Genomic DNA, 576,716 nt, shown 5'->3' on the forward strand with positions numbered 1-576,716 from the left:
TGATAACTATCCAAAACTCAATGACGAATAACTAAGTGATACTTTCAGATAAGTTTCTTATGAGTAAATCTAGATTTACTTTATCAAATGCCTTTTCAAAATTTGGCTATATAACGTCCGATGATTTTTAAATAAATTTATATTTGAAATAAACAAATTAGATATTTTCTAAATACCGTCACAATTTTTATTCTATCGAATATATTTTTTAAGAATTTTGGATCATTAATTATTAATATTAGTATTTTACATAGATTACGTTGAGGGATCACACAAATGGACGGTAAAATTCAAATCAAAATATAAAAATATGGAATTCTACACAAAAAGGATTAGTTCGGATATTATTAATATATATTATAAGTATATACCAGCAGCTCTCATTCTGTTTTTTTATTATTTTAAAATATGGATTAGAGAAAAAGCATTGCATGATTTTACTTTTCATATGATGGAAAGCCGAAAATTTTTAGTATTTTAAATTTATAGATTTACAAAATTTGTGAAGTTACTTCGAAAACATTCCGAAGTATATAATCGTTATCTATTGTCTCTGCACATGCTTCGGTTTTCAATTTGCGTAATTAGTTTGCTTTGTGAAGCTGCTGTGTGATAACTTGATAATCAAATGTAACCGCTGTGTATGTGTGCAAATAAATTAACTAATCGAAGCATATAGTACATAGGTGTAGACCATGCGACGAATTATGTTATGTGCTTAGGAATATTTTCGAATGATGGATTTTGCCGAAGTTTAATTTAACAAAGTAGTCAGCTACTATCACCTATTTGAAATATATCTCACGATTTTTTGTCTTAACCCTTTAAATAACAATGACATTTTAGCGAGTTATTTTTTTTCTAAAAATAAATTTAAAATACTTGATTTACTGATAAATAAAGCTGTACAATAATTTTTAATAATTAACAATTGTAAATAATTCGTTAACTTGTTTTAAAAAAATAATTTGTTAAAAAAAGTGATTCATTTATGAAGAGATTCATATTTTTATCTTTCATATAAACTTGTAGCAAGAATATTTTCAATGGAGCATATATGTATATATTTCATTAAAAATGCTAGATATTGCCTTAACTTTTATTATCTATTCATTGGATTTACTAATATTTTCTTGTGATATCATTACATCTATTTATCTCTTTTTCACTATTATGTATAGCAGAACTGCTGTTCTTATTTTCACGACTGTTCGTGTTGCAAAAACTATTGTTTAATTTATAGCATAAACTATATTTGCTCATATCTCTAGACGAACACAAAAAAGGTATAATACATATATGTGTCACCATGCTCTTAACAAAAAGAGGATCGCCGACGGGCCTTAAAACTACCCTATGCTTTAAAATTTCATTCAACAATATTTTTAAGAATGATTCAAACACAGTACTATTTTTATGTTCACGTATATTTTTATAACACAAATTATTTACTTATTTTTTAAATTAATGCAAATAAATGTATTTAATGGATTAAAAATGAAGATTATTAATTATTTTAATATTAATCTTAGTAAAGTAAACCTAGTTTTTTCTTACACATAGACAATTATCTTGATATATAAATTAATATTACAAATATATATATTATAAATTATGAATTAATATTATCAATAGTGAATATTTTTTATTGACTCATTTAATTATGAATTTTGAGCAACTAGTTTTTAAAATATTGCCAATCTTAGTAATAAAATAAAGCTATGATTTTAAATTGCAAATAAATATTTATTAGTTAATTTATTGCTTTTAAAATATTTCAAAAAAGTAATTTTGATATTAATCAAATTAATCAATTCTATTTTTTTATTTTAAAATAATGTAATTTACTTAATTATTATATAGGAAATATGTTTTTTTAATTCCCTACATTATAAATAATTTATAACTACTCTATATGTTTTACGCACATGTTGTTTTATTTGCAATGTTTAAATATGTAAGTAAATAAATAATTTTCACAAATTTATAAATAAATAATTAAACAACACAGCAAACGTTTCAAGATATCGCAAAGAAAAAATGTAAATATATATTCGGTTAATTTAAAATTAAATACATATTAAATTCATCTATAAAAAACCATATTTAATCCAAAATAGCTATTTAAATAATATTATATATCGTTAATATAATTATGATTTAATTTAATTTGAAATGACTTAGACCGTTTTCAAGATTACCCCGAAGATTTTCTTTTTTCATATTCAAAGAGATCCAAACATTTTTTTGAGCAGAAGCAATTCTTATTTTTAAAAACTTGGGCTTTAACGGTTTTTTGTATTGTATTCTTTGCCGCTATTTCTCTTCAACTTTCTGACGTTTTGTGTATAGTTATGTTCGTATCTTGTCCTTTTACTTTTTTTCATTTTCTCTGGCTCCATATCTGGGTTTTTGGATTTTCATAAAAAATTCTTACAGATACATCAGAAAATATTCGTTTTCATTTTTTTGACGCATTATTTAAATTATAAGCCACATAAAAATAATACGCGATAAATAGATATTAATTACATGAGTCACTATCTGATGACATAATGGAAAAAAAATCATATTTGCAATTGCAACAAAAGTAAAAACAACGGTACATGCACTGCGTCACCTAAGCTTACACGTGGCAAGCTGACTTAGTCCTCTATAAAAATAAACATGAGCGGATTACTGTTTAACATTGTAACAATACACTGCGAATAACGCTTCAATTTTTTCACAATCCTAAATTTTACATCATATTATATTAATTTAAAAGTTTTTCGATTTCTTGACTTGGACCACTTTCATATGTATGGACAGGAAGATATTCAATATTAATAACTTAATTGTTTTTAAAGTTAAAAATCATGTTTTGCAAATAATTTAATTTTAAAATTAACAATATTTTAAGAGAGAGAAAAAATGATTGAAATATGAAATTATTATGAACGAGGAAAGTATTTGTAAACATTAATAAATTGATACAAAATATTAAATACATATTTTTCATGTATTCAAAATTTGTACGCAATGAATGTGTATTGAAATTACTTACCTTTTCTTACCGTGTGAGTTATGTTCCGTCTGAGCAATCGCCTTGTGAGCATTAAATCCAGTTGCCATGTGAGTAGGATTGCCAGATTATATTATCATATAGATATTGTCAAATTTGATGATTTGGTTGCAGTAATAAACAATAAATATATTAAAAAGAATTACTCATTATTTGTATTAGATTTTTCATTTTTCATTAATGCTTTATTTTAATAATAAAATCAATAATTAAAATTCACACAACAAAGAATTCATTTAATAATTTTTGTATCGAGACAAATTCATTCATCACAACACTGTATCTGAATCAGGGAGAAGATCTTTTACACATGTCCTGGATTTAAGAAAATATATTAAAATACTGTTTGAAAAATACATTATATATTTTTGAAATCTTCCTGTGGTATTTTTTTCGATTCAGACAAATGAATTTTTCAATGTTTGTCGTTATAAATCAATATCTCTATAAAAACAAGTGAGTGGTGTTTCCGAGGATTTTTATAATCGGGAGTCGGGATTGAAAATTCGTAAAATCGCAGGAATATTCGGGAACCGAGAATCTTAACTATTTTTCGTCCTTTCATACTGGGTGAATACTCTAATTTTATTGCTTATGACGTTGATTTTTGACTTCTGAGAAGTGATAATTGTTTTTGAGCCGTAATTCGGTTTGAATATAAATTAACCAATTATATTGTATCGATAAGGATAGCTATACCTTACCGTTGATTTCTTTCCTGATACTTTCGAATATTTAGAGAAGCTTTTAGATTAGTGGTGACGATTTATCGATTAAATAAATACATTCAGAATTTTTAATAATCTTTTAAGAATAACACAAACGTCTATCGTTTAAATTTTAATAGTATTATTAATCAAATCGTGTATTGACAAGCGTATTATGCAGCCTGGATCGGTGTTTGTAATAATAGCAAATTTTGATTCTAATAAATCGAATTTATTCCTCTGGGTTTTATGATATACCGAAACTTATTACGATCGCAAATTACTCGCTGAGGATTCCATTGCAGTTTATTTCACATGTGATTTAGATTCAGATTTTACTATTTATTACACATATGACCATCATGACTGGATAAGTTTTCCCAATCATTTTCATTTCTCGAGAGATTTTGATGAATAAAAAAAATGTATGTAATATTGCAGATACATTATTAAAATAACCATTTAAAAACACATGCCATCTATAGTAGAAACAAACACTTTGTTCTTTCTTTTGTTAAAAAAATTTCAGCCGTGGAAAAATTCCTCTCGTTTTGTGTTGCTGTTGATTTAATCGAAAACAAGGCTTCAAATAAGCACTGTAGATTATTTGTTCTCTTTCCAGTCAATTAAAATATTTTGAATTCTTTCTTCATTGATCCGTAAAATGTTGGTTTGCTTACACTACTCTCTTTATTTCTCTAATTGTCGCGACAATGATAAATCTTCAATTTCTTCAATGTAATCAAATGTGCTAAGGTGCTTAGAATTCGTCGAGCCATTAAATAATCTGCCAATAATTTGTTTCCCCGTTTTACATAAAATTGCTTTTTAAGAATAATTAAATAAGTCATTCTTTTTTTGACTGTTAAAAGATTCTGGATTATGCAAATATTTATTTAATTAAATCAATGTCTAGTTTCTTTGATTATGTAATTTATCTTTAATTGTCTGTTGAAATTTCGAGCTTAGCTCAGAATTGATATTTTCCAATTATTTAAACATTTTTTTTAAGGCTCCTTCGGCTGTCAATAATAATCGTGAGACAATTGTCAATAACAGCTGTTGCTACTTTACAAAAATAATAGATTTTCGAATAGCAGGACCACTAAATCTCTAGAATTGAAACATTTTTTCGAGATTTGCAATTATTTTAGATTTTACCGTGATCGATATTTGCTTAGATCTCTCCATGATTTTGGGTTTTTCTTTAGATAACCGAGGCAACTGAGGAGGCTTTACAAGTTTAAAGATCTTGTAAATTATTATCTCAGATGTACTTGTCTATTAAAAAAAATTTTTGAGGAAAAAATATATTTTAATAATATAATTCGTGAAATATGAAACTTTTAATTGCTCATAGCTGTATGTTATGACTTCTTCTAATTTAATTTGGTTAAAATTTATAGATCTGTAAACTTGAATCATATTTGTGATGGTATTTATATCATCAATGCTAATTTGTATCTGATAAAAATATTCCAATTAAGATGACATGTTTATTAAAATCATTGGCTATTATTATTTTATCTGTAATTAAATCTCCATTAATATTTAGAATAACATTTTTATTTTCTGGAGTATTTTTGATAATTGTTTTAATATTTTTCCATATTTTAAATTGCATATTATTAGCATTATTAAACATTTTATTATTGTAGTTTTTCTGGGCTAAGATAATACTAGGTTGTGATGATAAATGTTTATTTTTGTAATTAAATTATTTAGATGTTCATCAAACCTATATTTTTATTATCTGAACTTTTTTTCAGGGTTTTGTATATACTTTTGCTTGTAGCGATTTAAATTTTATTTATGAAATTATTATGAAAGTCTTCGTTTACATTTTCTAATATTTTAAAACAAACTTATTAAGATTATATATGAAAATTTTTCTTCTGTTGAGTGTCCTGAAAGTTACCTTTCGGACCATTAGAATTAGATCGGGACAAACCATGAAACTGTCCGGCAACCTTATATGTGAGCAACGATCACTGAACCACAAATTATTAACAGTGAGGTGATATCAAAAATATAATAAAAACAGTAAAATTAACAGCACATCGGTACAATTTTGTCACAGAAAAATTACATTATCACAATAGAAAAAAAATATTTTATTAAAAATATCTATTTTTATAAATAGATATTTTTATATAAATTATTATTTAAAAAAATAAACTATAATATATAAATGTGATTCAGGCACACATTACGTGTATAAAGGGTCAAGTCAAGAATTTCCGTCAAAAGCTGTAAAATCGTCTCGTTTCCGCGTTAGTGTGAACGGCCGGTCCGTCGGTCTTTTCGGCAAAGATTAAAAGAGTTCGCTCGTCGATAAGAAAGTTTCGTAAAAGTTGCATCGGGTGCATCTCGGGAGTTCGGGGTCGATCGATGCGGGCGCATGTATCGGCCGGGCGGCGTAGGCGGCCGGTGCAGCGGCGGTGGGGAGGCGCGCGCCGCCATTCGTCGGGTCCGCGTGGGGCGGCAGTGTGCACGCGACCGCCGGACGAGACGGACCACGCGCGCGATCCTATGGTCGACTTCAACCGATCCCCGTTTCTCTCGTGCTTCGCAGATGTAGTCCGCATCAGCGGCGACGAATCCGCTCCGCAGGACCTCTCGCGGCCCACCATGCCTCCCGAGTCGCCTTCGACTTCCGCGGCATCGGCGGATCCTTCTTCGACCTCCGCATCCGTCGAAGACAAGCCTCCGCAGCAGTTCTGCCTGCGTTGGAACAACTACCAGTCCAACTTGACGGCAGTCTTCGACCAGCTCCTGCAGTCCGAGTCCTTCGTGGACGTCACGCTCGCTTGCGACGGCCACTCCATGAAGGCCCACAAGATGGTCCTCTCCGCCTGCAGTCCTTACTTCCGCACCCTGTTCTTCGAGAACCCTTGCCAACATCCGATCGTCATCATGCGCGATATTAAATGGGCCGAGCTCAAAGCGGCCGTGGAGTTCATGTACAAGGGCGAGATAAACGTGTCTCAGGACCAGATCGGTCCTCTTCTGCGCGTCGCCGAGTCCCTCAAGATCCGAGGACTCGCCGACGTGGGTGGAGACGCGGCCTCCGCCTCGGAGACCGCTCCTCCCGAGCCGCCCAAGAAGCCGAACGGCGACGGCGCTCCTCCGCCGCCCAAGGCTCGCAAACGCCACCATCCCGGTCCTCCGCCCCAGCAGTCCCCGGCTGTCCTGCCGTTGCCGCCCTTACCCGCCGTTCCTCCGCCGATGCTGCACGCCGACGACATGGAGATCAAGCCCGGCATCGCTGAGATGATTCGCGAAGAAGAGAGGGTGAGTAAACTTTTCTAAATTTTCAAATATCCCGCGCAACGCATGCGCTCTGACGGCCGGCCGAACGTCGCGCGACAGCCCGCTGAGCAAATTTACCCTTAAAATGCATTTTTCTAACTATATATGTATATATCGCGATGAAATAGTTATTTATATAAAAGCAATGCCATAAATTTAAAACATCGACACAAATAATTTAGGCCGCATTAATGCTACAGTTTCATATTATAGTTTTTTTACAAATCAAGTTAATTTTGCATATAATACTGCAAAAATAATGATTAAAAACTTGTATAGCTTGAAAAATCGTATTTTTCATAATAAACAGAAATTTAATATATATTATAAATAATTATCTAAAATCATGTTTTTAATGAAAATCATAATTGTTTAAAATATATCTTTTTGTTTTAACGCCAGTTTCATTTTGTAGTTTTTTTTAGCAAAATCATTATTTAATATAATTTAATGTATATTATAAATAATTATCTAAAAACATGTTTTTAATAAAATATATTTAAAGTGCATTAAATTAAGATTATTAGACAAAATCATATTTTATCTAATAATTTTAGATTTATATATTAAATAGATATCAACACTATTAATTTCGATCGCAGTGAAGTTTCATTTTATATTTTTTTTTTAAAATCACGTTAATTCGATACATGCGCATTTAATCTAATACTGCAAAAATAATAATATTTTACATGTTAAAAAATGGTTTTAATGCATATTATAAATAATTAGGGAAAAATATGTTTTTAATGCAATATATCCAAAGTGCTTCAAGTTGCGATTTTGTCAAAATCATATTTATATAATAATTTTAGATTCATTAAATCAGAAAAATATCAACACTAATAATTGCGATCGCAATGAAATCTTTGTGTTCATGCTATAGTTTTATTTTATATATTTTTTAGAAAATCGCGGTAATTTTATATATACGCGTTATATTCTAATATTGCAAAAATAATAAATAAACACTAGCTTGTTTAGCTGAAAAAATCATATTTTTTATAATAAAGAGCGATTTTAATACATATTATAAATACATATCGAAAAACATACTTTTAATGAAATATAACTAAAGCACTTCAAATTGCAATTTAAGACAAAATCATATGTTTTCCTAATTATTTTAGATTTATAAATTAAAAAATATCAACACAAATAATTGCGATCGCAATGAAATTTTGTGCTAATGTTATTAATTTATTTTATATTTTTTTTTATAATTTTATATATACGCATCTTAATCTGAAACTTGTGTAGCTTAAAAAATCATATTTTTTATTATAAAGAGCGATTTTAATACATATTATAAATAAGTACATAAAACCATATTTTTAATGAAATATATCGAAAGCACTCAAAATTAAGACTAAATCAAAATAGTTAATTGAAATCGCAATTTTAATGTTTTAGTTTAATATATAAAATATCGAAAAGCATTATTTAATAAAATCATATCATATATTATATTATAAAAAAACATACAATATAGCAATATACTTGTTTTTAATGCTTGATTTCCTAGTTTTTTTACAAATCATGTTAATTTTATATGTAAATACCCGTTTTACTCTACTCTAACAAAATCACGTTAATTATATAGCAATATAATTATTTAATATGTTTCTCTTTCTAATAATGCTAGTTTCTTTTAATAGTTTTTTTTTTATAAAATCACGCTAATTATATTATAACGCGTCTTAATCTAATAGTAAAAAAATAATAAATAAAATCTCGACTTATATAGCTTGAGAAATCTTATTTCACGATGTTAATATATATTGTAAGTAGTTGTTCAATTGCATATTTTAGCGCTTTTAACATTTAAAGCTTAATTTCTATATTGAAAGAATCAGAGTAGCTTATAAAACTGTTTCATAAACAACTCTAAATATGGACAATTTTTACGCAAACAATATAAATAAACATAGATCATGAATTATAGATGAAGGATCTGATTATATCATATCATAAAATACGTAGAAAAAAACATTCTTATTTTATTTTGTACCGTGTTTCCATTTATGATTCATAATTGACCCTTATTCGCAATATTGTGACACATGTAATGAATAACTTAATACTTAATAATGCAATTAATCACCGAGAGTTATTGTTTAGATCATAAACGAACTAAAAATGTTTCATTTTCAATTAATTTTATGAATCAATAACCATTATTAAATGTTACATTGAATATGTGTAATAATATTTATTTAATAAAAATACGTATTATGGATTCTGAGTATTGGCTTTCTTGTAATCCCTGGAATCGAGATATTTTATTATTTATTATCAGCTACTGACATTTATGTTTTATTCATCTGGAATTCTCTTATTAAACCAAAATGTTTCTATTTTTTGCCTTAAATAATTTTCAATAAGATTTTCATCGATTATTTTTGAATCACTGCCTTTATTTAAAAGCTAAATTTGTAATAGTAGTTCTTTACACATTTGATTTTTTCGGTCCTGAATTTTTTTATCAGTTGCAAAGCTTTTAATTCAACATACTTTATAGATTATATAATAAACTATCAACAATAACTCATGTCAATCTTAGGCAATTGAATTTTTCTTTCTATATATTTTATTTGTTTGAATTAAAAACAAATCAAATTTTGATTTAAAACTAGATTTTTCATGTTAAATTCTAAATCATATAATTAAAATAAATTTACGTATTTATGTATTAATATATTTATTCATATAAAAGTATATTGTTCATTACGTATTTGATGTTACAATTTACAGTGAGATCCTAATAATTGAGAATCACTGAAAATATTCATGATTCTATGTGTTAAAGCTGATAGTTTATTGTGAAAATCATTTAGTTAAAATTGAGGTATGCCATTTGATTTAACAAATCAATATCTTAGCATCTTTCTAATGTGATTTTTAAGATATAAAATGTGTAGAGGTATGAAATTAAGAGCATTAGATTTTTTCAAAATTATTTCAGCATATTGAAATTAATGTTTTAGATATTCTTATCGTCAGCCTCTTCTCAAAATATATATATTATGGTAAATAAATTAGGTGTTAAATTAAAAGTAATTGTAATAACAATAATTATAGGAAAAAAAAATTATGTATAAAAATAGGTTTTAATATATAATTTAGTATTTTAAATAATTAAGCTTAATATTAAATTATATAAAGTAGCTCATTCAAATAATTAAAAAAAGTATTATTAAATAAATTAAGAAAAATCTCATAAATTTTAACTGACAAGGTATAATTTGTGCATTATATTAACATATAATATAAGAAAAGTTAATTTAATGACTTGTTAATTTTAAATTCCACTATGAATTATTATTATTAGAAGAAAAAAGCTTTTAGCAGTTAAAAATATTTTTGCAAATAGTTAACTTCAAACCATTGCAAAAATAGAGATATTATAATTATATTTTGCTATATTTAAATTTAAAAAAATCTGTTTTTTTTATCCTATTTATATATTTTTGCCATTAATAGTTAAATCTCAAATGATTTTTTTTTATTTAAAATGCTTATAAATAAATTTGTGCTTAAATTTACTAATATAATAAATATCAAACCATATATTTTATAAAGCGTGAAATATGTCACTGTTATTTTTAGTCAAAACACATTAGTTACATTTTTAAAATAATTATTTAATTAAAAATAATTAGCAATAATTACATAAGAAGCTATATATTTATTTGATTGGAACTTTTATGCTTAAATTTTCTGATGTAATGAAAAACATCAAACTTCAATTTTATATGGCATGAAAAATATCGCTTTGTAATTTAATAATAATTTTAATTTAAATGACAAATTAAATATATAATATTGCAAGAAATATATATATGTAGTTAATTTATATTTCATCTATGTCTATTATTTATATTTATAGATATATAAATATATGTATTAGGATATGAAAAATATATTAGATTTATAGTTTATACTGCGCGCCGTCGGAAAACTTTCTATCGCAAGGTTTCTTGCCTTGCAATCAATATTTTAAAGTTTTTCCAAAGAGAATATCGTCGTTTTAAACCGCTAGATTAATTTTATAGTCGCCGTTTTTGCTTTGCTTTTAATTATACCTTAGTGTCACTCTATAGCTATATATTTATTCATGGAAATTTTGATCGGCATTCAGGTGAAATAGTCAACGTAGTTAATGTGGTTTTCGTTATTAATAATTTATCCCATGAAACAGTTGTAAGCCTTTTTTCTAAATAAGTAAACATACCATGAGATATCAGATATTAAAAAAAAAATTGAGAATACGTATTTAATCAATTTAATATATAAAAATGTGCAATATATTTATATTTTATACTATTTTTTAAGACAAAGGGAGTAAATGTACATAATTAATTGATGCAATTAGCTTTTGTATGTTAAATTTTTAACCATTTTTTGTAGTGATTATAAATTAAAAATTTCATAGTACAATATCACTATTTTTATCATTGGATATTAAATTACAAACTAGCGTTTTTATTGCATCTTGCAATACTTTTTATTCTCATAAATTCTCAGTTATTTGCATATGATTTTAATTTTATAGCGAAAAGGAATTATACATAAAATGCAAACATGCTAAAATGATTCGAAACTGCAAATTGAAAAAAAATCAATTCTTAAAAAAAATATTTTATTGTTTATTATAAATTTAATATATAAAATTCGTTTTATCATTAATATTTGTAACTGACAAACTTGCTTATATTTATAAATATAATTAAAATATTTTTAATTCAAAAAAATATCATCAGCAAATTTATAAAAATACATATAAATACCTGGTATATACACAATTTTACCTGAACTAGTAAGAGTATCTTTTTATTTAGATCACAGATGAGTCGAATTTATCGCATATTAATTATAAAAAAATAAAAGCTCTATAAAAGTATTATTGAGCTTAAAGCTTATTTAATATCTTCTTATAAATTATTGTTACCAGAATAATTTTTATTTCCTCAAATCGAGTAAGTGCAAACATACATAATTTATTGCAAAATAATATAATTTATCTTTAGTTTAATTAATATTAATAATAATAAAAAAATCAGGATTTTCTATATTTTTCGAATGTAAGTTTTAGCTATAGGTAAAAAAAATAACCAATAAAAACGTTCGTTGATTGTGCTTTCAATTATTTTTATAAACACGTAAAAAATGTTTATCTTACTTATAGCCAATTAAGAAAGGCCGCCGCCATCTTGGCAGGTCGGCCGCCATTTTTTTTGCGTGCGTTGAAATTTGCGACGTTCGATTGGCGTAGTACACGATTACGTTTTAACTAAAAATCGGGTAACTTTTAAGCACCGCTTTAAAAAATCTTCCTTAATTGCTCCAATGAACTAAATTCATTATATAAATATCAATAAAGAATACTCATTATTCAGAGTTGATTGAGGAAATGTTCAATTATTATACATAGATAAACGCTTATCTATAAATTTCGTTACTTGATAAATTTTAATTGAAAAATGTTTAAATAAACAATGATTATACACTTAGATAAGAAAATCATAAAAAAAATACTTTTCTGCGATTTTAAATATTAGAAAAAATATTTGTTAACGCAATTGTAAATAGATAATTATAAAATTACAATGGCGCGTTTAAAAGTAGTCTAAGAATTGGTTTTGATATTTCTTTAAATACTGAAATTTTAAATGCGCAACATAAAATCGATCTGATATTTTTAAGAAATTTATTTAAAAGTTAGATGTTTGTAATTACTTCACAGCTACAAAAATTAATTAGTGTGTCTAATTAAACCACATGTTTCTCGATCGTAGTTAAATCAGAACCATGCATTAGATGTTTGTAATCGTACTGTGCTAGGGAACAGCTATGAAAATCAATAAATCTCGACAAACCAATATAAAATTTAGTGGTCTGTTTTCGGTATAATCTGCAACATTTTTTATCAACTATCACAGCTGATAGATTTCATTAAGAAATCGATAAAATACCAAATCTAATGGATCAGAGATTGCACGATTGTTCCTCTAAAAGCTCTATTAAATTTCATAATGATAAAATTATGAAGATGTACATATACTCAAAGCTTTAAGTTGTCGTTATACTCAAAGGTCGCGGGCTTAAATCTCACTTACGTGAGGTAAAAATATTAATAAAGGTAAAATTAAATTGTATACGCAAAAATAAAGTAAATAAAGTAAAAATGAAAATTATATTTTAATATAATTTGCGAGCTCGCTTTCTGCGATTGAGTTTATTAGAAGTTTCTCAGAATATACTTTTCATTTCTGTTCCTCTGTGTGCGTACTTTATATTAAATAAATACATTTATTGTTTTTATTTTGTATGTATGTGTGTGCAATGTAAATACGCGTACATACAATGTAGATACACAATGAATAAAACGTTTAACCAATTTGCAAAAGACAAATAATCAAATGTTCCAAGTCGTATAATTCATATTGCGAACAAGGCTACGTTAAATATGATTTTATTAAACGGATGGCAAATCAAGATGTTATTGAAGCGAGGGTCGTTTGATATATAAATTTACAACGCTAACTAATATATACAATGCGTGTAAGTATATGTATCTATATATTTATATATATATATACATATATTTTGAAGCTTTTACTGTTACTGTTCCATTTAAAGATTTTAACACAAGTTTAGCTAGTTCAATTAAAAATTTTATTATTGTAATGATTGCAAATATTTTATTTCTGACATTATTTTTTACTGATTTGTATAGGTTGTTTTTTTATTGCACATTTAATATTATATTTTATGTTTATTTTATATTTTAAAGTAATCAGGTATATTAGGTAAAAAATATAAATTAAACGTAACAAAAAACTATGTAAGAAACGCATTTTTTACATATAAATATATTTCTTATTTAAATTGCTATAATTGCAAAAAAATTATGAAAATGCTAAGTAATAATTTTCACGTGAAATATCACTTTTTTAAATTAAAAAATAAAATTATAGTCTAGGGTTTGAAATTGATATTTTATAGCACATTCTATACTATAGTATATATGATGTATATTTTATTTGTGAAAGTATTTAGATATAGTAATAGGTATGATAAAATCGAATGGAACAAAAATATATATAAAACAACGCATTTTTTCACATATAAATATGTATATTGAATCTTTGTGGCAAAAAAATTCAAGTAAAATAAGAAACATCAATACCAATCTATTGTTGTGTAGTGATTTTTGAATCACTTTTTTAAATTAAAAATTAAATTATAGTCTAGAGTTTAAAAATAGTATTTTGTAGCACATTCTATACTATAGCATCTATAGTATATATTATGTATATTTTATTTGTGAAAATAATTATATATAATAGGTTAAAGCTTTTAATGATCAAATCGAATGAAACAAAAATATATATAAAACAATGCATTTATTTTGAATCTTCGTGGCAAAAAAATCAATTTTAATTCAAGCTAAGTAGTTTACACGAGTAGATTAAGAATTGCTATAATTGTAAAAAAATATCAAGCAATTATTTAGTAGTGATTTTTCCATAAAATATCACATTTCTAAATTAAAAACTATATATATAATCCATAGTTTAAATCTAATATTTTATAGTATATATATAGTATATATTAGTATTATTAATAAAATCAAATATAACAAAAAAAATCTTTATTATACAACCCCTTTTATAGTATTTTGAATCTTTTTGGCAAAAAATATTGTCTATAAAATCAAGTTAAATTCTAGTAAAATAGTATACATTATTAATCAATAAAATAGCAAAAGCAATTTTCACACAATTTTATTTTATTTTAATTATATATATATATATATATATATATATATATATATATATATATATATATATATATATATATATATATATATATATATATATATATATTATTTTAATCTAGAGCACAAAAGTAATAAGTTATAGCACATAATATTGTATTATACAAATTCTATTTTAGCATTTAAAAAAATATATATATTTAAGTGTAACTTTCAACAATAAAAAACATTTAACTGTTAGCCTTAGAAGTCAACTGTTATATGCCATTTAATAGAGTAATATCATCACGATACATGAATCTTAAGTATATCTATCAAATTGTGTAATATGTAGTGCAATTAAACGCATACTGGTAACTTAAAGCAAGCATATTGCGTTTTAGAAGCAAACTACGATGATCATAAACTGTCACAAGGTCCTTAAAAGCAATGGATAAAGTGCACTCAAATTCAAATTACCTTTAACGACACTTAAGGTCTCGTAATGGCAATCATTTATCAAATTTACGTTAACAACTAGATCCTTATTGATGCACCAGGAGCACTTGCAACTTTGTAGAATATAGATTGCGAATACTTTTACATAACATATTACTTACACGCAATAATCTTAAATAATAACATTTAAGAAAATCATAATATAAAAGTCAAATTACTATTTAAACGTTTGATTACATAGATACAAAATAATTTGGTTTTAATTTGTTGATAATTTTATATTTTTCAGTGCAAATCAATAATTAGGAAAGCACAATGTTAGAAGCTTTCAGTGTAACTGTTGTACAGTTATCATCGGAAGACTAAATTAGAGGTGGATTTAGATGAAATTTGGCTCATTTCTGTTGAGATTGTTTGTCAGTCATTTATTTGATATATCTACATTGGTTTTAAACGTAATATTGTGTTCACAAATAGCGCGCTGATCCTAAAATTCCCGCTGAATGACAAATCCTCTTTACTTGTTAGCACACACGTGAGAGAGAATTATTCTGTGTTAGCACTGCTAACCGGTGTTCTATACGTTCATTTCTGGTTATATTAGCCTAATTTGCTTCGAAAAAAAATACCACGAAGTCTTGTTAATGCTATGGTAAATAATTCCGGCACATTGTGCGTATTAGGCGATCGCGGATATTGCGTTATTTTTAGAGCAAACTTAAAAGTTAAACTAAAAATAAGGCGAATATAAGTTCGTTCTAAATTAGTTCTTTTCTTTTTTTCTCTTGTCAGTAAAAGTTTTCCATGCTGATTTTTCTCAGTGGAATATTCAGTAGTATTTCAATTCCCATCATAGATCTGTCAAAAAACAGTTGAGTAAACGTGGATGTAGATACGAATGTACTGTTCATATAGATTTAATATTTATTGATAGATATTTAATTTAATAACAAGACTTAAAAATGATCTTGGAAAAGCTCAGGTTTAACCAATTATTCGTTTGAAAGATAATCTGTGTTGAAAGATAAAATTCTAAAAATTGAGAGATTGTGTTATTGATAGTCAGATTCTTAATAATGTCGAGTGAATGTGCATATGCAAATAAGGATGTGGATTAAGAAGAGCCGTTAATGCGGTTTTGACTTGTGAATGAAAAAAGTATGCAGGATTTTTTCAAATTAAATTATATTTAAAAAATTAATGTAGTCGAGTGAACATGTATATGCAAATAAAGATGTGGATTAGGAAGAACCGTTCATGCAGATTTAAGATGTAAGTGAAAAGTGTATGATTGAAAGCTTTTTAAATTTAATTATAATTAAAAAACATATTTAATAGACATTGAATTTATTAGTAAAATTCGGAATAGCTCCTTTGAGTACTGAGTTAATTTTACATATTTTTCCAAAATTATTTATTTATTATTATTATTATATATTGCATTTATAGTATGTTATAGAAAAATTCAGTGATTCTCAACTTTTTTATGCAATGATTTATTTTACTACTTTTTTGTATCAGTATGTTTTAATACTTTATTTTAACATCTTTATTTATATCAAATCAGAGGCTCTCAATTTTTTTTAAATTAAAATTTTTTTTTTATGTTAATTTATTTGGATCGTAATAATATAAATATTATATTAATATAATGTTTTTTTTATATTTTATTTCTTCAGTTATATACATATGTATATGTGTAACCACTCCAAGGGTTAAAAAAAATTATTAGTTGAACTTAGAAATACATATTATTTTTTTGTACTATTTCAAAATATAATATGCATTGAAAGATATTACTTTAAAAAGTTACTAATAGTGCGATGTGAATATTTTAATATGTGAATAAGGATGTGGATTAAAAATAACTGTTCGTACCGATTTGATATGTGTGTAGAAAAAATGTGAAGGAAAGCTTTAGGATATTTACTTTATTCGTAAAATTCTTTTTTACGAGCATTGTTTTTTAAATAAACTCTGCTTTAGTTAGTGATTAAGCTACTGATAGTGCAAGTGAATATGTGCATATAAGGATGTTGATTAGTAGGAACCGTTCGTGCGGATTTAAGATGTAAGTGAAAAATAATATGAAGGATAATAGCTTACCAAATTTAATTATAGTTAAAAAAATATATTAATAAGACATTTACTTTACTAGTAAATTTAGATATGGTTATCATATAAATTTGGTTATAGAGAAGCATTTATAGGGAAATATTGTTGAATTTGCATATGCAAATTAGATTAAGAAGAATCGTTAATAAAACTTTTCTGGAACAGATGCTTACATTATTAGAGCTTAATTATTATTTGTAAATTATTTGAAGATCCTCATGTAATCTTACTATAAAAATATATCGAATTTGTAAATGTAATGCATTAAAATAACAAAATTAAAAACAGATATCCTATTGAATGGCAGAAAACATTTTTTTATTATTTTTAAATTTTTTTTTAATAAAATATTTTTTAAACGTATTTAAAACGCGTCTATCTATTATTGATTTAAAATATCTTTGTATATGATAGTTTTAATATGTAGTATCAACCAGATTTCGATATAGCGAAATCAAAGTAAAGAACGAAAAATTAGCACCGATCCTGACCGCGCACTTGTTGGCCGTTTCTTGCCCTTAACCACCTTACTTACAACTTAGTCGCTAATCTTTTAATTTTTTTTATATGAATAAAAAATATCTTATATAGTTAATGCATTGTATTGAAAGCTCTAGTTCAGAACCCGTTTGATGTGTGAAGCGTAACGGCACGTGTGAAGTTACACCTCACTTTTTTTCTTTAAAACTGTGTCAGCGACTCGATTATTTTCCATGCTCCCTTCTTTCCGCCCTAGCGTATGTTTCGCATTGCACTATATAATATAAAATTCCACGATTAAAAATATCCGACCGGTAATTAAATATTTAATCGACCGTTGTGGTCCCATAATAATAAGCGGGTAAGGCTTGGAGCTGTTCGCTGACAGAGTGCATTAGGGCATTTAATTGTAACCGTCATGCGGACCTCTCGATTGTGGTCATACAAAAACATTTTGCACTCGCAGCCATGCATATTTAACTTCACCACTTTGTAACTATATATACGCTTTTTATTTTGAGAAACTTTGCGAGCCGAATTTCCTTGCGAGATTTTTTTTAGTGAGTATTTATTACAATCAATTTCATACTGATGAGATATAAAAAATATTAGTCTAATGAAATTTTTCTCCAAAGAGCATATATTTTAATCATTGAATAATCGAAATGCAAATTAAACTAGCTCTGATATTTTTTACTCCTTTAAAAATTAGCTAATTGATGTAGGTGTGTGTAAAACTTTAAAGTCAATCACCCTCGGCCATAAAACTTTTCCTGAGGCAGGGAATAGAAAATCAATATATGTGTGCATACAATGTAACTAGCTGAAAATCGATTTGCTACTTGTCTGTCCGTGTGTTTTGTCAGAGCAAAAAAGTATTTAATAATTTTAGTGTTGTAGTACTGACGGTCGCGTGCTCCAATTAACGGGGCTTTGCTGTACTACGCGTGTGTGCACACGAACACGCTGATAAATCAGTTGTTCGCGGAATTAAGATAAAACCAAACATGCTTTCGTTTATTCAAATTAATATTTGAGAACAAACAGTATCGTATGTAATAAATAAATAGTGTCCTTTATCTGTATCAAAATCAATATACTAGATAGAAAGATTGGTTCAGAATTAAGTGAAAGAGTTGTTAAGCTTTATTTACAAATTAAAACATATTAAAAAAAAAAGTTAAAAATACCCCTAATTATTTAGTTCGATCTTAAATATATTTTTTAATATATGTATAGTATAGATAATTATCTGTAATACGCGAATTAACGCGCTTTGCAAAACATGATTAAAACGATCCGGGCTTCAATTTGTGAGTGGTGCAGAAATTGTTTCTCGTGTCAATCAATCTAAAGAGGAAAAGGATGATTCACCCCACGGTACTGACTTCTGGCGGCACTTTATTGATGTGCATCAACCAATGAATATATAATACTAACTAAATTTATACTATTAAACGTGTATTTACTGTCCGACTCGAAATATTCGAGTTTGAAGTAGATTGCAATTCTGTTTGTATTTCAGCAGCAGTTTTGAATCTATATTATTTATGATATTTATTCTACGGTCTTCTCGAGCAGACGTCATATGCTTCCGACCACCCAAGAATTCCTGTTTCGCGATATTTTTTATTAAATTTTCGAATAGCAGAACCACTAAACCCCGCTCTTTCCTTTTTCTTTGAGATATGATATTATTTTAGATCTTACCGTGATCCACATTTGTTTAGATCTCTCCTCTGAAAAGGCTTTACAAGTTCTATATCTTGTATATTACTACCACAGATGCACTTGATCATAAAAAAATAAAATGGAACAAGTTTTAAGGAAAGAATACATTTTAATAATAGAATTTGGGCCTATGTAACTTTCAATTGGCCACAGCTGTATGTCAAAATATATTTTTTTTTTTACTGAAACAAATACATTTAGCTCATTATTAATTTATCTGCTTCTTTAATAATAACGTCAGGTCCGACAATTCTAGCTGAAGTAGCAAAATTCGATATATGGAATTTGGGCAAACAATGGGTTGATATACGATTATACAATATCTTAAGATATTTATATGAATTTATTACGTACAGGCGGTCCTCGACTTTCGCACATAATTGGTTCCTGAAAATGTGTGCGAATGTTGAATGTTCGAAAATAGAGAGAAATAAAAAAATTGAAATTGTGTGTATTTTAAAATATTTATTTATCAAGTAAATATAATATGTTTAGAGGCGTTTAAGAGACATGTTTAAGTGGGGTTTGCGGGTCATTTCTTCATATAGTATTTTATAACATGCTATGTCTTTATTGATCGCCCTACGCACTTGAGATATGCGTTCTCCATTGGGATCACAATCTTCCATAATATTTAAAAAATTGTCAAGATGCGTGTAGGCTTCATTAATATTTTTCATTGTTAAAGAGTTTTCCAAAATAAACCTGTCTCATCTACATTAAATATTCGGCTAAAGGAATATTCTCCATCTTCAATAATTTTGGATAATTAGGAAATAAATTCTTTTGCAGCATCTTTATCCGCATCAGCCGATTCTCCAGTAAATTTAATATTATGAAAAAAAAACCTCATTTTAAAATTGTAAAACCAACCGTTACTTGCCTGAAAAACCGTGTTAAAATTTATTTTTTAATCTATCTTTCCAATCTTTGTGCAAACTAAGAACTTTTGCTTGAATAATTGAAATACTCAGAGGGACATCTTTTTGATGTTGGTCATCGATCTATGATGACAAAGATTTTTCCGTTTTTTTTTAGAAACATATTTTTTTTATTTTTTCGATTAAATTAAGACCATCGTGGCCTAACAGGTTACCCCAATGCGCCACGATGGTCGAAAGCAAATTATAAATTTATAAAACATAAAAAACGTATATATATAAATAAATATAACAATACTTAAACATAACAAAAAAAATTATAAAATATTAAAATTAAAAGATATAAACCGGATCAGATCCTCGTAGCTAACATTAAATAAATCAATTTTCAATGCCAGCGTATTAAGGAGCCGTATGGCCACAGCTATAGGCGAGTCGGCAAGTGCGGATGTCCTAGCCCTAACTGCCATCAAAAGAGGTCTCGATCGTGATTCTCGAAAATGTTCTGGAACCCAAAACTGGAATTCCTCGAGAATAGCTGGATTGTCGACAGCACCTTTTAGTAGTTTGAAAAAATGCTTAGCGACATACAGCTTTCTGCGAGAATTCAGCGAATCATATCCCAACGCTCCTAAAAGAAAGGCGCTGGGATATAAGAACGGATAATAACCAAATGTCCTTTTGTAAAGGTATCTTAAATACCTTTTTTGAATATTTTCTACTAAAAGGGAATGTTTGGCTATTCGGGGATTCCAAATTATAGATCCCGATTCAAGAATGCTACGAACTAAGGTGTCATAGAGGATGCGAATAACTGACGGATCGTCAAAGTGAAAGGCATTCCTCATAACAAAGCCGAGCATCTTGGAAGATTTATCACAGACGTCGTGTATGTGTAGAGAGAACCTCCATTTGCTCTCGAAAGTGATTCCGAGATCTTTAATGGAAGTTTCTCTAGTCAAAATGTTACCACCGAGATGGTAGAAATAAGCTGATGGCGAACGGGATCGAGAAAATGACACAGTATGGCACTTTCCGACACTAAAGGGCAGACGGTTAACGGAAGCCCATCTCCACAGAGAGTCTAAATCACTTTGTAGAGAGAAGGAGTCCGCAACAGATCGAATGCATTTATATAATTTTAAATCATCTGCGTACAGAAGAAAACTTGAATTTTTAATTGCTGTATTTATGTCATTAATAAATAACACAAAAAGCAGAGGTCCCAGATTGGATCCTTGAGGAACCCCCGAAGGGGTAAAATATTCTTTTGACAATCGGCCACCATAGGTTACAAACTGTCTACGATTGCTTAAATAACTCGAATCTATCTTTAAAGATTGTGGAAATATATCTTTAATTTCCAAAATTTTGAACGTATTCCTTAATTATATTTTTATTTTGCAAAATTGAACATATCGTAGAACTGTTTGTATCATACGAACGTCCGATTGAAGCAAAAGATTCACCGCTTTCAGAACGTCTAATAATTTCCATCTTTGTCTCGAATCGTGTGAGGTTTATGAGTCCTTGATTTCTTTTTGTTCGTTTCTCACTCATGTTTATAGTTTTTTTTTTAAAATAAAAATTTAAAAAAATATGTTTTTTTTTTTAAATTTAATTTTTAATTTAAAAACGTTCGAAAGTCGAGGGCCGCCTGTATATTTGTTCAGCATGTTCTTCAGATGCTTCTTCTATATCATGTTCATTTGAATCATGTATTAAAATCTTCAACCGTTGCTTTCGAGACGAGGCGATCGATTTGAATGTTGTTTTTGTTTTAAAATATATTTAGTACTTAACGTACATACATACGTACACGTAAATAAATAAATACGGGCGTATTTAACATGTGCACGTACGGCCGTAGAGTCGGACCTCCCACGATCACATGCACAGCGCATAATGAACTTGAAACAAGTTAGGGTGTTGCATTTCGACAAAGAACTAATGAGCCGGCGTACAAATCACGAAACGAAAGTATTATGGTGGCCATTGAGACCTACAAAGGGTATGTACATACATTGTATACTACGCCGAGTCATGTCTAGAACGAAAGGAAGAAAAGGCCATTTCTTAACGGCGCATGCATAACAATTTTGTTTATAAACTCCGGTCGTCGCGGTCTTTTTTATTATATTTTTTTCTTAGTAACGCGCACATTTTCCTTCTACAAATCGGCTCACCTCAACGAAACGATATATGTTTACATATATTGAAAAAATACAGCGTGGGCTACTTTTAAATGCAAAATTTTTTTACAGTTTCAGCACATAAATGCATATTTTATCTATTCGTATATGTTATGAATTTTTCCATCCATCGTAAACTGCTCAAATACGCGTTTTTAGTAACAAGCGTTACGTTGCTTTTTTGCGATATTATAAAATCAAACTGGTTTTATTCAAAGTTAGATACTTTTTGAAAACGGTCATCCGTTAATTCTGACTTAACATTGTAGTTTTATGGAAATGTCTTTTAACATTGGTGCTGCCAAATACAAATATAAATCATTTAATCGATCATATTCATCACTTGAGAGATACTTAAATGGGAATAGTAGAGAGCTATACAATATATAGTACGCTTAGCAAACGTATAATGGTGTTCGTTTTGCGTTGTTTTTCGATTTACCTGCGGTGTCAATTTGCGGGTAGGATTTGCCCGGTTCTAGCCCTTAACCCATTTCCGAACACGAATTTATTAATAGGTTCTCGCTTTAATCAGCGGTGTGGTGTTGATTGATTATTGCGAACGGAATGGACACGACCCATTTTTTATCGCTCGGTGTATTAATTAGCGCAGTGTCGTCCGCCAGGAATTTTTTTATTTATAAAAAAATACTCTTCATTGCTCTTAAGAGTCATTTATCCGAAGAGAATCTAGATTAGATTAGATTAGAATCATTTATGAATCATTTGTGTTTCGTAAATAATATTTTTTTTTTATTTGTCATAATTTTAGTAACATGCAATTTAATATTAGGTGTTTTAAGAATCCAGATAATAATCAATGTCGGGTATCATGTTTTTAATTAAAACCACCGTAACCTAACAGGCTGTCACAATGCGTCATGATGGCTAAAAAACAGTACATAGTATTATGTTAATTAACTAAAAAATATAAAATATTTAAATTAAATTATATGAACAAGACCAGCTCCTCGTAATTGACATTAAACATATCAATGTGCAATGCCAGCGTATTAATGAGCTGGATTGTGACAGTCATAGGCGATTAAATGACATTAGAAAAGGACGCGATCATGTTATTCGAAGAGGTTCCGAAACTAAAAGCACGAATTCGCAGAGAATAGTCAATTTTTCGAAGCACCTTTCGGTTGCTAGAATAAATGCTTAGCAACGTACAACGTACAAGAAAACTGCGAATCGTATCTAAACGATCCTAAAAAAAAGGCGCTGCGATATTAACCAAATATCCTCTTATAAACGTATCTTAAGAACAGTTTTACGATTAAGAGGGAGTATTTAATTATTCGAGAATTCCAAATTATAGATCCAGATTCTAAAATGATGCGAATTAAAGTGTCATAAAGGATGCGAATAACTGAAACGCGTTCCATATAACAAAATCAAACATATTGGAAGATTCATCGCAGACGTCATTTACGCGTAGAGAGAATCTACAATTGTTAATCTAATATCAAAATGATAAAAACAACAACAATAAATTCCGCGCGATTAAAAATATGCTGTGTGAATTATAATGGTGAACATTATTTAAATAATATTTACAAGTATATAGGGAAATATTTTTTTTTGTCATTGCATTCTTGGGTGTTTTTTTTTCTGGTAGTGGTTCCAACATCTGGAACGGGTACAGAGTATACCCTAAATAAATTATCTATAAATAATAGATAAAAAACCTAATTTTTCCGATTAAATAAATTGGACTGCAGTGGATTCAATCAGAAAAAAGCTGAATTTTTATTTTTCATAATTTTTATTTCCTAATACGTTAAAGGGGCATGGCGTTTATTTTTTGTTTAATATAATAAAAAAGCATTAAAAATATTTTTTTGTATTTTTAAATACAATTAAATGTGTACAGTGTAATGTACAAAAAGTCTGTGAAAATAAATCGAAAGTGGGTAACAAGCAAAAAAGTTACTATACATTATAATGTACACTGGGTCTAAGGAGGTTAATACACACTAGTTAATGTTTTCGCGCTAGCTGTTTTTGTTAAAAAGTTAGTGTTCTATTGTATTATGTCGAAAGTTAAAGGCGCTTTTCTTTGTAAATGCAAGTGGCACAACTCCATATTTTTTGTAGGTTAGTAATGAGTGGTCCTTACAATGCAATGACAAATGAAATAGTTCATTATTTGAGCTTGTAATATGATCATCTTTTTTGGTTGAAATTAAATCAGACATGATACCAATTATATCTCATTAATTAAATTTTACATGTACACTGACTGTACATCACCGTAGTGCGCTCATTTTTATGTTCCTACAAATAAAAAGTATATTTTGTTCATACAGATAAACAAATCAAACAAATGTCGATCACGGTAAAATCTAAAATATTAGCGTATCTCGAAGAAAATGTTTCAATTCTAGAGATAGCGCGAAAAGTGGGGTTTAGTGGTACTGTTATTCGAAAATTTATTAAAAAACATCGCGAAACAGGAATTCTAGAGCGGGTGCAAGGGGGTGGTCGGAAGCACATGACGTCTGCTCAAGAAGACCGTACAATAAATATCTTTAAAATATCGATTCAAAACTGCTGCTGAAATACAGACAGAACTGCAATTGCAAGACAGTGAATAAACGTTTGGTTGAAGCTGGATTTAAAGCGCGAAACCTAGAAAAAAAAACGCTATTTACTGAGAAAATTGCCTTAAATGGGCAAAAGCTCATTGCCATTGGATCGTCGAAGATTGGAGAAGAGTGGCTTTCTCCGACGAATCCAAATTTAATATGTTTGGTGCAGATGGTAAGTGACAGAGTTGATCTCTTATGCATTAATCGATTCATCAAGCACTCATCCTATGTGATGATCTGGGGGTGCATTGGATTCAAAAATACATAAATTGGTTGTGTAAAACTACTGCTATAATATCAATACCCACACTATTAATTTTATAAGGGGTTACGATCAGAATAAAATTTTAGGTCAGTTCTATAAATTGTCGGAAACAAAGCCTAAAAGCGACCGTAATCATTAATGCATCTGCTAAATGTAATGCGAGATTGAGGTCCAGCTGTATGTAACACAATGCACGTGGAACGGGAACAAATTGCAAAACCGGTTGAGAACCGGTCAAGGTTAACTGCGAATTATCGCATATTAATCCTGTCAATACAAATTATTATTGCTAAATATAATATTAAAAAAATATAAATATAAATAAAAAATAAATGTTAATACAAATTATTATTGCTAAATTCAATATTTAAAAAAAATAGTATAAATAATCAATATTTAAAAAATTTAATAATAAAAAAAAAATAGAAATATAAATAAAAAAATAAATGTTAATACAAATTATTATTGCTAAATTCAATATTTAAAAAAAATAGTATAAATAATCAATATTTAAAAAAATTAATAATAAAAAAAAATAGAAATATAAATAAAAAAATAAATGTTAATACAAATTATTATTGCTAAATTCAATATTTAAAAAAAATAGTATAAATATTCAATATTTAAAAAAATAGTATTAATAATCTATTTAATTTTAGAATAAATTGACAATTTAAAAAAAAAAGTTTGGTGTGTGAATGTGAATTTCAATATTAATTATCTAAAAAATCTAAATTAAAACTATGGAGGAATATTATTTTTTGATAAATGAAATTTTACATTTTAAAATGCATTGTTGAATATGGGTCCGTAGAGGCGAATGATTGCTCACCCCTGATGAAGAAAGTCGCGCTAGGTTCTATGTTATGTAAATCGAGAGTAAAAATGCTCTCGTTGAAGTGCGACTATAACTGCACAGTAAAAGATTGGCAAATCGCCAGCATATGTCTAACATATGTAATACAATTTCATCCATGTATGCGCGTTCTCAGGTACACTTACTACAAAGTTAGTAGCTGATCTTACGTAACAGGTGAAGGCATCAAAACAAGTAGTATAGAATGCCACTGCATGCATGTATGTATGTATATTTTATATACATATATAATGTTTTTGAAAGTATTATTATTTTATATCGTTAAAGCAGGCGCATTATGGATCTTTCATTGCGCATTATAATCAATTATTAGTGCAATACAAAAAAAATCTGAGATTTCTACTTTTGAATGAAAATATTCTTCGGAAAGTTAAGCTTTATGTTCGTATTTATGTATTCATGTTTACACACGTAGAAATGCGGTCGATAATCGGTATTTCCGCCATATAAATATATAATTAAAAGGTTCATAATTTTCGTTTTCGTCAGCTGAAAGTCGATATTTCCTTTTTGCCCTCAGCGAGCGGGGTGAAGAAATTACTGTTTTTATTGATTATCGCCATTAAGTATTAACACTGCTGTTATAATTGATTAATTCATTAAGAAACCGATGTTCCCTTCAGCTTTATATATTATGCATTCTATATTCGGTTAATACAACCGCACTAAAGATCGACAGCGTAGCAAGAAAGTTATCGATTTGATTGAGTCATGTTGGAAAAAATTAACACGTGTTATTAGAATGCAATTTTAAATATAATTAAAACTGTTCATGTGACTAATGTTTCTGCATTGTACTATAATATCACGTCTGAGTATACAATCATCGTATCTTGTTTTGATATGAATAATAATTTATGAGCTTATAAAAGATTTAAATAAAAATATAAGAACGAATATTATAAATACATTCAGTCATAAAGATATAGCCGCAAAATTATGTATTATAAAATATATTATAGATAAGATAAGAGAAGTTAAATATTATAACAAATAAGCAAAATTTTCCGACAAAAGCGGCTTTTATTGTATGAGTAATTTATGACGCTGTTTGTGGCGCATTTAAAAGTAGCCACAGCTAGATATTATTTAAAACTTTACTTACAGTGTCTAATATTTATTTTTTCCAGTTACCTGGGTATCTATTAATTTGTTCTTACTTTTATTTATTTATTTTTTAGGGCAAAAAAAAGTAAGAATTTTTTTTTTGTTTCTTATTAAATTAGCTAGCACTTTTTTTTTTTAAATATTTTTGTTATCTTATTAATGTTTTTAACTAATGGGTTAAAATTATAGTTCTATACGATACTAACAATTGAATTTTCAATCTTTAAAACCAAGCAGTTAAGAGCGTTAATTATTCTGAAAGTTTCAAAATGGCTTGTATGGGGGTCCGATCGAACTGATACATCGCTTGTTTTGAAGCAAAAAACTATTTTTTTTATATTTTATTCGGATGTAGTTTAGGCTTTTAAACGTTTCATGTGTAGCGTTCTTTTCGTTAAAATTTAAACCTATTGAGTTACAAGTGTTTAAATTTTTATAGTCGCCATTTTGCAAAAAATTGACACATTGGATTTTGCTAACGAGCATACACAGGATGCTGAAGAATTCTATACTGTCACAAAAATTGCAATTTAAATATGTATAAATAAGCTCACACTGACCTTAACTATATTGCAAATCTTATGAGCGTATGTATGGTGGGTCGATCGACTCATAACACTAAACGTGTTTTGAAAAAAAAAACTTTTTTTTTCTAATTTTTAATTTTTTTAAACGGTATCGTAAGTATATTAGAAAGCTCTATTTCCTTTCAAAAATTCAAGTCAATATCTTAAATAGGAACTAAATACGAGCGTTAACTATATGCAGAGTCGCATAAAAGCTCGTTCGGGCTCCCGGTCAATATACCGTAAGACTCGGTATTTATTAAAAATTGTTTTTAAATGCAAATTAAGTTTCTAAACACTTTTCGCATACGACATTTTTCAGTAGGATTTCATTTTGCAAAGTTATGACACTTTAAATTTTTACATTAGCCGCCATTTTGAAAAAAAAATTTATATATTTTTTAATACATAACGTATAGGGGGTGCACAGTAGTTCTATACGATACTAAAAATTTAATTTTTAATCTTTAAAACCAAGCAGTTAAGAGCGTTGACTCTTCTGAAAGTCTTAAAATGGCTCGTATGGGGGTCCGATCGAACTGATTTATTAATTTGTAGTACAAATTTTTTATATATATTTTTATATTTTATTTTTTACATTTATTTTAGCTGTTTTTAAGCAATTTTATTATATTTTTTGAAAATTGAGAAAATTTTAAATTATTACCATATACTCAATACTTAGCCATAATAAGTTCAAGATCATATTATTTTATAATCGAGCATGAAATGTAATTAAAAATGATTTTAAATTTTTTTTAATTTTCTGAAACTATGGATTTTTCAGTTTTTTAATATTGAGCATATTTTTCATTATATTTTTTATATATTAAACAAATATAATATAACTTCAAAACTCTGGTTTTAAGTGAGTTCAGAATATATTATGTATCATAGTTAATTTAAATTAATTGTGAATTAAACATGTAAATATCAGTGATAGAAAACAGTGGATTTTGCATATTTTTAAATCAAAATTTAACGATGGAAAAAATAAGAGCCTTTTAAAAATTGAGTTGCGTCAAAATTACCATATCTTTTTACTGTGTATTTATAAACAGACATTTGCAAAAAAGATAAGAATATAATTATAACCATAAAATTGTGGAATAAAAATGTATACAACAAAAAAGGCCATAACATTAAAATACTTAAAAAATAAATTAAGCTATCCTATATTATATATACTATATAAGTTAAAAGATATATTTAATATACGTTAAAAAATGTATACCTGTGAATGTGCTATCGATCATTGAATGTAATTTAAATGATTTGATTGAGCAATGTGGTGACACATTGAAGCAGATCTTAACTTTGTAACAGAAATCTTGCATCGGTCTTGTAAAAGGAAATTCTGAACGTTTAAACGATTTTAAAGGGTCACGGTCGATCGGGAAGCGAGACTCGAGGGAGTCGAACTTAAAAATAGCTACATAACATTGACCTCCAGCAGTTCGTACTCAAGGAGTGACTCGTTTAAAAGAAACCCTTTAGAATTAAATTTTCTACCACAGAGTATTTTATGGAGGCGGTAGAGCGCGCTCGTAAAAAGGTGTAGCAATAAAATTTACACATGGTACGTTATTCAAAACAGCGCGAAAGCTTGCACGTTTGCAAAGTTACTAATATGTTTTAAGAAAGCAAATGTTTCCATTGTTACCTTCCGAGAGATTCTTGACAGCATCATAAATAAGCGAAAACCATGAAAATTTTATTACCACGCTCCGAACACGTTTCGATAATTTCACAACGGTCAGGTAATATGGCGCCCCTTTCTTAATTAATTATTGTTTTGCGTTGTATGTACCTTTGTGTGAAATTCAATTGAAGTTAGAAACTGCTTTCTAACTAGTCGAACGATTACAATAAAATTTTTAGGCTCTTGTTCTTTTTGAAAAGCAATTTTGCACCTCATAAATATACTCATATTTTATGTGGGTTTGCAAAAATACTCAATGAATCTGATTCGCAAAAGTCATTCATACACATGGTACTAATTTCAGTGTCAGAATAACCAACAGACTGCCAAGGCATTCGTAGGTATGTCCAACGAGCGACCCCAGTTGGGCCATGCAATTTTAATAAGAAGGTGTTTCCCCTCGGGGGTTCAGTTTGAAGGCGCATGCCCTTTTAAAGAAGGGTGTGAAAAACAAAAATGCACAATGGCGTAGACTCATCGCGTATCTTAATCTAATTGATTAATGAAATCGTTAATAGTATATTTTTATAAATCTTTCGTAATGAATATCATGATCTAGAATTTTGGCATCTATCTCAAATCTTTAGTAATTAGCATTATTTATTAAAGTAATGTGATTGTATTTTTTTTTTTAGAAGATAGCGTGCCTTGGTAAAATTTATTTATCAAAGTATCAAAGGCGGTAAAGTCAAAGATATATTTAAAAAAAAATACTTTGCTATTAAATTGGCTATTGATGTTACACACAGTGTGCTCAACTGTTCTCACCAAAAGCCTGAGAGATCATACCCAACTTTATTTATTCACTATCTGTAAATAGATTTATTTTATTAATTAATAAATATGCTTCTTGTGAACTGAGTTTAGTTACAAATTTATTTTGCCAATAAAAAATACGTTTTAAATTTTCAAGTCCACTCCACTTTTCTTTTCTATCTTTGACAATGACAAAAAAAATATCTACGTAATATAAAATGAAAATGAAATATCGCGAAAAGCGTTACATGTGATACTAAAGATGCTGTCGAATTATAGCTGCGTAAAGTCACAGTGGAATGCGAAGCAATAGGAGCACCACATGCGGTCATATCTCTCAGCTCCTCAATTCAACGCTTTTCCGTTCTATTATAGCGCATATTTTATTAAATTTAGTGCAGAGTTTTAAAATCTAAAATTTATTCTTAGCTCGCGGGCTGTAGTTTGGAACCAATATTTTTTACAAAATCCAATATTTCATATCAAATCATGCGGAATTGTCTCATATTCGATCACCAAAGGGTTGCGAAAGATTTCGGTCTTGTACTTTTGCCCCAGGACAGCGTGTGGCTGTGTGTTTTTATGAAATATTTGGGGTGGGCCGATGGTCGTGGGGGTTGCGTTCTTAAAGTCGGTTGGGCGCCCCAAGCGCAAAGGTGGAGTCAAATGTAATGAAAAATATCGAATTTGATGCTCAAAGTTGAAGCGTACGCGATTTTAATCCCCAAGCTAAACATCTTTCTCATCAAATATTGAAATATTCAACGTTTGATGAGTGAAATATACAACAGCGCAATCACATTCATATAAGACTATATTTTTAAAAATCAAAATGCACTATAGCACATAATCAATGAATTTTTATTAATAATGTTTTTATATTTTTTTTCAGGTGAGTGTCATTTATATTATTTTACAACTACTCTAGAACTATCTTTCACCTGAAAATCGTAAGTAGTCTATGTTTATTTATATGGCTATTTTATTAAAAAAACATTTTTACCTATCACATTTGCGCTTTTATTACAAAATTATGTATTGCTTGAACTTTTTTGTATATCAATAAGCACATTGCATAAAAAAACATTTTTTTTAATAGAATGCAACACAAATGTTACGTCTAGATTCAATATCAGATTTTTAAATATTTTTGCATTATGGATTTTTTCACTCGACGTTTCGCTAAAAATGTTATTCGGCATCTCCAAATTAGCACCTTATTTATATGTATATTTATAATAATAAAAACTGTTTTATGACAGAGATTGAAAATAAATATGCATTGCTTATGAAAAATTATTTATGGCAAAAATATGTAAATATGTAGTTTATTATTGTTAATTAATTATAAATTTATATTAAAGCTTACAATTGATAAATGTCACTAGCTTAATTTTATTTTTAATTATTCATATGCGAGAGTAGAAAAACTTTAGCTGTAATGCTCAAAAATAATTATAATTAAATCATATTTATATCTCACATATTGGATTTGAACTCATGTCTTTCAAGTATTTGTATCTCGTATATTGTACCTCAATCTACAGATCGAAAATATTTATAGTGATGTAGAAGACACATTAAATCTTGGATTATTTTATATTGCATTCATATTCAATTTTGTGATGAAGGAGAATCATTAAATCTTTATTCAAGATTATATCGAACGGATATACACGTCCACGGGGAAATTGGCGTATATTTATTTTACGTTTTAAAACATCCGCAGACTACTTGCTATAATATCTATATTTAGTCACTAGGGTGCATATGGTAATTAAACCCATATCTTTCGGGTATCACTACTTTGCATTTGTAAACATATTTAAGATTTATTGTGCCTTACGACTGACATTTATTCAATACCACATCGTGCGGATATACACGTCCGCGGGGAAATCAGTACATATATTTATATTTTACGTTTTTAAGCATCTACAGCTTATTTGCTATAATATCTATATTTAAACACTAGGGTGTTTATTCGGGTATTAATCACTAATTATATGTATTTGTAAAGTATCGCTTTTTTAAAAATTATTTAAGATTTATTGTGTCTTATGACTTATATTTATTCAATATCACATCGCGCGGATATACACGTCCGCAAGGAAATTAGTTCACATATATTTTACGCCTTAAAACATCCACAGATTATTTACATGAAAAAACTGAATTTATAAATTCGCACATTCGAGTAATTAATTAAATTCTGTTTCAGTTGCAATAAATTTCCACACGGTTCTTAAATATGTCTCAATGTGTACTTGAAAAAATTACATTTTTTAGTTGCATAACTTACCAGTGGTTCTTTAAAAAATATTTTTCCTTATCGTATATGAAATTATCAATGTAGAAGTGTGTCCACGCGTGGGACACAGCCTGTGGCTCTAGGTATATAGAGACATCCAGTATATGTATGTATGTATAGTATATATGTATGTACATAGCTGTGAACCTCGTGCACGCTACCTGTTGATCGCACACGAAAATAAAACTTCCTTTGGGACTTTGCCTATTATTTTCGCTCGGATAGGCAGAAAGATTTTTTTATTGTACCATTTTATCGTTCACCACTCCAACGTCGATGCTTAATGGAGCTGAAACATTATCCTGATTTGTTGTATTAAGATTTTCGACTCTAGTTATGGAATATTACAATTTCCGCTTTTATAATTTTATATTAATAACTATTACCTTGCCATGTATAATAAATATAAAAATCTCAGTTTAAATTAAATAAATTTTAATATGATTTTTATAATTAACGCCGTTGCTCGGAGATGAGTCTAGTAGTGCGCTTTTATAGGCTTAAAATTTGATTTTGACTGTTTTGTTTGAAATAATAGATGTATTTTATATACTAATCAGATATTTTTGAGTGTAACAAAAAACATTATAGAACAAATTTTTGTTTTTAACTCCCATTTTTATGATATATACTATATTATAAATTAGCTTGATGAAGTAGAATCATCGCTTTGAACGTTTCGAGTAGTCAAACGATCCCATCGTAATAGCAGTAACATAAAAATAATGCTGTGCGACATCGCGCATGCGCAAAGGTGCGAATTGCAACTATTTAACCGGCCGTTAAACTTTAACGACATCACCATTAACACTTTTATGGCTAGTTACCAGATTGAAAGCTTCTCGCATCGCCGATATAATAATGCTGTACACTTTTTCAACCTTTTACACTCGGGTGTTTAATAAACGATTATCAAATTAATATAATAAATAGGCAAGTCACATTGTATTTTATGTAAAGTTGAAGTTGCTTTTGTATATTTCATAAGCAAAGTGACAGTGTTATTGAATATGGAAAAAATACATTCCTTTTCCCGATTCGGACCTGTGACTGCATTCGCTTGCAATTACATTAGACGGTGGTATAAAATGCGACATTTCGCCTTTGACAACATAACGTAAAAGGTGCACGTATACGTATGAACACGTTAAAGTGCGAACACGTTTTTAAAGACTTGCTGTATATGTACCGCACATTACACGTGTGTACAAATTTAATGCCTTTATGGGTATTCGACTGCGCCCCCTCGGTCTTATGGGGAACGAACTTAATAACCATTATAAAAATATATTATATGTATCCAACATCACAAAAATAACTTGTGTGTAATATAAAATGTTAGGTGTATTTTTTATTTATATATTACAATGTATAGAGTGGCTAAATAAAATCACGTATAATTTAAAATACCATAGAAACAATGTATAAGATTAATTCGATAAAATATTGTTAGGATTCTTTGCAAAGTTAGTAAAAAGTTTTTGCGTTAATATTAATAATAAACTTTTAATAGGAGTGCGAAGTTTTACAAGAAGATGCATTTTTGCATATATAATAGAAAATATTTACTTAAAGTTTCTATTATTATTGTTACAATTTTTAGAATAAGAACTTTTTAATGAGAAATAAGCCAAAGGTTGTAAACGGTTCTTTATAAAATAATACATTTAAATTTATTTACTTTGCTCGGTGACTTAAAAAGGCAGAATCATAACAATAAGCTTTTATAAATGGCTGCGTATTCAAACAAATCAGCTTGTAGCATATAATTTTTTCTCAAAGAAAGTGTAAAAATATAAATATAAAGCATATTGCCAGTCTTTATTCATAATACGATTACGTTAAAGAAAAAGTAGATTTCAATGCTAGATGTTATACCGGTACTTATAAACGTACTGACGTATTTACGTAAAAATGCGTATGTTTGAGAATACCGTTTCTTTTGACCATTCTGATTTTTTAATGTTAAAATCATGATTTATTACACGCTTATTGTAATTTATATGCAACTAGATTTTTTAATCTTTTAAACTAGAAATAGTATGTGTAGTTCAGAAATCACAGTCAGTAGGCAGAATTAAAAAAATAATAATTGCTCTGATTTTGCTGAATAAGCGCGTCATATACTATTCAAATATTAATTGTTTTATATATACTAATCACTTTCTTTCTAAAAATTGTGTTTCAGAATACCATTTCTTTTTAATTATTATCACGTTTAATGTTAAAATACAATAAACATGATTTATTACATCCTTATTGTACATTACATAAGAATAGATTTTTAATTATTGAAACTTGGAAATATTATGTCTAGTATCTATTATGTAAAAAACACGAATTGCTCTGATTTTGCTGAATAAGCGCGTCATATACTTTTTAATTATTTTTTTATATATATATTCGTCATATACGGACGTCTTTCTAAAAAGTGTATGTTTCAGAATACCGTTTCTTTTGCTCGATCATTGCGTTTAATGCTGTCTTGTTATTTTTAAAAGTTTAAATCCAATAATCGTGACTTATTACATGCTTATTGTAGTTTCTATAATAATTGTAATGACTAGATTTTTGATTATTGAAAATTATAAATATTATGTCTAGTTCAGAAATTACAGACAGTAGGCAGCATGTAAAAAACCGCTAATTTCTCTGATTTTAGAATTTTTTACAGCGCTTATTAATTTTAAATAATTATCACGAGCAAATAAATAAGTTGTTCTTATTACATCTTAACTACTTCAAAATCGCCATCAATATTTACAATTAATAAAATTTATATATTTGTGATTCGCTATCGCTCTCACCGAATAAATAAATTGTCTTTCTTATTACATCTCATCTACTTCATTTTTTGCAACAACGAAAATAAGTTATGACAGCGAATGATTGTGGTTTTGGAGCAGTTGAGATGTAATCAGAAAGATAACTTATTTATTCGGTGCGAGCGGTAGCGAGCCACAAATATATTCATTTTAATAATTGGAAAGATTGCATATCTGTTCTGAGATGTTAATCACCTATTAAAACCGCTGAAAAACTACTCTTTGTTTGGAAAGGACGCGCGATAGATCATACATTATATCCGGCGCATAATATGTTTTGGTTGTTGCAAATATATAAGTTATGTCAGCGAATGATTGTGATTTTGAAGTAGTTGAGATGAAATAAGAAAGATGAATTATTTATTCGGTGCGAGCGATAGCGAAGCACAAATATATACATTTTATTAATTTTAAATATTGAATATCTGTTCCGAGATGTTAATCATCTATTAAGATCACTAAAAAGCTAATCTTTGTTTGGAAAGGACGCGCGATAGATCATACATTCAACCCGGCGCATAATAATATTGCCGACACTAGTATAATATGTTTTGGTTGTGGCAAATATATAATTTATTGCAGCGAATGATTGTGATTTTGTAGTATTTGGGGTGTAATTTAAAAGACAAGTTATATAGTTTAAATTAAATAAATGATTAATTCTCGCAACTCAATTATTTATTTATTGCTATCTCATTAGTGAGCTTGATATAATCATTATCGGGCATCGTGTTTCGTACGTAGATACACGTATAGAATATGTATTTAAACTTTAGACATTTTAAATGAAAATATTTTGTACAAAAGCCATTGAAAAACTTCGTGTAAAATACATGTTTAAATTTAATTTATATTTTTCTGCTATATTTTGCATTTCGCTTAAGTAATAGTTACTGTAAAAATATAAACTACATTTAAATACTATTTTACAATGCAGTTTGAAGGATTCGTTAACAACCGGTTTGTTCTTTGCGTTTGAATGCATTCATTTAATTGACCCTAAAAGAGGAGCCTAACCGAAATTTCGTATGTAGTTTAAATTTAATTATTTTACACAATGTTGACGTGCACTAACGGAGTGTTCTAATGGAAATTATAATATAATTTTAAACATGCGAATGCAATTTTGCGCCGCCTGTATGTAGCATTAATGCGGTCATACCGCAAAATAATTAATTGTATTATATTTCACTTCGTGTCTTGCGGTTGGACACATCGTCGTTATTATTATACACTCGTATGATGTGCATGCGTACAAAATATGGCGCTTTCAATACGTATCGTGTATTACGAATACAACAATGGGGAAGTGGGAAGCGAAAGGGCGTACGTAATTATAGACAGCGGAGGGTCAAAAGTGTCGACCTCTCGCGTCTACACTAAAATTCAACATAAGGTACTCCTTTTATTGTAAATCTTCCATCGTGACAACGATGTTAACAAAATCAATAACCACTAATTAGTAATTATTTTAATATAATAATTACAGCTTACAATCAATAAATGTCGCTTTGTATGATTTTATTTTAATTATTCAACACGATATTTATATGTGAGATAAGGAAAATCTAGGAACATCAAAATTAATAGTTGTAACGCATTGGGCCAATGTTTCATAAAAAGTATTATAAACGCAATTATTATTTATTCTAAAATATATTAGTAATAGATAGAGACATGCAAAGTATTCCTATTTTTTTTTACTACCTGTTTGTATGGCAATAATGTACAGTTTTACGCCGTTTTGATATAAATAGTAATTGCTCTAATACGTCATAAAAGGTGTAAGGAAATGACATTCAAAAATGATTCTTTAAAATGCCTTGAATAATCATGACCAAAAATGTACGTCAAGTTCAATTGAACAGCAAAATTCTTCTTTTTTATATTACAATGATTTACCACCTGTTTTTAGATCAATAATGTACGATTTTATATAAATAGTACCGAAAAATGATTGCTGATTATTTGACTGAGAATTGCTCTAACATGTATGCTTATGACATTGAAACTAAGATCTAATTGTGTCAATAAAAACCTCCTAAGGAGCCAAAACAAAAGGGCACGTAAAGTTCGATCGATTGTCAAGGTTTTCCTTACTATTTCCTTGATGTATATACCTCTATTTTTATAACTTAGTTGTACAGTCAATAGTTATAGTTTTAAGACGTTTTCATGAAGAAATGTTCAGACTTATTTTTTTATTATCAAAAACTTTTTTCGTAAATAAGAACGACATTTTTCGGATTGTAAGAATCGAAATTTTATGATGTAACATACTGATTGTAACGGAGAGCTATACTTATTGTTTGTTCGGAATATATGTTTAAATTAATTAATCGACAGTTTCTTGATATATATAATGCAAGTTTAGGTGCATTCAGGGCCGGAATGAGGATTTAATTATGGTGTCTGTCTGCATCGGGTTTACCCTATAATATTGTATAAAAATATATAAATATATATATTTTTTACGCGGTGCATCTGCTTTTCGTTGGGTCGGCTTTTGAGTCCATTGGCGTCTCGTTCTTGAAAAAATATTATTTTAAATTAATTACTATTATTATAATGCGACCAGTGGTTTCGAAATGCGTTTTAGATACATAATGCGCCGACCTTTGGTGTCTCTTTGTTCGCAACTTAATATATTCGCGTTTGTGACACTTTCGGTGCGTTGAAATTATAATTATATATAAGTTAAATTAATTTAAATATTAATAGAGAGTTTATTTATATATTAATATCCATTAATATAGTACACGTTTTTGGTTAGTATCTCACGTGTTTTTAATTTCTTGTTTGATCCCATGCAACGTGTTTATATAATGCGGTACAGGAGCGCGTGTTTTATACTAATTTTATAAATACATTTTATTACCTTTACGACCATAACCATACAAAACGAGCTATACTCATTTAGAGAACACTGTATGTGTGTACACTACACACATTTAGATTTGTAATTGTATATAGATTTATTATATCATAACTATGCCAACGATATTAAAGGGTTAAAACGCTGTAAATCCATACTAACAATCATTACCATTTCAATAATTTATGCATATTTATAATTTATTTTAATATTCAAATTTTTGCAACTATTCGAATACTCAATATTCAATCATATGTATGAGAATGTCGACAGATTCTTAATATTAAATTTAAAATATGAATCATTTATGGAATTTCGTCAATTACAAAGTGTTTTTATTTATTGATTATTTTGATTCTGTCCACTGCAAAAATCAAAATACACGTTTATTTTAAATGCTTATGTAAATAGATTAGATAAAACAATTATTGTATTGGCTTTATATAGATTTTTCCATTGGTATTAATTAGTCTGTTTTTCCTCTACGTTTTTAAAATTATTTTTATAAATAAACCTTGATAACTCACATGAAACACTGTTATTATTACGTTATTCGCTCGATGATATTAAATATTTTTGGAACATTTCGGAAAAAAATACCATCTAGTAATAATAATATTCTAAAACGAAAAACGATGCGTAACATTAATTATTATCTGATTTTTTAAACGCCTACAATTCATTAATAATATAACAATACATTAAGTGGAATTCTGGCGCAAATTGTAATTTTAAAATTAAAATTTTGATTGCCGAAAGTAAATGATACAGAAATTCATTATAAATTGTTTAATACCAATTTCCACTGTTATAAGAATATCAATTTGCTCCCTAGACCAAGATCAATTCAATCTTTATATATGCAGCTCTTAATTTCATGAATCATCCGATCATAAGAATCTCGTCCATACATCTGGAATATCTTTTATACTCGAATCATTTTTAATATATACATATATAAATGAATTATGTAAGGACCATGACCATTTCACTAACTGCAAAATAAAATTTAATATTTTATTGTGATGTCAATGTGATGAAATTAAAAAAAAAAGTTACTCGAAATATTATATTATTTAAACACTTGCCACGTATGAGTCATTTATGACTCAACGTAATAGATCAGTCAGTGATGAGCAACTCATGTCCCGCAGAAGTTATTCATTCAGTTAATTGAAAAATATGTTCAATTAACATAATGAGATTATATGATTGAGCTTAAAATATGTTTGCCAAACATATAAATATTTTTTAATTAATGCAATTGCTTCTTTACTTCTGCGAAAACATTACTCTTTTAGTGATATTTGCAGTGACTAGCCCTTTGTTGAGCAATTTTTCATTTTTCATTCGATCATAAAATCGCCGTGTCGTCGGCGAATAGAGCGGTTAAATCGTTTCTTTGTGGCTTAGTTGGAAAGTCACTCGTAAATATTGTAAATAGCGAGGGTTAAAAAATGAACATTTAACGATTCTGCGAAGTTTCACTAGTAAATTACTAGTAGGAAAGATACTTAAAGCTTATATTAGCTGATATATAACTAACTTAATTTATGACCTGCGATTTAATATTTAAATTATAATTTGAAAACATGGGATTTCATTTTATCGTAGTGGGTTAATATGTTTTTTCAACATATTTTTGTATAGTAATAGTAGTGTTGTTTAATCGTAATAATACAGTCCAATTGTCTTTTTTCAATAATTATTTATTTAATTCTTAATTTTAATTTAATAAAATTCTTTGAACGACGACGATATGCGGTACTTACAGCATTTATTGCTCTCTAAAAGCGCAGAAAAATCTGTGATGAATTACATTGTCATATAAAATAGTATATACTACGTTATACAACAACGAAATAATCTCAGCTTATTTCTTATTGACTTTTAGCTATTTTTTTAATTAAATAAGATTCTTAATTAAACACATAAACCAAAACAATCCTCGGGAATTTATTTAATTTTTTTTATTACAAACTTTCGTTTCAATATTAATAATTATTTGATTAATTATTAATTTAAATTTATTATTATTTCTTGAACGACGACGATATGCGGTACATACAGCGTTTATTACTTTCCACAAGCGACATTGTTTATGGGCAAAATCTGTAATGAATTTCATTGTCATATAAAATAGTATATACTACGTTATACAACAACGAAATAATCTCAGCTTATTTCTTATTGATTTTTAGCCACTATTTTAATTTAATAACACATAGAATAAAACAGCCCTCGGGAATTTATTTTAATTTTATAATCACAGTTCCGTTGCAATACCGAAAATTATTTATTTAATTCTTAATTTAAATTTAATAATATTCTTTGAACGACGACGATATGCGGTACATACTGCTTTCCAAAAGCGCAGAAAGATCAGCATTGTATATGGACAAAATCTGTGATGAATTACATTGTCGTATAAAATAGTATATACTACGTTATACAACAACGAAATAATCTCAGCTTATTTCTTATTGATTTTTAGCCACTATTTTAATTTAATAACACATAGAATAAAACAGCCCTCGGGAATTTATTTAAATTTTATAATCACAGTTCCGTTGCAATACCGAAAATTATTTATTTAATTATTAATTTAAATTTAATAATATTCTTTGAACGACGACGATATGCGGTACATACTGCTTTCCAAAAGCGCAGAAAGATCAGCATTGTATATGTATTGTAACGTGCGATCTACAATGATTGGACAAAAAATAACCCTTAAAGTTGCGCTTGGAATACATTTTACTAACATAACTATCACATTCAATAAATCGACAAAGTGCGCTTAGATGTGTGACGTCTAATTTCTTCACCGGGCAATTAAAAGGTTCGATTCTTTTGCGCGACAATGCGCTACATGAAATCTTGACTTATTCACTACATCTAATAGATAATTTTTTGTTCAAGTAGTAAGTTTATTAACAACTTATCTGCTGCTGATACTGAATTTCTATATTTGAGCAACTCTAGAGCTTCGGAAGGTTAAACTGTTGATTAAAGAACTTTAACCCTTTGAACGCGGAAAGCGACTAAAGTCGCCAAATTGATTTTTTTATCTCTTTACGCAAAAATCAGTAAAAAAAATGCTTTTCAAGAAAAAAAATTTTTTTGTGAATAAACATAAAATATCATTTTAAATGAATAAAAAAAATTTAAACACAGTATCAAGGTAAAATTTGCATTTTCCAAAAAAAAAAAAAAAACAATAAAATATTATTTTTGATAATGCGTTCAAAGGGTTAAGTTAGTTAAGAGTTGCTACTCGTAGTTCTAGGTGTGCTATTGAAAAGGTTGATTATCACTGTATTTGATATAGATAGTCCGTAAAAAATCATTCATCGATTCTGTATTATTTCGTACACTATCTGGAAGGAACAGCAGTCGCCAACCGATCCTCGAGAGCGACCTGCAGTTGGCGACCCCAGGCGCGGGAACGCGTACCTACAAAAATGTATCTTATTTTATATTATATCTGGCATCTCGCTCCAACCCTAACCAAACATCCGCGTCCTCACTCTCGCTCTCCCCGGCTTATAAAATAACTGCTTATAAAAAATCTATCCTATAAATTTTACAACTCTGTGCGCTCTCTCGGAGAAACGCCGTATTATAAATAATAAATGTGAAGGAAAATAAAAAGAAGAAGAAGAAGTAAAGTAAAAAACACCCGGTAATATATATGTTTATATCACCGGTATGTTATTATTATAAAGCAATCGTGCTCCGGGCGTTATTATTTGTAGAAGGGGAAGCAAACCGGCGCCGCGCGGACGATTCCCCCTCCACCGCGCTCTCCCCCACCACCCGACCACCATCGTCAATAAACATTATATGTGTAAATATGTATTTATATGTGTATACGCGCGTATGCACTATGTATAATATATTATATACATATATATTATGTATAATACGAGCGCGCCTGCCTTACGCTCACTCACACACATCAAACAAGTGTGCTTTGCAGCAGAGCGTGTGGGGCTACTTTTGAGCGCGCCACCCATAACGTATCTGCAGATCCGACTGTCAGGAATATTACAAATATGTTTGCGCTCCACTACAATAATATTTTTAATATCAAAGTTGAAAAGCAAACATGCAAATCGGAAAAATGCAATGACGTACGATATTTTTACACATATATATAAAATACTACGATCCATATGTAAAATAACACGCTGCATCATCTTTTTTTTTTAAAAATATCTCATTTTTCAAATATAGTCTACATTTTATAATTATATTGCATATATACACTGATATAAAAAATAATAATTGCATTTATCTACTGCTTTACTCACTAAAGTTACTACTATTTATCTATTAAAGTTAAACTTTTTCGTAAGAGGCTATTTTTAAATGCGCCATTGAATTACTATATTATTAATCATATCTAATGTTTGAATTATACAAATATGTCACAATGGGAATGCTTAATTGTCATATTTATATCCAAATACTAAAATTTATCTAGTTAAATAATGTCCTTACAGTCTATTTTTTTTATAATTGGATACATAACATAACCTCAATTTTCTTTATATAATTTTAAACGTATTACTGCTGCTGTTAATAGTTATTTTTGCTAACATATTATCTAGTTGGTTTAAGTATGTATTACTAGCAACTCGAAAAACTTAATATTAATATTACGGTATAATAATTTAAAATAGGGCCTTAATTTTTTAACAAAAATGCTAAACATACTCTAGTTGTTTTAAGTATGTATTGCTAGCAACTCTTTACACTTATGAATAATATAGGTAAAAGTGAAATGTTTTATTTTAAATTATGGCATATTTTTTTTATTAAAAATATGTTTATTCTAAGAATTTATTACGAGAAATAATTATTAAAACTTAATCATGTTAGATGTTTGAATTTTACTTTAATCACTGGTAAAAGTGTAATTATTTATTTAAAATTTATGCATCATTTTTTACTGAAAAAATATTTTGGTTGTTATAAGTTTGTATTATTAAAAACAATAATTATTTAATTACTTTTATTTAGGATGCTCAAATTTTTTTATGATTGGTAAACGCTCTATTTTAAATTAAAGCATACTTTTTTTTATTAAAAATTTAGTTGATCTAAGAATGTATTACTTGCAACAACTATTAAATTACATTAATCTTAGACGTTTGAACTTTATTCTTATCACCGGTGAAAGAGAGATTATTTATTTAATTCAAGCAAAAATATTTTGCTTCTTCCAACTTTGTATTATTAAAAACTCTTATTGAACTTATCTTCTGAAAAGATGTTAAAACATTTTTTTATCATCGGTGAAAGTATAACGCTTTATTTTAAAACAAAGCGTATTTTTTTAATAAAAATACTCCAGTTGTTTTAAAAGTGTATTGCTATCAACTCTCAATAACCGGCATAAATTTCGCATTTTATTTAATAATTTACAACAGTGTTTATTACACTACATTATTATCTGGTGAAAGTGTCACTTTTTATTATTTTAAGAATATATTACCAGCAACATTTTATTTATCACAAGTGAAAGTTCACCATTTTTATTTAAAATTAGGGCATGATTTGAAATTATAAACACTGGCCGTCCTGGTTGTTCTAAGTATGTATTACTAGTCAGTCGCAATAACTTACATTACATTAATGTTTTAAAGTTAATTATTTTCGTTAAAGTTTTGACGAGTCGTCTTTCAATTTCTCAAATATCATCCATTTTAAGACAAACTTTATAGTTTTAACGAAGTAAAAAAAAATGAAAATTTATCGATACACGATACGTGCGCATCTCGAAGTTTCAAATGCGAGCATAAATTTATGTACGTATAATATTATATAAAATACAAAATGCAAAGTTAATAAAGGAGCGAATTGCGCAAAATTTAAACTTTCGCGTGGAAAAGAATGGAGACGAAAGTTTCCTTGGCGAGTTTTGGGAAAATATTTAATTAAAAATTGCCAACGTTTCCATTCGACGAGAGGAGAGCTACACTGTCGGGCGGGCGGCGGGGGGTGGTGGGGGTGATAAGAAAAAAGTTTAAAAATTTCATCGTAAATAATTGAAAATTTTAATTAGAAGTCCGAGCGCAATAAACAGTGTATAATATTTTTTCTTTGCTACTTCACCGCCACCCCCACCACCTTTCTTATTTGAATATAAATATATAAATTGTATGTATAATTTTATACCTCTGTTTATTATTAACGGACGCTGGGTTCTGCTGTTTATTACTACAATAACTTAAAATGTGATTAAAACCGTAAGTAAATTGAAGCAGTGATTCTCAATCATTTTTCGTTGCATCGTTACGCAATATCAACGCAAAGCTTATTTGAGCGTTTATTATTAAACTAATTTAATATTTGAGAAATAATCTAAAAATAAAAGTACTAACATAACCATCTAGACTTTTATATATATGTACATACATTTTTAAATTTATCATATTTGTGTGTGGAATAGTGTGATATTAATTAAAACGAAACACGTTACTTACATTGAAAGTAACAATTTTTAGCGTTTCGGCTTTCCATGTTAGGGTCATCTTCTGAAGCAAGATAAAAGTCTCGAGTATCTCCTTTAACGTCTGCATCGATTTGGTTTTCATTGTGTTATGAACTTTATTTCATAATGATGTTTTTTTAGCGTATTTTTATTTATATACTATATACCTACATACATTTTTATGTTTACAATTTGATAAAATATAGGAATATAAAATACAACGTTTGTAGTTGTAATTTAAGGAAATTTTATGCGGAGCGCGTTCGACAATTTAATGTAGATTCATTTTTGGTACTATACTTCTTGAGTCTTGAGTATGGAAATATTTTTTGAAATATATTTATAAAAAGGAGTACAAATTGTATTTGTATTCTATGACCTATTTTCTATAAGCTTTGGGATACAATTGAGTACATTTTTTAATTGCTGAGAGGTGGTTTCATAAATCCATTTATGTTTGATCTGTGAGATTGCGATTGCGTCCGTTATTCTGGCTTTACTGCCATAATGTCAGCGTTCGAGAACGCTCTTTTTACACGAACCTTCTAGCTTCCCTTCCCACGGTTCTTCTGATTATTTTATAACCTTTTGCTTGAGGCATCAAGAATTAAAGATTTTCGATTGAGTCCTTAATTTTTACCCATTGATTCCAAAACACCAATGCATAAGACTCTACTGTTTCTTAAACCAACAGTTTCTCAACGAGCTTGTTAAATATTATACTATGATATTTTCGGCGATGCTATGATGAGCTGGAACACTAAAAATGTTACCTTTTGTAGCCTTTTGCTTGGTCATGGCATAATGGTTTTAAAACGCACAGCGATATTTTTGTTGCTACAAATGTTGCTTTACATAAAATAATTTTTATTAAAAATCAGAAAAAATGCTACTCAAAACAAAACCCCACCCAATAATGCCAAACATATTTTTAGCGAAACGTCTGGAGTTTAAAAAAATACAAAGAAAAATATGTAAATTTAAATTTTCATATTAATGTGTATTAAATAATAATTGTGGCTATAAATATGTATGATTGTTTATAATAATTAAAAATATGTAATATAATAATGATAATAAATCATTTTTATTAAAAATAAAAAAATGCTACTAAAAACACCACACAATAATGCCAAACATTTTTTAGCGAAACGTCTGGAGTTTTGAAATAATTCAGAGAAAATTTTGTAAATATAAATTTTGTTAAATAATAACTTAGACCTTAGATATGTATAATTTTCTCTCTATAATAAAAAACACATATACGAAAGAACAGCATATTCGTTTTGTGATGCTTATTGGTTAAAAGCGGGAGAAATGGACGATTTTTTTGTACGCTAATTTAATTTGTACATATATATTTTTTAGTTAGAATTATAATTTCTAAATCAACACTATAATAAAAAATATTTTTAAGCTACTTTTCATATAATTAGCATATATATTTACGCAATTAAAATTCCAATCGTTATTTTGACAAAATTATATTCGATTTTGAATCTGACTTTGTTTTGAAAATTTTAAACAATTTTGATGGCTAATCTCACCGGTATTTGAAAAAATATAGAGCCCATAATAAGCTCATTGTATATGTATATAATTAGTTAGTCTTGTACCCGTTGAAAATTCAACGGATAGTGCATAAAATTACATATTATAAATTACAACATAAAACTATAAATTTAATCATTTATATTATATGATTTAATTTAAAAAGTAATATTTAAATATTTTTAAATATACATATACATATGCATATAGACATTTATGCACATAATAAATTTAATCTAGGTTAAAATCATTCTTATTCTTTATATATTATTTTTTATTAATATTATTTTATATAATTAATAATATTTGAATTACTAAATTAATTTCTTATGTATACATGTGCTTATATTAGTTATCCGTTGATTATTCAACGCTTACGATGTTATTAAAGATAATTTATAAAACAATATTATGTTATCTCTGCAATTGGCGTAGCGTCTATTTAATGAAGCACTTTTTAAAGTTGTTAGAGATGATTTTAGACTTGAAACTAAAGTTGCGATTGCAACCCTAATTTTTGCCCGTCGTGCCCAGTACCCCAGCGCTTAAGAACGCTCCTCTTTCACGACCCATCTATTTTCTCAACGAGCTTGCCAAACACAAGTATTTTTTTAAGAAGCTGTATAAAAGTATTGATGATGTTCCTAGTCTATTTTAGGTGTGCATTTTATTATTTTTAAACATTTAATGGTATACTAATTGTTTGTATTATGTCTATGGTAGTGCATTGAAAAAACCTGTCAAGTCATGACCTTCAGATTTATACAAAAAATAAATAAATATAATCATAACAATTTGCTTATTTATAAAATATGTACTCATAAATTTAGTGGTATCATGATGTACTATTTTTCTTTGCCGTCGTTTCTTCTGGTGAATTTACATTATATCTGTTATTCTTGTTTCAAAATGTAATACGTCAGATTTAACGTAACCCTAAAATCGTGCAATGCAATGTATGTAGCGAGTATCTTATACATGTGTATGATATTGTGGGTATGTTGTATTATATACATATACATTGTGTGTATTTATATGTATATAATATATATATATATAAAATGAAATGAAAATATATGAGGCTGTCATAAGACTCGGAGGGTATAAATATGAATATACGTCGGAGATACGACAGGGTGGTCGCAAGGAATTTTAAGTGGGTATATTGTTGATGTTGAATTATATGAATGTAAGCATATTATATTCGGGACCGTTCCGCGTAACTGTGTGTATTTTTAATGTAAATACATACGTACTGTATATCTTATAATATATTTATAAACATCTACATATGTTTTATAATTATATAAAAAAAAAACAATATACCCATATTAAAGCGGTGTGATGATGTCATTCTTAACAGTGCAACATATTTTTTTTAAATATAACTTTTGGTTTTATAAATATTTTTGTTGTGTAAATCTTCCGTTTTAATTTGCTTGACATTGGCCCAATGCGTTACAATGGTGTAAATATAATATGAATAGTTTTAGACAATTGGAATATTAATTTTATAATAATCACTTATTTTATTATTCAGTGAGGTTATGATCTGTACGATTATCAAACATTGCGCGTGCCGCTTATCGTCGTCGTCCACGAAATAAATTGTATTAATATTAAAATATAACTCTTGTGGATCGAATCACGAGTTTTTCAGTGAATAAAAATTTCAGTTCATTAATTATTGTTTTCATAACTTTAAAATATATTGTAGCAGTAGTCCGTTTTGCCCCAATCTTCCCTATTTGTAAGTATATAAATATACGCAGACGCGCGCGTTAGGCTTAATTGAATAAAGCACGATCCTATACATGTTTGTACGTGTGTGTGTGTTTGTACACATTATTTGTATAATTGTAATCCGTAAGATGTTGTGTGTGGATCCGGAGAGCAGTACGGTGTTTCGAAACGAGGTTATTACCATAACACGGTGCCAGTAAACGCATGTGCGATTTTATTAGTCTGTAATTAGATATTTATGAAGCGTTCAAAGGCAAATTATATTTCTTCATTTGTAACTACAATCGGTTCACTGTGAATCGGCGCACTGAAAAATGAACGGAGATTATATTATATAAATATATATATATACTGTCTGTGATGTGCATGTAAATTATCAGTCATTTTAGACGCGTAGTTTGTGTTTGATTGCCAAGTTTTTACTATGCATCTTATCACGCTCGAAAATATGAAATAAAATATTGTATTAAAAATATAAAATAGTGTAACTAGTAAAGAAAGATATTGCCTTGAAAAAAAATTTATTTGCTTCATAATGTATGTACTTTGTAATGTGTATATTTTAAAAACTGTTATTTCATATAAATCAATTGCGTTAATAATATTAATATATCTAATTATCCCGTTTACTGTGTGTAAAAATTTGTTGATTTTAAAATAAATCGCGTTTAATGTAAAATAGTACAATGATGTCACTCTTATCATATATTTATAATAACAAATATTTGTCACTTTGCCAAATATTCATTCGTATACCCATGATGGGCCCAATAATAGTAAAACGTAATTTTAGGGTTGTTGAATGAACTTGAGACAGGATATAAAACTGGGTGTAGTTAGTGAGAACAATTTAAAGTGTTTGTATGTGTGTGTATGTATACACATGTGTGATGTACGAATACAGCTCGATACGTAGGAGTTTTGTAATTAAATATGAATCGAGCGAGGGTTGTTAACCTTTAGTTATACAAATCATGTTGAAGATATGAAGGGGTTCCTTTCATAATGCATCAAAGGGTACCATTTATTCAGCAAATGACTTTTTAGTTTGGAGAAAGCTCACTCGTGCACTCTTACATTACACACATGTGCGCAACACACAAACATATCTACAATGTATTTTTAATACATAGATCAGCGGCTCTCAAAGTTTCTATATTAATAAAAAAACATGCCAGTTTTTTGCTTTGGAACACGCTATGCGTTGCAAATTTTATATTTAAACGTAAATATTGATTAAAGTACAGTTTACATATAAAAAAATGTATTTCTAATTATATTGACCTAACCAATAAAATATCTTAGTATAGCAAAATAAATTTATTTTAAAAGCTCTGCCAAGTTTTCGTATAAATCAAACATTTTTACAGTGTATACTAAGCGAGCACTAAGCATTGCTTTTGAAGTAATGAGTACAAAAATATTATTAATTAAAAATTCACTATGATACAGGAGACACTATATTTTAATCTACGACTATTATAACACGCGGATATACACGTCCATGGGGAAATAGATACACATATGTTTTTAATTTCTTGCTATGATATTTACATTTAGTCTTAAAATTGTAAAATAAATCTGTGCTTATCGAAACTATCTTGCTAGAGCTAAACATTGCATTAATTTAAATAGCAACTCGCATTATATTTGCAAAATATTGTACTTTTATGTAAGAGCATAACGTGCGATATACAAATATGTGTTTTTCAACATATTAATTCAATCTCTAAGCGAATCTAGATTATCATTATGTTTCTTTTTACTCTTCCGTTACATTTTTCACTCAGTCAAAATTACTGGAGAGTTTCAAAATATACTTAGAATTTTTCTACAGTATCTAAGTAATATGATATCAAAATAAATATACGTTTTTTTTTTATTTTTCCCCTTCGCTATCAGATTGAACCCATCATCTCCTTATTATCTAACAACGACCAGAGCTTGATGAGATCAAAGCTTCCACTTCCGTAAATTAATGCAATTTATGTGCCCTACATTTATTAACTTTGCACTTCGGATACTAGCTATTAAATAAGTGCATACTCACACTTGCGTGTCACATATCATCATACAAGTATTATTTTAACTATAATATATATATCAGCTAGTTAAAATTACTAACATACAATGTATCTATGTTTGTTAATAATTAGCCATATTAATTCGAATAAGTACATTATAGTTTGTTGATCTAGAATAACGGGGATTAAATAAATATACAATGTGTAGATAGCGATATTAATATCGTTAAAAATATGCTTTTCCATACGTGACAAAACGTATGACATCACGACATTGTATGATTATATATTTATAATATATGATCTTGATATACGATTTCATTGCATAAATAGGGTTTATGCATGATTTTGAGGCAATAAATAGCACAAATATGATACGTCGTGCTGCGACAACGTAATAAGTATTATACATACACTATGTAAAATATACACACACATTCAACGGAAATAAATGGAATCATATTTCCTTTCTTATATGTTAAATTTACGATTCCGACTACGTGTACCGCTATTGCTCCTCATTATGAGCAATAAAGTCATTACGACTTTAAATTTTTATACTTGTTCCACTCATGGAAGAAATACAATATATGCAGGCGATATTATATATAAATACGCGTATTTATGCCTACTATATAATACAAAACATGCGGGGTGAAGGAACAAAGGTGGATATATCCCGTTGAAGGGTTTCGGCGTAGAAAAAATAACGCTTATAAGTCTAAATAGATGATCTGCATATTTACTCAATTTATAATGCGAAGGGAGTTAGATAAGCTCGCGGAATTATAGGGAGGTTAATATATTCTCCCTTAATATTTTAATTAACAATTATAAGTTTTTTCTTTGGCGTCAAAATGGCTCAGAATGTCTGCTCTTTAATAAAGATTTTTGCAGATTTTAACAAAAAATGAAAACAATACAATTTGTATGTCAGAGCTCTTGGGTCTGACGTATTACTGTCACATCTGAACCTTTAATGATTTTATGGTATAAATCAGGGGTTGGAAAATTATTGCACACGAGCTCGGATTAAAAACTCTCATTGGAAGTATTGAGACGACGTCAATTGAGAAGTTGAAAAAGCGTTTACAATGTAAAGTGAAATGTGTCATATCCGATGGTTGTAAAAATTGTGCAGAACGTTGTGGGAAATATTTCAATCTATCGTGGGTTATTGAACCAGTTGTAGTGAAGTCGAATATCTTGACCTTTTAATTGAATTTTTTTTAATTAATAGGTGCGATTGAAATTTTTTAACGAAAATTTTGCTTTTAGCTACTATTACTGAAAAGCTTTTGCTGCTCAAATATGAAACTTAATGCGATACAATTATTTTGACGTTTGAGTCACCATTTATATCAACTTGCTCCACTGTTTTCAAATCTTGTTGCAATTGCAGAATTTATTTCAATTTTCTAGAATTTAATAAAATGTATAATTGAGAAAATTTGACATCACCTTCAATTTGCTTAAAGTCATATTTAAAAAAAAGTGACGAATATGATCAATTAATATGATTTATTTTTGTATTTGGCAGGACTTATGGGAAAAATATTTTCAAAGATGCACATTTTAAGTATTGTTCTATTTATGTATATATACGTTTTTTTTTGTTTTGTAAATTTAAAATTTGTTTTCAACCATCGTGGCGCATTGGGGTAACCTGTTAGGACATGATGGTCTTAATTTAATCTAAAAAAATAAAATTACAATATTAAGTCAGAATTAACAGATGACCATTTGCAATAAATTTTAACAATTAGAAGTGCTGAACTTTGAACTTAAGTTTAATGAAATGTTATTTAAAAAATATTAATCAATAAAGCACGTATTTTGCGATGTATTTTTTAAACAAATAACATTCAAAGCGATAGGCAGAATTATAAATCAAAATTTTCAGTCTGTATGCTTGCTTATGAAATTATATACGAAGCAGTGTCTCGTAAAAAATATATTAAAATAAAAGACTCATTCATATATAGACATATTTATACTCAATATATTTATTAAAATTAAATTAAAAATTCGCAGATTATTTAATGGCTCAATGAATTTTAAGAGGTTTTGCGACTTCATTAAATCATTAGAATCGTTTAAAAAATCTACATCTTACGGATTAATAGAGAAAGAATTTAAAATATTTTAATTGACGAGCAAGAGAACAAATAATTTACAGTGCCTATTTGAAGCCCTGTTGTCGATTAAACCAACATCAACTTAAAACTAAATGAATTTTTCCACACTAATTTTTTTTTAATTTAAAAAAGAACGAAGGAGTTAGCTTATATTTTAGATGGCATGTGTATATGCAATACTTGACTGTATTACACACATTTTTTTATTCATCAAAATTTCTCAATTTTTATTTATTTATTTATTTACGTAATTCTGCATAAGTAGAAAACCACTCATTTAATGCAATACACAGAATTACAATTTTAATATTATTTTTTATTCACTAGAGTTGTTGGACTCGTTGTCTTGTCATTATTACGTGTATCTATTTTTTATCATACGTTGAGAGCCCCTGCTCTAGTGAGTGAAAAACAAAGAGATAATATATTAACTCTCCAATATGACCCGTTTTGCAGTTTCATGCTTTTCAGCAGCGCATTTGTATCACAATGGCCTTATGTATGCAGATGAGCAAGTTGCTAAATTACTTGCAAAACGGCGATTGTCTTCCTTCCTGCTGCACAAATCGTTTCGCACGATACATCTGCCTGCGATGAAAGTTGCGTACGTCGTCATCTCTGCTAAACGGCAATAATTATCATCAACCGGCGTTGCCTATCTTCTTGTCTTTTGCGGCTTTTGATGCGATGCGTGGAGAGCTTTTTATTTAATATGCAGATCGACCGCAATTGGCCAATCTTCTCGTCGCTTATTAAGCGAAATTGTAATCAAATCCGGTTGATAGGTCATAGAAGTCACTCCAGTTAATTTAATACACACATACGTCAGAGGATCCTTGACTCATCTCCGAAAACAATTTTACTTCAACTCGCGTCTAGACTGTATAACGCATCATGAACGAAAGAAGGTAGCGCGAAGGTACCGATACTTTTAATTAAAATTTAAATATTTTTATTGCAATCCCATTAGGCATCAGAGTCGTATCACGTCGTCGGCTCACGCTCACCTGGTAGCAGCCGTGTAATCGTGTGTTTAGTACGCTCCCGGTTACATATCAGTCGTGATATGGTACATCGTTTCGAAAGAGGAACAAACGGATGACGTTTATTATATTTACATGTCGCTTTTTCCCAAGACGTGACAATGCCTCGCATTATCGTGATCACGCCGCGGCGGTAAATTGGCGGCGACTTTTTTCTACCACCGGTCACGAGGTCCGGTCACTTTTTCGGAGGGACATTATTGTGCTGACTCTCGCCCGTGTACTATGATAATTTTGCAGGGATCCAATTTAGATCCTCTACTCTCTCTTGCTTTATTTTTTTATCAAGAATATTAATAGCCTGAAAGTGTTTCAAGGTATTTGCACAAGTGCGGATTCGCCCTATTTATAAAAATACATAAAGTCACTGTAAAAATGATCTATCAAACATCAACATTGTCAATTGGCACGTTGCGTACTTCGTGATAGTTCTTGTATGATACTATTAAAATATAAAATCATATATATATATGTATGTATATTGATAGAGTAACTTTTAAAGATCGATTTATAAGGTTGGGATAGCATAGACCGTAAGGTCTAGAGTGGTAACTCAGATACCGCGGGTTCGAGCCACAGCATTATATTCAAACTTTATTAATTTTATGCTATTGGAAAATTATTTTAATATTTAGCTACTCTTGTCTTCATGCATTGCAGTAGCACGTAATCGGTCGTTCAGTTTCTTAAGCGTCGCTGTTCAGTTCAACTTTTATCTTAAAAGTTGAAATCTGAAAGTTTAAAATAGCACAGTTGACCTACATAAATATGGCAGCTAAAATGACATGCAAATGTCACGGTGCTACTGTTTCGGATGTGTTCTCGTGACAGATAGACAGACACGGGTATTTTCTATTTTCATTGTATCTAATGTGTATTGAAGTTTTTAGATCACGGTCCCTTATCTATTTTTGGTGAATATTTGTGTTAACAAAAATCACATTTTATGCTAATTTTTTTATATTATAATATATATATTATTCTTATTATTAAGATTTTTTAAATATCTTTGTTTCATAGTATACATATAACACATAATAATTTATAGTTTTTTTTAGTATGGTAGTTAATAGTTATGGGTATCTGATTAACTCCTTGAGCGGTTTCGCCGTACATGTACGGTGATCGTTCTTTCACCGTTTGGAAATATCCCAGATAGTTATATATTTACATATAAATATCTGTAGAAATAATAAATACAAAACATTATTAAATTTGATTTAATGTAAATGATTTTAATATAAAATACTACCATAAATAAATAAAACAAAAAATATTTTATGTTAATTGATATATAAAAATATCCACTTTGAACACCAGCGGCTTTTTATTTAATTTTTATTGCGTCTTTCCAATAATAAATAAAATATTTAATTGACTGATAAATGAAGCTAGTACAACAATCATTATTAATTAAAAAATGTTAAAAAAAATACGCATATAAAGATATAACAAAAGATTTTAAAATAAATAAAAAATATATATCATAATCTGACAAGCAAAGAGTTAAAATACATTAAATATCCATTCATATGTGATTTCTTATAGAGTCAATTAACCATCCCCTTTCTCAATTCGCATCTGTATTTTTTAAAATTACCATTCTTATTTATATCTGAATTAAATATATGGTATTAAAAAATTAATTAATAGTAATTATTCCTGCTAAAGTTGCAAATGCCGATATATCGTATTCTGGCAAACAAAGGGTTAAAATAAATTAAATATTCATTAAGTTGCGATTTCTTATAGAGTCTATTAACTATCCCCCCTTTCTTAATTCTGTGGTTTTAAATGTGAATCTATAAAATAACTGTCCTAATTTATTTCTAATCAAAATATTTGGTATTAAAAAATAAATTAATTTTAATAGTTCCCTTGATTAACAATTTATTTTGAATTGCTCATTTAAATTTGAGAAACGCTAATTTGGTTTCTAGCATGTTTAATAAGCGGGTAATCAATCTTCGCTATAAAGATAAGAAGATAATTAGTGTTTTAATGGGATATGTAAACAAATCCCTTTATTAATTCGCCTCACAATAGAACATATGTTTTTGAGAAAACGGTTTAATTTTTTTAACATAATACGTTTTTTAAGAAAATTTATGTTATTGATAAATTAAAAATATATGCAGGCTACTTTTAAATGCGCTAGGGTTGTTTTAAATTAAAAATGTTTTTTTTATATAAAAATATATGATTTGTGTAGGGCTTAAAAATATAAATTATTATTGAATCTATAAATAAAATTTACATCTTAAGAAAAGATGATATTTTTTAAATGTACATATAAAAATACCTATCGTAATTTATTTATGAAAAAAATATTTGGTTAAAAGAAATATGACATTAAATCCCTTGATTGACAGATTATTTTTAATTGCCCGTTTAGATTTTTAAATGCACTAATTTGGTTTTCAGCATATTTTTAATAAGCGGATAATCAATCATTACTGTACAATTTAATTTTTTCACAAAGATAAAAGTATAATTTGCGTTTTAATGAAATATGTAAACAAATACCTTTTTTTAATTTGCCTAAGATTAAATATATGCTTACTTTTTTTATAACACTGAGATTTATAACATATGTCACTTGTTTGCTAATAGATATACATTTCTGAAAAAAAAATTTAATTTTTAATTTAAAAAAATAATTTCTTAGGTTTAAGAATTTATTTTCCATATGCATTTATTTCCGGTATATGCGTGCGTATAATAAAAAAATTAATAATACAATATATATATATATATATACACAAAAACACATCAGACACGAACGAGCCGTAAAATAATTTAATAAAGTGTAGCCGTCAATAAATTTGGGTACTCGGAGCGAGTCGAAAAGTACCGGTCAATTAAAATATTAATAAATTAAATTATTAATAAAAAAATAAATACACACATGCGTATGTATGTAAGAGGCAATTATTCATATAGTACTAATACATAATTAAAAAGCAAGCATCATTCGAGAGCTGGACCGATGCGATGGTCCGAAACGTTTAATTACTTAGTCATTATGTTTTTATTTATTGCATTCCACGTAAAGGAAAACAAAGAATACACACTTTTATATTCATCGCACACATACAAAGTCCCGACATACCTATGTATGCGAGTACCTTTTGTTGAACAAAATTACAACGAATTAAATATATAGGAACGAAAAATGGAGGTTGAATTTCATAAATAATAAAAATGGAATGATTACATTAATAACGGTGTACGGTGCGTTCCTTGCTTATAAATTATATCTCGCTGCGATCGGACCAATAAATATTATATACGTATGTATAAATATATATATATATATATATATATATACATATGTATACATTAAAATGTATTATATATATTATATGTATGTATGAAGCGAAGGATCAAAAGCAAAACTCGCCGTATGAGACGATCTCTCGTGTATCATTATTATATGAATGAGAGATAATTTATTTGAGGAGTAGTCAAAACGCTTTTTGTACATCCTCAATGCGTGGTTGTTACGTTAAAAGATATAAAACAAATACATGAAGAAATAATTCATAGATAAGCTACACCTATTTATTTACTTTACATATCTAAGTATGTTTTCTTGTGAAACAAATTATACGACGATTTTTTTTTTTTTATATATTTTTCAATTAAAATCGCAGAGGAATATTTTCATTATATATTAAATAGTATCCATCGATGATTGTGCATTTAAAAGTAGCCTGAATAAATCATTACTTATATATGAATAATTTTTAACCACTACTTAAATCATATATTTTCATAGAAATATTCTAATATTAAAATAGCTCTGTTTTTAATTTATGAAAATTGTGGCGCATTTAAAAATAGCCTGCTACTATTTTTTTTATTTTCATAATAGCACATATTTTCTTGTGAAATAAATTAAGATACGATTTTTAAATACAAAATAGTAAAAATCATGTACTGAAGTGTAAATAAAACACGTTTATAACACCTTAACAAAATTATTTTGGCATTTTATTGTTCTTTTATGATTGCCTATAAATTGTTTCCTGGCCATGTTAATAATGTGATTCCCATTAATTCTTTGTAGTGTGTAATCTATAGATAGAGGATTAATTTAGTGAAAGTTTGAACGTAAAAACTATAATTAGACTCACAGAACGAGCTCGATGGTATGGCGCAGAATCGTCTTGCAAAATGGGTTCAGCAGTATGTTGGGAAAGTTCTTCAAAGGGTTGGAATAAAGTCGTTTAATACAACCGATTTATATATTTTTTCATTCATGGTGACCTGGACGAAATTTACAGAGCCAATCCATAAGCTGTCACGCACCCCCAGATCGTCATTTGAATCCATTAATACATAAGATATGAAATCGCACGGCGCAGAATCGCATACTATCTACTCCAAACAGATTAAATTTGGATTCGACGGAGAAAGCCACTCTTCTCCAATCTTCAACGGTCCAATGGCGATGAGCTTTTGCCCATTCAATGCAACTATTTTTCATTTTCTCAATAAATAATATTTTTGCTGGGGTTTGTGCTCTAAATCCAGCTTCAACCAAACGTCTATTCACTGTTCGTCTTGAAATATTCAATTGCATTTTTGTTTGTATCTTAGAAGCAGTTTTGCATCGATATTTTTTATGATATTATAATAGCAGCTCTCTAGAATTCCTGTTTCGCGATATTTTATGAGGTAAATTTAGAAGGGAATTTGTTGATAGATTCTATATAAAACTGCTTCATGGTTAATAAATAAAAAATGGTGCATTTAAAAATAGTCTGCGATAAAAGAAAGTTTTTTAACCTTACTCAAATTATATATTTTCATAAAAAAAAAATATAATAAATTGCTTCTTAGTATTCTGTACATTTTCTCAAGATCATATATATTTTCCTGTAAAGCTAAATAGATATTTAAAACCATAGTGGTAACCAAGTAGCTTGCGATTTTAATAAAAATATTTTTGTAACTCCTATTTTTTACCTATATATTTTCATAGATTTGTTAATACAATAAAAACATATATAAATTTTGATTTATATTTAAGACTATTGCGGCACATTTAAAAGTGGCCTGAATATTAAGTATGCTTATTATATTTAAGATATATTTTCTTAAATTTATACAAAAGCATATATTTCATTGTGAAATATAGAATAAAAATTCGGGCGCTAGCTTTTTTATTATAAATATAAGTTTGGGGAAACTGTTATCAGATACGCCCTTTTTTATGTACATATATAATATTATATAATAGCTCTTTATTACGTGAAGCTTTGTAGAGACAATTTTGTGTGTTGTATACACAAATTTACTAATCTTAATAACGACAATTTCGTGTATCAAATGTATCTTCAATAGCAGAGTTGATTTGCTCATATAAAATTGTCGTTATTAAGTTGTTATGATGTTTTCCCGAAAATGCCAGACGAAACATCGTTTGTTACATATTGTTTGTATACATTTGATTTGATGTTTCATATCTATGATAATGTATTTAATAAGCTCAAATTGAGACGTTCATTAAGATACTATTATCTATCGGGCATCGTGTTTCGTACATTTTAAAATATTAATATTGTAATTCTCTGATTTTATTTCAATTTATCGTCAATTTCACCAGTGTTTCATTATAAACATAGATGCGTGTATAAAAAATGCAAATACTACTAAATGGAGTTTTATAAAATTTTGTAGACGCGCGAGTAATTGAACAAAAACTCGTATGCGCATATATAGGTAGAAAAAGCGCATATCAAGCGATTAATTGAAATATATGCACATATAAATATTGCAAGCGTTTTTCAGTCGGGCGAGAGTCAATTAAAAGTTTCATAACTAATATTAATTTAAAGTTGCCAACTTTTCAAGCGCTCGTATTTCGAAATGTTGGCTTTAATACGATAAATGACACGATAACACATAAGTAAATCATATCAATAATAATAATAATAATAATAGTGTGATGTTATATAATGGTGCGTATGAAATGTCGGATTTAAATTTTTTAATTGCTAACAACAAAAAACTGTGGCATGTGAGAATTTATTATTTAAAAAATATAATTTGAAAATATTTTTAAAGATTCACTTTTTAATTATTCATCATTTGTTTTTTTTCTATTAAATACAATGTGTTCAATTGTTTTACGTGCGTGACAACAAAATCATAGTGCTGAAAAAAACGGTCAATTCACGTAAATTTTGCCTTTTCACGTTATTCATAAATGTGAAAAAATTGTGTATTAATAATTAAAGTATTGTAACATTTTTAAAGTGATAAGCGACTTACAGTGAGCTAGAAAATGGAGTATAATTGGTTTATACTAAGATAAAATAGTATTTTCTTAGGTGATGTTCTTAACTGTAATGGTATGTAATGTATTAAAACAATTAAGTATTAATTTATTGTTATAAAAATAAACATTTCTGTAAAAAATGTATGAAAGATAAAATAAACTCAGATTTAAACTCAAAACGTGCAATTGCATACAGAGAATTACAAATGACGTATTAGTGAAATCAGCAGAAATACAAATTACTGTTTATTTTTATTTTTATCAAGCTAAAAAAATATATTTGCTTTATATAACTGATTTAAAACTTATTTTGAATTATAAATATAATTAATGCTATTTTTTAAATGTTTGTAGCTAATATTTTAAATTATAGTTTTCTTGTGAATCGTCGACGACGACGTTAAACGGCGCGTATGTGTGAAAATTATAAAAATAATAGAGAGCCTAATATTCAATTTTATATAAGAAAATAACCTGAAGCTAAAGACTTAAATGTTCTATATAAATACTATGTAAGTTTTGAATGAATTAAAGATTCACTACATATTTTATTAAAACATAAAAAAATATAATCAAAAATAAATTTTCAATTTCAGAAAAGAAAGGAGCGAAAAATATATTTTAGTTTTGAAAGTATATATCTTTAAAACTTTATCTTAAAATTTGGCATATTTATTAAAAATACTTATTTTTAAATATATTATATATATACATATAAATATACTAGTTTATCATAATCATCATAAATTATTTTTTAATCCTTATTAAAAAAAATTAAATCTAACGTACTTTTATATATTATATAATATAAATCGAAAATATTATCTTTGTGGCAAAAATTCGAATTCCTTGCATTATTTAAAGTATTGTATTTTTAATATATAAAAAATAATAATTGAAGTTTCGACTTATTTCAGAAATCAATACAATAAAATAATATAAAATAAACTTCTGTTAAAGCAGATCAATGTAATGTTTTTGTTGGTTGCTGCCTTTTGACTGTGATATCTGAACAGATTATAGTAATGATTGGCATTTTATCTTCTTTTTATTTTTTATATAAGTTAATAAAAAATATGTTTACCTAATGAACCCAGTTACTATAACTAACTGCATATACGGTTTCCATATTCCTCAGGAATATATTTCGTATCCCTTCTAATAATCAGGAATAATTGCTCAAATTATGTCGATGAATCAAATTCCACGAGTGTTACATTACGTGCGAAGTAAATTATTGCTAAATCAAAGTAACTTCCCGTGACAATTCCGATGACCTAATCGATACGTAATTAAATTAATAAAATATCATTTTAAATGTAATACTATTGTTATTGTTATCTTTATATAAAAAATTATATATTCTAGAGTAGTAAGCCAATATCTTAATCGCATTTAACGCTGATTTACGATATCATAGAGCGAGACGTTGTTGTTAGATTTTTTTAACCCGTTCGCACATTTACACGTTTAGAGATTTTAATCGCAAATCGCTCGTTTCGCGCAACGTGTTATTAATAAACAGTTTCATTGTTCTATACGCGTGTCTTTTTATATCGCTTTTAATAAATGTGGAAAATTTCAATAATGGAAACAAATAATTATAATGGCTTTCGTTTAACGCTTTTTAAATACGTGGAAAATAATTTGACCTTTGGACTTTGTTTTGGTTTTAATGATTTTTTTCTAATAGTTCTAATTTATTCATCAGACTCTACTATTATTCAATGATTTATTTTCATTGAGAGCGCATTTTTTAGTGTTTAATATTAATTTAAAACGCGCACTCGTCACTGTTAATTCATGTTTTTTTTATTTTTGAATGCTCATATGTGATCAAATAATCACTTCAGGGCTACTTTTAAATGCGCATTATCATTATTTAGAATACTAATGAACTTTCGCGTCTGTTATAATTGGTTTATGGGCTACTTTTAAATCATAATAATTCCGCTGATTAAATAAAAAATTATTTTTTGCTATGGTATTCTTTGAAGTAACTATTAATGATAAGGTTGATTGATTGATTGATAAGAGCAACTCATACATAATTAAATTATCAAACATAATAACGCCACTGTAGCATTACAAAGTTAATTAATGCAATTACTATGACAATGCATGTTTTATATTTACGCTGCATCTATAAATACGGTTTTAAAAGTTTATTAAATTAAATTTATATCAACAATTTTTGAGAGGCTGCTTTTAAATGTGCAATCTTTATATAATATATTATAATACATAGTTAAACGATTGTTTAGTTAAAACATTAGCAAATATAATTATTAAACAATATTCACTGCGCTTGCTTTATCCCATATTGATTTTTGAAACAAACTATTCCATATTTCGTTTTATTATTTCATAACATTTTTCACAACGAAAATACCATCACGCCATTCATTCTCTCGAATCGACATGAACCGACTCCCTCCGACAAGAATCTCACTTTTAATTACGTATTGACATTAGTAGTGGTACACGAGGGCCGCATGAGAAACGGAAGGAGTGAATTTACTGTTTTTAGACTGTTTTACAACAATGGACGCGATAAGAGGATCGATTTCATAAGCTCTTAGCAACAAAGTTGCCGATCGCTACTATTTATATCCCACGGGGTTACTGAAGTCAGCTGTCAACAGCTGGGGACAAGTGACTATTAAAAACCTGTGCTCGACTGTAACTTACTTAATCGCCTACTATCTATAAATACTGCCTTTGATTTTGCCAATTTGATGATAAAGTTTTATAGATACTTTCAAAATATATTTTTCGCTCCTTTTTTTGCACTAAGGGTTAAAAATAATTTTTTTGATTGCCTTTTTAAAGTATGATTATGAAAGACTGTTTTTATAATATATTATAATTTTGTACTATAGGTTGAAAATATTTTTTTCTTTAAATTTTTTATGTTTGATTATGATTCACTATTATATATAGTATATATTTTATCCATCTACAGTTTTGTATTAAAAATTATTCTTATAATTGTATGGCAAAAAAAAAATAAGTTGAATACGCTTGAGCGTGCCAATTATCGTCGTCGTCGTAGTCGTTCCACAATAAATAACTACGTGTCATGGTATGCATTAAAAATATTTATTAGAACAATAACATTATAATTAATAATACTAGATTAATACAATAGTAAAAAATACCGTTTTTCTTTTAATTTATTTTTAAAATTTTCAATCATGTACCATAAATCAAATTAATTTTAAAATTAAAAAAAATTATTATTATTATTTTTTAGTATTTTATAAACATATCTTCATTTGATTTTATAACTATGAATATTATTAGTAATTTTATAATAATTTTTATTTGCATCGCCGCACCTTTATATAAGATTTGTATAATACAAAAATAAAAAAGGCGCATTTAAAAGTAGCCCGATGGGAATTTAAAATATATATTAAGAAAAATATACGTTACCCTCGATCGGATACGGCGATCTCCGTTTTGTTTGTTTGTACTTTTGATTATTTACTCTTAACACAAAGTGTTTTATGTGTATTTTTAGAATTAGAATTAACACTCGACGGTCAACGACACTTTTAGTATACGTTAAAGTATTCCACAATGTATTATTTTTAATAATTAAACGACTTTTGATCGAGTCGATATTTGTATAAACGATTTTTGCATTCCCCCTGCGCGTCAGTCGGTGCATGTGAGATGAAGAACGCTTTGTATAATTTATTCTTCCTGTGATGTATCGTCGGCGATTTTACAGTACAAGTTTACTGTTTATATTGTACATAGCTTACAGATGTTGGTTTGTTTGATTAACCACCCTCGAGATTGGAAACAACCGGTTTATATATACATATATATATATGTATTTATTTATATATTTTTTTCGTCGTTGGTTAAAAGGGTATGTGCTTTTCGGTCGCGCGCTTTGACTTTTTTATACTTATTTTTACATATTGTGTGCTTAGGGTGTTAAGGGTTTAAACCTAAATGATGCATTTATTAAATCGTGGATAAAAAATCTAGCTTGATAATTTAATACAATATTATTGTGCTATTATTAACAATATGTTTTTTTCTTGTTTCAGGTGAGTGTTCATTAATTTTTCATTCTTTTTGAATCCGGCCCAGTAGTTCTAAATCGGCTGATTTGTTCCGTGCGCTAATCGACGCGAGATGACCACCCTATTGCGTTCGAGTAATTATTTTTTATTAATAAATATTAATAGACGTAGTAGAGCGGATGTGGATACTTTGCTTGCAAATCCAAATGGCCTTTGATTAGAGTACTCGCTGCATTTTAATGATAGGCCCTCACTATAGGTGGTGATGTTGCATGTGCAACTTAACCCGTTGGCGTCCGATAGTGAGAAAAATAAAACTGCATTCGCACATTCAAATATTTGCATTAGTTATTGTGGCATTAGGGCTTTAAAAAACGTGTTTTATTAAAATTAATAATATAAAGAACCTAATTGGAACATTCCTAGATATATTGTCATTTGCAAATTGATTGTCTAGATTTCTATAAAGGTGTAGATATGATAGTTTATGGACTTTCTTAAGCTTTGTATTTTTTTTACATTTTACGGTTAAATAGGATTTTACCTGAATATATCAATTTTTATTAATATACATATTGACGAGAGAAACTATATTTATTTGAGTAATATTTAATTGAAAATCATATCACTCAGCCTAAATACGATAGTTAAGAAAAACCTTTTTGTAAAAATACGCGACACGCTCAATAGTTTATTGCAATTATTATTCACTCATTACAATGATGTAAGTAAATCTTTACTTGGACTAAAAATATTTTTTCACTATGTTTGATTAATGCATTACAACTGACTGTGATTTCTGAATCAAGTACAGCTTAAACGTATCAAGAAATAATAGTGTATTTAAAAAATCATTTGAACTTTATTCACCTATTATTTGTTAAACAGACAAGAGCTTTTTAACTGTTTAGAATATTAAAGAAAAAGCTCCTATATCTATGTGGTTTAATATTATAATATTTATCAATATATTTTTATATACTGATTAAACCTATTTAAATTATTTTTTTATATTATGGCGAATTTAAAATAAGCTAATTTTTTTAATGCACTAATATTTATTGCCTATTTTTAGTTAATATCCCAAAAGTATATTTTTTAACAACTGCTTATCACTTTTAAAATACACATTGATTAGATAAATCTTACGAAATATCATACACAATATTAACTATCACATGCTTGTACTTTAAATTTAAATCTGCAATTGCGCAAAATCTACCCGATAAATCGGAATCTTAGCGCAGAATTTTTCTCATAAGTTTTGAATTTGCAATTAAATTTAAATTAAATATTTTTTATGCTTCTATAATATGATTTCTTTAATTACGTCCAATCAGGGATTTTCAATTTCATTTTTCTAAGAAAGAAATAATCATCTAACTTTATTTTAAACCTAAATTGTGATTAAAAATAGTAAATTCTTTTTGCGCTGTGATAATGTACAATAAGTAAGGGTAGATGCACACGGGCCGCACTTTTCCGCGGCCCACATGCCATTTGGAAATTCGTGTTGGCTTCAAAGCGTTGCGACACAACAAATATTTAAGTTGGCCGCTGACTCATGTATAACGCATCCTATATATGTATGTTATATTATATTATATTCACACGATTTTCTAGTACATACACACATACACACATATGTATGTACACACGTCCATCCGTATATCCAAAGTAAAGGAATCCGACGGCAAAAATGTAAACGTGTTTTTTCGGTTTACACATAATGAATATTTATGTGGATGTATGGGACGACTCACATGTAAGTAGACATGTTTTTTTTGATTGGGTAAACTTGGGGCAAATAGACATCCTCGGATTTTTCTTACATGCAAAACTTCATTAAGTGGCCGTGTTTTATGTTAAAATATTAATATAATAAAAAAAATGACTTAGATTCTAGACACTTTTTGTATTAGGAGCAAGTCAAAAATAATTGCTATGAATGAATGAGCGAAAGACTTGAAAATAAAATGTTAAAAGTTTAGTAACACCAGTTTGGTATATTAATCATATTATTTGCATATCTAATTACTATATTTATATTTTTTTAATGAAAAGTTTTAGAAATACTAGTTTGACATTGAGCATTTTATGTGCACATATTTCTGTTTAATAAAGTGCCTTTAATTATAATTTATATATTCATACAAAACTTTATTTTCAATAACTTATAGTATTATAAAATAATTTGAAATTTGAATGCGCATCTATTACATCAGCATCTTCATATGAATAAAAAATGAATGCTTTAGAGGCGAATTTTAAACGCGCCACAATAATAAGTTTCTTATAAAGCAATAGAAATCAATCATAAACATTTAACAATAATCATTAGTCAATATTTAAAAAAAAAACATTTTTGATAACATATAAAAATAGCTTAAAACCCTTTACTGCATTACAGTAAATATTATGAAATACTTAGGCTTTACTTTAAAAAATAAAAATTAATCAGATACATTTAATAATAATATTGTTAGCTATACAATATGTATAAGCTCGTCATTATTTTTTATAAAATATTATTAATAGGATTTGACTTATTTATAATATTTTAAACATAATTAGTTTATTATATAGTAATTTAACAATAATATTTTTATAAAACATTTTTTGCATAGCAATACCCTTTATATTATAGAATACTTTAGGCTATTTTTAAATGCGCCACAGTTTATTTTATAAAAATAAAAATTAATTAGATTCACTTAACCATAAAATTTATAACAATTCTGATAAAATATCAAAAAATTGTCAAAATCCCTTACTACATAAAATAGATAGAAAAACTTGTTTTACTATTAAAAAATAATAATCAATTAGTTATACAAAATTTTTTAGTTTATCGCTATTTTTATAAAACATATTTAATAAAATATAATAAATTGCTCAAAACCCTTTACTATTTATAATAAATGTTTTATATAGCATTTTTGATAATACTACTATATTTAATAAATATTAAGCTATTTTTAAATGTGCCACAATATAATTAGTTTCTTGTATAACAATATAAATCAATTAGTAATATTTTTAAGTGAAAAATTTAATAAATAGGTCAAACCCCTTTACTATAAATAATATTATGAAATACGTCAAGCTACTTTTAAATGCAAAATAATATAATTATTTTATTATATTTTTATTAAAGTTCGATCAGATACATTTAACAATAATATTTTTAAGTGTTTTTTATAAAACAATTTTTGATAAAATCAAATCTATATTAGAATGAAACTTCACCCCAGACTATGTCTTGTCAAAATTAGAATATTCATATAAAAACATATTTTATCTACATATTATGAATAATAGTAAAATGCCAATATGCGAAGAGATACTTTCCAATTAAAATGGAAACGATGAAAATATATATACATATATATATACACATACACACAAAATGCATTAACATCATGCGCATCGTTCGTATCCATTGTGCTCATTTATAACTACGATTGTTAGTTTCTAATCAATTGTTTCTCATATACTCTTACATATGTGTTGTATATTAATAATACTATGTACACATATATTTCTGACTACATGGCGATTACTATCTAGTTTAAAATGCTCTTTAAATAAGCAAGGCTTTATTAAGACGCGTTTTATTATGTACTGATAAATTAACAACTATTATTTCAACGTGCAACTATGTGCGTTATGATTTAAGTACACATGTGTTGCAATATATCTGATCGTACATATGCCCAAGGCAAAATCCCGAATTAACATTGAATAAATATTAATACAATAAAGATAACGATAGATTTTGTAATAATATTCCTAAGATTCGTGTAAATAGAGCTTTATGTGTTTTATTATAACATAATAATTTATATTACACAACGGTGCAATAAAAATTGTACGTATTAAAATGTAAAGTCAACCGACTTATCAAAGACTTTACACATATATTTGTTGCGACAAAAAGTATTTACGTCATATAACTGCAACGTGAAAAGATAAGAGTCAGATTGTGGCGCATTTATTATTGTTTAAAGCTGCATGTTCTTCTAGACTAATATTTTTATAATTTAATTTAAAAAAAGGACTTTATGATTAAAATCAAAACATATTTGTGTAGGAAATACAGACAATTAATACTGATTTTTTAATACATATTGTAGTTGAAATACTGTAAGAATTTTTTTTAGATATTATTTTCTAATATTTTTAATAATTTTTAAAAATTTAAATTAGTGTTATATAAAGTTGTGGTTGAATTCATATATTTTAAACCTATGGTTTTATAAACATATGTTTATAAAAAAAATATGCCATGGTGTCATCGTCATATATGAAATCAATCCGAATCAGATGTCGTCGCTAATTGATATATTATTTCAATCAGGTCATTTTAAAATTTTAAAAACATAGCGATGATATATTAAAGTCGTTGTTGACATTTAATATCATATTATTAGGTTATGAATAATATGAATAAATCCTTTTAACTTGGGTCATCAATATTTTTAGCTTCACATAAATATGTGATTCTTTAAATATTTTATGTAAGATTTTTCGCATAAAAATATATAAAATTTGCCATGAAACTTATGTTCAATATAAATCACTTACATACTATTTTATTTGAATAAAATATTGACCGTATGTCGGGAAATTTGCAATGTAAAAAAAAATAAAAGATGTATCCGGTTACGCAGCTTTTTATATATTTTTCATAGCCTAATCTGATATATTTGTAGTATTCCTTTTAACAGCTAGCGAAAATTTTTACGGATTTTATCAAACACGTAAAAAATATATTTACGCCATTGACTTGTAAACCCTTTTATACAATTTTTACTTTTTAGTATATTGCTATGATGTTTTTATATCTATAATAGTATATAATTATATTAACATACTATATATAATATATTTTTAGATCAGTTGGTAGATCATAATAAATAAATTTTTAAGAGCTACTGTTCTCAAATATTTCCTTTGAAAAATATCTTTAAAAATCTCGATTTTTATAATAATTGTATGGCCGTGTTTGATTTCTAACGACTTACTATTTTTGATCACAAAAATAATATTCTCCATTTCAATTGCGCTCAATTTTATGGCATGTCACCGGTCGTATTAGCAATGCTCGTGTTTTATATAATAATTGTGACGGACAGGAAAAAGTAATTGAGAAATACGCACGTGTGACTTTCCGATACGTGGAACCGAATCGACTCAATTTTCATTATTACTTAACTAACATATTCTATTTATATCACATCTAATACAGCGATTCTCAAATTTAGTTGTATATAAAAAATTTCATCGTCGTATGTAGCATACTTCTACTACATCACAGTAGCTTTGTATTATTTTATCAACTGACATTCAAAGCCGAGTATCGAGAATTTTATATATTCTACTACAGAACTATATTTTTTTTATGTGAAATAAATGCTAATGTGTAATGATTGAAAGATTTATTTTTCTTTCAATTTATATTAAACTAAAATATGTACATAAATCAGTATTTAGATTACATCTATCGATTCAAGACACGTCATATTTTTTATTTCCTCATCCTGGATATTTTAAATAAATATCTCTGCTTTGAAAAAAATTGAGGAAAAATAAATACTTATATATTTAATAAATTGAGTCGTATCTTCGTATATGTCGTATCATCGGGGTAAATTTGGAATATCAATAATCATATAAAAAACGGGGCGTTTTTTATTTTCCTTTCTCTATAAACGCCATTGCGTACCTTTTATCGTCGTCGTTCGACGACGTATAATATTATTATCAATTACTTTTTTTTCATTTGTTTATATACAAATATATTTTGTATATGTTTAAACAATAATCCAACTCGTTTGTTTATTAATATATTAATTTATAGCATAGCTAATGTTTTTTAATAATAACTCACGAAATGATTATTTTATCTTGATTAAATCTAAATCCGCGACAATAAAATAGTATAACTGATTGCAAACGCAACAGTATTTTAAATAATATATTATAAATGATATATAATAATAATAATTCACTAGTCGATTGTTTTGTTGTGTTGGACTGTACAAGGCGAAGACGACAATAAGCAAATTTAATTATAGTTACATTTTATAAGGAAATTTATTATCAAAGCCGTAATTAACGTTGGCGTAATTTATTCAATTAATATTCTTCTTTTTATTTAATTTAACAATTTTCCAAGAAGCGACGGCGCTTTGTGTTATTACTTATTATTAAATTAAATTTATTTTATCTTGCGCGTATACATATAATATAGAAAAATAATAAATACAGTATATTATTATATCCGATCCATTGTGATTGTTGAAGCGTAAGCGAACGCTGTAATTATATACATATGAGTTATGTCACCCTAATGTGTATTTATTTATTTTTGGTTTACCATAGCATCGTACAAGACATATAATTAATTTTATGTATGTTAATAATAAATTAAATTACATATATTTTTGGGTCCTCTCTTCTAATTTTATGAAATTTAAAATGTATTAAAATATAGATTCGAACCTACGACTTGTTAACTTTATTTTTTTTAAATATGGATCATATTTAATAGCAATAAATAATGTGAATTTTCATTTGAAACTTTTTGATTCGTAAGGCTGATAATTTTAAGCGCCTATAAAAAATATTTTTTAAAACAAATATTAAATTTTTATTTATAATAATTTGATGTAAAATGCTTAGTTTTTATAAGCTAAATAAAATATTATTAATAATAATACATATTTATTATATTTTATAATATGTTTCATGTTTACACACAGGAAACGGGTTATTAAAACTAATATTATATTTTTTCGTAAATTTTTGATCATGGTAACGCATGTGGATAATCATTTAGGTTACGATAAATATAGCAAATATATAGATTTATATGAATTGAGTTGAAATTGACTTAATATATAATTTATATATATGTACTAAGCCATGTGATGATAATATTGTTGTATTTTTTAAACATATGATGTTATTATATAATATATTATGTGTGGAATACATAGATTTTTTATCTACATATAAGCAAAAAACTACTATATTTATAGATTTTGTTTAAATGTATGGAAAAATAATTTTATTATATTGCAAATATATTTTTAATGCTGATAATAATATATAATACATACCTATATGTATACTATATAAAAAAATACGAATTAATAATATTTAGTGTAGGTAGCAATATTTGAGTAGCTAATAAAATTTTAGGGTAAAAATAACAGTTTTCAAAGTTTATAATAAATATTATAGTAATAGTATTATTATAAAAAAAAGTCATTCGAAATTAAAATAAAAATATTTAATTAATTGTTTTAAAATTTGATTAAATTTTATCACTTAAAAAATACCATTTTTTTATAATACATCGCCTGATTTTATAAAATACAACAGTATTATTTTCACTCGTATTATTCAAACAAAATTATTCATAAATTATTTAATTTATATATTTGAAAAATTATCTACATTTAATATACTCTATAATAATCATATGAGGGGGTTTAGATTTTTTTTATTATTTATTTAATACACAAGTTTGATTTATGTATTAAATACAACAAATCATATTTGAGTGGATACATAGATTGTTTATATTATAGATAAGGGTGAATCATTTGATAAATTTTCATCAACAGGTTAAATATAAAAATAAAAGTAACTTTGTAAAAAGTTATCGGTAAAAAATGGCACTTATGGCACAGTTCTTGTCAGTAGGGTAATTAATTTATTTGAAGTGGTATAAGAGCTTATGTGAGAACACCTAAAAAAAGTATACACACGAACGCTGTTAAAATATTCCCTTAATGAATATGCATTCGTCGATTATACAGCGAGGCGATAATAATAAGCGTTTGCAGACATTTACTATATGTATACATATGCATGGTACTTACTATATATAGTAAAACATTTATATAGCACAATCGGGTCAATAAAGCACAAGTGGGAATATTGCTGTTGTATTATTTTTAATACCCGATAAAAATAAAAGATGTTAAAAAGGCATTGTATTGAAATTTCAAGTCACAATGGACTGTATGTATTGTATTATTATACGCAAGTGTGTATGTAGATAACTTATTTGTACAAGCGCACAAATGCATCCGCTGAATTCGGTATTACGACAATTCATTGAATTTGCTGGAATTTGTCGATGATGGTGATTATGTGTACCGTATATAATATGATATAAGGATGGAATAGTGTGTGTATGTGTGTCATATAACAAATACGAGCCGAAACAAGATCTTTAATCAAGCGATAGTTGACCTCAATTGTTCTAACTATATAATGTGAGGAGTGCATTTGTCGGGGTCAACAAAACCCTATCGCCACTGCACAGTGGCACCCCGTTAAAACAGAAATTAAAATAATTTCTATTCTAATAAATTAAGCATCCTGTAGTGCTCTTTCAATTTTGTTACAGATGATTCATGTCATTACATTGCATTTCTTCTGCCCCATGTAGCTTTTTCTACCTGGGTACTATTTTAATAGAATCTTTACCTTATTATTTTTATTTAACGATATGTTATAATAAGAGATAAATATTTTCTCAAAAAGTAACTTGATTAAATATAATAATATAAGCGTTTTATGAAAAAATTAAATAAATAGTATATTGTAATGTAAGGTATTCTTTAAATTTTAAAAAGCTTTATTTTTTTAACTAAATTTTAGCTATGATTTTTATAATTAAACCATATTATTGTTTCGGTTAAAACCGATTACAAAAATTATGCTAGATATATTTTTTTATTACAGTGATGATTTAATTCACAAATATAAGATAAATTCATACTTGCCACAAAGATAAGATTATTTAATTAATTTAATAAAAAATTGTTTAAGCAATGTTTTTATATTTTCTTTTTATCAAGACATTAGCTAAAAAATAGTCTAATTTGTATTAAGTTGCGATGAGTAAAATTGGATTAGCTTGTTCATTTATGAGCATTGCGTTTGAGTTTAAACATGTTACAACCTATTAAATAAACATGTTTGAAAGGGCCGTTAAATATTTTGAGCAAGTGAGAAATTTAGCAATTTTGTGACCCATTATTTTTTTGCCCAAGTTTCTATGTGTTACTATGTTCAATTAATTTTTATTAATTTTAGATTATATTTTATTTTTATATATCAAAAATATTTTTTTTTACTAATTTTTGCATAGAGATGAAAAATCAATTGCGTGTTCTAATAGTTAATTTCGTCTATTGTCACGTACGGTCTGCACTGACTAGCAGAAAAATATTATAAATGGATTATGACGCTGTTAATGCGTAAATGGTTTTGTCTCTTACGGTCAGTGCGTCAATTTCAATAAATGCTTTGCACTGTGTGTTATAATTTTATTAAAAAATACCTTTTATCAAATATTTATATGTAATAATCGTCCGATTAGCACTTTATATTATTTTTCAGCTGGAAGAATAACTTGACTTAATAATTGCATTGTTTACACCGGATATTGTTCTGGGCTTTCACTGAATATGCTGATTTATAAAAATATTCCGCGGACCAGTGGTTAACGGACCACTTATAATATTACTAATTTCTGACAAATTTTTGTCTCGAATCTTCCGCAAAAAAATGTGTTAAAAAAAATTCAAAATTTTTCAGCAAAAGTGTTATACGATGAATATCAAGCTATAAACACATGTTGTGTTTAAAATGTGCGTTTTTTTCTTTGGCCAATTAATCATATGATCATATAAATACATATCGAATACATCGTCGTACTATCTATAGTACAAATGCGCATTATACATAGGTATATCAGCTATGGCAGCGGTCTGGCACTTTTGTTTGTTTATAGATATGCGGCCGTATATCCGTGGACCCGTTATTAATGGTTATTATTATATAAACCTTCCATTATGAGCATAATGTAACATGGCTCTGTACATGGAGTATAAATTTATTTGTAATCATATCTAGCATATGTAAGCATTAATTAATGCAATACAGAAAACGCTGGACGCAAATGACCGTTTCCTATTGGATACATTTACGATACAGCACCATTGTGTCCGGTGGATTGATGCTATTAATTTATTAAATTATGCACTTAACTAATAAATTACCTTATCTGCTCACAATCGACTAAGCGCTTCCTCTAATTATTTCACAGATCCGCTCATGTGTGTCTATACGTATACAAATATATAAATGCATTGAAAACGAATGGAAACGTAGGAGAAAGTAGGAGAAGTAATAAAAGGTCGCGTTACTGGTTATGCTATACGGACATTCTTCTCAAATTATCCGAGTTGAATTAGAATATTATATATTATAGAAAATGTATATGCGTTGTAAGAATGTGAATGTAAGAAAAACTCGTTATTAAGGCGCCATATAATTATAAGTAAATACGTTGTCAGTAAAAGCTTGAGAAGCCCTTGATGTAAAACAAGTTTCATATTTGTTCACCGGAAAAATAAAGCAAAAGGATTTGCAGATTTTTATTTACATACATAATTGCATATATCTAACGAGAATATTTTAATTTAATTATTTTTTTAGAATCACTAGCTAGATTTTAATACAATTTCAAGCATAATAATACTTTTTTTTGTAAAATAAAATATCGTATAATGTAGATAATATAGTATTTATTTTTTAATTTTGCTTAAAAAATACTTTACTACCTGCCTCTATTTTTTATACATTTAACGTTCGTTCAAAACCTTTTTCTGTATTGTATAAATATTATATTATATTATGTATATGTTACACCAGGGTTTCCCAAACTTTTTCAGCGACGGAACACTTGGCAAATCCGAAAATTTTGGCGGAACACTTAGCTTATTTTTTAGGCTGGGTAATTCATAATAAAATAAAACATGTTATTAAATTTATTTAATAAACATAAAAATACAAATAAATAAAACTCCTAATGACTGATGATTTTGGGTTCTTAAATAACATTTTTTTTATATCAGGCACAATTTTGGTTAGTTTTATTTTCATATCTGCCGTGGCGTGGAGTCTATTTTTGTATTTTGTTTTTGTTGCAATATACTTAAAAAATCCCACTTCGCCTAAATACGTCGTGGAAAACGGAAGTAAATAAACCAGAGCTTGTTTTGACACCTTGGGAAACTCTTCAGTCAGACTCGCCCAGAAATCATTTAATGGCTGATATTTTTGTTTCAAATCAGAGTCATTAACTAAATTTTCATAATCCCTTAAGCCCACTGGTTTTACTGTCACGGAAAATGGATTCCGAACCCAGGAATCGTCCTTACTAGTTTTCGAAAAATATTCCGAAAGAGTTATTTTCAAGTAATATAGGTGTTCTAAAAATACTTGTGAAACTTTTTTATCTACTTGAAAATTCAATTCATTTAAACATGCATATCCATGACAGGAATACAATCAAAGTTATTAGATTCAACCGATAAAATCTGAAATTGTAATTTTTTATCAAAAGATTCAATTTTATCTCTCATATTAAAAATTGTAATACTTTTTTCTTGTAATTATAAGTTAACATCATTTCACTTTGTAAAAATATCCGCCAGATATGCAGATGTATCAACCAAGAAGGATTTGTTAAAAAATGTATAAAATGATGTTGTAAATTATTTTGTGCTTTCAAGAAGACTAATAATTCATTTCGAAGTTCATAAAGTTTTAATTGTGCTTACATACTTCAGTATGTAATAAAAGTGCTTCATGTTCACTACCCATTTCATCGCACAAAATTTTAAATAATCTGGATTGAAGTGGTCTAGATTTTACATAGTTTATCATTTTCACGGCTACTTCATAACATTTTTTAAATTTGTGGAAATTTTTTTAGTCAACAGTGCATGCCTATGCAAAATACAGTGACCGCTATTAGCATATCTAGTCACATAAATAAAATTCGTATAACAAGCACTAATATCGTGTGATTAATTAACAAAAAAAATATTGTTTAAATAGGATCAAATTTTAAAGCTAAAAAAAACAACACCGACTTATAAAACTTTTCTCTCCAGATTTTATACACATCAATGTTGAATATTTAACACATATTTTCAAGCTTTTTTATCAGATTTATGAACAATTTTTATGTATTAGCAAGACTAACAATTTTTTTAATCTACTCTAAATTTTTGTGAAATATCTATTTAGGCTCCGCGGAACACCTATTTTGGATCGGCGGAACACCAGTGTTCCGCGGAACATAGTTTGGGAAACCATGTGTTACACAATGCTAACATAGCATATTTTAGGATACTTTCAAACGCATAATTATTTTAATATAATACAATAAAAAATACACTTAACCACAAAAACAGTTTATAATACTATAATAAAAACAATTATTAATGCTTAAACGAAGTACTTTAGGATACTTTTAGATGCAACAATAGTTACTGTCTTATGAAATAAAATAAAAACCACACATTTTTACTCAGAAATATTTCTTATAAATATACAAAAAACTATTTTATATTAAAAACTAATTTTAAATGGGATAATATGTAATTATTTTCTTATATACCAATACGAATTATATTTACTTAGGTATATGGTTTTAAAGCATATTTTTTATTTTAACAGTATTTTTAGAATATGGTAGTAATAGGTTTTAATTAATTTTGCCACTAAATATTTTTTTGCTATGCAATTTGTGTATACTTTTAAATACTTCATCATATAGTTATTTTCTGATTAAACAATAAAATTTATTATTGCTAACTTTTTTCAAATGCATTAAACACAAATGATTCCTTAAAAAAAACAAATAGTTTGCCTCTATTTTTATATAATATTAAACTTTTTACTGTATTACTGTATATAATATATAATATGGATATTTTCTTGTTAAGCAAAAAATAAATACCAATAAATATCTTTAATTAAAAACACAAAAAAATAGTTTTAGCTTTACGCAAAAATAAAATTGCATATTTTAGTCATTAAGTATTTTTTTTATAATCCATGAAAATTTAAATAAAATTAGCAAATCTTGAGGCTACTTTTAAATGCGCCACAAAATATTTTAATTTGAATTTTTTTATTTTTTCTATCTAATATTTTATATAGAAACACAAAAATATTTAATAAAACGATCACAACTGCACCAAATATTTCATTATTTCTTTACAAGGAAAATTGAGTTATAGGCTACTTTTAAATGCGCCACTTAATCATTTTTTTATTAAAATAAAACACAATATTTTTAATTATTGTTTGGCTTATTTAATTATAAGATTTTAATTTCAATTATCAAATATAATAACAATATTATTTTAATGTTTTACTTATATAAACTGATTACTTGACTTCTTTACAGTGTGACGAATATATAACATCATAATAATATTGTAAAATTCTTCGGGCTACATTTAAATGGTCCATTATGTAATATTATTTCCCATATTATTATTTAATATGTTTGTCACTAAACATTTTTTTATGTAAAATCAGCCAAAAAATATTAAAAATGATCACAGGCTACTTTTAAATGCGTCATCATTTTAGACAATTTTTGACTATGTTTTTAATATATAAATGCAATTTTTTTGTTATTATTCATGTACAGGCGATACAAAAAATTAGTGAATTACACCCTTTTTTTGGGTGAAATAAATAAAAGTTAAATATATTACTTGTATATTGTATTTATTATATAAACATATATATATTTATCGTGTGTGGGCAAACGGAGTATGCATAAAATATGACAACAATATTTCTCGTCGGTTATTTTGCATTAAGCGAAATGAAACTGGCTGCTTGCTGCCTCCTGTAACGTGTACGTGAGTATGTGTGTTTCATATCATACACACACTTGCATGTAAACGTAGAATAAATGAAACGTAATACGCGCTAGGTACGTACCTACTCTTGTTCTTTGTTTGATGCGATTGCTCACTTTTTTCCTGGCTAATGTTCAACATAAAAATGTTGGGGTTTCCATCGGCCGAAATTTATAACGCCGTTAATTAAAATACGAGCGCCGGCTACATGTTTTTCCACGGCGTCGCGTTTTCACCCTATTGTTTATTGTTTTTCTTCGTATTATGTTGTATAAGCAATATATTTTTACACCCACCCCTTTCCATTTCGCACCCCCGGCCGCTCCCGCTAAGAAAAACGATGCGAATATGTCTGCGGATTAAGCTTCACGCTGCAGGCTTTTGTAGGTGTTATTCGAGATTTGTTTCTTGTATAAAATCGTTCATTCCAAGAGTATTCGTTTTTGTATATCAATTTTAACATGCTGAAGATACACTGCAATGATATAATTGATATTACACCTGTCTTAAAAAAATCCTTGAGGGCGAATCAACTGAGACAGTTCCACTCGACGTTCGGACTGTTTTGATGAGTCATCTCTTATCTCACACTTGCTTTTTTATATGACACATGTCGAACGCCACATGTATATTATATTTTAAAAAAATGCCGACGTGATGCCCTAGATTTTCAGTGCAAAAAAAGGGGCGCGATCGCTTGGCGGGCGTTTTAATTTAATTTTTTCATTACATATACATTATTGTCGACGTCGCCGCATTAGTTTTTATTATAATTCTCGCTTCGCAAGCTCCTGAAAATTAATTCATATTCGTCGCTCACCGCTCGCTAATTCAATTTCTCGTGTTTTGCACGATTACGTAAATCGGAAAAGTTTCATCACTACGACGTTAACTTTACTTACTCGCATACACACACGTGTGTTAAGTTTAAAGTACCATATGTCAAATTATAACATATTTTTTTAATGTATAATCATTTACCATCAATAAAAGTGTACGACAATGATGCACACTGTCCTCATTACAATCATGAGAAATATTTTTATTTGTGAAAATATCTGTATATCACTGAAACATTTAAATAAAGTTTAATCAATTTAAATTATAATAAATTGTAAAAATGCAAATACATAATTTTTACATTTTATTATGGCAAAAATTTTGCAATAAAAAGACGATTAAATAACACTATATATCTAGAATCAGCTGTTCATTTTGCATATAATATAATTCGAGTATTTTTATTATGATATTTTTATAAAAAAAATATAAATCATTTTTTCAATCATCAATCAATAATGATAATAAAATGCATTTAAACTTTAAAATACATCTATGTTTATGTGTTATTTATAAGTATTGCATCTTTTATCATTGATTTCATTTCTCTCTTTATAAAGAAAATACATATTTTTATATATTTTTTTGTAACTAAAATTTATATTAATATATTTTCTACAAACAAAAGTTATCTATATTTATTTCCTAATTATGATCTAAGGTAATGACTTAGGTGAGATACGTAATCTTTTTTAAAACTATATGTAAACATCGGTTAACTTTATAAAAATATATAACACAGTAATAGCGAGAAATTTTCATTAGATAAATATATATTATAAATATACTTTCACGATAACTTGTTAATAATCTATTGCTTCACTCTTAATATGCGTTCATAAAATCACTTTCTCTCATTTTTGTATTTATTTGCCAACAAAATTTTATACGAGTTATAGTTGAGAATAATTGATGTAGTATGTAAGATATCTGAGAAAATATTATTATAATATCTTTCACTTATAATAACCCTAATTGTATGATTGTCTACAATACCCAATTGTCAATTAATGAAATATTTACTTTGTATTAAATTATATAATAGTAAATACAATTTCAATTACAAATAGATAGTATAATATTACACCCGATTATGATAACAATTCCGGCACTGAAACACAGTTGTTTGTTATATTAATTTCTGAACTCTTTGTATTATAAACATATTAAACCGTTGTAGTAGTACAATTGAAAATATTCAATCAAATATTGAATGCAATTATTATGAAGGTTCATTGTTAAGTATTAAAACATCTGCTACAATAGACTATTATTATCAATTTTGCAAATGCAATTATCCATTTTTGTAAATGGAACGAATATTAATTAGACACTGCTTCTTCAATTAAAGCTTTCAAATCTGACTATGTACAGCAGGATACATTTAAAGTTTTATTAAATGGCTTATTAAACAGTAAATTTATATTTAATTATGTACTTTTTAATTTCTATTTACCGGTAGATAAAAATTGTCGATCTGTGATTTTTATTTTATGTGTAACATCAATGAAGAGATATTGGTTTTTTGAAATTTTTTTCACATAACTTCTGTATTTTTTACAATGGTGTTATTCCTTTACAACCATATATTGATTAATTGAGATCTACTTAATGGTTAACTCTTACCATAAAGATTATATAACCATATTTATCCATAAATTTATGATTTTTTAAATTCTTAACTAAAAACTAATATAATCAAACTCATATTATTTTTATTTTTATTCAACTTTTGGTTCAATTTTTACCACAAAAATAAGACAAATAACTGGACTTATATATATTTATAAAAATTTAAACAACTAAATATATATTCTTCTTATATTAATTCAAATTTTATCACATTTTTTGCTACAAAGAAAAGATAAATAAATTCATAAAAAAATATTCATATTCTATAAAAATAATATAAATTTATCAATACCTAATTTATAGTTAATAAATATAACTATTAAATACTTTTTACTACAAAGATGAGATAATTATTATTTTGCAACAGCTAAATTTTTAAGCCCGCAAATAATTACTTACAAAACCCAATACATACTTTCTGTATTGTTAGTTCACTTTTACATAATAATAAATAATATTATTGTGGCAAAAAATCTTTTAAAGTAATATCCTAAGATTCATAAAAAATAAAAACGATATTAATTACTTAAGACGAGAAGAATTTATAAATATCGTGCCATTCCAATGTGCATAAATTTGCTCAGTATTGAATAATTAGAAGAGAACATAGAACAATAACTCTGAACTTAGTTCTCTCTATAAATATACTGACATTTAGATTGGCAGTTGAACCAAGTTGAACCAGTTGAACCAAAACGGCACGTTTAAATGTAGCCCGTGTAACTTTAATTATAAATAACTGTAAGGATATATTTACGATTATATAGCAGTCAATAAACATAAGGAAAAATAGCTATTTTATTAGAATTTGTAACTAGTTTAATACCGCTCTGGCGCATTTAAAAGTAGCCTGCTAAACAATGTATTTTAAGTAAGCATAGATAATTATAAACATGTATTTAAAAATATTTTTTGTTACTGTTTTTTTTTTTAAATATTTTTTCGTTTGGTTATATCGCAGTCAATGAACAAATTAAAAACACAATGGCGCATTTAAAAGTAGCCCGTAAAGCTATTCAATATAATTTAGTATATTTAATTATAAACATGCAGTTAAAAATATTTTTCGTAAATATAATTATAAAAAACTATAAAGTACGATTATATCGCTGTCAATAAACACTGCGAAAAATTCGCGTTTATAAAAGTTTTAATTAAATATAAAATTCAATGGCGCATTTAAAAGTAGTCCATATCGTTGTATCATAATTAAGCATATTTAATGTAAAATATGCAATTAAAAATATTTTTTTGTAACTAATATTACATCGTAGTCATAAATATCGGACAACCTTAACGTTTTAAAAGAATTTCTAATCTAATTAAAAACACAATGGCGCATTCAAAAGTAGCCCGTAATAATATTTTATATAATTTAGTATATGTAATAATAAATATGCATATAAAAATATTTTTTTCACTAAAATTATAAATAATTGTAAAGTACGTTTTTATCGCCGTCAATAAACATTGGGCAAAATATTCGTTTAAGAAAAGTTTTAATTATATTGAAAATTCAATGGCGCATTTAAAAGTAGCCCGTAAAAATATTTAATATAATTAAGCATATTTAATAATAAACGTACAATTAAAAATATTTTTTGTTAATAAATTATAAATAATTGTAAGGTACGATTATATCACTGTCAATAAACACTGCGCAAAATATTCGTTTAAAAAGAATTTCTAATTAAATTAAAATTCAATGGCGCATTCAAAAGTAGCCCATCATAATTTAGCATATTTAATGATAAGCATGCCATAAAAAATATTTTTTGTAAATTATATTATAGACAATTTAAAAGTACAATTATATCGCAGGTAATATATATAAGGGAAAATATACATTTTAAAATTAGTTCGAATTAAATAAAGAAACACTATGGCGCATTTTAGTATACCCCATATAACTATGTAAAATAATTAAGCAGTAATTAAAAATATTTTTTTAAGCAAAAGTTATTGAAACGATGATTTTTGTAGATTGGAAAAGTAACGATATGGAGTTTTTTTATATTTATGACAAAAATACATATAAAATACAAAATACAAATATTACAGTGTAATTTGGTGCAATTATAAAATAATAATATAATTGCTAAAATGTTATTTATTATTTATAAAATATCTATATATATGTATATAGTGACATGCTGTATAAAATACATTATTATTCTCAAACGTCACATTTTTCTATTATGAAAATATTTTAAAATATACAAAATAAATAAAAGTTTCGATTCATTTTACTTACATTTCAGTCAAATTCATTGATATTTCAAGTACCATTTGAATAGAAGCAAGATATTATCTGAGATAATCTTAAATTATGTAGTATATAGTCAACGTTGATTAATCAGATTAATGTTAAATATAATTCTTAAAAAACAGTTCTAAAAGTGCAATATGATATTGAAAATTAATAATAAAATCGATTTTATGTTTGAAAAAAATTGATTGTTTTATAAATAATTTTATAAATTATATTGTCATGGTTGACTTCTTTGTGTAACTTAAATAATTTATTTCGAATCGATTTCAAGATCATTCAAATCAACTTAGAATGTTGCAATAATATTTTATGTATCATATTAATATTATTTAAAACAAAAATATTCGTAAAATTTCCAATGCAAAGGTCAAAAAGATTGAACTCGCCTTCGGAGCTCGTTTGAGTCTCAGAAAAATATAAATTATAATATATAAATTTATATTTATACTACATAATATATATAAATACATAATCGTATCGTAGCATTAACATATTTATTTTTCGTGTTGCGGCCGTAAGCCGAACAACGAAAACTGTTATATAATATGTAAAGTTATACAGTTATTTAAATCCACGTAAAATAATACCGAATCGAATTTGAATACATTAAAGTTATTCATTGATATTCAAAAGCAATCTAGTTCACAACAGAGGACGACTCATTTTTCAATATTCTATTATGTCAATTGAAATTAAATTGTATTTATACTCTACTTCCCTCGGCTGTTATACCGTTTACTATATTTATCTTATATATACATTCATATTAATATGTACGTGTATATATTGCTTTACATAATTCTAAATTAATATTTAATATAAAGCTCTTGCTCGGTAACGCTACCTAAACAATTTACTACCGATGCAAATACTCATCTATAAAACACGATCAATTTATAGCATATCACATTTAAATATACATACATTTTCAGCTATGCGTGTTCTATAAGTATATAACATCGTATTAGAGAGTCTTTTTTCATTAAAAAAGGAATTAAAAATCTCTCAATCGATCATTATTAAAAAAACATAATGTATGTTATGACGTATATTAATGTAGCTGTTTTATAATTTTATCTATCTTACTTTTGTGGCAAAAATGTGTCTAAGCCAGATTTATATTAGAAAGATTTTTTGTATTTTTTATAAATCTATATACAAAACTTATTATTGTGACAAAAATTGAACCAAACGTAGATTAACAATAAAAACAGTGTATTGGGTTACGTTAGTTATTAATTAGGTGAGAAAAAAATTAGCGGTTTAAAATCAATAAATACCTTATTATATAGTATATATAAAAAAATATGTTTTAGGTTATGTTTTAATTTTCATAAATTACATTAAAATAAAATACAGATTTTTTTCATGGGTCTTGATTTTATATTGCTTTTAAATATTTTATATCAATCATGATTTATTTTTATTATATTTAATGAAATGATTTGTTAAAATTGGTATTATGTTATTTTTAGTACGACAACGTATGACGTGTAGATAAAATTAACTTTTAATTTTACATGTTTTTAACAGGAAAATTGTAATAGCCACTTTATAATGCTTGACCGGTGAACTATAGTACAAAATGGCAGATAATCGAATTATTAAATCTCGTCGCGTTGCATGTAGCGATTTAATCACACATAATCCGCCCGATGTTTCCCATTACATTGTTTATAATCAAATCGTGATTGGTCTTGACACCCAGAGACAAAAAGCTAGCCTTAAACTAACTAACTAAAAAACTCAATATAAGCATCATATTCAGTTAATTTATAAACAAATTAAATAGATCTTTACATAGAAAATATAATTTTTTTTGCAACTTTTTATGATTAAATTTCAATACATTAAAATTGATTGCGCTTTCTTTTATAAATTTTTTTTCTCATTAATCAAAAGTATCTTATCTGTTTTTAAAGATTCTGTTAAACATTTATTTTGTACATATTTTTTAATCATATTTAAATGTACTATTTTAAGTCCAACATAACCTCGGAATTATGCGTAATTTCTTGAATTTCGGCTATAAAAGTGCTTTTTTTTATCAATCGGCTATAAGTTGTAACGGCTGTGGCTGTTATAAGTAACACGAGGATAAGAATATGATTTTGGCAAAATAAAAAAATCACAATCGGTCTGTAAATAATGCAGTGATACATTGAAAAATAATGACTACCTGAGTTGTCTGAATATTTTTTAAAACTGTCGATTAAAAAATATAAATTGCTGAGCTATTGTTAAATTAAATCACTAAATTGATTAAATAAATTAGAATTGATACAATGCATTATAACATTCATATATATGTTAAGCCTTTGAGCGGTGAATTCATTTTTACACATTTGAGTGTTTTACGTATTTATGTTATTATTTTATATTGCATTTATAGTTAATTATAAAAAATCAGTGCTGTTCAACGTTTTTTAGCTTTGATTTATTTTACTACTTTTTTGTATAAGTATGTTTTAATAATTTATCTAAACACTTTTCTACTATTAAATTTCAATTTTTTAATATTTTTATATATTATTTATTTTTTGTGGATTTTTTTATCAATCATCAAATATATTTTTTTAAATTAAAATAATACAGATAATGAGAAAAAATATTAAAATAATTTGTTTATAATAAAAACTAAAAATATTAAACCTTGATGTCCTATAAAATAATTTCTTTATTTTTAACACTTTACTTTACAAGGTAGTGTATCAATAATAAGTGATATGTGTATTTGCGACAAAACCTCAGATTAGGGGTTTATAAATTTGTTTGATGGATCTAAGCATTAGAAAATAGACCTGAATATCCATTCCAGTCACAAAAGAGATTAATCTAAAAAATTTTCGTATATACCAAAGAAATTTCTTTCGGGTTTTTTTGGGTTAAAAATTAATAAAAAACATATTTATTTTATTTGCACGTGATTTACAATAATTTATTTCACTATTACAAATATATAATATGTGTAATATATTCATATTTCAAATTATTTTTAAGCCTCTGTAATTTAAGATATCTATTTTTTTACATAACTATTTGCGTTGATATGCTATTAGTAACATCTTTAGCTAAAGCGCTATATAACTATGTTACGATAAATACGCAGCTTAAAGTGCGTTTTTGTTACCTGAAGTTGAAATGACACGCACTAATTTGTGCACAGGGATGTTTCTGAAACGCACGAATTTGTGCACACGGTATTTCATTTGTTAACGCTATGAATTATTTATTCACATCTTTATTAGCCATTCGGCAGTGAGCTTTGAATAGTGTTTGATTTTTAATGATGGTATTAACTCTAGTGGGAGCTTTGAAAAATTTCTCGTTACATGTTTCTATGTAGATTATTTTTTTTATTAAAAAAAACTATTGATCTACAGACAAATACTTGCACACGTAACACTATGCACCATATATACAATATATAAATGTGGAAGCGTTCCTTGGCGTTGAATACTTGATATGAAAAAGCCCCCGGCGCACTAGAATGGGTAAGTCTTTAGTTTCTCCTAGTTAGTTGCCAGTATGAGACGGCGCGCCTACCTCGCACCCTTTATCCCCTTTGTGAGAAAATATTTTGCATACATGTATTATGTAAAAAAAAACGCCAGACATGAATACAGAAATATCACAGTAGACTTGGGTGGAGGCTTTTACCCAAACCCTCGACTAGCCACCTCCTCACCGCCCACCCCTCGGCTGAAGTTATATGCATACATAACCACCTTGACGTTGCTTGACTTATGCGCCGCCTGTATGCAGCGCGATATTTTGCAGGTGCGTATGCAGACGAATGAGGGAGAGGAGGGGGCTATTACGTATAATGGGCTACTTTTAAATGTGCCGTTATTTAGATATGTATCAAAATCTTAACATTTTTTGTATTTTTTTTTCAGGTGAGTGTACTTTTCTATTCGATCTCTTTCATATTTACCAAATTTTCAAGTACAAATCGTAAGTACATAATATACAAAATTATCTTAATTAGTTAGCATTTAAACTATGTTGCGTAATTAAAAAAAATTAAGATATATCTGCTTCAATCATTATTTTTTTTTTTAAAACGCCTTAAAAAAATATTTATTTATATGTAGAAATTTATACTGATTTTATTAGCCATATTATTTTTTATTAAAAAGTATTACCAATTTTTTTTAAATATGAAAAATAGATTTTTTTATTTAATTTGTTTTAATTTGGTATAAGAAAGTACTCAAAAAATTTTATTTTAATTAATTAATTATGATGTATAATATGTCCATAATTGCGTAAAACAGTTTTTGGCTATAAAAAAAATTAAGATTAAAGTAAAAAATTAAATTAAATTTCTTTTAATTTATATTCAAATATTGCTTAATATTAATCTTACATACTAGATTCAGAAATCATAGTCAGTGGTGCGTTTTTTTTTGTCAATATTAATAAGAAAGGAAGAGATGGCAATATTAAATTATATCCTTATAGTTTTAGGTTTTAAGTTGAAAAAAATGTTGTTTTAAAATTTATTATAAAATTGTTGCTTAACAATATGTTTACATACAAAATTCAGAAATCATAGTAAGTAGAATCATTGTCGTTTTATTTTTCGTCTAAGATATCTGTTTTTCAGTTACACCCTATAATTTTGAGTTTTACATTATTACTATAATGATAATTTAAATTATATCAAATAAAATTATTGCTCTTAAATTAGAGATTGCTTAATATATTTTTTAATACTAGATTCAGAAATCACAGTTAGTGGTGCGTTTTCTCTTTCGTTTAATATATCTTAGTTACATTATTATAATTTTGGGTTTTACGTTATTACTATGATATTTTTTGTCTTTAATTTTGTTGTTTAAATGTTGCTTGGTATTTATTTTTACACACTAGATTCAGAAATCACAGTCAGTGTATCATTTGTGTATCATCAAGTAAAGCAATATTTTTTGTTACGCTCCTATAATTTTGATCTTCACATTATAACTCTGATAATATTTCAGAGTAGAAGAAACAAAATTTTTGCCCTTATATTTATTTTGAAAATCTACTTGCTATTTTCCTTTTACATACTAGATTCAGAAATCACAGTTAGCGTATTATTTGTGTTTTATCAAATATAGCAATATTATTGAAATTACAGTTAGTTAATCGTTTTTCGTTTTGTAATTATATAGGAGTATTTTGGTTTAACTCTTAAAATATAATTATGGGCATATTTAAAAATATAAAAAACGAAATTTTTACTTTAAATATATTTTTAAAAATACTTGTTATTTTTTCTTACATTCTAGATTCAGAAATCACAGTTAGTGAATCGTTTTTGTTTGTTCCAATATAGCAATATTTTTGTTACACTTCTATAATTCTGCTCTTTACATTATAATTATAATGATATTTCAGAGTAGAAAAAACATAATTTTTGCTTTTAAATTTATTTTAAAATGTTACTTGGTATTTTTCTTTTACATATAAGATTCATAAATCACAGTTAGTATATCATTTGTATTTCATTAAATATAGCAATATTTTTGTTACACCTCTATAATTTTGCTCTTCACATTATAACTATGATGATATTTCAGAGTAGAAAAAACTAAATTTTTGCCTTCAAATTTATTTTAAAAGGATACTTGCTATTTTATTTTACATACTAAATTCAGAAATCAGTTAATCGTTTTTTTTTCGTTAAAAACAGTAGTTCTTTGGTTACACCTCTATAATTTTTGTCCTTACATTATAACTATGCTGATATTTCAAAGTAGAATAAACAAAATTTTAGCTTTAAATTTATTTTAAAAGGTTGCTTGGTTGCTCCGATCGATTGATAAATATAAAACATATAGTAATGAGTTTAATTTCTATAACTTTGTTAAAAATATTAGAACTATCTCCCGCGATTTTAATTTAATTTAACGCTTTATATTTTTTATTGGGGTGTATATATAATTATTTTATTGTTAAGATTCGGTTTTGTTTTATAAATTAGAAAAAATGTTTTTAAACTTGAGTTAGTCTAATACGATGCTGTAGGTATGTGTATATGTATATGTACATATATATAGATAGAGATTACGAGGGTAGATTGAAAACATAGAAGTTCCCATTCAAGTTTCTCGACTTAGCCCATCGATGCTGATTAAATGCTTCGTCCAGGTCTGTAAAATACTCTATTACGAGGGCTAAAACTTTATCGGTGGACGAAAATCGTTGAAAAGTTTGATGGACTATTAGAGATTTGGTGGATAGAGAGAACTGAGGATACGGTCATCAATTCAAAGCCGCAAGGATTGATTAGTTGAGAGTCAAGTGAGTGAGGTAAAACTTGATCTCAAAATCACTTGACAACTTCAACATATGTTATTTAAAAAAATATATTTTTAAGAAACTCTAATCTGTTATAAAATATTACACATATAAAATAGGATAATAATTCATAATAATAATAATTAAAAAAATATTTTAGTGAAAATTATTTTTAAATCGTATATTGCTAATTGTTTAATAGATTTTTAACTTAATTATGGCTTAAATATATTCTATGGATTTAATTAAAAATATTTTCGAGGTCGATACAATAATTTGTATTATGAAATATTTTATTACAGAATTAGTCTAATTTAATTTATGGATCAAATCAAAAAATATATTATAACATACCTGTAGTTGCAGTCCAAGTTTTAGCTCACATGCTTTTTTATTAAACATATTAAAATTTCTGGTTTAACGCAAATTTTAAGATCTGTTTTTTTTACAAAGTGGATACCTTCCATTCCGGAATATAAAAAGCACCCCAAAATCATAGGCTCTTTAGATTTTATAAATTTATTTTACTCTCATCAGAAAAAGTCAATCTTTTTCAATCCAGAATATTCCAGATTCTATATCGACTCACATTTTGCGTCTAAAAAATATTTCTTTGGTCAATAACGTTTTTTTTTGGCAGTTATAGATTGCATACGCCTCCTTTTCTACGTCACACTTAAGATTTGTCTACATTTAGAATTCATAGTATCATTCGATCTTTGCCAAAATCAGTTATTTTATCTTTAATACATTGCACCCTTATTGACATGTTTTTAAAGTCACTGAACTTATGATTGTTTATATACAACAACTATAAAATTTGTCTTGATGATAATCTAATTGACGAATACACTATACTATATTTTTTTTGACTCAATCTAAGTATTCGTCATTATGTATTTTTAAATATGCTCTCTGCGAAAATTGACGCTTAAACTAATGGATAACTTTTCAGAGACGTGATTAAAAATTACGAGAAATCCGTTTAAAGATAACGGATGTTTTGAGAAGTTGTGCGTTTTACTTACACGCTATAATATAGTTTCTTATGAAAGTAAAATAAGTCGTTTATATTTCATTTTGGATTACGATTAGGTTTCCATGCATTTTAAATATATAATTCAAGTATTGATTAAATAATCTTTTGATGTACATATACAGTAGTGTGCAAAAAAGCCTCAAAAAACAATCGAAATTTTTGTATTATATATTATATAACTAAAGCTATTTTTAATATTTTTTTGTTCTTTCAAGCTTAAGAAATATTTATTAAAGTAGTGCAGATAAAAAAATAAAATAAAACCTTTACTCCACTCTGGAATATAAGAAGCATTTTCAGATCAATGGCTTGATTAAATATCTTTAGCCACCTTTACGACAAGGGTAGTGCAACTTATATAAATTTATTTTACTCTCATACCCTTAATTCATTGCACTTACTAACGAGACTGTGAAATTTGTTTTGTTGAGAACCTAATTAAGGAATACACAATACTATTAATTTTTTACCAATGAAATTAAACAATTTGTTATAATTTTTATTAATATTTTCACAATAAAGTATGACAATATTCGCTCAAAAAAAAAAGACAAACTTCTAAATCAGTGATACAAAGTTCCAGCCGATCCAACAAAATATAGTATATAATGAATCGTCTCTTTCAGTACTTTTATATCATTTTAAATTGAAATCGAAGGACGCATGTATTCTTTATATGAGCGTACATATTATTTATATGTCATTTATTTCAAGAACCGATCTTAACGACCACTTACCGCTTGGAAATTATGTCCAATAATGAAAACTTACATTCGGATATTGTCAGTAATAAGCATACGCGGCACAAAAATTAGGGTGTCGAAAATGTTGGAATTTGAACAGCGAACCCAACACACGTCACTCGTTTAACATAAATTTACAATTATAATACATTTATATTAATTATTTAATATACAGCAGAGTGATAAAGGCAGTCGCAATTATCAAATAAAAATAAAATATAATAAGAGGCTGCGTATTTAAAAACTGCCTCGTTCGATAAACAAATCTATTAAATTTAATATATGCACGATAGAAAAGTTATATTGTAGAAATATATTATTATTTAAGTTAATACGCAAATATGCTTTGAACAGAAGTTTATTTTATATATATAAGTTTTCGCTCACTCTAAACTTCTAATTGGCTGCGGTCTTTTTAAGTTAGCGGTTTAACTAACTAAAGTATAATATGAAAAGCGCACGTTTTTAATTAAGCCTTTATAGATTAAGCGAACAAAAAATAAAACTTAAGCGGTACTTTTTTATTGTGAAATATTTTATAACACCAAAGGGTTGTGTACATATTTTTAGATAATTTTAAACCTTATTTATTTATTATCCATTAGAATGCTATACATATATACGATAATTTAAATTATTATTATCAGTTATAAATAATTTTTATAAATTATTAGTATAAATTTATTTTCTTATCTCTATGTTTATCATAACAGTAATAGCCATAACAAGTAAATTAATAAATAAAATAAAATAAAAATTTTACCCCGAAATTTCATAAATAACTCATATTTTAGAATTAAATATTGTGCTCCTGTTGATTTTCTCAGTCTGCTTTTATTTATTTTTTATTTTAAATCAATATTGATATTTAAAACAATTTTAACTAAAGACTCCGATCCGAATATTTCAGTTTTCAGCGTTTATACGTATAGTCTTACTATTTGTAAAGCAATCGTTTGAGTTTGTAAAGAAATATTTTTCATTTTGTTTTTACTAAAATAAACACAATTCTCAAATATTTTATTTATTTTACAATGCATTTTTTTTGTTTAAAGTATATTTCATTTTTTATTTAAATTATCTAGATGCCAATTATGAAATTTATCTTCTTCTCTTTATGCAATTTAAAATAGCAACAGCCATTAAAATTAAAAACATATAATAAAATTAATAAATATAAAATACTTTGTAAATGCCAAAATTTCGGAAATAACTCACATTTGCGATTTAATTTTGTTTAGCTCTTAATAGCTGCTTTTGATTTCTTATATTTTAAATCAATTCCCTTATATTAATAAATATCTAAGAAATTAACTTTGTTCCATTTGACTTTTATCTATAAACTGAAAGTATTTGAATACAGAATATTTTCAGACGTTTTTTTAACTATTCGTTATTCTAATTTTTGTTCAAATATTCGTAAAGCATTCGTTCGTATTTGTAATAAAATATTTTAAAATTTGTAATTTTTTAAAGTAGCAAAAAAATACTTTAAAAACACAGTTCTTAAAAAAATGTCGTCTTTGTGTATTAAAACAATGCATATAGTCATTTTTTTAATTCGCTGCATAATTTAGAATCTAATTGTGGAATTTAGATTATTATCCTTTTGTTATTTATAACCGCAACAACCATAACAATTAATGGTTTACCATAAAATTAATAAATTTTTAAAAACTGAAATTTCGGAAATATTTTATATTTCCAGGCTATTGTATTAAAAACCGATTTTTTTCCATTATATTTATAGTGATTTTTTTGGAACTTTGAATTTTTAAAATATCATATAATTAACAATTATAATTATTTGGTGTAGTCATTATTTTTCTATAAAGCCTAATTGTAAAATTTATCTTCTTATTTTTATTATATATACCAGCCGTGGCCATAAATAATGAATAAAAAACACTTTGTAATTGCCGAAATTTTAGAAATTACTCATATTTACTAATGAATTTTTTAATAGCTTTTATTGATTTTGTGCCTCTTTTAAATCAATACTATTATTTTAGCATACAAAGTAGTAATTTTTTTGGAAGACATTTAATGTTGTATAACTTTTTAAATAAAAATTAATAGTCTTTATCCTTTTATTGAAACTGTATTTATCGATTCTTCATAACTTATAATATTTTATAGTCTCAATACTTCTTTAATAATAGATTTTTTATAATAATACTGTCGATAATTAATGCTTGATTTATATTACAAATATTATCCAGACAGAGGAGATTTCGTTAAAAAAAATTTGCCCCAGTAAAATGTTCTCCAAAATTAATTTCAATAACATAATTAAAAATGTCGATTTTTATCATAGTTCATGCAATAAACATATACGTTTTATTGCATTATTTATATACATAATTGTATATTATTGCGTCACGCTATATATACAAAATAAAAACCGAGACACGAAGTCAATGGCATTTTACTTGCGCTTCGTTAATAATTAATATGGTTATTATGATAGACACGTAACTTGTATACCTTTCAATCATGCTAATACACATACTTGCGTATTATATGTAGATTCGATTTCTGGCTCGATAAAAAATACAAGCACTAAGTGAGCCTAATTATGCGAAATTTCGACGCCTCTTTCCTAGGTACATACGCCCTTTTGCCTCTTGTTTATATATCATTTAGTGTGTCGGTAATGAAAACGGAAAATAATGCATAGAATGAAGTGAAAAAATGTGTCTATTTACATATTAAACTAAATGAGAGAAACAAAATAAGATTCCATTCACAAGTTTATATAACGTATTTACAGACATGTGCGATATGTGTTTGTGTATTTCCGGATATATTTTTTAAATTGAATCTGATGTGCTTATTTTTTCGACTGATAAGACTATGATTAATATTTGAAAACAAATTTGGCCAAGACAGTTAATTGCTGGTTTACATGAAAATAAGTTAATGTTGTTTTACTATCAAATTCCGTTTCAGACTAATCAATTTGTTTGCGCGATGAATACCACAAGTGGTATGGCATTATCGTATTGGGAAATAATGCCCTTTCTGTTCAATAAATGCGGACATTATTCAATCAGTGCCAGGTTCAAATTATCCAATTGTTGACATTACTTATGTTTATAATAACTCGCCACACACACATGCAAACAACAATATTCAATCGTTCTGCAAATTCCTTTGTGGTCATTCCAAGTTGTGCATCTAAATGCAAATTCTTGTGAGGTACTTGAAATGTTCCTTATAACTTTCAGTAGAACTCATCTCGGGGCTTAACGTAGAATAATCTCGTTGAACCTAAAACGACAAGTTCGATCCTTTACAGTGTAAACAATCGCGGTAATTGTACTACTATGTTACAAACAATGTCGTAATTAATATTTTTATTGGATATTATATTATTGGACATCGACATACAAATATAATATCAGCTCTAAGTAAGTCATAAAATTTTGTTTAAATAAAAACATCTCTTCTTATATTTTCGGTTATTTTTATTATGATATCTGTGTTTATGAATTGCCATCTTCTTATATTTATAATATTATAATGGAATATATGATCTGATTTTTTATTATCGGATATGCTATCTGTATTGTTTACGGTAAATCGGCTTAAGTTTCAGTTGTTTATTCAACAGATACTAAAGCACGTATTGTCGTGTAATTTATTTTAAATTTATATAATTTTACACAAAGGAAATGTAGACATTTTAATGACACGTCATCATGTCCCTCTTCATTAAAAATAATCAAACTGACGAGTCATAATTAACTGAACATGAGCGCATGATTGAAAAGGTAAAAACTATTATTCGCACGATGACGCAAAAAATCGTATATACATTACAATATAAATTCAGTCTCTAAAAATCATCATAAAAATATATTCTTACTATTCACATCTAGAACTTACAACATATACTCTTGGCAATAAAATCAAAGATACAAAATAGAGCTAAAACTAAAAATATTTCTATTGATTAAATAATACTAAAAGTTAAGTTAAATAAATAAATTGACAATGAAGAGCTATACTTTTATATTGTTATGCGCTTCTTTTTTATAGTGTAAAAAATAGCTCGCTTATTAAATTAAAGCAAAAACATTTTATTGCTTATTTATTATCATATTTTTAATATAATTAATGAAATAAATAATTAATTTAATACATTAAAAATATTTTTAAAATTACAATTTTGTTCTTTAAACTAGAGAATTTAGTATTGCTAAAATCACTGAATTAACCCTAAGCCGATGTAATCTCACAAATGCGGTATTCATACGGTATAAATTATTTCTTTATTTTTACCGCTGTATCATCCAAAGCGCAATTGTGAAAGTTATCGTTTTAAATAATAAAACACTATATTTGACAAAATTCCATAAATTATTATATTTCAAAGTTAATATTTTGCAGCTGTGAACTTTTTTATTTTTTTAAATGAACCCTCTTAATTTAATAATTAAAATATCTAAGGGATTTATTTTATTTGATTTGACTTCTTCGAAATATTCGAATACCAACTAACGTTCATATTTGTAGTAAAATATGATTTAATATTTACTTTCCAAAATTACAACAACAAAAAAACAATTAACTATTAAAACACAGTTGTAGTCATTTCTTAATGTTCTGTTGCATTATCTCTAGTTAATGTAGTAGAAAAAAAATCACAACGTTGTGAAATTTCATTTATGACAACAACAGCCAGAACAACTAAAAGCCTAAAATAAAATGAATGAATAAAACGTACTATTTAACTGCAAAAATTCCAGAAAAAACTCATATTTTCGAAATAATATAGTGTGGCTGTGGATTTTTTTGATTTTAAAATTAATACTCTTTAGTTGATTATTTAAATATAAAAAAAATATAATCTAGAGACTCCAATCTGAGTATTTGAGTATTTAACTATATTCGCCCGTTGTGTTTTATATATTGGTTATTAGAATATTTATCTACTACAACACAGGTAGTCGTTTTATGTTTAAAATACATATGCATTATCTACCTACACAAAAATTAAAATCTTGTAATAAAATTAATAAATAAAAAATTGCTTCTAACTGCCGAAATTCCATAAATACCTCGTATTTGTTGCTATTATGCAGATGTAGACTTATTGGCTGGAATTCATTTTTTTCACCTGTAACAAAAAAAATCACATGTCAAGTATGTGTCTTTGTTAATTATTTATAATTGATTTTGATTTCTATGATATTTAATCATATATTTTCTTAACAACTAAAAACCTTAAATAAAATTATTGAATAAAAAATACTGTATAACTGCCGAAATTCCATAAATAACTCACATTTTCGATTTTTTTACATTTAACAAAAAAAAACCACATGTCAATTATTTGTCTTTGTATTTTACAACAACGCAGGTAGTCACGTTTTTCTTCTATGTACTGATCTAGAGCTTAATTTTTTAAATTGTTTTAAATCTCGATGCTATTTAAATAATATATTTCCATTAAAACTAAAAGCCTACAATAAAATTAATGAATATGAAATGCTTTGTTTGTTTGATTTTTATCATAGTTTTAAAATCAATAATATATCAATTTATTGCACTTTTAACGCATATGCGTAACAAATGATTTAGGTGGCTACATGGGTGGTTCCAAAGACTTTAAACCAAGAAATCAATGCAAAGAGTAGCATAATTAATATCTTTTCATTGACCTCTTTTTATCATGTTTTATAGCAATACCATAAAAAACTTTCATTCAAACTTATTTTAGAAACTTGCATTTTAAACTTAAAATACATAATTATTAGACCCTGAACTCGAATTCAGTAAAGCTTACGCCAAATCGACACCATCAGTCACAAAGCAAAAAAAATATTCATTTTAACCAAAGCCGTTAAAATTTTTAGTCGCTTACCCTTTTTTCAGATGAACAATTTAATTATTGTTATTCTTTGCTAAAAATAATAATTTTGATCACATTTTTAAAATAAATAGTAATTGAAATATGTAAGATATTTATTTTGTTTCATTTGACATTTAACTTAGACTTTAGTCCGAATATTTGAGTATTAAATATTAAAACATTTTTTAAATATTTTTTATTTAAGTAGTAGTGAATTATTTTTTATTTTAAATTTAAAAAAATACATACATTTATTTTAAGTGTTTGTTCAGTATAACAACGCATGTAGTTCTTTTTTTCTTTTAAAAAGCTCAATTGTGAAATTTTTTAACTTATAATAAATAAAAAAACACTTCTTAATTGCCGAAATTACTCATATTTCAGAGTTACAGTTGTGAAGCTGTTGACTTTTTTAATGGCTGGTATTGATATTTTATTAATTTTGATTTTTCTACTAAATACTATGCAATATTTAAATAATAATAAAAAATACTTTTAATAAATGTTTTATATAGTACTGATTTTTTTTATTACATATAAAATTAATAACTGTAATATATGACTTTATTTTAAAATGAGCGTATAAAATTGTTTAATATTTAACCAAACCATTTTAAATTTATTGATATTTAAGCTAAGGTACTTATTATTGAAATAATTTATTATGATATTAAGGTTTAATAAAATAAAATCATCTATTTCAGATTTAATATTATTTATTTTTACTACCAACACTTAAAATTTTGGTAAAAATCGTTGATTAACTATGAATTTATTTTAATTTATATTGTATCTGGAAGTAAGAAAGTAATCCTTATTATATAATTATGATTCTGATAAATAATTACAGATCTTCCTCATCTTACTGATGAAAATCGTGATGTTTGTGCGCTGTTTTAATAGTTTTTAAATAATAATATATATATATATATCTATGATTTCAGTCTGGTTTCTCATTACTTAATTAGTGGTTGGTGATTGTGTTTACTTAAAGTTACCTAAAGAATATCATAAACTATTTATTTATATCATTCATAAATAACTGATATATTGTTGCTTTAAACATAATTTTCATTTTAATATACGTTTATTACTTGTTATTCCACTTATATTTTTTATGTAGCATATCAGCAATAAAAAATTTAATCGATATTATTTTGAGCCACCCCGTATATTTAATATATGATGTGGCATAGCAATATATAATTCATCATATCCAACATATTGTTAAATTTACCCTCCGTTTCCGATTTTACCTGCACCTGCCCTAATGCACCGGCCCTTTGCACGGGGGTGGATAAGATTTTTTTAGAGCCGCTTTAATTATTTAAAATACACGTCTGCATGAATACTATATATTAAATATGTATGTGTGTGTGTCGGAACTGGAGTTTGTCGGAATTGCATCATTAAAAAACAACGACTTTATAAAGCACGCCAGACATCAAAAATGTAAAGCGAAACATGTTGCAAATGTACATCTTGACTATTTAAAACGTTTTTACGCTTATGACAATGAGACAATTAATTGGAATAATTATTGAGGCATAGACATATGTTAATTGATGTAAACGTTTCGTTACCGACATTTGCTTAGCGATTGATGGTTCAGAAGTCTGGAACGAGAGTGAATCATCAAAACAGTATCCATTTAGGCGAGCAGGTTTCTCGCTCTATCGCGTGCAGGTGTAAATCGCAATATTGCCAATCAGGGAATATTGAATTATCCAGAAATCTTTCGAGGTTCAGCGTTGACCGTTATTGCATTACCACCGATGTAGGTTTCAGTAGAGCGTTTATTTTCCGCTCTACAAATAATTTGATTTACTTTAAAATGTGGTAAAATACATTTTTATAATGAAAAATCGTGTAAATTAATTCTTTAATATTTATATTGAATCCTTTAAAGTAAAACTTATTAAATATAATTAATTTCCAATTCATAATGAACTATTATATATCGCTATAATCGTAACATTCGATCGAACTTTACGTGCTTTTTTGCATTAGTTTTTTAAAACACTAAGGTGTATATGGAATTCGAACCCTTTTTTTGTAGTATATATATGTATGTATTAAAAGACGAAGTTTAAATCATTTATAAGTGGAGTGACTAAATTTCTTACTAAATGTTTTTATTTTAAAACTAATAATTGTCTCTCGTTCTTTGGAAAAAAGACAATCGCCTGTTGTAAAACGAAACTTAAAACAAACATTTACGTACTCATCGGTAAGTTCAACGACATTATTTTTAAACACGAAATGTTTCTTCAATCTATTTTTGTAGTCAAAACACTAATATGTAAGTGTACGGGTACAATTATGTTGTGTTCTAAATATATAAAAAATAAATATGGAACGTGTTACGGCTCTTGAAAAATTTAATAGAATAATTTCGTGTTAGAGAAAGGTGAACTTTTTTTTATTGTGTTTATACATACGTATGCATGTACCATATATGGCATATTAAAAAATCATTATGCAACTAATTCATGAGGGCAGTGTATTTTAGGGGGTTAATAATAACTTGAAAGTATAATTTAATATATATGGAGGCTCATTGTAAATAATATACAACAAAAAACGCTGTTATTATTACAACCACATGGTATTGTGAAGTCGAATGCAAACGATAATTTAAAAATCGATTCAACAGTATTGTGACTATTGTCTTCTTGTTCTCGTAAAATTAATCAAAAATTATGATATCAATTTATACATATAAATATGCTGGACATATACAAAAATTTTTCGTGATCGTTTACAAACTGTTATTCTTGAATTATAAAACTTTATCTAATATATTTAAACTCTTCTTATAATGATTATAAGTAAGTTTAGATATTTTTCGCGACCTTTAAATGTTATTATAGCTTCTGTGTAAGTAAATTTCTATACGCTGCTCTACTTTCGGACGCGCAGTCCCATCATGTCCGCACACGTCAAATTAATATTCTGGTCATCTGCATCGACAAGTCACAACAATTGAATTCCCAATAGCTAAGTCAGAGCTGTCTGTCGGGTTATGTGGCATGTGTGCATGTGTGCATGTTCAACGGGAACTTTAACAGCATTACCGACGTATTGCATTACCTACACAAAGACAACGCTACGTCTATTCAATTTACCCCAATTACACTACCGTACGTCTGCAGTTTCATAAATTAATATTTTCCATTACACGTCAAAATATACATACAAGTTTCATGGCGAAACACGTAACGTACGGGGGTAGATTTAAAACTTAGGCGTCGATGCTGTAATACTGATAAAGCGTTGTTATTACAGCTGCTACGAAAATGTTTGCACCCACAGTTGTTATGAGGTTTCACTTACAATATACCCATCTTTCATTATACAATGAGAAACATTGCTACAAAAATGCGATGAGTCACCCCTTATCTCGTCACGGATAGAAACAATTTTGTATGGTCTTTATAAATGTCAGAAATTTAAACATACAAAAAGTATATATTTTGATGTCATTGTTATGGATTTGGTTGTTTGTCTATTTACATTTTAAAATTTATCTGAGATTTGCTTCCAATATCATCAGAAAAATGCGTCAATATAATATTAAAATTTTATTGTGGGAACACTCAGACTCTAAGTTTATCTTTTTTCTGACACAGAGAATATGTTCTTCTGTCTAGGTTTTTAGTTGCATAAAATAGTCTGGCTTCGCTTTAATACGCTGCGCGTATTGAGTACATCTGATTTCCTACCCGAGCTGTCGCGAGTGACAGCCGCAGTCGGATAAGCTGGCGTAATTTAAGAATAGCAATAGATAATATAACAGGAGTGTGACAAAAATATGCGTCTAAAAAACAAGATTAATATTATTTTTTAAATATGAAAATGCTGAAACATTAAAAAAATATATTTATTTTATCAATAAAAAACATTTTATTAATTTAAGGTAAAAAAATAAAAGTTTGTAAGAAAATTCAGTTATTAAGATTTGGCTGATTAGTCACCTCTTATCTCGCCAATACAGATTTAAATCCACCATATTGTAGTTAATGTATAGTTTCGGTTATTGTATGCAATAACAATCTATTTTAAAATTTGTGCATAATTATGCACATCAACTTAAATATTTTGTGGGCTTGTATTATAGTGTATTAAAAATTAATATTTTTAAATCAAGTTTTAATTATTAAATACGTGACAATATTCGTGAATATAAAATAAAATTTATGTAAGTGTGTGTCAAGTTATACCTGATATGAATCAACATGGCGAAAAAAAATATAAAAGAGCAAAATTAGTGTTATTCAATTTTATTTTTTCACATAATGTAAATAAATAATCACCATTAATTTGTAGTAACATTTTTTGCTAACCTACATTTGAAATTTACAATTCATAAATAACTTAAAATACCGGTAAAAGTATAAAATAATAGTTTATTTGATTAAACCATATATTTTGATTGCTTTACTATTTTTTTTAAATAATAAGTTTAAGCATTTATCTATCGATAAATAATAATATAAATTTATGTATATATTTTTTTATATTGAGAGTTAAAATATATTAAATTTTTGTGTGTTAAGATGATAATGATGATTCAATTAACGTTATGCAAATGACACTATTAGTATATATGATTAAAGTATATCATTTTATATTTAAAAAAAAATACTTTTAAAATAAATAAACGATTAATTACTGTTTTATAACCACTGTTTAGTTTAAAATATAATATAATTTTAAAAATGTAGCTATTTTTAATTATTAAGTTTGTATGAACAACTTATTTTCTGTACGTAGTACGTTTTTAAAAATGACGGACCGACCCTTTCCTATGCAAGGATATAAAAATATGCAGCTGTTGTAAAACATTTTTAAATATTCGAACAAATTGATGATCATTTTCTCGAGAAATTCGCTAATTTTTGCAATGAGAATTCACAAAATACAAATTTACGAGTTAGCTTGGGCTTGCGCGGGAAGGGGTTATTATAAACGACGAGGAGTATAAATTAAAAAAAAATATTTCAATTTTTTTAATATGTTTACATGGAAAATTATAAGGCTTAGTAATTTTGCGTAAACGCATTAGAATATATAGAAAGTTAATTTATAAAAAATAAAAAATATGATTTAAACGCTCAACCAAAGAAAAGTAGTTTGCTGATGGTAATCCACTAAATGGGTGAAATCAACTGACGTTGAACGACAAAGTCTGTAGTAACTACCTGCAAAAATTAAAATTTATTTTGCTTTCATTCTGGAATTTTTGTGTTAGGTTTAGTGGAAAAAATAATAAAAAAAATTGATAGACCTACACCTTATGATTGTTACTGGTTATCCACGGAATGGGTAAAATCAATCTTTTTTGACATAGAACTGTAGTATCTACCTGAAAAAGCAAAGCTTATTGCATTGCTATCAATAATTGTACTATGTAAAAAAATAATAGAGATCAAACCGCCTTTTTATACTACACACCACACAATGCCCTAAATTTTAATATACGTTTAATATTTTCAATAAATAAATCTTACGCGTTTAAAGTGGCATAAACAATTTTTCTACCCTAAGATACTGTTATGCATACGATTAGATTTTCGGTTATATTTTAATACGGTTAGATTTTCAAATTTACAAACTGTTTAACACATAAAATTTAAATAATTTTTAATTGACTTGTAGCGAGTGGGTGAGCACTAAGCTTTCCCCAGGTGGACCTAACAACATTACTAAGCTCTCTTTATTCATCCGAATCCAAAGTTCTTCGGAGACGACTGGATCGTGTTTAAACAATACCTAAAATTGTTCATAAAATAAATATAAAATTTATTTAATACTCATTATATACAATAATATAATGGTTTAATCCAAAGAAAAATGCATAATAAATATTTATATTGTGAGCGCTAAAATGTTTCAGAACCACTGCTTTCTTTAGACATTTAATAACACTATCTAATAAGTTTGGTCAATTGCAGATTGATATAGCATGAAGTAAACCTGTGAACATCTTTGACATCGCTATTATGACTTACTTAATTACCGTGGAACCATAATCTGACCACTGGTTCAGACTGTAGCGGTCAATAGTGGCAAAGGCTCTCAATCGTAGATTACAATTAATTTTGATAATAATTACTATTTATTAAGAAGTCGATAATAGAGTTTAAAAAATCATGATTTTTGTATTTAGTTAATGCTTTATAGTTACCTATAATTAAAAAAAACAGCATTACAACATTCGTGTGATTCAAGTTGTTTCGCGAATTTAACTATTTTGTAATTTTACAGCAAACTAAAAAATGGATAAATTGCATAAATGTTAAAAAATAAAATAAAACCATAAATAATAAACCTTATTAAAAATTCATTATAGATACAACGAAACATTTGTAATATATACTAACGTTATTTTGGTAATGACTCTTCAGAAGGCATGGCACTATGGCAGAAGGTTTCTAGGCGAGTTTGAGCTTTCCTAATTAATCTCTCGTTAACTCCAGCTTCTAAGTTCATTGATGAACTTTATAGAAACGATATAATGTAATCGTTATCGCTACGAGCTATTTTTGTAAAAATCGATATTGTCGGCGTCCTGACGGACCGTATGCTACGAAGTTCTATATAACAATATTCTGTTTTAAAATCATTATATACGCGTATTAGTCATTAAATAAAATCGTTAAAAATCTAAAAACAATTTCCAGTAAATAGTAATTAAAATTAACGGATCTTTACGGCAAACAGGTCAATTCCGGTAGATTACAAATTTAAAATTTCGAATATATTATCTAATGATTGTTTATCCGAGCTCGCTTTGAGTTTGGTGCATCGTTGATTAATTGCAAATTTATAATTTGATTAATCGCTAACTGAATAGTCTAATTATCTTTGATGCTAATAACGCGCGCACGCGATATAATCAATCAATTAAACGGTTTGAGAATCGCTGACACGCCGTCGGTCCGCGGTTTAATGTCATAATTTACTTTTTGATTTTGTGACGGTCGTTTCGTAACCGCAAATGTTGAATCGATCGAATTTAGTGTAATTGTGTTTATTATGATAAGTTGTTTTTTGACAGCATCAGGATTTGGCTGGATAAAATCCATTGATCATAATCTTATTTTTACAATCTAAAATGTAAAAAATGCCTGTGCGCTTTTCGAATACACAACAAATATATTCTGTGCATTGCTTTGAAGCGTTAATTGAATTAGTCTAAAATTAGATATTAAACATATGCGATTGGATGAAATCTTTCGCGCGGAATGACGAATTACACGCCCGTTAGACACATACGGTTGAGATAAATGCTAAATTGTGTAATTGACACTTATACATATGATCGTTTTTAATTAAAATAATTAAATATATATTATTTTGCATTTTTCGTTACTACAATGTAAACACAATCAACGAACACTTAATTGGTAGTGAGAAGCTAGACTGAAATCAGTGATATCTTATCAATTATAAACTATAATTACAGCTTACAATATATGAGAGATTTTATTTAAATTATCGATTGGATTTATAAATACATAATAATCACTAATTATGATTTCCCAGACGCGATAGAAATTCAAAAATCTATATGGGACTTTAAGTCAGATATTTCTGATATCAGTCACTGACATATTATATAATATAATAGTAGTAAGAAAATCTCAGACATATCTAATCTTATTTTACAAATAGCGTTTATTTAGAACCATAACGCGCGCATATAAACGTCCGCGGGGAAATTGATGCACATGTGCTAATATATATTACTTGCTATATCTGCTATAAGCGATCTACGTTTTTTTTAAATTGTCAATAAGTCTATAGCCAGTTTAAAATAACAATAAAAATATAATTTAATATATTAATGTTATCTTTTTCTCTTTTCAGGTGAGTGTACTTATTGTTCTATTTGATATACTTTAAAACTACATCATTAGCTGAAAATTGTAAGTCATTCGGAATAAATATTTATTTTCTTTGTAGCAATTATCTATGAGTGATTTACTATAAAATACGTATTCTTAAATAGCATATATTAAATGTTGTATACAATTATTTTGGCCCATTCATTAAAACCGTTATCACGTCTTTATTTATCCTACTTTTGTAAATTTATATGCGTAATTGCTACTCTTTCTAATAAAAGACATCTTAAGCGCTTATTGATAACATTTTTTTTCAATAGTCTTATAGATGTACTTATTTAGTAGTAGGTTTACCAACTTTTTCTTAGATTTGATCTATAGAGCTAAATAAACTTCAAACTAAAAAAGCAATTTAATAAAAAATACATATTTATGTATATACAGTGAAGTTTATTAAAAAAAAACCTTTAACCTAAATAAAATTTGTGAGAACTCACTTTTTGTGCAAAAAATGTTTTAGGCATGAATTCTAATTTTCTTAGAATCAATTATCTATGAGTATTTTTTTATAAAATACGTATCCGTCGAATTGTCTTTATTTTTAAAGCATAAAGTAATAGCATATATTAAGTGTTTGATACAATTATTTTAGCTCGTTCCTTAAAACTTCTAATAGCTGATATTATTTATTTGTAAGTTCATTGCTATTTTTGTAATTCTCTATGCGTAATTGCTTACTCTTTCTGATAAAAGACATTTTAAACGCTTATTATTAATTATATAATTGACGTGCCTTATATTTTTTAGCAGTAGGCTTACTATTTTTTTTTTACAAAAATAAGAGATACTTTTTTAATTTGCTCCAGAGGGCTAAATGAACTGAAAAATAATTTAATAAAATAAAATACATTTACTTACATACACATTAACGTTTAATAAAAAAAGCACTTTAAACTAAGACTATTTTTTTTGTGAAAAATAGGTCTTTAGACATAAATTCTAATTTTCTTAGAATCACTTATCTATGATTATCTTTTTATACAATACACATCCCTAAAAAATCGAAGCGTTTTTATTTTTTAAACAAAAAACAATAACATGTTTTATACAATTATTTTAGCTCATTCCTTAAAAAAAATATATCTCTTACTTTTTTTACAAAAGTAAGAGATATATTTTTTTAATGGAGCTAAATAAACTTTAAAATAAATTTAATTAAAAAAACTTATTTATTTACATATATATTAGCGTTTAATAAAAAAACTTTTAACCTAAATCAAATTTGTGAGTACTCAATTTTTATGTCTGTGTATGTAGTCAATGTGTCTTTTTATAAACTACGTTTTCTTGAATTGCACATATTAAATGTTTTATAAAATTATTAAAACTTATAATGGCCGTTATCACATATTTATTAGTTCGTTGTTACTTTTGTAAATCTATGCGTAATTGCTTACCCTTTCAAATGAAGTACATTATAAGTGCTTATTATTAAAGGATTTTTTTATAATCATTTTATTGATGTGCCATTTCTTTATCTGATCTAGAGAGCTAAATAAAAAAAAAAATTTACAAAAAATATTTTTTTTAACTGAATCAAATTAGCGTCTTAATGCATAATTTTTTTCATAAGTGTTTTTCTATAAAATACGTATCCTTGAATAGCACATAGTGTTTTATACAATTATTTTAGCTCATTCCTTAAAACGTGTAATGGCTGTTATCACATATTTTTTAGTTCGTTGCTACTTTTATAAATCTTTATACGTAATTGCTTACTCTTTCGAATGAAGTACATCATAAGCGCTTATTATTAACGGTAAAATCTTTTTTTATAATTCTTTATTGATGTGCCTAAATTTTTTAGCTAAATAAATTTACATATACATTGACGTTTAATAGAAAAAACTTTCAATCCAAATCAAAATGATGACTCATTTTTGGGATAAAGTATGTATTAATCAATAAATTCTTATGATCTAGAAGCGTCTTTCTATAAAATATGTATCTCTTAAAACGTGAATCGTCGTTGTTTTATAGATATGAATCATTAGCACGTATTTAGTGTTCTATACAATTATTTTGATTCATTAGAACTTCTAATGATCGTTATCTTGTATTTACAAATTTGCTGCTATTTTAGTAAATCTCTTTGTAATGGCTCACGCTTTTTAATATAATGAAAATGCTATATTTCGAATACACTTTTTTTTATTTTAAATGATCAAATGATTGTGTTGATTATTCTGATATAGCCCGGAAAAATCGTTCCCGAGTCAAGGTAGATAAAAACTCAATTTTCGGTGTAATAATTAATTTGTGTTGAGACTAGATCCGTTGCCTTTGTTGATGAGCAATATAATTGTGTGCATTGATATCAAGCTTATAAGCTTATAATATGCACATACACGAACCGAATAAATAAAGGAACACACATATGTATACATATTCTAAGCGGGGGTCAATAAGCTTCCCATCGATCCGCACAATTCCCTCCGATTGCTGCATAAATCAGCCGATTTGTCCAAAATTTGCCTCCCTCTCCAATATGACGTTGACAAACAAACCGGCCATATAAATAATTAATAAATCGATTAGCACCAGTATCGGGACTAATCTAATTGCGTGACTTAGTAATCAGCTAAAACAAATAGGCGAACGAGGCAACGGCCCGGCGGGGGGTGTGCTAGGCCGCCGCCGCCTCCTCTCGCCACTAGATTAACAGTGGAAAGGTATTATATATGGATGAATGTTTGCCGTGGGTGCAGTTTATATTACATTGTGCCGTTTGAATGGCCCTCACCCTGCACGGGGCCAACTGGGCTGCGGGGGCGCGACCCACCTCCTCCGACGTTTCATTATCTCGCGAACGTCCGTCAATCGGCAAGACTTTCCTTTCACCGGATACCGGAACAGATGCACATATGTGACGTTGCTCATTTCCCGACAAGCTTTACACTGTATTTATAGAGAATCTCAACAAACATATTAACATAGTGTTGAGGCGCTATCGTGATGAAACATTAAATCTTATGCTGACCTCTTTATCTTCAATGGATTTATTCAGCTAGTCCAACTATTGCTGATTCAGTTCCATCTTTTATTGATAGAATAGATATTCTATAAAGAGATTGCTTCTTCAATTGCTATGATGTTGCATCTTTATGCAGTTAATTTTAAGATTTGTTTCATCAACGGTAACAAAAAATCAACATCAACACGAATTTTTCCACCGTCTTTTTTTTGTAAGATTCTACTTTAAATGGCATGTGTTTTTTAAAGGGATGTTTTAAGAATAATACGAAACAATGTATCTACTATTATTACAAACACCGATCCGAACTGCATGATACGCTTCTCAATACACGATTAATAAAAAATGTTTCCGATTGCAGATTTCGATTGTTTGTCCGAAGCGTTGTTACAATTCGTATGCAGCAATTCAATGCATACGAAATGATGCAATATATAATATGTAAAACACTCGTCTCAGAATCGACGACACACTGTACCGGGAGAAATGTAATTTAGAATTGCAAATACGCGAAAATCGCACATATACACGCGTGCATCAAATACAGGGTTTGCATGCTGTTATTATTTTACTAACACATGCGAATGAGCGTGTGTGTATCGATTCGACATTCGGAGTTTAGGATACGTTGGGGGAGTATTTTGGAGATAATTGGGTTATCTCTTACTATGTTGGCAGCGTCGAGTTATTCCCAAACTGATTATGGGAATATGAAAGCTCGACGCAGGCGAGGACCGAAAGGATGTACCCTTTAATTCACTTTCGGACGGAACGAACGACGGATCGATCTTTCGCTACGAATCCCCTTTGTTATCCTGATTTTATTTTTAAATACGAGAGATTGCCGCATTTATGGAACATCATTATATGCGTGAAGAGAGAAGCGGCTTTCGATCTAATTATATAATTTTCATCAATAGGATAGTGCATTACGCTCGCAGTGAAAAACCTGTATAGCTATCTACTGGGGCGCGATACGAACGATGAAAGGTAACTTTTAACCCCTTCGCCGCCCGCATGCATCACTCACAATGCAACACACAGCGTGACGCTTGTCATGCATTGATGCTTCATTCGATTAGGGTATTAGACGGACAGCAGCATCAGGACTCATCCGCGTTCGTGTGTGCATCCGTGTGTCAGACACACACGCGAGTCCTCGTCATTGAATTCTAACCGATGTTAGTATTTAGTACCCAATTTGCAGTCACATTCATTTGTCAAGTATTCAATCGTATCGGGCTAATCTAATGGTCGTATTGTACGCCTAGGCACTAGATGCAGCGGCATGCTCCACCCCTAATCTGACTGGCGGATCTGCCTGCACTGCCACCCCAACGTCAACCCGCGGTGGTATTAAAACGAAGGTAAACTACTATTCGTTCACGGAAATTAGCGGCATTTGAGTATAAATCTAACCGTTATAAGTTAGCACTAGATACCATTAATACATTAAATTAAAATATTCGTTGAATACATTTTTAAATTATAATTAATTTATTATTCCATTCACATCTTAGGTGGATTATAATTATAACCCATTATCACTAACTTTTGTAAAGACTATTTCTGAATTTTACTAATAAAGTAAATTTATATCTAATTTTTTCACTAACATCTTAAGTGCATGTGAACGGTTCTTCTTTATTTACATCCTTCTTTGCATAAGCACGTTCACTCGACTACATTATTTAAAAACAGTACTTTCCGAAACCTTTAAGATTTTTAAAAAACATTATAATTTATTCAACTGTTTCGTGTTTAAGAATATTTTTTTTATAATGAATTAAATAATTTCATCATATTTTTTCATTCACACTTTAAATGAACAGTTCTTTTCAATCAACATTGACACAACTTAATTGCTTAAAGCAGTGCCTTCCAAGACCTTCAACTTTCTTTGATTTTTTCCTAAATATTTAACTGGAACAAGATTATCATTTTTAAGAAAAAAAATCGCAAGCTTTATAATTAATTAAATAATATTTTTTTATTCACATCTTAAATAAATGGTTCTTCTTAATCCGCATTGCTCTAACTATTATGAAGTTCAGTTGTATATCAGCTGATTGTTTAAGGAATAAGACCTGGAACATGACGATGACTTCATAAAATGTATGAAGTGTGTAGAAATTTACTTTTCGAACAAAAAATAGTCAATATTTCGTCACGTTGAAAAAGGTGTTGATTTTCAGCACGGGACGTAATAACAGGGTGGCGGTCCAGGCCGCTGTTATCATGGTGATTTGTTTAGGCCCCCCCTGCGGGGGCAGATCGCCCCTCGGGCCTCGAACGCAGGCACATACACAACTCTCATTACGGATGCACTTAGAGATTTGTACATGGAACATTATTAGGAATGCATGCGCATACCCGTCGAGAGACCGATTGTTCTACCTATCCCATAACCCACACCATCAACCCCTATTACATATATCAGCGGTTAGCCGCATTCATCTTTAACGCAATTTATGGACACAAATCGAACGGACCGCAGATTGATTTTGGCAACACATTCTCAATTATCCGCGGAATTTCCATTTCCCCCCGGGGATCGCTAGAGAAGAAGCGCAATTAAACCCTCAGTCTGGTTTTCACCCTATTCTATTGGCGGTGGCCATAAATGTTCGTGCCAATACTATAAAATTATGCACAAAACAAAATTCTATATTCAACGTAATCAGATATAAACAGCGTTTCGTCTAATCGAAAAATATTTTTTTAATGATGCGACATCACGACGCTGTCATTTTTACCATATATTAATAATCATGTTTTTGTATGAAAGTTTATTATTAAAAAAAATATTTTTTCGGTTACAAAGTATTAGTTTATATTTGTATTAAAATATATTTTAAAAAATAATTACTTTCACAATGCTTACGAAAATATGTAAAACTAATTTATTCGTTCGTCGGTAAAATACAGCGCAAAATGTATTTTAGAAAGCCAAATAATCTGGGGGTGCTTCTTATATTTAGGAATGGAAGGTATCACTGTTCCGTCGATGTACGATAATAAAATTTTCCTGAATTTTTTTTTCATCCTTGTGAGCTTAAATTTGGACTGCAGTTCATATTTATTTTTTATCAATAAAGATAAATTTAAAAATAAATAATAATGTGATAAAGAAGCTTTGGGCTGGTTCTGGAATAGTTCGTAATTAAATCAAAATTCAATAGCACAACTCGACGAGCAATTATGCCATGACGAATTACACCACAAACTCGTTGAGTCATTGAATATTAATAAAGATATGTAGAAGTGTCTTTTTATCTTATTTATAATTCACCATATTGAGAACACTATATCAATCAACAATAATACACTAAAAATTAAATGTAAAACTTAAAAGTTAAACGTCCGTTAATTACGCACATTCGCTAGCTACGGTACGTCATGATAGTGAATAACCGACAGCTAGTTTTAAAGCATTTTTATTTAATAACCAAATTTATATTTTTATTATAGATTTTTGTGTGTGTGCAATACTTTAATCAATATATAAAGAGTTAAAAAAATATATAACACATCACTAATTATATTTGTAGTATGCTAATTTCTATAATATACATATACATATGTATATAGGATTTTTTTTTTAAATGCAGACATCAAATCGAGACATAAACAGAATTCGATAAATGAATAACATCTTTCCAACAAATTTAAAATGCGTTGCGGTCTAGCCATATTTAAGGCTTACTGTCTGTTCAATGGTTTTAATGTCCAAGATTCCACTTCATATAACGTTATGGAGAATATTAGAATCGTCACTTGTTATTTGAATACCATCCTTCCAGTGCTTTCCTCATTACGTATTCTCTATTTATGATAGGTCAAACGTTTCACGGACATTTATTGAGTCTTAAAAATTGAGTATTGTCGCATCGTTGAACTTTATTTCGAGCATCCAAACGATAAAAATAACAAGAAAGATCCTTGAAAGGTATAGATTTTTATTGCGTATCCATAACGCTCGGATGAAATCCTTCATGGCGAATCTATAAATCCATATTTTGACAATCCAACAGCACATACAGTTTGATATTTAAAACAATCGTTTAATTAAGGATGGTTATATTCATGCGTCAGTTGATAACAGTATTCAATATAAATTATTTTTATGCAGTATTATTGACTATGCAGTTTATATTTATAAACATGCTGAAATATTCAAAGATCAAAGTATATTTTCAAACTTATAATTAAACTTGGCATACCCTAATTAAATAGTAATACACCATAAACATTTAATATTAATGAGGTCATAATAATCTAAACTTGAGAACTTAAAATAACTTTTTTAAAAAAAAAATATATATGGAAATATTAAATTAAAAGTTCTATGAATCATAGTTTATCATAATGATCTTGTGATGATATAAATACATTGAGATAAAAAAGGGCAAATTATTTGTACATTCTAGAACATTCCAAATGCATATTCAATGACGTAATTGACTTCGGCAATCGAGTTGCAAATGCTTCTCATCTATTAACGTTTTCGCTGCTTTAATCATTCTCTCTGTTGACAGTTAGATGAAGTGATTATTTTATTAATTGCGTCACCGGATGATGCGCTCTAAAGAAGTGTCGATCGATTTATACGATATCTATCGAAACGTTGCTTAATTGATGACGAACAGAAGCAAAACCAATATTTGGCTTAAATTGATTAAACATAAAGTTTGGGACGCTAAAAGTTCTAAATGTAATTCATTAACTCTCGCATCCTCGCAACGTTTATACGGTTCTATTTTAAAAGCTCTTTGCGATGTTACAGTACATATATTTAATTACTGTTTGCGTTTCGCATAAGCTGAATAATAAACTAATTGCGTCATTTTTATAATAGTTTGTTTAAACGCAATTTTCTAAAAATATATTTAATTGATAATGATATATTCTTATAGAAAATATTGATGTTGCACGAATGAATCAAACTCAACTCTATAAAACTGCTTGACTCGGTTCAAAGCTTCCTTGAAAGGAAAAAGTTCTTTAAAATTGAAGTTAAATCACCTTTGACGTTTCAACGTTTCAAAAACATTTTATTATTTGATCAAAGGGCTAATTCATAATGTGAACGAGTTTCAGATGCGAGGCGTTTGATTTAATAAGGCCGCAATTATTTTTATCTCATGAAGATATTTCTCAAAGCATAGTAAAAATGCTCTAGCTGTGTCCCTTATTGAATTTTATATTGTGTTATTAAAGGGTTTTGGATGTCGAGCTGGACCGGTGGATTTAACTTAATTCAAGTCGGTTTACAAAAATTCTGATTATTTTTAACCATCTTAAAAAAATATTTCTGAGTTTCTGTAATAATTTTAAATAATTAAAAATATGAGTTTATCATAACTAAGATTATTTTTAATTTTTCATTGCATTTAAAATATTATTTAACCACTTTTTTGTATTTTAGTATACATTTCTCTCAAACACACTTTATATTTTATATTAAAATAATTGTAATGAACAGTCCTAAAATTTCATCGATACTTCAACTCTTTTAAACCTTTTCACCACGTCAATGCTACTGTTTTTTAAGTTGATTTATTTACATATGAACTTTTTATAACACGATATTTTAACTCTGAAACAAATTCAGCTGAATTTTCGTAATCAAACATTCTTAATTATATGTCGAAATTTTCTGTTCTATCTCGATCCTTGTATTTTAGCGCAAGATTCTCTGAATCACACTATATATATTTCATAATAGTTTAATTTTAATAAATAGTCATGAACCTTTTATACAACTTTGCCTTGCAAAACTTTTCCATTACGTCAACCCAGCTACTATTTTCGTTGCTCTTATTTAATGGTTTACTATTGAATCTCATACAAATTCAGTTGTATTTCATTTCATATAAGACATGTTTTTTTTATTCAATTTTTTTGTACCGAAGCATTAGAATATTATTTTACATTTATTAATAAAAAATATCTGGGTACATTTTTTCTGCTTGTACAATACCTTAATTTGAAATAGTTTCAGGAATAATCTTTTTAAGAGCTTTTCAATAATATTATTTTAGCGCGTATATATATCTACTTATATTTAATCTTAAATTTGTGTATTACTATCAGTATTTAATTAAATTTTGACTTTCAAAATCTAATTAAATCATCTACGCTTTACAGCAGTTGACCGTTGTATCATATATGGCGGGGCATAATCGAATTATTAAACTTCATCGCGTTGCATGTCGCTATTTAATTACATTTTAACCGACCGATGTTTCCGTCCATATTGTCTACAATTAAATCGTGTTTAGTCTGGACGTCCAAGAGGTATCAAATATACGTTAGCAAATAAACGTAATATAAATATTTACATAGAGTATTTAATTAATATACAGATGCGAAAATGACACAACTACATTAAAATCCGATTCACCACAACACTAACATTCACCCTCTTACACTCCAATTGATTTTCCATGTCATATAATTCACCTGGCCACGTGAAACATGCATCTGTCACTATTTGAAAGAGATTTAAAGCAAACGAGGAGTTAATACTCGATTTTCAAGAGCGTGACAGGTCGCACTTTTAGCTAGGGGTAGGCAAACTGAAAAAATATTTTACGTTTTTCCGTCATGTACAAGTGTGGCAATATATATATATTTTTTGTATTTATACTTTACCTATTTTTTTATTAAGTTAATTACGATTCCTTAAAATTTATTTTATTTATCTACTCTTAAATAAACACTATTCGTGTTTTATGTTTTTTAAATGGTATCAAAAATTTGCAAATAAATAAAATTCCTATCCCCATAAAAATTCGCAGAATACATTTCGATCTTTAAAAATCTATTTTATTTTAAAATTAAAAAAACTTTTTTTTTACCTTTGATTGGAAGTCAAATTTCAATAATAATAAAAATAAATGTGAATATGGTCAATTAAAATAATATGTTTGGGGATTTATATTATTGTATTTGGCAACACCTATGTTAAAAGATATTTTCAAACATGCACATAAAATTACAATTTTAGGTCAAAATTAACAGATGACCGTTTGCAATAAATTCTACAAAATATTTTTTATTTATCTAATTTATTAAGAATATGAAATATATCTGAAAACAAAAGCAATTTGCGACTGATGCAAAAATTCATATTAGTTTCTAATAGATAAAATATTTTTCTGACCCCTGTTTTAACCCATATAGTGCCACTTGAGATAGGGTATTTTGATCTTGAGGGAGATCATGCGAAGAAATAAAAAATTCTACCCTATCATTATGTTTATGTTTAGTTCCATAAGCTTGTCACCGACACCCTCTCGTGTAGTATTCAAACTAAAGTGTAAGATCTTTGATTAAAGAGCCGTAAGCGCGTAGCATGTATCGCTCATGAACCGGACAGAACATAACTGTTGTGTCGGCGGCGAGTCATTCCGTAATGAATTTTTAAGTTTACAATTTTACTCCTTGTGTTTCATTTCCCCCCAAGGCTATCCAGTATTTATACGTCTCTTCGAAATATAAAAGAGAAAAGATATGTAGTACTACATACCGCGCGTTTTCATTACTGCCTCGTACATGCGCTCGTATTTATGTATCAATATTTAATAATGCCAGACATAGCGCCGCTTGCTCTTTACTAACCCGATGAATACTAAGCTACATATACTATTACGCATTATGAACGCGCCTATGATTCAGTTGAGGGTGCTAATCACGTGAATATATTCCTGGAATTATTGACTATCGGACTTCACTACCGATTAATTGGACGATGCAATAAAATTAAGTACTTTCTGAAATACCAAGCTTTTATCAAGTGTGTGTGTGTAACTACCGTATAAAAGCTTATGATCAAGAATAGCTTTAAAATATGTATTTATTCAATTGAATTAAAATATTAAAAGACACTAAAAATAAAAAGGTCATATCAGAAATTTTTATTCGTGGAAGATAAATTGCAGTGGGAGCTAAAAACACTTTTGCTTTAAAAAAATCATTTATAATTTAATGTCTATGATTAATTAAGATTATCTATGCAGCATAATATTTATTTTGTATAAAAGTCAGCAAAATATAATAAATGGCCATTTTTATTAATTTTAAATATTAAGTAAATAATTTTACACATACATTAAACATTTTTTAAAATAAATTTAATCGCAATGAAATGATGTGAATAAGCTTACATTATATTATTTTTATTCCTGTAAATAATATATACGTGTAGCGTGCGTCGCACACTTTTCGTCGTAATTCAGATATATTTAGTTTTGGCGCGGTTCGTGTCTCGAATCTTGGTTCGTATGTAGAGGTAAAAAGTTCGTATTGCAGCAAAATGTAAGGCGAGATACCACTGTATTATAAAATTTATTATTATTTAATACAATATAATTTAAAAAGTAATGGAAAATATGTATAATTTTTATTATTATATATATATATTTATTCTTTCTTGTTTTAAAATAAATTTCAATAATTTATTATAAATATTATGGTAACTATATATTCAATGAGACGATGTTTTTAATGAGAGATGAATTAAAAATAATATCTATTTCATATTTTTTTATTATTCATCATTCATAAAAATTTGCCTTGCCAAAATACCAAAAAATATTTTTTAATTGAATATTATAAAATATGACATATAGCCGAGTTTCAATACTCCATAGTATAATTATGAATTTTATGGTAGTAGTTATTTTTCTATTTTCTTTTGCTCTTTAAGGTGAGGTAACACTGTATTATAAAATTTATTTTTATTATATATAATTCAATTTAAAAAGCAACGAAAATAAATATATATTTTTAATACAAAAAATCATAAATTTAATTTTTAATAAATAGACAGTTTTTTCTTTTCCCCTATTCTTGTTTTAAAATAAATTGTAATAATTTATTATAAATATTATAATATCTATATATTTAATGAGATGATGTTTTTAATGAGAGATGATAATTTTGATTTTTTTAATAGTTAAAAATTGATTTTTTGAATATTTATCTTTCACAAAAATTCGTTCTGACAAAATACTAAAAAATATTTTTTAATTGATTATTAAAAATAACATATAGCAAATTTCGTATTAATTTAAAGCTGAGTTTCAGTACTCCAAATTATAATTATGAATTTTAATGTATTAATTTTTTCTATTTTTGCTCTTTTAAAGATAAATTGTATAAATTTATTATGAATTTAATAATATTTGTATTATCAATAAGATGAAATCCAAATTATATTTTTTTAGTACTTATAAATTACATATTTTTCTCTTAAACATTTTTTACATGTGATCGATTTTATTTTTAAATATATACCATTCACAAAAATTTGCTCTGAAAAAATACTAAAAATTATTTATAATAAAATATTACATTTTCTATTTCTCTTTGCTCTTCTAAAAATAAATTGTATAAATTTATTATGAATTTAAAAATATTTGCATAATCAATGAGATAAATTTTCTTTAATTGAGATACAAACTATATTTTTTTAGTAGTTATAAATTACATATTATTTTTTTAAATATTTTTTACATGTAAGATTTTATTTTAAAATATTTACCATTTACAAAAATTTGCTCTGAAAAAATACTAAAATTGATTTATAAGTAAATATGACATATAGTTATGCATAACTTTCATATTGCAGTTGGTTTGTCTTATATTTATTAATGGTGCCCTGAACCTCAAAATATGGACGTATAATTTTATAAAAAACAATACTGTTTGTTTGATATGTTCAGAAAAATATCTGATTTTAAATTATATTATATTAAGCGCCATTACGTAATTTTTATTTTTCAAAATTTAATGAATTAGCTCAATTTTCTGATTGATTTTTTTTAGTTATTTTAATAATATCTACAATTTATTAATGATGAAAAATTATATTGATTATAAATACATCTCATAGATATTTTTATTTTTTATTAATAAAACATTTTTTTAATACGTTGATTGCCATTATGTACACCGGTGAGCGAAACAAAATTATAAAATTGTGCCACGGTGTGCACCAGTGCCCGGCAAAAAAATTTTGCACCGTGAGTCTTTTTAGTGGTAGAATTTACCGCCAAATGCATAATATACCATCCAGGGTAAAGTTATTAAATTATATTTGGATCATAATTTTTCTTGTCAGTATTCGTATTAAATAGTAGCAAAATAAAAAATGTATTAAACTCAGCTTTAAATCATTACAAATTGCTTCGAAATATGAGTCAAATTCATCTAAATGTAATATGAATTGTTAACTGCTACGTAACGTCCCAGTTTTTGCTTTAAATAAAAAATAATAATCAGGATATGTTTATTAAGTTATGCATCGTTGGAAAATCGATGGAGCTTTGGGTAAAAATGCTTCTTGCAGGATACAAAGCCAATGCAGGCAGCTCGCCGCGAAGGGGTGAGCGGCTAATAAAGTTGTGCATGCCACAATTTTTAGCTATATCGATCCGGCTGGACCCCTAGCTGCTGGTTTGCATCTGCAAGTGTCGGAAAATGTTTAAAGCTAATCCATTTAGGGGGAGCGCGTTTACAGGTACTAGCAGCACTCCGCGCTCGAATAATCCTCGCTATAAAATTAACCCTTTGACTGTCCGAGCCTTTGTGATTGAGTCGACAACAAACGACACGCACAATTTAGCTTACAATGAAACGATTTGAGGCCTACTAGCTCAATTATATATTAAGTCTTATAAACTTATTATGGAATATGATACTATGCTTGATACGTATTACATCTTTATATAATGTAAAGTTTTTGAGCTTTCAAATTTTTTTATATTTTTTATAACATTTGCAAGAGTTTATAGTACAGCTAATCGTATAAATGATAATCATTATAGAAGATAATGGATGCTCTTATATTTATTTTGAGTTTTTTAGATAAGTTAAATAAACTATTATATTTATTATATAAAATGCAAACTATCTAAAAAAAATATTTATAATACTCATTTTCATTTAAATTCCATTTAAAAATTTTGATTTAAAGCTTAAATAAAATTAATATTTATTATATATATATATATATATAAACTACATAAAAAATATATTTCAAATTAAAATTGTAACTGAAAATAAGTTACTTAGCTAAATACTTTTTAGTTAAAATAAATAATTTATTTAACAGCTTTTCGCAGAATAATGGCAAACAATTATATGTTTTAGTAAATATCCTATAACTTGTAATACAATTAATATATTTTATTGCAATGTAATAAATATTTAGCTTCCTTGTGATTTTTCACGTAAATATAATGAAACATATCTTTTATATATAACGCACCCCGAATTCGGGAATTCCATTCAGATAAAAACAGTTATATATAGTCTCTTACTATCGACCGAAACGTATCGCGAAAATTACTCTCCTCTAAGTGATCTTTTGTGATTGAGATTTTAATTTAATAAAATATTTTCAATCACCCCAAAATGGACGAAAGAGATGAAACTTTCTTGGAAAAATTTTAAGACGCGTTGCTCAACACCCCTAGTGATTACAGTGTACGTGAACATAAACCGCGTGTTATTCAGTGATGGTGAGTGGGATAGTGATATTATCCCGGAAGATTGAAGTGTATTTGATCCAACAAGCGATAATCAAGATTTCGAAGGTATTCCAGAGGAACAATTTTTTCTCAATAATAGTGAAAGCTTTGAAGAAGTGGCCAATTCATTTATTGGCGATGATTTGTATGAAATAATAGTTTCGGAAACAAATTTATATCATCGGCATATATCTCACAAATAAACGCACAATGGAACGATGTGACAGTAAGTGAACTGAAAAAGTGGTTTAGTTTATTTAATATAATTGGTATAATTCATAAGTTCAACAAACCCCATAATCAAGACGCCGATATTTCGTAAAACTATGTCAAGAAATAGATTTAAACAATTTTGAACTTTTTTGCATTTTGTTAAAAATGCAAAAAAATGAAATAGTACAGATAGGCTGGCGAAAGTGTAACTAATTGTTAATTACTTTTTAGGCAAATTCAATCATGTTTACAAGTCAAAGCAAAACATTTTACTGGATGAGAAAATGATTCCATGGTTAGGTATGGTTTGGTATTCAGTCCTCAATTAAATATGAAATGTTGAATAGAATAATTTGCGAATCAGATACTTGTTATATTTGTAATTTCAAATTATACAATGGAAATGCAGGAAGATTAGTAAACACGGCGATGAAAGTATTAAACCTATATCTGGATAAGTGGCACCGTGTTTATATTGACAATTTTTTAAATAAAGTTTCACTCGCAATCTGGAACAATCTGGAAAAATCTGTCAGAATCTCAAAAATATTTATAGGCCTCAATGTATAATATAATAAATTAAATATTATTGCCTAGTTACCTAATATTTGAAAAAAAACAATTGATTGAATAAAAACGGTTGTTTATTATTTTTTCATTCGTTTGTTTTTTTCGTTCAGTGTCTATCAAAATTGTAATCGTAATGGCGTAAAGGATTTTCTTTTGCATAATTCAGTAAAATCTATCGATTCTGAAGACATTTCACCAGTGTCCACCACATCTTGCCGTGCTGGCGATCCACCAGGAAAGCTTTCGGATAAGCTCAGTCAATAAAAATAAAATGTGAGGTGAAATATATGAAAAGAAAACGTCGTGTTTGTTCTGCATGTGCAATACATGTGCAGAAGTGTGAAATTTCTTTTCATATTGATAAAAATATAATAAAATATATAAAAAAGTGCATATAATAAATATAAAAAAGTGATATAGTGTGGTTTAAAAAATAGATAAAAAAGTGTATATAAAAAATATAAATTGTGAAAAGTGTATATATAAATATACATAGTGATACAGTGCAATGATGAAAATAAATGACTTCGAAAAAAATGGTGAGTGCAAATTATATTATGTTATAAACCGAAATTTTTTCACCTAGTTTTTTTTCGGTTCAATCAGTTCAGTTCCGATTTTCATTACGGTGAAAATAATGCGTTAGTCGGTTTTCGGTTCAGCTCCGAGTGATTGAAAATATCAAAGGACACTAAAAAAATATCATTTCATTTTTTTTTCACTGATGGATGCTGCGGGAGCAACATAAAGTCATTTTACTTTCTTTAATGAACACGCGTATTTAGACATGTATTAACCAAAAAAAAACGATATTTTTTAATTTCAAATCCGGTTTAAAGCGCTGATTTAAAATGTATATGTAAAGTATAAATCAAATTTTAGCTCAATATAAAATGTAATAATAAATAATATTTTGCTTTTTAGTTAAAATAAATATAATATATATAAACTACCTAAAGAAATGGCAAAAAGATCTATAAAAAAAATATGCTTAAAAATATTAATTTAATGCTCAAATTAAAATAAAATATATACATTAATTCGTTAATGAACTATATTTAAATAATTTATAAAAAGAAAATTGATATTTGAATTTATATTTCAATTTAGCTTTAAATTAAAATGCTAATTGAAAATTATATTTAGCATATGTTAAAAATGTGTAAATGTATTAATTACGCTAATTTAAAATTATAAACTAAATATGAATCAGAAAAATATTGTTTGTTTGTGCTCATTTACATTTGCATTAAAGTTAATATTAGCATTCAATATAAAATATATGTATTTATATCTAAAGTAAATTATACATTTTCAGTCAAAATAAATAAAATAATTTTAATTGAATATTATACTTAGGATATGTATAAAGTAAAAATGAATAGAGAGCATATACTTTATTAGCTTTTTAGCTAAGGTAACTAAAGCATATAGTACACAAACAAAAAAGTAGATAAAACAGTAAAAAATTGTATTTAAATTACATAAAAAAAATATTAAAAACTGAAAAAGCAGATAAAATTATGAAAATGTCTGTTCTCATTAGGATTTTAAAATTAGTAAAGAGAATAAGTGTATCATTTTTTTTTTAGCTGAAATCAATAAATAATAGTATTTACTCCTATATAAAATGTAAAAGATATAATAGAGTATATGCTTTATCAACTTTTTAGCTTAGATAACTAAACTGTGTATTATACATACTGTATATAGATACATATGAAATATTAAAAGCAAAAAAATAGATATGTTTATAAAAAATTGTGCACAAAAAAATAACAATTTATGTTATGATTCAATAATAAATGCACAAATTAAAATTAATTATCTTTTTAGCTCAAATATATAAACTATAAATATAAAATATTGAAATAATTTTACAAAAAGATATGCACAAAAAAATTCATTGCGTTCTTCTATATTTACATTTCGGTTTAAATTAAAATTTAATATAATTAGATTGACATATGTATTAATTAGCTTTTATTTTATATATGACATTGCAATATATTGTATAAAAATATACTATCAATCATAATGCTATCAAAAATATTTTATTAAAATAAATACAGCTTTCTTATAAAAAATTATGTTTGAATACAAATATATTATTTTTAGTATTGCAATTACTTTTTTCAAACCATTCAAATATATATATATACATATATGTAAATAAGTATTGTCGAATTTAATACACAAAGGGTAATGAATATGACCCTAGCTGAGGCCATCTAAAGATTAATGCACCAATCTGATGTTTCGGCCGATTGCGTTTTCGACAGACAAAGGGTTGAATCGGGTATATATAAAAAAGAAATAGGGAAAATTTGAAAAAAGACAAAACACACATATGTGAAGTTTGTATGCCAGCTTTGAGAACACAAGAAGTAATATCTCTTCTTTAGTCGCATAATGCACTGCGGGGAGAATTCTGGTACACATATCTATAAATAGGCGAAATATACAACGGGGAATATTTCAAATGTTCAAAGGACGTTGAATAATCAATACAAGTAATATTTCGCAACCATTTTAGTATACTATTATTTAAATTAAATTAAGACGATCGTGATCTAATGATTGGCAAAATTTTATTTTTGTAAAAAAAGCGTAAAATTACGGGAGCTGGGTGCGTCGTACAACTTTTTCGGGGGAGGCTTATAATAAATACAAAAAATATGAATAGTGAAATAGTTCATCCCTGTCATATGAACCATACATCGCACCGTTATGAAAAAATAGTATAAAATACACATTTGCCATTTAATAGATATAGAGAGAGCGTAAGCCGCTGCACCGTTTTAATTACACTTTTTTCTGCCGTCAAAAAGACAATGCAGTCTAGGCTGAGCCTTTACTAGTAAAACAGGAATAATACAATCGACGATTGTCAAACTTTTTAGTGAACAACACATATGCGTGCGGGTGGATAAGTGCGCTCGAAACGGGCCATTAAAAAATTGCAATAAAGTAAACGAGCCACTCGTGTCGCACACACACATACATATTATAAGCGTAATAAGTTTAACTGTCTCCCGTACACGTGAATATCATGATGGGTAGTAAAATTCTTAGCAAATACGAATAGAATTATTATTGTAGCGATATTATTGCGGGGCCGTATCGTTCGCCAGTCGCGAGGGTAAATATTAACGACCGACACAGGGGGTTGGGAACCATATAAAATATACTATACACCGACACATTGTATTGTATTGTGCTATATTGTATACCCGGGTATAACTTTTTCCGTTCGCATTTTGTGTATACGTAATTGGCGCGGTCTAAATTTGTACGTTTCAAATGTGAACGCCGTTGTTTTCCGCGGCAATTAAATAATAAAAACAGCGACGGGCAACCTTTCTGCGACTTTTTGGAGCGCCGTCGTCTCCTATTTAGATCGCAGACGACTTACTTTACACGCCGAAAGTTAAAACGATGGAATTTCATCTAATATGTAATAAATTGCGATATAGTGTCACTGTGCCATTGTGTTATATACCATATATTTTTACTACTGTACAATATTTATCATAAATATTTTTTTAAGCATTAAAAGATTAAGAATCACTCGTTTATAACCTATAGCTATTATATATGTAAGTACAAAGTAAAACGGTGTCGCATTTAAATACGGAAAAATGAATTAAATTTTTTTTTGAGATTTTTTAATTATTCGCTAGTTACATCGCGATTCGTCATGAGCGTTCTAGGGAACGGCGACATTGTATCAAGCGTTTCATACGCTATATTTATTTTACGAGGCACTCGAATTGAGCTTATCGAGTTATTGCCCATTTTATTGCAGCTGCATACAATTTCCGCGAATGCTAGCTATAAAAATGCACAAATTAACGAACCATCCGCGGGAAAGCAGAAAAGCAACTTTCAAAATTTCTTTGTCGGCAGTAGTAGTGTTATTGCCTAAACTCAATAAAATCTTCTCATTCGAAAACTATTTTTATGATATTTAATCGAACGCCAAAGATTATAAATTTATTCATTATTTTAATATATTTTATATCTGTTCCTATCTACCAATACATACATTCGTCTTTCTTGATAAAATTGTAAATAGTGTATAAACTAAATATATTAAGTGTACATAATTTAAAAAGGCGTACATTTTAGAATACCGTTTCTTTTGACCGATCCATGCATTATTTCAAGATGTATTCAATTTGTGTTTCATGCTTTCTAAAAAATGTTTAAATACTGTAAACGCGATTTATTAATTTATTATAAATATGCGTCTTTGTCGATATTACTATTTTTAAAAGGTGTACTTGTTACAATACCGTTTCTTTTTATTTGTATTTCTTGCTTTCTAAAAAATGTTAAAATTAAATCAACGCAATTTATCAAACTAATAAAAATACTATAAAGACACAATATAAGTCTTTGTCGATACTCACATTTTAAAAAGGTGTACCTTTGAGAATACCGTTTCTTTTGACCGATCAATGCATTATTCCCAGAGGTATTTTATTTGTGTTTTATGCGTTCTAAAAAATGGTAAAATGAAATCAACGCAATTTATTTAACTATTAAAAATACTACAAAAACTGTATATATTATGTGTCATTGTCAATACACGCATTTTAAAAAGGTGTACCTTTGAGAATACCGTTTCTTTCGATGCATTATTTCCAGGTGTGTTTTTTTTAATGCGAATAATCAAACTATGAAACTAACTACACAAACTAAAAATATTATCTGTTATAAAAATGTTGAAATAATAAACGCGATTTATGTACTTGTGAATTCTGAATCAAGTATGCATTGATTTGAATCATCTTTGTGGCAAATAAACATCGGCCCTCTTATTAATGTTATTTCAATATAATGTTGTATTTAACTATTTATTCGTGCAACTCATAACTCGTTCTAAATCTAAAGCTTTCGCAGTTAAAGATTATCTTTTCTTATATCACTTTTTTATCTATTATTGTATACATTAAAAAAATATGTGATTTTAGTAACTACTTAATTTATTTCACTATAACATGAATGATTTAAATGAGAATTATAAACTAAAATTAATTCATATATTTAATAATCTGAATTGTATATTAATTAGTGTATTATTATTTGTTTCAGGTGAGTCTCATTTGTTGATTAGCAAACATACACGTTTATATTTAATTGATCGATCACTACAATACAAACCATTGCGAACCCACTACGTCACGGGTAAGTGTCAAATTGGCTGATTGAGTGCAATTTACCAGTTATTTTTGATCGCATCGATTGAATTCCACCTGTTGAATTAAGCTTCCCTGCGCAAAGCTCACCGGATGTTAATGGTAAGCTTTCGATTAAATTTTCAGTAACTATATTTCAGGCAATACCGTTTAATGTTTACATAAATAAATAATAACATTTTAAATGCATTAGTATCATATACTAATAATATTACAATATATATTTAACTTCCATCTCTTCATACAGAAAATGTGTGCATAGTTTTTGACTTAAAACATGCATGTGTTATCGTAGTAAATAGGTTTATATTATAATACTATGTTATAATATATTCTCGAGACCTAAATTAGATTCTCCGCAGTGCATTTGATATGCAAAGTAATATATTCCATGTTGATATTTTGCCGCTTTGGAAGAAGCAACTGTTTGATAATTTCGCGATACACATTTACAGTGTACGTAATTTGTTCTTGTAATACAAGATCCATCATACTAATAAACGTTTAAGAATGTCGTGATTAACCCTTCGCTTGCCGTAATTAAAATTAATTTAAAAATATAAACGAAAAATAGTTTTATTGATATAGTTTCAATTCATACATATACTACATAATAAAATGTATGTGTGTGTCGGCTCACATATAATGTTTATTAATATATACAAATAAAATTCTTAGCCGCGTACCGACATGCAATAGCTTAATTTGCTTCCAAGAATTTTTATTGTTAATTTCTATTTACTCGTACGTACGTATTACATACATAGGTATTAACGTGTATAGTGTAAGTAGTCCGATTATGTACTATATAACGTATTTTATTGTAGCCACATTATGTATTTCGTAGTTTTACTATTGTAATAATTATGTTCGTGATCTTACACACACATACAACATAATATATAATAACTATAATTTGTAACATTTTCACTAGATTGTAATAACTGATACAGGGTGATTCGAGTGATATCAAAACGTTTCTTATCAGTTTAAAAACATATTTTTTTATTTACTAAAATATGTTTCACACTGTTATTTTAGTCAAGAAAACTTTATTTAGATCATTATATAATGCTAGATAAATGCATTTATATTTTATTACATATTTAAAAGTTATCAATAATTTTTCAGTTACATAAAATTTAATAAGTAAAAAAATATTGCGTATATCGCTGTAGTCTTTTTTTTAATACAGTCGGTTTAATACTATTGTATGAATACATACATATATATGTAAATTGCTATTTATAATACATTATATCTTTAAGATTAGACACTATAACGTATTTTGCCAAAAAGATAAGATAAAGTTAAGTTGACAAAATTTCTGCTATAAGCTTTTTTAATACGGTACATTTTTCGTTGTTGCTTTTAATTTTCATAATTTATAAAATTAGTTTGTAATTATTACATATTATAAGTTCTCCAATAAAATAAGATTTTACGTACAGATTTATCTCAATTTAAAACCAAGTTTAATGTTACATGTAATTAAATTCCAATTATGATTTTTTGAACTAATCAAGCAAATTTTTTATTGCTCGATTTAATCATATTTTCAAGTTGAAAAAAATACTAAAAAATCGTTAGTTTACTGAAAAGTTTTCTATTAAATAAAATGTGATGTACACTTTTGTACTAATTTTAAACTGAGTAGAATAATTGACACAATATTATTTCACTTTCAAGTTTACCACTTAGCTAAATAGTTTTATAAGATAAAATAAAGCGGTTAATATTTAAAATTTCACGCAACTTTAAATTGCAGATTTTTTATTTGATATACTTTCTATTTAATTTTAGTTTTATTTCTCCAAAATTCATAATATTACAATATATTTTTCCTTAAAATATCATTACACTACAATACATTAAATTATAATACAGTTTTCTATAATAATAAAATTTCGTGTCTTATGTTTTAAATTATGTTTATAAATTTTTAAAGTAGAAAAAGTACAAATATTCGTAGGAATTTTTTGTTTTAATCGTTTTTATAATATTCTACGGCTAAGTTTATCGCTTATAAAATTCACAAACTACGTTATTTTGTTGAGATTAAAAAAAATACTTAAGCTTATTTGCCACAAAGATAGGATAAAGCAGTATTTTATAAAATGTCACGCTACTTTTGCCTGAAATATTTTTTTTTAAATACGTTTGATTAATTTGGATTATTTAATACATTTTTTATAATAAATAAATACTATTAATTTCAAGCCGAGACTTATTTTTTAAATTAAATATTAAAAAAAAAATTTTGGTAGACATTTTTTTGATTTAGTCGATTTAATATCTTTTAAGATTTTATTTTGCAATTTATTATAATTAATTACAACATTGAGAATAAATATTTAATAAATAAAAAAATGCTACAATAATAAGATAAAGCAGTTAATATGTTCTTAGTTGCAACTTTTTTTTTATAATCCCTGATTTTAAAATATGTTCTATTGAATTTTTGATTTTTTTTCTTGCATCTAAATATATATATGTATTATATATCATAGGTGTAGTAAATACTTGTACTAATTTCAAATCAGTTTTTTAAAGTATTTTTGATAGAAATATTTTTTTTGTTTAACTTATTTTAATAATAATTCATAGTAAAAGCTTGCTACTTAAATACATTAATTATTACGTTGAGATTTTAAAATATGAAAAATGTGTCACATAGAGAAGTTTTTACGGTTAAGTTTGCCAACTAATTAAATACATTATCAGAATTATAAAAAGAAAGATGAGATAAAACTGTTAATAATAGATTTCAGATTGTTTTTTCAAATACTATTGCAAAATTTATAAATAGGTTTATTACTATAATAATATGTGTAGTAAATGTTTTTATAAATTTTAAGTCGTTTTGAAATGATTTATATGTTTGTAATTTTTTAATCTAGAAAAAGTAAAATTTTAGGTGTGCATTTTTAAAAGCTCTGATGGTGAGATTTGTAATAAAAAAAATAATAAATTAAATTTTTAGCAGCAAAATTTATATATTTATTAAAAGTCGCAAATAAAAGTAGCATTAAAAGAACAAATAATTTTGCAAAAAAATAAATCGACCTTCTGTGACTTTTTCTGTTAGGTTAGGTTACGAAATAATAACCAACAGTTCAATAGAAATATTTTTAGGAATTCTAATTCTTTTTGAAATACTGAGATATATACATTATAAGCTCTAGTTAGAAATAACTCTCATATTACCAGTTCTGCTATCCCTAATAAGCCTTCTCTTCGCTTGAACTTCTCTCTTTCTCTCTGCAGAATGAGTAACTTTAGACTTTAACGTTATTATTCAGAGAAAGGATTTTCGTCGCGGTTAAATATTCATGTCTCGGCGCAAGCGTTATGCTTATTTTTATGGACAATGCGCTGTTTGCTATTATACCTACCGACTTTCTATTAATTTTTTTATAATATTAATCTTAGCATTACTCTGCTCTGCTATTACATTAAAATTTAAAAAAAATGTGACTTGTTTTTAGTTATTATATAATATAACATTTCTCTCTTTGATGTCGCATTATAAGAATTAAGGACAATTGTGAGTTGTTTCTTTATTATGCGTGCTCTTTAATTAAAAGTATTACATTCCGATGCAATTATAAACTCCAATTGAAACTTTTCACTATAAGCCCGAGACCGAAACAATCGAGCTTTGTAAAAGTTGAAGAAATCGCTTTTGACGAATCGCATATTACGAGCGAGTTAATAACGATTCGCAATAAATAAATAAATACAGTAGAGCCTTGAGTCGTTCGAGTATAAAATAAAGTAGTAATTGAACGGTGCATCGTACGAAAGAGCAGTTTTGTATCGCAATTCATACATTAATTTCACATGGAGCACGTGTAATTGCATAGGAGAGAACGTGACAGGTCACAGCGAACGTATAATCACGCTCGTGACGTCATGTGTGACTCTGCATATGAGTTTTAATATATCTAATTAAAAATATGGGCACACTTGGATGAGTCTCTATGCACTGTCTCCTAAATTAATTTATTTGTTCACTACTAAATATATGCAAATACGGTTTAAATATCAAATGACTCACGTATAAGGGTCTAGGAAGGCAAAAGGCTCATTGTATTTGTATACATAGCTTGAAATAATTCAAGCAATGCTTACTTATGTTTCTATTTAGAAACATACATTGAAAAACAACAATTGCAATGTACAATTTTACCTCAATGATAAAGTAATTTATTTCGAATCAATCATGAGTTTGTATTCCTATAATATTATATAAGGTATTGCTTTAATAAAATATTAAACAATTGTATAATTAGTTGTGCCATAGAACGATATATAGTATATATTTAATTTATTGAAAGCTTAAGTTTTGGTTCTAAATAATACATATATTTTTTTAAATATGAAATTTTTGGTTTAAAATCCTCATTACATGATTTAGTAAATATTTTAATATTGTATATGGAACAGAACGTATTACTTTGTAGATATTTGATAACAATTATTTTGATATAAAGATGCAAGTTAATAATTTTATTTTAGTAAAAATCTTTTAAATTTTACAAAAAAAATGCATTATCGACAAAATAATGTTTTAATAATGGCATCGTGAAATTGTGCATATAAACAGTTTTATCTTATTTTTGTGACAAAAATTTATAGGTTTTAATTATAACGAAATAATTAACTAATAAAATTATTTTTCAGATTTAATTACAAACTAAAAAAAACTTTAAAATATTTATAGTATATTTGCAGAATCTTTTAATGTATTTAAAAAATACTATTTCACACTTGACCCTAAAAATATTTTAAAAAAATACAACAAAATATTTTCCACATGCTATACAAAAAGTTTTGATGTTTCTATAATACTTTAAAAAATATATAATTATAATTTACTATACTTACAATCTTATTTTAGTAAAATGTTTTCTAAAAAAATCTTACAAAAAATTGCAATATATTTTATTTAAGTATTTTTTTTTTTATATTTATAGAATATTTGCAAAAAAATAACAACACAAAATAGACCGCAGGCACTTAACAAAAATCATAATTGAGCTAAAATTAGTATACAAATATATAAATATACAGATTCTTATCTTTGTAGAACAAAATAACAAATAGTCTATTTCCGCTCCGAATCATCGCACTTTAACTTTCTGAATACACTTTAGTCCCATAACTGATACGACTATCAAAAGGCACAGCTTAACCAGATATTGTAAATGTGATATTCAGTTTCAAAAAAACATTAAAAATCATATAAACAACAATGTTTTGGCTTGTAAAAATAAATATTAAAAATCGTGGTGGATACCCACGATTGCACAATAGCCACACAAAATTTCAAAATCATGTTTTTATACCATCTTTTATCGAAGGCTATCTAGCAAATTGTTTAGTTGCAATTCCACGGAATATTTCAGTGGACTTAGACCTAAACTGAATAGCTATGTGATGCGACGTTTACCTATTATTTTCATCGATGATTAAATACAATCATCTGATGATTCTGTGCTTTTTGCTCTAAATATAAATTCATTATAGCCTAATTACCTAGATTTTAAAATCATAAAAATTTAAAGAAGACTTTATCGAACGCGTTTTCTAAATTGATGATACTTCAGCTGTAAAACTTGTATGCTAAAAGGACTTGTTATTTATAAAACACTGATATATTCTGTCATAAATTATACAAATGCGACTGATATTTATATATTCATAAATACCATTTAGCGCTTTATAAACAACGTAAATCCGTTAATTGGGCTCGAAAGCAGCGTCCGTTTGTTTTAGGATCAAATACGTGATGTCGCAAGTTATGAAGAGCTTTAGTTACAAACTATTGTAAACGATTCGATAAAAATATACGAATGCACATTGCGCATTCATATTGCGGTTAACTACGTGATTCTGATCATAATTGAGAGCTTTCGATCTTGTGAATTTCCTTCAATGCAAATAGCATTTCGCGGTACGTAAACACACCGATCGCAGGCATTTGATTCACATTTTTGTGGACAAATTAGTACCTTTTTTCAGTACAAGTTAAAAATACTGTACATTCAATCGATATTGTGCACGTGCGTACACATTCGGACACGTGTTGTGTTGTGTGTCTTTTTTTTTGTCTCCGAAATGACCACTTGTCCGCCGCGGGGCAGCTGTCAAAATATTTGACGACACACACGTTTATTATTGTTATAAACACGCTTTGAGTGTTGATATTGTCGAGCGAAACAAATTGATGCTCATTTCGTCGTTTTAATTAAATATGTACGAGTATAAAGGGTTAAGATATTGTTACGTTGCCAAATCAATTATGATTCGGACTTATTTTTAATGTATATCATTGAGAGTACGGATGCAACGAAAACATGTCACATTTAAAACGATCATATATTTTTAACTAAAAATCATATAGCAATATTTAATACAGCCTTAGATAATATATAACGTCTCGTTAATAACAAATTAATATTTATAATTAATGCTTTTTTTTACTGTCTCAAATGTAACTTTAAAAAACAGATGTTTAATCTACGTCATGTTATTAAAAACGCCACAATATTAACGGACAGATTATTTAATAAAAATTGGTTTACTCCAATGTTGTCACTTTTAATGGCATTCGACGGTACTACTGAAAAAATACCATGTTAATTAAAAACCCAGACCAATATTCGGTGTTAGCGATGCAGTTCTTCTAACTGCAAAATAATTTTAGGCTCGACGATAATAACAGATGAACAGTTGTTAAGTAAGCTTTTATTGAAACACATCAATTTTTTTATGCCGGCTAGTGCAGACCGTACGTGACAATAAACGGAATTATCTAAAAGCGGCACAATATTTAAAACTTTCTGCAATTGTTTTTATCATATAACAAATGCAAAAATATGTCACAAAGTTGCCTAAATTTTTTTTTATTTTTCAAACCTGTTTATATGACAGGTTACAATCTGTTGAACCTACAACGCAACGGTTATAAGCGAACAACCTAATCTAATTACACTCCTCGTCGTAATTGGCGTGACAGAAAAAAGTGGGTGAGCACTAAACCTCCCTCAGTGCATAAATTAATAACCATCGTTTGTTTCTCGCTTCCGACAACACATCAATAACGTACCAATTCGTACGAACCAAACCAAGATCCGCAGTCACGTCAACGTAGTTCAATACACTATGCAACTAAAACTATAACTAGATTCTTCAGACGCAGACATGAATAAAAAGACTTAGCATATACAACTTTATATAAACGTGACTAAATTTTTTTGCATAAATATCAATTATACAAAAATTTCATCCTTGAAACAATAATTTTTTTATTGCTTTTTCATATATAATGATTTTTTTATGTACATTTTTTGCAAATACCTTGGAGTGCAAAAACAAGTACTGTTTCATATTTAGAATGTTACTTGTATGATCCGCGGAATGCAAAATTTTGAGCTTAGTAATGCGTGAAATCTGAAATTTTTATTGCTGCGGGTATAGAGAATCACGTTCGCGTCCTTTATTCTTGCCCGTTGCGACCAGGATGTCAGCGCTTGAACACAAGCCATCCAGCTTTGAAGAGCTAGAAAAAATATGTGGGTTTTTTTTTGTAATGGTCATCATAATGTTTATATAGTTTCAATTCGTTGCAAGATTGTTAAATATTAAATAAACAATGAACCAAGAGCATTTTTTAAACGGTTCATCTTATATAGCTTTACATAAAAAGCGTTTTATATTTTAGTTGTGTTTTTCAATCTTATCAATCCTCCAATTAAAGCTTTCCGTGCAGCTTTCGCACCGTAGCTACTCAAGTTTTGGCAAATTGGAAAGCTGCGATCGTTAAGCTTTTTAATGACCCTTGTTTTCCGACTTTTTCTGAACCAACTTTCAAACTATACATTTTATTCCGCTAAACTTTTTAATTCAAACATGGCGGAATAAAATAAAATAGAATCGTTAATTTGTACTCGCGGCTCAAAGAGTTAAAACAGTGAAACGTATATTGCGCTGCATATCGAAGCTTTGGACTTCAAAAGCTTATTCATCACACAGAACCACATTCAGGCCGCTCTAGGAAGCATTAGTGAGCATTATGGATATTGCTTTGATTTTTTCGAGCCATAGACACGCGGCGTACCTTTGATTCGATTATATAAAAAAGGGCATTGATCAAAGATGCGCCATAATAGAAAGTTCATCATTCTGAACAAATTAACTCATTTTGAGAGATGTGCTTGTATATTAACATTGTGCATTTTATTCAATAGTATATGAATTTTTAATGATACTTTTTCCAATTAAAATGGTTGATGGAATAGTTAATATATTTTTTAAATATTTACTAGCTCCAGTTGTTCGAACTTCAAAGAAAAATCATATGATTTTTTAACGATGTACATATTAGTAGTTGTTTAATAATAAATAACCCTATTGTTCAAGACGTAAGTCGTTAATTTACCTTCAAATTATCGAATCGATAAGAAACAGTTTAAACCATTCAGAAACTTCCATCCGACTATTAATTATGTACAAAAAATATACAGTTAACTGATGAATTATACACTCAACTATGTATAGAACGACGCAAAACAATAGACGAAAACTTATTAACCCCTTTACATTGAAAACGCATATACATACTATAATTTATTATTGTTTATAAGTACTGACTTTTTAATAAAAACCGTAACAATGGTTTATTATATGTATTTAAAGGAAATCCTTCTCAATACAGAAGAATAGAATTAATCCTGTTTTTTACATTTCAATTAGCATAGATTTATAATTAATTGTGCAGTTATAATTTATCGGTTTAATAATATATATACATACATACATATATACCGTGTTGTATGGTTCGCCTGACGAAACGCCATAAATTATTAACCTTTTGAGGCTAGGATGATATATATCCTGTCACAAGATTCACGACAATGCTCCAATCTAATTATTATTACAATGCAATGTTTGGTTTGAATCGTAATTATGCACGATACAATTTTTTAAACAATAACATTGAAATTATTACATATTAATTGATAAGCACAGATATTTTTAGGATCTCAAAACACTTTATTCGATAGAAAGCTTTAACTCATTGTGTTTAACAAAATAAAACATGAACATCAAAATTGACTCCAAACCTCAAAACCCGGATCATCCATTACGTAAAACTTTCATTCTATTTATACGCAGGCTACTTTTAGGTGCGCTATTTTGACTCGACGTTAGTTACATATTCATAAATGTCACTGTAATATTTTGTTGGTGAAACAGTATACATTTATAATTTTATATGTATGTATAAATAAATGTATATGTGACTCACTATTGAGCTTTAGTCGCAATTGAAAGCTCTTCATATTTCTTAATAACATTTTATTTGGATAATTAATCTAAATACATATATAAATTAATATACCGTTTGTGTTAATACAGTGAATAAATAATATTTTTCTTTGATAATAAACACAAAAAAAATATGCTACTAAAATAATTGCCATGTCTTGATTTAAGTTAAAATCTTTATTTTATTCGCACGTGTATTTACAAGCTTAAGTAACATTATTTTTAATCGGACTGGCCGCAAAAACGCGTGAGCGGACATTAATGTATTCAAATGCAATTCAATAATGTACAAAACACAATGCCCAACATTGAATTATATGATTTTTATTTTACTAAAACGCTTTCTAATAAAATATCAATTAATAAAAATCATTTTAATAATATTTGTCATATGGAAAATGTAGATATAGCATGCGAATAACCTGTTAACTGCAATTCTCTACTCTGTGAATGATATAATTTACAGCAAGAATGTAAAAACATTCTTACTTTAAAATCGCATTGATATTATATAAAAAATAAGGGGGATATGTGATATTAATATATTTATACTAAAACTTCTTTAATTGAACCAATTTTTTTCTAAATAAAATATAAATATATTTTTGGCATTAGCGCCATCTGGATATTTTATGAAAACAATAAATGTACAATATTACTTTTATTTGAATTAAATAAATTTAAAATAATGATTTATATACCTTCAAAATCATCGCAATGCACTTGGTGATTCCATTTGGCACATATATAAACAAATCGCTTGGTTTTCCTACACCGGGGGCATGCATGAGAATGAGAAAAAAATAAAAATATGATATCACGTCAAATTATCGCGAGCGCGTTTGAGCCCGACAACACTATAAAAACAACAGCGCTACCTATCATATTTCATTTAAAACACACTGTGAAATTATCAGTGAAATCGGTCCAGTAGTTTTTGAGTCAATACGGCACATACATAACATTTTTTTTAATGTTGCATTAATTATGTCGCAAAATTGTATGGGCGTTCATATAAAAATGCGACATTTCATATGATACTGTGTTATAGACGCAGGGAGTCACTACAAAAATGTAAATCGCTTATCACAGATAGTAGCAACTTATTAAATGAGTTTGTCACCCCTTCTGGAGTTCCGCAGAGTTTATTATTTTTTATATTACGATTTTTTAAATATTGCATTAAATATGTCGCAAAATTGTTTGAGCGTTCATATAAAAAAGCGACGTTTGATATGATGCTATATTATAGAATATAAGTGGTTAGGTGTTAAATGATTTTTTCCACCCTATTGGATTTTCATATGGTTTTAAACTAGGATCACTGTTGTTTGTATTATTCGCATTATAAAAAACTCCATTTTCGATTTTTTTTAATATTGCATTAATTATGTCGCAAAATTATATGGACGTTCGTATAAAATTGCGACGTTTCATATATAATACATATATAACGTCTTTAAGAATTCTAACTTTATGTTGTATGTTGATGACGTAAAAGTATCCTTGGAGAGTTAAGCTGCTGACAATCGCTTTCTTTTCAGCATGTCGTTTTACAGATCTGAATTGTAGTGGAGTTTTATTATCAAATCACCTATGTTAATAGTCATCCATCTTCTTAATACGCTGTCTTTGTACATTGATCTTATTTTACTGTCTGTATTTCGTTGCGCAAGCAGATGAAGGTGCTTACTATAATAACATCCTTAAGTGGACCGCAGATCAAAGTCAAAGAAGTCCGCAGATTGTCGCCATTGAATCAGGCCACTTTTGCATCTGGAGGGTGCAAGGCTTAATTAATTAAAAAAGCTCAGAATCGATAGTGTCACGCGTGTGTATGCACCAAAATTTACTTGTCGATGATTTATAAGTCGAAACGATGGCAGTGGGTGGCAAAGGGTGGCTCTGGTTATTTGTTAACCTCCCACCACGCGTCCGGGGCAAGCGGCTTCGAAAAAATGGCCTCCCCGTGTAACCCATTAAAAGTGCCCCCGCCGCCGCCGCCGCCCTCTTCATGAAATATTAAAAATCAAATTGCGCTTCTCTTTATTCTCCCCGCTGCCGCTCCCCCCCGCCAAGCGCGCCACCACCCCCCACCACCCTGCATAATATAAAAATGAAAAATGTATTCGGAAAAATTAATGCCCATCTATTATTTATAATTTGTGTGCTCTTTCCTCCATACAGGCACCAAACACACACATACACACAATTGTAAATGTGTTTTTTTTTTCAAAAAAATATGCGGCTGCTTTGTATATATTTATTATATTACCGGCAGTATATTTTTATTAACATTATATAAGTTACATAAATAAAAATAATAATAATAATAATCTTGAATTATTTTTCATAATATTGATATTGTTCCCTTCATGTCTTGATCGCAAAATATTGTTCTTTTTACATGTATTTCTAGAAAATGTATAACTTTCCTGTCCATTGTTATATTTGCTTGTGTGGCAAACGTGTACCACCATACTAAACTTTCATTAAAAAATTAATTTTATATTTTCACTTCTTAAAAACTATTGCACAAACTGATCAGTGGTGACTAATACCTTAAAGATGTGGATTCAAGTCTCATACGATTTGTGAGATTAAAATTATTAATTATTATATAATTTTAATTCCGATCAATGATGAATTTACAGAATTACTCAGTAGTCGTTGATTTGTTTTCCTTTAATTGCCCATTGACATTTTGAGCTTAGCTCAGAATTGATATTCTCCAATTGTTTTTACAAAACATTTATGGCACCTTATGTGAGACAATTGGCAATAACAGCTGTTGCTACTTTACAAAAATAATTGGATTTATTGAAAAATAAAAATAGCCTTAAATCGTTTTGCAATTTGCCGATTTCCATCATTCAGCCTAATTAATAATCGAGACGTTATAGATATATAATAGGGCACAAAATAATAAATATTTATATGACAATTGATTCATCATTATCAACTTCAGGATTCGGAATTTAATGCTCTTACAATATTTTGTCTAAATATTGAGTTGAATTAAAAAGAGTAGTTTAATTTATTTAAAGAAAAAATGTACGTAAATGTAAACACAAAACTTTTTAAATTGAGAAGCATGGTTAATAATAGATTTAACGATTTGACAATTCCAGGTATAATGGCTAGTTACTAAATCTTTTTACTGTAATTATTGATAAAAATATGTTTGAGTAAACTTTAAATTTTATTACCAAATCATTTTAAATGGCTTTAGAAAATATAAAATATAGTATTATAATATCATGTTTTTTTTTAATGTATGTTTATATGTATGTTTAGTTAAAATTTGTTTAGTATAAAAATTATATATATTAGCTAATGAAATTAATAATAATAAAAACGCAGTTTTTGTACGGATTTGTGGACATGGTATTCAATGTGTTAAGACTATTAAAAAAATATATTAGTGTTATTTTAATAAAATAGTAATAAAAATTTAATTTATAAAACATTTTTTTTATATACATATATACATCAATTTATTAACCGAATGTATTCCAAATAATTTTAGTAATATAATTCACATTTATTTTATAAATGAATTTAATGTGAAATAACAAATATTTTGCGGTATGTGGTTTATATAATTAACGCGTAAATGAACCTTAATTAATTAAATTAACAGCCCATTAACCACGAAAAGTGAAAATTTTACTATTTTACTAATAAACACATACATACATATGTTCAATTGCGTTGGAAATAGTATTATTATTTTTATCTGTAAGAAAGATTCATATCATTAGATGCTCTTAATAATGCCTCTATGTTTTCTGAAACATTAAAAAATATTACTCATAATTTCTAAAGCAGCTTAAGTTAAAATGCATAAGAGAATGCTTAAAAATTTTAGTTCAAAACAACATTTTTTTTAGATTGACTTATATGTGATATCATTGCTACATTAACATAACGATACAGGTTTTTATACGTATTACTTAATTATATATTATGTTGACACAATTTTATTCTAGAGACATTTTTAAAGATTAATAAAGAATGTATGATATTTTATTTAATCTCCTGCATACAAAGTTTACTTAAAATGTATGCATCATGTTTGGCTTCAAAACTTTCACATGCTATAGCAGTAAACATGTTTACATTATAATATTATATCATAATTCGTTCGCGAGACATAAATTAGATTATTCGTAGTGCATTTGATATGCAAAGTAATATATCCCATGTTGATATTTTGCCGCTTCAAAAGAGGAAAATGTTTGATCATTGCGAGATACAGATATTGCAATGTATGTAATGTGCACTCCTAACAGGAAAATCCATAATTTTCCAACCTTTCATAAAAGTATATCTACTTTAATCTTTTAAACATACTTTACACTATAGACCGACTATCACAAATCTAGTTTATGATAGATTAAATATATGTATACGCATATTAAAATAATTATTTTCTTTTTTTTTCAGGTAAGTGTCATTCATGTGCTTTTTGATCTACCTCAAAACTATATATGCCCTAAAATCGTGAGTATTGTCTTATCAATTTATGTCCAAATCGTATTGAATTGAGCAATACTGTATTTTATAATAAGCCCAAGCTTCTAAATACGTATCGACTCACAAATACGTATTTAGAAGCTTGGGCTTATTAAAGCTATGCATAATGACATGTTCAAATTTTGCCCCCATAATGCAATCAGTATCATTATTAGTGTGCACTGCTAAATTACGGCTGATTTGAACCGACTGCCTTTCTCATATATTTCTCCGACAGATTTTTACGCAAATATCAAATTCAATACTTTTAAAAAGTGATACAGGAAAGCCACCATTTTTGTTGCATTAATTATGTCGCAATATCGTTTTACGTTCATATAAAAATGCGACATTTCATACGAACCACTAGTACTCTATACCCCTTCGCACTAATACTCGATTCAGCTGTTACACGTGACAAGCGGCTTAACTACGCTGTAGTATATTAGTAATTCCCTGTTTGTCGCTTGTCATATGTAACAGGTGAGTTCGCGAAACTTGAAAAATAAAAAATAGTTTTCAAGTTTCGCATATAATGTCGGGATTTTGTATGGGCGCTCATTTTAAAATGCGACATATGGTAATAAGTGATTCGATAGTTGTTATGATTATCAGATTAATTTTTAAAAGTAACATCTTCGTTTATTTTAAGAATAATCTAGTTGCATATGAAGTGTCGCATATATATATGAGCAGCTATACAATATTACGACATAGTTCATGCAACATTTCACAGATTATTATATAGGCATAAATGTATTTTTCCATATTCACATGTGTCTTTTATAATATTTTTTCAATTTCACTTTAATGTCGGGATATTGTATAAGCATTAATATAAAAATGCGACATTTCATATGCACAATCTGATTGTTAATATTAATTAGCATATCAATAATAAGAGACTTGATGGTTGTTATGATTATCAGATTAATTTTTAATGCACTTTTTAAAAGTAACATCTTCGTTAATTTTAAGAATAATCTAGTAGCGTATGAAGTGTCACTTATTTATATGGGCGGTAATACAATATTACGACATAGTTTATGCAACGTATAAAAGTATTTTTTCATATTCGCATGTTATGATATTTTAAAAGTTTCGCTTATAATGTCGGTATTTTGTACAGGCACTAGTATAAAAATGCGACATTTCATATGCACACATTGATTGTTAATACTAATTAACATATCAGTAATAAGCGATTTGATAGTTATGATTTTTAGATTAATTTTTAATGTACTTTTTAAAAGTAACATATTCGTAAATTTTAAGAATAATCTTGTAGCATATGAAGTGTCGTTTATTTATATTAGCGCCGATACAATTTTGCGACATAATCTATGCAACATTTAAAAAGGCCTAAAAAGTTAGTGTTACAATTTTTATAGTATCTATGTATATAAACTCGATTTGCTGTTTTTTTAATTTTTTAATGGACAATCTAAATATTTTAAATAAAATCTAAATACTTTTAATTAAAAAAAATATTTATATACCTAAACTTTCAGATAACCCTTCGGGCTACTTTCCAATGCGCCACGTTATTTATTTTCCGCTTTTTATTTGCGTAAACACGCAACCCCTTTGAATCCACTCTTGTCTGCCCCTCAAATTTCAAAGGGTGCGATTTTTATTAATTTTTATTTATTTTACCCATATATGATAGGCTTGTGTGTGTGTGTGTGTAAATTTTATATGAATGCGTGTATATTTATATTTTGTATGCATATAAATTTTATTTCGTCGTTCGGTTATAACGAATAAATCTGTCTACCCCTGCGCGATTTGCTTCCCTTGCACCTCACACTCTGTCTGACGAGAACATCAATTTCCAACGAGGGAAACGCTTTTGCCGACGAACATTTTCCTGCGTATCGAAAGCCAGGACCGGACTCGTAATAAAAATATATACTATATATATATATATATATATATATATATATATATATATATATATATATATATATATATATATATATATATATATATATATATATATATATATATATTAATAAATTTCTCGACAACGTCCGCTTGCCTTATGAGACTGCTCTGAATGGTTACATTATTGAAATATGTTTCTAAGAATTTGAAACTGTCTAAAGATTGATATATTTAGATAGTTTCAAATTCAATCATTGCCGTAAAAATATGGTTCTGTATCATGATTGATAACTTTCACTGTTGAATCTCTTCCCGCGACTAATTGACACGTGCTATCAAACTCGATTTTACAGTAATACCCATGTAAACAATTTAAAAGCAAGATAGACAATTGGAATGGTTATTTATATGCTGGAAATATATTTATGTGAGATATCTCGGCAAAGCTTTTAATGCAACCAGATATGATTTTTTAATCATTAGTACTCACTACAAAAGTATTTTCAAGATTTGAACCTGTGTCTACTTATCCTATTTCAAATTATAAATGCAGTAGCTTAAATATATATTTTAAGCTCGTGAAAGACCTTAGAAATAGTTAATCAGTAGTTCCCAATTTTAAGTATTTTAAATTCTTAGTGAGCAACGAATAAGGAAAAAATATGTACGCTCCATAACATAAATATATTATACATATAACTTGTGTAATTAATAAATAGACAATAACGAGCAGCAGGTGCGTCATTTATTTTTTTAATATATACATATATATTTTAACAGCTGGGACAGTACACGGTGTACAAACAAAACCTTATTGTTTTTTTCGTATGGATCTAATTTAAAAACAACTTATGTAATTGCATAACAATGCCCCGAATTTAAATGTAACTGTGGTACATAAAAACGAACACGATTTGCATACACACATATAAATTATCGATTTTGCTTCTAGAGAAGCTTCTTCTTCTTCTTCTTTTGCTACTTGCAGAGTACAGTTTTATTTGTTAAACATTAATATTCATACGCGGCAAGTGTGTGCTATGGTAAATTTATCTATTTAGATTGAGAGAAAAGTTTGTCACACTCGAATGAGTCACGAATGTATAATATAATATATATATTCACACACACACACACACATATAGTGTATATATATATATATATAAATTTGTAACAGAATTTGTAACAGACCACTGATGTTAGGGTCATCATCTTGAGCGTAATCTGGACCTTATCACGACCATTGTAATAATAACATTAAGCGTATTTTTGTACAATCACTTACATAAATAAAATAATTATATACTTTTTTGCACGACAAAGTTATAAATTATATAGTTAATTTTAAGTAAACATAATTTTTAAATAAGAATAAATCTCATTAAATATGTAAATTAATTACAATACACAGTAAAAATTACCATAAATATATTAGTTTATTATCAATGATCACTTATTTAAAAATATATATAAAATTAATTATATAGGTTTAATTTTAATGGTGTTGTTTTTTTTTAATAATGAGGTACATTTTAATAATATATGAACATTAGTGTTTTTAAAATTATATAGGATTAAATAGATCAGAATTAGTGATTATTATTATGAGATTTTTCTATATTTTTCTTATATCACTGATGAATAATTAAATAAAGTTGTGCATAGATACATCTATGGATTATAAGCTAAAAAATTTCTTTATTATTAATTAAATAAATGTCATTGATTTATTAAATAGATGTCTCACTACTTACTTAGTAGCTTTTGATTATGTTACTATTATTATCTGTTTCTGTGAATGCCGATTATTTCAAACTAACTGCGCTTTAATTATGCATTTGATTTTTTTTTGTATTGTTACTTACAATTATTCAAGGGTGAACATTAGACATCAATATCGGGCATTGTGTTTCGTACATTTCAGAATATTTATATTTTATTTAGTCGTAAGCTTTTTTATTGGTTTATTGACAATATATTACACGTTTAATTTTAAAAACCTTTGTATAAATGACAACACAAATATTGTCAAAGTGCATTACTAGTGCTCGATTAATTTTCTATTCATATTTTATTATACATACACTGAGAGCAAATGGCATTCATGCACTTTCTATTGTCGCTGAAAAAACAATGAAAACGAGTACAGCAAAAATAATTAAGTCTGGTAACAATGCTAAATTGAATATTTTTTTATATGTATATACACTGTATACATTTATTATGATTTTTAATTGAAGTAATTGAAACAAGATAATGCCGTATTTTTAGACTTCAAAGAAGCGTTTGAATCAATTGACGAAGTCAATTGAAGTGTATTAATTGGTTAAAAAAATATGACTATATGTTATTTATGTTGGAAATATTTCTAAAGCAGTCTTTGTTCAATTGAGTGTCACGAGGATTAATTTTTTTAAATAAATATGTAAAACTTATTTATGTTCATTATGTATTGTTGATTACTTTTCTTTTCAAGGTAATAAAATATTTATAAATTTATATATTGCAATCTATTGATAGTTTCAATACATTTGCCCAAAATATTCAGACGCTTAAGTTATATTATTATCAACCTCCTAAAATGCGAGAATTGACGTCATACTTTAAATAAATTTCCTCTGTAAACAATTTAGCAAATTATTATTATTAGGATTTAAAATTTCGCTACCACACGAAAACGGGTGAATGGACCATAACGTGTTTATAATAACTGTATTATACAAAAATAGTAGCTTTAAAGTATTATACATAAAATTTACTAGATATCAGTCCAGAAAATCAATTTTCGCTATCACGCAAAAACGAGTGAACGCGTTAAGAATTTTAAACTGTCATAAGCAATCAGTAACTTTAAATTAGTATACATACAATTTATTAGATTATCAATATAGCATATCAATTGTCAAAGTTTCGTTATCACTCGAAAACGCGTCAACGGATCATAATGTGTTATTATTATTTTAATTACGTATATTAAATGCTATGAGCTCCGCTTGGAGCCGAATTGAATTTGTCCATTAGTGTTGTATATTAAGCGATTTTCCAATTTAATTCTGCACCCTTTGTTTTTCAAATAAATTACAAAAGCATTTGAAAATAATATTTTAACTACTAACAGCAAAATGATATTTTCACGTTATTGAAAAAAATTTCTAAAAGGAATTGAAAAGATAGATTTGTTTTAATAACAATTATTTAATCTGTGATTTAAAATATTTGTATACACCTACTTTTAATATTTGAGTTTAATTATATAACGGGAATGGAATATAAGTTTTATAAGCAATTTTAATCGAAGCTAAGCAACTGTAAAATTGCTTTTCTTTTCTGTGAATGCACTACACTTTCAAAATAAATAATACAGATATAGATTATTATGGAAAATATTTTTGATTCACTGCAAGAATCAGTACACTTGCTTAAATATGTTTCTGGGAGTAACCCATATCATCCAGAGCATCGTGAATAAATCACAGTAGTACCATGAAATTCTCTAAACAACTTAAGTGTCTTAATTCGGATATCGCAATGCTCCAACGCGTCCGTGACGATTTTTCGTGATTCGAGTCGCATGAAAGGCGATTTGTGCGCGAATGCTTCCCGTCTCGCAATGATGAGAATCTCCTATTGAGGGAAGAGAGAATGCTTCTTTGATGTACTGGTGGCGAAGGGGTTGAGTGTTCGAGATTGGTACTCTCGGGGGTGAATGGGTGGATGTTATGCATGCACAGCTCGGCTCGGGGTCGAGGGTTCTCCATGTCAATTACAATAAAAAAGCGTGTTTAAAGAAGAGCCTAACTACCCCCAGGGGCGGCGACGCTTTCAACCCCTAGCTAGACGATTGATCGGCAACGTTAGTTTGACTTGTGGCGGATGCGAATAATATGGACTAATTGACAATTTCCCGTAATGAGCCGTAAGCGACATTAACGGACAGTTAAACAGTAATAATACTAGGCACTCAAAGGACGCTTTCCAAACCTTCTAAATCGGATTCAACCACTCTTTAATGAACAGACGAAAAGGGCCAATAAAACCGAACGTCTACCATACTTCCCATTAAGTCATCAAGTACATTTAAAAATTATTTTAATATGTATTTATACAATATATTACAACATATTTTATAATTTAATGTAGTTTTTAATGATAGCACCCAATTTTGGAATTCTTTATTTTAAAATAGCTTGATTTATTAATGAAATTATGTACATGCATATTTTTAGATATCGTCTATTTTATTTATGAAATAAACAATAAATTTAAAAAATGTTTTAAATATTAGAGATGATTTTAAAATAAATTTCGATAGAACACAACCAAAAATATAAGAAACTGAAACTTATTTTTATGTGTTTATATATTAAAATAATAAAAGTTTAAAATGTAATATGTGTTGAAAAATCCAATACATTTTATTTTTTAACACATATCATGCAGATCATATTCATCTGTTAAATGTTAAGCTATTGAACTTTGATCGATTTTTTTTTAAATATTTGTACATAGAAATCTTGATGGACAATTAGTCTGTAAGGATACTGAAAGGTTTAAAAGCAAATATTAAATTGTGTGCACTTCCAGCGTCACTTAAAGGGTTAAAGCGCTCACCCTCGTCCATTTAAACACTTGACGGTCCTACAGCGCGACGAGTTTTCGATCCCTCGAACGAGTGCGAATTGTTGCGGCGCCCGAAACACAGGGGTGGCTGGACCGCACAATTGCCCAGCGCAGGGGCGGTTCGTGGGATTTTTGCCGCCGCTAATGCCTTTTTAATTTGGTGGGGCGTCAAAAAAAAACAGGATTACTCGGGTATCATCAATTAAGCTGCAAACTACAAAACTACTGCGTGTTATCGCTTTGTGTTTTTCGTGTTTAAAGCGATTGTTGGCGGGTGCATAAGGGTTAATTGGACTGTGTTTTCGATGCGCTATAATCGGTTCAAAGCGTTAAAAATGATCGTTCCATTCGCGCGAATTTATTATTTTTCCCTATGTTGTTTTATAGCGATTCTCTCGACACTCCGTATATTTGGACGCCAATAAATCTTTTTGCACTTCAAGCGTTTATAGTGACTTTTAGTTTAACACTACGTTAAGATCTTTATTTATTTCAATCATGGCATTAAGATATTTTTAATTTTCCCTTCGAAAAAGTATAACAATAGTGATAGAGGCGATAATAGAAACTTATGCGTTGAGCGATGTTTTTGTGCACTGACTGCTCAAAATAAATAGACTGTAAATTATTAAGCGAACTCGTTTGTAATTAAAATAGTAGAGGCGAGCTAAGCGCTCAAAACTATTGTATTACTCATAAACCATTAGCTAACTAAATTATTTTAATTAGTGAATTATAGGAGTTTAAGAAATATTATTATAATCATGATAACGTATATTTACACAGCAATCGTTTCAAAGATTGTCATGATTTTTTTTATAAAACATTAGTTAAAATAATTTAGTTTTAAAATATCATTTTTAACCCAAGCATATTTGTCTTACTTGTGAATGTTGGCAAAAGAACTAGTAGATATTCTCCATAACTATTGATAAAGTAGTGCTAGGGTGATATGTTACGCGATTTACGATTGGTGTAACGCCACGTTTGAAAGTGTGTCGCCTATCAGCTGTAAAGAAACGGTTGACCACAGCTGATCCATAGTGTCCTAGGGCGAATTGATCGGCCGAGCCGGGGGCGCGTCTCGTTGACAAGTCGTCTAAAAGGGTCGACCCCAGGTTGGGTCAGGTTAAGTTAGGTCAAGGCAGCAGCCAAAGGACAGTGGGGACACGCCACCCTATGCCACCCCGAACCCCCAACTCCAAAGCCGCGCGCCCTAACGCACAGCCAGACGGATCATAAAAGCCCACTGGAGTCGAAGTTCGTTGTTGTAAGCGGAAATGCAAGTGCGGTTTACGGTTTTAACCCTTTCGAGGCCGTGCGTTTAAATAATAAAATTTAAAAAAATATATGATTGCTGACTCATTTTTTTTTGTTTGGTTAACGATCTAATTTTGATTAAGCTCTTATTTTTTAACTAATGTCATTCCATTTCAAATTAAATAAAACATATTATTTTATATGTCAATTTATTTAGTAAAAAATAACGGAAAAACACTTTTGAGTATTTTTAGAATCTGTGCTTTAGAATTGTATTTTTAAGAAGAAGTTTTTTTCTGATTGAGAGATTTTGATCCATTTATGAGTCATCCCTTATCTTGTCGGCTGGCACCCTCGTTGAATATTCGTTGTTTTATTACCGTATTATACATGTCAGCCGCCAGAATATATAAATTTATTTATTTATCGTTAATTTTTCGTAAGGATATTAAAAATATAAAGGTAAAATAAATTTATGTATTTTCAGGATCTATGCTATGAAATTATATTTTCAAAAATAACGTTATTATTTATCTCATCTGGCAGGAGATTTTGATTTAGCAATGTTTACCTATTTATGAGTCGTCCCTTATCTTATCAGCTCTCCGGCTTATTGAAATTCCGTTATGTTTTATCCGTGTGTGATACATATCGACCGCCATGAAATATAGTAAATATACTAATTAAGTAGTTAGACATTAATCAATAAATATTATACTTTTTACTATGCACGATTTTAATTATCTAAGTGATATTAGGAAAATTTAGATCTGTGATCTGTGATGATTTATTGAATTATACACGATAGAAATTAAAATACGTCAAGATCTTAATAGGGTTTGAACCTGTCACTGTCTATTATGCTTTAAAATATATATTGTATACTAATAAAAAATAAAATTTAAATTAAACAAAGAATAAAATATAATATATTTCAATTTATATAATTATAGTAATTTTAATAATACAAATATTTTTGTGGCAATATTTTTAATTAAAATTATTAGGCCGGAAAAATATTAACACTTGCTTTTTATTTTAACGCATTTTGCAATTCCAACTTTTTTTATCATATTTTTAATATTTACAATTTATATTTTTAATAACATTGCCTATTTTTATTATTGACACTTTTGAATACTTCACATACTATTATGTATTTAGTGGTTTAGTATTATTATTTTATATTTCACGTAGCAAATTACGAGTCGTATTAAAAATTAAGAAAAAAATACTGAATATTTTTTTTAATAATAAAAAAAATACGACAGCGTAGTGCGAATTTTTTTACATATTTTTATTGTAAACATTTTCAAATATTAAACAACTATTTCAAATAAAAAAGTCAATCGATTAAATAAATCTGTGTTAGTCCAACTAAATCCAATTACAATATTTGGCTCCACATTGGTAATATGTCAATTTATTATATTTCTTGTAAAATACACGAAATGTATCTAAAAAATAAAAAAACATGAAACTACAACCAAAAGATATTTTTACTGCACATTGCAAATTTTTTGCAGAATTTCACAAAACTTTAATAACACACTAGAATTAGCCATTACTTACCCTAATTAAAAACTACTTTTCTTAGAACACTAGTTAATCTAATCTCTAATTTACAGAGTTTGGTATATAAATACAACGATTAACTACGCCGCGCAGTAATAATTGTTTTCCTTGCCTGTTTTTTATATAAGCATAAGATGTCATTTAAAATTAGTTAATGGCCAAGATTAATTATTTTTACTAGGTACTAGGCCACGTAGCGATTTTTTCACTTTCAATCAAAATTATTCCTTATACAAATATTTTTAAACTTATTTTTGTTGAATCAAATAATTGCAAAATTAAGCAATGCAGATGGTAAATATTTTTTTTTAGCAAAAGACATTTTTTTTCTTAGCACAAGATAATCTTACGTCATTTTTTTGTATTTGGGTATTTTTTCTAAAAAAAATATTATGCCTTTCTTTTTGTTACCTTCCTCATTCTTCCTTAATTACCAGAAAATCGAGGTTATTTATTTTTTTAAATCTGTAGATATAGAAAAATATAATCTTTTCAGCGCTTTAAAGAATCTTTTTCACATATTCCGATGTATAGACGATTTATTTTCCTTTCTCACTTCAGCGTAATTTAATTTCATTCGCGCTCTCGTATGTACAAAATGAAAAGTCACTTACCCACTTTCGCATTCATCTAGGCATTAAAAAGAGAACCACATAAAAAAGTAGCACAACTGCGAAAGAGTTGAAAGACACACAGGATCGTTAGGCACCGTCTGCGGCTCGTACAATTCGATAATAAAACGGGAATCAAGATAAGCGCGTTACGTAAGGGGCGGTCAGGAAGGGGTGGCGCGGGACGGGGGGTGACTTACTCTTGAACCGGTGTCGAGTGGTAGAAATTACACTTGTACACTTTGCCCCCACCCCCGATTATCACCACCGCCGCCTCTGGATGTATTAACGTCGGCCCTGAAGTGTGAGCGCCGGGGGGCGGGGGCGTATTGGGTGGGAGGTCGCGGAATTGAAGCTTCAGAATGCCACTGTACCACTGTCTGAAGCACATTCAACCCGCTTCGCAGCCTATATGGGCACTTAACGATGCCGGAGGGGTTGTAAAATCGATTCAAAATTACCCGAAGTAAAATTTATGTGTGTGTGTGTATACTTTGTATTTTAATGTATCAACATTTCGGCTTTACTGCCAGAAATAAATGGTACGAAAATCTTTAATTTAAATTTTTTTAGAATTCTGGCAGGATTTTGTGTATTTATCACTACAAACATTAAGCAGAGTTGGCATTAAAATGCATTTTAAAGATCAAATCTAAAATTTCAACTGAAATGACAAAGTATTCTGGATATAATTATCTAATATGGAGAGTCTAGTAACTCGAAAATTATTAGGAATATTTTAAATGTATTTTTTCTATATTATTTAAACACTCTTTGGAATAGGATATTGGTAGTTTATAAACGCGCTGCACTGTGTGGATGTAACTGTGTTATGTTGCAAGCATCTGGAACTCATAAAATGAACTATTTCTTCGATGTAAAGCTGCATTATTTACAGTCCAATTGTGTGTTGCGAAATCTTCATGTTATATTTATAATAACAACTTATTGCCGATAATCAAAATAATGAATTTTAAAACAGTTTGTAACTGCCGAAATTACATAAATTACTATGTGACTTTTTGGATGACTTGTGTTGATTTTATTAATACGCATATTTTTTAATTTTTAATTGTCTCCGCGTTATAAACAGGTTTTTATCCCTTGACTGCGTTCTTAATTGTTGTGATACAGAGTTCCAAAAACAGTTTATTAGTAATTAGTGATTGTTAATCATCAGAATGGTTTCAGTCCTAACGTACAAGTTGAAAATCGGATGGTACCGGCTTTGTAGTAGTTTCGCTGCGCGCTTTCCATTGATCAAAATTTGCATTGCCGAGAACTGTTTGTGTTCTGGAATGTGTGTGTGTGAGTGTGCAATTTAATATAACAATATAAATTCGGCGCCGTTTCCCGTTGCTGTACGTCAATCATGACAGGAATCGCTATTTTGATTTAGATGCTTGCTGGATGTCAAACAAGCAAAATTAATTGGTAACGTGAGAATCGCCATTATTGTTTGAATGGATAAATTTCGAACGTGCCTCCACATATGTATTATTGTTGTTGCTACTAATTCTATATATGTGTGTGTGTACGACTATTCTAAAACAATGGCTTACCTCTCCTTCACTTGACGTTGATTTGAGTGGAAAAGTTTTAAACTTACTATATAAAACTGAGTTTAACACAAATATCGAATGTATAGCTATATTATTTTTTTAAATACATAGTGTATGTTTTAGAATACCGTTTCTTTCGATAGTTCAATGCATTTTTTTCAGATATATTTTTATAACTGTGTCCTTTTTTTAAAAATAGTTCAAATTCTAATTATAGTTTGTATGAAACTAGCAATGACTAGATTATTACATATGTATATTATATTATATTATACCCCAAATATAATTTGTATTGAAAAGTTTGAGGTGAATTATAAATCTGTAATATTTTAAAGTATTTAATTTATAAAAATCGCCAAAAACTAACATATTTTTAAAACACAGTTTTTTTTTGTATTACAACAACGCAGGTAGTCATTTTTTCTTTTACAATAATAGTCATAACATCTAGCTAAAAAGTAAAATAAATGTTATTTAACATATAATAGCAGACAAGCAAAATATTATAGAAAAATTTTGGACTTTCTCAATGGCTGTAATTTTTTTTATGTACTTTAAATTAATTCGAATAATGGTAAAGTTTAAATGTAAATAAAAGCACTTAATGCTCTTTTCTTAGTTTGTGTACTAGCACACTTTACGTATTTATATTTTTCTTTATTGTACCGCTGTGTTATTTACAGCCCAATAGTGCATTCTTTTAATTGCCGAAATTACAAAAAATATTCATATTTCTGAGCTTACATTGTGCAGCTGTGGACTTTTTTTTAATATATTTTTTAGATGAGTGCGAATAATGCCTAAATGGTATTTTTAACGTCAACGCTTTCTCTTTCTCCTCACATGTGGCCACAATAATATTATGTTAAATTGCATTTTTTATGGAAACGTATCGATTAATCCTTGCGTCCAGATAATCAACATTCGCTGCGGCCGTCCAAGGAAATAAAAGTAAGCGTATCTGACGTCCGTTCGAAATTCTTTTTATTTATAAATCAAACGAAATGAATAAATTTAACGAAGCACTATGTACGTCCAGTGTTGCAACACTTAAATAACGGCATCCGGAGCGCGTTATACGCTTCATTTGTACATTTGTCCGGGAAAAGTTGGGAAAAGTCGGGACGTTTACTCATTCATGCGCGAGCGGAATTGTGTGTTGTATGTTTTTCTCCTCTCCCGCTTTCTCCCCCTGTGAAATATTTCTCAGTCATTTTTTACACTCGCGCGCGTGTGTGTGTCTAAAAAATATTACATATGTAATAAATATGTATACAAAGCGCGCCAGAGAGGGAAGCAGATATGAGAGCCGACGTCGAACATCGATCGCTCGAGAATAGCAAGAAGTGGAAAGAGAATTGGGGGAGTTTATTATGCAACCTTCTATTATTTTAATATCTCACACACACACACACACTCCCTTTCTTGAGTATAACTCTTTGTGACGGAATGCATCGGAGTAGGCAGTGAAGCTTAAAAGTGAGCGAGATGCATCTCCAAGATATTTTGTCGATCGTATTTAGCTGAGATTGTATAAATAATCGTTCACAGTAAAATAATTATAAAATAATGCATCACGTAGCCACTGTAAAGTAAGAATATATTACAGACAATGCGAAGCGCTACATCTGTCCTACTTTTGCTACATGAAACTTATTTTAAAACCGCTGCGGATGCATTGACTTAACCATATTAGTCATATAATTTAAAACTTCATACATATAGTATATGTTTTTATATTTATTATTTTAATTACGTTTTTAAAAATATATGAATAAATTTTTATTTATTTTTTTTACTTTTCACTTTTCCCCAACGTTTCGTCAAAAATATCATTGGCATTCTAAGGTGCGCGATAGCTTTAAACTTAAAACAATAAGAATGCAATTAATGTGTAAAGTAAAAATGTGCTATTATTAAAAGCTAATTGGGTGCAATATTTTATATATAAAGTATCTAAAATATTGCACCTATATTTTTGTAGGACTCAATATTAGATTATGACCGTAACATAGAAAGTCGTGTGTATTTTAGAAAAAGAAATATACAATACAAAAGTAGATTTTTTTATAAAATACAATAGGTTAATCGTATTGTTACATACATCATTTAAAATATAGCAAAATATATGTTTCAAAAAATCAATAATATTCTAGTCTTCAAAAAAATTTATTAATATTAAAATAATTGTCGGGCATCATGTTTCGTACATTTAAAATATTATTATTTTATAGCTCAAACATTTATGTTTTAAAAAAATATTTACAAATTAGTTAGTATTATATATTAATATTACTTTAATTTAAATTAAATTAAAAAAATCAATACAAAAGCAGCGAATGAATTTTTGCTAATTAATTCGCTAATATGCTGCTCTAAAATGTCTATGAAGCACAATTTGACAGCTACGAAACGCCCATTTGCTGTTCAAACCCAAACCTAACCAAATGAAAGTACTAAAATTAATGAGTTTTAAAACTTTCATTGAGTCAAGTACAAAATACAAACTAAGCCAACTCATCTCCCAGGGGAAAAAAAGCGGATGATAATAAATATAGACAGACATCGCATCTCACATATTGCTCTATTGTTTGTCTGCATTTCGATATTACGCTATGTTTTAAAAATATGATATCTATTCTTACCGATATTATTATGGACTTTTAATATAAAAAGGCTGATCAAAGTATATTCAAACCGAATTTTGGTCAATAGGAGAGCGCAAAAACAATTATCACTTCCCAGAAGGCAAAAATTCACGTCAAAAGCAATAAAATCGTGTCGGCGCCGTCGCAGTGGGAACGCTCGGTAACGAGCGTTCCCACTGCGCCGGCGACGACACGATTTTATTGCTTTTGGCGTGGATTTTTGACTTCTGAGAAGTGATAATTGTTTTTTGCGCTCTTCTATTGGTCAAAATTCGGTTTAGATGCGCTTTATTTGATTCTCACTTTATGAAAAGACTTCATATAAAGCGAGCGTTTCAATATGTCAGTATCTAACTGTGGCTAATTTTTATATTTATTTGTAGCATATCGTACTTATTATAATTTATTCAATCAATTATACAGTGTCTAATATTTATTTTTTTCCAGTTCCTGGCCAAAGCCATTTACCTGGGTATCTATTAATTGGTTCTCACTTTTATTTATTTATTTTTAGGGCAAAAAAAAAAAAAAGTAAAAAAAAAAAAAAACTTTCTTATTACGTTAGCTAGCACTTTTTTTTTACAAATATTCATGTTACCTTATTAAGGTTTTTAACGAATGATTTTTATTTCTGTCATGGTAATTTACTTTAAGTTTATCGAAATAATCGCGTAAAGTGTTAAAATCACGATGTTATATCACGATGTTAAAAAATGTATAAAATGCCATTGTTGTCATAAGGCCCGGAATCAATGTTTTCCCAGGGCTTGGCTTCACTCTCGGCGGCCCTGATTATATAATAGTATTAATTTAATTTATCAAGTCAATGGATATCATTTATTTTAATAATGAAAACCCAAAGGCAAGATATGTTTTATTATAATATACGACGTTTTGTGTGCTCTTTTAAATAAACGCATTTACATCGTGTAAAAGTGAATAGAATAGATAAATTTGTTGTTAAAAGAATATGTTAACTGCAATTTATGGCAATAAGAGTAAACTTGTTTTTACCATTCATGTGCTTAGACATTCAGTACTTATTTATAATATAAATACTTCAGGGGAAGAACTGTCTGCGTATGATATAATTTTATGTTGCTGATAGATGACTTTAGAATATTTGTAAAAAATTAAAGACCGATAAATATTATTTTATTTGCTTACATATATTAAATTTATATCGATAAATATAATAAAAAAAATTGGAGCTATAGTTTTAGAAATAAATATGGTACCATTAGTTTTTTTACATATGCATAGTAATTAGAAAAATGTTGTGAATACATTTTGTCTAAATTTATTTATTTTAATTAAATAAAATAAATAAATACTACGTTTATTTCAGTATGGTAGTCTTGGAATGTCAGTTGTAATTAGCGCAAATATTTGCACTAATCATTTACATTTCATAATCGAATCAATTGTTCTGAAATGCGCTAATTTTTAATATTTAAAGTTTTTCGCTGAAGTAGGACCGAATATAAAAAAGTTTTAATTCAAAGCTTTTTAAATATGTATTATATTTTTGTACGTGTGTACCTTCCGCGTCTCGCGGGCCGAATGTAAGTCGAAAAAAATGATCAATTATTTATTAAAATGTATGAAAAAGTTTTTAGGATACTAAAAAGGTTCCTCAAGCAAGCGGGAGAACAAAGAGAAAAATTAATTTGCAAACGTAAATATTTTGAATTGTTTTATGCGGAGAGCAGCAGCAGCACGGCTGCCTTTATATATATTTCACGTACACGTGGATTATATGTATGTATATATAATGAGCCTATTCCGTGTTTGGATATCTACCTTTGAGTGTGTATTAGTGAGCATTTAGGTGTAGAGAAACGGTGATTTAGATCAGCAAATACATAAATAAAAATTAATAACAATTATTTTGAAATATGTTCTATATTCACAACAAATTTTAATCTCTATCTTAAGATCTCAACTTTTTCATAAATAGAACACAAAAATAGTATACAGATAAATCTACGTTAGAATCACATATGAACCCTTGTCAAATAAAAGTTTAATCTCTTTGGAACTTTTCGTTTCGAAGGTATGAATGAGCTAATCGATATGTGTTCCTTGAATTTTAACTTCCACTGTAACTAACCTTTTATCTTTTACCAAAACAGTAACGAAATCTCTCGGTCATTTTTTTATTGTTTTTTTGTTACTATGTATTATTTTTTTGTGTATTAAAATTTGTTTTTGAGAATCGTGACGCATTGTTGTAAGGTGTTAAATCGCGATGGTCTTAATTAAAAAAAATACACCATATAAAAAATCATATATTGGAGACAACTGTCCTCTCGGTATTTAGCAATTAATCTAAATGAACATTTTCCGATCTTGCGCCTTTGAAAAAATGTGTTTTAATAACCAAATGGAATGCGACGCAAGCTTGAATAAAAATCCCATATCCGAGGTCAATTTCCGTCAATTTCGTTAGTAAGTTTTTAATATGCACATCCCTGGGCTGGAATTAAAAATTTATATATCACTCTTGGCGTACGAATGCCGTCTCATACGAATATGTATGTATATGAAACGTTTCACATGAATAAAATGCATTAAAACATCACCGTTTCTCTGGCTATGCATAATTCACACTTGTGTTGTTCCTGTTTATTTTATTTTTAATATTACAAAGGCGGCGCTATTTAATTACTATGCACACGTGTATATTTTTTTCTTGACTACAGTTCCAATTTTTTGTAGTACTAATGTCTATATAAATCAATATACATAATGCAATGTCATTTTAGCACTGCAATGTAATTTCAATAATACATATTCCACAATCAAAAACATAATGTCGTACGTAGTAAGTTATTTTATTATTTTTATAATCCGGGATTCACATTTAAAAAATTGGGACGAGAAAATATCAGTGATGTTTTAACATCGATCATTTGTATATGGATGATATTATTCTTTCTCATAAAAGAAAGGTCAAGTTTAAAATTTTATTTTTTGTCCACATCCTTTATAAAAATTACAGAAACATTTTTTAAGCCCTAAAAATAATTATTTAGTATTATATATAAAATATACTTGTATCTATAATACTAAATGTTTATGTTTTATAAAACAAAATAGATACGTATATTACTCGGGATGTCATATTTTTACAAAAACTATGTAAAAACACAATACGACAAATTTTTTGACTATATAACTAGTATAATTTTTTATTGATAAAAATGTCTTTATTCAGTGAATTCCGTTTTAATTTTTTTATTGCAAAATAATTAATTTGTTGTCTTTTTTTTTCAATAAAATTCATCATTTTGCAAAAAATTGACATATTGGATTTTGTTAGCAAACATATATAGGGTGCTTAAAAATTCTACATTGTCACCAAAATTCAATTCTTAAACGGTAAAACGAAGCATATACTGACCTTAACTATATTTCAAGTCTTATAAATGTTTGTATGGTGGGCAGATCGACTCATAATATTTTGGCAATAATAGAACTCTATTCTGTGTCAAGAGTCTTTTATATTTTATTTTAATGCAGGATTAACTTCTAAGCGTTTTTTAATAAGTAAACTTTTTTGAATCATTTCATCCAATGGAGTTATGAATTTTGAAGTTCCTAAATTTTCCACCATTTTGCAGAAAAATAATATATTTTTTTTTAGCAAATATTATAAGGGTTCTTAGGAGTTATATTTTGTTGAAAAGGTTGTTTTATCAAACATACTTTGCAACCATTTATTAAAAATATTCTAAAATGTACCACATACAATGCCAGGCACTTTTTAAAAACATACTTTGTTGCTATATTATAATTAAATTGAGTAAAAATATGATAAAAAAATTAAAATCAAAATCAATTACGTGGAATTTGTTTTATATCTTTGGTAATTAAATACACCAAATATTATTTATTCCTTATAAAAATATTCATTGGCCTCTGTACTGTATTTTTTTTTATTCCTTTAAAATAATTAGAATAGAAAATTTTATTAAAATAGACAATAACATGACTTTATAAATTAAAGTAATACCAACTTATTAATTGTAAATATGGTTTAAAACAAACTTTGGAACAATAAAATAATAACGATACCTGAAGTTTATATTAAAATCTAGTACCTTTACAATAAAACTATTAGTGACATACTAGATTATTATTGATTTTTAAACATTTTTGATGCTTTATTTTAATTAAATTTAGTAAAAATATGATTTACCTAAACACTGTAAATTATATTAAAATCGAAATCAATTACTTAGAAAAAAATTAAATTCTTTACTAATTACATATATCAAATATTATATTCATTAATTTTTAAAAGTTCAATTATAAAAAATTAAACCTTTACCCAAATTTTTTTTTTATTCCTCTAAAATAATTTTAATACATGATTGTATTAAAATCATAATATTTTATAATAACAATTAATAAATTGTAATTTTTTTTTAAAACAAAAACTTTGAAACTATATTATAATATGTACGAAACACGACGCCTTATTTTATTACTTAGTGCCTTTTAAATAAGACAATTTATAGCATTTATTTATTTTTTAAGTACTAGATTATTATTGATTTTTAAAACATATTTTGTTGATCTTAAATAAATGTTGTAAAAATAGCTTAACCTATTTATTGTAATTTAAAAAAATAATAGAAAACATGAAAATTGTTTTGCTTCTTATACATTCGTAATATATATGTACATAAATATTTACGCAGTATTTTTGCATTGTTTATATTTTTTAATACACTTATGCGATTATAATACATATTTTATTGCTGTTTTTTATCACTATTATAGTCATATAATAATAATATTTTATTATTAAAGTATGAGTAAATGTATTTTAATAGATAATAAAAAAAATACTTTACAGTATATAATCGGCGTTATAAAACAAATTAAGCTATTGTAGAATACAATGAATTAAGAAATCTATTTTTGAAATAATTGCGGATATACAGACGTTTCGCTAAAAATGTCACTCGGCATTCTCAGGAGAATTTTTTTTAATAAATCAATGTGCCTTAAAATATTATATTTATATTTAAAAACACTGTTAATTGAAACAACTCTCTTCGTATCATTAAGTTATATTTTAGAATATATAAAAATCGAAAATCCATATTTAAAATAATTGTGTACATACATACAAAATAGTAGCTTAATTTATTTATGTTTTCACTAATCGTGTATTTCATCCAAAACTTTCTCTTTGAGTTTTTATTCCCTATGTTAGGTTTCATCGTCTAGTGTAAGTCTCGATTATAGTTTCTTAAAAAAAATAGTTGTATAATTTAAGGTACGCACATACATATTTGATTTTGAATAACATATTTTATCGCTAGTGAGACCAAAAATTGTTTGATATTTTGGCAGTGAAAGCCCTGGCAATGTCACAACTTCAAAGTAGTACGAAAAAATATTGTAAAAATTAAAGAATCTGTTCTTGAGTTATTTTTTCTATAGGGTAAATTTGGAATATATTTTCAATTATAAATATTATTATTTTGTGCAATTATAACCTGCATAAGACGAATATTGTTCATAAATACAAAGCATTCAATATATATATATATATATATATATATATATATATATATATATATATATATATATATATATATATATATATATATATATATATATATAATATACAGACGACTATTTTAGTTCTAGTGTTATCTAAAAAGGTTTAGTCCGACCATGTCGATATTTATATGTTCATATATACTCTTGTATATGTGTAGGTACATTTACATGTATATACATTTTACCTTTTATTATTATTAAAACAAACGTTGAAGTAATTTGTAGCAAAATTCTCGTTGCTCGGATTAAAGGACTCGAGGACGAGGGTTTTAAAAAGTCGCGGTCGGGTCGCGAATACTTCTTACGTTTTAATACCGCGACATGCAGTAAATTTATATATAAAGTCTCATACCGTGCTTTATGAGACTAAATTATTTATAAAGTGTATATTTAATAGGTACACACAAGCACACAGAATGTATTCACCGGTGAATTATGTAATATATAAGACGTCTCATAAAATATGCATGGACATACATACATATATAATGTATATAATATGAATGTATTTATGTACATATGTATGTATATAATATAAGCTTTACGCGGACTGGAAGAACGGAGGTCTGAATAATTCATGGGGCAATATGGGAAGGGAGGTCATTTAACATTAAAGCGCATTGTAAGGCAAACCGCATTACTTATGTATCAGCCGTAGGGTTAGACGCATATGTTTTGGCCGGCCTGTATGTAGCGTCATGGGGCCGCCTGCAATGACACCCCCGAATTACACACACACACACGTGTGTTAGGTCGATACTCTAAGTTGCATTTCGTGGCTAACTAGAATTATTAAAAATTATGATGCAATATTAGCTATTTATGTACTATATTCATCGGTCTTATGGCCGTAATAGCAGCAAGTGCAAACGTATAAAGTTATATCAGCAAATGGTTAACTTAATTGAAAATGTATTATTCATTGATATTAGTTTAACTTATTCCGGATCGTTAATATGCACACACTCGTCGGCAAATATAATATAATATATAGAGCAAATATAATTTCCTGGCGTGTAATATAATGGTACACTTTGTGCAAGTGCAACACCCTGTTCCGAAAGTAGGTCACGATCCGACGAAACATGGCGTCGAATAAATTTAGTTACACAATCTCGCGTTATTTATCCGCAGGCGCGATAGTTGTGAGCCCCTGCTTACCACCACCACTATAATAATGTAAACAAACCGAATGTCTCACGCGTATGATAACGATCTCTATGACCCACTTTAAGTATCACTGCTATAAAATATTGTTGTATTTTATAAAACGCAGACATTAAATTTATAAAAAATTAACAAACGTTTATTTATTGCAAATTTTCTGCGTTACAACCATGTTAACACAATTAACAACTACTAAATAAAATCGTTTAAATTATAAACTTTTATTAGAGCTCATTTTATCTTAATGTTTATTCACAAAGTTAGGAAAATTTAAAATCATCATTAAATATTAAAAAGAGTTTTATATACTGATATATTAGATAGAACAGCGTATAATATTTAGAAACATATAATAAACGAATAATATAATACGAATATTTTTATCCTCTCGATATTTCGCAAAGAAACATTTCACCATTATTTGGAGAATAACTTGTGTGCAGATAATTTATCTTTACAAAAAAAATTATTGACAATAATTTTTACTAAATTTTACATTGATATATTTGTATTCTATTGACTTTAATAACTCATTAGCTGTTGTGGGGTTTATTTAAATTCGGCAAAAGGGTACGCAAGTACGACATCATCTTCTCATGATATACATCTTTATTTAATCAAAATTTAGCAAATTTCTGTCGAACGCAATATAAGAAAGTGACATATTTTTTTACTATTGACTTTGCTGTTAAATGCTATTTTGAGATCGCTAAAATTTACTTAGCTAGGTCATTGTTTCCTCCTTATAATAGTTGTAGTTAAGTGTATATAACTAAAATTTTCTATCTATGGAGCAAACACAGTATAAAAAAGTGTAATCTATCTCAATAGCTGTTGTGGGGTTTTATTTAAAGTTGGAAAAAATGTACCTAACTATGCAAATTTACGTCAAACGCAATAAAAAAAAGTGACATTTATTTTTTGATATATTTTTTCATTATTGCCTTTGATAAATAATTTTTTAAATATTTTGAGCTGTTGTTAGGTTTTATTTGAAGGTACTGAAAATATACTTACCTACGAAAGCCTAACTAAAATTTGCTAAATATTGGTCTAGTACAATAGAAAAAAAGTGACACATATTCAATGCCATGTTTTTTTTCTATCGACTTTAATAACTCATCCGATATATGAGGGCGAAAATGTACCCGAATACGACGTCGTCTTTCGAGCACTGAAATATACCATAATTTTAAAAATAACCTAACACAATCGCCAGAAATAATGCAACCCCCACCACCTCATAACATTTTAACCACTGAAATCCCGCAAGCCTCCGCTAACACTCATGCATACATTCAAGTCGCATTAAATATGTAAAAAATACACACACCTTCTTACGTCTACTATACACAAGTTTATATATATATACAATGTATGCACGCGCGTTCATATATATTATGTATTAAATATATATATGTATTTAGGTTCATACCTTTCGAGCCGGTACTTACATTTAATAATGATATTAGCCGACACGCCGCCATTAGATATTTACAAAGAACACATGCCATATTTCTCCTGGGGTCACTAATCCCCCGATGCGAGAGCTCAGCATTATTCTATTCAATTATATTATATTCATATACACATATATAGCGCAAATACAAAATCAATACGCGTATGTGTGTGTGTGTGTGTGTGTGCAAAATTTACATTTCGCAAATCTCGGAACGAACCTGATTCGCTTTTGAAATATTTATTCCTGGATCATGCAATGACAAATGATTTATTGCACCACTTTAGCGCTCCTTCCCTTTACCACATACTCACACATAGACACGTGTATATATGAATATTATTTGTATACAGCAACGTTTTCAGAACTTCTTATATATTTTTTCGCGGTTCACATATCAAAAACTGCTACAGAGCTTTGAACTTCTAATGAATATTAATTCAAAAGAGTGGTAATGCCAGGAATATACCTGTCGAAACGTTTATATATTATTTTGTAATACAATATTTTAAGCAGTTCTATTTTTTTTAATTGCATAATATGTATTGAATAGATTATAACATTTTTTTTTTGCACCACCCGTTGATTTTTCAACGGGTGTGAAGGGTTTTAAATAAAAAAATAACCTTTGGCGTTCGTTAAGCTCTTACCGTTCCATTCGATCTCTCATACATATTCAAATAAATTTCAGTGTTTTAATCAATGCGTTTTTTTTCTTTTTTTCAGGTGAGTTTCAGACACTTTATATGCTGCACATTTATCCCATTAGTCAGTCGGTCGGCATTTCGGTGAGTTTTTTTAATCTATTATGGAATTTGCCCCGGAAGCGCGTTGCGCACACATTTCACCAGTTAATTGTAAATTCACTTAACTGCCAATAACAGGAGTAATTAAACGGCATTATGTTACACCATGTAACTCTATACTGTACAATTGGCTTTTACACCTGCTGTACGTGTACGTTTTTCGAATAAACGTATTACTTGGAACGCCGTTTTACGTGATACGATTTAATGAATTTGTTCACAAAATTAATTGATACTGAAGCTTTTCACGCTTTTTTATAACTATTCAAAAGCTATATGTACATTATTGATTTGATATACCAACAACTTTTTTAAATTGTTCATATTGAGGAGATTGTTGCATAGATGTTGGAGTCTCGTTTTGTGTTTAATAGCTATAGTATTGCCATTTATTAAAATTTATGAAGTTGATAAAAAACGATTTTCTTGTTGTGCTTGTTCAATTTTTTTTGTACTACTCTTTATTTTTTTCCTACTACTAGGGCTGCTGAATCATCAGCAAATGATTCGTGAGCATGCCATGAACATCACTGCCGTAATATAGAATCGTATTAATTAAGATAAATTCCGGAATTTAAATACTCGCGAACTTATTGAGAAGTAAAGTATAGTATAATCAATCATAACAATATTTTAAAATTAAATAATAATAAAATAACAGAAAAAATAGATTATATTTTTATCCGACGATTTTCATACAAGAAAATCGCTTTTTATATTTTACTTTAAAATTCATAGTTTTAATTTGGAACTTAAAATAGTAATTTAATAAATAATTATAAAAATAATCTTTTAAGCAAATAAGTAGCAATAGTAACAGATTATATTTTTCAGCGATATTCGTAATAAGAAAATCTTATTTGGAAAAAAAATAACAACAGGAATAATTTCTTCCAGCGAATCTCATACAATAAAATCGTTTATTATACACAACGAGCGAAAAATTCGAGCGAAAAATTGAATGCACATAGTAAATTTATAATTAACAATTATTTTTAGAATATATATAATAAAAAAAATATAAGCAAAAAAACATTCTCGCCGCAATATTCAGATTCTTAAAATAGATTTTAATACTTTAAAAATTCATAACTATAATTTGGTGTCCAATACCTTACTTTAAATTAATTTAATAATGATGGACTTTATAGCATAATTAGTTGCAACAATTATTAGTGATAAAAATTTACATCAACAAATAAAAAAAAATAATGTCAAAAATTTGCTTCATATACTTTAAATATTATCTTAATTTGGAACACAAAATTAATTTTCAAACAAATTCACATAAACTGATAAAAAAAATGTACGAAATTGGATCACTTCTGATTTAATCGAAAGATTGAATTGATCGCAAAACTTCTCATTATGTCATAATAACATTTTTTTTACTTCACGCAGGTGTGAGGTAAAAACACTTTCCGTCAACATTCGCTATTTCTTCACCGTGCCCCTCCTCTTATTTCTCAACCCTCGTGTTTTTGTCGGGTCGTTGCGAGGACACGACCCTAACACGTTTTTTAACCCAACCACCAGTTGCTTCTCGGTTGCAAGAAAGCGTATTATAGATACACATCTTACAGCCGATAGTCGTTTTTTTCCCTTTTTATATACCGCTCCCTTTTCGTTCCGATTACAACCGTGTAATGCGATTAATATTATTCGGCTGTTAAACTTTTGCACTAGGGAAGAATTATATTTATATTTATTTATCTTAATATATCGAATGGCTACTATCAAAACAAACTAATATGATTTTAATCAATTGAATTTGACTAGCCTCCGGTTAGTTTCATATACATAAAAATCGTAGTCTGTGATACCTACATTATTACGGTGCCTTCTTGCTTTTATATTCTAGTTTCATATCAAATGTCGTATTTTTATATTAATGCCTATACAATATTGCGACATAATTAATACAACATTTATAAAAATCGTATTAAGTTACATTTCTCTATCATTTTGAATAACATAAGCAGTAGATTAAAACCCCGAGTAACACTAGAAGTGGTAAGATACATATTTTTAAAACAGTTACTATTACCCTGCTACTTTAATCTAGTGTCATACCAAATGTCGCATTTGTATATGAAAGTCCATACAATTTTGCGACATAATTAATGCAACAATTATAAAAATCGTATATAACGCCATTTAAAATGGTGATATTTTTGTCGTTTATAATTAATATAAGCAAAACTAATCTGTAATGAATGAGTTACAAAGTTATAGTGTCTCCCTGATTCAATAATCTAGTATCATATTAAATGTCGCATTTTTATATGAAAGCTCATACAATTTTGCGACATAATTTATGCAACATTAATGAAAATTGTTTATAGCGCAATTTATTTATATAATAGAAACAGCAATGAAAATTATATTTCACATAAAAAGAGTTTATTTAATAATAAATTAATCGTTTTTAAAATAGATTAACTAAACTGCGTGAATTCAATGGTAAAATCACTATGTTTTTCTAAGAAAACTCGATCGGTACACTCGTTATAGTGCGACGTAATGTAATATCGGCATTTTACTGTTCATGCACCGTCCATATTGAATTATTCGTTAGGCAATTAATGGCGGCTAATAATATATAGACGGCACATTGTTGCCCGATTCGGCTTTTGTCGTTTCGCATATGATAATTGTCACATCCGCGAAATTTATCGTATTGAAATAATTCTGCCGGCTTTGTGCGCGGCCCTGCCTCATTGTTGCCGGCCAGAGATGAAATATTATAACGAAAAAACAGTGTTTTATTATCCAATTGGACAAATTTCAATATCGGGCCCCGGGCGCTCGTCACTTGCTCGTTCCGCTCGCGTAACGACACAATTTATTACTTCAAATATACGATTTTTACGCGGCCGCTTGATTAATAACCCCTACCTAAATGTGACGCGTCGATACACACTCTCGCACAATTTCACATGAGAAAAATAAACATTCTAACAACGTCGATGTAAAGGCAGCGACTTTACTTTTTGCCATTCTAACTATACTCGATACAGAAATCGCAGTCAATGGATCACTCTCTTTCATCGATATTCATATGAAATTGGGTTACGCCTTTATAACTTACCTTGCGAGTTGAGGTACTGTGAGTGACTAATACCTGAAAGGCCTTGGTTCGAATCTTAAATGGAATGTTTTTGAATTTCTATCGTGTCTGGGTGATCGGAATTATTGTTTATTATATAAGTATAATTTTGATTGATGAATAATTAAAATATAATTGAGCTTGTTGTGAATTTTTATAATATTCCTAAGACAATCCGCAAAAATTAAAATATAACAGATTTCCTTAATGGAATAAAGAAACATATTTGTGCAGTGTGAGCAATTAGCTATTAAAAAAATTGTACAACTTGTCAAATTATTGTGCGTGATTCAGATTCATCTAACGCTTTCATTTGTTCGTAATTAACTGAAAAAGAAAGACCATCATCTTATCTTCATCGCCATGAAATGTATGAAACCACCATTGCACCACTGTATTTATGATACATGAAAGAAGTTATGGTGATTTTTTTCATTTATATTATATTTTTTATTTTCTGTATATGTTATATATCATATGTATGTTTAGTTAAAATTTGTTTAGTGTAAAAATTCATCAAGCCTTTCTTAACTGTTTTAACCCTTTGGACGCGTTAATCAAAAATAAATATAAAATTGTTTTTTTTTCAAAAATTAAAATTTTACCTTGATACTGTGTTAAATGTTCTGATTTTTTAATTTTTATTTATTTAAAATGATATTTCATGTTTATTCACAAAAAAAAAGTTTTTTCTTACAAACATTTTTTTTACTGATTTTTGCGTAGAGATAAAAAAATCAATTGAGCGACTTAAGTCGATTTCCGCGTCCAAAGGGTTAAGTGGTCTAAAACTGTTACGATTTTTAAGCCCTTATTTTTCTACAATTTCACAATCTTTTATGCGTGATTCCGATTCAATCACTATGTTTTTAATGCGCGAAGGAAATGCAGAACACCTTTTATTCAGGTCGTGCTGCACCTATTTGTCAATTTTTTAATTTTCTAGTACTACTACAATCTACTAGTTTTTATTCAATATCTCTAATTGTTGTGTGTGATTCTGGTTGAACTAACGCTTTTAATTTTTCGTAATCGATGATTACTAGACTTATTACTAGCTCAATTTTTAGAACCACAATAACACTCTCGTTTCTTAATAGTATCCACACCAAAAGTATTGTTTATGTATGAGAAGTTTCTACTGCTTTACCAGCTTTTGGAAAATATATAAAAATGCTCTTATTTTTTTATATTCTACCTTTAATTTAATAGCCAAATTTAAATCAACATTAATTCTAATAAATTGAAATGAATATTTTTAAATATATTAGAGTATGATCTAAGAATATAATAGTGTAATAAACCATTCATTATGTGCTCTAACACGGAAAAATTCGTTTTTATCTAAGTTGACATTTAATAAAATATATAATTCTAGCGCAATGAAAAAAATCAATTATAAAATAAAACTGAATGGAAAATGTTAGTCGATACACTTGAAGGCTAGTTTAATAACGTTTAACTAAAATATGAGTCATATGAGACGTCAGAATATTTATGTTCGATTTTTCTAGATGGCTCGTATCGAACGCAACGATTTAAGGTTTACATTACTTAACTTTATTATATGTATATATTCGGTTAATAATAGTGCGTTCCACACAAGCCAAGACCATAACTCGTCGAATTCCAAAACAACACACAAATACCTTAGTGTTGGTGTGCGGATATAGTAATTGTAACCGCTGAATAACAGCAACAAATATTTAATAATAAGTTATACGCGTGTTATTGGAGCTTGCTAATATTATTTGAACGATAAATTGAGCGCAATAAAATTTCAACGCGCCTGTTTGCTTTACGCATCGCCTATTACAAATAATTTAATAATAACCAAACGTTCGTTTGCTTATCGCTGAATGCTTTTTCAATTGTTTATTTATATTTGATATGTATACATATACGGAACGATACAGGAAGTTGTGCATTGTATAATTTTCATGAACCGACCCGATAGAAATATTTTAGTGCATTTAGCGCTACAACTAAGCCTGAGCATATTGACTCAATTTAATAATAACTGTCTTAGCAGTATAAGTTTGGCGACGATGATTCGCTACCTGCTCGCTCGGAGACGATATTTGTACGATATGCGGATTCATTTAACCGTTAAAAGTCCAAAAAGTCATGCCTAAAATGCAGTTCTAAGGCATCTGAAGCCATTTCAAACGACTTGATAATACAGTTTCTAGTATTTTTTACGGTAAAAAGATTTAGTAATTCCTAATCAATTAACCTTGAATTGTTCAAGAGTGGGGACGCTCCTTGCCCTCCCCTTTCTGGTGTTTTTTTCTAAGTAGTGGTCCCAACATTTGAAACGGGTACGGGGTGTACCCTAAAGAATCGATATATAGATAATAGTGAATTTATTTTGAAAAAATATTTGACTGGAAATGTTTTAGCAGATAGAGTCGGACTATCTGTCCCTATCTACTTTGAACTGATACCTAATCCTTCTTATTGTTCTTCAGACTATATATTCATGCAGTTTAAAAAATATCATATCTGTATTTTAAGGATCAGAATAAAGCGATATGGACAGGCTATCTGTATAGATAGATTAGATGCGACTTGGTGCCGGTTTTTTTATTGTGAGCCGCCAGTTTTCGATTGGAATTCCGTCACCCGCTAACGTAACCCAATGACCGTCGATTGATTTGCGGCCATTCTGGCCGAAACGCGGGTGTAGGGTATATGGAGGAGGGCGTTCGAAAATCGACAAATTAGCCGGGAATTGATAGTTTTAACGGGCGTGTTTGTTTTCAGGCTAAATATTTGGCGCCGGTGCGATCCGCGCCGCTCAATCCGATTAAAGCCGCGGGACACTTTTCATACCCGGGGCGTGTGCTTTATATCAGCCGCGTTGGGGGAAAAATTGCACACGGCGCCGATAATCTGAATCGCGTCGACGCTTTCGAACCGATATTATTATTATTGTAGTTGCGCGTACGTTGAACCGTGGCGAGCTTTCTCGGCGGATTTGGATATAGAAAGTGTCTCAAAAACTATTTTTTAGGATTGAAATTTGCGTATCACACTGTTTCGGTTTGTATTCGGTCGTGTAACAACCTCAAATTATAAAAAAAATATTCGCGACATTATAGGGATTATTTTATTTATTCACAAAAAATTTTATACATATTGTTATTCTAAAATACATCATATTATTAAAAAATAGTTTTGATGCCACTTTAATGTATTTAATATAATAATTTAGCAGATATTTTTTTCTACGAAAAATAAAAATGCGAGGGCGACGGCATGATTTTGTTGCTTTTGACGTGGATTTTTTACTTCTGACAAGTGAACATTTTTTTTACGCTCTCCAATTGGTCAAAATTCGGTTTAGATATGCTTCATTAGATTCTCACTTATTGTAAGTCGTAATATTACTATAAAAAGTATTATTACGAACGCTAGATAGCCGAGCGTTCTCACTGCGACTGCACGATTTTATTGCTTTTGTCGTAGATTTTTAAATTTTGAGAAGATATAATTGTTTTTTGCGCTTTCCTATTTGGTCAATATTCTCTTTTTTATTATTATTACTATTACTTTTAAAATTAGAGTGTTGATCAAAGTGTATTCAAATCGATTTTCGGTCAATATGAGGCCGCAAAAAATATTATCACTTCTCAGAATTCAAAAATTCACGTCAAAAGCAATAAATGAAATATACTATATTAATATAACAACTAATTGTAATACACCGATAGAAATATTTTTTAAATCATAAAGTCTTAGAGATAAAAAATATTCTGAAAATAGTTTTATTAAAAATATTTTTTTAGTTTATTATAGATTTCAAATATGTTTTCCATAAGCTTTTTAAAACATATTATGCTGCGCAAAAAAAAATGTAAATTAAAATAAATTTTAACAAAAATTAATAATATTTTTAAAGCGCTTAATTTACTTACTGTCCACTTTTGGTCTTAAGCAACAGATTAGGTGCTCGATATTTTTAGTTTATTGTTTTTTATTAAATCCCTGCTTTCATATATTATATTATATATACACAAATAAAGATTTTTTTTTTAATTTTAAAGTAACTTATGGTGTCACTAAAATACGTTCTTATGTCTAAAATTTAAATTTATGATAAAATTGTGTTTCAGTGTGTGAATAGTAATATAGGAAAGTATATATATTTGATATTGTTATAGTGTTTTTACACAAAACATTATTTTAAGAAAGCAATCAATGACTTTAAATAAAATATAGGTCATTGATTGTGTTGTAGCGTCAATGATGTATAACAAAATATTTCTTATCGTTAGTCATATTACTGAGTAGATGTGTAACATATGGTATTAATTAATATTATTTATCTTAACTGCCTACATTTTTTTTAAATAATACAAGATGCTGTGATTCAATATCATTTTTTATGTTGCACTGTTTTTTGTTTTATAAATATATTTAGTGAAGTTTTAAACATATTTTAAAATGGAATTAAATTTTTAGTTTTTTTTTTCATTAAATATGTATGTTTCAAACCTAACTTCAGATAATTTTATAAATATTTATTTTGAAATTAGTTTAAAAGTATTAGGTAGTTTTCTATTGATGTAACTATTTTGAGAAATTGTTTTAAAATCTTAAATATTTGTTTATGTAGTGCATATCTCTTTGACGAGCACGTGCGATCTCATCCTCTTTATACTGCATAGCGCACAGTTACGTAATGGTTTAAATATCTTATTTATCATTCAATTTAATAATAATATTACGGTCCGGTATTTGCACGCTCGTTAGCTACGGTACCTTACGACACCGAGGGACCGACAGTTTTTTTAGTTAATTGTTCACTATTGTAATTCACACAACGCCGATGATTCACAACATATTTTTACTTGCAAGGAATTTATTGTTTTTAATCAAACTTTGATATATGATACGCAAAATATATGTAACAGACAACTTTTGGACATTATTATACATAGAGAAAAATTAATTAATCGTCATAAAGACTAGTTTTAATGTTGAGAAAAAATCAGCCATTGCAATCACTAAAGGTTTATTCTGATTCTCTTTGATGTAATAAGTTTGTCAAGTGTTACTCTTAAAATAAATCTATTTATCCACAAATATATAGTATATCGCTATTTAAATCATATTTAATACTTCCTTTTTATGTTTAAATTTACTCAATCACATTTGGATCTTTGCGTTTAGAGGATAAGAAGCGTTTGCCATAAAAGGGATACAAAAAACAGTAAACATAACCTACATTTTTTGCGTATATTACTGTCCTCTATGTATTTGAATCATTCAATTCCCTTGCGGTTTTCATCGTGTAATTCCAGTCTTTTGAGATATATATTGTAGATTTTTTTATTATTTTAATGTATCTTAGCTTTAAACCTAAATAGATTTACATTGCCTTAAAATAGTTTTGTACATCAATAGTTTGTATCATAAGTAGTAAGTACCTAGTAAGTTCTACATAGGTTTATGCTTATGATAAAGTTATTAAGAAAATACTCTTTGCGCGTTTTCGTGAGATGCAAAACTTTTTCTACGGTTAAAAATAATTAAGATTTATATTTCTATCTAGATATGCAATATATACATTTATAAATATTTTGGTTGCTTACAAAAATTCACGAAAGTTTATGAATACATAATTTAAAAAAAAAACAGAGGTCACAAATTAACGTATTAGCTTAAAAGTTTTCAGGAGCACTATGACAGTTCACATAATTTACAAAAAAATAATTATGAGTGTCTTAGGGCACTATGTTCTTAAACACCTTTAGATGTAACCGCTTCAGAAATTATATATTCTTAAAAAAAAAACAGGGCAACGCCGGACTTTTGCCAATACTGTAGCGATGAGTGTATGTACATACGTTCTTTTGATAAGACAAATAAAGTATCGAAGTTCAATGTCGAATTATATGAGTTTGACGAGTTCTTTCGTCTTAAATTTAATACATTTCCCAATCTTCTGCTTTTTGAATCTCAAACAAAAGTTTAATACTTTACAACCCTTAAAAATATGTTTATTTTTTTAACAATAAAGTGACTTTTGGCCATGTTCATGTTTTCATGATTAAATTGATTTTGCAATATTGATTCCGCCGGTTAAAAGCGTATTATACCCTAGTTTGCGCCGCATCGAATAGTGTCATTTCGCACGCGAAAGCAGCTGAATAATTGAGGCAGGGGTGGGATTTAGCGCCGCATCGGTGTGCGCGCTTGCGAATAACTAATGAATCAAACAGGTATTAATTACACGAGTCAATCGGGGCACGGACAGCGATTGACAGCGGTGGCCAACGAGGCACGCGGGACGACCGCAGCGAAAACGCAAACCGTGTTTTTCACTGCGTCCTTTTATACGGGCCGCACCGCTGACACTCATTTCCACGCCAAAGACCGACACGACTCCCGCATTGTGTGCTACTATCAATAACCAAATATAGGTATGAATTTAAAACAAAATTCATTCTGGATACACCTATTAAAAATTGCAGCAATACATAACACCTTACCATTCTCAATCTTAAAAGCAAGCTCAAGTCGTGCCTCTTGTTCTTGTCCTGTCTTTCTCGATCCGGCATTTTATCTTTAACGTGTGGTCCTTATCTTCGTCTAGAGCTATTCCAAATATTTATTTTGTTGCCTCTATTGAATCGAAGTATCGTTTTTGTAGCGCTTAATTTTAGTTCATATCTTTAACAGTCATTTTCAACCTATTTGAGTACCGTATCATCAGCATGCCGCAGGTTGTTAAATGAGTGATCATCTACACTACTAAATGGCAAGCATCAATTAGTCGTTTCTTTGATATTATTTTACGATGCCTCCATCTGCTGCGTTTAAAAACTTTCTAATCCACACATACACAGCAATACATCACCATACTAAACTATCATTTATCGAGGAATTTTAATAGGTTCTACTACTTCACTATGTACTCAAAAAACTAGGTAATACAATCTCAATGAAAATTGGGTTGAACTCTTAGAATTACGATGACTGAGTATCTAAAAAGCGGCTGTATTTTTTTGGTATTCTATAGATTTTATCTCTCAATTTAGAGCTATAGTTTTTGATGAAGTAAGTTCCTGAAGAAAGTGATTCAATACGGCTTTTATATGCTTGGAAATTAGTGAGTCTAACTTTCAGGGTTTGATCGAAGTTAAAAGCGACTACTTTTCTCAGCTATATAAATGTATCCTCAGTCGATTCGGCGTTTTTCCGCTCTGTGCGAGTTTGACTGAATTTTGGATGATGTTCCTGGAGCATAAGCACAAAATACCGGTAGTATAAGTCTATGACTAACACCTGAAATAATCTAGATTCGAATACCCTAGCATTGCCTGAAAGATCTGAAATATAATCTCACAGATGATAGTAATATGCTATAGCTATAATAATTGTATTGTCTCTCACTATTTACTTAGTGGTTGTTGATTGTGTTTACATGGTTGTATCGCTTGTAATGTTGCAACGGAGAATTACAATAAATATGTAAATATACTGTAGATAAATATCTTATGGAACAAAATAGTTTTTAATGTTTTATTGAATTAGTGATTATTATTTAAATATGATTTTGATCGATCATCACAGATGAGGTTTTCTTAAATTTTCCTAATCTCACGAATGAATATTGTGATAAATAATTTATTGTAAGCTGTAATAATAGGAAATTAATAAAAATATTGCAGTCTTGTGTTTCACTACTTAGTGGTTGTTGATTGTGTTTACGTGGTTGTATCGCCTGTAATGTTGCAACGGAAGATTTACAATAAATAAATATACTGTGTATATTCTTATGAAATAAAAGAGTTAAATGTATACTTTAATATGCACTACTACATAAGTGCTGAATTTAAAAGTCATACTAAAAATCTCAGCGGTGAATGATACGTGAACAACATATGGTTCGAATCCTTTTTTTTAATTTGTATTGTGTTTGAAAGATCATTGTATATAAATATGGTTATGATCGATTATCACATATGAGGTTTTCTTAAATTTTCCTAATCTCACTGATAAATTTCGTAATAAATAATTGATTGTAAGCTGTAATAATAGGAAATAAATCAATTAAATTTCAGTATTCTGTTTCACTGCTTAGTGGTTGTTGATTGTGTTTACATGGTTGTATTGCCTATGTTTACAATAAATAAATATACAGTGTTTACTTTTATTAAAAAAAGAGTTAAATGCACTACTATAAAAACGCTGATTTTTGAAGTCATTTGTGATCGATTGCTAAACAATATATGCTTCAAATCTGAGAGATTGAAATTTATTATTACTATATAAATATAATTTCAATGGATTATCACAGTTGAGTTTTTTTTATATTTTCCTAATCGTGATACATAATTAAAGTAAAATAGAGCTAAATATATTGATTTTAACCTGTAACAATAAAAAATAATTATTAAATTTTAGTTTTGTGTCTCACTACTTAATAGTTGTTGATTATGTTTACATTGTTGTATTGCCTGTCATGATGCAATGGAAGATTTACAACAAATAAATATACTGAGTGAAAATATGTATTTAAAAACGCTTATATTCCATTGAGAATTAACGTTAATTTTATTCAATTCATAGTTCCAAAAAATCTTACTCCGCTAATTTCGTTGCAAATATCACAGGTGTTTCTGACATATTTTTTACTATTAAGAAAGTTATTTATTAAACGCATAGAAATACGTTTTACAAAAGCATTTTTTAAATCTATGTCTCAAAAAGTTTTTTTTTAATTGTACTATTTTATTTCAAACAATCGATAACTTGTACCACTGTTCTATCATGCTCGCGTATTAAATATCTAAATAATTAATTAATTATACGTATGCAAATAATATCGCGTGCTCTGTACAACAAAGAGTCGAACGAAAACGCCGAGGGGACGAAACAGAATGACGAAATAAAATAAAATAAAATACATAATTAATTTAATAACGTCGAATTTGAATAATAAAGTAGCCATGAAAGAATTTTATAAAGGCCACGCTTCTCTTAATCAACTTAATCCGACAAGGATATAGTCGCGTTATTAAATTGAAAGCGAAGCGAATAGATCTCTTTTCGACCCCCCACCACGCTGACATATTTTATTTAAATACGCTTTGACGATAATCAAGGCTTTCGCTAATTGCATTAAATAGACACACACACACACTCATGCTGTTTTTGTTTTAATGCATCAAAAGACTCTCAAACATTGTGGAAAAATATTTTTTTGATTCATTCTCACCTCCCTTCTTAGTGGAGATTTACCTCCATATTTACCTTCATAGTCATCGTCGTTAAAATAAAATTCATATTAAAATTAAAAGAAAGAGGTGATTTTATTAGGGTTATACAACAATAGAATACTTCTAGATATAATGCATTGATAATTCTCAAACATCCACCTTTTTAGAATATAGTATTTTGGGATAGCAATTTAATTGTTTAAAAGCATATGATTTGCTTATATGGCGAATGCTTTTATTAATTAGCTGTGATTATGATGATAAACACTTGTGACAATGAAAATAGTATTTTGAAATCGATACGATTGGTATATTTAACACCACAGTCTAATGTTTATATTTGAGATAAACAGCAGCATCTTTAACATCGATATTTGTTAATAAAAAATAGCTTTCATCTGACTTGAAAAAATTAATTGAACTATCTATGTCAATCTTAATGATTGAGTTTAAACATTATTAATAATTGTATTTATTTTAACATTAAAATATAATAGTAATCTATGCGTTTATGTTGCATTGTTTTAATGTTAAAATGTAATCAACAGCAGTTAAATAATTCAGTGCGCGTTAATTTCGATAGGTATTCATGTGCATATGTTCAAAGCACAAATAGGACGATCGACCCTGTTTCAAAATTTATGATCTGATTGGAAATTAATATTAACGATATTGTATAATCGCATGATTTTTTTAACAGGCAGTTTATCGTTGAATATAATTTAAAATGAAGCTGTCATTGTGCTTTGTATTCAATATAACGTGACTAGTAAATTGAAACAGCAAGTATTTGGTTTATGTAAAAGCGTCTTTTATACATAATTTTAAATATAGTTTCCATTAAGGCGATAGAAAAAAATCAATGGTACTCCTTTCTCACCCACCATATTCTTTAGACATTGCTCCAAAAAACTCATCATCTATTTAGATCCTTGCAACAGCTTAAATAATTTATTGCTTCCAAAAATACATTATTTTTCGAATCAGATATAAAAAATTGAAAAGATGCAGAATATATAATTTAGTAAAAGAATGACACATTTTAATTTTTAACTCTTTAAAAACGCACTTATGGAAAAACGTGATATATTTATTATTAGTTTATAATAAATGCTTAAAATAGTATAATATAATGCTTTCACGATATATTACTGATAAATTACCATTCAATATACACTCTGCGGTTTAAATGGTCGGATAATCAATATTTAACAATAATATGAGCACAGGATGTAATTCCCGATTCGGTGATAATCGTTTTGAATTTTAACCGCAGCTTGCCGATGTACCGCTTATTGGATTCTCGTCATATACAACCCAATAATTATAATATTTAGACATTATCTATCAACACAATAGGTAATCCTAGTTGAATAGTATTAGTTAAGCATAATAAATAAGTTATATTAAGTGATTGTTGTATGTTATATAATAATTATAATTCTGATCGATGTTCACAGATTAAGTTTTTCTAGATGTGCTTTATCTCACGGATGAATAATTTAAATATTGTACATATAATTTTAATCTGTAATAATAGTTCATAGCTAATAAAATAGAAGTCACTGATTTAAGTCTTAGTGGTTGTTGATTGTGTTTACTTAGTTATAGTGTGATACTTTAAAAAGGTTGGCAACTCCTCTCGCGTCCTCTCGGCCGCCTCTGCGGGTCGTAACCCTCGCACTACGTGATTCAAGGCACGACAAACAGACGCGCAACTGAACAAATAATTTATTTCATTATCTCGGCGCATATTAATATAATTTATATTTATATAAAAAAAAGTCAAAAGAGAGAGAGAGGTAATAAAATAATAATATTTTTTTCTACTCGTACATTCAAGTGTTCTGTTTCCGATTAATAATCATTTATTTGCACACGTTTTTGATAATTAATTTTAATAAATAAATAATAAATGAACGAGTCGTTTAATGTCGATATATACGAGCAAAATCATTTTGAAATAAATATATACTATCAACACAGAGTGTATTGCGTCATACGCGCGAATTGATTGCGTTTGTATTTTTAAGACCTTTTCCAAAGAGTCTTCTATACACACGAGCAACTTTAAAAAAATTAAATGAACCGTTTTGTAGATATCTATGTACAAACATACATTTAATAGTGATGGTATGAACTGCTATTTTACATTAACGTCGAAAATCGAACGCAAATTAGAACAACACTGCGGTGTTTGCATATTGCCAAAATATAATTACTTTTGAACAACACATACATACATACATAGCAAATATGCAAGGAATTTTACCGCAAAATCTGAATACATAGTTTTTTATAGTTAATTATAAATCATTGAAGCTCACAAAGCATCATCTGACACTCAGTAAAGAAATTAGTGGAGTCAAATGTCATTCAATGCACCCAGCTCCCACATATTTTTATGTTTTAGAATTTCATATTTAGTCATTTTTATATTTATCGCTCATACATACTTTATTTTTTTTCTTAAGCCATACAAATATATGCAAATTATAAAATTAGTTGTGAACACATTATCTTAAGATTAAATATTTTTATTGCAACATTACAATCGATGCAACCATGTAAACACAATCAACAACCAGTATATATGAAGTATTTACTTTTAAAGTGGTAGTAACATATTGTCTGAATATTTATGTACATCATAAATTTTAATGTACGTTAGCCCAATACGTAACAGTGGGGTAATAATTTTATTATGAACTAGAATCACAGTAGTTAATTATAATAATATTCATTATATTTATAAATTCTTGTTCGTCATGATGTTGCATGGGTCTCTGGTTATCGCTTTAATAATATAGAAGGCAACGGGAAACCGTTACATTTGTTTTTTTATAACTGATCCATTGAATAATTGCACATCGGATGCGATGCATTTGCATCAAATAAATATGGCCGCCGACCGTCTTCCGCCATCTTTCATTCTCGCACAGGATACGCAATTGTTTCGCTTAATGCGAATCTGCCGAGCGGACGTAAATGCACCTAATTATCCGAGTAATAACAGAACTCGCGAAGCGAAAGTGAACAGTACCGACCAAACTATAATTGAAAAATATCGTATTCATCTAAAATATGTTATAAAACTGTCTTAGCTTCGCAATTATGTACGTGAATAAGTGTACAACTCGAGATGTATGGAATTTAAAATTATTCAAAAATATTTTTTTTTGCATTTTAAATAATAATAATTATTTATTTGCAGAAATGACATAAAATTATATAAATAAAAATTATTTTATAAATATTAATTAATTAATTAATAATTTTAACCACGTTGAAATTATTATTTAATGCATTATTATTATTTTTAATTAAAAACAGGCAGTTAATATAATTAGATTAATAATTTTCATTTATAAGCAAACATTCATAACCAGTAAATAAATATCTATTATTTAATTCCGTATTTTTGATTAAATATTTGCCTTCATACAAAAATTCATATAATTGCATTAAATATTACATTTCAAGGCACGCCAAATATACAGAAAAATACATGGATGCGCGAAACCCTTTTAGGATTAGGATTGAAGCGCTTATAAATAGATTAATAATTAAAATACATTTACAAGCAAAAAATATATTATTCTTATTGCATGTTATTTATATCATAATACCTATAGATAAATTTAATGAGCAATAATTAAAAGCAATTTTTTACTTCATATGTATAACATATTCAAATACAGATTGAATTGCTCAAAATATAATACACCTGTTATTTATTATCACGCTAGCAAACAATCTAGAACAGCGCGGATTGTTTTTATATTTAATTTTTCCATATTATTTATCGGTTTATAAATACCGCCGATTGGAATTATAATATTTTCAATTACGTTTACAGCATGAACAAATATTGAATTAGTTTCGCGCAGCGAACATTGTTTTATTCCGATTCTTATCTTTGTTTTTCTCTTTTCTTTCATTTATTTTTATGGGTGATATTAATGTAATTTCAAGGTTTCCATACACACACACATTTAAATATTTGCATTCTTACGACGTGCGTTGTTAGATATTATAATATTGTGTCGACTTTTGCACCATAGCGATTTTAAAAATAATATATTATAATATAAGGTTGTTCTAATATTAATACGTTTTACTAATGTATACTGGACGAATCTTGCACGAACGGGAGATAACGCCAATTTATAACCAATAGCATTACTGTTTAGCTCGAGCTACGCTTCTTGTATTAGATATAATAAACTAAACTTTTGATTTGAAATTGGACATGACCTATTTAAAATGATAATCGTCGAGTTGCATGTTCTGATTTAATCGTCTGATTTATCTGACTGGTGCATCGCGATATATCCGATTAAATTGTTTACAATTAAATCATGTTTAATGTCGACGTTCAAAGACAAAATGATAGCACACACTAATAAACGTATCTTTAAGCTCGTTTTATTTTGACAAAAAATCAAAAAGTACTATTGTTGTATGAAACAATTAACAATATTTTATCAAATGAAGCTTAAAATCAAAATATAATTTTTTATTTCTATTCTGAAATCCTGTCATTGTTAATGCAAATATTTTTTTATAATTTTCTATTTATCTTAACACTGGCACACATTTGACTCGTCTTCGTGTCTATACAATTCTTGGATTATCTTCTCAGCACTTAATTGAATCACAATGAACAATCTTTATCTAAAATTTTCCGATGCTTTTGATTCTATAATCGTATGATATAAATATTTAATATTGATTTTCAAATCCATCAAATAATAGCGCATTTAATAATTAGATTCTACAGATTATTAATTTACTTTCCTATTCTTTCGATGATTTAGACGAGCCTTAAAATATGTTTCAACCTTAACACTATATAACTGTTCTGTATTAACATTGATTGATTACCGATTTACACCGTTTATGATGCATCATAATATAACTGAAAAATACGTGACCGAATATCAGCTGATTTTAAGAGTCGGTCGGCGATGGGTTAAACCACTCATCGATCGACCAGTTGTAAATGTGCTGTATAGTAATGTGATATTTATGCGATATGTCTGTTTTCGCTGTATGCAAAACATTTTTGCCGTAGTATCGCTATTTATTTTAAACTAATTATTTGAAAGCTGCAAAAATATATTCAAATAAAATAACTTTAAATATGTGCAAATAAATTAGAAGCGAAGAATTTGATTATTTTCGAAAACATAAAAAAAAATATCGCTAATCCTAATATTGGTATTGCTAAGTATGGAGTTACACGAATAATATTTTTTTTTAAACACTCAAAAAATTGTATTTTTAATAAATAGAAAAGTGCTACGGTATATTAATGTAGCAATACTATTTCAATTTAAAACATCTCATTATCTAAATGGGATATTAAAGCTACGGTGTTTCACCAAATATTAGTATTATTATTATTATTTTCAGAAATATATCCAAAGCCATATTAATTATTTCTTAGGGTCTTAAGTCGATTGCAATTAAATTAACAATTACAAAAAAAAAAGTTTATGCACCTTTACACCCTTGCACTTAACTTAATTGAACAGGATCATTTTGTAAAGTAGATTAATTATCTTAATATTCACTTGAAATTTCTCATTGCTAGGTGTGGAGTAACACGATTAATATTATTTTTTCCAAAAAATACCATATTATACATTTTCTACTAATTTTGATTTTAATAATTAAGCTACACTTAAAATATTTCAATGCCAATATTCTAGTTCTTCTTTAAAAGCCTCAAAAATCTATCTTAATAAAAGCCTAGAAAAGATGCAAATGAAATTTAAAAAATCGCTAAAATTACAGTATTCTTTGAGGAAGTGGATAGCAATTGCTAGGTGTGGAGTTACACTAATAATACTATTTTTAAATACTTTTCCTTTTTCTTGTTTGAACCAAATCGATTCCAACAAGTTTGCAACTTATACGCGTATGTAACAGGTGCCGTCCTAAGATGACGTAATGATTGCAAGGACTCGTTGCACCGTTTCGCGTTTCAGGGCCAAATTTAGACTCCCGTGTGCATGATTTATGTCGACGGAATATAGTTCTTTAATCCGAGAGCAGTGGCGGCGGCGGCGGCGTCTGTCGGAAATAATTGAGAGCGGCCGACCATCGGGGATTCATGTATTCAATTATTCAAATTTCGCGCAGAAGGTCCCGTCCTTGCGCCTTGCGCCCCTGAATTATTTATTAATCCATCTATATAGGCACTCCTCTCGCCTCTCTTACACTTTACTGCGGGACGTGTTAATAAGCTGCGCTGCTCCAATATTAACACTAACGTTCTCTCGTACAAATGACCCCCGGCGAGCGGCTGCCCGTGCGCCTTGCGGGCCCCAAACATGTTTATTTGCTACGACCCGCATTGTCTCCTATATATATATAAAAAAAACTGACCTTTGCTATTCAACATATTGACACCATAATCATTTTTCAGTCATATTAGACGCGTACTTTGTATTTAAAACACAAATATTGACGCACTTTGTCACGCAAATTAATTGCTTTTATGGATTTTGCACCACGATAATGCACCGATTCATTTCGTGATATTTTTCCGTTCCAAAAGATAAAAGGTACTTCGCTAGAATAACGTTTTGCTACCATTTACAAGATAATAGACTTATGTGTATTATATATAAAAGAGAAATGTAGTTCCCATCAATGTATGAGAAGTGTTGATCTGCTGTATACATCTCTACCTCTGACACTATAAAGAGTATGGAGAAGGTAGGGGAGAGGGGTTGTTAAAAAGTGTATTAGCACCCTCGTTAAAAAAATGTTGGCCATCTCTGTCGCGTGTAATCGCCGAAAGGAGGAAACCTCGTGTGCCGTATCGAAGCGAGATATTTGTGCAAAGCGTTACACATCCCACCTGATTGCCGAAGTCGTCTGAAAAGCATTTATTTTGCGATGCTCAAACGGTGAGACGCGTAAATGAGGGCACTTATTTCTTCATTATTCTTCCACCGCCCCAACTCCGAAAGATTTGAAACAGCCGTACACCGTGTACCAGAAAATGATATTAGATTTGATCGATAGCTTGAATTTTGGATTGATTTTGCTAAAAATTACTTGAATAAATATTTTATTCAAATTCTTAATTTCATCATAATTAATTATTACTATATAATCATCACATATTGTGTTTTCCTATATTTTCCTAATCTCACGATTCAATATTATGAATATATAAAATAGGTTCGAAACATATTGATATATTATCTATCCAACACTACGCGATTTATTCTATAATTATTTATTACAAATCTTTTTTTGCAATATTACAATCGATACTACCATGTAAACACAATCAACAACTACTAATAAAATAGGCAAATACTAGACTAATTTTTTATAAATTATTTACTTTTATTACCATAATAAAATACTGTCTGAATATTTATGTTCGTTGTAAATCTGTTTTTACAACAAAACAGCCGTTAGTCCAATACATTACAACTGGGTCAATACATTTAACAATTACATTATTAATTAATATTACAGCTTGCAATCAAAAAAGGCATTATATAAGCATTACGATACGCGTTTTTCCCAATTTATTACTTACAAATTTTAGTTGCAAAATTACAATCTATATAACCGTGCAAATACAATCAACACTAATAAAGTAGTGCAACACTAGGCTAAATTTTAATTAACGATTAACTTTTATTACCAAAATAAAATACTTACATCTTCGTTCAAATTATCTGCAACCTGTTATTGCACCTTTACCGCCGCTCGTCGTCGTTCAACGACGACGAATAATAATTATTTTATGCCTTAATTGGTTAACCTTGTTTTTTGTCAAAGTAACATTAAAATTCCACTGTGCTATATATTACTAATAAAAATGGTACGTGAATGAACTTATAAAAATATTTATAAATTACTTAATATCAACGATTGAATCAGTCGATAATTTGCCATCTAGTTCATAAGCACATGTGCGATACTAGCTATGTTAAATACGCTAATATCATACAATATATCTCAGTGGCAATCTGAACCTTTTCCAGTATGTGACCACGCAACATATTTTTTTCGCCATATCCCTCACAACCTCGCGTATTTATTACACACAGCATATTTATAGTGTAATTACAGTAAATTTTATTAGCTATTGTTTTTATGGCGGGGCGTTATCATTATCGTTAATATTTTTACTGTCCGAACGTATAAACTGTTTTAATATACAAATCATATGGTGGAACTAATTGTCGGTGCCACGCCCGAAACACGGTAGTGCCTATTATATAATATTTTGTCTACAATTTATTATATAATAGTTACTCTATTGTATATGTGGAGCGTTTTGTAAATACCATTGTATTTACAATGTGGCAACAACACCGCTATCGTACTTCCATCTTAACTGCTCTCTTTTTTTATTATTTTAACTCTTAATAGCGCTAAGTGCACCTTGTCAAATATTATTACCCACTCCGTTCAAAAATCAACGGAAAAGGGTAATATAACTTATTTATATGTGTCATTTGTAACCTTAGTTTCTTTTTAGTTTAAAATATTTATTTTTACCTTAACCTTAACATAAAAATAATGCAACATAAATGCATAGATAATGTTGATATTTTAACTAAAACATTTCAGTTCATTTTCTAGTCAGATGAAAGCTATTTTTTATTAACATATGTCAATGTAAAGAATGGTGTGCATCTTGACAAATCGTCTTGTTAAAAATATCGATTCGCATAGATATGTCGTTGCAAGTAGAATTAAAACTTAAATAGCTCACATTACAAAATTAGGATTAGCCATTCTTAATGAACACTAAATTTCTTCAAGAGTTTTTCAGTCAAACTCCAATTAGGACATTATTTGAAGAACAACCATTGTCACAAAAATTATTTTTATATCAGAAGAGAGAGGAAAGACAAATTTTTATCTTTAATTAAAATGAAATACTTTATATAATATATTTTAAATATAAACATAAATACAGATTTTCAATTATTTTACGATCGATCTCCTCTTCTCACACTTCCATGATATGTTTTTTGCGCTCAGCTAAATTTTTGATTGTTTTTTTCTTATACCCTCACCCTTGTCATTCTAATTAATTCTCGTTTACTTTCATTTAAAATGCGATTTTTGTTTATTAGTTATATCAATCGAAGACCTTGCCAATATAAAATGTAAGGTGTTAATAAATCACAACCGAATCACTCAAATAATGATCTGCAAATTATGTATTTTTGGCAAGAGATTATTTATACATGGTATATAAATTAGTATACCATCGAAATGTTACATATGTGAAAGAAATATAATATGCACGCACATACTAGAGAATATATGTTCTTTATATGCACGTGATGTGTTTGCTCTTGTGTTTTTGCGGCGTTTTTTTAATATAAGCTGCACAGCCTTCCTGTGTAAAAAAGAGTCGTTAAGGATCGACAGTTTCTAGAATTTAACATACATATGTATATCACCACATTTTATTTTATTCTTAATTCCAATCTTGTGTCCGTGACCATTTCACATTTAACAAAAAAGAGGAATATAAAAAAAACGAAATATGTAAAAATATTTTTTTAATGTTTTCAACCTTTTTAAATTTTAATAAATAAGATATACATCAATTATCATTTAATGTTTTAAATATATACATGCATTATTTAGTCAGTTTAATGTTTATAACCACCAGTGGTTAACTATAACCAAAATGTTTAGACATTGTGACAATTGTGGTATTACGATTTTTTTCCTTAATGGAGCTTGTAGAGATTGTCTGACACTAACATTATAAAGTTTTCAAGAATGCCTCAAATCTATTCTTATGAAAGCTTGTGTTTCAGTTGAATTCATAATCGATTTATTTATCTCATTAATATGACGTAAAATATATGCAAGATAAGGCAACTCATAGATAAAAATGGGAGCTTTTACCTTTTTACATAAAAAGATACACTTTATACCATAGTTTTAACAGGCACTTTAAGACTTATCCTCTGTGAAGCCTTCATACTTATATGTGATAGAGCAGCACTTAAAAAAATATTTAGCTTACGACTCCACAAAATAATTTTTAGGTTGTTGTTAGCTTAGTGGCCAGCGCATTTCTATATAATATACAGTGAATGTCAATAACTTTTTTTTTCACTAAAGTAGAAATTTATTACCAAGCTTTTTCTGACATATTAAAACCCCTGCTTTTGACGAAGTTTAAGACTTTGTATATAGAAACACAGGATAACATCCATTGGTAATATTTTTTAGAGGCACGATTTCAACTGCTCTTAAAAATTATAATGTGTGTTTTTGGTTATTAATATTTAATATTTTGTATTGATAATAATAATCACAACTATCGAATGAATTCCGCATTATCGAGATTACATCGGTTTCGGAAGCAATACGATCAAGAAATAAATTGTGAGCGCATTTACAAGTAGCCTGAAATTATTTTATAATATATATAAGATCCATTATGAGTACGATTTTCTTTTTCTTTTCTTTTTTTAAATCGTTCCCTCGGCCATTATAAAAATATAAATATCAGAATTAGGTCAACTGCACGTCCGAGAATAAAAACCATTTATTACCCCACTATTACCCTGTTCGTTATAAAATCAACGGAAAAATGTAATATAAATTATTTTGTACCAAAATACGAGATTTGTCATATTTTTAAAATCAACTTTTATTTTGTTTTTTATACTATGTATTAACATCTTAAATGAATATTTAATTTAAATCAGTCATTCAACGACTGATTGTTACTGGTAGATAGGGACAGATCAGAAAATTGAACGGTAGACAATCGACATATTTATTTATTGCGTAATATTTATAAAAATAACTGTTGACTTATATGACTATGGTAATCATTGTACAGGGCAGTGTCTATTTTTGTTCGAGGCTTTGTTACAAACCCGTTAGAGGTCGCTCAAGTTAGTAAGTGGTGCTGGGCGGAAGCGCTACCCTATCGCCGATCGCTACGAATCTAGAACATCGTTTTGTCGGGGGTTGCCAACTCTGGATGATTCAGATCTGCATTAATTGCAGTTTTAAAGCACTTTTTAACATCAGCAGATCTCTAGAAAGACCGCGACTTATATGGAGATTTCCCTAATATGGCTATCTAAGCCTCTATAAATATAATAAATTAAATAATATTTTTTTAATTAGATAATAAAAAAAACGGTATTCTCAAATATGCTTTGATGAAATAACAAAATATTTTAATTATTCAGCAAAAGTAAAACAATGAAATTTATTTATACTATTCTGTTTACTAACTGTGATTTCTGAATTGGGAATTAAAGCTTTTTTGGGACAGAATTAGATATACAAAAAATCTTTTTCATGTTGGCAATTGCTGATTTTTGCTACTAAATATCTTTTCGTTGTCTACCCCTATGCAGACCGACAGAGGGGTGGCTCAGAAGGCACAACATCCCCTACAAATCCCTGACCTCTACAACGGCACACCCTTCCACCACGCGTCAAAAATAAAACGCCAATTAATTCGAAAATCGATCCGCTTCATTACCCTCACGCCGACGTATTAAATTAGGAAATACTTATTACATTGTGTCTGATTTAAGATATGACTAATTTAGTATAACATATGCAGAATACACGAGAAGAACATGCTAATGAACTGGTGTTTATATTATTCATAAACGGAATAGACATAGCCATTAGAAATGGCACTATATAGAATTTTTATAGATGTTGCATTAATTATGTCGCAATATTGTATGAGACATCATATAAAAATGCGACATTTGATATGATATTAGATTATAGAAACAGGGAGTCACCATAAAGATGTAAATCGCTTAGCACAGACAATCGTTGTTTGTATTAATCATAAACGACATAGATATCACCATTAATATTATCCCATATACTAATTTTATAAATGTTGCAATAAATATGTCGCAATATTGTATGTATATTGATATAAAAATGCGACATTTCATATGCATTATTCATTGTCAAGTACTGAAGGATGCTATAGACAATTCCTTCATTTTTGTAAGAATTAAATATTCTCAATAATTTTATAATACCTTTCTCAGATATGTTTTATGCCAGTTTCGCCGAAGACATCCTCTTTTATCAACTCGTTTATTATAGTAGTCATCCAGCTTCTTAATACGCTGTCATTGTATCGCGTAAAGACACCTGACGCTTGATATTCAAAATGCAAATGCATCTCAGTCTCAATTTTTATATTTTACAACGTCTATTTCAATAACAAAGATCCGCTATCTCGGCTCTCGACTATCGGAGAACTAAGCGTAAAATTCGCGCGGTTGCATTGAATCAATTTAAAAATTGACATTTCAATCAATCGGAGTGAAATTGGCAATGGCGAAACAGAAAATCGAATCCGGCGATGCAGAGTATATATTGTAGGAAAGCATTTGTAAAATGACGAAAACAACATGGCTCCGCCGAATAATAAAATTAAAACGAGAACTTGATATAATATTATTTTTCATTTTCTTCCCCGCTCCACTCCCGTCTTACCCCCACTCCCCGCCCGCTACGCGCTTTCTCTCCCGCAAAGAATGAAATATGTATATAAAGTAAACGGTTATTAAAAAAATAAATTACCTCAGGGGCACCCGAGACCGGAATATAACTCGGATATAATTTATATGAGGGAAAATAACTTCAGCATTAGCTCTTAAGGAAAATATTGCATTTCGCTAGCCGCAATATTTAAGTGGTCCGTTTCCGACAAAACGTCTCCCCCACCACACCCACCATCCCCACCCCTCGACTCTGAAGAATGAAGATCAAAAATTATGACCAGAATATATTTTTCAACGAAATTTACTGAACTAATTAAAAAAATAAAACACAAACCCTATGAAGATCCAAGGCAATATAATCATTGGTTAACCTCTTGCTTACCGAAATCCAATATATCGACTTTTGCTACTTTGGCAAAAATATTCAAATCTGACGTCACTGTTAAATAAAAATTTTGATACATTTATAATTGTTTTAGGGAAAGATTATATTTTTTTATTACACCTAATACATTAAAATTCAGATAGCAATTCAAAAAGGCTCAGCATCAAAAGGGTTTAATGCAATACTAGAAAAACATGCTCTTCCGCTTTTTTACAAGTTAGTTAAGTATGTCTTTTTGGTTCTCTCATAATATTAAAAATCGTGGCGAACACCTACAATTGCACAATAGCCACTTAAACTTACTGAACCCATATTCTTCTTCTTGTATCATCGCCTCCAATTGTACTCTGAAAAATGAGTTGGTTTAATTTTAATTTTGCTTCTCTCGTAATATAAACTAATTATAATGTTAATTATAAATAGAAAGAAATTAATTTAAAATAAAATACATATTAAATAAATATATATAAAACGTATCAATAGACATAAAAAATCAAAAAATGCTATTATTTATTATATAAATGTAAATACATATCATATATTGCATTAGTTTGCAATATAACATATCACAATAAAATTAATATAATTAAAAAATAAAAGTAAATAATTATTTTTAATAAATAAATCATCAGCGATCAATTGTAGAATCGGTGAATTTTCCATTCTTGGTTTAATTTATATTTTATTCTCTGGAATGTACAATTCGGGATGCTGTATTTAGTAGCAGTTTATGTATGTTATTTATGCAACGATTATGGGTGGTCCCGACAATATAGACAAATTTATTCCCCGACTCATTGATAAAATACATAATGTACTAATTTTTTTTTTTTTTTTGTTTCAGGTAAGAATTGTTAATTGAACTTTTATATCCGAGCGGCGTACTACCACAACGCTGATGTTACATAAGTATTTTTTTAATATTATTGTCAGCTTAGCTTTAACCCTGCGTATCTCAATTTCTCGTCAATATTCTGATTTTAAATTCTCAACATTTATATATTTATTAAAATATGAGATGCGTAGTTCTGTTATAAAATAAAGCTGACATATAGTAATTTAATTTATATATATATATACTATATTATTAATAATAAATTTGATGAATTGAACTTTAAATAATTGAAATAAAATTTTCGATAATAGTAAAATAAAAATAATATTTTTTAAAGAAGCTTAAAATAACGAAATTATTGTATATTTTTTTCGCGTGCTTGCCGCTTATCGTCGTCGTCGTTGAAATGCGTCGTTGACGCTGCGTAGTAACGACTCAGAATTCCGGACAGAGTATAGTTTTCAGTGGAATTTCTTCCATTTTGTTCCAATTTTTCGTACATGATAACAAAAACAACCACGCACATTCGCTTTTACACATTCGTGACACATACACACACGCTTAGGCTAATAGAGTGTTTAGGGTTGTTGCTTTCGGCGGCGCGGAACGATCTCGGTTAATTCGCGTATTAAAATAGTTGCCGGGGTCTTATCGCGATTTTCGCGGATTGATAAGCTTCGCGGTCGGGCCGCAAAGCCAACCCCAACCCCATCCCTTACTACCCACCGCTGCCTCCCTCTCCCCCGTCGGGCGGACCGCGCGGATTAAACCCGTTCGGCCGACAATTGTTGTCGCTGTTTAACTACTTTGTTTATGGCTTCGACTCGATATTATATTTTGGCCAATCGACGCCGCAATTATGAACGTATTAAAGCGGCATGGTAGTAGTACTTTTTTCAACGATCGCAAGCCGAAAATATTTTTGCCGCAAATTAGCATAATTGCATATGGATTTTTATGTGATTAGTGCACTTTTACGTCCATAGTGCGTTGTCAAGATATTTAATTTTTAAAAACCGCAAAATAATGCAGTATAAACTTCACAGATTATGTCATAAAAAGGCACTTTATAGCTTACACAAAGAGGCTTTTGTCAAAGGATATCGGATTTTCGAGGCGCAACCTAGAAATAAAAACAGCGACCCGAAAATCGCGTAATAAAATATGTCACTAGCATACAATATCAAAGGAACGCCGATACATGCAGTTTATAATACATATTTTTTAACGTAATTTTGTGCAAATTATATTTACGCCCTAGCGGCTACAATCTTCAAAATGAAAACATAGGAGTCGAGCTTTAGCAACTGAACAAATTCAGTTGAAAGTCACAGTTAACAAAAAATAGTCAGCAGTTTAACCCTTTTGTTGCCGAAATCCAATATTTAAGGTAGTGCCAAATTTGACATCATCATTTAATAAATAATCATATCTTAGTGGAACTTTTTTATGATGTAATACTTCAATACTTTTATAGTATTCTCAAAATTTTCGGCAAGTGAAAGGCAAATGGGAAATCATTTTATCATCAAGATATACTTACTAGGAAAAAATAATTTAATAATTTTGGGCAAATAATTTTAAAATCTGCTTTAAATTATTTGTATATTATACTTTATTACATTAATATTTTTATAATAAATGATAATAAAAATCTTAATCATAATAATAAAAATAAAAATGAGAGGAATATAATATTTTTTTCGGCAATTTTTATAAGAATTTAACAGAGCCTTAAAAATAACTTAAAATGATTTTAAATAGTATGTTATCATCAATTATAATTGTTTTATATAATAAATGTTAAAAATAAATTTAATGGCAAAACACTAACAACCAAAATATGTTATATTATTATTTTTTATACATGCATAAATAATATTCTAAAATTAAAAACTCTTCTTTATATGAATATACGTCATATAAAAATATCTTTATAACAAATTATAAAAATAAACTAAAAAGTAACGAAAGTACATTAGATTTTTTAGAATTATAAAAATATTTTTATTATACATATTGGTTAAAAACTTATAAGCCATAAAATAAATACAAAGGGAATGGAATATTTTTTTTTTGTAATTTTCACAACACCAAAAAATTCATCTTTAGATAAATTTACTTTAATACACAAATATTGTTAAATAATCTTATATTTTTTGCAGTTATTTTTAAGGCTCATTTTCATTTCCAAATATCCATAATTTTAATCCTTAAGCCGCGACTCAATTTTTAATAAAATACATATATTATAATAATTTATAAAAAATATGTTTATAATAAATGATATAAATAAATTTAAAAGCAATATGAAAATATATTTATAACAAATAATAAGAATTAACTTACAAAAAAATTGCAGCCGTAAATTAAAATTAAAATAAATACATATTGTATATAATATTATACTTGTTGACAAAAATATTTTTATAATGAATAATATCTTGATATCTTAATACCAAATAATAAAAATAAACATTTTGTTTTAAATATTTTGCCAGCAAATTTCATTACATTTTTTTTAAATAGAATAATTAATAAAATTTATAGATATAAAATCAAATTAAAATTAATACTCATTACATATAACACTCAATATTTTTTTATGATTAATGCTAATAAAAAAACTTATAACCAAACAATAAAATCAAATGTAAAAAGTATTTTTTTTCCGAAATTTTTATTACAATTTATTTAATTTTAACTTTAGAAAATTATAAACAAAAAATACACATTAGATTTAATAATAAATTACAATACTAAGTATATTTTTATAATAAATAATATTAAAAAATAATTTTATTATCGATTATATAAAATTAATAATAATAATTTATGGTTAAAAAAATTATTTTATATATCTTATATAATACATAAAAATCGCTTTTTCTAAAAATTTAAATTTAAATTCTATTCTAAAAATAAAAATTAAAAAAAATCACATAATATAACCAATATTTAAAAAAATTGACAAAGCTAAATAGATTTTAAAACAAAATTTATTGTCTCTAAAAAAATTACTTGTTGAAATAAATCTTAAAAGTGTCTTTTTGTGGCGAAATATCTTTAGTCTAAACCTAAACCCAAATAGTTAATTAATTTATTTAACGTCTTTTTAAAATTTTAAAACCATAAAAATGTACAATTTTATAAAAATAATACATTTTACCTACTTTAGTTAAAATTATTTTACAATAATAAAATCAGAAATAATACTAATAACCTTAGAAAAATGTATCTATGAAAAAAAATCAACTGTTCATTATGATGCCCAAACCGATGTAATCTTGAGAATGCGGAACACGCGATAATTAGTATTATTATTAGCAATACTTCTTTTATATTAACCATAAAGATCAATTCATGTCAGTTTAATATGTTATTCAGTTTTTTTACAAATACACATCAAATCAAATTAAACTCACCTTTCTCCTAAAAATGTAATTTTTAAATAGCTTAGCTAGATAATAAGATAATTATAATTGCATAAATTTATTATAATATATTAAATAACATAAGATATTGAATCGATCAATATATTAGTTTAACAACAAAATAGGTTCAAGATAAAATATGCAGTGTTGTTACAATACCTACCCTTAGAACGAAAGTATTTTCGATTATCTGTCATTATCGATTGATGACACGCACACTTGTGTAAATAACACACACGTGCTGGCATAAACGCCCTTATATTTGTATTGTTTACATCGGAGCTGTAAATATGCATAGTGTAGGCAATTTGTGTAATTGCTATTTACTTATTGACCTCGGCACGTAAGCTGACCTGTACCTGTGTATGTGTGTCAATATCTTATATACAGGGTGTTTCATAAATACCGTAAAATGCGTATTGTCATTCAGTAAAAATCGCCTTTTTTATGTTATGACCGATTTTTCATCTCAAACCTTTTTACTGGCGTAATCAATTTTCTCGCGAGATTCGTATAGTTTAGAGTCCAGTACATACATCCGCGATGAGTTTCCGCTCACGGAAGTTTTCAAATTATCAATGTTGTGTGTGTGTATGTGTGTCGGTAGAGCATATTTCGTACACACTCACTTGTCTGCCATTAAACGCCTAGCACGGATGATAAATTTTGCGATGGTATCGCAAGTTTTTCATTGTTTCGTTGCTCGTTAATCAAGCGGGTTAAGTTGTAGGGCGTTAGCGATCGCAACCCTACTCCCTGACCCTATTTCCTTTCATTTTTTACACACATTATTTTTCAATACCTGAAAAATCAACTAATCGACCGCGCGATGAATGAACAAATTCTTCGGCTCAGCTAAGCAATGTTCTAAATGCAAAAAAAATAAAGACGTTGGCTTAACATTTGAAAGCTACAGTATCAACTACCCCATTATCTGATACGGCTTCCTAAGATTGTCATATGATAATTAAACTATATTATATGCTAAAATTCATAAAATAGCGGACTACTAAAAATGTGAAAAAACTTTTTACTTGTTGAATCAATTAGACTCCTTAGCTATTATTTATTTAAGATATATACCGTACCCTTTGCAGATGTTGGGACCACTACCTGACAATATAACACGTTAACTAATGTTTATAATTAACTATAATATGTTTAAAAATTGTTTTTTTTTTAAAAAAAACATGTTTGAGTCCATTTTGTATCCCGTCACCATATATCGACCTTCCTACGCACATTTATCAATCCGTAACTTATCTTAAATATCTTAAAAACTTAGCGACTAATATTTGCCCCTGAAATTGTCTCTATCAGTGACTATCATAAATTAAATAATTATTCCTAATGAAAAAATATTTTTTCATACATTTGACGATTCAAACTAAGCTTTTTAAACGAACTTCGTGTCTATATTTATATTTAAAATTTACTTCCCATTTTAATATTATTCGTTAAATTTGAAATGCGCACGTGCGCTCGCTTCTATTTGCGAGTTATAGTGTTACGCCTCTAATTTTACATCCTTCCGTTCCAGCGACTTAAATTTAATTTTTTATGATTTCCCTTCAATTTAATATATAAATACATAAAATATATATGTGATTATAATGAAATAAAAAAATATTCAATAAATATAAAAAGTTAAAACTGATGATTATATTCAATCTGTTATAACCCGCTGTTGACTGATGATTATGTTGCATTTAAATATTTTTTTAAAACACATTTAGTGCTAAGTTTTTTTTTGCAATTATAGCTTTTATTTTTACCGCAAATAATATATAAATATGTAGTTAAATAAATTGTATTATTAACATATATATATAGTTTATATATTTATTATTAACATATATATATATATATATATATATATATATATATATATATATATATATATATATATTGTCTAATTTAAATAAATAAATTATAATAATTATAACTATGTAGTAATAGTATTTTTAAATATTCGAAACACGATGCTAAATAAATATTTATGTTTTGTTGTGTCATTGTCGTCACAAACAGTACTGCAATAATACGAGCCTATGACTTTCAGGTATTATTCACAGACTTATACCACTTGCTTATATATTATATTCAATATATAAATCACCTATATACCAGTATTTTAAAATAAAGTATAGAACATTAATGCACGCCCTTTATATTACAATTGACTTGGAGTGATACCTACAATTGTTTATTTAATAAAAGTAATCCAATAAGTGCAGTGCCACCACAAACAGTACTGCACTCAATTCCGTGAAACTACACTGTTTAGAAATTGTAAATGCTTCATACAGGATTCTAAAAAATGTATTTTATGCATTAATCACTATGTATATCCAATGTATAATCAATTTGTCTTAGGTTAAAACTTAGCTACCTAATTATATATTATTTAATATTTTACGAGCATTAGTTAAAAAGATATAGGCATTCAAAATGTGACCTGTTTTCGCTGCATCCTTACCAAGCACAGGGAAATATGCCTGAGTGTTTCCCCCTTAACTATACATAATTGTTCTGCCACTGCCGTCGCTTTTGTCTCTTGGTTGAACTCTCATAACAAAACATGTCGAATATATTCTTTGGCTACGTTCATTTTCAACCCTCGCATAAATTTAAATAAGCTTGAAACTTGCTATGTAATTAATAATCTTCAGCACAAGTTGTTTTATGTGTAGTGACGGAGATATAACTGTTTAAAACATGCTCCTTTACAAAAATGCTATTTTGCTGGAATCTTGTTGTGAAATGAAATATTACTATTAATATAAATACATAAATATTGACAAAAAATTACTATATAATAATAATAATTTTAAATGCTTTTGTTAAATATTTATATTTTAATTGATAAATATAAATTTTATGGGGATTTTTTAATCCATGCTTTACAGTTCTCTGACTAAAAGTACCTTCACAAAGTCCCAAATTAATATTTCTCATGACCTGCGCCGCAATGTGTTTCAGTTTGCACGCGTACAAAAACGGATATTGCACTAAAATGTATTTTATACAAAAAAAATTATACTATGACTGTGTGAATATTTATTTGTGGATTTTCTCTAATTGTGTTTCTCAATCTTTTTTAAACGAGAGATGGAGAGCTTTCACATGGCTCATTTTCTAGGTTAAAAACGCCAAAAATATTTTTCTGACCAACGCTTTACAGTTTTCTGTAACAGTACCTTTGCCAAATACCAAATTGATATTTCGCATGATAAATATATAAAAATACAATAATTATTTTAATTTCTATTAATGTATTCAAAATATAAAGCTGCTACAATCATTAGATATATAAACGTTTTCGATCTTATACCTATATTTATAACAAAAAAATTAAAAGTGTTTTAATAATCTGTGTGTGTGTGTTTTACCTGTAACATACAAATGTTACATTTATGGCTCAGATTATAGTAATTCATAACATAAGCATAAGCTTTTTTAATATTTTAAACATAAAGGTGTTCAATTATAGTTATTATTTTATTGCACACATTTTTTTACTAAGGTGAACAGACGTTCTCCTTTTACGCTTCCGCGCTGCTCACTTCCAAGGTTAATATCACCAACTTCTTTGATTAAAAGTACCTTCGTCAAATACCAAATTGATATTTCTCGAGGCCTGCGCAGCAGTGTGTTTCAGTTTGAATTTGTACGAAAAATAGCTGTAACAATGTTTCTCAATCGTTTTTAATTTATAATATTAAATTATTTAATCAGGCTCATTTTCATGGTAAACAACGCCAGAAAAATTCTGATTAATTAAATTGTTATTTCTCAAGATCTGCACCGCGATCAATGTTTCAGTTTAAAAGCGTAATTTTCGCGAAAATATTTAGTACAAGAACCCAACACAAAATATAGTTTTTTACTATAAACGTATTAGGTTATTTTTCCGGAAGTTAAAGAGTCAGTAACAATATAAAGTAAGATGAGGTGCAATAAAATGCGAAATTAGTAGTATTATAAATGTTAAAATCAGAGACGGGACGTACCTATACGCGAACAAGGTATGCTATAAATATGTAGGTGTGTGTATAAATATATTCACACCCCCTGTTGTAGGGCAAATATAAAACGAACTACACCCCTCTAACAGCCACTTCCCACACCTCTACTCGCTCGTTCCACTCGTTTCCCGTTTTTCAGCTGCGCGAGGAAAGCTCCCGAACTCATAAAAACAATAATTACACTTTCTGGCATAAAAAATACTTTTTATTTATTACTCGGAATGAAACCCGGCTACGTTATTACTATGTATGCCAAATAAATAAACAGGAAACACACACACACCTACGCGCGGAATATAAAAATATGCAGCGTATTTTTACGACTGACTAATCAATAAATGCTTAAGTTATTTTCTTTATTGTCGTTAACGATACAGGCGTAAAAGTCAACGGGAAACCGCTACAATGTATCTGCCACCCCCGAGAAAACTCATTGCGATGTAGCGCGTTGTAGTAAATCAAGTTTGAGGAAAGCGACGAAGAAAATGTTTGCGATTAAATATTTCCGTCGTCGTTTTTCTCAAATTTGTGACGTAAGATAAGATTGTGACTTCGTCTCGACATTAAGAGGCGCAAAATTGAATCGAAAGCGATGTAATCAGATATTCTGAGTAGATAAGATCGATTCAAGTGTTAACATAGGTTGATAATATTAAACATGTGCCAATGATTAAAGTATTCTCAATCGTTAAATTCGACTAAATTGTAATTCATGTGACTCTAAATGAGTGTGTGTGTTTTAAGAATATTGAAACAGACAATCACAGTTCCAAATCGTAAAATCAGATATCTTATCAGCACCTTTTCACAGTTTTATTTAAACATCTGCATCTCTAGCAACTGTCTGAGGCTACAAATGAGATCTGAGTAGAGCATCCAAATACCCACCGAATATCGTTGCCCGGAAGGGTTTAACTAAATCGGTTTTGCAAAATAGAAAAAAAAAAAAATTCTAATTTTATATGCAGTTTATGTATTATATATTTTAAACTCTCTTCTGTAGATTTTTGATGATGCTGTGTAACTTATATTTATAAATAACGGTGAGAGTCGACTATGTATAGAAAACCTCCATCGATTGTGCAACGGATGCTACGTCAGTGTAGTATATTGTTGCAGTACTGCAGTCGAAAGTATGAAATGTGGGAGAACAATCGATTGTAAACGAATAGACATAATCCGATTTCATAACCACACATATAGCGACCTTAAACCTATTGTTTTGTCCGACCCCACCGAATGCATCCCTCAAAGGGATCACCCGCGTGCTGCATTAATACGATTATTGCAACCGACGACATTGTTCTATCCAATGGCGTGACTGTCAAACAGTTCACTGGACTTTGCGGCTAAAGATTAGAAATCATTGTTGTGATATAACTTACACTACGCAGACTCACAATTACCTCGGCTCGTCGAGATGCACAGCTTTGTTTCATACTTGCGAATCTCGATAACAGCTTTAATGGAAAATCTCTATTGATCAAAGGCAAGGGAGAATTTCCAGTAGCGTTCAAAAATAATCATCGTATATAACTAAAAATATGTTATACTTTTGAATGAACTATAATAAAATAAACTTTGAAATTAATTAATAAATCTAAAACTATTTTGTAATTGTATACAACTACTAATAAACAGTAATCCATCCTTTAAATATTGCTTAAAAACGGAAAAGCATAACATTTATGTTAGCTGTTTGAGTCGTGCGATTTATTTATTTTCCAAAGATATTTAATTAAGGTCTATTCCAGTGCCATTCCAAGCATTTATCTCCACATTCTCCTTATATTCTGAAATATTTAAGCTTTATTTTATTATTATTGCTATTTTGATAAAAAAAAAGACATGGTGTTGTAGCAGTCCAAATTTGAACCCACTTTTCTATGGCAAGGATATAAAAATGCCAGGACAATTTTATAATTGCGATTTTTCGCTGCGAGCTTTAAAGTACCCTAGAGCAGCGGTCGTCCATTTTTCGGACCTATATATAACTTTTTTTTTAAATATTAAATAAAAAACCGATAAATGCAGAACTGAGTCGTTGATTTTGAAAGTGCGGCAAGTGTATGTTATCGTTGGATAATTAATGGTTTGTTTTTGAACTGATTTAAAAATATTAGTAAGCAATAATAGATTTATTTTATATTGTAAATATTATAGGGGCGCTTAAGAATTTTGTTATAAAAATTCAATGCTTAGTCGTTGAAACGAAGCAAATACCGACCATATTGCGTTTGTATGGAGGGCCGATCGTCTTATAATACTAAACTTGTTTCGAAGCAAAAAACTATTTTTATGAGATATAATATTTTTTAGTCAATATCATAAGGGTTATCGAGAGCTTTTTTTTGTATCAAAAATTCAAGTCTTAATCTTTGAAACGAACGAAATAACAGTCGCATAAAAGCTCGTATAGGGGTCCGATCAATTTAATATAAAACTTTTTTTACATATTTTATTTCGATGCAAATTTAGCTTCTAAACATTTTTGTCAGGCACACTTTTTATAGAATTTCATCCGACGAAGTTTTTAAATTTGCCGCCATTTTGAAAAAAAATTTTATACCAAATATTAAGGGGATACTTATGAATTCTATACGGTAACAAAAATTCTTTAAGCTTTAATTAAATTGCAAGTCTCATAAAAGCTTGTATGGGGGTCCGATCAATCTAATATACAGCTTGTTTTGAAGCAAAAAACTATTTTTTTATATTTTATTTCGATACGTAGTTGAGTGTCGTTTTATTTTCCCAACAAACAGCAGTATGCTGGGAAAGCTCTTCAATGGTTGAAATAAAGTCGTTTTATACAACCATTTTATATATTTTTGTATTCATGGTACCCTGGACGAAATTTACAGAGCGCAATCCATAAGTTGTCATGCACCCCCGGATCATCACATAGGGTTAGTGCTCGATGAATCAATTAATGCATACGGGACGCTTTTTTACGGCGCACAGTCGCTTACCATCTACTCCAAACAGATTAAATTTGGATTCGTCGGAGAAAGCCACTCTTCTCTAATCTTCGACGGTCCAATGGCGATGAGCTTTTGCCCATTAAATGCGATTCTTTTTCATTTTTTTCAGTAAATAGTGTTTTTTGCTGGGTTTCGCGTTCTAAATCCAGCATCAACCAAACGTCTATTCACTGTCTGTCTCGAAATATTCGAGCTTAAAGTCGATTGCAATTATGTTTGTATTGCAGCAGAAGTTTTGAATCGATATTTTTTATGATATACTTTATTTTGCGGTCTTTTCGAGCAGACGTCATACGCTTCCTTGCACCCTCTCTAGAATTCCTGTTTCGCGATATTTTTTAATAAAGTTTTGAATAGCAGAACCACTAAACCCCACTTTTCGCGCTATCTCTAGAATTGAAACATTTTCTTCGAGATATGCTATTATTTTTAATTTTAGCGTGATCCACGTTTGTTTAGATCTCTCAATGATTTTGGGTTTGTCTTTACATAACCGAGGCTAACGTGCAACTGAGGAGGCTTTACAAATTAAAATATTCTGCAAATTATTATCACAGATGATCATAAAAAAATACTGCCTATGAAACTTTCAATACAAGATTAGTACAAAAACTCGTCAAAATAGTCTCAATTATATAGAGGAAAATGCAGTCATGCAAACCTATTCAAAGATTCTCAAAAGATTTTCTAAACTACATTTGTCATAAGGTTATGAAAAATAACCATTATGAGTTGCTAATACGTTTTTTAAATATAAATTTATTTATACATAGTGCAGGTAGTGAGTCACGTAATTCTGAGTGAAAAGGCGAATCTTTTTTCGTTTACGGTTCCCTTAGCCATATATAAAACTTGTCATAAATGCTTTATTGTAATTGTATTATAGCTTTAATTGACTGAAAATTAGGGTGCAATTAAAATACATAATTAAACTTATATATTACTTTTGTTATCATACGACGTGAAAATTATATTCTGTCGTCCCTATTTCGTCTGGGTGGCTCTCACCCTCTAATAATGACCCAAAATGAAAAACGACACCCTGCTGTCTTTTAAATCAATTTTCGGACAATTATCGATGATCGAATATCTAATTTAGTTAGCAGGACCAATTTGCTTCTAGATATAATATATCCGACATTAATCCGACAGGATTGTCCCTCAAGGTATTCCACGCCATAATTTATAACTGGCAAAACAATATTTTAAAAAAATACTTCAGTATTATACAAATATATTATTTTTTAATTGTGTTCAAAATATACATACATCACTGTGCAAAAGTGTGACACAACTGTGATTTAATCTCTTTTGTCTATATATAAAAGTAATAAAGAGATGTTCGGATGACATCTCAATAAAGACATGTAATATATTTATTTATTTATTATTTATTGTAAATCATTGTCGCATAACAGATAGTATCTCAATGAGTTATAATGATTTTATTTTTAATTATTCCTCCGTGAGTTTATGTAAATATAAGTAAACATAATCTGCGATGATCGATCGGAATTATACATTTATATTAATCAGTAAAACTGGCTCATGAGAATCGAACTTAGGTTTTTCAGGTATTAATTACCGATTTGTGTTTCTTTGTTAAATGGATGTGTTAGAATATGGCTTGTGCTCTCTTTTATATGTGAACATCAATGAAGAATTGTTTTTAACAGTTGACAGTTTAATTTATTAATAATAATTATATCAACAGTGTAAACATAATCAAAAACTACTAATTCTCTAGTGTGACATCAGACTAGAATCAGTGACATTAATTATATGGCAAAACCTAGCTCGATTTTATTTTAATTATTCCTCCATGAAATTAAGAAAAATTATGAAAACCTTATCTGGCAATTTCGATCGGAATTTTAATTATAAAATAATCACTAATTGCAATCTCCCAGATACGATTTAATGTTACTCTTTCATGTATCAATCAATGACTTACGCCTCTAGTCAGATTTCCGGGGCCTGTTCTCCTTGGGGGGGCCCGGCTCTGAAAAAAATCATAACAAAAATATATTTATAAAAAAAGTAAAAACTGAACTAAACTGCAGTGTTTTGAGATGTATGTACTGATGTATATCAGGTATAAGTTCCTTCAGTCTTTTTAATTCATACCAGAAATAATAGGAGCAGAACATTGCCTTCAAAAGAGCTCACATTCTCAATAAACATTATTATTCAATGGGACAGATTGTAGTTTTTTGACGCGGCTTCGTTTGTGTTGAAATTTCTTTGCAAATTATTTTTTACTTTATTGCTTTTGGAACGTTTAAAAATATTAGACATGAGAGGAAACATTCAAGGAATTTAAATTAGTAGCAGTAAATTTAGGTATTCGATCTGAATTTTCAGATCGAATACCTCAGGAATAAGCAAATAAATAGCAAAAAATCAACAACAGCACCAGCTGAAATATATAAATTTAATGTTTTTATAGATTTTATTATCGGTAATTTGACAACTGGATATATTGGAGCAAAATAAATTCAGTTTCATGTGATTATTGCTAAAATAAAATCTATAAAAAACAATCTCGAAAATATTTTTTTAAATATGTCATTTCAGTGAAATCATATCTGAATACATTTTAGCAATAGAAATATCTTTTTACCAGTGAAAATATAAATGATATGGCAGGTACTAGTCAAATTATATGATTTCAACTTTTCTATATGTAGTAATATATATATTTACATACTTATCATTATTTATTTACATCCGATGTATAAATGTTACAGTGAATGTGTATTTTTTGGTAAAGTTATATTTTCACTAGTGAAGTCCAAATACAGTTTCACTAGTATATATATATATTTCTACTAGCGAAAATATAATTTAACTGATATGCGCTAATATGCTGCTCTAAAATGTCTATGAAACTCAATTTTACAGTTGCGAAACGTCCATTTGCTGTTCAAACCCAAACCTAACCTAATGACAATTTTAAAACTAATTACAGTTTTAGAACTTTTATTAGGTCAAGTCCAAAATACAAATAAGTACAGACAAATATCGCATCTCACGTATTGCTCTATAGTTTGTCTGCATTTCGATATTACACTAGGTTTTAAAATTATGGTAGCTATCCTTACCGATATTACTATAGACTTCTAATAGAGGGCTGATCAAAGTATATTCAATAGAAGAGCGATTGGATACAATTGTACATATACTCAATATATAAAACAGTAAATTTGAAGTATATATACTGTTTTTTTGTATCGTGAGAGATTTACATATACTATTATGCTATGAGTTACTGAAAAATGAAGTTAGACTACATTTTTCAGAGTAACTAATCACATAGTTCTCACTCTATGGTTCGCTGAAAGAGCATATTTAAACCTTGCGTTAAGTTTGAGCTATTTTGTTTGTGCAGGCCCAACTAGACAAGGGCGGAGCCTTGACGGCGGGCCATCTTTTTAGTGCGCACTTACATCGGCTAATATTAAACTATCACTCTCCGTGTGCCGGGTTTCTCATAACTATTTTTTTTTTAGGTGTATTTGACTTTTTTTATCTTGTTTTAAAATGCGGCTTGCCGTTTATTCAAACTACAATATCAATGTTAGAGAACAGAACATATATAATAAAATGCAATAAATTGAAAAAAAAATATTGATAAAACGATTTTACTACTAAGTGATTCATAGTTTACCACGTTATGTTATAGATTTATATACAAGGCGCGCAGTGCCATTGAGCTATTTGAAATGTGAAAATAACCCAAAAATCGTTTGCATTCTGATTGAACCTTTAATCAGCTCGAAATAGAAAACACCCTCGTGTGGTAAGTGGGGGATTATTTGCGGTTCGTGGGTTTGTTTTGGTTCGGGGCACGACAAACTTGGGTGTCGGTTGAGCGTTGACCCTACAACGGGGGCACCGAGGGGTCCAGACGCGCGTGGGATGCTGCAGCTGTTTATTGCTTCACAACTTTGTCGTATGGCTGTTTATTGACCTATGATACGACGTTAGTACGGGTACAGGATGGTCATATAAGCGCCATTGAAAAATCTAGGTCATAGCTTTTTAAAGAGCCGTAGTAAAATAATTTTCAAAAGACTATCATCTCTTTCGTTCGGCAACATCCAGGCATTTCCTTACATCTTTTAATATGTCGCGCAATATAAAAGAGCTCCTTATATAATATTTATAGCGCAGTACATAAACAAAACAACAGCTTCGTGCGTGGTCCTATTTGACACATGTCTATCGAGATTTAACATGCTTATATAATTTGTGAAACACTGCTCTATATTATATTATAGGCTATGACGAACAACTTTCATCGATGTTACACACATCACTCCCTCCACCCCCACCCCCACCCCCTCACCCCACCGTCTTGCCCTCTTACCCAACTTTATCTGAAATACTTTGTCCAAACATACCGAAGCGTACCCCCGCCGGTAAGGAGTTGGGTACACAGCACGCGGTGCAACGCGCTAAATCCTCGCGGATTACAAACATTATACAATAGCTGCGGAATATTACAATTCATTGTTTCCCCTGTGTTACACAAAAGGAAAGGGTCGCTATTTACCACCACCCCTTAGAGCCTCCGAAGCCCGGGCGCGCCGCTCCGCCGCCCGCTAACGTCTTGTCATAATACCTTCTTTAATGTTTTTATATTTGCACAACGCGTGGGGATTTCATAGTTCGATACTTAAAACGTCAGTTTAGAATCGTATATATGTATATTTAAAAAAATAAAAATATAAGCTGTAGTTAATTGCAAATTTCACCACCCTTATAGTGACGCTCTTGTCGATTTTTTATTATTTAAAACACTTTGCAAGAAAATAAATTTTTATTTGCGAAAAAGTATTTTTTAATAAATTAATAAATATATTTCATAATAAAAGTATTTTGATATTATTATGATTTACGTTAAATACTACAGATTATATAATTGAAATGAATTCGTCTGGATCTCTGAATGCATCTATTTTAATAATCGACACTTGAGATCAAAGCTGCAAAATGCAGCTGGTAAATATATAAAATAATGAATTGATTCGCATAAAGTAAATCTATATGCTAAAATATTGTTTAGGACTTTTGCACTAGTGAGAAACAGTCTGTCCCTATCAACTAGTAGATAGTTTCATGCAATCGTAACGCTACATATATTTGTTCATGCGACTCTGAATATTACTTTGGAATTTTAGTTCTCAATCAGCGATTTTTTATAGCAAATATTTTTTTGTTGGTGTATAAGCTCTTTTGAAGTTGCAAATGCGACGGATATTTTAAGCTACTACTATCCTTTTGCGTAGTGGGCTTGATTAGTACAACATATTGGTATGAATAAAGTATAACAAAAAGCATTCTAAATGCACTTTTGTGGCGATCATTTGTAACGCCACACAAAAATTTTGGCTCTGAGAAATCCCTTCCCTCCAATAGATGTTACTGACTGTAATTTCTGAATATAGGAATTATTAACAGTAATTAAGTACAAAGAAAACTAAATGATAAAATTCAATCCGTGATTACAAAATTATTTTTGTGGCGACCATTATTACCGCCGCATAAAAATTTAGTTACGATATACAAATCTAAGAAGTTTTACTTATGAGAAAACCCTTCCCTTCGCTTTTTGACTGTAATTTCTGAGTATAAAGTGCAACAAAAATAGAATATCAAAATTGAACTTGTGATTCTAAATGCATTTTTCCAGCGACAATTTCTAACGCCACATATAATATCCAAATAAGTTTGAGCAATCCGCCAGACATCACTAACTGTGATTTCTGAACATAGAAACCATATACAATGCAACGAAAACTGAATATTAAAATTTAACTAGTCATTATAAAAGCATATCATTTGTAACGCCACATATGGTATGTCATCCAAATCTAAGATATTTTGCTTCTGAAAAACCTCTTTCGTTTTTTAGATGTCACTGACTGTGATTTCTGAGCGAAAATTAATAATAAAATTTAACCAGTCATTATAAAAGCACTTATCAGGCTACCATTATAATGCCACATATAAAATTAGGTATGTCATTCAAATCTAAGAATTTTGGTTCTGAGAAACCCCTTTCCTCTGCTAGATATCACTGACTGTGATTTTTCAATATAGGAACTAAATATAGTGCAACGAAGCACGATTTTAAAAGCACTTTTGTATACACCTAAATTAAGGTGTGCCATTTAAATCTAAGAAGTTTTTAGAAACCCTTTCCCTACGCTAGATGTCAGATTAGAGCCATTAAGTAATGAGTGTTTAAATCGTGAATCAGTATCTGAATAAAAAATTTAAATTACAGCAGAATATTTCATCTAAAAAATAATCATTTTTGAAATAAATATGCCAATATTTTTTTTTAAATGCTATAAAATAGATTTTTTATATACCATATTTTTTTATTCATTTATTGTAACAGGACAGGTGTAAACCCAATGTGTTACAACAGGATAAATCCCGTACCAACTGTGTGAGTCAATCAGACATAATGAATATTTATATTTATTTTTAGATTATTTTTAGATTAAATTAAGACCATCGTGGCCTAACAGGTTACCCCAATGCGCCACGATGGTCGATTAATTATTATGGTCGATAAGTAATTATAATGTATATCATATTTTTTAATCAATAGATGCTACGGTTTTTTTATAAATAAAAATCGCGGACTATCGCTTACCAATCTAGACCTTACGTACTACGCTATTCCTCCCTTAAAATAATTCAATACAGTGTTGGCCTGTAAATTTATTATTCGCGCCAAGGGCGTGCCAAAATATTTATTGTCTAGCTTAATTGCTCAAAATAAACCGAAATATGATTGATCAAAGCTTTTAATGGACACATAAATGGGACTGCTTTTTAGAAGAATTGTATATATTTATTTTAAAAACGCGCTTCAACCTTCTTTTTACATATACACTTCTATTAATATATTATAGTAGCACTTTGCGTTTAAGATTCAAAGAAACTTTTTTCGTTAAAAATAATATTCAAGGTTTTCATTTGACTTGCTTTCTTTATATGAACGTTTTATCAGAATTGCCAAGATCTAAATTTTTACTAAATTTTTTCTGTTTTATAACTCAAAAATTCTGTCCGAACCTTCCATTGGTAAACTTACTTGTGCTCAGCAAATCTTGATCTAAAGCACAAAATTATAAGGTCTTGTTCGGTGAAAACAAATTTGTTAATTAAAACGAATAATATAGTTATCTCTGTAGGTGAACAGTTTTATGAGTACCTATTTAAAAGACACTATATTGTGGATAACGTAGAATATAAAAAAATGAATGAATACATTTTCAATAGACAAATTCTCATGATATCTATCATAATATGTATATATTTCAACGGTTTATGCTGAAATCGATATGGCTTAATCAAATTTGTTTCGAAAGTGTCTGCAAGTTCCGCAGACTTAATAGCTGTTAAAAGTTTTAAACACTTATTTTCTTACTTTAGTAATTGCACTTGGATTTAAGTTTTAAGTTCGATGGTGTAATTTGATTTCTAGTTCGCCGAATTCTCTAATAAACAACCATCAAGTCTGCACGCCATACAGCAATCTCGAAATGAAAACTAATAACTGCCTTTATTATATTATATACATATACACATAGTATACACGTAATATGTTAATATATAAATACACGTTGCGCTCTGTGTACAACGTTTGTTTTACGACCCAGCACTTCTCAACATGTTCTGACACTTTGAAACTTTGTATCGAACATCCCAGCGTTGTATAATTTGAAATATACTGGAATACCATAGCCATTGTTTTCGTAGACAATAAAAATATATATGTATGTTTTGTCAAATGTTGAATGGATTAAAAATCTGCATCCTAATGCAATGACAAAAAAAAATTTGTTTGCTGTAACTAAATTTCAGATAGAAATGAATGAAGTTGGAATGATATTTTTATTTTTCAATGGTAGTGGATATATTTTTTTTTAATAAAATGTTTTTTTTTTTAGTTAAAATATTGTAAAAATAAAATAGAGATTAAAGTGTATTTTACAAAATTTCATGGCAAAATAGGAAAATATTTTGACAATACATCTTCTTTTTAGTATAACGGCTTATATCCGTTCTTAAATTAATCGCGGACATACAGACATACTACACAACAATTATATATATTTATAATATATGATTTACTTGTTAATTTAAAAATCTAGCTAATCTTTAAAAAAATCGATAAAGTCCAGTTTCACTTTCGTTAGATGCCAAATGCTGTCCAAGCCTTCCAGTCGAATTCCAACTTGTTTGTAACGTAATTCATATGAGCCTTTTGTTGTAGGATCAACAATTGTATTTGCATCGCTTCAAAGCGTGGCCGGTGAATGACTGCGATTTGGCAGACATGTCGAGGCCATACAAGGTAAATTATGCATCTTAAAACTCACCCAAAACGCCTGGACTTGTCCTCTAAACCATTGGCACTAAAAACCCATAACCCCTACCCTTAATTGTCGTGTTTATGTGTGTTATTCTAACTGTGAACTACTCGATTTTAATTGTTTGCTAGTCCTTGGATTTGTCATTTGTCTAAAAATGCTCAACGTGTTTGTATATGTTATTCTTAACCTGAATGTCTATGTGTATCATAACAATCAAAAATGTTATTTACTTGCTAAAAAATTGGACTTTGGCAAGTAAATGCTCTCTGATAGCTGTGTGGCTCTTACGAAATTATTCGATTGGAGCCGATGGGGCGTAAATCTAATTAGCACAAAATATTTAGATCTAGTTACAAGTCATTCATATTATTGTAAGTCATTAGTGTTTTTGTGTTTCGTATATTAAATATTCTGAAATGTACCGACATTGATTTTTATAAATAAATTTAAAAATAGCGTTGAATTTCTTAAAATAGTATTTTTCCCACATAGATAAGCATCGATTTTTATCATGTTATATTTGCTTTTATAAATATTAATATACACTTTTATGATTGATTATGATACGTAGTATAAACGCCGATTTAATTAATTAAAACTGATTCACATATATGGCGTGAATTAGTTGACATGTCAGAAAGAACAGATTTAAAATTACAAATATCAATTTTTATATTTTTAATTTTTCACAAAAAAATATATAATTTAATTTAATTAAATTAATATTTTTTTATGATACGTAGTAAATATTTAATTCATTAAAAATTAACATACTAATAAACATCTATCGTGAGCGTGAATAAGTTGATAAGTCAAAAATATAAAATTTTTAGGATACAATTTTATTATTTTAAATTTTGTTAAAAATGTATTTATTACATTGTTTACAATAATATTTTTTCTTTATATAAAATTGATAAATAATTAATATACATTTTTATGATTATGATACGTAGTATATATTAAATTCATTAATAGCTTACATACTAATGCACATAATTATAGAAGGGAGGGTGAGAATAAGTAAACAAGTCAAAAATATATTTTTTTAGATAAATTAACTAGAGTAATATATTATATAAAATTACAAGTATCAATATAAATATTTTTTTATTTTCAACAGAAAAAATCAACACTTTGATTTTATGACTCTGTTTTAAGTATACCGAAAATAAGGTTGTTTTTAATAGTATTTATTACACAAAGATCAGATGACTAGATTTATATATAAAAATGATAATAAGTGTATTTTATATAATATAACTTAAATAAAAAATATTTTTGTATTGATTTTTTAAGATTCTTAAAAATACGATCTACGTTATATAAAAACAAAAATATCTAATCAAAATATATTTTTATATATAAACCAAGTTATTTTATATTGGTAGCAAAAATCTTATATGTTAAACTATTTAATAGTGATTTTATTAATTTAATAAAAATAGCCTTTTCTAATTTATAAATATATACAAAACTCAAAATACTTGTGTTAAAATCATACATAAAAGTGATCATTTAATATTTTTTAAATAAAATCTGCAATAATTATACTTATGAATCGAACTTATTGTTATGGCAAAATCATATAACAGTGTTCCCCATAATTGACTAGTGTCTCTAATTTGTGCATTTCTCGAGTTTTCAATCAAATATAGGATATTACAATACCCGGTCTCCTAGCATTTTATCGCTCATGTTATGGCACGTATCTTAGTAGCAAATTTGTCACTAAAAACTAATAAGCCACACTGTTTTTTTCAGTAGCTATCGACAAAATTCCAATATTTTTTTGTGTTTTTGTCATGAAAAGTTTCTCGTTAACAACATCCCTCGTCTAGAAAGTAGCGGATTATTACGAAATGATTGGATTTTATCCACGGGTAGTCAATTTATACAATCATGTTCTGAAATTCATGCATACGTTCTTCTCGCTTGCTTCATGCATTACACATATACGGTAGCGACCGCCGGATATTGCAATTTAATCGGGAACGAACGGCGATTCTTATAAGCGGCGGCGAAGAGTCGTCGTAATAAACTTTAAAAGTCAACTTGAATCAGGGGTGTAGAATCTAAAGCGGCAGTATTTTTAAATTTTTTTGGTACATGCTAATTCCATAATCACTCTTGACAACTTTAGTGTACCAACAAAATGGTTTTCATCCGTGTCGTTCCAAGATTACTAAGCGGCAAAGTGTACTGAATAAAACCAAATAAATTCTTTCGAAGTTATTAAATTGTCTATTGATGTTACTCACAATGTGCTCAACACTGTAACTGTTCTCGCCGAAGGCTTGATATAATGGATTATTTTATTATTTTACTATCGGTAAATAGCGTTATTTAATTAGTTATTAAACGAGCTACCCATATTTGACTTTAATTTCATTTTTGCAAAAAAAAACGTCCTAAACTTTACAAGTTGTAAATATCAGTCTGGTTATGACATATAACGCAGCAGAATGCGAAGCAATGGGAGCACCGCATACGATCATATCTTGCAACTCCTCAACACAGCGTGTCCATACTTTTGAACAAAACGAGATAGCCAGACACAATTAATTTTTCGAAAATAGTTGCAGCTGTGCTAATTTTTTATTAGTCGTGTACTTTTTTAATAAAAAGATGGGCTTCCAAAAAAACGATTTTCAGTATTTTTGCAAATCAAAAACCGGTTAACCGGTTTTAACCGTCCTCAAAAAATTAAGATATTTTGTATGTTTAATTTTTTTATTTTAAAAAATATTTTATTACTTAAATAATGAAATTCACAAAAAATATTTGCATTAAATTTGAGAAAAATACAAATGGATTATTATCTTATATATTGTCAAAATTTAAAGGAAATATATTTAAAATATCAAAAATACAAATCTGTGGCGGATTTTTTAATTTGAAAAGCACTACTCCAACATAATTGAAAGTGACTTGTTGTATTATTTATTAGCTTACTACCTATCAGATTTTGGCCAAACTTTTTACAAAATAAAGATGAGCTGAAAAAACCCTTTTTGAAACGATTTTTCTGAGAAACGGCAATCTTATCGCTGTCGCTTTGCTTAAAAATTTATTCTGAATTATTTATAATTTTTGAGAAATTATTGTTCTCTATTTAATTTATCTAAAAATAATCATAAAAAAACAATTAGCTAAGTAGAAAAAGACGGTTTTATTTTTTTTTCAAAAATGAACGAAAAACCGGTTAATCGGTTTAGAAGCCCTAAAGCTAAGATAAACTGTCGAGCGCAAACACACAAGAAAGAACATACAAACATATATTATATTTTTACACAAAACGAATAACGCATTAAATAAATAATATAATATGTACATCCGTCGAAAAGTTTGAATTGGGTCATATTTTTATATCAAATAAGGAAATTGCAATTTGCGCGTCAGGAAACCGACGGAATTTATTCTACTTGCTATTTTATAACTCGTTTAGCTCAATTTGTATATTTGTAGGTATGTTTTAGAATTGAATATACATCTTTAACAAATAAAACAAATAAAAATCAGACTATAATAATTATAAAACCGCAACTCGCACTCACTAAGTTGTGTTTGTGTTCGTTAACCGAATAGCATATGCTATTTATTTACAATCTGAACTTGGCACAAATAAAAGGGATATATATGTACATACGTCTGGCGCTCCGTTTGGAATTCATTAATACAAGTAGCAACTAATTCACGTTAAACAATGGTCTCTCTCTCTCTCTCTCTCTCGGTAAACACAAAATGCATGTGGTTTTCAAACTGTCGAACGACACTTGTGACTCAAATTGTTTCAGCGAAGTAATAATGGTTTCATCTGACCGAACAATGATTTAATACAATACAGGTTGTAAATGAACATCCATATTAGGGTTCTCAATTATTCAGAGTTTCCAACTATTCGTAATTTTTTTAATATTTATTAAACTAATAAGTGAAAAAAATCAATCAATTGCCTGTTAAATATTATTTAATTTAAAAATATATTAAGTACTTTGGTAACTGTTAAACTTTTTAAATTTTATAAAATATGCATAATACAATGCTGTGCAAATCACTGATTAATGAGGGCTTCAAAAAGTCAGCGTTAAATTTATTATTACATACTTTTCATTCAGCGACGTCATTTCAGATCAGTTGAGATTGAATTAATTCAGGAAAATTTATGGAACGTTTTAAACACCTAGTTTTATCGAATTTATTTTTATATACAATAGCTAATAATGTTTGGAATATCGGTAATTATTTTGAGTGAATTTGCATATAAATTAATTAATTAGAAATAAATTAATCGCGATCGAATTATTGAAGTGATTGAAATAAAATGTTTACGTCTTGAAACAACAAATAAAAAACGTAGCACATCTGTTTTTGAGATAAGTGTGAAACGATTATAAAGAATAGGACTTTCCAAAATTTTTTTTTCGTTCAACAGATGAATTCTGTGAATTTCGGTCATAGTAGATATGGCCTATTCATACATTTTTTTCGGTAAACTATAATAAAAAGTGGGTTTTTCCAACATTTTTTTGTTCAACGAACGAATTCTGCGAATTTCGGTCATAGTATATACAGTTTTTCGATTGTTTGTTTTTTTTTTGTTTCATTCTAAGATTTTTTTCAAATTATATATACATATAGCGGTTAAAAAAATAAATAAATACCCCAAATCAGACATATTTTATTATATTCTTGCGCTTGTCCTACACTTCTTCCATTATCCAGTGTGTTCTATGTTGCGTTTTGGAGTACACGTGCTTCGCTAAATATTTTTTTTAATTTGTTCAAGAAATATTAAAATATTCACATTAATACAATTGCATAGTCTTATTATAAATTTCTTACGCGATGTTATCTGGAACATATCTACCGCGTAAATTGAGGGAAGAGTATACTGCAAAATTTTTATTTTCTTCAATAACATTTTTTTCTATATTTTTCTATAGTGAATTATTAAATACCATATTTATGTCCTTGTAAAAAATATCAAATTGTAAAAAAAATTAATTCCCTTTAAATTGTCGATAGAGAAGGATGTGTTATAAGAAGAGTCGTTCATGTGCACATGAAATATAAATAGAATAAATTTACTTAAAAAAATATTACACATCAAAAAATGTATCAAGTGAGCATTGAGCCTTTGGGTAAATTCATATAGTCCCCTCCCCCCTCCTCTCTGCTTTTTTAAGATGATGTTTTAAAAAATGTTTCGCTGCTAGTACTTCTCACAAGTGTTAGACCAATACATCAATCATACATAGTAAATCTTTTGCGAGTTGATTCTCGGCGTTTCTCCAATATTGAAGAGCAAATTTGTTGTTTGTGCAGCATAAATTCTGAACGTTTGAAAAGTGCTCGTTCACAGTTCGTATTACGGACCGAGGTTATGTATGTATATAAATCTGCGAGTATTAAGTATGAACGAACAAACGCGGCCGCGTGTATCTTACTTCATACATAATGTTTCTAATATGCAATTACACTTGAAGTTAGCATTATACAAGATAAATTATTCAGAGGGAATCGTACCGAGTGAGCGATACGGAGGCGGCAGCTCGCTGACACGGTGGGGGTATTACATACACATACACATACTCTCCCAGGGGTTGGGTTGCAGCGGTATAACAAGCGCGCCTACGTCGAGAAATCCATACGTTTCTAGATTGAGAGAGGCGGCGGAGCAGATTTGCAGCTGAATGGCTTTTTGTCGCTTCCAGACATCGTCGGCGATAGATTTGATCAAAAACATTTTTAAAATCCTGATTGGTACTCGGGAAATCCGGGTTTCCGGATTGGGTTGTGCGACGCTTCAGATTGCAGTTGAACATATTCACGGTTCAGCATATTTATTATAATCCATAACCACGCGTTTCATTATCGCATGATCAATTATGTGTACTTCAATGAATGCGGCATCACGACGTTGTCGTTTTTGACCAAAAATTTACGCAATCACTCCAAGCTAATATAATAATATTATACCATACATATTTATGTATTTAAATACTCTTATAAAGGTATCTCAATAACTTTTTCTCAACTTTTTCGACTCAAATGGAGTATTTGGTTAATCGGTGATTCAAGAATGCTGATTTAACAGATCGTTAAAATGAAACGCATTTCTCATAACAAAGCCGAGCATCTTGGAATATGTATTGCAAACGTCGTTTACGCGTAGAGAGAATCTCAACTTACTCTAAAAAGTGATTCTGAGATATCGTTGAAATAATCTGAATGTACGACACTTTCCGACACTAAAAGGCCGGAAACACATCTTCATAGAAAATTTAAATCACTCTGTTTTAATGAAAATGTGGATCATGTGCATCTAAATAATTGTAAATTATTATGTGTATTTTAATTTATAATCAATAGATGTAACTTTGCGGCTGATCCGGTTTATAAAACCGCATTTTTATAAATAAAAATTCGAGTCTGCTGTCATGGTTCGAGCCCGTCACCTCTGGGCTACCAGCTTAGATCTTATAGACTACGCCATTCCCACATTTTTTTTACTTGTGCAAAAATGCAATTCTTTTTTATAAAATACTGATAATTTCACTATTCTTTCGGTATTTATTAACAATAATCATATCAATGATGCTGTTTGCTAACTGGATAATTTTGTTTGTTAAGCTATAATATGCTATATTAGTTTCAAATCGATCATAATGCGATAATGGTAGTTAAAAACATTTAATTATTATTATAAAATGTCAATTGTGGTTCTAAAAATTTCGTTCCGGGAATTTTTACATTGAATGTCTATTTGAAAGCGGGTTGTTAGTGAGGATATTAGGGCTGACGTCAAAGCAGGTCCGATATTAATGATACAGAAGCTTGCACAAAAGCTCAACTTGTCGCCTACATTAGTTTACAGACATTAAAAAAAATAGGAAAAGTGTCAATTTACAGAATATGCTCAATATGCCAATAATTAATGATTCTAGAATAAAATATTTTTAAGTCGAATTGTTACTGAAGCCTCATTTTCATGTGGATCCTTTACTTTTACAAGCGACTTAAAAACCAGTGGTTAGACGCCAATCAACCCTCAATTCCAACCCCGAGATTAAGACAATGTTAATTATTTTTTGGGGTATGAAGTAACATAAGATACTAAAAAATCAATGGATTTTCTTAGGAACTCCTTTCTCAACCATCTTATTATTCAGACATTGTTCCAAACGACTATCATATATTTCGATACCTGAAACACTTTTTATGTATATTAAAAAAGTACTGTATCCAAAAATACATCATTTTTCGGATCAGATAAAAAATGGATTAACATGTGGAGAATAACCGGAGAAAATGATCGATAATAACTAATTCAGTTTTAATTTTTAATTTACACCTTTAAAAGCACAAAGACTTGTGGAACAACGTAATACGTATTAAGCATCCCGTCTTTCTTATTTAATCCGCTTAGAAACACTGTAAATCGAGATCAAAATAGAATTAAAGATCATAATATTGCTTCTTAATTTCAAATGGCAAAAGATCGAATACACACAACAAATAAAATGGTCCATCGTGATCATGACGGGAATATACCTGTCGAAACTTTGTGTTTTTCCGATCTCCTTTTCCTGATAAATCATAGTTATTTAGTTAAAACTATGTGTCTTTTGGTCTTTTCTTCATGATAAATCATAATTAGGCAATCTGCAGTAGATAGTATTTTAATCAAAATTAGAAAGTCGTCTCTTAGTTGTAAGACTAAATTTTATGTCACCTTGTTGGTCTAAAGCTTCCCGTGTTTCAGGGACAGAATTGATAAGAATGATGCTCTTTCTGTTTTAATAGCTTTTGAATGCCAACCAGGTGCATCTTTGTGCCCTTTTTCCGAGGCGAGGAAATTCAGGAAATTCATTCGCGTCAGCTTTAATGCTTCTGGAAGACGGCCGTTCGTACGTATCGAGCAGAATGCGAAACCCCAATTTGGAAAATTGAACCTTACTTCCTAGGAAATACGGTCTGGAATCGCGAGCTATTTCCAATCGATTACGTCGCCCGGCCACGCCGCAATACAATTTATCAATATAAATTTATTACATTGCATAGCACGCAGCAATTGAGTTTGTAATTTAGCTCGGATAAGATATGACAATGCGCTTAATCGATGTATATGTGTTACGAATTATGCAACTGCAGTGGCACATAACAGCGCTGATAAATTATTATATTATTTAACTTAAACCCGTCGATTTATATAATTGTCTTATAAAAACGCAAAGAGCATTTTTATTTCCCGGAGACGGCGGATCCTTCAATTAACTACAGCTCCGCGCCGACGTCTCAACAAAGAGATCGTATTTATGTGCGCTAATTCGTTTCCGCTTGCTGATAAATGCATTAGATGTATATATGTATATATGTTAACCAAAAATAAAAACAATATGACAAATAGGTAATGAGAAACTACAAATTACATATGTATATCCACCGCAATCATACATAACCGCCTAGGCTTTTACATTTCTTTGACAAATGTGTGTTTGTGTGTCTCGGGATTCATCGCGATTTACACTTATTTTATTTCTATATTTCGGCTGTGATGCTCCAGACATGGTCATGAATTATCTGTAAATGCCGCTCTGGTCCTTAACCTTGTCATATATACACGTTTCAGTGGGACAGTATTAATTATTAATTAATTGTACATTGGTCCGAGACGCGTCATTTGTATCTGTATTAGTATGTTTGTGTAATTGTGTGTTAATTGAGTCGGTGATTTTTTTTTAAAAGCCAAGACTTTTATATATATATACATATAAATATTAAATGTATCATATCTAAAAGATAGGCGTGTATGTATGTGTTTAAGCACATTTAAAAATAATCAACAACATCCAGCGAGAGGGTGTGAGAGCAAGAGAGGCTACGCCCTTTGCGACTTGTTGTATATTAATTTAATAAATCAATATTATATTATAGAGCCGGCTCTGGCGCGCCTTCCGCCGCCATAGTTTCATAATTTAATTTCTTCATAAGTTATTAGTTAAATACGGCGTTGTGATTACGAGAACTTTCAACGCGCTCGCCTGTGTGTGTGTATGTGTGTGTAAATACATTTTATTTATGTGTGTGTTTGCGGGAGAGTCAGTAACATTTCGACCTCCACATATTAAATAATATTCATTATAAATAAAAATAAGTAAATAGGGTATTATCTGGTATTAATCACAGGTGCTCTTAATTTGTGTACAGACAATAAAAATATAAATATTAAAATGTTTTAGTAGTGGTACCCACGAGTGTCTTTACAATTAATGTGTATTGTTACTACTCCCTTGCAAGCTTAAGTAAGATGGTAAAAGGGTAAGGGAAAGATTCAAATATAAATGTGTTTTAAAAAAAGTAGTACAGAAATTTTGCGACCATATTTTATTTTAATTATAAATAATATTATGCAACATATGCCAAAAAAATATTACTTTATCTATAATACAGTAAAAATAAATATTTTTTAATAAAATTAATATTAGTATTACCATACAGTCTGATTTTATAAAATCCAACAATATTATTCAACTAGTCTAATTAAAACGATTTGATTCGAATCTGCGACTCTTAGGTTTGTTATCAGTAATGAATTTCGCGATGTTTTGTTATTATTTTATGACATCGCATACATATTTAAGTACACATACTCGATTCGTCGGCAGACGCCATAAAATGAAAACAAATTTCGTTTCTGAAGCAGTTACATATTATTTTAAAATATTCTATTTACTTCTATTTGTATAGGCGCTCCCTTCCCTCGGGCGTCGTTCAGTGCCCCTAAACACTCGTGCACTTAAATCGAAATTCTATTTATATCTACTCTCTCGCATCTTTATTTAAATATTTCACCACGAACGCTTAGATTATTAATTATAATTTAGCAATTAGCGCCACCCGCTGACAGTTGCAAACCTACTTTATGGGTTCTTAGCTCAAATTCTACAGAACACGTTTAGTTAATAACGACGGTGTAAACACAATCAATGACTACTAAATAAGTAGTGAGACACCAGACTGAAATCAATATAAATGAATAACTATTATTTCAACTTAATTCGATTTTATTTTAATTATTAATAAAATCTAATTTGCAACGATAATGATAATCAAAATTTAAAAACCTAGGTCCATATGGGCTTCGAACCCAGTGTTTTAATACTTGTGTATGTATTGTTGTGTATAATTATGACATAGATTAGAAAATTGTGTTACTAAAAACATGTTAAATTTATACTCAATTTATAAATCAGTCAATAGAGATATTTTTTTCATGCAATTATCATCAGTAAAACAGAGATGAAATTTTGTAGGTTACACCACTACAATTTTATTGTTTCAAGACAGATATTTTTGATCAAACAGAGAGTCAAGTGAAACTCGAATGTCATATTTTTTAGAATTTAAAAATAAAAATGCATTGTTAGGTCAAAAGATTTATGATAATTAATAGCTTTTGAAAGTCTGCGTATTTTTACTATATATTATGAAGTCAAACCATTGTTAAAACTCTCTCGTCCATTCTATCTTATCCATCTTTCAGTTAGTTACTCGCACTAAATAATATAAATACGTTGCTTCCAGTGATTTAATAACTTTACATGTAAGAACGTTTTGTTACTCACTGTATATTGTTATTCAAGCTTTGAGTGCAATGTTAAAATTGTATAAAGTTTTGCTCTAGTTTCTTGCCTATTGTTTTGCAAAGAGGCAGTTCTTAAGCGCTGATGCGATTGCTGTACACTGCGCATCACTGTTCTAGTATGATTCGTAACAAAGTTGAAGACTTTTCAGTAGTTTTTGAATGGTTTCCAAAAGTTTGCGTATTAGTCGCCGCGGGAAACTTTTGGAATTATCTCGAATCAGCCTCGCCTCGCTTCAGAGTTCGAATGGAAGTAAAATTTTGAGAATCGGTGGGTCGTTGCGGGTGCCCCTCGCGGGCGCGCGCCCGTATGTGGTGGAACCCCGTGCGCCACCACCGACGCCTCCACCGCAGCTCTCGCACAGTAATGTTTATTATTTATAATAAAAATAAATGGGCACCGATGTGGCGAGCTTACTTACTTGTTGTTTCAGTTGGTTTCTGTTGTTATGACACCCGACACCCGTTATTTGTATAATTTTGTTTTAAATTATAGCCATACTACGCGCCAGCGCATAATATGTACACTTATACATACTAATATACACATATAATTTATATATATATATATATATATATATATATATATATATATATATATATATATATATATATATATATCGCTATAGAAAAAATGTATAACTAACATTGTAAGTTGTTAATTTACTACATTATTTGAAGGTTGAAGATATCTATCCATAAGCGCCACTGCATATTGGCATACAGACTCGAGGGCACTCAAGTCTTTCTCTTTACAGAAGCGATTCAAAACTCTCCATCTCCACTGTAACAGAGGTTTTTAGTTTCCCCATAGTCCGTCCACAAAGGATGTACGTGTCCGAATTGCATCGGTATAAACCGCATACATTCACACACACGTGCATCACTAGCGGTGCATACTGTATAGCGAGATAGTTTGACCATGCAAATTGAGCCACGTGAGTTATGACCACTCCGCCGACATTTCCCACACTCTGCGTGCTCCATTATGCGCTCAGATATATTTATGACTGCTTTGAATTATTGTCGGCAGATTGACGCCGGGGCACAAAAGAGACGCGTCCCCTCTAACGCTCACAACGCGCAAAATCAAAGAAGTCATATTTAGCTATATTTCGATTTAAACTTCTAATTGTTTCTGTTCCGGTCGTAATTATATGCTGCGAGAAGTTGTAATGAAATGTGTTTTTGACTTACAAACACCGTTAAATGCTCCCGGCATTACTCGGCAATGTTGATTTTTCTCAAAAAGTGTGCAAACATCGAACGTTTAATAATGTCTGGGCCGCTTTTGATGCAAAATGTATTTTTCTAGTCGAGAGCGTTCATAAAGCTCTTTTTGCTCGGTTATTATTGATACAGCGTGTACCAAAACGACTTGCATCTCTGCGGCGTGTTTGTTCAGAGTTCAGCGAATGTATTTCCAATTCACTCCCGACATTGCGCTTCATTTTCTTTTACTTTAACGAGCAATTAGAGCAGTGGTGTAGCTAGGGTATGTGCCGCCCAGAGAGATCTTTAAAATTTCCTCTCTCCCCCCTATACATTTTTTGCAGGGTCATAAAATCAGCATTTCTTAAAAGAATAAATTGGTTATTATTAAGCTGTTGTTATTCGTAGATTTATATATGTTTTAGTGCATTCATAGTTAAGAACCACACTAGACGATCTCATCGCGAATATGCCGCTCCCAAGCATGTGCCGCCCGGGGCGACCCCCCCCCCCCTCCACCCCCCCCCCTTCCCATAGCTACGCCACTGAATTAGAGCCATGCTATGGGTACCGAAAATTATGTTTTTAATTGTCTGGTCAATTTTTATAAATTCAGCAATAAAGAAACGTGATAAATCTTTAGATTAAATCTTCTTATTGAGTTGCTAGTGTGGTATCTAATCGATTTTCAGATATTGTTTTCCTTATCGATAGTATTAAAAATCTTGATTCGCATAGATATGCTATTGCAAAAATAAAAAAGTTTAACTCTAATTGAGTCCATTTACATTTTAACACCTTAATAATGCAACAGAAATGCTTAGATGAATATTAAGATCGACCTCGAAAGTTTAACTAAAACCTTCTAGAGCGTTTTCTCAACGCTTATCAAGTCAGATGAAAGCTATTTTTTATTAACACGTGTCAATGTGAAGGATGCTGTTGTTTATTTAAAATGTAAACATTAAACTGTGGTGATATATTTGCCAAAGCAACGCGCGTGTCATGTTGGACATCTAATCGATTTCATTGTCAGTGTTAAGAAATCGATCGTATACATATTCTATTGCAAACTTGCATAGCTCACTTTACAATAGTAAAATAAGCAATGAGCATAAAATACGTGACTTTTTTGCAAAATGCTGGCAAATTTAAAAAATTAAACATTCATAACTCAACAAATAGTTTTTTGCTTCAAAACAAGCCATGTATCAGATCGATCGGACTTTATGTGACTTGCAATATAGTTAATTATTTTTTATATAATCTGTATCTTCGATACAGTTTATAAAAGTTAAAAAAATATATCTGAGTCATATTTTAGTTTACATCTTAACAAGATAAAAATAAGTTTTAAATCTGTTATGTTTCTGTATTGTTCACAAAATTTTTTTTTTAATATTTTTAAACTCCTACGAACATTATAAAGTTTTCCTTAAATGCATTCTTATGAAAGCCTGTGTTTCAGTTCAATCCATAATCGATTTTGCATTGATTTATTTATCTCATTCATGGGCTGAAAAATATTTCCAAGATAAGGTAAATCATATTTTCCTTATTTACAAAAATAAATAAACTTTATATCATAGTTTTAATAAGCGCTTCAGCACTTTATAGTATGATGTTTAAAAAATTATTTATAGAGCTGCTTCTGATAAAGTTGATAACTTTTACGACTCATGAAAAAATTTCTTTTTATGTTCTACAAATGATGAATAAAAATGCTTCCATTAATGAAAAAAATGATAATTTACCTTATGCACGAGCGGTAGTTTTCTTTGCACAAGTAATGGCCGCTGGTGTAGGGGGATTGAGGCGGAGGGGGGGGGGGACTTTGAAACATGGATACAGGGTGTAAACTAGCGTTCGAAATGTAAACGAAACAATTTCCGCGACGGTGCATAATAAATAAAAAAATTGTAATATACAACTAAAAATGAATATTGGAGGCGTCGTTAGACGAACGTGTCTGTGAGAAAAAATGGGAATTTGCCAATCAAAAAGCACACGGTTCATTACTCCCGCTGATACATAAAATGTTTGATTAAAAAACGTCATGTTAATATCCGACTATTTACGCCTACCGAACCGCCTACTACGTTACTGCTATCTTTCAATATGTACTATTTTATTTCTATAGTCTAGATTGAGGGTTTTACACATACATTATCCTGTATGGAATGTTATTACAATAAACACTTTTTTTATATTGTTCAAAAACAGTTTATATTGTATAATAGAAGCATATATCGATTATGCAGTAAGAGTTGATTCTACTTATTAAATAATTAACACATAAAAGTGAGTTTAAAACATGCTTCTTCATCCGAGTAAATGTTGCACTCACTTTCTCGATCCGGCGTCTTATCTCAAGTGTGTGTTCTTAATCTTCATCTACGTTAAAAGAGTTTTATATTTTAGTATGCTCTTTTAATTGTTTGCGTATTCAACGCCAGAAAGACGTTTCACCCAAATATCCAAAGTCACCCTCACCCCCATGGGGCGAAAGCTCAGCCGCAAATTTCGTGCGTTGCCTTTTATTGCGTGTCAAGGCGTAGTAATGCGCAAGATTTTACGGTCGTTCATTTTCGAATAACTAATCACATTTTTCGGATAAACGCCGTATAAAGTGTCTGTTAATAATACTTTTGACTTTATCGCCGTGTTGACACCAGGGGTACACAACACCAGGCGCCCGAACCGCGCTAGTGGCCCGCTGACATGCGAATTAATATTTACACTCCACTAAATTTCACGATGTACGCATTTTATATATAAACACATCAACGAAAACCTTTTTTAACCACCGAAAACAGTTCAAATAGACACAAATACACTGATTACCTTTCAACTTTTATCTAAGCTGATCTTTGACATGTCGTAACGCAACATCTTTATTTAGATATCCACGTTGTTTATATTCTACTGTAGAGATATTTATAGATGAGATAACAATGCAGTATGTGCAGTATTGTTAAAGGTCTCATCTATATACTTGATTAAGAAATCATGTTTTAATACTCGTTTTTTAAAAAGGTGGATTTGTAAGAATACCTTTTCTTTCGCCATTTATTTAAATATTTTTATTTGACAAAACAATGTGTTTTCTTGCAGTATTTTATTAAATAAAATTTTCTTTTGAAACTGAACATTTTATTTAATGATAACTGCTCTTAATAATTTAAAAAATAAAATAATTCTTTTGTTTTAATGACTAAGAATTTTTGTTATCGTATTGAATTCTTAAGCACCCCATTAACATTTGGTATGAAAAAAATATATTAAAAATAATTGAAAATGGCAGCAAATTTGCAAAATTAAAGTATCATTACTTCGTGGGATGAAATCCTACAAAAAAGTGTGCCTCCATGTTTGAGAAAACCGTTTTTTTACTGACCGATGTATTGTTCTTATATGTATGTAATTATTTATTTATTCTTAACAATTTTTGTAATAGCAGACACCGGAGCAAAACATTGATAAAAGTCAGACAATAAATTTGATTGTTTCTGAGATTTTTTAAATTTTAAAACAATAATTTTTTTATATTTGCTTTTCTAAATAATATTCATTCAAATGTATTTCTTGCCCGGGAACGTGCAAAATTATTCCTCATTCAGCCACTTAAACGCCAGCGACTCACCGGTGTGTTATTTGTTGATTATTTTTTTACAAAATTTTTTTTAATCATTAAAAATCATTGTATTAGTTACATTTATCAGTGACTCAAGAATTTTATATTTATTCTTAGAAAGATACAGGAAAAATTCGCTGGCGTTTTAAGGGTTAAAATACATTTTTAGGCAAAAATCCTACATAATTCACGCCGTTTCAATTCTACTCCATTAATACTTTTGCTCAAATGAAATATATGCATCACTTTCATTCATCGATGAATTTCAATTAATTTTACATTAATGCATAGTCAAAGCTTTTTAAAATATAAATAGAAATTATCCGCTCATACTATTTAGCTGTAACAATTTTAAGCTACTGCTATTCCTTTGCATTGTATGTTTGATTCGAAATGCCATCCGTCAAATATTATACAATATAAAACACACTCGAACAGTTAATATTATGAATCATCTGGTACAAAATTTTTGGGAGTACCGTTTCTTTTAATCAATCAAATGTATATTATTATTTTTGTCCTTTTTAAATAAATATTTCAATGAAATAAACATGATTTATAAGACCTATGAAATTTTTAATTACTATGATCGATTAGCTTATAAAGTTTGCTTGTTTGAAAATACCATTTCTTTTGACTGTTCAGTGTATTTTCTTGCTGTGGCTTACAAAAAAATATTGAAATGCAATAAACCGCAATGTTTTGTATTACGCACCCATTGTTTATCAATCTTAGATATTATTCGCATTGAGATCAAAGGGTTTATTAATTTTGCCAGCGAATTGGCATAACTTCAAGAATACTCGCTTTTGTGTTTACAGTACTTATGTTTCCACTCTAAATGCGTCCCTTTCCTTCTTTGAGTACACTATTATAAAATGTCTAACCAAAATAATGTAATTATATATAATTGGAGAATTTATTTTTTATCTTATAATGGACCCGATTTATAATATATTTTTTTATACAATAACCAATTTTATTTATATTGATTTTTTTGTAAATTATTTTTATCGATCAATAAAATTCCTAATTTAAAAACTACTCGTAGCATTAGCATTAAGAGCTATCGTCGACCCCAATATAATAGTAACGTAGCGAAAATATTTACTCAATAATTATCGTCAAATTAAACCGAAAGTTTTCCGCTGGTTGTTTTGTTTAATGTTACAAAACAAAGGAGATAAGCAACTTTAATTTTAATCGCATGTGGAAAATCAAATATTTCCACAGTCTAAACTTACATTATTGCGAAAGTGCGATCTTGGCACGTTATCGCACAAAGCGACGTAAATTTAAAGCAAATTATAATATTCTAGATTAAAAAGAATAGCTGATTTAAGGAGCTGGACGCGTCGTGCCACTTTCATAGGAGACGTAATATGAAAAAATCTCGAGCTGCCACTTTTCGGTCGGTAAACGCTATCAGACGAGTGGGTACTTTAAATTTTCAATAATTGGCGTATCGGAGGTGTTCGGTGTTGGATTTCGGTCGCGTGCCCTCGGATAATTTTCGGGGGTAACCGTATCGTTGACACGTCGTTCTGAAGGGCGAAGGGCTCGTTCTCGCTCAATTTGCCTCCGGCCCGGGTATGTATAATGGCGCCTCCACATCCGATCCCCTCTCGATGGGCGGTCGGCTGTATAGACAAAGTTTTTAATATGGTATATTAGAGCAATTTGGCGCTTGGTAGTCATCGAATCCGGGAGTGATACCGCGGCCTGGCACGGCGGGGCACCTAAAACGCCCCCACCGCCGAACGCCCCACCCCCACCGCCCAGTTAATTATTCCCATATACACGCTCTCTTTGCCAAACTTCGGCGCCAACGCTCTAATCGCGGCGAGCGCCTTAAATCAAATTTTGCGCGCGGCAAAAAAGTTTGAGGAACACCGCTTTGAAATTGTGTAATTTTAGGAAATAAACAGGGAAATGCGACAAGTATGCTCATTGTTACCGTGACTGTTGTGAAAAGTATGCTTTAAATGACGTTGCTGGGAACAGAGTTCCATGACTAAACAGATTCTGCACAGTAAAAATAATTTTGCGATTTCAAATAGCTTATGTCTCATGCAATTCAGTGTGTGACTCTAGAAACGCTTCAGATTTAGCCTATGATATAGTTTCGGGGTAAAAAACGTAATGATAAATAATTTTGTGATTTGATTTAGCATATGTGTCATTTTAGAGACGCTTCACATTTCGCATCTCCAGAGTTACCTTCCATTGCTGGGAGTAAAGTAAAATAATACGTGATTGAATAAAAAATAATTTTGGGATTTTATTACGCTTATGTGTTCTATACAACATGTCATTGCTCGGAACAAAGTTTCAGGGCAAAAACTAAATAATACGTGATTCGTTCCAGTAAAAATAATTTTATTGAGCCAATACGTCCTATACAATTAAGAACGCGACTCTAAATATGTATCACATTTTTTACTTACTGTTGCTCGGAACAAAGTTCAGGGGCAAAAAATTGAATAATGTGTGATTTCGCTCAGTACAAATAATTTTTCGATTTGATTTAGCTTCTTTGTCACATACAATTTGGCGTGTGACTTCAGAGATTCCTCACATTTCGCATCTCTAGAGCTACGTACTGTTGCTCGGAACAGAGTTCTGTAGAAAAATTGAATTATACGTGATTCTGCCAAGTATAACTAATCTTTGGATTTCATTAAGCTTATGTGTATTACACAATTTGACGTGCGACTCTAAATATGCCTCACATTTCACATCTTTAGTGTTATATACCGTTGCTCGGAACAAAGTTTTGTGCCAAAAAACTGATCAGTACAAATAATTTTGCAATTTGATTTAGCGTGTGACTTTGTAGATACCTCACATTTCGTATTTCTAGACTTACATTCCGTTGCTCGGAACAGAGTTCTTGGGCAAAAATCTGAATAATACGTGATTTTGCGCTTTCATTAAGCTTATATATGTAGTGTAGAAATAGTATTAATTTGTAACAAATGCACCATCAATACGCATGTTTAAAAATAATAATGCGCCGGTATTTATAATTTTTTTAATATATTAATGAGCTGATATAGCTAATTGATTATGCACTAAACATCTAACTAACATACAAATAAAATATATTATAAACCTAAACAGAATATAAAAAAATATTTTTTAAATATAAATTTTTTGGGGTGTGTTTTGAATGTAATTTAGTTTTTTCCGTGTTACTTTATTTACATTTACATCAAATTCTTTATTTACAAATTATATTGTGAATTTCTTTTAAGAATACTATTTTAAAATCTCCAAATTTTACATTAAATATAAACCAATTTATTGTCAATGTAGTATGATCATGATGATCTTTATATATATATATGTATATATCTTTCCATCAATCTCCATATTTATTTCAGTAGCATTAAATATGTTTTTATTGTTTTCTACATCTTACTCTTTGCTCAATTTATGTAGTATATTTACCTTACATTTCCTACGCCCCGAACAAAAATAGACTAATTCGCGTGCAATTTTCTCGCCGCTCCCACCCCAGCTTGTTTACGACCCCATTTGTGAGTGTATATCACAAAAACATAATTAGAACTCGAGCATACAGTATTTATGAAAAGAAAGTCGCTAGAATTGAACCCCGAAAAGTTTCGCCACCCTTCGCAGCGATTACATCTCGTACGTGTGAGCATTGTGAGCCGCAATCGACGCTAACCGAGGGTCGTCTTGGCCTAGGTCAGGTCTAGGTCCCCTTTAGAAAAATCTAGGGATCAACCCCTTACCGGTTGATCCGGAAACCTGCTGCTTCATTCTAAATAGCTATCGAGATCGACTCATTCATCTATATAATGCTTTAGTACTACACATTTTAATGATTCGATTGTTATGATTTTGGACAAAAACGACACCTGCCGTAATTATCAGTTACGTTCCTGCAGATTTTGCGACTTTTAAAATATATAATCTGCGGTAAAGCTAATCCAACCATATTTCAAGGCAATAAGCATAATTTGTACGGCGGGAATAGGTCAATTATTAATTCGTCACACGTAACTCACACCATTCGCGGTGGCTTTACACTACATCAACTATTTTTATATTCGATTACACTATTTTCGTCGTCTTGTACAACACGCGCGATAAAGTGTCAACTGGGGTTAATTAACATTAAAAGCGAGTCTTCCGTTTGCTGCGTGGCAGCAGTTACCAACCGCGGGTTACAATTTATAAATTAATTTTAAAAATTCTTTAAAATATGTATCAATAATAATATTTATGCATGCAATGAAAATTCTATTTTCCACGTGTTTCCACGCGAATAATTTAATTCAAAACGATCAGAGCAATAGAATGAATCGCATCTAAATTTTCACGCTCGCATCTAACGGGAAATTATTTAATTCTCTTTTACGCTTGTGCCCTTCCGAATATAAGAGATGAAGTGAAACGTATCATAATTAATATAAGGACCGTTGAAATAGCAACGAAAGTTGAATTCATTAAACATAGAACGAATATGCAATATTTTTGTATAATAATTTAAATTGTTATAATAGCAATGAAAAAATAGAATCATTCACATGAATATGTTAAACACAAAAGTGATTTTCTCAAAACAACTTTGAATTATTTTCGTCAGGTTTTTCATTCTCTATTGGCATTATTTACAATTTTTTCGAGACGCTCTATGATTAAAGCGCATAACTTTAAATTAAATACATACAGCGGCAACAAATTATAATAAAGGAAAAGAAATAAAACGAGGCTCGTAATATAGAATTATATGTAGGTACCGTTTTAAATATTCAACATGGTCATTTGTCACGCGATACCAAACAATGTCTGACAGTTTAAATTCGATTTATATTACGGTATGTATTAATACGAGCTTATAAGAAATAACATCTATTTAACAACTCGAATAGCTAAATACATTTTCCAGCAGAATTTTATTTATTAGGGCTTGCGAAATATTCTATGGCGCAAATGCAAGAGATATGCGCAAATGAATGTAGCATACATATGTATGTATACAAATATGTATAAGATATATAATATATTATATCCAGTGGAGCGATTCAGCATACATTATGAGAAGATGTATTAAATTTCTGCTAAGACGTATATACAAGATAATAAATTAATCATATTAGCATACAAAGGAAATAAATACGGTGCGGTGAAAGTAAAATTGATATACAACGTACACATTATATTGAAATTTTAAGCGATCTCCGTATATCTCGGCGTATGTGTGTATACATATTTATATTTTGTAGCTTTTGAAACGGTACGTTTGCTATACTTTATTATACACAATGATGAAAAGTAACAGCAATTAATTTCGATGAAATCCTTCAAATATTATAATACCCAAAAAAAAGTTTTTTTATCTAGCTAACTTTGAATCACTTTGCTATTTTAACTGCACCGTATTTTTAGTTATTTTTAATATTTAATTTTCGCGCAATTGTATTTATTTTTTATTACAATGCTGACCATCATGAATTGACAGATGGTCATCATAAAAACAATATCTAAAATAGATGCGCACCATCCCACAAATTTTTCTAGCTGGATAGCTCATGCAAAAAAAGCGTCCTTGAGCACTGACGTCTATGCCATGACGGTTAAGAATTAGGGATGTAATCGTGACTCTCTAGAACAGTAGTTTCCATCCTTTCGGACCTCACGAATATCACCCAATATTTTTTATTCTGCAGACCATTATCATATTTTTTTTTCTACTTGCTACTTGTTTTTGCACTTTTATTTGCAAAAAATGTATAGACCCATTTATAATATAAATAATCACAGATATATTACTCATTAAAAATGTAAAAATCTATTGTGACAATGATGTTATTTTGGTTTAAAATTGTTATTGGTACAACGATTTAAATATATGTATCAGGAATGTAATTTATTTTAAACAATAAATTATCTTTGTTTATAGTTTATATTTGTGTCATGTTCGTCTTCTTATCCCTGTCAAGTCGATTTCAAACTGAGTTAAATTCTGAATTCTGGACGTCGAACTAAAACAGAGTTGACGTGAAGAGAGAAGCGGCTGCTTTCTCAATGTTGTCTGTTGATGATCGGCGGCTCCTTTAAGTACAAATTATAAAATAAAATGATGCTCATTGGATGAGATTAACCAAAGTAGTTTATATCGGGGTATGATATTAAAGTAAAATAACATTATGGCTTCTAATCCAAGATGGTTGAAATATCGGTTGCCCCCGAATTTTCAAAAATACTTTTTATAATTAATAAAAGGGTTATGAATAAAATATTTTGTAATTAAAATATATATCGAAACAATAGTTTTTATGGTCAATTAGTTCAAATAATAATATTAATACCGATATTTGACAGTTTCTCTTGGTAATACTTGGTATTTTTGCATTCCCTAATTGTGATGCTTCTCATTAAAACCGTCTATTGTCACGTACGGTCCGCACTAGCCGATTTAAAAAATGACAAATTGATTTATGGCGCTTTTAATGCGTAAGAGGTTTTTATTCTACGGATAATGAGTCAATGAACATATTTATTATCTATAATCATGGAACTTAAATCGAGTTTTACATGAAGTAAAACTCGATTTAATAATTGTATCGCTATCACATACTATGACACACTAAATTTCGCAGTTAAAAATCGTCAAACATCTACGGATTGTTGACACCGCAATTAATAGTTAAATTCTATCCAACAAAAATAAATACTTCAATGGATCCATATTCGAGTATGGAAATTCAAAAAAATCAATCAATACAAGATTCTCATGCTCGAGTTTCCAAAGATGCATTAAAAATACTGGAAGGCTTGGAAACATAATATATGCGTATCACAAACATGAAACGATGATAACAAAGTGCATATCAATCTACAGGAAATAAATATGAATTTTGAATCATATGGTAATTGGGAATGAAAATGATAACAAAAAAAGCTAAATGAAATAATTATCAAAGAAGAAAAGCAAATACCAGTGGACTTTGAATTGCCCAAACGAAATACTGTAAACATACCGATTGCATCAACAATTAAAAATATAATACGATATTTTTACAGCGTGACAGCGAGAAAAAAAAATCGATCATACACGTGTTTTAAATAAAATTAGTATAATAAAAACAATATTTTAACTCCCAGATTGCCGAATTAAAAAACACAAGTGGTCAGCGTTGAACTCGCATCCAGTGGAGCTTACAACGAATTGGCACGGGTAACGCTTTAAAGACACAACCACTTTCATTGATTTTACATTGAAGTCAGATGCTCAAATGTATTGAATTTAACATATATGCTGCATGCAAAAGCTCATATTCTATACATAAAGTTTTATACAAAGTAAAAAATTATATAATACATATATATTTGCTGGATTTGATTCAAAATTAAAAACGCTGCTTAATAAAGGACTCATTAATTTAATGATCGATGGGTTTGGGTGTTTTGATAGTTGCAGCTGTAAACGTATTATCATATTATGTAACAGCCTGTATCGGTGTACGTTCGCGTTTTGCTCGACCTGAAATGCCGATCGTCAGATACCGGTCTTAGTGAGTGATTTAGCAAAACGGAATACAATGCAAATGATTAACATATAAAACATTATTATGTGACTACTGAATAACATGAATAATTTCACTAGCGTTTTGCAGCGAAATTGTTCAACTGTGAAAAATACCTTTACACACACACTCTATGTTTTTAATAAACGGATGTGGCGTTTTCATTCTCATGCCGCATTCGTATCGTGTATCGTATGCGATGATTTTTTTTGTGCACCGTGATTAAAAAATTATATCAATTGATGTAAGATACGCGTGTAATTCATTTAATAATGGACGATGGGAACGTTTGTTTATTAATTTATATTATATATCATGTAGACAATGTCATCGTTATACGTCTCAGCTACAAAAGAGTAAATTAATATAAGATCATTGCAATTTTGACAGATTTGGTCAAAAATCTGAACGCAGTTGAATTTAAGTTGATGATTTTCACATAAATATTGATGTATTTTATTTACTTATGTTTTGGTTTCAAACAACATATAGTCATCTAGATTCTAGATTAATCAATATGAATAAATTCAGCAGTTTTAAATCTTATTATAATTCATGACTATAAAGTCGTATAATGTTCCTTATGCTTTTCAACATTGAACTCAACTTTATTGTTCTGAAGAATCTCATCGGTGTAGCCGAAGGTATAAGATTATTGGATTATGTTTTACTCTTTCTCAATTACCCCAACCTGATTTTTTTGTACACTTTTGTGACTTCTTTAAACGTAGACTAGCCACGTGCAGTTTTTCATATGAAATATGAAGCTGAAAGCATTGCAAACTTCAAAGCACCCCGGTGTATTGATGTAATTGAAAAGATGAAGATACTTCATTAGTGTTTCAGAATTATACACTAAAAGTTTGCAATAAGAAATACTTTAACGTCTGAATTGAGATTCACTGCTTTCTAAATCAAGTGGTTGGTTATCCATATTTAATAGCTTTTAATGAGTTATTTACTTTACTACACTCCAAGCACCCAGTTATTTTATTTCATCTTAGTAACACAAGCTTTTACCCCATTTTTGACAATTAAATGTTTCAAAATGACAGGAATGCTTTATTATTATTAGGTCTCAATACAAAGTTTTTTTCCAATAAATCTAAATAAAAAAGTTAAACAATAATTCCGTAAGTGTAAAGATGTTTATTGAATACTGTGTTTCATAATGTTGGCAAGTTCTTCACTATACCTATTATATTAAATATTTTCATTCCCTTTTTGATAAGATCTGCTTGTTTTTGTACATGATTCTGCATTATTTATATAATAATAGTGGTACTCATTGAAAAAGTAAAAGAGGGTAGTGTAAAGTAGCTTTATATATACATGAAAAAGTTAAAAATAACATTTTTTTGTATACAATTTAGCCAAGTTATAAACCAATTATAAAATATTTATTTATAATAAATAAATATTACTAAAATATTTAAAAATTGTTATAGTGACATCTGTAATCAAAATTTTGAACTTATTTTAATTGATTAAATAAAATTGTTTATTTATAAATTTGCATTAAATCAGTGCTTTTTAAACATTCTATTGAGATTATCTGATCTGCAATGATAAAATATATGATTTGACTAGCTAGGTTTATGCATATATTAAATTGTATGGTGGCATAAACTTTACTAAATAGTTAAATATAATAAAAACTGTACAACTTAAAGTCCCGCCCCTCAAATAAAATAGCTTAATTAAGTTTAATTAACGTCCGAAATGAACATACATATTCACGCATGTATACATGTGTGTGTGTATATTAATTTAACGCTTAACAATGTACATGCATAGAGGCGATAAGAAGAAAGATATATCGCGGGAGATATATGAGAAACATTTCTTTTTCATTGTTCATATAATTTAACACCGTTTAGCGTCCGTACAACAAACGATTCATCATCGAGAGATACCATCTGGGCTGCATATAAATGTATTAATATACATATGTATGTTCTGCCGTTCGCGTGGATGGTGAATAAAATAAAATAAATATATTTATTGAAATATATGTATTATTGTTCGATTTTTGTTCAACAGTTTTGAGAAAGCGTGGAACATTTCGGCCGTGACACTGTGACGCATGCCACTTGTTGCCGAATCGCGCCAGGAATAGTCAACTTCTGGTTGCTATTTGAATAGTAGATTGCTTAAAAATTAATGCATTTACATACATATGGTATGCAAAACTTGTAAAGACCTCAATGAAAAACATGTTATCTTGGGAAAAATAAAATTTTAAAAATTAGACTAATATTTATATTATATTATATAATATATACATATATATTTAATGAGTCTAGTTTCCTCCTGCTTCTTCTTTTTATCAATGATATTAAAAGTGCATTTTTGTTAATGCTATATTTTGCGTATATCGAGATGCAGCTTCGACGGAAACTCAACAACTACAATTATTCATCATTGGAAATTATATATCTGGCAAGATGCAACGCACTCAGGTGGAGCAGAAACGTATTATGTTTACCTGCGGTATCTGATGTTATAAATTCAATTTTGTTCTAACACACGAGCGCGTTATTATTATTATTAATAATAATAATATTATTATTACTATAATAACCATACACGTGTGCGTATATAAAATAATAATATATAATGAAATCAGTAATCGTGATCGAATTATGTGCGTTTGATATTATAGTATACATAATTGCAAAATATAATACATCAGTATCGTACCCGTTGAAAAATCAACGGAGAGTATATGAAAGTAGCATAAAGTTACTTCAATTAAAATAAAATTTATATATGTATAATACATAATTGAATTTAAAAATGGTTGTATTTAATATTTAAATAATCTAATCTGTCCCTATCTACCATGAACATGCTAGTTTTTTATTGAATATATTTTAGTCGAAATATGAAGTATTATTAACCACATGACGGATATAAATGTGGCAATGTCTCTTTTACTATTTAATTTAAATATATATATGTTTATGACGTAGTCGTAATTGGGCCTATTAAAAGGCATTTTAAATTATAAAACGGGAGCCGTAAGATAATTTAAGAGGTCATATCAATTTTCTGGTACGTTAATTCTACGTATCACCGCGTGTAGCGTAGGCTAATCTTAAAATGTGCTACAATATACACACATTCTTTGTGTAAGTACTGCGCGTTTCGAACGACGTGTGTAATCCGGGAATTATGTGGAATTCCCGAGCTTTGTAAGCTGTTTAAGTTCTCTCGTTCACTAAATATTACATATATATATATACATATTATAAGGCTGTGAACGTTCTTGAGCGTTAGAGACTATCCGCCGATTTCTTAGATGAGTTGTTTGTATTGTGCTCTGATTTAAAGATGCTCATAAATCAATGATCTTGTGTTTGATACAAGTAATAATTAAATCTCGCTTTATAATATATAACGGTGCAATAATAAAAAAATATTTTTTATAAATATTAATTATAGAATTTTGTGTGACTTTCAATACAGATTTATTTTTAATAGTACTTGTATCTTAATTAAATTCGTAATATTGTTTTAAAAAAATTAAATATTTTTAAATTTAAATATATATTAAAATTAAAATACATTCACACATTTTATGTACTGAAATCTTAAATGAAAATTTATTATTGAAATATTAATTATATTTATTATGTTTATTATCTATATAATTAAAAAAATAGTTTTTTTGTATTGTATCGAAATTCGGGCTTCTCGTACAATAACAGCAGTTATGCATAAATGTGGCATATAATACAAAATTATTAATTTCATAAAGTATAAAAAATAAATTTATAATACAAAAACTCAAATAATTTAAAATTAAATTATTATATTAAAATATAAATAAAAATATTATTGTTTTGATATACTGCTTTTATTTTTGTTTATGTTAAATGTAAAAACGCAATAAATAATTCATCAATATCAAATTTTTATTTAATAAAAAATAAAAAATATTTTTTACATAGTTCTAAATAAACGATTCACTCAAATCGTCATAAATATCTCGGCACTTAACCTCACACAGTCAAGCACCGTTAATTTATTTTATTTTGTCAATTAACGGCGTTTCTCTGTGCAATAAACATGTGTTTGTGTGTATGCTCGCGTCGCTATGTAAAAAAATAAATTTAAAAAATCTATTCAGAGGGATAATCGAGCCGTACGATTTTCAGTTGTCGTCAGACGAAGGTGCGAGGGCTGCTAACGAAACGTCGAGTCTGTGTAACGAGATCTACATGGTACGTAACCTACAAAAAAGAATAAAAAATAAAAATAAAACTGCACGCGGACAAATCCAGGCTCGCAACTAACCAAAATATCACTCACTCACAAAATCAGTAGTTACTAACAGTTACTAACCGTTACTTACAGTTACTAACAGATACTAACTTTTAGATTTGTATAATGGGATTATTGCCAATGGACTTTCACAGTATTTCATATGTATAATTATACTTGTTCATGTGTTTTTTCAGCATAGGTAAAATCCATAAAAAAAACTCGAGAGCTGGGTGCGTCGTTCAACCTTGAGAGATCCACTCAAAGCGAATTTATATTATTTATAACAATTTTATTAAATAAAGAGTTCGCTTTTAAATTCGCAACGTAGTCTAAAAGTCCTGATAAAACTCTAGTTGAACTCGATACTCGGAATTGCTCCACTTGTTAAGCTCTCTTATGTTTCAATTCGGAAGCGAAGTGATAGGTACGTGGCGTTACTCCTATGTCAAACAGACTATTTGTCCTGTTGCTATTGTCTAATATATATAAAAATTGCGGGTTGCGTCGTTCCATGGTCATTAGCCTCTTGCTGTCTATACCGAGTTTTTCATGCGCTTTTCATTCGAAAGTTCAGCAACTTCAGTTTATTGTTAGTTTTTTTTTTAGTTACATAACTCACCTCCGTCAGTATGTGAGCTATGGTAATCGTACCAATGAGTATTACCGCAGAGATATAATCTAGGTCCTTGTTCCTCATTAGCGATTGAGAACTCGGAATATGCTGATGACCTGAAAGTGTTTCAGCGTATTCACTCTCTTTACAGAAATACATGGAGTCGTTGTGCAGGAAGTCGACCGACAATCGATTACCTTCAGTGTAACGCTGTCATATTTTCCTGTTCCTCTTACCTCATAGAATTATTTTAACCAGAAATATCAGATAAGGCGTCAATTATGCTCGGCTTCGTTATACGAAGCGCGTTTTACTATTTCTTACCGTCCTCGAATATGGCTCCATTGTCTGGAATTCAAGCAAAGCGAAGTAGTTTTTTAAGAGAATTGAAATAAAAATTCTCTATAAGTATCCTAGAACCTATTTCTTATGAGCTTTTGTGTTGCTAAGATGTGCTTCTGACAATTCGCAACAATGTGATACAATTCATTGTATTCTCGGCGTATCACTTTTGAAGTGGCTAATATTGACTTTCATCTGCGAGTGTTCCAGAGAGTCGCAATCGCATCCTCGTTCTTATCAGTCGTGGACAGACGCAAGCGCTCGAAAACGTTCCTTTTGGACTAGTCACCCAGCTTCTCGACGAGCTTACCATTCACAAGGACCTCGAAAAAATATTTAGGATGGTAGTAATTTAAAATTTAGTTATAATTTTAATTTTCGCAACGGTTTGATTCAAACAAATTTTAATCTGGTTGTTTTTTACATTTCTTTAAAACGTTTAACTTTTTATAAATAACGATAATTTCAAAATTAAAAAAAAAGTAGTCGTATCAATGCTGCTATTTAGTAACGGAACCTGATATTTGACTCAATAATATTTTAGTGCGCCCTTCGTTTAAAATATAAAATACTACTCGTATATGAAGCCGTATCGAAAGCTTTTTCAATATCACGTGTCAACAACCCTGTGCTTTTTCGCAAAGGATAGAATAGTAAATGCTCCAGCGGCGTCTGAATTACAGTATGGAGACGAATGCGTCTCATTTTTTCGAATTAAATTGAAATGAACGCAGCCCGCCCACGCTGGACCTCTTTGTCCCTTTTTATGTACCGCGAAGGGGTTAGACCCCTTTGATGCGCGCTTTCATTGGATATATGTATTATTATAAATAAAGCCGCCGTCGGTTTCCGACTCATTAACGCGCAGTTATGTTTTAAAGATACCGACACCGTCATTAAATGGATTATTGTAATAATATTTATAATCCGGCTCTTTCATCTCGCGATGCGAAAATATATCACTACCACGACACGCACCTTTGTTGCGGTGGAAAATTCCAAGAAGCGACGCCACTTTGTTCGATTTGGAATCGACGATAAGTCATTGTTTACTAAGCGAAAGGTTTTGCGTTCTAATAAATAAATATGTTCTTATTGTTGAACTTGTGGGTCAAAAACCCGATCTTTTTGCCTGATTGATTTGGATCATTTACGAGATTACAATTGTAGATATTAAATTTAATTTTGATTAAAGTATAATATAACTAAATTTTGAATCATTTATTTAAGCATTATTGCCAACATTTTTTTTTATTGTTTAGTACTAGCAAATCGAACAGGTGTACACAAGCGTGTACGGTGGGCGGTAATGGGTTAATATAATTGATTTAAAAATATATTTCGCACCCCCCAAAGCAGTTCACTAAGACCGTTCCCTTTTCTTTATTCATCTTAAACTAAATTGTTTCAATATAACTCGGTAATTTAAATTAATATATTTAAAATTAACTACAATGTTGTGAATTACTAATTTCTATTTATTTATTATGTTTTTATACGATACATTATTCATTGCTGTAATGATTTGCTCATATAAATAACACCGGACTTCTTTTAAATATTAATCACCACTTATTAATATTTTTATTAAAAAATAAATACCTGGAATTATCTGAAAATATCACTCAGATTTTTGGTTGGCTTTTATATTATAATTTGCCGATTTAATTTATAACTTAAGGTTAGAGCTATATATTTATATTTTATATAATAGAAAGCAATCAAAAGTGATCAATTAAAAATAATTTAATAGTGGCAATATATTTTTTGCTTTGCTCTAAATTATTTAATAAGAAAATAATTATTATGCGAGGCATTAAAGAGTAGCTTATAATAATATGCTCATAAAAATAATACTATAATACTGGACTACTTTTAAATGCGCCACCATTAATATATTTTTAGTAAACAATTTTATATTATAATTTTCCGATTATATTTCTAGTTTTAAAAAGTTAATTCAAAATAATTTATTATTAGCAATACAGTTACTTATAAATATCATACAGATAAAGAGTTTTAATCGATTTTTTTTATTTAACAAAATAATCTAGGCTACTTTTAAATAGACCACAAAATAATAAAATTATTATTTACCAATTTATTGATGTTGATTTATGTCTGTAAATCTCAAAGGCAGTGATGTTATTTTATATATATATAAGAATGTTTTGTCGCAAAGATAAAATCAATTTATATGCAAAATTACACTATGATTAAAAAATTAATAATATAATAATTAGTATAGCGCATTTTAAAACATTTACATTAATAAATATACTAAAATACTTTTAAAAATGTATTTATATGATTAATTACATATACAATGTTACATATTACATATTTAATCTATTTCAAACTAAGTTTTGCACTCTAGATTATATTTATGATTTTTTAAAGTGGAAAAAGTTAAATTTTTAAGATAAAATATTATTTATATGTATTCAAAAAATATTGTTTTAAATTGATTTTATCATTGTGGCAAAAAGATTATAGTCAAACATAAATAAAAATGACAATTGCTTTTTTTTGTAGTATCTGTTTTATCAATTTAATAATTTCAAAAATAAAATTACTAGAGTTTTTACTCTAGTAATTTTATTAATGCAGCTGAATTTAACGCGTTAATTTAAAGTAAATATATAAATTAACGTATCTTATCTTTGTGGCAAATATATTTATCATTATTCTAGTAATGTCTTCTGTTTTTGTTATAAAAAAGTCTGAGTTTTGTTCTTCATATACGCGTTTTAAACGCATTTATCAGGCAGCGTATCGAAAAATCTATACGTAAATCTAATTTTAACACTTAAATAAAAAAATAATGTTTAACGACCAATGTGAACAAACAAAATAATAACAATGGAAAAGGGTCGCTTGTGAGCTTCGGAGCGATTCGGAATTTCGTCCCGAGGGTAAATCCCAAAGCCGGCTCTGTTCAACAGGTGGAGAATTAGCGACACCTCCGCCTCTCCACCGACCGTCACGTCTATCCTATTTTCGCCTTTGAGCGGAAAAAATCCAGGGAAGCCGATTTTATCAAATGCTTTCAAATAAACGCTTCGAATGTCGATTAATTTTCGCTGCACTGCAAAAAAAATATTTATGTACATTTCTCTTAACTATTCTAAAAATAATAAAATATTGTGTCATATAAAATCATTATATTTTTTTATTATTCAATAAATTAAGTATGCAAATATCACTCATCACAAACCATTTAATTATTCTCTTATAAAAATTGAGGCAAATTAATAAAAAATCTGAATGCCTAAGCTACGCTTAAATGTGCCAATATTTGTTAAATGATTTATTTGCTCTTTATTTTTTTTAATATCAATATATAAACCTTGGCTTAAATTATAAAAATAAATAATAATAAATCTGAATGATATTCTTAAATAATTTCAGATTCATTTTTTTTTTTAATAATATTAATCTTATTTTTTGTAAACTATCTCCAAATTATTGAGTGATTGCTATACATAAATTATTTCAAGCTATTCTTAAATGAGCCAATGTTTAATTATTTTATTATTATAATAAATAAATCGTTCAAAAATCTTTATCTCTATAATATTTTCAAATAATTATAGACTACTTTTAAATATGATAAATTTTCCTCAAATGAATATAAAGATTTGTTTGATATTCTCAAATAATTTGAGGTTACTTACATTTTTAATAATATTATTATATTGCGCTTCACCTAAAATTATTCTGAAATTATTCAGTGCTAATTTTAAAGCTAATTTTAAATCGCCACCGTTTAATTATTTTCTTATTAAAAACATTTTTTATGCCTATTACACTATCAAAAATTCTATGTGCCAATATTGACTTATTTTTTTATAATATAAATATTACATAAATCTAACCTATAATTATAAAAATAATTATTAAGAGCCAATAAAAAATATTCGCAAATAATTTAAGGCTATGTTTAGATTTTTATTATTAATATTATTATTATACACAAAATATTGCAAACTACTCAGCAAATCAAAATGTAGATCAAAAATATTTATGCCAATTACATTTTTAAATAATTCAAGGCTTCCTTTTGTGGCGATATGACTACAGAAACACAGTGATTCTCAATATGTGTTTATAAATAAAAAAATAATTAAATTTAAAAAAAAAAAATTAAAAAAATCGCTCTTACAATCATTATTTTCGAAAAAAATATATTACAAACACACAGTTTGAGAAAGTGTTGATTGCATTGGCTTTGACGCAATCTGTTAGAGAAAGTACATAATATATAATTAATATACTCAAATATTATATGTATGAATTCAATCATATACAGTTAAACTTGAATAAAAATATATTGTTGCGCATATTTGAAATGTGTCAGTGGCTCACAACTTTTTTTATATATTATATACATATGTATATATTATTTATAATTTGGTGCGTATTTCATTGAAGTCCAGCTGTTATTAGATGTATAAAAATATCAAGTGATGCTTTCAACATAACTCGGGCGTCAAAATGTTATGATTATGCTTAATTAAATATTTCTTCCAACTTTTTCTGCGTGTGTGTGTTAATTTTTTTTTTGATCTTTAGCTTCAGTGCCGTGAATATTTACAGAAAGGCAACTTATTTTGACGCACATTTTTCCACAGAATATTGTATATGCAATAGTAAATATTTATTGGGCTTTTACTCCAATTCTCTGCGTTTATAAATTAATAAATTTTAACTTGCGTGCATTCGTTTATTTTTTTATGCATATAAATATATATATATATATATATATATATATATATATATATATATATATATATATATATATTGTGAGATGTAAGGGCTTGCGTATCGCACCTTTTCTTTCTCGCATCTCTATTACCAATATTGTTCCAACTTTCAATGTTGGGGTCATCGTCTTATGCGTACCTGGACCTATCTTGGTCTCCAGATTTCTTAGCTAGGTCGTTTTTGATTCGATCTATATTAAAAATAATATTTATTTTGTGACTAAATTCTACCATTACTTTTTGTCCATCACGTTTCGGTGAAAATATCTTACAGCATATTGAGTAGTACTTTTTTGCCGACACATAATTTTTTTTAATGTGGCTAATTGCAATTGCTTTTAACTCTTATCTTAATTGTTTAATATTTTATATATCATTTACTTCAAATATAACTTTACTACGATCAAAATAATCGGCAAATACTTTTTGTCAAGAATTATTTTTACATACAATTTCTTCAAAATAAATTTTTTCTCCTTTTATTTTGCTTCATAATTATAATCCTCAACTCAAAATTAGTCGAAAAAAAATATAACTCTAAAAGCTTATAAAATATAACAAATTAAAAATGTAACAGAATCTGAATAAATTTCTTACATAACACTTAGACTGGTTTCACACGTGCCGGATGATTCACTCGGCACCGGGCCGGTGCCGTGTGTTGTATGGGCTAGTACCTACCATTTCAGACGTGCCGGACGAATCCATCCGGCGCCGGCCCGACGCTGCCCATACAACACCACCCCGACTACACAGCGCCGGCCCAGTGCCGGGAAAATCCATCCGGCACGTGTGAAACCGGCCTTAGGCTTTAAAAACAAAAAAACTTTTAAACTAAAATGACTTTTGCGTCTTAAATAAAAGATTATCGTTTTGAGCCGTTGACGCAAATATGCATAATCTGTACAAATTGCCAAAAAAAACCATGACACGCTAATGCGGTAATAAATTTAATTTTATTATAATTTTATTTTTTGAAAATTGCAGATTTTTTCAATAAAATAAAAAATTACATATATATATATACAAAATAAATATAGTAAACCGTAGTAAAGTTTGCGGTAGTACCTCTTATAGCGTCCCCCGTATAGCGTACTTTATGTGACTGTTTGTCCCTTGACTTCGCTGTAACAGACGAAACGCCGCCGCGTAAAAAATACAGTAAAAAATATGTTTTTCTATATAGCTATGAAAAAAATTATAATCGAGAAAATCAATGCACATGGTTTTTTAATGCATTATGTCTACACTTTTCTGGGGGTTTCAACCATTTTAATTTTTTATAATAATACTATTTAATTATGTAATACATATCTATTACAAATCTAAAATGTATTAATGAATCATAAAATATATTTAGAAATATGATATAAAACACTTTATATCCACCATTCAAATTTAATACATTTAAAATAACACGTAATCCTTCTAAACTTAGCTAATTTTTTACATCAAAATTGAAATGCAAAACCCATGTAAATATAATAATTTATTCAATACCGCAGAGTAATCTGCAAATTATGATCAAGCCACATATTATAAAATTCGAGAAGAAATGCAGACATAAGTCAATAAATAAATTTATCCTATTATTAATGAAAATGGTGATGAAATTAAGGTATTAAAAATGTCTCGCATAATTACTCTATTTTTTTATTTTATTTCTACCATTACTGTTTCTTTTTAATATAATTACTAGGTTTTTATTTATATCCTAAAATAAAACATACTGCAGAAAAAGTTTGATAATTTATATTTACTTTTTATTTATTGTAGGCTTATGGATTTTAAAAAAATAACTTTAAAAACTGTTTCGTTTGACTCTCCTGGCACTCGAAAAATCAAGGACATTCTTCGCGCGCGTGTCGCAATAAAAACATATGGCACGTGCTCATGTTTACAAACTAAAAACAATGTCATTTAATACATAAAAATGGGTAAAAAATTTGATAGTTGAAAAAACCTAACCTCAATTTTTGTTTGGATGCCCAGTCCCCCCTATAACGTAGTATTCCTATAACGAAGTCCTAATCTATATGCTGTAGGGAGGTCGACTTATGCAGTTTTTTTATGACTTTGCAGTTTTAGAATGCAGTTATTAAATCAATGAACACCCTAGTAGAGTAAGGAACATCCCACGGTTCACAGATGGTTTGAATTTTTTTCATAAAATTAATCAAAAATCTTAAAACACAAGTTTGCCATTAGATAATTGCTAGAATTGAAATTAATATTTTTTTTTATTAATAAATATTTCCTCGGTGAGTTAAGTTAAAAAAAAATGCTTAATATACAAATTAATTTTTATTGCCTTGCTTATTTTAAATTTATTACAATTTTACAAAAGTTAAGTTATTATATCAAACCCATACAGCTTACTACTAAACTCGTGGGGTATTTTGTATAAAAAATAGCATTTTAATCTAATTTATTCTTCCGTTGCAACATCACCAAAGTGTAAATATCAATCTGTATTTTATTAAACATAAACTATTATTACAGCATAAATGTCACTATGACTGTATTTGATTTATTAACCACGATTTTTATCCGTAAAATTTCAAAAACCAAAGAATATTAACTTAATATGTAATGACTGATCGAATTTATATTTTCATCCAAATAAATCATATTTTCATTGTACCTGTGAATTATAATTTTTATAATTAAAAAATATGCTACAATTTTAAACGTATCGATAGCACATTCGGTATTTGCACCAATTTTAAAACATTATTTTTATCAACGCTTATTTTCTATATTTTCACACAAAACCGCATTCTGCACATTGTCGTTGATACGTAGCGGTCTGTCGTTTGACACCCCTGTCTAGACCACAAATACGATGAAAAAGCGAACAATGAAAAAATACCGCATTCAAAAAATTTCCAGGTGAACATTTAGTTTGTGAAAGGCGTTTAATTACAAACGAACTGTTTAAACCGTCGAAACTTTTACTCATATGTAATTAATCCCTTTTCATGATTCCAATTCCTTGTTTTATTAGGAATCGATCGAAGAGTGAGGGTCGCAAGAATTTATATTACAAACAGTTCGTATAGATTCGCTTAGAGGCTAACCAAATAAAAAAGTGTTGTGATGTTGCTTTTAAGTTGTAATCATAGCTTATAATTAATAAAATAGATTTCACTAATTAACAGTCTGGTGTCTTACTTGTTGATTGTGTTTACATGGTTGTAATAAAGGCAATAAATAAATATAATGTTTAATTATTAATTTTAATTTTGATTATATTAATTTGTTTAATAAATAAGTCTACCTCTTTCAAATTTGGTTGATAGAATTAGTTTTTAGTTTTAGTTGCAGTGAATTGCCTTCATTGTCTTTTATATGAACGAACTTTTTTTATGTTTCTTTTGAATGCTTAAAACAGTGTGTCGATTTACATATAATCGTATAACACTGTTAAAGAATATATATTTCGTCTTTGACTAATGCAAGAATAGATCTCATGTTTACTTTAGATGTATCTGAGGAGAGAGCTAGAAAGTGAATATTAACAAAACATTGCTTAATTTTAATACTTATTGTTACTGCATGAATATGCATTGTAAATATCATAGTAAACAATTATAAAAATTAATGTCAGTATTTTATTCGTCAGTACAATGCTTGTTATATAATAAATATATTATTCATACAATATAAAGTGAAACTTCATTATTTGTATTTAATAAATTAATTAACGAAACGGTGCGTCTAAAAGTAGCCCAAACCGCTCGATTCACTTGGCTCGTGAATTATAAATGTATATATTCGCATATACAAATTTATATTAGGTTTATATAATATTCATTAAGTTTGAAGTTAGACACTCCCCTTGTTATATAAATTAAATTGTTGGCATGAACTCTGAACTTTCATAATTGATTAACCTAACGTATATAACGTGTGTACATATTATATACTATATGTATGTATATATTTCAATATATGATTCTATTCATGTTTAATAATCTTATTTATATATATATATTTAATTTAATTCGATAAGTTTTTAGTTGCCTCTGTGGTTTTATTACCTCTGGGTTAATCAATTTTATAAACATTTGTTTGAAAATCGCTTTTTTTTCGATATTTCGATAGTGATAAACCTGCCACGATCACAAATTTTAAGTAACAAAGTTTTGTTTGACTACTCTTAGACTATATAAATTTATATACATACATATGTGAATATGTTTGAAAACCCATATTAATTTTAGTTTATTTCTAATATTTTTTATATATTATTCAGAGACTCTCATTATTTTTTCTTAAATTAATATAAAATAATATTTATATATGTAAAGATACAACTATCTGCGGTACCTCAAAACAGTAAAAGATCGACCACCGTACATGTACGGCGGAGTCAATACCGAGTAATAGTTGATAGTTGAGAAAATAATGTGGTATTTACATATTAATATAAATAATTATAAACTTGGCTTTTTTGCTAATGTTACTTACAAATTATTATCACCATAAATTAAATTTATCGATAGTAGTAATTTATACATGAAAAATCAAGTTAAATTGCTCAGAATTAATATAATTCCGGTTAATTTGGTATATCCAAATTTTCCTAGTCTCACGGATGAATAATTTAAATAATCAATAAGTGTTATCATTGTAAGGTTATGTTGCAACGGAAGATTTACAATAATAATAATAATTCATTTTAAATATCATCAGATATGAATCGTGTTTCGTATATTTAAAATTATTATTATTATTATTAATGTACTTATTCACACTATAAAAATTATTGGCAATATGCTTTAATTAGACTGATTTGTCACCGTATATTATCAACAAAAAAAAATATTAAGTGTCGCATTATTTATTTAGTGATCGTTGATTGTGTTTACATGGTTATAACATTATATTGCAACGGATGATTTACTAATAAATAAATGAAATCCCTTTAATAAATCGTAAATATTTATAATATAAAAATAGTGATAATATTCAATCTTCCTATATTTTAGAATATTAATCTTATATTTTAAATGTATTTACTAAATATTATAAAAATTAGCGGCAACACGAAACAACAGTTTGTCGGATTTGTCAATGTATATTTTGGGTTCTGAAACGACTTTGAGAATCACGATCGCGTCCTTTTTTGCTTCTCGTTGGGGCTAGGACGTCTGCACTTGCCGACTCGCCAATGGCTGTGGCCATCCAGCTCCTTAATACGCTAGCATTACATTCGTATTATTTAATTTTGATATTTTATATTTTTTATGTATTAGATAATACAATTATTGCTTTAGACCATCGTGACCCATTGTCTTAATTTAATCTAAATATTGCCAACAAAAAATATTTCTTATATTAGCTGTCGCATTATATACTTAGTGATCGTTGATTGTGTTTACATGGTTGTAGCGTTATGCTGCAACGAAATATTTACAATAATATTCATCAAATAAGAATCATGAAAATATTCAACGTCGGACATCGTGTTTCGTTCATTTTAGAGTATTATTATTATTATTAATTTAAATGTATTTTCTATTTACTAAACATTAAAAAAAAACAAAAGAACAGCCGTTTCAGTTTGCCTGATTTATCAAGATTTTTCAATATTTATTTTATTATATTTCGCACTACTTAATTATTGGTTGTTAATTGTGCTTTCATGGTTGTAAAGTAAGATTAATAATAAAAATATTATTTTAATTATACTAATAATAATATTTATTGTCTTTTTTGATCATACATATAAATGAAATGCATTGTATATATATTGCTTAACTAATATTATTAACAAATATCAATGTTTTAATTATTATAAAGATATATAGTATTAGCCCTTTGCATTTATTAAAAATATTATTTTTTATATTTTTATTTAATTAATTAAATGCCTTGAAAATTTTATTTAATTAAATTGCAATATGAGTCAAAGAGAGAGAGAGAGAGAGAGAAAATGTTTGTATTGTGCGTGCTCATTACACCAACAGTTATTATATGCTTTGTATAATATGTTTATAATAAAAAACTAATTATTTTTCTGTTTTGTTTCAGGCTAAGCTACTGGAAAGTAGCCAAGCTTGGCTTGGTGCTTCCACTTCTTCTTTAGCCGGTGAGTTTAATGATAACGAAGTAAACAGATTGGAGTTATTTTTTATATATTATTTTAAGATAAAGTTTCATATCTGATCAACAGTACCATATACACTAGAAAATATAAACGCGAATTTTTAAAAAGGTTTAGCCGTAATATTACTGTTTTCTTTTGCTTAGTTTACGATGCAAATAAAAATAACTTATGATCGATTAAAATTTGTCAAAAAGATTTTTATGCTTGATTATAATACCGTCTGATTCCTAGTAAATTTGGGCGTGAATAAGTTGATATCTCGAGATGCTTGACGTTTTAAATTATTCGTTTTTTGTACTTAAGCGTGAATAAAAAAGTATATAGCTTAGTTTGAAAGTGTAACTTTCAACAAAAACATCACAAAAGCAATAAATATGTTTTGCATAAAATAACAAACTTGTAATTTACTGTTCTAAAAAAATGGTATCATTTACTTGGCAACTTACTCAGTATATGCCTTAGTTAATTTTTTATAGTAATATTTTAATCAACCAAATTATTTATTTTTAATTACTTTTTGCACTTTTTAGTAATATAAATATAATTTAATCAATAGTAAAAAACCTAATTTAAAAAAATTTTTCTTTAGAGTATCCGAAGCAAAAAAATTCAAAAAAAATTGACGATAACAAGATTTTGTGGCAAAAATCTAAAAGTTAAAAAATCGCTTTACATCTTTTAGTCTATATTGGCGCATCCTGTATCGCGTGTAATGTATAATAGGTATAGACGCACGTGCATTTTTCTCGACTCTCACACCCACACGTGCAATGTATGTAAATCCTTTGGCGTCAAGCGGAGCTTTGATCAGTTCATACAAGAATAAGCTTTGAAAATATTTTAAAATATCAAAAACGATGTTGTTTTTTTCAATCCGTACAAAATGTATACATTACACGTCAGCGCAGACATACGATTTTCGCTTTAAATAAACTCACTCTCACACACGTGTTGCAAATGTTGTCATTCCACACGAATGACTGTACGTGTCACTACTGCACTCGATTGTTTTTAACAAATAACCTATTGTATGTGTGTGTGTTTGTGTGTTTTTTTTTCTTTAATCTAAAAGCATGAAATTTGTCACTAACCTAGTTTAAAATAATATAAGAATAAATAATACAATCATGTACATTATATCTCTCGCAATAAAAAGAGCGTAAGTCACACTTGACAATATATATATTTTTATATTTTTGAACGTCTCGATTTTAAACATATATAAGATACAAAAGTGAATCGAATGAATACCTTAAATAATATTTTATCTCGTACATTTTTCTCCATTGCATTCAATGAAAGTTTTCAATCGCTTAGAAAGTGCACAGCTATAGAAGAAAGCTTTCAGCTGAGTGATTTCGTCGTACATGAACCTCTATACAAAATTGTCAAAAGATGTGAAAATCACTAAGACTGAACCCTAGTCTCATCTACAGTTACAATTCTACTAGATGTTTTTCTTGTACTTGATAATATTTTTTATGACATTTTTATTATTATTACATTCTTAATTCTTCTTTATTTGAATGAATTTTGATTCTAGTGTATTGTCCCAATATTTGTTTAGTTTATATGTATTTTATTATATATTAGAGACAAATTTCTAAATCATTCTTAGGTCGATTTCTGTATTTTTTACTTATAAACATAAACAAGTTATATGACTACTATATCATCAACGTATCGCAGGTGCTTTGTAAAATAATCTGAATTAATATGTTTCCAAATTCTCAGTCACATAAGTCTGACTCTAGCTTATTCCGAATAGAAGGTAGAAGTATCGAGATAGTATTTCGCTCTTCCCGCTCTCGATATTCTAGCCAATGCGATGATTTGAGGCGGAAAAATAATTGGTAAAAAAATACGGGTATTGAAAAATTAGGAAGGTATAATTGCGTCAATTCTGGGACAGGGGCATTTTTTCGTCGTCCCAGCAACTGCATAATGGCGAGCCTCTAACTCAACACGTGCGCGCGACCTTTTTTTTTATTCAATTCATAGAAAACAATATCGAAGACATTTCAAAATTATAAACTTGTAAATAAAACAGTTTTATAACATATTAACAAATTATTTTGACGTAATATCACTTTTATTTTTAATAAATATTGTATTCTGCCTGACATCGATAAATACAAATTTTAATTGTTTTTAAGATCGATTTTCTCATCCCACACTGCCATGATGTTTTTTCAGTTCGGCTAAATTTTTGATCGTTTTTTTCTTAATTGTTGTTTTATGATTGCCTATAATTTTTTTATTGGGTTCACCATGTTAATGATTTAATTCTCATTGACTCTTTGATTGGTGTAATCTATAGATAGAAGATTAATTTAGTAAAAGATTTAATGTAAAAACTATAATTGGACTCACAGAACGATCTCGATGACATGGCGCAGAATCGTCTTGCAAAATAGGTTCAGCAGTATGTTGGGAAAGTTCTTCAAGGGTTGGAATAAAGTCGTTTTATACAACCAATTTATATATTTTTGCATTCATGGTGCCCTAGACGAAATTTACAGAGCCCAATCCATAAGTTGTCATGCACCCACAGATCATCACATAGGGTGAAAGCTTGAGGAATCGATTAATGCATAAGGGACGCTTTTTCTACGGCGCACAGTCGCTTACCATCTGCTCCAAACAGATTAAATTTGGATTCGTCGGAGAAAGCCACTCTTCTTCAATCTTCGGCGGTCCAATGGCGATGAGCTTTTGCACATTCAAGGCAGTTATTTTTCATTTTCTCAATAAATAAAGTTTTTTCTTGGGTTTCACGCAGCTTCTGCCAAACGTCTATTCAATGTCCGTCTCGAAATATTAGAGTTTGAAGTAGATTGCAGTAGTTTTGATTTTAGAAAATTATTAAAGGTTTTAAATTCAATATATTTTTTAAAAAAGTTTTGCGAAACTTCACAGAAAATGCTTGAGGGGTGTGTACATTTTCGGCAGAAAATACAAAATTATGTAGCTGTTTTAGTAATTTAAATTAAGTATTTATAATCGATTTTTTCTTTAGAATTTATTTGATTACCATTATTAGTTCATATTTTGGTAAAACAGTTATAAACAAAATTTTAGTTTTTATATACAGTAGACCCCCAATAGCACGATAAATTGGGGACGTGCTATTTGGATGCCCGTTACTTTATGTGTGAGCGACCCAAAGAGAGGATATCTCACAACACGCGCGTGATTCGTAAGTGCGTATTGCAAAAAAATGTATTATGTAGTATTTTCAAGTTCCCCAACTACACGCACCCAAATAGCACTTCCACAATTTACCGTGTTATTGCGGGGTATACTTTATGTCTTTCGTGTGAACATCAAAAGACAAATTTAACATTTTTTTATAGCACTATACTGAATAACTTAAAGTGATTTTAATCTTATAAATGTAATATTCAGAGATCATTAAAGTTCTTGTAGGTTTTATGTTACACTTTGTTTTATAACATCTCTTGTTCCCAATTAAATACCTTTTTAAAAATATGGGTTATTGTCTGAGAAATATCTGCGCATGATGATTTAAAATCAGTAAAAAATATAATATGAAATGTCGAGGTACATTACGGCAAGGGACGGCATTTAAAAATTGTTCAAGAAGGGTGGCTAAAATTGTTTTTTTAATATCTTTATTTCATTAGATTCGACGTATTTTCCGGTCACGGTACTTAGTTAAAAATAAATCAAAAACGTCTGGCACGGAACCTCCCTTTTCTATGCAGCGGTATAAAAAATTGCAGCTGTACTAATTATTTTTTAATATTCATACAAATTTAATTTAAAAAAAGCCATGATAATTTTCATGTGAAATTTGCTGATTTTTGAAATAAAATTACAGCGGAGATATGCATCGCATTTCTTTGTATTTGGCACCGACAGTATCTTTTGTTCATATATTATTTGCAAGTGGATATTTTTTTCTCAACACGCAATTATTTGCAAAATTCTGTTCTTATAAAGTAATTCGTTGCAACGATCACGAATAGTCCAGCCAAATAATAGTGATTTTCTGCATCATTATATTATTGTAAAAATAAATATAAAAGGCTTACGTTTTTATCTTAAAAAATCTATGATTGTAATCGAGACACTTTAAATGTATAAAAATATTATTAAACTTAACTATGAAACCTAAATAACTTTTGACTGCGATAGAGCAATTAAAAAATTGTAAGAAAAATAATAATGTACATGGTTATATATTTACTATAAAGATATTATTTATATTTATTCATTTTACTATAAAATATTATTCTTATGTGATAATATATTATAATATACAACAACATAAGTAGCTTGTGCGTTCGTACGAATTTATCGTTTTTTTTTTATTATGTCTTTGATATATTTTAAATTTTAATTATTGATCGTTACTGTTATTAAAAAATCGTTGTCTAATCTGTAAACTGTATAAATAATGTTTTCTATGAATTTATGTAAAATATTATATGTTTTTCCTTTAAAACGAATCTATGTATATTTATATTTAAGATACGACTCGCTTAGGTGTTTAATATTATAATGGCGTTTAGATTAATTTAGGTGGAGATCAGCAGTTTACAGATTTAGCCGAAAAAATTTAAGTAATCGAAAACCAAGAAACTAACAACGACTAACCTAACTCAATGGTTATTAAAAATATAATAAAACTATACTCTGTTCAGATATCACATCAGATAGCACTTTCTAAAAAGGTGCATGTTTGAGAATACCGTTTCTTTTGACCGGTCAATGGATTGTTTCCAGTATTTTTATTTAAAAAAATGTTGAAATGTTACACTGAATTTTTAAGCAAATAATAAGTTATCTGATCGGTAAAAATATTATTTCCCTTTTGCTTATAAAATATTTTTTCTCGCCTGTACACTTTCACAATGATAAGTATTAAAAGTTTTTTAAGAAAGTATTTTTACTATATGCATAAGAATATAAATTAAATAATTTTTTTTATCTGATAACTTTCACTATATTAACATATAAATTATAGCATATTTTTAATATACATATATGTCAAATTGCTTAAAATTTTAAAATAAGTCTTTAGCTGCAAAGTAAATTACGGGGATATAACTAGAGATTGCAATAATACCGGTACTACCGAGAGAGAAAACAGTCAATACCGGTATTACTGGTATTGATATTATTATTATTTTTTATTAATTAGTAATAAAAAAATAGCAAAAAAAATATTTCATTCCATTCGTTCAAAGGCAAATTGAATGCTATATTGTAATGTTTACACTGTAATATATTGTTGAATATTAATACATGTTTGTCAATTTTGCGAAAAAAGTTCAGAACATTTTCTCCGAAGATATTGAATAATGATTTAGTATTTATTCTCGTTTTCGCTTAATAAACTAGCAGGTCAAATTTAGACTTTTCGTGTTTTAAAGAATATCAACCTTCCTTACATTCAGGTACTTCTAAAAATACTTTATACCCTGATCCTTTGTTGTATACAAGTACTAATGAAAAACCTTTTTGTCGCAGTTATTTCTTAATGTTGATTTATTTACTTATTTTTGAACGATAATTCTAGAATATCATTGTCTTTACTCGACCGCATCTGGATGCCTACTAAATTTTTATACAGATTCAGAGCACCACCTGCCAATTTATTCCACTGAAATGTATTCCTATATTAGTATATTACTCATTATTTTTTGTCAGTTATCTTTATCCGAAAGAACCGAATGAGAAAGGAGTGGCAATGCAACATCATTTTACTAAAAAACAGATTTATGTCATTTATTTTAGAATATCTTAATAATTTTTATTTTCTAAAAATGTATCTCTCGTAGACCTATATATTTTTACTCATGTTAAAAGTAACGTAAATTTGTTCTAAAATGTACGAATTTAATTTTTTTGCTACTTCTGGTATTTCATTACCGAATGTCGATTTTTTCTAATACCGTTATTACCGGTATTGCAATCTCTAGGTGTAACCCAAATATTTCCAGCTCCATTTAATTTATGAATATTGATAGAGATAGCGACCTACTGATTGTGATTTCTGAATCAAGTATAATATATTATATTTAAATAATAAACTGACTTTTTTTATTTTTAAGTATAACAATGGTGCTTTTTTCAAATTCAAATAAGATATTAACTTATTTCAGTAATATTCAAATTTTAATGGGGACATTTTGTAATAAAAAATTGTTCTCGTTAAATTCGTGTGGCACCCATTTATCAAACTATTTTATGGGTCCAGAACTGTTAGATTACCAAAGCCTAAAATTACTAGATTACTAAAATGCAGAATAAACTTCATAGCAGCGACGTTTTGATTAGTTTTGAAATTTCAGTTCGTGCGGTACCCTTTTTCGATTTTCTAGTATTCTAGATTCATCAAAGACTGTTCGTAATCGACTGAAGAAGGAAGCCCACTATTTTATTAATCTTGAAACCACCTTAACACCTAAATCATTGTTTTAAAATAGTTTCTGCTCTTTTACCACCGTTTTTCACTCATGCAAACTAATTTTACATATTGTGGCGAAAACAGGTTGAGAATTATTATTAGGTTATTTGTTTGTTGAGTTTTCTTTTTTATTTCTTGTAAATTAACAATACGATCGAATAAAAAATGCACTGTGCTAACAAAAGTAAATAAAAAACGATGAGTTCGTGGTTCGCACTATAGCCTAGCGGGAGAAGACAAGAACCAAGAAAACTCGGTATGACGAGATGAACTCTGTTGATATATAGATTATCCTGGCAGTTTGGCGAAGCCGAAAGCTCCGACATGGACACAGGTACAGTTACAAAAAGCGATCCAATCGGTGGTTACTCAGCGCATGCGCTTCACTCAAGCCGCCACAAAGTACAATATTCCAAAAGGCACCCTCTACGACAACATCCTGGGCAAGACCAAGAGAATGGTGGTGCTGGAAGAAGCCGGACTGACTTTCGCCGAAGAGAGAGAAGTGTTGGAGTTCTGCTGCGAAGTAGCGGCCATGCCACATAACAGGAGAACCAGGAAACCCCTGGCTGCAGTGCTTTCCTTCGTGGAGAGTCTAAGGAGGCGGAGAGACCCGGCCTTTACGTTTACCGGCCTCGCGGGGTTCAGATGGTGGTGGGCCTTCTGCAAAAAGCATGCTATAGTCTCGCTCTTCTATGACTACAGCTCACCGCTGACTCCGTCTTCTCCAGACTCTCGGTCTCAGAGTCCTCAAGAGTCCATGCTGGATATGGATTCAACGGCATGACTAATGGGCTTAGATCCTGATTTTAATGAATTTTAAAAAATCAGGATTATGTTCAAAATAATGATTATTAAAAAACTTTTTTTAATGTTTAATTTAACAAATCAACTGAAACACTTATTAAATTAAATATTTTTTTAGCCTGTGTTTTAAATTTTTAAAAAATATTTAATAAACTCTATGAATTTCTTTATGTATTTACTAGATAAATTATATGTGTCAATACGGCCTAACATGATTTTTTAAACATAATTAAAGTTTTTTTTATTCATTTTTTTGTAAATATCACATGATGTTAAAAATACTTTAAAATAAAAAACTCATATTTTTTAAAAACTGATCAAAAATACTTGATTGCAAATTTCAATTTCAAGTTTTTTATGAATATTGTAGTGTGAGATGCATTTTTTTATTGCTATAAATATGTATTTGGGCGCTCAATGTAATAAAAACATAATCTAATAAGTAACGAAAAAATTTTAACTTTTTTTTTTTAAATTAATTATTATTTATTTATTTCTACTTATGCGCATGTAATTGTTTATTTATAATAAAAAAAATTAAGTAGTATAAAAAAATCTTTAAATTAGTGATTTTTGTTGAAATTAATAACTGCAAAGTATAAATTTTAAAAAAAGTAGTATTTTTTGTAATATTTATATTCTATTTTAAACATCTAGATGCTCATAAATAAATAATTGTTATATTTAAAAAAATAGTACAAAATATTTTTTTTATAAAAATATATTTTAAATTTTTGGTCTATGTCTACATATTCAAACGTAATTTTAAATAAAAATCATAATTAATTTAAAGCAAAATCATTTTTAATAAAAAAAGTAATTTTGCACATATGCATTCGTTAAACATATGAATTTATTTTCTATTTAAAATAGAGTAAATAATTAAAGCTTAATTTATTTGTTTACATCTACAAATGTATTTATAACTTTAACTAAAACTCACTAATTGACACCAAAAAATATTTTTATTAAATTTGCGTTTATTAAATTTTCTTTTACAAATTTATTTTATATTTTCTTTTACAAACTCATAACCTTGTCATGTTTTTTTTAATCTGGGCGCTCAGTAAATACAATAATATTTACACCATTTTTAAATCTTACTGTTGTAAATTAAGCCTATATTGTTTATGTTTTTGGAAAACTCATAAATTTGATCTTCATGTATTAATCAAAAATATAAGAACATTCCATATACAAACATATACTTTACTGTTACGAAATTAAATACCTTTTAATAATAAATATTTTTAATTTCTATAATTTGTGTTACCTGCCGTCTAGTGGTTGTACAGAGGAGCTCATTTTTTTATATCCATGATTTTTTTTAATAAAACTTGGGCTTCTCTTTCTGTCGATTTGTATAACGTTACTGTGATAATATAATAAGTCGATTAATCGAAACCTTATTGACGCGCTTTTTACGAAATTAAAAACTAATTTTAATAGAAATACTCATTTTTATGTAGCTTCGAAATATCTAAAAATAAGAATGTGATACGCGTTCCTCGTTGTCGATTTTTGTAATCAAAATTTTATTCGAGGCGTGTTTATTAAACCCGTTGAAATTTATGACAAGGCACAGGCGGGTTTTTGTAAATGTGACACGCGTTGCTTTTTATCTTATATAAATATATAGATTTAAAAATGAAAACTTAAATTAATATTATGGTTCGTGCGTGAATTTATAATAACTTAATTTTTGTTGATTCACCATTATTATACAACTGTTATTGTGCTGAAGTAAAGTTATGGAATGAAAGTTTCGAGTTAATCTTTTGAACTATTGCCATTTTTTCACACTTGGCAAAAACATATTTATAACTCGAATAAGTCCATGGTGCCTTACTAGTAATTAAGTTATGAAAAATGTTCTTATCTGCTTTTTCCAATGTATATATTAAAATTCAGATCTCGCGAATTTGGACTGAGTATTTAATGTTTACTTTAATTAATTATAATTACTTTACTTTATGATATGTATCCCATGACGTACTTATAAGAATACTTTTAAAAACATGAATTTCTTTACACATTATAATTAAAATTGTATTTTATACATTTATTTACCAAGTCCACGTTTTTGCATATATTTCTTTTACAATCGTGATGTAGCATTTAGTGTAATGTTGTCTGTTTTATTTTTGTCCAAATTTTTCACATACAAATCTAAATTTTATATTGACAAATATGATTAGCGCGACGTGAAATATTGTTCTTCCTTCTTACCTTCGTTACATACTTTAAACAATACTTTATTATTAGTTTAGTTATAAAGATGAATGTATTTATGAATTTTAAATGCCATTTAAAATAAATAAATTACTTGAACAACAAGAACTACGTTTATTTACAGTAATCTATCAGTATAATAGTTTTATTTAAACTGTTGTTTACTTATATACTAATATTATATTAACTATATATATATTGATACATATTTAAAATGAATTTTATATTGTTTAACAATTTTGCTTTTATTTTCTTAGATCATTCGTCGAAAGAATTTAGAAAGGCGACAAAAATATGTAGTAGTTAATTATGTTTAATACAATTTTTATTGTATTGATGATGGTAAGTACCAAATTAAGTTTTCTTTGAAAGAAAATAGTAAATGCGACTGAAGAAAAATATTAAATAAGTTTTATTTTATTTTTTAACAATTATAGTTTAAAAGATTTTTATTCAATAATTAAAAAATATATATATTTCTATTGTATATGTAAAACATTTTTTAATACATACAATATATATTTTTTCATGTTATATTTTCAACTAAAAAATCTTCAAAATTAAAATTATTTATTACAGATAAAAAGACGTTGCAACAATTTTTTTCTCAAAAGAGATTTTAGATAATGGATTTTTAAATTTTTTGATAATACGCTTAAAGTAGTACTTCATTTTGATGTTCATTTCTACAATATGAAAAAAACTGATGTAATACGTTTCTTCAGTTGCCTCAATAGTAATAATTGTGACTACTGAATTTAAATTTAAAAGAATTTTTCTCATTTAATTTCATAATTGGCTATATAAATACTTGATTTTTGCGATGATCACTTATGTTCTACCAGCGTTTTGGTAAGTCACATTCCAGTCTACGATCGACTACCTCGTTCTTTACCTGATTATCATAAAATTACCAGTGTTTTAATTTACTAAAATACGAACGATTTTGTCGTGACGGTGGCGGGGATATAACTGTCGAAACGTCGGTCAAATATCAGCTTGAATCAAGTGTAAATAGCGACACCGACACACATTTATAAAAAAAATGTTCGTAATACATTTTTTTTATTACTTCATTGATTTTTTATATATATTCAAATGTGAGAAACGCTGATCTTTATGAGTACTAAAAATATATAGTTAGCATTTTGGATATTCAGTAGTTCACTACACGTTCATCTACGTTCAGACGGCACCGGTGCGAGCTTCTAACATCAGTACAGCGGTTTGCAAACTTTCCATAATAAAGAATAGATTTTAAAATCCAAAAAAAAATAAAAAAGCAAACAAAAAACTAATAGTATCTTTTGTCATTTCCTCTGTTCCAGCAGACAGCTACCAGTATCAACTGCAGTCCATGTGGCAAAAGTGCTGGAACACCAACCAATCGTTGGTGCACAATTTGCGCTTCAGGGAGCGCGGTCCGCTCAAGTCTTGGCGCCCGGAAACCATGGCCGAAGCCATATTCTCCGTGCTGAAGGAGGGCCTGTCTCTATCTCAGGCGGCTAGGAAGTACGACATTCCCTATCCGACGTTTGTGCTGTACGCCAACCGAGTGCACAACATGCTGGGACCGAGCGCCGACTGCTCGACTGGTGAGTGGTGTAATTCTCCAACTAGGGGCTACCAGATTTTTGAAAGTGACACATACAACATAAGCCTCAAAATGGGATTCTCCAAACTTATATTCAGCTAATTACTATAAAAAAAATATATATATATCCATCTTCATATTGTTTCATAAGATTTTTGGAGAACCCATGACAAAAATGTCGGAGTACGTTATATTCCACCGTTTACAAAGGAAAGGAAAATACCTAATCTTAACAACGACAAAAAATGAAACTGGTGACTCTTTCTGACGACATGTTATAGCGCGATGTATTAACCGTTACCACTCGCAATAAAATGGTTTCCTTCCCAACAGCTCACTCAAGACTGATCTCAACTGATATAATAATTTTGACCCGATTTTGATTGCTGGTTATTGCACACTTATCATGGGTTTATATGTATATATGTATATAATATTTAAAAACAGTGAGCTTTTTAATTCATAATATGTCATTTTCACTGCTACAATTTATATATTTATACATACATATATAACAATGCATAAAATATCGTAGGTTAAGTACTTTAAAAATAGTATTTTTTATTTGTTGAATTATATAAACAACGTTTGCTATGCGATTCTTATTAAATATTTAAAACATTTTTACGTATGAAATAGCACCACATTTGAAGGGTGGAAATTTTAGGGTTTGAAGTTTAATCAAAATAATCTACAGCACCAATTGGATTTCATTCTTTTCCGAGTATTACATCTCACGAATATACTACTATAAACATTGTTGTTATGTTACTCACAAATAAATATATATTCATTGGATCAATTAGAACATATACCTACTGGCTCTTATGGTGTATAAACCCTATAAAATTATTTACAAGAATGTTACATTCATATGTATCAATATCAATTAGACCCAAAAGATATTAGTCGAACTTGCTTTACAAACATAACTCAAATATTCAGAAATCACAGTCAGAAAGCAGCATTTACCAAAAACATGTCACTTTAAAAAATGCATATTTTGGAATACTGTTTTTTTTTGACTGAGTAATTCCTTGTTACTATTATTTTTATTATAAAAACCCTATTGTAGTTTGTACAAAACTGGCAATAACTATAGATATGAAATATAGTACTGATGGAGTTCTAAAAAATGCAATTTTTCAGATTATTTACAGTTATATTTTGATTTTAAATTTTATCTATGACGATGAGAATATTTTTTTTCTATAAATCTTTTTCATAATTAAATAACAGTTAAACAGATTCTGATAATTGATTATTTTCATCATATTAACATAAATTACACCTACATTTTTTACGATGATATTAATTGTGTATACTATCTTGACTTGCGAAATAAATATTATGAATATTGCCGATAGAAATGACAGATTTCACTGATACAGTAATACATTGCCTTGACATAATTAAGTACTTGCCGTATCTTCAAACCGAAAACACTGGAACCATCTTTGTCCTCACTCATGACACTTTATATACTAGCACATATCCTGTGCTTAGTAACATAAAACCATAATCTTAATAAATCGCAGTTATTTTCCACATAAATAGGTGTAATTAGTTTTTTTATTCAGTCGTAAAATTTTTTTACAACTTTGCTTAAAAATAATTTTATCATTTATTTATGAATCTACAACAAATCAATAAAAAAATACTAAATCTTCATGGCAAAAAATATTGTGGGATACTTTTAATAAAACAGGTTTATGTGAGTAATTTATGAAAAATTCCACCCTTCATTTTCTTCACGTAATAAAATATGTATAGTTTAGAAAAAGAAAGATCAAAAAGCCACAATTGCTCTAAAATATCTTTACAGTTCAATACTTGGCGATAAACTCTTATTTTGCTAATTTTTCACAAATAATAAAAATCTACAATTAAGTCTGGACAATGTGGCTTTTTTATCCCTAATCTAATAGTGATTAAAACTTGCTTTATTTTTTTTTAATTGTGTGTTTTATTTTATTTATAATAATTATATACCATGAATGTAAATATAGAATTAATTTAATACGTATAGAGCTGCCGGTTGGTGATCCAATAAATATATTTAAATAATGACCGAGTGGTAAAGGTTAATTATTATAATTACATGCGTTATTTGATTGTTGCAAAGCCAAATATAAAACATTATACTATGCGTATACATATATGTATATGTATATTTAGCCTGCTTTTTTGTTTTATATCATTATTACTATTATGTCTTTTACTCTTATATTATGGGATAACTTTGATATGATTGCGTTTGCTGCGTCATTAAAAATGTATATATACAAAAATCAGCAATCGTTTATTGTTATATATTTGTTTAAAGAATGTGTCGCAATCAAAGTTGGGTCTTAAATGTTTGCTGAGATCAGTTTAGCGAGCTGTTCGGAACGGATTTGTGTCGCATCAACAGATTAACGGTAAGAGTTGAACTTGAAATTTTTAAAAAAGACATACAAAACATGTTTATGGTCAGATTCGTGGTTCTATGCTTGTTTGTCTTATAAGTCATATTTTGACATTTTTTTCTGAATAAAATATAATTTTTTCCTCATAGAGTCAATGAATGCTTATAAAATCAGACCATATTTACAAATAAGCTAAATATTATATAATAATTCTTATATATATATATATATAATTATGTAGCCAGAACAGTTTGGGGCTGCTAAATATCATTCAGTAATTCTCCACATCATTTCTAGAACGCGGTGCGCGTGTCTATTTTAAAATTTCTGAAATTACGTTAATAAAACTTATATACGTGATTATTCGTGTCACAGTCTTCAAATCATCTAGAAGTTCTGGTTGAACTATTTATTATTATTATTTTATTTAGCTAATTTTTACAAATTACTATTAGATTTCGATGACTTCTTAGTTCTGACATATAAGTGGAAAGCGGTTGCTTTCTCGGTTTTCTAAGTCGATACTCGGCGTAGCTCTGCTCATTTCAGCTCAGTCGGACGCATAGTAATAGATGTATCAAGTTCTGAATGAAAGTTCCCAATAGAAGTTAATTTAATAACCCTTATGATATTTGCTAAAAAAATAATATATCTTATAAAAATAGTTTTTTGCTTCGAAACAAGTCGATCAGCCCTCCATACAAACGCTTATAAGACTTGCAATATATATTTACTTGATATTTGCTTCGTTTTACCGACCAAGAATTGATTTTTTGTGAAAATGTAGAATTCTTAAGCACCCCTAAAATATTTAGTATGTCACTTTTTTGCAAATTGGCGGCAAATTTAAAAACTTAAACACTTATAATTCTGTTGGTTAAAATCCTAAATAAAAGTTTATTAAATAAAAATCGCTTAGAAGCTAAACCTGCAACGAAATAAAATATAAAAAAATAGCTTTTTGCTTCAAAATAAGCTATGAATCATATCGATCAGACCCCATACGAGCCTTTTTTGGACTTAATAGAGTTAACGCTTTTAATTCCTTTGTTCTAATGATTAAAAATTGAATTTTATCATCGTATAAAATTCTTAAGCACCCCCATAATATTTGGTATGAATAATAAATATGAATTTTTTTTAAAATGGCGGCAAATTTAAAAACCTAAAGTATCATAACTTCGTCTGATAAAATCCTACTAAAAATGTTTTCCACAAAAAGTAAATCTACGTCGAAATAAAATAGTTTTTCTACTTTAAAACAAGTTTTATATTAAATTGATCGGACTTCCATACGAGCTTTTATGCAACTTTCCTAATATTTTCTGCTGCTTTTTTGCAAGTAACTTTGATATACGTAGTTGCAGCTTTTCTTCTGAGAGACGAAGCACTAAACTAACATCCAATCGATTCCTCTGTTTGATTTTTATTACTGACATAGATAAAAAAGGCTTTTCACACAAATATGAAGTTGAAAAAACTACCAAGTCTGTGTCGCATCAGTAGGGGACTCCACGAATCTTGTATTCCCCGAATCGGGTGAAAGTTTGCACGGACTGGCAATAATTTCTTGCGGACCGGCGCCGGTCCGCGGACCCCCAGGTTGAAGACCAATGATCTATAAGATCTGGTTAGAGTTTAACCGTTAAACTTGTGGATTGGGGTAACTTCTAAACTGGACCTGGTCTGACGTAGAAGTAGAAAGGGTAGCGACGGTCTATTCTTGACATAGCTGTTTGCTACAATTACTATATACTTGTTATTGTCTAATAAATATATAGTTAGACTATATTTTGCAAGACGGCTATGATTCAAAAATAAGTAGACGTAATGTGTGTTTGAGTATCTCTAACCACATTCCACCGACTCTTTAACCTTATATTGACACTGAACTTTCGCACTATGCACGCTGAACCATAATATATTTATAACCTAAATATTGTTCAAATCTGGATTTTTTTCTGTGCCTCAAAGTTAATGAATCGACATAATATTTAAATACGTCTGATTCTCGCTGAACCAAAGTTTTATTAGATATAATGAAAGAACATAATTAAAATAATTTATTGTGTGGCCCGTAATCCAGGATAAAGTATATGTATCTTATTTGCAGCCTGAACTTTTGACAGCCGTCTTTGGATTTAGTTTTCAATTCATCATTTGTTGCTGCTTATAAAAGTTATTCTCATAATTTAGAGACTCCTCTGTGTTTTTACTTAAAAAATGGTCTAAAACCCCAATTAGGTGTTGTTATTTTAAGTATATCATCAAATCGTTAATTTAAGTCAGTAAAGAGAGCCTCCGAGTGCTGAATATATAATTAAATCTTCATCATGTTTTTCTACTGTTAATGAATTTTGAAACTTATGCTCGTCCTAGATTTCATTTGTACAGTATAAGTTTTGCAATAAAGGCAAAAATGATCATCACCTCGGAGATATAGATTTGATTCATTAAATTTGCCAAACAAGTCTGTCAAATATGCTGGTTCATAAACCATCATCTTTTGTAGAAACGAGCTTCTGTATAAGCGGCGAGCGGTTGAATTCTTCAGCATTTTCAATACACAGTTCTCCAAACAATGTATCATTCAATAAATTGCTTTTGATTTTATTGACTGCATTAATGACATAATATAATAACCTAAAAAATCGTTTACTCATATTCAACGAAAAATGACACATTGTATAGCGAATATTTTCACACTTTTAAAAAAATTGTAAATGTTAGTTGAATTTATTTACCAATTATTTTACATACATGTAAAAATAACGATTAAATTTATATTGCTAATATCTACGTATTGTGTAAAAAAACAATATTCGAGCAATATTACATAAGTAATAAATAGTGTATGCTTTCCTAATGTTAAACCATTCATAGGAATAGTTTAAAATGATTTAATTATACTTTTTAAGACTTATGAGACAAACGGATAACCTAATTTATAAATAATACGTTTTATGTGTACATACGTGATATTATCAAAGGTTCTCGCTCATTATTTATCTTACAAGTTAAACAGTATTATCTGATTTTTATAATCCGCTCCGTTTAGATTAAGATAATTATTTGTCATCTTATTTCTTAACGTCGAGTCTCAGGTGTGCTTAACGTTTAGTTTTAATGTTTCAGAACTTCGACCCAAAGGTCGTGGCCGTCCCCAACGCATCTTGCTGGGAGTTTGGCCAAACGAGCATATTTGCGCTGTCATCCGCGCAGTCGTATTTAGGGACTCAAATGACTCCCACCACATCAAGGAAGAGCCTCTGCCCAACTATCCAGCTTTGACCGTAATATTTTTACTTCAATCATAAAAAGATAATATAGCTCGGTTTACATACATACTATATATATATACCACTTGCTATATGATGAGTCTTACTTCAAATCTAAAATACGTCTACTACAGACTAACTGATATATAGTTGGCGAATTCTGAAGAAAGACTTCTCATATATGTACTTATTACTACTTACATATATGAAATTGATTTGCCTACATATTTCTATGAAATTTGTCAAAATCTATAATAGTATCATTTCCCTTCAGGATGGAAATATGAACATGCCGGCTTGTAGTAACGGCACTGAGGGAACAATGTCACCGGAAACAGCCGCAGCAGCAGCAATGGCCGCAGTAGCCCAAGGACTAAGACAGCAGATGTGCAACATGGTTGCCGCCGCTCATCATGCTCCTCCGCAAGTAGCTCTCTCGCCATGCCTCGGATCTCCTCCGCAACCGCCGCCGGCTCCTCTCGCTTTGGACCCTCAACTGCATCTGCCCCTGCCTGGCAATGGCACCGAACACTTCCGCCCGTTCGTTCAACCCCATCAAGATTTGTATTTCAGGGAAGAGCTCGATGCGCTCACCAGGAGCCCCGGAGTTTCTCCGCCTCGCATACCGCTCAACGAACCCGAGTCCATGTCCGTCAAACTCGAGCCGTTCGGAGGTCCCAGAATGTAAAGCGTTAACTCAAGCTTGCGAATGATATACCAATATATATATACATATATAAATTTTTAAAAAAGGATTGGATATTTGAAAAATTTTGCTTTAAAAATTATTGGTACATTATTGCATAAAAATTTTAGATTGAAAAAATTTTGGCAAAATTATATTTTTTCAAAGATGGCCTAATGTGTTATATTATTAAAAAAAAACTGTTTTCGATCCAAATTCGGATGTAAAATTTTGACGACGTTTTGAGGTGATGTCGGCAACGATGGTCATCTTCCGTATTATATATTTTAGTTCCTTGATGTTAGATATAGCTTGTAACGATTTATTTTATTTTCATATTATATCAATAGAACAAGTCCACTTCTTTTGAACCTAACTTAACTTTAAATCCACGGTAGTGACTATTCCAAATATGTTTGGAGATCTAAATCCCTTTTTACTGTGATTAATCCAATTTATATGTATTTAGGGAAAAATAGTGTTTGATTTTTAGGACTTGGTCAGTTTTGTAAGACTTTCTCTTTTTCAGTCAAATTGTTGAGAAGTCCCCTCTTTCACTTTTATATATTTTTTAATTTTATTTTTCACAAATTTTATATTTTAAATAATTGTATGTAAATTAATTACATGGTTACATATTATATTACTTTAATATTAATAATAAAAAAAAACAAAAAAAAAGTATTTACTACGTTATAAACTATCAAGCTATTACATATATTATACATAATGAATGTTGAGTTACTATAATTTATTCAATGTATCTAAACAGATCTGGATGTTGTTCTCATTAAACATAAAGTATAAGTTACTATAGAAGAGAAAAAAAATAATAAATTCAAATATATATTCATTTATAGCCCTAGGTATCACTTCCTGTTAAACCTTGATTGTATTATCTATCTAAATATAATATAAAAAAATAGATGTCATAATTGTTTAGAGTGCGTGTGATGTATTAATTTCGTTCTTTTATCAGCTTGTCCAAGATGAAGAATAACTAAGCTAGATGTAACTTTATGTTTCACGCCTCCATGTTTATAACAGACGCTTCAAAGATAGTTTTAGTGAGAGATACAACATCTTTTGCTGAAAATCAATAACTATATAATGTAGTGTCGATGTTGTGGTTGCACATTATAAGTATATTTTAAAGTTAAAATCATGGCGATATTGTTTGATTCTGTTGATTTTTGCGTTGAAAATTGGCACATAAAGATATATTATATACATACGTACATTAGCAAACCTTTCTTTAAAATACTATTTTTTCTTGCATTTTATACAGTGGGTAAGAAATACTGAAGGATGTACAATATTCAAAGTGTTTGCAAATTTAAACATTATCATGATTTGTTTATTACTGCATCTCAAATTGCCTCTCAATTTTAAATTATATTTAGACCATCATGTAACCTGTAGAGTTAATCTAAATAAAAAAATACGAGAAACAAAATTAAAATATCCTTCAGTGTTCTTACCCCGCATGTATATGTGTATTTACTTGTATACGTTGTCCGTTTATATAAAATAATATTTGAACAAGTAAATGTATCTAAGTTATAAATTAAATTGAAGTAATATCCATTAATGATTTTCATTGATTTTACTATTATTTTTAAAGTATTAAAATATTAGGTAATAATATATTTGCAAAACATAGATTTTTTTTCAATTAATTGTTAGAGCTGTTATTGATAGCATAGCCGACATATAAATATATATCTTTTTAGAAATCAGCCAAATGTACATATACATATGATTAATCAATACGAAATTGTTTTCCTTTAAATCTAATTTGTAAATAAGACAATTGGTTAAATTTTATATGATTTCTAACACAAAAGTATGCGAAAATTAGAGCAGGAATTGATCGAGGTTAACGACTTACATCGCTGTAAAGAAAATCATATATAGATAATTATTAAAAATTGATAAAACCGAACCGAAAACTCTTCAACATTTGTCTTTCAAAACAAATTTTAAATGTATCTCCTAAATTAGTAAGGGTTCTTATATCATGTAATACATCTTTAGACACAATTATAAAGTATTTTATTCATTAACTTTTAGATTAGGAGATATATTTATATAAGTATATCATTCAAATATATATATAGTCTATCATGACTTATCAAAGACGTTTAAAAAATTATACGTTAACTAAAATTGTCACTAAATCGCCTTCCTGCCATGAAGGGTTTGCCTACCTTGTAAATTTACAAAATTAATGATTAGTTTTAGAATATTTGTATAATGCTTCATATTATCTAAAATGATGTTTGAAAAAATTGTGGGTGTCACATTGTTTTTTTTTCGTTTTTTGGTAAGGCAAAAACTATATAAAAAATGGTTATTTACGCGCCTGTTAAAAATTAGTTTTTGGAAATTTTAATGTAATGAAAATCGTGTATAAAAATATTCTTCAAAATTTTCGCCAAATTGAAGGGGTTTCCTATATTTAAGTCTAGACTTAATATATATAAAAAAATAAAGGAGTCGAAGTGCCTTTCAAGATCGACCACAATATTTTTTAATTGAAATTCATCTTTTTGAAAAACCATATCACGTCTTGGTGAAGAACTGAAATATTTTTGTCATTAAAGGTTTACTGATAAATTTGAACGCTTTCCGTGACACCGCTCTAAATTTTAACATATGTATATTAAACTTGAAAATTGTAAATTACTTGTGGCTTTTGATCGAAAGTGTATATTCGAAATTTAAAACAAATATGTTTGTAAGATTTTCGAATCACGGTAATACCCTGAACGGCCACAAATTGGAAAATACATCATAAAGATGTACATGCACAACGAAACAAAAACTCCGTACTCAAAAAATGTAATAGAATGTTATATTTATAATAGAATGTTATCCAATAACATAAGCACAACTGTTTTATAACAAAAAAAGTAATTTTAAATTTAATATTATTAGAAAATCTTGAGACATGAGCTTGTTAATTGATTAACAATTTAATTTTGAGATATATAATTTTTTGGCAATTTCGAATAGAAACTGGAAAAAATAATATATACGTACACATATGTATGTTTTTACACTTTAAATATACATATAGGACGACTCTTCACAGGTAACTCAGTTAACATTTAGACGAAATCTTGGGAGAAAAAAAATTTAAAATGAATATATTCAAACTGTTTTTAAAAAAATATGTTTTTCAGTGTACAACGTTGACGCCATGCCGCTAAGCGGATGACGCATTTAATTTTGTTTTATATATATATATATATACATACATATTAGATTTATTGTTGAATAAGTGTTTTTTGGCATCCTAGTGGTACTGCGAGTGGTGTTCAGCGTGCATGTATGCTAGGTAATGTTTGTTTGGGTCGGAACAGCACTCGAGTAGATCACAAAACTTCAAAAACCAAAGGATGAATAAAATGTATTGCTACGAAATGATATTTAGGATATAATGAGTTATTTGCGCATCCAAAGATATTAAAGTATTCAAAAGCGAAAGAAAGAGATAAGCGAGAAAGGTAGAAAAGAGAGACCTTTTTAAAAAAATTTCAACTTATGTACCCTATCAGGATTTTTATATATGTATGTGATTGGTCATGATGTTTGGTACACTGACGGATTATGTCATTATATTTTTTCACAAAGGAAAAAGACAAAATTAAACTCAAAAGTTTATCGTTTTATCAAACGTTCCATATTTGTTCAAGTGTATGCGAAGGATAGATTAACAGTTTCTTCTGATGTCAATAGTCGGATTTGTATTCTTATTATTTTTAAATCTATAATATTATATTTAAAATGCTTGATGATATATTGTCTTATTTGTAGAAAATCATAAATATTTTTTTTAATTAAAATTTATAAACATATTTAAATTAAATAATAAAAATATATTGTTTTATATTGTATTTTATCGTTTACGTTTTTAGATCGTAGCTACTTGCCATATATATTTGATAATATCTTTATGTGCAACTTAACTTAAAGACCAATTCACATGTATAGATAATGCATTTATCTCGTTTAATTGTAAAACATTGTCAAAGTGTACTGTTGTATTGATTGATTAAATATGTAATAAGAGGTATTTTTGTCTTTTTATTTCACCTCTAAGTCCATTTTCTCGTCCTGATTGTCATGGTGTAGCATATTTATATTTAATAACTGCTAAACGTTATCGACACAGTTCTTCCCAAAATCGTATGTGCAGTATATGAAATATGGAAAAAAATTACGATTATGAAACAAATAATAGATGTGCCGTCTAGTTCAATAAAATATTTAAGTTCAAAAATTCAAAATGAAATAATACATTGCCTAGGAAATTGTTTAAAGAAAGAACTAATTACAAAGATTAATTTATCGCTATACATCATGTACACATAATTAGAAATGAAATAAAACAGCCAGAAAAATTCAAAACTAAGGAAATATTTTTAGGATAATTAACGAAATTAACGAAATATTTTTAATTAATTAAAGGTTATAAAAGAAAATCAATCTAGACTCAGTGAACTTGCTATAATAGCCATTGAGCATGAAAAAGACAAAAAATGTCATTGCAAGATGTGACTGCAGAACAGAAGAACATTTAAAACCTGTAAGTTTATTAATTTCATTTTTATAACAAAAAATAGTAAGCCTTTGGTAACTTTAGTGTGCGGACCAATTTTTTTTCTAGTTACAGGTTTCACCAATACGTCATGATGGCAATTCGACATAAAATAATACATTTCATATACTAACCATCAACTCAAACATACACTCATTAACGTGCACACACTTTTTAACAGATACATTTTTATAAAAAAATCACACAAAATGTTACATTATACCATTAAATATAAAAAAAAACGATTGGGATGCACTCCTAAAATAGATCAGCACCATCCCACGTAAATTTGTCTAGCTCATTATACTTATCACCAAAAACATTCTTGTATTTGACAAACTCGTTGAGAAGCTAGATGGCTTCCAACTCACCCTGACGCTTATCGCAAATTTTTGCGATGCACATACAAAATCTCCGTCCCTTTTCCAAAGTCAACAGAACTATATCTTCTTAAAGCGCCTTACCTAAGCTGTAAGGGAATTCCGCCGTGCAAGAGGATCTGAGGAATGTAACAACGCGGCTTAATTGCAGCATGTAAGTCGTTGATGAAGAAAAAAGAGCATAGGATCCAGAGATTTGTTTTCACTCATGTAAAAACAATCATACGTGCACTCACACGGTTGCCAAACGTCAGATAGTAACAATATGGCAAAACTATATCCCAACATAAAACGTTATAAATCAGCTGGTTCAGCGTATTCTTTCACACCTGACAGTGACAGTTCACATATCAATGTTGCCAGATATTAAAATTAAAGACAAGATTTCTTTTCGAATCACTTAAAGACTTCCTTTTAAAAAGTAAATATGTCCATATATCCAAATTTTACAGCAGAGCAAAAAAAATACTTTATTTTATATTTTTTTACATTTAGAAATATGATATTTAGAAAGAATAACAAAAGAAAAAAAAAATGTACAATAAAAATAATAAAAAATAAAAACCGACGTGGACATCGCATGTTTTCAGCGAAACTTCTTTGCGTCTTCCTTTGCCTATTTAGTCGCGTTTAAATACTTTCCATACAACGTGAAGCCACATGTCGCATTATTTAATCTAAATATTGTATTTAATTTAAAATGTATTATCTATAAATACTTTAGGGGCTGTGATGATGGCGGGTGGCAATGAGACACAGATTGAGCCGCTGCAGTAGTATGTTTATTTAAGGTTGACGGTTTACATTACAAAAATGGGGCGGACGCGCGACGGCACGCGTCCGAACCCTTACAAGCTTGCCGGAAGAGAGAGAGCCGTCACAACACCGCTATTTCTGCGCCGACCAGTTTTGGCCATAACAAATCTATATTGGCCCCCATACGGCTCCGGCCCTAGCAATTTACAATTGCGAACTATAACCAGGGGGAGGTATGGGGGCCTTGGCGCTGCTGTTGATTAAATGCTGGCGGCGCAAAAGTAGCAAAGTCGTGACGTATGGTGTGGCGGCGCGGCCTCCAGTGACGCGCGGCGTGCTTCGCTCCAAGCCGAGTGGAACACGCGTAGACCCGGGCGGCGCGTAGGGCTCCAGGGGGCGCGAGAAGAACGGGCATGTCCGGGAGCACCTTTCGGGGCCCTGTGGTGCGTCGGTGCAGCTACACAGGGCGCGCGCGTGACGGGCCCCGAACATGCGGTTCGAGCTCGGAGTCGCGGGGGCGTAGCCCTACGGGTGCGTGACGGGTCACGCGTGGTCCACTCGAGCCTGGTCTACGGCAGCACTTCGGTGGCTTCTCGCTGGAGGCGCGTGGTGGCGCCGGATGCTTCCTGGGTCACGTGGTCGGCGGCGGCGGCGGCTGACGATGGCGGCTCATGGTCGGAGGCGCAGGCCCATCGTCTTGGTGGTCCGCCAGCTCGAGTCCGGATCCAGGGAAGCTCCGGCGGGGTGGCAGCAAGTGGGTTTGCAGCGGCTCGGCTTTTTGTACTGCAGCGGCGTCTGTGTCTGCCATTTTTCGTCTGACTCCATATGTGTGCTCAGGATCACGTCGGGGTCACCAGTTTAGGGGTGGTGGTGGTGACGGGTGGCAATGAGACACAGATTGAGCCGCTGCAGTAGTATGTTTATTTGAGGTTACGGTTTACATTATAAGAATGGGGCGGACGCGCGACGGCACGCGTCCGAACCCTTACAAGCTTGCCGGAAGAGAGAGAGAGAGCCGTCACAACACCGCTACTTCTGCGCCGACCAGTTTTGGCCATAACAAATCTATATTGGCCCCCATACGGCTCCGGCCCTAGCAATTTACAATTGCGAACTATAACCAGGGGGAGGTATGGGGGCCTTGGCGCTGCTGTTGAATTAAATGCTGGCGGCGCAAAAGTAGCAAAGTCGTGACGTATGGTGTGGCGGCGCGGCCTCCAGTGACGCGCGGCGTGCTTCGCTCCAAGCCGAGTGGAACACGCGTAGACCCGGGCGGCGCGTAGGGCTCCAGGGGGCGCGAGAAGAACGGGCATGTCCGGGAGCACCTTTCGGGGCCCTGTGGTGCGTCGGTGCAGCTACACAGGGCGCGCGCGTGACGGGCCCCGAACATGCGGTTCGAGCTCGGAGTCGCGGGGGCGTAGCCCTACGGGTGCGTGACGGGTCACGCGTGGTCCACTCGAGCCTGGTCTACGGCAGCACTTCGGTGGCTTCTCGCTGGAGGCGCGTGGTGGCGCCGGATGCTTCCTGGGTCACGTGGTCGGCGGCGGCGGCGGCTGACGATGGCGGCTCATGGTCGGAGGCGCAGGCCCATCGTCTTGGTGGTCCGCCAGCTCGAGTCCGGATCCAGGGAAGCTCCGGCGGGGTGGCAGCAAGTGGGTTTGCAGCGGCTCGGCTTTTTGTACTGCAGCGGCGTCTGTGTCTGCCATTTTTCGTCTGACTCCATATGTGTGCTCAGGATCACGTCGGGGTCACCAGTTTAGGGGCTGTGATGATGGCGGGTGGCAATGAGACACAGATTGAGCCGCTGCAGTAGTATGTTTATTTAAGGTTGACGGTTTACATTACAAAAATGGGGCGGACGCGCGACGGCACGCGTCCGAACCCTTACAAGCTTGCCGGAAGAGAGAGAGCCGTCACAACACCGCTATTTCTGCGCCGACCAGTTTTGGCCATAACAAATCTATATTGGCCCCCATAATACTATTGCGACATTAAATGTTGATAGACAATGGCAGGATTGTCTTCAAAACATAAACGAAAATAATGTTTCAAGATAATCGGGCAAAATAATACCGGTAGATACAGTAAAAATACTGTAATTGAATGATTGAAGAACGTTTGTATTGTTGCATAAACCGAAAAAGTTATCAATATAAATATATTTATATAGATGTATTTTTTATTTTAATTAATTTAGGTTTAATTTTTATAAATATGCTGTTTATCAATTATTTTTTAATATTATTATTTGCAAAGAAAAAATGGGTATTTAATTTATAGTTTAACATTGCCTTTGAAATAACACAATCAATACAATCACAGATTCTATACGTTCACTTACTGACACTTGAAATTATAAGAAACAAAGCCGTCACCCTACTCGGCCTTATGACGCCAATTAATTGCTCATATGCAACTCGTTTTGAAAACAATTCTAGATGTTTGAAAATATTTGGTAACGATTGTGAGAGATAGGCCGCACATAAAAGTTTGGCGGACCGCATGTTGAGTATCGCTGATCTAGGGCGCAATCTTGACGTTATCTCATCCGCCGCATACATACATTATGAAGACATACCATTTCTTATTTTCAATAATTAAAATGTAAAGAAGTTTGCATTATGTTAAAATTAGATGGCCGTTAAGAGTTTTCTTTTGACCAACTGTCAAATCGAAATAATTGTGTGCACGTGCGTTGACATTTGTTCATAAAAAATGTAATTTTATGATATTCTACGCTTTCCTAAATAGAGGTATAAACCATGTTTATTCAATCAAGTTCAACTTGATTACACGTAAAACTGTTTTACGCGTACTAAGGTTACCCGAAATAAAAAATTTCAAAGGATAGGCTTACTACACGTCCCGGTTTAACCGGTATTGTCTCGGTATCATACCATCAGCCACGATTTCGCGCAATTTCAGCTGTCCCAGTTAAGAGCTTTATAATTATGGACAAATTGCTATGGCGCCTGCAAACAAAATGGTCATCACAGAAATTTTTGTTTGAAGACAAAAAAAATGTCATTTCGAAAATGTTGTTCAAAGGCCATCTCTGAATTTTTTTGAGGAGAAATTGTTATGGGAGTTTAAAAATGTAATTTTAGAAATTTTAAAGGACAATCCTAAAAGGAGTACGTTTTGTACATATCACAATGTAATCTAACCGTTAAAGATCAGATAATAAATGATGCAAATAGTATGTACATTTTTTAGATTGTATATCATTTATTATGAATAAATGTTATACATTGTAACATAAATGCTATAGCAAAGTATGATTGTTGTTTTAGGTTAAAGTATAGGACAAACACTTGTACTTTCTTCTTACTCTGAGGATGAAATTGATTTCGTTTCTCTGTCCTTTCACTTACAGATTGCATTTTATAAGTTGTGTTCTTTACCTTAATCCAAATGTGTATCTTAAGACCTAAAGCGCCAGAATCCGATTAACACGCTGTTCGGGAACTCGATCGTACAGCCGGACACGTGTTAACACGCTTCTATGAAAATCTATCTTTAACAGACTGACTGACATCTTTGAATATTTTGGCGCACCGAAATGGCTTAATTATATTTTATATGTCATTATTATAACTCTTTCCATACAAAATTAAATAATTAAAAAATAATTAGTGATTCGAGTGTTTGTTAAAAATATAAAACATGTGTTCTATAAAATTTATTTACTAGGAGGGGTTTTAACATTCGATCTCCCGATGCATTACTACAAAGTAGCAATGTTACTCGATATTTGCTTTAAGCCCACTTGCTTTTTTTCAGACTTTGCAATGTAAGTTCGATCACACATTTTCTTCCAAAACAATCCTGTTTCGTCTGCATTGAACACTTGGCCGGGACTAGATCCACCATTTTCAGTAATTTTGACTAATGTCTCTGGAAAATTTTTGGCTGCTTCTTGATCTGCCGACGCAGCATCCCCACAAATTATCAAATTATGAAATGCATTCCTTTTTAAAAATCCGCTCAGCCATCTGTTACTAGCTATGATTTTTTATTTCCCCAGGAACATGAATTAGTAGATGGGTCCAATTCTTCAATTTCTTCATATAACTTACGTTTTAAGTCACACAAAAAGAAGGTTTAGTCTAATCTTTTCTACAGTGTAATCAATGTTAATCTCTTGTACATGTTATGTACATATATGTTTCATTTTTATAGTTAAAACTCATTTAGTTAATATGAAATCCAAACGGCTCTATTCTACCAAATTGTATGAATACATATGTAAAAGTGAACGAAAAACAGCTGTCACTTTGTCAGCCATCTTGCTTTATTTTATTTGAATTATATGCTATCGTTTTTTTTCAATGCTCGACAATTATTTTTAAAAATCATCAAATACTAAGCTCCGCAGTAATGAAAATATATTAACTTAATTTTATATTTTCATTAAATTTAAGTATTCTTATAAATTCATTTTACCATTGCCTCGATATGTCATGTCATGTATTATTTATATTATAGAGAAAAAGTACTTTTATTTATTTGGTCTATAACTTTACCTGTCAGAGCGAATTCTGAAGCGACGACGAACGAAAGTAATATTTTATTTTTAATCTTATCGATGGAGCAGTAGTTTGAAAATCATATAAAAAAAGTGCCATTGTTGATTTTAATCATTGATATATTTAGAGATTACTTTACATAATTAGATTATAAAAAACTCGAATAATTACAAAAATAAATGGATCACATTAATACATTACAAAATAAATAATAATTCAAGAGAGCTATTAAATAAAAGTATATATTATACAAAGCAAAAAGCGACATAAATGCTTTCAACCTAGTTCAATAGAAATTATTTTACATGATTACTTTTAGAAGAAAAAATATCAATAACATTTATAATTAATACATTATTAATAACCCAACAATTTAATTTGTAAAATTGGACGCAAACACAATTTATTATTAATATCACATGTAGCTTTAGAATCACAACTTGGCCGTTGACATAGTATAGAATTTAATTTAATCGTTTTACATAAAATTGTATAAATTGACCTTTGCTGCCATTTCTTTCCATTGCAACATCGAACCGACAAATGCTATAACATGAATTCTTCTTCTATACCCAAAACTCACTACAATTTCCGATCGATCAGCTTCAGGAATTTGCAGTTTCTGCAACGTTTCTCGGACTGTAGCTTTTCTGTTCAAAATTACAACTTTTCTCCACATTGCGCCAAAAGGTAGAACGATTAAAATGCTGATTTGCACAGCAGCGTTTAACACATTGTCTCCTCCGAGCTCCATATTAAACCCTTCCACCAACAGATTGGGATGTATCAACGAACAGCCGGCGCGTTGTTTGGCAATAGGCACTACGATGATCGCCAACTGATTGTCGCTCTCGTCTATGTTGAAGTTGTCTTTGTCAGTCGAATGCTCTTCGTCGGTTGACTCTCTTGGATCTTCCGACTCCGATTCCACGTCTGTGTCCAAGTCTTCTATGTCGGATGACTCTCTTGCATCTTCCAATTCGTCGTCTACGTTAAAGTAGTCTTTGTCGGTCGACTTTCCTGCATATGATAACTCCGTATCCATGTTGAAGTCGTTTTTGACAGTCAATTCGTCTTCGTCGGTCGCATCACCTGCATCTTTCGTCTCCACGTTCATGTCGAAGTGGTATTTGTCGGTCGACTCTCTTGTATCTTCCGACTCAGATTCCAGGTCTACGTCAAAGTCTTCTTTGTCGGACGGCTTTCTGGCATCTACCAACTCCGTGTCCATGTTGAAGTCATTTTTGACAGTCGATTCGTATTCATCGGTCGCATCCCCTGCAACTTTCATCTCTGTGTTCATATCAAAGTGGCCTTTATCGGTCGACTCTCTTGTATCTTCCGACTCCGATTCCAGTTCTACTTCAAAGTCTTCTTTGTCGGACGACTTTCTTGCATCTGCCAACTCTGTGTCCATGTTGAAGTCGTCTTTGTCGGTCGTGTCTCCTGCATCTTCCAACTCTGTGTTCATGTCGAAGCGGTCTTTGTTGGTCGACTCTTTTTTATCTCCCAACTCCACGTTTATGTCGATGTCTTCTTTATCGGACGACTTTCTTGGATCTGATAACTTTGTGTCCATGTCAAAATAATTTTTGTCGGTCGACTCTATAGGATCTACCGACTCCACGTCTAAGTCTTCATTGTCGGATGACTCTCTTGCATCTTCCAATTCTACGTCTACGTCGGTCGGCTTTCTTGTATCTTCCAACTCCGTGTGGTCTTTGTCGGTCGAGTCTATTGCATTTACCGATTCCACGTTTATGTCGAAGTCTTCTATGTCGGATGACTCTCTTGCATCTTCCAATTCCACGTCTACGTCATCTTTGTTGGTCGACTTTTTAACATCTGCCAACTCCGTGTCCATGTCGAAGTGGTCTTTGTCGGTCGGCTCTATTGCATCTACCGACTCCACGTCCACGTAGAAGTCTTCTTTGTCGGACGACTCTCTGGCATCTTCCAACTCTGCGTCCATGTTGAAGTCGTCTTTGTCGGACGACTCTTTTGCATCTTCCAACTCCTTATCTATCACAATCACATCTGAAGTCGATTGATCTTTTGACTCTCCTTCATTTTCCGAATCACTGTCTATCACGATCACATCCGAAGGCGATTTATCTTCCAACTCATCGTTGATCACGATTACCTCACATTGAACCTCCTGTCTCGATGGCTGTTGATCTTCCCAAGGACGTAGTGGACGAAACGGTTGCGCGCGTCTGAGAACGTACGCTTGGTAAGGATGAAACCTTGGATTCGGTCGCTGTTGCCGTAAGTTTATAGCCACACCAGCGTTGTAGTCGCAGCAGCTCAAAGCAGGCGCTTCGACGGCGCCAGTCGACAAGGATAGGTCTTGACGATACATGACAGCAGTAGAATATAAATTGACAACACTTGTTATTTGCTTTTGGTTTACAGTATTGCTTTCGAGAACCTCCTTGGAACACGGCAGAAAACAGTATGATGTGGCGTTTGGACACTTGCTGCACTAACGTGGGGTGGGGGTAATGGTTTTGGCCATAACGTTGTCCATGTACAAACTTATTTACTAATGATAATAAAATTATCAATTTAATTTAATGAAATAAAAATAATTACTATTTTCACTATAATATCATTAATAATAATCAAGTACTTCGTTAAGTTGTTATAATAGTAAAAATAAATTTATTTATATAAATGAACCATTTTATTTAATATGGCATTATTTTTTTGTGTGAAAATATTTTTTATATGTACAAGAAAATTTTAGATATATTTTCATTCAAGACGGATAAACTAAATATGTAATAGAAATAATAAAAAAAATATTTAATTCTTTACTAAAAAGTATGTTAGCGCATGACCGCTTCCAGGTTGTTAGCTGCTAGTGTACAAAGATAAATTTCTCCTCCTGTTTATCAATAGTTAATACATTAGTAATAAAGTTTCACCTAAAAATAAACGAAAAAATACAAAAAGCAAGAAAACTAGTACATTTTTTAGCAAAGTGACAATCAAGCCCAGATTTAGGGAGGGCAAGCCAGGCATTTGTCCAAGGCGGTAAAAATTGGTCTTGAAAAAAAATAAAAATTATAAGACATGAACGTGTCGTACATTGTTAACACTCCGCAAGTACTTAAGGTATTGGGCGACTCTTCAGGATTGGTATTAACCGAGATTATCTTAGATCAATTAGTTATATTAGGATTGTCGTTACAGGACATGAGAGAACAATGAAACTAATAAGAAAGATGCTCACGGTGGTGTCCGAGCTACGATATGGAACAAGAACCCATGAGAATTATACGTTCATTGTTCTAGTCATTCATTAAATTTAGTAGTAAATGACGTGGCAAAGTCCTCACTGAAAGTTGCATTTTTTTAATATAATACAAAGATATACGTTTTCAAATTTAAGATGGTCAATCCTCTTGAAATGTGTAAAAGGCTTACAATTCAAACTTCTTAATGTCATAAGGTAGAAAAGCCGAATAGACGCGATAAAGCCATTAAGGTATCGTATAGATTATAGATCAATCTACAATGCATTGTTTAGTATATACGAAGATTAAAAAAATCTGCACGAATAAAGCTTCCGGATGATTGAGGCAAACAGTAAATTTTCATGTTCTGTCGTAATTTTATAATACTTATTTATTGTTTATGATATTTTTGAGATTAAATTGATATTGAAATTAGCCTTAATAATTTATTTATTAACAAATTATTTTATTGACTTTTTTAGCATTTTATTATCAATTCAATTATTTTAACTGGCAACAATTTTTAGGTTAAGATGTAAATTGACATCTGTCAAACGCAACTCGTCTGTCAATATCGCGAAGCAGTACCAAAATGGTCAAAATTAAGGTGACCAGAGTACGAACAAAATTTTCATCCATATAGGCCAGAATTTCCTCGTGCTGCATTCCTCCCAGCATACTGTCCACAATTCTCTGGATCCGCAGATACTCGTATTGTCCGTCCGAAGTGATAAACGCTGTTCTATGGATCGAACCGAGATGCATTGGAACGCGACGATACCCCTACACCATGTCTAACGTTGTGAAATAAATTTTCCCACCTTAGCGATCTAAATGGTCAGAAATCAACGGCAATGGATACATATCCTTCACTGTGGCAGCGTTTAACGCTCTATAATCTACGCACAACCTAAAAGTACCGTTCTTTCTGTTAATCAACACGATGGGACTCGCATAATCTGACTGGGATTCTCTGATGACTCCACTGTACAACAAACCTCTAACTCTTTGTCTTTCCATATGAGACAGACGGTAATGCCTATAGTATACCGGAGTATCGTTAGCAAGCTGATCTCAATCTCGCCCAAGTGAGTTAATCCTAAATCACCGGAAGAGAAACAGGACAACTTACACAAAAAGAATTTCCACAAGTTTTTCCATTTCATCTTCTGCAATATCCCCCATATCCAGGTCGGAATTATGAATTGAAACAATGGTATTAACTGTTGTAGTCTTAGCTCTTAGATCTTTGAGTTGCACTGCTTTGCGTTTCGTCGCCCTCGCCACCGCGAGTGCCAGTCTATTTCATGGTGTAACATCATATTAATAGAATGCTTAGATGTTAACTTTTAAATTGATGTAATTACTGCGGCACACGAGATACTGGATGACCTTTTGGCTTGTAATTTGATTTCTTTTTAAGTAATGGCATCTTATTTTGTTCTATGAATTTAGTCTAAAATGTATTTGCAAAAATATATTGCAATAAAAGTAGTGATGTTAGTTTTGAATATTCTCAAAGAATGACATAGTCCAGTCAAATAAGGATTTAACCTCGGAATAAAAGATAGAAAGCTAAAATTTTGCACAGACCTTTATTTTGCCGTTTTTAAAACGGGCTGAAAAATCTCATAAGATCAAGTGTTCGCTAGTCAAGATATCAAAGGTCACAAAAATCGTTTTTTTGAAAATATCTCGCTTCCTATACGTTGGAAGGCATTAGATGTTTCACAAAACTTGTAGAGAATAAAATTTTCTACGAGTTTGGTAAACTGCATTTCTTTATATGATTAACTGTTTACGAAATATACCGCGGAGAGCGAAAGGCGCGCACTCGTTTATATTAACTTTGTAAAGTGTAATGCCTAGTACACTTAATTATACAATAAAAATATTATTCATTTACAAATAATAAGTTTATGAGACTAAAATTAAATTTAATACTTAAAATACATTATAAGTATGATTTATAAGCAATAAATAACAAAATAATACATTCGTGTCAACATCATCTTTGAGCTAAAATGCAAGGTGCGTTTTTATTTAGACAGGGTAGGCCTAATCCATGTTGTACTGATGTAATTGTTTGAACAACCTCCTAGTAAATGGTATCAGAAGTTGAGTCTCCAATTACTCGAACCATCAACTACTCGAGTATCGAATATTAAAATTATAAAAAAATCGAGAGCTCGAGTACTCTCGAGTATTTACCAAATGTACCAAAATAGCTATTATTCAAATTCGTGCACATATAAATGATTATAAAAGCTTATGTTAATTTTACATTTATTTTAACTTTAAGAACATATTTTTTAAAAACAAGAATGCATTAAATGTCTCGAATTTAATATTACTGCAATGTTTTGTTTTTATTATTCCTGCTGATAAAAAAACCCTTACCATTGCTCTTGATGTTGGTCTTATTGTCATCAACGCGTTAAATAAGGCTTCTAATTTATCTGTTGAGTCTTGTTGATATGATGAATTGTGTGTACCTCAAATTTTCAATACTATGTTCTGATTTTGGAGCATTATACATTGCTAAAAGAATGCGTATTACATTTTTATTCGAGAAGTTCGAAAATGTTCGAGAAGTACCCCGATTTTTACAAATCGGGGTACTTCTCCAACATTTTTATAATTTGCAGGTTTGCTTTCTTAAACACTGGAGATGTTTTGTCAAAATAAGATATGTTCTTTAGAACGAGGATATTTGTCGAAGCTTTTAGACGAATACATGCGTGTCTCCAAATTTCCTTTGCCAATTTTCTATCAGAAAATTTCTTGCTTGACCATCTGATTAATATTTTCTTCAACGATGATGGTGGTATTTTGTTGTTCAGTTGCTCCTTTATTGCTTTTATGTTTTTACTGTAGTCTGAGCGTCGAATACAACAACAATATAGGAACCGAAATGTGTTTGCAGATAGTTTACGTTTTTATTAAGAACAATGGAAAAAGTACCATCTTTGCGACACAGAAGAAATCCACCATCGATGATGTACGTTATAATATCCTGATCCAGTTTAATATTGACAGGATCCATGTTATTATACAATTTTTCTTATGTAGTCTTTCGCAAGCCAGCATTGTTAAATAGTGATATCGTACTGTAGATATTCGTTAAGATGATCATCAAACTTTTTGTTTACGGTTATTCTCTAAAAAAGTAGCAGTTTACAGCAATTATAGATACTACTTGCTTTATATTTAAGAAAGGATTGTGAAGGGTGAACCACTCAAGTTTACTAACAAGTTATGTTCCAATTGAATGTTTTCTTTCCCCATTTCAACTGTAAATGAAAATAATCATATTATGTGCTGGATTCTTTTATATCAATATATTTTATGAAAGCAGTAGCTACAAAGTAAACGACGCTTTTCATTGAGCTTAAGCGTGCAAATTAAGTGAAACTCTTCGATAAACGTTCTTAATATTATATGGTTAAGCCTTAGGATTTCCTCTTGGTCGATATTTTTGAAATATGACATCTTCGCCCTAATACCTTAAGAAAAATAAAATTATACGAGATGTATAGAATAAGTTGACTACAGAATATCTCAATTTTCCATATTCATCTCACACTTACACAGATTATTATGAAACATTTTCCAAAATTCAAACGAGCATAAGTGGAAAAATCAATATAAAATACGTAAATTTCCATACTACAACTACCTATTAATTCAACCTTTATGGATGCTAATTATACCTATGTGTTAGTACTTGATATTCTAAAATATTTATAACATTATCGTTTCTAAACATGCATTTGTTGAGTGTGTCCCTAATATTCTCTATGCCACATATATTACTACATAACACAGGAAAATTATTAACTTACTGGTCAAAATTAAGTTTATTGCAGATTCAGGGCTTAATTGAAAATTAGCTAAGGGCGTAATCACGGGAACTTCTCGTATATTAATTTCTTCTTCGTCATTAAAATTTAGTTTAAGATCAACTTGACTTGTATTATTTTTTTTCTCTAAATCATTGAATATTATGTTGTCTTCAGCCGAAAATATAAATAATAATCGTATATGTGTTATTGATTTTTAGCAGTATATTTTTAAAATATATTATATTGTTACAAGGTAAATAAAGCTTTTCATTATATTCAGGATAATTACAAAGAAGAGAAAGCTCTTTAATAAACGTTTTGAATAATGAATGGTTAAAATATACATATTTTTCTTCGTTGGAAGATATAATTTTTGACCTGATACCTGAAAATATAATAAATTTTATATTTTTAAGTAATTTTAAAATATGTTTTTAACATACTGGTTAATGTAAGGTTGATTGCACTTTCGAGGTGCAATAGAAAATTTTCTGAAGGCATAGTCAGCGAGGTAGCATTCACAGGTTGAATTTGTTTCTTACTTTTGTCTTCATAGTTTAAATTCAATTCAAGATAATTTTCCTTCATCTCATTGAACATTGTCCTCAGCTGCAAATATATGTAAGAATCACATTATACATTGTTGAATTTTTATTTAAATACATTTTATAATAGGATTCAATCGTTACAAAGTAAATGAAGCTTTTCATTCAACTCAGGATTGTTACAAAGTAAGTGAAACTCTTCTATAAATGTTTTAAACAATGGATGATTAAAATTAAAGCTTTCATCTTCATTAGTATTTTCGAAATATGACATTTTCGCCTTAATACCTGAAAATAAAAAATATTCTATATAACAATGCAATTATGGGATGTGTACATTTACTTGATAAAATTGGGTCAATTGTACTCTCTGGGATAGAAGTCATTGGGGTCGTATTCAAGTTTTGAGCTTCTTGTTCCTTACTATTGTCATCAAATTTGAAGTTCAGTTTAAGGTTTTGATTCTCCTTCTCGTCGTATACTGTACGGTCTTTAGCTAAAAATGTATATATAAATCATATAATGCATTGTTTGATTTTTGTTAATATAATTTAAGAAATTAGTTTATTGTCATAATACAAGGTATTTGAAGGTTTTCAACCAACTCAGGTTTGGTACAAAGTAAGCTAAGTTCTTTGATGAATGTTCTGAATATTGGATCGTTAAATTGGCTTTCATCTTCATCGATAATTTCAAAAGATGACATAGTCGCAGTAATAGCTGAAAAAATAAATTATTTTTTATTATACATTACTCAATAGACAATAATTTTAATGGTTGCAATTAGGTTATTTCTATTTTCTGCGCTTGTATCTTAATTTACACTAAAATATATTATCATAACTAACTAGCTCGTATATTATAGCTATCATTTAACGAATCTTGTTAGGATATTAGAAGATAAGATTAAAACATTCGACAACCTCACAGCCAGCAATAGGAATCAGAATCATTCCTTTCGGAATGTTGGTAGTTATGATGATGTATAAATTACGGCCAAAATTGGCCATAGAAAACATTAACAAAATTGTAAACATTTTTTTTTAAATTTTTGTTTATTACATAATTAAATAATACATTTTTATAAACATATATATTTACATTTCATTGGTTGCTGGTTAATTACCATTATCACAATTTACGATTGATTTGCTAAATTAAGAGGAATTACAAAAATAAGAATAATAAAAGAACATAAAATACGTTAAGTTTAGGTCAAAGTACATAAGCACCTTTAACAAAAAAAAAAAAAAAATTATAAATATATATTTTTAATATAAAACTCGTGGACCTGGAGCTGTTAAATTAATAGATAAAATTTATGCGTCAGAGCAAGATGTGCTTTGGCATTTTGTGTTTATATTTAAATTTGAGTTTGTTTTTGTCGTAATCACCAATTCTTGAGATTAACGGGTTAGTATGATTTCGCGGTATTTTTTTATAATAATTATTAGTATGGTGGTGAACATGTTCTTTAATAGTTGGAATTAAATATTTATTATGAAGTTTTTTGAGGTTAGTATAAAAAGGTGTATTATAAATTATTTTTATAGCTTTATTTTGAACAACTTGTGGCTTAGAAAAGTTAGTATTACACGTATTACTCCACACTGGGCAGGCGTAAGTCATTGCCGGTCTGATTAATTGCTTATATAATAGAATTTTATTTTTAGTATTTAGCGCACTTTTTCGATTAAAAATTGGTTTTAACGCCACAATGGCTGCGAGCCCTTTAGATTTAAGTTCGGTTATATGTTTATTAAATTTAAGCTTGGAGTCCAGGTGAATTCCGAGGTACTTAACGCTCGCCTTCCATTCTATACACTTTCCCTGCTCGCTTATAATAGTCGGGGGCAAAGGTTGTCTTCGAGTTGTAAAAATTATAGCCTCCGTTTTGTCCTGATTTATTTTTATTTTCCACTTTTTGAAATAATTACTTAAGAGAGTTAAGGATTTTTGCAATTTTATTGAAATAGGCTTAAGACCGTAAGAGCTACTCATTATCGCCGTATCATCGGCATACATTGAAAGACAAGTATTTTTTAAAATAGGTATATCATTTGTGTACAAAATGAAAAGGAACGGTCCAAGTAAACTCCCCTGAGGAACACCAGCTGGGATATTACGCGGTATCGATTGTTCATTATTTACTGAAACAACATAACTTCGACGATCAAGGTAGGAGCGTAACAAGTGTAGCAGATAGTTAGGGGTTTTATATTTGTGGAGTTTGTAAATCAACCCATCATGCCACACAGTATCAAACGCTTTTTCCACATCTAACAATAAGAGTCCCGTTGATTTTTTCATGTTAAAATTAGCAGAGATGTGCTCTGTTAACCTATTGAGCTGATGAGTCGTAGAGTGGTTTTCGCGGAAGCCAAATTGTTCATTGATAATTTTATTCCCCAAAGATCCCTTTAAACGTGATAAAATTATTTTTTCAAATAGTTTACTGAATGACGGTAATAAGCTTATTGGACGATAATTAATTGCGATAGTGTTATCCTTTCCTGGCTTTCTAATTGGGTGGATCTTTGCGGTTTTCCAAATAGCGGGAAAGTACCCGAAAGATAAGCAGGCATTAAAAATATTTGTTAGATAATTGATGCTAATTCTTGGAAGTTGTTTTATCGTAACGTTATCTAATTTATCTATACCGGGACTTTTTCTATTCTTTAAATTTTTTATGATGTTATTAACTTCTGATAAACCAACTTTGTTTACTAAACTAATATCTACGCTAGATGAATTAATATTTCGTATCGCACGGGCGACTTTGTTGTCTATTTTTGAATCTAAGTAATTTACAGTAAGCGAATAAGATGTGGAGAAAGCGCTGGCTAAATTTTCTGCCTTATCCTTGTTCGTGCATGCGATGGAGTTTCTATTTTTTAATGGGGGTATTTCCGAATGTTTATATTTAAGTGATTTAGTTATTTTCCATAAGGAATTATCTGCCGGGTATAGATTTTTTAGTTTACGCGTCCACGATTCGTTTTTTATTTGCTGAATTTTATCGCGAATATAACTAGTTACGCGGTTTATTACAGATTTAAGTCGCGGAGATTTATTATTTTGCCACTGTTTTCTTAGTTTATTTTTGATTTTTATTATTTCGATAAGTTGTGGAGTAAGTTGATTTTTATTATTATGATTTTTACGCGTCGGTATTGATGATATTTTGGCTTCTTCGATAACGGATGTTAAATAACTGATATCATCGTCAATTTGTTTAATGTTATGCGGAGAAAAATTCTGTCGCTCATCTTGCAAACGAGACTCGACTATATCTTTAAACTTTTTCCAGTCAGCTTTTAAATAGTCAAAAAGCGTTTCAGAGACTACCACCGCTGAACCCTCCAGCGAGAATAACACTGGAAGATGGTCAGAAGACAATGCCTGAACGCAATACATTTCTGACGTATTTAAGTTACCCTTGACCAAAGCAATATCCAGACTTGACGGCGTCATGTGATTGGAAGGGTAATGCGACGGTGAATTTGGAAAGTTAACAATCGTGTCAGAGTCGCTTAAGTAGTTAAAAAGTGACGCTCCAGATCGATTTGCCCCAGAACAGCCCCAATGCATATGACGGGCATTGAAGTCCCCAGTCAGAATGACCGAGTCTCCTAGAGAAAATATCGAATCTAGATCACTCCGAAGCAGTTCGTCACTAGGCGAATTATACCCCGCAGCAATTATTATTATTTTATTTTTATGAATAATTTGAATCGCGACGGTTTCTAGATTATTAGTGTTAGTGTTTATACGTGCGTGTTTTATCGATTTTTTAACAAATATCGCGACCCCTCCGCCTGGCCTTGAAGGTCGGTCCCTCCGAATGCAGGCAAAGTTAGGTAAATATACGTTAACATGTGGTTTTAGATAAGTTTCGGTGACTACGACAATATCAAGTTTGTACTCACTGATTAACAGCTCCAGCTCTCCGGTTTTATTACGGATCCCACGGGAATTCCACGTCATGAGTTGAATGTCTTCTTTAGAAGAGGTCATCGAGATACTCGACCATCATCAAAGCAATTTCAATTTTGCTAGCGCTAGATAGTCGGTTTTTTCACTGCTGGTTTCGTTGGCCGAAGGGCAGGAAACTGACTCTGTTCCAGAGCGAACGTTGGCTTGGGTGCGGTCAGTACGGCGGTATGTGGCTTTTGCTGCCTCTTCTTCATCTGCAGGAGATATTCTGTCCTGCGAGGACAGTCCTTGTAGTTGGCCGGGTGACTTCCGCTGCATCCAGTGCAAGTTGCTGGCGTCTCTCGGTCTTTTTTAGTGCATTCGGAAGTGGCGTGGTTTCCTGTGCATTTCACGCATCTGGGGTCTCGTTGGCAGTTCCTCGCAGCGTGGCCATACTGCTGGCATCTGAAACATTGAGTCGCGTGCGACTTATTACGCTTGTATTTTTCAAGCGTGGCCTTAGTGAAGCAAACGTACCGGATGCTTCTTATGGACGTCACCGTCGTCTCAGCGGAAAATTGCGTCAGGTAGAGCCGCGAGGAGGTCTCTGCCTTGGTGTTCATCGCCGTTACTTTGACGACGCTTAATCCTTGCCGCTCCAAATCAGCAGCGATTTCTTCAACGGGAACCTCAGGAAGCCCCCTCAAGACAGATTTAACTGTCTTGTCTTCGTCGGCAGTGAAGGTGTGAAAGGCACGGCGGCCCTTCAAACCATCCATCAGGGTCGCTCGTAGTTCGAGCGTCGCACACTGAATGGAAACATTGCCTCTTCCGGTGTAGCGGAGGGTAAAATTACCCGATTTGGTCATCGACTTGATGAGGTCGATGGTCTGGAGATGTGTGCCAACCACCTCCATGATGACAGGTGGCACTCTTGCGTGTTTACTCCCGGCAACTTCGGGGAGTTTGTCATACCTGTTATGACTTGAAGTCGGCAACAGGTTGGCGTCAGTAGAGGGTCGGGCAGTTTTCTTTGGCATCTGCCATTCTTGTTCTGCTGATGGCGATAGGTACGCTTTTAACGTACCCACCGCACGCTTGCGCGTAAGCGTCTTCTTCATCGCGCCGGCAATGTCTCTGGCGTCGTAGTTGTTGCAAATGGTCGCGGGTGGGGGGTCGGAGCTTTGAACGGCAGCGAGAGCAGGCGCGGATGCGTCCGTTCACCGCTGAGGTACAGAGCAGAGTGATGAAAAAATTAAATTGTAAACATAAAATGGTTGCATTGTATTTAACAATATAATATTAATTATATTGAAATAAACGATTTATAAAAAAACAACTCAGTTTTATATTAGAATTTAAATGGAATGATTGCGTTTAATAATTTTACATACGGCAAAGACAATGTTTTAATCATGTTTTGTAATTTGAGTCTGTGATATCGGAATTGCTTATTTTTTATAATTCTAATTGATCACCTCAGACTGCTTTTTTATACTCTCATTAATATTTAATTAAGTAATTAAAATATATGCTATGTCAATGGGCCAATCGTCAGTTTCCTTTTGGAATTAACTATTATAATTTAGTTTAAATATTAAAGTCTAATATTGTTTTTATTAGCAACGTGATAATAATTTGTATTTTTTATAAAATGGCCGAAAATTGTTCTGTCTTGACCTTGCGAAAACTTCTACACTCGCTGTCGCCGCGTCCACGCCACAGGTAGCTAGTCCTTTATTGTCGATAAATCTATAGCCATTTAAGTGTAATGATTTCATTTTTTCAGTTAATGATATTTTCATAATCGCCGATGCTTTCCGATTTTGATCATCATGAATGAGCTTATAGAACTTTTAAGATGTCCGGTTTGCTTCGAGCAGATATTACCGCCAATTTATCAATGCGATCTGGGACATCTTATCTGCAAGCACTGTTACAACAGAATGGATAATTGCCCACTATGTCGCTCGCAATTCGGCATTGTTCGCAACATAATCATGGAGGAGTACGCACAAACGATTAAGTATTCCTGCATTAACGAAGGCATTGGCTGCACAGTCAATATCACTCGTCGCGAGAGGAAAGCCCACCAGGAATCCTGCAAGTTCCGCGTTTTCGAATGTCCTCACTGGAATTTAGGCTGCAGGTGGATAGGCACCATGAAAAATGTCGCTCGGCACATCTTCAACAGTCACGTAACTACTTTTGCACTCTGTTCTAATAATGGAGTGCTTGAAGCAACCAATTTAAACGACAGCTTCCGTAATGACTGGGTATTGGGTCAGGTGTGTTATGGTGAGCATTTTATACTCGTTATAAGAAGAAGTCAAAGATTCAGCCGCAACAAGCACTTGTACGTCACAGTTCGTATAATTGGCAACAAAGAAAGAGCTAAAGACTTCGAATATTACCTAGAGCTCATTAAATCAGGAGATCGGTTGGAATGGAAATCGAAACCTATTGCTATGGGTGAGACACTAAACAGCAATAATTGTTTAGTACTTGATTCGTCATATTCTGACATTTTTGCTGGAGAAGGAAACTTGAAATTTAATATTAAAATAACCACTGTTTAAGATGTTCCCTTTGGAGTCATGTTTGTAATTAATATTTTTTTTATTTGAAATTAATGTAAACATTAATGTAAACTATTATTGTATTTTAAATAAATATTCAAATAAATAAGTTTAAATATAATGTGTAGTGTGTTTTAATTGTTCTGTAAACCATGTCAATTTAATATAACGCTACAACAGTCTTTGTCATGAATATAAGATAACACAATCTGCAGCCCGACACTTGATTGAGCTGATGACTACACATCATATGGAGTTCAGTTATTATCGCTGTCGACTCATGTGGAAGGCCATACAACGTTATTGTTGCCCGCATCGACGACTCAAATAGTTTAGTACTTGCGAAAATATATGCAAAGAAGCCGGTAAATATGAAATAGCGAATTATTATGAAATTAACTGTTTAATATGATATTTATCATCATTCTTTGAACAAAAATTGATAAAAGGTACATCTTTACTTTAAAACACACAATTACAATAAAAGACTTGCATTGCACGTACATATTTTAAAACGCGTTTCAATTAAAATTATAACTAGTCATAATCATCTCCATCATTTCATCCACCTTATGAAAAATCTCACTAGAACTTCAGACCACTCAATCCCATTAGAAACTGGTTTAATACATTAAATAAGATTTACTATTTTCTAATTGCAATTTATTTGTAGTTACCTGATAAGTGAACTTTTAAACATTTTTACCTTGGCAATATCATTTAGGGCTTCAATGTGTTTTCCTCCAGCTTTTCAGCTCAGGGCTGTCCGTTTTCTTCACAACTCCAGATGGAAACTTTTCTTGCCTCTTTCCTGGTGGTCAATTATGGCAAAAAAGACTACCCTTTTCTCTCTTTCGGACAACTGACGTTCTTCCTCTTGCTTCGGCGCTGTTTCTTAGCAATGGCATCTTCCGTTTCAGAACTCAGCATGGCTCCGATATAACTAACATAAGTTTAAAAGCTTAAGTTCGCTGGATGAGCTTATCTACAGTTACAGCAATTTGCGGGTTACTTATAGTCTTCTATGCATGCATGTAGAGGTCAGATGTTGCTCGTTGCATTTTACGCAGCATGGTTACCATTTACAATTTTCCATGGCGTAGTCAAACTTTGGCCATCTGAAATATTGGATGCCTAAATTATTTATTTATATTTTTGTGTAGAGTACGCTCGAGATAAGGATTCCATTTTGCGAAAGTATTGTATACAGGTATATGAGAGGGAGAAAAGATATAGGCGCGTATACCCTGTTGACTTAGAATCTTCGTTGTCTCACTTTCTCTTTCAAGGACATTTGTTGATTCGTCATCGCTGTTATTTATTTTTGAAGTGCAGTGTGACACAGAACGTTCTTGATTATATTTTCTTGAATTTGTTATAAAAAGAAAGATATTCATTATTATGAAAATTAAAATTATTGTATTATTGTGTTTCGATTAGGTTAATTAATTATGGTTCATTCAATACTTTTAAAATAATGTCTAAACTCGGAAAAAGAAAACCACTTTCCACCCAATCTAAGGAAATAAGGTATAATGTCTACTAATTTATAAAGGACTCTTTGTAATATCATAAATGTATGTTAAATAAGCACGTATTTTTTTTAAATAAAAAAATAAATAATATTTTGAGCGAAATTGTTTTGAGCCGCAATTTACACGCATACAACTACAAACCGGAATCCTTATCCTGAGCGTACTCTAGCAAACGTATAGTTACACTTTTGAATTTCATTCTTGAATTTTGAAAGACTTACCCAATAGCATGGTTAATTCACCATGCTACCCTTTGCTGATTTCTAAGTGACTATTTTCTCATCATATTATCAAAAGAATAATATATACTAACCTACTAATAACTAAAATGTCGAAAATAACGAATCAAAAACCTCACATAGGTTTTAGTTTAAACTGATCCACAAAGCAGCTTTTAAGTGTACAAAATAAATACAATGCCTATTGTTTCCTATTTTTAATTTCAACATATTAAACATACATAAATGAACAATTTACACAAAAATACTTGTCTGTACTAATTATTTAAACCTATTTTATATATCTCACAACTTTTTACCGTACAATATAATAATTACACAATTAATATAGAAATTTACAACTTTGCGTCCCGTCACTTTGGATTAGATTAAAATTAAAAATTCAGACTTTTGTTAGATCAACGAACTGCCACGCCGTTTATGGTGACGACGGCGTTGGGGCCGTACATAGACTGTGGCTCCGGCTCATACGTCGTGTCTGAATCTCCACTTTGACTTTGGTTGTACGTGTGGTTGTCCGTCAGGTGATCACCGTACGGTGCATCGTACACATTGTCGTTTACGTGGTCATACAGATGATGACCGCGCATTCCGTTGGAGCCATCGTGTAAAGATGCGTAGCTCATCACGGCTGCGTTTTGGTCCTCTTTCCGTTCAGCGCCTTCTATATTCTCTGTATTTTTCACTGGTATAGCTTTTCTCCTACAAAATTAATAACATTGTTAATTTTCCCTATTGGCAACCACAGGAGTTAATTAGTGATTGATAATATATTTATACTTACAATCTCAAATAAATAATTCCCAAAATGATGAGTAGGAACAAAACAATGCCACTTCCGATACCGATGCTCAATGCCAAATTACTCGAATCTTGCGTCTCATTCGATATCAACTCACAAGTAGGTTCTTCACCAGACCACTCTCCAATGTCAGTACATTTTCTAAGATATGGTCCAATCCGTTGAAAATGAGGAATGCAGTGATATTCAATTCCACTTCCGTACAGTGTCGATCCATTCGCAATTATTACTCGGCCGTTTTCAATAGTTCCAGGATGCTTGCAGTTAACGGCTGCAGTAAAATTATAAATTAAGTTTTGTGAAATCTCATATCTTAAAAATTTCTTTCATTGATCGCAAAAATTAGGTAGATTGGTGCGTGAACAGAAAGATTTTTACTAATAAATATCATACAAAAGATCTTCAAATTGTACTTTTTTCTCTATAAATTTTAAGCATTTTAACTGAGGGTGGTTATGAATCAAAGTCAAAGAAAGTGCATTGAAGTTGTACCGTAAGACTTCTGCAATAGGTGATATTTCTATGGAAATCCACCTAATTCACACGGCGATTAACCTTTTAAGTGATAATACATACATATACTTATCGTTATGTTGTGTAAATTGTTAAAAATATTTTTTTACTACCTAGAGACAGATAATGACTCAAGGAATAAGGCAAAAGATTTGTTATGTTATAAATGATTTTAATTTTCCACTATCGTGAAAAATAACATGGATATGCAAACTTTTAAAAATGGTTCGACTGTAATAACTTTTAAATTATAATAAAAATAATTATAATTACGTTGACAGCTTGGTTGTAGTCCTGTCCAAGTACCTCTCGGTGAACATGTCCTCGTATCATTACCATGCATTGAGAACCCTTTATCACATTGATACACGGCTCTTCCACCAACACTCCTACTCGACACCAAGACACTCAATCCAATGAATTGTTGATCAAACTTTGAAGGATCCCCACAAGTAATTTCTGAAAAGAAATAAAATATGTGAAAATTCAAAAAATATTGAAAGCTGTTAAGTGTAAAAATTCGTTTACTCACAAAATACATTAAATGTTTCAGAACCCTATTTTAAATTTTCGTTTAAATATCACGATTTAATTTATCACTACTGATTTCAGTGTACTAAATGAAATTTTTCAATCTAGCGGTTAACCTATTTAAATTCAATCCAAACTTTATTCAACTGCTAGATTACATTTAATTAATAAGAAACATCAGGTATGCCACTTGTTAAACTGAATAAACATTAAATGAAAATAGTAAACAACAATTTTCCCATAGCAAAATATAAACAAAAACGTTCTCATTGCTTATAAATAATATAACTTAAATTTAGATCAAATGAACGAGAGATAAATAATATTTAAGACTCACCGACACAATTAGGTGCGTCTGCACTCCAAGTGCCATCGTCTTGACATAACCTCCTTGATACTCCGTCCAACTCCCAATTTTTGTCACACTCATAAAGTACAGCGGCGCCATAATAAGTCGCATTAGTTGCAAGTTTAACTTTCCCATGTTGTATTGTACCAGGACTTCCACAATCGACATCTAAAAAGTATTTTTTATCGATAAATTCTATTCAGATTGCTTCGGCAACGCAGAAAAAACTTACATTCACAATGAGGAGTAACGCCACTCCATAAACCAGTATCTTCGCAGGATGATAGACTTTCACCGATAATCTTATAGCCTCTCTCACAACGATATTTAGCCAAAGCTCCGATTTTATAAGTAGTAGCTCCACTGTTGCTTGATTCTACAGTTCTGATCAGAGTTCTACCATACATCCTGTCGTTACCGGTTACTGATAATATGCTGTGATCGGCAATTATAGGCTCTGGACAGCGAATCTCTAAAAAGAAGTAATTTATATCTGGTTTCTTTCTTTCCAATTAGACTTTTTAAAACGCAGGCATTCTATGGTAGATCATACATATTTCTAGGATCTGCAGTGGAACACCTATGCTTTTGGCTATGAAGGGAGTTTTTTTTTGACGTAATTATCTAACATTAATGACATGACCGCAAACATGAGAGTAAGTAATAATATATACCTTCACATCTTGGAGACCCATCACTCCATTGTCGATTTTCTCGACATGTCCTTATATTAGGTCCGACTAGACGATAACTATCAGAGCATAAGTACTTGATGATGCTTCCAAGATGAGTGGTCTCGTTTACATATTCAGCTTGACCATACAACATCGGGGTAATCTTTCCACAATCAATATCTAAAAAATAAGCATAAATTATTATATTTCATCATCAGTGCTTAATAAAACTACGTTTAGTTAAATCTCAAACAATTAACACGGAATAAAGGCTGATTTACACGATGCCATTTGGCGCGACAGTTGAGGTTGCCAGTCACTGGATGCCAGCGACTAGCACCGTGTAAACGCTTAACACCTTTAGCTGGAGAAGCCAGTGCGCCATTGATATGCCAGCAGCTGGCAGCGCCAGCAGAACAAATATCTTTGTTTTGCTGGCACGCCAGCTCTCCCTTCCAACACACTACCATACTGGCGCAATGTGAGTAGTGCTTTTTCGCAACAATAATTCTTTCAGTTGCTGGCACTGTGTAAACGGTAAGGCGCCAGTGGACTGGAATTCCAGTCGTCGCGTGCCAGTGACCCGCCAGTCAATTTCCAGCTGGCATGCCAGCAACTTACAGCGTGTAATATCAGCCCTAAGAGTATGTTACATAATAAAAAAAAAATTTGTTTCAAATGGCAATATATAAAACAATTGTTGATGTTAAAACTTGAATTCCATATAAAAATCATTTATATGCACAGCACCTTAACCCTTTCTAAAGTTTTTCAAATTATATTCCAAAATCTAGAATATTGTGACAAAAATTAATTAAAATTAATTAGCAGAGCAAGAAAAAAATTGAAACCCATATAATTCGTCCCCGGCTCTTCAACTGAGAACCAAATGGTCGCTCCCATAGTTTAAGGGTTAACCTTATCCTTTCAAAATTTATGTAATATAGTGAACTTCTATAATTTATGTCATTGCCTAAGCAAGATTAAATAATCATTATCAATAACATTGAATATATAAACATTTTTAATTTTGAAGCTTATTCATAATTATTTCCAAAATTGAAAATATTGCAGTATTAGGAATTATATTTAAATGTAGTTTATTATTACATTCGCAGGTTGGCGACTCGCCGGACCACACTCCATTGCTGGTGCACTGAGATGAGCTTTCTCCAACTAACTTGTAACCTGGATCGCAATGGAAGGTGATTGAAGAGTGAATGTTTAAATCGATTCCGATGACGTATCCACCTTGAGGTACTTCGGGTACTTCACACGTGATCACTGGAAATATTAATAAGAATAAAATATACTCCTTCTGTTCCATAATAACAGTGGATGAAATTAATTTGTCCCATAATAATAGTTGCAAAAGAAAAAATATAGAACGCAACATTTATTATTAAAAAACTAAATTATAGTAAAAATATTACTCCTAATTTTTATTTTGATTGTTCGAATTTTTCAATAATTTCGTTACTGTATTTTAAACTTTTAGGTAGGATCCCTTGGCTGCGAAGCTTTACTTTCTCTATATGCGTGAGCTTAAAATTAATGAAACCATCGTTCTTCATTGTTTCTAGCATAATTTGTTGAAGTGACAGAAGCGTATTATCAAGTATTTCGGGAGAAATATTATCAAAGGCTATGTTTACTGCTTCTATCAATTCATCAATATTATTGGGCAAGGCTTGATGTTGTTGTGACTGCACTGAGTTAAAAGAAACTTAAGTCTAACACATTAAAGTCTGGATTTAATTTGTATTTTCCATCGTAATAAATAACGGATCATCTTTTAGATGTGATTTTGCGTTATCCTGTTGAATAAACATGGGGCAATGTCTTGATCCTCTTGGCCATTTTTTGCGAATTATTGGCAGTATGTTTTCAAAAAACATTTTCTATATCGTTGTACTAGTAATTAGATTTTATGGGCTCTGTAATAAGTGCTCTTTTTGTTGGGTTCTTACTGTTGCGTTGGGCTAGCGTTTGCGTAATGAATGGCCATATGGCAATTTTTCCAGCAAAAATGTGTTTTTTATGTGGATCCCATTTGGGCGAGCTACTGCTGCCATAAACATAACCTTTCAGTTTTGCACGTTCCATGTGGAATTTCTTCGTCTAAAACACTTAATAAGATCGCTTGCATTTTGTCAAGTAGAACCACCTTTCATCAATGTGAATATAATCCTTAAAGTCCATAAACTTTCCGTCAGAAAGTACTTTTGACAGATAAAATTCTACGCGATCTTTCTTATTATTTTCTGTTAGAAATGGTTTGATGATGCTTGTAACTCGTTTTATGGATTATCCTTTTTTAAAAATTCGGAATAATATAGATTTGGGAACTCCAATGGCGTGAGCTGCTGATCTTATGGTGCCTCTTCTGCTAAGAGGAATATGTCTAATATTACTTTTACAATGGGTTGTTATTCAGCTGGTGAAAGCAATGAAAATCATGGATACTGAAAAAAATTGATTTCGATCGGCGGATGAAATTAGAAAAATGGTTATAATTCGTAATAATTAGGTTAACCTAAAAAAAATGACAGATGACATGACACATCGATTTTGATTGAAAGCTTCGCAATTTTGCGCTATAACTTACAGCTACATTCGCCAATAATTCCCATTTTAATATTCACTTGCTACTATTATTATGGGACAGAAAGAGTATATTTTTATATATTAATTTAACTAAGAATAAATGGACTATTATACATACAATCACAAGAGGGAGTGTCATGAGACCATTTTCCATCCCTGTTGCATGTCAATATATCTGATCCACTGATCCAATAGTCCAAATCGCACACGTACTGAGCCACACTACCATGCGTGGTAGTATCGTTTAACAATCTGAATGTTCCATGATCTATATGAGCTGGAGTGCCACAATCGACGTATTTGCAAGCAGGTGGAGTTCCAGACCAAGTTCCACCCAATGAACATTGAACACTCTGAAATGATAAAATAAAATGTGAACTATGGAATTCAAGTTTATGTATTTTTTTTAATCCTCCGTTGTAACATGACAGCGAAAGCCCAATGCGTTATACTAGTGTAAATGAATGCCAACTGGGTAAGTCAATCAGACACAAACATCACCTACAATAAGTATTAAAACACCATCCAAAAACTACATCCATATACTATACTATAAACTATTATGTATATAATTTAGTCAATAGATTTTGTTTTTATATAATAGAGCATTTTTATAAACAAAAATTCGAGTCTACTACGAGAACACGAAACCATAGCCACTGAGGTTATCAGTATAACGCCTTAGAGACTGCCATTTTGGCTTTCAAAATATTTATAACAGTACAAAATTTGTTCAAAATTACCGGTTGTCCGAAGAGAATGAATCCTGCATGACACTCGTACGTAGCTACCGATCCAGCTTGATGACCATCAACGCCTACTATAGCTCCAGCCACTTGCGGTGGATCTGGACACCAATCGAACAAGCACTGCGGTATTTCTCCACTCCACTTTCCATTATCTCCGCACTCTCTTTTAGCATTGCCTATCAACGTATAATTTTGTTTACATTTGTACGAAGCAAAAGCTCCGTGAGTCGTCCTGTTCTCCGTGAAGACGATTGATCCATTTTCGATATTGCTTATTACACCACAATCCACAACTGCAATAATTTGATATTATAATGAGTATTTTATATTTATCAAGTAGTGATACTTTTTGTATGCAATTTCTGTATTCAATGAATTATATAGTACTCTCTCTGTCCCATAATAATAGTAGCAAAAGAAAAAAATATAGAACGCAACATTTATTATCAAAAAACCATATTAAATTAAAAATATTACTCCTAATTTTTATTTTGATTGTTCGAATAGTTTCTGCGTTTTAACTTGTAGGTATGATCCCTTGGCTGTGAAGCTTTGCTTTCCCTATATGCGTAAGTTTAAAAAAAAATTTTTGAGCTTAAATTACTCTCTTTTTTCATATTACTTTTACAATGTGTTGATATTCAATTGAAGAAAACAATTGAATACTGAATAAACAATTGATTTCGATCAGCGGATTAAATAAGAAAAATAATTATAATTCGTAATAAGGTTAACCTAAAAAATGTGTCAAAACAAATGACAGGTGTCATGAAATATTGATTTGATTTAAAGGCTTTGCACTTTTGCGCTACATCGTAACTTACAGCTGCATTCGCCAATAATTCCCGTTTAAATATTCACTTGCTACTATTATTATGGGACAGAGGGAGTAGCTTATTTTATCGAATGTATAAAAAAGACGTGCCACAGTTTCTTTAAGTAATTATGGAATATAAAAAGATGTATTACATTTGCAAGATGGAGCTAAGCCGGTCCAAAATCCATCATCTCCGCAAGTCCTATTTTGATCTCCGATAATCATATGTCCTATGGGACATTTGTAAGAAATCCGAGAACCGACTGAGTGATTGCTTCCTACAATAACAGTATTTAACAATTTGTCTGGACTTCCGCATGCCACTGGCGCTATAAAAAGCAAACAATATAATCTCGATTTGTTTTCATCGTTTATGAACACAATTATATAATATATAATACGCAAAAGCTATCATTAATCATTTATAAACTACGCAACGCAATATATATCGAAAGCGCTGCATCGCATGTTGGAATAAATTATTTGACTTACAATATTGGCATATCCAATGGAGATAGTCCAAGTTGCAGCCGACGTCGTTCCATAACCAAGAATGGACACCGTCGAGCATTACGCAGTTCTGTTCTCCGTTATAGTTATTCGGCTGCTCCTTTCCCCAAGCCGGCTTATTCACAATTTCACCTGTAAATGGCAATTTAAAGTAAGCATATATTCAGTATAAGACTAGTTAAGATTAAATACCGTACCATTTACCCATCTCCAAGTGCGCGATATCGCTCCAGGATCTTTCTGAGCTCCGACCCAAACTAGACTCGTCTTCATTTTTGGTCGAAGTGTCTCAAGAACTTGAAGAAGAAAACTCTTAGTTGCACCCTGAAGAAAATTATTTTGATGAATGTGGTAATGCAAAAACAATATCTATTTTGTTTATATTATTTTTTAGTAAAATACTGAAGTTCGTTTCAGTCAAGACAAATTTCATTTAGATAGCTAAGAAATAACCTGGAAACCGTTGACTAAATCTCCTCCTTGTTTGAAGCAATGTTTTCTTGCTTCTTCAAACGAACTACCTTTAGCTATATTAAACTCGTAACAATTTCTCGAAAATACTGTAATTTCTGTATTATCCGACAGGCTTCCGATAGCACAACGATCGTTTGAAAATTCTGTAAAAGTGTATATGTATCATTACAATGTATATTAATTACAAAATTAAATTATACCACAAACCTTCAGTCGTAAAGACCTCAACTTCACACAAAGACAGCGAACCTTCGACTCCGACTAACTGCAAAAATACATGTTGGCCGATCACTGTTCTTGCGCACGTGAACGTCTTTGTTATACCTTCGTCTGAAAAGTTTTTAAGCTTTAATAAGGATTTTTAACGAATAATTAGGGTTTGATTAATATGATTCATTACCAATTGTTCCTGGAAACCAAGCACAGAGTGGATTCCTTTGCAAATCTGTGCTGCTGTTGCCGACTCTGATTTCCAAATCTTGCAGTGGCTGATGACCTATAAGTATAAAAACAATATTTTTATTTTAACCCAAGTAGAATTACAACAGTATGTATATAAATGGATTACATCACTATTCTATGTATATAGAAATAAGTTTCTTTACATGTCCGTATATTTGCTCCGAAAACTACAAAATGTATTGGACATGCAAAGAACTATCTGATTAAGAACAAAGATTGCCTGCACTGAAACAGAGCCTAATATTTGAAAGCTGTACAACTAAACCGTTATTCAACATCCTACTCTTTGATCCACACAACCAGGAATGGATAAAACGTGAATCTCACCATTTGCCACTAAAGAATTCCATTATCGACAGTAATAACATATGCTTGCTGGGTGTGAGGCACACTACAATTACTTCTAAAATCCAAGTCATTCGAAGATTTCATACTCTGTTTAACCCTTGATACTCTGTTTAACCAGCAACTTGTAATTAATTATAAAGCATGTATAAGAGTTTTAGATTAATGGCAAGGGCGCTGTTTCAATCTTTACGTTACTAGGAACTAAATAATAGCATTTCTTGCATATTGACATTTAAATTTTATTATTGAAACTCTTAAGAGAGACTATTATATGATCTGAAGTCAGTTACCGCAGCATCCTCTGGTCGTAACTCGCACTACTCTCACAGGATACGGTCTCAGCAAGTCGACTTGCCACCATGGCGATGCTTCTTTCTGGGTCTCGGTACACCGTTTGCCGTCGTGTTCCGTCGTCTTCTCGCCGTCGTTTCCATTTGCGGCGCTTCCACCTCTGACAGACGTTGATTGGTTGGCAGGTTTACGGAACGCTACATTCGTTCCTGTAATGCCAAAAGTGTAAGGTTGATTAAAATCATTTTAAATCCATCGTCAATATTTTATTATAATAATATTAAGTGTTTATTTTATAAATTTTTAATGAGAAAGAGCACAACTTGCTATACCTATACCTTAAAAGGAACAAATTACGGAGCAAAAGGATCAAGGACACAATTTTTTTCTCTACTGTATTAGTTAGATCTCAGAGACTAAATCTATTTTTTTTAAAGTTGGATATGGAAAGTGAATATGCCAATATATGTTAAACTATATTTTTGAGAGGTAGAAGTTAAAGGATAACGTCATTCGATTACGTCTACAGATGTATGTACATATATACTGACCGCAAAATGGTAACTCTCCACTCCAAGTGCCCCCTGGAGAGCACATGATTGTTGCATTCGCACCAAATAGTTCGTATCCATCGTCGCACGTGTACGTGGCCGTTGTTCGAAATATTAAATCCGAGCTGGAGAACTTCACCCTGGCATTTGAGGGAATCGGTGGAGATGGACATTTTTTGTCTAGTCCTAGAAAACAAAAACAAATGTTATTAAAAATAAAATAATAAAGTAATCTTCTATTCTTATTAATAATGAAAATCCTCTACGATGCTATTTGGTGTAATGAGATCCCTTGATATGGGTTTATTACCTATATCCATTCAATGGCTACGTCACAAGTAATCGCGAACAAATGGGAGTGCGTCAAAAGAGCGCTGCATTATAAGCGCTGTAACAAAATAGTGTACGTCAAATGCACAGACAGTCATATGAGCGCTTGAAAAAAGAGAGCACGTCAAAGGAGCGCAAAAATACTTGGAGAAAATCAAGTAATGAATATTTTAGGAATTGGGTATTATATACAAAATATAAGTAAATTGTGAGAAATCTACAGAGATTACAGATTAACTCAATTCTTGCAATTAACAATTTACGTCGCAGCAAAATAATTGCGTCTCAATCATATTAAATTATATAATATTAGTAATACATATATTATTAATCAGAGTATATAACATATCAATAAATTTAAACCATTAAAACATTATAGCAAAACTCGTTTTGTTTGATAAATTTGGTATCTAATTTAAGTGAACTTAATCAATTTAAGTTTAAAAATCTTAAAGAAAAAAATAAACGTTTTAAAATATTTTCTTTTACATTTTTTGTCATTAGAATACTATAACTGCCGTAGTTTTAATCATATTTCAATATATTTTGGCGGTTCTCGATAAAGTTCATGAATAATAATTTCTACGTGCTGCGACTGGTTGAAGATCGAGTCAGACGCCTGACTCTATGGTATCAAGTTATGTAACAGAATGCTCCCCTATTTATATAATTATGTAATCAGTAGTTTCAACATCATGAAAAGGGGTAATCGCCTAGTCTTATTCTAGTATTAAGTATGAAGTGTTTGTTGCTTTCTGACCAAAACTAATACGAAAGGCGTTGATCTCACAAAACAGGAATATAATAAATAACAATATCGACATAAAATTTAGCACATCAACATAAATTTCACTTTTTAGCTAGTTTGATCCGCTATCTTATTTTAAAATAGTGGTTATTCAAATACAAAAACTATAAAAATCATAGCACCATAATCGAAATCTTGCAGAAAAAAATAAAGAAGGTAAAAATGGTTTACAATAAATACTTAATTAATATAAAATTTTTAGGCCTTTGCCGATGGAATTTTTCAGTTTTTTCTCTAAGGTATAAATTATTAATCCTTTAGTAGTGCTGCATGTAGTTGATCGTGTAAAAGCAAGATAATCTCAAATTTATCCTAGAAACTGTAAAAGATTATTCCTGATTTGTTTAACTTAATTAAAATGCATGTCGACCGATACTAACCGAATGCAATATGTGGTTGTTTTGACTTTCAACCTAGTTCCAGTCCCAGCCAGTGAGGTCCTATTCCTTTAGTGAAAGGGAAAATATCTCACCGACTGGGTTTGTCTAATTCCATTGCAAAACTTATGTGGATCCATATTACAAAGTAGTACGATTAGAACTTAATTTAACTTTTACAGACAAATTGTCTAGTGTCATTCCAGATCGCTCCAAAGTTGTGGGGAAATGTAATATTTGTTCACTATACATCATTGTGTCAACGGATTTACATATGTTTACTATATACCTACATACATATATACACACTAATTGTTATCTTTGTTTGATTAAATTAGCAATGTAATATTTAATGCCTGCAGGCGTACAAAATGAAATATCATGAATGATAAACCCGTTATTTAGACCAGTGGTTTCCAAAGTGGGGTACACGAGTCGACACTTGGAGGTATGGAGGTAATCACAGGGTGATAAACATCAAATAAGAGTAATTGACAGATGCGATGCATTCGCATACTAGTAGAAGAGTCGATAGAAATTTTGGATAAATTTGATTTTTTTACCTATGTATGCACTATTTTTTCTATCTAGGGGGTACGCGTTCAGAATAGTTTGGAGATCACTGATTTAGACAACACTAAGACCGTTCGCAAGTTTCAGATTCTTGGCTGAAACATGCATTCACACGTTAAGATAAATACTACGAAGGGTAACAGACACAGCCGGCGACTGGCAGCTCTCTTGCAGATGCAAAACGCAGCTACATTTGAACGCACAGTGTCTGCACAAATATACTGCAATATTTTTATTACTTTTTTAAATAATCTTGAGAATAACGTATTATAAGTTTTCGAATATTCATGGATTATAAACTTTTTGATTAAGAGGAAGTATTTGGTTACTCGGAGAGTCCAAGTAATAGATCCCGATTGAAGAATGCGAACTAAAGTGTCGCAGGTATAAGATTGTTAATGTAAAACGCACTCCTTATAACAAATCCGAGCATCATGAATGATTTTTCACTGACGTTTACGCGTAGAGAACCTAAAGATACTCTTAAAAGTGATTCCGAATTTAATTTGTTGTATTATAACTATTATTTTACTAGTATATTTTTTTATAAAAATATTTTTTTTTACAATATTATTATAAATCATAGGTAATTATGAACTCTACTTAAAATTCAATTAAAACATATTATTTAATAATCATTTTTATAATGTTATTTTAAATAAGAATGAGTATTTCTTAAAAACACGTATTTTTATGTAATTAAATATTTATAAAAAATATACGCACTTACATGTGCACATATACAACACAGTAGACTAGATTACTCTATAGCTTTACTGCCAAACAACCTTTCTAATAGATAATTATTATTTACAACATAATAGCATAGTATGATTATTATTTTACTATAAAAAATAACTGATGTTCAAACCCAAACCTAACCTAATGAAAGTTCAAAATACAAAATAATCAAATTCATCTCTCATGGGATGTTGAATTCTGCACTTGGATATTACAATACGTTTTAAAAATATGATAGCTATCCTTACCGATATTACTTCAGACTTCTGAGTATTGGTAAAAGTAGGAGAAAGCAAAAACAATTATCACTTCTCAGAAGGCAAAAATTTACGTCAAAAGCAATAAAATCGTGTTGTGGGTACGCTCGGCAACGAGTGTTTTGGTCTGTTTGCCATAAAGATACAATAGCCCGATTAACATGTAAAATTCCACGCAATTTATCGCTCGCAATTCACCGCCACGTTAATTGATCGCATAAGCAATTTATAGCTTACAAATGATTTTACGGTCTAGAAGCAATGAGATGTTGCTTATTCATTACTTGACTGACGTTGTGGGAAGTCTATTTTTTATTAATCAACACGTATTTTAAGCGGTTTAAATTATATGCTGTTCTAAAATGTATATGAAACTCAATTTACGCAACGCCTATTTGCTATTGAATCCCAAATCGATCAAGGAAGAACTATAATTAGATTGAGAACTTATGTTTGGGTTTGCACAGTAAGTGAATGTTTCACAACTGTTACAGTAAGCTATATTTTCAATAATATGAATATAATTTTACGAAAGTTATATGTACTTGAATGTTGGTAATCGAAACATAAAAAAAAGTAAAAACGGCAATCGCCAATTTTAATTCGCCTCTGAATCAACATTCCAGGCGTTTTTTTCTTAGTTAACATATTATATCAGCTGGCTATAAAGGTTGAAACAGTCACTGTATATTTACTTTTTTACTGTTTTTGAGATAAATTAATTTTAAACCGACATACCGCAAGCTCACTATTGGCGAAATGATGGCGAGGTAAAATTTTGCCCTTAAAAGAGTACCTTGTATCCGATACTTTCTTTTTCTTTCACATGGTAAATGTAAATGCAAAAAATCACTTTTTCATATAAGATGCACGTTGACTAAATAAATATGATCAGTAGGCATGTTATGGATTAACAACTTTATTTTCATATTATGGCTTATATGCGGATGAACATAAAAATATATTTCCACATCCGCAATCCGTGGGAATCGAACGGACACTTCAATCGCATCTAAATGTATTAAGGAATATGTTATTTAAGTAATAATACAATGGTGCATCTTGTTCGTTAAGAATAACATCCGTCGAGGGACGGTCATAAATCACATTCCTCAATGTTCGCAAAAGTCTAGCAAAAACACATGTGTCCATTTTTGCTTTTAGTCTTATACATTATATTTTTGACGTTAGCAAATGATGGGATTTTAAATTACTATTATTATTTTAAAATTTAAGATCTATAACTATATAATGAGCGTAATATATAATGCTTTATAAAATAGATAATAAAATTAAATTGGTTTTCTGCTTCGAAGTCTAAGAGGTATTTTTAATTATTAATAGATATTATTCTGTTTATTATAACGATAAAAACATTATTCTTATATGTTATGCAAGAAGTAATAATAAAAGAATTAAAAACATCCAAAATGTTCTATCAAAAACGCGATTTAAACCACTGTGCGACGCCTCGTGCCGATAAAACTTGGTGACCTTCAACATACTCTCGCATAATGCACAAACCTGTATGTAAATTTTATGGGAGAGGATTCTACAATAATATCTTTCACTGCACAGTCCTATTTGTTTGTTAGTAACTATCGTTAAATATAATTCGCAACCCTCTTAATATGTCATACTAATATACATAGTGTGTCGAATAGGACATTAGCAACATTTTTGTGAAACGCCATATTAAGTTTAAATTTAAGACAAAATTACTCTACTAATACATATAAACACGATTAAAACTAATAAATTATTAAATATTATATTATTAAAAATAATACTAAATAATTTAAATTAAAACATGTTTAAATTGTTATATTTCAGTAGAACAGTGTACCAGATTTTAAAATTAAGCACAAATTTTTTTGTAAAATACCCTAGCATTAAGAGGTTCTGTAGAGTATTTTTTTGTCGTTAAAACATCCTTACAACGGTTTGGCATTGACTATTAAATGCTTACAAGTACTGCCAAAAATGCTCAATTGTATTTAAGTCTGGGCTGAACGATTGCCACTCCAAAATAAACCCGCATTTTTCCGCCTCATCTGATTTTAAATCGCAGATGACTGAAATTTATTATTTGAGTTGATTTTTTATGCAATAAGCAAGCCACTGATAAAATAATTGTATTGATGTAACTCTGTGTTGCGCGAAAATCACGCGGTAAAAAATGACCCGTCAATTAAGTGTTAAGTTAATTTTTTTCAGATTTCAGTCTAGTATTGTCAAGTGGCATAAACTCTTAATATTTAATAGTTACATATATTTTATTTAATTAGAATATCGCATTTTTTCAAATAAGGGCGAGTGAAAAATGTAAACATTTTTTCATTAAAATAAATAAAACTTCATCAATAACTGAAAAAAATAACAGAGATGATATTCCACGGCCTTCCAGGATTCCTAACTTGGCTCCTCCTGACATTTTTTCTCTGGGATTACTTAAAGAATCAGGTTTACAGCAACAAACCAGCTACGATAGTAATACAATTGAAAGATAATATTCGAGAACAAATGTTTCTATCGCTAGAGAATTTTTACAAATAAGACGTCCAGATTTGAACAATGTTTGTAACACGATGGTGCACACCTGGATAGTGCTATTTTTAAGATATGGTTTTCCTGAATGTTTACTTTAATATGAATTAATATAAAATCGAATGTATTAAAAAAAAATAACTACGACTACTGACTGGCCAGTAGTAGCATTTGCCTCTCCCGCTGGAAAAAGATGAAATGACGTACCTGATTCTAAACTTCCTTTAAAAAATAAACTAAACAATATACCAGATGTGGTCTGAGCCTTTTATTAACGCGCAATCTAATAAAGCAAAAATTCAAAATTAAAAGATTCCCATTCAAGTGGACCACCAGTTGGCGACCGCTGCATTACATGTTGCGAAACCTAAATTGGATTATGATTTTTAATACTTCAGCGATATTTTTCATTCATATATATGCGATTCATCACGCCAGAAGTATCTATTTCACTCACAAAAATGCATTACAGGTGAAGAATACTGAGGAATCGGTGATAGTTCTTTCTTGTATGCGGTGTCTTTTTAAAATTAGACTATAGTATACAAAATTAATATCTCATGGAATGGTGGAATCTTTGCATTCTCTTCCTGTGTCAGTTTTTTCTTTACAATTTTGTCATAATGGCATTAAGGTTGAATCCTCAGTGTAAACAAGCAACCCACGAACAAAACCTACACCGAATATAATAAAACGAATCATCGCTCGCCCACGCTGCTTGAAACCTTGAACTTGAAGCTAATGAACTTTGATTATATTCGAAATAAAGAACCGCGCATAATCGACTATGTCCCATGAGAAAAACGACTCCATTGCCAATTCTACGCCTATTTAAAAAAAACGGACAACGAAATTACTACCAGACAGATTAAAAAAAAACTGTTTCTAAACTTCTCAGGTAAAACGACGTGAAAGAACTTTAGAATTTAATATTGTAAAAAGAAAATATTTTACGTCGTATTCTATTTGTTTATAAATAAATTGCTTTAGAAGAAAATATTTTTAATTTTCATTGTCATTGTCCCGATTAAAAGCCCTTGACCGCGGATGACAACTATAGATGTCATCAAGAAAATCGCCAGTAAGCATTGGTCACCTAAAAGTGTCATGAACCTTTGAGCTTTATAATGTTTTTTTTTGTATAATTTAAGGTTGAAAAAACTTTAATTTACTGAAATAATATTTAAATAAATTATGGCATAGGTGCTAACCCACATATTAGCAAAATGCGAAATAACGTTCAAAAATACCAGCGGCGTGCAAAGGGTTAAGGAGTCATGTGGCGACAGCAATAGGCGAGTCGAAGTATCACTCGATTATTGAATTTCGGGTGATTATCTGTAGGAGAAAGGTCAGAAGAATATGGGGATGATTTTCAAAAATTTTCAATCCTAATCAATTTTGCAACAATAAATAGCTAAGTATGAGGTTTCGCACTATCATGAAGCAATATCGCTCCAAGTCTGTTTACCAACATCGGATGTTTTATCGGTAATTTTCTACGCATGGTTCAATTGCCCTACAATATGATTATGCTGTAATAGTCACGCCTGGTTTAAGAACCGATCGATGAATAACTCCCACAAAATACCAGTATATTTTTTTCGCGTGCTTGCTGTCTATTGTTTTGGTCTCTTCTGGTTATCGTAGATAAGCATATGTCTGAAAGTGTTTCTCAATATTTTTCAGGAAGAGCAAATGGATGTTTTATACGGAACTCATGTTCATCAAGGTAAGAAATCTGACTAACCGGCGCCTCATAGTTCTCCGACTAACAGTACCTTCGCCAAAATCCAAATTGATATTTTTCGTAGCCTGCGACAACTTTGTGTTTTGAACGAAAATATTTTGTCGGTACAATATCCTACTAACTAATTTAGGGATACGTCTATATTGTTTTTGAGTAGTTACCTAACCCATTGACTGAAAATAATAATAAAAATTATAATTCAATTTAGTTTGAGTAAAAAAATCGAATTCGTAAATTAGTTTGTCGGTTATAAACAATTTAAAAATGTCTAAAAGGGTGTAATAATACAGCGAAAAAATGTCTCCAGGCGATTGTGGAGGTGATTCGTATATTCCGGAACGGAAGTTATCCACTTTATGGGCCATGAATAAAAAACTGTGCTAAAATTTGTTTTCAACATTTAGAAAAAAGCACAAGGGCTCATGTATTTTTATCAATTCGATTAATGCAAAAATACATTATATTTTATTGAAATATTTTAGAATATAAATAAATGTGGATATAAATCCTTGGATTGATCCTGGAAAAGCTCTTAATTTAAAAAAAAAAAAAACAAGAAAATATTTGAGTTATAATTAATAAAAAAAAATCGATTGCAACATAGTAGTGACAGAAAGCGTTTACTACGACGAATAAAACTATGAACTCGTCAAATTGTTGATTATGAGTTTTAGCAGTATTGCAGACTAAAGGGGGAACAACAAAATTATATAATATTAAACGGTTTACGGTTTATTAGTGGTTATATATGATTTTAAAATAATTTTTGACTACATGATTTCAAGACTAAATTTCATATTTTTAATTATGAATTTTTATTTTGTTTTCAATTATTTGTTTGAATGGAAGTTATCTATTTTATCAGGGGTGAATTAAAAAACTGATTTTTTTTTATTATTGGTCAAAATTGGTCAAAATTCTCCTATTGGTCAAAATTCGGTTTAGATATGTTTCATTCGATTCTAACTTGTCGTAAGTCGTATTATTTAAAAAAATATTGCTTTTGAGGGGAATTTTAAAAATGGCCAGAAAAATCATTACTAATACTATGAATCTTAATGTAATGGAAATATTAAAAAAAACGACTTCTGTCCCACCTTGGACCTTGAATGGTCCGTTTGACTGTCACCCTCTCGGCATGCAAAGAGATCAAAACATTTATTTCAAAACAAAGAGATTTTACACATTTTTTTATATACAGAAATTTATTTAATTCTTGTTTCTACTTCAGACTTGTCGACACGCCATACTAATTTCGACTTTATAGTCAATTTATATAGCCATTAAGAGCACCGACGTATGACCGCTATCTCTGTACTATTTTACATAGTTGTATAATAATTTTGAAGCGTTCCACAAATATATGATTCCTATTGCATAGATTTGATAACAATAATCCTTATATTAAGAAAGTGTTTTTTACTCTGATTGTAGCGACCACACACAGATGACCACGTTTGAGAGGGTCATTGTCTCAAATCCGTTAATGACAGTCAGAGAGTAAGACAGTCGGAGGGTGAGACAGTCACCTAGTCAGAGTCACCAGCAGCCACCCGAAGAGACCAGCAGTACAATAAAACGTCTTACTATATTAATATTGAGTCTCATTGACCACGAGGTCAATCACCCCTAAACGATTTATGTAGGATGTGCAACTAAATTTATCTAGAAATATTTAGATTTTTAAATTTAAAAAATAATTTGCTCTTTTATCTTAGCTGTATGATATTTATGATATTGTTACTGAAATAATAATAGTTAGTTTTACAGAATATAAGTTTCATCAGCCAAAAATGTTATTGCCACCATCCTTTCTATTGTTGAATAAACTTTTATATTCCGAAACAAGAACCTAACCTTTAGTATTCGAAAGTCCCTATTACACCTTGCGAAACCCAAATAGTGTTACAAACGCAAGAGATGATGTTTGGCAATATACATATGAAAGAGTGAGACATGACAAATCGATTATTCAACTTGATTTAAATTTCTATTTTGAACATTAGCCCTGTTTGTTCCGAAGTAAGTTGGTGCTCATTTTTGAAACGCAACAAACGCGAGAGGTCGTCGGAGATTTTTTGTAGCTACATTATGCGCTGTGCACGTGTCTAATTATGATGGTATCGGCGGTGAAAGCCGCCAGATGACAAACGAACATCATCACGAAAACGCGTCTAGGGGATTGTTCTTCTACTTCCCAGATTAGCCATCTCTTCGAGTAATTCGTTTCTAGATTGTGAGGGAATTTCTTTGATGTGTCGGCGCAACGATTGCCAGCAATTGTCAACAATTGACGCATGACTGCATCTGTCGGTGATTTCCACATGGAAAGTTGTAATTTGATTAAACCGATCAAAAAACCGTCGCTCTTTTGAACTAATTCTGCGGATCGTCTCGGAATGTCTAAGCTTTTCATATTTATATATTTAACGAAGGCTCAATTACGACTTATTCGTCAAATCATCTCGTTTAGTTTCAAATAACGATTACAAACAGTAAAATTTGGTCAACGATAAAAAAAACTTTAAAATTCTAGTACATCAATTGTTAAAGAATTATTTAAAAATCGTGTATAAACGCTAATTACGTCAAATATTAATATTTGGCGTAATTACAATAATTAAAATCTAATTATTGAAATTTAAATCGTATTTATTTATCGAAAAATCGTATTAGTGCCAGAACACCCGCACTATGGCTGTCGTCATCTATCTCCTTTTAATTGTAATATTTATTATTTTTTGGGTATTGAAATAATACATATATTATGTTTTGCCCGTTGTTAAGTATTGGGGTAGCCGGTAAGGTCGCGATGCTCTTAATTTCATTTAAATAAATAAATCATACGTAGGCTTGCCACAGGCCAACAGTATAAGGACGAGTTTTAAGCTCGACTTGGGCCAAAACATCTCTTGGCCATAACATCACTTGTAATGGGCATGCCCCAGATAAACCAGAACAGTATATGTATATATATATAAATATTTTATCAATTTAATTATGTACAAGGATTTATTTCCACATTATTCATTATATTCTGAAATATTTTAATAAGTATTAATTTTATTTGATTCAATTTGCAAAAAAACGTTAATTACTATTTTTACCCCAAGACATGATACAGTAAAATATATGAAATTGAAATCCAAATTTAAGTTTACCCATTTTTCTATTGAAGGGATAAAAAAAAACAGTTTTATAATCGACCGCCGATTAGATATGTAAAAGTATACTGATTGGAAATACCCCATGTAATTTAAAATATATAACTTTAAAATATGTGATTTTTGTAAATTCCATATATTCGCATCAAGGGTAAAACCCACAATAAACATTTATATTTAGTGATTGGAATTTATTGGCTTGAGACGAAATTTTTTATAATATCAAGTAGCTGATAAGTAAAAATATAAATTATGTTTTCTTGAGTAAATTGAAACTAGGAATATTTATTTTTCATTTCTATGAGACCGGCAAAAATAAATTTGATGATAACATACTTCGATATGACGCTATAATTTTTTCCCAGGCTCAATTGTAACTGAAGTAAAATGCGTCTTAAAGATAACCGACCGTCTAAAAAAATGAAAACTGTTTTTCTATGCAGATAGCGAAATTTACGATTCTACCGTTGCTAGTGTGAAGGATCTTATTATTGAAACTCGCGAGTAATTTCCGTAACCATGGATAATCATCCGTAATAATAATTGTATGTAAAGGATGGAACCACACAAAAGCCCTCGTTACGCCTAGAAAAAAAGGGCTTCACATAAATAGCACGCAATTATTTTCTGATGCACTGAAAGAATATTTCTTTGTTGCGAAACGGGCATGAAAAACGAAGACAAAACGCACTGTAAAGCAACAACCACCTCGGAAGGATATGCGTATACTTATTTCGATGGTTGAAGAAACGAGTGCAACAATTGGCTGGATTCGTCGGCGAGACTGGTTTCCATTGAGGAGAGGGCAAAGCAGAGAGTAACCAATATCCACTAGGACTAGACTGTCGCTGCCACAACTACAAGACCTCTGAGGACCATCCACTGGACATCATCCCTCCGCCAGCTTCTCCACGACCACTCGGAAAATAACGATACTCACCCACCATAGTATGTCGCAATATATGTAATACAAGCAAATAAATTATTACCAATTTCCAACGGCTTCATTTTGGCTGCGAAGTCACACCCCTTAGGGTTTGAAAACCTGGTGGACCCCGACTTCAACACCTTTTACACGAACATTCGAACGTAATGATTCACTAGAACAGAATATCAAAAATTCTAATATCATCTAAACCAGTGGTGCTCACACCAAAGCGACTCGAACTAGTACACGAACAGGTGATAGAGCATGGTCTATGAACTGCGTAAAAACATTAGTACTGTATAAATAATATCTTTCTAATTGAAAAATAATAGGAAAACGATTAGCGCCTAGCTTGTGCGAACAGGAAGACAGTGCTTCGTATCGATAACAATGATACCGGCAGCGATCCGAAACCTTTTCTCTTCGAACGAACCGTGACACTTCCTACCAGTCGCTTTACAATTACACTATATTATGTCCAACTTACGGCGATCGTTGAGAAAACAACGGTTACGCCCAGTTATGCGACTGCGAGTCGACCCATTTCACTTCGCGTACGAGACTTAGAGGTAAAGTGGACAAAACGACGACAGATGTTTCGGAAGCTCTGAACCGAAGCCGATGAAAAATACGCGTCTGGTTGAAAACTTGCGATCTGGCTAAATTAAGTCGAGTCAAACTTTGAACTTCGGAAGTAAAAAAGGCAAATGCGTCATTTGGGCCAACGACCTCACTCGAGATACGCATTTACATAATAGGCGCAAATTATGCTCAAATAACGGACTTGCAAATTCGATATCTTGTCCACAAATTAGCCTGTTAATGAGGATAGCACACACGAGATGCCACAGCCGGCAAAATAGCATTTAAATCACACCTTTGTACTACAAGATGTAAAACTTAACTTTTCTATGGTAGTCTAATCAAAAGAATTTTGTGAAAACATATAGTATTTTCAATTCAATGTTTTTTAGTACCTATTCACTAAATGATTCAGCTATAAGCCAGACGTCCATGAACGCTGTGTTTATTAAGGCTTCGAAGAGAGTCTGAGACTCTTCTTAGCTATGTTTTAGGTAGTGTTCGAGGTCTTCTAATTAAACTATTGTTATATATTATAACTCTATCAACGAGTACAACCCCTCATACGAGTTTTGATCCAGCAAGTCTATTTTAGACTAAGACGACGGACACCCCTTTTCTTACATATAATTAGCATACTTATATAAATAGGGGAATGTCCTTTGCTCGTTAGCATTCCTGCTAATTACTTCAAACCATGCGGTCAGTCGTCTGACTCCCTAAATACCGATTTTCATCGAGTACCCGCAAATATATAACACTATCGATAACTCTAGCTTCCAGATTTATCCATAAACTCATTGAGACGACATAACAAGGATGAAAATTGATATTATCAGTGTCATGGCTAGGGTTTGCAATACCGGTAATACCGATATTGAGACAAAAATCGACCTTTGATACTACCAGTAATACCGAAAAAATCTATTTTTTTTCTAATCCGTACATTTTTTTTATAAAAACGTTATCTCCTTTATCATATTGCTTGAAAGCAGAAGCGAAGAATAAAATTCTGCTTATTTTAAGGAGCAAAGTTGTGATATCAGCGTAGAATATCAAAGTAGAATAATATAATGCTGTAAGTTAAAATCATATAATTTTACAAGCACCTGCCAGATTAATTATATTTACGTGTAAAAGTATTCCGATCTGATTTCACTGAAATTACATATTTTAAAAAATATTTTTAAGATAGATTCGAGACTGTTTTTTTTAGAATTATTTTATATATTTTTAAGATAGATTTTTTCAAGGGGGGGGGGCAAAAGTTCGCCAGTCAGTAGTCGCTTATATAATATTTCAACTTCAATTTAATTAAATGACATGGATTTTTCTGGGCAAATTTAAGTGGGGAGGAGGGGGGAATGACACCTAATTCTTGCGGTCTTCTCTAAATAATTAATAATAAACAATATTTTTTTTATTAAATTCGTCATAGCTCACAGTGATGCAATCCAAAGTTCGCACGCTAAAATCTCAAATAAATTAAATGTGTATAAAATTTACATATTTTTTATTAGAAAAAAATGTTTGAGAATCGCATTGGATGTTGTTGTGAAAATTTGCATATGCAAAATTTGATTAGAATTATTGAGCACAATGAATCGAAGATATTACGTACAATATATTTGAGAGTTGCATTGAGTTATAAAATGTCAGAAACATAATTTAAGTATTTTAGAAATTTGTCGGTCATCGCTGGTTGCTTATTGCGTAACCGAAACGTGGTACTCAAATTTTTTTATGGAGTTTGTATTATGGCCATACCTATACATAAAATAAAAATAATATAAAGGTTGAAGAAATGAGACCAATTAGCATGTTGCCTTGTATGGAAAAGGTGATGGAAGAAGTAGTAATTCAACAATTAAAGGATTTTATTATTTCCAAAAAATTATGTGTGAGCAACAATCGGGATTCAGAGAAGAAACATTCCACTGAGACTGCATAGTGGATAAATGATATTATTAATATCCTTAAATAAAACATACTGCAGAAAAAGTTTAATAATTTATATTTCCTTTATATTATTTATTCATTGTAGGCTTACGCATTTTAAAAATATAACTAAAAAAACTGTTGCGTTTGACTCCCCTGGCGCTCGCAAAATCAAGGACATGTTTCGCGCACGTGTCACAATAAGAACATAAGGCACGTGCTCTTGTTTACAAACTAAATACAAAATCATTTAATGCATAAAAATAGGGAAAAACATTTGATTTGCTGATTTCATTAAATTCAGAACCTAACCTCAAACGTAGTATTCCTATAACGAAGTCCCAATAAAGTTAAATATAATCATATTGTAGGGAAATTGAAACCATGCATAGAAAATTAACCATAAGACGTCTGATGTTAGGAAACATATTTGGAGCGATATTGCTGCATGATAATGCGAGACCTACTTCCTAACTACTATGTTTAACCAATTATTCTGTTGTTTATGCATTGTCAAGTGACATCTTTGGAACCTCCAGTGTTTTACAATACGATATACAATCAGTTGAACACAAGGAGTTGATTTTGCACTGTAAAATAAGATCGATTGCTTTATTAAAAGATTTGATAATATGAGTTATGTAGAAGCTCATATAGAATCAATAAAGAAACAGATTCAGGGTGACTTAATAACGTAGAAATATAGAATATGTATTTTTTTTCTGTATAGCTATAACTTATAGCTATAGTTTTATGACCGCCCATTGAATAGAAAAAAGGGGCCCGCGACCTTTCGATCGATCGATCTTCGGCAGTGGGTCAAAGTTTGAGAAGCTCCGCGAGGCAGCGGTCATCGGCGAGAGATTAGCGGTACTGCTGCTGTGCGACACGATTATGCATTGCGACAGCGTCGACTCGAGTACCGTTACTTTTTTGTGTTCAAAGGCTAGTCGCTTCATGATCTCTCGTCTCATCCGACACACATAGTGTCACGATTTGTAGCGACACACTGACACGCGCACAAAAGTTTTACACTCCGACGAATTGCCCAACCGAAGGTTTTCAAGGCGATACAAAAGAGAGACCTACAAGTATATAAAAAAAAAAATACCTCTGAATGATTTTCGTCAAGTTTTATGATGTCACTCTTTCGACCATTCCAAGTTTCAATATAAAAAGCAACAAGTGCAAGCTGTTGATCTATAAAAAAGCATTAAGCAGAGCGGAGCGGGGATAACCTTGCACGAGCTACCGTGTGACTAAGGATTGCGATACCGGTAATACCGGCATTGGGGCAAAAATTGACCTTCGATACTACCGGTATTACAAAATGAAATACCGGTAGTACCGAAAATATTTTTTATTTTTTTTAAATCGATATTTTTGTACGATACAAAAATGAATACATTTAGTTTATATCATGCAAGTTCCCTGGCAGTTCCCAATAATTATGTTATGTAATAGAAAAATGACTTTTGATATTTGTACATTTTTATCTCCATTCAGACGTAATTTTACTAACCGTGGGTGTTAAATATTAGCAATAAGTAAGTCTCAATAATTATATTATAAAAAACGTATCTACCAAATTTTCATAAAATGGATATTTAAAAAAAAAAAAATTTTCATTGGAAAATAATGCAGTGTTATTTTTTCGGCTAATAAATTGTGGGGGATTGAACTCATATATTTGCTTTTAATATATGCAATGCGCTTGTCAATTTTTAGCAACATATGACGCGTAGTTTGTTCGACAGACAAGTTTCAACAACGCATTTTGTCACGCTTGGCGATATATTTATTTTGTAAATGAACGAAAGACGAATTCACATTAATTTATACGTTCAGAATATAATAAAGTACAGTAAAGTACTTCAAACGTTTGAGAATGCTTTTGATAAAGATGCTATGTTAAAAGGAAATATTTATAAATAGTAGAAATGTTACTAAGAGAGCTACGAAAACGGCAAAAAAAGCAAGAGCGGCCTAACTTGCCCCCCCCCTCTTGAATTTGGCTAAAAAATCCATCTCATTTAATGAAATACTATGAATATTTATATTTAAAAAAAAACCCTCCCCCCGCCTTAAAAATTGAAATTAAGTCCCTGATTAATCTAGAAAAAACAGTCTCGAATCTATTAAAAAAAAATTTTTAAAATGTCATTTCAGTGAAATCATATCGCAATACATTTTCACTAGTAGATATATATTTTTTTAGTGAAAATATAATTTAACCGATAGGCGCTAGTTAAATTATAAGCTGTTCTAAAATGTCTATATGAAACTACGAAACGTCCATATGTTGTTCAAACCCAAACCTAACCTAATGAAAGTTCTAGTACAGCTCATCTCTCAGAGAATAATAAGCGGAAGGAGAAGTACATACAGACGTCGCATCTCGCATATACTCCATAATCCGTCTGCATTTGGATATTACACCAAGTTTTAAAAATATGATATCAATCCTTACTACGGATTTCTGATATGTTAGCATTGGTCAAAATATATTCAAACCGAATTTTGGTCAATAGGAAGGCGCAAAAACAATTATCGCTTCCCAGAAGTCAAAAATTCACGTCTAAAGCAATAAAATCGTGGCGGCGCCGTCGCAGTGGGAACGCTCGGTAACGAGCGTTCCCACTGCGACGGCGCCGCCACGGTTTTATTGCTTTTGACGTGAATTTTTGACTTCTGGGAAGCGATAATTGTTTTTTGCGCCTTTCTATTGGGCAAAATTCGGTTTATATGTTCCTCATTTAATTTGGAACATTATTATAATCTTTTTTAACGATTTTTCAGCTTTTGATGAATTCTGAACATAGAATTTGGTCAGAAAATCTCATTTAATGAAATACTATGCACCTTATTGTAATGCAAATATTAAAAAAAAAAACACTGACTATTTAACTTTTCCCTCCCCCCCCTGAAAAATCAGAAATTATGCCACTGTCAAACAAAAAATATGAAAAAATGAACACATAATGCTTATATAAATCACCGAATTACTATAATGGAAATAGAAAAACATGAAACTAATTGCAGCTAATTTTCTTCCAAAATTGTATCGTAAAGAAATTAAAGAGCAATTGTTGAATTAAGTCGATTTAATTATTACAGGTGTATGTTAGCACCATTAAAACACATGTACAGTCATTTTAATAGAGGCGTCATTAAGAGCCAAGACAAAAAAAAGCACGTCAAGTCGATCGAATAACAAAGATAGCTCACTATTTTCTTTGGTAATAATAAAAAAAATGTAGATAATAAACATATTAATTTTGGACCACGATAACGCTGAATTGTTGGCCAAAAACGACAGCACCGAGAAATTGAAATATTTTTTTTAATTGATTTTTTTATTGAAATTTAATTGATGTTAATTCAAGAAATGTAATAATATTAATCTTATTAAATTAAAAAATATTATATATAATATAATACATAAAATATTTAAAATGCGTGTTATTTATTTAGTTTACATATTTATTTATTTTATTATAATATTATTTTAACATATAAGTTTAATTAAGTTAAGAAAAACTGTCCAGACGTTATGAACATAGGAGCTGCTGTGAAACAGATTTTGACTGCAAAAGATTAACGTATGTTCTCTGTTTTTGTATAAAATCATAAACAAATAAAGCAATTCGTTTTATAGGCTTTTAGCGAGTCTTTGTGACAAAGTTTATCACAACGATCACGTGTGGCCCCTATATTATTTTAGCAGCTTTCGATTTTTTAGTTCTAGATATTTTTATAAAATATAGTGTCGATACTATTCACATATTAGCATTGTAGCATTTGCATATAATTTCACAGGATAGTCGATTCGCAATTGAAGTTGTCTTTGGTGCAAAACCAGTTGTGCTTCCGGCTCTGTGACATTCGCTCTAGAGCGCTCCAAGGTTCTGGACTTTCAGAAAATCAATCATAAATAAATATATGAAACTCGCCTTGAGTCGTTATAAATAAATTATAAGTAGTTCTATTGTGATCTTTGGGAATTGAACGAATATTATGGGATTATTTCACTGACCATGACCGACTTTGGTCGATTTACAGAACGAATATTTGTATGTAGTATAAATATTTCTGAAACTGTAGTTCAATAAATATATACAATCAGTAGATCGAGTGCCTTCGCTAGAATCTGGAATTTTATGGTTAATGTTATTTTGTAGTTGATTCGATATAATATGACCTAATTTTTGAATTTAGTCTTAATATTTTAATGCGGCATTTTTTTCCGCGTCGCGATGACATAAGATGGCGTAACCTATAAATAGTCGTGCGTCAATTTTGTCCAATTTAGGCTATTCTGTTGTCATTCTCGAGTCGGTTTATTAAATTTGTTCGCGGCGCCTGATTGTCATTAGTCAAGAATTACATCGACGAAACATTGTCACGTACAGTTTCGGGGAAAGCTGGCGTTTTTTGTAGTTTGTGGGTCAGTTGACCCATAAGAAATCGCGGGTCAAATAAGGACAAGAAAACATTCGATGGCCAAGTAATAGAGTGACACAATTATATTATTACGACCGACACGAACTATATTAAATTTACTGTTGCTGTAATGTTATGAATTTAACACTTTATATGCGGGAGACGAGAATATTCGTTTTGAATAGGGAATTAATTTATACAAATTTGTTAATTTTTTAGTATATTTTTTCTGTTGCTATTTATTTATTATTATTTTATATAGTATTTATATTTTCATTGTTTTGATTTATTTTACTACTTTTTTATTTAAGTATATTTTAATAATTTATTTTACATATGATTCGGCTTTTGTTAAAAAAAATTGTCAATTCAGAAGCTCTCAATATTTTTTATAAAATTAATATAAAATATTTTTAGTTATGTTCATTTATTATTATTTACATTAAATCAAATTTAAAAAATCAGAAATCATTAGTATCATATATCAGTGTTTTTAAAACATAGTGTAATATCCAAGTGCTGACAAACTATGGAGCAATATGCGAGATGCTTTCATTAAACTAAATTTGGATTTGAACAGCAAATTGACATTTTGTTCATGTTTCATAGCCATTTTAGAGCAGCATATAATTTAACTACGCCTATCGGTTAACTTATATTTTCACTAATAAAAATATATATCTACTGATGAAAATGTATTTGGACTTCACTGAAAAATTCATCGCATGTAAATAAATATGAATGATACATACATATGTAAATGTATATATTGCTAAATAAAAAAACATTTGCCAAATAAATTATATTTTCACTGGTAAATATATACATATGTATATCGATCGGTGAAAACGTATTCCGAATTATATAAATAGGGGAATCTCTTTTGTTCGTTAGTATTTCGTCAAATAATTTCAAACCATACGGTCAGTCATCTGACCGATAAATACAGATTTTCATCGAGTAACCGCGAATTTATAACAATAGATTAGAGACTTTTTTTATATTTTCTTCGAGGGATAGCCCAAAAATTTCTAGTTTAGAATCAGTGACGTCAGATTCAGATTTTTGCAGGGGGGGGGGCAATAGTTGCCAATCACCGGTCGTTTTTGAATATTTTGATATAATTAAGATTCATAGTATTTCATTAAATGTCATGCATTTTTCATGCAAAATTCAAGGGGGGGGGGGGCAATAGTCGCCAATCACTGATCGTTTTTGAATATTTAGATGTAATTAAGATTCATAGTATTTCATTAAATGTCATGAATTTTTCATGCAAAATTCAAGGGGGGGGGCAATTGTCGCCAATCACTGATCGTTTTTGAATATTTCGATTTAATTAAGATTCATAGTATTTCATTAAATGTCATGAATTTTTCATGCAAAATTTAAGGGGGGGGGCAAATATGATTAGGAGAAGAAAAGATAAAGGATCTAAATTTTCACCATCAAAAAGGCTAATATAGACATTTGATATTTAATTATTGTTATTATAATATTGTTTTGGATTGAGGCGGGCGACGGAATACGAACAGGTCCGGCGTTTAGTTTAACCTTTCGGATGCGAAAATATCACGCAAAGGTTGGACGGTGTGTCTTCCCACGCAACGGGTCAGAATAGCTGAAAAAAGTCAGACGACAGCTTATGACGTCATTCCGTCCCGATTGCCTTATTTAACCTTTTGCACGTCAAGTTGCTAAATTCGATTTATTAACTATATTTTTTCATCCATTTTGCAACTGCGTGTTGGAAGCGAAGTTATTGTATTCAAATCTGTGTGAGAAAATTCCACGAGCACTAAAGCGCTATCCGCCCTCCGTTTATTATTCTTCTTTATCGACTAAAATCAAAAGCGCTTGCGCAAAATTGCAACTGCCAGTGCGTATTTCATATTTAGGCTTAAGTTCTGTGTAATATCTTCAGTGACGTAAGGCGAAATTTTTTTTGCCACTTTTATTTTTTTTCAATTATCATGACTAGGGTTTGCAATAACAGTGTAATGGAAAAAATCTGTACTACCCGTATTACAAAATGAAATTCCGTTAGTACCGGAAAAAAATATTTACTTTTTCAAATCCGTATATTTCATTTGTTGAAAACGATATCTCACTGTCTTAAATTTTTAATGCGAATTTTTTCATCGAGAAAATTATAATTACTTTTTACACATTGAGAACTACTGCGAAAATCCATTATCGAATGTAGATAAAATCGTTTCTTAAAACAAATTATTATTTCTTTGAGTGAACTATAAAGAATCGCATAAAATGTTACTCAACAGATCTTCAGTTGCGATGACGTAAGCGCTCAAAATCATAACACTTATAATCCAGGGACTCTCAACGCATTATAAATAGTTAAAATTTCGGCGTTTTCGGAAACTGCGGTTCAGTGGGTCAAAACGGAAGCGACCTCAATGCCGCCGACAACAAAAACGTCGAACGAGAAGACGATGAGAACAATCGCAGTGTCGCTTTGTAGAAGAGTTTTGCGATTATGGAGAAAGCCGTGAGAACGGAGCTCAATTAGTGTAAAATTGAGCGCAAACACGCGATAATGCACAGTTTTACTACACTATGCGAATGCTAGTTTCTAAAAATCTCATATTTTCCGATGAAGCGGTTCAAATGTGATGTTTAAAAATCATAAGGTCGAACATCGGAACGCGGGAGACGAGAATCTTCATTTTGCGACGCTTATCGGTTAAAAGCGGGAGACGAGGAAGAAACTATTTATGTATAACGATGTTGGCATTACGTTCTACGCCTATTAGTTCATTATACATATTTACTATTTAGAGCAAGAAGCTATTTTAACTGAAGCAAAATCGAAAACACGCACTTGGTTATAACATAATATAATTCATCCCTATCTTTGCATCGAAAACCAACAAAGACATCCGGAAGGATCATATTTAAATTATTTATAATACGCGATTAAAATCAGATTGTTTTATGTTGACGAAATTAAGACCGATTCGGAATCAGACTATTTATTAAATGAAGAAAAAAATGATTTGTTTATCATTTTTTTTATTTGCTGTAATTTTAATTAGTAATCACGTGTTATTAATAAAAGAATACTCGCTTCTCGGAAGTTCTGGATTTACGGTAAAAACGCGATATATAAAACCTGGAAGGTTTGGATTGTGTTCTTTCAAATGAAACAATAATAATTTACATTTGAATTACTAACTCTGTGCTTATTCAATAAATAACATATTTAAACACAAAAACGTACCTTTGAATCATCGTATGATTGTATTGAACTGCAGCGTATGAAAAGTCTATATCTATGATTGTTCTTTACCTGAAAACAAAGAAAAGTAAAGTTAAATCAAAATGGATATTTTTTATAAATTACACTTGTACCAAGATTTACATGGTTAAGATTTTTTAAATACTCCAAATGAAACATATTTAATTCTACGTGTCGCACTTGATCTACATCCGGAACCTCTCCCACTGCTCATGCAGTATGTCATGAGTTGCAAGGGGCGCTATTCCATAAAAATAAAGTGCATTTAATCTTAATGATTAATTAAGTCCAAAATATTTCTCTCAGGGGAAAATAAGCGGAAGAAAAAGTACAGACAGACATATTGCTCTATAGTTAGTCTGCACATGGATATAATAAATATATGATAGCTATCTATACTGATTAACAACGGTTTTATAATATGATAGCATTGGTTCAAATATTTTCAAACCAAATTTTGGTCAAATCAAATATGAACGCTAGATAACCGAGCGTTCTATTGCTTTTGACGTGGATTTTGATTTTTGCGCTCTCATATTAGTCAAAATTCGGTTTAAATGTGCTTCATTAGATTCTCAATTATTGTAAGTTTTCAATATGTACCCTATATAGTCGAGCGTTCCCAATGCGATGGCTCCGGCATGATTTTATTGCTTTTGATGTGGATTTTTGTCATGTTAGATGTAAATATTGAATGAGCACCCCATGAATAACTTTGCAATGAATCATGGGGTGCTCACGGTTTTGACCAACACTCGCTTGCTGCGGTTCGCGAGAACTATAAGAGATTAAAAATCGACCATGCACCCACTATATAAATCGTAAAAATACCTCTTAATAAAATTTGTACGTCGTCATATTTATAGTTCTAGAGATTTTTGGCATTCTAAATGAAGATGAACATTACTATTGTTAATGATTGATTTATTTTTATATAATCAAATGACATTTGATCTAGTTACTAAAAACACCACCGGAGCGCTACTATCGCACCTAACCTATCTAACAATTACGCCATAAGGGATTAAAAACCGACCATATACCCCCTATACGAATCGTGAAAATACCTGTTAATAAAATTTGTACGTCCTCATATTTATAATTCTACATTTTTGCCATTCTAAATGAACATGAACACCGTTGCAGTTAACGCTTGCACTTTTCATGAATTGTGCATTTTTGCCTATTTTACGTAATAAGCAATTTCACGGATTCGGTGTTACATATACAGTCGTGTATCTACCAAAAAAAACATTATTCTGGTATTAAACGGGACAATTGATACTAAAATTGGACTGTTTTAGATCGCGAAAACTGACGCTTTCTGATGAGAGTAAAATTATTTTTCACGGCTAAGATGGAGTGCACAACGTTCGTCACGAAAGTGGCGAAAGACTCAGAAAAAATGTCCAGATGTCGCCCTAAAATCGTGTTATATGAACGTTTGTTTATAGTAAAGCAATTAGAGCAAACGAGGGACCGATTCAGTATCATTCGTTTGAACGAAACGATAAATCAATGGTACACTTGAAACTGAAAACAGTACTATACTCGTTCTCTTTGTCACAAAGAGGTGATGCGTCACGTGTTATATCACAGGGTCGATCGAAGGGACAAATCGATGGTGTACATGTTACCTTATGGAATGTGTCATAAGGAAATGCGTCACGTGTGCAATGTATATAAATATGGGAATCAAATAAAGAAATGACACTTGATCTTGATCTCGGAGAGAGAGAGAGAGTGACGGTCACAGTCAATACAAAAGCGTACTCATTTAAACAAATCGTTCGTCCAGCCGATTCCTCCCCCCGGGTCCTTAACACAACGATGATGAGCGTTAACATCTTGGACGGACTGTCTTGACTTGATAGGTAGTAACCCAAAAATATTGACATCTATTTCTTACTTATGAATATTGACGAACGAGATCAGCGATGAAACTTGATCGCTACTACTACCGTGTAAATGTAGACAACTATTTTGTATTCTCTGACATTTTTAGCCAAAAATGGATAACGAATTGCGGGCTTCCAGGAAATGGTCGGCCCTCAGTCCGAGTGTCATTACATACATGAGGCGACACCGAACGTCCGTCCCCGAATCTCTCCGACATCCGCTCGCCTTCTTTGTCTCGGAATTGATGGCTCTCTTTGTCTTCGGAAACTGCTGCACATAAATCTACTGTGATTGACGGACGCCATTTTTTTCGGCGCCGAGTGGTAATCGTGACGGCCGACCTTCCCGAGGCGCGATCGAGTTGTTCGAAAATGCGAACCCACGCTAGTCATTCAAAAAAAAAAATACTCTCCGTCGAGAATTGGATCAAACGCTGACGTCACAGCGCACTGCCGTCGATTGAAAGATTTTATGAAGATTGCATTACTACCTCTAGCTCTAATAATAGAAGCGATCTTCCTCGGTCGTTTAAAAAATCATAACACATATAATAGATGTTATGCATCTTGTGACACCCGACCGGGAGAAGTAAATCTTGTTGGCCATTTTTTGAATCGACATCTCGGGTTCGGCTTTAATATTAATCGACAATTTTAGGTTTGTACTTATTTGTTGCATTTTTGACTCCGTTGACTTTTCAACGAGTATCCATAACAGAGGCGCATAAGAACCGAATGCGTTTCTAACTCGGCTCTTGCAAAACCGCCTTTCACTTTCGCGGCTATTTCGCCGCTGTCGTGTATATACGATATACTTTTTTTGGCGTGCCTTATTACAATTATTGCAAAAAATACACCATTTGCACAACTTCTTTGTTACGATTAATTTCTATAAATGTTTTAATCGATCGCTATCTGGCAACGGTGACCTCACTTTTGTCGGTATTAAAAACAACAAAAAAGTATAATCTCAATGTCCCCCGTTACGATTATCTGCAATCGAAAATCTCATCTTTACACTCTACAGAACGCCGGAAACTAAAAGGTTGACATTGTAAATAACAAAAAGTCAAAAAATAGCTAAAACAGCATAACAGATTCTTAAAAAAAACAATAGAGAAAGTCATTTAATGTAAAAGTTACATATTATAGCATAATTTCGGAACAGAGGATTTGAATTAAATTTTTTTATTATTGAAATACAAAATAAAACAGCACGTCCAAATCTCTCTTTGCGACGTTTCGACTTACAATGTTGCGGTCATCGTCAGAAGTATAGATATATGCATGCACTATTTATTATTATGCTTGTTTTTTCAATGCCCTATTTATCAATAGGAACAGAGAAAATTTCTGATAAATATTGCAATTGCGGCATCACTGTTATATACTCTGATTTAGAATCTATGTATTCCTATTTTTATTATATAATTCAATAAGACTGAGACGCAATTGCAATGCTGCAACGTAATTAGTTCATCGCCCTAAAATCGTGTTATATGAACGTTTGTTTATAGTAAAGCAATTAGAGCAAAAAAGGGATCGTTTTAGTATCATTCGTTTGAACGAAACGATAAATCGTTGGTACACTTGAAACTGTAAACAGTACTACACATGTGTTATACCACTAGGTCGATCGAAGGGACAAATCGATGGTGTACATGTTACCTTATGGAATGTGTCATAAGGAAATGCGTCACGTGTGCAATGTATATAAATATGGGAATCAAATAAAGAGATGACACTTGATCTTGATCTCGGAAAGAGAGAGAGAGTGACTAGGGCATTCGAACCGGGTAGAACCGGAACCGGGTACCCGGTTGCCCGCAATGTTTTTCATGGAACCGAAAACCGGGTAATTTTTGACGGGTATCCGGCTAATTTCATTTAAATATTTTTTTCCATTACTTCAAATTAAATGGAAGAGCCGAATCGGCGTACTTAAAACGACTAATGTCTTTGAACGACAAAAAAAGGGACAGCACTTGGCGGCTTTTAGATTTCGAGATAAGCGGATGCATAGATAAGGATTATTTTGAAAGGATGCAGTTGTAAATAAAAATAAATTTTAATGCGTTGTAGGGTGAAAATATAACACCTTAGATTCGTTAGTGTTTTTAAAATACAACTTTTTACAAAAAGAACATCACTAAAATAAGCTTTGTTTCTCTACCTAGATATAATACATATAATAAATACAATCATCTAATTTTTTTTGTAATTTTAATAAAATTTATTTCCTCAGTATTTTTCATGTGCAATTTGTATTATTATTGCCAAATATGTGTTAAAATAAATATTTCGGTTTTGTACTGTTACACATGTATGTAGTATGTAAGTATATGTATATATGTACCTAAACGATGGAATGTAAAAATATTTTGATTAATAATTACATAATATATTGATTTTATTTCAATACCTTATTTTTTTTAAAAATGATATTAATTATTAAAGTAAAATTAAATATATCATGTCATATTTAATTAAAGATTCAAATATAATAAAAATTATACTCTTAACGGCTTACAAAAATTACCCGGAACCGAACCGGGTACCCGGTTCTTTCCCGGGAAATACCCGTAGAACCGGGTAATGAATTTGGCCGGGTATTTGGATGCCCTAAGAGTGACGGTCAGAGCCAATACAAAAGCGTACTCATTTAAACAAATCGTTCGTCCAGCCGATTCCTCCTCCCGGGTCCTTAACATCACGACGAAGTCGTTTTTGGCCGAAATATAACAAATAAGTTACAAAGCGCGAGCCCGTGCGTTACCGCTGTGCAAAATCCGAGTCTTTTTTTTCGTATTACATTATAAGAACTTGACGTACTTTTTTCGGTCTTACATTGAGACGATTAAACATGTGTTTTATACATTGTTTTGGCAATGACAACGAACAAAACGCAATATTCTCAACGTTAAAAAATGTTGAGCAATGCAGAACTAAAGAGACTCGGACATAACGGTACTAATTATACCTGATCCTTACTCGAGACAAAATACATAACAAACAAAAATATTTTCAAAGTGAAACTAAATATATTATGTACATATTTTATATGCATATAGACTAGTGAACGCCAAGGCTTCCAAATTTTACACACATACATTCGCGCGTGCTAATCACAAGAAGAAAGTCATATACGTTGCACGAAAATACGATTGATTGTTGTTTTTGCTTCTACATGCGCTACAATAACGGTTATTTTCGGGAAGCTGCAGGGTACCGGCATACTTCAGAGGTCGACAAAAATTTTACACGTATGATATACTATTTAAAAAAATTAATTAAAAACATCTTAGAAATTAAAAAAAATTGTATAGAAAATTGACATATTTAAAAATACAATTAATTAACTTTAAAAAATAAAAATTCAAATTAGTAAAGTAGTAAAAATACGATATTTCGAGATTGAGTAGATGGCGAGAGCGGTGCATCGCATTTTCACAATGTAAGTTTTATGACACATTTCGTTTCGGCATCCGCAAATATGAAAAGAGCAAATTCTGCGTGTACAATTAGGCGTTTTATAAATAGAAGATTATAAATTTTAATGATGCTTTCAAATTTACAATCCACGAGAGTTAACAATGGTCGGCACTTTTCTGTTAATCCTTTGACTCATAATAGAAAAACATTTTTTCTGTCAATAATGTATTAGGACAGTTTCACGATAAGCAAATTCATATATTAAAATTATTCCAAGATAACGGACAAGAGGCGACATCGCTATTTTTAGCCGCCGTTGAACAGTATCAATCAATTATCATTAATAATTAGTTCCTCAATCCTAGGCATTATTGTAAATAGTGCAATTCGAAGAGGTGCCTCTAATTGAATTCGATTTCTGTGTTTACTTTTTATTGATACCGTTTTTGAGAATGTTTGCTCACAAAGATTGGTTGTTGGAATGGCAGCAATATTTTAAAAGCTTTCACTCAATTCCAAATATTCCCATTTTGATCCAAAAAACATCCAATGATTCATTCTCAACAGTTAATATATTGAGTTAAAATATTTCAAAAACTCAGGTAAAAAAATGTCGTTCCATGGCAGTATATATAGATTTTATTCTATGAATATTATATTTTAGTAAAATCAGTTACCGTCGAACGGTATCAATCGCGTACCAATAAAATATTATTATTTTAACACTTTACGGTCAATATACACGGCATCCGACCACGCAACCTTTGTTTGATATTTGCACAACGCAATTATCAGTGTTTAGATAGTTACACAAATGAATTAAAAGTAGTATTTATAATTATCAAACCGCAGTACAACATTATTATTTCAACACTTCTATTATTATTTATAAATATTATATATGCTAACACTAGTGAGGTTTGAATTGAATATTTATTTATTGTGTGGTGTTGACTCATTGTACAAGTTAAATATTTATCTGTATTCATATTAAATTAATTGATAAAAAACGATCAACTAACTTGTGCGTAAAACGATTTTTGCGCACACGAAAATTCACCCGGTTCTCGGTTTGGAAGCCCTATCAATAATCAAAATTTTTACTGTTTGAAAGTTTTCACAATTTTCGTTCACCCAATAAACAACAGATTTACCTTATCTATAGCCTGAGTATACCCTTTGTCTTTGTGCTATTTATAACAGCCACAGCCGTAAGCAACATATTGAAGAAAAAATAATATTTTTGTTGCTGAAATTGCAGAAGTCACACATATTTTCAAATTAATATTGTGCAGCTGTGGACTCTCAATGGTTGACATTTTTTTTAATCTCTTTTAAATCAATACAAATAATGTTTCATTTTAAATTTTAGGTAATTTAAGTGAATTGTAGACATATCTGTGGAAAGTGTAGTTAAAATTAAACCTCGCACTGATTTAAACTTTGAAACACTTTCGAAATAAAAATAACTTTTTATTAATCTGACAGCACGTATTTTTTTTAGTTATTTTGGAATATATTCCACGCATAAAATATTTTTTTAAATAAAGGGATCTATTATTATTTAAAACAAAAATATTTTTGCGCTAAGCTGTAATCTGAATCCTAAGAGTTCGACCCGATCTTCAAGATGACTTTGAAACTACGCGAATAGATTTTTCAAATTCAAAAGCATTTTACCAGAAAAATGCATGTCATTTAATGAAATACGTATCTTAATATAATCAAAATATTAAAAAAAAAAACGACAACTAATCAGCAAAATTTACCTAGTTAGTCGTCGACTACATTTTCACTAGTAGAGTTTTTAAAATATAATTAAACCGATAGGCGCTAGTTAAATTATATGCTGCTCTAAAATGTTTATGAAACTACGAAACGTCCATTTGTTGTTCAAACCCAAACCTAACCTAATGAAAGCTCTAGAGCAGCTCGTCTCTCAGAGGGTAATAAGCGGAAGGAGAAGTACAGACAGACGTCGCATCTCGCATATACTCCATAATCCGTCTGCATTTGGATATTACACCATGTTTTAAAAATATGATAGCAATCCTTACCGATTAACTACGGATTTCTGATATGACAGCATTGGTAAAAGTATATTCAAATCGAATTTTGGTCAATAGGAGGGCGCAAAAACAATTATCGCTTCTCAGAAGTCAAAAATTCCCGTCAAAAGCAATAAAATCGAGCGTTCTCACTGCGACGGCACGATTTTATTGCTTTTGACGTGGATTCTAAACACTGAATTTGTTCATTTAATGAAACACTATGAATCTTGGAAATATTAAAAAAAACAACCACTGACTGGTCATCTTTTGCCTTATTATATTATAATGGATGCAATTAAGGGTAAAAAACTTAGTTTTTGAAAAATATTTGATTAACAAATACCTGCCTAAAAACCGTCGTTATATAATAGTTATGAAAAACACCACCGGAGCGCTACTATCGCACCTGACATGTCTAACAGTTACACCATAAGAGATTCAAAATCGACCATATACCCACTTATATATAAATCGTTAAAATACTTGTTAATAAAATTTGTACGTCATCATATTTAAAGTTCTGAAATTTTTGGGTGTTTTAAATGAAGATAAATATCACTTGTTAATGATTGATTTATTTTTATATAATCAAATGACATTTGGTATAGTTATGAAAAACACCACTGAAGCGCTACTATCGCACCTAATTTGTTACACCATAAGAGATTAAAAATTGACCATACACTTACTATATATAAATCGTGAAAATACCTGTTAATAAAATTTATACACCGTCATGTCTAGTATTTTTTACATTCTAAATAAATATGAAAATCACTGTAGTTAATGATTGATTTATTTGTATATAATGAAATGACATCTAGTCTTGTTACGAAACATCAACTTTGCTCAATGCACGAAATAATCAAAACAATTCTTGCTCAATCCGCGTATTCGGCAGATAATTTGCCTAATTCATGAATGAAGCAACAGTCTTGCACTTTTTATAAATTGGACATTTTTTAAACCTATTTCACGTTATAAGCAATGTCACGAATTCGGTGAAATATATCTACACTAACGGGTATTAAACGGTGCTATTGATAGTAAAGTTGGACTGTTTTTAATCGAGGAAAAGTGGCGCTTTCTGATTAGAGTAAAATTATATTTTTTTGTCTTGTGTAGAGTGCACTATGTTTGTCATGAAAGCGGCGAAAGGTTCAGAGAAAACTGTTCTAGAAAGGCGAATGATTCGGGGGTGCTTATTATATTCCGGAATGGAAGGAACTCAATTGAATGAACGTTAGATAAAAAACTTTCTTAAAAATCATTTAGATTAAAAAAATATCAATTCGACCAACGCAAAAAGATATACTTCACTGTTTTGGATTAAGAAAGAGTGACGGCTCTGATAAGGGTTAAATATTTTTTATGGGTCAGATGGAGTGCACTATAAATAAAAAAATATTAAAAATAATACATAGTAAGAAACAATAAAAATTATATAATACGAACCGGACCAGCTCTCCGTAGCTGACATAAACAACAGATCGCATACATTTATACAATTTTACTGAAAACTTTTAATCATTAATAAATAACTTGAAGAGCAGAGAGCGCATGTTGGACTCTAGACAATAAAAATTTGCGCGGGTTCATGTTTAAACATACACACTAAGGAACAATTTAATTAAATTAAAAACGCATCATGCACGCACAAAAAATGTGCTACGTCCAACTCAGCAACACTAGTGCGCGCCGCGTGCCACACAGTCCATAGGAGTGACATCAACAATGCTTGTACCGCTACGTTGATTATTTGCTCTCATATGTTTTCAGTGACCGTTTGCCTTTTAACGAATATAATATTAATTACAGTTTGAGAATCGACGGGTTCGTATATCGGAACGGCGAAAGTTTCTATCGTGCGAATCGAGCTATCGGTTACGCTGCATTATCATCGTATGCGTCTGATTGACTATTAATTTATTAATTATTTAATTTCCATAGTCTAGCGAGCAACAACTATTTTACAAACGCAACTGAAACGCACTGAGACATAAAAAAATGCTATTACCTTATGCAAACGAAACGATAGGGAATAAAAATATCAATTAGAAGTGCGAATATTTGTAGAGAGATTCGTCGCGATGAATATTAAAAAACAACGCCACAACCGCAACACAGACAAGCGAGAGAATTTTTTCGATTCCCATTGTTTCGCGATTTCCCTGGAAACTGGGACAAGCGTGAATTGCATCATAACAATGCTACTCGAGGCAAAAGGGCACTCTACAGGGTATTCGCTAATTATATGCAAATAGTGACGTTAATCAAGTTAATCGGTCTCTCGTTGATAGTCCATATTAAATCTATAGATCTGAGTGTCGACGTTAGCACTAAAAGAAGTGTGAAAAAAATTTCGCTCCTAAGTAAACGAGATTAAAGTAGTGTGTTTTATTTGTTAGTGAGATAATGTTTTACATATATTATCATGAAACTCTTGCGTCAATGCATTAGTTAGCAAATATTCGATAAGCAATTTTTTAATATCAATTGGGATTGCTTTTTAACACAAGTTTCAACACGTATAGTTCAGCTGTATAACTAATGGAAAGTTTAAAAGGTTGTTTTAATTTTTTTGCCTAAAATTATAACCAGAAACGTTTTGTTTTATATTATTATTTTTAATCAAATTGTACCTAATAACAAATTGTAAACATGAAAATTGTTATAAACCAGTAACATGTATGATACACTGTATATAATTAGTCTGTAAAATTATTTATATTATTGAAATAAACATATTTAAAAACTGGAAAGTTTGAAGTGAAAAAGGAATGAGAAAATATGTATTTAATGAATGTTATTGTATTTAATGAGATTGAAATAAATCCCCATATCATAGGTAATATAAGACAGCAGATAATACACCAAAATATACATCGATGAAGTTTTAGGGATGTAAAAAAATATTGATCTATTTAAACTATACATTCAAAATGCCAGTACTATTACAAAAAATCTCTAATTAACGCTAAAATAATTAGGAAAGACAGTTAAAAAAATGATAAAACATATGCAAAACAATGTGGAAAATAAGTACTTGTTTCTAGATTGAAGAGATGCTGTGTATAATTTAATGTTATATTATCAAGGAAATGTTTCATCGGTAAATGATTGGCATGCATCCAAGGAATGAGCTGAATTCGTGTACGTTGTTCTGGTTTAGTTGGGACACGCCTAGTAAAATTATCGTTATGACTGAGCGCGAGTTTGTCACTCGTTTTTATACCGTTGGCGTCCGTGCAGCTCGGACGCGGATATTGTTATTAAAGGATTTAAACAGTAATCGCTGATAAGATCGCATAAATTTATTTTTATTTAAAACAAATTAGTGTGAAAACCCAAGTAATTGTCTATAAAATATTATTTATTAATAACAACTATTTTAATAAATCGTGAATGTATTTTGAAATTTACAAAATATGCATAGCACTATCCAGTGAGAGCGTTTTTCAGCTGCGATTGAAATAATTCAGCAAAATTTATTGTATTTATATGTTTGGAACTAATTTAATGTACATAAAAACGGTGTTTGTTTTTTGCGGATTCGCATATAAATTAAATAACTAGAAATAAATTAACCGCGATTGAGTTATTGAACTGATTTAAATAAAATCTTTCCGCCTTGAAACAACAAATACAGACAACTCATAACCTCACAAAAATTTGCGACGCACACCTGTTTTTGAAATAAGCGTTAAACGATAATAATGGCTGGCCTTTCCAGCATTTTGTTTCGTTCAAGGAACGAATTCTGCGAATTTCGGTCATAGTATATACCACCGAAAAACAATCTATTCACAAATGTTTTACGAAGGCGTAAAACATTTTTTATTGCTAACGAAAAGCGTCTTAGTATCCTGCATTTCGAAACAAAATAAAGGACATGTGTTGCGCGAGTATACAATTTTATTCATTCCAAGATTTTTTAAATTTTATTTGAGATAGTAGAATAGAATAGCGGACGAATAATTATAGTAATAGAATATTACGAATTCTGCGACTTTCGGTCTTAGTAGACACCGCCGATTAACATTCTATTCACAAATATTTTTTAGCGTTTTGAAACAAAATAAAGGCGCATAAAGGAACATGGATTTTGGAGCGGGTATATTGAGAAAAAGTATACAAATTGTTTCATTTTATTTGAGAATATTCGGACAACACGAAAATTCTAAACTAAGTGATTGTTCGATTGTCGATTATATTTTATTTTTAATCCAAACTTGTTTATATTTTTAAGTAAAAATGTGTGTAATATTAGGAAGTGTATCATACCAATATATATAAATAATATTAAATATGCTATTTTTAATTTAAACCCATATTAACACCGGTTTTTTTTAATGCGTATTCTTAAATATATGTACATATGTATATTGTGATCATCTATAATCAGAATTTTTGCTGTTTGAAATTTTTGTTTGCGCAATAATCACTGAGCCTGAATATTGGTATAGTTGTAAATTAGGTGAATATTTGATTGAGAACCCTAAATTGAATACCAACGGTGTTTCAGAAGGAGCGAAATATATTCACATTCACAAACGAGTAACTCGATAGAATAAAAAACACGTTTATATTCTTCTACCTGTCGTTGAAAAGTGATTCAGCTGCTGCGGTTTTATCATTACAGTTAAATCCTCACCATGAAACTCAATATTTTTTGACATTTCAATTTTACAATGTCTAAATATCTGGAAAGTACGTTTGTCAGTCGCTCGGTGTCTGTCTTCATATTATAATGTAAAGAGAAGCGTAAAAGATAATTAGCATAGGAAAGTTTCAGAAACGATTGTTAAAAATTGGACCTGTTTAAATAATAACCTGCGATTGTTTTCTATATAGCTAATATCCAACAGTAAAATAATATTCTGTCCGTTTACAGAGAAAGTACACACACGCCGCAATTAAACTACTAGTATAGAAACGTATGGAACCTAATAAACTAAATTGATTTTTGAGATAATACGCTTAAACGAATAGACGATCGAGGCCCGAAAAGGTCGAGATAGCAGTAAAAAACAGTACATTAGCCGGCGAACGTTTGCGGTGGAGTAATTTGTCAGTAAATTGCCAAGTCAGGTGCTCGAATTCGTCGGCTCTATATCTTCAAATTAGACCACAATGTGTTAACTCGCGATGCAAACGAAAATTGTATTACGTAGCGATCGGTATTGTCACAACACCGCGTATCATAAATATAATATAAATCGTGCGATAAAAATTTATACTCCAAAACCTGGAAAAATTGAATGTCGCTCTTGAGATAATCGCATGTAAAAAATGCGAAAGTTTGAGAGACGCTTGATCTTTCACATCCGCACTTTCACGATACACAGTAACATGTTTATTAAGTGTGTAATTATACAATTAAAAACAAATGCGATCGATCGCTTCCGTTGCGTTTTTTTACTTCGATAAAAGTTTGAGAACTGTTACAATATTTCGACTTCTTCAAATGAAATAAATGCGCGTACAGTTGATTTCGCAGGTTTTAAGTGCGTATCGTTGATTATCATATAACATAAGCTACTGTATAAAGCGCACAAGGGAAGCGTTCAGGACGTCAAAAACAATAAAACAGTAAAAAAAGCTCGGTTATCGCGATTGCGGTTCATGTTAAGATATTTTATAACAATATTACGACTTACAATAAGTGAGAATCGTATGAAGCACATTTAAACCGAATTTTGCCACATAAGAAAACAGTATCCCTTCTCAGAAGTCAAAAATCCACGTCAAAAACAATACTAAATAATCTTCCGTGTGACTATTCGTCAAATTCACTGGATTTTTATCCTATATTATTTGAATATACAAAAAAGCGTATAGATCCAAAAGATGTATTCCAATATACACAGCATCTTTTTAAATTTGGGTATTTTTTGTTACAAATATATTTGCAAAAATATTTGTTCAAAGACCTGGTTTTCAAGGAAATAAGTTTAAAAAAATGTATCGCCCGCAATTCACCGTCAGCAATAAATCGCGTCATTTGATCGCATTAAGAATGTATAGCCTACAAACGATCGCTAGCATTTTTATCGTCAGGCAATACATAATTGATGTTCGGTAATTTTTCCGGACAGAATTATTCCAGACACAATTTTTTCGGACAGAAACTTTCCGTAAACTGATTATTCCGGACAGGATTTTTGCGGACAATAATTATTCCGGACATAAAATATTTATAATATTAAAAATATATTTTTGTCCGGAATAATCAATGTCCGCAAAAATCAGTGTCCGTAAAATTCGTGTCCGGAAAAATCCGAGCACCATAATTTATATAAATTTTGGTCATTTTAAATTGAAAATAATATTTTTCTACAGGTATTATTTTTACCATCAGCGTAGTGAAAAAATATATTGTAACCGGTCGAATTAGTAAAATTATATTTGCTGTTCAAACCCAAACCTAACCTATTGAATTCATAAGTTCTCGAATTAATTATAGTTTTAAAACTTTCATTACGTTTTTCAAATTTTGACCAATATGAAAGCGCATAAAAACGATTATCCCATCTCGGAAGTCAAAAATCCACGTCAAAAGCAATAAAATCGTTTATGCCAGACGCAAATTTTTCGGACAGATTTTTGCGGACAGGACAGGAACTTTCCGTACACTGATTTTTCCAGACAGTATTTTTGCGGACAGTAATTATTTCGGACAAAAAAATATTTAAGTGATATTGTTTTTGCGTCCTCCTATTGACCAAAATTCGATTTTAATATACTTTGACCAATACTATCACATCAGAAATCTGTGAAAATTTGCTCAAGATAACTATCACATTTTTAAAACATATGCAGACAGACTATGGAGCAATGCGTTACGCTTAATATTATGTATTAAACAATAACAAAAAGTCTGGTTCCGCCACGAATTTTCGATATTGGTCAGACGATCGAAGAGTGGAAGGTTAATTGAAATTTATCCAATTCTCGCGGCTATATAGGCCAATACTGTATCACTTCCTATTAACAGCAGAACTTTGAGTTGCTTTAAAGTGAAATAAATAAGATGAGATTACTTTTTATATCGAATCTCTTGAAAACGAACTTTAGCTGACAGTAAAAGACGCGGCATTTGTAAAATTATCGTTAAGAGCCGATGACGCAATAATTCGTCATTCGTAAAATTATCGTTATTACTTCATTTTTAGCGATCTAGTGTTAATAATGAACAACATGTCTATGAACATTAAAAATATTATAATGAAAACATGCGTTTTTATTACTTATTCAATTGAACTTTTATTTAGAGACTTATAATTAAAGTCTTTCGTTTCAATCAGACGAACTATTATTTTAATGTGTTTTTTTTCAACTCCGAATACTTTTATCATCATTTGGAAAGCAAAACAATGTATTTAAATATAAATATAATTACAAGTCCAAGTTGCACAATGTTTTTACACCTTTATATAAAAACAACCTAAAATCGGCCATTTGGACGGTAAATACCGTTTCCAGACACGGCGAGAAAAGGAGTGACTCATCATCAAAATATCCAAAGTTTACTTTTTCAGAATCTTATTCTCTCCTTTAGAAGCAGAATAATATAAATACCAACCTGACTCTATAATATATACAGAAATAACCTGCATCGCACATTTTTTTTACAACGTTTGCCACTTTATTTGTATTAAAAAAAAAACGAATTTATTTGAATTAGTAAAAAAAAAGAGAATATTAGGGACGTTAGTCTCCTCCCTTTTTTCCGATGATAAATACGTTAGATCACTTTAGCTACGTCCAATCAACTCATACAAAAAAATCCGAATCGAAAAACAGCTGCTTCCGCTTCGTTCGTACGATTTGGTTCAGCCAATTAATCACTTTGAACCTTGTTTTTGTAATATTAATAGATAATAGTGCAATATTAAAAATTGTGTTACAATAAAAAAATCAAGTAAAGATCTGATTTGGAATTATTAAAGGGCATACCTTGAGTTTAAATATAAATAATTGAACTATTACAAATGATTTTGAATGTGAGAAAGAGCCCTTTTGTATGTGTGTGTGTCGTGAAAGTGAATGATTTCGAATTTCGAGAATGAGTTCGATTTCTCGAGAGCGGATCGTGATCGAAGCAAAAGCGAAATTTCAAAGAACACTTTGTTCTATTATACAACTGTTTAGAACGGGTCGTTCCTTATCGAGTGATTATTATTATAAATTTCCCGTCAGTTACAATGCAGTCATAGACTTAAAAATCATGTCGAACGCTAATTCCGCCGAGTTTAGGCTATCGTGCTTATTTTCCTAAGCTAGTGGTAGTAAATCAGTTTCTTCTTTGTTAAAATAAAAATTGCACTATACAAAATTAATGTCGGATAGTTGATAATATAAAATTAAGCGAATCATTTTTTGGTATGTTCGTACAATTCCCATATACGCAAACTTGTTTTATTTAAATTTTAAACTCATGTAATTATTGCAATATACGAGAAATTCGAGCGCATCTTGATTATACTATAAAATTATGAAAGTTTTCACTGCACGTTTTGAAATGCGAAATATGTAATTTCAAAACCCATTAGTCATAATAGTGGCACACATGATTCTTGACTATTATAAATATATGGTTTTAAATTAAATATTAAAATTATAATTTAATACCTATTTAATTTATATATAAAAAAACATTAGATATAAATGTGACTATTAAAAAGAATATACTGAATATTTTTGGTCCTAACAACCATATATGTGGTCTAGTCATGACATCGTAACACGTTAAAAAAAAAATGATATTTGCAGAACTGAAATGGGTCACTTCAAATCATCAAACGGGCCACGTGGTGAACCGCGGGTCATAGGTTGCCAGGTCCCTGATTTATAGCGTCACAATTTTTTATTTAAATTATTGTAAAAATTATGTAAAAACAATGCGAGGTACGTAAAAATAATATTATATATTTGCTCGGGATCACGCACAATCGTTGCGATTTTTAGTCAATAAAAGTATAGTTCCAGTAGTAGATTATTTTGCCAATCTAGATGTTAATTCCAGCTGTGGAAATTGAAAGTTTCATAGCAATATTTCACGAATTATATTATTAAAATGTATTCTTTCTTTAAAAAAATTAAATATTGAAGAAGAATGTTTAAGTAATATTTATATATAAGTTAGAAAATAATATGTTACCAGAGTATTTTAATAAGTATTTAATAAAAAATAAAGATGTACATAGATTTAATACTAAAAATGGAGATAATTTAAAGATAGGTATAAATCAGTACAACTTGGGTTAAAAATTACGTAGAATAATGACGTTGTAAATTTTAACCGATTTCTAATGCCTAATAATATATGTATTTTCAACTGACAGCAAAAGGCACATCATTTGTAAAAAAATAGCGTTAAGAGCCGATGACGCATTAATGCGTCATTTGTAAAATGAATTCAATCAATTGATTTTTTAGCGGTTTGTTATGTTATTAAACATGCCTCAATTAAATAATATTATATTCTAAATAAAATACCGGTAGTAGCAAAAATATATGTATTTTTAAATCCGTACATCTTATTTATTGAAAACGACAATGCCCATATTGCTTGAGAGCAAAAGGGTAGAATAAAATGATGCTCATTGTATGTGATTAACCTAAGTATTTTTTTCAGAGTAGAATAACAAATATAATAATATGATTCATTTTAGTACAAGAGAGCCGAAAAATGTATAAAATCATACCAGCCGATATTTCGGACCAAATTTAAAAAATTGAATTTAACATGTTCGATATTTTTGTATATGAATAAAGCTTCAATATAAAAAAGAATACGTTTGCTTTATCTCACAGTAATTCTGTTATGTAAAAAAGAAATATACGCGCCTTTTTTATGATAGGGATGGCTGGCGAAGTGAAAACAAAATCGTGTATTGCATACACGAAATATTTAACCCAAATAGTCTACGGAATATGCTTCACTAAACATTAATGTTAAATATTAGTAATAAGTATATTTAAATAAAAAACGTATTTAAGAAAATTGCGCGAAATGTATGTTTATTTTAAATAAAAAAACGATTCCTTGAAAAATAATGCAATGCTATTTTAAAGATAAGTTGTACTACAGCAGAGGTTACCAACCCTGTACCCGGCACCCGCGGACCGATTCCTATGAGCACGCCAATATTAGCCTTCCAAAAAATCAATTAATTTTTAGCTTTTAAAACGCTAAAAATGAAAATTTTGATATACTACTTGACACTTGCTGGCTGGTTTCATTAATACTAATTTCAGCAGCTTATTATCATCGAGACAATAGTCTCCTATTTAATCAAGCATTTTACTTGCCAAATAAATATAATGGAAATATTTGCATATATTGCAGAGCTTGCTCAAATGTAGGCAGAAGAACTGGAGCTAGAAATTTTGCACCTTCAGAATAATATTATGCTAAAATCCTAAATATCATACGAGTACTTCTGGAATACAGTGGACAGAAAAAAGAATGACGCCGCCACGCTCAAAAAGTATTTAGTGCTCCTTGCTGCGTCAAATTGCAAGATTGACAATAGTTTGGCCCTAACGACTACGAAAGCGGCTAACAACGTTTTGCTACATTAATACGTTTTAAAATTTAAACATGTTAAGTGCGTTAAGTAAACCATTTATGTAAGGTAAATCTTGTTGTCAATATATACAATACTCTTTTTAAGTAGATTCGTTGCAGAGAATTATCCATAGGATGTTTAGTTCGCTTTTCTGGCCAACGCTCGCTTGCTGCCGCTCACTTAAATTTTAAAACGCATTTATGTAGCAAAACATTATTGGCCGCTTTCGTAGCCATTAGGACCAAACCAGGCGCCGTGCATCTTATTTTTTTGTTTATTACTTTTTACCTACTATAAATTTACTTTGAAAACGTAGATGATGCCCGCCGTTCTACCGATATTTTAGAATGTGCTCTAGGGTACAAAAAGGTTCGGAACCTCTGTACTAGAGTCTAGTATAACCTATAAAGTATTAATTATATCGTCTAGTAACTAGACGATATAATAAAAATGTGTTGACGTGTATTTTTTTTTAAATATATTTTTTATTGTTGTTGTAACAAATAAATATTATTGCTTTTTATTTACCTCACATTTTTAAAGCACGTGTATAACATAATTTATTTAAAAATGCAAATCAATGACCTTTTTTAAAAAAATCACATATGTTAGACCAAATTGTCTGAGACTAAAAGGGTTATGCCTTATTCTTTGACTATTTTTTGAAAGCTCCACTGTTGTGCTAATTATAATGACGCAATGACATCAAAAGAATCGGTTTCAATATTATGATAATCATTTTAAAAACTCCAAAATAAAGATTTATTGGGCCAATCTGTAGGCATGTCGAGGTGGAATCTGATGTTGTGACGCGCACCTGCGATGCTCTTACGACCTTCCGCCTATCTGCCTTTGATCTCTTATTGTTTGTATTTATACACAAAACGGCGGAGTGATCTCGTTTAGATTTTACGGTTTGCGGCCACCGGAACCACTGGCCCAAAAGATCCTGCGCCATTGTTCGCCATCGTGCTCACCTTGGAATATTCACTCCGCATAACGACTGCTCGGATTTACACTTTGCGCACTATCGCGGACGAGCGAAGCAAGTAAAGGGTAAGCTTTACCGATAAAGTATCAGTTTCTTGAAAAAATACTGACATGCAGACAGATGGAGTAACAGCGTATAATTTGAAATGTAATCAATCTTATCTTTGCGACAAAGATATTGTATTTAAAGCACGCGAAGATTGTACGTAGGTGTATGAATTCGTATCGAAGCTGTATAAACAGTTGACCTTGCGGCTGTTCCATTCTTTTGCAACACGGTTCAAGATTCGCCATTTGGAAAATTATTTAGACCGAAAAACATGTGTGCTGTGTTGTATAACCATTTTTTACAACCAGCGTGACCTTTACGTCGACTCTCTAAGCAAAGTAACCATTGAAAAATCAACGGATAACTAATATACAACCGATAGTTTGGCAACTATTTTTTGTAGTAAAAAAATACATACTAGCATAAAAATATGTATTTTAACGTTTTAATTTATTAAAGCTAAACATTACTTCCTGTCAATATTAACCAACGATTAGTTCGTATATTCTAACATTTAAATCATTATTTCGACATGTTCTATCAAAACAATCGGATAAAATAATTACATACGTTTTATCTCCATTTAAACTATCACTTCAAATGGTAATTTTTGAATTAATTCGATGGTATTTAATAATAATATTTATTTAATTTATGTAGAAAAGTGATTTTTATAAAATACTCCAAATAAAAAATATTTCGTTTGAAAATTGCTATTTATCTCATATTCGAGAAAGCCCTATATAACCAAGTGTCATTTGAGACAAATAATAAGAATCACAGATGAGAACGTTTGTAAGTTTTTTGAACACACACACACAAAATATATTCATGCATTAACACTTCAAGTGCCAAGAGAAATTAGGCGGTGTAGGCTAAAAATGCCAAGAATTTTTTGGAAAATATATAAATATATTTAAAAAAATATTTCTGAAAACTTTTATTTTCTTATGTAAACTACCGTTTATTATAAGAACAAAATAAAATACAAGTGGTAAGTACACAAAAAGTCTTCAAATTTGCGGACACCGGCGTCGAGTAAGAATTAACCTATTTTTTATCATTGGTGCCGTTTCGTCACGGTACTTAAAATATGAGTTTCCTATTAATATAAAAATAAGGAAGCAAAATATGTTCTCAAAGCCAATTATCAATTGCTTCTTTACGAGCGAGTTATCAAATTTTTCCCGGAGCGAATTTATTAAACAAAGCTTAATTGAAATCGCCGATTAATTACTTAAAAACATCATAAACTAAAGCGTACGTAAGAGAGACATTTAAGATGTACAATATCTCGAAACACGAAAATGAAAAAAAATGTAAATGAACGGCTTACGATATATTCATAAATGTATTTGATTTTACTTACAGTTGGATGAATCAACGGATGTCACTGATATTGTACAATTGCTAATTTGTATTAAAATGATCTTTGCAGATTTTTATTTTAAATAAGAACCAATAGGGACAATTGTATTGCGAGTGAATCAATATATATTTTATCAGTAATTTTAGTAAAATGAATGGTTCAATAAGGTTAAATTTTAGTACCCTCACTATTCATAATATTTATGAGCGACTTCCCAACTAAGCCGCACATAAATAATATAACAGCTCTATTCACTAACAAAACGGCGATTTTATGTAACTATAAAAGTCCCCATTGAGCTGTAGACTGATGGAATGATTGCAACACGTGTCGACAAATGACTAGGCACTGCGAATAGTTTTCAGATAGAAAAAAATGAGACACAACAATATGTTCCTTTGACTTTAGAAGTCCAAAGAACCATGATATTGCCATTATTAAAATTTATTTTAATCAAAGTCCTGTTAATAGATTTATTGACTTAGCATTTTTACTAAGTTTGTTGAATATATATTTACAAGGTAAAATCAGCATTGATTGTCTGTGATTTAATTAGTGGCATTTCTGCATTTAAAAGCTAAGCTTTAATTATGTTACAAAATCTCATGGAAAAACTAAACATAAATTATAGCGAATATTTTCAAAGAAATACTTGCTATAATTTAACCCAGAAAAATACAGAACGTCCTACAGGATTTAATGATTTCATAAAAATTAAAATTTTAGTTTAACTTATTATTAATCCATTCAAGGATATCGTGGATATTCAATCAGATGTAAATAAATTTGTAAAACTATTTCATTTTGATTTTTTCATTATCATACTATTTATGGGGACCGATTTAAATTTGTTATGGCCAAAACTGGTCGGCACTCGAGTAGCACTGGCGTTCAATTTTCTTTCTACACTGGCAACCTTCCTGGCGTTCGGACGCATCTTCTCGCGTCCGCCCTTTTAAAATGTAAACAAGTATAATTCAATAATATATTACTGCAGCGGCTAAATCTGTGTATGATTGCCACCCGTCACCATCACCGTCCCTAAATATTAAAAAAAAGGATAGTCATTCTTACCGATTTACTACGGATTCTGATATGACAGCATTGGTAAAAGTATATTCAAATCGAATTTTGATCAATAGGAAGGCGCCGATACGATTTTATTGCTTTTGACGTGGATTTTTGACTTCTGAGAAGTGATAATTGTTTTTTGCGCTCTCCTATTGATCAAAATTCGGTTTAGATGTGCTTCATTCGATTCTCAATTATTGTAAGTATTTAATATGAACGCTAGATAAGCAAGTTTATTGCTTTTGACGTGAATTTTTTACTTCTGAGAAGAATTTTTTTTGTGCATTAGTCAAAATTTTCAAAACATAATGAAAGTTCAAAAACTAGAATTAGCTTGAGGCTAACATTAGGTTAGGTTTGGGTTTGAACAGCAAACAAAATTTTACTAAATAGACCGGTTAAAATATATTCACTGCGCAGATGGTAAAAATAACACACATAAAAAAACCTTATTTTTAATTTAAAATGACTAATAAATTTATATAAATTATTAGTTTTTTCTGACATGAAATTTCCGGACAGATTATACCATAAAAATATTTTTAATAAAATAAATATTTTTTTTGTCCGGAATAAACAGTGTCCGCAAAAATATTGTCTGGAAAAATAAATGTCCGGAACAATGTGTCCGGAAAAATCACCACATTGCCTGAAGATAAAATATGCTAGCGATCATTTGTATGCTATAAATTATTTATGCGATCAATTTCCGTGGTATTAAGCTGCTAGCGATTTATTTCTGGCGGTGAATTGTGAGTTCAAACTCATTTCTTTGAAAATCAAGCCTGAACAAATATATTTGTAACGAAAAATATCCAAATTTAAAAAGATTTTGTGAATGTTTGAATACGTATATAAATCAGCGTTTTTGTATTTAATAATAATAAGAGATAAAATCCGGTGGATTTTAAACTTGAATTTAGTGAAATTTTTATGAAATCGAAATATTAAAATAAATAAATAAAACAACGTCCTTGCATTTGACATTTTGAACACGCGCGACTATTGACAGCTGTCTGATTTACAGTGCTGCCAACATAAGGATCACCTTGCCGATTATTTTACACGACATGATTATATTACTCGCTGATGATTCACTTTTCCAAAAATTATATTTAGCTAGTACAATTAGGTTAAACACAAGCAATAAAACGAACAATAATATTATAGTATTTTCATCAAAGGACAGGAAAATCATCAGAAAGATTGCTGTAATGCTGAAAGTAATTGTAATGTAGGAAATAGTGTTTAACAACAATAAATTCCGTGCATTTAAAAATATGTTGATAACCATTGGTGTTGTGTAAACTAAATACTATTTACAAGGATAGAGCGAAACATTCTTTCTTTTTTCATTGCATTCTTGTGTGATTTGTTTTCAGGTAGTGGTCCCAACATCTGGAACGGGTCCAGGTTTACCCTAAATAAATTATATACAAATAATTTGTAAGAAGCTTCATTTTTATGATTAAATAAATTGAACCGCAGTGGATTCAATAAGAAAAAAGTTTTTGTCCGGTAAAGGTTAAGTTAACTGTAAAACTATACATCTATAGACTTTTTAAAACCTATTATATTGGTGTGCGATATAGTTCAATATTAAATATAATATTTTTCTTACAATTATAAATTGAACGCGAACAACAGCCTTGGTCGCGTTTTTAGTCGCGTCCTGGTGTAACGGCCGTTTTAAGGTCAGACCTTTTAAATTTTAAGGCACGCGAAACAATAAATCGACGAAGGTCAGGTTAACTGATAAAGATCGATAAATAAATAAGAAACAGAGATATTATTATTTAAATCGTATGCTCCGCGAGAACAATGTTTCTCAAATTGTATAGACGTTCGAAACGAATAATAATATAGAGAGGCGGTATCGTTACGCTTTCTCGCCAATCGGGAATTCTTTCGCAGGCAGCGCAAAAAATCGTTGCGCAACGACTTTTTTGACTATCCGCACTTTGAAGCTTTCCGTTATGCGTAATAATAAAATGAAGCGCGATAGAATTTTACGAGTTTGCTGACACACATCGAAGCAGAGCGCAGTGCGTTCGCGTCGCACTGACGTTTCCTGCTTTTGAGAAACTATTTCGGTGCATTGCGATACTGATTTTCGCAAACGATCGTATTGCAGTCGAGAGAATATGTTTCATTATTTGCGAGAAAAGGTGTAGATCATAATCGCATAACGGCGCGTTGGTCAATGTGGGAGAATTTCATATTAATTTCACATCTCACTCGACTTCAGAATTTTCATTGTGATTTTTGGATCGAAATAAACGGAGTCTAACTCAATGAACATGTTGATTCTAATCAAATCTCATGATCGCGCGAACGGTTCTTCTTAATCCACCCCCTTTTATGTACATCGAGTTGATCGGAATCGCTTTCGAAGTTTTAAAATCTGCAAAAACTGCTCCTTTAAAAATTGATTTTAATAATCTAGCCTAAGGGAGTCTCTAAAAGATTAACTAACTTAAGATGATTAACTTTTACAATTTATAAAATATGTAATATAATTTCTAGCTTTTATGAAAACAAGCGAAAAGGATTAAAGGAAAGAGAATTCATATTTGCAACCTAATTTATTTCGACATAATTTTTTTAATCAATTATTAAAATCAAATATGTCGGTCCCTCACTGACGCGAGGTACCGCAGCTTGTTATAAATTTACCTAATAATTGTTTTTTTAATTCAAATATCTATTTTTACGTAAATCTTAGTCGACTATTTTTAAGGTTATATTCTATACACAACTTACGGCCCGCAACTGTATAAATCTGCGACCCACATACGTTTTGAAAATTAGTATTTGAGTATTCGAATTATTCGACAGATTTTCAATTATATGAATAGTCGTGTATTCAATCGCGTAAAATATTCGTGTATACTATCGCGAATGAAATTTGAATGAAAAAATGAATATACTTGAGCAACACGTTTAGTTGTTTTACTTTCAATACACCTGAGTGACTAGTGCCGCTCCAAAATACATGATCCTTTATTTTGTTTCGAAATACGAGACAATTAGACGCTTCTCTATAACAAAAAAAAAATGATTTTACACTTTCAAAAAACATTTATGTATATGTATATACTATGACCGAAATTCGTTGAAACAAAATGTTGGAAAGGCCCGTTTTTGTACTTGTTGTTTCAAGACACTTTTGACCCCCTCACTAATCAGTAATTCTCACAGCATTGTGTTATGCATATTTTATAAATGTAAAAAATAATTATTAATAACCAATAATTATTTTTTAATTAAATATCGTTTTACAGACAATTAATTTATTTATTAAACTAATCGCTTAAATAAATCAATATATGTAAAAACTATGAAATAATTCCTCCATTTTTATTCAAAGTTTGATTAATAGAGAACCATATACAATACCTTAAATTTCTCAGTATTGAACAGTCAGCTGAGCAATACAAAGCTTGTACAAACACAAGTAATTACATTTTTTTTATTTTGTACATCTCAGGTTGTTCCATTAGTCTTTGCGTTTTTTTCCTTATATTTGAATAACTTTTTTATAAATTATCAGCAATTTCACTATTCTTTCGCTGTATCTCAATTATTTAGTAACGGGATATTTTTTGCTTCGATATTTTAAACGCTTGATCAGCAATGACAGTAGAGATAAAATAATCTCAGTTGAGATATATAATGCGTTATGAGTTTCAACTCGGTCATAATGCGACAATATCAGTTAAAAATATCTGTAATACAATGGGCATGGATGACATTAAATTAAGAAAGTGTCACATGTGGTTCAAAAACATTCGTTCCGGGAGTTCTGATATTGAATATATACATAAGGGTTGTTAGTGAGCATATTAGGGCTGCCATAAAATTATGTTTGAGATTAATTTAAAATTCATATTTTATTAGAAAGTAACTATACTTTTTCAAAGGGTGTACATAATATTACATAAAATGATTTTATCGCAATTTTCAGTTAAATATGATTTTATGTTAAGTAAATTAACATATGTACATATATATAATCATGAAACATAACAAGATTTTTTTTTATTTAATTTTAAAAAAAATACACACCAATGACATTTTAACTATATATGTAGTTATAGATTATATATTTGTATTTTTTTCTGTTCCAAATCTTAAATAGCTATTTATGTTCATATTATGACGAAATGCTAGTTAACACGTTCCTGCTATTTTTTGTAGAATATATATTGTAGAAACACATGTTTTTCGTGTCACATTGAAAGCTACCAACTTTAAGCTTTCAGGACAAAAACTTTTTTCTTTTGTATCCACTGCGGTCCAATTTATTTAATCACAAAAATTAGGCTTTTTACCTAATATTTATATATAATTTATTTAGGGTATACCCTGTACCCGATCCAGATGTTGGGACCACTACCTGAAAAAAAATATCACCCAATAATACAACAACAAAAGAACGAATGTTTTCTCGAAAATATTGAGTAGAATTAAAAACAGTGATTTCATTTATTTAAAGAAAATATGTACGTAAATGTAAAAACAAAACTTTTTAGATTGAGGACCATGGATAACAATTCACACGTCTAGGTTTTGAGCGGTTGGTATAACTGGTCAAAAAATTGTTTCCAAAAGAGTTTTAGTAATTTGACCATTCCAGGTAAAATGGTTAAGTATTACTAAATATTTTTACCGTAAAATATTAATAAGTATTTCTGAGTAACTAATGAAATAAAATACTGGTAATCTTATTATCAAGTCATTTAAAATAGCTTCAGAAAATTAAAAATATATTGGGCATGACATACATGCCTTTGGACTTCAAAAGGTTAAAGTGAGTTCTATTATCTATTTTTTTAATTTACGTTTATATCGATCAGTGCAAACATAGCGCGCTTACAAAATAACGTTTGCTAAAATGTAAGCATGATCATTAGAGTACGCCTTCGTATGATTCATGACGAAGAATACTAATAAAAAGACCTTCACCTTGTGAAAAAAAGTCAATCGAAAGAAAGCGTTTTGTGTGTAATAGCAATGCACTTTTGAGTAAAAGCAAAAACGATAAGTGTTGCTTTTGAAATCACACTGCGTGTCGACGAATGGCGGAAAATTATATAACAATTATAGCATTGTTTTTGAGAGCATGAAATTAGTCTTAGCCACATGTTCATTTTCTCCACAAATCGACAGACTGTTATGCGTTAAAATGTTAACTTGTAACTAGAATCAGTTGCTTTGATTATTTATTATTTATATTTAATCTGAAATATATTATCGCAAATAAATTAATAAAAGCAGTCTGTTTTCATAGCTGAAGGACACAAATTATTTAGTGAACGCTCAACATTCCCAAGATTCCGAAGTATAAAGATATACAGAGGAAAATGAATTTTTGCGTTTATTTTTCCTTACTTTGTTGCGACATTTTGACGATTGCGATGCGATCCTTTATCTTATTTTTCGTTAACATTCTCAAAGATCGTCGACGTGCGTGTCAAACTAAACAAAATCATTTACTATTCGTCGTTCAGATTCGGATCATGAATGGTATTGGATCTGATGATTTTAAGGCTTAAAAGACGACTCTCTTGTTCATCTAAATACATCTTTCTGTACTATATTAAGATTCGCTGCGCGAGGTTTTCCTCAAACTAATTTTGTAAATGTCTTTGAATTGATGTAGGCAACACGTTGAGCTTTATCGTAAATCTCGGACATGCTTTGATGGCAGCCCTAATATCCTCACTAAGAACCCATACGTAGATAATCAATATCTAAATTCCCGGAACGAATTTTTTTGCGACACACTTTTTAAATTGAATGTCATCCATGCTCATTGCATTACTGATGTTTTTAACTGCCGAGTTGAAACTCATAAAGCATAATATAGCTTAACTGAAAATATTTTTGATTTAGGGTTTAAAATATCGAAGCAAAAAATATGCCATTAATTTTAACAAATTACACATTTTTTGAAATATAAAAAAATGCAGACTTATTTATAGGACGACCTAGTTTTATCGTGGAAGCAAAAAATGCTTTATTTATGCGATTCACTTACGATTTGCAAATGATGAATCTCAGCCGTGTAACATATTAGCATGTTAAATTAAAAATGAAAGCCATTTTAGCGAACATCCGAGGGCTTTTGTTGTAATATCCGTTGTATAAAAACGTAGAAATTAGCCATTTTTCGTGTCTTCGTTACGACACCGTTGCGGTCTTCGCCGCGTACGAGTCCTTCAGACGTACGTATGCGAAAATTGAATACTCATATTTTATAAGCCAAATTTGGAAAACGATGGATTTGTATATACTAAAGAGAGCTTTATCCGATAAAATAATAATTAAATAATGTCAAATGATCAAATAAAAAATAAATCTTCAAGTAAAATCAATATAAAAAAATGACCGCAAGAATCAAATAGATTTCGTCAACGTAAACATATGATTAAATCTATTGTCAATTCATTAATTTTTAAATAAAATTGGTTTTAAAACATTTTTGAACTCTTTACTTTTTTCTCTAAAAGCAATATTATCAGAGTTACGATTTTTAACAACTTTGACCGGCCATCATTTCGAAATGAGATGTTGAATCAGAATTAGGCTACTGATATTCGCAAGATCAATTTTTATTTTAGGTTTAATATTAAAATCTGACAAAACCATATTTTTATAAAAAAAATATATTCCTTAAAAAAATAAGATATCTATTTTTTAAGATTCGATTTATAACGTCGGTATAAAAAAAGTCGTTAGAAAAGTCGGTATATTGCGATTTTCTACCTGTACCGCTAGATATTATATTGTAAGTATGTATCAAAAATGTGAAACACATTCACTTTACTTTCAAATACTTGTCAGAGTAGACACAAACACTAGCGCACGATATTCGCAACACTTTCGCAACACATCGATCCAATTGCACCCTCCGTTCAATCAGGTGAACACGCACACGTGTATTTGGCCGGATATGCACTCTGTCTACTCGCAGTTGAATTTACATTGAAAAAATTCTAGATTCAACACTCGCTTTATACAAAAAATCATGTTTGAGAATGACCGGTTGATATTATATATCTACATCTTAAAACATATACGTACAAATATATTCAAGGAGCAAAATCTCGAATGTCCGTATGTCCGGCAGTATTTCGAAAATGATACGAAGTACAATTTCAGGTTTTCGCCGTTGGAATTCTGACCAATCCGGAAATAAATAATTCGAATCAAATTCGGTATATCTGCGATTCTTTCGAGAACGTAAAAAAATTACGCGTTCATTTCAATTTCGGGCTAAGATTCATTTATATTATTCCTATATCCACGATTATTTCGAGAATTCAACGAAACTATGCCTTTTTGTCGTACAACATAGATACAGTATAACATATAATAATGAAGGATAAGTTGATCTAGTCTGTAATTTTTTGCTTCTGTAAAGTGCATGAATAATATTCCACATACTTTATTTGGTTGCGTAAGTGATGTCGGGAGATTGACAGATACATTGTAATTTATTGAAATAAAAAAATATTAACTATAACAAGTTTTTTTTATGTAACTGTTGGTCAGAACCGTGAACACCCCATGAAGAGCTCTCTGCAACCAATTATGGGGTGTTCACCATTTTGACTTACGCTCGCTCGTCCCTAACCTATCCAAAATACCTGTTAATAAAATTTGTGCATCGTCATATTTATAGTTCTAGTCTGTTTTGGCATTCTAAATGAAAACGAATATCTATGCAGTTAATGATTATTTTATTTGTATATATTAAATGACATTTAGTCTAGTTACTAAAAACACCACCAGAGCGCTACTATCGTACCTAATCTATCTAACAGTTTTACCATAAGACATTAAAAATCGACCATTCACCCACAATATATAAATCGTAAAAATACATGGCTATAAAAGTTGTACGTAGTCATATTTATAGTTCTAAACTTGTTTGGCATTTTAAATGAACATGAACATCACTGTAGTTAATGATTGATTTATTTTTACATAATCAAATGACATTTGGTCTAGTTACTAAAAACACCACCTGAGCGCTACTATCGCACCTAACCTGCCTAACAGTTACGCCATAAGGGATTAAAAAACCGACCATATACCCCCTATATAAATCGTGAAAACACCTGTTAATAAAATTATATTTATAATTCTACTTTTTTTGCTATTCTAAATGAATATGAACACCATTGTAGTTAACGCATGTACTCGAGCAACGGGCTTACACTTATTATTTTACGTAATAAGCAATTTCATGGATTCGGTGTTACATATACAATCTTGTATCTACCAAAAAAATTTTATTCACCAAATAAATGCGTAGTTATGAAAGACAACCCGAAAATTTCTGGTTTAGAATCAGAGGCGGAATTTCAGTTTTTATGGGGGGAGGGGGGGGGGCAAGAGTTGGATAGTCAGTTGTCGCTTATTTAATATTTCGATTTCATTAGAACTCATAGTATTTCATTAAATGACATGCATTTTTCTGACCAAATTCAAGGGTTGGGGCAAAAGCTCCCATCTGTCCCCTCCCCCAATGCACGACGCCAGCCGACCACACTCTGGAGTTCGCCGATAACAGTGTTGAAGAGTGAGTGACTTTTTTAAGTTTGAATTCCCAAGCTCTTGAGAGGAAGTAAACTCTGTGACTACTCAACCGAGGTAGCGTCCTTTGGACTTTCAATGACGAGCAAAGCATTGCATTTCAACGCAAGCTGGCCAAAGGGCTCGACTCTTAGGAATCGAGGGCTAAAGCTGAAACTGAGGCATCACCGAAAGGGATGTATCAAGGATGAAGCGCACTGAAATGCAAATGCAATGCAGGTAGTAAGGAAAACATTTCCTAGAACGCCCGGGAGGTGCACTACTAAGACTAACAAATAGCGTAGTACCGTAGGGTGGATCCCGCTCATCTGGCCGTCAAAAGCTGATGCCGCACATTAGGTTGGAGTCGTAGGGTCTTAGTACTGGTAACGGCAGTGGTTCTAGCAATGGATGCCAAAAAAAAAAGTAGTCACTCTCCCAATGCAAACCCGGTATTTAATGTAATAAGCAATTTCACGGATTTGGTGTAACATATATAGTCATATACCTACCAAAAAACCGTTTTGAATCGAGGAAGTGACGCTCTCTGATGAGAGTAAAAAATGTTTTACGAATTAGATGGGATGCACTACGTTCGTCACGAAAGCCGCGAAAGATTTAGCTAAAAATGTCTCCAGGCAACTGCGCGCAATCCAGAAAGGCATTAATATGATATTTAATGATACTTTTAATATTACAATCAATGTAAATAATTCTCTGTATACTTTAAAATATTTAAAAAAAAATATAACCATATTGACTATATAATAAAAATATATTACCAATGACAAAAAAGTATACAGGTTTCAAAATATATTATCATATAAAACTAGATTAAACATTTAATATCCAAATATTTATAGTCATCTAACGTCTTGTGTTTTGAGGATTTATACGTAAATTTAAATAAAAATCACTTCATGTTATTCAAAATGATGACACAATACATGAAAATTTGCCAATAAATATTCTACCAAAATATGAGCCAATAATGATAACCAAAACAATGCTAGAGGAAAAATCGATTATAAATATACTAAATTTAAATTTAGAAAACAGCTACATAACTACATATTATTTATTTCCTTTAAAATTTAATAAAAAATGTTTTAAGTGTACTTATTATATTTTTCTAAGCGTATCCGTATTAAATTTCTAATTTTAATGTAGCAAACTGTAACCGCAGAATGAGTTATTTCTTATTTATGCGGAATGACGTAAAAAACGATTCGGGGGTGCCCTATGTATTTCGCAATGAAAGGTATCTACTCAATCGACGGAACGGTAGATAATATTTTTTTTATTTGTTCGTTATTAGATTAAAAAAACATCAATTTGTCCAATGCGAAAAAATTGTACTTGATTGAAATATTTTAGAACAGTTTACAAGTTTTAAAAAAACAAATTAAAACTACGGCAGTTATCGAAAATCTCATATAAACATATATTGAAAAACAATTGAATACATATTTTAACGAATATAATGCGTTCTAAGTTCGGCCCCGAGCGAAGCCGAACGAGTTTTACACGATGTAAATATTGTGTATTCTCAATTAATAACCTTAGTTCGCCTCTCGCGTTTAGAAAGGTACTGAGTTCGTAGGAAAATTGTCACTAACCTTTCAGGCGAGTCTTGCGTACATTCGGACATAGCTTAGTTTCGTAGGTTTAAACGGTCGTTTCAAATGCGACCAGAGAATATCCTGAATTAATTTCTTACACCGGAGTTCGCATACGGAGTATTGTTGTTCGAAAACCGCGCGAATCGGGACAAAAACCGGTCTTTCGGGTTCGAACGTTTCCGGTATTTTGACCCAATTCACGGGAAGGGAGCGAAGGAGAAACGCGAAAAGTACCTTGGGCGGCGAGCAGTCGCGGCAGGAGCGCAAAGAGCAGGAGCCCTCTCACTCGGCAGCCTTGAAGCATTGTACGCGGTCAAAGCATCGGTCGGGCAGTCACATGGTTCGCCCCGCGGAACGGTCGCCGGCGCACTGACTGCCGCTGTCAAGAAGGCCCCTTCCAACTGGCCGCCTTTCACCGTTATATATTTCGCCTTTCGGTCTTCCTCGATCTACGCTAGAGACTACGATCCGATTATTCCGGGCGTGTCGAACCAAAACCGTCGATATAAAGGCAAAACAGCTCGCTGCAACTTTTTTGTGACATCATAAATATTAGGGGAAGCGTGAAACATAGAAGAAAAAATAAGACAATATACTAATAAAATAATTGGCCAAACGCTTTTATTTTATCCTGTCCAACAAGTCGATCGAGTATGCTTTTTGAGCAGCAGCATGGTTTCAGTCAATCTTGATGATTTTACCAATATCATACATATCATACAAGATGGAGTATTCCTTCCCAAATGCGTCAATTGTCATCAATTGTTCTCAAATAATTCGACGAAACCTTTATTATTTAAAATAAAACACTTGTTAGCATTTCATGCTGGATTGGCAAACGAAGAAACCAATTTTATTTAAGCAACAACAACTAATTTAAAACTATCATATATCCTTTCGAACAGAATTGCTAAATGCCAAGTATCATACCGAATGGTATTAGATTTAGTAAAACCCTCAATTTTAAAAGCTATCGATGTAAGTTTTGGCGAACCTTCTTTAACACAGCAATTTTATTTTCTTGCCCTTTGAGCTTCTACAGTTTCATAGTGAGTTAAAACTCTTTTATTTGACATTGAAAATCAATTCAATGTCAAATATCACTGCCGATCTGCGCAGGAGTCACGCCGAAGGCGCATCTCAATATTTACCCATCAGATCGCAACAATATCATATATTCATATGGAAGATTGCTTCAATAAATATCATATGATGGATAAATATAACTATAGTCCATCGATATATAGTCCAGGATACGTATAGTCCATCCAAGATGTCAACGCTCATCATCGTTGTGTTGGAAATAAGGGTGCGTGTACATATACAGTTTTCCGCGAATTTGTTTTAATTAAGTTGGGTAGGAAATTTAATTTAAAATTATAATGTGTTATATTTTTATCATAAATTATTGTCATGTTGTGTAATTTTGTAATCATTATTGATTACAAAATTCCTATAATATTCTATTGATATTTTTTTAAATATTATATTAAACAGATATTCAACCTGGAGAGTGATAAAAAAATACAACAATAAATTACGAGGAGTTAAAAATGACCGCTGTGGATTTAATAAGAAAAAAGTTTTTGTCCGGTAAAGGTTAAAAATGCATTAAAATAAAAATTCAGCTTAATCGATTGATTTCCGATCCACCGGTAACAAATTCTGTTGTTTAGACCAATGAAAAATAAACATTCAAATATAAAACAAGATGGCCTAAAGTAACGTGACAACCGTTTTCAATAATTTTGTTACGCGACAATAATTTTCATTTATTTTTCATGTGCGTTGTTCGATTTGGCTGAATATAAATATTCGGATTGCAAATTAACTAGCTATGTTATAACTATGAAAATGAGCTGAAAAGTGAGTTTTTCCTTTTACAATACATACATAAAAATTATCATTGCTTCTGATTTAATTCACGTGTTCGTTATATTTGACTGAATATAATTATTCGAATTGCAAATAAAACAGGTACGCTTTTAACGTGAACGTGTAATATATACTTGGTACGTGTGTACTTGTGGTTAATGTCGATCAAGCCATCTAGACGTTAAAAAAACGTATATTTTTATCTATTGATATTTAGGGATACTATCTATTACGACGATCGCGTGACAATAATTGCGACGCAATCGGTTATTTAGCTGAAGAAGTTTGACTCCATTTCTGCGTAAGATCATCTTATTGCTCGCTCATAAAAATCATATAAAATAATTAAAATCTAAACACAATATTCACACATAGAACTGACAATGATATGACATAATAATTTGGCTACTTTAAAATGATACAAAATATTACGTTTTAATATATTTTTTATGTTGCAAGCCATTTAGTATTTTTTTGTTTTATTATTATTATTTTATTATTATTATTATTTATTAATTTATTTAGCTTAATAGCTAATCTTTACATCAAACAAATTTAAGAAAACATATATAAAAAATATATAAAAAATACATAACAGAAAATAAAATATACACTAATAAAGAGTTAATATTATAATTTATTTCTATTTGTACGAAGGTGTTTTTTTATTCCATTTTGCGGATTACTCTTGGAACACTACCTATTATACAAATCAAAACCTCCGTACATAGCTCCCCTAGCCATACTCGTTTTCTTATACTTAACTATCGTTAAATTTTCTCTATTTCTAGTATTATATTTATGTACATCTCTATTTCTTATTAAATACTTATTAAAATATTCTGGTAACATATTATTTTCTAACTTATATATAAATACTAAAACATTCATACTCAATATTTCTTGACAATTCAACCATTCTAATCTATCAATCATACTTTTACAATTAGTTAATCTATTTTTATTTAAGATTACTCTCATTGCAACATTTGTTTGTCTAATTTATTTAACATATTTAATAGTGTTGCACAATAATTAAAATGGGGCAACATTATACTATTGTAAATTATTTTTTTTGTATTTATACTTAATATATTTCTTATTCTAGATAATAAACCTATTTTTCTACTAATTTTTTTAAATATGTAATTACAATGTTCTTTAAAATTTAATTTTGTATCAACAATTACTCCTAAATATTTTATATTATCCGCTATTTCTATACTAGAGTTATTTATTACTATTTTGGTACTATTATCTAACACATTTTTATAATTAATAAACATACATTTAGTTTTATTCTCATTTAATTTAAGTACATTATTCTTTAACCATATTTCTAATATACTTAATTCATTATTTAAATTATTTACAATTTCTTTAATGTTATCACCTATGCAATACATTAATGTGTCATCCGCAAATAGATGAATTTTACATTTTTTCACGTTATTAACTATATCATTAATATACAAAACAAATAACAATGGTCCCAATTTAGACCCTTGTGGTACTCCATAAGACACTAATTTTTCTTCAGAATATACATTATTTATTTTAACTTTTTGTTTTCTTTTATATAAGTAATTATTAAATTATCTTAAAACTATATCACTTATACCTATACTCTCCAATTTCTTTAACATTATTTTTCCGTCTATTGTTTCGAAAGCTCTCTTGAAATCCAAGAAAACTGCTCCAATGATTTAGTTTGTATCCTTAGCCAACAACCAATCATTTATCACTATTTGTAATGCAGTCTCAGTGGAATGTTTATCTCTGAATCCCGATTGTTGTTCACATATTATGTTTTGAGAAGTAATAAATTCCTTTAATTGTTTGATTACTACTTATTCTATTATTTTTTCTATACACGGTAGCATGTTGATTGGTCTCATTTCTTCAACTTTTTTACTATTTTTTATTTTAGGTATAGGTACAATAGTAGCAATCTTTAAATTTTCAGGCATTTCTCCTAAGGAGAGCGCTTTATTTATTAAATAATTTAATTTAGTTCCTATTATTTGCCAAGTTTCTTTAATTATATTTATATCTAGTTCATCAGTACTAGTTCCTTTTTTTAATTTACATATTATGTTATGAATTTCATCTAATGATACTGATTTAAATTTACTAAATTTTGCAATTATTGCTTTATTATTATATTGTACTAAATTACTAAGCCTAGGTATTGAATTCACAATTTCTTCTATGCTCTCAATGTAATATGTATTCATTTTTTCTGCAATTATATAAGGATCTTGATATATATTTCTATTAATTTCCATTTTTATTATGTCGTTTTTCTGAGTTGGATTAATTAATTGTTTTATTGTTTTTCACATCTTATTTGGATCATTTTGTATTTCATCTATCAATTTTTCATACTATTTCTTTTTAGCCATTCTTAATACTTTGACTGCCATATTTCTACATTGTGTGTATGTTTTCCATTTTTCATTAAAGACTTTATATTCTATTTTATTAATGTTTAGTAAAATTGCAAATCTATATTATTATCTAGCTACGTTTTAAACCTAATCCTAAATTATATACAATATTTAGTTTTTTCATTTAATATCTTAGTTTCAAATAATATAAAATATTTTCTTCTGGAAATATTTAGCTAAGTTGTAAATTATTTTCAAATGAATTGAAAATGTTAAGTAGTTTTACATAGATTGGATCATTTTGACTATTATTGAAAACCCTAAATATACGTCTTTGTAGTGTGCAAATTTACGCAGTAACGCGGTAACAGTAAAAAATGTACTAGGATCAACCGCATATCTCTCAAACGCGCACGTGCGATCTCTTCCCATATATATTGTAAATTTCACAGCTACATAATGGTTTTAATGGCAAATTTCAACTATTAAATTTAAAAATAGGTTTAAAAAATCAGAACGAAGCAAAAATAATATTTAAAACCCAAAAAGTTGAGGGTCCGGTATTCGCACACTTGCTAGCTTCGGTACCTCATGACAGTGAGATACCGACAGCTAGTTGAATAAAACAACCAGGGCTGTGGAGTCGGAGTCGGAGTCGGAGTTGGAGTCGTGGAGTCGTGGTGTTTTGGCCGGAGAGCACTTTATCTATAAAATGCATTTTTTTAAATTACGAAATTTATGAAATTTTAATTGCGTAATAATGAATGTATATATTGTATGAATATTAAACGTGTAGAAGAACACCAATAATACATGCCATAATAAAGCGAAGAGCTGGAAAGGGGGCGATTTTGGATCAAGCTACTAAATGGGGTAGTACATACTTAATGATTCAGCGATTTATTGAACTTAAATTTTACCTCGAGGACATGGCCAACCCGACTTGACTCTGACTGAAATGCAATGGAAAGAAGTAGAGGAACTTGAAGTCTTGCTTCGCTATCCTTATATAGTTACAAGTGTTGCAAGCAGAAGACTTGACTGGTAAATTTTTCAAGGAGTTGAAGAGCATTATTTTTCATTTGTCTAAAATTAAGAGTAATAAATACTATTGCTGATGGAATAAAAAACGCCATGCTATGCAGAGAAAAACATTTACTGGACAATGATATTCTATTGGCAGGGATTTATGGTTCGATCCATATTGGCGGAAGAACAAATAAATAGAGCTAAGAACGCTCTGTTTGAATTAACCATTAACGAGGCGACATCAGGCAGTTTTGATCAATAAATACTTGAATTATCATCATCTTCATTCGAAACCGCTAAATCTGAAGACGATTATGAAAAATATCTCAATGAACAAGAGGAAATAAAACGTCCTCGTTTGAGTCCCAATATAGTAAACGAATGAGACTCCATTTCAAAATATAAAAATTAATTTTACGATGCATTGAAAATGGTGAAAAAAATTTGATCTTGTTTTATTTTTATGCATATAACATGAAAAATTTGCCTTTTTGCAAAGGTAGGAAAACAACCTGATAAAATTCAACTTTTTTGAGTCGAAGTGGTGTCGTGTTGTTGGTAAATATCGGAATCGGAGTCGTGTTTTTTTTAACGACTCCATAGCTCTGAAAATAACCGTTAATGGAAGTCGAATGCTTTTCAAAATAAATGCTTAAATTAATTAAATCACAAGTAATGAATGTCATTAAAAGTAAACTTTTATATACATATGTATATTTAAATGTGACGTTGAATCAAATAGACTTAAATATTTTTCGGTTACAAAAAAATATATACTGAAAGCTAAATAAAATTAGTCCCAGTACGTAAATCAATAAAGAACAAGTTTTATTTACCATTCAAATAATTCATAAAAACATGTTTTATATATTTAAAGCTTTTTTGTTCAAAAGCGAAAATAAAAAAATAATATAAATATTCAATGTAAAAACTCCCTCGTCTTTTTCGCTGCAAAATATTCAATCACAATGTCGAAATTCATAGAGTTTGCTATATCCCTTTCTAAGAATGGCCAACGATATAAATCGGTCTTGGCTCATCGATAACTTTTAATTCATTTTAGTTTAAAAAAACTACGTTCGGCTAAAGCAACAGTTACTGGGTGGTGTCAATCTAATTTGTAATGCAAATGATAAATTTGAGTATGCTTCAGAATTTTTGTTTTTATTGATAAATTTGACATTTGACATTGAAACAGTCTTCTTGTTTCATCGACCGTAACATTTTGATTTCCTTAAGCAATTTTGTTACATTAATATCACATTTATATGACAACATTTAAAAATACATTGATCGGTGGAATTAGCAATTTTGTTCATATTATATATAAAAACCAAATATGTCTTGGTAATTTTCATATAGTTTAAAACTGTTTTAAAAATATATTACTGCGATATCAAATATCTTTAAAAAATAGTTTACCCTAAAATTTTCTTCATCTTCTCTCCCGAAGTCAAAGAATTTTCTATTTTAGCCTCTAAACAAATAGTTTTTATGCTCTCCTGTAAAATTTGCTTTTATGGACATATCTACTTTTTAAAATGAAATCTTCAATTGTATCAACTTAATATAATGCCTGTAAATATCTTGCTTGAGATATTTTTCAACCTGATTCAGCATCTAGTTTTAAAATAGCTAATCAAAAAATCGTAACTTAGTTTAAAAATGTTCTATAATAGATGTTAAAATTATAATAATAAAATATTTTTTTTACACATTTAATTTAGTATTATATAGTGTGAAAATAAAAATGTTCTTAAATGGTTAGTATTTGAGGCCTTTTTAATAATTGTATGAGAGGTGTATAGTAAATTATCTTATAGCTTTATTTTATATATCTTGCAGTTTAGAAAAAATAGAAAACTTTATTAAAAAAATATGTTTTTTTTGCTATTTTACATAATACTTATTCTAAAAATATATCTCGAATAAGATCGTAAGCCAGCCTTATTCACTATTTTGTTTTAAAGTAACTGTTATGTCAATTGTTAAAAAATCGTAATTCCGTTTAAAAATATCCTAGAGAAAAAATACAGTAGATAGAGCAAAAAATATTTTAGAATTAACATTAAAACAAGTGTTTTGTACGAAGGTCTTAATTTAAATAAATAAAAAATAATATTACTACAAAGTATACGCAATTGCCATCTCCGTTTCTATATGTATCAAAATTATATTTTATACTTTTCATACGAGAATTTATTATATCCTATTAAATTATTGGGATCCGACTTGACTCTCCTCTCTTGGACAGATTATACGCCTTATCCGAGTATAGAACCTAAATAAATGAAAAAAAGGTTTGAGTCCGTACTAAATTACAAATTCAACTAGTTTCAGAAATTCTCGGCCTTTACCGCTACTGCCGCCGCAGAGTAACGTCCGTTTTTTGCTCCCGTTCGTCAATTATCCAGTAAGTTTTCTTTTTCTGATTATTTATTCAATTATTTCAGTAAGTTTTTAAAATCACGTCGGATACGTGTAAATCAAATTTGCAACCCCCATACTTGAGATTTGTTCGTTTACGATACCTAACCTAAAAATATGTAATCTATAAATTTTATATTTTTAACGAGCTTGTGCAATCGCCGCTGTTTTGTAATATAACTTTGATTAGTAGCTTCAGTACCAATTTTCTCTAGCAATGGCATTGCGAACGAAGTGTACTTCCAGTGCATTTCGTGCGAAACGCGCTACCAGTGGCGCCACGTCAGATTATTGCAAGTGTGCTTATAGTTTAAGAGACGCAAAGCGCTGGCTAACGAACTAAACCGAAATATTTATAAAGTAAATATAAGTGTAAGCAATTTAGTGATGAAGTACTGTATATACGAGCTAATATTGCAATGTTGCTCATAGGGTTTGAGCGGCCATTATTATTATAGTGGTTTAGTTGGTACCACTGCATCCGCTCACACACGCTCTAGCTTGCCATGCACGCGCGTCAGTGTGAAATCTGATCGTGTGTGGGTCCGCCGTCGAACGCCGTATAACGAACGGATTGAAATGGACACGATTCGAGCACCTGCACCCGATAGCTACCGGTATTTTTTGATAAAATTTGTTTCTCAAGTGCTTTTATGCCCGCGCCATTTCTGCTCGCCTTTATTAATTTGCGTCAAAGTTGCCGCCATTGGTAAACTTCTAAAGTAAGATTTTGGTGATAATGTTTTATTACTTTATGACCTATTGGTCACTCGATATTATTACCGTTATATTTTTTTATCAAAGACAGTGAGACATCACATACAGTGACAGCCACCTAAATAAGTTTTGTAAAAATGCGATGTAAAGTGCAAATTTTACATAAAATTGTTAAAACTTTTCAACTGACGGTGCAACTAAAAAACGTTCTTAATACTGAAATTTGAAGTAATATAGAAAACAATTTTTTATATTGCTGTAGTTATTTAGACAAAAATCATAATTTAATAAAAACGGGCACTCAAACACTTAAAACGCGTTAAAACACAATCAATGACTTTAAATAGCTCACATTGAACCAACTATAGGTCATCGATTGTGTTATAGCGTCAGTAAGGTATAACATTTTTTTTATTATCAGTCATATTTCTGAGCAGATGTGTAACATATGCTATTTATTATATTAATTTATTTAAACTGCAAACCTATTTTTTAATAATACATGTTACGTTTTAATATTATTTATTATATTGCAAACCTTTTGCTATTTTTTTGGTTTTATTAATATTTAGTAAAGTTGCAAATCTATTTTAAATCGTAATACAATGTTTAGTTTTATTATTATCTAGATAAGTTTCAGATATAATTTTAAATGATATACAATATTTAATTTTATCATTAAATACCAAAGTTTCAAATCTAACTTTGAACAATATAAAATGTTTTATTCTGGAAATATTTATCTAGGTTGTAATATATTAAATGAGTTGAAAATATTCAGTAGTTTTTTTATATATTGAACCATTTTGACCAAAAGTTTCAAAATCTTAAATATTCGTCTATGTAGTGGGCAAATTTATGCATATTTCTCGGAGGCGCACGTGCGATCTCTTCCCATTTATATTGTAAATCGCACAGATACACAATGGTTTTAATATCTAATTTAAATTACTTAATTTTAAAATATTTTTTAAAAAATCAGAACGAAGCAAAAATAATATTTAAAACCCAAAAATTTGAGTATCCGGTACTCACAAACTCACTAGCCTATCGTGGGGTACCGACAGCAAGTTTAACCTTTTGGACGCGTTAATCAAAAATAAATAAAAAATTGTTTTTTTTTTTTAAAAAATGCAAATTTTACCCTAATACTGTGTTTAAATTTCTTGATTTTTTAATTTTTATTTATTTAAAATAATATTTTATGTTTATTCAAAAAAAGTTTTTTCTTAAAAACATTTTTTTTTTACTGATTTTGGTGTAGAGATAAAAAAATCAATTAGGCGACTTTAGTCGTTTTACGCGTTCAAAGGGCTAAAACAAATTAAGCCAAGCTATAACTATAAATAACACATTATTTGTTAAATTATTCGAAAATAATTTATGAAGTTCACGAAGTACGCAGACGAAAAAACTTTTAATAGGGTCGAAGCGGGCTAAATGTCAATTTACGAATGATTGTGTATGTGAGTAATGCAATGATGCCAACTTAAACCAATCAAGGACGCTAAATCCTTATATTACAGCAATGTTTTATTATCAATACGCTTATGCACACTTCTACCGTCGAGTAATTATTTAATTTCTTAAGAAACATAATAAAATAAGGTAAAGCCTATACAGTCGGGTTATTAAAATTCATGACATTTCAATGGCCTAATCTTGTTTCAATTTGAAATTGTCTAATATAATTTTAATGTATATCCAATATTATCTTACATTTTTATTAATACCTAATGTGATATCATTTTGTATTTTTAATCAAATAAATGATATATTATATAATATCATATATACCGATAGACAAAGCAAAATCAGTTTTAAACTTAAGATATGATTTATTATTCATATAAAATGGCGAAACAAATGTTTAATGTTTGTATTTCTTTTTCAGCAACAGATACTTCTCCGCATAAATACGATTTCGTTCATCATGTTGCATGTAGTGTTTTGCTCAGTTTGCTCCTATAATATAATATCACCCATCATGCAATGCTTGAATGGACACCTCTTCTGCGAGGAATGCCACCTGAACAACGATATTTGTCCTTATTGTTCCGAGATACTCTGGAATATCCGCAACATCGCCTTAGAAAAGGTCTTAGAAATTTTCAATTCGAAGGTAACATGCAGATACAAAGACGATGGCTGCACAGACTTTCTCAATGCAGAAGAAAAGCTCGACCATGAGGAAAACTGCAAGTTCCGCACCTACAAGTGTATTATCAATAACTGCAATAACTGGGTAGGGAGCATTGAAAATACGATCCCGCACTTGTTGTCAGTGCACCGAAACATGTTCAACGTCCACAAGACCGATGGAATATTCTTGATTACCGATTTCAACAAGATGTACAATTGTAGGTGGACAGCAGGAATGGTATATTTTGGCGAGTATTTTGTGCTCGTCATTGAAAAACGAATGCTTTCGAATCAAGAATGGCAGATGTTGTCTACAGTTCAGATTATAGGGACGGAAGATGAAGCTTCAAACTTCAAATATCGTCTGATTATCACCAACAGCGTCCAACCGATCCTATGGGATAATACGCCTATTTCTATAGGTGATACCCTCCAGACTTCAAATAGTTTAGTAATTAATTTTGTAAATCATGAACATCTCTATATTGATGGAGCCTTGAGCGTTAAAGTTGAAATGTTCCTCGTTATGTAAATTTATTCGATATTGATATTGTTTTTAAAATAAATATTGCGTTCATTCTAAATAATATAAATGTGTAAGTAAACTATTGCTATATTTTAATTGTACCTATACAAATAAAATATTTAAATAATAAACGAGTTTTAATTGTTCTGTAAACCATAAATATAATATAACACTACAACTATATCTTCGCCACAATAAGATATATATTTTTATTAAAATCACAGATAAACTATACGATATAGATATTTATTTTTTGTGAAATGTGGATTAATCTTGAATTTTTTAGATTTTTATAATTTGGACGGGAATGCCGTTTTCGTCTTTTGCCCACATATGTGGATGTTCTTATAATCGTTTTATTTTATGAAATTGGTCCGTAACAAGCATTCTACTCTGCAGCTAGGTGTGCACTAAAATTGTTCGATCGATATATAATTTTAGCATTTATAGTATTATTGTTGTAAAGAGGAGCACATAAATTAAATTAAGTAATAATAACATTCTATTAAAGATTCTAACGTTTGGTCAAATTTTAATATCAATATTTGTATGGTGATTTTATAAAATCTATGCACATACATACATATGTGTATTAAATTTAGTATTTTTATTAAATATAAGGATCTTCGAATTATTGCGAGTTAATACCGGCACCAGAACTGTGGAATCATTAAAAAATCTACCAACTCCAAATTTACCTTATCGAAACCAACTAAGATTTTAACAATCTATAAAAGATCAATAAAACTTACGAGGGTGTGTTAACATAAGAATGATAACTCGACTTGCCACGCGAATGTTTTATTGTGGATATTTAATCAATTAAGAAGCTATGTTTATTTTGGGTATGGACCGTTATTTGAAAAAAATTTAAATTCAGACTAGGGATTACAGTAAAACCAGTATTACGGAGAAAAAAAAACATTCAATACCGGAATCGACATTATTATAATCCGAGTATCGCTCGCATGTTTCACCATGTTTATTGATTAGCAAAACCACAACATTTGAATATCCCGGCAATTATTGTTTCGATGTATCAAATATTATAGTCATATCTTTACCCCTTTCAATGTTGACTACAATCAGCATAGGTGAAGTTTTGAAGAGATTTATGACTTGTAGATTTTTTGTTTGATTATGAATCGTATTTTTGCAATTTCAACTAAATTCTATTGATCAGATAATCTCTAAACATCGCTCTCCAAAGATGCGAAACAAAAAAGGTCAATGATCTTTAATAGAAAAACATGTTATACAATGAACATCATTTCATTCTTCTGCTTTCAAGCAAGATGGGCATCATCGTTTCCGTAGTAGTAAGTCACAAAGATATCGTTTTAACAAATAAAATGTACGGATTTATAAAAAATGGATTTTTTTTCAGAACTACTGGTGTTTCATATTGTTATAATGGTAGAACCAAAGGTCGATTTTTGTCCCAATACCGGTATTGCAATCCGTAATCTAGATACACGGACGTTAATGTGTTAGGAAATCTAGTTAAAAAGTAGGTATAATTACAATAAAAGACAAGATGGTTCTTGTTATATTTTAATAAGTAATATCCAACAAGAATATTATAATATTTTTATTAATAGTTTTTAACAATCGTAATTGACAATAAAAAAAATAACAAATAATAATTTTGACTGTTTTATTTTCATTATGTAAAAAAAGGCACTGTGAAAAACGATAAGAACGAGAATGGAATGTGACGTGAACAAAGAACAAATAACACGAATTTGAATATGTACACTAATCGAACATTTCGTAACACACTTTGAGTAACATGAATGTATTGCTATATAATGTTTATTTAAAAATAGTATAGTATTTACATATTACTCGTTGTCTAATAAAAAAAAGATTTTTAACCGATTTGTCAGACTCTTCGGTTGGCTAAATTTTTATCAGTAGATGCTACTTACACACGAATATCTTACTAGTCAGAGTCTATTGCACTTAATTTGTTGTTAATCGCTCCTTTTACATTCGATAATTATAATTTCAACGTAGGTTAACTACTTTGACTTCTTGACGTGTTTGCTGTAGTCCAAGAACAATTTCTGTATGTCATTCAGCACCTCTCCGATCTCATTGGCGAATTTTGACGAATCCTATGACAATAGGAAATGTTTTTAATACATATGAGTTTGATTGCAAACTTTAGCAGATCTGGCTAATTTTATATAGCATTTAGACGCTAGTGCAAATGGAGCTATAATATCCACAATTTGACCAAATATAGCTTTAGGCTGATAATTTACATACTTAAACACGATCTTGCCATAAATGGCAGTTGACACATATTTGGAAATTCAATAACATTTGGAAATTAACTATTTTGTTAAAAATTTTGGTAGGTCGGTAGTAATAAAATGGCAAAAATCTGACAGATTTATAAAAATAAAGTTATGACAAATGCTTAATTTGGTAAAAAAAAAAAACATATTAAGAAGTTAATTTCAGAAAAATTACATTTAGTGACATAGTGTGAAATTTTAAGATATTTTGCTAATAAACTGCCATTTGCTTTATTACATGTGGTCACTAATTCAAATATTTTATTTATAAATCAGAAAGATTAGGATTTTTTTTTAAAAAAATAAAAAATAGTTTTTACAAATATAACTTAAAAATAAAACGCTTAATGTTAATTTTTTACTGACTCTGAAAGTTTTTCTCTAGGGTGTATTTGGTCAGATTATTGTATTACTCACATTACCTTATTGTAATTATGATCAGGAAAATCTCATGCAACGTACCGTTTTCGAGCAGCTCTTTTTAGACGAAACGTGGAAGAACAGCAAATCTTCGCCGGCGATTATATAAGACACTCCGTACCCGTCATTGGCCACTGGACCGAAACCGCCCCCAGCGCTAATGCACTGCGGATATTTTCTCAAATCCATTTTGTTGGTTTGACCTAGGGTTTAAATTGAATGCAATTAATAAGCGACATACTAAAACGTACGACTGAACAGTAACGGCGAGAGCTAACCGTGAGGAGTTTGACTGGTGGACAGTCTCCACGGTTCATTGAGCACCTCGTTGAGGAACGGAGAATCCACTTCGAGATATTTGCAAACAACATATAAGCAGAACAAGTGTCTGTCTATTCCTCTCCCGCACATGGCGTCCTGGTATCCAAGTTGGTGACGGTCGCAGGCTTTCATCAGCAGGTCCCATCTTTCCTCCGTCTAAAAAGTTAGTATTTAATGCATATTTAAAACAACATATAAATTTGAAATAAAATAAAAAAACAGGTTTGTCACTTTTATACTATATGAAATGAAATTTATTAGACGTGGAAAACTCAAAAGCGATTCACCGTCTCAAAATTTCGACAACGTCAATACTGGTTTTGACGGTATATGAATTAGAATGAATGCATATAAACAAGCAGTACCGTAGAATTTTTATCCTCCATGGCTTTTACCCACGCCGCGCTCTCGATCGTGCACGGCCTGACAGTTTCCGTCCTGCCTTCTCTGAACAATCTGGTCATGGAAGCTTCGTAGGTTAAACTGAACCGCCCGGCGTTTCTGTAGTAAGCCAACTGCAGAGCCATTTGGATGTAGGCGTCCGGTGAAATTCGACACTTTTTCATGAAGCCTTAAATACATAATTTGCTCTTTTAAAAATATTCACATAAATATTGAAATACTTTCATTTGATGCAGTTTTTAAGTAATAATGATTTATTTAAATATTTTTTTGAATTGGGAGAAGAGAACGTTTTTATACCTTTTCCGTAACCTTCGTACATATAAATTCTCAAGTCCAAATCGTTGACGAGTTTCTGTGACGTTTTGTACGATGTGTCGACGGCTTCCTTGTACTCTTGGGATGATAGATTCCACTGCAGGCGAGACGGCGGCGGCGGTTTGACGACGACCTCTCCGGACGCATTGCCGTCACTGTTGTATCTGTTTTCCGGGAAAAAAATCCATCATTGTTTAATTGCCCGATAGTTTGTCATATTATAGCCGGCATTGAGCGAAAGTGAAGAGCGACAATAACAATAGTAATGTTTCATACGTACCTCGTGCGCTACGATACGTGCGAATTTTTGCATAAAATCATCATTCAAATCTATCCGAATACGACCATCACAAAACATACGAGGCAAACGCGGGGACGTATACAGTATGATGAAAATTAAAGCGCATATTAGAAAAGAAACGAAAGCTCACAACTCATGCTCGAGTACTTTCAAGCAAAACAACTAGGAATCATCGGTGATACTGTGTGTAAAAAGCACGACAGAAGAGATATATTATTACTTGAAGAGGTAAAACTAAAGTTCAGCCTGTTTAAGATTAAAAAGTCGTAATTTGTTAACATATCGGTCCCTGATTTTCCAATTATTGGCAAAATTCATTACAAATTAAAGGAATTGTACATTGAATGTCTAGAGGTGACTTTTTGCTTTATTCGTAATAAATTAATATGACTTTTTACATATCGTCGGTGATACTGCATAACCGCTGATCTACTACTTGCAATTCCGTGTAACTGCAAAAGTAGCAAATTTGTGATTTTGCGACAGCGCGCTCTGTACATTTTCGCAAAGATATATTTTTGAATTGACCAATAGGAGGCTGTATTTGCTTCGCGACAAGATGACTTGTTGTTTGCTGGCAATACTGCAGAACTGCTTTAAAACAAACAAATTGGTCGGTAGCTATCCAACGATGAACCTATTAGAAACCCATTATGTAACGTCATCGTCTATTTAGTTAGAGGACATTGACTGATTCCCGGAAAGAACAATGGATCAAGAGGGGATTTCACAAAGGATAATAAAACGAAAGGCAGAAGTGGACACGTGGAAAAGGTAAGGTAATAAAAAAAGAATAACGGGAAAAGAGTACTAAGGTTTCAGAAAGGTCGTGACAAATATGTACAAGATATTTCAAAACCTTCAAGGAAATGAAATTGGCAATTGAAATTTGCTTGTAATATGTTTACAGAAGACATTCGAAAATTAATATTTGATGACTTTTGTACAATGTCTATGTGCTTACTTTAATTGACGTACAAAAATCGCAACAAAAACTATAGGATTAAAACAATGAAAGCATTATGTTTACTTTATTAAACATCTACAGCTTTCAAAATGTAATACTTATGAAGTTTTTTTCACCTCCTGTAAAGTTCATTTGTAGTTATGCAGTATTGCAATCAGTAGTTCAGCGGTTATGCAGCATCACAGACGATATGTTTTAAATCTAATTTTTAGATTTATTTTTCAGTTAACACTACATTTACGAAACCCATCAAATTGACTAGGTTTCTGATTTAATTTGTATCAGACACTATTTTTTTGGGTTTTTTTATGACTTTTAATATTTGAATAATGTAAATACATATATTAATACTATTTTTATTTCCAGAAACTTCTTTGAGATTTATACTCGTAAATCTAGTGTTAACAATTTTTCTAGCATGTGATATTAGTTTCTCTAAATAAATACTTAATTATTCAAATTCAAAAATTATTTATTGTTATCAATAAATAATTTTGCATTTTTTTAAAAATGCAGTGAATTATATGATAGGGTTAAAGCATATAAGTTTTAAAATAAAATAAAATTACGACAATACTCTTTTACTAGGCATTAATAAAAAAAAAAACAATCTCTCTTTCTCTCCGGTGATGTATGCACGCTAAGTATACACCGATGAGAGCTTACGTCTAAACATAAAGGTTTATATATAGACTACGTAATGTTTACACTACATATCCCGGGGATAGATTTGAACGACTAAAAAAATACAAAGCGACTTGCTCAACTGGGTCTGTCAGCGGTACATATGAAATGTTACATTTTCAAATAAGCTAACATATTAAAAAGCTCGACTCGTAATGCTACCGAATATGTAATGAGGTAATTATACTTATGTAGCAATTTCCAAATCGAAGAACAGTCAATAGGAAAAAAAATGGATAGCATTACAGTGACGCTAAAAAGTTGGAGGTTGAGACAAATATAAACCTTAAAAAAGCACTGATCTATTATTATGTAAATCGGCAGCAGTGTTACACATAGTTTATAGAATGGATGACAGGTAGCAGTACCGATCGGGCATACAATAAAAAGGTATGGAAACTTTTATTTTTGTAGTTAAGATGTGAAGCCTGTTGAAATTGATCAATAAATAAAAGTTCAGTATAAAATGGCGAGAGAACTAAAAAGTTTCGAGTTCTTAACAACTCTTCAAGACTAGGTTAGAGGCACACTATTCGAGCCAACCGATAAAACCAAAGAAATCTGTAAATAGATTAAGCCGACTCTTATGAGATGAATGAGACAACTAAAAAAATTGTATCCTTTTGTTCAATAAATTACGAGATAAAGCATATTTAAGGTTTTCATTTAACTAATCCACATATTTTATACGGTCGAATCATGGTCGCGGTATCGTTTTATAAGATATTGTATTTAAAATTCCACGCGACTAATGTGATTAAAATTTAAAAAAAAAATTGATTATTAACCAAATATTTCATAAAAATGTCGGCTCACTCAAAATAAGTAATCTAGTAACATGAAAATGAAATGAATTAGTTCTGTAGACGGACGTGTTAGTCGGATGTTGATATTGAGCACTTGTAACATTTATTCAAACTCAATTTGTACGTAAACAAAATGAAATTTACCCAATTTCCATTTCGGACTGTATCATATACTCCCACAGGTGCCCCATCACTGGAGCATCGGCCCTAAAAAAATATGCCAAAATAAAGATTAAAATGATGCAGAAAAACCTTCAGTCTTCGGAAAGGGCTGCCGTGTATCTCTTCGCGTAACCTGTATATGTACGATTAACATTCATCGCACAAAATTATCAAAATAGAACATGCATCATTCAGTAGTCGACCCGAGTTATATTCACTTCAGTTGTCGAAAACGTTCCAGAGCCTGCGCCGAGTGCGACCATGCAGATTTGCGTGCGTGCTACAAGAATTTCGGCCCATAACCGTAAATATACAACGATAGCGTGCAGCGTAGCGATAGAGCGTTAGAGTCGCGCGTTTCTAAAGTCGCGCAAGCAGCGCGCGTACGTGTTACCCACAAGTTTTTGGTGACTTCCTCCATGATTACAATCTCCCACAGATGCGACATCACTCCAGCGTCTCCCCTGAAGATTTCAAAGTCATCGGATAAGTAGTCGACGGTGAAAGTTTCACGTAAATCAGAGAGGAGATCTTTGGTGACCTTTATTAACTGCTTCCCGCGTACGAAAACGCCTTTTTTCTTAGATTTTTATTATATGTATATAAAAATAAAATCATTAAGAATGACAATTTTAGTCAAAAATGTTGCAAATAAAAACATGGGTTGGTTCTAAATAAAAAGAGATAAATCTTAAGGTTGTATTTTATAATTATTACCCGTATTTTTCAGAAAAGGGAGAAAAAATTGTAATAATGCTACTATTTGCTGATTGTCTAAAGAAAAAAGGATATCTCGTCGCATTCGGTAAGCGGTTAAAGAAGTAAACAAAATACTGTCCGACAAAGGTCTCCTTTCGCTGAATTTATTTTACTAAATCGTGCTTGTAAAAAATTTACTAATACACTACATCGACATTCTTCAATTGTGTCAAGATAAACGAGCGAATCGTTGAAACATTGAGAAACACAATATTACCATAAGAATTCTACATAAAATTGGTGTTATTTTATTAGTATTAGATCAAAATGATTGATAAGAATTTTTATCACAAAAAGTAAAAACGAGTAATTATTTTCAAAAATAGCATCCATTTTTATTTTTAATGATTTTTTTTCTAAGAATTTATATTTTTTCTTATAATCAAGTCAAATAAGGCGAAATAAAGATAGAAGCTGTAATTTTGCATAAACTTTTGTTTTAAAAGGGGCTCATAAGATCGAGTGTCTGCTAGCCAAGATATCAAAGGTCACGAAAATCGTATTTTTGCAAATATCTCGCATCCTATAAGTCGCACGTCATTAGATGTTTCACAATACTTATAGATCATATAATTTTCTAAAAGTTTACTAAAATTTAATTCTTCGTATGATTAATGGTTTTTGAGATATAGCGCAGAGCGTGAAGAGCGCATCCGTTTAACAGATAACGCTGTATAAACTACTGTGGCAAAAAAAATGCTTCCATATTTTCACACAAATGGTCGCTTTCTTTGTACCAAATCGACATATTTATACCTTCAAGAGATGACTTAATTAAAAGAAACAATGGATAAAAACTTTTGAGAACTTTGAAAATGGATTCTTCACAGAAATACGCACTGATAAATTTAATTCCGAAAGTGGTCCAATATGGTGATCGAACAAAGTCTAATGAAATCTATGAAGACAGAAGGAGGAGTTTCTCGGGGACGAAATAAGCTGTAAATGGGTATACGGCATGCATGCCACGAACACTATCTGAGAGGAAATAAAGAAATTTTGTAATATTTCTTTAGGCTTTGCGAAACAACACATCGACTTGAGAGATTCACGAGTGAAAGAGATACTACAGATGTTAGTAAACTTGATGAGTGGTTCATCCTTCACAATCCTTTCCCAAATATAAAGCAAATAGTATCTATAGTTGCTGTAAACTGCTGTTTTTCAAGAGAGTAACTGTAAACAAAAAGTTTGACGATCATCTTAAGGAATATCTACAGAATGAATTAAGTCTATACCCAATGTAATATACATCATCGACGGTGGATTTCTTCTGTGTCCAATCTGTCTTCATGCTCCAAAATCAGAAAATAGTATTGAAAATTTGAGGTACACACAAATCAACAAGACTCAACAGACCGGTGCAATTATCATCTCTTCCACCTACAAGTAAAGCACCTCGTCAGCATATCAATCGGATATACTCTTAGATCCAAACTTGGTTAGGGAAAGATTTACAACCTAAGAAATGGAGGTGCGTTTTACAGAACGAGATCCTGGAGCCGACAACATTATTGCCGCCAGCACCGGTCGAATCATTGAATATAATCTTCTACAATTGCAAGAAAGGCTGTGGCGCAAACTGTGAAAAGTAAGGTTACAATACTCTAAAGTTTGTGGCCAGTGTTAAGGACAAGCTCATTGCTTAATCAAAATCAAATGATTTTTATGGAGAAAGTGAACTTGTTCCCGTGGCCCTTGAGTCAAATGTGACGATAATGATCCGGAAATTGAATTTGGACGACCAGAAGAAAAGGAAGACGATGAAAAAGAGAAATCTTGAGACGCATGCCGACTGGTGATGATATTCAGAGGTTGACCGAGTAGCTTCTGATATCATTCACTAGGAGGTTGTTATTTATATTATATTTAATTGTTGTTATATTTAATTTTATTTTATTAATTTAAAATTTTAATTAATGTTGTCTCATAAATTTATTATTTATAAATAATAATATTTTTATTACATAATTAACTTTGTAAAGTGTACTAGGGATCAGGCTCTATAGTTTACATAGCGTTATCCTATAAACAGGTATGTGCCTCCCGCTCTCCGCGCTATATTTCAAAAACCATTAATCATATAAAGAAATGCAGTTTCCCAAACTTGTGAAAAATGTTATTCTCTACAAGTTTTGTCAAGCATCTAATGACATGCGACGCTTAGGAAGCGAGATATTTGGAAAAAAAACGATTTTTGTGACCTTTGATATATTGACTAGACCGTCTTAAGAACATCAAAACAGGTCTGTGCAAAATTTCAGCTTTCTATTTTTCATCCGAGGTTAAATCCTTATGTGACTGGACTATTATTAACTATCGTCAAGTGTCTAAAAAAGATTTTTTAAATTATCAACTTAACTCGGTTCAAAATCAGGTTTAAGTGACGATATAATGTAATACATCGGAGAGGAATAATTAATTACAAGAAAGAAACTCAGAAAAGCAACTCTGTTCAAATCCATTCGTTTAAAAGCTGTATTATATTGGTGTTAGTGATTTTTTACTTATAACGACGCCCAGACGATGCTATAAAAAAGATTGATCTGCTGTCGGTCTTATATATCACACCCTCAGTAAAATAACGTAGTTAGCTAAAAAAATCACAACTGAGTTACAGTTACTGTCTTTTTATTACAATATTTTTCTTTGATAGCATAGCTTTAAGCAAAAGAAATTTTATCAGAGTTTTGATACGTGAATTGCTGAAATCAGCTCATTTTCTCGGACACTAATAATGTGCTGTACATCGGCACATTTTCATATGGCTTGTGTGGAAATGAAATACATTGGCATATTATGAATCAATTCAGACTGATTTGTGATAATTTGGAAAAAATAAAATTGTCCAGATTTTTAAAACTGCCATGATATGTGCGTTTTTGTAAGCGAAACTTGACATGTTGATGTTGTTTTTGCAAGTTTTTGTGTCAGAATGCCTAAAAAGAAATTTTAATTAAGGTTTTTTAGTGATAATAGTGCATGTAGCGTCTAGTAATTATTTATTAATTACGTTATAATTCTGTAAGTGGGATAAAAGTGTACTTTTTTGTAAGTTTTTAAAAATAATTTGCGTTTTATGTTATTAAGTTTAAAAACAAACATATTAAGACACATTATAAACCTCTTTTTGCCATTCGTGACAGTAAAAAATACTATTTTATTTAGCTAGCAAATACAAATAAGGAATCTAACCATACCCATAACTCAAAAACGACTATTTAAGACTTACGACAGTATTTACCGAGGGAGCGATATGCTGGATTAACAAATCTAAAAATATAAAAACCATATAAATCTATTTGCACCGTCGGTTAAATAACTACACAAGCTGTAATCGTTCTCAGATGATCGATGATTATGTTAAATTTTTAAACATTATTTCTTCAGTCGTTTAATTCGGAATATAAAATATTTTAAATTTATAGATAAAAACCAGCGGATCGTTTGAAAAAAATGTTACAGCTAGTGGCGTTATAACTCGAAAGACAGCGGAACTATGCATGCCTTCTATGACGTCGTAAGATTTCAATCTTTCAACGTTGCGTGCTCTATTTATCGACGTGCAACTTACCACGAATGTTCAGCGTTGAATCCGACCTAGAAACAATAAAGTCAATATCAAATCGGGATTCGAAGTCGATACGGGCCGATAGGACGACAATCCTCACCCTTCCGTTGGATCCGATGCAGAGCGTAAACGACTTGTCGAACCACCGGTCGTAGCCCTTTCCGTGCAGTAGCACGCGACCAAAGTCATCTAGCTTAGTGTGGTCTTTTTTGTCGAATTCATAGGGCACGTCGTCTGCGGGCAAATCGAAAAAGGAAATAAATGCGACGTCGGATTCGCACACAAGGTTAATGAATACGCAATCGCATGTACAGAAAGTAAACGCAAGAAGCTATCACAAAGTTATTATCCGCGGGTCTCACCGAGGGTCACTGTGAATGCGGCAGCCTCGATGCATTGCAATGACGTGCGGTTGTGTCCTTTGTTGAAGACGGTCTGGCGGATGTGAGCCCAGTGGGACCGCTCGCCGGCCGTGAGACTCGCTACTCTCTCTTCCCCTTCCGCCGGCTTGCTCTCGTCGTCTAATATCGCCTGCATTTGCCTGAGCCAAATTATTCCATTAGTTTTCACAGTTTATTATGTAGCGTTTTAAGTAGAAATAAAAAATTAACATTAATTGATACATAATTGTACTGTATTTTTGCAGTTTCATTTGGCACGTATGCATACATGCCTTCAAATAGTATGAACATAAATAAGTAAAGTGTTAAAATAGTGCTTTATAACGATACACAAAATAAATATTTATTGCATTTTTAATGAAGTGTTCAAAATAAACAATTTAAAATTAATTCAGTTTCAAAATATCCTATAATGGAGTTAAAATTATCATTTTAATTAATAGCTTGGAAAATAAATACAAATATTTTTTTAAGACTAAATTTCAACGATACTTCAGTGACATTTAATACGAAATATTGGGACAAAACTCATATAAAAGGCAAAATAAAAATTCGAAACAAGTTGAAAGATAAGAGTATTTACACTTGTATTTCGGCGGGTCTCAAGAGTCGTCCCCCGCTGTAAATGATGACTTTAAAATAACAGCCTTTGTGGTAGACGACGATATGGTTGCTGTCCTGGTAGTGGACGATGCTGTCGGTCTCGACGCCGGGCACTCGGACGGTGTTGAAGATCCTCTCGTACTGCCATGAGCAGAGTGGCACCGTGCCTCGGACCATGATCTGAAATTTACGCAAGTTTCGATTGACCGATGCGTCCAGTCGGAGACGAACGAGCGTCGAAAACTTACCGGTTCCAGCTCCTGCCGCTCGACCATCCGTCTGAAGACGAGGCAATGATACACAATGTTGGCCGCTCTGGCCGCTTGGTTAGTTGTCGTTTGGATCATGAGCGCGTCGATGCCGTAAAAGTTGGAGTTGACCATGAGAGGTGTGCGACCTTTCAGATAGACGTACTCCTCCCACCAATCACTGACATAATTGCTAGACCACCTGTGGAAATTTAAAAAAATTATATTTTTATCTACGTTTTATCTCAGCTTTGTGGCAAAATTAATGATTATGTTATTATCCATTATATTACTACTTTTATTTTTTAAATATGATTACTTTGCAATTAACTCTTCAGTTGCGTTCAAAATATATTGATGCTAAATATTATTTGAAAAAATAAGAGATGTAGTTAAAGATTTTAATATTCCAATTAACCTAGCATATATTTTTTATTTATTAAAATTATGGCCATCGTGAGGTTAAGGAAACTGTACACGTACTATCGTAAGTTCGTAAAAAACTTTGGAACAATACCGAAACTGCTTTACGAACTTACCGAAAAGGACAGGAAATTTAAGTGGATAGACAAGTGTAATTGAGCGTTTGTACAGTTAAAAAATAATTAATAATAATTAGTGACGGCGCCTATATTCTTTTCCAGAACTGGAAAGACAATTTATTTTGGATACGGATGCTAGCGAACACGGTGTGGGGGCTGTACTATCGCAGGTGCAGAAAAACGATGTGCACCCTATCGGCTATTATAGCCACATGCTCGACTCGGCGGAGCGAAATTATTGCGAGACCAAGGAGCCGTCAGAGTTGTAGACAGGTTATTTATTTATACGGCCGTTGATTCGCTGTACGACGTGGGTGTCGTGCATCACTCAGGCATAAAACACAATAATTCAGACGCTATTTCGTGAAAATCTTGCGGCTTGGAGTGCAATTACTGCGCTAAGATCGACGCCCAAGCTGACAAAGCTGTAATTAATTTAAGTTGGTTGCAGCTGAAAGCCTAAGGAAAGTTAGTGCGGCGATAAAAACGATAAACCAGTGGAAAGTGGCCGAGCTTGGTTGTGCACCAAGCGGCTTTAGTTAGCGCACAACCGAATGAAAGTGCGCCACTTTATAACGTCCTAATGCGCTAGTTTATAACGTCCACCTCGCATAATCGACGTTGTAAAGTTCTCTTAGATATTTCGATACCATCATCATTTACAATAGCTGTTAACCTGCTTATTTTGCAATGCAATAAAAACAAATTTTTTGTCCATCCGAGGAGTCGTTTTGCGTTTTCGTCTACATTTATGTCGTTATAACGTATTAGGTTGCTGTCCAAGTGCTAACATTTTTTTTAATTCTCATTACTAATCGATTAGTATGAGTTTCTTCATTAACCCCTGGAATGATATAGCACGGCGGCGTTTTGCCTGTCACAGAATACGTCTAGCAAAGTCAAAGGACAAACAATAACAAAAAGTACGCTATACGGGGGAACGCTATAGGAGGGACTGCCGCGTACGCTATAGGAAACTTCGCTATAATAACGTACTGTATTGAATTAATCCACAAATTACCAATTACTAACAATTATGATATGGGTGATAGTTTAGAAAGGGATTAGACAATAAAACGTAATTATTTTGACAGGACCACAAATTGCTGTACACTGAATACAATCTCCTTTGTTCAATCTGTAAATGTATAGTATCACCAACCTTTTGAGCATGTGTACATATGTATATTCATTATTTTTTTTGTTAAAAATCATCGCCTACTGATGAGCTTTAAGTCTTTTAACCCACAATATTTATTTCCTGAATTAGTTTCTTGCAAAATCAAAATATGTGAAATGTTGGAGTGGTCCAATTATTTTGTCACACCACTGTTTTTTTGAGCATTTTTAAAAAAGTACCGTAATTGGGAACAGGTTAATTGTCACATGTATATATACATACATATATGTATTAGTTGATTGTCATTGTTTTTCGGGGGGAAAGAAAAGGATAGGAGCAAAATCAAAATGCGCTTAGGGATGTCAATTTATGCGCATTCTAGACGTTTAATGAAAAATGACCCTGAGAATATAGCTTCATTGGTAATGTCATTTAAATATTATCTTGCATGCAATTTAAATTGAACTAAATTAAATTTATTTCACTACTTTTCATTAAATTATACGTTTAAAAATGTAACACGATGATTTTGCATTCAATATAGTTGAATATTCTGATGGCTCACATATTATAAAAAATAAGTTAATTAATATTAAATTTAAAAATTAAGTTTGCGGAAAATAACTGATTGTAAAATTTATTAAGTATATGTATATTAAATTTTATTGTAATATTTTTTAATTTTCATTTAACTATATTACATTGTATTATATTTATAAATAATAAACTTAGGGGTGCAAATTAAATTTTTGCCCAGGGCGCTGAATATCCTCGAGCCGGCCCTGGTCCGACTGTTGATTTTATATTTTTAATTATTATATATTTTGTTTCTTACTATTGTGACGCGTTAGGTTAATTTGTCAGGTTACGATGATCTTAATTTTTCATAAATAAATCGTCAGTTTGCTCACCATGACTTTAAGACGAGATATCTCTGCAACTTGACGGCGACTCCGTTCTTAAAGTCTTCGACCAGTCGAACCATCCGCTCGTAATTTCCGTCGTCGAGAAGAGGCCTGACGCTTCTCAGATACTGTAAGCAAAATGAAAATACATATTCAACAGAGCGATAAAGAGGGCACTTTAAAGGTCGTCGTTCGTTTCGTTCAAAGTGCGTATGTTTACAACCCGAGCGATGTCAAATTTACGGTCAAAGCCTCGGATAAAAACACAAACAGCAGACACCGCACAGACTGCGATAACAGGACACAACTGACTGGCAAAATTTTTAGTGCCCCTAATATTTTCAATTAGTCTGGAATCGAATCAGACAGATAATAAACGATATGTATTCAAATACCCGCGTCATGGTATCTTCCACGCTGGGCAGAGGCAGCCTCGGAAGAGATCCCTGGTAGCTGTACAGCCGCGGCTTGTTCCATCCGCCGAGCACTCGCACGGCCGCCAGCCAGGCTCTAGTCTGCAGAGACACGGGCGAGTTGGGGCCCTTGGACTCGTACATCCATCCTTTGTAGACGAACAGCAGCTTCAGAGTGTACCTGAGCGTGAATATGATCGTGAGCCACAGGATCAGAGCGGCCGCGCCGCACGCCACCAGCTGCCATATTAACGCTGTAGAACTGAAATGACAAACGATAAAATTACTACCTGAAAAGCGAAAACGCGGACCATTACTAACTGAAAAATAATACGTTTCAAAATCTCAACAAAAAATATCGTTATCGCACTTTTCGTTTCCTACTTCCAAAACGCAATACGTGTTGAAAAAAAAGTACCTGGGTAAAAGATACAACGTCAAATTGACTAGATTGAACGGAAACGTGAAACCGCTAAAATGCAGCAATATCAATGCTGCCCAAAATATCCACAGCGATCTGAGGTGGCCGGGGTACACTCCGTTATGGACGCTATTCTGAAAAGAAAAAGTACACGTCAGTGTGCAAATATTTGAAAGTATGCGCTCTCGTTCAGAGTAAATATTGAGATAAAGAGCTTTTTCGACGGATGCTGCAATAAATTTAGTTACCAGAAAGCGAGCGAAGCGTTTCTTCCACGATCTCACGCCCGACTTCCACACCAAATACAACAGCTCCCTGTCAAAGTTGACATCCCATCCGTCGTGAGTGATGGCGAACGAGAACGCGACGGCGGAGTGAGCTTCCGCCATACTGCCTCACGATTCTGCAACAAAATTAATAAGAAACACAGTCAATCATCAGTCTTTTTCTTTTTTTCTCGTAGAAAAAGTATATATAAAATATTTAAATATAAAATATGGCCGCCGTCGGTTCGACGTATTTCAAAATACAGTTTCCAAGGTTGTAAGAAAAATAAATAATAAGTATGGCTTTGACTATCTTTTTGTCGCGATCTACAACTACGTGTTATTATTTCATTCAAATTTTTTATAATTTTTTAACCGAATAAATCTTTGTAGAGAATCCTGCATAATCGACCAGTAGAAAGCGAGTCGAACAAAAGCGTTTTACAAAAAAAAAATACAAGAGAAATTGTCATAATCGACACACCTGATAAACAAAATATTAAAAAAAACGACCGCTGACTGGCCAACTATTGCTTCCCCCCCACCCCGGAAATTAAAATGACATTTTTTTCACATGCTTAAATCCGAATACATTTTTACTAGCGAAAATATAATTTAACGGATAAGCGTTGGTGAAATTATATGCAGCTCTAAATGTCTATGAAACTCAATTTGACAGTTGCGAAACGTCCATTTGCTGTTCAAACCCAAACCTAACCTAATGAAAGTTGTTAAAAAAATTAGTACTTTAGAACTTTCATTATGTGAAATCCAAAATACAAGCTAAGCCAACTCAACGCTCAGGAAAAAATAAGTAGAAAAAGTAAAGACAGACAAATGTTGCTCAATAGTTTGTCTACACTTCGATATTGCACTATATTTTAAAAATATGATCCCCATCCTTACCGATATTACTACGGACTTCTGATATGAGTATTGGCTAAAGTGTACTCAAACCAAATTTTGGTCAATAGGAGGGCACAAAAAACATTATCACTTCTCAGAAGTCAAAAATTCATGGCAAATGCAATAAAATCGCGATGACAACGACACTGCGACGGCAACGGCACGATTTTATTGCTTTTGACGTGGATTTTTTACATCTGAGAAGGGATAATTGGTTTTTGCGGTCAAAATTCGGTTTAGATATGCTTCACTTGATTCTCACTTATTGTAAATCGTAATACTATGAACGGCTACTTATTCGTTCTTATTGTTCGTTATAATTTACTTATTATCTTCAACGCGCATTTAAAAAATAATGATATTGGTATATATAATCATTTTTTATAACCGGAAAACCTATTCTTCCATTCGTCTGAGCTAAGCTACTAGTAAGAAACGCATTAAATGCTGCACACTTAATCTCGTCAATACTTGAATTTATTTTTATTTTCCTGTTAAACGTTCTGACAGTATAGAAGTATTGTTCGTTGTTTAGTCACGAGTAAAATAGAGACAGGTAGGTAGTACGTTATTGATTCGTATTAAAAACGATACGGCGTGAGAGTTAAATAGTATTTTTATAACCAGTGTTCAATTCGACCATCAGGGATGACATAGACACGATTATATTTCGTTTTACTGATTGTATATTTGATAAATATGCTGCCGCAAAAATCATCCGCGATCACTATTGAACTGTTCGCAGTATAATATATTTTATACTAATTAATGTAGTCGCACTTTGGAATAAAAAAGATAACTCCGATATATTTGAATTATCATTAATGCGATAAAATTACACTAGGCTCAATTTTATAATTCAAAAGAGCAAAGTGAAATACCAATTCGAATTATTTTAAAGAAAATTTACTTATAGTGTGAGATTTTTGGATTTCAAAAGAGATTTCAAAACAGTAGACAGAAGTATATTATTAAAGAAATTATAGATTAAGATGGTTTGATTTTTATATGAAAAAAAGAAAGCAAAAAGTTCAAATAAAATATGCTGATTCCACAGAGAAAATAATATCTCATGATGAATATGCAAGGGTCCAAATTAGGACCACTGTTGTTTACAATACATATTAATGATATAATTAATAATATGGAAAAATGTAAAATGCAAAATGCAGACGACACTTTAACTTATTGCATAGATGATAATGCTAGATAAAAAATTAAATTTTAAGGAACATAATAAAAAAAAAATAGTATAAAAATAGGTATATTATCTAGGATAAAAAATATGTTCAGTATAAATACAATGAGAGTGTTTATTAATAAAAAATAGATTTACTAGTTGTAGAAGTATGATTGAAAGATTATAATGGTTGGATAATCAAGAAATATTGAATAGCAATGATTTAGTATTCATATATAAGTTAGAAAATAAAGTTTTCATAGATTTAATACTAGAAATAGAGATAATTTATTTTAAGGGTAGATGGGAATAAATTATAATATTAAAGTTTTTTTATGTTTAGAGTATAAGCAATTAACTACATTAGTTCAATAAATTAATACAATAAATAATTTTAGTCGAATTAAACGTTAATCTAGTGATTGAAAACGCGCAATCTTTTATTCAGTATCAAGCGGGATTTCCATTTTATTAACGACAATTAAGATAATACGGCGTTTCGCTGTTTAATCCCTCCTTGCGATAACTGATTGCATACCAAATCTCGCCTCGATTTTAAGCTACCTCATATATTAAAATTTACTAATAACGAAATACTCGAAATTTTATATATTGACCGGAATGGTGAATTTTGCGTCTTTACCTTGGTAGCGCGTATGCAACGAAAACATGTCACACTTTGAACACTCAAACCTTAGAATGTAATAATCGTAGAGTAATAAATAATCTATCTTTAAATACCTTATGAAGAAGTTGAATATAATAAATTCGATCGTAGTGATAATCGAATTCGAAAAATGACGATGACGTTACATGCTGGAAGAGAACGCGATACGCTAATAAGCATAGCAAAAAGTCGGCGAAACATACCTGTCGGGAAGTTGAAAAGCGACTGACGTCTCGACGGAAGAAAGCGAAGTGGGAATCGAAGGAGAACTGAACCGGTACCTTTTTCGACACGAGCGACGTCGAGCGCGGCGGCTCCGATATGATTCGATCTATTTTACGATGAAAAATAGAGCAAATTCTTGGATAACGACTTCGACGCGCAATTTTAATCGCGCGAGATTACGCGCTTTATTTTTAAACAATGACGTATCGTTTATTTTATTTACGTTACGGCTTTCTGACGATAATGTTAATTTGTCGTAATTTATTATAATAGTTTCAGACCTACGCTTTTTCTCGATAAATATAACGTTTATTTATTATGAAAAATTATCTTTTTTATCGCTGATATAATTTTTTTTTAATAAAAAGCGTAAGTCTCGCGCAATGTTTTAAATTACCACATTTACATCGGTTTGCATTCATGGTGCCCTGGACGAAATTTACAGAGCCCAATCAGTAAGCTGTCATGCAGATCATCACATAGGGTGAGTGCTTGATGAATCGATTAATGCATAAGGGATGAAATCTTTCGCTTTTTCTACGGCGCACAGTTGCTTACCATCTGCTCTAAGCAGATTAAATTTGGATTCGTCGGAGAAAGCCCCTCTTCTCCAATCTTCGACGGACCAATGGCGATGAACTTTTCCCATTCAAGGGGATTTTTATTTTTTTTTCCTATTGGCCAAAATTCGGCTGATATTCTTACTCATTGTAAGTCGTAATATTGTTAAAAAAAACGGCACGATTTTATTGCTTTTGACGTGGATTCTAAACAGGAACTCCCTTGAATTTGGCCAGAAAAATGCATCTCATTTAATGAAATACAATACATCTCGATTTTTAAATATTTTTTATTTAATCTTCCATTGTAACTTGACAGGCGTAAGCCCAATGCGTTACAACGGGTAAATCTTTACGAACTGCGTAAATCAATCAGATATAATGAATACCTAGAAGTAAGTATTAACCACCAAATTGAAAGTCTGAGAATCGGTGACATCTATATTAATAATTATAGATTATTATATGTAATATGATTGATAACTAATAGATGTTACTGCAGCTGGGACCGCATTTTTTTAAAATAAAAATTCGAGTGCCGCTACCTCAGTTATTAGTCTGAGACGTTACGGACTACGCTATTCCGCCCTTAATGATATCAAAATACATACTAAAAAAACGACCACAGACTGGCCCACTTTTGCTCCTCCCCCTGGACAAAGCTGAAAAGACGTCCATTATGGCATTTCAATGAAATCTTCATGCATGTCATTTATATCAAAATAAAATGGCACTCATGCTCAATTATATTTAAAAATATCTTTGTCGGGAAAATATCAATAAATTTATAACAATTTTTTTTAAATGACTGATGTTATCTTGTTGTATTGTCAACTAAAGTAACGTTTCATTTTCAATGAGTTCAATAAGAGTCGGAAAAGAAGCAAGTTTCATTTGTTCCACTTTTCTTCTTAGCTTTGAAGCAATAACGAAGAGAACCTTTCCAAACTTTGCTCGTTTCCTGAAGATTTGGGTCGGTTTCGAGGCAATCGCGACATTGAGGTGTAAATTTAACAGCTTCGGATGTTTTGTTGTTTTCAATAGTTTAGTATGAAAATCATATTTGTTCACACTCGAAAAAATGATTTACCTCGTATTCGATTTAACGGGGTTTTACGGTACGCGCGCTATAAACTCACCCACGCGCGTCGTTTCGAAACCGACCATTCTTCACGATCCTTTTCCTCGCGCATCACCGATCATTAACACTTGAATACTAGAAATTTTATTTACTATTTTAATTCCACATAGAGCATAATAATGTTTGGGCGATCGAAAATAAAATCAAGCTTAACTGAGATATAAAAAAAAAGCGCTGCACGGCCTAAAACTACTTTACAACACGCGAGTATACAAAAACAAATCCTGTGCATTTTTATAGCCATTTTTTTACTAAACATAAAAAAAACTATATATTTATACAGTGGCAATCAAACGAATAGGATATTCGCAAATTATTATATAGAACAAAATTACTTTAAAATTGCATTTTTTATTTATTTTATAAGTATGTACATATATTTATTACTTTTTTGTTAAAAATAATCACCTACTAACGCACAACATTTATTTCCTAAAATATAAAAATATGTGAAATGTTGTAGTGGTCCAATTATTTTGTCACACCACTGTATATATGTATAATATATTATGTGGTAATTTATATATATTACCAGCTTTTCCGGCGTCTATTTGGCTGAAAAGTCAACTTATTCTTTCTCAGAACAGATATGTAGTCAAAAATATTTAAGTATACATTAAAAATTTTAAAACTGCGAAAAAAAATGAAATTAAAAATAATACCCTTAATATTCTGCATGGTAACTTTTTGTCGTTAAAACAACGTTACGACAGTTTAACATTGACTATTAAATACTGACATTTTGCTGCCGGAATCAACTCCCATTTATTTTTTACAAGAGTGTGAAGTTCTTTAAAATTTGACACTTTTATGTCCCTAATCTTATATTTCAAGTACTGCCATAAAAACTCAATTGGATATAAGTCTAAGCGGCACGATTGCCACTCCAAAACATCCATAATATTGTCTTTGGACCACTTTTTTGTGCTTCGGATCATTGTACCCATTTATTTAATAGGTATTCTTTAGCGTATGGTAACATTTTGCGTTTCATAACATCCACATACAATCTTGGTTCTAAATTATTTAAATTAAATGTATTGGCTCAACACCACGCCAAGTCATACAACTCCATACTATGATAATTGTTAATTACCCATTAATTTAGCATTTATGAACAAAAATATCATGTTGTCAAAAACGTCCTATTCGCTTGACTGCCACTATATAAAAAATATTGGTTCTTTTTTAAAATCAAAGATAAAATCAGCGCGTAATTTTACATATAAATCGAGTTACCTTATCTTTGTGCCGAGAATAAGAGTACAGTGCTATCATAGATTATGATTAAGCGTTAAAAAACGATTCATTATGAATAAATTTTATCGAAAAACAAGATATCATAGAACATTTTAAGCCATAAAACTTTCGTTAAACATTATCAATTTGCAACCTCATTCTCGTTTAGAGGTCTTCGCGTTTTATCTTCGACCTTTAAAATTAAAATCGCGTAATAAAATAACACTGAAACTATACGTTGAGATAGTTTCAATATATAATCGCCATTATTATCTTTTATCGTAGAAACGAACGGAGCATGCACCAAATATTAATTTGTAAAGTGACGACTATTTTTTTATATATTTTTCGGAGGTCCGCTGGTTTTGCCAGTTAAACGCCACTGTCTCTTAAACGACAGAAGTAATAATGAAATAACAACTCGTTTAGACAAAAGGCCTAAACACAATATAATATTACACTACTGCGAAATTTGAAAGACACCTATATTTACACGCTCATTAAACCAGATAAAAACTAACTTTTTGTACAATAAAAGATGCACAGACAATACAAAAACCACCATTGCATTATCAACCTTCGGAATGTGTTCATTTGCACATTTCACTTAATCAAGGCGTGAATATATTTCGTTGCTCGAATATATGTACAAGTGATACGATTGGTTAACCATCTCTGCAATTTTGTGATTCGCCAGAGACGACACGAATCAATAATATAAAAAGACACTGTCACCGAACCAGAGACGTTCAGAGCATCACTTCTCCTCAAGCGCTCAGTCTACAGGAATATTTACCATCGACAATATTTCGCTTTTTAGTTAGAATGTTACCAGCTGCAAAGTCTTCGGCCTCAGAGCCCGAAATGTATACGTTACAGTAAAAGTATACTTTCACTAGTAGAAGTAAATTTTCGCTAACTCATTCGGTGAAAGCATATCACGCAATCGATTTATAAAGTCACTGCTCGGTGAATCTATATTTTGTGAACCTGTGCGCACATATGTAATTGGCAACACAAATTAATGGTCATAATTATATTATTCAGGGACAGAATGGTTAGAATAAAAATAGCACACAGTCAGAATAAAAATATTAGACGATCATGAGAATTACATTTTTTTTAGAAAATTTCGCTCGCACTTGAACTGTTGGACAGAACTAGCATTACTTCTTTAACGTTATCACCTATGCAATAAATTAAAGTGCCGTTGCACTAACCATCCGGGAACATAAATCGCAAGCTTCGTATTTACGGCGAACAGCATTATTTAGGGTGTTTTAGAATTAACGCATGATTTGAATTTGCCGTCATTTGTGCAGTAAATGTTGGCAGCACTGAAAAAATAATAATTTGACAACTGAGAGTTTAGTTACACGATACAACAACGTATTTTCATCATTGAACAATATCTCAAAAATAATGAAAGTTTGGCGGCCGCAATTCGAAAATTTAATACAAAATATGGTCGGAATAGTGTTATAAGTTCGTCAACTGCGAAAAGATTAATTGAAAAATTCAGAGAGACTGGATCAGTTGGAGACGCTAAACACACTGGTCGTCCCAAAACAAGCCGTTCAAATGTCAATATCGAAGCAGTGCGTGAGAGTGTTGGTGAAAATCCCGGAACAGCAAATTTTAAGAAGCTCTTTACAGCGTATACTCAAAAGATTTGTGTCTCCATGCTTACAAAATTAAATTAACGCAACAACTGAAGCCTAATGACCATGCACAGCGAAGAAAGTTCGTTGAATTCAATTTCGTTCGTTAAGTTTGGGACACCTTTATAATATATCATCAACGAGAGGTCTTCCGTTCGAAAGCTAAGCGCGTCTATACTTCCCAACGACGAAAACTCCAGAGCTAAGTTCCAAATAAAGCATAAGGAAGCAGCGGCGAATGAAAATGTAAACCATTTTTGCGATACCGATTAATTTATTTCCCATATGATAATCGCGTTTTGTGCCGCGAAACGGTCGTACCGATAACCGGTTTGGGAAAAAATTTGGTTCGCGGAACGAGGCCCCACCATATGTACTCGAATCTAAACAGAGAATTTCCGTCAGACGTAACGCACGATAATATTAATATTACGCCTGTATATCGGTCAAGCGCTGAGACTGTTGTATTTTGGAAACGCTCGTCCGCATCGGGAGTAGAAAATTATTTAAAAAATAAAAAGACGACAATTATTTGGATCCAGTTTTCGTTTACTAAAATTACAAAACATATCATTACAATCACTATATTCAGCGATAGCACTGTTTTTTTTACTATAAGATTTTAAAAAATGAAAAACTAAGTAATTATGGACACCCGAGACACTGTCGAAAACACAATAGGCAATAAAAACGTCACCGACCCGTGTCTACCGAAGGATGATCGCCAACTCTACGGCACATCTGCATTTAAAATTAGTCATCAAAAAAAAACCGGCTTATCGCGATAAATGAGCTCTCCCCGACTTGACTCAAGTAAAAGTGATATTTTTTGATAAGATATGCTTCTTGAAACTCTCGTCTACAACACTGCAAAAAACGCCATTCAAGACATGCACAGGAAATACCCAAAAATCGACGTTATATTTCATTAATTGAAATAGTGCGCCTGACGCACCATACTGGCGAGTCCCACGCACCTTATGAGCAGACAGGGTTATATGTAATAATATTACGACTTACACGTATGTGAGAATCGAACGAAGCACATCTAAACCGAATTTTGACCAGTCGTTTCCCCGTTACCCTAATAAGTAAATGTAATTTTTTTACACCTTTGTTATATACGTATGTATTTTAACACTTTATAGTCCAAAGTGTTTTTAATAAGTGTTGCCCTCTAAGCCAATATTGAATGAATATTTATTCAAGAAAAGTTTATTATTTATAAGAATTGTTTTATTATGCCATATAGAGGTATTTATATAACAAATTAAATATTTAAAACACAATTTCTTATTTATTTTATTTAAGTTGACAGTGAAAACCAGAAAGGACTCAAAGAGTTAATATTATAAAAATGACATTGTACGCATCGCATACCTAGCGGAGAGTTCGCGGATCTAACGAACGGACGCGCGTCGAAAGTATATTTTTAGATTTCGCACGATTATTTCGTACGATATCGTAGAGCGCGGATTAGATTCCTCTATTTCGCGACGGACTTTGTTCTCGTCGGTCGGAGGTACGAAACCTAAGGTAAAACGACTACGTAGTACGCACGCGCAGAGATAAAATGTTGACCGCTCGGCAATAATAAACTTATAGCAGAGCTACAGTCCAAAGTCCGTCGCTCCGGAGACGAACACTTATCTATTGCGCGAATACTTTATTAGCGCGTAGCGTACATTTTCGCATACCGCTACGAAATCATATATGTATGCACGTATCCGTATTCGTATGTGCGATTTTTAAAGGTTATATACATTTTTTAAAAGCTCAATCGATTGAACGGCGTTGACAATTTGCAATTTGTATGCGTCGTGTATTGATTTTAACTCGGGAAGTAAACTAGAAGATGATTTGCTCGAGTGTTTGAGAATAATTAAGGATCAAATAAACGCGCGTTAACGATCGAGTTTACCTTTGATATGATGCATGTAAATATATTTATATAAGTACAGCTGTGGCCAATTGAAAGTTTCATATGCAATATTTCACGAATTCTATTACTATTGAAATGCATTCTTTCCTTAAAACTCGTTCTATTGTATTTTTTTATGATCAAGTGCATCTGTGGTAATAATATACAAGATATTTTAACTTGTAAAGCCTCCTCAGTTGCACGTTAGCCTCGGTAATGTAAAGACAAACCCAAAATCATGGAGAGATCTAAACAGATGTCGATCACGGTAAAATCTAAAATAATAGCATATCTCGAAGAAAAGGATATCATAAAAAATATCGATTCAAAACTGCTGCTGAAATACAAACAGAATTGCTTGAATTTTTCATTTTCAAACTCGAATATTTCGAGAAGCTGAATTCAAAGCGCGAAAACCAGCAAAAAAACACTATTTACTGAGAAAATGAAAAAGAATCGCCTTGAATGGGCAAAAGCTTATCGCCATTGGACCATCAAAGACCGGAGAAGAGTGGCTTTCTCCGACAAATCCAAATTTAATCTGTTTGGAGCAAATGGTAAGCTACTGTGCGGCAATTCAAAGAGTTAATGGGAATCACATTATTAACACGGCCAGGAAACAGCCCCGATCTGAACCCAATTGAAAATTTATAGGCAATCATAAAACAACAATCAAAAAATGTAGCCGATTTTAAAAAACATATCATGGAAGTGTGAGAAAAGGAGATCGATCTTAAAATAATTAAAAAAATATTAAAAAAAATAAGTGAAATTAAGTCAAAATAATTTTGTTAAGATGTTATAAAAGTGTTTTGTTTATATGCTTTTAATTATTTAATGTTCTCGATATTGCTTTCTATGAATAAAAGCAAAAAAAGGGTCGCGCGCACGTGTTGAGTTGGAGGCTAGCCATTATGCACTTGCTAGGACGACGAAAAAATTGCACCTTTCCCAGAATTTATGCATTTATACCTTCCTAATTTTACAACACCCATATTTCTTTTACATTATTAACGGAAAAGGAAAGTTAACAATTATATGTATCTATTATAAATTCAAAAACGTGCAAAAATGCATCAAAGTTGATAAAATAATCATGATTATTATGAAGCTTTAAGCCGGGACAGCTAAAAATATAAGTTTAAGTTTTTTTTAAAAACGGACTTAAGTCAATTTCGAAAATATGATTCAGTGAAATCATATCGGAGTATATTTTCATATGTAGATATATATTTTTATTATTTTTATTTATTTAAATTAAGACCATTGTAACAGGTTATTGCAATGCGTCATGATGGTCGAAAACAATACATTGTATTATTTCAATACATAAAAAATATTAAAATTATATGTTACGAACCGGACCAGCTTCTTGTACCTGACGTAAAACAGATCAATGTGCAATGCCAGCGTATTAAGGAGCCGAATGGCGACAGCAAGTGCGGACGTCTTAGCCCCAACGGAAATCAGAAGAGGACGCGATCGTGATTCGCGAAGACGTTATGGAATACAAAACTGGAATTTCTCGAGAATAGCTCAGTAGTTTAAATAAATGCTTAGCGACATACAAATCTCTGCGAAAACTCAGCGAATCGTATCCCAAAGCGCTGAAAGCAAAGCGCTGGGATATAAGAACGGATAATAAGCAAATATATTTTTATAAATGTATCTCAAGAACCCTTTCGACTAAAAGGGAGTATTTAGTTATTCAAGGGTTACAAATTATAAATCCCGATTCAAGAATGCTATGACTAAGGTGTCATAGAATACGTGAGTAATTGACGGATCGTAAAAGTCAAAGGCGTTCCACGTCTTGGAAGATTTATCACAGACGTTGTGATCACAGAGAGATCCTCCACTTGCCCGCAAAAGTGATTCCGAGACCTTTAGTAAAAGTTTCTCTAACAAAAATGTGTCCACCGAGATGGTAGAACTAAACTGATGGTGAACGAGATCGCAAAAATGACACAGTATGGCACTATCTGACACTAAAGGGCAGACGGTTAACGGAAGCCCATCTCCGTGGAGTCTAAATCACTCTGTAGAGGAGTCCGCGACAGATCGAATGCATTTATACAATTTTAAAACAACTGCGTACAGAAGAAAACTTGAATTTGTAACTGCCGTATTTATGTCATTAATAAATAACACAGAGAGCAGAGGGCCCAGGTTGGACCCTCGAGGAAACCCCGAAGGGGTGAAATACTAATGCCATAGGTTACAAACTGTCTACAATCGCTCAAATAACTCGAGAATAACCCAGTTAAATCATCCGAACAACCGAGGCTCGGCAATTTTTTTAATAATAACCCATGACAAACCTTGTCGAAGGACTTCTTAAAATCTGTATATACGATGTCTACTTAAATTCCCGCATCAAGAGATTTTGTCACCGTTTTGATGAAAGACAAGGTTAGTAACAGTGGAAGGGGAAATTAAGCTGAAGAAGACGTCGCTCTCCTATTGGTCAAAATTCGGTTTAGATGTGCTTCATTCGATTCTCACTTATTGTAAGTCTTAATATAAACGCTAGATAAGCAAGCGTTTCCACTGCGACGGCACGATTTTATTGCTATTGACGTAGATTTTACTTGAATTTGCCATTTAATGAAATTGTACTATGAATCTTAATGAAATGGCAATATTAAAAAAACGACCACTGACTGGCAAACTTTTGCCCCTCCCTAAAATGACGCCCCTGTGTGTAACCGGGATAATTCCGGCCAAACCAGGACGTATGGTGAGCCTATATATATAACGAAAGATATACTAACAAACGAATGAAAATGGAAGTATACCAAGTATCAGTACCACGTGTGTTTGCTATGACGCATCAAATATGTATACGTCGTTCGAAACGAATCGTGTCATTTGTAAACATCCATTCAAGCGAATTTTAAGATCGATCGTTTTTGGAATATAAAACGCGATAATAATTTAAATATATGTACAAAATATAAAACATAAATTTAAAACAGCTGTATATAAAGTGTAAATACACAGAGAAAATATAAATAATAAGATATAAAATATTCTAAGGAAAAATATGTGTTAAAATTTTATGAAGGATATGCTAATTTTTTGATTTTGCAATCGATTTGATGTAATTTTAGAACGGTTCTTTTGTCAACTCCGACCGGTTTAGACGCTTTCAAAATTTCACTCTTGCTACTTAATAGCTTCGCAGATTTCGGCATAGTTTACGCATGCAATCTGACTAGTATTAGTAGAGAAAACCGTCTGATATTTACACTCGAAGAAATACTTTTACCAATGCTTTGATTTCTAACTCGCAAAAGTGTTTATGTATTCAAACACTTATGGAAATTGCTCAGAAGTACAGTTGAAGACTCTTCGGTGCTCGAGCGGCCCCTGACGTGGGGCCCCGGATGGCGGTCATAGATCTCGGTCGCGTCCTCCGTTCTCACCCGTAAAGGCTAGAACTGGAGCACTCGCCGACTCTTCTTCGGCTCGATACGACTAGGGCTTCCGACCAATCGGAACTCGGTCATTTTATTTCAATATAATATTAGATTTTTCTATATGAAATATACGATCAAAATTCTCCGACTATTTTTCTATTTCGCAAATCCCATTAAGAAATCAAGTGGAAAGTGAGAGCAGCGTATCGAAAAAGGAGAAGAAATCGCTATTTAACCGCCCGAAAGTATTGTTTCACAATGTAAGTTTTATGACACATTTCGTTTCGGCATCCTCGAACGTTTGCCGGTTAACAAAAAAATAAAATGTTAGTTTTTGTTTGCGTAAAAAATACACACGTCATACTCAGGGGACGGTAGCACACCAAAAAACGACTCGTTATCCGTCGTTTGATGGTTAGCACCGTCAGCAAGAGACCTAAACAGATTTTTTAAAAATTCCAATGCAATTTTGATAATAATTACACATATTATCGTTTAAGAAGTAATAAAAATTATTTATTCTTCACTTTTGAAAATTCTGCATGTACAATTAGGTTACTCATAAATAGAAAATTATAAAATTTTCATTCAAAATGTTATGATGCTTTTAACCTGTTCAACGCCAAGCAAATTTCTATGAATTTGCTCTGTAGGCCACCATTTTCAACCCTTTAAATTATTATGAAAGAGAAACATTATTTACCTGGAAAATCACTGTTTACTTTCCTTTTTATTAATTTTAACATAAAAGTGAAAAAAAAGCACAGAAATAACAAGTTTTAAAAACCACTGTCAGGGCTGCCACACACAAATATTATATGTAATTTATATTGTATGTTATTTATATTATATGTTTTTGGTTGTTTTTAATATTTGTATGGGACACGATAATTTCCGTTGTTTTAATCAAAATCTTTTATCAAAATGGCAGCTACTTCATATATTTAAAAATTTTCAACTATGTCAAAAAAATTTTAAAAATAGTAAATATGGCAATAATGTTATAATATAAACAAAAACAAAATTCAAATTCAAAAAATGTTTTTTTTTTACAAAACCTTGTGTTTTTTTTATCATTTAAAAAAAATATTGTAGCAGCCCTAACAACGTCTGTATGCTCGATCGTAAATAATAAAAGAATGGTTCAAAAATTGCACATTTTAACGATCACATTCCATTTAATAGATGTCTCTGTATTAAATTAACGAAAAAAAAATCGAATTTATTAATAAATGTGTCCGTAATCACATTTGCGTGCCTGCACGCGCTGGCACTTGACGGTCCGACCGCTTTGGCGTGCGGGCACGTCACTGGCGTCTAAAGGGTTAAGTTTAAAATACGCGAGAGCTGATAATGGCCGGCACTTCATAACATTTTCGTTAATCCTTTGACTCATAGTAGAAACAGATTTTGCTGTCAACAATATATTGGGACGAGTGAGTCGTTTCACGTGTTTTTACGATAAGCAAATTCATATATTAAAATTGATTTACACTCACGGACAAAAGGCGAAACAAGAATGGTTACCATTTTTTCTAGCTTACTTTGGTTTTAGACAAAATTTAACCTTCACTGTGGACTTTAAAATGTATATATTATGACTATAATTAAATCTTTCTTAGATACAACTTTATAAAAATTATATTAGTTTCATAAAAGTATTATAAACAGTACCGTCTGATTTATATTACAGTAAATTTCAAAGTTTCGTTTAAATAATTATACATATTTATTATTTTAACTTCTAAGCCTATTGTTTAAATAAAAAGTATTTAATAGGATTTAATTTAAATCATAAAATCATCAGTGTCGACAGCCATTATTAAATTTCATAAAATATATACATATAATAATGTTTAATGATTAAATCATATGTTTATATATGATATAATATATACATACATACATTGTTGATAACAATTACACATTAATAGTTATTTTATTATAATTAAATTAATAATAATTTTTCCATTGCTAACAATTTTTCATAAAATGTTACACACTATAGTCTATTTATTTTCAAGAGTCAGTGCGCAAGAACATTGTTTAACGCGTAATCATAACATGCTTTTAAATTTCTGCCCTGTGATTGGTCGTTCGCCGTAAGATCAATCGTTTCATTGAGAACGACCAAGCACAAGGCAGAAATTTAAGAGCACATTTTGATTACGCGTTAAACAATGTTCTTGCGCACTGACTCTTGAAAATAAATAGACTATAGATGCATTGTTTTTTTTGAAATATTACTATTTAGAAAAAAATAACAGCAATGATGAATTACCTTTATAATTAATTTGTCATTGAAGTCTTATGTATGTAGTTAATTATAAATGTATCTAATCAATCCATTGTTTATTTGAAAGATATGTGTACATTAATATTCTGATTAAATAAAATATTAACAAGTTTTAATTTTCTATTCAAACAAGAGAGTGCATGTCACAATATCGCCGAGAACGAGAGTGTGATATGCTTTATTATTCTTGCAGCGTTCTCGTTCTCGCTCTCTTTTTACCGTACTTAATGCTGTTTTTACCCGTTTAATATAAATATTGACTGACTATAATCTAAATTGAATTACTGAATAAACGTCAAATAATAGTAACTTATAACAAACCTTGAAGTTTTTTTTTTTTGAGAAGTGTCTCATAGACACTTCTCATAGACACTTCTCAAAAAAAAAAGTATTTGAATTAAAATAAAATTCACTGTGTCTCATTATTTTATTTAAAAAACGTACACTGAAAATACAGTAATATAATTTTTGATTTTACTAAAAAAATTGCTAATAGCTAATCGTTTCGCAGCTAACTAATGCACGACTTTTCTTGCAGGAATCCACAAAACGCTGCGGTTGCACGTTTGGCATCTCTACTAGGTATTATATTATCGTCGAACAATGTCGATATCGTTCAGCGCCGGTTGAGTTTCGAGTAGCGCCGATACATTATGTACAATACGACGTGTCAACGTACTCGGTCCATTATTGCCGTAAGACGCGCACTAAATATAGTAATCGGTTTAAATTAACCAAATTGTATGCATACTATTGTTGTGAATCGACAGGCTTTGGCACAATGCGAACGCGGTTGAGACTTTTCGTAGGTCGGGGTCGGCGAGTTCGGTGCTCCGGTGGCACGCGCGCGCCGCTCTTCTAAAAACGTTATCGTATAGAAAGCAAACGAAACGGCAATTCCAGTTTCGACGACAGCTTCATATTATTGAAAGAAATATGTTGCGCTACGCAGCCGAAACACCTCTACGATTTAAAGAAAACTAGTCGATCGTAGAATCTTTCCATTCTTAAAATATACTAATGTTGACAAATATGTCTAAGAAAAAATCCGAAATACAATAAAAGTATTTGTTGTACTGGTGTGTCCCCGATATAAAGGGAATACGGATCTTAAAATACCGTTATTCACCAAGTTACAGAATCATCCACAGCGTATATGTGCACTGGTCACTTATAGAGCAGATGCTACGTTTTGTATTCAAAGCTATTTATAACCTCCATGTATTGTTTTAGCAAGCATAAGAGTACAATACTCGAGTTGGCATGTGAATTTGGCATTTCAGAAGTTGTACTCAATTGTAAGACGTTAAAATATATTTAATGAGCTATTTGTCATGATTTTTATATTAAACTTTTAACCGCGAATTTATGCATGCCAAGGCGAGCAACGTCCAGACACAGATGGTTAACAATTTACACAGAATGTTCCAACAAATATTTCAATTTCCTGAGATGTAAATTGTCATGTTCATTCCCTTTTATGGAGTAAAATGACGCGTTTATGTTAGAATTTTTTTAATTCATTTAAAAAAGAGCCGCACACGGACAAGGGTTGGTTAAGAGCTGGGTATTGAATTCAATATTTAACAAGTAATTGTAAATCAGGAACGGGATTTGATGGGGACAGATGGAGACATTTGCCCCCTCTTGAATTTAGTCAGAAAATTAAGTGCATAGAAATATTAAATAACGTCCACTGACTGGCTAACTTTTACCCCCCCCCCCCATGGAAAAAGCTGAAATTACGTCCCCGAGTCTAAACCATAAATTTTCGGTTTATACTTCAAAGAAAATCTAAAAAAAGTCTCGAATCTAACCCTAAAATATTTTTTAAATATGTCATTTCAGTGAAATTATGTCGAATTCATTTTCACCGGTAGATACTATATATTTTTAGCTGTTAAAATATAATTTATCTGGCGGGTGCTAGTAAAATTATATGATTTCAACTTTTCCAAACATATATTTTATTTTTTATTAAATCTTCCATTGTAACCAGACAGGCGTAAGCCCAATGCGACCAACCAACTGAGTCGATCAGACATAATGAATACCTGTAAGTACTAACAACCAAGACTGAAAAAGTCTGGGAATCGGTGACATCTATATTATTAATTATAAATTATTATTTGCTGTACAATTTATAATCAATAGCTGGGGCCGTTTTTTTTAATAATAGCGCGTTTTATAAATAAAAATTTGAGTGTCGCTGCCGGGGCTCGAACTCGCAACCTCAGAGTTACTAGTCTGAGACGTTACGGACTACGCTATTCCGTCCTCAATACATTTACATACATATCATTATTTGTTAACATGCGATGTACAAATATTACAGGGAATGTATATTTTTCAGTGAAGATATATTTTCACTAGTGAAGTCCGAATACATTTTCACCATATATTTCTACTAGCGAAAGAATAATTTAACTAATAAGCGCTGGTGAAATTATATGCCGCTTTAATTGTGTATGAAACTCAATTTGACAGTTGCGAAACAGACACCTGCTGTTCAAACCCAAACCTAATCTAACGAAAGTTTATTAGGTCAAGTCCAAAATACAAACTAAGTCAATTTATCTCTTAGTGGAAAATAAGCGGAAGAAGTACAGACGGATGTCGCATCCCGCATAGTTTGTCTGCACTTACATATTACACTATGTTTTATTACAAAGTTTGTTCTATGACTCAATTACGCGATATTTACTGGAACGTATCTACCGTGTAAATCAAGGGATGAATGTATGTCATGAGAGATATTAACTTAAAATTAGCAAAAGATAATATTAAATTGGGAAATCGAATTACTATCAAACATTATACGAAGCTATCGATATTGCAGATTTCGCGATTAGGATAGAAAAATAAGTATTTTATGTTTGGATTGTGACAAAATGAAGATAATGTAATTTAATTTTTATATCGCCAATATGATTTAAAACCTCGTCACTCGTGAAAAGTCGTTCGAGGCGGATATCTACAGTATTGCAATAATTGTTACGCTTCGTCTTTGAATATTATTGTAATAATTAATGTATTACTCCGTTATAATTATCATGTATGTACACTAAGGACACATCAGCGGACCGCGAACATTTTTAGTCATTCATAACATATTGTTTCTATGTTTAAGGTATTTTAATCTATTTAACCACTTAAACGCCAATGACTCACAGGTAAGTCACTTGTTGATTATTTTTTTAAACAAATTGATTATTTTTTTTAATTCCTAAAGATTATTTTACTAGCATCATTTATCAGTAAACCAAATATTTTATGTTTATTTTCAAAAAAAATATAATGACGCGTGAAGAGAAATAACAGGTGACTCACTAATTAGTCGCTGGTGTTTAAAGGGTTAAGGAAAATCTAAGCGGCATCGTAACAAACGTAATCGCCGTTAGAACCGAAAACCGATCGCTCGACTGCGACTGTCAAACCACACGTGCGCGTGTCGTTGTTGATGTTTGTTATGTAATCTACAATTTCGTGATATTCTATGTCGGTGAACCGTTTGCGAATCTAGTACATATATTTTATCGACATGTATAGCACAACAAAATTTATATAATTAAAAGAAAAATACTTTTGGCTGACGAGTTATTTTTTGTGAATTTCTATTATTTATTTTATAACAAGGCAACGCACACACGCGAGCACATCGCAGACATGACCTAACTCAAACGTGCGTAAAAGTAACAAGACTTATAGACGCAAAAGACTACCAGAAAAACTAGTTTGTTGCGAAAGTGGGTATTGCGTTGCGAGGGTCGTTCCGAAATTTTTACGAATAATTCAGTCCGTCCTCGATTATTCTCTCTCTAGAATTGTTTTATTGTAAAATATTACATATTGTTTAACCGACAATATCGATTCCAAAGTCGATGTAATTTAAGGAACGCGGAATTCATACGGTATATGAAATTATTATTATCGAGCGGGTACTTTTAGAGGTCTTCAGACACGTCCCCAGGGAAATGTGCAGAAGTGAAGACATTATAATTGAACACTAAACATTCCCAAAAGAAAAGAGCAGCCATTGCAGGCGTTTTGAAGTCTGTGGTTAACAGGATTAAGAAAAAATCGAGCAAAACCTGCCATTAGAAGTGGATCGCGCTAGGAAATGTTGCAGAAAACGGATTACCACACCACGTACTAACCACAAAACCAATGATGTTTGTCTCCAAAATTGCAAAAAGAGTGCGACCCGACCCGTTTTACCTTGATGGTTAACGAAAAAGGCATCAAAGTCTCCAAAAGAACGAGAAGACCCTCAAAGGTCATCATCCAGCTAGAAAAAGCGAATGGAATGGGCCAAAGCACACACATACATAACTATTGAGGACTGGAATCGGCTATCATTTTATTGTTTTTTTAGCTTTTGAAAATTCAAATTTTGTGATTATTGTCCTTTTTTTATGTGTGCTTTTCTGACAAGTCCACATTCCAAATTTAGGTGGACAAATCATCGTTCTTCCGACAACGCCTAGGAGAGAAATTCTATTCGGACTGCCTCGTGGAAACAGTCACACACTATATCAGTATCATGGTGTTTTCAGCCATCTCCTCAATGGGGATTGGTCGCCTCCACATCGTACAAGGGACTATGAGGCAGGTCAAGCACTGGAAAATCGGTTCCTGCTTCAAGTCGGAGAATGGTTCCCTGTTGGCCAGGGGTACGTATATGTTTATGTACGACTCCACACCCTGTCATAAAGCCAGGAATGTCACTGCATTTCTGGCTGAAAAAAGCGTGCAGGTTTGGCCATGACCAGGGAATTCTCCTGACATGAACCCTATTGAAAGCCTGGGAGAGGGGGAGGGGGCAAGTGGGTGATTATAAACAAGCAGCAGCTCATCGAAACACTCATCCGGGTGTGACATCACTCTCCTGAGCTGCAAAAATGTGTATTGAGAGTATGCCACGACGTGTACCAGCTGTAATTGCGGCAAAAGGCAGTATTACAAAATTTCCACTTTTTATGCGATATTGTTTCAATTTAAATAAAAATATAAACACATATGAATAACGAATATGGCGTTATAATGTTCCCAATTAAATATTCTTATTAATAAATAATAATTACCGTGTCTAAAATCATAGATATATAATTTTTATGAATAAAGTAAAATAGAATTTTTTATTTTTTTTAAATAGTAACGTTTCTATTAATTTAGCAACCCACTGTATGTATGTATATAGTCTAAGGAACATATTTATATTTTTATTAGCCCCACCCGCGACGGTTCAGAACTCCCCGTGCTCTTTGACTGAAGTATGACTTCAGGCATTCTTCGTTGTCACTCTAATCTAAATACTTCCGCGTCCTATAAATAATGAAATATATCTGTTATGTTATTCACGGGGTGTTCACTGTTCTGACCGACTCTAATCTGCCCACCAGTTTAGGTATGAGCTAGATATTTTATGTGATATATCTAAAATAAATAATTTGTTGTTCATTCATATGTATTTATGAATGTAATATTTTTTTTAATTCACATGATCGTCCTATGTTTTAATTCTGACTGTGTGCTATTTTTATTCTAACTAATTGATAATTATTCTAGCCCTGAATAATATAATTATGATCAAGCTGTGATTTTTATTCTGACCAAAAGCTGATTTAAATTCTGACTAAAAAAATAGTTTAGTAAGGCGTTAGTCGAATCATTAATACGTTCAGCAAAGTTAGTTAAGCCGCACGAATCAGCTGTGAAAATCATAAAACTTTGAGAAACGGGTACCGCAAGAACTGAACGAAAATAAAAAAATCCAATACAAAAATGTTTTGCGCTTCCTATACTCGACATGAACGATCCTTAATTAATGTGCGACGAAAAGTTTAATTATTTATGAAAATATAATCATATACAGTAGACCCCCCCCCCCACAATAAAACTGTAAATTGGGGACGTGCTATTTGGATGCCCGTTACTTTATGTGTGAGCGAGCCAAAGGGAGGATATCTCGCCACAAACGCCCTATTCGTACGTATTGCTAAAAAAAATTGAGTATTTTCTAGTCCCCTAACCACACGCACCCAATTTACCGTGTTATTTGGTGGTCTACAGTGTGGATAAAAATAAGGCAAAAAATTAAGTCTTAAAGCATTTCGCTACATCGGTCCCTGCACTGCTTGATAGAAAGGGTTTAATTCTCTTGCACGATAATGCCACAGATAATTTCGAAACGTTACCGATTACAAAATAACTGAATAAAGTTAAATTTTAGCTGATAAGTGTCTTTAATTACTATACTAGCAAGCTAATTCATTATAAGTCTTTGTAAGATCGGCTGGTGTCACGAAAAAATGTTAACCGACATAACGCTCCCCGACAAAATGTTAACATTTATTTTATTTTTAATTTTTGTCTTTGATTTTTATACGTTTTATATGCTAATGTTATGTTTTTTCTCGTAAACGATCGGCGGCTGTGGGACTATTTAGTGAGTTATGAAAATAAATATTATTTAGAATCATCTTAGAAATTCATCTACTTTTATATACATCTGAGAATACATAATTCTGCAAAGAAAACTTATGAAGAACTTACTGTAAAGATTCAAGAATGCTATTTTTCATTACTATTTATAACAAAATCAAGGACTCGGTTTTAACTCATATTTCATATAATACTTTGAAAATGTATTAAGATCTAATAAATATCCCTGGGGTCGAAAGTTTTCACGTAATCGCATATTTTTTTGAAAATTTTCGTTGGAATTTGAAGATGTCACTTTTTTAATAATCCAACCCGTAGTGTCGTTTAAATTTATTTCAATCATGTCGTTTAAATATAAGGTCACAAACTCGAACGAACAAAAGATAAGTCGTTTTGAAATGGACCACCATTTTGTCTTTCGAAACGACGGCCTAGAAAAGATTTTATTTTTCCTTTTCAAAATGGCGGGGCCAGGTTTACATAATTGGTCAATAAGATAGACGCGCACGTCAGGGCGGCGTTTTACAAGAAAAAGGACATACCTTCTGTCGAGAGGAACGATCGCAGACGAACGACCCGGCGACTGACGTTCGCGAAACGAGCGACGAAGCAAACAAAGCGACACACACGAGCCGGGCACCCGCTGCCAACTGAGGCCGACACGGTGTTGCCACTCGGCACAGCGCATCCAATGACAAAATATATTTTAACCTTTTGCGGTCAAATTTAAATTAGGTAAAATTATTAAAAAAATATTAATTAACCGTTTTTATGCCAATCGCGAATACAATAGGCGAGCACCGATATACACGTTATTCAAATATTAAATAGAGCTTTGCGATCGAGAAACCTTTTTTCTAGTGGACTCTTTCGTTTTGGTATAAAATGTTTTTTTGGTCAATAGGAAGATCATTTTTTGTTGTATTAAAACTCTACATAAGCGCAGCTCGCGTACAGCATATGCATCAAGTTAATAATAATGTTCAAAATATCGTCTTCTATGTTCAACCTACAGAAGAACAGAGCAAAAAGTATCCTTTTCAAAAACAATATTATTGTTGATGATTTCAACATGTCGCCGTCGTTGTACTCGGAATGTCAACTTAATGTCGGATTTATTCGATCTCAAGAAAATAAATCCTGTGTCGCGGTGGTTTATTAGAATTATAATATACAAATTCGGCGCGATTACTCGATCTATAATTACAAAGACCTGCGATGTAAAAGTTGTCTTGAATATAAATAGTGCTTTATATAGTTTTACAGGCTTTGATTACCAGAAAAAAAATGGAAAATCCACAACTTACAGTTTTTTTACATGTTATACTTCTAATTTTGACATTTAGTAGAATGAAAAGTATAATGAAACGATTTTTATGTATTATATTCACTGTACATATTCGTACATATTTATGGTATATTAATTAATTATTTTAGGTGTGTTAACAGTTAAAAAGAGAGTACAATTTAGAATCAAAAGCATTTGCTCCCAAACTAGTTGAAATTAGTATAATTACAACAATAAAACTACACCATTTGCGCTAACACAGTCAGTTCGAGAGCTATCCATTTCATCATTATTCATAATTGAGAAAGAGATGGCAAGTTTCGGCTTACACCCCTACTATTAGCTCTAAAGTACACGATACAGATATACGTTCGATATACTTATCATTGAATGGGACAGTCGTGTCAGAGAGCAGAATTATATCGAATAAAGAATCACCAATCAGAAATATATTACAACCTGGAATTAAAAATATTGAGAGAGAATACCCTTTAATCCGAAAATAATTTTCTTCCACCACTTCATATTAAGCTGGGCCTGATTAAATAATTTGTCAAAGCTTTGCCAAAAGAAGGAGAATATTTCAAGTGTCTCTGTGACCGATTCCCAAATACGTCGAAAGTTAGAGAAATGTATTTTTGTTGGACCCAACATCAGAATACTTGTGAAAAAAGTGGCGTTGAAAGCATTTAAATTTGTTATAACCAGCTTTCTTTGAAATAAGAAAAGAGTCAAACTACAAACATATTGGTGAAAATATGTTGAAAAAATTCAAGATCTTGAGATGTAACATGAGTTTAAAACTACAATTCCTCCATTCACACCTGGACTACTTTCATGAAAATTTGGATGCAGTAAGCGAGGACAAGGTGCAAATTTTCACCAGGACATAAAGATAATGGAAATGCTATATCAAGGAAGATGGAATGTGAACATGATCGCGGACTATTGCTGGATGTTTAAAAGATATGTTCCTCAGAAAGATTACAAAAGAAAAAGCGGAAAAAGAGAGAAAGAAACAACGTTTCTATTAGGACTTATAATTATTTTGTATCTATTGGAAACTTTGACTGATTTTGGTTTTCATATTTGTGTATTTATTTTATATATTAACCATTTGGACGCAGTAATCAGAAATAAATATAAACTTGCTTTCTTAAAAATGCAAATTTTACTGTGTTTCTTTGTTTAAATGCTTTGATTTTTTTAAATTTCTTTATTTAAGATTATATTTTATGCATAATATATTCAGCAAAAAAAATCTTAAAAAAATTTTAACTGATTTTTGCTTGAATAGATGAAAAATCACTCAGACAACTTAAGTCGAGTTGCGCGTTCAAAGGGTTAAATCAACATTAAAACACAAATATCTTTTAAATTGCACTTTGTGTCATTTTTTATTATCTTTTTTGAAATAACCTTCGTGATAGAAAACACGGATGTCATTTTTAGAATCAGCACTAAAAATTGAATAAAAATCAATTAACAAAATTAAAACAATTTTCAAAAAGTAGTTTTAGATACGTACTTTCCAGCATTAAACACGTTTTGATGCTGAGGTTCCTCATTTTAGGGTAAATTTCTTTTGGTAGTAATTTGCAGAAATCTTCTCCTGTTTCACTGTTGTTAGTTAAAAATGGGTCTGATTTCAAATCGCACTACTCCAGCTAAAGATCAGACCTTGTACTTATAGTTCTGAGAGGTAAAGGTTGAGTAAAAAGTGAAATATCTTGTTCAATATTGTTAAACATCTATAAAATGCTTATAAAACTCCACTGATTTCTTCAATATACTTTACATGAGATAAAAATGATGTTCCCTCAAAATTCTTCTTCTTCATAAAAAAAAATATGGGGTCCTGCATTTGATTTCCAAGTTTTTCTGTGTCGTACTTCATTTTGTTTTTTTAAGAGGAATTGGTATTTTTTTCCGAATGGCAAAAAAGCGTTCTAGCCATTTCCGGCACTCAACCAGCGAATATCAGAATGGAGGAGCAAATAGCCATATTCATAATCCATTTCGTTAAAGAATATTACCTCCTCGTATAATATTGGTTATTTTTACAGTTATTTACATGGCCTTTTTATTTTTAGTGTCCTCCTTTGATATTTTCAAAATCTTGTTACTTTAGGATATTATGATCATGGATAATGTTATCAATTGGTTATTGTTATCATAATTAGTAAATAAAGTGCATAAAAGATAAATTAATCACTTGCTTTATGAGTTGAAAAAAAAGAAGAAATTTTCTTGAAAAAACTGAATTATTCCGTCCTGTCAAACTGTTATGTTATGGTCGATAAGGCAGATCTCTATTGCATCGGGTGGAGGCGAATTCCGCAAGATGTCAGTATTTTTAAAATTGAGAAACGGGCTCCCGCGACACTTTTGAAGCAAATAAAGTTACTGAGAAGACGTATTCGCATCGATTCAAATATTTATTTATTTTAAATTTTGAAAATTAAAAGCAATAAGTGAGCCGCGGGGCGCACAAAAACCACGTCGCGCGCAACATTTTAATTAAAATTAATTATAAATAAAAAAAATCATAGCAGTATTAGAGTTAAATAGATATTGTAATTTTAAATGATTAAAAAAATATTTTATTATTTTTTATAATTTTTTTTATTGTTATAAATTTTGTACGTCGTTTTTTCAATTTTATATTTGGAGTCAGAAAATCAGAAAAATGATTTTACCGCAGCAGATTTCTGTGATCAAACATTTTTTCGAAGTAAGCTCATCTGTAGCTTCCTATCTTCATTGTTATCTCTCGTTCTTTATGTATTTTCATTTCCATGTTTATTTCTAAGATAGCTTTAACTTTTCTGCAATGCACACGGTAAAGTTTATTATATGTACATTAACTCTTAAAAATTACTGTTTTTGCTCTAATGTTAAACAATTCGGCCGATAATTTTTAGTTTGCCTCTTCTCAAGATTATTAAAAATAAAATAATTAGTACCGAAACGTAAAAACCAATATTTGTAATAACTAAAAAATATATTTTTTAATTGAACGGGAACGAAAATAATAACGGTTCAATACCCTGCTTTAAATAATATAAAAAAATTACCTAATATTTTTCCATAAGGGCATGCTTTATGTTGGTATTTCATATTGTAAATTACAGATCCGAAATGCCTGTTCACTCAGCATTTGAGAAGCAGTGAAGAAATTTAGTAAACTTATTGGAAAAAACCTTCCTTCGGTAAATCAAGAAGAATATTTTCCTTCGGAAAAAATCAGACGAGCTATTATGTAGCTGCGTTCGGACATGTGGTCAGCCGCTGCAACCAAGACCCTAGTGGCTGTCCAGTCTCAATATAGATGTTACTGAAACAGGTGAAATTGTGTATTTTATACTATTGAAAAAAATAGTATTCGCTTTTAAATTTTCGCCATTAAGTGCGTAATAAGTTTTCAAAAGCTAAGTTTTTCAATTTCACAAGAAAGTCAAGAGTTTTGATTATTTATTAAATAAAATTCAGGCAACATAAGAGGTATAGATATCAATGCGTTTCTGAATTGAAAATGAAGAAAAACTATTAGTAATATAAGGTTTGCCCTGTTTTGACTTGGGGCACCGTGGAAAAATTCTGATATTTTAAAGGCGCCGGAAACCGGAAAAGTTTGGGAGCCCCTGCATTAGAGAACAGTTTAAAGAATATTTTGTAAACAACAATATTTTTATTTAAAATGAAGGAACCTTCAATGTTTCTGGATTAAATTTTTGTCTTTCCAGCATTTAAGCACTATTTTTTTATTTTTGTGGTGTATATTTTTGCTATCCAATAAAGCTGGCTTCGCTGAAATGAACTTCTCATTGTCAATTTCTATTTTTAAAGAGCGTTGACTTATTTTAACAAATAACAACACTACTCGAACCGCTCGAATCGAGCGGCGAAAGCAAACTGGTTTGTTCTTGTCGCTCCGTTCCGCTTCCAGCCCATCTATCGCTCGGCTGCATCACTCTGTAACCACAATGCATTTATGTTGCCCCCGCTCTGCTCTCGCCCCGCTTCCACCATCGCTTGTTTCGTAGCCCTAGCCTTTGTTTCAAACGTTTACTAAGAAATCTACAAAATATTCTTCTGATTTACTGAATACAATATTTATATATTTTAATAATAACAATAATAAGTTTTTACTTAGATTTATTAATAAAACAATAATACAATGTACAAGAAAAATATTTAAAACATACATAAATCTTACAGGGTAACTAATATTTATTATCAATGTATATTAAACATTTTTAAATATAAAAATATAATTTAGGGCTGGACCCGTGTCTTTCTTAAATTTAATAGGTTTCAGTCTTCTTAACCTGTATGCCAAATTCAAGTTAGAAAACAAATGATCTTTGGTTAGCGAAACTTTTATTTAATCAGAAATCTGAAGATGTCTAGATTACAAAATTCTAATATAATAAGTAAAAAAATTGTTTGAATAAACAGGAACAATCCTGCTTTAACTAAATTAGTGGTAAGGAGCCTAATATCATAGATGGGTTAGTACCGAATATTTATATATCATTTCATTTGGTGCAGTTACTCGTAACTTGTAAGTATTGATAAAAAATCGTATATTTATGTTCAATTATTAATACATCTCGTGTATGCTTTGCATCGAAATTTTATTTTAATTGAGAAGCATTTATAATTGTACAAGAGAGCTGATGCTATTAGTGATGTGTACGTACAGTATCAAACATTTAATTATAAAAAATATCTGTCTATTTTTGATATTAGGCCTTTGTAGCTCGAGCGAAGTATGAAATCTATTCGAGGGCTCGTTTCCAATGTGTGCCATCACCGGGCAGAGGACTGCGGATGAACGGTGTCAACCAAACTAAATGCCAATTTTGTCCAAATGCATCGGCAAAGTTCTTTCTCCAACCGTGATCGTAACTGATTGGTCCTAAATGTTTGGATTCACCGACAGTCCTGCCTTTGATCAAGATCCTCAAGTGATACACAAATAAGTAGAAAGTGAACAGCAAGAATACGACATTCACAACGAACAACACGATGCACCCGTTTTCATAAGACCAATCGACCATCAACGACGCGAATGGAAACATAAAAGTGAAAATGGACAGCAGTCCGAAAGAGGGATAATTGACGTGTTGCACAAAATACACTCCGTTGACTATCAGTGCGTAAAGCGTCGCCACAAACACGTACGCAACGAACATGAAGAAGTATCTGTAGTTAAAGTAACCGACACAGCAGCCGAAGAAGTTGCAGTGGTGGTCACGCTTAAAGATGCACACCTCGCACACGGCGCAGTGCCACGATCGAGGCGGGCACACCCTTTCACACTCTGCACAGAAGCGCCAATCGGCCGTCGGTTGTGTCAGAGCGTCCATGTCGTCGTAAACGTTGCCGGGTCCCCCCATACCTCTGCCAAGGTTGCCGATTATGTTGTGAAGCAAGAACAACGACACGATAAAGTGGAACGTATACCAAAAGCCCCATCGTTCGCACACTTCAGGTAATATTCCGATCACCTCGGCCAAATAAAACACCGGAATGATGGTCATTGTGACCATCACCATGATGCAATCCGGTCCTCTTATTCTCTTCACAGCTCTTATCAATCTGAAATAATATAAAATCAGAACTTGCAACGTAAGTCTCATATCTCAAAATCTAGGTTAAAGCAGATATTTCAAATAATGTTTTATATTTAAAGCAAAAAATGTTGGAAGAAAAACCAGAAACAAGAGCATTTGTATAAGTTATGTTTAATATTACAATTATAGTAAGTTTTTTTGTAGATGTATTTTAATAGTAAAATTTATTTGTTTTACCTCATAATGATTCTCATCTTGATGACTTGACTATAGTAGAACTCGAAATATCAACATAACATTAATTCAGCGCGCTCATAATATTCTGAAAAATATAATATTATCATGAACACTTATGTTATTAATAAACACTTTCGCTTTGCTAAATCGCATACTTCTTCGGTCCTTACAATATATTATACATTCAATCGCTCATGTTTTTTACTATAAAATATGAAACCAAATGTAAAAGAAAAATAAAGCTGATGTTTGGTGAAAAGAAAAATTGAATAAATAAGTGTAAGTATTAAAAGAAAATATTTAAAATAATCTATAACTTTTTCTTGATATTTTCTGAGCATCCTTTTGTTGACAGTTGACACAATAACCTTTTGTCGGCAGAGTACTCTATTTTCAAGTACATCACTGATATATTTGTATTGTGCCAAACATAATATATGTTAAAACAAGATTGTAAAGTATGTATTATACATATCAATAAATGAACCATTTGACCGCGGCTGATGTTTTTGTACACCGTTTTGCATTTTGCTAATATGTGGTGAGCACCTATTCATGCCATAACTTCTTTAAATAGTATAGTTTAATAAAGTAATGTGATATTTAGCCATAAATTATATACAATATAATAACCATATTTTAAAGCTCAAAGGTTCATGGCACTTTTTGCTATCCACGGTGAAAATGTTAAATGAATTGTCGTTAAGTTTAGATCTGCTGGTCAACTTAACATTTTTCTTCATATATTAGGTTTTTTGGTGACGAATCAATTCAGAATTTTTTAAAAGGGAATAATTACAATTAACCATGCTGCCTATACTTTTATTATCTTTATAAAATAAAAATAGGCTCGTATTTTCAGGTCAGAATTTTAGTACAGTTGTGGTCAGAATTTATATTAAACGATTAGAATTTATATTACACGGTAAGAATTATTTTGACAGATAGTCAAAATTTTTTTTTAGTCAGTAATTATTACAGTTCACTGGTCAGTATTTATAAGGTATAGCCAGTTTTAATATTATATGATTATATTTTAACTTCAAGGACAGTTTTATGTTGAAAGATGACATTATCCAGGTGTTTTATTGCCGACTTGGTCGGGCTCGCAACATTGTCAGATGTCAACATAATAAGCGAAGCGTGGTTTCTGCCGCAGCTTTGTCGTTATTCCTACTTCGTTTGTCGCTCTGAATATCTGCGCATCCTACATACAATTAAATAGATTTGTTAAGCTATTCATGGGGTGTTCAATATTTTGACCAACGCTACATATCTAGCAGTTTAGGTGCGAGAAAGATATTTTATAAGCTATTTCTAAAATAAATAACATACACACAACCCTCCTTTTGTGCGATTTCCAAGTTATGCAGTTTTTTTAATGCAATTTTTTTTAAATAGATAAATTTGGAAAAAAATTGCAATTTTGGACTATTTAAATCATGTTACATCTACTATCGCTCAATTACAACCACACACTTTAAATGCATGCCGGAAAGCAGCATGGCCTGGATGTTTAACAGTCAATGCAATCATTGAAACAGTGTTAATATCAGCTGAAATCGTTAATTTAGCGCTTAGATTTGACGGAGAGGGATTTGATACCTTCAACAAAAATGATATAGACGAATTATTTATAGATAATGCTATAGGTGTCAATGATATTATCGATTTAACTCTGAATACTGACAAAGAACCAGAAAACTATGACATGGTGGAAGAAATACCAGTTCCCCTCACGGCAAATATAATTCGGGAAAGTCTACAACTTTGCCGTAAATTGGAAGATCATTTTATTCTTCATGGGCTCAACATGGGCTCAAAAATTGTATTTTTGGGTATGAGGAACTGCATAAGCATTTAGTCATAGAAACAAGAAAATCCGAAACTTTGATTGCAAATTATATTGTTAGAAAGAGAAAATCTACAGGGAACAATGATGAGATTGATGCTGATAATACTCCTGCGTGTACTATTTCTTCCGAAGAAGAGAGCAATTTTGGCCATATCGCAAATCGCAACGAAAATTATCATACAGCGATGATAGTTTGTAATTAAAATTTTTATTATTTCTCTGGTGGATGTCTGACGTAAGAGATGTCAGCGATCCTTAATACTTTCCCAATGATGCGAGACATTAAAAAAATGTCACCAAAAATGTTGTTTAGTAAAATAAAGAAAATAAAGATTTTAAATTATTTTTTGAATGCCTTATAGTTTTCTTGATTTTTTTGTGCGATTTTGGGTATATTTTATATAGCTGTTTCAAAGTTATGATTTTTATAATTCATGGAACGCATCTTCACTTTTTCTATGTGTCATAGATTTTTTTGTGCGATTTACCGCGGAACGCACATACCGTACATAAAAGGTATAAGTGTATTGCCCATTTATATTCATAATTGTTATAATATTTTAACCCTGAATAATATAATTATGACTAAGCTGTTAATAAAATTCTGGCAGAGTTTTGATTTTTATTCTGATCCAAAGTTGATTTGAATTCTGACTATTTAATAAGAGGTCCCACAATAGTACCATATATTTTTCATTAAATTATTAATGAGAACTCAAGACAAAATGCTAAGTTCTTATGGCTTCTATAGTGGTTTAGAATTTAGACATAAGTCTAAATTTGAATTATTATAGTCTACTCTGTATAAATAAGTTTGAAATGTTAGTATTTTTAATAGTAATGAATCATAGATATGTTACACTAAGCTACCGTGCAGCGAATACAAAAACGCAACTTGACAGCTATCGCAAGTGTCACAATATATTCACTTAGTATATAAATAATAGCGCTATAAAAGGGCCCTGTACATTCGTAGCGCAATCATTTAATATATACAAACGACTCACGTGCACTGGTTAGGTTACGACGGCTTATCTTGGATTGACAACCCGAGGGCGTTCTTCTAGATACGAGTGCTGCCATATATAAAAAATTAAACGTCAAAATAAATCGGAGAATCACGAACATGACTGATTTCCAATTTTACATTGTTATAACGTGTAGACATTATTACATGTAGCGAAAAATAAAAAGCGGTATTTGAATCCAATTAATCCATTATATTAAATTTGAAATCAATTTTAAAAAAATAAATGTATACTATTTTTTTCTATAATTTATTGATAAAACGCAAAAGTTTTACAAGGATATATGACTGACGAAGATAAAGAGCTGATTGTGACATAAAAGCAATAGACTAACGACCGAAAAAACCGACAATAAATATAAAATATTTCTGAATTTATTTTATTAGTTGAAGATAATAAAATGCATAATAAAAATAAGAAGTGACCTGGGTGTCGATTATTTTTAATCAAATGGGAGGTTTGCAGAGATGAAGATATCTTCAGATTTTTGTAATTAATTGAACATTTTATGTATTTAATTAATTATTAAAAATAAAAGCAATTATTATTGTAACGAAAATACGATTGTGTGTTGTTTTTAGCCTAGATTTGTTATGGCCAAAACTTGACAGCACTTGGGTAACACTGGCGTGATGATTATTCTCTCCACTGGCAATCTTCGGGCGCTCGGACGCGTGCCGTCCCGCGCCCGCCTTGTTTATTTTACTCGTTATGTAAACAACTAAATCACAATAAAATACTACTGTTGTGTCTAATTGCTACCCGTCACCATTTTGTCGCCAAACTGGTTGACGTCGACGTGATACCTGAGCACACGAAGTCAGATACGCAAAATGGCCGACACAGACACTGCTGCAGTAGTACAAAGCCGAGCCGCTGCAGAGCTGCTTGCTGCCACCCCGCCGGAGATTCCCTGGATCCGGACTCGAGCTGGCGGTCCACTGAGACGATGGGACAGGTGCTCACGTCGTCAGCCACCGTCGCCGTTGACAGCCGCCGCCATATAATCAATTACATTTAAAAAATAAAAGCTAAAAATAAAATTACGGTTAAGTTGAAAGTAAAAATATTGTTTTTCAAGTCATTTATTTATGAAAATACACAAAAAAATATTAAACAAACAATTAAAGCGTTCTGGTCATGGGTAGTAGTTTCGATGTTTTCGGTTGCGTTGGTTAATGATTTGTGGAGGATATTTGTACAGTGAACTGTACAAAGGGGCCCTTATGAATATCTCCTTCTGGGTGGCGTCAGTGCTTGTCCTAGAGATGATTGCTTGTACAAGAAGCGAGGCGTAAGTCCGAGGTCCAAGGAATCCGTTCAGCGAAAATGTTTACGCATACAGATGTATGCGAGAGAGAAGCGATACATGCGCGTAAGAATTTTCGTTGTCTCTTGTTTTAGCGCCAATGCTCATTTCAAGGTATTTCGTCTGGGTCACATCTCGTTATAGAAATAAATATTTCGGCCCATTTCACAGTAAATAAATAAAAAAATAATATATAATATCACAGTAACTAGTTGTCAACTCTTAAAATATAATTTAATTAGTTAATTGTGCGTATTTTTTGGATAAAAAGTGGAAGCTGTGGCGTACACTGGGGTACGTATTACCCTATCGATATTTGAGGTGCCTTTGATTCTTTAGCGACGGACTGGTGACGGGTGGCAATTTTACACAGATTGAGCCGCTGTAGTAATGTTTTATTACAATATGAAGTTGTTTATATGTTTATATAGAATATGCGTGGATCAGCAGGCCGGACCCACAACCGGCCATTGCGAGTCCCACCAGGGTTGCCACTCGAGAAAAAAACCGTCACGCCTATGTTACTAGAGTGCCACCAAGTTTTAACCATAATAAAAATCTATATATAAATATAAACAGGCCGAACAGTTCTATTTAATATGCGTCGATATCGCCTCGATTCCTCGAAAATTTTTTCGAGATGGTATTTACAGACAATTTTTTAAATGACCTTCTTTTTAGCTCTTGCACAAATTTATTCTTCTTAATAAACAAGAAACCCCGAGATAGTTTTTAAACAAAATATTTCGTGACGACAATTTTTTTTTGCTATCTTAGAAATTTGTCCTCATTAAAAAATTTAGAGATAGTTTTTGAATAAATATTGCCTCTCTTTTTTTAGCTCTCTCAGGAAAAATTCCCAAAAGTTCTCTCAGGAAAAGTTCTTTGCTGTATATATGGTAATAATATATTAGTTAAAATTATATATATTGTAACAAAACTATTGTGGGCGAGATTGTTATTCTCCGAGCGATAGTGAAGAAGCTGGCTGAGGGATGATGTCAGTGAAAGATCTTTAGAGGTCTTGTAGTTGTGGCAGCGACAGTGTAGTGAGGTTGGTTCTTATCTGCTGCGGTGTTAATCTGGTGGAGTCCTTCTCTGGTCTCTGGCCGTGTCTTCGTGTATCATCGTATCCGGCTTCTCCTCATTAGAGCCCAGCTTTAAGAAGCAAAGCTCATTGACGAATCACAACCAAGCAACGACCAACCAGCTAATTGTTGCATTCGTTTCTTTTACAAACGAAATATGTATACGCCTCTAGAAAGTGACATTTGCTTAATGGACATCTTTCCGAAGTCGAATTGTGTAACGGGAATTTTGTGCTTTACGGTGCTTATTGTCTTCCGGTAATATATTATTTCCCGTGACCGTTTCGCAACAAAGAAATATTCTTTCAATACATCGGAGAATAATTGCGTATTATTTAGGCGAAACCCTTTTTTTTAGACATAATGAGGGCTTTTGTGTGGTCCCATCTTTTACATTCTATTGTCTAGTTCATCCTTATTATAATCCTTGGTTACAGTAATTTTTGCGCGAGTTTTAAGAATAAAACCCCTCACAAATTTAACGTTAAAATGTTAAATATTAAAAAGTTATGTTTTAAAAAAAATAAGTTTAGGTTCAAATTTATGCAAATAAACACGGCTGTATTTTTAGGATTAATGCCTGCCCAGTATGCAGTGTGTTAAGTGAGTGTTAAAGTGAAGCAATAAAACACATATATATCTTGCGACTATATTAGTTTAATAAATTAATAAATAAAATTAATTTTAATACAAAATGGAATGTATTTAAAAATTTGTTCCCGGCGAAATAAACACATTTTACATCATGCGTTACATTTTAGCGGTTCTGGAAGATTTTTTGCTAAGCTCTTTCTTATAAATATGCAGCAAAATTTACAGGAAGACAAAATCAAAACAATTAGTAAAGACTAAAAATACGAGTATTACGATTCGATTATTTCGATTGCGATATCAAAATATTTTATTTCTTGATAAAAAATTAAGACTGTTTGACGTACTAATATCACATTTTTAAATATACGCTAGTGACTATATTTGGTTTGCTTTTAATTCAAGTCGCACCGAACAATAAGGCAGTGACTCGGCAGATTCCCATCGTCTCTAAACGGTAATGTGCAGGTCGGATTCTAAACATTTGGAGCAGAGGCTCTTCGGAACGTTCGCTGAAACGTAAATCAGCACTTTAATTCAATAATAGACAATAATAATGTTGAGTTAATCTTTTACCCGTTACACGGTAAATGCCAAGCCGTTACTCGCAAAGCCGCTGTAGTGTTTCCGATTTTGTGTTTTTTGTCAAAGCACCGTAAGCTGACAGTTCCGGGGGCCGGAAGAACGTCGAACGGCAGAACAAAAGCTTCTCCTTCGACGATTCCGGGTTCTGCTCCGATTCGTAGTACATCCTTCAGTTTGTCAGCGTCCATCAGCAAGTAGAAGACGCGGAATGGACGCTTTGTAGGGCTTCGAGCCAATTTTGACATTGTAAATTTTACCCAACCTGTAATCAGTGTATATTCAAAGTTATGTCGCTTAAAACGATTATTTTGTATTTTATCATCTTTACCTTTTGACGAGTCGGTGTTGGACAGATCACAATTTTCGCAAAAGCATTGTGGCGATTCTTCGGAAAACAGTATTTTCGGTAAGCCCAATGACTGTTTACGTTTGATGGCTCTATTGAGCAAAGGACAGTCAAACACTGGAGTAGCAATTCTGTATAAATCTCTAACGTAATAAATATAATCATCGCAGGGCAAACGACGAGACGACCGATATATAATAATTGAGTTAGGACGATGTTCTTCGCCGACAGACGATCGAGATTTTCTCGACCCAGCACCCAACGTCAAAAGGCTAATTGTGCACTCAGCTGTCGAAGCGTTCTCGTCTTTCGCCGATCGATCACTTTCCTCTTTCGATATGAAATCTCCGACGTTTTCAGAAATGTTTTCACTATGATTCAAATTGTCTAGATCACGTTTTGTTTGAATCTCTCGCAGATTACAGCTTTTCACCGACGAATCGTCGACGGCGAACAGACGATTCAAAAGCGCAGGAATCTGCAACGTCAGATCGTCCAAACTCTCAGACCTCCTCACTGTTCTGGATCGATTTTTGATATCTTGCAAAGTAGCGCTCCTGTGGAGAGCGACTTTCTTTTCCGACAGATCGTCGATTGGCGCCGAATACCAGATGTCGAAAGTTCGTCGGTCGTTCGTTGTTTGAAAGCAATCTACGATTGTCGTTCTTCTTTTGATCTCTCGGTTCCTAAGTTCGTTAGTAGCATTCGCCGATGCCGTCATCGATATGTTCCTCAAGGCCAAGTTAAAACTCTCGTTTTCCGATAGACTTTTAGACAGTCCGCGTTTAGAGTCTAGCGTAGTTTTAGGTCGATTCGAAGTCGAAGAAGAAGCTATTTGACCGTCAGTATTCTCTCCGAACTCTATCAAAGCGCTAAACTCTTTCTCGTAGTATTCTAAGTATGCCTTCTCGCACAACTGAATCTTTTTATAATACGAAGATGAGTTATTATCGTCATCGTCATCGTTAACCTCGTCTCGCAGAGCTCTCGCGTCGGATAGAACCTCGGATTCTTCTCCATCGGACGTGGGACAATCTCCTGTGAATTCCGGTCGATAATCGTCATTTACAATCGATATCTGAAATTGAAAACAAGTTTAAATGAGAGAAAATAAAAACATACAAGTCAAAGGAAAGACTGTCCTATAAATATCTACCAGAAAAAAAAACAAAAAAAAGATCACTGGCGGGGAACTGAATAATTAGCTTGAACTGTAATGTTAAAAATACGGTTATGAGTTTTTATCAATTCCCAAAGAATATCGTAATATGCAAGGAATTGATAAATAAGTGTAAATAAGTGTTTGCGATTCGATAAATTTATTACAAATAATGCCAGAATTTGTAGTAGACATTTTAATGCACAGTTTTACAACATTTCTATCTAAGTTTTAATAAAATATAAATTAAATTTCAATGTTAACATATACAGGAAACCCCCTATAGCGAAGTTTCCTATAGCGTAGTTTTTGTTACTGTTTGTACATTGACTTCGCTAGACGTATTCTGTGATAGGCGAAACGCTGCCGCGTTATAACATTCCAGGGATATTTATCACAATATAGTATGAAAATATATTTTTTTGTATAGCTATGGGAAAAACTATGATCAAGTAAATCAATCTATACGTTTTTTAATGCATTATGTATACACTTTTCAGGGGGTTTCAATCATTCTAATTTTTTATAAAAAAAATATTTAAATATATGATATAAGACACTTTATATAATATAACATTCAAATTTTAGTGCATTTAAAATAGTACGTAATCTTTCTAAGCTTAGCTAATTTTTTATTTCAAAATTTAAATGCAAAACCTACGTAAATATAATAATTTATTCAATACGATTGTTCCACAAAGTGATCTGCTGAATTAAAAAAACGATTAGAAAAATGTCAAGCACCATATTATAAAATTCGAGAAGAAATGCAGACAGAAGACAATAAAGAAAATTATCCTATTATTAATGAAAGTGATGATGAAATTAAGGTATTAAAAAAGTATCGATGGAACGTGATATTAGATGACACTGACAGTAATTAAATGCATAATTGCACAATTTAAGATGTTTAACTTTTTTCATTTCTACCATTATTGTTTTTTCTAAATATAATTAATAGGGTTTTATTAATATCCTAAAATAAAAAATACTGCAGAAAAAGTTTGATAATTTATATTTATTTCTTATTATTAATTCATTGTAAGGTTACGCATTTAAAAAAAAAAACTCAAAAAAACTGTTGCGTTTGACTCCCCTGGCACTCGCAAAATCACGTGCTCTTGTTTACAAACTAATACAAGGTCATTGAATACATAAAAAATGGGAAAAAAATTGATTTGCTGATTTCGTTAAATTCATGAAATACAGTTAAAAGAACCTAACCTCAAATTTTGTATGGGTGCCTAATCTATGCCTATACAAGGTCCCAATATCTACACTATAGGGGGGTCGACTACTCAGCGTAGTTAAGAAATTTTTGTTAAGGTAATTAACGATAAATCTGCATGGCTACGAAATGATAATTTTATTCGTGTTTTAGTTTAGCAAAGCACCTTTGTTCGATTGTAACTTACTGGGAAATTATGTAAGAGCAAATGAAAGATATTGTATAATAAAATTTAAGACCTTTGTATGTTTTACATATTTCAAAATAAAAATGATTTCTATCATTTCTTTAAAATTGATTGTGGCAAGAGTGAACGAATATAAAAAACGATACCTGTTCACATTGTCCGTATATGTCGACGATCGGATAGAGTTTGTTTACTCTCTGCGTCACTCGAGCGAAACATCCCAAATTGTAATCGTCGATGGTCAAATACAGCTCTCTGTTTTCAGTGAAGTCTAACGTTATCACAGAATTGTCGCTGACGCTCTCTAACGCTTTGCCGAAATCGCTCCACATCTGTAAAAGTAGTATATTGTTTCGGTATCTGTTTACGATCTGAACCGTTATATGCGGACACTGACCACGTTGCCGTCTAGATATAGACGGTCGCCGGACACTATCCAGCATCCTTGTTTCAGATCTGCGGCGCTCGTCGGCAGTCTGAGCGCCAATGCCGTTTTGCTAGCGCCGACCATCAGCGACGAGCTCCATGAGCCGTTAACTTTGGACACTCGAAACTATAATAAACTTTCGATTATTCTAATTAAAAAAGCAAAATTAGCAATAAGAATATTCGTCTTCCAAAAAATATTCCAGGCCAAAGGTTATTTTTAAATAATTTGCAGCTTTTGGACTCGGATATTTAAGAAATATACTCGACGAGTATATTTTTTTTAAAAAGAAAGCTTTGTCAAAAAATAACAAGAGAATCACCTTGAACGACTGTCCTTTCGAGATTGGTTTGCTGGCTACGACGATTGCTCTGTTGTATCCTGTGAGACGTTTCACTCCAAGACCTGCATATATTATTATGTCTAAAGTTTTTCAGAATAGACGATAATTGTTTGTTTACCTTGTTTTTCTACGACGACGTTACCGCCATGATTTATGTGAAAAAACGAAGCCAGTTTTTTGTCAACGGGCGATTGGACTCTAGATATGTGTTCACTTTCTAAAACAGTCACATAAGGTATAATCGCCTCATATTAATGATTCTTTTAATTGAAAATTTGTTAAATGTGAATTTGAATATCGACCGATAAAAGGGTCAATTCGAATACAAACCGTTCGTTCCATCAGTGTTGACGGGGCTAACGCATCCGACCAGACGTAAGCTGTTTCCGTCGTCCGAAGCTTCCATCTCTCCGTCGTCGCAGGCGAAGGTCTCTGCGGACACGGCGCGGATTGCAGTCTGAGGTCCGCACAGCTCCAGTACTACGAAAACTTTCTGAAACCGAAACAGTTCTAAATCGAGGCTGCGAAGAAGCGTAAAAAAATTGGCACTAAAAATTGCAATACCAATAGTACCGAAAAAAATAAATCGGGGCAAAAATTGACCATACATCTTATTTGTTGAAAACGATATCTCCACGGCTACAAAAACTACCGAAATGACGATGTCCACATTGTTGCGCATTGTAGGGAATTAACTTAAGTAGTTTTATCGGTGTATTGCATATACGAAAATGAAAGCAGATATTGCATATACAAAATTGTTTCTACTATTTGTACATTTTTATCTCCATTCAGAAATATTTTTAGTAATAAGAAGTCCACGGAATATTCTTCACTAAATATACAGTGGCATTAAGTTTAAATTTAGGACAAAATTACTCTAATATTGCAACTTTTTCTTTATTTTATAAGTAATATATATATAAACACGATTAAAACTATTTGATTATGAATTTTTTTTTGGAAAATTTTAAAGACGCGTTGGCTAACATCCCCAGTGATTGTAAACATAGTGATATGCGTAAAAGTGGTCCTAATTCAAGTGTACATAAACATAGACCATGTGTGATGAATATACTTTCATACAGTGATACAGTCTAAATATATTATTTGAAAATGGAATACGTGTTCTTTTAGCAATGTATAATGCTCCAAAATTAGAACATAGTATTGAAAATTTGAGGTACACACAATTCATCAAATCAATTGACAAAGACCAGTGCAATTATCATCTCTTCCACCTACAGTGAAGCAGCTCATCAGCATATCAATCGGATCTACTTCTAAATCGAAACTAGGTTAGGAAAGGATTTACAATCTGAAAAATGGATGTGGGTTTTACAGAACGAGATTCTGGAGCCGACAACATTATTGCCGCCAGCACCGGTCGAATCATTGAATATAATCTTCTACAATTGCAAGAAAGGCTGTGGCGCGAACTGTGAAAAGTAAGGTTACAATACTCTAAAGTTTGTGGCCAGTGTTAAGGACAAGCTCATTGCTTAATCAAAATCAAATGATTTTTATGGAGAAAGTGAACTTGTTCCCGTGGCCCTTGAGTCAAATGTGACGATAATGATCCGGAAATTCCGGAAGAAAAGGAAGACGATGAAAAAGAGAAATCTTGAGACGCATGCCGACTGGTGATGATATTCAGAGGTGGACCGAGTAGCTTCTGATACGATTCACTAGGAGGTTGTTCAAACAATTACAATCGGTACAACACGGACTAGGCCTACCCTGTCTAAATAAAAATGTACAAATGTAATCTTTGTAAAAATGTACAGACACAAATGTATTATTTAAAATATTTAATTTTATTTTATTAATTTAAAATTTTAATTAATGTTGTCTCATAAATTTATTATTTATAAATAATAATATTTTTATTATATAATTAACTTTGTAAAGTGTACTAGGCATCAGGCTCTGTAGTTTACATAATGTTATCCTATAAACGGGTGCGTGCTTCCCACTCTCCGCGCTATATTTCAAAAATGATTAATCATATAAAGAAATGCAGTTTACCAAACTTGTAGAAAATGTTATTCTCTACAAGTTTTGTCAAACATCTAATGACATGCGACCCATAGGAAGCGAGATATTTGCAAAGAAACGATTTTTGTGACCTTTGATATATTGACTAGCAGACACTCAATCTTTTGAGACTTTTCATCCTGTATTAAGAAACAAGGTCTGTGCAAAATTTCAGCTTTCTACCATTCCTTCCGAGGTTAAATACTTATTTGACTGGACTATATGTATTCATTTAGCCTTTATGAACAAAAATATTGTGTCGTTAAAAATGTCCAATTCGTATGACTGTCGCGTAGGTGTTAAATATTAGTAATAAGTTAGTTTCAATAGATTTATCCAAAAGAAAATGATTTGGCGCCCGTTTTAACGATTTTTTTTTTTATAATTAATGAGTGTTTTAATTAAAATATTTAAAATAGCAAAACAACATTTTCCGAGGTATTCGAATGCTTTGGTTTTGTTAATTAAATAAATTAATTAAAATAATAATGTCAATACCGATATTGACTGTTTATACTCTCGGTAATACCGGTATTGAAAATTTCGGTATTATTGCAATCCCTAGTGTGACACTCACGTCGGGAACGTTGCGAAAAACGACTCCTATCTCTTCGGCATTCAGCTGCAGCGAGATGCAATCGGAGTGAGCTATTCTTCTCAGTCCTATTCTGTCCTTTGTCTTCAACCAACGCAGCGATGGATATACAGCGTTCGCTATCGATTCGCCGACGGTGATTTGCCGATTTCCTTTAATCGCAATGGAGTTGTCAAAATAAGTGTTTTTTGGTCCGATTCTAAAAATAGTTACCTTCTACGAACATAGTTCCAGGCGGTAGGTCCAGTATCGACGACGGCAATTTAGAGTTGACATAGGCGTTTAAAATATTGACATCTGTCACTCCGATGCGCATCGATCCGGCGAAACTGTTGTCGCAATTCACCACTTCGATCTGAAGTTGAAAAGTGTTAATTCATTATTAGCTCAGAAATAATACACTAAATAATAGGGTACGAGTTTGATTTTATTTCGATTTATAGCATACGCTCCGATTGTGAAATTTAAAGCAAAATATAGTTTAGCTTTATATGAATTAAAAGTTGTTTCGTAATAAATTAACACGTCACCTCGAATAGTCCATCGGGATGTAGCAGCGACGCGCTGAATACTAAATTCGACACGGTAGTCGACGATACGACACGCGCCACTGTGTAGTCACCGTTGATTTCTATATTCGAGCCGCAGTACTCTGAAAAACTATCATCGATCCGCCGTCAATCTGTCGTTCTCGAATACGAAATCGAATATAAAACATTATTCACATGTGTTTGGTGACATGCGAGCATTGCAGACCGGCGGTGGCCATGTTCAACGAGTTGTCCGAATTCCCGCTGAAACCTCTGGACTTAGGTGGCGACACGCAGATCTAAAACGATAGATCGCAAAGTTATGGACTGTCCGATTTGCGATCGGCGCCCATCTTACGGATTTCGTACTTCTGAACATTGCCCGCTCAAATCTACGACGGCGTAAACGTTGAGATCGTAGACATCCCACGCCTTACCCTGATCCATGCCGTCCAAGTAAAAGTGAACGCTGCGATCGGCGTGCCGCATAACGCCTGTAACGACGAGACGGCCGTTTTATCGATTCGAACCGTGTGATCGTACCGCAAGTTTCCAATAACGATAGCATAGGACTTTATGATGATTTTTTTATATGAGTGTCAATGACTTAAGATGAACATATCAGGTTGTTCCATAAGTTTTTGCGTTTTTCAAGGTGCGGGTTAAATGAATTAAAAATTAAAACGTTACTAAATTATATTTCTCCAACTTTTTCTACAATTACAGTAAACCAGTTAAAGATGTTTAACTTTTTTTATTTCTACCATTATTGTTTGTTTTTAATATAATTAATAGGTTTTTTATTTATATCCTAAAATAAAACATATTGCAGAAAATTTTTAATAATTTATATTTATTTTTTATTATTTATTCATTGTAGGCTTAAGCATATAATAATATATATTTAAAAAAAATAATTCAAAAACTGTTGCGTTTGACTCCCCTGTCACTCGCAAAATCAAGGACATTCTTCGCATGCATGTCGTAAAAAGAAGATAGGGCATATAGCATCTTGTTTACAAACTAAATACAAGGTCATTTAATACATAAAAATGGGAAAAAGTTAAATTTGCTGTTTTCTTTAAATTCACAAAATACAGTTAAAAGAACCTAATCTCAAATTTTGTATGGGTGCCTAGTGGCCCCTATACCGTAGTATTCCTATAACGAAGTCTGCGTTTGAATGTAAAAATTTGCTTTAAAAAGTTTTATAGATTTTTATACGTATTTTATTTGACTTACTTTTGATTGGATTGGCTATTAAATATTTTTTGTTAAATTTGTGTATTCTATATATAGACATCTTAAGTATATTCTAATAACCTATTTGTGTAAGTAGATAAGATGACACATGTATCTAGCTCAGTGGTTCTTAACCTTTTCAAAGTCACGGTGCACTTTTGATCATGGGAAAAAGTGGCGGTGCACCAGAATTTAGAGGTCGAAAAAAATATGTGGACATAATTTTTATTACATATTTTAAAAAAATAATAGTTACATACAAATTTTTTACATATTTTTTTAAATTAAATTATATAAAAAAGTTTAGTATTGAAAATAAATTTAGTTAGTTAATTTTGCCCTAGAACCAATTTTTAATTACGTGTTTTATTAAAAATATTTGTATTAATATTTAAAGGTGCTCTTTGGGTGGCAAATCTAAGTGGTGCATTTTCCCCCCTTTGTTTACCCAAAATAACATTCCTGCTTAACATAATGGAATTTATATGATCAATCAAAAATTAATAAATGTGATACCTGAGCTTGTTGGCTTTTGCAGATATCAGAAATATTAGGTCGAATATTTTATGTAGTTACCCTGAATTCTTCGTTTACATTTTTTTCTGTCTTTCTCGTTTTATAGTTTTCATATTAGTTGTTGTTAAGAAACCAAGCTCACACAAATATGATGTTGAAAACTGTAACAAAATTTTCAGTGCCTTCATGTAAAGACCTGAATATCCCTCTTGGACAGTAATCCAAAAATTCTTCATAGTTATTTCGGAAAATTTAATTTTTAGAGTACGATCAGTCGACAATGAGACTAATTTGATGATTTCGTATTCGGTCATAATTTTCTATATTTAAGAATAGAAAATAATGTGCAATCTTTTTTTCCAATGAAGTTAAATGTTCTAATATTGCGGAAATAACTCCCTTGGGAATGTTTTCGTTAAGTGAAGGAAACATATCTACTTTTTTTTCTATTATTCGATTTTTCGAAAGAGTTATTTTTTTTCGAAATCCTGTCAATTTGTCAATGGATGTCATGAATTTTTCGTTTTTTCCTTGAATGCTTGTGTTAACGTTATTTAAGTAATTTAAAATATCTGCTAAATAAGCCACTTTAACATACCAATCATTATTCTGAAGACATTTTACAAAATCATCCATACCTTCATTTCGAAAAAAGATTAAAAATTTATTCTTAAGTTCTATCGGGATAAAACTTTACCCTTAGATAAACACCTGACTTCAGTGTGAAAAATCAAACACTCGTACATAGCTTCCATAGAAATGCAAAGTTTTTTAAACATGCGTGTTTTTAAAGGTCTTGATTTTATGAAATTCACTATATTTACAACTTGATCTAGTACAGATTTTAGTGCTGCTGGTAATGTTTTCGAAACTAAAGATTCTCTATGTAAAAAACAGTGAGTAGATATAATATTAGGTTTTCTTGTCTTTGCAAGGGCTACAAATCCTTTAAATGAGCCTACCATTGAAGGAGCACATTTCATACAAATTCCAACACATAACTCCCATGATATTTTAAATTGTTCTAAATATGAATAGATAAGATCAAAAACATCTTGTCCTGTCGTATGCTCCTTAAGTTCTTTGCAGCATAGATATTGATTCACTATTTTGTTTTGATTTATGAAACGAACGAATCCTACTATTTGTGCTTTACCGCTAATGTCAGTAGATTCGTCGACTTGTAAAACAAAATATCACTTGGAAAGTTTATCGTTAACTGTTTTCTCAATATCATCCGACATATTTAATTATTTTTTTTATTGCATCGTTTGAAAGAGGAATTTTCATAATTTTCTTCTTGCTTCATCACCAAACATAATTTTTCCTATTTCACAATATGCAAGTAAAATTAGAGACTGCTATAGTATGTGGTTTTAATTGTACAGCAATCAATTCAGCAATCTTGTATGAAGCCAGTTGTGCCTTATCGGAAATTTTAACAGTTTTTTCAAAATATTTCGCTTGCTTATTTTGCGTGCTTAACAATCTTTTAAAGTAATCTTTACTTTTTGATGCAAGATCGGCGTGCTTCGTAGTGAAGTGGCGATTTAACTTGTCAGTATACATCGCGCTATTGGACAGTTTTTCTCCACATACAACACATAGTGGAATGTGATATCCTTCTTCATTGATGCTAGTAAAACTGAAACGTAAATATTCTTCAGAATACTGTCCATTATTTTTTTTGATTTTACTGGATATATTTTCTTTTGTATGAGACGTATGATGTCTAGTAACATCGTCACTACTTCTTCCACTTGTACTCCCAGTGTCATTAATATTTTGGTCTGATTCACAATTTCGTTTGGTAATAAATTTATCCATTGTGGGGTATCACGACTCTAATAAAATATAAATTGATTGAAACATTAAGATTTTACTATTTTGCGGAATTTTTGTTTTTACCAATTTTCTCGCGGTGCACTTGCAATAAGTTCACGGTGCACTGGTGCACCGCGGTGCACCGGTTAAGAACCACTGATCTAGCTAGTTGATAAAGAGTAACGGTTATAACGAGCAAATTTAGCCAGTCTCTTCATAATTGTTATAGCCAAGTTTGGCTGTATTTATAATTTCATTTTTTATAAATATGTGTATGTACATACAATGTCAACTAACGATAGGTATATGAAAAAAAAATCCAGTATTGGTATTTAAAAGTAATACAATAAACTAAAAATGATAAAATGATATTTTACCTAAAAACTTGCCTAATTCAACATCTTACTATAAAATTATTGGTAAAAAAATTACAGTAAATTTGAACTCCCCAATCTAAATAGATGATAATCGTTTGGATCAATGTCTGAAGAATACATTGAATGAGAATGGAGTTCCCAAGAAAATCCATTATGTACCCTTATTAAAATCATAAGGAAAGGTCTCTTATATGGTCTGAGTCGCTTGTAAACGATTTAGCTGAGCACACTATGTGTCTGTCATATAATCCAATGACTTATAATGCATTGGGGGTTGATTGGCGTCCAACCACTGCTTTTAAGTACATGTTAAAGTAAAAGATCTGCTTCTCATCTTCAGTAACAATTCCGACTCAAAAATAAATCTTTCAGTTCTAGAATCATTAATTATTGGCATATTGATATTCGTTGTGCGAGGTTATATTTATTTATAAGACCCATATTCTGCAAATTAACACCTTTCCTAACTTTTTAAATGCCTATGAAATGATATAGGCGACACATTGAGCTTTTGTGCTAGTTTTAGTAACGTTAATCTCAGATCTGCTATGATGGCAGCCAAACATCCTCACCAACAACCCGTCAAAATTCCCAAAATAATATTTTTAGAACCACATTTGACACTTTCAAGATTTCATGGCATCCCTGCCAGATATTTTTTAACAGCTATTGTCACATTATGACCGAGTTGAAACTCGTAAAGCATAACTTAAGATTATTTTATCTCCACGCAAAAATTAATGGTACAACCAGTTGTGGATATGTTTGTTTTAAAAAACACATTTATTTTTTGTTCTTCTTCCTTAAGCTTTTGGATGCTTATGATCTGTATATTTAGATGTAATAAACATTAATGAGACGTCCCACTCCCTCGTTATTAAAGACTTGCGCTCGTAACGAACGTACCTATTCTGCTATTGGACGACAGGTTGAACAGGTTCAGCGGATATTTGTCGGTCACGTAGCAGCCATTGTGTATCAGGGAGCGTCCGTGCAGCATATAAGTGTCTTGAGCGATTCCTTTGAACGTCGACGGCGGAGCCATTTCGGCCGGATTTGCCGATGTCACTCCTGAAAAGTTGGTTTTTAAACTGTCTCGATTGTCAGTTCGGCAGAATAATCTTTTCATATTTACCAAAAGCGACACAGGTGTCCCAGAGTGGCAGAATTTCGCATACCCTCACTTGGAACATTTCGCATTCGCGCAGCGGTCTGCTGCTAAACACCAGAGCGTCTTCGAAGTTCACCATTGAGGCGATGCGAGTAGCCACCAATCCTACACCTTGTACTCGCACATTGTGCCCGTGCACGCGGTGAAAGCAAAGATCACCACTGAAAACGACAATCGTATGATTAAGTAAAATTGCGAATAACGTTCCTAGACGGTGTATTTTATAATTACCCGTGCAGAGTCGCGTTCGAGACGCAGGACGGCAGAGATTCAGGCGAGTTAAGAAATTGTATGATGCTCGCTTGCGCTGCTTGCCCGTACAGATCTAAAACATATAAACGGGCAACCATTTTATATTACTTAAAAAAAATATATAATTATTATTAATATACAGAGTAATAAAAATTAAATTAAAAATTTATTTTGAATCATTTCACATATAAAATGTTAACACATCAAATACCGTGTACACAAATTTGTGTGTTTCGTCGTTTTAACTTCATATAACGAAAACACACATTATCCTTTTCACAGCATTTAACGACTTCAGCCGTCATCAACTTTTGATACAGTTGTTTAGGTTGAAAATTGCTTGAACGGAATATTAAAACCTTTAACTAACGACATCTCTTTATGTTTGCTTAACACTAGGTTTACGGACATAAAACCGGCTATTTGACGGGTGTCATTAAAAATAGGTATATAGTTACTAGATATTCAAAAATAAGATGTTTTCGAAAATAGTGTAAATATATTTGCATTGATCAAATATGAAAAATCGTAAAAAAAACAGTAAAAATACTATGATACAAAGCAAATAAGAATACAAATCAGAAACCCGTCAATATGAAATATGACAGACATTAAAAAATATTTTGTTACACTTAAAATTTATCAGAAATATGACTGATACTAAAAAAATATTTTATTACACCTAACTGACGGTAAAACACAATCAATGACCTATAGTTGGTTTAATGTGAGCGATTATAAGTTATCGATTGTGTCTTAGCGTATTTTAGGGCCAGTTTTCTTGAAATAATGTTTTTTTGTTTAAGTAAAAACTAAAGAAATTATTGTAGAGGTCACAAAGTTGATATTTGTTGTTTTTATGAAGAGTAAATGTATTACTTTATTAAAAAGTATTATATTTTTTAGACCAAGACCCTAGTGCAAATAAAAAATATTACGATCAGAAATTTTTAAAAACAGATTTTGTTTGAGATGTAGAATGAGGCTAGTTATTCAAATAAGTTATTATTCACCAAATTTAATTTTTATGTGGATGAGACTGGACTTTATTGGAAACGAATGCCAAGATGTACGTTTATTTCCATAGAGGAGAAGACTGCTTCTGGATTTAAAGCATCCAAGGACTGTCTAACTCTTCTTCTCGGTGGAAATGCATCCGGAGAATTAAAATTGAAACCTTTGTTGATCTACAAATCAGAAAATCTTTGAGCCGTTACAAGTTACTCTAAAAACACATATTATTTTTTAATTTTGTTGGTACGCGATCAACAATTTGACGTTTACTGATTTTAGAACGTTAATGTAAAAAAGTGAAAAGAACACGATTTTTATAGAAAATTTTCAAAAAATAAATTGATCCTATCTCTAATATGAGACTGATTTTGAGGTGAAAAACTCAATACAGCTGAATTCAGCGAGAAATTTTAAATAATAATTAACTTGTGTTTGTGGTATAAAGAAAAAAATTATCGTACATTGTAATTTGACAAGGGACTGTAAATAAAACGATTAATGATAAATTGTAGTCGGAGATTCATACACACCTACGACTCCGTAAACATTCTCCGGGACGCCTGTGATCGCTGGACCTTGATCGACGCCATTGATATAAAATCGCAGGGTTCCGCATGATTGCCGTACGACTCCGACTCTGTCGCCGACCTGATAAGCGATAGAAAGGATTAATTTTAACTTTAGACACCTTTACACTCGGGTCATCTAAAAATGTACCACTGGTCATTCGCAATAATGTTCTAATACCCCCATCGTACATACTATATCTGAAATATTTAAACTTTTTTCTCGGTGCGACTGACTCGTGACATGTGAGTGGTACCGGTATATGCATTTCAAAACTTTTTCGTTCGGAATACTACATTCTTAAATTAACCAAAGTACAGTGCAAAGTTTTCAGCACCGCTACTTAACCAATTCACACTGGGTAGCATCTATAAGTGCCACAACGAAGTGTTAGGTAGCTAAATGAAGTATAGTTATTTAATATAATTCTAGACTGAAAATCTGTTCAATTCATTGAACTATAAGATTTAAAGAATTGATGGCATAATGCCATCTGTAGTGAAACAGTTAGCATCATCGAAGCTGTTGAAATATAATTATAGATTTTCAAGGATTGACGAGTTTAATTAGGAAAAAAATATGAAATTATTGTCTCACTAGATGTCGGATATCATAAACGGCTGTCGACAGAACTAAAGAATTTTTGAGGCGGTCGACTCTTTTGCACGGAACTGTTAATACATGAAATCTCGGGTCTGAGCACAATGCCCGTACGTACGATTATTCGGTCCAAGCTGCTGCCGTAACGATCCTGAACGGTAGTGCCGTTGTGCATAACGCCGTTACCCGTCATCATCCACGTTCCGGATCTAGACACGATTAATTAAAATCAACAATAATAAAAGCAATTGGATACCGAATCCGGATACAACCTCATGTTGGTCATCGTAATCGGAAAGTCTAATTCGTCGGGCGCGTGGGTGGTGACTCCGATCTCTATAGATCCCGCCCATTTCTTCACAACTTTGTCCAATCGCACCTCGAACACCTCGTCCGGCCTCAGAGAGCGATTCGTCAAGACCACTCCGTTGTTGAAGTCGTCGTTGGCTCTGAAACGTGTATGTCTTGACATTGTCATCGACATCATATTGTCATTTATACGCACCTGGGCCTGAAAGCCGTCAATCCACCGTCGGATACAACTGCGTGCGTTCCGCAGTTGGAATGAAACAATAGTCGATCCGAGGTGGAGGCATCTGCGGCGTTACATCTTCTACTAGAGTCGCCGTATGCGTTGTTTTGATCTACAATACATTTAAAGCAAAGTTTTAATATTATTTCTACCTTTTATTTTAATTATTTATATTACATAAAGATGCAAATATTTGAATGTGATAATGTTTTAAATTTAACACTGTATTGAGTCTTATGATTCATAGAACATTCAATATAATGTTTATGATTTGAAATAATATTTTACATACGAAATATAGGAAAGGTATTTAACGGATTTGAAGTTTTTACTTTTGTTAGTTAAAATCATTTTTTAAACTCTTTCGTAAAATCTAAAAAAATATTCATAGTATTTCATTAAATCCTATGCATTTTTCTGGTCAAATTCAAGGGTCCCTGTTTATAATTCATGTCAAAAACATTAAAATCGTGCCGTTGCTGTCGCAGTGGAAATGCTCGGTTTTCTAGCATTCATATTCAAGACTATACAATAAGTGAAAATCGAACGAAGCACATCTAAACCGAGTTTTTACTAATAGGAGAGTGCAAAAAACAATTATCATTTCTCAAAAGTCAAAAATTCACGTCAAAAGCAATAAAATCGTGTCTTCGCTGTCACAGTGAGAACACTCGTTACCGAGCGTTTCCACTGAAATGGCGCCGATACGATTTTGTTGTTTTTGACGTGGATTTTTAACTTCTGAGAAGTGATCAACTGTTTTTGCGCCCTCATATTGACCAAAAATCGGTTTGAATATACTTTGATTTATGCTATCGGTAGCTATCATATTTTTAAAACATAGTGTAATATGTAGACAAACTATGGAGCAATATACGAAATCTGTCTGTACTTCTCAGATATGAGTTGGCTTAGTTTGTATTTTGGACTTGATCTAATGAAAGTTTTAAAACTATAATTAGTTTTAGAACTTTCATTACGTTAGGTTAGGGTTTGAATAGCAAATGGATGTTCGCAATTGTCAAATTGCGTTTCATACATTTTAGAGCAGCATATAATTTCACTAGCGTTTATCAGTTAAATTATATTTAGGCTAGTAGAAGTAGTCGACACCCTTATAGCACAGAGATTGGGACTTCGTTATAGGAATACTACGTTACAGGGGCGACTAGGCACCCATACAAAATTCGAGGTTAGGTTCTTAATTTAAAATATGGTGCTTGACATTTTTTTAATTCAGCAGATCGCTCTGTGGAACAATCGTATTCTATAAATTATTATATTTATACGGGTTTTGCATTTGAGTTTTGAAATAAAAAATTAGCTAAGTTTAGAAAGATTACGTATTATTTTAAATGCACTAAAATTTGAATGTTGGATATAAAGTGTCTTATATCATATATCTAAATATACTTTATGATTCATTAATGCTTTTTTAGATTTGTAATAGATATGTATTAAATAATTAAATAATTTTACTATAAAAAAGTAGAATGGTTGAAACCCCCTGAAAAGTGTATACATAATGTAATAAAAACGTATACATTGATTTGCTTGATCATAATTTTTTCAGCTATACAAAATATTTTATTACTGTATTGCGATGAATATTCCTGGAATGTTATAGCGCGGCGGCGTTTCGCCTATCACAGAATACGTTTAGCGATGTCAAGGGACAAACAGTAACAAAAAGTACACTATACGAGGGAACGCTGTAGGAGGGACTGCCGCATACGTTATAGGAAACTTCGCTATCGGGGGAAACGCTATAGGGGGGTTTACTGTACTACATGTGGAAAAGTTGAAATCATATAATTTTAATAGCACCTGTCAGATAAATTATATTTCCACTGGTAAAAAAATATATTTACTGATGAAAATGTATTCCAATAGATTTCACTAAAATGATTTATCATAATTTTTTCCATAGCTATACAAAATGAAATATTTTCTTACTATATTTTTATGAATATCCCTGGAATGTTATAGCGCGGCGGCGTTTCGCCTGTCACAGAATACGTCTAGTGAAGTCAAGGGACAAACAGTAACAAAAAGTACGTTATATGGGGGAAAACGCTATTGGAAACTTCGCTATAGGGGGGTTTACTGTAATTGTAGAAAAAGTTGGATAAATATAATTTAGTAACGTTTTAATTTTTAACTCATTTAACCCGCACCTTAAAAAACGCAAAAGATTATAGAGCAACCTGATATGTACATCTTAAGTCATTGATACTGATCTTAAAAAATACATTATAAAATCCTATATTATCGTTATTGGAAACTTGCAGTACGATCACACGGTTCGAATCGATGAAACGGCCGTCTTGTCGTTATAGGCGTTATGCAGCACGTCGATCGCAGGGTGCACTTTTACTTGGACGGCATGGATCAGGGTAAGGCGTGGGACGTCTATGATCAGAACGTTTACGCTGTTGTAGATTGGAGCGGGGAATGTTCAGAAGTACGAAATCTGTAAGATGGATGGATGGATTCTTATCATTTCCGAAGTATGAGGAGCAAATTCATACCAATTACTAAGTATATTATTGTAATAGAGAGCCCTTGACCAACAGGAATAGCCGGAAGCATATCGGTCATGTTTTTCAATATTTGGCCGAATTATCTCTAATAATGTGTCAAATGATTCTTGGTCCGTCCGAAGATTTTTTTTATAATCATCGGGCTGTTTCTTGTAGAAATGTTTGCAAATGCTCATGAGTGAAGCGGTACCTCATAGATTATCATCTGTCCCGGATTTCCCATGATTGTATCAGAAAAATTTGGCAGATTCGATACAACTTCCTTCGACGGCGCAACAAACCGAATGAGTCATAGCGATTGACGCAGCATCAATCGCTCATCATTCGAAACCGTCAATCACGTAACGATTGATCAATCGTGATTGATTGTCTCCGGGATCCTTTAGAACCAGAGACGTCATTTCAGCTTTTTCTAGGGTGAGGGCAAAAGTTTGCCAGTCAGTGGTCATTATTTTTAATATTTCGATTTTATTAAGATTAATGGTATTTTAAAAAATCACGTACATTTTCTGGCTAAATTCAAGGGGGAAGGGGAGAGCAAATGCTCATACCCAAATTATGTCCTATACAATTTAATAGATTTGTTGAGAGTTATTCATGGGGTGTTCACTATTCTGAGCAACGCTCGCTCACATCTAACCTGTCCAACAGTTTAGGTGCAAGAGATATATTTTATAAGATTTTTTTAACATAAATAATTTATTTTTCATTTATATACATATATAAATGTTATAATATTTTTTTAAAGTCACGTGATCGTCCTATATTTTAATTCTGATGTCCTATATTTTTATTCTGACTACATACTATTTTTATTCTAACCATTTGATATTAACCCTGAATAATATAATTATAACAGAATAAAATATTTGATTTTTATTGTCATTTAACTTGTTACTTTAACCCTCTGGCCGCGTTAAAAACTTTTCATACAACATCAGCACATAGTACTGTTTTTAATAAATTAAGAATTGAGTTTTTTATACATAAACTTATCCTGTTACTTCATAACATACAATGAACATGTCAATTTATAGCTAAAGTTTTTCTTCAATTCATAAAAGTAAGAACATGTGTCGAATATTCGGTCAATATTGTAAAAAAAAAAACGTTCTGCCATACAAAAGATGGGGATTAACTCGCGCGCTCTATGTAATTCTATGATAAATCTATGGCAGCGCCGCGGTAACACCTATAATTTGAAAAAATAATCGATTTTAATTTATCCAAAATTGTTTTTGAGGAAATCTCAAGAGATGGCATTAGAAAAAGGTTTTAATACTCAGTTTAAATACTTTTTAACCTTAAAATATATGAAGCAACTGTAATAACCAAACGCGGTGAAAATGTCTTTTATAAAAATGATTTTTGCTATAAATGATGTGTCACATTAGCACAGTAGTTTTACATGTGGTATTTTACAAATTATTTTTTCCCTCTTGCGATCAGTGAACGAATAAGGATACTTACTGGAGGACTGCGATAACTTCCTAGTGAGGAAAAAGCTGGGCAGCTTCCGCTCTTCCGGGTCAATAACTGTCACCTGCGAATGAGAAAGAGAATGAAGTCGGTCGATGTTGCCTCACAATTCATTACCGACAGCGAGCAGCGAACATTTCAAAAACGCAAGTCAATCAACGCGGGCGGATAGTTTGGACTAACCTTGACGGTCATACCGTATAAATCGATGACGCCCCACACTTGTTGCGGAATCTTAGATGCGGCCACTCCCTGATCTAGACCGTTAATGAAGTAGTGCAGATTTCCATTGATCTTTCGCATCATTCCCACCCTGTCGCCTTCCTGAATTTGCGAAAACAAATGAAGAATTGGATATTGAGTCTTATACCGATTCTGATCCACCCTTCGCATACAACTGTTATCGACGACTTAAAAATCGGATATATTGAAGACCACACAGGAAAAACAGTAATTACCTATATTTTAATAGATGTTTATTTTAAATCAGTTGGAAAAAAATTACAAATTAGTGAAATTTTGCCTTTCAATTTCAATGAATTTTTGCTTGAAGTTCTTCTCATTTAAAAAATGTGCTAAGTGTATATGCTTATTATAATGAAATCCCGTTTTTGTAAACGTTTTTCCAGCGCAATCATCGATTATTAAATGACACATGAACGAGAGACTTTTGTCATCAGCACGTGCGACTTTTTTTATCCGATTTCACAATTTTTACAGTTGAGCGTATGCAAAAGGTAAAACCCTCACAATATATGGTCGAGGAAAAGGAATACTTTTAGTTTATCCAAGTTGTATTGTCCGTATTCCCGTCTAGTCCCTTGACCGTTGATCAGTATTCCGCAGCCCGACATCATTATCGTGCCGCTGTGCATGTTGGTCATCGTCGTCGGAAATTCTATGAGCAGTGGATTATGAATTGTCACTCCGACCTGAAATAGTATGCAAAACTTATCTCTCTATAAATTTAAAAACATTTAACATACGACGAAAAGAAAATTGTTCCAATCTATGACTGCCAATCTTCGCTTCCGCCAGAAAATTACTTCCAAACTTCCGCTCCATTTGTTGACCAGACGGTCGATTCGAATTTCAAACAACTCGTCATCGTTTAGTGTACGGTGCGTCATCACCACTCCGTTGTTGAATTCATCGAGAGGATCTCTTCTTTCGGCGCTCCTGAAACATTAATGGTTACGACACTCGTTCGAGATACGCTAATTCAGTCCGGGAACGATGGATTACTTTCGATCGGTACTCAGCTTGACTAGATTTCCACAATGTTGGTGAAACCTCAACTTTGATTTGTTATTTTTTATGAAATGCTCTAAAAAATAGAAATTAATGTAAATTTTGATGCTGCTTATTCTAACCTCTCTATAATGGTGGTCTCTTAAACCTTTTTTACAGGAAAATCCTTTGGTTATTGGTTTGTCTTTGAGTTCAAGTGAAGGATATTTCCTTACTTAAAATATGTTATAGAAAACAAACGTTTTTAGGTGGATTTTGACAAAAATACATGCAAGGGGTCATTTTTAATTAAAAAATTGGCCGAACAATAGTTACGTTGGCCATAAACCATACATGTACATATTAATATATTTTTTAACTTTATCCTACACATATATTATGAGGCATAGTTTTAATTAAATTTTAATGAAACTTTTCAAAAAAAAAAAATGACTTTATATATATATTATATATACATATATATATATATATATATTGGTTACGTTTAATGAATTGTATTAAAAATGTTACAATTGAAATTAACAGTAATTCTGGGTATGCAGTTTTTTATTTTTATAGAAAATTTTTCTTGTACCGGATGATAGAAAAATCTTTCATCTATGAAATTAATTGACATTTCTCATATAATATTTTTTAGCCATTTTTTTTAAAGTAGAATAAGTCCATTTTTGTAAAAAAAATTAAGTTTAGGTTCTATTATAATTTTCACAAATAAGCTCCACTACACGACTGCATTTTTAGGAATAATGCCCGGTATTCTGTGTTAAAAAAAACATTTAAGAAAAACTAACCTCAATTTAAATTTTAAATTGCTAGTGTTTTTATTAATTATTATGGCATAATAAAATTAACAAGTTTATAATTTTAAAATCAGTACCAGAACTGATTAACGTTTGCCAATATTTTTAAGTTGATTTAAACGAAAATCCTTAAATACCTTAACGTATGAATAAATGGACTTATACCACTTTCAAAAACCACAATTCATATTTTCAATGGTATTTTAGATATCATAAATTTAATTTTAGTTTGAGTGGCGATCATTTTAATGGTTGGTATTATTGAATCGGATTGTGATAGTTGAATTGAAATAGAAGTATTTGTAGAAAAAAATCCCACAGGCTTTGGAGACCGCCGTTTTAGAGGTAAGACAGCTTTTTCGAAACAGACCTTGCGATATAGCATATTGGCCATTGGCTTTGACTAGCGGCAGCGACAGACAAACGTTCAAGTCGGGACACAGTTGCAAGTTGGAAAAGTAAGGAACGTTCGGCGTTAGGGCTGGACACGATCTTCCCGTTTTGTCGCTGCGGTGTTGCTGGAAAAAAATTAAATTGCAATCGATCCACAAAAGAGCGGTAGTCATTGAGGTTACTCACTGAACATTCTTGTTTGAGCACCGACGGATCGAGAGATACTTGAATGCACTTTCCGAACAGATCGACAACTGCGTAAATTCTGGGTGGAACGTTTTGAGCTATTATTCCCAGGCATTCGCCGTTGAATTCAAAAATCAGGTCACCCTGAAAAATATAAAATAATTTCAATCTCCGTTGACTACTAAGCCGATCGATCTTTGTACCTTGGAAGTCCTCATAACTCCACACGTGTCACCCTCATCTAACGAATTCAAATTCTTGTTTGGCAGATGAATACAAGGAGTTGCATTTCTCGATATGAAGTCGGCCGCGTGAACCTAAATGAAACGCATTCCATTACACAATTAGCATCTACTAAATTCAGTAAAATAGAAACTTTACAAAATGCGATATAAAATCAGGACACCGCTATAGTGTTCCGTGAATTAACAGTATTGTAACTCAGGGACATCATTTGGGGAGAGGAGGGTAGATGGGGTCATTTTCACCCCTTGATTTTTATCAGAAAAATGCGTGTCATTCAATGAAATATTAATAAAAACGACCGCTGACCAGCCAATTTTTAGTCAATAGAAAAATTTTTTTTGAAGTTATGCGAGAATTAATTTTATTACATTGTACTACTATTGTTTTATGACGATCCTTTCGAACGGTTTTAGACAAAAATGCCACTGTAAATAATGGAAAAAAGTAATTAAGATGTTATCTGCATATTCAATACATCATAATACATGTAATAAAGATAAACTTTGGAAGTGTATTTGGGAATAACTTTGTTGGTGAATAACAATGCAAAAATGAGTGTAAAAGTTTAGCCAGCATTGAATCTGTGTACACAGTAATTTTTAATTGTTGATCACATTTTTAATTTGTCATTCATTTTCATAAATGCTGCTGCCAAAAAGTCCAAATCAATTTTTATTTAACATTCTTATACCTCAGCTCCTTTCTTTTAGTGGCGTTGGGATACGATTCGCTGAGTTCTCGCAGAAAGTAGTATGTCGCTAAGCATTTCTTAAAATTACTGAAAGGTGCTGTCGACAATCCTCGAGGAATTCCAGTTTTGGGTTCCGGAACTTACGATTGTGTCCTCTTTTGATGACTGTTGGGACTGCATTTTCACTGTGGCCATCCGGCTCCTTAATACGCTGGCATTACACATTGACCTGTTTAATGTTAGCTGTGAGGAGCTGGTCCAATTCGTATCATTTAATTTTGATTTTTTATTTTGTTTTATTATTTTTGTGTATCGTTCTAATAATGTATAAACAGTCGACCCCCTTATAGCTTAGAGATTGGGACTTCTTTATAGGAATACTACGTTATAGGGGGGACTAGGCACCCATACAAACTTTGAGGTTAAGTTCTTAATTTAATATATGGTGCTTGACATTTTTTAATTCAGCAGATTGCTCTGTGGAACAATCGTATTCAATAAATTATTATATTTACACAGGTTTTGCGGTGGAAAGTGATGGTTTTCTATAAAGAATTGTTCTGGGTTATTATTCAGCCTCTGGGTTATATTAAAAAAGTAGGTAAAAAAAACATCGGCTTTTTTTCCATTAGATTTCACAATAACAATACTTGTTTACAAAAAGACCAAATTTTTACACAATACTCATTTATGACCCTCTTTTGTATCCTCTGCAAGTCAGAGGTTCTCAACAAAATGAACACAACACTTTTCCTTAGGCCATTTTTTCATTAAGTACTAAAAAAAATCAGCTTTTGTTAAACACAAAGTACATAAACAGTATAAAAGACACTAATAAATAGTCATACAGTCACATAAAGTTCACTAAAAAACACGTAACGTAATAATATTATAAAAACCGCGCCACTTGCGTTGAGTACCACTTAGTGACATAGCTTGTATGGGAGAGAAGAAAATACACATCCGTTAGCTTCTGCTGCCGATATCACGTACGTTCGTATGGGTAGGAAGGTAAAACACGGTACGATTATCGATATCCAAAAACTGAGAGAGCGACCGAATAATTATATGTCATGTATAAAACAAACATTACCCATGAACCGTTGACAATTGTGGCGGCGGAGCCGGTCATTTCCGCCGCACTGGGTTCACATGTGATAACTCCGATTTCGACGCTGCCATAAGTACCGTTAGTCTGAAAATACACAATGAATAGTCAACGTATAATCTAAATTAGAAAAAAATAACGCTGTTTAGATGGTCTAAGCCAGGGGTGGCCAACCCAAATGATCTTGTGGACCACTTTGGAAATGCATCATAACTCCGCGGGCCACATATAAAATTATATATCCCCATATTAGACTTAGATACACTATAGACATTTCATTGGAGTGAAAAATTGTCTATAGTGTATTGGCCATTATAAAATAAATATATTTTGTAAAAGTGTGATGAATCTCGCGAGCCGGAAAAATGTTCAAAGTGGGTCGCGGGTTGGCGAACCCTTAATAAATCTTCAGTAATATTCGGAAATCAAATAAATTAAATTTAAGTTCAATTATATAACACACTATGTATGTAGTATAATTGATCATTAAAATGTAATAAATAAAATTTGTTGTCAAAATAAGGAAAACAAATTTAACAGTATACTAAAAAATACGATTTAATGTAAAAAAAACTAATGCTCCCGCCTCTTCTGTTTATAAACTATATAATCACAGAATTGTTTGCTTGGACATTTTTTATATGCTGCCAACTGATTCCTAATCTCTACTACAGGCGGCCCTCGACTTTCGGACGTTCGACTTTCGCACATTTAAAAAAAAAACAATTTTTAAAAAAAAAAAAATAAAATAAAATTGTGTTGATACGAACAAAAATAAATCAAGGATTCATAAACTTCACACGATTCAAGACAAATATGGAAATTATTAGACGTTTTGATAGCGGTGAATCTTTTCCTTCAATCGGACGTTCGCATGATACAAACAGGTCTACGATATGTTCAATTTTGCAAAATAAAAATATAATTAGGAAATACGTTCAAAATTGTGGAAAATTAAAATATATTTCCGCAATCTTTAAAGATATGTTTCCAAAAAAACACAGCAAAAAAAAAAACATTGATGAAATGGAAAATATTTGTCATCGTGGATCGATGACCAACATCAAAAGGTTTTTCAAGCAAGTAACGGTTGATATTACAATTTTAAAATGAGGTATTTTTTTCATAATATTAAATTTACTGGAGAATCGGCTGATGCGGATAAAGATGCTGCAAAAGAATTTATTATCCAAAATTATTGAAGAGAATATTCCTCTAGCCAAATATTTAATGTAGATGAGACAGGTTTATTTTGGAAAACTCTTTAACAATGAAAAATATTAATAAAGCCTTAAAGCATCTTGACAATTTTTTAAATATTATTGAAGATTGTGATCCCGATGGAGAACGCATATCTCAAGTGAGTAGGGCGATCAATAAAGACATAACATGTTATAAAATACTATATGAAGAAAAGAAAAAGAATAGTGGAAAACAGTTGACTCTTGATAACTTTTCAAAGGAAATACCCGCAAACCCCACTTAAACATGACTCTTAAACGCCTCTTAAGCATCTTATATTTACTTGATAAATAAATATTTTAAAATACACACAATTTCAATTTTTTTTACTTCCCTCGACTTTCGTACATTCAACATTCGCACACATTTTCAGGAACCAATTATGTGCGAATGTCCAGGGCCGCCTGTAGTTTATTTATTTTAAACAGTCAGTATACATAAACACCATTTCATGCGCGATTCTGTAGGTACACAGGGCGGAAATGGAATGTCATTGTCGAGATTAAAATCTTATCGTCCTTTTCACAATTGTTGAAGTAATAAATGTTTTATTTATTATAATTATCGCCTTGTTATATGTGTATTTTTTAATTTTATTTATTTTTAAAATTAATACTGTTTTATTTACTCTAATTCAACCATATTTTTAGCAATCACGTGAGCTCTGTGTGTATTTGTGCACTCTTAAGCAAAAAAATTATAGATGATTTAAATAACTTTATAAATTAAAAACATGCAGCTAATTTTAAACTGGCAGTAAGAATATTTCTAATATATTTAACCCCAAGTTTTAATTTTCAGATATGAAATATGGACTCAATAAATTAAAACCAGATCTATCGTAGCCTAGAATTCAAATCTAATTTTGTTATAAATGATGGTAAAAAAAAGTTATTTTTCATCTCCTATTACAGAATTTTCTATTTGCAGATAATTCATTAACAAAAATAGAGTGCAGCAAGTATCAAATCTCGATCCATTGTTATTTATTTTGCTTATGAACGATATAAACATAGTTTTTAAAACATTTCGATCGTAGTGCCAAGCGATGGGTCAAGTTAATACAAATATTTGCGTAATCAAATCCGTAAATTAGATTTTAGCTAGCAATATGATTATATGGATATGTAGCCAAACTGTAAGTTTAGCTTTCTAGTCGAAGCTTTCTAGTGGAAGTAATTAATCTAAGCGAATTGTTGGATCGATGCTTACAGTGGTCGTCTTATCGATTCGAATTTGAAACGTTCGGTCGTTTTGCAGAGGCGCGGAGCTGAAGACCATCGCTCGGGCGGCATCTTTGCCTCTTCTGACCGCCGTCATGCCGTCGTCGAGCAGCTCCACGCAGTCCGCGCGTAGCGCGCAGAAACGGAGCTCGGACAGCGACGAAGCCATAGCGGCAGCTGTCAAACCGTCGATTTGGCCTCAATTCTTAGACCGATCGCACAGCGGGGTAATACCGAACTATAAGTAATTATGTTTAGTCGTCAACCTGGTATATATTCCGACTATACTTTATTCATATTTGCAACGTGCATATTTTCTATGGAATATATAAATAAATAAATAAATATAAGCTATTTGAGATATGGAGCCCTTTATAAGTCCAGATATTCTATGTAAGTGCCAAATATGATTTTCGGATACCTAGAGGGTTAAACTAAAATACAATTAAGAAGTATTATATATAGATAATGAAATATAAAACCATTTTTATTCATAACTCTATTCATAAATTATCTATTGCACGAATAAAGGTTACAGTCTCTATACAATCATTAAAGCTTTTTAAGCAAAATTTTTCACTGCTGGAAAGAAGTGGACGGCGCGGTGGAGGTGGAAGGGTGTAGTGCCGATTCTAAGAAATAGAAAAACACATTACGACAGTGTAAACCGTCCAGCCGTGAAGGGGGGATTCCACGAAGAAATCAGAAAGTGGCTGGACAAGGGATGGCTAGTCAAGGCTACTCCTGGCTGGGGCGGTGTTCTGCCATTGATGGCAGTCGTTCAACCGAACAAATCTAAGGTGAGGCCCGTGCTCGACTTCAGAGAGCTAAACGACCACGTCATGTGCGGACCGGGATACGAGGCTACAGCTTACGACGAAGCCATTAGGAGATGGAGAAAGGTGTCCAACCCGACGAAGCTGGTCGACCTAAAAGACGCCTACCTCCAGATTCACATAGAGAGGGAGCTGTGGCCGTTTCAGAGAGTAGTGTACGCTGGAGAGTCGTACTACTTGACCAGGCTAGGATTCGGACTTAGTTCAGCGCCGAAGATCATGTGTCGAATTTTGGACTAAGTGTTAGGCCAAAGTGATAAGGTGAGGGTGGCGACGGACTCGTACATGGACGATATCCTGGTCGATGAGAGTATCGCGTCAGCGGAAGAGGTCATGGCCCATCTGCGGAAATTCGGCCTCGAGGCGAAGCCGCCTGATCTGGAGGGCGGGAAGGCGTCACATCAACCTCGCGGAGCTCGACGCTGTCGTAAAAGGGGCAAATTTGGCTTTGAAGTGGGGTCTGCGAAAAATTCAGATCATGTGTGACTCTGCCACCGTCGTCAGCTGGGTGAGCTCGGCCCTATAAGGAAATTGCAGAGTGAAAGTGTCTGGGATGACCAAACTACTAGTGAGAAGGCGCTTTTCGCTTCTGCGGGAGGTGATGAACGAGTACGGGATGACTGCTTCCATCGCGTTCGTCGAGTCGAGCAAGAACAGGGCGGACGTGCTGACGAGGGTCAAGAAGCACTGGCTAAAGAGGACGATAGAAGAGCCCACTGAAGCCTACGGGGTCACGCTGGACGAACTGCACGATAAGGGCCATTTTGGAGTGGACCGCACTCTACACCTGGCGAAAATGCTCAATGCTGATACCAAGCGAAGAGATGTGGAGGAGTGCACCAGGTCGTGCATCAGGTGCACCTCGATTGATCCGGCCCCAGTCACCCATGAAGTTGGCAGTATGGGGATCCCGAGACGACCGTCCATGACGCAGCATAAGTGAAAGTGATTGTCCCGCTGAGCCGCGCGCCCGAACTAAGCGGCGTCGTACAATAACACCGCATCCCCGCCACCGCGAGCTACGCGCGGAGTAGGGATGCGGATCCCGAGAGCACATTTCCGATCCGACTACCCGAAAGCCGAGTGTAGTTGTGTGCGTGCGTGCGTACGCGGCTTAGCGACGGTGCTGCCCTCAAGTGTCAATCGAGTGCAACTTGAAACGTCAAATTCGTGTAACTGCATGCTTGGGAACATTTGCCTTTGAAAATCGCCACTGAGTAAATGTATTTCAAAATGTATCGTAACTGCTCAAATAGAAGTTCATATTTTCATTAACCTTCATCCGTTTCTCAAATAGACTATACAGTTTAGTACCTCGGCTCTTTTTCGACCTAGTTATTTTAAGCAAATGACGCCCACGCGTAAACGACCGTTACAAGCAAACGACAATGCACTCGATTGACACTTGAGGGCAGCACCGTCGCTAAGCCGCGTACGCACGCACGCACACAACTACACTCGGCTTTCGGGTAGTTGGATTAGAAATGTGCGTCCGTGACGCAGCATAAGTGAAAGTGAAGTCCCGCTGAGCCGCGGTCCGAACTAAGCGGCGTTGTACAACCACACCGCACCCCCGCCACCGCAAGCAACGCGCGGAGTAGGGATACTGTTGCACACCCGACCGGGATTATAAGGAGGTACCAAAAGGCTCACAAGACACATTCGACTCTGGACTTCTGACTCTGCAACACTCACTGGACTACACGGATTCTACACCTCACCTCCTGTTTGAGCAACCATCTCCAGGACACGCGCTCGAGGTTTAATATCGACGACTGTCGAAGGATCCCAGTCAACACGCGTCAAGAAGGTACCGGAAGATTCATAAGGGCCACTTTGTAAAGTTCGCTGTACAAACGTCCTATCACAGATCGTCAACCGGACTGCCGATAACTACAATATAGAAGCGTAACCCCGCGACCGCTTCACATATGTTTAATTAAAATTTGTTGAAGTAAAAATTAGCTGTAAAGCTACATAAATTATTTTTCTTACGTCATCCTCTTGTTTTTATTATACATTTGTCTTATTTTAATTAAATATTGATAACCTGTTTTTGTTATATATTTACCAAAACGAGTATCAAGATTATATGTTTGAATTTTTCCAGGAAACAAAAAAGATAAATTCAATTTTATCTTGCAATATACATAGATTACAAATAAACCACATAGCACTGAATAACCCGTGACAACTCTGATAAACGGTTAATTGCGATTCTTGAAACTAGGAAAATACACGCGCACGGTAATAAAAAAGTTTTAAATTTTAAAACGTATTTATATGTAGCAAAAGTTGTTGGCCGCTTTCGTAGCTTTTAGGATCAATTCATAACGTTGAGTTCAAAACTGCGGCGAGTTCGTAACGTTGGTTTCTGAGCTGTCGCCGGTATTCTCAACAGGAGCCAGAACACCTTTTTACGCTTAGTTCATAACGCTCGGTGAGCAACGTCATTTTCGTTCTGTGCGCCGAACGCCATTTTCGTTCTGTGCGCCGAACGCCATTTTTGTTCGACCTGTCCATTTCCGTCCCGGCTCTGCACATGGGCGGTTGATCCCGATCTGGAAAGTTCCAAGATGGACGTATTGCGAACGTTAGCTCGAAATACATCCGCGCTCGACGCGTTGGTATTGAATAAAGTTCGCGACGTGCACGTTATTCGATTTGCTGAGGAAGAAACGTTCGGTGCGCCGAAGCCCATTTTCGTTCCGGCCATTTTTGTTCGGCGCCGAACACCATTTCCGTTCCGGCTCTGCGCATGAGCGGTTGATCCCGATCTGGAAAGTTTCAAGATGAACGTGTTGCGAACGTTAGCTCGAAATATACCCGTATTCGATTCGTTCGTATTGAATAAAGTTACGACGTGCACGTTATTCGATTCGTTGAGGAAGAAACGTTCGAGGGTGCAGATTGGACTGGACGACAAAATGGCGCGAGGACGCCGAATCCGATATACCCCGACGGCGAGGGGCAGTGGTTGCCCTTCACCCCTCGACGATAGGTAAGCGCTTTTGTGACTCGCATGTTCTTAGTATTTTCAAACTATAAGATTTACGGTTTCATTTTTACAACGAGGTTTAGTTGGTGCTTCCTGGGTCACGTGGTCGGCGGCTGACGACAGGGGTACCTGGTCGGGGGCGCAGGCCCCGCATCGTCTTGGTGGTCCGCCAGCCCGAGTCTGGATCCAGGGAAGCTTCGGCGGGGTGGCAGCAAGTTGTACTGCAGCGGCGTCTGTGATGGCCATTTTGAATCTGACTCCATGTGCTCAGGTATCAGGTCGGCAGTCAACAGTTTTGTGACAGGATGGTGACGGGTGGCGATTAGACAGATTGAGCCGCTGCAGTAATATTTTATTGAATTATTTGAAGTTGCTTACATGGCTATTTACGGAGCCTAACCTAACCTACGGGTTATTTAAGATTGCACGATGCCGGTGAGTGATCATATTTCAGCGTTCTTGTTTGTACGAATACAATATTCATTCGATTTTTATGTTAAAGGTTCTATCTGCTACGTTGTTGAACGAATTTCAAAATTGAGAGTTTCATACTTCACAACGACTAAGCGACGTGAGTGTATTGTTGTTTTCTTTGACGAATTTGATCTCGCTACGATATTAACCCTTTGAACTGTGCCTTTTTCTTATTATTCCATCGGCCTTGTGGTAAATTTGAATTTTTCGTTTTTTTTTTACTTAAGAATTTATTATCGGGGGTGAAATTTATTTAAAAAAAAAATATTTATTCAAATTTTCTGAATTGTATTGTAATATATAGACCAAAAGAGCGATGGATACAACTGCTTTTCTCTCGCTGATAACCATGCCCATCCAAAAATATTTCGTTCTTGCTTCGCATGTAATTGTCGTAATGTCACAGATTTGTAAAATAGTTGTGTATATTACCTCTTTTAATTGTGGTACAAAAAATATATGAAACATTATAATTTTTAAAAAATATCTCAAAGATAGGGATAAAACCATGTCGAGTACCATTCGACATTGGCTAAGAACTTTTTCGTGATTTCAGATTTGCACATTGGAGTAGACCTGTGAAACAATGAATATAGGTTAATTCTACTTCTATGGTCTGAAAAATGCCTCCAACGATAGACAGGTAACTCGAAGAAGAATTTTCATGAATAAATTTAATCAACTTGTTATGATGTTAATAACTTTTTTTTTAATTTAAATTTTAGGTTTGCACGTCAGTGTCGACTTGCAAAATAATGAATACTAAGTACTTCGATATCTTGAAAAACACTGAAAGACTGAAAAGGTAACTCAAAGAATCATTTTCAAGAAAACAACACCTATTATAACTTAAGTCTTATTTTTTAAAAATTATAACCATTAAAGCTAGCTGTTTTTTTGGTTGCGTGCGATTACATCTATATTTTATTATGATGCTGAATGTACCTTAGGTTGTAACGTAAAATATAGTAGATCAGTATTGACTTGCTATTTTTAATTTTTTTTGAAGTAATAATTTACTGTATTCTTAAAACGAGGCTGGTCATAGCTTTCCTAAATAAGTTATTTCAATTTAATTTAATTCTAAATTTAAGTTAATTTTCCCTAAAAGTTTATGGGTATGCGGACCAATTTATATTTTTCAGTGTTACTTATGGATTGGCTTTGTTTATTTTAAATACAAAAAGTTATTTATAATTTCATTGAATTAAAAGAAATGCAATATGTAGACACTTCCCCAGATGCGTACCTATGTTAAAAACGAATCGTATATTGGCTTGTTTGCTCTTGGGTAACTTATCGAGTCTCAGTTTTATTGAAGACAATGCTACACCTAATGGATACTGAATATAAACACTATTGCGATATTTCGTCATGGTTGAGAAAACAGTCTCGCAGAGGTATGTTGGTGCAAATGGTAAAAGAGTTTTTAAGTTCGTACAAATCTGGGAGTTCTGATTAAACTTTGATCCAGAAGGAGGCAAGTGAAGTTGTAGGTTCAAAACACAATGCTTGATTAACAGTTCGATCAACCAATTTATCCTCCAAATTAACAGATAGATAATTATTCCATGATAAAAATGGATTTTGGATTATCACCTTCTGGGAAATAGTGATCAAATTGCTCTTGATTAATTTGTTAAATGATGACTAATTGTATAGCGCTTCCTTCGTGAATAGTATTAGCCAAATTGTGAAGCATGTCATGACAATAGTATCAGCCAAATTGTGAAGCAATGTCATGACAAACACGAATATTCCACGCTTTTAGTTTTTGTATTCGACTATATTAATCATTATATTGTCTGCTATTGTAAAACAAGGGGACATTCTGCTTTGCATGGAAACGTTAAGTTTCAATTAACGTTATTTTGAAAGCATTGTGGATATCGAGTGTGATCAGGATGATATTTTTGTTCTTTCTGACTTTCCCTTGCCATGCTTCGCGTATGATAGCAACGACTGGTTGCAGTTTGGAACGTCCCCCTTGCCCCCCTTCGGTAAAAGGATGAGTCTTTAACGCTTCCAGGGTGCTGTGGATGTGCCTTGGGAATTTGGCGTTTTTAGTCGGCTAGTTTATTCTGTATAGCGATGTTCGAGTTAGAAGTCCAGGTCTGGTTTTTATATAGAGGTATCAGCGAATCTTGGTCCTGGTCCGTGTTGGGAAGCTAGTGTGGTCGAGATGTCTGCGGTGTTCGAGTCAATCCGGCAAAGTGTCGAGTGGTGTTTTTGACCCTGTATTTATATTGTTACGTGGGCCTGTGTGGGGCCGTTACATCAGAGCCTTTGCGAACAAATGAAAACACGCGAATTCAAATAACAGGGCACCATTTCTGAGGAGCAATAGCATTACACCCGAGCGTGGCGACCGATGGGCCCTTTACTGCCGATCTGCGCGTGAGTCCCGACGCAGGCGCGAGAGCGCGTGGATTGCAACACTATCCCCCGCTCAATTTGGATCGACCCGATCCTTTATTACACTAAAATACACAGAAAGCATCAAAATAATAAAAAATAAGAAAAACAACAACATGAAGATTCACTACACTCCATTGTAGGTCGCTAGTCTGTCTATGTGCACTACCATACACTTTCGAGCACTTGCTCTCTTAATTCGATAGACAACCTCGTTGAGACGGTTGACTATCGTGTACGGCCCTTCCCAAGGCTGGGTCAGCTTTGAGCTGACGCCAACTTTCCGTCGTGGGTTGTACAGCCACACCCGGTCACCTTCCTGGAATCGGCGAGTCGTCGACCTGACGTCGTAGCGCGCTTTCATTCGATTGTGCACTAGTTGTAGCCGCTTCCGTACTGCGTCGTGCACTGTCTTCATCCGCCCTTTCAGACACAGGAGGTAGTCGTCCTTGAGCAGCGTCGTCTGCTCTGTCTCCGGGGGCAGTTCGCAAAATATCTCCGACGGCAGGTTCCGAGCATCATTTGGGCCGGGGTCTCGTCTGTAGCCTCGTGGGTTGCTAACCGATACGCCGTCAAGAAGATTGGGATCAACTTGTCCCAGTTCTTCTGATCCTTATCCACAAATTTGGACAAATACGCTCCAAGAGTTCTATTCAATCACTCCACCATACCGTCAGATTAGGATTTTTGCTAACCACATTCTCACAAATCTCTCCAGTAACTCCAAATTTCCCAATACGTAATATACCAGGAGGTTTTCCCTTGACAAACCTCTGAAGAAATTTAATGCCCAATTTAATACATCGGTACAAGGGGAATGACTCGTCAAATTTAGGTTTCTTAGGAGGTGAACATATGTCCGTTACATCCATCGATTTGGGTGTGGCATTAGGTGTCGGAGCATCTTCGACTTCTCTCTGCACTGTCTCTTGAGGTGCTTCCGGGAGTATTTCCTCATCTTTCGTCTCTTCATCTTCGGAGCAATGTTTGAGCAACACAATTGGATATAGGTGTTCCTTGATAGCTATTTCTATATTGTTTCTTATTTGCTGATTTATACAATCCAACATATCTGGAGATAACATAGGTATGTTTAATATTAACATAGAGCTGTCTTGGTTTCCCTGCTGTTTATCATCTCTTCCTACCTTCACTTCAAGGCTTTCTTTCTGCCTAGAAACTTCTGATTCTATTTCCATTTCTCTTCCAGAAAAATCCCCATCTGAGGAATCTCCATCTTCTGAGAGATTGTCAATTTTTGGATTCGATGGCTTGGATGGCCTCGGTTGTGGCGCTGTCTTCTCGTTTGTGGGTGGTGTCGGCTTCTTTACCAAGTGTAACTTATTGTACTCATCCCATTTGTTCACCCTTGGGATCGCTTTCTTAGGAGGTTCTGGGACTGTATCAGATAGAAAATCCCCATCCGCAATGGATAAGTTCGTTAGGTGACCCTGTATGATTTTGTGAGCCTCTTTTGACAGGGCTCCTTTGGCAGACATCTTTCGTATTAGCGATGATCGGGTTAACCTCGGATTTACGAAGTCCGACATGATAGAGATCTTAACAATATTGTTTCTCAGACACGAATTTGTAGTTCTGTTAAATCTGTTTTTTTTTCTAGTCCTTATTATAACGTGGTATAAGCAAAATGGGCAATATTACCCTCTCGAGACTCGCTAAGTGTCTCTCGTCTCTCTTTTATAAACTCTTTAAGAGCAGGGAACTCTGGGAATCCTCGAGATCCTACATACATATACCACGCTGATCCCTTGCTGGTAGTAGGCATGACTTCTTCCCCATGTGTAGTCCCCATTCCCTCTTGGACGGCTTCTTCATATACCTCTAAATCCACCCCTTCCGGTGCATACACCTTAGTAAGTGAAACTGTATGTTTAAATGCATAAGCCATGAATTTAGCATTTGTTGTCAGGTTCGTGATATTAGACTCTGTAGTCTTCCGGGCGTTTTTGGACCTTTGAGAACCTAATAATGTCCCCACCATATGAATAAAGAAATATAATGTCGGATTCATTACCGTGGAATAAGCTGACTTCTGAACTATGCCCATATCAATTTGGTATGGGAAATATGAGTTTACATCAGTAATCTCTTGATCGTCGCAGCTCAGCACTGTGCCTTGCCCTGCTTGATGGCTTGGCGCAGCGCTTTTCTTGCAACCTGGTAGGCTGCTGCTTCCATTTGGCTACCAAAGCATCTGCGCTCGTCGTCGAGAGGCTTTTTTTTTTTTCTTTGGGGGGAAACCTTCAAAAGGCGCCACTGTTTCTACAGAAAGGTGACAGTGTGGGATTCTTACTCACTAAAACTCCCCTCCGCTCCTACTGCCTCCCGGTACTTGTCTGTAATGCTTCGAGAGGCAGCGTGGCCCGGCGCACTTCTAGCGCACTTCGTTTTGTCTCGGGTAGGTCGAAAGGTAATAAATAAGTCAATCACCTTTCGAGCTCCCTGTCTCTCCATGCATGACGACTAACGATCGCATTTTTGCGACCGTAGTCGTCTGCAGGTGGACTCCAAGGTACCTTATAGATCTGGTGAAAGGCACCTCGAAGCCGTTGAATACGAGCTTGGGCGGCTCTAGTTTTCTTTGCCTTGTGAAGAGTACGGCTTCTGTCTTCTGAACCGCAAGCTCTAGACCTGCGCTGTCGAGCCAGCTCTTGACGCTCCGCAGGGCCTCTTCGCCGGCAATTTTGATTGCAGTCGTAGACTTTCCGGTGATGAGAATGGCGACGTCGTCCACGAAGGCGACCATTCTGGCTTCGTCGAGCATGGGCGCTCTCGGCAGTCCATCGCACATGACGTTCCAGAGAGTGGGTCCTAAGACCGAACGCCTGCCGTGTCCGCTCGCTGAGAGCTCTTGCCCAAGCATTCGTATTGCAGCACCCTGACCGAAAAGTAACTTTCGATCATTCGGATCAGGTATGCTGAAGTGCCGATTTTCGCCAGAGCGACGAGGATGGAGCTCTAGCGCGCCGATTTGAACACGTTTCGAACGTCGAGCGCGATCAACACGACTTTCGTGCTGTGCTTGACGCTTCCCTGCCAGGCTTCGCGGAGGGTTCCGATCACCTGCTTGATAGTCGAGCGCCCTCGGCGGAAGCCGTTTTGTTGTGGTGAGAGCCCTTTGTCGGTGTCCTCCAAGAGTGTTTGAAGCCGTTCGAGGATCAGCCTCTCCAGAATTTTGCCCAGGCCGTCTAGCATGCAGAGTGGGCGGTATGCTGAGGGATCGCGCGTCGCCTTGGTGCCCTTCGGAATTAAGACGAGTCTTTGGCGCTTCCAGGTCACGTCAAAGGCTCCCTTGGAGAGGCTGGCGTTGAGGGCTGCAAGAAGCAGTTCTTGGTCTTTCTCCGCAATGCGCTTGAAGACAGTGTTGGGGACGCCGTCGGGTCCCGGCGCCCTTGCGGAGTTGATGCGCTTGGCCACTCCTTAAAGCTCTTCTTTTTCTACTTCATATTTAGGATCTGCGGCTGGGTCGCTGGTTGCGGGTCGGTGGGTCGTGGGGTGCTGTGGGAACAGTCCGTCGACCACCGCCTCCATGTTTTCATGGTTGTTCAGGAAGTGGTCTGCGTTCCGGACGCCCAGTTTATTGCGTACTATCCTGTACGGCAGCCCCCAAGGATCTTCGTCGACTGACTTGCAGAGTTCGTCCCAGTAACGTGCTTTGCTCTGCTTAATAGCTAAGCGCAGCGCATTTTTCGCGTCCTTGTAGTCCTGGTTTTCCTCTGCTACAGTGAAGTGGTGCCTGTGGGCGAGTCTGCTGGACGCTGTGCAAGCGCGTCGGAGATCGGCAATTTCATCCATCCACCAGTAGGCCAGACTGTCGGTTTGCGCCGCGCTTGGGCATTGAGGCGTCACGCAGGAGCTCGTTTAGCGAGCGTACTATGTTTTTCGCCACTTCTCATAATTGTCAAAATTCATGTCCGAATGATAATTACCAAAGCTCAACCTTCCCCCTCTGCTGTGCTCGGGTTGTATTTGAATATGGCCTCTGTAATGTGGGAAAAGTCTTGTCCCACTCCAGATTGTCTCCCATGGCATCATCTATTACGCACAATGGACGTGTAAGCTCAACTTTTTAAGCTCAAGCTTTTGACTATCGTGACGCATTAGGTTTGCCTGTCAGGTCACGATGGTTATAATTTTAATAAATAAATAAATAAACCTTTCCCCTCCGCTTTGTCACTACGGCAGAAAAAATAATCAATACTGCTTCATTACATCCTATATTTTTAATTAATTTGCTTTGGGGACTTTTGTCAGTTGTTGAATTTTGTTTTAGCTTCGATCTCTGAGCAATATTTTTAGCGTCGGGAGTTATTTGCAACGCAATCGGAAGCATAGATATCATTTACTTCCCAGTTTTGGACGTAGACATTTCGTCTAAGAATGTAACGTCGATAACTGATCCGAAACTGACGAAGGTGAATTTTCCGCCATCGTTTTCTACGTCCGGATTTGACACCAAGTACAAATGACGGTAAAGGAGTTTGAAGTGAAGCGGTCGTGGTTACGCTTCTATATTCGTAGTTATCGGCGGATCCGGTTGACGATTTGTGGTAGGATATTTGTACAGAGAACTGTGTAAAGTGGCCTTTATGAAATCTTCCGGTATGTTCTTGACGCGTGTTGACTGTGATCATTCGACAGTCGTCGATATTAATCCTCGAGCGCGTGTCCTGGAGATGGTTGCTCAGACAGGAGGCGAGGTGTAGAATCCGAGTTCAAAAGTCGAGCGAAGATGAGATCGGAGCGGCGAGTTGTAGTCCAGTTGAAGTCCGGAGTCGAATGAATATGTGAACTTTTGGCCCCGCCTTATATTCCCGGCCGGGTGCGCAAAAGTATCCCCACTCCGCGCGTTGCTTGCGGCTGCGGAGATGCGGCGTCATGGTACGGCGCCGCATAGTTCGGGTGCAAGGCTCAGCGGGACTTCACTTTCCCGTATGCTGCGTCCCGGACGGTCGTCTCGGGATCGCCAAAGAAGCATATACATAATTCTTTGTTTTTCGCTTTCTAAGATTAGCCGAACTCAAAAGCAAGTTTCTTTATTTTTTAAACATTTAGAACCGACTATGACTTTCCCTAAATTGCTTTTCTTTTTCGGCATTTGAGGAGTTCTTTACGTTGCAAATGGAAGAATAGATATCATTTACTTTCCTGTTTTGGATGTAGACATTTCATCTAAGAACGTAACGTCGATAACCAATCGATCCGATACTACTTCGGACGAAGGTGAATTGTCTCCCATGAGTTCATCTATTATGCACAATGGACGTGTAAGCTCAACCTTCCCCCTCTGCTGTGTCATTACGGCAGGATAAAGAATCAATACTGCTTCATTACAGCCTATATTTTTAATTAATTTGCTTAGCGTAGCAATTAGAAGCAGATATTTTGGGGTGCGTACGTCGTAGGAAAAATCGGAAGTCAATTAGTTGAGAATATGCACTATGTAATAGATTCGCCAATGGGAGATAGATGTAATAAAAATGTGAACCGAACGACACGAGAGAGAGAACGACAAAGCGATGGTTTTTTACTCTAATGCTAAACGCGATAGACAAATTCATTAAACAAAGCCATACAAATCCGACAACAAATACAACTATGTTACGTTCAATAGATAGAAATCAGTCAAGAAACTTTATTTTGAATACGCCTAACCATAGTAAAAGAAGGATCAAGAATTATGTATCAAACTCGTCAAACGTCAAATACCATTATTTGTACTTGCTGATTCTGAACGAAATAACCAGCGTTAAAAACTTAGGGCTGATTTACACGCTGCCTTTTGGACGATTATAAAACGCTTTAGGAGTATCTTAGGCAATTTTACAACGTGATATTGTGCCTCCCAATGTTTTAAGTATCTTTTTACAGCTAATAAACCTGGCTGAAAGATTGTCTGTAGCTTTCAGACATGAAACCTATTATTTTAAATTGAAATGCACGCATATGCGACTAAAAAATCGTGTTTAAAAAATCTATGAAGATATGTCGTTCTGCCATCCTCTGACTATGATGCCAATTTTATTTAATAAATAATCAAAACTTGCTTGTGAAATTGAAAAGCGATTATGCATTTAAGAGCGAATACTAATTTCTTTGCGATAATATAAAATTCAAAATTTCAGCTGTTTCAATTACGTCCATGTTATGCGTTGACAGGCACCATTGATTTTCTGAATCCGAAGGTTGCAATGGTCTTGTTCCCTGATGTTGCGTCGAAAACAAATTTTCTCATCTACAATTTTTCCAACTAATTCATTGTCAAGAAAATAATCGAAAATAATTTAAATAATAAAATAACCGATTCTGAACTTGAAACGGGAGTTGAAGATCCACTCTCTGAATTATTCAAGTTCAAATCTTCCCACTCACTGTCACTCTCCATGATAAAGGGATCTTGAATATCAAAATTATAATCGATACAAATATAAATAAAAACCATTAGAATCGATCTTATTGGTTAGTATCTGATTCATTTAACTTTCTTGGAAAAAAGTTGCATGGTTTACCAACAAAGTATGAATGATTGGTAAGCGAATTGTTTACGTATTCAATTATGTCCAAAAGATCGTTTTTTCCTCTGGACATTATGAGGGCTATTTTGTTTTTTGATATAACGGTATCTTCTCTTTTAAAATCTGTAATTAATAAATACATAGTAATTCATAGAAACATTGCGAACATATTCATTTTCAATATGAATTACCTGGAGACAGTCGTTACGTGGACCCAAAGTATAATCTCTCCATTGTTCCCTTAATTGATGCATCTGCCATTTCTATGCAACAATTATATTGTAATAGCAGTTGAGCTTCGTGATGTCTCATAGCCCCGCCAACCTTTAATATAATACATGATATCGCCCACCGTCCCGATAAATAGCACCGATCACACGCTGCTAATTAATCGTTGTAATATACTGTCACTATTTTCCTCTCGCAGCTCGAAAGCATTTTGCAGTCGAACTCGCCACTCCTCCCGGGTCAATTCGCAGCAATGCAGGCGACTATACCTCTCTGGCCAAAGCTTCTTCCAAGCAGAGGTAGGGTCCTCTTTGTAACCCCCTTCCCGCGCCTTGTCCATCATCTTGAGGCAAGCGACGGTATGGAAGTGATCTTTCCAAAACTCTGAGAGTGAGATTGGTCCCTCCAGTCACCCGAAAACAAAGCTCGAAGAGTGTTTTAGTGTAGTTTCATAAGGTTAGAAATAACCTGCTAGTCCATAGGCTGGAGTAACAGAGTGGTGTTGGGAGGCAGAAACTGGATCTGGATAAAATTAAATTCTTAAAGGATCTTGTAGGCCTGTAGGCAAATAAAAATAGCAACGTGAAACGGTCTTTCGTTGGCTTGTAGCCGGGCAATGCGTTCTACTCTGCTGTTGTATTTGTTCGACATTTTCTTCCAGAAAAAACCTGTCTCTTCACAATTAAAAACTTTACCCTCGGAATCTATGAGCTTCTCGAAGTTGCCGACGAAGTTCTCTGCTGCCTTTGTGTCAGCTTGCTGCTTCACCATGCCTCATGACTAGAGATACGTGTTTTTAGCATATATTTTCGAAAAAAATAGCATTTTGATGTTACAATTTAGCGTTTTGGAGCAAATAAAGTAACAATTTTTAGCATCTATTTAGCGTTTATTATTTTAATTAATTTATTTTAAACATAATTTAATATAAAATATGCAATTCAGTAGTAGAAAACATTAAAAAATAAGTAAATAGATGAGAATTTCTTTATTAATATAAAAGACATTAAAATTTATTAAAATATAGCATAGAACATGTCTCAATGGATGATTCCTTAAGTCTAGTACGACGATCAGTGACAACTAAATTATAAGTGCTAAAGTAGCGTTCTGCATCTACACTGTTTGCAGGACACCAAATTGATTGTATGGCCGCATTACCAAATTCCACATGTTTTATTTTTGTGGCAAGTAAGAGTTGGAGTGTGTCTGTTTTTACTCCACTTTTAATACTAGATACTAAATTATTAAAAAAATGTGAATAACCCTCTAAACATTGGATCGTTGTTAATATCGAAAATAGAGGTAAATTCCTAAATAATAATAGTACTTCGTCGCTTTGGAAATTGCATTTACTTCCAGCTACAGATGGATTGAACAGTTGGTTTAATGATTCATAAAAAAGATTAGTCTCATTTATAGATAAATGAGACTCGAGTTTCAATAGAGCTTTACCGGAAGCTTCCTTGAGCATATTTATTAAATCTTTTTTTGTATTTTCATTACTTTCAAGAAGTAAGTTTTGTGTTTCGATAGGAAAAATGCCACCCATATTGTAATTTAAGGAATCTTTTATCCCCATAATTTCTTCCCACAATAAATGAGAAAAGGGGTACAAAGATCCTTCCAGTTTGTTCATTAAATTGGTAAATTTATCGCATATTTCGCTAACATATTTACATTCAATTTTTAATCTAATTGTATCGGACTCATATAATTCAATGATTTTTTCTTTTGTAACATTTCTTAATGCCGAGCTTTTAAAAAAATTAATTAAGGCATCAAAATAAGTGTCCAAATATCTAACTGATTTGAACCATGATTTCCAGCGAGTTATGACTGGACTTGGAAATAGCACCGCTGGAAGATCTGGGTATGATATTTGCAAAAATGCAATATAATTTGATTTCATTTTTCTGGAATGCAAAAATGCTATTTTTAGTTTACTAATGTATTCATTCAGCAATTTCAACTCTTTCATGAATGTATTTCCCACCAAACTAATTTTGTGAGCCCAGCATTGAAAATGAAGCATTTTATTGCCAATTAAAACATTGAGGCTTTTATAACAAGCTGTCATATATGGCGCTGAATCTGATACAAATCCTACAATATCAGAATACGAAATTTCATACTCTTTAAGAGTATCTACTATTGTTTGCGAGCACGTCGTAGCATTAGCTGTATCTAAAAAATTACATGATGCTAAATACACATTTTGTTCACTTGCAGGTAACACTGTTTTAAATAAAACTGCAAACACACATCGTCCCATTTTATCAGAAGTTTCATCCACTATTATTACAAGAGGTTTGTTTTTTATTTCTTCTAATATTTCTTTCTTCATATCTGCTCCACATATTGGAACATATGTTCTCCGTAAATGATCTGCACACGGTAATTCACCAGATCCCTGGACATATTGACTAAAATATTGTCGCACTGCAGGATGGTCTAACTTTGCTAGCGGTATGTTAGCTTTAAGACACATGCTAACGGTATTTTTTATAAATGCAGATTTTTCTTGCCTTTTGACTACAATGTTTGGAATTGTTGATTGACGAGTATGACTTGTGGAAGGTTTTGAAACTCTTTTTTTATGGCTATTTGATTGTAAATGTTTGGTTAAATTATCTTTCTTTTTCCAATCTAACTGACAATTACAATGCCGGCACATCAAATTATTGTCATCATTTATATAAAAACCATCTTTTTTGTATGCTGCAGCTCTTTCTTTAATATCAACATTTGCTCGACCCATATTGTTGAAACTGAAAAAATACATATAATATTAATATTTAATAAACGTTGTAATAAGTAAAATAAAATAATCTTTGACATGTAAACTCACCAAGAGATTGTGACGAATAATTCATTAATTTGTGGAAGAAAACAGTTCTGAACGTATGCTCGCGTGCATATGTCAACAACACATAACCTCAAAAGATGCGAATGTCAATGTAGCGTCATAGACCACAGACAATAAGTTAAGCAGCTTAACTTATTGTCTGTGGTCTATGACTAGAGTTCGGGCAGACTGACCATAGACATTGAGAATCGATATTTGGAATAATTATTTTGCGATTTTAATTTTTTCACGTCTATTCACATATTTCAACAATTTCGCAACAATTTCGCATATATCACGTTTATCGCTTTTATTTCGCATTTATCGCAAAACGCGATAATCACGTATCTCTACTCATGACGCTATGGATGTTGGTTCTTTTTTAAACTTTTAGAACCGACTAGGACTTCCCTAAATTTCTTTTCGGCATTTGATGATCATGGCGTCTTCACGAGGTTGGCGAAAATAACTTTCGCCTTCTCACAACTTATGTTTTCGTTAATAGTGTCGCCTTACAATTGCTTTTCGTTCATCCACACGAGAAGTAACCTTTCAACATCGTCGAGAATACGTAACCGTTTCGTAGACATTCTTGACACACTTCCTTTGAAACATTCATCTCCTTCATCTTGCCCTTGTTCTTGAGGATAGTGAAAGTCGTCGATGTAGACCGATTGTATGTGCGTGCTAGATCAGCCACCCTCACACTGTTCTCGGTCTAATGAGTTTACGTTTCATTTCTATGGTCTTGTGGGTTTTTCTTCGGGGACCTTTTTGCAAGGATTATTAAACTTTACACAAAAAAAATAACAAATGTCTGAACACAACTTTGGAAAAATGTGTGATCACAAGCGACATTATCATGCTAGCGGAACGAGTTTTAAACGCGGAACTTCCCCTTTCCGCCTCACTTGTTATGCGAAATGTCGCTTGTTAATCTTTTTTATGCCGCAATGTGTATTTCGTATCAACGAATGCAATGCTGAGTATTTTTAGATGTATAAAAGGCCCATAAACATTCGGGAAGCACGCGTTGACTCTTCACATCCCTAAAAGGCCTTAATGTTGTAACGTTCGTTGCATTCAACCTTCTTTTACATTGTTGATGATCAAAGTGTTTGGGTTGCCACAACAAGACAATATTGAATTTACTTTGCTTTATTTATATTCAACATTGTTATACAAAATAATTAAATATATCGTTTTTGTAAAATATAAACCATTAATAAAAACAAAGTCTCAAATGAGATTTATGGATTTCTATTTACATATCTATTCAAGATCTATCGATTGAATTCAAATTTTGTGATCTAATATTTCATCATTAGATAATAAAAAAACTTGGATGAACGTTCTCGATAGTACTTTTTGCCATAGAAATAACCTAATTTTTGGTTGAGTATTGAAAATGTGGATTAGAACTGGGAACATGTCCACTTTGTAAATATAACAAGAGTGTGATTATTTGTTTGTTTCGACGTTCCTTCATTCTTTTTTTTTACTGCATATAATAATTCTTTACTAATGGATTTTCCAAATTTTTTGAACTTATTAACTCCTTCGGCCGTTATTAATGTTGCATCACTTAGTTCTTTAATAGCAGCTTCCCTTGGAGCCAGAATATCAAGCAATATCTATATTCGTATCCGCCAAGTTTTTTATACCATTTTTTTTTTGTCTTCCTAATGCATTTGACATATTACAGCATCATATCTGAGCGATCGACTGAGCCTATATTTTTACTATAGTCGTTTGGTGCGACTGGTTACACAATGGGCTATTTGATTTTAGGATTAATTTTTCCAGTGGACTGCATTTCTGCTTTGTGTAAGGTTGACAGCATTGTTACATCTCTTTTATCTCGCCAAGTATGAGCTAACATGTTGTCTATGGAAACGTTCAACTACTCGATTTTGGTTCAATAAAATAGTAGTCTTCTTAGATGGAAAATCAAGCGGTCAAATTAATTATTTAAAATAGTCGATCTTACGAGAATGGCGATTGACCTCTTGTTATTCGAGCATCAAAAGTACGCAACCAAAAAATATGCAGCCAAATTCTCAACGCCGTGTTAAATGTTAAAAGCGATTGTAATGTATTTATTTAATAACGAAACACTCGACTCGCTAATTTGTATTGTAAATTAATTTAATTTAAGTTTTCACCAAAGCAAGTAATGTGCAGCACTCACCGTCTATGTAATACACCAACTCTTTTTTAAACGATTTTTGAAATAACGTGTTCCATAAAATAACCCGAATACTGTATTTTATTTTTTAACAGGACCTATTAGGGCCCATCCAATTATATTTACTGTGCTTTGTGTCGATCCTTTTATAGTATTTTCATGTTTTTAGTTATATATATTTATATGTGTGTGAGTATATGTATACTTATATATGTATATATTTGTATGTATTTTTTAATTTTTATAAATAAATAAATTTAGAAGAGAACATACTCATAGTATGTTTTATTTGCACGGTTTTCGTTGGAACGTATCTACCGTGTAAAAAAAGAGTTGTTCACTTTGTCACTCACTTCGATGCTCATTTATCTCGATGTAAACTCGGAAAATTTTAGTTATAGTCTATCGACGGAAGCGTTCGCTCGACGATTTGCACAATAAAATAAACGAGTATATTTTTATAATGAAAAATTGTCGAAAGTAAATGTTTGGAATTTTTTTGAAATAAAATGCATTTGTGAATTATCGATGTGAATCTTTTATTAACACGTTGCTTTATTTTTTATATAAATTAAATAACTATACACTCGCAAACCCGCGAGCGAAAAGCGAAGACGCTGGAACTGAAAGACGAAGACAACGCCGAATAACGATGCAGATTAGAATGGAAGGTGAGTAATTGATAGTTTTGGATTGATCAATACGACGAAGTGCGATACGAACATACCACTGCACTGGAAGATTTACGGTAAATAAAATACGTTTGCGTTATTTTAAATTTCTGCACGAATCGACGCTACGGTGAGATATTTGCTTGATCTGGGCGGCCAAAAGTCGATTATAAAAACTTTAACGCAGGTAAAAACAAAAGGTGCTCTATAAAGCTGATAATTGTATGAATGACAATGATTCTCATACCCCCTGTATAACGCTAGCGCCCTCACAATCGGTCGAAGTAAGTCATCCTTTCGAGTGCACGCATCATTTCTCAGCGTCTATTGCATACATTAGACAGTTATTATTATTTTATTTGAATATATTTATAACAAACCATCGAATGTGATAAAGCAGGTAAGTGTTTCTACTTTAGATATAAATACAAAATATCATTTTGATAAGGTGCTATTTCTTAGAATTTTTTTTATAATTTCAAGTGATTTAGTTACATTTTCCAAAGCTTTTTAGCATTGATTTTAAATACAATATCAAGCTCAGGTCTTTCTCTTTATGATACGTGTACAATTAACAGCAGATTTTTAACACATTCTTAAAAATAAAATTTTAAACCTTTTAAACAATCATAACTTTTTAATTAGTTAACGAGTTAACATCAAATTTAAAATACAGTTTTGTAAATGATTAGGATATTTTAATAATATGTGTACCACGGTAAAATCAGTAAACATAAAATTGCGGATAGGTCAGTTTATCGGAAGAGGCCGCTGAAGCCTGTAAGCATTTCTGTTTATATCAGTACAATGTTGTCCGAAAGTTCTCAAGAGTATCTTGTAATATAGATATGCTAAAAAGATTATTATTAAGTTCAGATCCTGTCTTAACGGAAATGCGACCAGTATATAACAAAATAGTAAACTCTTTTTAAAAAAGACGATAGACACTTTGCTTCCAGCTGAACCTCATCTAGATACAAATGGACAATCGTTGCATGAGGAAGAAGAACCATGGAATTCATCCAAGGGTCAGCGTTGGCTCGCCTTCTGCTATGGTGGACGCTCCTTGCGGACGTCCAGGGGTTCTGCGACAGGACGAAGTTTCAGGCAGGCGTCTCGGAGGTCTTCGCTGGCGTAGGGTGGACTTTGGTGAAGCTGCTTTCTTCTGTGCCGATGGCGAGAGTGATGTATTAAAAGTAAGATGTCGTTTGCCTTTTTGCGTGGGATTGTCGGTTTCAGACTAGTTTGTTTACTTTAAATACAATTATTGGTCGCGCAGATCCGTGTGTGGGCTAGGGGTCAATTAGATATGGAAAACTGTTTCATCGCCTTGTCACAAGAATATTTTAATTATGACGACTTAAAATAGCGTTATTAATTTTTTGTATAGCTGTTCCAGAAATTTCTTTGTCGCACCTGATTAGTAAATCAGCGCTTCGACGAGGGGTTGTTTACATATGGCAAACTCTTATTCCTCGCTTCCATATGAATATGTGACCGTCAATCTGTGGTCCCCACAACATTATTATTTAGAATTTTCAATGATAGTCAAAATGGTTCAATCTATTAAAAACTAATTAACATTTTCAAATCATTTAAAAATAGGTTTACAACTTGACTAAATATTTCAGGAAGAAAACATTTTATATTATTTAACGTTAGATTTGTAACTTTGATATTTAATGATAAATCTAAAGATTGTATATCATTTATGAATAGGTTTAAAACTTAGCTAGATAATAATAGATTAAACATTGTACATTGAAATATCAATATAGCGAAGCTCACGGAACCAATGAATAAATTTCGGTATACTGAAAATTGGTTATATTGAATGTAAGGAAGATGATATATTTTTATTTTATTTTTAATAACCATATTACTACAGCATCAAAATAACCTCTTATAAGGTTGACAAATCTTTTTGTCCATTTTTAAGAATACTGTATGAAACGATAAAATTTGTGACAAAAAGGTTTTATAAAAAAAGTTTGAGCATCAGCGAAACACCTGTAATGTCGCTTTTAAACACATCTGGCACCCGCCACGTCAAGGACGAACTGAATTCAGAAGAATATTGTGTCAAGTTGTAACGTCATTCTTAAATTCAAATTAAAATATTTCGTTATACTGAGAACAGTCTACGTAACAATTAAAACATTTTATATAACAGATTTTCGGAGACAAATTAAAAATTCGTTATACTAGGAATTTCATTATTTCGGTATTCGTTACAAAGAGATTTCACTGTAATATTAATTTTTAAAAAAGGTTTGTAACTTGACTAAATATTAATAAAACAAAAAAATACCAAAATGTTTTCAACATTAAAACGTTATATTTTGTATCATTTATAAGTAGGTTTACAGTTTGAATAAATAATAATAATAATAAGCATCGGTTTCACATCAACTCAAAAATATTACTGATATTAAAAAAGATTTTGGTGCACCTTAATGATGCTACAACACAATCGATCACCTATAGTTGGTGTAATGTAGAGAATACTACACTGCACCAATAGTTGGTGCAGTATAGAATTCTTAAGCGCCTTTTAAAGATATAGACTTGAATTTTCATTAAAAAATAGAACTTTCGAACATACTTATGATACCGTTTATAATAAAATAAAATTAAAAAACAAAAGTTTTTTTTTCCAAAACACGTTTGGTGTTATGAGTCGATCGACCCACCGTGCATACGCTTATAAAACTTGCAATATAGTTAAGGTCAGTGTGAGCTTATTTATACATATTTAAAGTGCAATTTTTGTGACAGTATAAAATTCTTAAGCACCCTGTGTATGTTTGTTAGCAAAATCCAATGTGTCAATTTTTTGCAAAATGGCGACAAGTATAACAATTTAAACACTCGTAACTCAGTAGCTTTGTAATTTAACAAAAAAATAGCTATAAATGAAACGTTCAGAAGCCTAAACTACATCTAAATAAAATAATAAAAAACATATTTTTATGTTTAACAACAAGCGATGTATCAGTTCGATCGTACCCCCATACTAGAGTCTCCAATTCGAGTAATCGAGTACTCGATACTCGAGTATTTTTGTCCATTTTTCAAGTTATTGATAATCGAGTATTTTGAAAATTACTCGAAATTAAAAATTTTTAAAATATTTCAGAAACAAAAATAACTTTAACTCGGTCCGGTAAAGGTTAACGTCTTGCTTTTATTTGGCGTTTATGCCCGAAGTCCCGAGTTAGAGCGGTTACTATCAGGTATAATATTTTCATAGTTCCATAGTTGCATAGTTCTGGTCGTCGGCTATGTTAGTGGGTACGACGGAGAAATTTCTTTTGTGTTTTCTGTTCGACAGTCCCGACTTATCTAATTTATGGCAATGAACAATATGAAATATCAACAAAAAAAATTTTTTGGTTTTATGACTATGCAGTTGTAGCGTAAAGTGTGGTAAATTGTTTATACTGATCCCTCAGCTTAAAATATAAATCAAAACAATTGTGTGTTTTAAAGGCATTTAAAGTAAAGTCAGTTCTTTGCGAACCGTTTAGCTCTAGAGTGAAAGGGATTCACCCAAATACATCTTCGAAGGATATAGATTAAAATTCTTCGCATTAATCAGAAGGAGTAGAATATTGTATATTGTTAAGAAAAAAAATCTATTCAAAAAGAATTACAAAATGCTATTTTGTCAATAGTCGAAGGAAATAAGAGAAAAGCAGAGAAGGGAATGAAAGAAGAGAACATAAAAAGAGAGTTCAAAAAATTTTATATCTATAAAAAGCGAACAGATATAAATTAGAAGCCTTATCCAACGCGTTAATGACAAGACCAACACCAACAGCAACGGAAAGGGTTTTTTCCATAACGGGAATAATAAAACCAAAGGTTAGCAGTAATATTAAATTCGAGACACTTTTTGCATTATTGTTTTTAAAAAGTATGTTCGTGAAGTTAAAATAATTGTAAAATTTAACATACCAAGTATTTTATTTATTTATTTATATGTGCACGAATTTTGGCTATTTAATAGCTATTTTGGTACATTTGGTAAATACTCGAAAGTACTCGAGTACTCGAGTATTTTAAAATTTTAATATTCGATACTCGAGTAGTTGATGGTTCGAGTAATTGGAGACTCTACCCCATACTAGCCATTTTGAGACTTTCAGAAGATTTAACGCTCTCAACTGCTTGGTTTTAAAGATTAAAAATTAAATTTTTAGTATCGCATAGAACTAACGTGCACCCCCTATACGATATGTATTAAAAAAATATATAATTTTTTTTTTCAAAATATCAGCTAATGTAAAAATTCAAAGTGTCATAACTTTGCAAAATTCAATCCTAATGAAAAATGTCATATGCAAAAAGTGTTTAGAAATTTAATTTGCATTTAAAAACAATTTTTAATTATTTTTTTTTAATAAAAACCGAGTCTTACGATATATTGACCGAGACCCCGAACGAGCTTTTATGCGACTCTGCATATAGTTAACGCTCGTATTTAGTTTCTATTCAGGAAATTTACTTTAATTTTTGATACGAAATAGAGATTTCGACTATACTTACGATACCTTTAAAAAAATTAAAAATTAAAAAATAAAAGTTTTTTTTTTCAAAACACGTTTAGTGTTATGAGTCGATCGACCCACCATACATACGCTCATATGATTTGCAATATAGTTAAGGTCAGTGTGAGACTATTTATAGATATTAAAATTTCAATTTTTGTGACAGATAGAATTCTTAAGCACCCTGTGTATGTTTGTTAGCAAAATCCAATGTGTCAATTTTTTGCAAAATGGCGACAAGTATAAAAATTCAATCACTTATAACTCAGTAGTGTTGAATTTCGTCAAAAAGGTCTCTATACATGAAATGTTTAGAAGCCTAAAGTTCATCAGAATAAAATATAAAAAATATATATTTTTGCTTAAAAACAAGCGATGTATCAGTTCGATCGTACCCCCATACTAGCCATTTTGAGACTTTCGGAAGAGTTAACGCTCTTAACTGCTTGGTTTCGAAGATTAAAATTTAAATTTTGAGTATCGCATAGAACTAACGTGCAGCCCCTATACGTTATGTTTAAAAAAAATATATAAATTTTTTTTTCAAAATGGCGGCTAACTTAAAAATTCAACGTGTCATAACTTTGCTAAATGACATCCTACTGAAAAATGTCGTATGCAAAAAGTGTTTGGAATTTTATTTTGCATATAAAAGCAATTTTTAATTATTTTTTTTTTAATAAAAACCGAGTCTTACGACATATTGACCGAGACCTCGAACGAGCTTTTATGCGACTCTGCATATAGTTAACGCTCGTATGAGGCTTCTATTTAAGAAATCGACTTGAATTTTTTAAACAAAATAGAGCTTTCGACTATACTTACGATACTATATAAAAAAATTAAAAAATAAAGTATTTCTTTTTCAAAACACGTTTAGTGTGATGAGTCGATCGACCCACCATACATACGCTCATAAGATTTTCAATATAGTTAAGGTCAGTGTAAGCTTATTTATACATATTTGAATTTCAATTTTTGTGACAGTATAGAATTCTTAAGCATCCTGTGTATGTTTGTTAGCAAAATCCATTTTGTCAATTTTTTGCAAAATTACGACAAGTATTGAAATTCAATCACTTATAACTCAGTAGTGTTGAATTTTGTCAAAAAGGTCTCTATACATGAAATGTTTAGAAGCCTAAAGTTCATCAGAATAAAATATAAAAAATATATATTTTTGCTTAAAAACAAGCGATGTATCAGTTCGATCGTACCCCCATACTAGCCATTTTGAGACTTTCGGAAGAGTTAACGCTCTTAACTGCTTGGTTTCGAAGATTAAAATTTAAATTTTTATTATCGCATAGAACTAACGTGCAGCCCCTATACGTTATGTTTAAAAAAAATATATAATTTTTTTTTTCAAAATGGCGGCTAACGTAAAAATTCAACGTGTCATAACTTTGCTAAATGACATCCTACTAAAAAATGGCGTATGCAAAAAGTGTTTGGAATTTTAATTTGCATATAAAAGCAATTTTTAATTATTTTTTTTTTAATAAATACCTAGTCTTACGACATATTGACCGAGACCTCGAACGAGCTTTTATGCGACTCTGCATATAGTTAACGCTCGTATGAGGCTTCTATTTAAGAAATCGACTTGAATTTTTTAAGCAAAATAGAGCTTTCGACTATACTTACGATACTATAAAAAAAAATTAAAAATTAAAAAATAAAAGTATTTTTTTTTCAAAACACGTTTAGTGTGATGAGTCGATCGACCCACCATACATACGCTCATAAGATTTTTAATATAGTTAAGGTCAGAGTGAGCTTATTTATACATATTTGAATTTCAATTTTTGTGACAGTATAGAATTCTTAAGCATCCTGTGTATGTTTGTTAGCAAAATCCATTTTGTCAATTTTTTGCAAAATTGCGACAAGTATTGAAATTCAATCACTTATAACTCAGTAGTGTTGAATTTCGTCAAAAAGGTCTCTATACATGAAATGTTTAGAAGCCTAAAGTTCATCAGAATAAAATATAAAAAATATATATTTTTGCTTAAAAACAAGCGATGTATCAGTTCGATCGTACCCCCATACTAGCCATTTTGAGACTTTCGGAAGAGTTAACGCTCTTAACTGCTTGGTTTCGAAGATTAAAATTAAAATTTTTATTATCGCATAGAACTAACGTGCAGCCCCTATACGTTATGTTTAAAAAAAATATATAAATTTTTTTTTCAAAATTACGGCTAACTTAAAAATTCAACGTGTCATAACTTTGCTAAATGACATCCTACTGAAAAATGTCGTATGCAAAAAGTGTTTGGAATTTTATTTTGCATATAAAAGCAATTTTTAATTATTTTTTTTTTAATAAAAACCGAGTCTTACGATATATTGACCGAGACCTCGAACGAGCTTTTATGCGACTCTGCATATAGTTAACGCTCGTATGAGGCTTCTATTTAAGAAATCGACTTGAATTTTTTAAACAAAATAGAGCTTTCGACTATACTTACGATACTATATAAAAAAATTAAAAAATAAAGTATTTCTTTTTCAAAACACGTTTAGTGTGATGAGTCGATCGACCCACCATACATACGCTCATAAGATTTTCAATATAGTTAAGGTCAGTGTAAGCTTATTTATACATATTTGAATTTCAATTTTTGTGACAGTATAGAATTCTTAAGCATCCTGTGTATGTTTGTTAGCAAAATCCATTTTGTCAATTTTTTGCAAAATTACGACAAGTATTGAAATTCAATCACTTATAACTCAGTAGTGTTGAATTTTGTCAAAAAGGTCTCTATACATGAAATGTTTAGAAGCCTAAAGTTCATCAGAATAAAATATAAAAAATATATATTTTTGCTTAAAAACAAGCGATGTATCAGTTCGATCGTACCCCCATACTAGCCATTTTGAGACTTTCGGAAGAGTTAACGCTCTTAACTGCTTGGTTTCGAAGATTAAAATTTAAATTTTTATTATCGCATAGAACTAACGTGCAGCCCCTATACGTTATGTTTAAAAAAAATATATAATTTTTTTTTTCAAAATGGCGGCTAACGTAAAAATTCAACGTGTCATAACTTTGCTAAATGACATCCTACTAAAAAATGGCGTATGCAAAAAGTGTTTGGAATTTTAATTTGCATATAAAAGCAATTTTTAATTATTTTTTTTTTAATAAATACCTAGTCTTACGACATATTGACCGAGACCTCGAACGAGCTTTTATGCGACTCTGCATATAGTTAACGCTCGTATGAGGCTTCTATTTAAGAAATCGACTTGAATTTTTTAAGCAAAATAGAGCTTTCGACTATACTTACGATACTATAAAAAAAAATTAAAAATTAAAAAATAAAAGTATTTTTTTTTCAAAACACGTTTAGTGTGATGAGTCGATCGACCCACCATACATACGCTCATAAGATTTTTAATATAGTTAAGGTCAGAGTGAGCTTATTTATACATATTTGAATTTCAATTTTTGTGACAGTATAGAATTCTTAAGCATCCTGTGTATGTTTGTTAGCAAAATCCATTTTGTCAATTTTTTGCAAAATTGCGACAAGTATTGAAATTCAATCACTTATAACTCAGTAGTGTTGAATTTCGTCAAAAAGGTCTCTTTACATGAAATGTTTAGAAGCCTAAAGTTCATCAGAATAAAATATAAAAAATATATATTTTTGCTTAAAAACAAGCGATGTATCAGTTCGATCGTACCCCCATACTAGCCATTTTGAGACTTTCGGAAGAGTTAACGCTCTTAACTGCTTGGTTTCGAAGATTAAAATTAAAATTTTTATTATCGCATAGAACTAACGTGCAGCCCCTATACGTTATGTTTAAAAAAAATATATAAATTTTTTTTTCAAAATGGCGGCTAACTTAAAAATTCAACGTGTCATAACTTTGCTAAATGACATCCTACTGAAAAATGTCGTATGCAAAAAGTGTTTGGAATTTTATTTTGCATATAAAAGCAATTTTTAATTATTTTTTTTTTAATAAAAACCGAGTCTTACGATATATTGACCGAGACCTCGAACGAGCTTTTATGCGACTCTGCATATAGTTAACGCTCGTATGAGGCTTCTATTAAAGAAATCGACTTGAATTTTTTAAACAAAATAGAGCTTTCGACTATACTTACGATACTATATAAAAAAATTAAAAAATAAAGTATTTCTTTTTCAAAACACGTTTAGTGTGATGAGTCGATCGACCCACCATACATACGCTCATAAGATTTTCAATATAGTTAAGGTCAGTGTAAGCTTATTTATACATATTTGAATTTCAATTTTTGTGACAGTATAGAATTCTTAAGCATCCTGTGTATGTTTGTTAGCAAAATCCATTTTGTCAATTTTTTGCAAAATTACGACAAGTATTGAAATTCAATCACTTATAACTCAGTAGTGTTGAATTTTGTCAAAAAGGTCTCTATACATGAAATGTTTAGAAGCCTAAAGTTCATCAGAATAAAATATAAAAAATATATATTTTTGCTTAAAAACAAGCGATGTATCAGTTCGATCGTACCCCCATACTAGCCATTTTGAGACTTTCGGAAGAGTTAACGCTCTTAACTGCTTGGTTTCGAAGATTAAAATTTAAATTTTTATTATCGCATAGAACTAACGTGCAGCCCCTATACGTTATGTTTAAAAAAAATATATAATTTTTTTTTTCAAAATGGCGGCTAACGTAAAAATTCAACGTGTCATAACTTTGCTAAATGACATCCTACTAAAAAATGGCGTATGCAAAAAGTGTTTGGAATTTTAATTTGCATATAAAAGCAATTTTTAATTATTTTTTTTTTAATAAATACCTAGTCTTACGACATATTGACCGAGACCTCGAACGAGCTTTTATGCGACTCTGCATATAGTTAACGCTCGTATGAGGCTTCTATTTAAGAAATCGACTTGAATTTTTTAAGCAAAATAGAGCTTTCGACTATACTTACGATACTATAAAAAAAAATTAAAAATTAAAAAATAAAAGTATTTTTTTTTCAAAACACGTTTAGTGTGATGAGTCGATCGACCCACCATACATACGCTCATAAGATTTTTAATATAGTTAAGGTCAGAGTGAGCTTATTTATACATATTTGAATTTCAATTTTTGTGACAGTATAGAATTCTTAAGCATCCTGTGTATGTTTGTTAGCAAAATCCATTTTGTCAATTTTTTGCAAAATTGCGACAAGTATTGAAATTCAATCACTTATAACTCAGTAGTGTTGAATTTCGTCAAAAAGGTCTCTATACATGAAATGTTTAGAAGCCTAAAGTTCATCAGAATAAAATATAAAAAATATATATTTTTGCTTAAAAACAAGCGATGTATCAGTTCGATCGTACCCCCATACTAGCCATTTTGAGACTTTCGGAAGAGTTAACGCTCTTAACTGCTTGGTTTCGAAGATTAAAATTAAAATTTTTATTATCGCATAGAACTAACGTGCAGCCCCTATACGTTATGTTTAAAAAAAATATATAAATTTTTTTTTCAAAATTACGGCTAACTTAAAAATTCAACGTGTCATAACTTTGCTAAATGACATCCTACTGAAAAATGTCGTATGCAAAAAGTGTTTGGAATTTTATTTTGCATATAAAAGCAATTTTTAATTATTTTTTTTTTAATAAAAACCGAGTCTTACGATATATTGACCGAGACCTCGAACGAGCTTTTATGCGACTCTGCATATAGTTAACGCTCGTATGAGGCTTCTATTTAAGAAATCGACTTGAATTTTTTAAACAAAATAGAGCTTTCGACTATACTTACGATACTATATAAAAAAATTAAAAAATAAAGTATTTCTTTTTCAAAACACGTTTAGTGTGATGAGTCGATCGACCCACCATACATACGCTCATAAGATTTTCAATATAGTTAAGGTCAGTGTAAGCTTATTTATACATATTTGAATTTCAATTTTTGTGACAGTATAGAATTCTTAAGCATCCTGTGTATGTTTGTTAGCAAAATCCATTTTGTCAATTTTTTGCAAAATTACGACAAGTATTGAAATTCAATCACTTATAACTCAGTAGTGTTGAATTTTGTCAAAAAGGTCTCTATACATGAAATGTTTAGAAGCCTAAAGTTCATCAGAATAAAATATAAAAAATATATATTTTTGCTTAAAAACAAGCGATGTATCAGTTCGATCGTACCCCCATACTAGCCATTTTGAGACTTTCGGAAGAGTTAACGCTCTTAACTGCTTGGTTTCGAAGATTAAAATTTAAATTTTTATTATCGCATAGAACTAACGTGCAGCCCCTATACGTTATGTTTAAAAAAAATATATAATTTTTTTTTTCAAAATGGCGGCTAACGTAAAAATTCAACGTGTCATAACTTTGCTAAATGACATCCTACTAAAAAATGGCGTATGCAAAAAGTGTTTGGAATTTTAATTTGCATATAAAAGCAATTTTTAATTATTTTTTTTTAATAAATACCTAGTCTTACGACATATTGACCGAGACCTCGAACGAGCTTTTATGCGACTCTGCATATAGTTAACGCTCGTATGAGGCTTCTATTTAAGAAATCGACTTGAATTTTTTAAGCAAAATAGAGCTTTCGACTATACTTACGATACTATATAAAAAAATTAAAAAATAAAGTATTTCTTTTTCAAAACACGTTTAGTGTGATGAGTCGATCGACCCACCATACATACGCTCATAAGATTTTCAATATAGTTAAGGTCAGTGTGAGCTTATTTATACATATTTGAATTTCAATTTTTGTGACAGTATAGAATTCTTAAGCATCCTGTGTATGTTTGTTAGCAAAATCCATTTTGTCAATTTTTTGCAAAATTACGACAAGTATTGAAATTCAATCACTTATAACTCAGTAGTGTTGAATTTTGTCAAAAAGGTCTCTATACATGAAATGTTTAGAAGCCTAAAGTTCATCAGAATAAAATATAAAAAATATATATTTTTGCTTAAAAACAAGCGATGTATCAGTTCGATCGTACCCCCATACTAGCCATTTTGAGACTTTCGGAAGAGTTAACGCTCTTAACTGCTTGGTTTCGAAGATTAAAATTAAAATTTTTATTATCGCATAGAACTAACGTGCAGCCCCTATACGTTATGTTTAAAAAAAATATATAATTTTTTTTTTCAAAATGGCGGCTAACTTAAAAATTCAACGTGTCATAACTTTGCTAAATGACATCCTACTGAAAAATGTCGTATGCAAAAAGTGTTTGGAATTTTATTTTGCATATAAAAGCAATTTTTAATTATTTTTTTTTTAATAAAAACCGAGTCTTACGACATATTGACCGAGACCTCGAACGAGCTTTTATGCGACTCTGCATATAGTTAACGCTCGTATGAGGCTTCTATTTAAGAAATCGACTTGAATTTTTTAAACAAAATAGAGCTTTCGACTATACTTACGATACTATATAAAAAAATTAAAAAATAAAGTATTTCTTTTTCAAAACACGTTTAGTGTGATGAGTCGATCGACCCACCATACATACGCTCATAAGATTTTCAATATAGTTAAGGTCAGTGTGAGCTTATTTATACATATTTGAATTTCAATTTTTGTGACAGTATAGAATTCTTAAGCATCCTGTGTATGTTTGTTAGCAAAATCCATTTTGTCAATTTTTTGCAAAATTGCGACAAGTATTGAAATTCAATCACTTATAACTCAGTAGTGTTGAATTTCGTCAAAAAGGTCTTTATACATGATATGTTTAGAAGCCTAAAGTTCATCAGAATAAAATATAAAAAATATATATTTTTGCTTAAAAACAAGCGATGTATCAGTTCGATCGTACCCCCATACTAGCCATTTTGAGACTTTCGGAAGAGTTAACGCTCTTAACTGCTTGGTTTCGAAGATTAAAATTAAAATTTTAAATATCGCATAGAACTAACGTGCAGCCCCTATACGTTATGTTTAAAAAAAATATATAAAATTTTTTTTCAAAATGGCGGCTAACGTAAAAATTCAACGTGTCATAACTTTGCTAAATGACATCCTACTGAAAAATGTCGTATGCATAAAGTGTTTGGAATTTTAATTTGCATATAAAAGCAATTTTTAATTATTTTTTTTTTAATAAAAACCGAGTCTTACGACATATTGACCGAGACCTCGAACGAGCTTTTATGCGACTCTGCATATAGTTAACGCTCGTATGAGGCTTCTATTTAAGAAATCGACTTATATTTTTTAAACAAAATAGAGCTTTCGACATTACTTACGATACTATAAAAAAAAATTAAAAATTAAAAAATAAAAGTTTTTTTTTTCAAAACACGTTTAGTGTGATGAGTCGATCGACCCACCATACATACGCTCATAAGATTTTTAATATAGTTAAGGTCAGAGTGAGCTTATTTATACATATTTGAATTTCAATTTTTGTGACAGTATAGAATTCTTAAGCATCCTGTGTATGTTTGTTAGCAAAATCCATTTTGTCAATTTTTTGCAAAATTGCGACAAGTATTGAAATTCAATCACTTATAACTCAGTAGTGTTGAATTTCGTCAAAAAGGTCTCTATACATGAAATGTTTAGAAGCCTAAAGTTCATCAGAATAAAATATAAAAAATATATATTTTTGCTTAAAAACAAGCGATGTATCAGTTCGATCGTACCCCCATACTAGCCATTTTGAGACTTTCGGAAGAGTTAACGCTCTTAACTGCTTGGTTTCGAAGATTAAAATTTAAATTTTTATTATCGCATAGAACTAACGTGCAGCCCCTATACGTTATGTTTAAAAAAAATATATAAATTTTTTTTTCAAAATGGCGGCTAACGTAAAAACTCAACGTGTCATAACTTTGCTAAATGACATCCTACTGAAAAATGTCGTATGCAAAAAGTGTTTGGAATTTTTTTTTGCATATAAAAGCAATTTTTAATTATTTTTTTTTTAATAAAAACCGAGTCTTACGACATATTGACCGAGACCTCGAACGAGCTTTTATGCGACTCTGCATATAGTTAACGCTCGTATGAGGCTTCTATTTAAGAAATCGACTTAAATTTTTTAAACAAAATAGAGCTTTCGACTATACTTACGATACTATAAAAAAAATTAAAAATTAATAAATAAAAGTATTTTTTTTTCAAAACACGTTTAGTGTGATGAGTCGATCGACCCACCATACATACGCTCATAAGATTTTTAATATAGTTAAGGTCAGTGTGAGCTTATTTATACATATTTGAATTTCAATTTTTGTGACAGTATAGAATTCTTAAGCATCCTGTGTATGTTTGTTAGCAAAATCCATTTTGTCAATTTTTTGCAAAATTGCGACAAGTATTGAAATTCAATCACTTATAACTCAGTAGTGTTGAATTTCGTCAAAAAGGTCTCTATTTATGAAATGTTTAGAAGCCTAAAGTTCATCAGAATAAAATATAAAAAATATATATTTTTGCTTAAAAACAAGCGATGTATCAGTTCGATCGTACCCCCATACTAGCCATTTTGAGACTTTCGGAAGAGTTAACGCTCTGAACTGCTTGGTTTCCAAGATTAAAATTTAAATTTTTAATATCGCATAGAACTAACGTGCAGCCCCTATACGTTATGTTTAAAAAAAATATATAAAATTTTTTTTCAAAATGGCGGCTAACGTTAAAATTCAACGTGTCATAACTTTGCTAAATGACATCCTACTGAAAAATGTCGTATGCAAAAAGTGTTTGGAATTTTAATTTGCATATAAAAAAAATTTTTAATTATTTTTTTTTTAATAAAAACCGAGTCTTACGACATATTGACCGAGACCTCGAACGAGCTTTTATGCGACTCTGCATATAGTTAACGCTCGTATGAGGCTTCTATTTAAGAAATCGACTTGAATTTTTTAAACAAAATAGAGCTTTCGACTATTCTTACGATACTATAAAAAAAATTAAAAATTAAAAAATAAAAGTATTTTTTTTTCAAAACACGTTTAGTGTGATGAGTCGATCGACCCACCATACATACGCTCATAAGATTTTTAATATAGTTAAGGTCAGTGTGAGCTTATTTATACATATTTAAATTTCAATTTTTGTGACAGTATAGAATTCTTAAGCATCCTGTGTATGTTTGTTAGCAAAATCCATTTTGTCAATTTTTTGCAAAATTGCGACAAGTATTGAAATTCAATCGCTTATAACTCAGTAGTGTTAAATTTCGTCAAAAAGGTCTCTATACATGAAATGTTTAGAAGCCTAAAGTTCATCAGAATAAAATATAAAAAATATATATTTTTGCTTAAAAACAAGCGATGTATCAGTTCGATCGTACCCCCAAACTAGCCATTTTGAGACTTTCGGAAGAGTTAACGCTCTGAACTGCTTGGTTTCGAAGATTAAAATTTAAATTTTTAATATCGCATAGAACTAACGTGCAGCCCCTATACGTTATGTTTAAAAAAAATATATAAATTTTTTTTTCAAAATGGCGGCTAACGTAAAAATTCAACGTGTCATAACTTTGCTAAATGACATCCTACTGAAAAATGTCATATGCAAAAAGTGTTTGGAATTTTAATTTGCATATAAAAAAAATTTTTAATTATTTTTTTTTTTTAAAAACCGAGTCTTACGACATATTGACCGAGACCTCGAACGAGCTTTTATGCGACTCTGCATATAGTTAACGCTCGTATGAGGCTTCTATTTAAGAAATCGACTTGAATTTTTTAAACAAATTAAAGCTTTCGACTATACTTACGATACTATAAAAAAAAATTTAAAATTAAAAAATAAAAGTATTTTTTTTCAAAACACGTTTAGTGTGATGAGTCGATCGACCCACCATACATACGCTCATAAGATTTTTAATATAGTTAAGGTCAGTGTGAGCTTATTTATACATATTTGAATTTCAATTTTTGTGACAGTATAGAATTCTTAAGCATCCTGTGTATGTTTGTTAGCAAAATCCATTTTGTCAATTTTTTGCAAAATTGCGACAAGTATTAAAATTCAATCACTTATAACTCAGTAGTGTTGAATTTCGTCAAAAAGATCTCTATACATGAAATGTTTAGAAGCCTAAAGTTCATCAGAATAAAATATAAAAAATATATATTTTTGCTTAAAAACAAGCGATGTATCAGTTCGATCGTACCCCCATACTAGCCATTTTGAGACTTTCGGAAGAGTTAACGCTCTTAACTGCTTGGTTTCGAAGATTAAAATTAAAATTTTTAATATCGCATAGAACTAACGTGCAGCCCCTATACGTTATGTTTAAAAAGAATAAATAAATTTTTTTTTCAAAATGGCGGCTAACGTAAAAATTCAACGTGTCATAACTTTGCTAAATGACATCCTACTGAAAAATGTCGTATGGAAAAAGTGTTTGGAATTTTAATTTGCATATAAAAGCAATTTTTAATTATTTTTTTTTTAATAAAAACCGAGTCTTACGACATATTGACCGAGACCTCGAACGAGCTTTTATGCGACTCTGCATATAGTTAACGCTCGTATGAGGCTTCTATTTAAGAAATCGACTTGAATTTTGTAAACAAAATAGAGCTTTCGACTATACTTACGATACTATAAAAAAAAATTAAAAATTAAAAAATAAAAGTATTTTTTTTTCAAAACACGTTTAGTGTGATGAGTCGATCGACCCACCATACATACGCTCATAAGATTTTTAATATAGTTAAGGTCAGTGTGAGCTTATTTATACATATTTGAATTTTAATTTTTGTGACAGTATAGAATTCTTAAGCATCCTGTGTATGTTTGTTAGCAAAATCCATTTTGTCAATTTTTTGCAAAATTGCGACAAGTATTGAAATTCAATCACTTATAACTCAGTAGTGTTAAATTTCGTCAAAAAGGTCTCTATACATGAAATGTTTAGAAGCCTAAAGTTCATCAGAATGAAATATAAAAAATATATATTTTTGCTTAAAAACAAGCGATGTATCAGTTCGATCGTACCCCCATACTAGCCATTTTGAGACTTTCGGAAGAGTTAACGCTCTTAACTGCTTGGTTTCGAAGATTAAAATTTAAATTTTTAATATCGCATAGAACTAACGTGCAGCCCCTATACGTTATGTTTAAAAAAAATATATAATTTTTTTTTTCAAAATGGCGGCTAACGTAAAAATTCAACGTGTCATAACTTTGCTAAATGACATCCTACTAAAAAATGTCGTATGCAAAAAGTGTTTGGAATTTTAATTTGCATATAAAAGCATTTTTTAATTATTTTTTTTTTTAATAAAAACCGAGTCTTACGACATATTGACCGAGACCTCGAACGAGCTTTTATGCGACTCTGCATATAGTTAACGCTCGTATGAGGCTTCTATTTAAGAAATCGACTTGAAATTTTTAAACAAAATAGAGCTTTTGACTATACTTACGATACTATAAAAAAAAATTAAAAATTAAAAAATAAAAGTATTTTTTTTTCAAAACACGTTTAGTGTGATGAGTCGATCGACCCACCATACATACGCTCATAAGATTTTTAATATAATTAAGGTCAGTGTGAGCTTATTTATACATATTTGAATTTCAATTTTTGTGACAGTATAGAATTCTTTAGCATCCTGTGTATGTTTGTTAGCAAAATCCATTTTGTCAATTTTTTGCAAAATTGCGACAAGTATTGAAATTCAATCACTTATAACTCAGTAGTGTTGAATTTCGTCAAAAAGGTCTCTATTTATGAAATGTTTAGAAGCCTAAAGTTCATCAGAATAAAATATAAAAAATATATATTTTTGCTTAAAAACAAGCGATGTATCAGTTCGATCGTACCCCCATACTAGCCATTTTGAGACTTTCGGAAGAGTTAACGCTCTGAACTGCTTGGTTTCCAAGATTAAAATTTAAATTTTTAATATCGCATAGAACTAACGTGCAGCCCCTATACGTTATGTTTAAAAAAAATATATAAAATTTTTTTTCAAAATGGCGGCTAACGTTAAAATTCAACGTGTCATAACTTTGCTAAATGACATCCTACTGAAAAATGTCGTATGCAAAAAGTGTTTGGAATTTTAATTTGCATATAAAAGCAATTTTTAATTATTTTTTTTTTAATAAAAACCGAGTCTTACGACATATTGACCGAGACCTCGAACGAGCTTTTATGCGACTCTGCATATAGTTAACGCTCGTATGAGGCTTCTATTTAAGAAATCGACTTGAATTTTTTAAACAAAATAGAGCTTTCGACTATACTTACGATACTATAAAAAAAAATTAAAAATTAAAAAATTAAAGTATTTTTTTTTCAAAACACGTTTAGTGTGATAAGTCGATCGACCCACCATACATACGCTCATAAGATTTTTAATATAGTTAAGGTCAGTGTGAGCTTATTTATACATATTTGAATTTCAATTTTTGTGACAGTATAGAATTCTTAAGCATCCTGTGTATGTTTGTTAGCAAAATCCATTTTGTCAATTTTTTGCAAAATTGCGACAAGTATTGAAATTCAATCACTTATAACTCAGTAGTGTTGAATTTCGTCAAAAAGGTCTCTATACATGAAATGTTTAGAAGCCTAAAGTTCATCAGAATAAAATATAAAAAATATATATTTTTGCTTAAAAACAAGCGATGTATCAGTTCGATCGTACCCCCATACTAGCCATTTTGAGACTTTCGGAAGAGTTAACGCTCTTAACTGCTTGGTTTCGAAGATTAAAATTTAAATTTTTAATATCGCATAGAACTAACGTGCAGCCCCTATACGTTATGTTTAGAAAAAATATATAAAATTTTTTTTCAAAATGGCGGCTAACGTAAAAATTCAACGTGTCATAACTTTGCTAAATGACATCCTACTAAAATATGTCGTATGCAAAAAGTGTTTGGAATTTTAATTTGCATATAAAAGCAATTTTTAATTATTTTTTTTTAATAAAAACCGAGTCTTACGACATATTGACCGAGACCTCGAACGAGCTTTTATGCGACTCTGCATATAGTTAACGCTCGTATGAGGCTTCTATTTAAGAAATCGACTTGAATTTTATAAACAAATTAAAGCTTTCGACTATACTTACGATACTATAAAAAAAAATTTAAAATTAAAAAATAAAAGTATTTTTTTTCAAAACACGTTTAGTGTGATGAGTCGTTCGACCCACCATACATACGCTCATAAGATTTTTATTATAGTTAAGGTCAGTGTGAGCTTATTTATACATATTTGAATTTCAATTTTTGTGACAGTATAGAATTCTTTAGCATCCTGTGTATGTTTGTTAGCAAAATCCATTTTGTCAATTTTTTGCAAAATTGCGACAAGTATTGAAATTCAATCACTTATAACTCAGTAGTGTTGAATTTCGTCAAAAAGGTCTCTATTTATGAAATGTTTAGAAGCCTAAAGTTCATCAGAATAAAATATAAAAAATATATATTTTTGCTTAAAAACAAGCGATGTATCAGTTCGATCGTACCCGCATACTAGCCATTTTGAGACTTTCGGAAGAGTTAACGCTCTTAACTGCTTGGTTTCGAAGATTAAAATTTAAATTTTTAATATCGCATAGAACTAACGTGCAGCCCCTATACGTTATGTTTAAAAAAAAGATATAAATTTTTTTTAAAATGGCGGCTAACGTAAAAATTCAACGTGTCATAACTTTGCTAAATGACATCCTACTTAAAAATGTCGTATGCAAAAAGTGTTTGGAATTTTAATTTGCATATAAAAGCAATTTTTAATTATTTTTTTTTTAATAAAAACCGAGTCTTACGACATATTGACCGAGACCTCGAACGAGCTTTTATGCGACTCTGCATATAGTTAACGCTCGTATGAGGCTTCTATTTAAGAAATCGACTTGAATTTTATAAACAAATTAAAGCTTTCGACTATACTTACGATACTATAAAAAAAAATTTAAAATTAAAAAATAAAAGTATTTTTTTTCAAAACACGTTTAGTGTGATGAGTCGATCGACCCACCATACATACGCTCATAAGATTTTTAATATAGTTAAGGTCAGTGTGAGCTTATTTATACATATTTAAATTTCAATTTTTGTGACAGTATAGAATTCTTAAGCATCCTGTGTATGTTTGTTAGCAAAATCCATTTTGTCAATTTTTTGCAAAATTGCGACAAGTATTGAAATTCAATCACTTATAACTCAGTAGTGTTAAATTTCGTCAAAAAGGTCTCTATACATGAAATGTTTAGAAGCCTAAAGTTCATCAGAATAAAATATAAAAAATATATATTTTTGCTTAAAAACAAGCGATGTATCAGTTCGATCGTACCCCCATACTAGCCATTTTGAGACTTTCGGAAGAGTTAACGCTCTTAACTGCTTGGTTTCGAAGATTAAAATTTAAATTTTTAATATCGCATAGAACTAACGTGCAGCCCCTATACGTTATGTTTAAAAAAAATATATAATTTTTTTTTAAAATGGCGGCTAACGTAAAAATTCAACGTGTCATAACTTTGCTAAATGACATCCTACTAAAAAATGTCGTATCTAAAAAGTGTTTGGAATTTTAATTTGCATATAAAAGCATTTTTTAATTATTTTTTTTTTTAATAAAAACCGAGTCTTACGACATATTGACCGAGACCTCGAACGAGCTTTTATGCGACTCTGCATATAGTTAACGCTCGTATGAGGCTTCTATTTAAGAAATCGACTTGAATTTTTTAAACAAATTAAAGCTTTCGACTATACTTACGATACTATAAAAAAAAATTTAAAATTAAAAAATAAAAGTATTTTTTTTCAAAACACGTTTAGTGTGATGAGTCGATCGACCCACCATACATACGCTCATAAGATTTTTAATATAGTTAAGGTCAGTGTGAGCTTATTTATACATATTTAAATTTCAATTTTTGTGACAGTATAGAATTCTTAAGCATCCTGTGTATGTTTGTTAGCAAAATCCATTTTGTCAATTTTTTGCAAAATTGCGACAAGTATTGAAATTCAATCACTTATAACTCAGTAGTGTTGAATTTCGTCAAAAAGATCTCTATACATGAAATGTTTAGAAGCCTAAAGTTCATCAGAATAAAATATAAAAAATATATATTTTTGCTTAAAAACAAGCGATGTATCAGTTCGATCGTACCCCCATACTAGCCATTTTGAGACTTTCGGAAGAGTTAACGCTCTGAACTGCTTGGTTTCCAAGATTAAAATTTAAATTTTCAATATCGCATAGAACTAACGTGCAGCCCCTATACGTTATGTTTAAAAAAAATATATAAAATTTTTTTTCAAAATGGCGGCTAACGTAAAAATTCAACGTGTTATAACTTTGCTAAATGACATCCTACTGAAAAATGTCGTATGCAAAAAGTGTTTGGAATTTTAATTTGCATATAAAAGCAATTTTTAATTATTTTTTTTTTAATAAAAACCGAGTCTTACGACATATTGACCGAGACCTCGAACGAGCTTTTATGCGACTCTGCATATAGTTAACGCTCGTATGAGGCTTCTATTTAAGAAATCGACTTGAATTTTTTAAACAAAATAGAGCTTTCGACTATACTTACGATACTATAAAAAAAATTAAAAATTAAAAAATAAAAGTATTTTTTTTTCAAAACACGTTTAGTGTGATGAGTCGATCGACCCACCATACATACGCTCATAAGATTTTTAATATAGTTAAGGTCAGTGTGAGCTTATTTATACATATTTAAATTTCAATTTTTGTGACAGTATAGAATTCTTAAGCATCCTGTGTATGTTTGTTAGCAAAATCCATTTTGTCAATTTTTTGCAAAATTGCGACAAGTATTGAAATTCAATCACTTATAACTCAGTAGTGTTGAATTTCGTCAAAAAGATCTCTATACATGAAATGTTTAGAAGCCTAAAGTTCATCAGAATAAAATATAAAAAATATATATTTTTGCTTAAAAACAAGCGATGTATCAGTTCGATCGTACCCCCATACTAGCCATTTTGAGACTTTCGGAAGAGTTAACGCTCTGAACTGCTTGGTTTCCAAGATTAAAATTTAAATTTTCAATATCGCATAGAACTAACGTGCAGCCCCTATACGTTATGTTTAAAAAAAATATATAAAATTTTTTTTCAAAATGGCGGCTAACGTAAAAATTCAACGTGTTATAACTTTGCTAAATGACATCCTACTGAAAAATGTCGTATGCAAAAAGTGTTTGGAATTTTAATTTGCATATAAAAGCAATTTTTAATTATTTTTTTTTTAATAAAAACCGAGTCTTACGACATATTGACCGAGACCTCGAACGAGCTTTTATGCGACTCTGCATATAGTTAACGCTCGTATGAGGCTTCTATTTAAGAAATCGACTTGAATTTTTTAAACAAAATAGAGCTTTCGACTATACTTACGATACTATAAAAAAAATTAAAAATTAAAAAATAAAAGTATTTTTTTTTCAAAACACGTTTAGTGTGATGAGTCGATCGACCCACCATACATACGCTCATAAGATTTTTAATATAGTTAAGGTCAGTGTGAGCTTATTTATACATATTTAAATTTCAATTTTTGTGACAGTATAGAATTCTTAAGCATCCTGTGTATGTTTGTTAGCAAAATCCATTTTGTCAATTTTTTGCAAAATTGCGACAAGTATTGAAATTCAATCACTTATAACTCAGTAGTGTTGAATTTCGTCAAAAAGATCTCTATACATGAAATGTTTAGAAGCCTAAAGTTCATCAGAATAAAATATAAAAAATATATATTTTTGCTTAAAAACAAGCGATGTATCAGTTCGATCGTACCCCCATACTAGCCATTTTGAGACTTTCGGAAGAGTTAACGCTCTGAACTGCTTGGTTTCCAAGATTAAAATTTAAATTTTCAATATCGCATAGAACTAACGTGCAGCCCCTATACGTTATGTTTAAAAAAAATATATAAAATTTTTTTTCAAAATGGCGGCTAACGTAAAAATTCAACGTGTTATAACTTTGCTAAATGACATCCTACTGAAAAATGTCGTATGCAAAAAGTGTTTGGAATTTTAATTTGCATATAAAAGCAATTTTTAATTATTTTTTTTTTAATAAAAACCGAGTCTTACGACATATTGACCGAGACCTCGAACGAGCTTTTATGCGACTCTGCATATAGTTAACGCTCGTATGAGGCTTCTATTTAAGAAATCGACTTGAATTTTTTAAACAAAATAGAGCTTTCGACTATACTTACGATACTATAAAAAAAATTAAAAATTAAAAAATAAAAGTATTTTTTTTTCAAAACACGTTTAGTGTGATGAGTCGATCGACCCACCATACATACGCTCATAAGATTTTTAATATAGTTAAGGTCAGTGTGAGCTTATTTATACATATTTAAATTTCAATTTTTGTGACAGTATAGAATTCTTAAGCATCCTGTGTATGTTTGTTAGCAAAATCCATTTTGTCAATTTTTTGCAAAATTGCGACAAGTATTGAAATTCAATCACTTATAACTCAGTAGTGTTGAATTTCGTCAAAAAGATCTCTATACATGAAATGTTTAGAAGCCTAAAGTTCATCAGAATAAAATATAAAAAATATATATTTTTGCTTAAAAACAAGCGATGTATCAGTTCGATCGTACCCCCATACTAGCCATTTTGAGACTTTCGGAAGAGTTAACGCTCTGAACTGCTTGGTTTCCAAGATTAAAATTTAAATTTTCAATATCGCATAGAACAAACGTGCAGCCCCTATACGTTATGTTTAAAAAAAATATATAAAATTTTTTTTCAAAATGGCGGCTAACGTAAAAATTCAACGTGTTATAACTTTGCTAAATGACATCCTACTGAAAAATGTCGTATGCAAAAAGTGTTTGGAATTTTAATTTGCATATAAAAGCAATTTTTAATTATTTTTTTTTTAATAAAAACCGAGTCTTACGACATATTGACCGAGACCTCGAACGAGCTTTTATGCGACTCTGCATATAGTTAACGCTCGTATGAGGCTTCTATTTAAGAAATCGACTTAAATTTTTTAAACAAAATAGAGCTTTCGACTATACTTACGATACTATAAAAAAAAATTAAAAATTAAAAAATAAAAGTATTTTTTTTTCAAAACACGTTTAGTGTGATGAGTCGATCGACCCACCATACATACGCTCATAAGATTTTTAATATAGTTAAGGTCAGTGTGAGCTTATTTATACATATTTTAATTTCAATTTTTGTGACAGTATAGAATTCTTAAGCATCCTGTGTATGTTTGTTAGCAAAATCCATTTTGTCAATTTTTTGCAAAATTGCGACAAGTATAGAAATTCAATCACTTATAACTCAGTAGTGTTGAATTTTGTCAAAAAGGTCTCTATACATGAAATGTTTAGAAGCCTAAAGTTCATCAGAATAAAATATAAAAAATATATATTTTTGCTTAAAAACAAGCGATGTATCAGTTCGATCGTACCCCCATACTAGCCATTTTGAGACTTTCGGAAGAGTTAACGCTCTGAACTGCTTGGTTTCCAAGATTAAAATTTAAATTTTCAATATCGCATAGAACTAACGTGCAGCCCCTATACGTTATGTTTAAAAAAAATATATAAAATTTTTTTTCAAAATGGCGGCTAACGTAAAAATTCAACGTGTTATAACTTTGCTAAATGACATCCTACTGAAAAATGTCGTATGCAAAAAGTGTTTGGAATTTTAATTTGCATATAAAAGCAATTTTTAATTATTTTTTTTTTAATAAAAACCGAGTCTTACGACATATTGACCGAGACCTCGAACGAGCTTTTATGCGACTCTGCATATAGTTAACGCTCGTATGAGGCTTCTATTTAAGAAATCGACTTGAATTTTTTAAACAAAATAGAGCTTTCGACTATACTTACGATACTATAAAAAAAATTAAAAATTAAAAAATAAAAGTATTTTTTTTTCAAAACACGTTTAGTGTGATGAGTCGATCGACCCACCATACATACGCTCATAAGATTTTTAATATAGTTAAGGTCAGTGTGAGCTTATTTATACATATTTAAATTTCAATTTTTGTGACAGTATAGAATTCTTAAGCATCCTGTGTATGTTTGTTAGCAAAATCCATTTTGTCAATTTTTTGCAAAATTGCGACAAGTATTGAAATTCAATCACTTATAACTCAGTAGTGTTGAATTTCGTCAAAAAGATCTCTATACATGAAATGTTTAGAAGCCTAAAGTTCATCAGAATAAAATATAAAAAATATATATTTTTGCTTAAAAACAAGCGATGTATCAGTTCGATCGTACCCCCATACTAGCCATTTTGAGACTTTCGGAAGAGTTAACGCTCTGAACTGCTTGGTTTCCAAGATTAAAATTTAAATTTTCAATATCGCATAGAACAAACGTGCAGCCCCTATACGTTATGTTTAAAAAAAATATATAAAATTTTTTTTCAAAATGGCGGCTAACGTAAAAATTCAACGTGTTATAACTTTGCTAAATGACATCCTACTGAAAAATGTCGTATGCAAAAAGTGTTTGGAATTTTAATTTGCATATAAAAGCAATTTTTAATTATTTTTTTTTTAATAAAAACCGAGTCTTACGACATATTGACCGAGACCTCGAACGAGCTTTTATGCGACTCTGCATATAGTTAACGCTCGTATGAGGCTTCTATTTAAGAAATCGACTTAAATTTTTTAAACAAAATAGAGCTTTCGACTATACTTACGATACTATAAAAAAAAATTAAAAATTAAAAAATAAAAGTATTTTTTTTTCAAAACACGTTTAGTGTGATGAGTCGATCGACCCACCATACATACGCTCATAAGATTTTTAATATAGTTAAGGTCAGTGTGAGCTTATTTATACATATTTTAATTTCAATTTTTGTGACAGTATAGAATTCTTAAGCATCCTGTGTATGTTTGTTAGCAAAATCCATTTTGTCAATTTTTTGCAAAATTGCGACAAGTATAGAAATTCAATCACTTATAACTCAGTAGTGTTGAATTTTGTCAAAAAGGTCTCTATACATGAAATGTTTAGAAGCCTAAAGTTCATCAGAATAAAATATAAAAAATATATATTTTTGCTTAAAAACAAGCGATGTATCAGTTCGATCGTACCCCCATACTAGCCATTTTGAGACTTTCGGAAGAGTTAACGCTCTTAACTGCTTGGTTTCGAAGATTAAAATTTAAATTTTTAATATCGCATAGAACTAACGTGCAGCCCCTATACGTTATGTTTAAAAAAAATATATAAAATTTTTTTTCAAAATGGCGGCTAACGTAAAAATTCAACGTGTCATAACTTTGCTAAATGACATCCTACTAAAATATGTCGTATGCAAAAAGTGTTAGGAATTTTAATTTGCATATAAAAGCAATTTTTAATTATTTTTTTTTTAATAAAAACCGAGTCTTACGACATATTGACCGAGACCTCGAACGAGCTTTTATGCGACTCTGCATATAGTTAACGCTCGTATGAGGCTTCTATTTAAGAAATCGACTTTAATTTTTTAAACAAATTAGAGCTTTCGACTATACTTACGATACTATAAAAAAAAATTTAAAATTAAAAATTTTTTTTATTTTTTTTAAAACACGTTTAGTGTGATGAGTCGATCGACCCACCATACATACGCTCATAAGATTTTTAATATAGTTAAGGTCAGTGTGAGCTTATTTATACATATTTGAATTTCAATTTTTGTGACAGTATAGAATTCTTAAGCATCCTGTGTATGTTTGTTAGCAAAATCCATTTTGTCAATTTTTTGCAAAATTGCGACAAGTATAGAAATTCAATCACTTATAACTCAGTAGTGTTGAATTTTGTCAAAAAGGTCTCTATACATGAAATGTTTAGAAGCCTAAAGTTCATCAGAATAAAATATAAAAAATATATATTTTTGCTTAAAAACAAGCGATGTATCAGTTCGATCGTACCCCCATACTAGCCATTTTGAGACTTTCGGAAGAGTTAACGCTCTTAACTGCTTGGTTTCGAAGATTAAAATTAAAATTTTTAATTTCGCATAGAACTAACGTGCAGCCCCTATACGTTATGTTTAAAAAAAATATATAAATTTTTTTTTCAAAATAGCAGCTAACGTAAAAATTCAACGTGTCATAACTTTGCTAAATAACATCCTACTGAAAAATGTCGTATGCAAAAAGTGTTTGGAATTTTAATTTGCATATAAAAGCAATTTTTAATTATTTTTTTTTTAATAAAAACCGAGTCTTACGACATATTGACCGAGACCTCGAACGAGCTTTTATGCGACTCTGCATATAGTTAACGCTCGTATAAGGCTTCTATTTAAGAAATCGACTTAAATTTTTTAAACAAAATAGAGCTTTCGACTATACTTACGATACTATAAAAAAAAATTAAAAATTAAAAAATAAAAGTATTTTTTTTTCAAAACACGTTTAGTGTGATGAGTCGATCGACCCACCATACATACGCTCATAAGATTTCTAATATAAATAAGGTCAGTGTGAGCTTATTTATACATATTTGAATTTCAATTTTTGTGACAGTATAGAATTCTTAAGCATCCTGTGTATGTTTGTTAGCAAAATCCATTTTGTCAATTTTTTGCAAAATTGCGACAAGTATTGAAATTCAATCACTTATAACTCAGTAGTGTTGAATTTCGTCAAAAAGGTCTCTATACATGAAATGTTTAGAAGCCTAAAGTTCATCAGAATAAAATATAAAAAATATATATTTTTGCTTAAAAACAAGCGATGTATCAGTTCGATTGTACCCCCATACTAGCCATTTTGAGACTTTCGGAAGAGTTAACGCTCTTAACTGCTTGGTTTCGAAGATTAAAATTTAAATTTTTAATATCGCATAGAACTAACGTGCAGCCCCTATACGTTATGTATAAAAAAAATATATAAATTTTTTTTAAAAATGGCGGCTAACGTAAAAATTCAACGTGTCATAACTTTGCTAAATGACATCCTACTGAAAAATGTCGTATGCAAAAAGTGTTTGGAATTTTAATTTGCATATAAAAGCAATTTTTAATTATTTTTTTTTTAATAAAAACCGAGTCTTACGACATATTGACCGAGACCTCGAACGAGCTTTTATGCGACTCTGCATATAGTTAACGCTCGTATGAGGCTTCTATTTAAGAAATCGACTTAAATTTTTTAAACCAAATAGAGCTTTCGACTATACTTACGATACTATAAAAAAAAATTAAAAATTAAAAAATAAAAGTATTTATTTTTCAAAACACGTTTACTGTGATGAGTCGATCGACCCACCATACATACGCTCATAAGATTTTTAATATAGTTAAGGTCAGTGTGAGCTTATTTATACATATTTGAATTTCAATTTTTGTGACAGTATAGAATTCTTAAGCATCCTGTGTATGTTTGTTAGCAAAATCCATTTTGTCAATTTTTTGCAAAATTGCGACAAGTATTGAAATTCAATCACTTATAACTCAGTAGTGTTGAATTTCGTCAAAAAGGTCTCTATACATGAAATGTTTAGAAGCCTAAAGTTCATCAGAATAAAATATAAAAAATATATATTTTTGCTTAAAAACAAGCGATGTATCAGTTCGATCGTACCCCCATACTAGCCATTTTGAGACTTTCGGAAGAGTTAACGCTCTTAACTGCTTGGTTTCAAAGATTAAAATTAAAATTTTTAATATCGCATAGAACTAACGTGCAGCCCCTATACGTTATGTTTAAAAAAAATATATAAATTTTTTTTAAAATGGCGGCTAACGTAAAAATTTAACGTGTCATAACTTTGCTAAATGACATCCTACTGAAAAATGTCGTATGCAAAAAGTGTTTGGAATTTTAATTTGCATATAAAAGCAATTTTTAATTATTTTTTTTTTAATAAAAACCGAGTCTTACGACATATTGACCGAGACCTCGAACGAGCTTTTATGCGACTCTGCATATAGTTAACGCTCGTATGAGGCTTCTATTTAAGAAATCGACTTGAATTTTTTAAACAAAATAGAGCTTTCGACTATACTTACGATACTATAAAAAAAAATTAAAAATTAAAAAATAAAAGTATTTTTTTTTCAAAACACGTTTAGTGTGATGAGTCGATCGACCCACCATACATACGCTCATAAGATTTTTAATATAGTTAAGGTCAGTGTGAGCTTATTTATACATATTTGAATTTCAATTTTTGTGACAGTATAGAATTCTTAAGCATCCTGTGTATGTTTGTTAGCAAAATCCATTTTGTCAATTTTTTGCAAAATTGCGACAAGTATTGAAATTCAATCACTTATAACTCAGTAGTGTTGAATTTCGTCAAAAAGGTTTCTATTTATAAAATGTTTAGAAGCCTAAAGTTCATCAGAATAAAATATAAAAAATATATATTTTTGCTTAAAAACAAGCGATGTATCAGTTCGATCGTACCCCCATACTAGCCATTTTGAGACTTTCGGAAGAGTTAACGCTCTGAACTGCTTGGTTTCCAAGATTAAAATTTAAATTTTTAATATCGCATAGAACTAACGTGCAGCCTCTATACGTTATGTTTAAAAAAAATATATAAATTTTTTTTTCAAAATGGCGGCTAACGTTAAAATTCAACGTGTCATAACTTTGCTAAATGACATCCTACTGAAAAATGTCGTATGCAAAAAATGTTTGGAATTTTAATTTGCATATAAAAAAAATTTTTAATTTTTTTTTTTTTAATAAAAACCGAGTCTTACGACATATTGACCGAGACCTCGAACGAGCTTTTATGCGACTCTGCATATAGTTAACGCTCGTATGAGGCTTCTATTTAAGAAATCGACTTGAATTTTTTAAACAAATTAAAGCTTTCGACTATACTTACGATACTATAAAAAAAAATTTAAAATTAAAAAATAAAAGTATTTTTTTTCAAAACACGTTTAGTGTGATGAGTCGATCGACCCACCATACATACGCTCATAAGATTTTTAATATAGTTAAGGTCAGTGTAAGCTTATTTATACATATTTGAATTTCAATTTTTGTGACAGTATAGAATTCTTAAGCATCCTGTGTATGTTTGTTAGCAAAATCCATTTTGTCAATTTTTTGCAAAATTGCGACAAGTATTGAAATTCAATCACTTATAACTCAGTAGTGTTAAATTTCGTCAAAAAGATCTCTATACATGAAATGTTTAGAAGCCTAAAGTTCATCAGAATAAAATATAAAAAATATATATTTTTGCTTAAAAACAAGCGATGTATCAGTTCGATCGTACCCCCATACTAGCCATTTTGAGACTTTCGGAAGAGTTAACGCTCTGAACTGCTTGGTTTCCAAGATTAAAATTTAAATTTTTAATATCGCATAGAACTAACGTGCAGCCCCTATACGTTATGTTTAAAAAAAATATATAAAATTTTTTTTCAAAATGGCGGCTAACGTAAAAATTCAACGTGTCATAACTTTGCTAAATGACATCCTACTAAAATATGTCGTATGCAAAAAGTGTTAGGAATTTTAATTTGCATATAAAAGCAATTTTTAATTATTTTTTTTTTAATAAAAACCGAGTCTTACGACATATTGACCGAGACCTCGAACGAGCTTTTATGCGACTCTGCATATAGTTAACGCTCGTATGAGGCTTCTATTTAAGAAATCGACTTTAATTTTTTAAACAAATTAGAGCTTTCGACTATACTTACGATACTATAAAAAAAAATTTAAAATTAAAAATTTTTTTTATTTTTTTTAAAACACGTTTAGTGTGATGAGTCGATCGACCCACCATACATACGCTCATAAGATTTTTAATATAGTTAAGGTCAGTGTGAGCTTATTTATACATATTTGAATTTCAATTTTTGTGACAGTATAGAATTCTTAAGCATCCTGTGTATGTTTGTTAGCAAAATCCATTTTGTCAATTTTTTGCAAAATTGCGACAAGTATAGAAATTCAATCACTTATAACTCAGTAGTGTTGAATTTTGTCAAAAAGGTCTCTATACATGAAATGTTTAGAAGCCTAAAGTTCATCAGAATAAAATATAAAAAATATATATTTTTGCTTAAAAACAAGCGATGTATCAGTTCGATCGTACCCCCATACTAGCCATTTTGAGACTTTCGGAAGAGTTAACGCTCTTAACTGCTTGGTTTCGAAGATTAAAATTAAAATTTTTAATTTCGCATAGAACTAACGTGCAGCCCCTATACGTTATGTTTAAAAAAAATATATAAATTTTTTTTTCAAAATAGCAGCTAACGTAAAAATTCAACGTGTCATAACTTTGCTAAATAACATCCTACTGAAAAATGTCGTATGCAAAAAGTGTTTGGAATTTTAATTTGCATATAAAAGCAATTTTTAATTATTTTTTTTTTAATAAAAACCGAGTCTTACGACATATTGACCGAGACCTCGAACGAGCTTTTATGCGACTCTGCATATAGTTAACGCTCGTATAAGGCTTCTATTTAAGAAATCGACTTAAATTTTTTAAACAAAATAGAGCTTTCGACTATACTTACGATACTATAAAAAAAAATTAAAAATTAAAAAATAAAAGTATTTTTTTTTCAAAACACGTTTAGTGTGATGAGTCGATCGACCCACCATACATACGCTCATAAGATTTCTAATATAAATAAGGTCAGTGTGAGCTTATTTATACATATTTGAATTTCAATTTTTGTGACAGTATAGAATTCTTAAGCATCCTGTGTATGTTTGTTAGCAAAATCCATTTTGTCAATTTTTTGCAAAATTGCGACAAGTATTGAAATTCAATCACTTATAACTCAGTAGTGTTGAATTTCGTCAAAAAGGTCTCTATACATGAAATGTTTAGAAGCCTAAAGTTCATCAGAATAAAATATAAAAAATATATATTTTTGCTTAAAAACAAGCGATGTATCAGTTCGATTGTACCCCCATACTAGCCATTTTGAGACTTTCGGAAGAGTTAACGCTCTTAACTGCTTGGTTTCGAAGATTAAAATTTAAATTTTTAATATCGCATAGAACTAACGTGCAGCCCCTATACGTTATGTATAAAAAAAATATATAAATTTTTTTTAAAAATGGCGGCTAACGTAAAAATTCAACGTGTCATAACTTTGCTAAATGACATCCTACTGAAAAATGTCGTATGCAAAAAGTGTTTGGAATTTTAATTTGCATATAAAAGCAATTTTTAATTATTTTTTTTTTAATAAAAACCGAGTCTTACGACATATTGACCGAGACCTCGAACGAGCTTTTATGCGACTCTGCATATAGTTAACGCTCGTATGAGGCTTCTATTTAAGAAATCGACTTAAATTTTTTAAACCAAATAGAGCTTTCGACTATACTTACGATACTATAAAAAAAAATTAAAAATTAAAAAATAAAAGTATTTATTTTTCAAAACACGTTTACTGTGATGAGTCGATCGACCCACCATACATACGCTCATAAGATTTTTAATATAGTTAAGGTCAGTGTGAGCTTATTTATACATATTTGAATTTCAATTTTTGTGACAGTATAGAATTCTTAAGCATCCTGTGTATGTTTGTTAGCAAAATCCATTTTGTCAATTTTTTGCAAAATTGCGACAAGTATTGAAATTCAATCACTTATAACTCAGTAGTGTTGAATTTCGTCAAAAAGGTCTCTATACATGAAATGTTTAGAAGCCTAAAGTTCATCAGAATAAAATATAAAAAATATATATTTTTGCTTAAAAACAAGCGATGTATCAGTTCGATCGTACCCCCATACTAGCCATTTTGAGACTTTCGGAAGAGTTAACGCTCTTAACTGCTTGGTTTCAAAGATTAAAATTAAAATTTTTAATATCGCATAGAACTAACGTGCAGCCCCTATACGTTATGTTTAAAAAAAATATATAAATTTTTTTTAAAATGGCGGCTAACGTAAAAATTTAACGTGTCATAACTTTGCTAAATGACATCCTACTGAAAAATGTCGTATGCAAAAAGTGTTTGGAATTTTAATTTGCATATAAAAGCAATTTTTAATTATTTTTTTTTTAATAAAAACCGAGTCTTACGACATATTGACCGAGACCTCGAACGAGCTTTTATGCGACTCTGCATATAGTTAACGCTCGTATGAGGCTTCTATTTAAGAAATCGACTTGAATTTTTTAAACAAAATAGAGCTTTCGACTATACTTACGATACTATAAAAAAAAATTAAAAATTAAAAAATAAAAGTATTTTTTTTTCAAAACACGTTTAGTGTGATGAGTCGATCGACCCACCATACATACGCTCATAAGATTTTTAATATAGTTAAGGTCAGTGTGAGCTTATTTATACATATTTGAATTTCAATTTTTGTGACAGTATAGAATTCTTAAGCATCCTGTGTATGTTTGTTAGCAAAATCCATTTTGTCAATTTTTTGCAAAATTGCGACAAGTATTGAAATTCAATCACTTATAACTCAGTAGTGTTGAATTTCGTCAAAAAGGTTTCTATTTATAAAATGTTTAGAAGCCTAAAGTTCATCAGAATAAAATATAAAAAATATATATTTTTGCTTAAAAACAAGCGATGTATCAGTTCGATCGTACCCCCATACTAGCCATTTTGAGACTTTCGGAAGAGTTAACGCTCTGAACTGCTTGGTTTCCAAGATTAAAATTTAAATTTTTAATATCGCATAGAACTAACGTGCAGCCTCTATACGTTATGTTTAAAAAAAATATATAAATTTTTTTTTCAAAATGGCGGCTAACGTTAAAATTCAACGTGTCATAACTTTGCTAAATGACATCCTACTGAAAAATGTCGTATGCAAAAAATGTTTGGAATTTTAATTTGCATATAAAAAAAATTTTTAATTTTTTTTTTTTTAATAAAAACCGAGTCTTACGACATATTGACCGAGACCTCGAACGAGCTTTTATGCGACTCTGCATATAGTTAACGCTCGTATGAGGCTTCTATTTAAGAAATCGACTTGAATTTTTTAAACAAATTAAAGCTTTCGACTATACTTACGATACTATAAAAAAAAATTTAAAATTAAAAAATAAAAGTATTTTTTTTCAAAACACGTTTAGTGTGATGAGTCGATCGACCCACCATACATACGCTCATAAGATTTTTAATATAGTTAAGGTCAGTGTAAGCTTATTTATACATATTTGAATTTCAATTTTTGTGACAGTATAGAATTCTTAAGCATCCTGTGTATGTTTGTTAGCAAAATCCATTTTGTCAATTTTTTGCAAAATTGCGACAAGTATTGAAATTCAATCACTTATAACTCAGTAGTGTTAAATTTCGTCAAAAAGATCTCTATACATGAAATGTTTAGAAGCCTAAAGTTCATCAGAATAAAATATAAAAAATATATATTTTTGCTTAAAAACAAGCGATGTATCAGTTCGATCGTACCCCCATACTAGCCATTTTGAGACTTTCGGAAGAGTTAACGCTCTGAACTGCTTGGTTTCCAAGATTAAAATTTAAATTTTTAATATCGCATAGAACTAACGTGCAGCCCCTATACGTTATGTTTAAAAAAAATATATAAAATTTTTTTTCAAAATGGCGGCTAACGTAAAAATTCAACGTGTCATAACTTTGCTAAATGACATCCTACTAAAAAATGTCGTATGCAAAAAGTGTTTGGAATTTTAATTTGCATATAAAAGCAATTTTTAATTATTTTTTTTAATAAAAACCGAGTCTTACGACATATTGACCGAGACCTCGAACGAGCTTTTATGCGACTCTGCATATAGTTAACGCTCGTATGAGGCTTCTATTTAAGAAATCGACTTAAATTTTTTAAACAAAATAGAGCTTTCGACTATACTTACGATACTATAAAAAAAAATTAAAAATTAAAAAATAAAAGTATTTTTTTTTCAAAACACATTTAGTGTGATGAGTCGATCGACCCACCATACATACGCTCATAAGATTTTTAATATAGTTAAGGTCAGTGTGAGCTTATTTATACATATTTTAATTTCAATTTTTGTGACAGTATAAAATTCTTAAGCATCCTGTGTATGTTTGTTAGCAAAATCCATTTTGTCAATTTTTTGCAAAATTGCTACAAGTATTGAAATTCAATCACTTATAACTCAGTAGTGTTGAATTTCGTCAAAAAGGTCTCTATACATGAAATGTTTAGAAGCCTAAAGTTCATCAGAATAAAATATAAAAAATATATATTTTTGCTTAAAAACAAGCGATGTATCAGTTCGATCGTACCCCCATACTAGCCATTTTGAGACTTTCGGAAGAGTTAACGCTCTTAACTGCTTGGTTTCAAAGATTAAAATTAAAATTTTTAATATCGCATAGAACTAACGTGCAGCCCCTATACGTTATGTTTAAAAAAAATATATAAAATTTTTTTAAAATGGCGGCTAACGTAAAAATTTAACGTGTCATAACTTTGCTAAATGACATCCTACTGAAAAATGTCGTATGCAAAAAGTGTTTGGAATTTTAATTTGCATATAAAAGCAATTTTTAATTATTTTTTTTTTAATAAAAACCGAGTCTTACGACATATTGACCGAGACCTCGAACGAGCTTTTATGCGACTCTGCATATAGTTAACGCTCGTATGAGGCTTCTATTTAAGAAATCGACTTGAATTTTTTAAACAAAATAGAGCTTTCGACTATACTTACGATACTATAAAAAAAAATTAAAAATTAAAAAATAAAAGTATTTTTTTTCAAAACACGTTTAGTGTGATGAGTCGATCGACCCACCATACATACGCTCATAAAATTTTTAATATAGTTAAGGTCAGTGTGAGCTTATTTATACATATTTGAATTTTAATTTTTGTGACAGTATAGAATTCTTAAGCATCCTGTGTATGTTTGTTAGCAAAATCCATTTTGTCAATTTTTTGCAAAATTGCGACAAGTATTGAAATTCAATCACTTATAACTCAGTAGTGTTGAATTTCGTCAAAAAGGTCTCTATACATGAAATGTTTAGAAGCCTAAAGTTCATCAGAATAAAATATAAAAAATATATATTTTTGATTAAAAACAAGCGATGTATCAGTTCGATCGTACCCCCATACTAGCCATTTTGAGACTTTCGGAAGAGTTAACGCTCTTAACTGCTTGGTTTCGAAGATTAAAATTTAAATTTTTAATATCGCATAGAACTAACGTGCAGCCCCTATACGTTATGTTTAAAAAAAATATATAAAATTTTTTTTCAAAATGGCGGCTAACGTAAAAATTCAACGTGTCATAACTTTGCTAAATGGCATCCTACTGAAAAATGTCGTATGCAAAAAGTGTTTGGAATTTTAATTTGCATATAAAAAAAATTTTTAATTATTTTTTTTTTAATAAAAACCGAGTCTTACGACATATTGACCGAGACCTCGAACGAGCTTTTATGCGACTCTGCATATAGTAAACGCTCGTATGAGGCTTCTATTTAGGAAATCGACTTTAATTTTTTAAACAAATTAGAGCTTTCGACTATACTTACGATACTATAAAAAAAAATTTAAAATTAAAATTTTTTTTTATTTTTTTTAAAACACGTTTAGTGTGATGAGTCGATCGACCCACCATACATACGCTCATAAGATTTTTAATATAGTTAAGGTCAGTGTGAGCTTATTTATACATATTTGAATTTCAATTTTTGTGACAGTATAGAATTCTTAAGCATCCTGTGTATGTTTGTTAGCAAAATCCATTTTGTCAATTTTTTGCAAAATTGCGACAAGTATTGAAATTCAATCACTTATAACTCAGTAGTGTTAAATTTCGTCAAAAAGGTCTCTATACATGAAATGTTTAGAAGCCTAAAGTTCATCAGAATAAAATATAAAAAATATATATTTTTGCTTAAAAACAAGCGATGTATCAGTTCGATCGTACCCCCATACTAGCCATTTTGAGACTTTCGGAAGAGTTAACGCTCTTAACTGCTTGGTTTCAAAGATTAAAATTAAAATTTTTAATATCGCATAGAACTAACGTGCAGCCCCTATACGTTATGTTTAAAAAAAATATATAAATTTTTTTTAAAATGGCGGCTAACGTAAAAATTTAACGTGTCATAACTTTGCTAAATGACATCCTACTGAAAAATGTCGTATGCAAAAAGTGTTTGGAATTTTAATTTGCATATAAAAGCAATTTTTAATTATTTTTTTTTTAATAAAAACCGAGTCTTACGACATATTGACCGAGACCTCGAACGAGCTTTTATGCGACTCTGCATATAGTTAACGCTCGTATGAGGCTTCTATTTAAGAAATCGACTTGAATTTTTTAAACAAAATAGAGCTTTCGACTATACTTACGATACTATAAAAAAAAATTAAAAATTAAAAAATAAAAGTATTTTTTTTTCAAAACACGTTTAGTGTGATGAGTCGATCGACCCACCATACATACGCTCATAAGATTTTTAATATAGTTAAGGTCAGTGTGAGCTTATTTATACATATTTGAATTTCAATTTTTGTGACAGTATAGAATTCTTAAGCATCCTGTGTATGTTTGTTAGCAAAATCCATTTTGTCAATTTTTTGCAAAATTGCGACAAGTATTGAAATTCAATCACTTATAACTCAGTAGTGTTGAATTTCGTCAAAAAGGTTTCTATTTATAAAATTTTTAGAAGCCTAAAGTTCATCAGAATAAAATATAAAAAATATATATTTTTGCTTAAAAACAAGCGATGTATCAGTTCGATCGTACCCCCATACTAGCCATTTTGAGACTTTCGGAAGAGTTAACGCTCTGAACTGCTTGGTTTCCAAGATTAAAATTTAAATTTTTAATATCGCATAGAACTAACGTGCAGCCTCTATACGTTATGTTTAAAAAAAATATATAAATTTTTTTTTCAAAATGGCGGCTAACGTTAAAATTCAACGTGTCATAACTTTGCTAAATGACATCCTACTGAAAAATGTCGTATGCAAAAAATGTTTGGAATTTTAATTTGCATATAAAAAAAATTTTTAATTATTTTTTTTTTAATAAAAACCGAGTCTTACGACATATTGACCGAGACCTCGAACGAGCTTTTATGCGACTCTGCATATAGTTAACGCTCGTATGAGGCTTCTATTTAAGAAATCGACTTGAATTTTTTTAACAAATTAAAGCTTTCGACTATACTTACGATACTATAAAAAAAAATTTAAAATTAAAAAATAAAAGTATTTTTTTTCAAAACACGTTTAGTGTGATGAGTCGATCGACCCACCATACATACGCTCATAAGATTTTTAATATAGTTAAGGTCAGTGTGAGCTTATTTATACATATTTTAATTTCAATTTTTGTGACAGTATAAAATTCTTAAGCATCCTGTGTATGTTTGTTAGCAAAATCCATTTTGTCAATTTTTTGCAAAATTGCGACAAGTATTGAAATTCAATCACTTATAACTCAGTAGTGTTGAATTTCGTCAAAAAGGTCTCTATACATGAAATGTTAAGAAGCCTAAAGTTCATCAGAATAAAATATAAAAAATATATATTTTTGCTAAAAACAAGCGATGTATCAGTTCGATCGTACCCCCATACTAGCCATTTTGAGACTTTCGGAAGAGTTAACGCTCTTAACTGCTTGGTTCCGAAGATTAAAATTTAAATTTTTAATTTCGCATAGAACTAACGTGCAGCCCCTATACGTTATGTTTAAAAAAAATATATAATTTTTTTTTTCAAAAAAGCAGCTAACGTAAAAATTCAACGTGTCATAACTTTGCTAAATAACATCCTACTGAAAAATGTCGTATGCAAAAAGTGTTTGGAATTTTAATTTGCATATAAAAGCAATTTTTAATTTTTTTTTTTTTAATAAAAACCGAGTCTTACGACATATTGACCGAGACCTCGAACGAGCTTTTATGCGACTCTGCATATAGTTAACGCTCGTATGAGGCTTCTATTTAAGAAATCGACTTGAATTTTTTAAACAAAATAGAGCTTTCGACTATACTTACGATACTATAAAAAAAAATTAAAAATTAAAAAATAAAAGTATTTTTTTTCAAAACACGTTTAGTGTGATGAGTCGATCGACCCACCATACATACGCTCATAAGATTTTTAATATAGTTAAGGTCAGTGTGAGCTTATTTATACATATTTGAATTTTAATTTTTGTGACAGTATAGAATTCTTAAGCATCCTGTGTATGTTTGTTAGCAAAATCCATTTTGTCAATTTTTTGCAAAATTGCGACAAGTATTGAAATTCAATCACTTATAACTCAGTAGTGTTGAATTTCGTCAAAAAGGTCTCTATACATGAAATGTTTAGAAGCCTAAAGTTCATCAGAATAAAATATAAAAAATATATATTTTTGCTTAAAAACAAGCGATGTATCAGTTCGATCGTACCCCCATACTAGCCATTTTGAGACTTTCGGAAGAGTTAACGCTCTTAACTGCTTGGTTTCAAAGATTAAAATTCAAATTTTTAATATCGCATAGAACTAACGTGCAGCCCCTATACGTTATGTTTAAAAAAAATATATAATTTTTTTTTTCAAAATGGCGGCTAACGTAAAAATTCAACGTGTCATAACTTTGCTAAATGACATCCTACTGAAAAATGTCTTATGCAAAAAGTGTTTGGATATTTAATTTGCATATAAAAAAAATTTTTAATTATTTTTTTTTTAATAAAAACCGAGTCTTACGACATATTGACCGAGACCTCGAACGAGCTTTTATGCGACTCTGCATATAGTTAACGCTCGTATGAGGCTTCTATTTAAGAAATCGACTTTAATTTTTTAAACAAATTAGAGCTTTCGACTATACTTACGATACTATAAAAAAAAATTTAAAATTAAAAAATAAAAGTATTTTTTTTTCAAAACACGTTTAGTGTGATGAGTCGATCGACCCACCATACATACGCTCATAAGATTTTTAATATAGTTAAGGTCAGTGTGAGCTTATTTATACATATTTGAATTTCAATTTTTGTGACAGTATAGAATTCTTAAGCATCCTGTGTATGTTTGTTAGCAAAATCCATTTTGTCAATTTTTTGCAAAATTGCGACAAGTATAGAAATTCAATCACTTATAACTCAGTAGTGTTGAATTTTGTCAAAAAGGTCTCTATACATGAAATGTTTAGAAGCCTAAAGTTCATCAGAATAAAATATAAAAAATATATATTTTTGCTTAAAAACAAGCGATGTATCAGTTCGATCGTACCCCCATACTAGCCATTTTGAGACTTTCGGAAGAGTTAACGCTCTTAACTGCTTGGTGTCGAAGATTAAAATTTAAATTTTTAATTTCGCATAGAACTAACGTGCAGCCCCTATACGTTATGTTTAAAAAAAATATATAAAATTTTTTTTCAAAATGGCGGCTAACGTAAAAATTCAACGTGTCATAACTTTGCTAAATGACATCCTACTAAAATATGTCGTATGCAAAAAGTGTTTGGAATTTTAATTTGCATATAAAAGCAATTTTTAATTATTATTTTTTTTTAATAAAAACCGAGTCTTACGACATATTGACCGAGACCTCGAACGAGCTTTTATGCGACTCTGCATATAGTTAACGCTCGTATGAGGCTTCTATTTAAGAAATCGACTTAAATTTTTTAAACAAAATAGAGCTTTCGACTATACTTACGATACTATAAAAAAAAATTAAAAATTAAAAAATAAAAGTATTTTTTTTTCAAAACACGTTTAGTGTGATGAGTCGATCGACCCACCATACATACGCTCATAAGATTTTTAATATAGTTAAGGTCAGTGTGAGCTTATTTATACATATTTGAATTTCAATTTTTGTGACAGTATAGAATTCTTAAGCATCCTGTGTATGTTTGTTAGCAAAATCCATTTTGTCAATTTTTTGCAAAATTGCGACAAGTATTGAAATTCAATCACTTATAACTCAGTAGTGTTAAATTTCGTCAAAAAGGTCTCTATACATGAAATGTTTAGAAGCCTAAAGTTCATCAGAATAAAATATAAAAAATATATATTTTTGCTTAAAAACAAGCGATGTATCAGTTCGATCGTACCCCCATACTAGCCATTTTGAGACTTTCGGAAGAGTTAACGCTCTTAACTGCTTGGTGTCGAAGATTAAAATTTAAATTTTTAATTTCGCATAGAACTAACGTGCAGCCCCTATACGTTATGTTTAAAAAAAATATATAAAATTTTTTTTCAAAATGGCGGCTAACGTAAAAATTCAACGTGTCATAACTTTGCTAAATGACATCCTACTAAAATATGTCGTATGCAAAAAGTGTTTGGAATTTTAATTTGCATATAAAAGCAATTTTTAATTATTATTTTTTTTTAATAAAAACCGAGTCTTACGACATATTGACCGAGACCTCGAACGAGCTTTTATGCGACTCTGCATATAGTTAACGCTCGTATGAGGCTTCTATTTAAGAAATCGACTTAAATTTTTTAAACAAAATAGAGCTTTCGACTATACTTACGATACTATAAAAAAAAATTAAAAATTAAAAAATAAAAGTATTTTTTTTTCAAAACACGTTTAGTGTGATGAGTCGATCGACCCACCATACATACGCTCATAAGATTTTTAATATAGTTAAGGTCAGTGTGAGCTTATTTATACATATTTGAATTTCAATTTTTGTGACAGTATAGAATTCTTAAGCATCCTGTGTATGTTTGTTAGCAAAATCCATTTTGTCAATTTTTTGCAAAATTGCGACGAGTATTGAAATTCAATCACTTATAACTCAGTAGTGTTGAATTTCGTCAAAAAGGTTTCTATTTATAAAATGTTTAGAAGCCTAAAGTTCATCAGAATAAAATATAAAAAATATATATTTTTGCTTAAAAACAAGCGATGTATCAGTTCGATCGTACCCCCATACTAGCCATTTTGAGACTTTCGGAAGAGTTAACGCTCTGAACTGCTTGGTTTCCAAGATTAAAATTTAAATTTTTAATATCGCATAGAACTAACGTGCAGCCCCTATACGTTATGTTTAAAAAAAATATATAAAATTTTTTTTCAAAATGGCGGCTAACGTAAAAATTCAACGTGTCATAACTTTGCTAAATGACATCCTACTGAAAAATGTCGTATGCAAAAAGTGTTTGGAATTTTAATTTGCATATAAAAGCAATTTTTAATTATTTTTTTTAATAAAAACCGAGTCTTACGACATATTGACCGAGACCTCGAACGAGCTTTTATGCGACTCTGCATATAGTTAACGCTCGTATGAGGCTTCTATTTAAGAAATCGACTTAAATTTTTTAAACAAAATAGAGCTTTCGACTATACTTACGATACTATAAAAAAAAATTAAAAATTAAAAAATAAAAGTATTTTTTTTTCAAAACACGTTTAGTGTGATGAGTCGATCGACCCACCATACATACGCTCATAAGATTTTTAATATAGTTAAGGTCAGTGTGAGCTTATTTATACATATTTGAATTTCAATTTTTGTGACAGTATAGAATTCTTAAGCAACCTGTGTATGTTTGTTAGCAAAATCCATTTTGTCAATTTTTTGCAAAATTGCGACAAGTATTGAAATTCAATCACTTATAACTCAGTAGTGTTAAATTTCGTCAAAAAGGTCTCTATACATGAAATGTTTAGAAGCCTAAAGTTCATCAGAATAAAATATAAAAAATATATATTTTTGCTTAAAAACAAGCGATGTATCAGTTCGATCGTACCCCCATACTAGCCATTTTGAGACTTTCGGAAGAGTTAACGCTCTTAACTGCTTGGTTTCGAAGATTAAAATTAAAATTTTTAATATCGCATAGAACTAACGTGCAGCCCCTATACGTTATGTTTAAAAAAAATATATAAATTTTTTTTTCAAAATGGCGGCTAACGTAAAAATTCAACGTGTCATAACTTTGCTAAATGACATCCTACTGAAAAATGTCGTATGCAAAAAGTGTTTGGAATTTTAATTTGCATATAAAAGCAATTTTTAATTATTTTTTTTTTAATAAAAACCGAGTCTTACGACATATTGACCGAGACCTCGAACGAGCTTTTATGCGACTCTGCATATAGTTAACGCTCGTATGAGGCTTCTATTTAAGAAATCGACTTAAATTTTTTTAACAAAATAGAGCTTTCGACTATACTTACGATACTATAAAAAAAAATTAAAAATTAAAAAATAAAAGTATTTTTTTTTCAAAACACGTTTAGTGTGATGAGTCGATCGACCCACCATACATACGCTCATAAGATTTTTAATATAGTTAAGGTCAGTGTGAGCTTATTTATACATATTTGAATTTTAATTTTTGTGACAGTATAGAATTCTTAAGCATCCTGTGTATGTTTGTTAGCAAAATCCATTTTGTCAATTTTTTGCAAAATTGCGACAAGTATTGAAATTCAATCACCTATAACTCAGTAGTGTTGAATTTCGTCAAAAAGGTCTCTATACATGAAATGTTTAGAAGCCTAAAGTTCATCAGAATAAAATATAAAAAATATATATTTTTGCTTAAAAACAAGCGATGTATCAGTTCGATCGTACCCCCATACTAGCCATTTTGAGACTTTCGGAAGAGTTAACGCTCTTAACTGCTTGGTTTCGAAGATTAAAATTTAAATTTTTAATATCGCATAGAACTAACGTGCAGCCCCTATACGTTATGTTTAAAAAAAATATATAAAATTTTTTTTCAAAATGGCGGCTAACGTAAAAATTCAACGTGTCATAACTTTGCTAAATGCCATCCTACTGAAAAATGTCGTATGCAAAAAGTGTTTGGAATTTTAATTTGCATATAAAAGCAATTTTTAATTTTTTTTTTTTTAATAAAAACCGAGTCTTACGACACATTGACCGAGACCTCGAACGAGCTTTTATGCGACTCCGCATGTAGTTAACGCTCGTATGAGGCTTCTATTTAAGAAATCGACTTGAATTTTGTAAACAAAATAGAGCTTTCGACTATACTTACGATACTATAAAAAAAAATTAAAAATTAAAAAATAAAAGTATTTTTTTTTCAAAACACGTTTAGTGTGATGAGTCGATCGACCCACCATACATACGCTCATAAGATTTTTAATATAGTTAAGGTCAGTGTGAGCTTATTTATACATATTTGAATTTCAATTTTTGTGACAGTATAGAATTCTTAAGCATCCTGTGTATGTTTGTTAGCAAAATCCATTTTGTCAATTTTTTGCAAAATTGCGACAAGTATTAAAATTCAATCACTTATAACTCAGTAGTGTTGAATTTCGTCAAAAAGGTCTCTATACATGAAATGTTTAGAAGCCTAAAGTTCATCAGAATAAAATATAAAAAATATATATTTTTGCTTAAAAACAAGCGATGTATCAGTTCGATCGTACCCGCATACTAGCCATTTTGAGACTTTCGGAAGAGTTAACGCTCTTAACTGCTTGGTTTCGAAGATTAAAATTTAAATTTTTAATATCGCATAGAACTAACGTGCAGCCCCTATACGTTATGTTTAAAAAAAAGATATAAATTTTTTTTAAAATGGCGGCTAACGTAAAAATTCAACGTGTCATAACTTTGCTAAATGACATCCTACTTAAAAATGTCGTATGCAAAAAGTGTTTGGAATTTTAATTTGCATATAAAAGATATTTTTAATTATTTTTTTTTTAATAAAAACCGAGTCTTACGACATATTGACCGAGACCTCGAACGAGCTTTTATGCGACTCTGCATATAGTTAACGCTCGTATGAGGCTTCTATTTAAGAAATCGACTTAAATTTTTTAAACAAAATAGAGCTTTCGACTATACTTACAATACTATAAAAAAAAATTAAAAATTAAAAAATAAAAGTATTTTTTTTTCAAAACACGTTTAGTGTGATGAGTCGATCGACCCACCATACATACGCTCATAAGATTTTTAATATAGTTAAGGTCAGTGTGAGCTTATTTATACATATTTGAATTTAAATTTTTGTGACAGTATAGAATTCTTAAGCATCCTGTGTATGTTTGTTAGCAAAATCCATTTTGTCAATTTTTTGCAAAATTGCGACAAGTATTGAAATTCATTCACTTATAACTCAGTAGTGTTAAATTTCGTCAAAAAGGTCTCTATACATGAAATGTTTAGAAGCCTAAAATTCATCAGAATAAAATATAAAAAATATATATTTTTGCTTAAAAACAAGCGATGTATCAGTTCGATCGTACCCTAATACTAGCCATTTTGAGACTTTCGGAAGAGTTAACGCTCTTAACTGCTTGGTTTCGAAGATTAAAATTTTAATTTTTAATATCGCATTGAACTAACGTGCAGCCCCTATACGTTATGTTTAAAAAAAATATATAAAATTTTTTTTCAAAATGGCGGCTAACGTAAAAATTCAACGTGTCATAACTTTGCTAAATGACATCCTACTGAAAAATGTCGTATGCAAAAAGTGTTTGGAATTTTAATTTGCATATAAAAGAAATTTTTAATTATTTTTTTTTTAATAAAAACCGAGTCTTACGACATATTGACCGAGACCTCGAACGAGCTTTTATGCGACTCTGCATATAGTTAACGCTCGTATAAGGCTTCTATTTAGGAAATCGACTTGAATTTTTTAAACAAAATAGAGCTTTTGACTATACTTACGATACTATAAAAAAAAATTAAAAATTAAAAAATAAAAGTATTTTTTTTTCAAAACACGTTTAGTGTGATGAGTCGATCGACCCACCATACATACGCTCATAAGATTTTTAATATAGTTAAGGTCAGTGTGAGCTTATTTATACATATTTGAATTTCAATTTTTGTAACAGTATAGAATTCTTAAGCATCCTGTGTATGTTTGTTAGCAAAATCCATTTTGTTAATTTTTTGCAAAATTGCGACAAGTATTGAAATTCAATCACTTATAACTCAGTAGTGTTGAATTTCGTCAAAAAGGTCTCTATACATGAAATGTTTAGAAGCCTAAAGTTCATCAGAATAAAATATAAAAAATATATATTTTTGCTTAAAAACAAGCGATGTATCAGTTCGATCGTACCCCCATACTAGCCATTTTGAGACTTTCGGAAGAGTTAACGCTCTTAACTGCTTGGTTTCGAAGATTAAAATTTAAATTTTTAATATCGCATAGAACTAACGTGCAGCCCCTATACGTTATGTTTAAAAAAAATATATAAAATTTTTTTTCAAAATGGCGGCTAACGTAAAAATTCAACGTGTCATAACTTTGCTAAATGACATCCTACTAAAAAATGTCGTATGCAAAAAGTGTTTGGAATTTTAATTTGCATGTAAAAACAATTTTTAATTATTTTTTTTTTAATAAAAACCGAGTCTTACGACATATTGACCGAGACCTCGAACGAGCTTTTATGCGACTCTGCATATAGTTAACGCTCGTATGAGGCTTCTATTTGAGAAATCGACTTGAATTTTTTAAACAAAATAGAGCTTTTGACTATACTTACGATACTATAAAAAAAAATTAAAAATTAAAAAATAAAAGTATTTTTTTTTCAAAACACGTTTAGTGTGATGAGTCGATCGACCCACCATACATACGCTCATAAGATTTTTAATATAGTTAAGGTCAGTGTGAGCTTATTTATACATATTTGAATTTCAATTTTTGTGACAGTATAGAATTCTTAAGCATCCTGTGTATGTTTGTTAGCAAAATCCATTTTGTCAATTTTTTGCAAAATTGCGACAAGTATTAAAATTCAATCACTTATAACTCAGTAGTGTTGAATTTCGTCAAAAAGGTCTCTATACATGAAATGTTTAGAAGCCTAAAGTTCATCAGAATAAAATATAAAAAATATATATTTTTGCTTAAAAACAAGCGATGTATCAGTTCGATCGTACCCGCATACTAGCCATTTTGAGACTTTCGGAAGAGTTAACGCTCTTAACTGCTTGGTTTCGAAGATTAAAATTTAAATTTTTAATATCGCATAGAACTAACGTGCAGCCCCTATACGTTATGTTTAAAAAAAAGATATAAATTTTTTTTAAAATGGCGGCTAACGTAAAAATTCAACGTGTCATAACTTTGCTAAATGACATCCTACTTAAAAATGTCGTATGCAAAAAGTGTTTGGAATTTTAATTTGCATATAAAAGATATTTTTAATTATTTTTTTTTTAATAAAAACCGAGTCTTACGACATATTGACCGAGACCTCGAACGAGCTTTTATGCGACTCTGCATATAGTTAACGCTCGTATGAGGCTTCTATTTAAGAAATCGACTTAAATTTTTTAAACAAAATAGAGCTTTCGACTATACTTACAATACTATAAAAAAAAATTAAAAATTAAAAAATAAAAGTATTTTTTTTTCAAAACACGTTTAGTGTGATGAGTCGATCGACCCACCATACATACGCTCATAAGATTTTTAATATAGTTAAGGTCAGTGTGAGCTTATTTATACATATTTGAATTTCAATTTTTGTGACAGTATAGAATTCTTAAGCATCCTGTGTATGTTTGTTAGCAAAATCCATTTTGTCAATTTTTTGCAAAATTGCGACAAGTATTGAAATTCAATCACTTATAACTCAGTAGTGTTGAATTTCGTCAAAAAGGTCTCTATACATGAAATGTTTAGAAGCCTAAAGTTCATCAGAATAAAATATAAAAAATATATATTTTTGCTTAAAAACAAGCGATGTATCAGTTCGATCGTACCCCCATACTAGCCATTTTGAGACTTTCGGAAGAGTTAACGCTCTTAACTGCTTGGTTTCGAAGATTAAAATTTAAATTTTTAATATCGCATAGAACTAACGTGCAGCCCCTATACGTTATGTTTAAAAAAAATATATAATTTTTTTTTTCAAAATGGCGGCTAACGTAAAAATTCAACGTGTCATAACTTTGCTAAATGACATCCTACTGAAAAATGTCGTATGCAAAAAGTGTTTGGAATTTTAATTTGCATATAAAAGCAATTTTTAATTATTTTTTTTAATAAAAACCGAGTCTTACGACATATTGACCGAGACCTCGAACGAGCTTTTATGCGACTCTGCATATAGTTAACGCTCGTATGAGGCTTCTATTTAAGAAATCGACTTGAATTTTTTAAACAAATTAAAGCTTTCGACTATACTTACGATACTATAAAAAAAAATTTAAAATTAAAAAATAAAAGTATTTTTTTTCAAAACACGTTTAGTGTGATGAGTCGATCGACCCACCATACATACGCTCATAAGATTTTTAATATAGTTAAGGTCAGTGTGAGCTTATTTATACATATTTAAATTTCAATTTTTGTGACAGTATAGAATTCTTAAGCATCCTGTGTATGTTTGTTAGCAAAATCCATTTTGTCAATTTTTTGCAAAATTGCGACAAGTATTGAAATTCAATCACTTATAACTCAGTAGTGTTGAATTTCGTCAAAAAGATCTCTATACATGAAATGTTTAGAAGCCTAAAGTTCATCAGAATAAAATATAAAAAATATATATTTTTGCTTAAAAACAAGCGATGTATCAGTTCGATCGTACCCCCATACTAGCCATTTTGAGACTTTCGGAAGAGTTAACGCTCTGAACTGCTTGGTTTCCAAGATTAAAATTTAAATTTTCAATATCGCATAGAACTAACGTGCAGCCCCTATACGTTATGTTTAAAAAAAATATATAAATTTTTTTTTCAAAATGGCGGCTAACGTAAAAATTCAACGTGTTATAACTTTGCTAAATGACATCCTACTGAAAAATGTCATATGCAAAAAGTGTTTGGAATTTTAATTTGCATATAAAAGCAATTTTTAATTATTTTTTTTTTAATAAAAACCGAGTCTTACGACATATTGACCGAGACCTCGAACGAGCTTTTATGCGATTCTGCATATAGTTAACGCTCGTATGAGGCTTCTATTTAAGAAATCGACTTAAATTTTTTAAACAAAATAGAGCTTTCGACTATACTTACGATACTATAAAAAAAAATTAAAAATTAAAAAATAAAAGTATTTTTTTTTCAAAACACGTTTAGTGTGATGAGTCGATCGACCCACCATACATACGCTCATAAGATTTTTAATATAGTTAAGGTCAGTGTGAGCTTATTTATACATATTTTAATTTCAATTTTTGTGACAGTATAGAATTCTTAAGCATCCTGTGTATGTTTGTTAGCAAAATCCATTTTGTTAATTTTTTGCAAAATTGCGACAAGTATTGAAATTCAATCACTTATAACTCAGTAGTGTTGAATTTCGTCAAAAAGGTCTCTATACATGAAATGTTTAGAAGCCTAAAGTTCATCAGAATAAAATATAAAAAATATATATTTTTGCTTAAAAACAAGCGATGTATCAGTTCGATCGTACCCCCATACTAGCCATTTTGAGACTTTCGGAAGAGTTAACGCTCTTAACTGCTTAGTTTCGAAGATTAAAATTAAAATTTTTAATTTCGCATAGAACTAACGTGCAGCCCCTATACGTTATGTTTAAAAAAAATATATAAATTTTTTTTTCAAAATAGCAGCTAACGTAAAAATTCAACGTGTCATAACTTTGCTAAATCAAATCCTACTGAAAAATGTCGTATGCAAAAAGTGTTTGGAATTTTATTTTGCATATAAAAGCAATTTTTAATTATTTTTTTTTTAATAAAAACCGAGTCTTACGACATATTGACCGAGACCTCGAACGAGCTTTTATGCGACTCTGCATATAGTTAACGCTCGTATGAGGCTTCTATTTAAGAAATCGACTTGAATTTTTTAAACAAAATAGAGCTTTCGACTATACTTACGATACTATAAAAAAAAATTAAAAATTAAAAAATAAAAGTATTTTTTTTCAAAACACGTTTAGTGTGATGAGTCGATCGACCCACCATACATACGCTCATAAGATTTTTAATATAGTTAAGGTCAGTGTGAGCTTATTTATACATATTTGAATTTTAATTTTTGTGACAGTATAGAATTCTTAAGCATCCTGTGTATGTTTGTTAGCAAAATCCATTTTGTCAATTTTTTGCAAAATTGCGACAAGTATTGAAATTCAATCACTTATAACTCAGTAGTGTTGAATTTCGTCAAAAAGGTCTCTATACATGAAATGTTTAGAAGCCTAAAGTTCATCAGAATAAAATATAAAAAATATATATTTTTGCTTAAAAACAAGCGATGTATCAGTTCGATCGTACCCCCATACTAGCCATTTTGAGACTTTCGGAAGAGTTAACGCTCTTAACTGCTTGGTTTCTTAAATTAAAATTTAAATTTTTAATATCGCATAGAACTAACGTGCAGCCCCTATACGTTATGTTTAAAAAAAATATATAAAATTTTTTTTCAAAATGGCGGCTAACGTAAAAATTCAACGTGTCATAACTTTGCTAAATGACATCCTACTAAAATATGTCGTATGCAAAAAGTGTTAGGAATTTTAATTTGCATATAAAAGCAATTTTTAATTATTTTTTTTTTAATAAAAACCGAGTCTTACGACATATTGACCGAGACCTCGAACGAGCTTTTATGCGACTCTGCATATAGTTAACGCTCGTATGAGGCTTCTATTTAAGAAATCGACTTAAATTTTTTAAACAAAATAGAGCTTTCGACTATACTTACGATACTATAAAAAAAAATTAAAAATTAAAAAATAAAAGTATTTTTTTTCAAAACACGTTTAGTGTGATGAGTCGATCGACCCACCATACATACGCTCATAAGATTTTTAATATAGTTAAGGTCAGTGTGAGCTTATTTATACATATTTGAATTTTAATTTTTGTGACAGTATAGAATTCTTAAGCATCCTGTGTATGTTTGTTAGCAAAATCCATTTTGTCAATTTTTTGCAAAATTGCGACAAGTATTGAAATTCAATCACTTATAACTCAGTAGTGTTGAATTTCGTCAAAAAGGTCTCTATACATGAAATGTTTAGAAGCCTAAAGTTCATCAGAATAAAATATAAAAAATATATATTTTTGCTTAAAAACAAGCGATGTATCAGTTCGATCGTACCCCCATACTAGCCATTTTGAGACTTTCGGAAGAGTTAACGCTCTTAACTGCTTGGTTTCGAAGATTAAAATTTAAATTTTTAATATCGCATAGAACTAACGTGCAGCCCCTATACGTTATGTTTAAAAAAAATATATAAAATTTTTTTTCAAAATGGCGGCTAACGTAAAAATTCAACGTGTCATAACTTTGCTAAATGACATCCTACTGAAAAATGTCGTATGCAAAAAGTGTTTGGAATTTTAATTTGCATATAAAAGCAATTTTTAATTATTTTTTTTAATAAAAACCGAGTCTTACGACATATTGACCGAGACCTCGAACGAGCTTTTATGCGACTCTGCATATAGTTAACGCTCGTATGAGGCTTCTATTTAAGAAATCGACTTGAATTTTTTAAACAAATTAAAGCTTTCGACTATACTTACGATACTATAAAAAAAAATTTAAAATTAAAAAATAAAAGTATTTTTTTTCAAAACACGTTTAGTGTGATGAGTCGATCGACCCACCATACATACGCTCATAAGATTTTTAATATAGTTAAGGTCAGTGTGAGCTTATTTATACATATTTAAATTTCAATTTTTGTGACAGTATAGAATTCTTAAGCATCCTGTGTATGTTTGTTAGCAAAATCCATTTTGTCAATTTTTTGCAAAATTGCGACAAGTATTGAAATTCAATCACTTATAACTCAGTAGTGTTGAATTTCGTCAAAAAGATCTCTATACATGAAATGTTTAGAAGCCTAAAGTTCATCAGAATAAAATATAAAAAATATATATTTTTGCTTAAAAACAAGCGATGTATCAGTTCGATCGTACCCCCATACTAGCCATTTTGAGACTTTCGGAAGAGTTAACGCTCTGAACTGCTTGGTTTCCAAGATTAAAATTTAAATTTTCAATATCGCATAGAACTAACGTGCAGCCCCTATACGTTATGTTTAAAAAAAATATATAAATTTTTTTTTCAAAATGGCGGCTAACGTAAAAATTCAACGTGTTATAACTTTGCTAAATGACATCCTACTGAAAAATGTCATATGCAAAAAGTGTTTGGAATTTTAATTTGCATATAAAAGCAATTTTTAATTATTTTTTTTTTAATAAAAACCGAGTCTTACGACATATTGACCGAGACCTCGAACGAGCTTTTATGCGATTCTGCATATAGTTAACGCTCGTATGAGGCTTCTATTTAAGAAATCGACTTAAATTTTTTAAACAAAATAGAGCTTTCGACTATACTTACGATACTATAAAAAAAAATTAAAAATTAAAAAATAAAAGTATTTTTTTTTCAAAACACGTTTAGTGTGATGAGTCGATCGACCCACCATACATACGCTCATAAGATTTTTAATATAGTTAAGGTCAGTGTGAGCTTATTTATACATATTTTAATTTCAATTTTTGTGACAGTATAGAATTCTTAAGCATCCTGTGTATGTTTGTTAGCAAAATCCATTTTGTTAATTTTTTGCAAAATTGCGACAAGTATTGAAATTCAATCACTTATAACTCAGTAGTGTTGAATTTCGTCAAAAAGGTCTCTATACATGAAATGTTTAGAAGCCTAAAGTTCATCAGAATAAAATATAAAAAATATATATTTTTGCTTAAAAACAAGCGATGTATCAGTTCGATCGTACCCCCATACTAGCCATTTTGAGACTTTCGGAAGAGTTAACGCTCTTAACTGCTTAGTTTCGAAGATTAAAATTAAAATTTTTAATTTCGCATAGAACTAACGTGCAGCCCCTATACGTTATGTTTAAAAAAAATATATAAATTTTTTTTTCAAAATAGCAGCTAACGTAAAAATTCAACGTGTCATAACTTTGCTAAATCAAATCCTACTGAAAAATGTCGTATGCAAAAAGTGTTTGGAATTTTATTTTGCATATAAAAGCAATTTTTAATTATTTTTTTTTTAATAAAAACCGAGTCTTACGACATATTGACCGAGACCTCGAACGAGCTTTTATGCGACTCTGCATATAGTTAACGCTCGTATGAGGCTTCTATTTAAGAAATCGACTTGAATTTTTTAAACAAAATAGAGCTTTCGACTATACTTACGATACTATAAAAAAAAATTAAAAATTAAAAAATAAAAGTATTTTTTTTCAAAACACGTTTAGTGTGATGAGTCGATCGACCCACCATACATACGCTCATAAGATTTTTAATATAGTTAAGGTCAGTGTGAGCTTATTTATACATATTTGAATTTTAATTTTTGTGACAGTATAGAATTCTTAAGCATCCTGTGTATGTTTGTTAGCAAAATCCATTTTGTCAATTTTTTGCAAAATTGCGACAAGTATTGAAATTCAATCACTTATAACTCAGTAGTGTTGAATTTCGTCAAAAAGGTCTCTATACATGAAATGTTTAGAAGCCTAAAGTTCATCAGAATAAAATATAAAAAATATATATTTTTGCTTAAAAACAAGCGATGTATCAGTTCGATCGTACCCCCATACTAGCCATTTTGAGACTTTCGGAAGAGTTAACGCTCTTAACTGCTTGGTTTCTTAAATTAAAATTTAAATTTTTAATATCGCATAGAACTAACGTGCAGCCCCTATACGTTATGTTTAAAAAAAATATATAAAATTTTTTTTCAAAATGGCGGCTAACGTAAAAATTCAACGTGTCATAACTTTGCTAAATGACATCCTACTAAAATATGTCGTATGCAAAAAGTGTTAGGAATTTTAATTTGCATATAAAAGCAATTTTTAATTATTTTTTTTTTAATAAAAACCGAGTCTTACGACATATTGACCGAGACCTCGAACGAGCTTTTATGCGACTCTGCATATAGTTAACGCTCGTATGAGGCTTCTATTTAAGAAATCGACTTAAATTTTTTAAACAAAATAGAGCTTTCGACTATACTTACGATACTATAAAAAAAAATTAAAAATTAAAAAATAAAAGTATTTTTTTTCAAAACACGTTTAGTGTGATGAGTCGATCGACCCACCATACATACGCTCATAAGATTTTTAATATAGTTAAGGTCAGTGTGAGCTTATTTATACATATTTGAATTTTAATTTTTGTGACAGTATAGAATTCTTAAGCATCCTGTGTATGTTTGTTAGCAAAATCCATTTTGTCAATTTTTTGCAAAATTGCGACAAGTATTGAAATTCAATCACTTATAACTCAGTAGTGTTGAATTTCGTCAAAAAGGTCTCTATACATGAAATGTTTAGAAGCCTAAAGTTCATCAGAATAAAATATAAAAAATATATATTTTTGCTTAAAAACAAGCGATGTATCAGTTCGATCGTACCCCCATACTAGCCATTTTGAGACTTTCGGAAGAGTTAACGCTCTTAACTGCTTGGTTTCGAAGATTAAAATTTAAATTTTTAATATCGCATAGAACTAACGTGCAGCCCCTATACGTTATGTTTAAAAAAAATATATAAATTTTTTTTTCAAAATGGCGGCTAACGTAAAAATTCAACGTGTCATAACTTTGCTAAATGACATCCTACTGAAAAATGTCGTAGGCAAAAAGTGTTTGGAATTTTAATTTGCATATAAAAAAAATTTTTAATTATTTTTTTTTTAATAAAAACCGAGTCTTACGACATATTGACCGAGACCTCGAACGAGCTTTTATGCGACTCTGCATATAGTTAACGCTCGTATGAGGCTTCTATTTAGGAAATCGACTTTAATTTTTTAAACAAATTAGAGCTTTCGACTATACTTACGATACTATAAAAAAAAATTTAAAATTAAAAATTTTTTTTATTTTTTTTAAAACACGTTTAGTGTGATGAGTCGATCGACCCACCATACATACGCTCATAAGATTTTTAATATAGTTAAGGTCAGTGTGAGCTTATTTATACATATTTGAATTTCAATTTTTGTGACAGTATAGAATTCTTAAGCATCCTGTGTATGTTTGTTAGCAAAATCCATTTTGTCAATTTTTTGCAAAATTGCGACAAGTATTGAAATTCAATCACTTATAACTCAGTAGTGTTGAATTTTGTCAAAAAGGTCTCTATACATGAAATGTTTAGAAGCCTAAAGTTCATCAGAATAAAATATAAAAAATATATATTTTTGCTTAAAAACAAGCGATGTATCAGTTCGATCGTACCCCCATACTAGCCATTTTGAGACTTTCGGAAGAGTTAACGCTCTTAACTGCTTGGTTTCGAAGATTAAAATTTAAATTTTTAATATCGCATAGAACTAACGTGCAGCCCCTATACGTTATGTTTAAAAAAAATATATAAAATTTTTTTTCAAAATGGCGGCTAACGTAAAAATTTAACGTGTCATAACTTTGCTAAATGACATCCTACTGAAAAATGTCGTATGCAAAAAGTGTTTGGAATTTTAATTTGCATATAAAAAAATTTTTTAATTATTTTTTTTTTAATAAAAACCGAGTCTTACGACATATTGACCGAGACCTCGAACGAGCTTTTATGCGACTCTGCATATAGTTAACGCTCGTATGAGGCTTCTATTTGGGAAATCGACTTTAATTTTTTAAACAAATTAGAGCTTTCGACTATACTTACGATACTATAAAAAAAAATTTAAAATTAAAAATTTTTTTTATTTTTTTTAAAACACGTTTAGTGTGATGAGTCGATCGACCCACCATACATACGCTCATAAGATTTTTAATATAGTTAAGGTCAGTGTGAGCTTATTTATACATATTTGAATTTCAATTTTTGTGACAGTATAGAATTCTTAAGCATCCTGTGTATGTTTGTTAGCAAAATCCATTTTGTCAATTTTTTGCAAAATTGCGACAAGTATAGAAATTCAATCACTTATAACTCAGTAGTGTTGAATTTTGTCAAAAAGGTCTCTATACATGAAATGTTTAGAAGCCTAAAGTTCATCAGAATAAAATATAAAAAATATATATTTTTGCTTAAAAACAAGCGATGTATCAGTTCGATCGTACCCCCATACTAGCCATTTTGAGACTTTCGGAAGAGTTAACGCTCTTAACTGCTTGGTTTCGAAGATTAAAATTTAAATTTTTAATATCGAATAGAACTAACGTGCAGCCCCTATACGTTATGTTTAAAAAAAATATATAAATTTTTTTTTCAAAATGGCGGCTAACGTAAAAATTCAACGTGTCATAACTTTGCTAAATGACATCCAACTAAAATATGTCGTATGCAAAAAGTGTTTGGAATTTTAATTTGCATATAAAAGCAATTTTTAATTATTTTTTTTTTAATAAAAACCGAGTCTTACGACATATTGACCGAGACCTCGAACGAGCTTTTATGCGACTCTGCATATAGTTAACGCTCGTATGAGGCTTCTATTTAAGAAATCGACTTAAATTTTTTAAACAAAATAGAACTTTCGACTATACTTACGATACTATAAAAAAAAATTAAAAATTAAAAAATAAAAGTATTTTTTTTTCAAAACACGTTTAGTGTGATGAGTCGATCGACCCACCATACATACGCTCATAAGATTTTTAATATAGTTAAGGTCAGTGTGAGCTTATTTATACATATTTGAATTTCAATTTTTGTGACAGTATAGAATTCTTAAGCATCCTGTGTATGTTTGTTAGCAAAATCCATTTTGTCAATTTTTTGCAAAATTGCGACAAGTATTGAAATTCAATCACTTATAACTCAGTAGTGTTGAATTTCGTCAAAAAGGTCTCTATACATGAAATGTTTAGAAGCCTAAAGTTCATCAGAATAAAATATAAAAAATATATATTTTTGCTTAAAAACAAGCGATGTATCAGTTCGATCGTACCCCCATACTAGCCATTTTGAGACTTTCGGAAGAGTTAACGCTCTGAACTGCTTGGTTTCCAAGATTAAAATTTAAATTTTTAATATCGCATAGAACTAACGTGCAGCCCCTATACGTTATGTTTAAAAAAAATATATAAAATTTTTTTTCAAAATGGCGGCTAACGTAAAAATTCAACGTGTCATAACTTTGCTAAATGACATCCTACTGAAAAATGTCGTATGCAAAAAGTGTTTGGAATTTTAATTTGCATATAAAAAAAATTTTTAATTATTTTTTTTTTAATAAAAACCGAGTCTTACGACATATTGACCGAGACCTCGAACGAGCTTTTATGCGACTCTGCATATAGTTAACGCTCGTATGAGGCTTCTATTTAAGAAATCGACTTGAATTTTTTAAACAAATTAAAGCTTTCGACTATACTTACGATACTATAAAAAAAAATTTAAAATTAAAAAATAAAAGTATTTTTTTTCAAAACACGTTTAGTGTGATGAGTCGATCGACCCACCATACATACGCTCATAAGATTTTTAATATAGTTAAGGTCAGTGTGAGCTTATTTATACATATTTGAATTTCAATTTTTGTGACAGTATAGAATTCTTAAGCATCCTGTGTATGTTTGTTAGCAAAATCCATTTTGTCAATTTTTTGCAAAATTGCGACAAGTATTGAAATTCAATCACTTATAACTCAGTAGTGTTGAATTTCGTCAAAAAGATCTCTATACATGAAATGTTTAGAAGCCTAAAGTTCATCAGAATAAAATATAAAAAATATATATTTTTGCTTAAAAACAAGCGATGTATCAGTTCGATCGTACCCCCATACTAGCCATTTTGAGACTTTCGGAAGAGTTAACGCTCTGAACTGCTTGGTTTCCAAGATTAAAATTTAAATTTTTAATATCGCATAGAACTAACGTGCAGCCCCTATACGTTATGTTTAAAAAAAATATATAAAATTTTTTTTCAAAATGGCGGCTAACGTAAAAATTCAACGTGTCATAACTTTGCTAAATGACATCCTACTGAAAAATGTCGTATGCAAAAAGTGTTTGGAATTTTAATTTGCATATAAAAGCAATTTTTAATTTTTTTTTTTTTAATAAAAACCGAGTCTTACGACACATTGACCGAGACCTCGAACGAGCTTTTATGCGACTCCGCATGTAGTTAACGCTCGTATGAGGCTTCTATTTAAGAAATCGACTTGAATTTTTTAAACAAAATAGAGCTTTCGACTATACTTACGATACTATAAAAAAAAATTAAAAATTAAAAAATAAAAGTATTTTTTTTTCAAAACACGTTTAGTGTGATGAGTCGATCGACCCACCATACATACGCTCATAAGATTTTTAATATAGTTAAGGTCAGTGTGAGCTTATTTATACATATTTGAATTTCAATTTTTGTGACAGTATAGAATTCTTAAGCATCCTGTGTATGTTTGTTAGCAAAATCCATTTTGTCAATTTTTTGCAAAATTGCGACAAGTATTGAAATTCAATCACTTATAACTCAGTAGTGTTGAATTTCGTCAAAAAGGTCTCTATACATGAAATGTTTAGAAGCCTAAAGTTCATCAGAATAAAATATAAAAAATATATATTTTTGCTTAAAAACAAGCGATGTATCAGTTCGATCGTACCCGCATACTAGCCATTTTGAGACTTTCGGAAGAGTTAACGCTCTTAACTGCTTGGTTTCGAAGATTAAAATTTAAATTTTTAATATCGCATAGAACTAACGTGCAGCCCCTATACGTTATGTTTAAAAAAAAGATATAAATTTTTTTTAAAATGGCGGCTAACGTAAAAATTCAACGTGTCATAACTTTGCTAAATGACATCCTACTTAAAAATGTCGTATGCAAAAAGTGTTTGGAATTTTAATTTGCATATAAAAGCAATTTTTAATTATTTTTTTTTTAATAAAAACCGAGTCTTACGACATATTGACCGAGACCTCGAACGAGCTTTTATGCGACTCTGCATATAGTTAACGCTCGTATGAGGCTTCTATTTAAGAAATCGACTTAAATTTTTTAAACAAAATAGAGCTTTCGACTATACTTACAATACTATAAAAAAAAATTAAAAATTAAAAAATAAAAGTATTTTTTTTTCAAAACACGTTTAGTGTGATGAGTCGATCGACCCACCATACATACGCTCATAAGATTTTTAATATAGTTAAGGTCAGTGTGAGCTTATTTATACATATTTGAATTTAAATTTTTGTGACAGTATAGAATTCTTAAGCATCCTGTGTATGTTTGTTAGCAAAATCCATTTTGTCAATTTTTTGCAAAATTGCGACAAGTATTGAAATTCATTCACTTATAACTCAGTAGTGTTAAATTTCGTCAAAAAGGTCTCTATACATGAAATGTTTAGAAGCCTAAAATTCATCAGAATAAAATATAAAAAATATATATTTTTGCTTAAAAACAAGCGATGTATCAGTTCGATCGTACCCTAATACTAGCCATTTTGAGACTTTCGGAAGAGTTAACGCTCTTAACTGCTTGGTTTCGAAGATTAAAATTTTAATTTTCAATATCGCATTGAACTAACGTGCAGCCCCTATACGTTATGTTTAAAAAAAATATATAAAATTTTTTTTCAAAATGGCGGCTAACGTAAAAATTCAACGTGTCATAACTTTGCTAAATGACATCCTACTGAAAAATGTCGTATGCAAAAAGTGTTTGGAATTTTAATTTGCATATAAAAGCAATTTTTTATTATTTTTTTTTTAATAAAAACCGAGTCTTACGACATATTGACCGAGACCTCGAACGAGCTTTTATGCGACTCTGCATATAGTTAACGCTCGTATAAGGCTTCTATTTAAGAAATCGACTTGAATTTTTTAAACAAAATAGAGCTTTTGACTATACTTACGATACTATAAAAAAAAATTAAAAATTAAAAAATAAAAGTATTTTTTTTTCAAAACACGTTTAGTGTGATGAGTCGATCGACCCACCATACATACGCTCATAAGATTTTTAATATAGTTAAGGTCAGTGTGAGCTTATTTATACATATTTGAATTTCAATTTTTGTGACAGTATAGAATTCTTAAGCATCCTGTGTATGTTTGTTAGCAAAATCCATTTTGTTAATTTTTTGCAAAATTGCGACAAGTATTGAAATTCAATCACTTATAACTCAGTAGTGTTGAATTTCGTCAAAAAGGTCTCTATACATGAAATGTTTAGAAGCCTAAAATTCATCAGAATAAAATATAAAAAATATATATTTTTGCTTAAAAACAAGCGATGTATCAGTTCGATCGTACCCCCATACTAGCCATTTTGAGACTTTCGGAAGAGTTAACGCTCTTAACTGCTTGGTTTCGAAGATTAAAATTTAAATTTTTAATATCGCATAGAACTAACGTGCAGCCCCTATACGTTATGTTTAAAAAAAATATATAAAATTTTTTTTCAAAATGGCGGCTAACGTAAAAATTCAACGTGTCATAACTTTGCTAAATGACATCCTACTAAAAAATGTCGTATGCAAAAAGTGTTTGGAATTTTAATTTGCATGTAAAAACAATTTTTAATTATTTTTTTTTTAATAAAAACCGAGTCTTACGACATATTGACCGAGACCTCGAACGAGCTTTTATGCGACTCTGCATATAGTTAACGCTCGTATGAGGCTTCTATTTGAGAAATCGACTTGAATTTTTTAAACAAAATAGAGCTTTTGACTATACTTACGATACTATAAAAAAAAAATTAAAAATTAAAAAATAAAAGTATTTTTTTTTCAAAACACGTTTAGTGTGATGAGTCGATCGACCCACCATACATACGCTCATAAGATTTTTAATATAGTTAAGGTCAGTGTGAGCTTATTTATACATATTTGAATTTTAATTTTTGTGACAGTATAGAATTCTTAAGCAACCTGTGTATGTTTGTTAGCAAAATCCATTTTGTTAATTTTTTGCAAAATTGCGACAAGTATTGAAATTCAATCACTTATAACTCAGTAGTGTTGAATTTCGTCAAAAAGGTCTCTATACATGAAATGTTTAGAAGCCTAAAGTTCATCAGAATAAAATATAAAAAATATATATTTTTGCTTAAAAACAAGCGATGTATCAGTTCGATCGTACCCCCATACTAGCCATTTTGAGACTTTCGGAAGAGTTAACGCTCTTAACTGCTTGGTTTCGAAGATTAAAATTTAAATTTTTAATATCGCATAGAACTAACGTGCAGCCCCTATACGTTATGTTTAAAAAAAATATATAAATTTTTTTTTCAAAATGGCGGCTAACGTAAAAATTCAACGTGTCATAACTTTGCTAAATGACATCCTACTGAAAAATGTCGTATGCAAAAAGTGTTTGGAATTTTAATTTGCATATAAAAGCAATTTTTAATTATTTTTTTTTTAATAAAAACCGAGTCTTACGACATATTGACCGAGACCTCGAACGAGCTTTTATGCGACTCTGCATATAGTTAACGCTCGTATGAGGCTTCTATTTAAGAAATCGACTTAAATTTTTTTAACAAAATAGAGCTTTCGACTATACTTACGATACTATAAAAAAAAATTAAAAATTAAAAAATAAAAGTATTTTTTTTTCAAAACACGTTTAGTGTGATGAGTCGATCGACCCACCATACATACGCTCATAAGATTTTTAATATAGTTAAGGTCAGTGTGAGCTTATTTATACATATTTGAATTTTAATTTTTGTGACAGTATAGAATTCTTAAGCATCCTGTGTATGTTTGTTAACAAAATCCATTTTGTCAATTTTTTGCAAAATTGCGACAAGTATTGAAATTCAATCACTTATAACTCAGTAGTGTTGAATTTCGTCAAAAAGGTCTCTATACATGAAATGTTTAGAAGCCTAAAGTTCATCAGAATAAAATATAAAAAATATATATTTTTGCTTAAAAACAAGCGATGTATCAGTTCGATCGTACCCCCATACTAGCCATTTTGAGACTTTCGGAAGAGTTAACGCTCTTAACTGCTTGGTTTCGAAGATTAAAATTAAAATTTTTAATATCGCATAGAACTAACGTGCAGCCCCTATACGTTATGTTTAAAAAAAATATATAAAATTTTTTTTCAAAATGGCGGCTAACGTAAAAATTCAACGTGTCATAACTTTGCTAAATGACATCCTACTAAAAAATGTCGTATGCAAAAAGTGTTTGGAATTTTAATTTGCATATAAAAGCAATTTTTAATTTTTTTTTTTTTAATAAAAACCGAGTCTTACGACACATTGACCGAGACCTCGAACGAGCTTTTATGCGACTCCGCATGTAGTTAACGCTCGTATGAGGCTTCTATTTAAGAAATCGACTTGAATTTTTTAAACAAAATAGAGCTTTCGACTATACTTACGATACTATAAAAAAAAATTAAAAATTAAAAAATAAAAGTATTTTTTTTTCAAAACACGTTTAGTGTGATGAGTCGATCGACCCACCATACATACGCTCATAAGATTTTTAATATAGTTAAGGTCAGTGTGAGCTTATTTATACATATTTGAATTTCAATTTTTGTGACAGTATAGAATTCTTAAGCATCCTGTGTATGTTTGTTAGCAAAATCCATTTTGTCAATTTTTTGCAAAATTGCGACAAGTATTGAAATTCAATCACTTATAACTCAGTAGTGTTGAATTTCGTCAAAAAGGTCTCTATACATGAAATGTTTAGAAGCCTAAAGTTCATCAGAATAAAATATAAAAAATATATATTTTTGCTTAAAAACAAGCGATGTATCAGTTCGATCGTACCCGCATACTAGCCATTTTGAGACTTTCGGAAGAGTTAACGCTCTTAACTGCTTGGTTTCGAAGATTAAAATTTAAATTTTTAATATCGCATAGAACTAACGTGCAGCCCCTATACGTTATGTTTAAAAAAAAGATATAAATTTTTTTTAAAATGGCGGCTAACGTAAAAATTCAACGTGTCATAACTTTGCTAAATGACATCCTACTTAAAAATGTCGTATGCAAAAAGTGTTTGGAATTTTAATTTGCATTTAAAAGCAATTTTTAATTATTTTTTTTTAATAAAAACCGAGTCTTACGACATATTGACCGAGACCTCGAACGAGCTTTTATGCGACTCTGCATATAGTTAACGCTCGTATGAGGCTTCTATTTAAGAAATCGACTTAAAATTTTTAAACAAAATAGAGCTTTCGACTATACTTACAATACTATAAAAAAAAATTAAAAATTAAAAAATAAAAGTATTTTTTTTTCAAAACACGTTTAGTGTGATGAGTCGATCGACCCACCATACATACGCTCATAAGATTTTTAATATAGTTAAGGTCAGTGTGAGCTTATTTATACATATTTGAATTTAAATTTTTGTGACAGTATAGAATTCTTAAGCATCCTGTGTATGTTTGTTAGCAAAATCCATTTTGTCAATTTTTTGCAAAATTGCGACGAGTATTGAAATTCAATCACTTATAACTCAGTAGTGTTGAATTTCGTCAAAAAGGTTTCTATTTATAAAATGTTTAGAAGCCTAAAGTTCATCAGAATAAAATATAAAAAATATATATTTTTGCTTAAAAACAAGCGATGTATCAGTTCGATCGTACCCCCATACTAGCCATTTTGAGACTTTCGGAAGAGTTAACGCTCTTAACTGCTTGGTTTCGAAGATTAAAATTTTAATTTTTAATATCGCATTGAACTAACGTGCAGCCCCTATACGTTATGTTTAAAAAAAATATATAAAATTTTTTTTCAAAATGGCGGCTAACGTAAAAATTCAACGTGTCATAACTTTGCTAAATGACATCCTACTGAAAAATGTCGTATGCAAAAAGTGTTTGGAATTTTAATTTACATATAAAAGCAATTTTTTATTATTTTTTTTTTAATAAAAACCGAGTCTTACGACATATTGACCGAGACCTCGAACGAGCTTTTATGCGACTCTGCATATAGTTAACGCTCGTATAAGGCTTCTATTTAAGAAATCGACTTGAATTTTTTAAACAAAATAGAGCTTTTGACTATACTTACGATACTATAAAAAAAAATTAAAAATTAAAAAATAAAAGTATTTTTTTTTCAAAACACGTTTAGTGTGATGAGTCGATCGACCCACCATACATACGCTCATAAGATTTTTAATATAGTTAAGGTCAGTGTGAGCTTATTTATACATATTTGAATTTCAATTTTTGTGACAGTATAGAATTCTTAAGCATCCTGTGTATGTTTGTTAGCAAAATCCATTTTGTTAATTTTTTGCAAAATTGCGACAAGTATTGAAATTCAATCACTTATAACTCAGTAGTGTTGAATTTCGTCAAAAAGGTCTCTATACATGAAATGTTTAGAAGCCTAAAGTTCATCAGAATAAAATATAAAAAATATATATTTTTGCTTAAAAACAAGCGATGTATCAGTTCGATCGTACCCGCATACTAGCCATTTTGAGACTTTCGGAAGAGTTAACGCTCTTAACTGCTTGGTTTCGAAGATTAAAATTTAAATTTTTAATATCGCATAGAACTAACGTGCAGCCCCTATACGTTATGTTTAAAAAAAAGATATAAATTTTTTTTAAAATGGCGGCTAACGTAAAAATTCAACGTGTCATAACTTTGCTAAATGACATCCTACTTAAAAATGTCGTATGAAAAAAGTGTTTGGAATTTTAATTTGCATTTAAAAGCAATTTTTAATTATTTTTTTTTAATAAAAACCGAGTCTTACGACATATTGACCGAGACCTCGAACGAGCTTTTATGCGACTCTGCATATAGTTAACGCTCGTATGAGGCTTCTATTTAAGAAATCGACTTAAATTTTTTAAACAAAATAGAGCTTTCGACTATACTTACAATACTATAAAAAAAAATTAAAAATTAAAAAATAAAAGTATTTTTTTTTCAAAACACGTTTAGTGTGATGAGTCGATCGACCCACCATACATACGCTCATAAGATTTTTAATATAGTTAAGGTCAGTGTGAGCTTATTTATACATATTTGAATTTAAATTTTTGTGACAGTATAGAATTCTTAAGCATCCTGTGTATGTTTGTTAGCAAAATCCATTTTGTCAATTTTTTGCAAAATTGCGACAAGTATTGAAATTCATTCACTTATAACTCAGTAGTGTTAAATTTCGTCAAAAAGGTCTCTATACATGAAATGTTTAGAAGCCTAAAATTCATCAGAATAAAATATAAAAAATATATATTTTTGCTTAAAAACAAGCGATGTATCAGTTCGATCGTACCCTAATACTAGCCATTTTGAGACTTTCGGAAGAGTTAACGCTCTTAACTGCTTGGTTTCGAAGATTAAAATTTTAATTTTTAATATCGCATTGAACTAACGTGCAGCCCCTATACGTTATGTTTAAAAAAAATATATAAAATTTTTTTTCAAAATGGCGGCTAACGTAAAAATTCAACGTGTCATAACTTTGCTAAATGACATCCTACTGAAAAATGTCGTATGCAAAAAGTGTTTGGAATTTTAATTTACATATAAAAGCAATTTTTTATTATTTTTTTTTTAATAAAAACCGAGTCTTACGACATATTGACCGAGACCTCGAACGAGCTTTTATGCGACTCTGCATATAGTTAACGCTCGTATAAGGCTTCTATTTAAGAAATCGACTTGAATTTTTTAAACAAAATAGAGCTTTTGACTATACTTACGATACTATAAAAAAAAATTAAAAATTAAAAAATAAAAGTATTTTTTTTTCAAAACACGTTTAGTGTGATGAGTCGATCGACCCACCATACATACGCTCATAAGATTTTTAATATAGTTAAGGTCAGTGTGAGCTTATTTATACATATTTGAATTTCAATTTTTGTGACAGTATAGAATTCTTAAGCATCCTGTGTATGTTTGTTAGCAAAATCCATTTTGTTAATTTTTTGCAAAATTGCGACAAGTATTGAAATTCAATCACTTATAACTCAGTAGTGTTGAATTTCGTCAAAAAGGTCTCTAAACATGAAATGTTTAGAAGCCTAAAGTTCATCAGAATAAAATATAAAAAATATATATTTTTGCTTAAAAACAAGCGATGTATCAGTTCGATCGTACCCGCATACTAGCCATTTTGAGACTTTCGGAAGAGTTAACGCTCTTAACTGCTTGGTTTCGAAGATTAAAATTTAAATTTTTAATATCGCATAGAACTAACGTGCAGCCCCTATACGTTATGTTTAAAAAAAAGATATAATTTTTTTTTAAAATGGCGGCTAACGTAAAAATTCAACGTGTCATAACTTTGCTAAATGACATCCTACTTAAAAATGTCGTATGCAAAAAGTGTTTGGAATTTTAATTTGCATATAAAAGCAATTTTTAATTATTTTTTTTTTAATAAAAACCGAGTCTTACGACATATTGACCGAGACCTCGAACGAGCTTTTATGCGACTCTGCATATAGTTAACGCTCGTATGAGGCTTCTATTTAAGAAATCGACTTAAATTTTTTAAACAAAATAGAGCTTTCGACTATACTTACAATACTATAAAAAAAAATTAAAAATTAAAAAATAAAAGTATTTTTTTTTCAAAACACGTTTAGTGTGATGAGTCGATCGACCCACCATACATACGCTCATAAGATTTTTAATATAGTTAAGGTCAGTGTGAGCTTATTTATACATATTTGAATTTAAATTTTTGTGACAGTATAGAATTCTTAAGCATCCTGTGTATGTTTGTTAGCAAAATCCATTTTGTCAATTTTTTGCAAAATTGCGACAAGTATTGAAATTCATTCACTTATAACTCAGTAGTGTTAAATTTCGTCAAAAAGGTCTCTATACATGAAATGTTTAGAAGCCTAAAATTCATCAGAATAAAATATAAAAAATATATATTTTTGCTTAAAAACAAGCGATGTATCAGTTCGATCGTACCCCCATACTAGCCATTTTGAGACTTTCGGAAGAGTTAACGCTCTTAACTGCTTGGTTTCGAAGATTAAAATTTTAATTTTTAATATCGCATTGAACTAACGTGCAGCCCCTATACGTTATGTTTAAAAAAAATATATAAAATTTTTTTTAAAATGGCGGCTAACGTAAAAATTCAACGTGTCATAACTTTGCTAAATGACATCCTACTAAAAAATGTCGTATGCAAAAAGTGTTTGGAATTTTAATTTGCATGTAAAAACAATTTTTAATTATTTTTTTTTAATAAAAACCGAGTCTTACGACATATTGACCGAGACCTCGAACGAGCTTTTATGCGACTCTGCATATAGTTAACGCTCGTATGAGGCTTCTATTTGAGAAATCGACTTGAATTTTTTAAACAAAATAGAGCTTTTGACTATACTTACGATACTATAAAAAAAAATTAAAAATTAAAAAATAAAAGTATTTTTTTTTCAAAACACGTTTAGTGTGATGAGTCGATCGACCCACCATACATACGCTCATAAGATTTTTAATATAGTTAAGGTCAGTGTGAGCTTATTTATACATATTTGAATTTTAATTTTTGTGACAGTATAGAATTCTTAAGCATCCTGTGTATGTTTGTTAGCAAAATCCATTTTGTCAATTTTTTGCAAAATTGCGACAAGTATTGAAATTCAATCACTTATAACTCAGTAGTGTTGAATTTTGTCAAAAAGGTCTCTATACATGAAATGTTTAGAAGCCTAAAGTTCATCAGAATAAAATATAAAAAATATATATTTTTGCTTAAAAACAAGCGATGTATCAGTTCGATCGTACCCGCATACTAGCCATTTTGAGACTTTCGGAAGAGTTAACGCTCTTAACTGCTTGGTTTCGAAGATTAAAATTTAAATTTTTAATATCGCATAGAACTAACGTGCAGCCCCTATACGTTATGTTTAAAAAAAATATATAAATTTTTTTTTCAAAATGGCGGCTAACGTAAAAATTCAACGTGTCATAACTTTGCTAAATGACATCCTACTGAAAAATGTCGTATGCAAAAAGTGTTTGGAATTTTAATTTGCATATAAAAGCAATTTTTAATTATTTTTTTTTTAATAAAAACCGAGTCTTACGACATATTGACCGAGACCTCGAACGAGCTTTTATGCGACTCTGCATATAGTTAACGCTCGTATGAGGCTTCTATTTAAGAAATCGACTTAAATTTTTTTAACAAAATAGAGCTTTCGACTATACTTACGATACTATAAAAAAAAATTAAAAATTAAAAAATAAAAGTATTTTTTTTTCAAAACACGTTTAGTGTGATGAGTCGATCGACCCACCATACATACGCTCATAAGATTTTTAATATAGTTAAGGTCAGTGTGAGCTTATTTATACATATTTGAATTTTAATTTTTGTGACAGTATAGAATTCTTAAGCATCCTGTGTATGTTTGTTAACAAAATCCATTTTGTCAATTTTTTGCAAAATTGCGACAAGTATTGAAATTCAATCACTTATAACTCAGTAGTGTTGAATTTCGTCAAAAAGGTCTCTATACATGAAATGTTTAGAAGCCTAAAGTTCATCAGAATAAAATATAAAAAATATATATTTTTGCTTAAAAACAAGCGATGTATCAGTTCGATCGTACCCCCATACTAGCCATTTTGAGACTTTCGGAAGAGTTAACGCTCTTAACTGCTTGGTTTCGAAGATTAAAATTTAAATTTTTAATATCGCATAGAACTAACGTGCAGCCCCTATACGTTATGTTTAAAAAAAATATATAAAATTTTTTTTCAAAATGGCGGCTAACGTAAAAATTCAACGTGTCATAACTTTGCTAAATGACATCCTACTAAAAAATGTCGTATGCAAAAAGTGTTTGGAATTTTAATTTGCATATAAAAGCAATTTTTAATTTTTTTTTTTTTAATAAAAACCGAGTCTTACGACACATTGACCGAGACCTCGAACGAGCTTTTATGCGACTCCGCATGTAGTTAACGCTCGTATGAGGCTTCTATTTAAGAAATCGACTTGAATTTTTTAAACAAAATAGAGCTTTCGACTATACTTACGATACTATAAAAAAAAATTAAAAATTAAAAAATAAAAGTATTTTTTTTTCAAAACACGTTTAGTGTGATGAGTCGATCGACCCACCATACATACGCTCATAAGATTTTTAATATAGTTAAGGTCAGTGTGAGCTTATTTATACATATTTGAATTTCAATTTTTGTGACAGTATAGAATTCTTAAGCATCCTGTGTATGTTTGTTAGCAAAATCCATTTTGTCAATTTTTTGCAAAATTGCGACAAGTATTGAAATTCAATCACTTATAACTCAGTAGTGTTGAATTTCGTCAAAAAGGTCTCTATACATGAAATGTTTAGAAGCCTAAAGTTCATCAGAATAAAATATAAAAAATATATATTTTTGCTTAAAAACAAGCGATGTATCAGTTCGATCGTACCCGCATACTAGCCATTTTGAGACTTTCGGAAGAGTTAACGCTCTTAACTGCTTGGTTTCGAAGATTAAAATTTAAATTTTTAATATCGCATAGAACTAACGTGCAGCCCCTATACGTTATGTTTAAAAAAAAGATATAAATTTTTTTTAAAATGGCGGCTAACGTAAAAATTCAACGTGTCATAACTTTGCTAAATGACATCCTACTTAAAAATGTCGTATGCAAAAAGTGTTTGGAATTTTAATTTGCATTTAAAAGCAATTTTTAATTATTTTTTTTTAATAAAAACCGAGTCTTACGACATATTGACCGAGACCTCGAACGAGCTTTTATGCGACTCTGCATATAGTTAACGCTCGTATGAGGCTTCTATTTAAGAAATCGACTTAAATTTTTTAAACAAAATAGAGCTTTCGACTATACTTACAATACTATAAAAAAAAATTAAAAATTAAAAAATAAAAGTATTTTTTTTTCAAAACACGTTTAGTGTGATGAGTCGATCGACCCACCATACATACGCTCATAAGATTTTTAATATAGTTAAGGTCAGTGTGAGCTTATTTATACATATTTGAATTTAAATTTTTGTGACAGTATAGAATTCTTAAGCATCCTGTGTATGTTTGTTAGCAAAATCCATTTTGTCAATTTTTTGCAAAATTGCGACAAGTATTGAAATTCATTCACTTATAACTCAGTAGTGTTAAATTTCGTCAAAAAGGTCTCTATACATGAAATGTTTAGAAGCCTAAAATTCATCAGAATAAAATATAAAAAATATATATTTTTGCTTAAAAACAAGCGATGTATCAGTTCGATCGTACCCTAATACTAGCCATTTTGAGACTTTCGGAAGAGTTAACGCTCTTAACTGCTTGGTTTCGAAGATTAAAATTTTAATTTTTAATATCGCATTGAACTAACGTGCAGCCCCTATACGTTATGTTTAAAAAAAATATATAAAATTTTTTTTCAAAATGGCGGCTAACGTAAAAATTCAAAGTGTCATAACTTTGCTAAATGACATCCTACTGAAAAATGTCGTATGCAAAAAGTGTTTGGAATTTTAATTTACATATAAAAGCAATTTTTTATTATTTTTTTTTTAATAAAAACCGAGTCTTACGACATATTGACCGAGACCTCGAACGAGCTTTTATGCGACTCTGCATATAGTTAACGCTCGTATAAGGCTTCTATTTAAGAAATCGACTTGAATTTTTTAAACAAAATAGAGCTTTTGACTATACTTACGATACTATAAAAAAAAATTAAAAATTAAAAAATAAAAGTATTTTTTTTTCAAAACACGTTTAGTGTGATGAGTCGATCGACCCACCATACATACGCTCATAAGATTTTTAATATAGTTAAGGTCAGTGTGAGCTTATTTATACATATTTGAATTTCAATTTTTGTGACAGTATAGAATTCTTAAGCATCCTGTGTATGTTTGTTAGCAAAATCCATTTTGTTAATTTTTTGCAAAATTGCGACAAGTATTGAAATTCAATCACTTATAACTCAGTAGTGTTGAATTTCGTCAAAAAGGTCTCTATACATGAAATGTTTAGAAGCCTAAAGTTCATCAGAATAAAATATAAAAAATATATATTTTTGCTTAAAAACAAGCGATGTATCAGTTCGATCGTACCCGCATACTAGCCATTTTGAGACTTTCGGAAGAGTTAACGCTCTTAACTGCTTGGTTTCGAAGATTAAAATTTAAATTTTTAATATCGCATAGAACTAACGTGCAGCCCCTATACGTTATGTTTAAAAAAAAGATATAAATTTTTTTTAAAATGGCGGCTAACGTAAAAATTCAACGTGTCATAACTTTGCTAAATGACATCCTACTTAAAAATGTCGTATGCAAAAAGTGTTTGGAATTTTAATTTGCATATAAAAGCAATTTTTAATTATTTTTTTTTTAATAAAAACCGAGTCTTACGACATATTGACCGAGACCTCGAACGAGCTTTTATGCGACTCTGCATATAGTTAACGCTCGTATGAGGCTTCTATTTAAGAAATCGACTTAAATTTTTTAAACAAAATAGAGCTTTCGACTATACTTATAATACTATAAAAAAAAATTAAAAATTAAAAAATAAAAGTATTTTTTTTTCAAAACACGTTTAGTGTGATGAGTCGATCGACCCACCATACATACGCTCATAAGATTTTTAATATAGTTAAGGTCAGTGTGAGCTTATTTATACATATTTGAATTTAAATTTTTGTGACAGTATAGAATTCTTAAGCATCCTGTGTATGTTTGTTAGCAAAATCCATTTTGTCAATTTTTTGCAAAATTGCGACAAGTATTGAAATTCATTCACTTATAACTCAGTAGTGTTAAATTTCGTCAAAAAGGTCTCTATACATGAAATGTTTAGAAGCCTAAAGTTCATCAGAATAAAATATAAAAAATATATATTTTTGCTTAAAAACAAGCGATGTATCAGTTCGATCGTACCCCCATACTAGCCATTTTGAGACTTTCGGAAGAGTTAACGCTCTTAACTGCTTGGTTTCGAAGATTAAAATTAAAATTTTTAATATCGCATAGAACTAACGTGCAGCCCCTATACGTTATGTTTAAAAAAAATATATAAATTTTTTTTTCAAAATGGCGGCTAACGTAAAAATTCAACGTGTCATAACTTTGCTAAATGACATCCTACTGAAAAATGTCGTATGCAAAAAGTGTTTGGAATTTTAATTTGCATATAAAAGCAATTTTTAATTATTTTTTTTTTAATAAAAACCGAGTCTTACGACATATTGACCGAGACCTCGAACGAGCTTTTATGCGACTCTGCATATAGTTAACGCTCGTATGAGGCTTCTATTTAAGAAATCGACTTAAATTTTTTTAACAAAATAGAGCTTTCGACTATACTTACGATACTATAAAAAAAAATTAAAAATTAAAAAATAAAAGTATTTTTTTTTCAAAACACGTTTAGTGTGATGAGTCGATCGACCCACCATACATACGCTCATAAGATTTTTAATATAGTTAAGGTCAGTGTGAGCTTATTTATACATATTTGAATTTTAATTTTTGTGACAGTATAGAATTCTTAAGCATCCTGTGTATGTTTGTTAACAAAATCCATTTTGTCAATTTTTTGCAAAATTGCGACAAGTATTGAAATTCAATCACTTATAACTCAGTAGTGTTGAATTTCGTCAAAAAGGTCTCTATACATGAAATGTTTAGAAGCCTAAAGTTCATCAGAATAAAATATAAAAAATATATATTTTTGCTTAAAAACAAGCGATGTATCAGTTCGATCGTACCCCCATACTAGCCATTTTGAGACTTTCGGAAGAGTTAACGCTCTTAACTGCTTGGTTTCGAAGATTAAAATTTAAATTTTTAATATCGCATAGAACTAACGTGCAGCCCCTATACGTTATGTTTAAAAAAAATATATAAAATTTTTTTTCAAAATGGCGGCTAACGTAAAAATTCAACGTGTCATAACTTTGCTAAATGACATCCTACTAAAAAATGTCGTATGCAAAAAGTGTTTGGAATTTTAATTTGCATATAAAAGCAATTTTTAATTTTTTTTTTTTTAATAAAAACCGAGTCTTACGACACATTGACCGAGACCTCGAACGAGCTTTTATGCGACTCCGCATGTAGTTAACGCTCGTATGAGGCTTCTATTTAAGAAATCGACTTGAATTTTTTAAACAAAATAGTGCTTTCGACTATACTTACGATACTATAAAAAAAAATTAAAAATTAAAAAATAAAAGTATTTTTTTTTCAAAACACGTTTAGTGTGATGAGTCGATCGACCCACCATACATACGCTCATAAGATTTTTAATATAGTTAAGGTCAGTGTGAGCTTATTTATACATATTTGAATTTAAATTTTTGTGACAGTATAGAATTCTTAAGCATCCTGTGTATGTTTGTTAGCAAAATCCATTTTGTCAATTTTTTGCAAAATTGCGACAAGTATTGAAATTCATTCACTTATAACTCAGTAGTGTTAAATTTCGTCAAAAAGGTCTCTATACATGAAATGTTTAGAAGCCTAAAATTCATCAGAATAAAATATAAAAAATATATATTTTTGCTTAAAAACAAGCGATGTATCAGTTCGATCGTACCCTAATACTAGCCATTTTGAGACTTTCGGAAGAGTTAACGCTCTTAACTGCTTGGTTTCGAAGATTAAAATTTTAATTTTTAATATCGCATTGAACTAACGTGCAGCCCCTATACGTTATGTTTAAAAAAAATATATAAAATTTTTTTTCAAAATGGCGGCTAACGTAAAAATTCAACGTGTCATAACTTTGCTAAATGACATCCTACTGAAAAATGTCGTATGCAAAAAGTGTTTGGAATTTTAATTTGCATATAAAAGCAATTTTTTATTATTTTTTTTTTATTAAAAACCGAGTCTTACGACATATTGACCGAGACCTCGAACGAGCTTTTATGCGACTCTGCATATAGTTAACGCTCGTATAAGGCTTCTATTTAAGAAATCGACTTGAATTTTTTAAACAAAATAGAGCTTTTGACTATACTTACGATACTATAAAAAAAATTAAAAATTAAAAAATAAAAGTATTTTTTTTTCAAAACACGTTTAGTGTGTTGAGTCGATCGACCCACCATACATACGCTCATAAGATTTTTAATATAGTTAAGGTCAGTGTGAGCTTATTTATACATATTTGAATTTCAATTTTTGTGACAGTATAGAATTCTTAAGCATCCTGTGTATGTTTGTTAGCAAAATCCATTTTGTTAATTTTTTGCAAAATTGCGACAAGTATTGAAATTCAATCACTTATAACTCAGTAGTGTTGAATTTCGTCAAAAAGGTCTCTATACATGAAATGTTTAGAAGCCTAAAGTTCATCAGAATAAAATATAAAAAATATATATTTTTGCTTAAAAACAAGCGATGTATCAGTTCGATCGTACCCCCATACTAGCCATTTTGAGACTTTCGGAAGAGTTAACGCTCTTAACTGCTTGGTTTCGAAGATTAAAATTAAAATTTTTAATATCGCATAGAACTAACGTGCAGCCCCTATACGTTATGTTTAAAAAAAATATATAAAATTTTTTTTCAAAATGGCGGCTAACGTAAAAATTCAACGTGTCATAACTTTGCTAAATGACATCCTACTAAAAAATGTCGTATGCAAAAAGTGTTTGGAATTTTAATTTGCATGTAAAAACAATTTTTAATTATTTTTTTTTTAATAAAAACCGAGTCTTACGACATATTGACCGAGACCTCGAACGAGCTTTTATGCGACTCTGCATATAGTTAACGCTCGTATGAGGCTTCTATTTGAGAAATCGACTTGAATTTTTTAAACAAAATAGAGCTTTTGACTATACTTACGATAATATAAAAAAAAATTAAAAATTAAAAAATAAAAGTATTTTTTTTTCAAAACACGTTTAGTGTGATGAGTCGATCGACCCACCATACATACGCTCATAAGATTTTTAATATAGTTAAGGTCAGTGTGAGCTTATTTATACATATTTGAATTTTAATTTTTGTGACAGTATAGAATTCTTAAGCAACCTGTGTATGTTTGTTAGCAAAATCCATTTTGTTAATTTTTTGCAAAATTGCGACAAGTATTGAAATTCAATCACTTATAACTCAGTAGTGTTGAATTTCGTCAAAAAGGTCTCTATACATGAAATGTTTAGAAGCCTAAAGTTCATCAGAATAAAATATAAAAAATATATATTTTTGCTTAAAAACAAGCGATGTATCAGTTCGATCGTACCCGCATACTAGCCATTTTGAGACTTTCGGAAGAGTTAACGCTCTTAACTGCTTGGTTTCGAAGATTAAAATTTAAATTTTTAATATCGCATAGAACTAACGTGCAGCCCCTATACGTTATGTTTAAAAAAAAGATATAAATTTTTTTTAAAATGGCGGCTAACGTAAAAATTCAACGTGTCATAACTTTGCTAAATGACATCCTACTTAAAAATTTCGTATGCAAAAAGTGTTTGGAATTTTAATTTGCATATAAAAGCAATTTTTAATTATTTTTTTTTTAATAAAAACCGAGTCTTACGACATATTGACCGAGACCTCGAACGAGCTTTTATGCGACTCTGCATATAGTTAACGCTCGTATGAGGCTTCTATTTAAGAAATCGACTTAAATTTTTTAAACAAAATAGAGCTTTCGACTATACTTACAATACTATAAAAAAAAATTAAAAATTAAAAAATAAAAGTATTTTTTTTTCAAAACACGTTTAGTGTGATGAGTCGATCGACCCACCATACATACGCTCATAAGATTTTTAATATAGTTAAGGTCAGTGTGAGCTTATTTATACATATTTGAATTTAAATTTTTGTGACAGTATAGAATTCTTAAGCATCCTGTGTATGTTTGTTAGCAAAATCCATTTTGTCAATTTTTTGCAAAATTGCGACAAGTATTGAAATTCATTCACTTATAACTCAGTAGTGTTAAATTTCGTCAAAAAGGTCTCTATACATGAAATGTTTAGAAGCCTAAAATTCATCAGAATAAAATATAAAAAATATATATTTTTGCTTAAAAACTAGCGATGTATCAGTTCGATCGTACCCCCATACTAGCCATTTTGAGACTTTCGGAAGAGTTAACGCTCTTAACTGCTTGGTTTCGAAGATTAAAATTTAAATTTTTAATATCGCATAGAACTAACGTGCAGCCCCTATACGTTATGTTTAAAAAAAATATATAAAATTTTTTTTCAAAATGGCGGCTAACGTAAAAATTCAACGTGTCATAACTTTGCTAAATGACATCCTACTAAAAAATGTCGTATGCAAAAAGTGTTTGGAATTTTAATTTGCATGTAAAAACAATTTTTAATTATTTTTTTTTTAATAAAAACCGAGTCTTACGACATATTGACCGAGACCTCGAACGAGCTTTTATGCGACTCTGCATATAGTTAACGCTCGTATGAGGCTTCTATTTGAGAAATCGACTTGAATTTTTTAAACAAAATAGAGCTTTTGACTATACTTACGATACTATAAAAAAAAATTAAAAATTAAAAAATAAAAGTATTTTTTTTTCAAAACACGTTTAGTGTGATGAGTCGATCGACCCACCATACATACGCTCATAAGATTTTTAATATAGTTAAGGTCAGTGTGAGCTTATTTATACATATTTGAATTTTAATTTTTGTGACAGTATAGAATTCTTAAGCAACCTGTGTATGTTTGTTAGCAAAATCCATTTTGTTAATTTTTTGCAAAATTGCGACAAGTATTGAAATTCAATCACTTATAACTCAGTAGTGTTGAATTTCGTCAAAAAGGTCTCTATACATGAAATGTTTAGAAGCCTAAAGTTCATCAGAATAAAATATAAAAAATATATATTTTTGCTTAAAAACAAGCGATGTATCAGTTCGATCGTACCCCCATACTAGCCATTTTGAGACTTTCGGAAGAGTTAACGCTCTTAACTGCTTGGTTTCGAAGATTAAAATTTAAATTTTTAATATCGCATAGAACTAACGTGCAGCCCCTATACGTTATGTTTAAAAAAAATATATAAATTTTTTTTTCAAAATGGCGGCTAACGTAAAAATTCAACGTGTCATAACTTTGCTAAATGACATCCTACTGAAAAATGTCGTATGCAAAAAGTGTTTGGAATTTTAATTTGCATATAAAAGCAATTTTTAATTATTTTTTTTTTAATAAAAACCGAGTCTTACGACATATTGACCGAGACCTCGAACGAGCTTTTATGCGACTCTGCATATAGTTAACGCTCGTATGAGGCTTCTATTTAAGAAATCGACTTAAATTTTTTTAACAAAATAGAGCTTTCGACTATACTTACGATACTATAAAAAAAAATTAAAAATTAAAAAATAAAAGTATTTTTTTTTCAAAACACGTTTAGTGTGATGAGTCGATCGACCCACCATACATACGCTCATAAGATTTTTAATATAGTTAAGGTCAGTGTGAGCTTATTTATACATATTTGAATTTTAATTTTTGTGACAGTATAGAATTCTTAAGCATCCTGTGTATGTTTGTTAACAAAATCCGTTTTGTCAATTTTTTGCAAAATTGCGACAAGTATTGAAATTCAATCACTTATAACTCAGTAGTGTTGAATTTCGTCAAAAAGGTCTCTATACATGAAATGTTTAGAAGCCTAAAGTTCATCAGAATAAAATATAAAAAATATATATTTTTGCTTAAAAACAAGCGATGTATCAGTTCGATCGTACCCCCATACTAGCCATTTTGAGACTTTCGGAAGAGTTAACGCTCTTAACTGCTTGGTTTCGAAGATTAAAATTTTAATTTTTAATATCGCATTGAACTAACGTGCAGCCCCTATACGTTATGTTTAAAAAAAATATATAAAATTTTTTTTCAAAATGGCGGCTAACGTAAAAATTCAACGTGTCATAACTTTGCTAAATGACATCCTACTGAAAAATGTCGTATGCAAAAAGTGTTTGGAATTTTAATTTGCATATAAAAGCAATTTTTAATTTTTTTTTTTTTAATAAAAACCGAGTCTTACGACACATTGACCGAGACCTCGAACGAGCTTTTATGCGACTCCGCATGTAGTTAACGCTCGTATGAGGCTTCTATTTAAGAAATCGACTTGAATTTTTTAAACAAAATAGAGCTTTCGACTATACTTACGATACTATAAAAAAAAATTAAAAATTAAAAAATAAAAGTATTTTTTTTTCAAAACACGTTTAGTGTGATGAGTCGATCGACCCACCATACATACGCTCATAAGATTTTTAATATAGTTAAGGTCAGTGTGAGCTTATTTATACATATTTGAATTTCAATTTTTGTGACAGTATAGAATTCTTAAGCATCCTGTGTATGTTTGTTAGCAAAATCCATTTTGTCAATTTTTTGCAAAATTGCGACAAGTATTGAAATACAATCACTTATAACTCAGTAGTGTTGAATTTCGTCAAAAAGGTCTCTATACATGAAATGTTTAGAAGCCTAAAGTTCATCAGAATAAAATATAAAAAATATATATTTTTGCTTAAAAACAAGCGATGTATCAGTTCGATCGTACCCGCATACTAGCCATTTTGAGACTTTCGGAAGAGTTAACGCTCTTAACTGCTTGGTTTCGAAGATTAAAATTTAAATTTTTAATATCGCATAGAACTAACGTGCAGCCCCTATACGTTATGTTTAAAAAAAAGATATAATTTTTTTTTAAAATGGCGGCTAACGTAAAAATTCAACGTGTCATAACTTTGCTAAATGACATCCTACTTAAAAATGTCGTATGCAAAAAGTGTTTGGAATTTTAATTTGCATATAAAAGCAATTTTTAATTATTTTTTTTTTAATAAAAACCGAGTCTTACGACATATTGACCGAGACCTCGAACGAGCTTTTATGCGACTCTGCATATAGTTAACGCTCGTATGAGGCTTCTATTTAAGAAATCGACTTAAATTTTTTTAACAAAATAGAGCTTTCGACTATACTTACAATACTATAAAAAAAAATTAAAAATTAAAAAATAAAAGTATTTTTTTTTCAAAACACGTTTAGTGTGATGAGTCGATCGACCCACCATACATACGCTCATAAGATTTTTAATATAGTTAAGGTCAGTGTGAGCTTATTTATACATATTTGAATTTAAATTTTTGTGACAGTATAGAATTCTTAAGCATCCTGTGTATGTTTGTTAGCAAAATCCATTTTGTCAATTTTTTGCAAAATTGCGACAAGTATTGAAATTCATTCACTTATAACTCAGTAGTGTTAAATTTCGTCAAAAAGGTCTCTATACATGAAATGTTTAGAAGCCTAAAATTCATCAGAATAAAATATAAAAAATATATATTTTTGCTTAAAAACAAGCGATGTATCAGTTCGATCGTACCCTAATACTAGCCATTTTGAGACTTTCGGAAGAGTTAACGCTCTTAACTGCTTGGTTTCGAAGATTAAAATTTTAATTTTTAATATCGCATTGAACTAACGTGCAGCCCCTATACGTTATGTTTAAAAAAAATATATAAAATTTTTTTTTAAAATGGCGGCTAACGTAAAAATTCAACGTGTCATAACTTTGCTAAATGACATCCTACTGAAAAATGTCGTATGCAAAAAGTGTTTGGAATTTTAATTTGCATATAAAAGCAATTTTTTATTATTTTTTTTTTAATAAAAACCGAGTCTTACGACATATTGACCGAGACCTCGAACGAGCTTTTATGCGACTCTGCATATAGTTAACGCTCGTATAAGGCTTCTATTTAAGAAATCGACTTGAATTTTTTAAACAAAATAGAGCTTTTGACTATACTTACGATACTATAAAAAAAAATTAAAAATTAAAAAATAAAAGTATTTTTTTTTCAAAACACGTTTAGTGTGATGAGTCGATCGACCCACCATACATACGCTCATAAGATTTTTAATATAGTTAAGGTCAGTGTGAGCTTATTTATACATATTTGAATTTCAATTTTTGTGACAGTATAGAATTCTTAAGCATCCTGTGTATGTTTGTTAGCAAAATCCATTTTGTTAATTTTTTGCAAAATTGCGACAAGTATTGAAATTCAATCACTTATAACTCAGTAGTGTTGAATTTCGTCAAAAAGGTCTCTATACATGAAATGTTTAGAAGCCTAAAGTTCATCAGAATAAAATATAAAAAATATATATTTTTGCTTAAAAACAAGCGATGTATCAGTTCGATCGTACCCCCATACTAGCCATTTTGAGACTTTCGGAAGAGTTAACGCTCTTAACTGCTTGGTTTCGAAGATTAAAATTAAAATTTTTAATATCGCATAGAACTAACGTGCAGCCCCTATACGTTATGTTTAAAAAAAATATATAAAATTTTTTTTCAAAATGGCGGCTAACGTAAAAATTCAACGTGTCATAACTTTGCTAAATGACATCCTACTAAAAAATGTCGTATGCAAAAAGTGTTTGGAATTTTAATTTGCATGTAAAAACAATTTTTAATTATTTTTTTTTTAATAAAAACCGAGTCTTACGACATATTGACCGAGACCTCGAACGAGCTTTTATGCGACTCTGCATATAGTTAACGCTCGTATGAGGCTTCTATTTGAGAAATCGACTTGAATTTTTTAAACAAAATAGAGCTTTTGACTATACTTACGATACTATAAAAAAAAATTAAAAATTAAAAAATAAAAGTATTTTTTTTTCAAAACACGTTTAGTGTGATGAGTCGATCGACCCACCATACATACGCTCATAAGATTTTTAATATAGTTAAGGTCAGTGTGAGCTTATTTATACATATTTGAATTTTAATTTTTGTGACAGTATAGAATTCTTAAGCAACCTGTGTATGTTTGTTAGCAAAATCCATTTTGTTAATTTTTTGCAAAATTGCGACAAGTATTGAAATTCAATCACTTATAACTCAGTAGTGTTGAATTTCGTCAAAAAGGTCTCTATACATGAAATGTTTAGAAGCCTAAAGTTCATCAGAATAAAATATAAAAAATATATATTTTTGCTTAAAAACAAGCGATGTATCAGTTCGATCGTACCCGCATACTAGCCATTTTGAGACTTTCGGAAGAGTTAACGCTCTTAACTGCTTGGTTTCGAAGATTAAAATTTAAATTTTTAATATCGCATAGAACTAACGTGCAGCCCCTATACGTTATGTTTAAAAAAAAGATATAAATTTTTTTTAAAATGGCGGCTAACGTAAAAATTCAACGTGTCATAACTTTGCTAAATGACATCCTACTTAAAAATGTCGTATGCAAAAAGTGTTTGGAATTTTAATTTGCATATAAAAGCAATTTTTAATTATTTTTTTTTTAATAAAAACCGAGTCTTACGACATATTGACCGAGACCTCGAACGAGCTTTTATGCGACTCTGCATATAGTTAACGCTCGTATGAGGCTTCTATTTAAGAAATCGACTTAAATTTTTTAAACAAAATAGAGCTTTCGACTATACTTACAATACTATAAAAAAAAATTAAAAATTAAAAAATAAAAGTATTTTTTTTTCAAAACACGTTTAGTGTGATGAGTCGATCGACCCACCATACATACGCTCATAAGATTTTTAATATAGTTAAGGTCAGTGTGAGCTTATTTATACATATTTGAATTTAAATTTTTGTGACAGTATAGAATTCTTAAGCATCCTGTGTATGTTTGTTAGCTAAATCCATTTTGTCAATTTTTTGCAAAATTGCGACAAGTATTGAAATTCATTCACTTATAACTCAGTAGTGTTAAATTTCGTCAAAAAGGTCTCTATACATGAAATGTTTAGAAGCCTAAAATTCATCAGAATAAAATATAAAAAATATATATTTTTGCTTAAAAGCTAGCGATGTATCAGTTCGATCGTACCCCCATACTAGCCATTTTGAGACTTTCGGAAGAGTTAACGCTCTTAACTGCTTGGTTTCGCAGATTAAAATTTTAATTTTTAATATCGCATTGAACTAACGTGCAGCCCCTATACGTTATGTTTAAAAAAAATATATAAAATTTTTTTTCAAAATGGCGGCTAACGTAAAAATTCAACGTGTCATAACTTTGCTAAATGACATCCTACTAAAAAATGTCGTATGCAAAAAGTGTTTGGAATTTTAATTTGCATGTAAAAACAATTTTTTATTATTTTTTTTTTAATAAAAACCGAGTCTTACGACATATTGACCGAGACCTCGAACGAGCTTTTATGCGACTCTGCATATAGTTAACGCTCGTATGAGGCTTCTATTTGAGAAATCGACTCGAATTTTTTAAACAAAATAGAGCTTTTGACTATACTTACGATACTATAAAAAAAAATTAAAAATTAAAAAATAAAAGTATTTTTTTTTCAAAACACGTTTAGTGTGATGAGTCGATCGACCCACCATACATACGCTCATAAGATTTTTAATATAGTTAGGGTCAGTGTGAGCTTATTTATACATATTTGAATTTTAATTTTTGTGACAGTATAGAATTCTTAAGCAACCTGTGTATGTTTGTTAGCAAAATCCATTTTGTTAATTTTTTGCAAAATTGCGACAAGTATTGAAATTCAATCACTTATAACTCAGTAGTGTTAAATTTCGTCAAAAAGGTCTCTATACATGAAATGTTTAGAAGCCTAAAGTTCATCAGAATAAAATATAAAAAATATATATTTTTGCTTAAAAACAAGCGATGTATCAGTTCGATCGTACCCCCATACTAGCCATTTTGAGACTTTCGGAAGAGTTAACGCTCTTAACTGCTTGGTTTCGAAGATTAAAATTAAAATTTTTAATATCGCATAGAACTAACGTGCAGCCCCTATACGTTATGTTTAAAAAAAATATATAAATTTTTTTTTCAAAATGGCGGCTAACGTAAAAATTCAACGTGTCATAACTTTGCTAAATGACATCCTACTGAAAAATGTCGTATGCAAAAAGTGTTTGGAATTTTAATTTGCATATAAAAGCAATTTTTAATTTTTTTTTTTTTAATAAAAACCGAGTCTTACGACATATTGACCGAGACCTCGAACGAGCTTTTATGCGACTCTGCATATAGTTAACGCTCGTATGAGGCTTCTATTTAAGAAATCGACTTAAATTTTTTAAACAAAATAGAGCTTTCGACTATACTTACAATACTATAAAAAAAAATTAAAAATTAAAAAATAAAAGTATTTTTTTTTCAAAACACGTTTAGTGTGATGAGTCGATCGACCCACCATACATACGCTCATAAGATTTTTAATATAGTTAAGGTCAGTGTGAGCTTATTTATACATATTTGAATTTCAATTTTTGTGACAGTATAGAATTCTTAAGCACCCTGTGTATGTTTGTTAGCAAAATCCATTTTGTTAATTTTTTGCAAAATTGCGACAAGTATTGAAATTCAATCACTTATAACTCAGTAGTGTTGAATTTCGTCAAAAAGGTCTCTATACATGAAATGTTTAGAAGCCTAAAGTTCATCAGAATAAAATATAAAAAATATATATTTTTGCTTAAAAACAAGCGATGTATCAGTTCGATCGTACCCCCATACTAGCCATTTTGAGACTTTCGGAAGAGTTAACGCTCTTAACTGCTTGGTTTCGAAGATTAAAATTTAAATTTTTAATATCGCATAGAACTAACGTGCAGCCCCTATACGTTATGTTTAAAAAAAATATATAAAATTTTTTTTCAAAATGGCGGCTAACGTAAAAATTCAACGTGTCATAACTTTGCTAAATGACATCCTACTGAAAAATGTCGTATGCAAAAAGTGTTTGGAATTTTAATTTGCATGTAAAAACAATTTTTAATTATTTTTTTTTTAATAAAAACCGAGTCTTACGACATATTGACCGAGACCTCGAACGAGCTTTTATGCGACTCTGCATATAGTTAACGCTCGTATGAGGCTTCTATTTAAGAAATCGACTTGAATTTTTTAAACAAAATAGAGCTTTCGACTATACTTACGATACTATAAAAAAAAATTAAAAATTAAAAAATAAAAGTATTTTTTTTTCAAAACACGTTTAGTGTGATGAGTCGATCGACCCACCATACATACGCTCATAAGATTTTTAATATAGTTAAGGTCAGTGTGAGCTTATTTATACATATTTGAATTTTAATTTTTGTGACAGTATAGAATTCTTAAGCATCCTGTGTATGTTTGTTAGCAAAATCCATTTTGTCAATTTTTTGCAAAATTGCGACAAGTATTGAAATTCAATCACTTATAACTCAAAAGTGTTGAATTTCGTCAAAAAGGTCTCTATACATGAAATGTTTAGAAGCCTAAAGTTCATCAGAATAAAATATAAAAAATATATATTTTTGCTTAAAAACAAGCGATGTATCAGTTCGATCGTACCCCCATACTAGCCATTTTGAGACTTTCGGAAGAGTTAACGCTCTTAACTGCTTGGTTTCGAAGATTAAAATTTAAATTTTTAATATCGCATAGAACTAATGTGCAGCCCCTATACGTTATGTTTAAAAAAAATATATAAAATTTTTTTTCAAAATGGCGGCTAACGTAAAAATTCAACGTGTCATAACTTTGCTAAATGACATCCTACTGAAAAATGTCTTATGCAAAAAGTGTTTGGAATTTTAATTTGCATATAAAAGCAATTTTTAATTTTTTTTTTTTTAATAAAAACCGAGTCTTACGACACATTGACCGAGACCTCGAACGAGCTTTTATGCGACTCCGCATGTAGTTAACGCTCGTATGAGGCTTCTATTTAAGAAATCGACTTGAATTTTTTAAACAAAATAGAGCTTTCGACTATACTTACGATACTATAAAAAAAAATTAAAAATTAAAAAATAAAAGTATTTTTTTTTCAAAACACGTTTAGTGTGATGAGTCGATCGACCCACCATACATACGCTCATAAGATTTTTAATATAGTTAAGGTCAGTGTGAGCTTATTTATACATATTTGAATTTCAATTTTTGTGACAGTATAGAATTCTTAAGCATCCTGTGTATGTTTGTTAGCAAAATTTATTTTGTCAATTTTTTGCAAAATTGCGACAAGTATTGAAATTCAATCACTTATAACTCAGTAGTGTTGAATTTCGTCAAAAAGGTCTCTATGCATGAAATGTTTAGAAGCCTAAAGTTTATCAGAATAAAATATAAAAAATATATATTTTTGCTTAAAAACAAGCGATGTATCAGTTCGATCGTACCCCCATACTAGCCATTTTGAGACTTTCGGAAGAGTTAACGCTCTTAACTGCTTGGTTTCGAAGATTAAAATTATTATTTTTAATATCGCATGGAACTAACGTGCAGCCCCTATACGTTATGTTTAAAAAAAATATATAAATTTTTTTTTCAAAATGGCGGCTAACGTAAAAATTCAACGTGTCATAACTTTGCTAAATGACATCCTAATGAAAAATGTTGTACCCAAAAAGTGTTTGGAATTTTATTTTGCATATAAAAGCAGGTTTTAATTTTTTTTTTTAATAAAAACCGAGTCTTACGACATATTGACCGAGACCTCGAACGAGCTTTTATGCGACTCTGCATATAGTTAACGCTCGTATGAGGCTTCTATTTAAGAAATCGACTTGAATTTTTTAAACAAAATAGAGCTTTCGACTATACTTACGATACTATAAAAAAAAATTAAAAATTAAAAAATAAAAGTATTTTTTTTTCAAAACACGTTTAGTGTGATGAGTCGATCGACCCACCATACATACGCTCATAAGATTTTTAATATAGTTAAGGTCAGTGTGAGCTTATTTATACATATTTGAATTTTAATTTTTGTGACAGTATAGAATTCTTAAGCATCCTGTGTATGTTTGTTAGCAAAATCCATTTTGTCAATTTTTTGCAAAATTGCGACAAGTATTGAAATTCAATCACTTATAACTCAGTAGTGTTGAATTTTGTCAAAAAGGTCTCAATACATGAAATGTTTAGAAGCCTAAAGTTCATCAGAATAAAATATAAAAAATATATATTTTTGCTTAAAAACAAGCGATGTATCAGTTCGATCGTACCCTCATACTAGCCAATTTGAGACTTTCGGAAGAGTTAACGCTCTTAACTGCTTGGTTTCGAAGATTAAAATTAAAATTTTTAATATCGCATAGAACTAACGTGCAGCCCCTATACGTTATGTTTAAAAAAAATATATAAATTTTTTTTTCAAAATGGCGGCTAACGTAAAAATTCAACGTGTCATAACTTTGCTAAATGACATCCTACTAAAAAATGTCGTATGCAAAAAGTGTTTGGAATTTTAATTTGCATATAAAAGCAATTTTTAATTTTTTTTTTTTTAATAAAAACCGAGTCTTACGACATATTGACCGAGACCTCGAACGAGCTTTTATGCGACTCTGCATATAGTTAACGCTCGTATGAGGCTTCTATTTAAGAAATCGACTTGAATTTTTTAAACAAAATAGAGCTTTCGACTATACTTACGATACTATAAAAAAAAATTAAAAATTAAAAAATAAAAGTATTTTTTTTTCAAAACACGTTTAGTGTGATGAGTCGATCGACCCACCATACATACGCTCATAAGATTTTTAATATAGTTAAGGTCAGTGTGAGCTTATTTATACATATTTGAATTTCAATTTTTGTGACAGTATAGAATTCTTAAGCATCCTGTGTATGTTTGTTAGCAAAATCCATTTTGTCAATTTTTTGCAAAATTGCGACAAGTATTGAAATTCAATCACTTATAACTCAGTAGTGTTGAATTTCGTCAAAAAGGTCTCTATACATAAAATGTTTAGAAGCCTTAAGTTCATTAGAATAAAATATAAAAAATATATATTTTTGCTTAAAAACAAGCGATGTATCAGTTCGATCGTACCCCCATACTAGCCATTTTGAGACTTTCGGAAGAGTTAACGCTCTTAACTGCTTGGTTTCGAAGATTAAAATTTAAATTTTTAATATCGCATAGAACTAACGTGCAGCCCCTATACGTTATGTTTAAAAAAAATATATAATTTTTTTTTTCAAAATAGCGGCTAACGTAAAAATTCAACGTGTCATAACTTTGCTAAATGACATCCTACTGAAAAATGTCGTATGCAAAAAGTGTTTGGAATTTTAATTTGCATATAAAAGCAATTTTTTCTTATTTTTTTTTTAATAAAAACCGAGTCTTACGACACATTGACCGAGACCTCGAACGAGCTTTTATGCGACTCCGCATGTAGTGAACGCTCGTATCAGGCTTCTATTTAAGAAATCGACATGAATTTTTTAAACAAAATAGAGCTTTCGACTATACTTACGATACTATAAAAAAAAATTAAAAATTAAAAAATAAAAGTATTTTTTTTTCAAAACACGTTTAGTGTGATGAGTCGATCGACCCACCATACATACGCTCATAAGATTTTTAATATAGTTAAGGTCAGTGTGAGCTTATTTATACATATTTGAATTTCAATTTTTGTGACAGTATAGAATTCTTAAGCATCCTGTGTATGTTTGTTAGCAAAATCCATTTTGTCAATTTTTTGCAAAATTGCGACAAGTATTGAAATTCAATCACTTATAACTCAGTAGTGTTAAATTTCGTCCAAAAGTTCTCTATACATGAAATGTTTAGAAGCCTAAAGTTCATCAGAATAAAATATAAAAAATATATATTTTTGCTTAAAAACAAGCGATGTATCAGTTCGATCGTACCCCCATACTAGCCATTTTGAGACTTTCGGAAGAGTTAACGCTCTTAACTGCTTGGTTTCGAAGATTAAAATTTAAATTTTTAATATCGCATAGAACTAACGTGCAGCCCCTATACGTTATGTTTAAAAAAAATATATAAATTTTTTTTTCAAAATGGCGGCTAACGTAAAAATTCAACGTGTCATAACTTTGCTAAATGACATCCTACTAAAAAATGTCGTATGCAAAAAGTGTTTGGAATTTTAATTTGCATATGAAAGCATTTTTTAATTATTTTTTTTTTTAATAAAAACCGAGTCTTACGACATATTGACCGAGACCTCGAACGAGCTTTTATGCGACTCTGCATATAGTTAACGCTCGTATGAGGCTTCTATTTAAGAAATCGACTTGAATTTTTTAAACAAAATAGAGCTTTCGACTATACTTACGATACTATAAAAAAAAATTAAAAATTAAAAAATAAAAGTATTTTTTTTTCAAAACACGTTTAGTGTGATGAGTCGATCGACCCACCATACATACGCTCATAAGATTTTTAATATAGTTAAGGTCAGAGTGAGCTTATTTATACATATTTGAATTTCAATTTTTGTGACAGTATAGAATTCTTAAGCATCCTGTGTATGTTTGTTAGCAAAATCCATTTTGTCAATTTTTTGCAAAATTGCGACAAGTATTGAAATTCAATCACTTATAACTCAGTAGTGTTGAATTTCGTCAAAAAGGTCTCTTTACATGAAATGTTTAGAAGCCTAAAGTTCATCAGAATAAAATATAAAAAATATATATTTTTGCTTAAAAACAAGCGATGTATCAGTTCGAATGTACCCCCATACTAGCCATTTTGAGACTTTCGGAAGAGTTAACGCTCTTAACTGCTTGGTTTCGAAGATTAAAATTTAAATTTTTAATATCGCATAGAACTAACGTGCAGCCCCTATACGTTATGTTTAAAAAAAATATATAAATTTTTTTTTCAAAATGGCGGCTAACGTAAAAATTCAACGTGTCATAACTTTGCTAAATGACATCCTAATGAAAAATGTTGTACCCAAAAAGTGTTCGGAATTTTATTTTGCATATAAAAGCAGGTTTTAATTTTTTTTTTTAATAAAAACCGAGTCTTACGACATATTGACCGAGACCTCGAACGAGCTTTTATGCGACTCTGCATATAGTTAACGCTCGTATGAGGCTTCTATTTAAGAAATCGACTTGAATTTTTTAAACAAAATAGAGCTTTCGACTATACTTACGATACTATAAAAAAAAATTAAAAATTAAAAAATAAAAGTATTTTTTTTTCAAAACACGTTTAGTGTGATGAGTCGATCGACCCACCATACATACGCTCATAAGATTTTTAATATAGTTAAGGTCAGTGTGAGCTTATTTATACATATTTGAATTTTAATTTTTGTGACAGTATAGAATTCTTAAGCATCCTGTGTATGTTTGTTAGCAAAATCCATTTTGTCAATTTTTTGCAAAATTGCGACAAGTATTGAAATTCAATCACTTATAACTCAGTAGTGTTGAATTTTGTCAAAAAGGTCTCAATACATGAAATGTTTAGAAGCCTAAAGTTCATCAGAATAAAATATAAAAAATATATATTTTTGCTTAAAAACAAGCGATGTATCAGTTCGATCGTACCCCCATACTAGCCATTTTGAGACTTTCGGAAGAGTTAACGCTCTTAACTGCTTGGTTTCGAAGAATAAAATTTAAATTTTTAATATCGCATAGAACTAACGTGCAGCCCCTATACGTTATGTTTAAAAAAAATATATAATTTTTTTTTTCAAAATGGCGGCTAACGTAAAAATTCAACGTGTCATAACTTTGCTAAATGACATCCTACTAAAAAATGTCGTATGCAAAAAGTGTTTGGAATTATAATTTGCATATAAAAGCAATTTTTAATTATTTTTTTTTTTAAAAAAACCGAGTCTTACGACATATTGACCGAGACCTCGAACGAGCTTTTATGCGACTCTGCATATAGTTAACGCTCGTATGAGGCTTCTATTTAAGAAATCGACTTGAATTTTTTAAACAAAATAGAGCTTTCGACTATACTTACGATACTATAAAAAAAAATTAAAAATTAAAAAATAAAAGTATTTTTTTTTCAAAACACGTTTAGTGTGATGAGTCGATCGACCCACCATACATGCGCTCATAAGATTTTTAATATAGTTAAGGTCAGTGTGAGCTTATTTATACATATTTGAATTTCAATTTTTGTGACAGTATAGAATTCTTAAGCATCCTGTGTATGTTTGTTAGCAAAATCCATTTTGTCAATTTTTTGCAAAATTGCGACAAGTATTGAAATTCAATCACTTATAACTCAGTAGTGTTGAATTTCGTCAAAAAGGTCTCTATACATGAAATGTTTAGAAGCCTAAAGTTCATCAGAATAAAATATAAAAAATATATATTTTTGCTTAAAAACAAGCGATGTATCAGTTCGATCGTACCCCCATACTAGCCATTTTGAGACTTTCGGAAGAGTTAACGCTCTTAACTGCTTGGTTTCGAAGATTAAAATTTAAATTTTTAATATCGCATAGAACTAACGTGCAGCCCCTATACGTTATGTTTAAAAAAAATATATAAATTTTTTTTTCAAAATGGCGGCTAACGTAAAAATTCAACGTGTCATAACTTTGCTAAATGACATCCTACTGAAAAATGTCGTAATCAAAAAGTGTTTGGAATTTTAATTTGCATATAAAAGCAATTTTTAATTATTTTTTTTTTAATAAAAACCGAGTCTTACGACATATTGACCGAGACCTCGAACGAGCTTTTATGCGACTCTGCATATAGTTAACGCTCGTATGAGGCTTCTATTTAAGAAATCGACTTGAATTTTTTAAACAAAATAGAGCTTTCGACTATACTTACGATACTATAAAAAAAAATTAAAAATTAAAAAATAAAAGTATTTTTTTTTCAAAACACGTTTAGTGTGATGAGTCGATCGACCCACCATACATACGCTCATAAGATTTTTAATATAGTTAAGGTCAGTGTGAGCTTATTTATACATATTTGAATTTTAATTTTTGTGACAGTATAGAATTCTTAAGCATCCTGTGTATGTTTGTTAGCAAAATCCATTTTGTCAATTTTTTGCAAAATTGCGACAAGTATTGAAATTCAATCACTTATAACTCAGTAGTGTTGAATTTTGTCAAAAAGGTCTCAATACATGAAATGTTTAGAAGCCTAAAGTTCATCAGAATAAAATATAAAAAATATATATTTTTGCTTAAAAACAAGCGATGTATCAGTTCGATCGTACCCCCATACTAGCCATTTTGAGACTTTCGGAAGAGTTAACGCTCTTAACTGCTTGGTTTCGAAGATTAAAATTAAAATTTTTAATATCGCATAGAACTAACGTGCAGCCCCTATACGTTATGTTTAAAAAAAATATATAAATTTTTTTTTCAAAATGGCGGCTAACGTAAAAATTCAACGTGTCATAACTTTGCTAAATGACATCCTACTAAAAAATGTCGTATGCAAAAAGTGTTTGGAATTTTAATTTGCATATAAAAGCATTTTTTAATTATTTTTTTTTTTAATAAAAACCGAGTCTTACGACATATTGACCGAGACCTCGAACGAGCTTTTATGCGACTCTGCATATAGTTAACGCTCGTATGAGGCTTCTATTTAAGAAATCGACTTGAATTTTTTAAACAAAATAGAGCTTTCGACTATACTTACGATACTATAAAAAAAAATTAAAAATTAAAAAATAAAAGTATTTTTTTTTCAAAACACGTTTAGTGTGATGAGTCGATCGACCCACCATACATACGCTCATAAGATTTTTAATATAGTTAAGGTCAGAGTGAGCTTATTTATACATATTTGAATTTCAATTTTTGTGACAGTATAGAATTCTTAAGCATCCTGTGTATGTTTGTTAGCAAAATCCATTTTGTCAATTTTTTGCAAAATTGCGACAAGTATTGAAATTCAATCACTTATAACTCAGTAGTGTTGAATTTCGTCAAAAAGGTCTCTTTACATGAAATGTTTAGAAGCCTAAAGTTCATCAGAATAAAATATAAAAAATATATATTTTTGCTTAAAAACAAGCGATGTATCAGTTCGAATGTACCCCCATACTAGCCATTTTGAGACTTTCGGAAGAGTTAACGCTCTTAACTGCTTGGTTTCGAAGATTAAAATTTAAATTTTTAATATCGCATAGAACTAACGTGCAGCCCCTATACGTTATGTTTAAAAAAAATATATAAATTTTTTTTTCAAAATGGCGGCTAACGTAAAAATTTAACGTGTCATAACTTTGCTAAATGACATCCTAATGAAAAATGTTGTACCCAAAAAGTGTTTGGAATTTTATTTTGCATATAAAAGCAGGTTTTAATTTTTTTTTTTAATAAAATCCGAGTCTTACGACATATTGACCGAGACCTCGAACGAGCTTTTATGCGACTCTGCATATAGTTAACGCTCGTATGATGCTTCTATTTAAGTAATCGACTTGAATTTTTTAAACAAAATAGAGCTTTCGACTATACTTACGATACTATAAAAAAAAATTAAAAATTAAAAAATAAAAGTATTTTTTTTTCAAAACACGTTTAGTGTGATGAGTCGATCGACCCACCATACATACGCTTATAAGATTTTTAATATAGTTAAGGTCAGTGTGAGCTTATTTATACATATTTGAATTTCAATTTTTGTGACAGTATAGAATTCTTAAGAATCCTGTGTATGTTTGTTAGCAAAATTCATTTTGTCAATTTTTTGCAAAATTGCGACAAGTATTGAAATTCAATCACTTATAACTCAGTAGTGTTGAATTTCGTCAAAAAGGTCTCTATACATGAAATGTTTAGAAGCCTAAAGTTCATCAGAATAAAATATAAAAAATATATATTTTTGCTTAAAAACAAGCGATGTATCAGTTCGATCGTACCCCCATACTAGCCATTTTGAGACTTTCGGAAGAGTTAACGCTCTTAACTGCTTGGTTTCGAAGATTAAAATTTAAATTTTTAATATCGCATAGAACTAACGTGCAGCCCCTATACGTTATGTTTAAAAAAAATATATAAATTTTTTTTTTAAAATGGCGGCTAACGTAAAAATTCAACGTGTCATAACTTTGCTAAATGACATCCTACTGAAAAATGTCGTATGCAAAAAGTGTTTGGAATTTTAATTTGCATATAAAAGCAATTTTTAATTATTTTTTTTTTAATAAAAACCGAGTCTTACGACATATTGACCGAGACCTCGAACGAGCTTTTATGCGACTCTGCATATAGTTAACGCTCGTATGAGGCTTCTATTTAAGAAATCGACTTGAATTTTTTAAACAAAATAGAGCTTTCGACTATACTTACGATACTATAAAAAAAAATTAAAAATTAAAAAATAAAAGTATTTTTTTTTCAAAACACGTTTAGTGTGATGAGTCGATCGACCCACCATACATACGCTCATAAGATTTTTAATATAGTTAAGGTCAGTGTGAGCTTATTTATACATATTTGAATTTCAATTTTTGTGACAGTATAGAATTCTTAAGCATCCTGTGTATGTTTGTTAGCAAAATCCATTTTGTCAATTTTTTGCAAAATTGCGACAAGTATTGAAATTCAATCACTTATAACTCAGTAGTGTTAAATTTCGTCAAAAAGGTCTCTATACATAAAATGTTTAGAAGCCTAAAGTTCATCAGAATAAAATATAAAAAATATATATTTTTGCTTAAAAACGAGCGATGTATCAGTTCGATCGTACCCCCATACTAGCCATTTTGAGACTTTCGGAAGAGTTAACGCTCTTAACTGCTTGGTTTCGAAGATTAAAATTGAAATTTTTAATATCGCATAAAACTAACGTGCAGCCCCTATACGTTATGTTTAAAAAAAATATATAAAATTTTTTTTCAAAATGGCGGCTAACGTAAAAATTCAACGTGTCATAACTTTGCTAAATGACATCCTACTGAAAAATGTCGTATGCAAAAAGTGTTTGGAATTTTAATTTGCATATAAAAGCAATTTTTAATTATTTTTTTTTTTAATAAAAACCGAGTCTTACGACATATTGACCGAGACCTCGAACGAGCTTTTATGCGACTCTGCATATAGTTAACGCTCGTATGAGGCTTCTATTTAAGAAATCGACTTGAATTTTTTAAACAAAATAGAGCTTTCGACTATACTTACGATACTATAAAAAAAAATTAAAAATTAAAAAATAAAAGTATTTTTTTTTCAAAACACGTTTAGTGTGATGAGTCGATCGACCCACCATACATACGCTCATAAGATTTTTAATATAGTTAAGGTCAGTGTGAGCTTATTTATACATATTTGAATTTCAATTTTTGTGACAGTATAGAATTCTTAAGCATCCTGTGTATGTTTGTTAGCAAAATCCATTTTGTCAATTTTTTGCAAAATTGCGACAAGTATTGAAATTCAATCACTTATAACTCAGTAGTGTTGAATTTCGTCAAAAAGGTCTCTATACATGAAATGTTTAGAAGCCTAAAGTTCATCAGAATAAAATATAAAAAATATATATTTTTGCTTAAAAACAAGCGATGTATCAGTTCGATCGTACCCCCATACTAGCCATTTTGAGACTTTCGGAAGAGTTAACGCTCTTAACTGCTTGGTTTCGAAGATTAAAATTTAAATTTTTAATATCGCATAGAACTAACGTGCAGCCCCTATACGTTATGTTTAAAAAAAATATATAAAATTTTTTTTCAAAATGGCGGCTAACGTAAAAATTCAACGTGTCATAACTTTGCTAAATGACATCCTATTGAAGAATGTCGTATGCAAAAAGTGTTTGGAATTTTAATTTGCATATAAAAGCAATTTTTAATTATTTTTTTTTTAATAAAAACCGTGTCTTACGACATATTGACCGAGACCTCGAACGAGCTTTTATGCGACTCTGCATATAGTTAACGCTCGTATGAGGCTTCTATTTAAGAAATCGACTTGAATTTTTTAAACAAAATAGAGCTTTCGACTATACTTACGATACTATAAAAAAAAATTAAAAATTAAAAAATAAAAGTATTTTTTTTTCAAAACACGTTTAGTGTGATGAGTCGATCGACCCACCATACATACGCTCATAAGATTTTTAATATAGTTAAGGTCAGTGTGAGCTTATTTATACATATTTGAATTTCAATTTTTGTGACAGTATAGAATTCTTAAGCATCCTGTGTATGTTTGTTAGCAAAATCCATTTTGTCAATTTTTTGCAAAATTGCGACAAGTATTGAAATTCAATCACTTATAACTCAGTAGTGTTGAATTTAGTCAAAAAGGTCTCTATACATGAAATGTTTAGAAGCCTAAAGTTCATCAGAAAAAAATATAAAAAATATATATTTTTGCTTAAAAACAAGCGATGTATCAGTTCGATCGTACCCCCATACTAGCCATTTTGAGACTTTCGGAAGAGTTAACGCTCTTAACTGCTTGGTTTCGAAAATTAAAATTAAAATTTTTAATATCGCATAGAACTAACGTGCAGCCCCTATACGTTATGTTTAAAAAAAATATATAAAATTTTTTTTCAAAATGGCGGCTAACGTAAAAATTCAACGTGTCATAACTTTGCTAAATGACATCCTACTGAAAAATGTCGTATGCAAAAAGTGTTTGGAATTTTAATTTGCATATAAAAGCAATTTTTTATTATTTTTTTTTTTAAAAAACCGAGTCTTACGACATATTGACCGAGACCTCGAACGAGCTTTTATGCGACTCTGCATATAGTTAACGCTCGTATGAGGCTTCTATTTAAGAAATCGACTTGAATTTTTTAAACAAAATAGAGCTTTCGACTATACTTACGATACTATAAAAAAAAATTAAAAATTAAAAAATAAAAGTATTTTTTTTTCAAAACACGTTTAGTGTGATGAGTCGATCGACCCACCATACATACGCTCATAAGATTTTTAATATAGTTAAGGTCAGTGTGAGCTTATTTATACATATTTGAATTTCAATTTTTGTGACAGTATAGAATTCTTAAGCATCCTGTGTATGTTTGTTAGCAAAATCCATTTTGTCAATTTTTTGCAAAATTGCGACAAGTATTGAAATTCAATCACTTATAACTCAGTAGTGTTAAATTTCGTCAAAAAGGTCTCTATACATAAAATGTTTAGAAGCCTAAAGTTCATCAGAATAAAATATAAAAAATATATATTTTTGCTTAAAAACGAGCGATGTATCAGTTCGATCGTACCCCCATACTAGCCATTTTGAGACTTTCGGAAGAGTTAACGCTCTTAACTGCTTGGTTTCGAAGATTAAAATTGAAATTTTTAATATCGCATAAAACTAACGTGCAGCCCCTATACGTTATGTTTAAAAAAAATATATAAAATTTTTTTTCAAAATGGCGGCTAACGTAAAAATTCAACGTGTCATAACTTTGCTAAATGACATCCTACTGAAAAATGTCGTATGCAAAAAGTGTTTGGAATTTTAATTTGCATATAAAAGCAATTTTTAATTATTTTTTTTTTTAATAAAAACCGAGTCTTACGACATATTGACCGAGACCTCGAACGAGCTTTTATGCGACTCTGCATATAGTTAACGCTCGTATGAGGCTTCTATTTAAGAAATCGACTTGAATTTTTTAAACAAAATAGAGCTTTCGACTATACTTACGATACTATAAAAAAAAATTAAAAATTAAAAAATAAAAGTATTTTTTTTTCAAAACACGTTTAGTGTGATGAGTCGATCGACCCACCATACATACGCTCATAAGATTTTTAATATAGTTAAGGTCAGTGTGAGCTTATTTATACATATTTGAATTTCAATTTTTGTGACAGTATAGAATTCTTAAGCATCCTGTGTATGTTTGTTAGCAAAATCCATTTTGTCAATTTTTTGCAAAATTGCGACAAGTATTGAAATTCAATCACTTATAACTCAGTAGTGTTGAATTTCGTCAAAAAGGTCTCTATACATGAAATGTTTAGAAGCCTAAAGTTCATCAGAATAAAATATAAAAAATATATATTTTTGCTTAAAAACAAGCGATGTATCAGTTCGATCGTACCCCCATACTAGCCATTTTGAGACTTTCGGAAGAGTTAACGCTCTTAACTGCTTGGTTTCGAAGATTAAAATTTAAATTTTTAATATCGCATAGAACTAACGTGCAGCCCCTATACGTTATGTTTAAAAAAAATATATAAAATTTTTTTTCAAAATGGCGGCTAACGTAAAAATTCAACGTGTCATAACTTTGCTAAATGACATCCTATTGAAGAATGTCGTATGCAAAAAGTGTTTGGAATTTTAATTTGCATATAAAAGCAATTTTTAATTATTTTTTTTTTAATAAAAACCGTGTCTTACGACATATTGACCGAGACCTCGAACGAGCTTTTATGCGACTCTGCATATAGTTAACGCTCGTATGAGGCTTCTATTTAAGAAATCGACTTGAATTTTTTAAACAAAATAGAGCTTTCGACTATACTTACGATACTATAAAAAAAAATTAAAAATTAAAAAATAAAAGTATTTTTTTTTCAAAACACGTTTAGTGTGATGAGTCGATCGACCCACCATACATACGCTCATAAGATTTTTAATATAGTTAAGGTCAGTGTGAGCTTATTTATACATATTTGAATTTCAATTTTTGTGACAGTATAGAATTCTTAAGCATCCTGTGTATGTTTGTTAGCAAAATCCATTTTGTCAATTTTTTGCAAAATTGCGACAAGTATTGAAATTCAATCACTTATAACTCAGTAGTGTTGAATTTAGTCAAAAAGGTCTCTATACATGAAATGTTTAGAAGCCTAAAGTTCATCAGAAAAAAATATAAAAAATATATATTTTTGCTTAAAAACAAGCGATGTATCAGTTCGATCGTACCCCCATACTAGCCATTTTGAGACTTTCGGAAGAGTTAACGCTCTTAACTGCTTGGTTTCGAAAATTAAAATTAAAATTTTTAATATCGCATAGAACTAACGTGCAGCCCCTATACGTTATGTTTAAAAAAAATATATAAAATTTTTTTTCAAAATGGCGGCTAACGTAAAAATTCAACGTGTCATAACTTTGCTAAATGACATCCTACTGAAAAATGTCGTATGCAAAAAGTGTTTGGAATTTTAATTTGCATATAAAAGCAATTTTTTATTATTTTTTTTTTTAAAAAACCGAGTCTTACGACATATTGACCGAGACCTCGAACGAGCTTTTATGCGACTCTGCATATAGTTAACGCTCGTATGAGGCTTCTATTTAAGAAATCGACTGGAATTTTTTAAACAAAATAGAGCTTTCGACTATACTTACGATACTATAAAAAAAAATTAAAAATTAAAAAATAAAAGTATTTTTTTTTCAAAACACGTTTAGTGTGATGAGTCGATCGACCCACCATACATACGCTCATAAGATTTTTAATATAGTTAAGGTCAGTGTGAGCTTAGTAATACATATTTGAATTTTAATTTTTGTGACAGTATAGAATTCTTAAGCATCCTGTGTATGTTTGTTAGCAAAATCCATTTTGTCAATTTTTTGCAAAATTGCGACAAGTATTGAAATTCAATCACTTATAACTCAGTAGTGTTGAATTTTGTCAAAAAGGTCTCAATACATAAAATGTTTAGAAGCCTAAAGTTCATCAGAATAAAATATAAAAAATATATATTTTTGCTTAAAAACAAGCGATGTATCAGTTCGATCGTACCCCCATACTAGCCATTTTGAGACTTTCGGAAGAGTTAACGCTCTTAACTGCTTGGTTTCGAAGATTAAAATTTAAATTTTTAATATCGCATAGAACTAACGTGCAGCCCCTATACGTTATGTTTAAAAAAAATATATAATTTTTTTTTTCAAAATGGCGGCTAACGTAAAAATTCAACGTGTCATAACTTTGCTAAATGACATCCTACTGAAAAATGTCGTATGCAAAAAGTGTTTGGAATTATAATTTTCATATAAAAGCAATTTTTAATTATTTTTTTTTTAATAAAAACCGAGTCTTACGACATATTGACCGAGACCTCGAACGAGCTTTTATGCGACTCTGCATATAGTTAACGCTCGTATGAGGCTTCTATTTAAGAAATCGACTTGAATTTTTTAAACAAAATAGAGCTTTCGACTATACTTACGATACTATAAAAAAAAATTAAAAATTAAAAAATAAAAGTATTTTTTTTTCAAAACACGTTTAGTGTGATGAGTCGATCGACCCACCATACATACGCTCATAAGATTTTTAATATAGTTAAGGTCAGTGTGAGCTTATTTATACATATTTGAATTTCAATTTTTGTGACAGTATAGAATTCTTAAGCATCCTGTGTATGTTTGTTAGCAAAATCCATTTTGTCAATTTTTTGCAAAATTGCGACAAGTATTGAAATTCAATCACTTATAACTCAGTAGTGTTAAATTTCGTCAAAAAGGTCTCTATACATGAAATGTTAAGAAGCCTAAAGTTCATCAGAATAAAATATAAAAAATATATATTTTTGCTTAAAAACAAGCGATGTATCAGTTCGATCGTACCCCCATACTAGCCATTTTGAGACTTTCGGAAGAGTTAACGCTCTTAACTGCTTGGTTTCGAAGATTAAAATTTAAATTTTTAATATCGCATAGAACTAACGTGCAGCCCCTATACGTTATGTTTAAAAAAAATATATAATTTTTTTTTTCAAAATGGCGGCTAACGTAAAAATTCAACGTGTCATAACTTTGCTAAATGACATCCTACTAAAAAATGTCGTATGCAAAAAGTGTTTGGAATTTTAATTTGCATATAAAAGCAATTTTTAATTATTTTTTTTTTAATAAAAACCGAGTCTTACGACACATTGACCGAGACCTCGAACGAGCTTTTATGCGACTCCGCATGTAGTTAACGCTCGTATCAGGCTTCTATTTAAGAAATCGACTTGAATTTTTTGAACAAAATAGAGCTTTCGACTATACTTACGATACTATAAAAAAAAATTAAAAATTAAAAAATAAAAGTATTTTTTTTTCAAAACACGTTTAGTGTGATGAGTCGATCGACCCACCATACATACGCTCATAAGATTTTTAATATAGTTAAGGTCAGTGTGAGCTTATTTATACATATTTGAATTTTAATTTTTGTGACAGTATAGAATTCTTAAGCATCCTGTGTATGTTTGTTAGCAAAATCCATTTTGTCAATTTTTTGCAAAATTGCGACAAGTGTTGAAATTCAATCACTTATAACTCAGTAGTGTTGAATTTCGTCAAAAAGGTCTCTATACATGAAATGTTTAGAAGCCTAAAGTTCATCAGAATAAAATATAAAAAATATATATTTTTGCTTAAAAACAAGCGATGTATCAGTTCGATCGTACCCCCATACTAGCCATTTTGAGACTTTCGGAAGAGTTAACGCTCTTAACTGCTTGGTTTCGAAGATTAAAATTTAAATTTTTAATATCGCATAGAACTAACGTGCAGCCCCTATACGTTATGTTTAAAAAAATATTTAAAATTTTTTTTCAAAATGGCGGCTAACGTAAAAATTCAACGTGTCATAACTTTGCTAAATGACATCCTACTGAAAAATGTCGTATGCAAAAAGTGTTTGGAATTTTAATTTGCATATAAAAGCAATTTTTAATTATTTTTTTTTTAATAAAAACCGAGTCTTACGACATATTGACCGAGACCTCGAACGAGCTTTTATGCGACTCTGCATATAGTTAACGCTCGTATGAGGCTTCTATTTAAGAAATCGACTTAAATCAAAATAGAGCTTTCGACTATACTTACGATACTATAAAAAAAATTAAAAATTAAAAAATAAAAGTATTTTTTTTTCAAAACACGTTTAGTGTGATGAGTCGATCGACCCACCATACATACGCTCATAAGATTTTTAATATAGTTAAGGTCAGTGTGAGCTTATTTATACATATTTGAATTTAAATTTTTGTGACAGTATAGAATTCTTAAGCATCCTGTGTATGTTTGTTAGCAAAATCCATTTTGTCAATTTTTTGCAAAATTGCGACAAGTATTGAAATTCATTCACTTATAACTCAGTAGTGTTAAATTTCGTCAAAAAGGTCTCTATACATGAAATGTTTAGAAGCCTAAAATTCATCAGAATAAAATATAAAAAATATATATTTTTGCTTAAAAACAAGCGATGTATCAGTTCGATCGTACCCCCATACTAGCCATTTTGAGACTTTCGGAAGAGTTAACGCTCTTAACTGCTTGGTTTCGAAGATTAAAATTAAAATTTTTAATATCGCATAGAACTAACGTGCAGCCCCTATACGTTATGTTTAAAAAAAATATATAAAATTTTTTTTCAAAATGGCGGCTAACGTGAAAATTCAACGTGTCATAACTTTGCTAAATGACATCCTACTGAAAAATGTCGAAAGCAAAAAGTGTTTGGAATTTTAATTTGCATATAAAAGCAATTTTTAATTTTTTTTTTTTAATAAAAACCGAGTATTACGACATATTGACCGAGACCTCGAACGAGCTTTTATGCGACTCTGCATATAGTTAACGCTCGTATGAGGCTTCTATTTAAGAAATCGACTTGAATTTTTTAAACAAAATAGAGCTTTCGACTATACTTACGATACTATAAAAAAAAATTAAAAATTAAAAAATAAAAGTATTTTTTTTTCAAAACACGTTTAGTGTGATGAGTCGATCGACCCACCATACATCCGCTCATAAGATTTTTAATATAGTTAAGGTCAGTGTGAGCTTATTTATACATATTTGAATTTCAATTTTTGTGACAGTATAGAATTCTTAAGCATCCTGTGTATGTTTGTTAGCAAAATCCATTTTGTCAATTTTTTGCAAAATTGCGACAAGTATTGAAATTCAATCACTTATAACTCAGTAGTGTTGAATTTCGTCAAAAAGGTCTCTATACATGAAATGTTTAGAAGCCTAAAGTTCATCAGAATAAAATATAAAAAATATATATTTTTGCTTAAAAACAAGCGATGTATCAGTTCGATCGTACCCCCATACTAGCCATTTTGAGACTTTCGGAAGAGTTAACGCTCTTAACTGCTTGGTTTCGAAGATTAAAATTAAAATTTTAATATCGCATAGAACTAACGTGCAGCCCCTATACGTTATGTTTAAAAAAAATATATAATTTTTTTTTAAAATGGCGGCTAACGTAAAAATTCAACGTTTCATAACTTTGCTAAATGACATCCTACTGAAAAATGTCGTATGCAAAAAGTGTTTGGAATTTTAATTTGCATATAAAAGCAATTTTTAATTATTTTTTTTTTAATAAAAACCGAGTCTTACGACATATTGACCGAGACCTCGAACGAGCTTTTATGCGACTCTGCATATAGTTAACGCTCGTATGAGGCTTCTATTTAAGAAATCGACTTGAATTTTTTAAACAAAATAGAGCTTTCGACTATACTTACGATACTATAAAAAAAAATTAAAAATTAAAAAATAAAAGTATTTTTTTTTCAAAACACGTTTAGTGTGATGAGTCGATCGACCCACCATACATACGCTCATAAGATTTTTAATATAGTTAAGGTCAGTGTGAGCTTATTTATACATATTTAAATTTCAATTTTTGTGACAGTATAGAATTCTTAAGCATCCTGTGTATGTTTGTTAGCAAAATTTATTTTGTCAATTTTTTGCAAAATTGCGACAAGTATTGAAATTCAATCACTTATAACTCAGTAGTGTTGAATTTTGTCAAAAAGGTCTCAATACATGAAATGTTTAGAAGCCTAAAGTTCATCAGAATAAAATATAAAAAATATATATTTTTGCTTAAAAACAAGCGATGTATCAGTTCGATCGTACCCCCATACTAGCCATTTTGAGACTTTCGGAAGAGTTAACGCTCTTAACTGCTTGGTTTCGAAGAATAAAATTTAAATTTTTAATATCGCATAGAACTAACGTGCAGCCCCTATACGTTATGTTTAAAAAAAATATATAATTTTTTTTTTCAAAATGGCGGCTAACGTAAAAATTCAACGTGTCATAACTTTGCTAAATGACATCCTACTAAAAAATGTCGTATGCAAAAAGTGTTTGGAATTATAATTTGCATATAAAAGCAATTTTTAATTATTTTTTTTTTTAAAAAAACCGAGTCTTACGACATATTGACCGAGACCTCGAACGAGCTTTTATGCGACTCTGCATATAGTTAACGCTCGTATGAGGCTTCTATTTAAGAAATCGACTTAAATTTTTTAAACAAAATAGAGCTTTCGACTATACTTACGATACTATAAAAAAAAATTAAAAATTAAAAAATAAAAGTATTTTTTTTTCAAAACACGTTTAGTGTGATGAGTCGATCGACCCACCATACATGCGCTCATAAGATTTTTAATATAGTTAAGGTCAGTGTGAGCTTATTTATACATATTTGAATTTCAATTTTTGTGACAGTATAGAATTCTTAAGCATCCTGTGTATGTTTGTTAGCAAAATCCATTTTGTCAATTTTTTGCAAAATTGCGACAAGTATTGAAATTCAATCACTTATAACTCAGTAGTGTTGAATTTTGTCAAAAAGGTCTCTATACATGAAATTTTTAGAAGCCTAAAGTTCATCAGAATAAAATATAAAAAATATATATTTTTGCTTAAAAACAAGCGATGTATCAGTTCGATCGTACCCCCATACTAGCCATTTTGAGACTTTCGGAAGAGTTAACGCTCTTAACTGCTTGGTTTCGAAGATTAAAATTTAAATTTTTAATATCGCATAGAACTAACGTGCAGCCCCTATACGTTATGTTTAAAAAAAATATATAAAATTTTTTTTCAAAATGGCGGCTAACGTAAAAATTCAACGTGTCATAACTTTGCTAAATGACATCCTACTGAAAAATGTCGTATTCAAAAAGTGTTTGGAATTTTAATTTGCATATAAAAGCAATTTTTAATTATTTTTTTTTTAATAAAAACCGAGTCTTACGACATATTGACCGAGACCTCGAACGAGCTTTTATGCGACTCTGCATATAGTTAACGCTCGTATGAGGCTTCTATTTAAGAAATCGACTTGAATTTTTTAAACAAAATAGAGCTTTCGACTATACTTACGATACTATAAAAAAAAATTAAAAATTAAAAAATAAAAGTATTTTTTTTTCAAAACACGTTTAGTGTGATGAGTCGATCGACCCACCATACATACGCTCATAAGATTTTTAATATAGTTAAGGTCAGTGTGAGCTTATTTATACATATTTGAATTTTAATTTTTGTGACAGTATAGAATTCTTAAGCATCCTGTGTATGTTTGTTAGCAAAATCCATTTTGTCAATTTTTTGCAAAATTGCGACAAGTATTGAAATTCAATCACTTATAACTCAGTAGTGTTGAATTTTGTCAAAAAGGTCTCAATACATGAAATGTTTAGAAGCCTAAAGTTCATCAGAATAAAATATAAAAAATATATATTTTTGCTTAAAAACAAGCGATGTATCAGTTCGATCGTACCCTCATACTAGCCAATTTGAGACTTTCGGAAGAGTTAACGCTCTTAACTGCTTGGTTTCGAAGATTAAAATTAAAATTTTTAATATCGCATAGAACTAACGTGCAGCCCCTATACGTTATGTTTAAAAAAAATATATAAATTTTTTTTTCAAAATGGCTGCTAACGTAAAAATTCAACGTGTCATAACTTTGCTAAATGACATCCTACTAAAAAATGTCGTATGCAAAAAGTGTTTGGAATTTTAATTTGCATATAAAAGCAATTTTTAATTTTTTTTTTTTTAATAAAAACCGAGTCTTACGACATATTGACCGAGACCTCGAACGAGCTTTTATGCGACTCTGCATATAGTTAACGCTCGTATGAGGCTTCTATTTAAGAAATCGACTTGAATTTTTTAAACAAAATAGAGCTTTCGACTATACTTACGATACTATAAAAAAAAATTAAAAATTAAAAAATAAAAGTATTTTTTTTTCAAAACACGTTTAGTGTGATGAGTCGATCGACCCACCATACATACGCTCATAAGATTTTTAATATAGTTAAGGTCAGTGTGAGCTTATTTATACATATTTGAATTTCAATTTTTGTGACAGTATAGAATTCTTAAGCATCCTGTGTATGTTTGTTAGCAAAATCCATTTTGTCAATTTTTTGCAAAATTGCGACAAGTATTGAAATTCAATCACTTATAACTCAGTAGTGTTGAATTTCGTCAAAAAGGTCTCTATACATGAAATGTTTAGAAGCCTTAAGTTCATTAGAATAAAATATAAAAAATATATATTTTTGCTTAAAAACAAGCGATGTATCAGTTCGATCGTACCCCCATACTAGCCATTTTGAGACTTTCGGAAGAGTTAACGCTCTTAACTGCTTGGTTTCGAAGATTAAAATTTAAATTTTTAATATCGCATAGAACTAACGTGCAGCCCCTATACGTTATGTTTAAAAAAAATATATAAATTTTTTTTTCAAAATAGCGGCTAACGTAAAAATTCAACGTGTCATAACTTTGCTAAATGACATCCTACTGAAAAATGTCGTAGGCAAAAAGTGTTTGGAATTTTAATTTGCATATAAAAGCAATTTTTTCTTATTTTTTTTTTAATAAAAACCGAGTCTTACGACACATTGACCGAGACCTCGAACGAGCTTTTATGCGACTCCGCATGTAGTGAACGCTCGTATCAGGCTTCTATTTAAGAAATCGACATGAATTTTTTAAACAAAATAGAGCTTTCGACTATACTTACGATACTATAAAAAAAAATTAAAAATTAAAAAATAAAAGTATTTTTTTTTCAAAACACGTTTAGTGTGATGAGTCGATCGACCCACCATACATACGCTCATAAGATTTTTAATATAGTTAAGGTCAGTGTGAGCTTATTTATACATATTTGAATTTCAATTTTTGTGACAGTATAGAATTCTTAAGCATCCTGTGTATGTTTGTTAGCAAAATCCATTTTGTCAATTTTTTGCAAAATTGCGACAAGTATTGAAATTCAATCACTTATAACTCAGTAGTGTTAAATTTCGTCCAAAAGTTCTCTATACATGAAATGTTTAGAAGCCTTACGTTCATCAGAATAAAATATAAAAAATATATATTTTTGCTTAAAAACAAGCGATGTATCAGTTCGATCGTACCCCCATACTAGCCATTTTGAGACTTTCGGAAGAGTTAACGCTCTTAACTGCTTGGTTTCGAAGATTAAAATTAAAATTTTTAATATCGCATAGAACTAACGTGCAGCCCCTATACGTTATGTTTAAAAAAAATATATAAATTTTTTTTTCAAAATGGCGGCTAACGTAAAAATTCAACGTGTCATAACTTTGCTAAATGACATCCTACTAAAAAATGTCGTATGCAAAAAGTGTTTGGAATTTTAATTTGCATATAAAAGCATTTTTTAATTATTTTTTTTTTTTGAAAAAACCGAGTCTTACGACATATTGACCGAGACCTCGAACGAGCTTTTATGCGACTCTGCATATAGTTAACGCTCGTATGAGGCTTCTATTTAAGAAATCGACTTGAATTTTTTAAACAAAATAGAGCTTTCGACTATACTTACGATACTATAAAAAAAAATTAAAAATTAAAAAATAAAAGTATTTTTTTTTCAAAACACGTTTAGTGTGATGAGTCGATCGACCCACCATACATACGCTCATAAGATTTTTAATATAGTTAAGGTCAGTGTGAGCTTATTTATACATATTTGAATTTCAATTTTTGTGACAGTATAGAATTCTTAAGCATCCTGTGTATGTTTGTTAGCAAAATCCATTTTGTCAATTTTTTGCAAAATTGCGACAAGTATTGAAATTCAATCACTTATAACTCAGTAGTGTTGAATTTCGTCAAAAAGGTCTCTTTACATGAAATGTTTAGAAGCCTAAAGTTCATCAGAATAAAATATAAAAAATATATATTTTTGCTTAAAAACAAGCGATGTATCAGTTCGAATGTACCCCCATACTAGCCATTTTGAGACTTTCGGAAGAGTTAACGCTCTTAACTGCTTGGTTTCGAAGATTAAAATTTAAATTTTTAATATCGCATAGAACTAACGTGCAGCCCCTATACGTTATGTTTAAAAAAAATATATAAATTTTTTTTTCAAAATGGCGGCTAACGTAAAAATTCAACGTGTCATAACTTTGCTAAATGACATCCTAATGAAAAATGTTGTACCCAAAAAGTGTTTGGAATTTTATTTTGCATATAAAAGCAGGTTTTAATTTTTTTTTTTAATAAAAACCGAGTCTTACGACATATTGACCGAGACCTCGAACGAGCTTTTATGCGACTCTGCATATAGTTAACGCTCGTATGAGGCTTCTATTTAAGAAATCGACTTGAATTTTTTGAACAAAATAGAGCTTTCGACTATACTTACGATACTATAAAAAAAAATTAAAAATTAAAAAATAAAAGTATTTTTTTTTCAAAACACGTTTAGTGTGATGAGTCGATCGACCCACCATACATACGCTTATAAGATTTTTAATATAGTTAAGGTCAGTGTGAGCTTATTTATACATATTTAAATTTTAATTTTTGTGACAGTATAGAATTCTTAAGCATCCTGTGTATGTTTGTTAGCAAAATCCATTTTGTCAATTTTTTGCAAAATTGCGACAAGTATTGAAATTCAATCACTTATAACTCAGTAGTGTTGAATTTTGTCAAAAAGGTCTCAATACATGAAATGTTTAGAAGCCTAAAGTTCATCAGAATAAAATATAAAAAATATATATTTTTGCTTAAAAACAAGCGATGTATCAGTTCGATCGTACCCCCATACTAGCCATTTTGAGACTTTCGGAAGAGTTAACGCTCTTAACTGCTTGGTTTCGAAGAATAAAATTTAAATTTTTAATATCGCATAGAACTAACGTGCAGCCCCTATACGTTATGTTTAAAAAAAATATATAATTTTTTTTTTCAAAATGGCGGCTAACGTAAAAATTCAACGTGTCATAACTTTGCTAAATGACATCCTACTAAAAAATGTCGTATGCAAAAAGTGTTTGGAATTATAATTTGCATATAAAAGCAATTTTTAATTATTTTTTTTTTTAAAAAAACCGAGTCTTACGACATATTGACCGAGACCTCGAACGAGCTTTTATGCGACTCTGCATATAGTTAACGCTCGTATGAGGCTTCTATTTGAGAAATCGACTTTAATTTTTTAAACAAAATAGAGCTTTCGACTATACTTACGATACTATAAAAAAAAATTAAAAATTAAAAAATAAAAGTATTTTTTTTTCAAAACACGTTTAGTGTGATGAGTCGATCGACCCACCATACATACGCTCATAAGATTTTTAATATAGTTAAGGTCAGTGTGAGCTTATTTATACATATTTGAATTTCAATTTTTGTGACAGTATAGAATTCTTAAGCATCCTGTGTATGTTTGTTAGCAAAATCCATTTTGTCAATTTTTTGCAAAATTGCGACAAGTATTGAAATTCAATCACTTATAACTCAGTAGTGTTAAATTTCGTCAAAAAGGTCTCTATACATAAAATGTTTAGAAGCCTAAAGTTCATCAGAATAAAATATAAAAAATATATATTTTTGCTTAAAAACGAGCGATGTATCAGTTCGATCGTACCCCCATACTAGCCATTTTGAGACTTTCGGAAGAGTTAACGCTCTTAACTGCTTGGTTTCGAAGATTAAAATTGAAATTTTTAATATCGCATAAAACTAACGTGCAGCCCCTATACGTTATGTTTAAAAAAAATATATAAAATTTTTTTTCAAAATGGCGGCTAACGTAAAAATTCAACGTGTCATAACTTTGCTAAATGACATCCTACTGAAAAATGTCGTATGCAAAAAGTGTTTGGAATTATAATTTTCATATAAAAGCAATTTTTAATTATTTTTTTTTTAATAAAAACCGAGTCTTACGACATATTGACCGAGACCTCGAACGAGCTTTTATGCGACTCTGCATATAGTTAACGCTCGTATGAGGCTTCTATTTAAGAAATCGACTTGAATTTTTTAAACAAAATAGAGCTTTCGACTATACTTACGATACTATAAAAAAAAATTAAAAATTAAAAAATAAAAGTATTTTTTTTTCAAAACACGTTTAGTGTGATGAGTCGATCGACCCACCATACATACGCTCATAAGATTTTTAATATAGTTAAGGTCAGTGTGAGCTTATTTATACATATTTGAATTTCAATTTTTGTGACAGTATAGAATTCTTAAGCATCCTGTGTATGTTTGTTAGCAAAATCCATTTTGTCAATTTTTTGCAAAATTGCGACAAGTATTGAAATTAAATCACTTATAACTCAGTAGTGTTGAATTTCGTCAAAAAGGTCTCTTTACATGAAATGTTTAGAAGCCTAAAGTTCATCAGAATAAAATATAAAAAATATATATTTTTGCTTAAAAACAAGCGATGTATCAGTTCGAATGTACCCCCATACTAGCCATTTTGAGACTTTCGGAAGAGTTAACGCTCTTAACTGCTTGGTTTCGAAGATTAAAATTTAAATTTTTAATATCGCATAGAACTAACGTGCAGCCCCTATACGTTATGTTTAAAAAAAATATATAAATTTTTTTTTCAAAATGGCGGCTAACGTAAAAATTTAACGTGTCATAACTTTGCTAAATGACATCCTAATGAAAAATGTTGTACCCAAAAAGTGTTTGGAATTTTATTTTGCATATAAAAGCAGGTTTTAATTTTTTTTTTTAATAAAAACCGAGTCTTACGACATATTGACCGAGACCTCGAACGAGCTTTTATGCGACTCTGCATATAGTTAACGCTCGTATGATGCTTCTATTTAAGTAATCGACTTGAATTTTTTAAACAAAATAGAGCTTTCGACTATACTTACGATACTATAAAAAAAAATTAAAAATTAAAAAATAAAAGTATTTTTTTTTCAAAACACGTTTAGTGTGATGAGTCGATCGACCCACCATACATACGCTTATAAGATTTTTAATATAGTTAAGGTCAGTGTGAGCTTATTTATACATATTTGAATTTCAATTTTTGTGACAGTATAGAATTCTTAAGAATCCTGTGTATGTTTGTTAGCAAAATCCATTTTGTCAATTTTTTGCAAAATTGCGACAAGTATTGAAATTCAATCACTTATAACTCAGTAGTGTTGAATTTTGTCAAAAAGGTCTCAATACATGAAATGTTAAGAAGCCTAAAGTTCATCAGAATAAAATATAAAAAATATATATTTTTGCTTAAAAACAAGCGATGTATCAGTTCGATCGTACCCCCATACTAGCCATTTTGAGACTTTCGGAAGAGTTAACGCTCTTAACTGCTTGGTTTCGAAGAATAAAATTTAAATTTTTAATATCGCATAGAACTAACGTGCAGCCCCTATACGTTATGTTTAAAAAAAATATATAATTTTTTTTTTCAAAATGGCGGCTAACGTAAAAATTCAACGTGTCATAACTTTGCTAAATGACATCCTACTAAAAAATGTCGTATGCAAAAAGTGTTTGGAATTATAATTTGCATATAAAAGCAATTTTTAATTATTTTTTTTTTTAAAAAAACCGAGTCTTACGACATATTGACCGAGACCTCGAACGAGCTTTTATGCGACTCTGCATATAGTTAACGCTCGTATGAGGCTTCTATTTGAGAAATCGACTTTAATTTTTTAAACAAAATAGAGCTTTCGACTATACTTACGATACTATAAAAAAAAATTAAAAATTAAAAAATAAAAGTATTTTTTTTTCAAAACACGTTTAGTGTGATGAGTCGATCGACCCACCATACATACGCTCATAAGATTTTTAATATAGTTAAGGTCAGTGTGAGCTTATTTATACATATTTGAATTTCAATTTTTGTGACAGTATAGAATTCTTAAGAATCCTGTGTATGTTTGTTAGCAAAATCCATTTTGTCAATTTTTTGCAAAATTGCGACAAGTATTGAAATTCAATCACTTATAACTCAGTAGTGTTAAATTTCGTCAAAAAGGTCTCTATACATAAAATGTTTAGAAGCCTAAAGTTCATCAGAATAAAATATAAAAAATATATATTTTTGCTTAAAAACGAGCGATGTATCAGTTCGATCGTACCCCCATACTAGCCATTTTGAGACTTTCGGAAGAGTTAACGCTCTTAACTGCTTGGTTTCGAAGATTAAAATTGAAATTTTTAATATCGCATAAAACTAACGTGCAGCCCCTATACGTTATGTTTAAAAAAAATATATAAAATTTTTTTTCAAAATGGCGGCTAACGTAAAAATTCAACGTGTCATAACTTTGCTAAATGACATCCTACTGAAAAATCTCGTATGCAAAAAGTGTTTGGAATTATAATTTTCATATAAAAGCAATTTTTAATTATTTTTTTTTTAATAAAAACCGAGTCTTACGACATATTGACCGAGACCTCGAACGAGCTTTTATGCGACTCTGCATATAGTTAACGCTCGTATGAGGCTTCTATTTAAGAAATCGACTTGAATTTTTTAAACAAAATAGAGCTTTCGACTATACTTACGATACTATAAAAAAAAATTAAAAATTAAAAAATAAAAGTATTTTTTTTTCAAAACACGTTTAGTGTGATGAGTCGATCGACCCACCATACATACGCTCATAAGATTTTTAATATAGTTAAGGTCAGTGTGAGCTTATTTATACATATTTGAATTTCAATTTTTGTGACAGTATAGAATTCTTAAGCATCCTGTGTATGTTTGTTAGCAAAATCCATTTTGTCAATTTTTTGCAAAATTGCGACAAGTATTGAAATTAAATCACTTATAACTCAGTAGTGTTGAATTTCGTCAAAAAGGTCTCTTTACATGAAATGTTTAGAAGCCTAAAGTTCATCAGAATAAAATATAAAAAATATATATTTTTGCTTAAAAACAAGCGATGTATCAGTTCGAATGTACCCCCATACTAGCCATTTTGAGACTTTCGGAAGAGTTAACGCTCTTAACTGCTTGGTTTCGAAGATTAAAATTTAAATTTTTAATATCGCATACAACTAACGTGCAGCCCCTATACGTTATGTTTAAAAAAAATATATAAATTTTTTTTTCAAAATGGCGGCTAACGTAAAAATTTAACGTGTCATAACTTTGCTAAATGACATCCTAATGAAAAATGTTGTACCCAAAAAGTGTTTGGAATTTTATTTTGCATATAAAAGCAGGTTTTAATTTTTTTTTTTAATAAAAACCGAGTCTTACGACATATTGACCGAGACCTCGAACGAGCTTTTATGCGACTCTGCATATAGTTAACGCTCGTATGATGCTTCTATTTAAGTAATCGACTTGAATTTTTTAAACAAAATAGAGCTTTCGACTATACTTACGATACTATAAAAAAAAATTAAAAATTAAAAAATAAAAGTATTTTTTTTTCAAAACACGTTTAGTGTGATGAGTCGATCGACCCACCATACATACGCTTATAAGATTTTTAATATAGTTAAGGTCAGTGTGAGCTTATTTATACATATTTGAATTTCAATTTTTGTGACAGTATAGAATTCTTAAGAATCCTGTGTATGTTTGTTAGCAAAATCCATTTTGTCAATTTTTTGCAAAATTGCGACAAGTATTGAAATTCAATCACTTATAACTCAGTAGTGTTGAATTTTGTCAAAAAGGTCTCAATACATGAAATGTTTAGAAGCCTAAAGTTCATCAGAATAAAATATAAAAAATATATATTTTTGCTTAAAAACAAGCGATGTATCAGTTCGATCGTACCCTCATACTAGCCAATTTGAGACTTTCGGAAGAGTTAACGCTCTTAACTGCTTGGTTTCGAAGATTAAAATTAAAATTTTTAATATCGCATAGAACTAACGTGCAGCCCCTATACGTTATGTTTAAAAAAAATATATAAATTTTTTTTTCAAAATGGCTGCTAACGTAAAAATTCAACGTGTCATAACTTTGCTAAATGACATCCTACTAAAAAATGTCGTATGCAAAAAGTGTTTGGAATTTTAATTTGCATATAAAAGCAATTTTTAATTTTTTTTTTTTTAATAAAAACCGAGTCTTACGACATATTGACCGAGACCTCGAACGAGCTTTTATGCGACTCTGCATATAGTTAACGCTCGTATGAGGCTTCTATTTAAGAAATCGACTTGAATTTTTTAAACAAAATAGAGCTTTCGACTATACTTACGATACTATAAAAAAAAATTAAAAATTAAAAAATAAAAGTATTTTTTTTTCAAAACACGTTTAGTGTGATGAGTCGATCGACCCACCATACATACGCTCATAAGATTTTTAATATAGTTAAGGTCAGTGTGAGCTTATTTATACATATTTGAATTTCAATTTTTGTGACAGTATAGAATTCTTAAGCATCCTGTGTATGTTTGTTAGCAAAATCCATTTTGTCAATTTTTTGCAAAATTGCGACAAGTATTGAAATTCAATCACTTATAACTCAGTAGTGTTGAATTTCGTCAAAAAGGTCTCTATACATGAAATGTTTAGAAGCCTTAAGTTCATTAGAATAAAATATAAAAAATATATATTTTTGCTTAAAAACAAGCGATGTATCAGTTCGATCGTACCCCCATACTAGCCATTTTGAGACTTTCGGAAGAGTTAACGCTCTTAACTGCTTGGTTTCGAAGATTAAAATTTAAATTTTTAATATCGCATAGAACTAACGTGCAGCCCCTATACGTTATGTTTAAAAAAAATATATAAATTTTTTTTTCAAAATAGCGGCTAACGTAAAAATTCAACGTGTCATAACTTTGCTAAATGACATCCTACTGAAAAATGTCGTAGGCAAAAAGTGTTTGGAATTTTAATTTGCATATAAAAGCAATTTTTTCTTATTTTTTTTTTAATAAAAACCGAGTCTTACGACACATTGACCGAGACCTCGAACGAGCTTTTATGCGACTCCGCATGTAGTGAACGCTCGTATCAGGCTTCTATTTAAGAAATCGACATGAATTTTTTAAACAAAATAGAGCTTTCGACTATACTTACGATACTATAAAAAAAAATTAAAAATTAAAAAATAAAAGTATTTTTTTTTCAAAACACGTTTAGTGTGATGAGTCGATCGACCCACCATACATACGCTCATAAGATTTTTAATATAGTTAAGGTCAGTGTGAGCTTATTTATACATATTTGAATTTCAATTTTTGTGACAGTATAGAATTCTTAAGCATCCTGTGTATGTTTGTTAGCAAAATCCATTTTGTCAATTTTTTGCAAAATTGCGACAAGTATTGAAATTCAATCACTTATAACTCAGTAGTGTTAAATTTCGTCCAAAAGTTCTCTATACATGAAATGTTTAGAAGCCTTACGTTCATCAGAATAAAATATAAAAAATATATATTTTTGCTTAAAAACAAGCGATGTATCAGTTCGATCGTACCCCCATACTAGCCATTTTGAGACTTTCGGAAGAGTTAACGCTCTTAACTGCTTGGTTTCGAAGATTAAAATTAAAATTTTTAATATCGCATAGAACTAACGTGCAGCCCCTATACGTTATGTTTAAAAAAAATATATAAATTTTTTTTTCAAAATGGCGGCTAACGTAAAAATTCAACGTGTCATAACTTTGCTAAATGACATCCTACTAAAAAATGTCGTATGCAAAAAGTGTTTGGAATTTTAATTTGCATATAAAAGCATTTTTTAATTATTTTTTTTTTTTGAAAAAACCGAGTCTTACGACATATTGACCGAGACCTCGAACGAGCTTTTATGCGACTCTGCATATAGTTAACGCTCGTATGAGGCTTCTATTTAAGAAATCGACTTGAATTTTTTAAACAAAATAGAGCTTTCGACTATACTTACGATACTATAAAAAAAAATTAAAAATTAAAAAATAAAAGTATTTTTTTTTCAAAACACGTTTAGTGTGATGAGTCGATCGACCCACCATACATACGCTCATAAGATTTTTAATATAGTTAAGGTCAGTGTGAGCTTATTTATACATATTTGAATTTCAATTTTTGTGACAGTATAGAATTCTTAAGCATCCTGTGTATGTTTGTTAGCAAAATCCATTTTGTCAATTTTTTGCAAAATTGCGACAAGTATTGAAATTCAATCACTTATAACTCAGTAGTGTTGAATTTCGTCAAAAAGGTCTCTTTACATGAAATGTTTAGAAGCCTAAAGTTCATCAGAATAAAATATAAAAAATATATATTTTTGCTTAAAAACAAGCGATGTATCAGTTCGAATGTACCCCCATACTAGCCATTTTGAGACTTTCGGAAGAGTTAACGCTCTTAACTGCTTGGTTTCGAAGATTAAAATTTAAATTTTTAATATCGCATAGAACTAACGTGCAGCCCCTATACGTTATGTTTAAAAAAAATATATAAATTTTTTTTTCAAAATGGCGGCTAACGTAAAAATTCAACGTGTCATAACTTTGCTAAATGACATCCTAATGAAAAATGTTGTACCCAAAAAGTGTTTGGAATTTTATTTTGCATATAAAAGCAGGTTTTAATTTTTTTTTTTAATAAAAACCGAGTCTTACGACATATTGACCGAGACCTCGAACGAGCTTTTATGCGACTCTGCATATAGTTAACGCTCGTATGAGGCTTCTATTTAAGAAATCGACTTGAATTTTTTGAACAAAATAGAGCTTTCGACTATACTTACGATACTATAAAAAAAAATTAAAAATTAAAAAATAAAAGTATTTTTTTTTCAAAACACGTTTAGTGTGATGAGTCGATCGACCCACCATACATACGCTTATAAGATTTTTAATATAGTTAAGGTCAGTGTGAGCTTATTTATACATATTTAAATTTTAATTTTTGTGACAGTATAGAATTCTTAAGCATCCTGTGTATGTTTGTTAGCAAAATCCATTTTGTCAATTTTTTGCAAAATTGCGACAAGTATTGAAATTCAATCACTTATAACTCAGTAGTGTTGAATTTTGTCAAAAAGGTCTCAATACATGAAATGTTTAGAAGCCTAAAGTTCATCAGAATAAAATATAAAAAATATATATTTTTGCTTAAAAACAAGCGATGTATCAGTTCGATCGTACCCCCATACTAGCCATTTTGAGACTTTCGGAAGAGTTAACGCTCTTAACTGCTTGGTTTCGAAGAATAAAATTTAAATTTTTAATATCGCATAGAACTAACGTGCAGCCCCTATACGTTATGTTTAAAAAAAATATATAATTTTTTTTTTCAAAATGGCGGCTAACGTAAAAATTCAACGTGTCATAACTTTGCTAAATGACATCCTACTAAAAAATGTCGTATGCAAAAAGTGTTTGGAATTATAATTTGCATATAAAAGCAATTTTTAATTATTTTTTTTTTTAAAAAAACCGAGTCTTACGACATATTGACCGAGACCTCGAACGAGCTTTTATGCGACTCTGCATATAGTTAACGCTCGTATGAGGCTTCTATTTGAGAAATCGACTTTAATTTTTTAAACAAAATAGAGCTTTCGACTATACTTACGATACTATAAAAAAAAATTAAAAATTAAAAAATAAAAGTATTTTTTTTTCAAAACACGTTTAGTGTGATGAGTCGATCGACCCACCATACATACGCTCATAAGATTTTTAATATAGTTAAGGTCAGTGTGAGCTTATTTATACATATTTGAATTTCAATTTTTGTGACAGTATAGAATTCTTAAGCATCCTGTGTATGTTTGTTAGCAAAATCCATTTTGTCAATTTTTTGCAAAATTGCGACAAGTATTGAAATTCAATCACTTATAACTCAGTAGTGTTAAATTTCGTCAAAAAGGTCTCTATACATAAAATGTTTAGAAGCCTAAAGTTCATCAGAATAAAATATAAAAAATATATATTTTTGCTTAAAAACGAGCGATGTATCAGTTCGATCGTACCCCCATACTAGCCATTTTGAGACTTTCGGAAGAGTTAACGCTCTTAACTGCTTGGTTTCGAAGATTAAAATTGAAATTTTTAATATCGCATAAAACTAACGTGCAGCCCCTATACGTTATGTTTAAAAAAAATATATAAAATTTTTTTTCAAAATGGCGGCTAACGTAAAAATTCAACGTGTCATAACTTTGCTAAATGACATCCTACTGAAAAATGTCGTATGCAAAAAGTGTTTGGAATTATAATTTTCATATAAAAGCAATTTTTAATTATTTTTTTTTTAATAAAAACCGAGTCTTACGACATATTGACCGAGACCTCGAACGAGCTTTTATGCGACTCTGCATATAGTTAACGCTCGTATGAGGCTTCTATTTAAGAAATCGACTTGAATTTTTTAAACAAAATAAAGCTTTCGACTATACTTACGATACTATAAAAAAAAATTAAAAATTAAAAAATAAAAGTATTTTTTTTTCAAAACACGTTTAGTGTGATGAGTCGATCGACCCACCATACATACGCTCATAAGATTTTTAATATAGTTAAGGTCAGTGTGAGCTTATTTATACATATTTGAATTTCAATTTTTGTGACAGTATA

General features: G+C 30.4%; 7 protein-coding genes and 3 long non-coding RNA genes across 17 annotated transcripts; 3 read left to right on the top strand and 7 right to left on the bottom strand.

Annotated features, from left to right (window-relative positions):
* The first annotated feature begins 6,257 nt into the window (after positions 1–6,257).
* LOC148234676 (protein bric-a-brac 1-like) lies at positions 6,258–263,926 on the top strand. The gene is made up of 7 exons (XM_088185659.1): positions 6,258–7,065; positions 206,629–206,709; positions 233,948–234,013; positions 245,817–245,874; positions 256,702–256,965; positions 262,508–262,665; positions 262,925–263,926. The coding sequence occupies exons 1-7, from the start codon at positions 6,304–6,306 to the stop codon at positions 263,336–263,338; spliced, it is 1,803 nt and encodes a 600-aa protein (XP_088041785.1). The 5' UTR covers positions 6,258–6,303; the 3' UTR covers positions 263,339–263,926.
* Positions 263,927–280,895: 16,969 nt separating this feature from the next.
* Positions 280,896–288,577, bottom strand: LOC148234677 (uncharacterized). Its single transcript, XM_088187259.1, has 6 exons — positions 288,439–288,577; positions 281,818–281,958; positions 281,606–281,734; positions 281,383–281,526; positions 281,137–281,302; positions 280,896–281,078 (listed from the first exon to the last, which is right to left on the bottom strand). Exons 2-5 carry the CDS (start codon positions 281,942–281,944, stop codon positions 281,283–281,285), a joined length of 420 nt encoding a protein of 139 aa, XP_088043385.1. The 5' UTR covers positions 281,945–281,958; positions 288,439–288,577; the 3' UTR covers positions 280,896–281,078; positions 281,137–281,282.
* On the bottom strand, positions 284,335–286,397 carry LOC148234678 (uncharacterized). The gene is made up of 2 exons (XM_088185707.1): positions 285,691–286,397; positions 284,335–285,618 (listed from the first exon to the last, which is right to left on the bottom strand). The coding sequence occupies exons 1-2, from the start codon at positions 286,272–286,274 to the stop codon at positions 285,300–285,302; spliced, it is 903 nt and encodes a 300-aa protein (XP_088041833.1). The 5' UTR covers positions 286,275–286,397; the 3' UTR covers positions 284,335–285,299.
* Positions 288,578–289,690: 1,113 nt separating the features above from the next.
* Positions 289,691–352,897, bottom strand: fw (CUB and Sushi multiple domains furrowed). 3 transcript variants are annotated; one of them, XM_088187256.1, is made up of 18 exons: positions 352,761–352,897; positions 299,185–299,370; positions 298,633–298,842; positions 297,933–298,028; positions 297,740–297,862; positions 297,512–297,675; positions 297,256–297,382; positions 297,041–297,190; positions 296,701–296,877; positions 295,726–296,024; positions 295,101–295,335; positions 293,486–293,659; positions 292,376–292,555; positions 291,934–292,173; positions 291,690–291,869; positions 291,095–291,280; positions 290,291–290,579; positions 289,691–290,208 (listed from the first exon to the last, which is right to left on the bottom strand). In XM_088187256.1, exons 1-18 carry the CDS (start codon positions 352,828–352,830, stop codon positions 289,905–289,907), a joined length of 3,390 nt encoding a protein of 1,129 aa, XP_088043382.1. In that variant the 5' UTR covers positions 352,831–352,897; the 3' UTR covers positions 289,691–289,904. The 3 variants fall into 3 exon arrangements, with proteins under 3 accessions (XP_088043382.1, XP_088043384.1, XP_088043383.1); XM_088187258.1 differs by lacking the exon at positions 352,761–352,897 and adding an exon at positions 320,864–320,933; XM_088187257.1 differs by lacking the exon at positions 352,761–352,897 and adding an exon at positions 301,263–301,430.
* A 12,378-nt stretch (positions 352,898–365,275) lies between these two features.
* Positions 365,276–401,882, bottom strand: whd (carnitine O-palmitoyltransferase whd). 4 transcript variants are annotated; one of them, XM_088186333.1, is made up of 16 exons: positions 401,773–401,882; positions 379,551–379,705; positions 379,300–379,436; positions 378,864–379,143; positions 378,475–378,596; positions 375,902–376,103; positions 375,634–375,833; positions 375,012–375,190; positions 374,750–374,883; positions 374,653–374,678; positions 370,302–370,364; positions 367,382–367,563; positions 367,045–367,250; positions 366,637–366,835; positions 366,401–366,561; positions 365,276–365,752 (listed from the first exon to the last, which is right to left on the bottom strand). In XM_088186333.1, the coding sequence occupies exons 2-16, from the start codon at positions 379,689–379,691 to the stop codon at positions 365,657–365,659; spliced, it is 2,328 nt and encodes a 775-aa protein (XP_088042459.1). In that variant the 5' UTR covers positions 379,692–379,705; positions 401,773–401,882; the 3' UTR covers positions 365,276–365,656. The 4 variants fall into 4 exon arrangements, with proteins under 4 accessions (XP_088042459.1, XP_088042456.1, XP_088042460.1 ...); XM_088186330.1 differs by lacking the exon at positions 370,302–370,364 and adding an exon at positions 370,718–370,783; XM_088186334.1 differs by lacking the exon at positions 401,773–401,882 and adding an exon at positions 382,525–382,649.
* LOC148234681 (uncharacterized) lies at positions 398,489–401,882 on the top strand. The gene is made up of 2 exons (XR_015809669.1): positions 398,489–399,612; positions 400,749–401,882. It is a non-coding gene; the product is annotated as an uncharacterized LOC148234681 (long non-coding RNA).
* Positions 401,883–406,659: 4,777 nt separating this feature from the next.
* Positions 406,660–411,294, bottom strand: LOC148234682 (putative palmitoyltransferase ZDHHC24). The gene is made up of 3 exons (XM_088186322.1): positions 411,200–411,294; positions 408,338–408,422; positions 406,660–408,125 (listed from the first exon to the last, which is right to left on the bottom strand). Exons 2-3 carry the CDS (start codon positions 408,352–408,354, stop codon positions 407,303–407,305), a joined length of 840 nt encoding a protein of 279 aa, XP_088042448.1. The 5' UTR covers positions 408,355–408,422; positions 411,200–411,294; the 3' UTR covers positions 406,660–407,302.
* Positions 411,295–414,256: 2,962 nt separating this feature from the next.
* Positions 414,257–441,103, bottom strand: Neurl4 (neuralized E3 ubiquitin protein ligase 4). 2 transcript variants are annotated; one of them, XM_088185571.1, is made up of 30 exons: positions 440,892–441,103; positions 438,423–438,524; positions 436,596–436,709; positions 436,393–436,536; positions 436,184–436,331; positions 435,008–435,089; positions 434,809–434,941; positions 434,539–434,694; positions 433,946–434,086; positions 433,754–433,826; positions 429,714–429,852; positions 429,481–429,657; positions 429,327–429,417; positions 428,572–428,689; positions 427,007–427,100; positions 426,740–426,936; positions 426,511–426,675; positions 422,015–422,139; positions 421,841–421,944; positions 421,646–421,775; positions 421,329–421,470; positions 421,098–421,267; positions 418,814–418,976; positions 418,602–418,700; positions 418,463–418,545; positions 418,111–418,266; positions 417,860–418,045; positions 415,122–416,217; positions 414,785–415,055; positions 414,257–414,720 (listed from the first exon to the last, which is right to left on the bottom strand). In XM_088185571.1, exons 1-30 carry the CDS (start codon positions 441,069–441,071, stop codon positions 414,609–414,611), a joined length of 5,091 nt encoding a protein of 1,696 aa, XP_088041697.1. In that variant the 5' UTR covers positions 441,072–441,103; the 3' UTR covers positions 414,257–414,608. The 2 variants fall into 2 exon arrangements, with proteins under 2 accessions (XP_088041697.1, XP_088041698.1); XM_088185572.1 differs by having other exon boundaries at positions 434,513–434,694.
* A 2,960-nt stretch (positions 441,104–444,063) lies between these two features.
* LOC148234684 (uncharacterized) lies at positions 444,064–447,734 on the top strand. 2 transcript variants are annotated; one of them, XR_015809626.1, is made up of 5 exons: positions 444,064–444,739; positions 444,820–445,171; positions 445,239–445,307; positions 445,767–445,853; positions 445,936–447,734. It is a non-coding gene; the product is annotated as an uncharacterized LOC148234684 (long non-coding RNA). The 2 variants fall into 2 exon arrangements; XR_015809625.1 differs by having other exon boundaries at positions 444,071–444,739; positions 444,814–445,171.
* An 8,566-nt stretch (positions 447,735–456,300) lies between these two features.
* LOC148234685 (uncharacterized) lies at positions 456,301–457,412 on the bottom strand. The gene is made up of 2 exons (XR_015809624.1): positions 457,241–457,412; positions 456,301–457,160 (listed from the first exon to the last, which is right to left on the bottom strand). It is a non-coding gene; the product is annotated as an uncharacterized LOC148234685 (long non-coding RNA).
* Between the last annotated feature and the right edge of the window lie 119,304 nt (positions 457,413–576,716).

Source organism: Plectrocnemia conspersa, unplaced genomic scaffold (genome assembly GCF_051122295.1).
Source record: "Plectrocnemia conspersa isolate PC_06_02 unplaced genomic scaffold, ASM5112229v1 ptg000005l, whole genome shotgun sequence".
Classification (NCBI taxonomy): domain Eukaryota; kingdom Metazoa; phylum Arthropoda; class Insecta; order Trichoptera; family Polycentropodidae; genus Plectrocnemia; species Plectrocnemia conspersa.

Bases quoted from the DNA above. Each gene is read 5' to 3' on its own strand.
- whd (XM_088186330.1), bottom strand. From the start codon at position 379,691: ATGGCGGAAGCTCACTCCGCCGTCGCGTTCTCGTTCGCCATCACTCAC. The intron at 375,191-375,633 runs GTAAATACTCTT...AATTTGGCTCAG, and splicing joins AGACCCGCCGAAATACAAGT to GCAAATGCAGGCGATATTAG. The intron at 367,564-370,717 runs GTGGGTAACACG...CCCGGAAAACAG, and splicing joins GAGGAAGTCACCAAAAACTT to ATACAACAGTGACGGCAATG.
- fw (XM_088187256.1), bottom strand. From the start codon at position 352,830: ATGCTTCAAGGCTGCCGAGTGAGAGGGCTCCTGCTCTTTGCGCTCCTG. The intron at 292,174-292,375 runs GTATATATTATT...ACTTCTTTTTAG, and splicing joins TGGGTCTCCAAGATGTGAAG to AGATTCGCTGTCCAGAGCCT. The intron at 290,580-291,094 runs GTAATTATAATT...ATTTTACTGCAG, and splicing joins ACTACAACCAAGCTGTCAAC to CCGTTAACTGCAAGCATCCT.
- LOC148234676 (XM_088185659.1), top strand. From the start codon at position 6,304: ATGGTCGACTTCAACCGATCCCCGTTTCTCTCGTGCTTCGCAGATGTA. The intron at 206,710-233,947 runs GTAAATTATGCA...TACGATTTTCAG, and splicing joins ACATGTCGAGGCCATACAAG to TTGTCGTCAGACGAAGGTGC. The intron at 256,966-262,507 runs GTGAGTGGTGTA...TTAATGTTTCAG, and splicing joins GAGCGCCGACTGCTCGACTG to AACTTCGACCCAAAGGTCGT.
- LOC148234677 (XM_088187259.1), bottom strand. From the start codon at position 281,944: ATGTCATCTTTTGAAATTATCGATGAAGATGAAAGCCAATTTAACGAT. The intron at 281,527-281,605 runs GTACAATTGACC...TTTTATTTTCAG, and splicing joins AATGACTTCTATCCCAGAGA to GTATTAAGGCGAAAATGTCA. The intron at 281,303-281,382 runs GTAACGATTGAA...ATATATTTGCAG, and splicing joins TGAAAAGCTTCATTTACTTT to CTGAGGACAATGTTCAATGA.
- Neurl4 (XM_088185571.1), bottom strand. From the start codon at position 441,071: ATGGCTTCGTCGCTGTCCGAGCTCCGTTTCTGCGCGCTACGCGCGGAC. The intron at 422,140-426,510 runs GTACGTTCGTTA...TCGTCGTTACAG, and splicing joins GTCGTCCAATAGCAGAATAG to GCGTTATGCGGCACGCCGAT. The intron at 418,701-418,813 runs GTTTGTATTCGA...TGACTGTTTTAG, and splicing joins CAACACTGATGGAACGAACG to AAAGTGAACACATATCTAGA.
- LOC148234678 (XM_088185707.1), bottom strand. From the start codon at position 286,274: ATGAAGAAGACGCTTACGCGCAAGCGTGCGGTGGGTACGTTAAAAGCG. The intron at 285,619-285,690 runs GTACGTTTGCTT...TCAATGTTTCAG, and splicing joins ACGTCCATAAGAAGCATCCG to ATGCCAGCAGTATGGCCACG.